At 43.0% G+C, this 572,987-nt stretch overlaps 2 protein-coding genes, 1 long non-coding RNA gene, 1 other non-coding gene and 2 pseudogenes across 9 annotated transcripts; 3 read left to right on the forward strand and 3 right to left on the reverse strand.

Moving 5' to 3' along the window:
• Positions 1–2,281: 2,281 nt before the first annotated feature.
• Positions 2,282–2,380, forward strand: LOC125148520 (uncharacterized; annotated as a pseudogene).
• Positions 2,381–38,412: 36,032 nt separating this feature from the next.
• On the reverse strand, positions 38,413–394,251 carry DISC1 (DISC1 scaffold protein). 5 transcript variants are annotated; one of them, XM_047825518.1, is made up of 14 exons: positions 394,044–394,251; positions 351,172–351,252; positions 344,630–345,621; positions 337,689–337,758; positions 298,545–298,695; positions 283,175–283,304; positions 278,068–278,303; positions 257,869–257,923; positions 253,054–253,156; positions 240,027–240,215; positions 116,151–116,211; positions 65,598–65,874; positions 47,792–47,909; positions 38,413–38,561 (listed from the first exon to the last, which is right to left on the reverse strand). In XM_047825518.1, the coding sequence occupies exons 1-14, from the start codon at positions 394,099–394,101 to the stop codon at positions 38,422–38,424; spliced, it is 2,661 nt and encodes an 886-aa protein (XP_047681474.1). In that variant the 5' UTR covers positions 394,102–394,251; the 3' UTR covers positions 38,413–38,421. The 5 variants fall into 5 exon arrangements, with proteins under 5 accessions (XP_047681474.1, XP_047681475.1, XP_047681476.1 ...); XM_047825519.1 differs by lacking the exon at positions 351,172–351,252; XM_047825520.1 differs by lacking the exon at positions 65,598–65,874.
• On the forward strand, positions 171,968–172,446 carry LOC125147956 (low molecular weight phosphotyrosine protein phosphatase-like; annotated as a pseudogene).
• Positions 339,127–347,787, forward strand: LOC125147957 (uncharacterized). Of its 2 annotated transcripts, none has more exons than XR_007145358.1 (3): positions 339,127–339,315; positions 339,675–339,859; positions 346,656–347,787. It is a non-coding gene; the product is annotated as an uncharacterized LOC125147957 (long non-coding RNA). The 2 variants fall into 2 exon arrangements; XR_007145357.1 differs by lacking the exon at positions 346,656–347,787 and adding an exon at positions 340,169–340,820.
• A 40,820-nt stretch (positions 394,252–435,071) lies between the features above and the next one.
• On the reverse strand, positions 435,072–435,144 carry TRNAK-UUU (transfer RNA lysine (anticodon UUU)). The gene has a single exon. It is a non-coding gene; the product is annotated as a tRNA-Lys (tRNA).
• A 17,457-nt stretch (positions 435,145–452,601) lies between these two features.
• On the reverse strand, positions 452,602–484,840 carry TSNAX (translin associated factor X). The gene is made up of 6 exons (XM_047826003.1): positions 484,647–484,840; positions 484,094–484,198; positions 480,406–480,520; positions 477,030–477,160; positions 457,296–457,423; positions 452,602–454,247 (listed from the first exon to the last, which is right to left on the reverse strand). The coding sequence occupies exons 1-6, from the start codon at positions 484,660–484,662 to the stop codon at positions 453,870–453,872; spliced, it is 873 nt and encodes a 290-aa protein (XP_047681959.1). The 5' UTR covers positions 484,663–484,840; the 3' UTR covers positions 452,602–453,869.
• Between the last annotated feature and the right edge of the window lie 88,147 nt (positions 484,841–572,987).

Consider the following 572,987-nt stretch of genomic DNA (forward strand, 5'->3'; position numbering starts at 1 on the left):
ATTCAAGTCAGCTCAAAGCCTCAAGTCTTTTCAGTGACTCAGCAGGTAAGTTTTGTTACCCTTTTCTATGGAAAACCCAGAGTAAAGAAGGCAAGAGCCGACCTTTCAGTGCATTTCTTAGAGGTTCCTTCTAAGCAGTGCCCCTCCAAAAATTGGAAGACTCACAGTTTTAAACCTATTTAGCAACACTTCAGGGAAGGCAATCATTGCTGTGCTTTAGAAAGAACAGCGTGGGGTGGGGGCATTGTGGAAGAAGGCAGAGTAATGCAGGAGGAGAACCAGGGCAACGACCTGAGTGTGGACAAGCCTGCTAACAGGTCACTTGCCCTTTGTGGGCAGTGCGAGGCTCTGTTAGAACCACCCGCAGAAGAGATCCAGGCCGGTGGGGGATCTGGTTTTCAAAGGCAACTGGGAAGCGAGATTAAAGTGCTTGCAAAAACTCTCACGGAAATGGTGGTTTTCCCACCGACACTGTATCCAAAATCCCAGAATCATGGATTCACTTTTTGCATTAAAGTTTTGCCGTCACTTGGGAAGAAGGTTTGCTAAAGAGCCATGCATCAAGATCAAGTTGTTCATATAGAGGATAAAAGAGGGGCTACTTAATGGCTCATAATGGCATGTTGGCCACATAGAGTGGATCCATTCGGTGACCTACCATGAAAGCACCGAAGACGATGACAACGGACATCTTTATTTGTTGACATGGAAAAACAGTCAGGATAGATTCTTAAAAAAAAAAAAAAAAGAATTATGGAAGCACGACCCCATTTTGGCTTAGAGAGAGTTCTCAAATTAAGCAGATTTCACTGCACGCTTCCTGCAAATTCACTCTTGAATTCTAGACTTTCTTTTGCTTCTCAAACTTTCCAAGTTTTCAACCAAGAGATTGATTTTGCACTTTAAAATATTAAAGTGGACTTAAAATATTTAAAATGCAAGCCATCCATATGTCATTACTTATAAGTCACTTAGAAGACGCTTCATAAGAATTGTTTTACTAATAGACACTTAAAAGGGAATTGGATCCTGGATTGGCATATTCTGGTGGAAATAAAAATCTCAAGTGTCAAGAATAAAGATCGCTGAGAGGAGACTGAGAGACCCAACAGTGGGCAAGACGTCTTCCATCACGCTACTTGGGCAGGAAAATCTTGGCCCATGATTCTGAGTCGAGCTAATCGTAACAGGTAGACAAAAAGCCACTTCTCAAATCGCTACAATGAGCTACTCCATGTAAGCACAGGGTACTTCAATCCACAATTAATACAACTTTATAAACTTGTCTCCACAGTCTGTATTGCTCTCTAAATGGCAAAGCTGTTTGTCTCATGCTCTAGAAAATCTGATTTGGTGTGTTAATGCTGGGCCGCACATTGATAATTCGACTTGTTGTCTCCAGGACCACTTTTCTTCCTGGAACTCTGTTAACATGACAACCTTTGTTAAAGGCAGTGCTCTCCTGAGCCATTATTGGAAATAGTAGTAGGAGACCGATTAAATAATTCCGACGGGATACTAAACTACCACACATACGGATAAGAAAATACATAGATCCTGTGTGCTCGCGTGGGAAGTTAATCATAGAGCAATACGTGGGTGTGGAAACAGGAATTTTTTTGAGCACTGGTCCAAACAAATCTTGCTCATACTTTTTCTGTGATCGCACAGCTCTACAAATGGATTCCTTCTAGCCCGACTTCCGTTGAGGCGTCCGCAGCTACTTTTCTCATCTCAGTCTCTGGCTGCTTTGAACTCCTAATATATTCTTTAAAGCTCCGTAGCTTCCCTTGGATGTGCTTCCTTCTTCCCTACTTCCGCATTTTGGTTTCTGAGTAAAAAGAAAAACAAATGAATAAGCACAACCACAAAATAGCTCTGTAGGTAAGTTTGACTAGTCCCTGGTGAATTCACATTCAGGGATATGCCTGGCCTCTGGTATTTATCCAGCTCAACGACTCCTAAGTTGTTTGGTTGGTTTTTTAATTTTTTTTAATGTTTATTCATTTTTGAGAGAGAGCATGCAGGGGTGGGGAGGGGCAGAGAGAGAGGGAGACACAGAAGCTGAAGCAGGCTCCAGGCTCCGAGCTGTCAGCACAGAGCCCGATGCAGGGCTCGAACTCATGTTTTTGAAGTTCGGACTCCTATTTTCCAATTTTGATAAAAGGTTCAAGAAGATCAAAAAAAAAAAAAAAAAGCCAAAGCAACATAAACAAATAAAACCACACTAAAGCACATCAGAATCCAAGTGCTGAAAACCAATAATAAAAATAAAGTGTTAGTGCTTGCTTCGGCAGCACATATACTAAAATCGGAATGATACAGAAAGGACTAGCATAGACCCTGCACAAGATGGTGTGCAAATTCATGCCACATTTTTAAGTGTTGAATCACTAAGTTCTACACCTGAAACGAATATTACACTGAATGTTAACTAACTGGAATTTAAATAAAAACTTGGGTGGCACCTGGGTGGCTCAGTCAGTTGAGTGTCCGACTTCAGCTCAGGTCATGATCTCACAGTTGGTGAGGTCGAGCCCCGCGTCGGGCTCTGTGCTGACAGTTCGGAGCCTGGAGCCGGCTTCGGATTCTGCGTCTCCCTCTCTCTCTGCTCCTCCCCTGCTTGCACTCTGTCTCTCACTGTCTCTCACAAATAAATAAACATTAAAAAAATAAAAAAAATATTTAACAACTTGGGGGGGAACCTACTATAAATAAACAAATAAATAATAAACAAACAAATGTTAAAAGCAACCATATGGAAAAAACGCATTGCCCACATTTGAGATAAAATAAATATTACTGCTGAATTATCATCAAGAAATAAGTCAGAAGACAATAGAATGAGATCTTTCCATTGTAAGAAAAAAACTCAATCCAGAAATCTAGCAAGAATTTCCTTCATATCCTTCAAAATTGAAGTCACCAGACCAAAACATAACAGATGCATTTCTTTCTACTTCTCCTGCTAAAGTATGATTTAAAAAATAACCCTCAATATTATAAATAAAACAAATGTAAGAATATAAAAGGTAGAGAGAAGAAAACAGACCAGCTAGAGATCTGAGGACCTAAGGAATTGACATGTGGTGAGTTCTTGTGTTTTCTTTTTGCCTTTCACATCCCAGACTGGGTGTTGAGGAAATAGGCACCATGGCAATGATAAACAAGAAAAGACAAATGGAGTCCCAAGAAAAGCCTATTTTCTCAAAGGATCAGGAAATGGAGAAATGATCAAGAAAGAGACAAAACCTTTTAGACAAAACCTCCTTACTCTAAGGGCTCCTGGGTGGCTCAGTAAGTGAAGCGTCCAATTCTTGATTTCAGTTCAGGTCATGATCTCACAGTTTCATGAGTTCGAGTCCCATGGTGGGGTCTGCACTGACAGATGGCATGGAGCCTGCTTGGGATTCTCTCTCTCTCTCTCTCTCTCTCTCTCTCTCTGCCTCTCCCCCACTCTCACTCTGTCTCTCTCAAAATAAATAAATCAATAAACTTAAAAAAAGCAAAACCCTCCTTACTCTATTCTCCTACCCACACTGGGGTAGACTGAAAGCAGACTGAATGGGGAGTTGGTCATTTCATTCCTGCCCAATCATGATAGAATGATACAGTAATGAGACACCCTCATACCTGGTATCAGCAGAGCTCATATGGGGACCCTGGACTCTCATTAGTAGTAATAAAGTGCTCCTCTTTCACCATCCCTGCCTGGTGTAGTGTCAGAGAAGACCAAATGAGAAGCCAGACCTTTTACCACCATCCAGAACAATCACTGAACAACCAAATTTACCTAATTGATATTTAAGAGACATTATATCCAGTGACTGTAGAAAACACATTCTTTTTTTTTTTTAATTTTTTTTTAACGTTTATTTATTTTTAAGACAGAGACAGAGCATGAACAGGGGAGGGGCAGAGAGAGAGGGAGACACAGAATCTGAAACAGGCTCCAGGCTCTGAGCTGTCAGCACAGAGCCCGACGCGAGGCTCGAACTCACGGACCGTGAGATCGTGACCTGAGCCGAAGTCGGATGCTTAACCAACTGAGCCACCCAGGTGCCCTGAAAGCACAGTCTTTTTAAAGTACACACAGAACATACACCAAGATGGATCACATCTTGGGTCATAAAACCAGTCTGTCCAAGCCTAAAGGGATTGAAATTAGGCAGAGTATATTTTTCAACCACAAGGAAATTAAATAAGAAATTGTTAAAAATAAATAAACTCAGAACATCCTCAGATATTTGGAAATTATACACACACTTTTTTAAATGAAAAACAACACACTTTTTAAATGTTTATTTATTTTTGAACTAGAGAGAGTGTGAGTGGGGAAGGGACAGAGAGAGAGAGAGACAGAAGATCTGAAGCAGGCTCTGCACTGACAGCAGAGAGACCCATGTGGGCCTCAAACTCAAGAACTGCATGATCGTGACCTGAGCCGAAGTCAGACGCTTAACTGACTGAGCCACCCAGGCACCCCAAACAACATACTTCTAAATAACTACTGTCAAAGAAAAAATTATTAGGGAACTAGAAACTATTTTGAACTTCATAAAATATCACATATCTAAATTTGCTAGAGGGAAATTTATAGCTCTAAGTGCTGGTATTAGAAAAGAAGGAAGGTTTAAAATTGAAGGTCTAAATCCATCTGTAGAGGCAAGAGGAGCAAATTAAAAAAAAAAAGGAAATTTCAAAAAGAAGAAATCGATGAGATAAAAAACACAAAACCAACAGAGAGAAAATAACAAAGCCATAGTTTGTTCTCTGAAATTATTAACGACATTATTGATAACCTCCTAGCTAGAACGGACAAGAAAAAAAAGAGAAAGAAAACAAAATTACAAATAACAGGATGAAAGACAGGACATTACTACAGATATCACAGACATTATAATCACTCTGTAATGATAAATTTAATAACTTATACAAGATAGATTTCTCAGAAAATACAACACAACAAAACTGATTTAAGAAAAAACAGAAAATCTGATTAGCCCTATACTTCTTTAAACAACTAAATTGACAATTTAAAAAAATCTTCCATCAAGAAGATTTTGGGGCCCGATGGCCTCACTAATGAATTCTACTGATCATTTAAGGGAGAGAATAATACCAAGCAATTTTTCAAATCATTACCAAATCATCTGTATATCAAACTATTTTTAGTCAAATCCCAGCAGGCTATCTCACAGAAATTGACAAGTTACTTGTGAAATTTACATGTACATGAAAAGGCCAAAGAAAGAAAAAGTTGAAGTACTTACATGACCTATTTTCAAGGCATATAAATATATGGTAATGAAGTAAATGTCTTATTGGCATAAAACTGAACAAATGAAATAACAGAAGAAAACTTGAAATAGACACGCATGTACAGTCGATTGATTTTAGGTCAACCTACCAAAACAATTCAATGGGGAAAGGATTTTTTTAACAAATAATTGAGAAACAACAGATCATCTCTCTGGGAGAAAAAAACAAAAAACAAAAAACTCAACTCCTGCCTCACTCCCTGTAAGAGTTAATTTAAAATGGACCATAGAGGGGCGCCTGGGTGGCTCAGTCGGTTGAGCGTCCGACTTCGGCTCAGGTCATGATCTCACGGTCCGTGGGTTCGAGCCCCGCATCGGGCTCTGTGCTGACAGCTCAGAGCCTGGAGCCTGTTTCGGATTCTGTGTCTCCCTCTTTCTCTGACCCTCCCCTGTTCATGCTCTCTCTGTCTCAAAAATAAATAAATGTTTAAAAAAATAAAAAATAAAAATGGATCATAGGCTTAAAGGTAAAAGGTAAAACTATAAAGCTTTAAAAAATTACAAATTAGAGGGTCACCTGGGTGGCTCAGTCGGTTGAACGTCTGACTCTTGATTTCCGCTCAGGTCGTGATCCCAGGGTCGTGGGATCGAGCCCCATGTCAGGCTCCACACTCAGCTCAGAGTGGATTCTCTCAGCTTAGGATTCTCTCTCTTCTCTCTCTGCCCCTCCCCCACTTGCCCACATGCTCTCTCTCTCAAAAAAATATACATATTAGAATATCTTCACAACATGAAGGTAAGCAAAGATTTCTTAGAACTCAGAAAGAAGAAACTCGTAACAATGGAGTTTATCAAATAAAATATTTTTACTCATGAAAAAACAATACTGAGGTAGGCAAGCTACAGAAAAGCAGATAATGTTCCCATTTATCTGACACAGGACTTATATCCAAAGTATATTTACAATTCCTGTAACTCAATAATAAAAAGTCAAATACCCAATTTTCAAAAATTGTCAGAAGTCTTAAAAGGGCACTTCACAGAGATATACAAAAGGCTCCTATGCACTGGAGAAAGATATACAAAAGGCTCCTATGCACTGGTGAAACATCATCTTTCACCAGGAAAATACAAATTAAAACCGTGATGAAATACCAGTGCACACCCATTAGATTTGCTAACCAACCACTGCATGTAGCCCAAAACGCGGGAAAGCTAGGATGCTTATAGTTTGCTGGTGGGACAAGTCCTTTGACCACTCTGGAAACTGTTCTCGTAGTTCCTCCTAAAATTAAGTTTGCCCTATGATGGGGCAATTCCACTTTTTAGTATCTACCCAAGATAAATGAAAACATATGTTCACAAAAAGACTTGTACAAGAACGTTCCTGGAAACTTTATTCAGAATTGCCCCAAACTGGAAACAGTGCAAAATTCTGCTAACAAAGGAATGAAAACATAATTTGTAATACATCTCTCTACAATCTAACGCTACTTAGCTCTAAACAAAAACACAGTACAGATACACAACTGGGAGGAGCCTTACCAAAGTCAGTTCTTGTTATTTGCTGTAGTTATGTTCTATGAAATTGCCGTGCACACTGAATTAGCAAAATCAGAAACCAACTCTAGGGAAAATTTAAGGTTAGATCCCCGAGACTTTCATCTCTCTCTCAACACATAACCTTGTTTTCTGTGTATTTCTGTTTAAAGACAGCTTATTTCATATATACTGCTGATTCATTAACATTAAGTTCATGGTCAACAGCATTCCAACTCGTGAAAGAAGCTTTTCTAATACATATATTTTCTCCATAAGGTACATGCCCACCTTCTTGCACTTAGGGACACTAGACAGTATAGCAGCGTGGCTCTTGGGGCTATTGCAAACAGCAAAATCACACATAAAAAAACGAGAATAGCCTATATATGATTCTAGATATATAATGTTCTGGGACAGGCAAAGCTAACTCTGATGAGATACACAGACAGTGGTTGTTCCTGTCAGGATGGGGACCAGAGATGGCCTAGGAAGCGTCAGGAAGGATCTTTTGGGGATGATGGGAATATACTATATCTTGATGGGGTGTGAAATACAGGGGAACGCATAGTTTGTCAGAAATCACTAAGACCTGTATGTGTCATTACATGTAATTAAACCCCAGTAAAATAATAAACCTACAAAAAAAGAAATGCAACACTCTCTACAAAAAAGCCAACCACAAAATAATGATATATCAAAGTTAAAAAAATTACAAATTAAGAAAATTATTGGCAAGCATGTAAGAGAGATAAAGAAGTCATATCCTTTCCATGTAAATAGATATTATAAACCCATAAAAGCAAACTCTTTCAAAGAAGAAATGAATAAAAAATATGAAAAATCAATGTGCACACAGGGAAATACAATATCCCTATGGTACTTGACTATGTCAAAGTCACACAAGTATTTAGTGGAAGAACAAGTAATAAAATTGAGATCTCCTGACTCCTTTTCTATTATACCCACAGAATGGTGATTGAGGTCGGCCAGTGTTGAGAGGGGCAGGAGAGGACGAATATGATAATAGTAACCATTCTGTCCAAATGAATCACATGGTTATGTGATTGATCTCAGTAGAATTTTCTTCTCTTCTTGCAGCACAAACAAGAAATTCTGAACTTGATCCAAACAATCAACGTGAAAGAATGTGGAGAAAATTCAAGGAGAAAATGATAAGAATCCACAGAGGACAATAAGTTACAAATACATCACAATGCAATTATATTGAAAGTGTCCTGGTACAAAAATTACCAGTAAGTTGTTGGGATAGAATATATACCTCCTTTGTATTCAAAATTTAAAAAAAAATTTTTATTTTTGTATTTAAGAGAGAGAGAGAGCGAGAGCATGAGCAGGGGAGAGGCACAGAGGGGGAGAGAAAGAGAGAATCCTCAATAGGCTCCCTGCTCAGCGCAGAGCCCAACACAGGGCTCAGTCCCATGACCCTCCTATCATGACCTGAGCTGAAATCAAGAGTCAGATGCCCAACACACTGACCCACCCAAGTTTTCCATGTATACAGAATTATAAAAAGGAAAGAGACTATTAGTTAATAAGTTGCATTTGGATAACAAGTACGTAATTTGGGGACAAAATCAATTTAGATTCTCACCACACTATACGCTAGTGTAAAAGTTTGATATAAATATTTTAAAGTGTAGAAAACCAGAAGAAAATAGTATCAAATAAAAGTAAAATGGGGGGGGGAGCAGGTAACATTCTAGGCACAGAAGCAATTGGAAAAAAAATTTCCACAGAAGAGATAGATGTAGCATTCTTGGTTTGTGAGACTATGATAAGCTTTTGCTGATGGCTCATAAATTCAAAGATGGGAAGAAGAGGCAGGTTTTACCATGGAAAAGCTTGTTTTTAAAAAGATTTTTAACTTTGAGAGGTAACGTTTATACAGAAAGGTGAGCAGATCAGAACTGTGTAGTCATTAACCTCTGCTGAAAAGTAACTGCTATTCCAAGTTCTAATACCACAGATTGGGTTTGACTATTTTTTAACTTTATACACATGGAATTATATAGTATATGTTATTGTACGAATGACTTATTTAATCCAACATTATGTTTATGGAAATCTTCCATGTTGTCATGGATAGTAGTAATTCATTCATGTATGTGGCTGGGTAATATTCATTCTATTTGCAATTTTTATGTATTAAGAATAATGCTGCTGTAAACGGTGTTGTGCATGCATTTTGTGCATATATGCCTTCATTTCTGCTGGTATATATCAAGGCTACAGTTGCTGGTTTACAGGGAATATATGATATCTACTCAGGTATATGCACCAAACAGGGCATGAGAGTCTCCATTGGTCCATACTCTACACTTGGTATTCTTGCCATTCAAGAATTGGGATGGGGAGTCCGGGGTGTTATAATATCTTGTGGTTTTATTTTTTATTTCTTCAATCAATAATGACCTTGAGATGCTTGGTATCATCCTTCGTAAAGTATCCATTGAAGTTTTGGGCCCATTTTTTTGTGGGGGGGCACATTTTTTAGTTGGTTGTCTGCCTTTTTCTTAATGATTTGTACACGTTTTAAAAAATATTCTGGGGGCGCCTGGGTGGCTCAGTCTGTTGAGTGTCTGACTTCTGCTCGGGTCATAATCTTGCAGTTGACGAGTTCAAGCCCTTCATCAGGCTCTGTGCTGACAGCTCAGAGCCTGGAGCCTGCTTCTGATTCTGTGTCTCCCTCTCTCTCTGCCTCTCCTTCACTCATGCTATGTCTCTCTCTCTCTGTCTCAAAAATAAAAGATAAACATTAAAAAAATTTTTTAATATTCTGTATGTGAGTTCTTTGTCAGTTATATATATTGCAAATATCTTTCTCTTGCTCAGTGGATTTCCCTTTTCACTCTCATGTTAACTTCTGATCAACAGGGTGGGTTCTAAATGTCAATGAAGACCAAATTATCAGTCTCTTATGCTATTTTTGTATGTATGTCCTTTAAAATTTTTGCTTTCCTCGAGGTCATGAAGTGATTCTCCTTTGTTATTTTCTAGAAATGTGTTGTTTTTTGCACATTTAGATCCACAATCCACCTGGAATTCTGCTTTGTGTATAGTATCAAGTAAGGTTCAGGTGTGTGTGTGTGTGTGTGTGTGTGTGTGTGTGCAGATGTTTATTTAACACCTCTCCACCCACATGTCCACATTTGAAAAGACCATTCTTTCTCTTTCCACTGCAGAAACATCTTTGTCATAAATCAAGGGTCCATGTATGCACAGCTGTGTTGAAATAGACCCAACTTATCTATTTAGACTTGAAGATGTAACCAGTGAGGCGGTTAGAAACCACCAAAACTGAGTTTACTAAATTATTATTGGATGTCATTTGCTCACATTAGTCCCTATTTCTGCTTGCATTTGAATAAAAATTCTGTCAAAGGTTGAGAGTTCTAAAGGCCTACATTGTTCATTGTTTCTATTTCCCTGAAATATATATATTTAGCACCGAGTCTGAAAAAAGTCACTGAAAAAGAAATACTTTTTTTGGTGGGGGAAATGAAATGATGGGTGGGGAAGTGGAGAATAATCCAGAATGGGAGAATCAGAAACCTCCAGGTACAGTCAGAACACTAAACAGAAGTGTAACTTTGAATTTTTAGGTATTTCAGAATTAGAAGTGACTTTTTATGCCCAGTATGTATAGCAGGTGCCAATAAATGTTTCATATCCAGACAGCTGAAAAAACATTTGCAAATCCCTCTTCAGACCACATGTTTGAGATCCAGTCATTGGTACTTTAGTATCTAACATGATCACTTTTGTTCCTTCCCTTCCCAAATGACCATGCTACTGACTAGTGAAGGTCCAATAAATATTTTGCTGAGACTAAAGGTTTGATACTTTGGGCCCATCTGAATGCTCTATCTTTGTGTCAATTCAATTAGTCTTCTCCTCACTAGAAGTTCTAGCTATCTTTCTGTTTCTACTTTGTAAATTTTAAAATGGCAAAATGCAAAATGATAATAATAATGATAATAATAATAATAATAATAATTGCATGGGCCAAGACCAATAAGCAAAGACAGCAAAGTTGCCCAACTAGAACCACTGGCTGGCAGATATCACACTCACAAAACCATGCCTTGAGGGGCCCCATTTTCTACTGATGTGACCTAAGACAGTCAAGGGCACTGCTTTTGAGATTTCTTGGGAGATGACTCTGCAATTTTCAAGTTTTCTTGTAATTACAGGCTGCCTCTTAATATTGCCATCTTCATTTGAAGTTAGACAAATAGGAGAGGCATGGGAAGCTGATACGTCAGCCCAGGTTAAAAAAGAAGTAATTAGTAGAAAAGAATATCTTGAGGTGAAGAGGTAGGGCAAAGAATGTGCCAGTAAATGGATTCTAAGATTCCCTAGAGGAAGGAGACCTTTAGCTATAATTTAAAAAGAGGGAAGATTTTGGTAAACTGTGTCTACATAGTTGTACATGGATATATGAAGACATGAATTTATTATGCGTGTGTATTTATGTGTATATATATGTGTGTGTATATACAAATATAAACTGTCTTCATAGTTGTACATAATAGTTGTACATAGATACATGTACATATGAATATAATTATGGATATATAACATAATTATGTATAAATATATATTATATATATAAAATGTATATGTATACAGCGCACACACACACACACACACACACATATAAAGCAAAGAAAAAGAAACCATTTAGTTTCTCCATAGCTTCTTTCTAAGTCTATGTGCCAAAATGTTAAATAGTAGCCCTGGATAATAGAAATACATGTGGGTTGGGGCACCTGGATGGCTCAGTTGGTTGGGTGTCTGCCTCTTGATTTTGGCTCAAATTGTGATCCCAGAGTCCTGGGATCAAGCCCTACATCAGGCTCTGAATCTTAAGATTCTCTCTCTCTCTCTGTCTCTCTCTCTCTTTCTCTCTCTCTCTCTCCCCTCCCCACCCCTCTCCCCAGCTCACACACATGCTCTCTCTCACTCCCTAAAAAAACAAAAAGTGGGTTTTTTTCTCCTTTTTTTTCCACTCTGAATTTTCTAGATTATGTACAATGAGTATTACTTTAATAAGCAGAAGGCAGAAAAATTGAATTATAAAATTATTGACTAGAGGAGGGGAGCGCCTGGGTGGCTTAGTCAGTTTTGTGTCCAACTTTGGCTCAGGTCATGATCTCACGGCGCTTGAGTTCGAGCCCCATGTTGGGCTCGGTGCTGACAGCTCAGAGCCTGGAGCCTCTTCAGATTCTGTGTCTCCTCTCTCTCTGCCCCTCCCCTGCTTATACTCAGTCTCTGTCTCTCTCAAAAATAAACATTAAAAAATTAAAAAGTAAATAAATAAAAGAAAAGAAAAGAATTGACTAGAAAAGTGTATCTTCAGGAACGATTGTATTTTTACAGAGGGAGGCTGTTGGTTTTGATAGAGACCCCAGAGGAGTCTCTGAAGGAAAAAGTTTCTACACCGAAAGCCTTGGCTATCACAAAGTACCATGCTGGCACGTTATTTAATTTTTTTTGGTCAATTTTTGATCAAGTTCTAGCTGGCTGTAAGCTTCCCATTCGTAAACTTTAGTAAAAGATTCAATCTCCACCATTTTTCAAGGACCCCTGCCACCTTCTGGGCTCCTTGGGGTTTTAGAAGAGCTTCATGGCTGACACAGCCCAGGACATGGAAAAAGGCTTCCTGGTTTTCAGCGCTCAGGCTGGCTGGGGGTGTGAAGAGGGACGGTTGACACCTGCTGGTGCCTCTCCCCTCCACCCTGCCTTCCACCCTCCCACCACAGACTCCGCCCCTGGATGGCTGCTGTCGCCTATCGCCAAGGCAACCACCCACCCTGAAGCTCTGCCATCTCCAGAGCAAGAAAAGAGAAACTGGAAATCTCTAATATATGGGAAAATCTCCCCAGTGTTTGAGGTTGGTAACAAATTCAACTTTTTACATGCACTGCAGTCATCGACTTGCGCCGGGGGCTGAGTTCAGAATCCAGCACTCAGATCACAACCGCCCAGCCATCCTTTCTATGAGGACAAAGTAATCAATTCCATGGTCTTTCTCTCTCTCTCTCTCTTTTTTTTTTTTTTTGCCACTGAATCAACACAGCATAAACAACAGCACTATTAATTTTTCAGTAACTCATCCTGTCACAAAAGGCAGAGTGGACCTAGTTGTATATGTTCGAGGAGCCCGAGGCCGCTGGCATCATTCTCTCTAAAACGGGAATAATAAAGTCCTTGCCTTACAGATGTTACAAGGTTGCCTTGAGGGTCAAACGCGGTAAGAGGTGCTTAAGAGTTCTCAGGACGTAAACACACCGCACGAAATTTGGACGGTACCCGGTGGAAGAAAAGAGGGCATGAGAATGGCTGGTAGATGCTTTCCTGTCCTGGCTGCAGACCTCGTCACTGGCTAGAGCCACGCTTACTTTCTTCATGTTTAAAATCACCGCTTGTCACAGCGAGCGCCGCCAGCCCACGTAGCCGGGCAGGAAAAGGACAGTCCCCTTCCACGTCAGGTGGCTTTGAAGGAATTGTGCATGAATAGACACACACCGCAGGCTGCATTGCCCAGAAAGAAGAAAATAGTTACCCGTAGCAGCATCAAACTTTGCGGATGAGAATGCAACCGTATCCAGTGTGCTTACCGCACTTAGGAAGATCTGCCACCCGGAGTGGGTCCCTTTAGGGTGGAACCCACAGGCACAGAGACGTGGCCTCGTAGCCACCGCTTAGCCCTCTGGGGCTCACTCAGGCGAACAGAATAGAGCCAAAGAGGCGACGAAAAGAGATTCCAAGTATCAGATGCACAGACACTTTGTGTTTTCCTGTTCTTCTTTGTTGTTCTGCTAACATTATTTATTCATGCTAACAGGTAATTAGATTGTGCCCTTCAGGACCAGCTCAACAGATGTGAAGTGAGAAAATGTGACTGTGTGTATGTGCGTGTGCGTGTGCGTGTGTGTGTGTGTGTGTGTGTGTGAGAATGTGCCGAAAATAAGTACGGGGGCCCCTAAAAGCTTCACAAATCACACCAAGAATACTTCACATGCTTTACAAAGCTTTAAAAATTTGAAAGCACGTTCTTGTGTGTTCTTTCATACATTATGCGTTTGGATGAACATTGTGAGTCTGTGGGGTGGGACGAGGGGTCACGTGGGTGTTCTGAGGTCCCAGGTCACAAGCACGAGCTAATGGAGTTGAGCCTTTCCTGAAATGGCCATCAGCCCCAAGGACTCTTTCTTGTTCCGCTTCTCCCAGCAAACCTTTGTAGCCTGGCACCTTCCCCGTGAAGCCATGGGCACCGCGCTCCGAGAAGGGCCGCTGAGGATGGGGCAGCATCTCAGAGGCTGCAAGTCAGACCAGGGCAGTCTGGAGGAGGGGCGACATCAGAAGGGGCGCAAAGAATGTCACCTCGAGCAACTGCCCAGAGCGCAGGTGCAGGTGGCCGGGGCCAGCGTCACCTCTTGCAAGAACTGACGTGAACAGCTTGTTGGGAATGTGCCGACTGTATAAGAGGACGCTTCCTGCACACCAGGCCAGCCAGAACCACCTTGCACCCGCTTCCTCACTTCACCCCTTCCACCAACACGCCCCCCACACACATGGACACACTCGCAGACACACACACATGCAAACACTGTCAGCCCCGGTGTCCTCCCAAAGACTCACCCAGTGTGGACAGCTGGCTGGCTCTCAGGAGGGAGAGTCAGAATAGAACAGAACAGATGCTAGCCACGGGGAAATGTGGAAGGAGAAACACAGAAGGACATGCCCAGCCGGAGAGGGGGGAGGAAAGTGCTTCCGAAACTGTAGGAGAAATCATGAAGTGGTACCTGGATTGGGGTTATGTGCCAGCTTTCTGCCAGAGATCTCAGAGGGCTTTACCAGCATCATTGGAGAGGGGCTGTCACTTCCATTTTGGCTGGGGGGGTGGGGGGTGCTTTAGGGAGAAGAACTAGATCCATTTGGCCAAGGGCAATGAGTAAGCATGATGGGGAAGGCACCCAGGGTCCTTGCTCTGAGCCTTCTCCATTGGATTAGTTCAAATGCCTGGGAATCCGGCCTGCACACTGCCATCCCAAGCATTCCTGCCCTGGACACCCCATGGGACCCCGGGCTGCAGAAACTTTCCCTTCCATTAAGACTGAATCACATGCCACAGGAAGGGGAGGTCTCTAGTCCAAGGCTTTGTCTGCGGCCCCATCGCTTATCATTTGCAACGATTTTTGTAAACACAAACCAACTTGGTTATCAGATTTGCAGTTGCCAAAGATTTGGGGACGTGGTTCATTCCTTGGATGACAGAATTATATCACAAAACAAGCTTTTTAAAAGCTGGAACGATGGGTCTCAAAAATAACGATAAAATTTTAAGGGAATTAATGCAAAATCCTAAACTTGGGTTCAGAATGTCAACATCACTGCTACATGGCATAGGAAACCAATAATAACGATCTCTGTGGAAAGGATCTCAAGTGTTCAGTTGACTCAAATGTTTATGGAAAAACTTCCACGAAAGCTAATGCAACTAAAGACATGTTCATGGACATATACAGTCATGCAGTTAAAGAAAATTATTACTGAAGGTGACATTAAAGGTCATCTGACCCACGTTCATTACCTTATGGGACTGAAGCCTTCAGAGGCTACACAGAAGAGTAAATAGAATGGATATAAGACGGGTTCCATCTGGGGTACCAATGCTAACCAATGGCAATTCACTGTCCGGAAAATTGATTTTGAGAATTCTGAATCCTTCTCTAAGCTCAGCAGAAAGAAGGGCTGTGACGATTGGGTGATTCTACCATGGTCTGGAGAGGGAGCCTAAGAGTCACTGATGCAGACAGTGCTGGGCCCCACCCCTTCAGCCCCATAGAGCCTATCCATTCCAGAGTGTTCTGCATTGGGTCCTATACAGCACCTGCTATCTCTGCCTGGGAATTTCTCCTCATCTGCCCTGGGCCAGGCTGGAGTGCTGTGGAGTGAGTCCCCTCTGATAGACGAGAGCTTCAGGGTAAGTATCTTCACTTCTGTGCCCAATGCGGGGAATATTCCGAGGGGTTCTCTATAGTGTGTCCCAGAGTTGGCCAGCAGGATCAAGTCTCAGTTGCACATGGCGGTAACCTGGCTTTACCTTTGACCAGCTTCCTTTCTTATCTATCCCACCTCCCCATCCCCTGCAGGTGCTTCCTGAAAGCATGTCCCAGATGAACCATGTGCACTCAAATCCTTATCTCAGGATCTGCTTCTGGGGAGCTGACCTCCCAGACAGCTACATAGTTGCCATCCAGATGGAACAAAGGAAATAACATCCACCCCAACCCCAGTCCAGTGATCCTACAGAGTAGAGTGTGGAAGACCAGATCACTGAGAGACCAGGGCACAACCTAAGGCCTGAGACCCGGATTGTGGAGGGTCTTGTGTTTCCTCCAGTAAGGCAGGGCTCAGACAGAAAGGAGTGATGAGTTTGGAAAACAGGGAGGGCAGATCTTTAATGACATGGAGGTAGTTTAGCACTGAGGTTATCAACACTGGCTTTGACTTCACAGTTCTTCGTACACAGGTCAACTCTGCTCCCTACCAGCTGTGTGATCTTAGATAAGTTTTTAAAATTTGTTTAAACTCCTCTAAACCTTAATATCTTTATACTTTAAACTCTAATATCTCACTACCTTCCTCTAGCCCCTTCTGCCAGCTCTCGCCCCGACTTCCCTTCCAAGGGCCTGGTTTGTTTAAAATCCCCAGGGACTCTTTGTTTTCCTTCCTTATAAGCATATTTCTTGCAAACACTAATCTCAAGAGGCTAATTTGGTGCCATCTGGAAACAGCACTTCCGTCCTCCCCAGCACACCGCTTCGGAGATGTGTTTGCAAGGAGCCCCAGGCAGGAAGCTCGGCAGCCCAGTTCCAGGGGAACATATGGTAGAGGGAAGCCACCCACGGGGCTCTGGGAGAAGGGCTGAAAGACAACTTCCTTTCTTCCCTGATCTAGTTGTGAACAAAAGGTTCATGAACAACTTGGGCGGTGGGCTTGACCAAAACCGGTGTCGGGCGGTTCCCCCCCAGCGTGAGACCCAGCCCGTCCGGACTGGGCAGCTCAGACTGGCTGTACCATCAACAAGAAGTCACCTCCCTTCCTTATCCAACATGCGATCTGCCTTCATTGCCCCGGCCCCGCCCCGGCACTGCAACAGGGCCATCGCATCCAGACTCTCTAGAGAGAGTACACACACACAACAAACTGCTGCTTTCTAAAAACATCTAAAACCTGAAAAATAAATAAATAGCTTCGGATCACACGCACAGTACTCCCAACAACATCAAAATTAACCAAGGTTATTCACGTAATGTTATGTCGATTCCACTCTACTTGCAATTCTCATAAAAATATACCGTATTTGAAAACCAATTTGCAGGTTAGAATTCCTAAGTTAACAAGTTCCTGAGTAAGCCCAATTCATTTGCTGGATAAAACACCGCTAACCCTAAACGGAAAGGCATTCTTACCAGCCAGTCATTCTTCAAGTCAACAAGCATTGATTGATGGTCTGCCCAGCAGGTGTCGTTTTAGGTGCGAGAGATTCAACCTTGAACAAAAAAAAAAAAAGACAAACTCCTTGCCTCCATGAAGAAATTCTTGCAAACATAAAACAGCATTCGGTGTGGGGTGTAATTGCTGAATGGTGTGGGTGAAGTCTATTTTGATTCAGAGTGCCTGAGCCTACAGAAGTCTGGACACACCAGCCCTGAACATTGCCTCAGCCATCTTGTACACCGTTAACTCGTAACTAAGGAGATATGGTGAAGTATGAAGACACAAACCTGCACGTTTTGTCCGACAGATGGCCGCTGCAGGGTCACAGGAAGAACGAGACATGGGCACACCTCAGAGCGGGGGAGAGACCTCATCGGGAGGCAGGGCTGAACTTGAACAAATTCCACGCCTTTTCTACTCACCTCCCATGGTAGTATCTTCACTGAAGATACTTGTTCAGAGTTGGGGAGTAGCTCACGTTATTGCCCTGGTGGTAGAACGCAGCAGAATCCTAATCCTATAAGAAGGGAGTGGGATTTGGGGCGCCTGGGTGGCTCCGTCGGTTAAGCGTCCGACTTCGGCTCAGGTCATGATCTTGCGGTTCGTGAGTTCAAGCCCTGCATCAGGCTCTGTGCTGATGGCTCAGAGCCTGGAGCCTGTTTCAGATTCTGTGTCTCCCTCTCTGTCTGACCCTCCCCCGTTCATGCTCTGTCTCTCTCTGTCTCAAAAATAAATAAGCGTTAAAAAAAAATTTAAAAAAAAAAAAAAAAAAGAAGGGAGTGGGATTTTTCCAAAATAAGGATATAATTTGTATTGCTTAGGGTAGAGCAGAGTGGCTCTGTTTCTTTTTTTTTTTTTTTTTTTAATTTTTTTTTCAACATTTTTAATTTATTTTTGGGACAGAGAGAGACAGAGCATGAACGGGGGAGGGGCAGAGAGAGAGGGAGACACGGAATCGGAAACAGGCTCCAGGCTCTGAGCCATCAGCCCAAAGCCTGACGCGGGGCTCGAACTCACGGACCGCGAGATCGTGACCTGGCTGAAGTCGGACGCTTAACCGACTGCGCCACCCAGGCGCCCCGAGTGGCTCTGTTTCTGAGGAAACAGAGCAGATTTCAAGACAGGAGGCACTCCCTCAAAACAATACTTCTTTATCTTCTCTCTCGGACCCCAGGAATAGTTGTATTTAGCATCCAGGATAACTTTTAGCTCTCACCGCCACTCGATTTCCGTAACTCCATGCTCGCAAATGCACAGACTTGCGCGGGCGACATGACAGGGCTTGATGAAGGGCAGTAAAGGGAAATGTGTCCTCCCTCATCACCACCGAGCAGAGTCGATCTCTACTCTGAGTTCTGGTGATGTCTTTACGTCTGAGAACAGGGTAGGCTTTTCCAAATGTTCAGTTCTATCTCAGGCCTTTCAGGAATGCCTTCAGGTTTTCCTGACACAGGTATGAGACACTTCTCGTTAAAATACACCTAAGTATTTCATAGGTCTAATTATTGTAGATGAAGTTTTTAATTTCTATCTTCTAATTAGTGTCCTACTCCTATTCTATTCTATTCTATTCTATTCTATTCTATTCTATAATTTCTGTGTATCCTGTTTCCATGGATAAAGACTGTTAAATTGTTGGCTAATACCCCCAAACACTATGCGAAATAACAGTGACTTTAGTGCTCCTGGTTTTAGCAGCAATGCCAGTGTTTTTCTCATGAAATAAACACGCCAGTTTGGGGGCTGAGATATTGAAGTACTCGTATACTTTTTATGTTTAAGGAGTATCTGACTTCTATTTATTTCAGGGTTTTTTTTTTTTAAGTTTGTTTATTTTGAGAGACAGCACGAGTAGGGGAGGGGCAGAGAGAGAGGGAGAGAGGGAATTCCAAGCAGGCCCCAGGCTGCCAGCACAGGGCCTGATGTGGGGCCCAAACTCACGAAGCCGCAAGATCACCACCTGAGCAGAAACCAAGAGTCGACACTTAACCGACTGAGCCCCCCGGGCACCCCTATTTCAGGGTTTTTAATTATAAATTTTGTGTGTGAATTTTGTCAAACTCCTTTTTCAGCATCTATGGAAAAGGTCATTTGCTTTTTTTCTCCCCTCAGTTCTAATAATATGTGGAATTAAATTAATGGATTTAAAGATATTTAACCATCCTTTCAATCCTGAAATAAGCCCTACCTGGTCATAATGTATTCTTGGAACTATTCCATGGGGTCATATATTTTTCTGGGAACAAACATAGAGAAGGGTTTTACTATGTGAACTTAACCATAACACTAAAGTAAGTAAAAAGAAAAAAAAAGAATTAAATGATAATACACAATATTTTTCTCCTTTTATATAGTAGGCCTTTATAATTTTCCTGAAGATTACTTCTAGCGGCTCTTTAGCAGATAATTTCAGCCAGCCTCTTGAGCAACCTAGGATATGAATTATTGGGTCTTGCAGATTTGATCGTAATAAATCTGAGCAATTTTAAACAATATCCTTTCTTGATCCTGATTCAGTCTATGGAAGGAATACAGTTGTTTGTGGTACTACTTAGGTTACTGATATCCAAGGGGGTTCTTTGGAATACTTCTGTATTTTCAGCTCCCCAACAATTTTTTTTTCCTTTTTAGTTAAAAAAAGTCTTTCCTTTTAATCTTTTCATGAGTCTAAAGCATAACCTTATGTAGTTCTATTTTACTTTATATCTCTTGGAAAACGCATTTTAGTTTTCAATTTTGTTGTTATTTATGTTGGGTCTTTGGCTAGTTTCTTTCTTTCCCCCTCTCTCCTTCTTTTCTTATAAGCTATTACAGGAGATTATGTTATTTTTTTCCAAATATTTATTTCCCCCTTTGCTGTATTGCCTACTGCTATAAGACTAGTGTGCCTCCCATGAGAAGGGTGAGATGGCTCACCCAACTTCGGTTGGACTTGGCCATGTGATGCTCTTGGATCAATGGCATGTAAGCGGAAGTGACACATTCCATGTTCGAACAGAAATTTTAAGAGTTGTTGCAAGTTTCATAACGTATACAGCTACCAAAGTGATACTGCCTCCATGGGAAAGCTTTTTATTTTTCCTAGTGATGCTGCTTTAATGCAAAGCATTTTTGAAACTTCTCTTTTGGAATTACCTCCAGAATCCCTTTTGAAAATCTTTAAGAGAGTCAGAGCTTCATCTTTCTGATGGCACATTTACTCTTTGAGAATAACCTAAAGCCTATCACAGCCAAGGACATTGCAATGGGGAAGAGCATGAGTTTAGATCAAGGCACACCTGTATTCGAATCACAGCTCTGCCCTTTTGTTTCTGTGGCAGTTGACTCAGGGAGATCCTCTGTGAATGGGAACAATAATAGTGCTGAATATTTTTGGTAACTGGCATCCATTCCTACTCCCTTCTGCTCCCTTTACTAGATCACAGGAAAGAACGATATTTCCCAGGATATCTGACATTTCTCTGGTTGTGGGCACACAGATGTGGGTCAGGCTTTGTGAGCCTCTGCAGGGGCCCCCAGGCCCCCCTCTGCCCTCACCCACCTTTGTGCTGATGGTTGACCATGACATTAGTGGAAATCTCTTGTAGTATCTTAATATGGACTATAGCAGCCGTTGCCTGATTCTCTGAACCGTAGTGGTGAACCTGAGAGCTGGTGGTGACCTTCCTTAACTTTTCTTCCGCTACCCCTTCTAAACCCCAAACTGCTTAGAAACCTTCGCAGGGTTCTGTTCTTCTGATTGAACAACTGATCTGCCATGGGATTGCTGAATATATTAAACGAAATGATGTATTTAATATGCATAAGATGTTGCCCCCAAATATTCCATAGGTATTACCATTGTTAAGAAGGTGACCGAAGGGGGACGCCTGGGTGGCTCAGCTGGTTAAGCGTCCAACTCTTGACTTCAGCTCAGGTCATGATCTCGCGGTTCATGGGATTGAGCCCTGCATCAGGCTCCACACTGTCAGTGTGGAGCCCATTCGGGACTCTCTCTCTCTCCCTCTCTCTCTGCCCCTCCCTTTGCTCTTGTGTGCTTTCTCTCTTTCAAATTAAGCATTTAAAAAAAACATTAAAAAGAAAGAAGATGACCGAGGGGCGCCTGGCTGGCTCAGTGGGAAGAGCATGTGACTCTTGACCTTGGGGCTGTGAGCGCGAGCCCCATGTTGGGTGCAGAGATTACTTAAATAAATGCAAAAAAACTTTAAAAAATAATACAAATTTTAAAACAGAAGCAGCTGATTAAATCTTTCCCTGTCACTGTCCACATTATTCTAGAAATGCCCTTTGCTCCAGACTCCTCTGTGATGTTCACACGCCAGCTCACAATCTTCTGTGTAACCGTATGGTCAATACGATTCCGTGTTGCCATCGACTATCCCACCTGCATTGATCTGCCCTGTCAAACAAACTGTAGGTGCCTGTCTTACTTCGTTCAGAAACTGTAGACTGGACAGCTTAAACAATAAATATTTGTTTCTCACAGTGCTGGAGGCTAAAAAAAAAAATAGAGAAAAGACAAGAAAAAGAAGGTGGCGATCAAAATGGGAAAAACACCGTAAGTTGAAAAAAAAGTGGCTATCTGGGTGAAATTGGTATTCACGCATGGTGTAGAAATGGGATCCGAAGACAATTGTCAAAGCGGAATTAAGCTCACTAAAGTAAGACTGTCATCTCCTAGAAATCCTTCTTTTAAAGAATAATAGCCACTTGTATGGATGAGTTTTTCAATATTGGTTGTTACATAAGCCATTAATTTTTAATCATGCTTTGAAGTATTATGCTCAGAGGTCCCTTCTATGCTGGGGAATATACAGGCTGTGAACTAAGGGAAGAAAAGTGTTTCCTGCCACCACCATTGTTACCACTTTTCTTTTTAAAAAAATTTTTTTAACGTTTATTTATTTCTGAGACAGAGAGAGAGACAGAGCATGAGCAGGGGAGGGGCAGAGAGAGAGGGAGACACAGAAACTGAAACAGGCTCCAGGCTCTGAGCCGTCTGCACAGAGCCCGATGCGGGGCTCGAACTCACGGACCGCAAGATCATGACCTGAGCCGAAGTCAGACGCTTAACCGACTGAGCCACCCAGGTGCCCCAGTTACCACTTTTCTTCCTCCTCCTCTGCAAAGCCGGGACACCGGGATGGACTGAACCGACCAGCATCTTCTTATATTTTCTGTGATTATTGCCTTTAGTTTAACAGCACCAGACAAAACTCCAACCATCATTCACACCTTGGGAAGGGGTTTACCTTATTCATATTTGATGTGGGTACTCAGCTTCCCTAGACAGCAAAGAAAGGGTTTTGGGAACAGAGTCGGTGTCATTAAGGGCAGATTAGGCTATCATATATGTATCTATAAATGTGGAGGAAGGCGGACCCAAAATAGAAGCTTTGAGAAAGCTGTGATCTTTTTGAAGATGGGCTCTGCTGTGAAGTACCCATTCAACTATTTATCAACAGTGGGGCGCTCATCGGCTCCTACTGTCTCCAGGATCGCCTGACATAATTTGGTCATGAAAATGACAAGCTGTGGATGTATTAGTTCTGCGTCTACCTACCGTGTCATTAACAGTTAGAAGAGAACAGGATTTGCCTGTGCGTTGGCCTAAGGCTACATTATTTTAATCATAAGACAACATGAAAAGGGAAGAAGGGTGTTTTCCTTTTCTGTTAACATTACTCTTTTTGGATATCTGGATAGAGGGCATCCAATATATTTCTTTACATGGAGTGACCCATAAGGTCAAGTTTCCTCATCTGCAGAAGATGGATGATAGTAACCACCTTGCAGGGCTACCAGGATTAAGATGATTTATATGAATTGCGTGAAAGGTCCCCGACCTTAAGTTCCCTACCATCTACTACAAGGTATCTGCTGTTCATCACATCAAAACTCCTCCCCAAGGGTTGGTGATTATTGCAGACTCCCATGACTTCTCCTTTTCTCCTCTTGGATTTCTCTTTCCTTTAAATATTTCTCTATTGCTACTTAGTTTTACCCATTTCCATGGCTTTAAATACCATCCATGTGACATGACTCTCCAGTCCAATTCAAACTCATACTCTCTGCCTGGAATCTCCATCGGCATGTCTAATAAAAATAATTTCAACTCAACGTGGACAAATTACTGGTAGCCTCTCCCCTTCCCAACACACACACACACACACACACACACACACACACACCATTATCCTCTCTTTGCCAAAGCTTTCACTATATGAATAAATGACATTACCACTTGCTCAGGTCCAAAACCTGGGGCTCATATTTGATTGCTTTCCTTCTCTTGCACTCTTGACAAGTGAGCCTAAGTTAGATAAGTGAATACCAGCATTCAAGGTTAAGAGCACAGCCATGAGAAAAGCTATGTAAAAATAGGTGGAAAGCTGAGAAATGGTGAATAACCTAGAGCAGTTGGAAGGAAGTATTTCAAGATGAGTCTGGAAGGATGGTTTGGTCACAGACAATGATGATCTTTGAATAAAAACTTTATTGTTGACCCACAGCTAATACCATCCTCAATGTGGAAACACTGAGAGCCTTTTTTCCCTATGGTCAGGAACAAGACAGGGATGTCCCCTCTCACTATGGTTATTTAATATAGTACTTAAGTCTTAGCTTCAGCAGTCAGACAACAAAAAGAAATAAAAAGCATCCAAATCAGTAAGGTAGAAGTCAGACTTTCACTATTTGCAGACCAATGACATTCTATGTAGAAAACCTGCAAGACTCCACCAAAAAATTGCTAGAACCAATACATGAACTCAGCAGTTTCAGGATATAAAATCAATGTACAGAAATCAGTTGCATTTCTATACACCAGTGGCGAAGCAGCAGAAAAACAAATCATGGAATAAATCCCATTTGCAATTGCACCAAAACCAATTAGGCACTTAGGCATAAACCTAACCAAAGAGGTAAAGATCTGAATTCTTAAAACTATAGGGCATTTATAAAAGAAATGGAAGACGGCACAAAGAAATGGAAAAGAATTCCACGCTCATGGATCAGAAGGACGACATTGTTAAAACGTCTATACTATCCAAAGAAATGTACACACTTAAGACAATCCCCATCAAAATACCACCAGCATTTTTCACAGAGCTAGAACAAACAATCCTAACATTTGTATGGAACCATGAAAGATACCAAGTAGCCAAAGAAATCCTGAAAAAGAAAAACAAAACTGGAGGCATCACGATTCTGGATTTCAAGCTATATTATAAAGCTGTAGTCATCAAGACAGTATGGTACTCGCACAAAAATGGACACACAGGTCAATGGAATAGAATAGAAAACCCAGAAATGCACCCACAACTATATTGTAACTGATCTTTGACAAAGGAGGAAAAAATATCCAATGGAAAAAAGACAGTCTCTTTAACAAACGATGTTGAGAAAACTGGGTAGCAACATGTAGAAAAATGAAGCTGGACCACTTTCTTACAGCATATAAATAAATAAATTCAAAATTAAAAAAATTCAAAATGGATGAAAAACCCAAATGTGAGACAAGAAACCATCAAAATCCTAGAGGAGAACTCAGGCAGCAACCTCTTCGACCTCAGCCCTAGCAACTTCTCACTATACACATCAGCAGAGGCAAGGGAAACAAAGCAAAAATGAACTGTCGGGACCTCATCAAAATTAAAATCTTCTGTACAGCGAAGGAAACAATCAGCAAAACGGAAAGGCAGTCTACAGACTGGGAGAAGATATTTGCAAACGACAGATCTGATAAAGGGTTAATATCCAAAATCTGTAAAAACTTAGCCATCGCAACACCCCAAAACCAAATAATCCGGTTAAGAAATGGGCAGGAGACAAAGAAGACATCCAGATGGCCAACAGACACATGAAAAGATTCTCAACATCACTCCTCATCAGAGAATACAAATCAAAACTGTGATGAGATACCACCTCACACCTGTCAGAATGACTAACATGAACAGCACAAGAAATAAGAGGTGTTGGCGAGGATGCCGAGAAAGGGGAACCCTCTTGCACTGTTGGTGGAAATGCAAACTGGTGCAGCCACTCTGGAGAACAGTATGAAGGTTCCTCAAAAAGCTAAAAATAGAACTACCCTAGGACCCAGCAATTGCCCAACTAGGTATTTACCCAAAGGAAACAAAAATACAGATTTGAAGGGGTACATGCACCCCGATGTTTATAACAGCACTATCAACAGCAGCCAAGCTATTTAGAGAGCCCAAATGTCCATTCACTGACGAACGGATAAAGATGTGGTATGTGTAAACATATATAATGGAATATTACTCAGCCATCAAAAAGAATGACATTGTGCCATTTGCAACAATGTGGATGGAGCTAGAGTGTATTATGCTAAGCAAAATAAGTCAGGAAGAGAAAGAGAGATACCATATGATTTCACTCATATGTGGAATTTAAGACACAAAACAGATGAACATGTGAAGTGGGGAAAGAGAGGGAAGCAAATCATGAGCGACTTAAAGATAGAGAATAAAGTGAGGGTTGATGGAGAGAGGTGGATGGCAGACAGGTTAGATGGGTGATTGGTATTAAGGAAGGCATCTGTTATGATGAGCACTGGCTGTTGTAAGTAATTTGTGTAAGTAATTGGTGAGTCACTGAATTCTACTTCTGAAAGCAACATTGCACTGAATGTTAACTAGTTAGGATTTAAATAAAAATTTGGAAGAAAAAAAAAAAACTTCGGGCAACCGCAAATCATCGAGGGATTTTGAGCCTGTTCTGCGTTGGTATAGGAAAATAGCTTTGACCGTGGATTTAAATTGTGAGAAATTGGAGAAAGAAAAAACAGAAACCTGTAGCAATAGTTCAAGTGTGGCCAGAATCTGAACTAGACAGAGAATGAAAGAGATATGAAAACTCTCAATGCTAAAAGCAGAAAGACTTTTCTGATGGGACATGGAATGAGGAAGAAGTAGGAACATAAAGCAATTGTGAACCTTCCAGTCAGTGTCTCTTAGAAGATGGAAGAGCCGGGGCGCCTGGGTGGCTCAGTCACTTGAGCGTCTGGCTTCGGCTCAGGTCATGATCTCGCGGTCCGTGGGTTCGAGCCCCGCGTCGGACTCTGTGCTGACAGCTCAGAGCCTGGAGCCTGTTTTGGATTCTGGGTCTCCCTCTCTCTGACCCTCTCCTGTTCATGCTCTGTCTCTCTCTGTCTCAAAAATAAATAAACGTTAAAAAAAAAAAATAAAAGAAGATCCAAGTGCCAGATTCCAGGGTAAAGAACAGCTGAATGGTAGGTAGATTTTTAGAAGGAAAAAAAAATGAAGTTGGTTTTTTACTTTGAGATGCCTAAAATGTAGTGATAGAAATGTCCAGCAGAATTCAAAGCTCAGAAAAGAGGGCAAAACCAGAGAATGATTTGAGCGTACTGTCCCATAAACAACTTTGAATTTGGGGCCTCACCTAGTACCTAAGGTGCTAGGTGCACGATAAATATTGTAATCGAATCTTATGCCTTTGGGAACAATCACTATAAAGATGATGTTGAAATTGTTGGAGCGGATGAACATGCCCAGGAGGAAAGGAGATTGGAGGACAGGGCCTTGAGGTATCCCTCTCCTAAGCCCGAGAGAGAGAACAATCATGCAAGAAGACTGATGTTAGGATGAGACCACTGTGGAACCCCAGAGAGAAGGGAGGGTTCAACGAGAAAGAGATTTGCTTCAACACTGGACACTGTTGCCAAAATGCAGAGTAGAACAAGCCCAGAGAGAATGCCGTTGGATTTGGCAGATCATGTTCAAGATCTTCAGTGGAGTGATGGGACCAGGAGCCACAGCACAGGGGCTAAGAAGTGAGTGTATGACATGAGATCACAGTGATACAGAGATATCCTGTAGTGCTGAGTCCTGGAAATATCTTAGATATCTCCCCAGTGCAGCTTTATAGTTCTCTGGTAGTTACATGGGCATTAATAAATCTTTCAGTCCTTCTGTCCATGCATATAATCGTTTGTTATGAGCATGTGAAATATGCCCAGTTGTGACAGTTCTATTCAGCTTTCCATCATGGTTCCAAACCAAAGCGTAAATTTTACCCCAACAACACTGTGTGGCTGTCCCAGGGGAATCATGTATCTGCCCCAAGAAACGTCTGGGGCAGGATGGAATAAAAGCTTCCACCCTGTGTGCCTTTATAAACGTTGCTCCTAATTTAGAAAGCCTTTCGGTAGCTCAAGAAAATTCTTTACGTCCTCTAGGGGAGAGAGGGATCTCTTTATGATTGAGGAAAAAAACATCACGGTAAAGTGAGTCGTCGTCTCTTGATAACAAAGCGAAAAATAAGAACTAAGCAGGTTGCGAGAGATTCTAGTAATCTTCTTAGAGGCTATGATTTCAGATTTGCCAGAACCATCATAAATGAAAAGATGATTTAACAAGAAAGAGGTTTAACCACAGGGAAAGGGAGAGTGGGGATGGGGGTGGGGCGGGGAGAGCCGGGAAAGGTTTCTTTGTTGGCTCCTATCCTGCCCAGCTGAGACATTTGCAATTCTCTATGGGGCGACCCCAATTTCACCCTAGGGACACCTGCTTTAGGTCGATCCTCCCACCGGCCTGTCCCTGTCTGCCTTTGGACTTCTTCCCTGGACTCCTGGCATAGCCTAGACCCTGAGCAGGGGGGACCAGCCAGGCCTGATGCCTCCACACTTTCTCTGCCTGCCCCCCGCCCCGCTCACTGCTTGCCAGGGGGGCACAAACATAAAAGTGCACCGGAACACCAAACCAACGATTTCACTGCGATTTTGTGTGGACTGGCAGGAAACTCCTCCTCACAGCTGAGACAGGCCCGCGGTGCACCTGTCTCATTATGTGAGAGGACGCAGAATCCTCCTAGCAGAACACAACCAGATGCCCTTAGTTCAAACCTCTCAGAGTTAAGCAGCTCCCAGGTAATTGCCTGCTTCTGGGGCCAGGATGAGGCGCCCTTGTACAGTTGTCCTTAAAACTCAAAACCCGCGCTTAACGAGGCACCACTTGGCACATGCCCTCTGCGTTTCTGAATTTGTCTGGAAAATAATCCTTCAGCGATCGTTTTCTGTGCATCGTGTGGTCCCCGCCACCGCACAGCGGTCTGCTTCATTTTCCTTTTTCCTCCGAGGCTGCGACCTGTCATTTGCCTTCCGCTGGCCCCGTGCACACTTTCTGTCTCTTCCTGGATTCTGCAAGAGCGCCTTGTTTCACTGTCCCCTTGGCATCTTCCACATCTTCCTCACGCGACAAGCGCTTTTGCCCACAGGGTCGGGCGTCATCAATTTCCCTCCGGTTCTCTGGTTCCTCTATAAAGCGGTTCTTATGCTACTTGTAAAGGAGGAAACTCTCTGGGCCGACACAAAGCATCAGAAGCTACTATCCGGGTGAAGAGGGGCGTGGGGTTTTTATTGACTGAAGCCTCCCAGGAAAGCCAAGCGACGACGTCTCCGTTCCCAGCGTCCCCAGCTGTGTGGTTGTCACAGATGTTACGGTCCTGCTGAGAGCTGGTGCCCCCACCGAAGGCGAAGGCGGAGATGAATGCCGGCTTCAATGTTGGTAAATGAAGAGGGTGCTTTAGAATCACGGGGAGTTCACCCGGGAGCTCTCAAGTAATCAGAAACTGCCACTTTTCCTTTCTCCCCTAAAGAGGAAATGCAAATAAATGAGGTGAGGAAAAGAGATTAAAACAACGAAAGCACCCAGTGAGAAGGATTGGTAAAAGTGAGGACAGGGGCGCCTGGGTGGCGCAGTGGGTTGGGCGTCCGACTTCAGCCAGGTCACGATCTCGCGGTCCGTGAGTTCGAGCCCCGCGTCAGGCTCTGGGCTGATGGCTCAGAGCCTGGAGCCTGTTTCAGTTTCTGTGTCTCCCTCTCTCTCTGCCCCTCCCCCGTTCATTCTCTGTCCCAAAAATAAAAATAAAACGTTGAAAAAAAAAAAAAAAAGTGAGGACAGAGGGCCATCAAAGTTGGGTACAGGTAAAAAGACACCTTGAATCAAGCAGGTAAAAAGACACTGTGAATCAAGCCTGCATGGCTCAGTCGGTTAAGTGTCTGACGTTTAATTTCATGATCAAGTCATGATCTCGTGGTTTGTGGGATCGAGCCCCGCACCAGGCTCTGTGCTCACAGCACAGAGCCTGCTTGGGTGGGATGCTCTTCCCCCCCCCGCCCCCGCACCTCCCCTGCTCATGTTTTCTCTCTCAAAATAAACAAGTAAACTTAAAAAAAAAAAAAAGAATGCATCTTTGGGAAGGAGATCAGATTCTGTGGTAACCTACAGGGGTCTAGAATCTTCATTCTCACGTCACTCAGGGGCTGAGGACATGAGATGGGTGGGGGCCAGGCTGGGGAGGGAGAGCTCGGGCTAAGGTCATCCAAAGCCAAGCTCAGGTTGACATGCAAGTCTGCATATTGCAAGACGATGCCTTAGAAAAAGACCCTTGCTAGGCTGAGTAGAGGAAGTCAAAGTAATCCAGAGCACTTTCTAGTTCAAACTTTCATATTCTTCTTAGTGAGAGCACCATGGGGTCTGGCGGGGGAGGGTGGCCAGAGCCACAAATTGGAGACCCTGGTTTTTTTAAGTTTATTTATTTATTTTGAGAGAGAGAGAGAGAGAACAAGCACTCGGTTTGGGAGAGGGGCAGAGAGGGAGAGAGAGAATCCCAAACAGACTCTGTGCTGACCGCACGAAGCCCGCCGGGAGGCTGCAATGCTCGAACCCATGAACCCTGAGATCATGACTTGATCTGAAATCAAGAGTCTGGTGGCCAAATGATAGGGTTTTGGAGTGGTGTTAGGAGTCTGAAGCCCACAACCAAGGAAGAATTCTTGAGATTTCTTGGGGGCAAAAAGGTGACTTTATTAAAGTATGGGGACAGGGCCCGTGGGTAGGAAGAGGTGCCCCTGGACTGGGATTGTGGGGACTGACTTGTTATATATACTTGGGAGTCGGGGGTGGGGTGGGGAGGGGGAGGGAAAGTCAAGGAGAAGTTTCCAAAGGATTCTCATATGCTAAAGAAGACTCCCAGGATACTGGAGGCCTAGCTATTGTCAGGCTAAGGTTGGTGTTCCCTCTAGCAAAGCATTAAGACAGTAGCGAGCTCCTGGAGAAACGCTATACTGCACCTGCCTCAACTATTTGTCAATAGTTTATTTGCAGGTTATAAAAACATTTCATTTTACCTGCATTTCCTTCTGCCTCTGTTTCCCACCTGGAGGCTTAACCTACTGAGCCCCCCGGGCGCCCTGGAAACCTTCTTTTTTATACTAACAACTCCCCCCCCTCCATACCCCACGCCAAGTACATCCCAGAATGTACTTCAGGACGGGCACAGTGGTCTAGCCTGGGTTGTGCTCCCTCTTTGGCTGATTCTGTTCACTCCCCATTGGAGAAAATGCTCCTCACTTTTAAATGCCTGTATATGTGGCTTTGCTTTTGAAAAATCTTTGGGTAGACCAGCTGGAGCGGCTTCGGAAAAGCTCAGTGCCATATAGCTGCAGACAGACTCCACACTGCTCATTTTAAATGGCACGGATTGCCCAACAGTGACTTGCCTGATGCGGTTACCGTGGACACATTCTTGCTGGCAGGGAACGCCACAAAATCCATTATGCCGATCAATGCCGGGCTGCACGTAGCGTTGCCTGTTACTTTCGGTTCACTCCCCAGCACAAACTTCATTTCAACTGTGGCACACTTTCTTACCTTTTCTTGTCCCCTCACTCCTGGGACTTGTTCCTACGGGCATAATTCAAGGGCAAGAAAAAGCTACCCGCATGAAGATGTCATTGCAGCTGTCTCTAGAATGGCAAAATACTAGAAAGATTAAATACCCCGTTACATAGGAATATCTAAGTTATGGTAGATCGATTTGAGAGACTATTATATAGCAATAAATACAATGACGATAACGATTATGTAGCAAAATGGGAAATGCCATATTCAACATAAGAAGTGGAATAAAAATATGCTGGCTATAGTTTTTTTTTTTTTTGTATATACACAGAGACTGGAAAAATAAAGATAGTGGGCTACGCATGAATTTTTTTAAATAATGTCTTTTAAATGTTGTTTTTACAGGGCCGCCTGGGTGGCTCAGTCCGGTAAGTAGCTGCTTTGGATTCTGTGTCTCCCTCTCTCTCTGCCTCTCCCCTGCTTGCACTGTGTCTCTTTCTCAAAATAATAAGTAAACACTGAAAAAAATTTAATGTTGTTTTCACCAATAAAAATCATACAGGAAATAGAAAATAATAAATACTTGTTTGCTCAATATTAGCTGAACTATTATTGTGTCTCCGTGCGTGTGTCTGCGTGTGTGTGTGTGTGTGTGTGTGTCTGCACAGATGTGTATACGTGTACATGTGTGTCTGCATGTGTGTGTACGGTCTAATCACTTATTTAGTAGATTTAAAACCAGGGTCCTAGGAATCAACACTCAACCCATTTTCATTACTTGCTGGATGATTTTCACTAACCTTTTTAACACCTCTAGTTGTAAATTCATCTGTTTATAGGAAGAACAATTTTTATAGGAGGAGTTCAGTAAGTGTTTCATGGGCACTGGGAAGAGGTCAAACTCCCGTGACAGACATGAGCTTTGTTTCTAGTAGATGCTTTTCAAACTCTTGAGAAAGGGTGCTATAGTGTCAAGAACTTCTTTCGTGTTCCTGGAATAGGAAGGGAAGAAAAGGTATTCTCCGAACTGTCCTTCATTCCGGTGTCTGTGAGAACTTCCTTTCTAGGGTAGGAAAGTGCATGTGCTGGGTATACTCAAAAGCATACCTGTGGAAACAGAACACTAATGGAATGAGTAGGTCCCCCTAAGGGACAAGAGGGGACAGATGTGACTGTGTTTTCCCACTCCCCACTCTGCCCGCACAACCAGCCTACAGGGCTCTTTGGTCTACTATTCCGAGGAAGAGGCTTTACCGAATTCCCTCACCTAGGATGAGAACTGAGGTCCCAAATGGGACCGAAGTTTTGGTACTAAACTACTGAACGTCGATAGGTGCTCAACAAAGTGCCAAAACACATCCATCTCTTTCAGGTGATAATATCACAGCGGCACCTGGGTGGCTCAGTCAGTTAAGCAGCGGACTTTGGCTCAGGTCATGATCTCACTGCTCGTGGGTTTGAGCCCCGCGCCCGGCTCTGTTCTGACAGCTGGGAGCCTGGAGCCTGCTTCGGATTCTGTGTCTCTCTGCCGCTCCCCCACTTGCTCGCACGAGCGTGCGTGTGCACTCTCTCTCTCTCTCTCAAAAATAAACATTAAAAAAATTTTTTTAAGGATGATAATAATTACAATGATCACGGCAATTACTTTCCTTCAAGTCATTCAATCATAATATGTCATAGTTGTCTTTTTGTCACCAATATGTGGCACACTGTCTCTCCAGCACCATGCTGGGCACACGGTGGGTGCTGAATAGGGAGTGAGTCTTGCATCACCTGGGCCTATGTGCCCTGCTCTACCTTAGGGCCTGTTCCTATATCTCCATGATTTATGGTTTTTTTCTGCAAGAAATTATTTTATTTTTTCTTTTTTTAAAGGTTTATTTATTAATTTATGAGAGAGAGAGAGAGAGAGAGAGAGCACAAGCCCAGGAGGGGCAGAGAGAGAGAGGGAGACACAGAATCCAAAGCAGGCTCCAGGCTCGGAGCTGTCAGTGCAGAGCCCGACACGGGGCTCGAACCCATGAATTGAGAGATCATGACATGAGCCAAATTCGGACACTCAACCAACTGACCCACCCAGGCACCCCTATTTTATTTTTCAAATAAGTAAATATAACCACGTGGCATAACAATTTTGAAAGAATAGCAGTACACGGGAAAGTAAGTCTCCTTGCTACCCCTTTTCCCTAAGTCACCTGCGTCCCTTTCCAGTGATATCTCTGCAGATACGTATATGCACATAGAAAGATTTTAAAAGCAACTTCAAAGCATTCCATAGTGCGGATATACTTAATTTGTTTAAACAGTTTCCTATTGATTACAAATGAGGTTGCTTCCCATGGTTACTCTTGCACCCAGGGGTACTGGTAAAAAAGAAACTGAGGTGTATGAAGACATTTTAGGAGTTTGGGGAAACAGCAATTCAAATCAGGCAGCCGCAGGCTGGACGAGGCAAGGAGCACTCCACTGGCAGAGACTTGTGTAGAGAAAAGGCAGAAACGAAGCATGGAAAATGCTGACTGGCTGTAGCTTGAAGGCTAGTTGGCTGTTTTGATTGGCTGCCCTTGGGTTTCCATTTCGAGACCTTGAGGCATTTTCAGGCCTAGAGTTTGGTCTGTTTATGTCTGCCACATCCGTCTAACGGCCCCTTGCTTAATCAGATTGGCAATCGAATCAGTTGTGTGCACCTGTAAGCATGTCTGTAGCACACTGTGCCTAGATGAGAAATTGCTAGAAGGAATGGGACAAAGAATGGATACTGGGGATATCTAGACATCTATGACTCAGCTGAGACCAGATAAAACTTATAAATTAATTTACAGAGATTGGACAATTTCTGATGACTTCATATCCAAAAGCTTGATGAGTGTTTCTACTTATTCAGTTCTCTTGTGAGAGAACTCTTCCTTCATCTTAAAGTTTCCTTCATCTAAGACTTCCTCATTTCTGACTTAATTTTATTCCTAGCTGTTTTCTCTTCCATTCTTGTTGCTATTAAATAATGTGGTCTTTTCTTTAGATTTTCTCTTCTGATTGTTGTTTGTATATGCAAAGCCCATCGACTTTGATGTGTTAATTGTGTAAAAAAAAAACACATTTCTGTTAATTCTCTTAGGTTTTCTTTTTTTTTTTTTTTTAAGTTTATTTATTTTGAGGAGGGGGGGTGGGGTGCGGAGAGAGAGAATCCCAAGCAGGCTCTGTACTGTCAGAGCGAAACCCAGTGTGGAGCTTAAACTCACAAACCGTGAGATCATGACCTGAAGCAGAAACCAAGATTTGGACGCTTAACTGACTGAGCGACCCAGTCGCCCCTCTCTTAGGTTTTCTAGCTTACAATTACAACACCTGTAAAAACTAATGCTGTATCTCCTCCTTCCCAGATTGTAACCCTCAATTGTTTTTCTCTCCTAAATGAATTAGCCACTATCTCGAGTAAAACATTTCAAGTGGATACCCTTGTCTTGTTCCCAACTATAGTAGTAATATCATTTTCATTATCCTCAATCAAGAAGCCTGGAATAGAAAATTCCATTGTTTTCTGATTCATTGAAATGGAAAGTAAACACACACACATTTTAAAGCATTGCTTTATTAGAAACGTTTTGTGCAATGTAACTGTACAATCAATCATCCTGCAACAAAAAGATGAAATGGATAAACCTGATACATTTTTCTATCATCCATACTCCAGAAGACCAAAAAAAAAAAATGTTAAAGGTGCACCACGGTTTGGATATCAGCTTTAATTTCATGTAACAAGAGTAAAATTTATGAAGCAATAAATTATATGACAAAATTCACAGATTAGATAAGGTGAGGATATTAAAAATAAAAGTACTCAATCACTTATACAAGGAGGCATTAACCAAAGGGTACAATGTTGTTTTCTCGAATGCTTTCAGGAAGGGTTTCTTTCTTTTTTCTGAATGATTTCTTTTCAGATTTCCAAGAAAATCTCTCCATTGCCAAGCAGTAAATGGTTGTTCCTGGTATGGTTTTTGTGGTGGATTGGGACTGAATGGTTGATTAGGACAGCAGGGTGGGTAGGTCTGTTGAAGCCTGTCTGAGCTGAGCCAGACTTCTGGGGCTTACCAAGGTGTGGGAAGCTGAGGATTCCCTAGCAGGATTCCCAAGGTGATCATGCGTTCTTAAGTGAACAAAAAAGCCCCATGGCTCGAAGCCTCAAAAAGACATTGAAGCGGGGCGCCTGGGTGGCGCAGTCGGTTAAGCGTCCGACTTCAGCCAGGTCACGATCTCGCGGTCCGTGAGTTCGAGCCCCGCGTCGGGCTCTGGGCTGATGGCTCAGAGCCTGGAGCCTGTTTCCGATTCTGTGTGTCTCTCTCTCTCTCTGCCCCTCCCCCGTTCATGCTCTGTTTCTCTCTGTCCCAAAAATAAATAAAAAACGTTGAAAAAAAATTAAAAAAAAAAAGACATTGAAGCATATTAGGAAGCGCATTCTACCCGTCTCTGGCCCCTACTGTCACTCCACAGGTCCCCAGCTCTGTGCCTTGGGGAAAGCTCACTGGTCCTCGAAGGCTCTGTTTCGTCATCTACAGACATCTATAGGGCTGATACGAGAATTTAATGAGATAATGATTATAGAGGTCTTAGGACAGCCCCAGTGCACACAGTTGAGCCATTCCACATTCCTGGAGTGGGGAATCCAGCCTTACTACAGAGGAAGAAAGGTTTCCAATGTTAGATTTGGGGGAACATCATTTCGATCTTGAAATTTCAGGAAGTTGGAAGGAACAGAATTGTTACCAAATGAGATCATGCCCTAACTCAGGCTGGTCAAAGATAAACAGGCGGCCATTTGAATGCCAGCATCTCAGCCTGGTGGGCAGAGTAACCTGTGACTCATTCTGTCATACCACGTCACAGGGAAATCAGACTCCAGGTCACCATTTTCAACCTGCACTTTGCCTTGTGGTCTTGACTATCTCCGTAAAAACTTCAATTTGCATTGTGGTTTTGGTGATTTTAAATTCAGGCCCTGACAAAAACTGTCCTATATTATGGTTTGGAACACAAGGTCCCAGGTCCTCGAAGGTCACAGTGGCTGAAGAAGGGACTTGTCCTGAGGAGGTCATGTGGCCAGAGGAAACGTGCTGGCCTTTAGCAGGCTTCCTGGTTGACTCTGACAGCAGCATAAAGTACGGATGGGTGGCAGCATGTGGTTAGAGCATCATTCACCTGCCCTGATACTTACTCAGGCGTCTCGACAAAGAAACAAACACACTGTTCACTTGGGGGTCCTAGAGAACTCTTATCTGGGGCACATTGACAGCTATTATTAGCTTCCAGAATTTTCAAATACGTCATGACGTCACAGAAACACTCATGATGGTATCTGAGTAACACGAAACACGTGGCTTAGTGCCTGTTAAGATGTCTTGTGTCTGGGAGCCTTCCCAAAATGATGCATGTCAAAGTAGACATTTGTTACTGGTGATATGGTCAATCCTGACTCTTCCCAAGTTTGGCTTCACTGGAATTAATTCAAGGATTCAAGGATTCCAAGCGGCATGTCACAAGGACATCACACCTTCCTGACATGATCATAAATAATTCACTAATTTGGTCCATCATTAAAAAAAAACAAGAATTCCTAGAACAAATTAATTATACTTATTATTGAAATGTGTACAGTGTATTTTTTTAAACGCTCAAGATAAAATTGAGGAACCACAATCAGCAAATTCACATGTTGTGCTTTTGCTTTGTTCTCTGGACCCTGGCCAGGTGCTGGCTGAAGCAGGGCATCTCTGAGGACATAAGTGCTGCCCAGCACGGGAGGCTTCGCAAAGCACCAGCTGGCTTCCGGAAATGACAGTGCGATTTCAGGAAATGACAAGAACTGTCCAGCCCCCACGGATCCTAACGAAAGGAGGGCCATCACTATTCTTGTAAGTATAAATGAGAACAGAAGCAAAAAAAAAAAACAAAACAAAAAAAAACCCTCAACAAATCAATTAGACTTATCAAACCGTGGCAAGCAGTTCCTAAGCTCAACACTGTGCAAAAGCTTGAGTCTGGCTGCTGTCACAGCCGTGTACATGATGGAAATCAGTATTTGTTTGGACCATGACTTCCCCCAGAGAACGCGGTGCTGCACAACATAGATTGGCAGGGTCTTAATAGGACTTTAATAAAATCTATGATCCATTAAAGTGTAGGTTAGACCAAAAAAAAAAAAAAAATCAAGCGGGTTTCTTTACTGAGCTCTGTCCCAGTCTGATATGCTAATGTGCACTGTGGCTCTCCAACCGGAAATGATGGCATGGCGTATTTCCCAAACGGATCTGACCGAGGGAGACCCGTTCATTTGTGGAGCATCTCTTAGAGGCTGCTGTGCTCTCTGCACCTTGGGAAATGCTGGCTAATTGAACGTAGGCTGTTTTACAGCTGCCTCCACAGGGAGGGGCCTGCAATGCCCCACATTACTGAGTATTTACTACCTTACAGAGGCCTGTGCTGCCTTCCTGACTACTGCATTGCCTTCCTGAGTATGCACTGCCTTCCTGAGTATGCACTGCCTCACTGAGCAGGCACTGACTCAGTGCAGAATACTATACCGCACGGAAGGTTTCCACGCCCATGCCCTGCCTGGCACGGAGCCAAACAGGTTTGCGAGGAAAACAGGAGAGGCCCAGATGTTTAAACATGTCACCCGATCCCTTCATGCCCCTGCTCCCCTTCCTGCTGTCATTGCGGGTGAACTTCGGGATGTCCCGGTGAAACACCCGTGCCGCACAAACAGGTGTTGCCACGATAGGAAAACCGAATGACTGTACCTCACTGACAGGCTGTTACTTTAAAGGAATATCTTTTGGAATTCTTCATATTAATTCTTCGGAGATTTTAGTGACTCACAGGAGAAGGTGAAAAGCTGTTAATTCCAGATTCTGGGGTTAATTAGCCTTCTTATATCATGTGCCTGTAGGAAAGTATAACAGGTGTGGCGAGAGAGAGACTTACGTTTAGTTTCCTTGTAACGGGTTCTTAAATCAGGAGATATTTTAGTTGCAGCAGAAAGCAAGACGGCACAGGGAAAGGGACATTTTTCTAGCAGGATTCACCCCTGACTTCTGTCTAATGGGGGCTGAGACGAGAAGACGTTCAAGTCTTGCGCAGAAGACTCGCGGTAGGGACACGGGGCAGGTGCCTCTGGCTGACATTCGGAAGGAAATTCAGATCGGTCCCCTCCTGTATTCCCATATGCGGTCTCCAGGATCTCGGCCCCAGGAGAGCCAACAGGGACCACCTCCCTGCACGGAGCCCTCCAGGCCCTATCTCCACAGTGGATTCAGGCACATGGGTCATGCAGGGGAGGTGAGCGAGGCCTCCCACGCATCTATATTGATGGCGTGGCCACTCCCCCTCCACCCCCCCCTCCCCCCCCATGCTGTCCTGCTTCAGGCCTGCGCTTCCCGGACACCAGCTGTCACACAGGAAGCTAAGGCCTCTCTTTCTCCCGCCTCCTTTGCTGGCTGGAGCTGCAGGATCATGGCCTGCAGAGTTTCCTTCACCATCTGGAGCTCCCTCTTGAGAGACTGTGCGAACGTTGTTAAGGAACACACGCGAAGGTGACGGGCGGCCCTCCGCAGCCTCCCAGGGATCTCATAACAGCACGTGTGCCTGCCGGAAGCAGATGGGCACTGCCATCTAATTGCGGTGTCGAGTTCTCCCAAATTGTAGGAATTAAATATTAATACAAATTTTACACTTCGTGCAAGAGTGATTGCAATCTCTATGAGGCCTGAGGTTATTAACTCTCTCAAGGAAGGTTTCAAAACGGAAAAGGGAGACTCAGCTCTTAGACCGAAACAGATGGCCAACTGGGATGCTCCATGATGTTGGGTCAGCCTGACTGACTCCTGCTAAGGCCCAGGCTGGGGCGGGGCAACTGTTCCCGGTGCTCAGACAGCCGAAAAGGGCAGAAGGCTGGAAACGAGAGCTTCCTCAAGAAATCTAGGATTTGGGGGCCACCGTGGGTCTGGACTTATGTGGGCCGTAAGTCACCTTGTGCAAATCACTTGGAACCTCAGTTTTATCGTGAAACAGTGATTTCTAAGCCCCTGTCGATTCCACTGTGCCGTCGCGTGTCATTTATAACCCCTAGCTACTTGTGAAATAGCCGTTCAGCCCACTCAAGATTTGACAGAGTGCGGGGAGCTTGCCTTTTCTGGGTGGGCTGGTTGGGTTTTCCATCAACTGTTGGGTTGTTAGTTTCCCGACCTGTAAAGTTGCTTCTCCCATAGAGAAAACCATCACAGAGAACTTAGCAAATAATAAACAAGGCTGTCATTCTCTTAAGAAATGAGCCCTTTCCTGGGACTACATTTAACAAATGGTGGTTTTTCTCTCCATGGTCAGGTCCCTGTTTCCTCTTGTACCTGGAGTCAGAACAACTCAAAGATGAACGGGATGAGAGACAGACGACATCCTTTTCAATTCATAAGCAAATTAATTTAACTTCATCCAAGAGGAATGAAGGGGGATATGGAAATATGTCAGTTAAACATCACTTCAATACTGTTAAGTCATCACATGAGGTCAGACGACTTAAACATTACCAGACCAGACATGAAGAAAACAGAAAGCTTTGGGAAAAGTAGATTGTAGAGATCTTAACCATTCACAGCCTGTCAAGGCTACAATGTTGTTTTATTTAAGTACAATGTCAGTGCAATGTCAAGAGAAAAAGAGCCCCCCGGGTTATGACTGTAGAAAGCTTTCTCTTTCTTTTTTAAATAAAGAACTCCAGAGGATCCTGGGAGTTATGCAAATGAACTTCTCCTAAGCAAAAATGCTGAACCACCCTGAGAAGCTTCTGGCAGCTTTTCTCCCTGAAGCTCCCCTCCAGACTTCATCTTTCGTGTAATTTACATTCATTGACTATGATGGTTCACTCCTTGCACTTGAGCTTGAGGGGAATGAGGGTGGGGATAAGCGGGTGCAAGGAAAGAAATAATCCAATATTTATATGTATTTTTTTTTCTTTTTGAAAAGGCTTCATTTTCCTCCATTTCTCTGGACAGCTCTGCTAATCTTTAGTGAAAACATATATGACTTTGTACGAGTAGAAGCATAAGTGGTCCCAGACTAACTACCAAGCTGCAATTTAATCACAAAATTATGTCACATTTATAAAGAGTAAGCACAGAGCTTAAGCAGTGTATGAATCCTGACAGATTCCTGAGATGTAATTACCTTTGATACTCAGCCTGGGACTACACGCCCCTATTGATAATAGGCTAAAAGATGACACAGGTTTTTGAGAGAACCGACCCAAAATGAGATGCTTCTTAAAGAACTTGTACAATTTCTAAGCCCTCGCAGAACACACTGAAAGGTCTCTTAAAAGAGACCGAGGGAGAAGCCACAAAGGAAGAAGGCTAAGTTACAGAATTAAACTAGCACGTCGGCCCTTCACACGACAAGCCGCATTGACACAGAGAAGCCAGAGGATAGAGGTTGGAGCAAATGATCACCAGCAACAGAAAGCTGGCAAATCACTTGATGTTTTCACTGTCTCACTCAGAAACTGCATATGCTCAGGAATCTCTCCTCTACCTTCTAGAAGGGATGCTGCTCGATTCATGAACTATTTAAGAAGCAGCTTATTAAATAGTTCATGATCTTCGTGAATGAAATAAATTCACTATTCGATCTTCAAAAAATAAAATAAAAATAAAACACATAGTCTCATACCTTCCTCACAAGGCTAGAGTTAAAAGAAATATTCTTTTTTCTTGTGAGCGGATCGTGCCTTTTGTGAGGCACTATTAGACTTAAGGTTTATGCACTAATGTAGCAGATACAGCAAATACCTCAGGCTCTGTCAAAGCAGGACTGGATGTCGAGATCCTGGATGCCTCGTTTAGTGAGCCTATGGAGTAATGATCATCAGAATGATTAAAATCATGTTTTTATCACAACAAGTGTTGGCGAGGACGTGGCGAAAAAAGGAACCTTCATGCACTGTTGGTGGGAATGCAAACTGGTGCAGCCACTGTGGAAAACGGTATGGAGGTTCCTCAAAAAAATTAAAAACAGAATTACCATGTGATCCAGTAATTCCACTATTAGGTATTTACTAAAGAATACAAAAACACTAAATTGAAAATATGTATGCATCCCTATGTCCATTGCAGCATTATGTACAAGAGCCAAATTATGGAAGCAGCCCAAGTGTCTACCGATAGATGAATGGATAAAGAAAAAGTGGTGTGTGTGTGTGTGTGTGTGTGTGTGTATAATGGTATAATGGAATATGACTCAGCCATAACAAAGAATGGAATTCTGACATTTGCAACAACATGGATGGATCTAGAGTATTATGCTAAGTGAAATAAGTCAGTCAGCGAAAGACAAATATCATATGATGTCATTCATATGTGGAATTTAAGAAACAAAACAAACCCCCCAAACAGACTCTTAACTATAGAGAACAAACTGATGGTCACCAGAGGGGAGGTGGGTGGGGGGAGGGGGGAAATAGGTGATGGGGATGAAGGAGTGCACCTGTTGTGATGAGCACCGGGTGAGGTATGGAAGTGTTGAATCACTATGTTGTACTAATATAGCACTGTATGTTAACTATACTGGAACTAAAAAAAAAAAACTAAAAATAAATCATGTTCTTATTTATAAAATACCTCCTTCTAACCAACCTGGCTGTGTGATGCCTTATTAAATATAAGTTCCAAAACATTTTCAATGCGCTAAAATGGAAGCGAATCCAGGATAAAATGTGGAGGGGGGGGAGCAAGTTACAGAACAATTTATATGGAATTATCCTAATTTTACAAAAAAAAAAAAACAACCAAAAAACCAAAAAACTCTAGACAGAAGTGATTTCTACCTAGAAAGGTGCCTTAGAAGGACACAGTGGTAAGCTTCTAGGTATTGGTCCTGGGAGGAATATGTAGCCTTTCTCCCCCATACTTCTGTAATCTTCAAATGGACACACATCCTTCTATATTTAAATCAATGTGTTTATAAAAGAAATCACTTGAAAGGTTCCGCCATTAAGCAGTTGGGGAAATAAAACAGAAAAAGATCCTTGTTCTTTCCTTAACTCATTCGAATATTCAAACATCTCCTGAGCTCCTGCTGTGTACTAAGAAAGGTTCTGGATATAAGAAGCAGATGAGTGTAGTGCCAGTGCGTGGAGCAGAACGTAAACCCGTATGGGCAGGTGTGTAGACTGTGAGATGGGGGCCATGGAGGGTTGGAGCAGGGCAGTGGCTGATCACTTTGGCCGCTTTCATCCCTAATAGGCTAAAGGGGGCAATGGCAGAAGCATGGAGATGAGAGGAGGTGGTTGCAATAAAAGACAAGAAAAGGTCACATACTGAACCTGGGTAGTGGCCATGGAGGTGAGAGGTGACCAGATCCTACATATGTTCGGAAGGTAGAGCCAACGGCATACGGTGATGGACCAGATGTGGAAGGCGAAAGAAGGAAAAGGCATTGAGAATGACTCCCGGATTTTTTTTTTTTAATCTAAGCAATGAACTTATAATTTATCAAGGAGGAGACTGAGTACGTGTTGGACTTTTTTGAGGGTGGGGAGGAATTTTTGGAAAATCCTACTTGTCAGTCAAGGGGAGAGGTCGAATAGGAAGTGGACATGAGTCTGAGGTTTGGGGTGAGACCCAGCCTGCACACATGTACTTGGAGGTTATATTGAAAAGCAGATTTTAAAAAATATTTTCATACTTTCTCATTGTATTCCATTTGATACAGCTAACCAAGATCTTGAGGCTACTAAGTGATTGAATCTAGACTCAGAGTGTCTGATTGCCAGTCCAATAAACTCAAAGTGGAAGCCCACCGACATATTTGGCCTTCTTTTTTATCCAAGTGCTGAGCAAATAAAGTACACCTCCTGTCAAAATGACAGGAATTTTAGGTATATATGATAGAGGTGCTCACTACATCTAAGAGAAAGTCTCGAAGAGCTGAATGATTCTTGTGACACCTGGGCCATTGAGACCTCTATATAGCTAAATAGAAATTTCCCCTGTAACAGATATGTCACTAGATATCTGTGGCATCTAAGAAAAGTAGCACATTAATTACAATAATGGCACAAGGATTAATATGCCAACATCTTTAAAAACACCTTGGGAACCCAAAACCATTCTTTACCACTTTGGGATAGACTATACACATATTAAGCAAGGGTCTAAGTTCTTATACCCTTGCTAATAAAATAGGGCAAAATATGTTTGCAGTGAGCAAAGAAGTAAGCCAGTAAGTCAACTTTCACAGATGTCATCCAGGAATACAGTGGTAAGACGATATTGCCAGTTGGGGCAGCCATTTGCAAAGACCCTCAAATTCTTTCAAAGAGGCTTTTTGTTTACGTTTAATAACCGTTGAGGGTTTGACTGTCAATTGGGTTTCCAAGCAATCTTTTAGTAGCTTGGTCAAAAGTAGGTCAGTTCATCTGGTCTGGTTCAATTCAAAAAGAGACAACAGTATTCCTTTGCAACAGCCTCTCATTTGCTAAAGTGTTTGTCCGGGATCAGCAGTGATGCCTTCCCAGCCACTGTGGCTGACAGTGAGAGGATTTACCTTCAGGAAAAAGGAAGGCAAGGAACACCGTTGCTGAAGAGCCAAGAGGAAAGCCTCACCCATACACGTGTCCTGCCTCAGTGGGGTTGATGCTCTTACAGGAGAAACTCTTCATGGTGCCCACCAAGTGCCCAGTTCGCAGTGCGCCAAGCCAGCAGGAGGACAGCCCGGTGCCCACACCGCCTCCTAGGCTTCCTCTCCCCACCCGGCTCCCTTTGGTGGAAGCCCCTGGAAGAAAAAAAAATCCTGGCCACCATATCCGCATCTGCCCAGCGCACACGATGCTTTCAGGGACAACCTCTTAAGGTCTGTTTTCTTATCCGTAAGATTCCCAAGTAGAGTTAGTTCTGTGATCCTCATGGTGTCTCTTCCAGCCTTTTAGCTCTTCAGTGGAAAACATTTCCAAGAAGGCACAGCAAATCTCCCCAGACTCCTGTTACTTTTGTTTAAGCTACCCATTGGAAAGTTGAGCCAGACAAGGGATCGTAGGGGGATGTGATGTTTGTGCACGCGCCTGGCTGTATTAGAGCATTTGCATGCCATCAGGCACCACCAAAACGAATCGATTGGGCACCATGCATTCCAAATAAGCAGAGAGAACAGAATTCCATGATGGTCTCCCGGACATGGATGGATGCAAATAGAACCAAAAGAGAAGCCGCCTGTCCCATCTCATCTGTGATTCAGAGGTGGGCAGAACTGCCCTGGGGGCTTTGAAATATGCCAAAAGTGTCCCAATCTGAGATGCACTCTTTCTTTCCCTTCTGGAAGTGTGTTGTAGAAGTTGAAGGAGAAAAAAAAAAAAAAAACAAGAAGAAATCTGCTTAAAAAAATCCACCTCACTTGGATAATTTTCAGTTAAAGCATTCTGAGCATGGAGGAACCGTTCAAAATGGTTTTCAAAACAGAACTGCTAATTAGGACCCCAAAGGACTGTGAAATTGCACTAGAGACTCAGACTAATGCTCTTGGAAATCCCGACTTGACTGGCAGGGGAGTCACGCCTCCTGTCCTCTCCTCAGGCACCAGGCATGAGTCACCTCCGTGATGCCGGCTCTTCCAATTAATGGTGGAGACTCTTTTCAGACACTTGCCGGTACAGGTCTGTGTCACCGTCTGGTCATGCTACGTGTAATTTAGTGAGTCCGTCAGGATGATGAAGACACGGGGTCTATTTTCTTTCCCTTCTCGGAGCTGTCAATCCAATGTCTTCTTCATAAAAGCAGGACACTCCCAGTAGGCTGCCCAAAGCCCCTATATCCAGTCAGGATGCCCAGGGGATCTGTCTGGAAACGCATCCCCACTGTCGACGAGTGGTCCAGCCCTCTGTTGACACCTTACTAACAATGCTTTCTCACATGCATGGGCTTATGTGGAAGCCCAGTGCCCTCCACACGCCAAAAGAGCATTCGTAGCATCCAGGGCTGGAATGTTCTGGACGTGGACATTCACTGTGGACTCACGTTAATCACGTTCGCGCCATATCATCTGCGCGCTAGGCTCTGGCAGAGTGCTTAATGGAATCAAACAAAAACATTACACTCACTGTGTAATTCTTCCGTGTTGTTGATGGCAAGCTGTTTCTTTCAACTGTACTCAGCTTTGTATCTTTGATCAAGAAAGGAAACACCAACCAGTCAGAGTTTGGCTGGCGGATTCAGCAGCCTCTTTGAACCTGTAGATAAGGTCTAATTTGAAACAAGGGCTTTGGTTTGTGCAGGGAGCCTATGCAGAGCCTTGTAAATACGTCTTTCTATTTTAAGGTGCCATACCCCACTCCAATCTAAGGGCTGTGTTGTATGAGTTCAAAGATACCTTCTGTGTATTTGCTGTCAATCAGTGACACAGAACAAAGTTTGGGCTTCAGAGGAAAGTTTGGATTGAAATCCATACGGTAGTACAGATTTGCTTTGAGGGGTGGGGAGGGGAGTGTCTTCAGTAACTAAAACAGTGTTTCCCAGCCCTGGGTTAACATGCCCCCCACTACGTCTCCGCTTATCTCCGCAAGGATCGGCAAAATTCTCAAAAACCCTAACGTCAATGAAATACTTTTATTATACCTTAAAAACTTTAGACTATCTCTGTGTCCACAGAACAGGCCTGACCACTTCCTTAGAGGTTGAGCTACCTCGCAAATGGACCGAGGACCATGGAGCTTGCCACTCATTAGAAATGACCCCGGATGAGTCACGGAATTGCTAAGCCTTGGTTTTCTCAACTTTCAAGTAGGAATTAATGAACCCTAGGCGTCTACGGCTGTTTTTTTAAACTTAAATAACTTTTCATACAGGCCACTGTGTGGTGACCAGTGGAGTCATGCAAGCATCATGACGAAATAATGGAGTACGCCTACCTTGAAAGGTCTTACATATAAATGGGATGTGGCTGAGGCTTTTGACACAAACACTGAAAATGTTGAGGCAAATGGACTTGTAGAATGTCATTTTCTACCGAAAACCTAGCACTTGTCATGTCCAAACAAGTTCAAGATTTTTCCTGAATCTAGCCTCATGAACCTGCTGGGCACCTGTCACACTGTTGCAGACGAGAAAGCTGACTCATAACAAGGCTTTATCAATTGTCCACGGTCTTACTGCCTCTGAATCTTGGATTGGCTGGAGGACGACTTATTTATACACAGCTCTTTACCCTCTCAGCCTCCGTCCCTGCCACTTGACCCTATTAAGGAGAAAACCTAATTCCCTACAAACAAACTCGACTATTAATTTTAGAAAATTTAAGTCTCTAGATCAACACAGACCCTGCCTGCTGCCCTCAGAATTGCGACCTGACATCACTGTAAGCCCCACTGGGGAAGCGCCCACCTGCCGGGCTGGGGCCAGGCACCCCTCTATACACATTGGCTCTCTGCAGTGCTTTGCTCCCAGGCACAGAGACTCATTTGTCCATTTGCTGGAGCCCATGTCCCCTTAAAGTACTCACATTTAGGTGACCCATAAACATGGAATAAGCAAAAATGCAAAAAATTCTTCTGCCGTTTCTTTGGCCAACTTTCTAACAATGGCTTAAACACCAGTTTTGTAAGAGGCAGGAGGTTATGAAGAACAGAATGTCTGCTTTTAAAAATCTACCTTGAGCAACGTGAAAGTAACCACTGATTAAGTTGAAGAAATTTTCTGCTAAGTTTAATAACCTAGGTCTAAGATTTAAGGTTATAATGAAGAAGGAAACAGCATTGACTCCATCATTAAACTGTGGATCTGAATATTTGTGATTACGATTAGTCCTTGACCATTCAAAGCCACTTACACACACACACACACACACACACACACACACACACAGAGAGTCACTCAAGATAAAGTATAAAAAGAGCTGGAATTCTGAAAAGTAAATCAGCAATGAGAAGAATACATTTCCCACATTATAGCTACATTTCCCGCAAACACACGTAATTAGAGTCGCACTACTGAATAGAAAGTATGAGTGAACGGAGAAGGGTTTTTGTCTAGAGACACGCCCACTTCTGATTGAATCATTGAAAACTGACAGGATGGGGCTTCATACCCCTTCATCCATCCACTCACCCTTCCATTTGCCCTCAAAATAACTAACCAGAACTGACGGCGTCCACCCATCAGCCCGGGATGTAGGGCTCCATACGGACACATAACGATGCTTCAGAATGTTCTCCTGCCGCCTTGCTCAGTGGCAACTGGTGTTGGTGAAGGCATCCGCGGATGGGACACCAAGTATGTGGAGTCTCGTGCAAGAAGAAATTGAAAGGGAATGATCCAAAGTCCTGTCAGTTATGACACTCTACTGCTCATTACAGAGCAGGATTGTACGGTAAAGAAAACCAAAGATGGAGTTGGGTTTCTTGGTACAGAGAAGCCCCTAGAAAACTGAGCCAGTCCACGTCACCACCATCTGAGCCCCACAAACCCAGCTTCCCACCTGCTGAAAACTGCATTTTGTTTTGGCCTTGTGTGTAGGTCTGAACTTCATGGTTAATTTTTAACGGTCAGGCTTAATCATCGAAAATGCTGAATTACCAAAAGCTAGAGAGCGAACGTCGCACACAGGATTATCTCCGAGATCTAAGGTGTGCCGTGCTATAAATAACAGCAGTATCTGTTTCCATGTGCTAGGGCATGGAAACACTGAGTCTTTTTTTAAGACTTGCTTTTACAAAAGAACCTAGCAGGTGCTTAATCTGCAAGATGAAAAGGATATGAATGAGATCTTCATCATGACTGTGAATTGCCGCGTGCAGCTGATCTTCCAAGTACAAGAGCTTCTTGTCGATGGCTTCACATTTTTCTCCAAGTTTGGCAGAAAGGACCCAAGATTCCTGGCCAGAGAAAAAGAGCAAGATCACTCGTAAGCTATAGACTTTTTCGGAACAATGAACCCATCTGTAATACCCGGTGGTACCCAGAGGAAAGACCTCCCAACAGAGCTCTCCCGGATTTGCAACCCAGGAGAACCATGCCAGAACCTCTGTCTTCCCTGGAGGTCATTCTTGAGACGACATGGGCTCATTTCAGTTTGTTACCAAATGACGAGCTCCACGGGTGACCTCCCTTCTGTGGTCATTTCAAAGGTTATTTCCAGTATGTCAACTCCTCATGTCGAATTATCAAAGGGGAAGCATGAGTTTTCCAGCAGCATCCGTAGGCAAACTCACATTAAAATAGGAATTCTAATCCAAGGGAGGCTGGGGTGAGTCACAGGAACAACCAGGTTGACCTGTGAAGCTACTCCTTTAAGAGCATAGGGATCTAACAGAGCACTGGGTATTTGTTTACACACCAGTCACAATCCCTGAAAGTTAGACAGTTAAGGAGACTCTATTTTATTTTTTATTTGTTTAAACGTTTATTTATTTATTTTGAGAGAGGGAGAGATAGAGAGCCAGCAGGGGAGGGGCAGAGAGAGAGGAAGACAGGGAGTCCCGAGCAGGCTGTGTGCACTGTCAGAGCAGAGCCCGATGGGGGGCTCGAACTCATGAACTGTGAGATCATGACCTGAGCTGAAACCAAGAGCCGGATGCTTTAACCGACTGAGCCACCCAGGTGCCCAATTAGGGCGACTTTAGGTGTTTGCTGTATATGCGGCTGCTGCTGCCACGACCACGGGTGCTAATTTGCTCTCTCTTTCACCTGAGCACAAGCCCCATAAGAGCAAGGTGGATGGTGTCTTGCTCACTGTGGGGTACAGAGCTTCTGACGCATGGCGGGCACAAGGTATCCATTGGTTCCGTGAATGAACATCCAAGTCTTGGAGCTCCTTCCATCCCAGTGCTCCCCCTTCAAACTTCTGTCCCACACATGAACCCCCAAGTGCCCTCTTTATCCCACTTGCCACCACAAAACCACCACAGAGCAGAGGCCACACTCTCCCCTCTCACAACCTGCCACTAGGCCCACCCCAGTTGTGTCGCCTCATACCCTTACACACAGCCGCATTTTGGCCGACTGGATGGCCCCGTTGCTTTCTGGCACACCGTTCCGCCTGCCATTCTGATCCGCGTTAGGTTCTCACAGGCATGGGCTATCCACTCATCCCAGACCCTCAAGCACATGACCTGGCATAGAGAAGCCCACAGAGTTTTAAAAAAAAAGAATGAACAAGGTCAAAAAAAAAAAAAAAAAAGAGAGGAAATAGGGAATCTTAGAATAAAGGAAAAGGGAAAAAAGCAGCATTATGCTTAGTGAGAGAGGCCAGACAGAAAAAGACAAATATCGCATGATATCACTTCTTTGTGGAATCCAAAAAGGCAACTTAGTAGAAACAGAGCATAGAATAGTGGTTAGCAGGGCCTGGAGGGTGGGGGTGGGAGATGTTGTTCAAAGGGGCAAACGTGTCTCTAGAAGATGAATAAGTCCTAAAGATCTAATGCACGGTACAGTGATTACAGTCAACAATACTATACTATAAACTTCAACAATGCTAACAGACTAGATGTTAAACATTCTCACTACGACCAAGAAATGATAATTATGTGACGTGATAGAAGCGTTAGGTAAAGCTAGGGTGATAATCATATTGTGATACATAAACATCCCAAGGCAACATGTTGCATACCCTACACTTATACCCTGTTCTATGTCAATTATATTTCAGTAAAAAAAAAACAAACTAATAACAATCCATAAATAGATAAATAAGCAGCAAAAAGTAGACTCAGAATTAAAATCTAACCAAATGTAAAAGTAATATTTTCCCAACCCAGAGTGAAAGTCTTAAAAAGTATGCTAAAAAGAATTTTGCACAAGGAAAAGAATTAAGATATATATTTAGATTAAACTGCAGGGTTACGACCAAAGCTACAATTAATACCCAACAACAACAACAAAATGCCCAGGTGTGGTGATATTTACTGTTAAAAAGGCCTTAGAGATCCTGAGTTATGTAATATTATAATTGGAGGCCATGAATAATCATTAAGTCCAGATATGTAATTTAATATTCGTTATATTAACTCCACATTGCTTTTGAGTTTATATCCCAATTGGTCAACTATCTTAGAATAGAACAGGGCTAAGGGGAACGACAAATAACTATTGCAAATATTGGAGAAGTCCTTTATACTGCAAGTAAATGTATATACAGAAGGGAAAAAAAATCTAGTGACAACCTCATACAATTTTCAAGGACAAATGGACACAATTAGACAAAAAGGCACGTGAAGCGTGCACGAAGGTCTGCCCATAATTGACCACAGCTGGGATGATGGGAAGACAGCAAATATGTAACAATCACATATACGTCCATATTTTACTGATCCTAAAAGTAATAACATTATCATTCAAAGATGCAGAATTACAAGGCAGACAAATTGCATGGAAGCAGAGGCCGTGGGCACTGAGCGACGCCACAGTCATGCATGAAATAAAAGAGACATGATGAAAAAGAGCATCTGGAGGAAAACGATGGACAGAGGTGAAACCACAAGTCCTATGCGGAGAAAAGCAGAGCACTTTTGTTTTTAATCTTTATTTTTGAGACAGAGAGAGAGACACACACACACAGAGTGTGAACAGGGGAGGGGCAAGGAGAGGGAGACACGGAATGTGAAGCAGGCTCCATGCTGTCAGCACAGAGCAGACACGGGGCTCGAGCTCACCAACCCTGAGATCATGGCCTGAGCTGAAGTCGGATGCTTAACCAACTGCGCCATCCAGGTGCCCCAGAAAAGCATAGTGTTTTGGGGGAAAATATATATGACTGAAAATACACTTGAAGAGAGGGAAAAGTATAGGCTCAGAACATGGACCCGAGGTACATCTTAAAGTACATAAGATGCGGCCAAATGACTTAATCCTCATCTTCAGGCTCAGGGCCACCTGGTCGGTTGAGCGTCCGACTTTGGCTCAGGTCACGGTCTTGCGGTTCATGAGTTTGAGCCCCACATCGGGCTCTGTGTTGACAGCTCAGAGCCTGGGGCCTGCTTCAGATTCTGTGTCTCCCTCTCTCTCTGCTTCTCCCCTGCTCACACTCCATCTCTCTCTCAAAAATAAATAAAGATTTAACAAAATTTTAAAAAATCCTCATCTTCAGGCTGAAGTAAATATAAATCAAAGCTGAATTAAGTTCCTTTAAAACCTGGCTTGAGGGGCGCCTGGGTGGCGCAGTCGGTTAAGCGTCCGACTTCAGCCAGGTCACGATCTCGCGGTCCGTGAGTTCGAGCCCCGCGTCAGGCTCTGGGCTGATGGCTCGGAGCCTGGAGACTGTTTCCGATTCTGTGTCTCCCTCTCTCTCTGTCCCTCCCCCATTCATGCTCTGTCTCTCTCTGCCCCAAAAATAAATAAAAAACGTTGAAAAAAAATTTTTTTTAAAACCTGGCTTGACACCCCACACCCCCCCACAAACAGGCAACTCCCACCTGTTTGCCTTTTAAAATTATGTACAGACTGATAGTGATTGTGTGCATTTGGGAAACCAATTTCAGACATATAACAAACACTTTGAATTGTTCATTGTCTCTAATCCAATAATTCTGTTTCCTAGAATCGATCACAATGGAAAAAACTTTTATTTAGATTTAAATATTTTTTTATTAAGCCTTTTATTTTTTTTTTTAATTTTTTTTCAACTTTTATTTATTTTTGGGACAGAGGGAGACAGAGCATGAACAGGGGAGGGGCAGAGAGAGAGGGGAGACACAGAATCGGAAACAGGCTCCAGGCTCTGAGCCATCAGCCGAGAGCCTGACGCGGGGCTCGAACCCACGAACCGCGAGATCATGACCTGGCTGAAGTCGGACGCTTAACCGACTGCGCCACCCAGGCGCCCCATTATTAAGCCTTTTAAATAAGTATGGAAATGTTATCATATATGTTAAAGAAAAATGTATTTCAGTAATGCAAAGGTAATTGCTTCGATTCATATTTAGCTATTCACAAAATATTTAATGATGAGGCAATACATAATAGATAAAGCATGAAAATGTTAACAATTATTATTTCAAGGGGTGGTGTTATAGAAGGTTTTTATTTTCTTCTCTGTACTTTGTTGTATTTTCTGTATCTCTAAAATAGAAGAAAGAAAAATGTTACCAAGAACGCTAGTTCAAACCATAATGGAAAAGTATGGAAGGAATACATGTGAATATTTTATAGAACAATTTTACAGGTTAAAAAGACACAAAGAGGGGTGCCTGGGTGGCTCAGTCAGTTAAGCATATGACTCTTGATTTTGGCTCAGGTCTTGATCTCACAGTTCGTGAGACTGAGCCCCGCTGTCAGCCTGGAGCTGCTTGGGATTCTCTCTCTCCCTCTCTCTGTCCCTCCCCTGCTCAGGCAATGAATGAATGAATGAATGAATGAACAAATAAATGTGTAAATAAATAAATAAATATCTCTACATATTAAAAAAAAGGACACAAAGAGGCAAAAATAATCAGATTCAAAGAGCTCAAGGTTCTATGACCACTAACAGAAGATCTGACTGGCAACCTGACACTGGCTGTTTCCCTAAATTACAGAATCTCTACAAGGTTCCTGCACAAACCACTACTCGGTGGCCCGGCCGACTCTGCTCCTGAATTCCTGGTCCTACGTGTGGCCTCAGATGCATGTTATTTGAGGAGTTTATGGCTCTACTCTCACGCTCTCACTTGGAACCTTGGGAATCTAGGTTAAGACCCCACCTGAGCAGTGACAGCCGACGAAGGGCAGATTTACATATTTCTACTAAGCTGGTGAAAAATTCTGCTCTCTCCAGAGGAATCCTAGTTGTCTGTAGAGGCTAAAGTGGGACCAGAGCCATTAATACAAGCTGAGCACAGCTGCAGAGATCCTGCCTGTTAACCTTAAACTCGAGGGACTGGTCAGAACTTCCTTGTATTTTCCATGCTATGCCCAGGTAGAGCAGAGTGCCTGTGTGGCCACAGCAATACAGCTTTCCAGAACCTTGCCTCTCTATTGTCAAGAGTTTACTATTCCCTCCCCAACTCCACCTGGAGCCTGGCTGGGCAGCTGAGAATCTTTCAATGGACAGAACATGGCAAAGGTGACTTTCCTGACATCCAAAGCCAGCTCATAATAGATGATGTTTTCTCAGATCACGTGCCCTGGAACGCGGTCTCCATGCAGTGAGTAAGCCCAGGGTCCGTGGTCAAGCCATGTGTGGGTGTTTGGGTGAGACTCCCAGTGCTCTTCATGCACTAGGCTCCTCTTGGCTTGAAATTTGTAACGTTTGCTTCCATTTTTATTATTAAATTAAATGTGGCAAGGGGCGCCTGGGTGGCTCAGTTGATTACGCGTCCAACTTCAGCTCAGGTCATGACCTCACGGTCCGTGAGTTCGAGCCCTGCGTCAGGCTCTGTGCTAACAGCTCGGAGCCTGGAGCCTGCCTCCGATTCTGTGTCTCCCTCTCTCTCTGCCCCTCCCCCGTTCATGCTCTGTCTCTCTCTGTCTCAAAAGTAAAATAAAACGTTAAGAAAAAAAAATTAAAAAAAAATTAAATGTGGCAAAAAAAAAAGCCAAAAAATGAAAACCTCGCATGACCATATGACTTGATAATAAACACAGCACCCGCTACAAAGTCACTGGTGTTCCTAGCTGTAATGGAATTTTGTAGGATTTGCGATTCGGAATGGATGAATTACAGGTTGTTTGGCATTTCAAAGTGGCTTTGAAAACTCTCCACTAATTCGCCCCATCAGCCAGACATGACGTGGGTGGGAGTAAGTCTTCAAATGATTCCAAGTTCCACGATCCAGTCATCCAGCTAACGCTCAAACAGTGTGGGGCAGAGACGGCCCTCCCCACGAGGCCCCATCCAAATTGCTGACCCACAGACCCATGCGTACAGCAAATGGTTGTTCTAAATCACTAAGTTGGGGTGATCTGTTATGCAGCTGTCGTAGCCAGCACAGCAGGCTACGCAGGTTTTACCGCACAGGATCCCGCGTGGGTGGGGGGGGGGGGGGACTGTTGAAGAACGCCAGCCGGAAGTACACTCTCACCGGTCCCAGCTAAAGAGCCACACCCAACACTGACTAGCTCTTGAAACTCAACCACGTGCTAATGCCCACGCCGGGCCCAGGTGGGGAGGTCCCAGCCATGCTCAGAACTGCAGCAATGAGCTGAGATGTTCAAGAAGGAGATCTTGATGAGCCACCACTACCACCGGTGCCTGGTCCCCAGATCCCTGGCTCCCGGTCAGATGTGCAGGCAGGGCTACGAACCAGCGCAGGCACACATCCTCAGCAACATATCTGCTTGCGATAACACCAACAGGGCCTCACTCCCTTCTGCCTTTGGGAGAATTGACTCTTCCTGTAGCAGACGTCTCAGCACAGGAAGGGGCTTCCAGCACAAGAGGTAGAAGGAACAGGCCAGTGGATTTCTGCCTTGGTGTCTCACATTCACCCCAGGGGGCACACTCACTGCATGGAATGGCTATGTCCTCCTCAGAACGTGAGTGCGGCGCATTCTACAGTCACGCAAGACGGCAGCCTCTACGGGAAGCATCAAGCATGCTTTCTCTCTTGCTTTGAGAACGCCTTTCCTGAGTGTGTTCTTTTAAGCCAGTGGGTTTTAAGGCTTTATACCGCAGAGATGACGTGGCAGGAGAGAAGGGGGCTTTGCCGTCAACCATACCCCAGTTTCTGATTTTACCCGCTTTATTTGTCTACACCTCGATGGAGAGTTAAAACAAGCAAAGGAAACAGGAGCTATTAAAGGGGGTTTGTTTGCTTGTTTGTCTTTCAAACATGAAATCTTTAACAGAAATCTCTGGCGTTTCTGTTAACGGGAACTGTAAGTCAGCCATACTGTTCGGGAGTCGACAGCTTGGGACAGAACTGCGTGACAATGAAACCCCTCATCTGAACACCCACCTTGTTTTCCAGGACATCAAATGCAAGCATTTATAAAGGGCCACCTCAGTCAGGGCCACTAAGGATGTCATGAGCCCTTCCCGGAGGATCTTGATACCTAGGAGCAGAGAGAATTGCAGCTAGCAGGGGGGGACTTAGAAATCATCTAGTTCAATTCTTCCTTTTGTACACACGGAAAGCATCTCAAAGAGCCCGAAGGTCATACACTGAGAAAGGCGCAGGTTGGGGTCTAAGACACGGATCTCCCAGATCTAGCAGGTTCTTCCCTCAGAGTCTGACTTAGCCGTGCAGAGGGGAAACACAGAAAGGGATTCTTGTTGGGCTGGCCCAGGGTGGGAATTGGGGGGGCGGGGAGGGCACAAAACGATGATGGATAGAAATCAGAGAAGTAAACGGTGCCTGAAGATGTGACCTCTCCTCTCTTCCACCCTCAGAACTCTGCGAAGTCTGCTCTGATTCCTGGAGGGCTCTGTGTCATTAAGGGGGTGCGTCCTCCAGGATTCAGATACGTATCAGCTGGAGGTGGTGATAATGGCCACAGGACAAGCTGGTTGCAGGGGTGAGCCAGGAACCTTTTGTCCACATACCCATAAAACATGAGGCTGGTTTGTAACATTCGTTTCCATTTGCATTATTAAATTAAATGTGGCAAAAAAAAAAAAAAGCCCAAAACCAAAAACCCCACATGACCGATCCTTGATAAATAAACACATCACCCACTACAAAGTCACTGGTGTTCCTAGCTGAAATGGAATTTTGTAGGATTTGCGATTCGGAATGGATGAATTACAGGTTGTTTGGCATTTCAAACTGGCTTTGAAAACTCTCCAGTAATTTGGCCCATCAGGCCATCTTTTCAGCAATCCAAAGTATGGCTTTTTTGTTTCCTTTCTGTACCTCTATCCCCTCACTTAGCCCTAGGAGGATTTTTCCCTATGGGTCAGAATGAAAGAAACATCACCAGGTAAATGGCCACACTGTTCAGCATTTCCCCTTCTCTGCCTGGCTAATACCATCTCTCTCTTCAACCCCCTGCAGATTCAGGGTGCCTGGGTGGCTCAGTCAGTTAAGCGTCTGACTCTGGATTTCAGCTCAGGTCACGATCCCAGGGTTGTGGGATTAAGCCTCATGTCACGCTCTGCATTGAGAGTGGAGCCTGCTTGGGATTCTCTCTCTCTCTCTCTCTCTCTCTCTCTCTCTCTCCTTCTCTCTTTCTCTCTCTCTCTCTGGACCTCTACCCTTGTTCTCACGCTCTCTCTCTCTTAAATAAAAATAAAGACATTAAGAAAAAAAAAGGGGCGCCTGGGTGGCTCAGTCGTTTAAGCATCCAACTTCAGCTCAGGTCATGATCTCACAGTCTATGAGTTTGAGCCCCGCATTGGGCTCTGTGCTGATGGCTCAGAGCCTGGGGCCTGCTTCAGATTCTCTTTGCTCCTCCCCTGCTCATGCTCTGTCTCTCTCTGTGTCAAAAATAAATCAAAACATTAAAAAAAAAAACCCTGTAGGGGCACCTGAGTGGTTCAGTCAGTTGAGTGTCCGACTTTGGCTCATGTCATGATCTTGCAGCTTGTGAAATCGAGCCCTGAAGCGGGCTCTGTGCTGTTAGTGTGCAGCCTACTTCAGATCCTCTGTCTCCCTCTCTCTGCCTCTCCCCCACTCATTCTCTCTAAAAAAAAAAAAAATATATATATATATATATATGTTAATATTTTATTTAGTTTTGAGAGAGAGAGAGACAGAGTGCAAGCAGGGGAAGGGCAAAGAGAGAAGGAGACACAGAATCTGAAGCAGGCTCTAGGCTCCCAGCTGTCAGCACAGAGCCCAACGCGGGCTCAAACTCATGAACCACGAGATCATGACCTGAGCTGAAGCCAGACACTTAACAAACTAAGCCACCTAGATGCCCCTATATATGATATGATATGATATGATATGATATGATATATATGATATATAATATAATATTCATATATATAATATATATTAACCCTAAAGGTTCCATTTCTTCCCCACTTCTTCTAGGAAGGCTTCTGGATCCCTCGATCTCCTATACCACCTCAACCCAGTTAGGACTCTAGCATGTTACTTTTTTTAATGGGTACATACCCTCCTGCTACTTCGGAAGGTAGCACAGGGTGTCTTGCCATCCCTGAACCCAGTGACTAATGCCCTGCCTAGCACTCCAGAGGTGCTCAGTAAATATTTGTGGAAGAAACAAATGGGGATCCTTCTTTACACCACGTCGAGAGGAAGCTAGGCTGTTTCTCAGATTGCAATGCCCGTGGCATCCTCTCGCCAGAGTGCGAAGAGCCAGGCGGGAGGCCCGTGAGGACACCTCTCTGAACACAGTCCCTTTCCCTCAGTGCAGACAGGAACAGGCTTGCCTGGGATCCATCCCTGCTTTCCAGGGTCACTGGCGAGTCCCTTCTATACAAATGCATCTTGCAGGTGCCTCAGAAAAAAAGCCGTACATCTCCCCTTCTGTCCCACATGGCCGCGATTCGGGAGCACCAACTCGGCTGGGTGGTATTTCAGATATAATTTGCCTAACTCACCTCATGACCAAAACCTGTAGACTTGAATGTGTGGGCAGAAATGTTCAGCTGTGTTGAATCAGCGATGATGCCAAAAAGCTATCCTACTCACCAAACCCGGGAAGCGTGATTTAAAACAGAAAAGAGGATTTCCTTTGCCGGGCAGGATTTTCCCATCAAAATGACTTTCTACAACATTGATTGACAAAAGTTTACCCTCAGATCCCAAACTGCATTCAGGTGCTAGTCTGTACAGAAGCCGACATCTCACACTCTGGTGAAAACCAGTCACACACTCCATGGCCCAGGGCTCCGAGAACTTTTTTACTTAGCCGTATTTCCCAATCCTTGCCTAAGACACTTCGAACATACCAACATTTAACGTTTTCGTTTTAAAACTAGAGCCCAGACGCAAAGGATAGGGAATATATTACATAATAGTAATTGTTTCGAAATGAACAAGTATCTGGTAAGTATCTGGTAACAACAATATTTCCTCAGGCTGCACCTACAGAGGTAAGGAAATCATATCGATTATTTTCATTCTGAGTAGAAAATGCGTGTGAACAGGAAGCCGTGTACTTTAGTTTGCTAGTTAGGCAGATAACGCCGTAGCTGCCCACTTTTATTTATGAAAGGCTCCCGCCCCTAACAGAGCACACATTTCCAGAAATGTTGTCCATCACTGGTGATCCGCCACAAATCTCAGCAGATGGGCTACACCTTGCGTTGAGTCAGTGGATCGAGAAGTTTAAACTGTTGATTTTTTTTTTTAAAGCTGTCAGAAGTACTTCCAAAGGAAGAGGCAGTGTGATGTCTGAAATGCGAAAACCTTATAACCAAAGTAAGAATTATTGCTATGATTTCAAAATTCACCTGATAAAATCAACAAGGACCTTTTAGGTCTACATGTCATGTGGGAAATGCACTGAGTTGGGTGCTACCCTTCAAAGTCATCAAATACCCTCCCCCCTCCTTGCTAAGGAATGGGGTCAGTGAAGGAAAGAAGTCCCTACCTTGGATACCCTACTCTTTGTTGTAACTGAACAGCCAACTTAGACCCCCGTTTTCCTTGGCCACGTGCTAAGGCATCAGCAGTAGCTGCCTATCCATAAACATATTTACTTCCTGCACTAAAACCCACAGGCTACATAATAAAGAAAGGACAGGTGACAGAGCAGTGTTCCCTTATGATTGGCAAGCCATTTGCATTAATGGGTCACTTGAGCCACGGCAGTAGTTAAGTTTAAAAAAAAAAAAAAACTTAACCCCGCACTGCACATAGACATACCTGCAAAAAAAAAAAAAAAAAAAAAAAACGTGACTTGAGCCTCATGATGTTTGTTCTGCTGTTAAGATTCATTCCCTCTTCTATAGCTTGAGGTAAACCAGATGTGATTACCACCATCCGTGAGCTTAGCTGATGCATTAAAGCGTTTCCTTAGCTCGGTATTAAAATCACAGCCTTAAATATGTTCCTTTGGGCTGTTTTCCAAAATATTTGCTTGGCAAATACATTCCAGGAATGCTATATGGTTTTCTTTTTCTTTTCTTTTTATTGTCCACATAAAGAATAGTTACCTAAGAAAAACTCCTGTCCGTATTACAAATAATATCTTGTACATCTATTTGAAATAGACTCCATGAGTATTTGTCTTTACACATGAACATTCATTCTACAGTCATTAATGCCAGCAAGCAGAGAGGCACAAATTAAGAAATTGAAGGCATATCTTTACTACTCCATGTAATACAAGTATTCATCCAAATACCCAAGTTATATGGCTACACCCGGAGTAAGTGGGTATTTCTTTTAAAAGCATCCAGATGTTGTGAGTGGTAAGGAAAGCATTTGAAATATTTAGATGTCCTTCGGTCAAAGTGAGCAATAAATTGTCTTCACGTATCTGCACGCTTATCACAGAGAAGGTGCCGAGAAACAGGTTCTAAATAGGACCACTTAACAGAACAACAACAAAAGTTGTTTCAGTAAAAGAAAGATGGGCTGTTAATTTGTATACGTTAATTAGCCTACGGTTTCCAGCTTACAGGAAGGACAACGTTTGAAAGGCTATATTTTATATCACATGATCACTCAAGAGAATTTACACTGTTTTCCTTTTAGCATACATCAGTTGAACATCAAAGTCCAATAAGGCCAGACTCTACCAGAAACTTCTGGGAAAAATCTATTTGTAAATAATAGTCATGCCATCAGCAAGTACTTAGATAATTTCTATGCAACATAAGCATTCAGACTTGGGGGGTAGTGATGTCAAATCCTAAAACCCTTTTGTATAAGAAAATGAAAACAGAACACAGTTGGAGGGATGCCACATGAGGAGAATGTGCTCTGCAAACTGCCTCTTGCCAATACTGATAAAGAGGAATTATGAGAACAGAATCAAATGACAACTTTCACCTGCGTTCATTTCAGATTAAAAATTTTCGCATTTCTAAATATTTTTTTCCTTGTTAGTATAGTGGTAAGTATCCCCGCCTCTCTGAATATTTTTTGTAAATGATGCAAATATGAAACTACCAGAATTACTGTTTTTAAGTGCCAATGGAGGCTTCAGGGTGGCTCGGTCAATTAAGCTTCTCTTGATTTCAGCTCAGGTCGGGATTTCACGGTTTGTGAGTTCAAGCCCCACGTTGGGCTTTGTGCTAACAACGCAGAGCCTGCTTGGGATTCTCTGTCTCCCTCTTTCTCTGCCCCTTCCCTGCTCTATTTCTCTTTAAATTAATTAATAAATAAAATAAAATAAAATAAAATAAAATAAAATAAAATAAAATAAAATAAAATAAAAAAGTGGCCTGGGTGGCTCAGTCCGTTAAGCATCCGACTTTGGCTCAGATCATTATCTCACGGTTCCTGAGTTCGAGCCCTACATCGGGCTCTGAACTGACAGCTCAGAGCCTGGAACCTGCTTTGGATTCTGTATCTCCCTCTCTCTCTCTCTCTCTGCCTCTCTCCAGCTTGCACTCTGTCTCTGTCTCTTTCTCTCTCCCCAAAATAAATAAACATTAAAAAAATTAATAAATAAACAAATGCCAATGTTTAATTCTGGTTCTGGATGTCACCCAGTAGGAGAAGAGCTCATCTTCTGCTCTATGCAGATCCAGGTCTCCCACCTGCTCAGGCTCAAAGGGGCGGGAAGTTGTGACAGCCAGCTTGTGGGGTACAGGAAGTTCCTGATTTTAGCAGCTCCGGCCCCCAAGAGGTGAAAGAATCAGACAGCAGCCTAGGCATGACAAGGGGGGCAGAGGGTGAATTCATTTTGCAGAAATGTGCAACCCTGCATTTTAAAAATCTCTCGGCAACTCCAAAGAAACCACCGCACGGTCCTCAGATAAGCCTCCAGCGTTACAAATGCCGTTAGTCCTTGCCATGTAGGAGGTGACAATTTTCTATCGATCCCTCAGCCTTCGTTAGTCAGGGAATGACAAGGAATTTCCAAGGTGAAAGAGTCTCCAAGAGCCCCCCAAGGCTGGTTTCCTCAGAAGCACTGACCTATTTTTAATTAGTGAAAGAAATGCCACAGTTAGGCCCTGGAGCACAGAAACGTGGTTCCGTGGTTTTAAAAAAAGGAGGCAAAGCAGGCTGATCAGAAGAGCCCACTTCCTTTCCTTGGGCAGGTGAAGGAGGCTGAGTTGCTGACAACATTAATTAACTGAGAGAAGCAGCAGGAGCCGCTAAATGATGACAGTGGAAGCCCCTGCCCCACCACCCCTCCCACCTCCCAGCTTGCCCTGCGGCTCTGCGGCCTCTCAACAACTCTGGGGGGCCAAGGCCGGCGCCAGGGCGGGGGCCAGGGCGGGGCCCCGGGGAGCCTGCGCACTCCTGCTCCTATCGGATGAGCTGTGTTTGTTTCTAATTCTAGGTATGCCAGCTGTACCTGAAATTCTAATTACACGATTTAAACAAACACTATGTAGAGCAATGAAACATTCACGTGAAGGAGACTTCTTGTCTCTACATACGCCAAGGTTCAAAACCTTGGGAAAATTCAGTCATGTTTGAGAGAGAAAAAAGAGGAGGCTGACGACTGTTTTGCAAGCGCTCTGTCCATCTCCAGGGAAACCCAAACTGGAAAGTGTCAGCGATGCATTATTGTTGCGGTTTCTGCAAGACGGGCCACGAGACGAGGAACTAGGAGGTGGTTTGAGAGACCTGTGTCCTATAATAAAAGCTACACCGTCTGGCTGTGTCTTACTGCGAATTTCTTTCGTCACGGACAGCACGCTGGCTATTCCAATACTGCGGGAGAAAGCTCTGGTCCTTTGTTGGCCTTTTTAAGCCTCTTTGGTGGCAGCTTACTGGCTTGGAAAGGAAGCAGCTGGGGTTAGGGGAGAGTGATACTGTCCGGGGAACTCCGCGGGAGGGGAGCCCACTTTGTAGGAAACACAGAAAGCACCCCAGCAGGACAGTCTGCAGACAGGAAAGAGAGAATTACGCAGGTATTATGGCCAGAACAGCGAGCACAAAAGAGCAACTTCACAGTGGAGGAAGCTGGCTCACTGATTTCCCCAGCTCCTGTCTGGCCCCGGTGCAATTTCTGCACCGTCTGTAAACCGGGGCCAACAGCAGCTGATTGTTTCCAGAGTCCGCGGAAAGGCTTGCGGGCCAGCAGTAATGAAACAGAAAAAGAAGTAAGTGTTCTTCCAATCGGAGGAAGTGCATGCTAAAATTGGCCCTTGGCCCTGTGGCCGAATTCCTCTGCAGCGAAGCCCCAAGCAAATGACTTTGCCTTAATGGGCCCAGCTGTAAAATGAGGGAACCCGTACGGAGATGCACACGGGGTGAAAGCTTTAATTAACGAGAAACACTCCCACTCGTTACAACAACGTACAGCGGAAATGCCCGTACCCACGTGGGCCACTTGAAGCACACGGTGAAGGCTCTGAGAATCCGTGCCCCGGTGGGCCTCCCTAAGAAGTCAGCAATTTTTCATGGAGGATTTGGGTTATAAAGAAACTGACTGCCTTCAGTCGGTCATGCTTCAGTAGAGAAACCCTGTGCGGGATGGCCAGCCCCAGCAGGGAGTTCCGGAGCAAAACCAACTCCCAGCTGCAAAGCGAGTACACGCTTTAGCCACTGGGTAAGCCCACACGTATCCAGACTTCACTGGTTCCCTGGAAAACCCAGGTGGGAAAACGGGAACACCTTCCTAACGAGCCTGCTGCTGTCTAAAATCCCATCTAAATACAAACAAGATTCTTCTTTTATTAAACTTTTCCTTTCTTGGATTATCTCCCACTAATTCGTTGCCTGCTTCTGCTTCTTGATAAAGAAAGCCAGGTATATTATTTTTAAAAGGTCTTAGGGAAACTTGTGGTTGCCAAAAAGGAGAAATAACACCCCCCCCCAAAACAACAAACCCATTTTTTAAGCCTCTCCTCACTGCTAGATGCATTATTTTATTGAAATCCTTACAACCTCACAAGATAGTTTTTATTGTCCTCTTTGGGGGGAGGGGCAGGGTGTTTAGCGTAAATGCAGCCTGTGGATGGTCTAACTCGAATCAGAGCAGAGACTCTGAGGCTCAGGCTGTCTGCCTCGCTCTACTGTTTTAACGAGAGCCCCGAGCCGGGTGCCCCGATCCCAACACCTATAGCCTCGCTCTTAAACAGGCGGATGTTATTTTTAAAACTTTGGTCACCTTTGTAAAGTTATAGATGATAGAATTCACTCTGGTGCAAAGTTACAGACATAGGTACACAGTCAGGTAACTACCACCACAATCAAGGGACAGAATGGTTCTGTTACACACACCCCCAAATTCCTCTCTGTTGCGCTTTGTGAATCATTCTCTTCCCCCAGTTCTTGGCAACAGCTCATTAGTTTTGGCCTTTCTAGAAAATATCTACCCATCTTAACACATCTGCCACTCACGAATTCAAAGGGTGACCGACCACCCTTCGATGTGAATGTAAACCCAGAAAAGCGGTAAATTGGATGAGGCCTGGCGCAGGACACGAAGACATCACTGAAAGTTTAGCAAAGCTTTAAAATACCGTCTGTCTCCCCCACCCCTACCATGATAGCAGCAAAAAACAAAACAAAAAACCTGTGGGAAACCCTCAGAATTTCAGTGGGTGGTGGGGAGCTGGGGGTGGGCCCCAGAGCTCAGAGAAGCAGCCACTGTAGTTCTGCTCCCTGGGGTACAGTCCGGGCCTCCTCCTCACCAGAAACTTTAAGTATCATTCCATGGTAAGGCTCTACACTATTCTTCCTTGGCTCTGAAGCTCCTACTTCTAGGCAAACAGAGCTGTTTTCCCACAGTCAGACTGGCAGGTGCTTACAATCTTGTGCCCCCCGGTAGGTGCTTTATAATCTTATGGAGGAAGAATAATCCTATACCTGGGAAAGTCATCCCCCAGAGAGCCTGGAAGAACAGATGAGCACAGCAACAAAGGAAGGGAGGCAGGGAGACAGACTCCCGCAACAGGTGGAATTTGCTGAACCAGCCCTGAGCTCTAGGGAAGGCCCATGTCCCAGCCTGACCCCCTTCACACACCTGGCTTGACCCCTGCCTGTCCTGGCACTGAGCTCCTGGGAGCCCACCGTGGGCAGCCAACCCTACCTTCAAAGCCTAGGACCCTGAGCCCACTGTTTCTTCAGCTCGGGGCTCCCATTCGCTTGCTTGCGCGCCACTTCCCTCCACACCAGAATCTTCTTTCCAGCCGGCCAACTGCAACAGGCAGCGAGTTTTCAGTAACTCTACCAACAGGGCTGGTGGCCAGGCTTTGGGGAGGATTCCACCTGCAGTGTTTCAGCTAACAAAGGAGTTGAGATCATCTATAGCCTAATTTAGAGCCCAATTTATGAGGCCAGCAGGATTCCAGAGACTGACAATAGCCTTCCTTCTCAGAAGGTTATTCAATTCAAATATAGGATCAAGTATCAATTTCCCAAGCAGAAGGCGGTAACTGTAGCATGTGTTGTCAGCAAGTTTCTGCTCTCTGGGAAGACCAAGGGCCTACAGATAGGACAGGCAGGCCTACCTGGGGGCGGGGGACGTGGTAGCAAAGGCCCAGGGAGGGGAGGGACCTCTAATGTCAAATGTGAGCCGTGAACATGAAATGACATGTTCCTCCAGCCTCACCAGGCTTTTGCTTCCTTTTAATATTCAGAACACCTGGGTACCTGGCCAGAAAAAGCTCCAAAGACCCCTGTTGTGGTTCTAAAATGGGAAAAGAAGTTTCCTAGAGTCCTTTTATCATAAGGTGTCTTCCTAGGGTTGGAGAGGTTGGGGGGAGAAAGATGGACTGGTGAGAGAAGGGAAGGGGAGGGAGGAAAGGGGAGAGAGGAGAGGGGAGGGGAGCTCTTCTCTGTTAATCTAGGTCAGCCTTGGAGTAAAATGTTATATAAATCCACATTTTCATTATATATATGATATATATCATATATATATATATCATAAGCCAAGTATTAGGTTTTTTAAAAAAATGAAAAGAGCATGGGACGCCTGGATGGCTCAGTCACTTAAGCATCTGACTTTGACTTGGGTCATGATCTCGTGGTTCAGGAGTTCAAGCCCCACATCAGGCTCTGCACTGACAGTGTGGAGCCTGCTTGGGATTCTGTCTCCCTCTGCCCCTCCCCCACTGGCGCTCGCTCTCTCTTTCACAATAAATAAATAAACTGGGAAAAAAATTTAAAGCAATGAAAAGAGCATATTACAAAGAGCATAAAGGCCCATTACCACCTTGTTTGGGCCAAAACAAAGGGATATGTACGTATATTTGAAAATGTGATTCTAATAAATAATGATATATAGATTCTAAATATATAATTAAAATCACAGGTGACATATGTAATAGTATATGCAATAATTATATGTTATATGTGACATATATGGCATATGCTATATATGGTAATTATATACCAGGTTTATATTCTAACTCTAGCCATTAAATTAGAACATAGAACTAAATATGCCAAAAGTGATTTTTTTTTGTTCTTCTATATTTTAAACTTCCGCAAAGATTCTACGTTATTTTGTAATCATATTCCAGGGTTATTAATACCTTCAAAAGTTTGCATGGTTCAATGGGTCGCCCTCCCAATATTTACTGTTCCCATTTGGAGGGGGGATCCAGAGTACCCCTCAGGGTAGGCCCCCTGCTGGGGCTATGGGGATGGACAGACCTCCTTCTGTTCGCTGCCAGCGCAGTGCAGAGATGCGGTCAGGTGAACCTGCCACTCTTCGAAGGCCTGCCAAGGGATCCTCCTCTCGTCTTCAGAGTGGAGCCTGGAGGGGGTGGCAGGAGTGGCTGTACAGGTATCTCCCCCTGAGTCTTCTATAAGCCTCTCCTCTTCTGTGGACAGGGCGCTCCTGGCCTCCCGGAGCTGTAGGCTCTGGATGAGCAACCGACAAGCTTCCAAGTCAGCTTCCCACACTTTTCCAAGCAGTGGACACTTGCAGCTAAGACCCAGGGGAAACGAAGGCATGAAAATGTATTCAGTGACATTTCATCCTACCAACTCAATAGCCTGTCTACCTGGCTAAAAGTTAGCTAGTCTTCTTACTGTTAACAACTGAATTTTATATAGCGATGGACTGTTTCCACCAGAAGGTAGAGAGGGGCCAAATATGTGTCCCGTCGAGTTAACAGTGAAATAACTCTTGGTCCTTCGCAGCTACTTGTTTTGGATCTGGTGTAATACAACACGGCCTCTGCTCATGTCTGTGCTCTAGCCCTGCTGGCTTCCTTTGAGTCCCCAGGCTTGTCCAACTCACCCAGCTAAGTGCATTTTCATGTGCTATTTCATATGCCTAGACTGTCCCTCCCCTCCCGCACACTCCCCTACCAACACCCACTCAGCCGACGTAAATGAATGAAGCAGTGCATAGGTAGTATAAACCATGGCAACAGCTATGCAGCTTCAGTGGCAAAAAGAAATAAGGAAGAGTGGACTCCGGCTAATGGGAAGAGTATATCCAACTACAGACAGCGCTCTATCAGCCCAGGCCAACTAAAGTTTCAATTCCAACTGAAGGAATATATAGGCTCGATGTTCACAAAAACTTTGATTTTCCATGAAAAAGCAAAAATCTGGGATTTTATAGGAAAACAAACATGTTTCACCTATCCATTCAGCTTCAGGCTGGATATTTTCTAGACATCTGTCTTCCCTTTAACAACCCCTCCTTCTACCATGTCTACTAATCTGCTATGCAATGTGTCTATTGTGCTCTCAATTTCAATTACTTTTCAGTTCTACATTTTTTATTTCACTTTCTTTTCTACATTTCGGTGCTCTGTTTAAATGATCTATCATGCCCTCCAGCTTCTTAAGCATATTAATCATCATTATTTTAAAGCCTACATTTATAAATGATGAATTCTGATGGCAAAAGAATGAGACAGAAGCAACATTATTAAAACATTAGCTAAGAATGTTAAAATATTGACAAGGGATATCAAATTACACGTTCAGGAAACACTACAATCTTAAAACAGGAAAAATCAAAGGAAAAAAAAAATGCTCCTGGGTTCATCGCAGTGAAACTGCTAGGCACCAAAGCCAGAATAAAATTCTTTTTTTTTTTTTTCCAACGTTTATTTATTTTTGGGACAGAGAGAGACAGAGCATGAACGGGGGAGGGGCAGAGAGAGAGGGAGACACAGAATCGGAAACAGGCTCCAGGCTCCGAGCCATCAGCCCAGAGCCTGACGCGGGACTCGAACTCCCGGACCGCGAGATCGTGACCTGAGCTGAAGTCGGACGCTTAACCGACTGCGCCACCCAGGCGCCCCCAGAATAAAATTCTTAAAAGCAGCCAGATTAAAAAAAAAAGGCATTAACTTCAAAGTAATAATAATACGGGGGACAGAAATGGTAGAAGCCAAGAGATGATAAAACAGTATCTTTAAAATGCTGTAAGAAAATAGCTGTCAATCTATAAATTACACAATCATTTTCAATTTCCTTCAAAAACAAAAGTAAAGTGAGGATATTTCAGATACATAAGAACTGAAATAATTCTTTGGCAACACATCCAGAAAAAAGGAAAGGATCCCGGTTGAAAACAAGGACATGAATAAAGAAATGAAAAACAATGGGAAGAATAAATATGTAGGTAAGTCTAAGTAAATGTGGATGTAAAAAAACAGCAATAGGTTTTTTTTTGTGATCTAGAATACATGTCGAATTAAAATACGTGACAACCAGCACAAAGGGAAGGAGGGTCCTTGCGTTGTCCAGAAAGCGAAAGAGTGCTCATTTATATCAGAGTTTAAAAAGTCAAAAAATCCTATGCAACCTTCTATGGTAATTGTAAAACAGGTTAAAAGAGTATATAACTGACAGGCTAATATGAGAGAACATTTTAAAAATTAAACCTACTTTATTGTTGTTTTGCTATAATGAAAGCAGTAAAGGAGACAGGAATGAACATGCTACAGATGGGGAGAGTGATAAAAGTGGAAACATTTTTACCATAGAAAAATCAAATATATTAGATTTACATTACATATAAACAATAAGGATTGTATTTAAAAGGCAAAGATTTTAGACTAGAATAAAAAAAATCAAAATCTATATGTTGCTTACAAAAATATGCTTTAAAAATAAGGATACAAACAGATGACAAGTACAAGGGTAGGAATGACACATTATGAAAGCATTACTCTTTAGTGGGAAAAGGATAGTTTTTCAATGTATTATACTTATGTTGATTGAATATTACTATAGGAAAAAAATCAAATCATGATTACTGGCTCACATCATACAAACAAGTAGATTGTATATCGAAATGTGAAAGCTAAGGGGCGCCTGGGTGGCGCAGTCGGTTAAGCGTCCGACTTCAGCCAGGTCACGATCTCGCGGTCCGTGAGTTTGAGCCCCGCGTCAGGCTCTGGGCTGATGGCTCAGAGCCTGGAGCCTGTTTCTGATTCTGTGTCTCCCTCTCTCTCTGCCCCTCCCCCGTTCATGCTCTGTCTCTCTCTGTCCCAAAAATAAATAAACGTTGAAAAAAAAAAATTTAAAAAAATGTGAAAGCTAAAACATCAAAACTCCTAGAAGATAATGTAGGATAACATCTTTATGACTTCATAGTAAGCAAAGATCTCTTAAATGAGATATAAAAGGACAAGCCATAAAGAAAAAAATGATAAATTTGATTTCATTTATATCATGAACTTATATACTCAACAAAAAAACACCACTGAAAGAATGAAATTATAAGCCACAGAGTAGGAAAAATTATTTGTAACACATGTAACCAACAAAGGAGTGATTTGAAAACATAGCAGGACTCCTACAAGTCAATAAGAGACAGACAACCCACTTTTTATTTATTATTTTTAATGATTTATTTATTTTTAATGTTTATTTTTCAGAGAGAGAGAGAGGGAGCACAAGCAGGGGAGGGGTGGAGAGAGAGAGGGAGACACAGAATCCAAAGCAGACTCCAGGCTTTGAGCCATCAGCACAGAGCCCGATGCAGGGCTCAAACCCACAGACCGTGAGATCATGATCTGAGCTGAAGTTGGACGCTTGACTGAGCCAGGTGCCCCGACAACCCACTTTTTAAAAAAGGCAAAGACGGAAACAGGTACTTCACAAAAGAGGCCTTCTAAATGGCCAGTAAGTAACTGATGAAAGGATGCTCAACACTATTAATCATCAGGAAAATGCATGTTACACCACAACATGATGGACTACACATCAACAACGTGGCTAAAATTTGAAAGTCTGACAATACCAAGTGTCAGAAAAGGTACGGAGCTATTAGTATTCTCACATATTGATGGTGGGAGTGAACATGAATGCAGTGTCTTTAAAATCTCTTTGATGGATGTACTGATGTTGAAATCATGTCTATCATTAAGACCTAGCAATGCAACTCCTAAGTATGTACTCAATGAAATGCATATATTGTCAATTCTCATATTCATGGTGATTATGTTCAATAAAGTCGCCACGACCGCTGACCTAGCCAGTACTGAACAGGTGCTCCCCAGGGAAATGCAGGGTGAAGCTCCTGCCAGCCTCTGGTCACAGCATTTTCATCGACCAATCAATATATAACACTTTGTTATATGTGTTTCTGTTTGAAGACACCTTATTTAGAATATACTGTTGATTCACTAACACTGAACTCATGGACAACAGCACTATAACTCATGCCTGGACGTACATTATTTTCTCCATACAGCACATTACGGCCTTCTTGCCCTTAGGAGAACTAGACAGCACCTCAGCATTCAGATTGGGCATCATTTCATTTCATTTTGTTTTATTTTCTATTTTAAAGAGAGAGAGAGAGAGAGAGAGAGAGAGAGAGGATGCAAGCAGAGGAGAGGGGCTGAGGGAGAGACAGAGAATCTCAAGCAGGCTCCATGCTCAGCACATAGCCTGATGCGCAGCTCAACCCCACGACCCTGGGATCGTGACCTGAGCCAAAATCAACAGTCAGAGGCTCAACCAACTGAGCCACCCAGTTGTCCCAGGCACCATTTTAAATAGTGAAATCACCATGAAAAAGTGCAAAAATTTAAAAAACATGACACTAAGTAGACCCTGAGAATGACACTGGTTGGTAATATGAGAACTGTAAGAAGACAGAGCATTGCCTTGTTTGACCTCAGCTGAGAACATGCACGTCAGGTGACTCGAATTTTTCACCACTCTGTGCATGTCTATGAATGACAGTGAAAGCGCTGCAGGTATTGAGTTCAGGGTTACAAATAAATTTTAGTGAGCAGGCAAATTCACAGATTCCATGAACAATGAAGATCAACGTATACATTGACCATACGACATTGATTGTAACAGCCAAAACCTGGGAGAGAAAACGAACATCATCAATGGAAGAATGGACAAATGGTGTGGTATCCATTTGTTGGAATATCACACTGCAAAGAAGATGAATAATTTACCACAGTCGGCAACAGTATTGTGATCTCATTAACACAAGGCTGGGAGAAAACAAAAGGATAAGAGAGGAGGCACTATGATTGCATTTATTTTGTACTTGAAACTATGCCAAACTAATCCATGGTGTTAGAAATGAGGGCAGCGGCTACTTAGGGGAGGAGGGGGATGATGACAATGAGAGGCACAAGGAGCAAAGAGCAAGAGCCAGAATAGAGTCTCGCATGAGAAGCGATGGTCCTCCGTTCGGCATGCTAGACTCACCCTCTAGCTTCCTAATCGGAGCCAGGCTGACAGGTGCAAAGTGGCATCTTGTTTAAGGTTTCATCTCGCCACTAAGATTGGTTCATAGCCACTCAGGTTTTCTCCTATGAATTTTCCTTTCATATCCATTTCCTATTTATTCCTTTCTCAGGTTCCCCGTGCCTTTTCTACGATTTTTATTGAAGGAGATATTTTATTGCCACTTCAATACCTTTATTTTTATAGCCTTGCTTAAATTTTTTATTTCTTCTTGGGTCCAATTTGACCCGTTATCTCCTTTATAGAAATCAATCCATTTTCTAATGGATTTCGTATGTATTATAATGTTTGCTCCTAATTCCAAAAATTATTTTTAGAACAACTTGTGTTCCTGTATAAAGACAATTCTCCTTTTCATTATTTATTTACTCTTCTGATTTATCTTGTTTAGTCTTATCAGAGGTTTGCTATCTTATTAATCTTTTCAAAAAAACACCCTTGCTTTGTTAATCTTTGTTATTGATTTTTGTTCTCTATTTCCTTGATTTCTGATCTTATCTTTCTATTTCCTTTTTCTCATTTCTTTGGATTTATTATCTTTTTATTAGCTTCCTTTGTTAAAGCTTAACTTGTTGGTTTCCTTTTATTTTTTATTTTCCTCTTTTGCCATTTTAATTTTCTGAGAATTATATTTAAAGCTCTAAATTTTTGTCTGAGTTATAATTTAACCATGTCTAATACATGTTTAAGTTTGAAAATTATTGAATATTTTAAATATACAGAGCAATATGGGAAATAATTTCACAGACATCTTTATATCTACTGTCAAACTTATTGATTTTTAATATTTTCCTGTAACTGCATCAGATCTAATTCCAGAATTGACAACATTATTTGACCACAAACTTTATATTTAGTGCTTTCGTTGTCTTTCCTCATGATTACCTTTTAACTCGATGACCATTTAATAGTACGCTTTTCAATTTCTAGATAGAAGAGTTTTTTTCAGATCCCTTTTTGTTAGGTTAATATCTAATTGTATTGCATAATGGTCAAGAATAAACTTTATAAAATTAATTGAGGCTCCCTCTACCACCTAGTACTTGATAGTTCTTTGTAACTGTCCCACATGTAGCCAAAAGAAATCAGTGCTCTGTTTATTGCATCTAAAGCTGAGGCATATTACATTCTTAAAATTTTTTATTCATTTGCTCTTTTTTACCTGCTTCATCTACCAGTTTCTAAGATGAGTGTTTTACATTTCCTACAATTAAATTTTTCCTATAATTCTTGATTCATTTATTTCTTCCCATAGTTCTATTGACTGGTTTATGTATTTGGGGGGGGCGTTGTTTGTTTTATTTTTTTTATTTAACTTTTTTTTAATGTTTATTTTTGAGAGAGAGACAGAGAGACAGAGCATGAGCAGAGGAGGGGCAGAGAGAGAGAGGGAGATATAGAATCTGAAGTAGGATCCAGAGCTGGACGCAGGGCTCGAACTCCCAGACAGTGAGATCGTGACCTAAGCCGAAGTTGGATGCTTAACGGACTGAGTCACCCAGGTGCCCCTTGTTTGTTTTTAATTTTTTTAAATGTTTATTCGTTTTTCAGAGACAAACAGCAAGTGGGGGTGGGGCAGAGAGAGAGAGGGAGACACGGAATCCAAAGCAGGCTCCAGGCCCTGAGCTGTCAGCACAGAGCCCGATGTGGGCCTCGAACTCACAAACTGTGAGCAGAAGTCAGACGCTTAACGGACTGAGCCACCCAGGAGCCTTGGTTTATGTATTTTTGGATTATGATGTTGGACATATTTTCCAATCACTAAATTTTCTACTGCTTCTTTTCAGTTTATGATGATCTTCTGTGTTCGTATGATATTTGTTCGTATGATACTTTGTTAGTGTTAGTATGTGTTAGTATGATATTTTGGCCTTAGAATCGATTTTGTCTGATATTATAATTGTTACTCAAACATACTTTTAGTTCAATTTTTCCTGGATTAGATACATACCATCCTTTATTTTCAACTTTTATGTATTTTTTTTTTTTTGAAAATGAATCCAGCACAAAACATTTTGTTGAATTTTCTAAAAATCCATTCTGGGATTTTATCTTTGGGATCAGCACTTTTAAACCACGCATTCACAAGTACTGTAATTATTGTGTAATTGTTTCTATTTTTCTTATTTATGAAGCCAAGATTATTACTTTTTAACAAGTTTTATGTCTTTATTTCTTTTTTCCTACCTTCTTTTTTCTTTCTATTTAATTCACATACAATGGTGAGAAAGAATACAGACGGATCCCAGGGACTCTTCACCAAGTTTCCTGCAAATGGTAACACCTTGCAAAATTGTAGTGCAATTATCACAACCAGGGAGCAGACATTGGTACAATCCACTGCTCTTGTTCAGACTTCCTCTCACGTGTGTGTGTGTGTGTGTGTGTGTGTGGTGGGCAGTGAGTGTGTCTATAGTTCTATACAATTTCATCACTTGTGCAAGTTCATGTACCCACCACCACATCCAAGATATAGAACAATTCCACAGCCACAAGGATCCCTGGTCACATTTTATAACCATCCTCACCTGTTCCACGCTGTCCCCCACCTACCGACTCTGGAAACCACTATCTGTGTTCCACTCCTGAAATTTTTCTCACTACAAAAATGCTACATAAATGGAATCATAAAGTATGCAGCCTTGGGGACTGGATTTTCCATTCAGCTTATGTCCTTGCTTTTTATTGCTGAGTCGTGTTCCATGCTATGCTTATACCACAGTTTGTTCACCTTTTCACCTGCTGAAGGACATCTATGATGCTCCCAGCTTGGGGATATTATGCATAAAGATTCTGTGAATATTTACATATGGGTTTTTGCATGAAATTCGTTTTTATTTCTCTGAAACATCCGAGAGTCCAATTGCTGGGTTGTATGGTAGTTACGTATTTAGATTTAAAGAGCTGCCAAATGATTTCCCAGAGGGACCACACCAGTTTACAATTCTACCTGCAATGTGTAAGCGATCTAGTTTCTTGGTACCCTCAGTAATATTTGGGGCTATTGCTGTTTTTTTCCCCGATAGTTATATAGTGGTAGCTCACTGTGGTTTTAAGTGGCATCTTTCTCATGTATAGGGATGTTGAGTATTTTTCAAGTACTTATCTGCCATCCATACACCCTCTTCAGTGAGGTGTCTGTTCATGTCTTTTGCCTATTTCCTACCTCTATTGATTTTTTTTTACCATTCAATTTTAAGAATATGTTCTTCCTTTATCCTAGACACTAGTCTTTCATCAGATACGTGGTTTGCAAATATTTCCTCCGTCTGTAGCTTGCTTTTTCATCCTCTTCACATGGGATTTGAAAGAAGTCCAATTTATCAATGTTTCCTTTTAATGAATCATGCTTTCAGTGTCAAGTCTTAGAAATTTAGCCCAACACTTACTCCTATATTTTCGTAAAAGTTTTATACTTTTATATTTTACATTTAAGTCCATGATCCATTCTAAGTTAATTTTTATATAAAGTATGAGATTTAGGTTGAAGTTTATTTTTTTTTGGCCTGTGCATATAGAATTGGGGGTTGTTTTCTTTCATCCTTTGAAAAATATGCCACTTCTTTCTGGCTTTTATGGTTTCAGGTGAGAAATCCACCATTATTCAAATTGATGTTCTCCTACAGGTAGTATACAATTTCTGTCTGGCTGCTTTAAGGTTATTTCTTAGTCTTATAAGCTTTCAGAGATTTAACTCTGATGTGTTTTGGTATGGATATTTTTGGATTTATTCTATGGGAGGGGAGATTTTCTTAGCTCTTGAATCTGTAGATTTGTGTCTTTCACCAAATTTTGGAAGTATTTAGCCATTATTTCTTCAAATAATTTTTTAGCCTACTCTTCTCTTTCTTGGACCCAATGATAGGCGTTGGACTTTTTGTTATTTGTCCCCCAGGTCTCTTAGGCTCTGGTCATTATTTTTTCTGTCTATTCTCTTTTGTTCACATTGGGTTAATTCTCAAGTTCACTGATTCTGTCCTCTGTCATCTCCACTCAACTACTGAATCTTTCCAGTGAGATTTTTATTTCTGTTTTTGTATTTTCAGTTCTGTAATTTCCACTCAATTCCTTTTATATAACTGCTCCCTCTTTCCCAACATTTTCTTCTTTAGAATTTGCAGCTCCTTATGGAAACATTTTTGATGGCTGCTTTAAAATCCTTGTCATGTGATCCCAACATCTGATTCATCTCCATGTTGACATCAAGTAATTGTTTTATTCACATTCAAGCTGTGATTTCCTCTGTTTTTATTATTACGAAGGATTCTCCATTGCATCCTGAAAAATTTGGCCATTATGTTATGAGATTCTGAGTCCTATTTAAATGTTTTATTTTAGAAGGCAATAATCATGGTAGGTTTATCACACAGGTGCTGTTCTGCTTTTATGGGCAATGGTTCCAATTACATTTTAATTTTAAGAGACTTTGCAGTGAATTTGTGATCTTCTTAGGGAGAGCTGTTTGGGTTTGGTTTTATCTGCTTAAAATATCTGCTCCCATTAGGGCTTCCACTGGTCCCAGCTGAACTGCCTAAGGCACAAAGGAGATTCCCCAGGCCAGGCCACTGAATGTCTCTAGGAGGGAAGGGGAGTCTCAGGCCAGCAGGAAAGGAGAGCACCCCCCGGCCCCGTGTGCTTATCATTAGCAGGTTACCCCCTGTGCTGCTGATGCTTTCTCACCTATGTTGTCTGAGGGAATCCCATTAGATGGAGTAGAATGGGCACACCTGGGCCACACCTTCACCTACCATCAATTCCCTTCCATGCTGCCACCATCCCACCTCCAAGGTGACATATTTGTATATATATTGAGGCTTTCTTAGTTCTATGTTTTTACCAAGACACATTTCTGTTTTCTCATAAGTTTTCTATTTCATCAACAGTAAAATTTACTAAGTATTTTTCATGCCCTCTTTCACATAGCTCATACTGGACTTATTTTTCATCTTGTTAATATACTTCATCCAAGAATGTGTCAAAGAATACCAGGTATGGCAAACATTTTAAGGACTTCCAGATCTGAGAACATCTTTATTTCATACTTAAACACTAAATAATAATATAGCTTAATATTTTGGATTCAACACTCTGAAAATATTATTCCACAGCCTTCTTGCAGACTGTTTGCTATTGGGAATGTCAGATGATCTTCTCTTAGAGTCTTCTCCTTGTCTGTTATATATAAATTTTAACTACAACCCATTGATGTTCCACCCCTCACCCTTTTCTGTCCTGTTCTGTACTCGATCAAGCCCATCTGCCTAAAATCTTGTATCTTTTCCTTCTTCTGGGGAACTTTCAGTCACTGGTCTCTCAAATATTTCCTCCCTCCCCTCTATTGTTTTCTTTCCTTCTGGGATTCTTTTTAGATGAGCGCTGATCAAATAACTCTATTGTGTATTGCTTAATTTATCTTTTCTATTTTCCTTCTTCCTTTCTGTTCCTAATGCCCTCCAAATACCTTCTGATAGCTTCTGGCTCACTAATTGGTTCTTCAGCTGAATTCATTAGGCTGTTCATCCCACATACTGAGATTTTTTCTTTTAAACTTTTATATTTTGCGTTCCCCAAATTTCCATTTGGGTTTATTTATGACTTCTTCTTTTACTTCATGTCTCCAATATCCTCCCTTCTCTTTGGGAAATACTTAGTATGTTTATTGATCATGCTGTAGTGTCTAATTATGCTTTGTCAGGTATAAGTCCTTCCACTTGTACTTTTAAAGCAGTTACCCTCCTAATAAGTCTCATTTCTTTTCCATATGTGTTCAGATTTCCTTAGGCATATTAACTGCGTTGGTTGGTAATGAGTCCTTGTAGAGGAGATAATGTCAAAGCCCTAATTGGTGCCCATCCTAATAGGGGTATGTCGTGGGTGGGGCACCATCTCAGGGAGAAGTGTCTCTGGTGTAACAATCTGTGCTCCTGCACTTGCAGGAACACGTGGGGTCCCTCGATTGTAATTACCCACCCCTCAGGAAACAGGGAGGGCTCGGGGAATGTTCAAGATCCAAGCTCTCTGTTTGATGCCCTCCCATAGCAGTGCTTCTCCGAGGCTACTGTTCTAGTTCTTTCTCCCTGCCTCACCAGTTGGCAGGTGCTTGTCTGCTTCCAGAAGCAATGGGGTAGGCACGGGCCTTCCCAGGCAATGTGAGAGAAAGGAAAGGGCATGCCTAAAAACCTCTCCTCCACTTTATCTGTTCCTTCCCTCTATGGGGACCAAATCACCTCCATCTGCCTGAGGGATCCTCAGTTATTTCTATTATTAACTTGACAGATCCATCTGCCTGTCTGGCTTCGAATGGTGAGGGCAGGGCTGGATTCAAGGGAAAGATCCAGCAGCCCAGCTCTCATAACTAAGGAAAAATGTTTGCTGCTTCCATCAGCAACTTTCTACATTACAGCAATCTGAATACTGTAAGTTCATGTCACTTTGCTATTTGAAAAATACATTTTGTGTCGTTTTGAGTGAAAGTGGGTTTGTCCTGAAATATCTCCCGGAAGACACATATCAAAGTCTCAAAGTCTACAAAGCCAATTTTAGAGACTCATGCTGAGTGGTAAGTAAATCTTGTAGATATAAAATTGCAGTGCTTTATTATAGCCCATGTAATAATTTCATCAAGCTTTAGATTTTTAAAATACCCTTTTACTGACTTCATTTGTGCTAAAGAGAGTAATGGTTGATTTCAAAGTATTGAGATGTTTTGCTATCCCTGCACAGGAGAGTAATTAAGTCATTAATAACAATCCCTTAAATGAATGACTCGCAGCTCCTTGAGCTATGTGAGGTCTTTGGTGATGTTTTACAACCAGTAATGAGGCAATTTAAAGATACAATTTCAGTATTGGGGGGAAAGTTCTTGAATAGAGAATTGAAATTCATTATTTCTCTTACTCCTGCCAGTTGGAAGTAACATGAGGCCTCACAGATCATCTGACCATGGCTTGAATCCTTATGGAACTGAGACCCGTGTGTGTTACTTATGGGGAACGATGGTAAGGGAAGGAGCAAGGCGTTTGCAGGTAAGCTTCCACCCCTTTTCAGAATGGAAATACTGAACTCTAACACAGACATCAAGAGTTTCAGTTCTTGGTACCAGACTTTCTTTCTTGACTTATTAATGTTTTTACTTCAAAGGCATTAGCGTTTTACCAAATTCTTTGGACACTTTAAAGATAACCAGGCTTTCTTACAGAACCAAAATGGAATAAAATATCAAACCGATACATGAATGGCCAATGGTACTATACTTTCACTGCAAATTGTGTCAACACCGACAGTCCCCATACTTCTGAAACCTTTTCATTCCCCGGGAAACAATGACTTAATCTCTAATTTTAAACAAAACTGTTGTTACCAGAAATATTTACATTGTATTCCTTTGTCTTCTATTTTCCGAAAAAGAAAAATTAACACAATTCTTCACTGAACAAAGACCTTTAAACATTTTAGCCTCCTTCGCAAAATGCCATCTGAAAATATGACAGAAGGACATGTAGTATACGAAAGAGTGTTTGTCTAGGAAACTGTTGTAGACACAGTTGTTTGCTGAGCCAACATGTCCTCCTCTTTTGGTCTGTCCTAACAGAACTTAGGTAGTATTCAGGTAAGCAACTCCCCTCCCCCTGCCTTTAGGACATTTTGGATGGTGACTCCTCCCTAGTTCTTCAGGTAGACTGTGATTAGTTGAGAGCAATCAACCTATAATATTCTACCAGACAAGCCTTTATAGTTCAGAGATTGGCCACATAGAGAGCTGAACCATGTCTTGTGGTCCATGCTGGGATGTTGGCAGGTGGGGAGTAGTTTTTACTCTCTCTCCCAGTAGCAATGAGCAAAAAACCACCCTTATCTGTCTAATGACCCTAATGGAATCAGCCTGTAGACAAAGCCTATGCATTATGAAAGGAAATAGCTAAGCAGAGAAATGGAAAAAATCTGGTTTTTGATGACAAGTCGGAGTTGCTGAATCAATCAACCCAGCTGCCCATCCTACTCTTGTTGAAGCCACTTAGACCTGGCGTTCCTATTAATTGTGACCAAACATGAAGCTGATTCAACCAAAGTCAAATGACTTTGGCTGGAGTTTAGCCTCTGCTACATAGGTTTGGTGACCTTTGGGAAACACTTTATCTCAATTTGAACTTCAACATTTGTAATATAATAACATCTTTTATGTCTATGTCTATGATTAATAACATCTTTTATGTCTAGATTATAAAAAGGAAGCTACAAATGATACATACAATATATAACAGTAAAAAGTACATAAGTTCTCAAATCTTGAATTGTAGGAGGCACTAACAAAATGAAAATCACTTGAAAACGTACACGGTACATAACGGCCAAGATGTGACCATTGAGGTCCATATTAGTTTATGATTACAATGTTAAAAATAGAGACTGGTTGAGACCAATGATTAACTCCACCCAAGAGTCAACCGGCCAGCAATAAGAAAAGGTATTTTGCAGAAGGGTGATGCAGTTTACTCATCACCATCATCATCATCCCCATCACTATCACTACTGCCATCATCGCTGTTGTTAACAGTTATTGGTCAGGAGTTGTCCTGAGAATTGTTAATCTTCAAAACAACCTTAAGAAGTAGATATTGCTGCTACATTGTGTGAGTTCTAAAACATAATTCAAATTCTCTGACACTGCTATAGTCGAGAGGTAGAGTCTACGTCCTCTCCTTAAGAATCTGGTCTGGCCTTACTTTCTCGTAATCAACGGGGGATCATAGGGGGAGTAATGCCACACAGCTTCTAAGGCTAGGTCAGAAAATGCCCTGCAGCCTTCACCAGATGTTTTGGGACCCTTGCTCTGAGGGCAGCCCAACGCCATGGCAGAAGTCTATCCATTCTGAAATCGTCAGGCGGGAGAGACTACGTAGAGTCACTAGGTCAATGGCATCAGGTGCAATCTCGGCTGATGCCCACTGTCAGCTGCCAGCCACGTGAGTGAGCCATCTTGCCTGTCCAGCCCAGCTGAGCTGATGGAACCAGAATCTCCACCTCATGTCACAATCCCAAGGGAGAACTGCCTACCCGAGCCCTAGCCGGGCTATGCCCCACAAAACAGTGAACAAAGTAAACATGTGCTGGGGCAGACCTCTGTTTCACCAGGTGAGAAAATTAAGGCCTCTTCAGAAATCAAAGAGATGTTCTGATCACCAGCATGATCAGCCTCCTTTTCCTATGGTGGATGAGCCACACAGCCACGGATCCCAGAAGTCCTTCCACCTTTGCCGTCTATTTAAAACCCCCTGCATCACTCCGTGGTACACACCAGGTGAAGAAGGAAAGAGAATACCCCCAGAAATAATCAGGTAGATAATTATCTGGAATAAGCACTGAACACTCAGTTTTAAGACCTGAAGTCAAAGTCATCAGGAGCCCCATCAAACCACCTCTCCTCTTAGTTTCTCTGTTTCTATCCGCAGTCTCTCTTCTTGCCTCATCCTGGCTCGTTTGGTGTTCTCGCCTCGTTGGAATTCTATCCCTTGAGAGTGGGAATCTTGTCTGTCACGGCGAATCCTCTGCTCCTCGTGGCTCACAGAGTGTAACACATACTGGGCACTTACATGTTAGAAGAGCCAACTGAATAAAGGCCAGCAATCACGGTCACTTGTGATGTGCTTCTTTCCTTCAACTCCCAAATCCAACCGTACACTGTATGTTGAGAATATTGTTCGGATCCATCTTTCCCCTTTATGACTGCTACCCCGAATTAAGCATTTCATTTCTTCACCCCCAGCAAAGCTACAATTAATGATGAGCTTTTCTGCCTTCCAATATTTCATTCTTTCGATCTGTCCTCTCCACCACTGCTCCACAAACGTTAGTGGCTCCCGTTGCCTGCTATAAATGGAAAGTAAAGCCCTTCGAGCTCTTTCCCAAGATGGCCTCAGGTTGCCCTGGACTCCTCTCCTGTTGTCCCTCTGTGCATTCACAGATGGCAGCAAAGTGGTCCACTTGCTCTTCCCAGGACAAATGCCCAAGTTTCAAATTACAGACGACTATTTCTCATGCCTCTCTTCAAAATCTTCACCCATTAAAAGCCAACCAATTCATCAAGACCCATCTCAAATGTCACTTTAATAAAGAACTCTGCCCCGATCCCCGCACCACATGTAATATCTCCTTTCTCTGAACCCGCATGGCATCTTACAGTACCCTTCAGACTGTTACTACACTGTGCCTTGATGTCTGGGTTGTGTGTGCAGATACTTTTTCTACTGTATATACTGGATGAGGTTTGAGACTATTTCAGACTTATTTTTTTTAATCCTATGAAGCATATAGCCTAGAAAGGTATTAACCATAAAAGGAACTCAGTAAGTACTTAATTGACTGAATGAACTTTCAGGAAAGTTGCATTTAAAGGACTCCTCCAATTTGAAGCAAATAATTGAGTGTAAAAAAATCCATCCTAATAAAGGTTAATAGAAGAAAAGCTTTCCTGATAAGAGATCCCAGTGGATTGACCACATTAAAAATTAAAGTCTCAGGGTAGGGTCTCAATATGCCACTCAACTTTGCCAGAGCAGTATTGGCTTCTACTGTGTGCAATGACTAAATGGAAAGTTTAGATTATTTGACTATAATTTTGAAGTGGAGAAAGACTTTCTAAGCAAGAAACAAAACCTGGAAGTCAGAAAGGAAAAAGAAAAAATAATGTGCTAAATCTGGAATCATATATTTCAGCTTCTACATGGCAAAAATGCCATAAGTGAAAGTTAAAATACAAATGGCCTGTTAGGAAAAAATATTTCTAACCTGTGGCACATAGACCAAGAGTCAAATTCGTGGGGCACCTGGGTGGCTCAGTCTGTTAAAGCTTCTGACTCTTGATTTCGGCTCAGGTCACAGCCTGACAGTTCGTGAGTTCGAACCCCACGTTGGGCTCTGCACTAACAGCACAGAGCCTGCTTGGGATTCTGTCTCTCCCTCTCTCCCCACCTCTCCCCAGCTCATGCATGCTATCGCTGTCTAAATAAATAAATAAACTTTAAAAAACAAAACAAGAGTCAAATTCTTTAACCTTCAAAGAGCTTTGAAAACCAGTACAAGAAAAAGCAAACATCCCAAGAGAAAACAGGAAGAAGAAGCAGAAGAGACATGCAAGCAGCCAATAAATATATGAACAGATGACTGGCCATGTTCAAGGCAGAGACGTGCCGTCTGGGAAATGAAAGTCTCAAAGTGGTATCGTTCACTCTTTCAGGGGGAGGCGGACAAATCAGCACCCTTTTGTAAGGAATATAATTTGGCAATATCTGACAAAATTAGAAGGCACCTGGACTTCGAGATAGCTGATTCGCCTCTAAGCATTTACCTTACAAATGTATCCGGACAAACAAAAGAAAGATAACAGTAAACGCATCAGGAGAAATAACTGGAAACCAAATGGAGAAAACTGGAAGCAAGCACACTGATTGTTACATACCACGCAACCATTCACAACAGAAGGCTGGACTGCATCTTTTAAAATGGAAATATTTCCAAGGGAAATTAAGCGGAAAGAGATAAGGCACGGAACAAATACTACTCTCTTGTGATCGCGTTCGAATTCTTGCGTTCTTTTCAGGTTTTTTTTACATGTTTATTTTTGAGAGCGAGAGAGACAAAGTGCGAGTGGGGGAGGGGGGGCAGAGAGGGAGACTCAGAATCCGAAGCAGGTTCCAGGCTCCGAGCTGTCAGCACAGAGCCCGACACGGGGCTTGAACCCACGAACCATGAGATCATACCTGAGCCAAAGTCAGACACTTAACCGACTGAGCCAGCCAGGGGCCCCTCATTTGAATTTTTTAAAAGAGCCAACGGGCAGGCATATATATCCACACAGGCCTATGTGGGAGTGAGATATTTCCAGAGCGGTGTACTTGTTTCCTCGTGATTGGGGGAGGGATGAGGGGTTTTGACTCTATATGTTACCCCTTTCAGTTGTATTTCTTTTTTTTTTCCTTTCGAAGAAACCACAAGCATCCTTTTATAACAAGAAATAAATTTTAAATTTTTAAAAAAGTATCCACTTCTTTCCCTTTTGTCGTTTTGTCAAATTTTGCACAGTCCTTAACCTCGATGCTAAACGTCCCCCCACCCCCACCCCTGCTTTGCAGAATCCGTGCCATGGTTTGGGGGACCACGTTTTGATCAGTGCAAGCTGGAAGTCGGGGAAGTGGCTTCCTAATCAGAGCTCCTCAGAAATACAAGGCTGCATTCAGTCCCGAGAGCTACAGGATAAATGGAAGCACATGCCCACAGGGAGGGCGGCCAAGGAATTTTAAAGGGAAACAGGAGCAAGACAAGAAAGCCCGCGGCTTGTAAATCACCCCTCGGCTTATCTCCTGGGTCCATTCCAGTAGCTCAACTCGGAATGAAAAGGGACTGGTCAGACCAGAGCCGGCACCGTAGGTGAAATATATGATCCTGCCAACCTCCCAGAACACGCCACTTTCCAGAGAGATCTCGGTAATAAACGTCAGCAGAGCGGACGGAGGACGGACCCGGGGAAGAGCTCACGCGCCAAGAATTTTATCTGACAAATGTGCGCCCCAAAGTGTTAATCGGGGCAGGAGGATTCCACACAGCTGGGCAGACATGTGTATCTGGCTGTGGGGAAAAGCAGATACAGAAATGTCCCCAGACTATTTGGGGTCCTAGGCAGAACAGTAAAAGCTGCTTAGGCACACGCGATGCTGCTACGTGGGGGCGATGGGACAGCACAGTGAGGACGGCAGGGTCTGGAGCCAGGCCGACGCCACCGTGGAGTCCAGTTATGTGGAGCATCTTAGATGGGCTTTCCCTGGTGTCTGGTATTCCCTATCGATGGGTGAGAAGGTGGCAACGTTCCTCTAAACAGACAATAGTCGTGGCTCAGGAGACCGTGAAGAGCCTGCCTACGAGGGGCAGAGCCTAGTTTCCGACTTTGGAAAAGGATCCGTGCCAGTGATCTTCAGCTTCATGGGGTATGTGTCTGCAGGCTGAGCTCGTGCCCGAAACCAAAGACGGGACCGACCAACGTCTACCTCTGGCTCAGGGAGCTTAAGGGTGGCTTCTGCACAAGTGACACACAGGCCACAGGTGCGAGAAGCAAAGGGCAGGAGGGAGAAACTAGAACTCCAGCTGATAGCTCGGGTGCACAGGTGGCAGGGCAGGAAGAGGAATGTGACAACGGTAAGGAGTGGTGCCCAGCGACCACGTCTGCCTTCCTCCCAAGCAGTCTTGCCCCCAATTCCCACCCCGCCCCCATCCCAGGATTCCGGCACGGGACGCAGTGGGCCTTGGCCGGGAAGGAGATGCTGTCAGGCTGCCTGTGAGTTTGCTCTCTGGTGTCATCTGTCGAGGTGACCAGGGCTCTCTCCCCTTGCAGTGGAATGGCGGGCTCCTCCGAGATAGAAGGGGAATGCCTCGTGTGCGGTGTGATCAGATTCCCACACAACAGAACCACTAGGCAACCCAGAGAAATACCCATTTCTCTCTCCCCCATAGCTCACATGGTGACTGGGAATGGCTGCTGCTCACTGATGCAGTGAGAACGGGTGGAAAGAATGAGACACCCAGGGAGGGGGGAAGCCAGCCCATCCTGAGTCCCGGGACAGGGGTGGGGGGCTGCAGGCCCTCTCCTCCAGGTAAAGGGGTGCTCTCTGCAGGGGGACCAGTGCAGGAGCCCCTGGGCAGGTTCGAAGCCCAGCTTTACCACATGCAACTGTGCATCTTTAGGCAAGTTCCTTAACTTCGCTGTGCATGCTTCCTCATCCATCAAGGTAGGACTGTGGGATGGAGAGGATAACAGGCTGGGTCTGTCCCACAGGGCGCAGCAGCTATGAGCGAACTGTTATGGCCACCTGCTTGCTCACTTCCGATCATGTGACTTCCTCAACTTGCTCTTCCTAACTCTCTTCTGACCGTCATCAATCCCACAGCCCTAGTTTCAGGCACTGTCCTCCTCATCCCATGAACCCCAACTCATCTCCTTGGAGTTCTCCCTCACTCCTCTTGGACAAAGCTAGTTACTCCTCCCTTGGGATTAACCACGGCAATCTGTCCACACCTCTGTTTTGACATGTATCATATATTGTAACCATCCACATGTATTCACTCCCTCCCAAGGCAAGACTGTTCAAGGTCGGGGCACAGCCTTGACAAAGGAATCAGTGGGTGAACAGACTGACTCCCAGGGTTTGCGTCAGTCTGTCTTGTGTTTCCTTCGGCCACCATCAGGGGAAATCAAAGCACATGGTAGAACTGGGGATGAGCTTCCAGAACGAGCTGGATTTGCCGTGGGCAGAAAGAGCGGGAGAACCTGGTCCCTTCCGGAACTCTCCAGAGCCTGACGTGAGTGGGGCAGAACTTTGGTAGTGACAGCATTCCACTGGCAGGTCTCACCACACAGTCGTCCTAAAACACTCAGTCCCCGTCCCTAAGTTGAGGGAGGAGAAAGTGAAAGAGCCAAGTAACCAAGCAGGAACACGAAAGCAAGGACTGAAAAATGAGAGCCCAGGGAAGCTAGGGACCCGAGAGGCCAACAGGTGACTGTCCCTGAGGCTGCTGCTCCTTAGACGTACAAGATCCAGGCATCAAAGTGAAGGCTGACTCCATATCACGGCCAAATAGCAACAAGGTCGGCAGAGCGGGGGGCCACGGCATTCGGGGTCTCCACCGGGCATGCCCTCAGAGTCTGCTGAGTGAAGAAATTAGATGCAAGATCTTATATTTGGGTGCACTTTTAGGAGAATCGGTTCTACGGATATCGTGCGATTCTAAAAAAGGTTTGTGATTTCAGAAAAAGAAAAGAAAACATCTTGTGACAATGCAGGTTCTGGCTCCTAAGCCAGGGCGGGACATGAGGTGCTGTGCTCTAACCACAGCCGGTGATGTCAATGCTGCTGGTCCGCAGCCCGCACCCTCAGTTGCCAGGACCAGTTGCATCAGCAAGTCGTGTGCACCCACAGAATTCAGTGTGCCACAAAATGATCTGAATTTTAGCACACGTGACAAGATACACAAGACGCAAGACAAGCTCAGGCAGGTATTCCTGGCACTTTTTAAGATCCTTTTGGAGTTGTGGACGAGCTCATTACAATACAGAAGAGCTACGAGGCTGCCCGACATCAACGCTGCAAGAAAACATAACCTGGCGTCCCCAGTTGTCCGAGCCCTTCTTGTTTGTTCAGAAGGAAATCCAGCAAAGAGTATTCCCTCATTCTGGCTTTCACCTACCCCCTCTGAGAAACTGGCTGGCAAAGCAAGGGTGGGCAGGCGAACTCACTGTGTTTACAGAGAGTCTGTGTGGCCCTGAATATTTTCTGCATATGAAAGATCAGATGAAACCTTCACGGGCAAATTGAAGTCTTGGTGGCTGCTGGTTCCACTGGCAAACGCTGTGGATACGGAGCACATCGCAGCCCTCGGGGCCTGGCTGCGCTTGCAGCCACCAAGGGGGACGACGTGACTGAGCGGTGCTGAGGTCTGGTCCGAGAAAGGAAGTCTATCAGGGCTGGTAGAAAGTCCACCAGCTACCGGCTGGTAGAAAGGCTGGAGTGTCTTGCCGCTGAATTGTGCATCCACAGCTCTATCCCTGGTACACAAAGTATCATAAAGGCTGAAGTCCAAATTGAAGTCTAAAAATAGCACAATAAAATTATTTGCTTCTTTCGCTCCACCAGAGAGCAAACCGGCTGACATCAATATCTGCGGGGCACAACGGACTGCTTGGCGTTTACGTGGAAGGAACGATTACACAACTGCCCTTTCTCACCAGCAGACCGACTGCCCCAGAAAATAAGGGAGGGAAAGCAATTATTACACTGTTGCCGAAAACCAATAATGGATATTTGATTATGATTATTAATGGGGAGAAAAGGAGACAGACCGCTGAGCAGAGACCAACCACTAAGTGAATCTGCGTGAGATGCCAAGAGGGGGAATTAATTTTTTGTTTCCTTTTCACCTCTCACCCAGTCATTTGAATGTGACACCAAACTTTAAGCATGGCCTGTCACATCCTTATCCATATTCAATGCCACTGCACTATGGCCACATTATCTCCCCTGGATCCCCAAGTGACAGGCTCCTTGCTGTGGGGGATTGTTTTCTCTTAGCCTCTAAATGTGAGGCGGATATGTAGCGGCGGAACTGACTTGTCAGATACAGGAAATTAACTAATTTTCAAGACATCAGAAAGACATTTTGTAGCAAATATTTACTTCTCTGTTTCTTTCCTACTGATATTGAACGTACATTATCTAATCTGGAGGATGCTGGATTTACAATCGCTGTGAACAAAGGGATGTTATGGCTCATTCTAAAGGAAACAATGCCATCAATTCCTTCAGCCCCTGGTGGAAACGCTATTGCAGCGTGAAGTACATTTGTCAAGAAAGAATAAAAGAAACAAACAAAGAACAGCAACAACAAGGAGAGAAACAGACTCATAAATACAGAGAACAAACAGGTGGTTGCCAGAGAGGGGAGGGATGAGGGGATGGGTGAAATCGGTGAAGGGGATTGAGCGGTACAAACTTCCACTGATAAAATAAGTAAGTCGTGGGGATGAAAAGTAGCACAGGGAATATAGTCAATGGTACGGTAATACACTTCCTGTGGTGAGCATTTTGTAATGTACATAACTGTTGAATCGCTGTGTTCTACACCTGGAACGAATTCAGTATTATATTATATATCAACTACCATTAAAAACAAAAAATAAAATGTTTAAAGAACCAAAGGGACCTTGAGGGATGGAGGTAGAGAGGGGAGTGTGCAATTTCTCTGTCTTTATATCAGACCCTGAAAACTAGCTCCCCTATATTGCCTTACCTATTCATTGAATTTCCAATTACCGTCTGCCTCAAGGTCCACATAAACACGATAGTTTCATTAAAGTTGGCCCCTGGCAACTCAAGATCCCCAAAGGGGGAATGCGGGCAACATCGAGGGCTGAATTAGAAGATGCTGGGTGAGGTAAGTGATGTGAATCACCTTTTCTGTGCCTGGCAGGGTTCCAGGCACTTTTCATGCACTATTTCCTTCTAGTGTACGATTTCACTTTAAGGGGAATATGATTATTATGGTGATCTCAACTTTAAAGATCAGGACACAGCTCGAGAGATTCTGACGTGTGCTCACTTACCTAGCTAGCTGACTGGTGGAGCTCAGATTGAATCCCATCCCGATGACAAAACCTATGCTCTGATGGCAGCAGATTTTCACTCACTTTATGAAAAATATATTTAATCTCTTTCTCCACCTGGAAACACAATTTCCTAATGTATACTGAAAACAAACAAAAACACTTAGGAGATTATGGGACCAATACCAGATGCACAGCCTGAGACCCACAAAACTGTCCTTACCTGATAGATTTTTTTTGTGGTAGACCTCATCCATTATTGTGCAAATCTAGGAACGTTTCTCTTGTGGTTGCAAAAACAACAGTAGTTGTTGTAAATGGTAATGGACAAAATAGGCATTCATTACTATGTGCAATATTGAACATTTCCTTACACTGCCTGTTACAAAAACAAAGGTTTTGACTTAAAATGATTTCAAAATTCTACATACACTATACACACACAAGCACACACATATGCACATACATATGCGCATACATATCATGACACATTTTATGTCTAATCCTGATTACTCTTCCCAAGACTCTATTCTTCAGCCTCTTCCAATAATACATAAATAGTAAATATTATTATTATATATTATAGTATTATATGAATAAAATGTTATATTATTATAAATCATAATGATGATGATGGCAGCAAACATTTATTGAGCCTGTGCCCTTATTGGTGAGAACATGCTTTATGTATCTCATTTAATCTGCCTCATAGCCCTGTAACAAGGGTACGATCTCATTTCCTTTTATAGACAGGAATACTGAGACTTAGGTTAAATAATTTGCCCAAGGTCGCAAAACTAGAAAGTAGAGAGGAGGCCAAGGATTAGATAATCTGACCCCAGAACCCATTAATTTTGGTCTCGTGTTATCCTTTTTTTCCTCAGCATTCCCAGTTGGAGTGGATCCCTCAGGCACTGGCCTTTGCTAGTGCTGGCCCTGAACCTACAAGGTCCTCCTTTCTCTAGCCATCCTGGCCAGCTCTTCATCTGCCCTCAATGCTTCCTTTCCTTGGCACTGTCCCTCGACCTCCTCGGTGGGCAGAACTGGTTGCTACTTAGCATAAAGAAGCCACGTCTCAGCCACGAGGCAGAGGCTCCTTGAAGGAAGACCGTACTACCAAGTGCAGTGTCTGGTGCATGGTCAATGCTCCATATAGAATTGCCTACAAGCCCATCCACTGGCTCCCTGTTTTTTGTTCCCCCTTCCCACCCCCCAGCTGTGAGGAACATTTTATCAACATCTTCCAAATGGCATCCTCTCATACCCACAGCAATGAGTTTTGAACTTCCCCCTCCTCGGTTTTTGTTTAGCTGAAGGAGCCCCAAGTCCATCAAACTATACTCAAAATATTATTTTCTAGGATTCTCATCACACCATTTTTTTTCACCTTCCCCTACTCTAATTAATGTTTACTGGTACATCTGTACTTTGTTTTCAAAGTAATTAAAATTTCTGAATTTACAAATATGGACAATAGAGGAAGAGGCACCTGGGTGGCTCAGTCGGTTGGGCGGCTGACTTCGGCTCAGGTCATGATCTCACGGTCCATGAGTCCGTGAGTTGGAGCCCCGCACTGGGCTCTGTGCTGACAGCTCAGAGCCTGGAGCCTGCTTTGAGTTCTATGTCTCCCTCTCTCTCCACACCTCCCCCCCCCCCTCTCTCTCTCTCTCTCTCTCTCTCAAAAATAAATAAACATTAAAAAAATTAAACAAAAAGAAAATAGAGGAAGCTGGTTTAATCACAGAAGGGCTGCCTGCAAAGCCCTTTCAAGTACTTGTCTTTCCTGATGTAATTATCTGTTCTGTTAAGGACGAGTAGTGATTTGAGAGTCTGGCTGGCAGATCTGGAGTCAGACTGCTCTTGTTTGAACCCTGGCTCCACTCCTTACTAGCATGTGACCGTGGGCAAGTGACTTAGCCTCTCTGTGTCTCAGGCACCTCGTAATGACAGTGTCTACCTCATTGGGTTGTGGATAAAAACGGAGTTAAGATACATAAAGCACCAAGAACAGTACCTGTCCCTGACAGACCCCACCGCCACCATTCCTACCACGGCGATCAGGGCCCTGATTACCTCCACATGCCAGTTACGAGTTTACTGCCTCTCAGCTCCAAATGTATCCCTCATCGCCTGCCCTACAAAAATGTAGCTTGGTCCCTTTAAATATTCTTTCTTTGCCAGCTGGCACAATACTAAGTGTTGTCAGTAGAGGAAGCTGGAGAGACATGGCTGGAGGTGGGGGGGGGGGGGTGCCTTCCCAGGTCCAGAGCGCTCTCATCCGCCTCCCGAAAAGTGGATGGCTTCTCTAGACCCTGCTTCCGCGGTATGCACGGCTTCACCCAGCTCCTGACGCACACGTGGGTCCCCCAGGTCCCAACTCCTGCAGTGGAGACGGTTGCTCCAGGGCTCAGCCTCTGCAGCCTCTGCAGCACTGGGCTCCGTCAGACACACAGCGCCCCCCGTGTCTGCTCCTGCTATACAGGCAGCTTCTCCAGCACCAAGGCGCTGCGGCGGGCCTACCTGCTCCAGGGGCGTCAGCAGCTCCCAGAAGCCAACGCTTTCCCCGAAGACCCCCTCAAAAGTCTTTTAGCAGACTGCCTCTGGTGAGACAGCTCCTTATGAACCGTCTTGTTTGGCACCCTGGAAAGTAGATTCCAGAAGGTTCCAGAGAGAGGACTTCCAGCGAGGTACACGGTGTAGCACCGTAGCTACTTCTTGGCTGGCCAACGGTCATGCCTCCCTAACAAGGTCTGCACTCTAGCCTGCAGCTGGGGGCACCCTATCTCAGCCTTGTGGGTGGTGGCCACGGCTTATGTCTGCCACTCTTCCCTTCCCACTGGTGGACTCCTCCTCATTCCAATCCTCTGTTATCATGAATAATCCTTTGTATTACACTGTCTCTGGTCAACTTACTGTTTGGGTTCTGTCTCCTGATCAGACCTTGACCGAAGCACTCTCTGCCCTTGTTAGGAACCCTCCAGAGAACCCTCCAGGAACCTCCGCCTTCTCTGTGCTCTTCAAACACTCCAAGTCAATTCTTGTCTTAGGGTATTTGCTTTTTCTACCCTGAATGTCCTGAAATACCAGCAGATCTCCTCATGGCTGGTTTCTTGGGCACTTCCTCTGAGTCGCTCTCCCAAATTTCCAATCTGACGCAGTCCTATCCAGTGCCCGTGACCTCAATCACCATCGAGGCCTGTTTTGCTTTCTTCCTAGCACTTACCACTGCATGAATTATCTTGGTCCTTCACCTGCTTCCCTCCCTAATTAAATGCAGCTTCTATGACCGCAAAGACTGTGCCTGTAACATCGGCTACTGTAGCTACGGAGAATCCTAGCCAAATGTGAAAGTACTTGATAGATAGTTGTATAAAGAAGATGAGAAGGTAAAAGAAGAAAGGTAATAAGGAGAGTCGGAGGAGGGAACCCATCATACCACCCCCTCTCATTCTCCTTTTTTTTAAGCTTAGTTATTTATTTGAGAGGGAGAGAGAGAGATCATGCGCGTGCAGGTGCACGAGTGGGGGACAGACAGGCAGAGAGAGGGAAAGACAGAATCCCAAGCAGCCTCGACGCTGTCAGCACAGAGCCGGATGCAAGGCTCGAACTCACAAAACTGTGAGATCATGACCTGAGCCGAAATCAAGAGACAGACACTTAACCAACTGAGCCACCCAGGTGCCCCTCATTCTAATCTAGTCCCCAGTCCTAGTGCCCCTGATGGAACAGTTACTTTAATGAAAGTGATGTCCTAATCACTTTTCAGATCCCAAATCCCTAACTCCCCATTCTCTGTCACTCTCCACACTCATCACTAAGACCCACAGAGTTTTTCCTAAATTTGTCCTTATTTTCGCTCCCTCTTCTCCAATAGCTCCATCATTCTCCACAGACATCAGTCATGTCTCCGTGGAATCTTGACTTTATTACCTCAACTGCCTCCCTACTGGCTTCTCTAATTCCACGTTCTTTCACCTTTTTAATCTGCTTTGAATAGTGTTAACCAGCCAATTTTTCTAAAACACTGCTTTTGCATCAAGCCCTTCTCCACTTCTTTACAGACTCTTGTCACCTGTTTCATCAGCCTAAACGTACTTGTCTGCCTTCTAAGGCCTTCCTTCCTACACTGACTGCCTGCTCCCTGCCCATTCGCCATAATAACCCATGCATGAGCCGAGCCATCCCCATCCGAGGGCTTTTCCTCACGGGGGCTCTCTCCCTCCTGATATCCTGAAAGGGGGCAGCTCCCACAAAGTCTTCACTGGCAGCCCCAGGGTCACTGATCGATCAGCTTCTTCTCTCAAATCCTCTACTCCAGAAAACAGCTGGATTTCTTTTACAAATGTATGTTGCCTTTTTCTCATCTTATCAAAAGGAGTGCGATGCTCCCTAGCTTTCTGTGGCTTCAGGCTGGGTGTTGAACAAGCAGTAGGAGACGATGTGATAAAGAAGTCACAGCCTCCTGGTTGAGGATCGATAGGAGCTCTGGTTCCTAGAGGACCTGCCTTGCCGCAGTCTAAGATCCTGTTCCACCAGAATGCTCTCAGACCATCATCTGACCCAAATCACAGTCTTTCTCATTATTCATATACTAAATCTCATATGTCACATTTTGCATATAACTTGTATGGAAATTTTACTTTAGGAAAAAAATGAGAAATGAGAATTTTTCACAAAGGATTTTGGTTTTGTTTTTGTTAATATATTTTTGAAAGAGAGAGAGAGAGAGCGTGCACAAGTGGGGGAGGGGCAGAGAGAGAGGGAGACACGGAATCGGAAGCAGGCTCCGGGCTCCGAGCTGTCAGCACAGAGCCCGACGCGGGGCTCGAGCCCATGAAACATGAGATCATGACCTGAGCCAAAGTCAGTCACTCAACTGACTGAGCCACCCAGGTGCCCCGGGGTCTTTGTTTTTTTAAAAGGGCCTCTTCCTGTCTACCACCATCCCTTGTATTTTCCATATTTGCCTCCTCTTGAAATTGTTAAGAAAAAAAAGACTTTCTTTACAAGGAAGCAAATTGTAGTATGTGCACTCACTGGGACGTGAACTACTACTGAAATTATGGTTATAGATATCATATAGTAGCATAGGAAAAACACTTTTTGACAAACCACCTGGTAGAAAAAAGCAGAATTTCCAAAATCAGTACTTACAACTAATTATAACTGTTGTCAGTCCTGAGAGATCTCAGGGTGGTATATTCCAAGTACGAGGAGTAAAATATAGATGTCAGCACAGAATGGGTCACAAACAGAGCTCTTCAAAATAGGAATCTCAAGTGGATTCTGGCTCCCAGCTCCTTAGGATGTGACACTGATGGGCTTGCAATGAGAAGGTGACTAATGATATGATGGGTTCTGTTTCCTATGCCTAGAAAGTTTTACGTTCAAAGTCATGTTGCTGGGTGCGGAACACGGTCTGCAGGGCTGCACCTTTCATCTAAGTGGAGATCGTGAATATATATGGCTACATTATTAAAAAGCAGGAGGAGAAGCCAAACTTGAATAAAAAATGGTTTCCTGCAGGGGGAAGTAAGGAACAGGTTGGAGAGAGGGAACGACAGCCATACTTCTCCGAATGTACCTTGCTTTGCACATGTGATTTTGAACCAAAAAATATTGTGTTACATATTCCTAGAAACAGCAACCACTAAAATAGAAGGCAAAAGGAAATAGATAAGCCCACCGTGCATTGAGCTAATTGTGCGTTGAGTTGATAGTCGAACTACACCTAGGGAAATTAAAGTGATTTTAAACCTCTGGAATTTCACTTTGCATCCCAATGAACAGAAAGAACTGCAAACAAGTTTTAAGTTGCTTTTAGTTATTGCATTATTAATACTATCAATATGATTATTCTGAAACTATATATATAAAATATGGATATATCAAATATTCTATTATATATAAACATACCATATACATACAGTATGCATGTATATGTAGTCAAATATGCTATTTCATATATAAATATAGATAAATGGTAGATAAAATAATTACATTAGTAATATTAAAAATCAAAATGTTCAGTGTACAAGAAAAGATGTACAAACATAAAACTAAAAAAGTTAAGTGAAGCCATGTAATCCTAATTTGGACTGGAAATAACAGTATGAATCCGTGATATAATTTGTCTAAAAATATCCTAGCTGTGTCAATTGAGAAAGTCAAGAAATAATAACCAACCCAGTAGTTATGAATGCTCCCAGGGCCCAGATTGTGGCCTCTAAATATCATTTCCTTCTAAAAGTAGCAAGGACTCCTTGCAGAAAATTCTGACTCCAGATCTGGAGCAGGAAATGTACAAGATGAGCCTGAAACCTCTTGTTACATCAGAAAACAAGGAAGCTTCTGGGTTGATGTTGAAATATTCAGAAGCCAACTGGAAAGGGCTCTCAGCCAAAGATGGGTGAATTTGAAAAAGAATGATTTCTGCAAAGAACTGAAAACACATATGTTCAAAATCTCTGACCTCATAATGATACACACACCACACTTTTTATTCGCCTTTGGAGCATACTAGAAAACCAATTATTATTCTGAAAACTGGTGCACAAAGAGAAAGAATCAAACATTTATCTTGTCCTTCATAATTGTAGCTCAGGACAATCAAATAGATGTTGAAACAAAAAAAAATTGTTTTTTTTTTAACTTAAAGACACGTATTTACTTTCTCTCATCAACAGTCATGGGTCACTGTGAGCGAACTGAATGGTGGCACCACACATCTCCTTGGAAAAACAGCACTGTTGAATTCTGTGCCATCCTGCGCAGAACTTTGGTCTTTGGTCACAAAGACCTGCTAGAGCTCCAGGTTGCACAGCCCACAAGCCCCCATTAAAATGACCTAAGGAATCTTCTTCTTCTTCTTTTTTTTTTTTTGGAGAAGAATTCTAGCTAAAAAAAATAATGAAGACAGTGATGGAATTCGAATATGACTGTTCTGAAACTCACTAGTGAAATAACAAAGCCAGTCAGTAATCACCAATGTAGGTAAAAAAGCTGATAGGGAACTTGGTACAAAAGGGGAGGACTTTAGACACCTGAACCCAACAATCAAGCTCAACGCCACACGAGAGAGACAATAGCTATTCTTTGCTTCCTTACGTGATTCCGTAGAAAGTTACAACACTGAAGCCCTCTTGACCATAAAAATCAAACCTCAGTATAATCAAATCTCTAGATCTAACTAGCAGTTTGTGGGAAATATGTGGAAAAGAGAAACATGACAATGACCACAAGGACACGATCAGACCAAATCGGTCAGAGAAAAAACTTGGTTTCTTCAACAATAAAAACAGACAACTAAAGTAAAAGAAGAGAGAACCTGGTGGCTAAAAGAAACCTAAAACACATTTCTAAATTTGAATAGACCACCTGTTAAAATAAAATCATGAGGAAATTAAGGGAAATTGAACACTGACTGGGTACCTGTTAATAGCAAGAATGTCTTGTCAATGTTTTTAAGCGTGATAAGGGTATTACTTTTTAAAAGTCTTTTTTTCTTTTTGAAGATAGAGCTGACATATTTATGGGTGAAATAAAATGTCAGATTTGCTTCCAAATCTTCCTGTTGGGGGTGGGGTGGGTGTGGTAGGCTGAATAATGGCTTCCCAAAGATACCCGTGTCCTAAGCTTCAGAACCTGTGAACGTTACCTTATATGGTAAAGGGGACTTTGCAGATGTGATTAAATTAAATGCTTTAGGATGGGGAGATGATCCTGGATTATCTGGCGGGCCCGATGATGTCACCACAAAGGGCCTCAAAAGAGAGAGGCAGAAGGATCAGAATCAGAGGAGAAGGAGGTGTAATGACAGGAGCAGAGACTGGAGTGACGTGCTTTGAAGATGGACGAAGGGGCCACAAGCCAAGGATACTGGGGGCCACTAGCAGCTGAAACAGATAATGAAACAGATTCTCCCCTTGGAGCCTCCAGAAGGGAGGAGCCCAGCCAACACCTTGACTTTAGCCCAGGGAAAGTGATTACGGACTTCTGAACACCAGACCCGGAAGAGAATAAATGTGCGTTGGGTCAAGGTACTAGGTTTGTGGTCATTCATTTCAGCAGCAATAAGAAACTACTACAGTGCCAGGGTGGATGGGGGTATAGCTGAAATCAGTATTGCCACGTGTTGAAAATTGTTGAATGTGTGTGATGTGTACATGGGGACTCATTATCCTCATTCATTATATAATTTCTCTGGTTTTGTACATGTGTGAAATTTTTCATAGTAATCAGGTTTTTTCTAAGTCTTACTGACGGGATTTAAACCAAAAAGTCTATTTTTTTTTAATTTTTTTAAATGTTTTATTTATTTTTGAGACAGAGAGAGACAGAGCATGAGCAGGGGAGGGGCAGAGAGTGAGGGAGACACAGAATCCGAAGTAGGCTCCAGGCTCTGAGCTGTCAGCACAGAGCCGACGCGGGGCTCGAACTCACAAACCGCGAGATCGTGACCTGAGCCGAAGTCAGACGCTTAACCGACTGAGCCACCCAGGCGTCCCCCCGCAAAAAGTCTATTTTTAAGATGCAGTTTTCAAGTTTCACACATGTGGCTCATACCCAACTCCAGAATGTTGTACCAACATTGGTCTTGGAGAATAGAGGCTCTGAGGGAGGTTGAAATAGACCATGATACCCAAAGAGTACTCCCTGTGGGATCTGGGCACAGGGAGCCCAGCTTCTCTCTGAGCCCCAGCTGCCTTATATATTTGGGTTAATAACGGAGCTTACATCCCATTGGGTTACTAGGAGGCTTAAGTAAAATAATCCATTTCAAGCATTTAGTGGATTATCTGACACACAGTATCTCTTAATAAAGGTTAGCTCGATATTATCATTGCATGTCTTTCCAGCTTTCCAACAAACATTTGAAAAATGTCTCAATCTGTCTCTATCCTCATTACCGCAACCCTCTAAAATGCATTTGTGACACTAGTATTTAGAACCTATTTGAATCACCCATATTCCACTTTAAAAAGCTCTTGTCTTTGTTTGACTGTTTTGTTCTGATGGTCTCCCCCAGATAATGAGCAACTCAGAGCCAGAGGGATCTTGTGAAGCCCAACCGGGAGGCTATAAAGAAATCTCTGTCCTGGGAGAATAATGGCTGGCCTCTCAGATTCCAAATCTTCTCTAGTCCTTTCCCGCAGGATGAATGCCTCTGTTCCCGGTTTATTCTGCAACATGGAAGAATCAGAACTCTCATTATCCTATGTAAACTGAAGGGAGAACTTCCTTTTCCTGCCCCAAAGTTACCTCTTCCTCTGAAGCCGCCGCAAGGAAGGTCAGACCCGCTCTTTTACGAACAAATTTGTACGTGCTACTCTGTGCCAGGCTCCTTTTCAGAAGCACTGTGTTTTCTGCTAACTGGTGGCAACGGGCTCCTCGTGGGGCTTAAAGCTGGAGTCCGGGCTGATGCCCAGAGGCTACGAAATAATCGGCACTTAAAAAAAAAAAAAAAAAAGAAAGAAAGAAAAAAAACGCTCCTTTTCTCTGTGCACTGAAATGTCTCAAGTCCATTTGAGGCCCTGGAGTCTCCCATGTAGTTGGAACTGGGACTCGCAAGCCTATTAAACCCTTTGCATCAAAACAGTTGGGACGCTGGCTTCCCAGGGAAGCAGTGGAGGGAGGGGACTGAGAAGCCCCTGCTGGCCTGGCCTCTCCTGTCACAGAAGTCACAGCACCTCAGGGGCACCTGGGTGGCTCAGTCGGTTAAGCATCTTGATCTCTGCTCAGGTCATGATATCACAGGTCATGAGTTCGAGCCCCACATCGGGCTCTGTGCTGATGGTGCAGAGCCTGCTTGGGATTCTGTCTCCTTCTCTCTCTGCCCCTCACCTGCTTGTCCTCTCTCTCTCTCTCTCTCTCTCTCTCTCTCAAAATAAATAAACTAAACAAAAAAGGTCACGGCACTTCAGAGGGACCCGCAGTGAGCCAAAGGGGGTTGTGTAGACACGTAATAAATACACTGATCAGCTAAGGCTGCAGTATTTTTCAAATAACTCAATGCATTTCTTAAAGAAAATGATAACATAGATTGGCATTACCAGTTCATTTTATTATCATGCTAGACTGGACTTTTAAAAGCTGGCAAAAAAAAATACCAAAAAAACACATCGGTTGACAAGACAATGTGGCTACATGAGTTTAATCGTGCTGCCTCCCTTCTAATATGCCCACGTTTTTCTTGGGCTTCTTATCACAGGAGTTAAGAAGAGAGAAGCATCCGCCAAACTGGGGACCCAAGTTTCTCCCTTAAAATCCACGTGGATATGAGGGGGTTGGTAAAGCAACGTCTGTCACCAGGTTTTCATTCGGCTCATTTTTCACATTTTCCGAGGACCTGAACATAAGGGATGATATTTATTTTCCCTGATAGGGAAAAATCTGTTATAAGATGGCCAACAAGACTGATAGGGAAATTCCAGTCCCCAACTGAAGGTTCCCCTTCCGGTTCTTCCTACCCCGTTTGCCAGGGCACCAAATTACTACCAATTTGGAATGCAGAAGCAACAGACGATAAATTGTTCCCTCCGCTTACGCTCAGGGCTCAGATCTCTGGAGACTGATCTCCTTTGAGCCCGCCCATGTAAAATACACCTCCTGTCTCCCAAGATCTCCGGGTGCCGCTTGGTTCTTCTACTGGGTGATCCAGACCAGGCTCTATAACATCCTGACTTAAGAAAAAAAAAAAAAAAAGCCAATAGGGGCACCTGGGAGGCTCAGTCAGTTAAGTGTCCAACTTTGGCTCAGGTCATGATCTCACCATTCATGAGTTCAAGCCCCACATGGGGCTCTCTGCTGTCAGCACAGAGCCTGCTTCAGATCCTCGGCGCCTTCCCCCCACCCCCCGCCCCTTCCCCTCTCGTGTTTCTCTCTCTCTCGAAAAAAAATAAAAAATAAAAAATAGAACATTTTTAAAAAGGCCAATAAAATAGTCTAATAGGAAAAGGACCTATAATGTTGATTTTAAAGGTTGTCCACTTCATTTTAGGTGGTGTGGTTTTAGTGTCCGTTTTGTTGTTGTTCAATCAAACCGATACTCTGAGGAGATACAGAAGCTGAACACGCAGGGAGAGAGGACAGCTTGGGCCACCCTGAGACCACAGGCAGGTTGGCCTCGCGCACACGAACGCGCGCCCTACAGACCCTGAATCACGCTTCTCTCCTGCTGTCATCCACTTGACTCTGCTTGGCTTGTGGGCCCTGAAGATGGCAGCTGGAGGGCTACAGCTGCAGGAAATACCATTCTGCAGGCATTGACACCTACATCTGTAAGGGAATGGAAAACCCACTACGAACTCAGAACGACCGAAACAGCCATTAGCTTCAGAAAAAGAAAAGGGCTAGTTTGGGGTGGGGGTGAGGAAGGTCTTCCATGTTGGAACCTGCCTGCCAATGATTAAGCAGCCGGCTTTTCTAGCTTTTGACCCGTTGAGCCCTGAAAATACTGAGTGCTGTCTAGAGTATCTCCTTGTTATTGTTATTAACGCAACTATTTTGTCAAACAGATGCTTGGCTCCCAACCAGAATCTTGTAGTCTCCGTTGGTAAGGAGATGCTAACTCCCTTGCTTGGGGCGTGGAGGAGGGCAGCTGTAGGACGGGCAAGACGCACAGGACCTCAACAGGCAAGAGAAATCGACTGATGCTTTGGGTGGGGAGGGGGGGGTCCGGGGGGGGAGGGGGCCGTTTACGGTGATTATAAATCACATCCCCAAAGCCGCCCATTCTCATATGTGGAAATCAGGCCAGCAGTGACCATGATCCGTGTGATGTTGATGAGGGAGCATGAGGCAAGCTGACAGGTGCAAACACCCTCTACCCCCACCAGGTGGGATGTGTGTGAGGTTCCTCGGGCACTCCTGGCTGCCCAAGAACAAAGGAGAGGGGGGAAAACGAATGGTTAACTGATAGAGCTCATAGTCCCGCAGGACTTAAGTCTCCATCACCCCTCCATGGTGATGTGGGAAACAGAGGCAGAAGGAAATGGCAGACAGAACTAAATTTCCTTATAACCTGCAGCCCACTGACGGATACTTGAGGCTGGCAGAGTTAAAGTTTCCCCAGGAACTCCCCACTGTCTTAGTGTTAGTGCTTTGCTAGAGGGAAAAACAACCTTAGCTTGACAACAGCTAGGCCTCCAATAACCTGTGAGTCTTTAGCATAGGAAAATCTCACTGGAAACTTCCCCTGGACTTAACCTCCCCCAACTCCATAGCGTATAACCAGTATCTCCTCGTGGTCCCAGGGGCGGCTCTTTCTGCCCACGGGTCCTGTCCCCGTGCTTTGATAAAATCAACTTTTTGCACCAAGACATCTTCAAGAATTCTTTCTCGACCATTGGCTCTGGACCCCATGAACCCCACCGTCACCCCCCAAAAAGCCTCATCAATGCGGTGGGTTTGAAGGCACTGGAAAACCCTACCCTGACTGAAATCACTCCCAGACCGCCAATCCCTGCCCCAGGAATTCCTGCTTTTAGACCTTTGAGTAAAGAAGTGGACGTCTCCCCAATATTTGCTTAGTTTTCCCCGAAAGGGCAAGACACTGACTTGGTTTTCCTCACTGTCTCCAGTTACAATTGATCAGGATCCACCAAATGATTGTGAGGGACTTGAGGGTGGGTTGCTGAGGGGGGCCGACAGGGCTCACTTGGAACTAGGGCCCACGTGCCCTCCAAGGGGCATATCGCCACAGCTCCCTGGGGCAGCCTGTCTGCTTTTCCCAAACCTTCTAGCCGCTTTCCTTCTTTCTTCTTCCTCTTGGGTTCACACGGTGCTGATAACTCAGCGTAGACTACGACAGCAACAGGTTGGCACAGCATTCACCATTTTCTTTGTCTACTTCCAAATCCCTCACGTCACGAGGTACTGGGGGTGTTATCAGGAGTCAGACTTGGACAGCGAGGCACAGAGACGGAAGCCAAACGCCTGGCCAGTTTGCTTTCATGAGACTATCTCTCAGCGTGTCTGTCCCCGAGAAGACTCTTTCCTCCTAGGTTAAGACTAGAGTAGCTTGAGACTCAGCTAAGCTCCCATCGTCACAGCCGCTCTAGAAGGGTCTAAATGTCGACAACCCGGAAAACAAACATGGGACCAAATTCGTTTCGAAGCTGTACAGTTCCACTTGACTAAACCCTTGTAGCGCAAAGGATTCATAGACACTTACAGAAGCAGATGAAACATAACTCCAGGTGAGACCTTGCCCTTTGGCAAGCAGGAGGGCAATGCGACTTACAGAAATACATTCCACCTTCACGCTCCAATAAACCACAAGAAGGAGCCCCTAACGAGGGCCCTGGCACCAAAGCGATACTCTAGAACAATTTCCATCCCGTAACTGCAAGAGTGGACAAACACCATTATCAAAACAAAAGGAAACTCCACTGAATGGCAATAGATCAAGAACATTCTAGAGACAGAGCATCAATTAAAAGAGGCGGGCTTGAGTTCACTTACAGAATAGGAAGGTATATGGCGCCGTGACCAATCTGCACCAGTGAAACCCATCTAACTAACCAGGGCATTCGCTTATTTTCCCATTTATAGAATAATAACTCATTTATAGAATAATAACTCAAATTGCTTTGTGTAATTGTCGTAAGTCATCATCTTGGTGACTCTCTTCTCCTCCTTAGGCCACTAAATAATTTCACAATTTCTTTAGGGGATTTTTTTTTTAAGAAGCACAACTAAAAGACCCTGTTTTTGTGATGAATGGGAGCTACAGAATTATCTTTTGAGGCTTAGCATACAATGCGGTCACATAAAATTCTCCCAGCTCAAGAAACGTCATCTTTACATCAGCAACAACAGGGGGAAAAAAAAAACTGCTTTCCGCCTGAGGCAGTTGTGATAAGGGATTTAGAGCCCATCCTGGTGTGAGCTCCCAGATATAATGAGATGCAACCCAGCACAGAAAGTGTCTGCAGCTCGCTGCTTGCTTCCTAGCTAATGTTCACACAGCTGTTCTATGACTCAGGCTGGCTGGGGGGTGGCCAGGTGGGGAGGAAAAAGGAGCAAAATGAGTCACAGAAAATGTTGTGTGTGATATTTTGTCTAACGTACATTTTCCAAGGCTGCTGCAGAACTGGCGTCTCACGTAAAGTGAGATAAGGGCATTGAGCGAAGTCTTAAAAATGACAGCATGCTGGAAGTGAGCATCAGAAACATTCCGTGAGGAGTTTCGCTTGTATTAATCATGTGTCTGAAGCTAACAGGTTCATACCATGTTAGCAAATTAAACTATCATGCAATCTTGACAATGCTTCCCTGAATTCTTAAAAAGTGTTCTCATTTTAATTAATGACAAATTGGATATCTACCTACTGGGGTTTCCATTGATACAGCAATTAATTTTTCTTTAAGATTTCTCAACTCTCTGCCAAAAGGCACCAAAAACACTCAAGCTATCATGGTTTCTTTTGAGTTTGCAAAATTCCCCTTAGCTTGGACATTCCCTATTGATTAATTATAATTGCTTTTTAAAAAATGTGACAGGCACCTTGAAATGCACACACTCTGAAGCACACTGGCTTATCTGGCGGGCCAATGGCCACACAGGCTCACGGATAGTGGTGGACATCACCTCTGGCCAGTCTCACCTAGTGATCACAACTGAATGTCTGTCTCTCAGTCACCTAAATGAAACAGGATAAAGAAACAGGAATCACTGGGCATCTGGCCAAGTCTTGAGCCTCCTTGAAAATTGGTTGGCTTCTTAATTGATCTCAGTGGACAGAGTGATCATATCACAGGTTTAAAGCAGAGAAACTTTGGGCTGAGCTGCACAAACCACAGTAGAATCTGCCAGCAGAGCCTTCTGTTTTGGATTATAATCAATCTCTTGTCTATCTTCTATTCTCTTAGTCAAAATCACGGTCATCCTTTTTTTCCTGTTTGCTTTTCAGGCTACTTAAAAACAGCCCCACTTCCAATTAAGCCTTAACGTATCAATGACAAAGACAGGGATGACAGGTGACTACGACCTCCTCACAGGTATTCCCACCTCTCAGTTCTGACCTGGCAATCAAAAGCTGTTTTCTCCCTGTACCCTGTCACTCTGCTCCCCAGATTCTCCCTACTAAGACCTCCCTCTTTGAAGCCCGTCACCAGACAAGCCCAGAGGGCTTCTGTTTTACTTTCTCTTCTTCCCTTCTGTCACCCCCTTCTCCCACGCAACATTTTTGCTTCCTCAAAGGAAAATATCAGAGGAGAGAAGCAAGTGTATTGGAGTCACTTTCCTCAAAAAATGCTATCCCTGAGAGTGAGACGACTGTGGCCTGAGCTCCACAGAGGGTCAAGATGAGGTGCCTTGGAGTTCTATGAATCAGAGAAGAAATGGTACATTCTTTCCAGCCTGAGCTCTGGGTTTTCTCTGTCTCAAAAACTCCAGAACTGGCCAGACTGGTTCTAAAGACAGAAGTTTGCTCCAGGATTTTAACGTTTTGGTCCCGAAACCACAGGAGGCTCTAAACCTTTGTCATAGCCATTAACAACTCAATTACCTCTTTTCTTTCCCTCTCCACCCGCTACAGGAGGTGCTAACAGCTGGCTAAAGGCAGGCAGCAGACAGAGTGGTGTTTGGGTAATCAACAAGGGTTGGCAGACTCTTAGTGGAGGCCATTAACTACAAGCAAACATCTCTCTTCTCCCCATAATTTCACCAGGAAGACAAGGGGCTCTCTTCTGGCTTAATAAAATTAGGGTTTTCTTTAAATGTAATATTTGGGTTTCCTAATTTTTATGGTGTCATAGCTGCTACTAAGGTAATAATAACTAGCATTTATTACGCCCTTAATGTATGTGAGAAACATTCTTTATCTTACTCTATTATTGATCCATTTTCATAACAGAAAATTGGATCTTGAAGGGATTTATTGACCTAATGGCAGCCCACGGCTCAAAATCGGCCTCACTCAAACCGAGGCAATCTGGTTGCAGACTCTGCACAACCCTATGACCCAGCAATTGCACTGATAGGGAAAAATCTGTTACAAGATGGTCAACAGGACTGATAGGGAAATTCCAGTCCCCGACCGAAGACTCCCCTTCCGGGTTCTTCTTCCTGCCCCACTTGCCTCCTGGGCCAAATTACTACTAATGCGGAATTCGGAATTCGTAAGTAACAGACGATAAATTGTCCCCCATGCTTGTGCTGGGGACTCAGACCTTTGGAGAAGTTGTCTCCTCTGAGCCTGCTGGTATGAAATAAAACTCCGATCCACCAAGATCTCTGAGTGCCGCTTGGTTTCTCCACCAGCGATCCAGCCTGGTTCTGTAACAGCACTACTGGGTATTTACCCAAAGAATACAAAAACACGAATTCAAAAGGATACATGCGCCTCTATGTTTATAGCAGCATTATGTACAATAGCCAAGATATGGAAGCAGCCCAAGTGTCCACCGATTGATGAATGGATAAGGAAGATGTGGTATACATGTACAATGGAATATTATTCAGCCATAAAAAAGAATGAAATCTTGCCATGGGCAACAACATGGATGGAGCTAGAGAGTATAATGCTAAGTGAAATAAGTCAGCCAGAGGAAGACAAATACCATATGATTTCACTCACATGTGGAATTTAAGAAACAAAACAAGGGGCGCCTGGGTGGCTCAGTCAGTTGAACGGCTGACTCTTGATATTGACCTAGGTCATGATCTCATGGTTAGTGGGCTCGAGCCCGGCCTTGGGCTCTGCACTGAGAGTGCAGAACTGCTTGGGATTCTCTCTTTTTCTCTGTGTCCCTCCCTCACTCACACTCTCTATCTCTCTCTCTCAAAATAAATAAATAAACTTAAAAAACAAAAAGCAACGAAATACGAGAGAGAGGAGACAGATCAAGAAACAGGCCCTTAACTATAGAGAACAAACTGATGGTTACCAGAGGGGTGGGCGGTGGGGGGGAGGGGTAGGAGATGGGAGAAACAGGTGGTAGGGATTAAGGACGGCACTTGTGATGAGCACTAGGTGATGTATGGAAGTGTGGAATCACTATATTGCATGCCTGAAACTAATATAACACTGTATATTAACTAACTGGAATTGAAACAAAAACTTGAAAAAAATTGAAATGTCTCGGTTTCGTTATCATTGTCAAGACAGAGAGAGAGTTTAAGGATTGTTTTTATGGTAATAACTCTGGGGAAGGGAGACCCATTATATTAACTCCTGCTTCTGGGCGTTGCTGGCAGGTGCACCCAGAAGGAAAGAGTGCGTTCTGGCCCCACTTTATGGACCAGGGGTAGAGGCCAGATGGGACTCAGGTGGAGGCAGCCCTGAAGGAAAGATGTCTCATTGGAGGAGTTGGGTTTCTAGAGGCAGGAACTCTTCCTCTTTCTGAAGAGCTGTGTGGAGGCCTGTTTCAACCGATCTGAGTACTCTGGAAACTGAATTCATCATAGCTGAACCTTTCAGGGGAAAAAGTTATTTCTGAGCAAAAACTGATTACTAGAGTTCTTGGAAACTGGAAAGTATTATAGTGAATTGTAAGGCAAATGTAGATCCACAAGGCTTATTATAAATGACACCATTTACATACACAAAAAAATGTAACTTAGTTTTATATAATAATCAGTCACCCTCAATTCCATTTCTAGTAAACTACTACATGCAGACTCAATTCCATATAAATGTGACCCACACTTTCCCTATCTTTGTTTTTCCTTCTGTTTTCCCCCTTTTTAAAACTTCATGCTGTCTTGTTATATTGTATGTATTTTTTTTTCTGCATGTTTGCCTTTATGTATTTAAGCATTATTATTTTAAGTATGCTTAAGGTTTTTCTGGTATAAGAGGAAATGAAGTTAAAAATTAAATGTAAACAATCAATGATGACATATTATATTGATCACTGATCATTGCTTCTCTTGGAAAATTAGACAATATGGCCATATTGCCCCCAAATTCAAAAGTGGGAAAACCCAGTCATGAATATTTTCATAAAGGCTTTCTACGTACAGTTGGTCCTTGAACAATGGACAGCTGAAAATCCACATGGAACTTCTGACTCCCCCAAAACTTAATTACTAATAGCCTACTGTTACCTGAAACCCTTTCTGATAACAAAAGCAGTCAATAAACACATATTTTGTATGTTTTATGTACTTTATACCAAATTCTTACACTATAGTAAGCTAGAGAAAAGAAAGTGTCATTAAGAAAATCGTAAGGAAGAGGGGTGCCTGGGTGGCTCAGTTGGTTAAGTGTCTGACTGACTTCAGCTCAGGTCATGATCTCAAGGCTCATGGATTCAAGCCCTACATCCGGCTCTGTGCTGACAGCTCGGAGCCTGGAGCCTGCTTTGGATTCTGTGTCTCCCTCTCTCTTTCTGCCCCTCCCCAACTTGTGCTCTGTCTCTCTCTCTCTAAAATAAATAAACGTTAAAAAATTAAAAAAAAAAAAAAACGAAGGAAGAGAAAATACACTTACAGTACTGTACTGGATTTATAAAAAACAAAAACGAAACAAAACCCAGCACAGTGGACCAGCACAGTTCAAACCATGTTATTTAACGTTTATTTATTTATGGGACAGAGAGAGACAGAGCATGAACAGGGGAGGGGCAGAGAGAGAGGGAGACACAGAATCGGAAACAGGCTCCAGGCTCCGAGCCATCAGCCCAGAGCCTGACGCGGGGCTCGAACTCACGGACCGCGAGATCGTGACCTGGCTGAAGTCGGACGCTTAACCGACTGCGCCACCCAGGCGCCCCAAACCGTGTTATTTAAAAGTTGGCGCCTGGGTGGCTCAGTCGGTTAAGCGGCCGACTTCGGCTCAGGTCATGATCTCGAGGTTCCTGAGTTCAAGCCCTGTGTCAGGCTCTGTGGTGACAGCTCAGAGCCTGGAGCCTGTTTCAGATTCTGTGTCTCCCTCTCTCTGACCCTCCCCCGTTCATGCTCTGTCTCTCTCTGTCTCAAAAATAAATAAATGTTAAAAAAAAAAATGTAAAGGTCGGCTGCATAGATACGTAGGATCAATTTGTCTGGTTTTAGAAGGGAAGTGTGGGCTTGCTAACAAAGGTATCAACCGACGGATGAAGTTACAAGTATTTCCTGTGTTGGAGAACTAACTCTGAGCAGGCAATTGAGGTGAGAAGGCGGGACACGGACAGTTAAAAGGCAGTGTGAACAAACAGCAAGCATGCGGTAGCCAGAAGACAAGAGAGGAGCCAGAAGACAGAGAAATCACTGGGGGCCACGTCTACTTAAATAAAATCTGAAAGGACAGACAGGGTTCAACTCAATAGATAGCCTGCTTCTCAGGCAGGGATGAAAAGTCGCCTGCTAATGAGAGAGACACAGCTGATAGAAACAGGCCCCAGCGTGGAATGGAGGTGGATGTAGGAGGATCACGCCAAATCAGGGAGGGGAAAGAAAGAAGCTGAGAATCTCCGTCTTTCCGAGAACAGCAGAGGCAAAGCAAAAAGGGGTCAAGGCCGCGCAGAAGCCGCGAGAAAGGCACCGAGCCCGCTGTGAAGGAGCGAGGTCTGGGGGTGAGAAGTAACATGTTTGACGTGTGCCCGTTAAGAAAGCGAGGAGGAAGGCAGATGTCAGCAATGAAACAGAAAGTATGAAAAAACAAACGGAGGTGTCCACGTGTGTCTGCTTCCCTTTTCTTTGTGCCAAGAGGGGGGAGGGGGTTCCCATGGCAGCCAGTTGCTTATCCACCGGCTGCCATTTCTTTCATTCATTTCCCTCAACAGCTTTTGAAATAAGTTCAATATGGGTTGAAAATGGATTGTTCCAGGTGCACAGGAACTTCAAAATTACCTTGCATAATTTGGCATAAAGGGCATTATGTGCCGGATCTCAAAGAATTCCATTCATTGTTCGGGGTGAGCAAGCCTCCAAGCCTGCCATGAAAGCTAGCGTTGCTTGGTCAAGTTTGGAATACACTCCTAGGATATGCAGGCTCTTAGGCTTTCAGCCATTATGCCGCCAAGGGCCATACACCTGAATAAGGCGCCTGAATTCTCCCCCCAAGTCACCAATAGCTGCTACCACATTTTCAATCCCCTCTCCTCTGCATTTTCTCACCCTGCCCCCTCAGTCTCCATGCCCTGCCTCTTTCATCGTCTTTGTGCAGGCTCAGTGTTGCCCCCTCCCTCGTAGAATTAACTCCCTGTTTCCTTTGTGGATGCGGAGACAAAGACAGCTGCTGGATGGGGTGGGTGGATCCTAAATGTGATATCTGGTTCAGTTTTAGAAAATAAGTAAAGGAATACTGTCTTCGGCACTATCTCGGGTATTTTTTATTATGTCTGAACTCATCGGTAATGAAAATCATGAGCCTGCACCCTAGTATTTGTTTCACAACTTGCGTACCTGTAATACTACCAACATCTAAAACATTTCAAGAATGAGACCGTTTTCAAGGACAAAATGTAAATGGGTAAAATGAAAAAGTAAAATATAATTCTAGAATGTTCTTCCCACACCCAAGTGTGGGTAGTAGCTGCTTCAGAAACAAGTGCCTTAGAGAGCACATCCTCAGCTGTGATTCCCATCTTCATTACATCGTGGGCAATCGGTCGTCAACACTTGCTCTTGGTCATGACTGACAGGCTCTGAGAGCCTTGCGAGAGGGAACAGACCTTGGTCTCTGAGGCATGTCTGAGATTGTCCCCATACCAGGCACAGTTCTGTGTACAATGCTGCTTCCCCTCCAGATGGCATGCCCTTTGAGTGCAGGGACACTGCCTTAGTCTTCTGCGTGTCCTTCTTGTCTAACGCTGTACTGGCTTACATAGAAGGTCAATGGAATTTTGCCAGATAGGTACTCTCGAACTCCGGTAAGCTGTCTGACTCTCAGTTTCCACTGACTTCTGGCGTGAAGGCAGAGCTATCCACACAGGCAAGCTGAGAGGTAGTAGGGGGTCCAGGTAGGAAGCCACCAGGACTCTCCCTCTCTGCTCACTCCCGCTAGGTGTTCATTAGCAGAGTGAGTTTGACCCCACGACCATTTCCCACCAAGTTGTCCATACGAAAACTTCAAGATAATTAGAAACTAATCATTAATGTTTTAAAAAGAAGGAAATCACCTTTAAGGGTGTGTCTGGATGGCTCAGTTGTTTAAGCGTCTGACTCTTGATTTCTGCTCAGGTCATGATCTCACGGTTTCATGAGTTTGTGAGTTCAAACCCTGTGTCGGGATTCTCTGCTTAGGATTCGCTGTCTCCCTCTCTCTCTGCCCCTCTCCTGCCCACACTCTCTCTGTATTTCTCTCAAAAAAAAAAAAAAAAAAAAAAAAAAAGAACCAAATCCGCTTTAGAAAAATATATCAGTCTCCAAAATTGAAAGTAAATTCAGATGCAAATGATGAGTGTTTGACAGTTCTTTCTAAAGCTAAGAAGGGCCTCTAAGAAGGTATCTAACTACTTGTATATTCAAAACAAAGTTTAATGATTTTTCTCTTTTCTGATTACAAAAATATGATACGTACTCAAAGGGGAAAAAACACTCGAGAAACGCACAAGAGCACAAGGAAACAAAAATAACCTATAATCCAGTGAACTGTACTTACAAAGTTTCATATTCAACTGCAGAAAAAAAAGATAGCAATAGAACCAAGAGATGCTAAAAAAAAGGGACCGTTTCCCATTAGTCACGCATATAAGAGATTCCACAAGGTTAAACGGAACCACTACTCATAGCCATAGGGTGGAGGGCTTGGTTCACACTAGCCAGAGACACAAGTTTGCCATTGGACAATAATTAATTTCTCCTGCACCATGCTTAGAGATATAACACATGGTCAGTAAAAAAGGTAACCCATCCATACAACTTTTGACTATTTCTTTTGAGTCTTTGGGAAAGACAGCTAACAGAGAATATGTAATCATTGAGACAAAGGAAATTAAAGCAAGGTTTAGCCACAAGGGAAAATCAGCCAGGCCAAAATATCACACTTAACTCTTAACCTCTGGAAACAATAAATCTGAGGGAGTAAGATTAGTCTTACTCTTTAAGAGGGGAAAACTCTTTAAGAGTAGATTGTTGTAGGGGCGCCTGGGTGGCACAGTCGGTTAAGCGTCCGACTTCAGCCAGGTCACGATCTCGCGGTCTGTGAGTTCGAGCCCCGCGTCAGGCTCTGGGCTGATGGCTCAGAGCCTGGAGCCTGTTTCCGATTCTGTGTCTCCCTCTCTCTCTGTCCCTCCCCCGTTCATGCTCTGTCTCTCTCTGTCCCAAAAATAAATAAACGTTGAAAAAAAAATTAAAAAAAAAAAAGAGTAGATTGTTGTTGTTGTTGTTCTATTCTCTTACATGCCATTAAGATTTGATGGCAAGACGAATGGATTTCTGGGGCATTATATCTTCTTAGGCTGCCTTAACTTTTTAAATCTAATAGTTAAAAATAAAGTCTCCAGATCCAATTGCTATTTAGCCATTCATTCTTGCACTAAATATAATCTTATTGAACGTTTATCACATGCCAAACAGCAAGCCGGCCACTTGGAATACAGAGCCAGTCAGGCATGGAACCCATTCTCAAGGATCTCACAGCCTAATAGACTCAGACACAAATCATTGCAACAAATTGTCGGTAGTGGGTGCCATTGTGGGTACCAAGAAGGAAGCAGGAGAAGGCCATAAAGGCTTTATAGAGAAGGAATATTGTGCTGAGCATTAAGGATGAATGTGCAGCCAGGCACTAGGTTGGAGAGGGCTCCAGGTTGAGGGGCACTAGGTTGGAGGGATGTAACAGTGAGAATAGAGAGGAAAGCACCAGGGGACCGGGTCTGTCACATGGCCATGTCGCTCTGGTTGCCCCCACCCTCCTGCCTATCCAGCTAAGACAAGGGAAGGAGGAACATCCGTGAAACACGTGAGCAAGGAAAAATCCTCAAATAGTATCTCTCCTTTGTACAAGGGGAAATAGGAATGTACCTGCATCTAACTTATAACTCATTATTGTTTTCATCAGTTCATTTTCTTGTGGAGAACAAGGTGTATTTGCCAGAGGAATGTTGCCGACATACAGAAATGGTAAGCCGTATTCTCCCCAGTGCCTAAGTCACTCCCTGATAGTAAGGTTAGATATTAAAGGAGAGAATGTTACCTCTTTCTGATCCATAGACTTCCAGTCAATGCATTGTTACTAAAAGAGAATTTTCAAAATAAGTAGAATAATTATGAAATATGTTTATTTCTCAATTGCAAGTTTGTGTGTTTATATGAGTATGTGTACATATCCATGTATATTTATATATGTCTATATTTATTCTCACATACATTATATGAAATAGAGCCTATGGATGTAATTTACAAATATATAACTTCACTATCTACTTACAATTATACTTGACTGAATAGGTATCTTGAGGATGTAAAATAGCATAATTGATATACTTTAAAGTGCATCAAATATTTTGCAGCTTTTTTTGTTTGTTTGTTTGTTTACTTTTGAGAGAGAGAGAGAAACAGAGTATGAGCAGGGGAGGGGCAGAGAGAGAGGGAGACACAGAATACAAAGCAGGCTCCAGGCTCTGAGCTGTCAGCACAGAGCCCGACTCGGGGCTCAAACCGACAAACCGTGAGATTGTGACCTGAGCTGAAGTTGGACGCTCAACTGACTGAGGTATCCAGGTGCCCTGAAATATTTTGCAGCTTTAACATAGTTTGATAATGGAGTGCATGGGTAGCTCAGTTGGTTAGGTGTCTGACTCTCGGTTTCTGCTCAGGCCATGATCTCATGGTTGGGGAGTTGGTGAGTTCGAGCCCCGTGTCAGGCTCTGTGCTGACAGCTCAGAGCCTGGAGCCTGCTTCAGATTCTGTCTGTCTCTCTCTCTCTCTCTCTCCCCCTCCCCCACTTGCACTCTGTCTCTCTCTCTCAAAAATAAATAAACATTAAAAAAATTTTTTAATTAAAAAATTTAAAAAAACTGATAGCACACAAAACCATGGTTAAAACCACATTTTGAAGAAAAACCTTCTGAATTTTTATAATCACTCAAATTTAGAAGGGAATTTCTTTTCTTTTTTCTTTAACTGAGATCATTAAAAGGCAAATATTTGTTTGAACATATACTAAAAGCCCCCATTTAACATTTGTCTGTTTTGTGTTTTGTCCTATGCAGGTATCCCTTTGAACAGCCAATAGAATCGGATACTTCCTAACTTCCTTATTCACTTGACTTTCTTGATAGAGAATGGGACCTTGAGCCCAACCTCTTTCGTCTCAGCATAAACTCAGATGGTAACAAAGATATTGTCATTTAGACTTGTCTCCCAGATCATGACTGGCCAGATCCAAATCTCGCTGTTGCACTGGTCATAAATTCTATATGTTCTAATGGGAAATGAGCAATCTATTCAGTTCTCAGCCACTTTCACTTTGAAATCCCGGTAAGACCAAGAGATGCTACAGATGGTTGTAAGTAAGTAACAAAGACTTCTGTCAGCAACTGTTGCCTTGCTTTGGTCAACATCCTGCAGTATTCACTGAGCGGCCACCCAGACGCAAACCGCTTCAGACCCCGACAACTGGTTTTGTGTTTCAAGACGTCGGTTCTCCGGGGAAAGAACCGGGACTGTACAGGATCACTCCTCAGGCCCGGTGGGGAGGACGGTTCCGTTGCAGGAGGGAGAGAGCTTCTCCAGCACCCAGTCTGGCCTCCTGCTCTGAGGCACCTGCGCACACTTGGAGATGCACCCAGCCTCTCTGCCTGCTACTCTGCCTGCCGCTTGCCGCTTTCCCTCCCAGTCCAGTGTTGCTGTGACGCCAGTTCAAACAGATCTGCGCCAGGCCTCCTGACAGCTTAAAAGAGCAAAGGAAAGGGCCCTCGAGAAGCAGGCTGTTAGGATGGGGCAGCTACCACTCTGGTCATTTGAGGCTGCTGAAGGAGCCTAAGTGACGAATGTATGTGAGTCCCGTGTCCACATGGCCGGAGAGGCAGGGAGAGAGGCAGAAGATGACGGAAGATGGGACTGCGGTGCCTATAAATTCGTTGCATTCACTCAACCATTAACTCACCAAGTATTTGTTGGGTACCCTTAACACTGTTCAGCGCCGTCAGATCACGGTGGACACATTCTGAACAAGGCAGACATCTGCACTACCTGTTGTTAAGCACTTTGAAAGCAAAGAGTTCAGGGCAAAAGCACATTTTGGGAGTCTTCGGGAGTCATGGAAGTCTTCAAAGAGGAGACACCTAAACCGTGAAGGATGAAAAGATGTAGACAAATGAAGGGAGGGTGGGACAGAGTGGGGGCGGAGCAGAGGCAGAGAGGCGGCGGAGCAAGGGGCGGAGCGGAGGCAGAGAGGGGGCGGAGCAGAGACAGAGAGGGGGCGGAGCAGGGGGTGGAGCGGAGGCAGAGAGGGGGCGGAGCAGAGACAGAGAGGGGGCGGAGCAGGGGGTGGAGCGGAGGCAGAGAGGGGGCGGAGCAGAGACAGAGAGGGGGCGGAGCAGAGGCAGAGAGGGGGCGGAGCAGAGGCGGAGCAGAGACAGGCAGGGGGTGGAGGGGAGGCAGAGAGGGGGCAGAGCAGGGGGTGGAGCAGAGGCAGAGTAGAGGAGGGGCGGGGCAGAGTGGGGGGCGGGTGGGGTAGAGCAAGGGCAAAGCTGGAGTGGAGCTGGAGGCAGAGTTGGTGTGGAGGCTGGGGTGGGTGGGGAGGGGGGGCAGCCACTGGTGCACCTGCAAGGGGAGGGGGCGGTGAGAGCAAGTGTGCCCAATATGCCAGCGTGCCATGGCGAGGACACTGGCCAGTCTCAGGCCAGAGCTTCTGACCCTCCTGAAGATGACTTCAAATCCCTACGTATTGGATTGAGACTCCTTAGGTCAATGTGATCTAATACCAGTAATTTCACACGGCTGAGCCTAATACTTCCCCGGATAACTTCCCTTGACCATTTCCCTGTCTAAATTAGTGTCTCCACCGGAAAAAAACGCACAGTAGCATTGAGAAACACAAGAGAATCAGTACGAGTAGGACAGTGGCAGGGTGATGACGGATGCTGCTGCTGAAGAACACACAGAGGCCACTTGGAAGAGTGAGGAGCCACACTTTATCCTCAGGCTTCATCCTTAAGATGAGAGGGATGTGCAATGACCAAATTTGTATTTTAAGATGCTCGCTCAAGACCACTTGGAGAATGGAGTGGGAAGGGCAACACAAAACGGAAAATCAAAAAGTGGCTACTGTGGTCCTTCAGTGGGAGAAGACAGACCCATACTAGCAGGGGGAGGGGGAGGTGGGCTTGAGGACACAAAAGGGGCCCGCCTGGCAGGACTCAGGGGACTCTGTGACTCCGAGGGGGAGGTGAGGGCCCGGGGAGTGAGCTTGAGTTGGTGATGCCCCACAGGCAGCCAGGTTCAGGTCCCAGGACTGGTCCAGGTGGGTGATGGGCCGTTCTCTGGGCCGGATACAAAGCAGGGGAGCTGGCTTGGAGGGAAAAGGATGAGTTCTGGGCATGTCTGTTCACTCAGTTCCAGTGAAGAGGCGAGAGAAGGTCAGGAGCAGCAGAAGGAGGAGGGAACTAAAATTTTCTGACTGCCACCTAGGTGAGGGCTTTTTCCCTGCTGTTCGGTAAAACCCACACCTTAACTCCAGAGGACAGGTACCTTCCTTTAGCTTTACAGCTACAGAGGCTGACGGTGAATGTTGACTGGAGGTGAGGGAATTGGATAAACTGCAGAGCTGCATTTTATTTTATTTTTATTTTTTTAATGTTTATTTCTTTCTTTTTGAGAGAGAGAGAGAGAGAGAGAGAGAGAGAGAGAGAATGCACAATCAGGGCAAGGGCAGAGAGAGAAGGAGACACAGAATGTGAAGCAGGCTGCAGGCTCTGAGCTGTCAGTACAGAACTGGACTTGGGGCTCGATCTGACAAACCATGAGATCGTGAGCTGAGCCAAAGTGGGACGCTTAACCAGCTGAGCCACCCAGGTGCCCCTGTAAAGCTGCATTTTAAATGGGCGTCTCTCTACCAACGCCCAAGCTCCTACAATTCCAACCTGCTGCCCAGTAACCTAGCGGAACGAACAATATGTGTGGTGGTTATGGCTAAACATGGTAGCCGGATAAGATCAACAAGGCATGTGCTGAAACGTGCCTTGGAACGTGCGGGGGAGGGGAGGCCGGACTCAGAGCCGTGCACCTGACCCAGATGAATATCCTCCTTTCCAAGGAGGGGAGACATTTCCTTCGAGGATGCCCATACCTGCATGCCCTCCTTAACCCCACACTACCTACTACCTTGGTCGTAGCCTCTCCATGTCTGGAGGCAGGGAGCTATCAGTCAGTGGTTGGAAGAACTTGTTTTGCAAGCTTTGGAACAAATCCCAAAGTACCTTCCTTGCCCTGCAGAACTGAACTCAGCAAGGCAGCCCCTCCCAGAATCCCTTAAGGGAGAAGTATTTTGCCGATGGCATTATCTCAGCTGACAAAGTTTTAAGGCATAGTGTATTTAAAGAGTTATTTACCAATTTCCAAAATAGTAGCAAAACGGTCTCCATAAAGCTAAGTGACTCCCAGGGAAGAAAGTACACATTACATTCTCATACTTGTTTCCTTAATTAGGAACAGATCCTGGTGGCTGGGATTTATTTTCATGAGCACACATCCACAAAAATGAGAAACATCTTGACACGCTGCAACATCCATAATGTTTCTCAAATCTCAATTCCTAATTGGGTTTAAAAAAAAAAAAGCGACCACAAATTTTCACGCTGGTTTTGATTCGGGATTCAAAACAGAACCTCAGATATGTATTTCTTACATTGTTCCAAAACGTGTATAAGCTGGGTCGAAATCCACTTCAGACATTAAAAAGAAAAGAATTAAAAAAAAAAAACAAAAAAACAGACCAAGGCATGAATTTGGAATTTAACATGGCAAAGAAGATTCTTCCTATGGAACATGGAAACTAACTTGTGATCTCCCCCACTTTTAAAACATCTTAATCTATTTGCTTTTTATAAAGAGGAGAAAAGGGCTAGGAGATGTTTATATGGCACCTGCTTCAATCCTCTTAGAGGATTCCAAGGGCTCCTTTGGGTGTGTTTTTTCTTTGTCAACTCATTCCACAAATGGGCTAGCCTTTTTCTCTGCTCTCACTAAATTCCCTTTACAATTAAGAATCCAGATTGGGGCGCCTGGGTGGCGCAGTCGGTTAAGCGTCCGACTTCAGCCAGGTCACGATCAGGCGGTCCGTGAGTTCGAGCCCCGCGTCAGGCTCTGGGCTGATGGCTCAGAACCTGGAGCCTGCTTTGGATTCTGTGTCTCCCTCTCTCTCTGCCCCTCCCCTGTTCATGCTCTGCCTCTCTCTGTCCCAAAAATAAATAAACGTTGAAAAAAAAAATTAAAAAAAAAAAAAAAGAATCCAGACGAACCATGGAGTCTGTAACATAGAAATTCTTCTCCTTACCTACGCAGTTTATCCTCAAGGATTTCCATGTACTTCGTGGTATTCTCCTTCACACTCGTTTCTGCAAAACAAAAACCTGAAGTTGATGCAATTGTACGCAAAGATTGAACACAGCCCAAAAATGCTCGACTAAAAGCCAAAAACCCAAAGGATCGCCGTCAGGCCGATAGCGATGATCACATCCTAGGTTTGGAAAACACTCGAATGCACTGAGGCGGCTGCCTGGAGCGAGGTGCTGGAAATGCTCTGAGGCCTTCAGCATCTCTGCCGGAGATGAAGCCAGGGGGCAAGGTCACCATGCCGCGCGTGGTATCTGGCAAGACAGCTCGTTTGGTGTCTGGAATGGAAGCCGCTGTGTTCTGTGCGTTTTCCCCTTTCCCACCTGGTGGCCAAGAGCTTGGGTGCAGAGTATGAAGAAAAGACCAGAAAGAGGAACAAGTCCCGTCCTATGGACGAAGCAAAAAAACCTCACCAGCGGTAGCATGGTATTGCGGCCCCTTTAACTGAGGAACGCATGGAAACGTGATCCTGACAGTAGCTGACATCAGAGGCTTGGCTTCCAAAGCTGGGAGATCAGCGGGCTCCTCGAGAGAAACTCAGAGCCTCGTAATCACCAAATGTTGAAGGAACAGATGATTGTTATTCCTCCCGTGGATCAAAGAGGCACTTTACCAATAAAAAGAAACTTGGTACATTTTGGGGCAAGCCCTGGTGGCCTGTTTCCTCCTCTGGGGAACGAACGTGCCTTCCTCTGAAGGTGACCGCTGACGGAGATGTGAATATGAAGTGCCCAGAAGAGCAGGTGGCAGCAGAGAAGCCCCCAACAGATGGCAGCTGTCATTGATGTTATTGCCATTTCTATCATCACTGTTATTATTGCTAAGGTGGACTTTATTATTTTTTTTAATTTTTTTTAACGTTTTTATTTATTTTTGAGAGAGAGAGAGAGAGAGACAGAGCATGAGCAGGGGAGGGGCAGACAGAGGGGGAGACACAGAATCCGAAGCAGGCTCCAGGCTCTGAGCTGTCACAACAGAGCCCGACGTGGGGCTCAAACTCACAGACTGTGAGATCGTGACCTGAGCTGAAGTCGGATGCTCAACCGACTGAGCCACCCAGGCACCCCTATTATTATTTTCATTTCACCCTTTATTCCCAAAGGTAATTCATGCATGACACTCTAAAGTTGGGGGATGTGGAAAGCAGAAGTCCTATTGCCTGAGCCTCTGCCTAGAGGGCTCTCGGGATCTTATTTTTGCCAACATGTATGTGCAAGGGTGAGGGGCAGAGGGTATATTTGGAACTGGAAAACGTACCTTGAAATTCCTCAAAAAGAAACCAAATATTTATCCAGAAACTAAAACAAAAGTTCTGGTTCATCAGTTCATAATAGATAAAAACAGAAATGTACGCAATGAAAGCAACTATTTAAGTTGGTGTCCTATCGTGTTGATTTATGTCGGTCTCATTTACAAGTTAAGCTGTGTTGAGTTTTTTCTCCAAATAAATTAGCTAAATATTTATTTTCAGCACCTACTATGTGGCAGATACTATGCTAGCATGAGGAATAAGTTGTGGTGATATGGTTCCAGGTAGCTGAGATCTGCTCACTGGTTCTTCTGGAGCAAGTACTGCAAAAACTCAGAATGTCCCAACCGGAAATGCTCTGCTTCACATTCTATACTTATTTTGTGCCATGTGCTGTTCTAAGCCCAGGGGGTAAACTAGTGAACAGAAGCAATAAAGATTCCTGCTTATGTAATGCTTAATTCTGGTAGGGGCAGGTAATAATTAACATAAAAGTTCCATAGAATACTTAGAAGGTAGTAAGTACTACGAAGCAAGAGAAGGGGATCAGAACGGGGCAGCAGAGTGGTCAGGCACCACTGGGAAGGTGACATTTGAGTTAAAGCATGAAGAGGGCGGAGAGGAGCACATAAGCAGCCATACTGGGAGGAGCACAGTAAACGGAAGGAACAGCCAGTCTAAAGATTCTAGGGCAGGAACATACGTGAGTCCTCCAGCAAAATCTGGAGATGTTCTCTGGGAAAAAGAGTAAGGCAGAGAAATAGGCCACCTCCAATCATGTAGGCCACTGTGGCAGATCACATTTCCAGCACATGGCCACAGTCATATTCCTGGTCCCACACACTAGTCCAGAACTTGGCCACTCCCCATCAAGCAGTGAAATCTGTCTCCCTCCTCTTGAATCTGAACAGGTTATGACATTACATCCAATGGAGAATGGCAGGAAGGATGCTCTTTAACTTCTGAGGCTAGGGTCCAGCTTCTGCCTGGCTCTCCCCACTGGGAACCCAGCCAACCATGTTGTGAGGAAGCCCAAGCTACATGGAGAGGCCATTCACAGGTGTTCTGGCTGACGGCCCAGGTGAAGGTCTCAACTTACAGCCAGATATGTGAGTGAGCAAGCTTTCAGATAATTTGAGCCATAGAGTCTGAGGGACCCAGACATCAGGAAACAGAGACCAGCCATTTCTGCTGCTCTAGGTCTAAATGCCTGACTCTCAGAATTTGTACACACAATAAATGGCTCTGAGTGATTAGGTCTGTGGATGATTCGTTACATAGCGGTAGTTACTGGAAAGCCGTGTCAGGATTTTGCGTGCCCTGAACGAAATGGGAAAACACTGGAGAAGAAAGGCCACAAACTGGCTCATGGCTTCTCTGTTGAGAATAGACTCTAGGAAGACACGAGAGAAGCAGAGAGACACAGGGAGGTTAGAGCGATCATCCGGGACAAGGGGGCGGGGCGGGACTGAGGCCATGGTGTCTCAGGAGTTGGTGATAAGAGGCAGGTTTTAGATATATTTTAAGGACAGAGGCAGCAGGAGTGCCTGATGCATTGAATTCAGGAGTGTGAAAAAGAGACCCATCTCGAATGACCACAAGGTTTTTGCCCTGAACCACTGGAAGACAGAGTTGCCATGAAGCGAGGGAGAAAGAATGCAGGTGAAACCAGTTTGGGGAGATGAGCAAGAGTTCAATCTCAGACTGAAATTTGCTGAGAGTAGAACTTAAATGTTCTCACCAAAAAAAAAAAAAAAAAAAAAAAAGTCAAATATGTGTGGATGTGTTAATTAACCAGATGGAGGTGGGGGAGGGCTTCTTTCACAACGCATACATGTATCAAATCATCACGTTGTATACTTTAAATATCTTACACAATTTTATTTGTCAATTATACCTCAATAAGCTGGAAGCGATAAAAGCAATTGAGAAGCTTAAAAAGAGTCCAATTTTGGATCTGATAAAGTTGCGTTTATGAGCCATCCGGTGGCGATGTCAAGTATGAAGTTGGCTATGTGAGTTGAGAAAAGGTCTGGCGTGCCGATGGACATTTGCAAGGCACTGGTGTGTGAAGCGACGAGACTAGATGCTGTCACTGACAGAGTGAGAGTCACTTAAGAAGCCCGCGGTGATCATATGTAACTACAATTACATTGTGATGCCACCTTTCCTCCAAAGGACAAAAATTCACAGCACCTCTCTCGAGGACAAGAAAGCCATATTCCTATGTTTAAAAGTAATCCGGGTATCTACCATATTCATGCTTCTGTTCAGAAATAACTATGGTAGTTAGGACCCACACAGGAACACCCAGGGAGTTTGATGAGCCTTTCCCCTTGCCTGGAGGCCACCATCCGAAAAGGATGTTGCACTGAAATACTGGATCCTGACCCATCTCCCAGGCAGCCAGCCTAAAATGCCTTGCACACATTTTCACTAGGTTGACTGGTAACCTTCCAGAGAAGCCAGGACTGTAGACAGGGAGTTTAAGTTTTTAACTTCCTAAATAATATGCCCCAGATGCATGGAGAATAGAGCTCATCTTTTCTTCCCTTCTTTTTTCCCTTCCTTTTCTAACCGGGTCTTAGAGCAGAGACCAAAAGGGTGGTAGTGGTATTGAGGCCAGCTTCCAGGAACCAAGGATGGCTGAAGGAGGCTGACCACTACAGGGAAAATGCACAAATGCCTCCCCTCTGCTCCATTTGCTGAGCGGATCTGGTTTCCAGGTTCAGGCAATATTATCAGAATGGGATTCATATAATTAATTTCATGAACCCAATTAAACAAAAACTGATTGATAATTAAATGCGGTAAATCTGTGAAAACATTTAGCAGAGTGCACGGTACAAACACAAATCAACGTTTCAGGAATTTAACCCGGGTCCTACTTCACGCCAGGCACTATTTAAATCTGAAAGAGACATGCCATCAAGGGACACTGAGAGAGCTGGGGGCCAGACTCTAACGTTGACTTCCCCCTGGAGAGCACAGCAACATTTTCCATAAATCTTCATGATAACTGATGATCCAAAAATGTCCCGATGAGTCTGATGAAAAAATATTACCGCGTTATCCAGCAATATCCTTCACAGTGTAAACAAGGAAGGTAAGAGAATGTTAAGTGGAAAACAAATCTAACGAGGTTTTGTGTGCATTGTATTTTTTCTTTGCATAATAAAAGGACAGCAATATTTGTCACGATCGTAGTACAGGAAATGACTTGCTATCAGATTGAGTGAAGCATTTGACTATAAAGAACTTCAGCCCCACCACCCTCAATCAATAAAGACAGCATCATGAGATCAGCACAGTATGACCTCAAATTTGAAAATGGAAGCCGAAGGCACCCCATTAGTTTAGCATTAATCACAAATTTTGTCTAACATTTGCCATTTTCTTGGAATTTTCAATTAACATAATAATTCTAGTAACACAAGGCTTGGCCTTGGTTTACAGAAAGAAGTCATCAGATTTTGAAGATCATTATTCAAGGATCAATGTAGACACAATCAACTCCCGTGAGTAAAATCCTCCAAAAGGAAGAAGTGAAAGACAAAAGAGAAATTGCTGAATTCTGAGAAATTGTGAAATATCTAAAGTATTATTCTACTTGAGTGAATGAAGAATGTGTTTATTTGAGTAATTAAACCATGCACAGAGATGAAGTGGTAACATCGAGCTAACAAAGACCCAGGGAAGTCAACAACACAGAAAAATGGACTTGCAGCTTGATTGTCTTGATACGTGGGATGGAACAGTATTGTCTAGGACCTTGAAAGATGGCAGAATCCATGATATGAAGCGCAAGTCAAGTTTTACACTGGAGGGCAAGACGGAAACACCAGCCATGAGTCCCTGCTGATACCAGAGTGATCTTGTCACATTGGAAACTCACTGTGCAGAAAACACGATACCAAGGTAATGATATCAATGATATAATGATATCCTTGAGAACTTCTTGGGTGGCAGGTACTGTTCTAAACACCTTGTTCTAAATATTAAATAATGATGGTACCTACAAAGCAGCTCTATCGTTATCCTTATTTTATATAGGTAACAGAGGGGCAGTAGGACCAAAGTCACACAGCCAGTGAGGGAATGTCCCAGAGCCCATTGTTAGGGAACCCGTGACTTCCATTTTAAATAACACAAGGGCTCAGAAAATGCACATTGAATAAATGCATGCGAAATTTTAGCCACCAACAAAATGGAGCAGGTGTTCACAGACAGAGTAAATTAAGGACAGTACAAAGATGCTGTAAGAAGTCAGAGTTACAAAGAGCACAGGCAATTGCAGAAAACAGCCATCAACAAACGGAAACCTGATTGTATATAAACTGTACGGAAGAAGGCTGATAACATATTTGCTTAAAATAAATTACCATTTTGTAATATAAATATATATTCATATACAGGTGGTTTCATCGTAGGTTGAGATGAGAAAAATGATTAACAGTTCTCTGTTATTATATTCATGTTGCTTCACTCCTAATAATAAGATAACAACTTCATGTGGTTCCACAAACAGATTTTTATTTGCATGTGTAAGTTTGTTTATTTACAGGATTTTTCTGTTACCACGATGTGTGGTAGTCATTTAAACTGAATCTCAAGAGATGGTTCCTGAGTTAAACAGGATACAATCCCGCCTGGGTCTTAGAGTGGTTATGGTCAATTCCCTAGGGTTGGAACCAAATAAATACACCATCACTAAATTAGCAATGGATTCACTTCTCATTGGCAGGTCATTATTCAGTGCTGTTGTTAATTTCTCTCTCTTTCTCTTTTCCTCTGATGTCCATAAGAGATTTGCAGGGAGAAGAAAAATGACCAGATATGTATCTGACAGAATTAATAAATGGTACCAGAGAGCAGACTTCTCTTTGGGGGTGTGCCTGACTCTCATTCTTATATCCATCCAGAGTTTCTTAAACGTGCCCGGCTGTGCATTGGTCACTATGGCTGCAGAGTTGAATCTGACGCTGCCCTTTGCCTGAAGAACGCCAGGTTCGGTGACATAAGTGCATGATGAATAAAAGCAGGTTGTTCAGTTCAGTGGTGGAAACTTAAAGCAGCACTCATTCTGGGAGAATCACCGAAGAGATGCCGCCCCGCTTGAGGGGGTTAAAAAATGACTCCCTGCGGAAGTGAATGAAGTAGAGATCTTGAAGGATTTTCCATGCTGGCTGAAGCCAGGGGAGGCATGGATAATCCGAAACAGCAGTTGCACAGAAAATAAGATTTGTGTTTTGGAATATCGGGCATTTAAAGTCATATTATTTTACTTTCCCATTAATTTCCGAATCATTTTTTCCCTGAGCTTACATTAAGATTAGTCGATGGGGTACATGATCCCACGCCAAAGGAAGACAGGGTGTCTGCAGGACATGGGCCGGTCCAAGGGCGCAGGATCCGACCTCCCACTGCCAATGTCACAGCCACACCTGGAAGTGGATGCGGAGATGAACTCTTTCATCCAAACATTCCCCTTGGGGGAATCTGAGTGAGAATGTTGTGTTATAATAACCTCACTGGCAGAGGCACCAAAGGTCAGGGGGTGGCAAAGCTTTTTCAGAGCTAGAGCATCATCATGGGAGTCAGGTGCCCACAAAGAAAGTAAAACCAATTATTCTGAAGTTATGTTTATGCTGCTGCTTGCCCTATTTAGCTCTGCCTGATGGCGTGTGGCTTTGGCTGCCCAGATGCCCCATGGCTGCCTCAGGGAGCCCCGACCCACTGCCCTTGAACTCAGAGCGCATCTCAGGGACTTGTCCATTTTGACACTCAAGTCTGTAAACACCACCCCTGCGTATATGGGAAGAGATGGCGGGCAGGTGGGAAGAAAGGAGAAATGAGTAGCTAAGCTCCATGAGGTTTAAAAAACGTTTTAATATACAGTGACTGATTCTGCTACATAAAAGATAAAGCCCGAGTTCCAGGTTCACCTGCTGTGCTTGTCACGAGTTAATTGGGTATCATCTGATACAGTAATTCTCACTTTCCCAGTTCAGACCTGCTCCTGCATGCAATCTGCCGGTGCCCTAGAAGCACACAGCCTAATAAATCAGCACAATGCAATGGCAAGAAGAAAAACCAAGTAGGCGTGGTATGGGAAGCAGGTCAGGACAAAAAGGTAACAGTATCAGCTCCCAGCACCTCGCACCACAGCCCCCCATGCACATGTCCTCGCCAGCCAAATGTTTCTACCAAATGAAAAGACAATTCCACTCTTCCCAGCTCTCCCTGCAGACCGACCTTTGTGGGCTGTGGTTTGCCTTTAGCTTTCTAGCACATGTAATTGAAAGAGTTCTGACCTGAACATCCATTTGCAATATTTAAAAAAAAAAAAAATTAAGTTTTATTTGTTCGAGAGCGAGAGAGAGAATGAGCAGGGGAGGGGCAGAGAGAGGGAGACAGAATCCCGAGCAGGCTCCAGGCTGTCAGCACAGAGCCTGACTTGGGGCTCAAACTCAAACCACGAGATCATAACCTGAGCCAAAATCAAGAGTCGAACTCTTAAGCTACTGAGCCACCCGGGGGGGGGGGGGGGGGGGGCCCTGTGATATTTTAAAAACTGTTTAAAATGTCTATTTATTTGCATTGCCTAGTAGTGTACATTTGAGAACATACACTCTTCTTTTTCCTTCTCCTCACTTCCCTCAAACATGCACACACGCATGCACGTACCACATGCACACATGATTTACTTCTCCTCTTTTTGACAGACAGAACAAGGAATAGAATGTGGGGCTTGGTTTTCAAAACGGAATACTATTTTCTTAATCTGTGTTTGAAGAAAAAGCCCAGGGGCGCATGGGTGGCTCAGTCAGTCCGACTTCAGCTCAGGTCATGATCTCGCGGTCCGTGAGTTCGAGCCCCACGTCGGGCTCTGTGCTGACAGCTCGGAGCCTGGAGCCTGCTTCGGATTCTGTGTCTCCCCCTCTCTTTGCTCCTCCCCTGCTCATGCTCTGTCTCTCTCTGTCTCAAAAATAAATAAAAACATTAAAAAAAAAAAAAGCCCAAATCCACATTTGATCTTCTTGAGCTAAGGAAAGTGAGTTCACACAAAGTGCTGGCATGATGGCCATGTGTGTGCGTGATCTCATTTACGATAACTCTCTAAATAAATCCCTTTTGAGGATGGGGAGACTGAGGCTGAGGGAAGTTAATTCAAGGAGTAAATAAAAAATTCAGATCCAGTTCATTTGTTGGTTTTTTTTAATGTTTATTTTTGAGAGAGAGAGAGAGAGAGAGAGAGAACACGAGTTGGGGGGTGGGAAGGGCAGAGAGAGAAGGAGACACAGAAGCTGAAGCAGGCTCCAGGCTCTGAGCTGTCAGCACAGAGCCCGACGTGGGGCTCGAACCCACATACCATGAGATCATGACCTGAGCTGAAGACAGATGCTCAACTGAGTGAGCTACCCAGGCGCCCCAACCCACTTCAGTTTTATGACAAAGTCTATATGTTCTCAAATACATAATCCTACTGCCCAATTGTCATGAAACATAATTGACAAATCCCCCCCCCCCAAGGCATTCTACATTTCACAGAAGAATTTACTTTTCCCTCTAACACAGAGGCTACATAGTTCCATACATAACTGTTAAATATTTGAACCTGGCATCTCTCTGTTTGAAACCCTAGGTGCTCTACCCTAGGTCTGACCTGGGTTATCGCCCTTGGAAGCGAGATCCTGGAATGTGGGCAGCAGAAGTCAGATTGTGCTCAAGGGCAAGGAATGGCAACCCTTTGAAGCCAATCTGACCCCCAGCTACATGGGTCTCCATGTTGGCTGTGCCCCTCTCAGCTGTCTTGAGAAGTAACTAAGCAGCCACCCCACTTATGGCCCGCCCCTTGCACCCAGCAGATCTTGGCAGGGAGGCGTGGGGATACAGAGGGAACGCTTTTAACACCAACTGCTCTGCTCCCCAGTCCCATAGCATATCAATGTTCACCACCTTTAGCAGAGGAATTGCCCAGCACCCTTCCCTTCCAGGGTGCTCACCATCCTCAACTCGGCCCCTTGCCGGCATACCCACCACCTTAGCTGAGTCTGTCCCGGGTAGAAGACACATTCGTATGAACCAAGTGGCTCCTCGATCCCGAGTTTTCAAACATGCACTGGCTAAAGAGGACCTGCCCTCTCCATGGCCAAAGCTGAAACACAAGGGCTGGATGCTGCCTGCACAGTGAGTTTAGGCACAGTGAGAGGACAAAGCCGACACGGGCTAACAGGGAAGGGGGAAGGACAGAGTCCCGCAGCTTCAGAGCCCCCGGGTCCAGCATCCGGGTGCCCTCCCATCCCGTCTCCACGGTGGTGTCTTGACCCAATGCACTGCTTTGTCTGACTCGTAGACTTACGTCTTGGCTCTGTTTCCTCTGCCTGGAACACTCTCCTCAAATGTTTTCTGCCTTTCCACCCACCGAGATGCTCTCTGGGCTACAAGATTCTGATTGCTTGCCCTGAACCCCCTCTTTCCCATGGTGCTCTTGCCTCTTGCAGGCTTCCAGACCTTTCAGACCTTCCTATAGACATCAAGTTCATGTGGGACATGGCTGATCCTCATGGATTCTATCTTCTTTTTTTATTATATTTGAGAGAGTGAGCAAGACAGCAGGGGAGAGGGGCAGAGGGAGAGAGAGAGAGAGACACAGAATCCGAAGCAGGCTCCAGGCTCTGAGCTGTCGCCACAGAGCCTGACGGACAGCTCAGAGCCTGACGTGGGGCTTGAACTCACCAACTGTGAGATCATGACCTGAGCTGAAGTCGGACACTTAACTGACTGAGCCACCCAGGCGCCCCCAGTGAGAGAGAATCTTAAGCAGGTTCCACGCTCAGCGCAGAGCCTGATGCGGGGCTCAATCCCACAACCCTAGAATCATGACCTAAGCCGAAATCAAGAGTCAGATGCTCAACTGACTGAGCCACCCGGGCGCTCCAGGGTTTTCTTTTCTTGGAACCCTTAGTGCCTAGCGCAGTCCTGAGCTCAGAGAAGGTGCCCAGTATATCTTGCAACACCAGCACAGGCGGGTGCTGTGCCAGCCGCTGGGGAAGCACAAGGAAGATGATGCCGTTTATGTTCTCAACCTGATAAGGAGACAGAAATCAGAACAGATTATCAGGACGCCAAGCACCTGAGGTCATCAAAGAACGACTCAGGCGAGGGTGCAGGAGAGAGACAGGTGCAATCCAGGCTGAGGGGGAGAGAGAGGGCCGCACAGGCTCCCTGGAAAAGAGGGCCTACGAGCTGAGAAAGAAATGAATCTACGGACACACTTCAGTTTCTATTACAAACAAAACAGAGCACATGGGGACGAGAGGGGCAGGTGCCAGAGGAATGAAATAAACAGAGAAGATGGCAAAACTCCCGTGTTTAAATGCCAAGTCATCAGGCAAGCCGTACGAGGTTCTTAAAGACAGAGAACAAACTGAGGGTTGCTGGAGAGGTGTTGGCGGGGAGGGATGGGTTAGATGGGGGATGGACATTAAGGAGAGTCCTTTATTGGGACGAGCATCGGGTGTTATATGTAAGTGATGAATCACTGGGTTCTATTCGTGAAATAAAAAAAGAAAAAGAAAAAGAAAAAGAAAATTTCTGGTGGAAAACCAGGAAGGTAATTTCAAGCATAGGATTTGTTGCACAGGTTGGCTGCACCGTGAGAGAAAATTAAGACATGCATATTTCCATGACTCCATGACATACAGTGGTTGATGGCATAGATTCTGGATTCAGACTGCCAAGGTGAACATTAGCTAAGCCACGTATTAGCTGTGTGTCCTTGGTCAAGACACTTAACCACTCTGTGCTTCAGATTTTCATCTTTCTTTTTTTTAATTAAAAAAAGTTTTTAATGTTTATTTATTTTTGAGAGAGAGAGAGAAAGAGAGGGCATGAGCAGGGAAGGGGCAGAGAAAGAGGAAGACACAGAATCCAAAGCAGACTCCAGGCTCCGAGCTGTCAGCCCAGAGCCCGATGCGGGGCTCAAACCCAGGAACCATGAGATCATGACCTGAGCTGAAGTCAGACACTTAACCGACTGAGCCACCCAGGCACCCCCAGGCTTTTGTCTTTTTGATGGGACCTTAACATGCCTATCTCATTGTGTTATTATAGAGATTAAGGTGATTCATACCTATAAAAACAATAAAATACAATAAACACCAAGACATCAACAACGCCTCCTGCAACACAGAGGCACCAACTCCCTGCCCTTCCTGTGCCTCGTCCGTCCTAGCTGGCGGGCACCGGAACAGCACAAATCCGGATGAACCTGGGTTACGTGGGGACAACTACCTCCTGCAGGCTGTGAGGGCGGCCAAAAGTGAACTGGCTTTTTTGTCTACGTAAGGGCCAGCTAGCAGCCACCACTGCCCGGTGATCCCTCCCCCTGGGTGTGGTTCCGTTCAAGGCTCTGAATGGAGGCCATGCCTTTTACCAACCAGTAGACAGTACCCACCTCCAAGGCACGCTCAGCCCGGAGGATCCAGCTCACAGCACCTCCAGCCTCTCCCCACCGTGCCCAGATGCTGAAAGGAGCAGGCAGACTCAGGCGTCTCAATAAGACATCCCCAAGGAGATAAAATATCTGTGAATTTGGGGCGCTGGGGTGGCTCAGTCCATCACGCATCTGCCTTTTGATTTCTGCTCAGGACATGAGGTGCGGTTTGTGAGCTGGAGCCCCCGACCCAGGCTCTGCACTAACAGCGTGGAGCCTGCTTTGGATCCTCTGTCTCCCTCTCTCTCTGCCCCTCCCTCGCTCGTGCGCTCGCCCTCTCTCTCTCTCTCTCTCTCTCTCTCAAAAGTAAATAAACGTTTAAAAATGTTTCAAATATATCTGCGAATTAAAAATCTAAGTTCCTACCTACAGTTTTGTTGTTGACATATTGTCTCAAACCTTTTCCGTAACAAGGGGGGGAAAGGCCAGATGGGTCACACTGAGCCACCTGGTGAGACGGGAATATTTTCCATTTGGGGACAGTTTCACAAAAGTATGTGTTTAGCTGACTCTGAGGTTCCTTCCTCTTAGGGACAACCCTCCCCACACATACACGCACACGCGGTGCCCACATCCAGACACTTCCCGTCACCCCCACGTGGCCCCGCGACCAGCCACGCAGCACCACGCATCTGCTGCTCGTGGACCGAGTGTTCACAGAGGGCCAGATGCAAGCCCGTGTGCCTCTCCTTTCCTTCAACACCCAGCCCACGCATGGCGGCGAAGCCAGGATGTTGAGAAAATTAACAGAGAGAAAACAAGACAAACGCGTGCCAGGTGGGAGAGATCACACAGTATAAAATCTCCCAGGAAAATACCTGAGTGAAGCCTCTTGCTTCTGCCCAAAGCCATTCGTCTTCCGAAACTCTTCAGTCCAGGATTGCCCTACGACCTACGCAGGAGGGGCCTAGAGCCGAGAGACCCCATTCTGGGCCTCTCCACACAGCCCCTCCCCACAGGGCCAGGGGGCCACAACCCTTGCAGTTCCTATCTGTGCTCTTGGGACCCAGGACGCTGGAATTTCCCCACCCAAATGTCCCTGGGCCCACTTCTTAAACTCAGGCAAGCCTCTTCCCCAATTTAGTGTCCTCAGGGTATCCAGCACCGGTGGCCCAGGGATCCCTAAGCCCAAGGGGCCCTGGGAGGCTGGGAGGCTGGTGGTCAGCAGGGGAGGGTGTAAGGAGATTGGCTGCGAGAGGGGGTGCTAAGTGAGCTAGATGTTTATGGAGGAGTGCTCTTCAGCTCAGAGCCTGTGGGAGTTTAGAGAGGAGCAGGATTGCTGGGCTGCAGCACAGCCCTGACAAATGCCTCAGCCCAACCTATGGGGGCTCTGGAGCCAGCCAGTCCTCCAGAGTTGTTCCAGGCTGTAATGATGGACCAGGCCTTTATGCCCCTGCATTGACTGGGTGCTGGATCCAGGCATGAACCTTGGCATCCCCAGCAATCCCCAAAGAGACTGAGAGCTGAGGGCTGTCTCCCCCCAGCACACTCAGCATCCAGAGGAGGCCCATCCCTCCTTCCAGAAGGGGATCTGGTAGCACACTCAAGCCTCATCACAAAGGGGTGGACAGAGCTTGGACATGCAAGCTAGTGTGTCTTTAGTCTTGTGTGTGTGGTGCTTATGGTTGACAGATGACAGAGATGACAAAGAAAGGAGCCAGCCCTCAAGCGGGGGGCTGGGGGCCATGGCCAACCGTCCTGCGGTCAGCTTTCTGGCACAGAATCCAAGGGATCCAAGAATTCTAAATCCATACCTGGTCTCCAACCATTAAGAAGTTATATTTGCCAAGGGCATTAATCATATTTTTATTTTCTTACAGTTCATGGCTACTTATTTATTTAATTTATTAATCTTTTATTGTGCAATGTTATAGAAGTTACAGATACACAACACCGTGAGTCAATAATTCCATATGTTATGAGCTTTGCTGATCCTGGAAGGACCACCCGAGATAGTGAACACATCGCCAACCAATCCAGAGCCACCTCCTTCATCCAGCTCTCACTCGGGGCCACCATCCCCCGGCCCTTGTCACCCAGGGCCAGGTACCAGACAACTGAGGACAGCCCGATGCTCTGGAGTCCTGGAATGATTCGAACTAACTAGTCCTCAGCCTGTGTGCCCTGATGCACCTGTTCCTTGCCCCTCAAAATAAAGTCTCTTGCCCACATTTCCCCTCCGTCCTTCTGCCTCCTGACTGAGCCCCGTGCTTTCCCATGGGGCCCCCAGGGTGTGGCGTGTCCCTCCCCCGGGAACCTATGAGTTACAAACTCTCTTTTCAAGGACAGTCATCTCCTGACCTGGTGGCCTTACCGTACCTGAATAATAATAAAACTTATACTTCAAAGCCGTAACTTAGGACAATAGAACCTGCAATACTTGGCCATTTACCAGGCAGATTTAGAGCTCTGAACATTCAGATACACGGTATGTGTGCCTCGTGCTGTATCTTTGCCCCAGCCCCACATGTATAAGTGATGAGCCTGCTCTCACCAACATGTGCCGTTAATTCCATAATGGACAAGGGAAAAGAAAAAGACAAGCCTTATCAGCAATGAACACGACATTATGAAAGAGCTGAGTTTCAGCCTTATCAAAACAGCCGCCAGGGAACATAATCCTAGATCTTCCACAGCCCAGGCAGCGCCTCGTGGTAGGAGGCTCCCGGGTGGCACCTTGCCGGGAGAGGCATCAGGGAGGCAGGCAATACTGGGTGCTTATCAGGGGGGTGGGAGAGGGGGGCGAGGGTGCCCACCCTGGCTGCGCTTCGAAGGGGCAGAGGTTTGGCACATCCGGCCATTGTGTTTTCTATTTCCACTCAGCAGAGGGGAATTAGAATTGCAGAATTCTGTAGAAACTATTAGTCCTGTCTTCTCCAGGGCCGCTCCGCCAGGCCCCCAACAGGGAAGGAGCCTGAGATTCCCAACCTTTCTACGATGGCCCTTCTCGTGAGAGAGAGGCCACAAAACCTTGCTGAACACCCCGCGCTGGCTTCCTTTTGCCCTGGGAACCAAATCTAAAGCTCTCCACAAAACACGCAGGGGGGCTGCATGGTCCCTGCCCCGGTCTCCCCATCCACCCCTCACATCCGGCACCCCCTGACCTGTCCTCGTCCTCTCCATACAGGCTCTCTCCCCACCCTGTGCCTGGCACTCCCCTGCCGCCTGTGTAGAGGTGATCTTGCTATCCTTAAGCTTCAGCTTACATGTGGGAGAGCTCCTTCCCCACAGGCATTGGCTGCTTCCCCCCCTGATTATCTTCTCTCTGATTCTTCATTGTTGCCTTCGCAGGCCTCACAAAATCCTGTCGTTGTTTTCTTTACGGGTTCATTTACCTGTTGTTGGTGTTGGTGGTGGGTTTTTTTTTTCTGGTTTTATTTTTCTGTCCCTCCCGTTAGATTTCAACTCTCAGGAGAACGGCACCCCACAGTGGGCTCCCCTCGGCATTTGTTACATTGTCTATTAGCTCTATTACAACGTGTGTTTGGTTTCGCTTTCCTGGCGATGCCGCTGAGTCTCACGACGGCTCCAGAAAGCAGAGAATGACACGTGGGGAAACAATGGGCACAGGCGGCGGGCTTTTGGGCCTCCCTGGGGAAAGCGAGGGCCAGCCGTGGGCCACGCGTTTGGAGACAGGAGGGGTCACTGGTGCCTTACGGGCTCAACTTCGGCGTGAACATTCAGCACCACCAGTGGCATGGCGTCTCCACCACACGCCCAAGGGGTACAGAGAGCTTGGTAGAGGAATACGTGTGAGAGCAGAAGGTTCTGCGCCCACTCCTAATGTGAGGATGGGGATTCAGGACCGGGGATGAAGGGGGTGCCTGAGCCCACCTGTGCGCGTGGTGCCTAGGAGAGCAGGGTCTGGAAGTCAGGGGGTCTGTACCCACGGCCAACGCCGGCATCTTCATCGGCTCCCGCCCGCCGTCGGCAGTGGGCGTGGCTGAGGCAGGGGAACGTGTGGAAAGCAGGGGAAAGAATGTCGAGACTCCCCACTTGTGACCCACAGTGCAAGCTGGCACCTCATCACAATTGAGAACACAGCGCGGCCAAGGTTGAGGCTGAGTCTTAACTTCAGCGTTTGACTTTGGAAACTGTATTTGGGGCAACGCTAATGCGAAACCGTATTAAAACAAAGTGCAATAGAGAGGGAGGCAAACCATAAAAGACTCTTAAATACAGAGAACAAACTGAGGGTTGATGGGGAGCAGGGAAGAGGGGAAAATGGGTGATGGGCATTGACTGAGAAGGGCACTTGTTGGGATGACACTGGGTGTTGTACGTAAGCGATGAATCATGGGAATCTACCCCTAAAACCAAGAGCACATTGTACACACCGTATGTGAGCCAACTTGACAATAAATTATATTTAGAAAAAACCGTGCAATAATAATAACATGGTGCATCTCTAACTGCTTACAGCAAGTGTCTTCCTTCCCTCCTCCCTCCCTCCCTCACTCCCTCCCTCCTTCCCTCTCCCCTTCCCTCCCTCCCTCTTACACACACCCTAAAGAGCACAAGATCCATGAGAATTTAAAAATAGCCTAACATGGATTTCAAGTAGAGTAAACTAAATGAGTCCAATTTTCTATGCCTTTCATTTTAAATTATGCGCTAAATGTCTAGAAGCATGGGATGTAAGTGAGGAGGATGGGACATTTAAAATCTAATTTTCAAAAATTGGGTCCTAAGGCAGAACAGTGAAAATGCATTTACACATATAATTGTGCCTGGAAATCAACACTGGCAGAACAGGTGCCCTTCTGGCCGGTGAGGTCGCCTGGCCTGGGCTCACCAAGCCCCAGGAAGCCAATTCACTGGGTATGTCCTGAGTCCCAGCTAGGTGCCAGCTGGTGCACTAGGTGCTGAAGTAGATCGTGAGCCCCAGCCCATGGCCTCAAGGACCTTGTGAACTAGCGAGGAACGGCAGGGGTAACGAGGTCTTTACACATGGGGCTGGAAGCGGGGGGGAATATGTGGGGAAGGCGGAGAGAAGGAGAGAAGCCAAGACAGAATAGCTAGTGAGCACAGAGACAGGCACTTCCCGTGATGGAGACGGGTGGAGGTCAGGAACATGTCACAGAGGAGAACAACTAAGCTGAAATATGGCGAACAGGGCAGGTGGCAAGGAGGCACATCCCAGGGCGAGGAATCACTGCACAGTCTTGGAAGTAAAGGGAGAAAGGGCATATTTGGGAAACTGAACGTTCAGGCTGGCTGAAGGTTAGCGAGTGAGGAAGGAGGGAGCGGGTGAGAGGCGTGTGGCAATTTCCCTGCAGCTACACTGCAGAGTGGGTTCTAGGGGAAAGGAAGGCACGTAAGGGGAGCTCTTGAATATTGCTGCTATAATGCAGAAGGACTGGACTCAGGATGCATTCGTGGGATGGACAAAGTGGGCTGATCTAAAAGACAGTAGGGAAATAAAATGAACAGGATTTAGCTTTCGGCTGAATTCATTCATTCGTTTGTTCATTCAGCAACTACTACATGCTGGGCACTAGTCTAGAACCTAGAAATACAGCAGTGGGGAAAAAATGTGTATTATATAAGTGGATATTTGTACAACTGCGTAGAGAGATGCCTGATGTTTGGGAACTAGTGTGTTACTGCTTGTTACATAGAATGAATAAAATAAATCAGACATGGAGCCTACATTCCAAGTGAGGGGAGGGAAAAGCAAAGAAGTGAGTTTGATACACCAGAGGCTGGTGTGAAAAAAAGACAACGTGTGTAACAGGGGGAGGGCCACCACCTGAAACAGGGCGATCAAGGCGCCCCTCCTTGAGACGGTCACAGCTCAACAAAGACCCGATGGAGGTGAGCCCACACAAGCAGCAAAGCAGGGAAGAATCTGGCCTACAGCCCGCTCTCTGGCTTGGCGAACACCAGAGACAGAAAAAGATTTGGGAGGAAAGAAAATTAGTTCACTTTCTAACAGGTAGAGTTGGACACGTCTTTAAGGTATCCAAGTAGAGTTGCCCAACAGAAGGTGGTTGTGAGGGTAAGGAATTCCACAAGGTGCAAAACAGGGATTCGCTGTCCTTTACGTGGTTAGTTGAAGCTGTGACAGTGTAGAAGAGCTTTCAGGATGAATGTTTCCATTTGCTATGGCTGCTGAAGCAAGTTGCTACGACCTTAGCAGCTGAAGACAACACAAACGTATTACCTGACAGTTCTGTAGGTAGAAAGTCTCTAGCTGGTGGTGTCTCAGCTGGTTCTCCGCTCAGAGCCTCACAGGATGAAATCAAGGTTATCAGTAGAAACCAGCTCTGTGGGACTGATGTGCCCCCCTTCCCTGATAGCTGTCAGCCAGAAGCAATGCTCAGCTCCTAGTGGTTGTCCACATTCCCTGGCTGTTGGCCCTCTCCCTCCCTCTTCAAAGCCAGCCATCAGTGTGCTTTTAAAGGCTCTTATGATTAGATTTGGCCCTCCTTTATAATCCAGGAGCTCTCCCTGTCTCTTAATCACCTCTGCAAAGTCCCTCTGTCCAGTAGCATCACATATTCACAGGTTCTGGGGGTTAGGGGTGACGATCTTGAGGGCCATCACTCTACCTAACACACTAGCCATGTAGCATGAAAAGGAAAGGTGGCTGGGGACAGAGTTCCAAGGGATAAAACCTAGATGGGCAGAGAAAGAGGAGCCAGCAAAGGTAAGAGTGGAGTCATTGGAGAAGTAGCAGGACCCCAGAAGGGTAGGGTCTATGGAAGCGAATTAAACGTACAATGTTTCCAAAGGAGTCAGCAGGAGTATACACTGCCAGAAGGGCTGGAAAAGATCAGTGGGTTTTGTAATGAAAGAGTTATTATTAGTGATCTATAAGTGCCTACACACACACACACACACACACACACACACACCAACCACAGCCTGGACATCCCAGGACCGGCCAGCAGAGCTGCGAGGAGGGGACAAGGTTTCAATGTTGTCACATAGGCCGAGGGCCAGGACCTCATCAGTCACACAGACATCAGCCTGGGTCTTAAATAATCAGCCCGGCTTTCATCCCATGTGCACATTCTCCCTCCCGTAGAACAAAAGGAGAGCTCCATGCGTGGAGAAGGTAGAGAATGGAGCCCCTTCCCAGCAAATCCGTGGAGACTGATCCCCCTGATATGTAGAAGCACTAAATGCTGACAGAAAATCTATTCTCCGATCCCCGTAGTTTCCTGGTATTTGTCTTAAGTATTTTAAATGCATTAGGCTTGACACTAAAATGGTTAATAAGTTAATGTCCTAGATATTTAGGTGGAGGTAGGTATAAAATTATTGGCTTAAAATGATCCCAGTGAAACCATTTCTTCTGACAAGATCATAAAATGCACTTTCCCAGTGAGTCATACATAACTGGCCCAAGTCTATAATAAAATGGGGATTCAGGTTTAATGGAAAGAAGGACCTGCTAGGCTGCAGATTAAAGGGTAATTTTCATCTCATGTTGCCGGGCAGTTGAGGGATCGCAGTATCTTTTTCCCGATACTTTTTCTGTCATCCGCCTCGGAGATAAGTGAGCAGTCTCTCCTTATCACAGGCCATGTCATAAATATGGGAGTTGAATGGTGACCCTTCTGACCACAATGAAAAAGAAAAAAATGGGAAGTCTAAGCCTTATTTTTGATTTTACAGACAACATTAGGAAGGCCCTGTTACCACCTCAGAATCCTATTAAGGTTTTAGCAGGGAGTTGGTTTTAAGGCATTGTTAAAATAGACTCATTTTGTTTATTTTATTATTTTTTTTAATGCTTATTTGAGAGAGAGGGAGGGAGCAGGGGAAGGGCAGAGAGAGAGGAAGAGAGAGAATCCCAAGCAGGCTCTGCACTGTCAGCTCAGAGCCCGACTCGGGGCTCGATCCCATGAACCTTGAGATCACCACCTGAGCCAAAATCAAGAGTCAGATGGCTAACCAACTGAGCCATCCCAGGAGCCCCTAGATTTTTTTGTTTAAATACCAGAAGATAATGTGGGTGGAACCCCTTTTGGCTTGTTCTCAGCAACAGGTGTGGAGATCCAGAGACATGAAGGTGAGCAGCCTCGGTCCCTGGTACAGACACAGTTGCCGAATCTCTGGAGACTGGTATTGTCTGCCTTTGTGTGAACCCAGACCTGTGGGTTTTCTGACCTCCACCATGTGCATTGTACAATTCTGTCTGCCATGTACCTTCTGCCAACAAAAAGAGGAGAAAACTCCTTGAAAATGAAGAATGGCAATGCTGTCACTCACTGCGGTCCCTGCACGGTGGGAGGGGGTGGAGAGGGACCATATCGAACCCACGTGGTCTCATTTGGCCCCATGGTGCCTAGAAACATGTTGCTGGATTCCTGGACAGAGCGACCAGCTCTCCCTTTGGTGGTAACCCCACCTCTACTCACTCTCAGCTGGGGAGGGACGAGAGCACGTAAGTGTCCGCCCCGAGCACTCAGAATTGGGTTGGGGCAGGGCTGGACTCCGGGAGAACACAGGCAAGGGTGAACGCGGCTAGTCTGCATGGAGAAAGCAGAGCAGAGGGTGGCTGGGCTGGGAACCCGAGGTGACACTCATAAACTCCATACGTGCGACTAGGGGTGTTCCATGTGACTGTTTATGCAATAAAAATACTGGAAAACCACACCTCATTATGTATTATATTATTACATTATTCCATTTAGTGTTGTGCATTGTACACTTACATACTCAAATTAGTGAAAAGACATATATGTATATATGTATATGTATATACGTATATGTATATATATATGTATATGTATATACGTATATGTATATATATATATATATATAACCTTGTATACTGTATTTTATGCTCAATTTAAGAGATTTTCAAGGACAATTTTAAATATGCTTAATTGCTCCCTTAAACTTTACCTTTATAACCCAACCCCTGCATAAGGTAAAAGCCCCTCGACTTCCTGAACTGGCTCTCTCCGGCTGCCCAGTGAACACCAGGATTATACAGGGATGCAAGTTGTTTGAAAGGTGTTTTCATAACTTTCCTCATAAAAGGCTTTATGCTAACTATGTTCTCTGAAATCGGATATTGTTGAGCAATCCTATATTGCGTGTGAAGAACAATATGCACATTTGTGAGACATGCTCAACCTTCATCTAAACTTTCCTGCTTTAGAAAATTCAGGATCTGAATTTTGAGAACCACTTTAATAAAATTTAGTGCTTCCCCCTTCCTTTTGTGGATTTCTTTCCTTTGTGTTCATGAGGTTGTTAAAAAAAAATCTGTGTTAGAAAAGAGGTGGGGGACCCACCCAGCATTGTTCCCAAGGGGCATGGCTTCCCCTGGTAGATGCCACTTGGATATTCAACACTCAGGATGAGCTAGTGTCCCCGGAGGGTTGGCTCATAGCTCTCCATAAAGTCCTGAGCACAGACTGGATCATCCTGCTGTATTAAGATGTCCTGAACTCTCTTGAACACAATCCTTCCTTGTCCCATTTTGGCAAGAGCTCCCTCTGAATGCGAGCACACAAGGGCTGTGTCATTTATCTCTCTGGCTCAGACCCAACCACAAGTTAATCCCTGCAGGCTGTTCAAACAAGAACAGGAGCCTCTGAGATAAACCCCTTCCTCCGGTTTCACCAAACCTCTCTCTGAATCAACTCCAGTGAAAGCTGCGCATCTCGGAGCAAGCTCGCCCTTCAAATTGGGCTGGGGGGCTGTGTACCCCCTTCATTGCCAGAAAGGAGATCACTTCCTCAGAAGCGGAGGTCAAACTTCAATTATGAAATGAAACAATTTCCCATCTGATCAAAATAAGGAACTACACATTTTCTGTAATTTCATCATAATGATGGGTTTAGCTGCTATTCATCCAATTGGTCACAATGTAGGAAATGCACATCTTACAGCTACAGAGCAGCATACAGTAAAACCTTGGTTTGTGAGCATAAGTTGTTCCAGAAACATGCTTGTCATCCAAAGCACTGGTATATCAAAGCGAATTTCAAGAACCATTGGCTCAGTTGTGATCACGTGACATTTGGCGACCCGTGCTACTCGTATTGCGAGACATCGCTGGTTTATCAAGTGAAAATGTATTAGAAATGTTTGCTTGTCTTGCAGAACGCTCGCAGAACAAGTTCCTCGCAATCCAAGCTTTTATTGTACATTTAAGAAAGAATTAACACTAAAAAGATTTCAACTTGTAAGTTTAATATTTCTACTGGGATTTGTGTTACTTCAAAAAAAAAAATCATTCCCTCTTTCTTTCCTTTATCTGTGCTATGTGGGGCCCATTAAAACTCAGCACAGACATGCTAAGGGTACCTGTGCCTGACTGCAAAGATAGGAAGACCCTGTCTCCGAGGGCGTGGCCTGCAGGCAGGTGATGGATGTATATGCGTAATGCTGATTGGCTAGATTTCTACCATGTTTATAAAGTAGTTTGTTTTACTCTTTAAGCAAGCAAAGAAGACTTAGAGGCTGGGTCAAGGAGAGGCAGAGGACAGAGACAGAAATGATGTCCCTAGATCACAGAGCGTGCCTGATTGATGCTGGTGGCCCTCGCAGCTACTGCTACACATCACTGCTCCTCCCCTCTCTCTCCTTCTCCTGTTTGCTTTGCTGCCTCTTTCCTCCAACTTTCCTTCCAGAGATATCACGGGATAAACCTCAGCCATGTTGAAGGTTGAAAGGGCAGGTTGACCTTGGCTTCCTGCCTCCTCATCCAGTGTCATTTCCAACCACGGAGTTTGTGGGGTCTGGGCAGCAGATCCTGTAGGGGGAATGAGGGGTGGCTCTTCCAAGGGACATATGTCCCACGGGCATATGTCTAGGTGACCCACGTACACTCAGATTTGGAGAGGATGGGAGGCTGGGCCAAGGAGGCTGACCATTGAGGGAACGACTTGATTTTGTCCCAAAGTTTTGGGTTGTAAGTATATCCCTACTTAATTTACGACACGAAGTCTTCCCCACTGTCCTAGTCTGTTTGGGCTGCTGTAACAAAAATACAGTAGCTTGGGTGGTTCATAAACAACAGATATTTGTTTCTTATGGTTCTGGAGGCTGGGAAATCAAAGAATGAGGTACTTCCAAGTTCTGTGTCTGGTGAGAATTTGCTTTCTGTTCTTTTCACTGTGTCTTCACATGATAGAAGGGGCAAGAGAATAAAGTCACTAATACCAGTCATGAAGGCTCCACACTCGTGACCTAATCCCCTCCCAATAAATACCATCACATTGAGCATTAGGATTCAACATGTGAGATTGGGAGGAACACAAACATTCAGTCTATAGCACCCACCAATAATTTGCTTGATAAAGAATATTCAGTTTTAAAGGAAGCTGGGTTAAAATGAGATTAGAGAATTTTTTCTGGACACTCATGAATTACTGTATGAAAATCAGAGATGCCACAAAATGTCACAAACCTAGGTATAGGAAAGAATGTTTTGAGGAGATGTAGCTGGTGTGTCATAATCAAAAAGACCCAGAAATGTGTGAGAGGAGGCAATAAATGGTTGGATGATGTTTCGTGCCGGATCATCTTTAGGATCATAACTATCGCTATTTATTTGCTTTTGCTTGCAAAGCATGAACCCAAGCTCTTCTTATAATTGAAAGACAGTAGAATATGAGTGGCTAAGAGCAAGCCCATGGATTCAGGCTAATCTGGGTTAGCTCTGCAACTTAGGAGCTCAGTCAACTTGCAAGCTAATTACTGTCTCTACACAGCATTTCCTTATCTGACAATTGGGATATTTCTTGTACTTCCCTCCTAAGGTGGCTGTAAGGAATGAAGGAAATAATGGGCACTCAATAATCGTTAACTTTTACCTTTTCCTGCTTTTGCTATCATCATCAGTTTCACCATCAACAGCGCAATGCTGGTGTTGGGGCGGCACAGGGACATGGCCTTCCATTTCACATATTATTACTTTTGATTTCTCTTCTTTTCCAGTTTTATTGAGATGTAACTGACATATATCACTTTATAAGTGAAAGGCAAACAGCATGATGGTTTGATTTATATATGTTGTGAAATGATGACCACAATAGGTTTACTTAACAACCATCATCTCCTATAGATACAATTTTCTTAAAAGAAAAAAAAAATTCTCCAAGGGATGAGAACCCTTAAGATCTACTCTCTTCACAAGTTTCCTGTGTATCACACAGCAGTGTGAACCACTGCCATCATGGTGTATATGACAGCCCTGGTGTTTATTTATCTGATAAATGGAAGTTTGACCCCCCTTCCTCCAGTTTCTCCAGCTCTCATCTGGTAACCACAAACATCATCTCTTTTTCTATGAGTTTAAGGTTGTTTTTGTATTAGAGTCCACATACAAATGAGATTATACAGTATTTACCTTTCACTTATTTCACTTAGCATAATGCCCTCAAGGATCATCCATGTTGTCATAAATGGTAAAGCTTCCTCATTTTTTATGGCTGAATAATATTCCCATGTGTGAAATGAAATAGCTTCTTTATTTATTCATCCATTGATAGACACTTAGGTTGTTTCCATTTCTTGGCTACTGTAAATAAGGCTGCAGTGAAACATGGGGGTGGGGGTGCAAATATCTTTTCAAGTTAGTGTTTTCAGTTCTATTGGATATATTCCCAGAAGTGGAATGAATGAATCATAAGGTACGTCTGTTTTTAATTTTTTGAGAAACCTCCATACTGTTTTCCACAGTGGCTGCACCAACTCACATTCCCACCAACAGTGCACGAGGGCTCCCTTTTTTCCACATCCACACTAACATTTGTGATCTCTTGTCTTTCTGATGTGGCCATTCTAACAAGGCATAAGGTGATATCTCATTGTAGTTTTAATGTGCATTTCCCTAATGACTAGTATTGTTGAGCATCTTTTCATGTAGCTGTTGGCCAGTCATACGTCTTTGGAAAAATGTCTACTTAGACCTTTCCCCACTTTCAAGTTGGATTGTTTTTTTTTTTTTTTTTTGCTATTGAATTTTATGACTTCTTCATATATTTTAGATATTAAAGCCTTATCAGATATATGGTTTACAAATACTTTTTCCCCATTCTGTAGAGTATCTTTTCACTTTGTTGATTTTTTTTCTGTGCAGAAGCCTTTTGGTTTGATGTAGTTCCATTTGCTTATTTTTAATTTTGTTGCTTGTGCTTGAAGCATGGTTTCCTAAAAATCATTACCAAGACCCATGTCAAGGAGATTTATTCCTACATTTTCTTCTAGAAGTTTCATGTTTTAGGTCTTACATTTAAGTCTTTAATTCATTTTGAGTTAATTTGGAGGAGGAGTATAAGACAGAGGTCAAGTTTCACTCTTTCCCCACAGAGTATTCTTGGCTGCCTTGTCACAGATTAGTTGAAATATAAGCTTGGTTTTATTTCCAGGCCCTCTAATCTGCTCCATTGTCTATTTATCTGTTTTTGTGCCTGTACCATACTGTTTTAATTACTGGAATTTTACAGTATAACTTGAAATCAGGTATTGTGATGTCTCCTGCTTTGGTCTTTCTTAGGATTTCTTTGGCTATTCAGGGTCTTTTGAGGTTCCACATAAATTTTAGGAATCTTTTTTCTACTTATATAAAAAAATGCCATTGGATGGTGATAGGATTGCATTGAATTTATAGGTGGCTTTTAGTAGTATTGACATTTTAACAATATTAACTCTTCAATCCATGAACACAGGGTATCTCTCCATTTATTTATGTCTTCTCTGATTTCTTTCATCAATGTTTCATAGTTCTCAGAGTAGAGATCTTTTATCCCTTGCTTACCTAAGTATTTTATTGTTTTGAAGCTATTGTAAATGAGATCAATTGTTTATTTCTTTTTCAGAAAATTCATTACCAGTGTATAGAAATGCTATTGTTTTTTATATGTTAATTTTGTATTCTGCAACTTGCCTGAATTCACTGATTAGTTCCAACAGTTTTTTCATTGAGCCTTTAAAATATTTTGTATATACAATCATGTCATCTGCAAATAGAGACAATTTTACTTCTTCCTTCCCAATTTTGATGCTTTTAATTTTTTTCTTGCCTGAATGCTCTAGCTAGGACTTCAAGTACTATTTTCAACAGGAGTGGTGAGAATGGACACCCTTGTCTTATTCTTGATCTTACAGAAAAAGAGCTTTCAATCTTTTTTTTAATGTTTATTTATTTTTGAGAGAGAGAGAGAGAGAGAGCACAAGCAGGGGAGGGGCAGAGAGGGAGGAAGACAGAGGACCCAAAGTGGGTTCTGCATTGACAGCAGTGAGCCTGATGTAGAGCTTGAACGCACAAACTTCAAGGTCATGACCTGAGCCAAAGTTGGATGCTCAACCGACTGAGCCACCCAGGTGCCCCAAAGCTTTCAGTCTTTCCCCATTGAGTATGATGTTGGCTATGGGTTTGTCATCTGTGGCCTTTGTTATATTGAAATACATTTCTTCTGTGCCTAATTTATTAAGAGTTTTTATGGTGAATGGTTGTTAAATTTTGTTGATTGCTTTGTCTGTGCCTACTGAGATGATATGATTCTTTTATTCTATTAATATGATGGAACACATTAATTGATTTGCATATATTGAACTATCTTTGCATCCCAGAGATAAATCCCACTTGACTGCGGTGAATGAATCTTTTAATATGCTGCTGAATTTGGCTTGCTAGCATTTTGTTGAGAAGGCTTTTTCTAATATGAGTATAAATTGAGCTTAACTTATAAAGAAGCTTTACAACTTGATCAGTGCTCTCCAAGGTTGAGAATCAGAGGCATATTAGGATTTTTCACAAGTTGTGAGAATAACAGAAACTTTGAATTGTGTATTAATACCAGATAAATGTTCAAAGTATCCAGTAGAGATAAATTATTATTCATTTTAGAATTATTTCATAGCCTCAGTCACCCACTGAGTTTAGAATACTGAACAGACATGAGACTGGCTCCTGGAGAGGCAGTGAGGCACAGTAGAAAGGAGAGAGCTGCTTGTTTCACAATTCCAAAAGCACTGTGCACATGAACTATAATGTGAATGGTGTCCCTGGACTTTGTGGTGCCATTGAAGCCAGAGAAAAAGCATAGTCTTTGAGGTCGGATAAACTGGGATTCAAGCCCAGCTCCAGATATGAACACAGGCATGCTACTGAGCCTCAGATGCATTTCCTAATATGCACAGTGAGAAAAACTATTCCTGTATGTTAGGTTACTGTAAGAATTAGGAATAATAACTTATGTAGGGCATAGTTCAACAGGTGCTCAGTGCAGAAGGAGCTATCGATATTACCATAAAATTACTTCTATCGTCCTCTTAGTCCTAATATTCAATGTGGGACAAACATTAGTCTTCATCTAGATCAGTCATTTCCAAGTATTTTTAAATAATGGTATTTTCTGTAAGCATCTTTCCTCTTACCATTTAATCAGATGGTACTGCCTGAATGTGCAGCCCTAAGAGAAGACAAGAGGCTCAATGTCATTCGGTAGTTATTTTGCAAGGTTATACTCCCAGGTCAGGCTACCATTCTGCACCGCTCTGAGGGCACCATTCTCATGGAAAGCCAGGCCATGGCACTACCACTGATTTAATAGGTACTGTGCTTGCAATTTAAGACACAGCCACCAGGTGTCAGTGCTGAGCAATAACCACAGGGTACAAACAATCTAGATTCCACAGCCAGGAGCAGTAATAGATATACAAGTCAATGCTGAAACTCAGCCATACAGCAGGTAGATTAATCGTGTGTCAGTACAGCACAGACATCCTATTGCTCTGGAAACACTTCTTAGCAGATTTGGTTCCCTCAGTCACTCACTCTTTCACTTAGTGAATCAACAGATATTTACTAACCTTCCCGGGAACTGCTGAGTCAAGTTAAAGTTTTGTAAGCAAACTTTCTCCTGGTCGCTACATCATAAGCAAGTCCCTAAGGCATCTGCTATACATCTTCACACCAACACAAACGCATCAGAATAGGGAGGAGCTGTTCGGACTCACTCACTCCTCCAACCCGACACTACAAGAATCATAACAAGGGTTCTGAACATCGTGAGGATTCCAGGCTGGTTCTGGCTTCTCTCGTGTGAGGGACCACCAGGAAATCAGGACCACCTCCAAACATGCAGGAGATGTCTGGCTCTACTCTGGGCGATGGAGAACCACCTTAACCTGGGGATCCTCCCAGGACAAAACAGGAGCCCAGCACTCAGCAAAAGTAAGTCTCTGATATTCAGAGGGGGAACCAATATTCAGAAGTGGACCCAGAGCAGATAACTAACGGGGAAGCAACTTGCCCAGCCTTGATCTATCAAGTGAGAGGCAGAAGGGTGATGGCTGGCTGCTCAAGCAACATGTAGTAAATCTACTAGTAAATCTGAGTGGCGGCCAGGTTTCTGGACCTCTACCCAGACTTCTGCTCACCAGTGAGTGGACCCCTGGAACCAGACTTGTATCTGGCTTGCGATCTCCTCCATTTAGTTCCCAAGTCATCAGCTATCTACTTATTTTGTACATATGACATCATTCTGTTCTCCTTCCGCCAAACAGCTACAAGTGAATCCTCATGTCCCCTTGGTGCCCGCCTGTGTTCATGGGTGGCTTCTCTTTCAGTACCTTCGAACACACCTTCCGCTAGGGATACAATGTTCTCAACAGTGGTTAGCATCTCAGACTAGCCGCCAAAACCTGTTTAAGGCTGAGCAGGTCACAGGCGGCAGTGGCTCAGAGCATCCCTCCGGAGGCTTACTGTCTGGCGGGACCCCGGCTGTCACTTCCTGGCTCTGGGCAGCAGACTGAACCTCACCTTGCCTCGGGTTCATTGTGGATCAAAGTAACGACAGCAACCTCACACCATTACGGCAAAGAGCAAATGTGTTTAACATGTGTAAATCACTTAGAACCATGCCTGGCATACCCAGCACTCAATGTTAGAGAGAAAGCACTGCGGGAGCAGCCAGAAGTAAACGGTTGGCTGTGCACTTCCCGTAAACTTGAACCTTAAGCTGCCACTGAACTTCTCTGACCTCACATCTCTTATCTGTAAATCAGAATTTAAATTACATGATCTCGGAGGTCCTCCCAATTCAAAAACCAAGGAAAAATAATGTTGGGGAAATTTGGCAATGTGTTTTCTAAAATTCCCTATTTAAAAAAAAAAAAAAACACTTTTTTTTTTTCTTCTTTTCCAGTGATGTTGACAGTGACAGCCTGGTTGATCTCAAATTCCCTGGCTTGTAACGAGTTCCAGAGGCTTCCAGGCAACCTCTCCCCCCGGCTCGATGCCCAGAGCCCACAGCTGGCCCACGGGCCCCTTTGTCGCCCAGACTCTGGCACCATATTAGCAGTCAGTTGTGAGTAGCCGCTGCGTCCCACCCACTCCTCAAATTCCCCTTAAATCACAAGACCAGGGGGAAATCAGAAGTAGTTCTTGAAGAAAAAAAAAAAAGGTGGCGTTCATTTAGAACAACTTTCTCTTGGCTGTCTCCAGAGAAAATTAGCCTTATCCTTCATTGTTTTCTTTCTTCCCATCTGGGTTTTGAGCCACTGCAAGTCCCTTTTCTGCCCCCTGAACTCCTGGAGCCACACTGGGCTTCATGAACCAGATGGGCTCCAGAAGGGTCTTTTGGCTTGTCCCAAGCAGCCTCCCTGCGGCGCACTCTGAGGAAGGCTGACGACCTGCACATTTGGAGAGCCGGCTTGCCTTTGCTTGAAGCCGGTGGTGTGCCCCCGATAGCGCGGTGCCGCGGGGGTTCATTAAGCCTGGGAAAAATAACAACACGGCGGCAGACTAACAGACGACAGCATGAATGATTTAAGCCATTTTCGAAGTCTCGGGGTTAAAAATACATTCTGTTGGCTGTGAGATCGTGTATTGTGATCAAGACTACTTGGGGACAGGATTTCCATACTTTGTCAGGAGTGGGGGAGGCGAGCAAGAGAGGAAGGATGAAGAGAACAATAAGGTTACTCGAGGCTGGCTCTGTGAAAGACTAGCCTGTCGCAAACAGGAGGGCACAGCCTTCCATGCAGAGGAAACAGAGTCATCTCCGAATGCCACCGTGCTTTATGCGTCCCCTGATACTGACTTCACCTATATTCTGAGAAGCTTTGTGTACCCATATCATCCCTACCTTGGCTTGTGCCTGCTTCTCCAGTTTTAATATCCTAAGAGTGGGCATCTTCACTTAGTAGGCGCCTTCCCTGACTTAACTGAATAACCAGGAGAATGCAATGTTAGACAGGGAGTAGAATAAATTTTCTCTCGTAAAAACAAGTTCCATAAGCCAGAGCCCATGCTCCCGGGCAGGGTGGCTTAGATACAGACCCACGAGAGCACCACCCAGGTCCGAATCGGCCATGCGGGTCCCAGCATGGGGTTGTAAAGGATGGGGCAGCCTGGAAGGGGAAGGAATCTGGAACCACACTTTTGGGTTTCAGCGAGACCACGATGGGGGATCCCCCCAGCTGCAGGCATTGAAGGAACTTGAGTCTGCTCGACAGAGCCCATTACCAAAGGAGTCCAGCATTTGGAAACCAGCTCCTGGACCACTTGCCCATTTTTTCTGTTCCCACAAAAATCCACCTACAGAGTTGTCATCACATTTTATGAGAGCTATCCACTTATTTTGTATGTCCTCTCCATCACTTACCTCCTTTGTGTCCTAAACATTTGGCACAGTTCTTGGCACAGAATGGTTCCCCATGAGTGGGGCACCAGGAAGGGCAAGCTGGGGGCAGGGAACGTTGGCAATGCATGCAAGTGGGTGGGGAGTTTCCAGGAAGCCTGGTTCCCACAAACAGCCAGAGTGGTAAGACGGGGGAGAGCAGTACAGCAAGAACGATCCAACTTTCCGAATTCTTGGGACACCGGACACGTTACCAAGACAGGATGTGTTAGCCAGCACATGACAGGCTCCCAACTACCTGGGAAATTAGGTCTTAGGAAGCTGAAGCACCAGATTATGCAGACATATGTCAATAGCAGAAAATGACCTGATTAGCATGACCTTTCATGTTCCTAACCTACAAGTGTACACATAGGCCTTATGCTTTGAATCAAGTATTGGTCTTGGACTTATAGGCCAATAAAGGACTACCTATGGAGATCATGCGGCCCCAGCTACAGCGGGGGGAAATTCAGGCAGGGAATAAGAATGCTGACCTTCTCCATCCTATCTGTCTCAAAGCAAAGGAGATTCTCCTTCGTATCGGGAGAACATCGAGTTGGAAAGACAATCAGTACCATCCCCCAAAGGCTTTGTAATCAATCAGGTTACAGGAACACACTGCAACGAAAACATCTGCCATTCATTTTATTGGTAAAAACCATGGCCCTTGAAAACTTATTGTTGGACTATCTGGAATTCTAAGTAAAAATTCCAGGAAACCAATGGACTTCTGAGAAAAGTACATAAAGTGATGAAGACAATGTATCATCCCCTTGGGAAAGCCTCATTCCTCAAAGCTGGCCTTCCTTAAAGGAGGTCACGAAAGGAGCATGAGAATTGAATTCACATTTGAACCCTCCCTCCATCAGGCTTTCAGTCCTTAGATTTAGTGAAGGATAAATCTCTGCCCCTGCCTTTACATCCAAAGAGCTTCCTTTCTCTTTTGTTCCCCTTGGCTTTTCTCCCACTGTGCGTAAAAGTGCTGTTACTCCCTCAGTTCTCTGTTCGGCCTGATCTCTCAACATGCAGACTCAAAGGTAGTCACTGAAACTGGGTCAGGTACAGATAGGTGAGCCTGAGACTCATCACCAAGTTTATAAAAATTGTGATTGCAACAGCTAAACCTCCAGATCCAGCTGTCTGAGCCATGAGCACAGAAGAAATGTGTAGCGAGGACAGATTTCCGGTAAGAGCCCTTGCCCCTGCCATAACAGACGTTGTGATACCTGGCCTGACATTCTGAACAGAACTCTCCTGAATTTTATGTTCCACACTTCACGTAGATAACACACTAGTGCTTTTTACGTAAACCTACTTCTCACATAGGTCTGGACTGTCGAGACATGCCACTAATCCTAAAGGTCTTAATTTGCTACCCCTAAATAAGTGCGTCCTGTCCTTGTAAGTCTATCGACAAGCAGGGTTTGCAGAAGAGCTTTTACTTCCAGGAAGTTAACCGACAACAACAATCCAGGGTTGGGAATGTTCTTGGAAGTGGAATAACTGATCTCTGCAGGAACACACAGACCTACTGCTGTTAGTCACAGCAGTGGTACCTGGAAGAGCTTGTCATCACGGAGCGCTTCTTAGGGGTCAGGTATTGCATCAGCTTCCTGAGGCTGCTATAGCATCATACCACAGTGGTCACTCAAAACAACAGGAATGTATCGTCCCGCAGTTCCGGCAGCCGGAAGTTCAAAATCATGGTGTGGTAGGGTTGGTTCCCATTGGAGGCTCTGAGGGAGAATCTGTTCCATGCCTCTCACCTGGCTGCTGGTGGTCGCCAGCAACCGTTGGTGTTCCTGGGCCTGCAGACGCATCTCTCCCATCTCTGCCTTCCCCTCTGGAGGTCTCAGTGCCTCAAGTCTCCCTCTCCTTTCTCGTAAAAGAACACCAGTCACTGGACTCAGGGTCTGCCCCAAATCCAGGATGCTCTCATCTTGAGATACTTAAATTCATTATCTCTTCAAAGCCCCTATTTCCAAATAGGTTCACATTCATAGGTACCAGGGGTTAACACTTGGACATATCTTTGGGCGGGAGTTGGGGGGGGAACGATGTACCCCATCACAGGTATAAGAGGAGGCACTCTTCATGTGTTATCTCACTGATGGAGGACACCTCTGAGGTCATCTTGTCCCTCCACCTGAGAACTTTCTCTGCAACATCCCCAACACCGACCATTCAGTAGCAGCTTGACCAGCTCCCGAGCAAGGGAGCTCTCAACTCCCTGATGGAAGCCATGCCAGCTTCAGACCGTTCTAGTGCTCGGAAGATGGTGCTAGGTGGGTAGCCTCACCGCAGAGTTGGTGATTCTATCATTACCGTCTGTTAGACAAGAAACTGAGGCCAGAGCAGTATGTGAACTAGTGACGGTCCTGCAAATAGCGAGCTGGGATCTAGGCCCCACACATTCTTAACTGCACACCATCCTGACTCTGCAGAAGGACTACAGAGGAAGAGGCAGAGCTTCCAGATGAGCTCACCGTAAAGATGAACCTCCAAGTCCAATGACCTGGCCATATATAATGCCATCCCAACCTCGCCTTATCCATAAGACAAATGTTGAACTGACTGGTGCCAGCCCAACAATCGGAGCAAAAGAATCATTAAAAAAAAAAAAAAAAAAAACCCTGTTGCAAATGTTGTATTGACAGAAATGTTGCCTTTTTTCCTTCTGCCTGGCTGTGAGCACCTTCACGCGCGTCTCTCTAACGACAATTAGGATTCCCAATATCACCCCTTCCCTTCTTCCCCCGGATTGTTCACATTATCCTCATTTTACCTACACAGATATATTCACACCCACCCCACACACACTCTGCTGCACATCACACAAATGTTTCGATGGATGTTCCAGGAGAAATATTTTTGTCCCAAAACTCTGGTGCTCACACGCGCCTTCTTCGACAAGAATGCTCCTTACCCTTCCAGCTCCAACATGTGAACAAGCACGCAGCCTCGCTTGTATGTTCAGCGGTGTCTGCTCTGCCGCACCATGTGTGGGCTGTCCTCCCCGGGACAGGTGGTCCCAGGAGGGAGGGAGGCGTTCCCTCCGTTCCTTCTCCTGGTGCTTTCCTTTGATTGATTGCTGCCCTTACTCACCCGGGGGAAAAGTTCATCTTTTTCACTTTACATGTATTTATATGACAAGCTCCCTAAATTCTGTGATTAAATTCCCATTGAGCTTCCAGAGAAAATACAAAGATGTTGAAATAAACCACCCTTAGGCTCATAATACGGGTGAGAACAGGTAAAGGGGCACACGCAGGACTTGTCAAGTGAATACAAAAGAACGCTCCGATCTGTGACTTTGGAAGCCAGACACATATCCCCTAAGCTCCCATCGGGCCTCCTCTTGTGGGAACAGGGCGCTTGGTGAAAGACAAAGCCGCACAGAAGCAGAATTCTCATTTCTCATTCCCGGGCTGCTCTGGTTTTCACCATCTGACACCCTATATAAAGTCTTAACAGGAAGATCTTGTAAGCCAGAGCTGACGGCTGACATCCTTTCAGCAATGATGCAACACTGGAAACTCATGATGACCGAATCCATACCCCCCTGAGAGATGCTGTCTCGGGAAGAAGCCCCAAGAAACAGCCTGAACGTGCACTCCACGGGGTGAGTCTGAAAGGGTGCAGGAGTTGGTGCAAAGTTTTTTTCAGTGGAGAAAAACATACCAGGTGAGGTGATGTCTGTCTACAGCAGCCCAGGGACCAAAGGCTCCTTTCGAGGCCCCAAAGCAAAACATCGCCGAAGGAAAGAAAGATGAGGCAAAATTTTCAATCAAAAGTTTAACTGCCGACACCTCCGAACACCTGGTGGCAGGGGTGAGATGGAGGAGGGAGCCCCCAGGAGAGCAGATGTGGGGGGAGGGCCCCAGGAAACCGTGGTGCAGGAGAGCCACGTGGGCACCAGCTGACTTCTCCTCTGAGCCAGTGTAGGTAGATTAAAACCATTTTGGCTTTTGTGAAAAATAAATATTGCATTTCCTCAAGTTGGGGGTTGGTGGCTGGAGTCCTTGGTGCTGCTCAGATGATGTTTTGTAAGTTGGATTTTTCTGAGTAGGTTGGAAGCACAGAAGGCATTCTGGAAAAAAGCATCCTTCCTGAGGGCTGGGCTCAAGGGGCTCTAAAGCACCTCTCCAGAAATTCTGAAGGAAGATTACCTCCAGGGTTGTCCTGGCTGACCTCACATCACCTCCTGCCTCAGTTTCCCCCGCATGTGTCACTTCTACATCCTTCCAGAAGCATCATCTCCCAGGCTGATGTGTCACTGAGTGTCAGGATGGCTATTCACTCTGGAATCAGGATGCTTTGACACAAATTCCAGTTCTGCCACTCAGTAGACTCACCCTCAGGGAAGCTAAACTTCTCTGTGCTTCACATTCTTCACCTGGGAAAAGGAATCATGATGACGACACAAGCCTCCGGGGCTCAGTGTAAGGATTCAGTGCAACAATGCACCTAAGACCTTTAGGCTTGTGCACAGAACACAGCAAGCACTTAATAAATGCTAGTAATTATCGCTATCTTTGTGTCATCGAAACCTCACCCCAGATCCACAGTTAAGCTTAGCTGAGCACCTGCCACCGGCCAGATATTCCCACAGAGGGAGCATTATCTGTATTATTTCCATCATCTCTTAGGGTGACCCCACTGGAGAAGGCATTTGTGTCATCTGTTTATTACAGATAGGAAACTGAAGCTGAGTAAGCCCCTTGCCCAAAGTGGGTGGCACAGCCAGGGTCCACCCAAGTCCCCGTGCCTCAGAGGCAAAGTTCTAGGTGGCCACACTCAACCGTCCTCAATCAGGTAAGAGTAATCTATTAAGTGGCTTTCTCTGGGCGGTAGACAATGCAAAACGGGAAGAAAGGGATCATTTGTAATGGAGACCAGTGGACAGTGAGGACCCCAACTTGTTTCTTTAGCTTGACTCTTTGAAGAATTCGATCGCGATATTATTCTCTCGATAAACACCTTAATAAACATTAATTTACCAGATAAAGTGGGTGAGAAGCAAATCAAAGTGAAAGGTCAGCAGCTGCATCACCTTTCCCCAGTTGTTGACTCACAAAGTTGAAGAAAGCAAATGCTACCGTGCCCACCTTGCTCTGCATGTGCTGCACGGTGCTCAAAGTCTGGGAATACCCAGGATTTAACATGTAAGTTGTACATGGCAATCCTAAATTCAACTGCTGTCCATGCAGCCCCAAGCCAGGGCCTGAGGAAGGAAGGTAGTGCCTAGGGTCATGGTTCTTAACCAGGTAAGATTACCCAATAAAATACAGGATGCCCAGTTCATTTGAATATCAGATGAACAATGAATAATTTTTAATGTAAGTATATCCCAAAACTACATGGGATATACTTATCCTTTAAAAATCAGCAGCAGCAACCATGTTCATAGCAGCATTATACACAATAGGCAAAAGGTACAAACAACCCAAATGGCCATCAGTGGATAAATGGATAAACGAACGATGGTCTATCCACACAATGGAATATTATTCAGCGTTAAAAAAAAAAAAAAAGTAAGTTCTGACACAGGCTACAGCCTGGATGAACCTTGAGGACATGACGCTAAGTGAAATAAGCCCGTCACAAAAGGACAAATACTGTACAATTTCACTTACATGAGGTACCTAGGATAGTCAAATCTGTGGAGACAGAAAGTGGGCCGGTGGTTGCCAAGGGCTGCGGAGGGAGGGATGGGAAGGAATGGGAATTTGCTGTTCCATGGGGACAGACTTTCAGTCTAAGGAGATGAAAATGTCCGGAGACAGATGGAGGTGATGGTTGCGCGACAAGTGAATGTACTCAATGCCACCAAGCTGTACCCCTGAAAATGGATAAAACAGCAAATTTTATGTTATGTGTATTTAACCACAATAAAAAAAAATTGCAGCTGACTTGAAATTCAAATTTAACTGGGTATCCCCTGATTTTGTTTGCTGACTCTGGCAGCCCCGTCCCCAGGGGACATTTGGCCAGGTCTGGAAACATCTTTGATCCATCATGACTGAGAAGGGGATGCTGCTGGCATTTACTAGGTAGAGGCCAGCGACACTGCCCGACATCCTGCAGTGCACTAGACAGCCTCAAACACCGAGAACGATCTGGTCCGGAAGGTCAAAAGTGCCCAGGGGGAGAGCCTCTGCCCCTGAGGGAGCCAGCAGGGAAACCCTCACTGCTTTGGCCCCGGTGCCTGGCAATGTAAACTTCAGCCGCAATCACAAACAACAGATTCCCACAGGGAAATAAATCAAAGCACACAAATCCTATCTGTAGTCAGGCACACCTAAAAATTATTTGTAATCACTGTGCACATTGTTTTTATGCACAAACGTCTGTTTGTGAGAGAAACCACAATTGTCATTATACATTTTCCAAAATAGACACCCTTACAGAATTCATCTTGACTCATTCCGATGAAGATTAAGAGTTTAGGGGCGCCTGGGTGGCGCAGTCGGTTAAGCATCCGACATCAGCCAGGTCACGATCTCGCGGTCCGTGAGTTCGAGCCCCGCGTCAGGCTCTGGGCTGATGGCTCGGAGCCTGGAGCCTGTTTCCGATTCTGTGTCTCCCTCTCTCTCTGCCCCTCCCCCGTTCATGCTCTGTCTCTCTCTGTCCCAAAAATAAATTAAAAAAAAAAAAAAAAAAAAGTTTATCAGAAAAGGTAGGGGTGCCTGGGTGGCTCAGTCAGTTAAGCGTCCAACTTCAGTTCAGGTCATGATCTCACAGTTCATGAGTTTGAGTCCCACGTCAGGCTCTGTGCTGACAGATCACAGCCTGGAGCCTGCTTCAGATTCTGTCTCTCTCTCTCTCTCTGCCCCTCCCCTGCTCCACACTCTGTCTCTCGTTCTCTCTCTCAAAAATAAACATTTAAAAAATTTTTAAAGAAGAAAGAGTTTACCAGAAAAGGTCTTTCTGTCCAGTCTCAGCATCAATATGTTTGGTGAGGACTTTAGCCACAAAATAAAATTAGGAGATTTTATTAGGAATAAAATTAGCCAAGGATGAACTTAGAGCAAACCCCCATAGCAAAGTTCCATGCACTAGCCAGAAGGCATACACTTAGCCCATTGCGACAAAAACACCCAACCAGAAAGCCTTTGTGCCAGGGAGAAGCTTAGCTCTCCCCATTTGACCTTAAATTTACTTGCTAAACCTTTTAAGAGTAAGAAGAAAAGGAAATCTACCAAGAACTTGAAAACAACTATGGCGAAGTCTTAAGCACATTTTTCACTATTATCGAGGATAACACGAATCCATGGTGTTTTATTAATGCTGAATTAAGAATCAAAGAGAAAGTAGCAGCTCATTGTCAAAGCTGTCTTGAGAACAACAACAAAACAAGATTAGTACCGCTGAGATGTGTATAAATTATATAAATTACACTCATGTTCCATCAAGAAAATCAATCAGTGAGGAGGGGGAAAAAAAGTATTTCCTGCTTCTTAAAAACCATCAAGATTCATCCACCAACAAAGACTTAGTGCAACACAAAGGGTAAAATCTAAAGGAAAATAAATGTCAAACAAAGTAGGCACTAGAGTGGAAGATGACAAATTCTTTAAAATTGAGGGGCTTTATGGAAAGTTAGACCAAGAAAAAAAAACAAAAAACAAAAACAACTCTGCCCAGGGAATGGAATGTAGAAAACATATAAATAATAAAGAAAAGCTATAACCAAAATTAGGTCACAATGGGACAGCTGCTACTGAGGTTTCCGGAGTAGGGAGTTGGTGCAGGCTGCCTCCTGGGTAAGGAACTAGGCATTTGTCTCCTTCTTGCCGTTCCTCTTGCCTTCCCTCCCCAAACGTCTCTTCCTTCCTGCTGACCTAGGGTCTCACAGACCTTGTAAGCATTCGAAGTGCATTTAAGAATACATACCAAGGAACCCTGAGAGCAAAAGAGACAGATGTCTCCGAACGGAGGGTCCCACAGGATAATTGTAGGTGACATACAAACTGGAAAACTGTCCTTGGATTTTGCAAATGTTGTATTCCAAGATAATACTAGCTCTGGACCAGTCACTTACGAATACACGTATAACACAGACAGGCGTGCACAGAGGCAGGTGACGGCTGTGATCTCACTTGATTGGAATGCAGCCATCAGCAAGCTCCCAGGACCTGGAACGCAACCCAGAACCAGGAACCGAATCTGAACAGTCACTTAGGAACCAACAAGGGAGGTCAGAGATCCCGTGAATGCTATTGGCAGGCCCCCACCCAGCCCAGTCCCTCCTCTCTTGCCTTGCATAAAGACGTAAACCATCTTGCTCCTCATTGCTAACGTCCTAACGGACGAAAACAAACAGATTAAAATGGGAAAGAGCTGAAATAGGAACGTTGCTAGCACAAATATAGCTCGTAGCCTGTATGGGGGAGAGAGGGGAGAAAAAGGAAAATGAGGAGGAGAACACAGGACTCAAAACACAGCAGTCCCCATGGCCATTTGACGAAGGGGCCTGCGGCCATGCACCACTCCACAGACCCTGAGGCTATCGCTGTGCGCACAGTCATGAACTTGGGGTCACATGTTCCAGTTCCAATTCTAATTTTGCTACAAGTATGAGCACAAATACTTTAGCCTCTTTGAATCATAAAATGAAGATAATCACCTTGACCTTCCTGATCTTTGTGTTCAGTAGGAACACAGCCTCAGAATTAAAGTGTGATTATGTATACAGTTGAAGAATATTATTTAATTAGTATAATTAGTATACATAATGTTCATCCTAAGTCATCAAGAAGAGGTCAAATTGCTGTCTGTGTGTGGAACACGAACGCTGTAATTTTTTACAGCCAAAGTGAATTCATCTTCTCAAGGAGAATAAATTCAATGGCCACGGTATTTACATCATTAACAAGACCCATGGATGAAACAAAGCTCTGGGAACTTTTCTAAACATGGGTAAAGATTGTGGATATCCGAAGGAAAGAAAACTGTAGCATCATATGAGAGGTCTCAGTTTAGACGCAATGACCTTCTGTAAGTCACAGGAGGCATGCTGAGCTGTGTAAATATTATACAGGAGAAATGGCAGAGATTTGAGTTCTAAGAACTCAGCATCCTTCTTTTTTTAATATTTACTTATTTTTGAAAGAGAGAGAGAGAGAGTGAGGGAGACAGAATGGGAAGCGGAGGGCAGAGAGAGAGAGAGAGAGAGAGAGAATCCTAAGCAGGCTCTGAGCTGTCAGCACAGAGATCATCACGGGGCTTGAATCCATGAACCATCAGATCATGACCTGGGCTTGTGAGCCACCCAGGCACCCTAACTCAGCATCCTTCTATGAAATTGCAACCTGTTGGTGCTACAATGCCCCCTTGGAGAATCCAGTTAGGTAACTTCCATTCGAAAACTGTCTACTTCTCTTTTCTACCTCAGCTAAAAACTAGTGTAACTTCCTATCACTGCAGAGATTCAAAATTGCGCTGTGGACAAGGGCTATTCTTTATAGCCTCACAAAAGCTACTGTTAAAGCTCCCTCAGGCCGCCTTCAGAGGCATAGTCCACCCTGTGAAGGAAGTGCCCATGGGCTGCTGAGAGGGGCAAGCACAGGTTCGTGGCTTGGCAATCCCTGAAGTGACCTTCAGATAGAGGGCTGTGCCCGGACAGAGACTGCTAAGTGCCCCCCAGCTTCCATTCTCCTCTCCATCCACAGAATAGGGCCTGGGGCTGGGCCTCCCTTGCAGCCAGATGTGGCCATGGGACTAAGACCTACACTAAGGGCCATAACTGGAAGTGTCATTGGGCAGCTTCTGGAAACCCTCCCCAAGGGACAGAATGCCTAGGCATGGTATGCTGTGTCTCCGCATCCAACCTTCTTCCTCAACCACCACATTTCTATAGGCCATGAGGTTGAAGTCACATGTGAAGAAGCTACATGGCAGCAGCTTGGGTCCCTGAGACCGTGAAGGCACCGTGACAGCCCTGGACTGCCTACCTGCACATTAATGTGAGAACAACAACAAATCATGTCTATTGTAAGCAGCTATAATTAAGAATTATTTGGGATTTTCTGTCATAGCTGAGCCTAATGCTAACTAACATAAGGTCAAAAACATACAGGATAGAAGAGACAGCTTGAGGTGGGTATTTTGTCAAGGTAACAACATTCCTTCTTCAGAGAGAAGATTCTACAGAATCTTACTAGACAGAACATAAATGTTTTTTTAACTACCAACCCTTGGTGCCCTACCTACTTCATTCTTCATTTCCCTTCTTTTGCAGCCAAGCTAGGTTCCCGACCACCACCAGAACCGCATACACAATTCTCACACACCCGCCGTGAATGTTGTTTTCTCTCCCCTTGGACAGGCCTCTCTTTTTGTCTTTGCCCACATATACTGATCACTTCTTTTAATATCTGGGATAGAAATGTAGCGTGCCTGTAGCAGCAACCTGCTTTTATCTGTTGTCCCATCCTCAGGAAGCCACCCCTGCCCCGGGTGGTAAGGTGGAGATGACAAGAATGGCTCCTGTCCCCTGCCATCACAGGGATGGACGTGCCACCCAAGACAACCAGAGTCTTCCCGAGACTGACGTTCAGGAATTGAAAGAAAAGAGGTTCCTTTCTGTGGTGGGGATGACAAGGGGGGGGATGCAAGCTGGCAGCAGCCAAAGGCCACCTGGCGGCCATTTTCCTTGTCACCTGCTGTTTCCAGCCAAGCAGAGCCATGACAAGACCACCAGTTTCCTACCCTAGAGCTATTCTCCCAACATAACCAACCTCTTATTGGGGATGGCAACATCCTTAGCTAAAAGTAAATAAACTCAAAACAAACAAACAAAAAACCACAACGCCAACAACTGGATTTCAGGTTGTCTTGCAGACTGGGCGGCTGAAGGACACAGTAGTGACCAATGGGACATAAGCATGAGCCACTGGTTGGGCTTGTGAGAAAGCTATTTACTAGAGAAGTGGACTTATCAGTTATGCACCTCTTGCCCATGGTCTTGTCTCTGCCTAGAACATAAATGTGATGCCAGAAGAGGGGCAGCCATATTGTGAATACTGGGAGACAAGCAATGCTAAGGAGGGCTGAGTGGAAACATGGAAGGATCCAGGCTCTCGGGACATCTCCCTGCTGACTCTGGGCTACCTGTCTCCAGGCTTCTTGTTGCAAGAGAAAAGCAAGTCCTCCAATTGATTTAAGCCACCACGCAGAGGCTGTTGTCGCTTACGGCTGTTTGAACCTTCTGATACAGAATTTATCACCCGGGAGCAAAATGGTACAAGAAACAGGACCCAAATGGGAAATTGGTGGAGAAGAAAAGATGGCGCCCTGGTACATGGCTGGAAATCTTGTGTCTTGAGGAGTGGCAGCAACATGGTGAAACCATCATCTACCGTCCCTTGGAAATGCTACTTGCCAAATTAGTGATACTGGGGAACACAGAGGAAAAACTCAGAGCACTGGCATCTGCTGGGTCCTTCATGACACACAAAAGGGAGAAACACTCACATGACTGCAGGTGCCTACAACTCATTTAAGAAGGTGACGACCCTCAGGCACTGACCCTGCACCTGCACAACCCTGAGAGTGATGCCCCCTTAAATTCTACGTGCTAGGGGCCTCCAGGCCTCACACTAGTCCCAGCCCCGCCCTGCTGCAAGCAGAGGAGAAAGGAAGGAAAGGCGGCTCTTCTATAAAAAGTCCTCTGCCAAGACAAGATGATCAGGAGTCCCATAATTTGAAGCCTTTCATGGATGAAAAGGCTGATTTCTTCTCTATCCCAAAGTAAAGCATTACTAAACATTAGCTATAGAATAACAGCCTTAGCCAGGGATAAAACTGGTGCCCCACCAGCCATAAGGGGCAAGCTTGTTGGGAAAAAATGGGATTATAGGTATCGCCTTGGGAGTGGGGGGGGGGGGGGGTGACAAAGCACAGATGTAAGAGACAAGATTCTTCAGGCTTACAAAACCACATCCAGACAAAATGTTTAAATACAGTTGTTCACTCATGGGACTCTGGAAGGAAATAAAACAGAAGCCCACCACTTTTTTTTTTTCTATTTGTGCTTCCTGTTTTCTTCCTTAATACACATGCAGCTCATGTTTTGCCTTCAGGGAGCCAAATAGAGTTAATAGACACGACCACAATATCTGCCAAATCCTATCAGGGCGATGCCTACACCTGGCGAGCTTTAGAGAATCCGCTTCATCCGTCGGAAAGCTTGGGGAAGCACACCGCTGTCAGAGCCGCTCCGCTGTGGCTACCTGCAGCCCAGAGTCAGTGCTTCTTTCGTTTTGCTTTGTCTTAGCCCTCGTTTTCACATACCGCCGCACTGTCGCCAGGAAGGGCCTGCATCCATCCAGAGCTCACGCCGTATCCCATGTAGAGGAAGCACCGGGACCCTTGGGGACCCTGGAGATTTCCACACTCACACACACAGGAGAGAATTTAGTAGTGGTGAGGATGCTAACCTCAAGAACAGACCAAATAATTCGGGCATCCTATACCGGCATCTCCTTTATTGATGCACGGTCCAAAATTCATGCCCTCACGCAATTTACTTTAAACAAACACAAGTTTCAGGGAAGTTGCAAATATAGTATGATTTTTTTTTTTTTTTACTGAACCATCTGAGAGTTGTTAACCAGATGCCCCTAGATTCCTGGCCACTTTAGCGGTATTTTCCTCCAAACAAGGACATAACCTACATAACCACAAGACAACTACCAAAACTAGGAAATTAATACTGATAGATGAGGATCATCCATCCTCAGGCTCCAACAAAATTTTTCCAAGTGTCCCAGTAATGTTTTTTTGTGGCAAAAGCTTTCCCCACCCCCCTCAAAACCTCAAAAACCACACACTGCACAGAGTTCTGATGTTTCTTCAGCCTCCTTCCATGTGAAATGGTTCTTCAGTCTCCCCTTGACGTTTCATGACCTTGGCACTTCTGAGGACTACAGGCCGGTTATTCTGCAAAATGTCACTCTGTTTGAGTTTGTCTTGTGTTTGCTCATGAGTAGAGTCAGGTTTGCATTTTTGGTGGGAATTACTGGTCATATTAACTGTGATCACTTGATCAAGATGGGGCCTGCCAGACTTTTCCACTGTAGAGCTACTCTTTTCATCTTTGTATTTTTTTAACGTTTATTTATTTTTGAAAGGGAGAGAGACAGAGCACAAGCAGGGAAGGGGCAGGGGGGGGGGGGGGTGGACACAGAATCCGAAGCCGCTCCAGGCTCTGAGCCCAATACGGGGCTCGAACCCATGAACCGTGAGATCGTGACCTAAGCCAAAGTCAGACCCTTAACCGATTGAGCCACCCAGGCACCCCTCATCTTCGTATTTAATAAGTATTCAGAGGGAATGTAATCGAAGCTATGTAAATATCCCATTCCTCAAGGATCTCTTCAGGGTATTTATTTGTATATACATGGACTCGTTATTTTCTATTTTCTTCTTGGGTTATAATCCCCTAGTATCATCTTCATTTATTTTGATGCTCAAATTATGTCCAGTTTGGCCAGACGGCATGGGGGTGGAGAGCATTCAAGGTGAATTCTGGGTCCTTTTGCCCCACAAGTCTGTGAACACACCCTTGCTTTCCAGGCCCAGCTTGTTCTAGCCCCATCTTGTACTGTTTCTGCTTGCATTCATCAGTGGCTCCCAACAGCCCTGGTTCCTCTCAGTATAAAGTAGTATTTAGAAGCCAAGAACTGGACTCTGGGTGTGTTTACCGCTGCTGGGGTGTCACTGTTCCCAGGGTCTCTCAGTGGCAGAGCTGCAAGATACACGTACGAATGCATATGTACACACACACTTGTACATTGGTATTTCTCTATTTATACATATTGAAAACTTTGAGTTCACGGTAGTACCTCTGGTTTTACTCTGATACCACAGGGTCCCTTCCAGTTTTCTCCCTTTCCTCAATGGTAACCTCCATCCTCGACAGTAAGAAACTGAGCTTGTTAGGAGGGACACCACAGAAGAGACACTGCAGCTCCCCCATCATGGATGCCTACCTACCTCACTCACCTAATGTCTAAGTTGTTCAAGAAGGGAAGGGATGGGAAAAGAAACAGGAGAAAGACTTCCAATGAATTTTTGAGGAAAATGTAATGTGAAAGAAAGCCTGGCCTGTGGCAGCTTGTGACTATTAATTCCTAAAATTATTTTTGGGCCCCCAAATTTGTACCCACAGGATGAGCAAAGCCTCCAATCCGATACCTACCTCAAAGATGCCATAGATGATAAAGGACCAGGGAAGAACTCAGGGTTGAGGAGAAGAGAGGGCTGGGCTTCTGGATCGGTTAGCCTGGGCATGTGATTCCTGCAGGGTCAGAGTTCTCACTCCACACAGCCTGCACACCCAGTACCTCTTGTCGACACCACTGCACTAAGTGTGAGTAGCGCCCCTCTGTGTCCAGCCTGACTCGGTATAGTCTATCCACTATGGCAACAGAGCTATCCTTTAAAATGAGAATCAGATTATGTCCTCTTCTGCTGAAAACCCTGAGATGGCTTCCCATCTTAATCAGAAAGGTCGTAACATCCTATTATACACCGTCCTATATGATCTGTCCCCGCTTTCCTCCCTGTCCTCACCTCCTACTGCCCTCCCCCCGAGTCTCTCCCAAACAGGCCTCCTGGCAGTTTCGCCGATGCTCAGCATGCTGGTTATTTCCTCTGCCTGGAAAATCCCTCCCCAGAATCCAGACTCCTGGCCTACTCCTTTAATTCAGGTCTCTGCTCAACTGTCACCTTATCAGTAAGGCCTTCCCTAACCCAACAATCTAAAATAGAAATACACACACACACACACACACACACACCACTCCTGTGCCCTGAGGCTGGGTTTTCTTCTTAGCACTTAATATCACTCACATATTATATAATTATTGTTCCTTTATTTGTCTGCCGTCCTCCATCTCCAGGTATAATCATATAGGCTCCATGACTGTAACTGGCTGAATCCCTCAAAGATATGCTGAAGTCCTAACCCCGGGATCTGTGAGGATGACCTCACGTGGAAACAAGGTCTTTGCACATGTAATTAGTTAAGTTACTTACTAGATCAGGGTGGGCCCTAAATCCAATGATTGGCATCCTGATAAGAAGAGGAAAGGATACACAAAGACACGCAGATACACAGGGAAGAAGGCCATGTGGAAACAGAGACAGAGATTAAAGTGGTGTCTACAAGGCAAAGAAAGACTGCCAAGGATTGTCTGCAACCACCAGGAACCAGGACAAGGCAGGGAGAGGTTCTACCTGGAGCCTTCAGAGAGAGCACGGCCATCCTGACACCTTGATTTCAGATTTCCAGCCTCCACAACTGTGAGAGAGCACATTTCTGTTTGTGCTGATTTAAGGCAACTCTAGGAAACTAGTGTAACTGTATGTTATCACCATGGTATCTCTAACTGCTGCAAATAGTGCCTGGTACATACGAGGCACCAAAAAAATGATCACTGCATGAAGAGGTGAACGGCTTCCAAAACGCTCTGTCATTGGTTGATATCATTAACTTATCCAGGGCTGGGACACCTGGGTGGCTCAGTTGGTTAAACGTCTGACTTTGGCTCAGGTCATGATCTCACCGTTTGTGAGTTCGAGCCTCGCGTGGGGCTCTGTGCTGACGTCTCAGAGCCTGGAGCCTGCTTCAGATTCTGTGTCTCCTTTTCTCTCTCTGCCCCTCCCCCACTCACACTGTCTGTCTCTTTCTCTCTCTCTCTCTCTCTCTCTCTCTCTCACACACACACACACAAGTAAATAAACATTAAAAAAAATTTTTTTAACTTATCCAGGGCCACTGCCAGCCTATGTGGTGCCTACATCTTCCACTTGTGCAAAACAGAAGGAGGTGCCCTTCTTCAAGACATGCCACTTCTTCTTGTTGAAAAGTTTCCATATCATCTTGACGTTATCAGGACAAGACCTACTACACGTAAGTGTAATATGATTAATTATTAAAATATACATGATGAGGGTAATGAATACTCAGTGTGACTGGTATTCAATGAGATGTGGGGCTCTTGCTCAGTGTACAGCCTGTGCAGCCATTCACAGCGGCTCTGATCTAGTCAATCACACTTCTTTCAGTTACTTAGGGAGGAAGTAGAATTCAGAGAGAAGATATAGGGCAAAATAACAAGAAGCCGCACCCTCTCTTCTCCAGTCACTAACCGGGAGACAACATAAACATGGGATAACCTGAGAACAATATTAAAGCAATAAACTGTGTGATTAAATACATGATACATATTGGAAAATAAATACACAGGTAGACCAGAATGAAAGGATCAGATGATGGCATCATCGCACCACGGTCAGAAGAAGGAAAAACTACTATTCATCAGTGTCTGCCATGTGCCAGACAAACCTGACCCCACTTAAGTTACACAGAGCTCAACGGGCTAAAGGCTTCTAACACCGGCACCAGTGTTCTTGCCAGTGAAAAGCGGTAAGGCTTAGCAACTTGCCCCAAATCACGTAGCTCAGTAAGTAGCAACACTGAGATATGAATCTGGATCCAACTGGCTAAATGCCTGCCCTTGTCATGCATCACGCTGCCATCTTTGAGCAAGTTTAAAGGAAATTATAGGCATGCAAATTCAGTGAAATGGGAGTTTCTCCAAATTAGGTATACACAACTTTCAGTTCTAAATAAGAATCATAGCACATGCCTAGGCTTTTCTGTGTACTAATCGTCTTCATATACTATACGTAAATTCGGAAATTAGTTTTCATCTGATAGCCAGTGTAAAGCCAGGCCGGTCGGTCATTTGCAAGGGGAATGGGTTCACAGCATGATTTCATACACACCATGGTAAGTAATAAAATTTGAGAACAAGTTGTGGCATTTTCTGCCAGTTGGTTCGTTCAAAACCACTCTGGTCCCGCCAAACACATTTTCCTCCACAGTAGAGAGTTATAGTGAAAGACGACAACTCCCACATCCCCTTATCATTAAGGTTCTGTCTGTGGTTGACCTGCCCTGCTGTCACACCCACGTGAGACCAGGAAGCCATGATGGGTATCCTGAAGCAGCAGCCAGGGGCTCTTCCAGAAGCATGGTCAGAGGCGTCTAGCGTTTCTGAAGCTGCTTGGGCATAATATCCTCTGTCCAGTGCCTAGTTCTGCAAGGTTCAAGCAGTGGAGGGCAGTTGCACCTTCCACTGCCCCAGTTGCATGGTGAGGTTGGACATTTCTCCTGGCTATTTCACTTCTGGGTGTAAAGCATCCATGTTTGGTTCTCTGGACCTCATAGAAATTTTACAGCAAATTAACATCGTCCAAGCAATCTTTCTTAATGAGCCGGAGAACACTGTGTTGCCTGCATCTAAGAAAATGTACCTATATTTAAAATCCTTCCACTTACATTCTTGGATAAATGAAGAGAGAATAGCTCTGGACATAGTCAGGAATTACTGTAGGCATAGAAAACTACTGTGCCCAGGGTGCCTGGGTGGTTCGGTTGGTTGAGCATCTGACCCTTGATTTCTGCTCAGGTCCTGATCTCACAGTTTGGGTTCGAGCCTGGTGTTGGGCTCTGGGCTGACAGTGCAGAGCCTGCTTGAGATTCTCCCTCTCTCTCTCTCTGCCCCTCCCCTGTCTGCACGCTCTCTGTCTCTCTCAAAATAAATACATAAACTTCAAAAAAAAGAAGAAAATCAGCATCTCCTTGTCTGGAGTCACCACCTCCATGCCCTCCAACTCTTACTCCAAGAGACCAGCAATAAAATCCAAGAGCTTTTTTTTTTTTTTTTAATTTTTAAAATTTAAATCCAAGTTAGTTAACATATAGTGTAATAATGGTTTCAGGAGTAGAATTTAGTGATTCATCGCTTACATATAATACCTGGTGCTCACCACAACAAGTGCCCTCCTTAGTGCCCGTCACTCATTTAGCCCACCCCTCGCCCACCTCCCCTCCAGCAACCCTGTTTGTTCTCTGTATTCAAGAGTCTCTTATGGTTTGCTTCCCTCTCTGTTTTTATCTTATTTTTCCTTCCAAGAACTCTTTTCAAATGAACAGAATAAACTCATCTGGCACGCACGATCTTCCATTTTTTCGGAAGTGCCTCTCTGCAAGTGTCTGTGTATAAGCCATGGTCTATGTTCTTCAGAAAGGAACAGAAGGATGTGGCTGCAGAGGGAAAGAATGGATCACAAAGCCATAATTCTTTACCCGGTCATTTTACCGGGTGACCTTGGGCAAGTTATTTAGCAAACTACTGCCTCCCAGGAACCCCCCTCATCTTATTTCAGGAGGACATAAATGCAAGGCCTTCTAATACGGAAGCACGTAGGTCAATTACATGTATTATTTGTAGCTCTCTCTCACTTATCTGACTGCATCCCACCAGTGCTTGAGATAAGACTCGTCTCCAGTAGACCAGCAGCATTATTTTTCCCTGATTGGGGAATGTGTGCCGGCCTGCCTGTGGACAAAATAAACTCGAGCTAGCATTTTTCGGAGCTTCGGTGTTAGCTGCTAATAACCATCTCCTGCTGCAGGGCAAGGAAGAAGATTAAGCCATAGTCCTTGATGAAAACAGACACGAAAGGCAGCAGGGGCAAGAGAAAGTTAAATCCCAGACACAGGCTGGACTTTTTGAAAGAATGCATCTTAAGTTAATGCTGTAATGAATAAAATCATTTTATTCTCAATACATGGCTTCAGAAGCTTTTACTCTGGGAACGAGATCTTTATTCTGGAGACAACTAAAATCACTTATACATTCCTTGTATAAATCATGAAGATCCAATAAATCTAGTCTTATATAGACTGTGTCTATTTGGGGAAGCAGGAGAGGAGTAGGAAGTATAAAATAACACAGAATGGGAAGTCTCTACATTTGGCCACTGTAGGCAAACCTATTTGGTACAAAAAGTACTTCTGTATTGGAAATTACTGGAACATATGACAAACTCAACAGAAAACAATAATCAAATGTTCATGCTTAGATGCTAAAAATACACTGGGGTGATTGTGATTTTTTATCTCTAATTTCAGCACTAATGATGATGATTATTAAAATACATGTGTAAAGAAATCAAACCTCAGGCTTTGATAGGGAAGGGAGCGAAGCTCTAAACAAATACATATTGCTGTTCAGGGTAATTCCATCCTCAAAATTAATCAGACCGTCCAAAACCAGATGCAGCATTTTAATTAGGTAAAACTAACAGCCACGCCGAATAACAAGAGGAAAGGCATAGATCAAGTGATAGACAAGATCCTCATATAGGGTTCGATTTTTCCAAAGTTATATCATTACTGATGAGAGTCAAGGAGGTCAATGCAAGACACCCGGAAGCAGGTCATAGGCCACGTCTCCCCAAAGCAGTGGTTCTCCAAATGTGGCCCCCAGACCAGCAACGTCAACATCTCCTGTGAATTTCTTAGAGACACACATTCTCAGGCCCTACACTTACGGAATCCGAAGCACTAAGGGCCCAACAATCTGTGTCTAACAAGCCCACCAGGTGATTCTAACACACAGTACAGTCAGAACCACTGCCAAAGGCATAAAGTAAAATTCTATCCTTTTCCTGACTCCTTGGAAGTAGTCTGAAAATCCACAGGACACAAGCAGTTTGTGGCTGAACGGTGGGGAAAATTCCCACTGCTTAGCCAGTGTTAGGAGAATTTTCTGGTAATATTTGTCACCTGGTTCTTCCATCTGCTCTAGTTATTTATTGATATGGAACAGTCGGCAACTATTTCCAACTTGTTGACTTTCAACATCAGTTCCAAATTACATTTTGTTTTGCCGTGTTCCATTTACTCCCAAACTTTCCGTGGTGAAGGAGTAAAAGGCCAGGTTTTTCTCCCTTTTTCCTTCCTCACGGTTGCGTTAAAGAAAATCTGTGTTCAGTCAAAATGTCCTTTACCCTGCCCAGCATAGACACCGACCCTTCCTGGCCAACCATGCCTTGTCTTCTGGACAATCTGTCCAGCTGGGAGACTGAAATCTCCCCTCAACACGAAAACATCGGAAAAACAAGAAAATGCAAATCTTTCTTTCTTTAAAGTCAGTGTGTGTGTGTGTGTGTGTGTGTGTGTGGTTTTTTTTTAGATCCTAAGAACATAGACAGATACATGGTTAGATTATGACATGTGATTGTAAGCAATTTTTATTATTACCATTATTTCATTTGCTGCGGGTTGAAGTCATGACTGACCTAAATTGAGTACATATAGCTTCAACCTTTTCTCTGCTCAGGCTTCTGCGTATATTCCATACTGCTTTAATTCACTTGATGGCATCTTGCTATTTTATCTAATTTGTATGTGTATTTCTCCATGATTCTATTATAAGTTCCTGGAGGGCAACAACCACACCTCCTACTTCTCATGAAGTAGAAAACTGTTGTACAGAGATTCAAAAGATATTCGCTGTATGTATTTAATAGAGTGTCCCCTCTGCCCCTTGTCCCAGGAACAAGCTGCTAAAATTCTACTTTGGTGGTTTACCCCTTGAAACCAAATTATCTCTGATTTTAGGAAAAATGCAAAGCAATAAATAAAACACCCCTGGCTTAACGGAACCCTAAAGAAGTAACTTAAAGATAAAGCTCTATCCATTCCCAAGATCAGGCGTGAGGTACATGGGGTGTCACGATGCACCAGGGGCCTGGTTACACCAGGACGTGGTGACCAGCTTCCAATCAGCCACATAGCTTTGCTTCCAAACACTGACAGCAGCCCAACAGGCAGCAGACTCTACAACAAATGACTGCAAACATGTCACCGCAAGGAAGTTTTTCAAATGTTACAAATAGGCTGAAGGTTGTCGCAGAAAGAGGAAAGGAAGGGACAATTTAGTCAGCACTGTATAAATGAAAGAAATATACTGGCCTTGTTCCATAAATGGTAACTGAAACACTATTCGGACCAGTCACTTATCAGGGGAAAATAAAACAACCTGCCACTGTACCCCAGAGAGGAGAAAAGTAAGGACAAAAGACAAAAAAGCTCCATTCTTTCCAAAGAAAAGGCAGAGTGACAAAGAAACCATAGCAGGGTTGACTATTGATCTGAGATCTCTCGCTAGTCCGGCGGAAGCATGCCCGAGTCAGTTCACCGAGGTCTGGCTGCAATAGCTCCTTGACTCCATCGCAAGTGCTCTGCCCCACATCCTCCGTCTGAAGAAAGTCCACTCAGCCTTCAAGATTTACCTCCAGTGTCACTTCCTCTCTGAAGTCTCTTGCAAAATGCTGCCCGGTAAAATCAGTCACCTCCCTGCCACCCTGCTCCCACTGCTCTCCCGGGGTAGCGCTGTGGTTCTGGGTCCCCCCCCCCCCAGTCGGGGATGCCAGAAGGGTGCAGAGCACTGCTCAATCCCCTCCGTTTCACCCACAGGACCTAACAGAAGGCCTGGCACCTCGCAAGGCAGTGCTCTAAAAATCTACTGAGTTGTGCGAAGGGATAATAAACAGTACTTCAGTTCCCTGGGGTGGGAACTTTATTTGATGTGTCTTGCAGGTGTGATATGTACAAGACGACCCAGAACAGGACACTATGCTGGTGCTTCCCATACCACGGTCTTCAATCCCTCGCATCAATCCTATGAGGAAAGCAGTGCTCAGGGGGATAAGGAAACCAGGACACCGAGATCCCAACCAAGTCTTATTTTGCACCCCTGTTCTATTGCATGGTACATGTGTCCTGGACCAGTGACATAACCTCTAAGTGAGCCTTGAAGTCTTCCTCTACGAAACTGGGATGATTATATTTTAGTGCTTTGGCCTACTTTCTACAAGGGCATCGGGAAAACAAATGAAATCCCACCACGTATTGAAGAAGGGAGAACAGTAAAGAAGATAACCTAAAATGGAAAAAATGTGCACTGAACATATTTTTTTACTAAATGTTTCAGAACCAGCACCTAATGTGCCTCTCCTGAAGGGACATCTCCCAATAGAGGCTATACCTTAGACGTAGAGCTGCCTCTAAGAAGACACAGCTTTCAAATGGGCAGATTTTGACGCCAATTATTTAAATACTGTATCACTCTTGTAAAAGTCTGCCCTGGCCCCCACACCGAGGGAAAATGCAGAGAATTTTTGGTCACTGCATCCACAATGTCATGCTCATGACCATTCCCTAAATGTTTCCCATCTAACTAGACCCCAGATCACACCACACAGGTAACCGCATGAAAAATGACAGCTGTTAACAGGCACTGTTGTCAAAATCGAAACACCATAGGAAGTGGGAATATGTTAGGTAGAAAAGCTGCCGTGAGCCTGTACCGGACGATACCAGTGGTCACATGACAACACTTCAGCATGTATGATGCCAGAGGAACTCCAGAAAACAAATGATTACTGAGTTGCTAAGATGAGCCATGAACCATTTCATGTTTTAGGCAAGGGACATGTATTTTAGCAGAATCACCACATTGTGCCGAATGGACTTGGAGGCAGAGGTATATGATAAGACACGACTGAATGGGTAAAGAACGGCTCTCAGGCTACTGCAACCGTCTAGGCACAGGAGGATGGTGCTCAGAGAATATAAAAGACGGACATTTTCCCAGTCGTGTTATGAGACTGGTATAATCTTGATACCAAGTTTGGAAAAACTTAGTATGAGGATATAAAATTACAGTTAATTTCACTTATTAACATAATGCAAAAATGCTTTAAAAATTAGCAAAATTCCAGGAGTGCCTGGCTGGCTCAGTTGGTGGAACATATGACTCTTGTTCTTGGGGCTGTGAGTTCGAGCCCCCATGCTAGGGGTGGAGATTAGTGAAAATAATAATAATAATTATAATAATAATAATACAAAAAAATTAGTAAGACCCCAACACAGTATAAAAAGTAAGAGTTTATCCCAGGAAAGTTAACAAAAATTTAATTTTAAAAACCTTATTAATTTGGGTTTATAACATATATAGAAGTAAAAGAATAGTAATAGCAATATGCGGTATAAATAATAAATATATATATATATATCATGTTGTATAATATTGTTTGAATTAAGAGTGTTAAAGTTGCAGAGTGCAAACCCTAGAGCAACCCATGGAGGAAACAAAACAAAGTGTGATAGTGATAATCTAAGGGAAGAGATCAAATGGAATACTGAAAAATACTCAATTCTAATGGAAAACAGAAAAAGAATAAAAAAGAAAAAAATACACATGGGAAAAATAGAAAACAATAGCATGACAGTAGACTTATGCTCAAACATATTAATAACTATACTAAATATAAATGAATTAAAGATTCCCGTTAAAGGAGGAAATTACCAGTCTGGATAAAGAAGCGAGATCAAACGCTAGTATGTTTCCAGGAGACCCACTTGAAACGTAAAGACATAGGTTAAAATTAATGAAAAAAGATACATCATGCTAACACTAGTCATAAAAAAACTGAAGTAACTATATTCCTACCAGACAGACCTCAGGAAAAAAACAAGTATTATAAGTAAAGAGGAATAGTTCATAATAATAAAGTGGGTACGTAAACAATCCTAAATGTATATGCTTCTGATAGAGGATGAAAATACTTGAAGTATCAAAGTACTTAAATAATGAAGCACTGAAATATATAATTTGATAGAACTGAGAAGAGAAACAGACATAGCCAACATACTCATTAGAGATTCCAACAAACTTCCCTCAATAACTGATAAGTCAAGTAGACATTAAATCAGTAAGGATAATGACTTGAACACTATCAACCAGAATCACCTAATCAACATTTATAGAACACTATACCCAATAATTGCAAAATTTACATTCTTCTCATGTGCACATAGAACTATAGATAAACTATACGTTGGTCCATAAAGTAAGTCTCAAAAATTTCAAAGAAGATTAAATCATACCAGGAGTGTTTTTGAAACACAACAAAATTAAATTAGAAAGCAGTAACATAAAGATATCTGGGAAATACTCAAACGCTTGGAAAGTAAGCAATCTATGTCCAAGTAACTCACAGAGCAAGAATAAATTACAAGGAAAATTAGAAATTTGAATGATAATGAAGAGAATAAATTTGTGGGCCTGACTGAAGTCATGCTTAGAGGGAAATTTATAGTTTTAGAATAGAAGATTTAAAATCATTGATGTAAGTGTCAACCTTATGAAGGTAAAAAAGAAGGGCAAATAAAACCCAAAGTAACTAGAAATAAGGAATAATAAAGCTAGGAATGGAAATCAATGAGATACAAAATGGAGAAACAGTAGAGAAAATTAATAAAAGCAAAAAATTGTTTTTTTAATTTTTTTTAATGTTTATTTATTATTGAGACACAGAGAGAGACAGAGCATGAGCAGGGGAGGGGCAGAGAGAGAGGGAGACACAAAATCCGAAGCAGGCTTCAGGCTCTGAGCTGTCAGCACAGAGCCCGACGCAGGGCTCGAACTCACAAACTGCGAGATCATGACCTGAGCCGAAGTCAGACGCTTAACCAACTGAGCCACCCGGGCGCCCCCCAAAAATTGGTTTTTTATAAGATCAGTAAAACTGTTAAAACTCTAGACTGATAGAGCATAAATTAAAGCAAACACAAGTTACCAGGTATGCCATCAAGAAAAAAAAAAAGAGTAGACACATTACTATAGATCCTAGAGATATTAAAAGAATAATAAGGATATATTATGAACATCTTTTTATGCCAACAAATTCAACAGTTTAGATGAAATAGAAAAGTTCTTCGGGGCGCCTGGGTGGTGCAGTCGGTTAAGCGTCCGACTTCAGCTCAGGTCACGATCTCTCGGTCAGTGAGTTCGAGCCCCGCGTCAGGCTCTGGGCTGATGGCTCAGAGCCTGGAGCCTGTTTCCGATTCTGTGTCTCCCTCTCTCTCTGCCCCTCCCCCGTTCATGCTCTGTCTCTCTCTGTCCCAAAAATGAATAAACGTTGAAAAAGAAAAATTTAAAAAAAAAAGAAATAGAAAAGTTCCTCAAAGGTGCAAATTATCAAAATTATATATACACATCTATCTATTAAAGAAAGTGAATTTATAATTTAAAGCATTCTTTCAAGAACTCCAAAGTCAAGTGACTTTACTCTTAAATATTATCAAACATTTAAGGAAGAAAAAAATACCACTTTCACACATACTTTCAGAAAATTTCAGGAGAAAGGAATGCATCTCAAATAATTTTATGAGGGCAGCATAACACTGATCTAACACTCGTTATTAATGTAGTCAAATAGTAAGCAAACCACATCCAGCAATTTGTAAAAAGTATAATATTTCATGATCAACTATGGTTTAGGCCGGAAAAAAGTGTTATTTAACATTTGAAAATCATCAGTGTAATTAACCACATTAACATAATAAAGGAAGAAAACAGATGAAATGGACTTCATCAAAATTAGAAACTTTAACTCATCAAAAGACACATTATGAAAATAAGCAGGAGAAAATTCCTGATGCAGTCAGCGGGTGCCTCTGTGTGCAAGGGAAGATGGCTGAGCAGATGCCCAACTCAGTGCTGTTCCTGTGTCTGGGTAATATCTGTCAATCACTCATCACAAGAGCAGTTTTGAGAAAACTTGTAACTGATCAAAACATTTAAAATAATTGGAGGGTAGACAGTGCAACAACATCCACGCATGAAACAGAAAACCCTCCCGATTATCAAGGGCAGAATTGCATGAAGGAGCACGGTACTCCCACGAATCACATTGTCCAGGTGGGCTACCAAGAAGACTTTGCCACATTAGATTATACACTATGTACGGATGAAAGCAATCTGAGAGATTTGACTAGAAAAAGTAAACAAACTAAAACCTGCAAAGCTAAAATTGAACCACTTGGGAGCTATTATTCAAGAAAGCAACTTATTATTGGAGATCCCTATTATGGGAGTGACTCCGGCCTCGGGATATCTCCCAGCAGCGTGGAAGGTGCTGCAGGGCCTGTTTAGAGGAGGTTCAATGACACTGCATCCATTCCTGGCTGCAGCCAGCGGGACTAGTCCCCACAGCCTCGGCATCTCGCAGTCAATGTGTCAAAGTGCGGTAACATTCCATAGTTCGAGGCCACCGCTGTTTCTTTGGTTGACTTGCTCCTTCTTAACTTAAAAAATAATTATAGACGAAAGTCAGTTGTTGTGTTTGGCAGAAGAATGAATGAAGAGTTTTGATTACATGGTTTATGGGGTAAAGTGTCCTTAGGTTAGTTGAACCTACCACTTTCCTCCAGTTACAAAAATTATGGAACAAACAAAATAGAACAGGATGAAATAAGCATTACTTTCAGACCCAGATCAAAATCCGAGCCCACTGAGGCTTGTAAGTCATCTGCCCTACCTCTTCCCTAAGTGTGGACGGCTTGATGAGGATAAAAACCCCCTGTTCTCCCACACTGCCTCCTTATACCAGAGCCCTTCACCATCCACAGGAGCGCACAACCTACATGAAAAGTGTTAATTTACACACGCTCATCATACACACTCGCGTACTTAAAAGAAAAAAAGGGCGCCTGGGTGGCTCAGTCAGCTAAGCGTCGGACTTCGGCTGAGGTCACAATCTCGTGTTTAGGGAGTTCGGGCCCCATGTCAGGCTCTGTGCTAACAGCTCAGAGCCTGGGGCCTGCTTCAGATTCTATGTCTCCCTCTCCGTCTCTACCCCTCCCCCGCTCACACTCTGTTTCTCTCTCTCTCAAAAATAAACATTAAAAAATTTTTTAAAGAAAACAGAAAAATATTTATGGAATTAATCTTAAGCACCTTTAATACTTCCTAGGTTTTGTTTATTTAGTTTATTTTATAAGGAAGTAGGCTTATTTGCTCCCATTTGAACCACTTTGTCCCTGGAAATTTAATCTGATCCAGAAAGACACTTACACGCTGGTTTATCTCACGGTCAGCGTGCAAAACGTGTCATTTTCTTATGTGCATGTGCAACCCAAATGTCAAAAATAAATTAGCTTAGGAGGGAAGAAAGTAATTACAAAGTTAGAAATTACAAAGTTAGAAAAAGCTCTTTTATGTTGGAATACTTAAATATTGATATGTTAATGAGCATTCATCAGTGCTTAATTTACAGGCAAATATAGGTCATTTCTGTGCACTGTGAGATAATTAATCTAAAACTCACATAGATACATGTCAGAAAAGATTGTTTTCAAAATAAACCGGAGAAATTATGAAAATACAGATTTTTTTTTAAAAAAAGCAATGAACAAGAAAGCTCTCCAAATAGGAGAAAATATCCGTAGTAAATATACCTGGCAAAAGACTTGATTGCAAAATACTTAATAGGTCCTCTACAACTTAATAGCTGCAAGAGAACCCAACAAAAAACTGGCCAAAATATTTGAACAGGAACTTCACAAAGAAAAATATGTGAATGGATGGGGCACCTGGGTGGCTCAGTTGGTTACACATCTGACTTCAGCCGAGATCATGATCTTCCCGGTCTGTGGGTTTGAGCCCCACGCCGGGCTCTGTGCTGTCAGCTCAGAGCCTGGAGCCTGCTCAGGATTCTGTGTCTCCCTCTCTCTCTCTCTGCCCCTCACCTGCCCATGCTCTTTGTCTTTCTCTCAAAAATGAATAAACATTAAGAAAAGTTTTTAAAAAAAAAATATGTGAATGGTTAATTCACACATGAAAAAAATCCTTAACCATTAGTTACCAGTACATAGCCACTAAAATGGCTAAAACAAACAGGACAGACAACATTTAATGTTGATAATGATATAGGACACTCTACAACAGTGTTCGAAGAGATATAAAATGGTACAATTTCGGAAGTTTCTCGTAAAGTTGAATGTATGCTTACACTACAACCCAGTAATTACACTTTCGGTATTAACTCAAAGTAAAATGAAAACACAGAAAGACTTATGACAAGAATGTTCATAGAAGCTTAAGTCATACTAGTCAAAAACTAGAAACAACCCCAATGTCCATTAGCAGGAAAGGGAATAAACAAATTGTAGTGCATTTATATAATGAAATACTACTTAGTAATAAAAATGAAATAAACTACTGACACCACAACACCACGGATGAATGTCAACCACATGCTGAATAAAAGGTGACAGACAGAAAAGAATGTACACAGTACCATTCCATCTTTCTAGAGTTTCTAGAATAGGCAATATTCACCTATAGTGACAGAAATGAGACTGATATTTGTCTGACCAGAGACTGGGAGGCGTTAACTACAAAGGATACTTTGGGTGGGGGAGACTCTATAGCTTTACAGGGTGTAAATTATATGGATATATACATTTCTCAAAACTCATCAAACCGCACACTTCAGATTTGTGCATTTCACTGCGTGTAGATTATATATAAAGTAAAATTACACATAATATATATTTATAATTATATATACATATTATATAATATATATATGTTAATAATTTGCTTATATAAAGCAAAATTTTAATTATGGCTTTAATTCACCATTTCAATATGTTAAATGAAATACATATATGAAGGAATTAAAGAAAATAGCCTTAATCATTTTTTTAATGTTTATTTATTTTTGAGAGACAGACAGACAGAGCATGAGTGGGGAAAAGGCAGAGAGAAAAGGGAGACACAGAATTCAAAGCAGGCTCCAGGCTCTGAGCTGTCAGCACAGAGTCTGACGCAGGGCTTGAACTCACCAACTGGGAGATCATGACCTGAGTCAGACGCTCAACCGACTGAGCCACCCAGGCACCTCAACAGCCTTAATCTAATAGCGTCTCTATCATAATTACAAACATCATACGTAATGGTCTAACCTTAGAATTCTACCTTCTAACATCAGATAAAACACAAGGACATTAGGTATCACTGCATCTATACAAAATAAGACAAGTGAGGGAATCAATGAAAAGAATAAAGAATGGAAAGAAAAGAACAAAATGCTATTACCTACAAAGGATATGATTCCTCCATAGAAAATCAAAGAGAATCTATTAAAAAACCAAAACAATTCCAGCAAAGTTGCTGGAAACAAGATCATATGAAACACAGTGTAAAACAACAAACACTGATGAGAGAGGGGTTTTTTGTTTTTTAATTAAAAAAAAAAAAAAAATTTTAAGTAGGCTCCACACCCAATGTGGGGCTTGAACTCATGACCTGAAAGAGTCACACGCTCTACTAACTGAGTCAGCCAAATGCCCCTGGTTTTGTTTTGTTTCATTTTAGTTAGCATTTGTGATAGAAAAAAAAAATCTAAACTGTACATAGGATAAATTTAATAACAACAACCAAACTGTATAAATAAGGAACAGTATAATTGTAGTCGTGAAGTGTTCATGAATGGGAAGGTCAATAATATACACCTGGCCCTCCTCTCAAACACTTAATATACAAGTTCAATGCAATCCAATTAAAATCTGACAAGTTGATCCTAAAGGGCCATGAATAACAATGACAACTCTGAAGACAAAGGACGATTAGTCCTATATGGGCAGAGATGGAGGGGGCCGAGAGGTGGAGGGAGTTCTTTCCTACCACATACCAAAACGTACAATAAATCATAAAGCCATAGCAATTAAACAGTGTGGTGTTAGTGAAGGGAAGGACAAACAGATCAATCGAATAGTATAATGACCTATAAGTAGACGCAGGCACACACAAGCGGCACACACATCAATGGAGATCATGATGCCACTGAGTATTCAAACGTAAAAAGGCAAGATTAGGTCCCTACTTCATGCCAAACACAACAATAAATCCCACATGTAAATAAAAAACTATATTTTAAAAAAAGTAAAGGTATAGAGCAAAACTTTAAAAATCGGAAGAAAATAGGGAAGATACTGACACAAATTGGCAAGAACTTCTTAAACAAGAAATGGGATGGGGCGCCTGGGTGTCTCAGTCGGTTAACAGTCTGACTTCGGCCCAGGTCATGATCTCACGGTTCGTGAGTTTAAGCCCCGCGTCAGGCCCTGTGCTGACATCTCAGAGTCTAGAGCCTGCTTCAGACTGTGTGTCTCCCTCTCTCTCTGCCCCTTCCTTGCTCACACTCTGTCTCTCTGTCTCTCTCTCTCAAAAATAAATAAACATTTTTAAAAAGTAAAAAAAAGAAATAGGAAGAACGAACAATAAAGGAAAAGTTAGAGTTTAAATTTAAATAGAGTTTAAATTTAAAATTTAAAACTCTGTATGGCAAAGACACAGAGGGGGACAAAAACAAAACAAAACAGACCATCCACAGTGTAGGATACGGGGCATTAGTGGATTTGTCATTTTTTCTTCATTTAAAAAAACTGAAAAAATTAAAACAGAGGTTGATGTGAACCAAAGGCGGTAACATTTTGACACAAATGGGTGCCCGCTACACGTGTGAAATCTCTATGGACGAGACAGAGGTTCACAGTTTCCCATTCTCCCTCCGCATCCTGACGGACCCTGGAGCCTCCCTGGGGGGCCCCAAGCCATGTCATGGCCTCCAGACCCGTGAGTCACAAACTACCTTTTCAATGGCAGTTGCCTCCCAAATCTGTTGCCCTGACCCCACCTCAACTTTTCTATTAATGCACTCTATTTTAAGACTATGGAAGGACAGGTTTCCCGGAGCCAGTGGACAGGGAAAGGCAGCTGAGAGATGCCATGTGAGCGTCCCCGCCCTTCAGCTTCCAGAAGGCTTCAGAGAAGCTGTCAAACAGATGGTGGGGGCTGAATGCACCACACTTAATCCCTCTCTTTGTCACAGGAGGAAATGTGACATAGCTTCAGCTATTAAAAGAAATTAAGAATGCTGAACACAACACCCAAAGGAAAAGAATAAAAAACACATTCAGTGTGGAGAGAGGACGTGCTCGCAGGTGGAATTATCAGTAAATAGGAGATTCGTCTGAAATCACCAGGATAGAGTGTCGTTTTTAAACTTTTTTTTTTTATTATGGTAAAGTGTGTAGCATAAAACGGACCATTTTGCCCATTTCCAAGTGTACAGTTCAGTGGCATTGAGTACATTTACGATGTTGTGCAACCATCACCCCCATCTGTCCCCAAACTTTTCATCCTCCCAAATCGAAATTCTGCCCCATTAAACACGAACTCCTTATTGCCCCCTCTCCAGCCCCTGGGAACTGCCATTCCACCTCCTGTCTGTATGCATTTGACTATTCTAGTTATGTCATAAAAGTGGAATTGTACAGAGTGTCATTTTTAAGGAGTGCCACATACTCCATGTTATTGTTTAAAAAATAAAAAAAAGCACAATTGATGTGGCTTCTTCTCTCCTTGGCTTTTGCTTTGTGAAGGTGGACTGATTTGTGCCTGATGAACGCTGTATAGACAATGCCCTATTCTGTGTACCTTTTGTACCGAATTTCATGGGGACTGTGTGGAAAAAGAACTTGCCCTTGCTATGTTGCAGCTCACCCAAGATCTGAGCCATCAGAGGTACAGCTATCACCCCGTGTGCAGAGTTAAAATATGCCTGGTTTGTATTAAAGCTCTGTACCATTAAGAGCAACCCATACAATGTAATGGTACTCCTTAAAAATTCTATGAGAGGAAATCAAATTTTTAGCAAAGCAGTCCCTAAGCAAATTCTGGAGTCTAGGAGAAACAATTTCTCATAACAACGGTTCCGAAAACCAAAAGCACTAGAATAATAAATATGGAACAAGCCACAGCTCCCTTTAGCATTAGCCAATTTCAGTCTTGTGAACACAACCTGAATTATGGACGATGTGTAATATACTCTTCTAAAAAGGTTTCAGGGAGGTAATTTTCAGAAGGCGCTCCCGGTAACATCTTCTAGTATAACCCCTACTTGCTTTACAGACTTACTAAGGGCAGTAGACGGGAAGAAAGACGGACGAAAGAGGTAAAATGGCACAGAATGAAACAGGTTTGTGTGTGGTGAGAGAATCTCCAGGCAGAGCACTAGAAATCCAGTGCTGTAGCTCTGTTACCTCCTCCGTGTGCTCAGCCACGCCCTTCAGCTCGAAGGGCCTCCATACCCTCACCTGTAAAGCAGGGAAGGGTGCCCTTTAAGATTTCAGAGACAGGTGACCTTTCTACATAAAAGGAAAACTCATCACTCCTGCACCAACACATTGCCTACCGTTCTTTAACAAGCAGGGACTTGTGACGTTTTACCACACGAACAACGATTTGCAAATGGTACCCTACATACAAAATGGTTTTGCTCTCTGGCTTTGGGTTCACATCTGCCTCTTTCTTCCCCTCAATTTGGTATGTTTCTCTGTACTTATAAATATTCCCAAGCGTTGCCCAGGTTTCCGCCCCACTCTTGATGGCAGGTACCCCACACTCCAAACAAGGATGGCTTGTCCTGCCCAGGCACCCATGCCGTCCCACCTGGCACATGAGGACACAGAGCCTGAGAAAAGCAAAACAGCCACCACGGGCAGATCCAGAACTCTGAACCCTTGCAGACAACTCAGGTGCTTTCCAGCTGGAGCCTGGAGGCTTCTACTTACTGAAGTCCACAAAATCTGCCAGCTGACAGTTCCTACTTCTGCAGGGAGAGTACTCAGGATACCAGGAACATGGCCCTGGGACTCTGAGAGCCAGGGTGAAGACGGCTCTCATGTCCAGAAATATGGGGCTGCCCGGCCTCCCCAGAGGATTGCATACCGGGATGCAAGGCTACAGGGTTGCAGCAAGCTGGTCCTGGCTGGAGTTCTGTTTTCCAAACCACAACTCATCACACAGGCGGACCAGGGAAGAAGAGAACAATCTCAAGGCCCTGGAGTGAGCCGCCCAGGGTCAGGGTGCACAGCAGCTCAGTAGAGTTGGGGGAGTCAGGAGGACACTCCTCCAGGCTCCCTGGGCCAAGGCAAGGCTGCCTCTGTGTGGACTGTCACGTCCCCATGAGAGAGACTTCTGGGTTTCTCTCATCTCCTTCTTCCGCTGGGGATCTGCTCTTGCTGCCACTTGCCTCACCTATTCCAGCACCCACGCTTTCCCCATCCATGGCCACCTCCCACGTGCCTGGGAGCCGAGGGACGGCAGACCTAGCCTCTGCAGGTGCTTTTCTCTAGGTGCTCCTAGACCCATCCCTGTCCACTCTCAGACCTTGTCCGTTGCCACAGTTCCTCTCCTTTTTGGCAATATACTCTCCTATCCTGACAATATACAAAGGATGAAGACTGTAAAATCACCACCACGGGCCGATCACCCAGTTTATAAAGGAAAATTTTACCGAAACTGTTAAAGACCCTCAAATTACATTGTACACACTCCCTGCCCCAGAGGTGATGATTTTTAAGTGTTTATCGTTCCCATGCATAGATTTATCCTTTCCCTTGCTATGTATGTATCCTTAAAACATAGAACGTTGTTTTCCATGTTTTCAAGTAAATAGTTGGTATTGTACTATATGCATTCTTCTGGAACTTGCTTGTCTCGCCGAGATGATGTATATGAGATCTGTCCACATTGATATGCATAGCTATAGCCCACTCACTTTCACCACTGTCTAGCATTTGGCCATGTATGTAAGTCACTTATTCATGAAAGAAATACTCCAACTATAGAGCAAGAAGCAGTCCACCTTTACGTATAACGGATCCCAAAATGAAAATGGAACAGATGACAGTTGTCAAGCCCTGATTTGTTTTCCCTACTCCTTCACGTTGATTTGATATCCATGATTAATTTAAATGCTGACAAAATTCAATTATGTTCATTTCTAGAGAGATTACTTCCACGTAATCCCATGTTTTAAATAATAGCAATAGGTATTTCTATTACCACACAGAAACACCAGAGTAATGGCCAGGTCCCAACCAGCTGATCCTGTAGATTTAATGGCATAACTCCTAACAGACACATTTGAGAGAGAAGCTTGGTGAGAAGGATTACATATCCAGCTAAAGATGCACCAGGACTCAGAGAGTCTACAGAACTCTTTACATGAATGGAGCAAATCCATCTGTCAATGAATGCAATAACCGAGTCTGGCACCTTATGTTCATCTTTCCATCATCAAATGGAAAAGAAACAGCGAACCCTAGATAATCTCCTCGGTGCCAGAGAGAACTTGGGTTGGCAAGTGACGAAAAGGAGGTACTAAGAAAAATGGGGAAAATGGCAGCCACGGGAGAAGCCAACACTTTGAAGAAACGGTTGGTCCATCTGTCTTCAAGAGTTGCTTCAAGAAGGAACCAGCTGTCTGAGTCTGGGGAAAGTCGAATGAGAACTTGCATTTAAAATAAGATCGTATTCGAAAGCCGACAGGTCTGTTCTGTTTTGCTTGTTTCCAAATCACGACCGAAGTCTTCATCCTGTTTTATTGGCTTCTCGGGCTGAGTGCTGGGTATTTTAGATCATTTTGCAAAATTTAGCTGAGAGGAATAAATTGCCAAAAAAAAAAAAAAAAAAAAAACTTGAGAAATCTATATTATTTGTATTCCATAAGACACATGTCTGGAAATAATACACGCAAACTTGGACGGACCCAACTGCCGTATTTAGCGCCTGGAGAAGAAAGAGAAAGAAAAGGACATTTTGGTTGTCTTCGTGTTTGTATTCTTTTCTTGAAAACTCAGACACACCTTTCCTTTACGAAGGTTCTTTCCTTGACAACTAATGTCACCTGGAACCTTAAGCTCACAGAAACCACCCAAGGATTTTGAAGGCTAACCACAAGTCAACTCTAAAGAGGGAGTCTTGCCAGTGTTGTTTGATGAGAAAAATCACCGTGAGGGGATTGCTCATTGCGCTGAGGGAGTAATGGTCCTTTGACATTACTGTCTTGCTTCCTCTGATTTCACACAAGATCCCTACAGTTCCTGCCCCCGCTCTTTCCTCCACCTTACCCACCGCCGCCTCAGACTGGGTCAGAAAGAGAAGTCCTCAGAGACTCATTCATTTGTATATCAACTTACTCGAGAAAGATCCAGAAAATGGTGAAACAGCCCACATACCAGACCAGCCACATGCAGTAGCATGAGAAGGCACTCGTTCAGGTTTTGAAAGAAGGGAGCCTAGAAAAATCCTGTCTTCAGCTGTTTCTCTTCCCCGCCAGCTTGCTCTGGACAGGCTGTATCAGGCTTGGGTATTTGGCCTCCATTTTCAGACAAACAAAAATTATACCAGGAGACTGCAGACATGTACTCTCCTTCCCTCGGTTTTGTCTCAAAAGTTCAAAGTGTTAAAAATATAAACTATGATTCAGCTTTTAAAACTTCTGTGCTCCTGTCATAATAACGGCGGGCCAGACGTGAGGGGGCAAGAGAGAAAATCCAATTAATCCTACCCCCGTGGGCAAACAACCTTATCAGACATTTTCCTTCAGCCCCAGCAGAAGTTTTGCATGAAAGATCCCACCTGTCAGTTTTTCGTTTGATTCAGCACAAAATCTCTGAGGCAGCGTTTTTACTTTAACTCGGAGGTAAGTTTTATTAAAAATGCCTGTTACAGCCGGCTGGTGTCAAACCGTTGGTTTGCTAACTAGGCATCAATGGAAGAGCCTGCAATTCTCTCTGTTTGATGAAGATGAGAGCTTCAAACTATTAATGCCACCCCTAAAGCTGGTCTGCCATGGGCCAGGTGAGCCACAGGAGGCGGGGGATTCGGAGAGAGATGGGGGGGGAGCCTCCCTTTCACTTCCCTCTCCAGTCACAGATTTGTGTCTTAAGTGCACTCTTTCCCCCATCCTGCACTGGTTGCTTTTGTAAGACTGGATCACGCAAAGACACATCCCAGAATCGCATTCCAGTTTTCCTGATATCGTATTTGTGACATTAGCATAACATATGCTACCAAACACCAACAACGTACGTGTCCGACAAAAACGCCCCGGAAAAGACTCAGGTTCTCCACGCCGGGAGGGTATTTGCACACAGCCGGACCATCGGACCCAGAGAACCCGTCAACCCAGACATCAGCGTGCTCAGTGGGTGGCGAGGGGAACGGTGGGTGTGAGACGCAGCTCCCCAACCCCAGAGGGGAGTGTATTCCTCACCTGTCGAAGCTCAGATGCTGAGCCCAGGACTGTCCTTCCCCTGCCACCCGCCCTAGACCAGGGACCCTCAGAATGTTACACGTTAGGTCGCCTAGTGTTGTCATTTATTGGTCCAACCCTCCGCCTTTGGCATTCCTGAAGCTGTTTCATGACAGGAGGGCCAGGAGCTGGTATCAGCAACAGTTTCAGTCCCTGGGCTCGGACAGCGTGGTAAAGACCAGATGGATCTTAATGGAAGAGCATTAGATCCAGAGCCATTAACCTCAGATCCATGTTCTGGCTTTCCATACACTTTTTCTTTTAATGTATATTTATTTATTTTGAGAGACAGAGACAGCAGGAGCCAGGCAGCAGCAGCAGAGAGAGGGGGACACAGAATCCCAAGCAGGCTCCGTGCTGTCAGTGCAGAGCCCGATGTGGGGTTCATACCCATGAACTGTGAGATCATGATCTAAGCTGAAATCAAGAGGTGGATGCTTAGCCAACTGAGCCACGCAGGTGCCCCACCACATACTCTTCTTTTTAACAAGTGTGAGCCTTGCTTTCCTCTCCTTACAGTGCAGGTGTTAATAGTGAGCATCTCATCTGCTGAAGGCATCTGATGTTTTTGACTAGACACTTTGAGAGCAAGCTTCCCCAAACACCCGACGCCCTCTGGTTTGGGTTCATATTTCCTCTGTAGTAAGAACACCCTCCTATTTCTGGTGCTCTCAGGTGAAGCCTGTGGAATTCTGCAATTCACAAGCAAAGTCACCAAACTTGAACTTGTCACATTTCCTGCGAACTGGCACTCTTCCTCTATCCTTCCCCTCAGTCAGTGGCACCATCACTGACTGGAAGGCTAGAAAGTGGGACTCATCGTGCAGTCCTTACCCTGTCCGCTCCCAGGAATCCATCATACAGCCTGCTGATTGTCCTTCCCTGGTGTCCACACTTGCCTCTCTCCTGCCCTAAGGCTTGCATCCAGAGGGCGTTCTCTGCCTGCACCCTTGGCCGCTCTACCCTGCACACGGCTGCCGAGTGCTCTAAGTCCGAGGACGTGACCCCCTTAAAATCAGTAGTGGCTCTGCATGGCCTCCAGCAGAAAGTTCCAGCTCTTTGGCTTGGCACTCCTCTTTCAGGACCTGGCCCCCGGCCCCCGGCCCCCGCATGCCTCCCCTCTGACCCACCCCGTATCTACTCACACCATGCTCACCATGGGCTCTGCGTGATGGCCCATGCTACCACTGACCTACAACGATGTGAGCTCCCCAGGGGCAGGGGGTACAGCGGGGATGTGGGGGTTTTTTGTTGTTGTTCGTTGTGCTGGTTCCTGAACCTAGCACGGTGTCTAGAGCAGAACCCTAATGAACACTTGAAAGAATGCATGAATGGTCACTCGAGACTCCGAGTAAGCAGCCTCTTGTCTTGGGAGCATCTCTTGGTTCCTCTTCTTAATCTCAACAACCAAATGTGTAATCCTTCATTTGAGTGTCTCTTTCTGCCCCGTTGTCCTACAGACACCTGTCTTACAGCATCTGCCGCTCAGCTCTGATTGCCCAGTTCGCTGCATATGCTGAGCACTATGTTAGAGGCCTCGTGAGAGAAGAACTGTCTTATGTTTGCTCTTGTGTTCTCTCTCTGTCTCTCCCTCTCCCTCTCTCCCCCTCTCTTTCTCCCCCTTACCTGGTTCTCTCTTCTCCTGCACATCTGATACAAGCAACCAGGTGGCGGGCCCTGTACCCCGTGTGTTATGAGCATCTCAGAAGGATGCCCATCGTTGGGCTCAGTGACAAATACATAATATGCTAGCCATACATTTTTAGGCTGTTTCACACCCACACCGAGATAAGGAATCATTTTTCCTGGCTAACCCACGGGCCCGGCGTCACCAAGGACATGCGCAGACGCACCCCATCCGGTCAGTTCCATGGTGGAAATCTGATGGGGGACGATGACTCTGGCTTCCTCTCCCAGAAACATAAAATCACCTCACTGTGTAGACGACAAATAAGTACAACTTACAACATGCGGACACCATAATGAGATAGGACATGACAGACCACATTTCCCATTCAACGTGTTTGTTTGTTCGAGCGACGTCTGAAGGGTTTGTGCCAGAAGAGAGACAGACTGACCGCTGAGGGCAAGGGGAAACAGCTGCTCCAAGGTAAAGACCAGGAAAATCAAACACATTTTCTCTGTAAGATCCAAATCCGGTTCCAAATTTGTCCGTTTCGTGGACAAATGGGGGGATTCTGGGGATCGCTCAGTTTGAGAGGGTGGGACCATCACCATGTGCTTATTTATCTGGTCCTTTCTCATGGCCCCAGGAGTATGTAGAGACCGTCTCTTTCCCAGCTGTCGGGACCCTAACTTACGAGCTCTGCAAATAAGTCAGCGGGAATAGTACGTTCACCCAAAAGGCAGCAATTACAAATCCCTGTGACAATATTTGCTCTGTCCCGCTGAATTGTATTTGTAGAACCTGAGAGAAGACCAAAGTCTCCTGTGTCTGCTGTGGCCTGAGCTGGCAGTGGGAAGGAGAAGAAGGAGCCACGGGTGTGGGGGGCAGGCGCGGAGTCTCCACTGGCCTAGCATGTGACCTCCAGCTTCCTCATCATCTCAGTGAGACCTCATTTGAAAAACCACCCTGAAACTAAGATATCATAGAATTGAATTGGCTCTTCTCACTATTCTCATCCCAGGCACCTTTCCTCCCCGATGCTGCTGTGAGGACACAGTATTACCTGTCCACTGGACTCCCGAGTCCGGGCCTCCATGTCTAATTGCCTCCTTGATTCCCACTCGGATGCCCCTAATGCACCTCAAATCAACATGTCCCAAACCAGAACTAAGACCCACACCTGCCTATCCCTGGTCCTTTGTTCAGAAAACACGGGCCATCTAACCAGTTACACAAGGCAACAAGTTCAGGTCCTTCTTGGTGCCTCTCCTTACTCCTTCGCCCAACGCAAGAGATGCCCCCTTATCCACAGGGGTTCCTAGACCCCTGCTGGATGCCTCAAACCACAGATGGTCCCAAACCCAATACATACATACGTGTCTGATAAAGTTTACTTATAAATTAGGCACAATAACAGGTGAACAATAACCAATAATAAAATAAGAACTATAACAATATACTGTGATAAAAGTTTCGTGAATGCGGTCTCACTATCAAAATACCTTATTGTTCTGCACTCACTCTTCTTGTGATGATGTGAGGAGATAAAATGCCTACGTGATGGGATGAAGTGAGGTGAATGACGTAGCATTGTGACACAGCATTAGGCTACTACTGATCTTTTTTTTTAATGTTTATTTATTTTTGAGAGAGAGTGACAAAGTGTGAGCAGGCTCCAGGCTCTGAGATGTCAGCACAGAGCCTGACGTGGGGCTCGAACTTCCAAACCAGGAGATCATGACCTGAGCTGAAGTCAGACACTTAACCAATTGAGCCACTCAGGCGCCCCCTGACCTTCTGACGATAAGCCAGGAAGAGGATCTTCTGCTTCTGGTTGACCACAGGTAACTGGAAACCATGGAAAGCTAACCGTGGATAAGGGGTAGACTACTGTACAACTCCTGGAACCATCAACGTTTCCCCCACTAGTCTCTCCAGAATCCACATTATTTCTCTCCATCCCAGCTGACTTCACCCTCTCCCCAACTGCCCCCTGACCCACCACTAACAGCCCCCCACCACAGGTCTTCCCAGGAACCCCTGCCTCTCCAGTCTCCTCACGGCAGCCCCTGTGGTCTTTGAAAAGCACAGATCTGGTCATGTCACCGTCTACAGAAAATCTGTGAGAACCTTCACGCACTCCTGGTGGGGGTGCGAATCAGAATGGCCACATTAGAGAACTGCTCAGCACAATCCATTAAAGCTAGACATACGTATATGTATCTGAGGTCCCAGAAATCCCACTGTTAGGAAAACACCCAATGGAAAGGGTAAACAGAATCACCAAGTAGTTCATGGTAGGATATTCTAAACAGCAAAACACAGGAAACTATCCAAATGTCCATCAACATCACAACTGATAAACAAATTATGTTATGTTCACACAGTACACTATTGCTACAAGCAGCAAATGGAGGGGTCTCATGTTGTTGAGTGAAGGAAGTCAAACAAAAAATACAATTGTAAACTTTACATTTATGTAAAGTTCAGAAATGGTCAAAACTGATCAATGGTCTTACAAGTTATAAAAGGGGGTTCCTTTGGGAGCATACTGGTGGCTGGGAAGGGATCCAGAGAAGCTTCTGGAGTGTTAATGATGTTCTGTCTATCGAGCTGGGTGCTGGTCACATGATGAGTTTGCTGTGAAAAGTCATAAGCTGACCCACCCGGGCACTGTTCTGTATGCACCTGCTTGAACTAAGTGTTTGTTTCCCTTCCAAATGCTTATGCCGAAATTCTACCCCCCGATATGATGGCATTAGGAGGTCAGGACATTAAGATTAGATGACAGCATGAGGCTGTAGCCTCGGGAATGGAACTAGTGTCCTCGTAAGAGTCGAGAGAGCACTTGCTGAAGACACGCACGGACTTGACAGGAAGTCGGTCATCTACAAACAGAAAAAGGGCTCTCAACAGAACTCAACCATGCTGTCACCCTGATCTCGTACTTCCAGCCTCAAGGACTATGAGGAATACATTTCTGTTGCTTATAAGCCACCCAGTCTGCAGCTTTTCGTTACAGCAGCCTGAATGCACTAAGGCAGCATGTAAAACTAAACAACACTGACAACTTTTGACCCCTCCTTACACAAAGATCAGAGTTCTAACTTGCTTCAAGAACCTCCTTGCTTTGGTTCCTGCCTACATTTTGAACCCAAGACACCCACTTCTTTCTCCCTGTCTCTGGGCTGCAGCTGTACTGGCCTCATGGATCTCTCTGTCCCGTGAAGCCACCAGCTCCCTCCGGCTTTGGGGTCTTTGCATAGGCTGCTTGCTCAGCCCCTCCCCTCACCTGTAACTTTCTACATATCCTTCAAATCTCAACTCAAACCTCCCTTTCTTAAAGAGATCTCCCCTGGCCCCCAAACCACGGTGCACATGTTGCACTCTTGTACATCCCTTCGTGGCACTTGTCCCGGTTTACAGCTACATATTTGTGCCTTTGATCACTGTCTGTCTCCCCGACTAGACTTAAGGTCCATGCAGTCAGGGTGTGTATCTGTCTGTTCATTCTGTATCTGCAGCACCAAGCCCAGCACCCGCCTGGCAGTATATGCTCAATAAATATTTATGGGCTGAAAGAGTGAGCCAGCCTAAGGCCCAAGATGGCAGTGTCATTTCTTGGCATCAGACATCTCAAAAGACTAGCCCTTCCAACTTCTGAAGTTTCCTTCCTCATGTCTAATTCCTTTCTGCTGCAATTTGAGCTCATTTATGTTCATCTTGCCCTCAGCGAATATAAATTGAGATACTTACCACTGAATCTCCATTCTCCATACACGTTTTCTGACATCTTTGAAGTTAGCTGTGAAGTCACTTTGGATTTTCATCTGTTCAGTCAAAATAAGCTGATCCATGCAGATTATGGGTTCCTATTCTCTAACACAGCTTTTGCTTGACTGTAAACTCAGCCGGGCAAACTTACGTGGAGGGAAAAACAGATCTGAACATATATGTTTCACCAAGGATAGAGGACATTTGCATCACACGAGCTCATACAGCATACCTAAAATAATATTAATACCTATCATCCATTGAACACCAACTGGATGAAGATGAGGCTCAGAGCACTCAAGTAATGCATGGCAAGTGACCCAGCTACAGAGATCCGGAGGTAGGACTAGAAAACAATCAGCCTAGCTTGAGCATCTTAACCTTTACTCAGTGAGAATACAGTAATGCTTACTATTTCTCCATCCACCAGTAAACGAGCTATATAAATACAACACTTTGGATCACTGTATCTTGACTTTTCTTTAAACAGTAACGGAGGTAAGTTGTAGTCCCAGAGGGCATCAAATTTAGCCATTAAATCCATGATGACCCATGAAGTAGAACATGATCTTATCCCCTTAGTGCTCTGAGCCATAACATAGCTTGTCCATAAGCTGGATCAGGAATACTGTAAATGAAAAAAGACATCTGGCACCACCCAATGAATCGTCCTCTGCCATCAAACCTGTTTTAGTCATCCACCAGAATGGCAGATGTTATAGATCTCTTTTGATTTTGATTTTATTTTAATTCCAGCACAGTGGTATATAAGTTTGAGATGTAGAATATAGTGATTCATCAATTCCATACATTACTTAGTGCTCATCAAGGTGGGTGTCACAGATCTCTTGACGAGGAAGGGCACTCTTATAGTAAACTAAATGCTCCCCTTCTCATTTTTAGTTCTTCACCCATAGGGGAGATTTCCTTGTGACTGTTGACTTTCCCTTTGATCATGTAGCCCCTAGTCTGCTCTCCCTCCAGAGTGGCCCTTTAGCTGGGTATAAAATTAGTACCTGTTCCATGGCCCCCACTGGCACTATTCTCCATCCAGATAGGACTCCCTAAGCTGTGGGTACAAGTACACTGGCCCCAATCCTCCAAGGCTTCACACTTCACCATTAACAATGGTGGGGGAGAGGGTGGGAAACAAAGGCAGGTGAGAGAGATAAAAGAAGTCCACACCCTAGCTCCTGAGGTAGCATCAGGCAGAAAAGAATCCCGGAGTCATGACTCACCAACAGCTACCTGTGTATTTCTGTTTGGATTCAGAAACAACCTGTTAGGCCCCCTGAAAACCATAAGCCCTCTAAACGCTCATTTGCTGCACATAATTCTCGATTCTAGAATGCTGAAACCAGTACAGATGTTCAGGCACAAAGCTTTCAAACCCAGACAACAGCTGCTCTGGATCAATAACACTCACACCATTTCTGCAAAAGGCATGGTTGCTTTTCATGACTGCTAGGACAGTTAAGTGTCACAACTATTGCTACATATAGTTAGGAACCTAAGATGCTAAAAGATTTACGAAGTGAAAAGAGGTCCTTCAGGGCATCCTGCAACACACCGGGCGGGGGGGGGGGGGTGCTCTCAGGGCAGCTGGGAACCAGTGATCCAGCCATTTACATATCTTCCAGTGTTCTTTGCTCTATTCTTTCTCCCCTTTGGTTCTCTTTATTTGTGGTCCCACCTCCAAAGCCAGACTATATTGGATACTCATGAACTGTCTAAGCCCTCCATCACAGACCTTAAGAGGAAGGCAAAGCCAAGCAGCACTTACTATTTACAAAGAAGTGAAAAAAAATGAGCATGAAGTCCTCACCTTTGTGACTGGAGTGAAAACAGTGTAGTTACATCCAAAGAATATGCTTAGATGACAGACCCAGAGGAGCTAGAGAAGAATTAATGGGTTATCTCAGCTATTCTGCTTATTACCAACGAGAAAACAGTAAGGTCAAGACCATGAAATTGCCTAAGACCCCTCAAGTGGTCAGTTCCGTTGCAGTCTTGGTAGGGAGCTGTCACCTTGGTAGGCAGGCACTGGCTGTCACCAAACACACAGACATTCAGCCAGCGCCCCCAGGCTCCAGTACGGGAGTCTCAGGGTGGCCAACAATCGATGGCAGGTGGCCTTCAGTCACCAAGACCCACATCTGCCTGGTGGCTTGCTTCCGCACAGACTCAGCTGCAGCGACTTCTCTCATTACCACTAACAGCATCCTACACCACCTCCTCCAAACATTATTGCCATATGGCTGTGTCACAGCCTTAATGAAAATTCAGCTTGCCACCAGACAGGGCAGATTGATTTCTCTATCGGTGTTTATACCCAGGTATTAGACAAGTTTGAGGTCAAAGCGAGGCCAGAGACAGCCAGTCTCCTGTGGTCATGGCAGAGGTTGCTTTGAATGGGCCCTGGGAGTGCTGGCACCTTAGATTCTGATAGAAACCATTTTAGGGCCTTCATTAGTATATAATTTAAAACAATATCCTTAGGGGCACCTGGCTGGCTCAGTCGGTGGAGCACGTGACTCTTGAGCTCAGGGTCATGAGTTAAGCCCTGCGTTGGGTGTAGAGTTTACTTAAAAATTAAAAGTAAGAAAATAAAAAAAATACCTAAAACTGTATTCTTAACAATTCAGATGGTTACTAAAGGGATGAACTGTGGTTTTTCTGAATTGGAGGGCTATGGGAAAAAAAAGGTTTGGAGTGGGAGAGAGAAAACCAAGTGAGTTATTTACTACGTGAGTTATTCACTAAGTCTTTGGTGGGGCCCTAGAAAATGATACTCAAAGCATCATTTAAGATGCCCTCTTCCAGTTGTAGAAATTGGAATTTGGGCATTTCAATTACAGTTTCCCCACAGAGCCCTCCTGTGACATTCTTTTCCAGGAGTCCATATCCCATTTAGAGAGGACGTATGCCTTTTCCATTCTGGCTCTGCAGAAAAGATCTGATTGTGAGGTTGAACCAATTTTCCCTGACAGCTTGAATTTTATTATTTGAATTTTCCTTAATGGGTTTCCTAACATACTTTGGTAAAACTTGTCCTTATAATTCCAAACACTTTCAGTTCTGTTCCTTACATGGGCGCTCCACTGAATTCCATGAGTCTCTACCCCCTTTAGTTTTCAAACCGCTAATGACTGTTGCATAAGACCTGACCTAAGGGGCTGCAGAGAGACCAGGATGGGACGCTGGGCAAGGACACCACAGGAAGGTGCTGAGACACCAGCCCTTGGACGGGCTCATCAGGCAAAGTTCAGCTTTGCTTCCAATCTATAGCCCTATTGTAAGCTGCTAACCTGTTCTTGGATTTAAAATCATAATCAGGGGTGCCCAGATGGCTCAGTTGGTTAAGTGTCCAAATCTTGATTTTGGCTCAGGTCATGATCTCACAGTTTATGAGATTGAGCCCCGTGTCAGGCTCTATGCTGACAGTGTGGAGCCTGCTTGGGATTCTCTCTCTCCCTCTCTCTCTGCCCCTCCTCTGCTCTCTTTCTCTCTCTCTCAAGAACAAATATTTTTTAAAAATCCTAATCAGTAGCCATAGCGGATCATTCTTCCTGCTCTCTCTCTTCAGGCCCTGATGAGAAAGGACACCCAAATCCCAAATCTTTCCTGGTGACTTGATATTAGATAATGAGCTTTTGCTCCTAGGGGCTTCTTAAAATGGCAATTTACGGCAAGAGATCTGTTCAGGATCTGGAGTAGAGAGGGTACCTGTGGGATTGGGCTCCGGGTATGAAGTCCCTTCCACAGCCACACGTGAAGGATGTCAGGGCCCCTCTACCAATCTTCTTCCTTAACCATCTCTATATGAAATAAACGGGAGCTCTTGAGGGACAGCCTGGAATGCATCTGTATATGTGGTACTGGGAAATTACATGTAACAAGAGATTATTTTAGAATGTAAAAGGAAATATTAAAACCGAAAGCACATGTCAAAACCAATTTCTCCAGTAATTGCTTATCTGGGGTACAAGGACCCTGCCTCAGAAATGTGCACTTATCTTGAAATATGCAGCAACCCCAACAATAGATTGTATATGGAAAACGAGTTGAGTAGATGAGTAATTTAACAAGAATTTTCTTCTACTGGTTTCCAAAGCATCGTCAAGATTGTGCTCCTGTCATCTGGATTGGTTTAAAATAAAACTCTGTTGGGTTTTTTTTTCAAGAACAGATGGAAAGAGGGACACAAAGGCGAACAGTATGCAAACAACAGCAGAATTTCAAACAGTAGTGGGTAAAGAAATGGGAAATAAACACAAGTCTAGGAAACAGCTATAACTTCAGTCCTAGGAAGGTGTTTTCTGACCTATTACATAGACACTTTCAAGATGAACAATCTCCATCATTCTGTCTCCAGTCGACGCATCAGACCGTGGGCCTGTCAGGAGCCAGGGTCCTCAGGGCCCGACACATGGAACCACGGGACCAGAGCCAGACTTTCAGGAGCTTTTCATATAGTTAAATCAATAAAGGGAGCTGAGAGTAATAAGGAAGTGTTTTCAAGCAAATGGAGAGAAATAACCTTACAACAAGAACCCGTATGACACGTACATTTTTTTTCATTACGGGGATGAGAAATTGTTTTTAAAGAACGAAAGCAAGCCGATGTTAAAGGGAGTGAAATGCCTACATAACTCAATAGAGTAGATGATCAACTACCAAAGCGAAATTCTCATTTTTGAGACATCAGGATTGATCTGCCCAGACAATAACATCTGCATGTATGGCATCAATCAGGCTGTCTTCACAGTGCTGATCTGGGGTCCGGAGAAGGCTTCCCACACGCCACCCGCAGAGCTGCCCCACTATCCGGGGGCGGGGGGTGTGGGGGAGGGGGGCGGTGCTCGCGTGGCACAATCCCACAGGAAAACCAGAGGAAGCCTGGGTTTCCCCTGTCGCAGTGCATCTATTTCAAACAATCAGTGGCTCTCCTTTCGTGTGGCAGGAGAAGAGGAAGGCAGCAAAGAGCATCCAGCAGGCACTGTGTGGGCCGAGGTGCCCCCGAGGGCCCCCGAGGAGATTCAGGATCGCTCATGCACCAGACACGTGCACCAGGCACACGCACATCACACACACACCAACACCACCCACATACACACGTGTGCCACACGTGCCACATACTGCACGTGCACACGTGCACACCATACACACGGCACACACATACCCGCACACACACGCACGCATGCACACACCACACCACACACACACACGTGCCCACAGCACACATGCAAACGCACGCGCACACGCATACACTTCACGTGTGTGCGCACAGACACCATACACACGTCGCACACGTGAACACACACCACGTGCATGCACCCGTGTTTACACACACACTACACACGCACCATCCACATACACGTATATACATACACATCACGTGCACATGCCACGTACGCACCACACGTCCCACACATATGCACACGCATCGCATGCACGTACCCCACACCTGCGTGTGTGCATGCCGCACACATGCATGTATATAGATCACATGCACATGCCACACACAGACACATGTGCACCACACATGTGCACACACACGTACACACACCACACACGTGCACACACACGTACACACACCACACACGTGCACACCGCACATGCGACCACCACCCCACATGCGCACCACACATGTATACGACACACGTGTATACGACACACGTGCACACCACATGCATGTGTACCACACGCATGCACACACCGCACGCACACCACACATGTGCCCACCACACACGTATGCATGCATGCACCACACACTTCACCTCCTCTTCCCTATCTTCTCACTGCCTCTACCGTCTCTCTCTTGTTGTCACCTCTTGTCCGCACCCAGCCCGCGTGGACCTGCACCCGTGGGCTACCTCACAGGCACCAGGTGGGCCTGCGGCCGTCACTCAGGTTCGAAGATGAACGGAGTCTTACTCTCAGTACACTGGAGTGGGTCTGGAGAAAGCCGGTGTGGGCAGAGGAGACAGCCCGGTGAACATCAAGGTTGGGCCCCTCGAGACACCACTGCCGCCATGACAAATGACATGCCAGGGTCCCCTCCTCTGTGCAGTGTCCAGACGCCCTGCTCTGTGGGAAGACAAAACTCCCCAGGGTCAATCCGGCGACATTAATAAGATGAAATTTAAATTAGCTATGAAGTAAAGATTCATTAAGACCAGGCTGGTTGTTAGGATACATGGAAGGTGGTCATGAATGATACAGAAATCTTGTAAAGAATTTTTCAAATGTTCTTTGTTCATAGAGTTGATATTTTTAAAAGCTGCCTTTTAGGGAGAAGGTGGCGTAGGAGGGACATCTTGTCCAACCCCACTAGCTATTAATACCAAAAGTCTTCGTGACTATGTCATAATTGGTACTTCTCGACTGAACGCTGTACTTGAGGCCGGGGGTGGGGGGGCGCGAAGGCTGACGGCAGGTGCAGATTCAGATTTCAAGTCCAGGAAGCCACACTGACTTGATTATTCAGAGCCAGCAAAGCTAGTTATCAACCTGGATGGTATTTGACCACACAAGAGCAGGGCTGGCCACGGTGGCACAGATGCGTTCCAGACATGTTGCTTAGGGTAAAGAGGTCACAGGTCAAATAGGTCCGGGCAACTGATACAGAAGAGGCTGGGAACTGGGGGAAGTGAGTCCCTGGAGAAAGGGTCTGGCATGAACCGTGTGAGGAACTGCATTCAGGGCAGGACAAATTAGGACTCAGGCTCCCCATCTTGAGCCTGCATGCCACCCTGAGGGTGGAGACTTACAGAGCCCGTGGCAAAGTTGAGCAGAGGCAGCCCTGAGGCAGAACGCAGGCTGCCTTTAGTCCTCACTCAACGGGACCCAGCCAGCACCACGGTAGGTGACATTCCTTGTTCAGGAGACGCAGCCATAGTTGGAAGTCTTGCCCGCTCCCTGTAGACACACAGTTGGACCCCCAAAGCAAGAGAAGTTGATAGAAAAATCATTCTATCAGACACATTCTATCAGACACAGCAAAAGATGGCTGGTTTAGGCACAGGGGGTTAGTGCAAGCACATGACCCCAGAAATAAGCCTATCTCAAATGTTACCCAAAAACAGGGAAGAAAAAGTGCCAGGCCACTTCTCATTGCCTCAGAGGTTGGGCCAGCACAAAAGTGCAAGAATTAGGCAGATGTGGGCAGGTGGGGACCAACTCATCACCAAGGGAACACCAGCTTCATCAGTTGCCAAGTGAGTCTTCAACTCCAAGAACAAAGCATTCAGAAATGAAACAAGAAAGCCAGAGCATCAGTAAGGAGACCACCAGGAGGAGGAAGGGGTGGACCTGGCGAGCCAACCACATGTGCTATCATCCAACTGCTGTACAAATGTTGGCTACAGACATTCAGTCTGGACGCAGGATGCTGTGCCCACGTTACCTAAAAACAAACCTTATCGTCAAAAAGAAGAAAGATGGGGCACCTGGCGGCTTAGACGGTTTAGCATCCGACTCTTCATTTCGGCTCAGGTCGTGACCTCACAGTTCATGACTTCAAGCCTTGAGTCAGACTGTATGCTGACAGTGTGGAGCCGGCTTGGGATTCTCTCTTCCTCCTTCTCTGCTCTCCCACACACTCTCTTGCTCTCTCTCTCAAAATAAATAGATAAACTTCAAAAAAAAAAAAAACCTGATTCATAAAAAAAAAAAATAAGAGGAAGAAAGAAAAAAAATGTAAGAGATGAACTGCAATCATGTAGGTCTTGAAATACAGTCAGCCCCACCACCCAGAAGCAGGAGCCTGTTAAGCACAACCTGGCAAGAGAAAGAGACCATCAACCACCAGAAATCAAAACGAAGTCTGAAGGTGAGGCTTACGCTGGACATGAAAAAGATGTGAAGGACACACTGAAACCAAACTCAAACCTCATGACAGACCCCGAGACTATGGAATTGACCCCCGCGGCAGGCAGGTAAACCTACAAAGGCTTCAGTTTGGGGTGGACCATCAGGCAGTTCATCAGGCAAAGAGGGGAGATTAAAGCACCGTTGGCTAACCACGGTAGACAACCCCCCACCAGGAAGGGACCATCAGCCACAAATCATCTAGATTCAACAACAGTTGACCCTTGAACAACACAAGGCAGAGGGGCATCAAGCCCCCGTGCAGTTGAAAATCCACGTGTAACTTTTGACTTTCCAAAAACTTCCTACTGTTGACCAGAAGCCTTACCAATAACACAGTCAACTAACACGTGTTTTGTGTGTTATATGTATTCCATACTGTATTCTTATAATAAAGCTATATAAAATATTTAAAAAATCATAAGCCACCTGGGTGGCTCAGTCGGTTAAGTGTCCAACTTCAGCTCAGGTCATGATCTCCAGGTTCGTGAGTTCAAGCCCCATATGGGGATCTGTGCTGACAGCTCAGAGTCAGAGCCTACTTCTGTATCTCCCTCTTTCTCTGCCCCTCCACCACTCAAGTGCGCTCTCTCTCTCTCTCTCTCTCTCAAAAATAAACATTAAAAATAAAAGAACTCTGAGGAGAAAATGACAACTAATCAGCAACACTCTACAAAGCAATTACAGCCCAATCCAAAGGGAACCCGCGACTCTAGACTCTGAAGGAAGACAGCAAGGCTATGGGCTCACTGCATCAATGGGAGAAGTCAGTTCTGAAGCTCCCCCTGAGGAGGCAGACCCAGCCCTTGCCTCACCCCCAACAGCCTGCCTCCCTAACAGCAATAAGGAGAAAATTTCTGGATACACATCACAAAACGTGAGATTCAGGTTTATTCTCAGAAACTGGATTACTGGAGCAAAATTAAATCCACAGTATGCTAAAAATAACATAACTCTGAGAAAAACGTTTATTCTTTGAAATATAATCCAAATCAATTTTTACTGATCATAAAGACCCACCAGGCATATCTTGGTTTACGGAGGAAAGACAATGGCATATTAAGCTGAGGGGGGGACATTAATTGCCAATCTTTAAAATCAGAGTTTGTCGTAAATGAGTATGATACCAAAAGTGAAAGCATGTCCACCATTCTTGTTTTTCCTCCTTTTTGGTAGCCCTTTTGGGTGATACCAATTTCCCCAGCTTCTAACATGCAATGAGTCCATGCCCCCTCTGAGCAAGCTGGAGCTTTGTGGGGACTGAGGGAGCCACAGCTGGCCAACACCCACCCTGGTCCAGCAGTGTTCGAACCATGGGTTCAGGGTAACATCAACAGATGGCTCGGGCCCTCAGAGTGGCAGGTCGCAGAAGACCAGCACAGGTTGGCCAACTGCTGAGCACAAGCCAGTTAGATCAGTTAGATACAGGGCAGCACCATTGCCTGGGAGATCATCAGGTGCATTATGGGGAAAAGAAGGAAAGATGGGTGTCTATAATTAGAATTTTCTGCCTAGCTGGTCTAAGAAAGGACTTTCTCCTTTTTTAAAAAAATTTTTTTAAATGTTTATTTGTTTTTGAGAGAGGGAAACAGAGTTAGAGCAGAGGAGGGGTAGAGAGAAAGGGAGATACAGAATCCGAAGCAGGCTCCAGGCTCCAAGCTGTCAGCACAGAGCCCGATGTGGGGCTCAAACTCACAAACTTTGAGATCATGACCTGAGCTGAAGTCGGATACTCAATGGACTGAGCCACCCAGGCACCCCAGAAAGGACTTTCAAATTGCAATAGTGTATCAATGTTTTATTCTGACCATGACATTGGATGTCTATGGAGCCCCACGTATATTTCATACTGGCTCTTGCCACTGGGAGGAGGAAGGATGGTCCTGCCCCTTTAGGGAAAACACCTTGGAGTCCCACCCTGGGAATGATGTTTCCACAGCAAAATGGTGGCCAGATGCTCAAAGCTCATCTTCTGTGCCTTCCCCACATTCCTTCTCTTCTTCCCACCCCCTCGCAGAAACACACCCGACCCAGACTCCCAGAATCTTTGGGCCCCCTACACCCACTGTTTACGGCTTGTGTAGTGCCCCCTAGAGGTGGTTCCTTTTCTAACTTTTTCCTATGTGAAAGTCAGCCTTGTGTTCAGCTTGTGAGAGGCCAGCTCTCCTCCAGAAACCAGGGACGAGAGAGCTTTTACCCAGGAAAAAATGGTGATGGCTGAGCAAGGAAAGACCGTCCTCAGGAACGAAGGCCACACCATTTCATCTCGAGATATTTATGAAGAGACTCTTAACACTGAAAATGTCCAGGCCTGTGGTTTACATAGTTCTTGTCAGGGGCACCTGGACCTTTTTCACTCCATGCTGGAAACACTAGCAATTCTGCTTCTGGGTTAAAAAGTGTCTGTGAAGACGAGATATTCGCTCGTGCCCACATACCTTGCAGACAGATGCTCCTCTCAGGTCCAACCATCTGCTTCCTTGTCAATCACTCCCTCCCTCCCCCATTCATTCATTCCACCAAACTGATACCTGTGAGTAGTCTGTGAACATCCCAGACTATGTCTTCAAGGACTTCCCGTCGGGAATCCAACACTATCCCTTCCTCCTTCCGTTCAGGGAAGGGGCGGGGGGGGGGGGGGGAGGCAGTACATACCTCAGCCCTTGCCCTAATTATTACCGGCCCCATTCTAGTATCTCCCATGACTGGCTTCTAAAATATACAACTGCTGGCCCTTTCTAAAGGCCCCGGATTTGATTTCTCATTATTATCTTCTTCCCCGCTCTTGCAAAGGGAACAACAACAAAATGAAAATCTGATTAGGCTGATAGCTGCTGTGAGGATGCTTGGCGAGAGGCTGACCTAAGCCCCGCTGAGGGGCCGGGGACATCCAGGAGCGCTGGCCTTGGAGCTCGGCGCTGCCCCACGTGACCACGGCACCCCTGAGAAGGAAGAGAGGGATGGAAAGGAAAATAAAAGGAGGAGAAAAGAGAAAAGAGGGAAAGAGGAATAAAAGGAGAGGAAAAGGAGAAGGAGAAAAGAGGGAAAATGAAGGAAACAGGGCAGGGAAGCGGAGTAGCAGAGAGGAGAGTGAGGGAGGAGAGGAGCAGAGAGGAGAGTGACGTTCGTTCGGGTGCCAGATGTTAATCAGGGCTCCTCTGTGCTCGCCCGAGTCCCAGGCTATGTATACATGGCTTTTTTCAAAAGCAGAAGTAACTGGTTTTTATTCCTCTGGAGACGAGCGTCCTCTGAGGGTTTTTCCCCCGTCTGCCAGCCAGTAAGCAGGAGCTTTAAAGTTCACTCGGTACCAAGACATGCTCACTGCAGAACAAATGGAATATTAACATAATGAGCACCAGCACGCTAAGGAGCAGGTGGGGGCTTTCCTCCCTCCCTTCCCCGTAGTGGGGCTTCCAGTGTTCATCTCACTTTCTAGAGATGGCCCTCACCCCAGAAATGACTCAAGGCTCAGTGGATTAAAAAGAGTGTGTCCTTGTATTAAGCCAAACACAGTGTTCTGAGTGTTTCCCGACCAGGGTCGCCAGTTCATCAGTTTATAATCATTTACAAGGACGTCACGTTTTTTTTCCCTAAACAAATAGAAGTGTATCGAAAGATCCGTCCTCTGTATTGGCCCAGCAGGAGCCAAAAGCTGCTGACCGACGGGGAACACGACAATCCCATACGGGCCATGGGGCTCTGTGATGGAGTCTCTTCTTGTCTTAAGGCTTGAAAATGATTCCTCCTGTCTTGCACACTCCAGAGGGTTTGCTAGCAGCCTAACTAATCGAAAGCATCTCTCTATCTGACGGGGACTCTCCCACGGCTAGAACAGGCGCTCGCTGCTTCTCCTGCCTACCTTGCTCTTCCCTCTATCATTATTTTTTTAAACACAGTTCCAGCATCGAGCTGCGGGAGCCTTATACAAAGCAGCCCCAGCCATTCTGTGCTGCCTAATCTTATCTGAAGCAAAATAGGTATATCAGTCGAACATTAGACAATTACTTTCTTTAAACCTGTCTCGCTCCCCCATCACAAGGAATGGCAGTGTGATAGCTGACCGTACATAGGAATAAGTAATGAAAGATGAAAAGGCGGATTTAAATAAGATATCCTTCATTACCGTGCTGAATTCTATCCACTGCTAAGAAGACAGCCATCTGGAGCATTATAGCAAGGTGGGTTTGGAGAAGGCACACGTACTCCATAATTTAATGCAGGGCCCAAGATTTGAAGGCAGGCCGGGAGACTGGTGATATTATCAAAGAGGAGCGTGATTGTGTTGATTTATCTGTTATTTTCATTCTGAGTTTTACAGGAATAATGACCGGTTAACTCAAGTTGATAAATGATGTCTTAGAAATGCCGTATTTCTTCTCAAGTTTGTCGCAGGAAGCTGTGCCCTCCTCAGGCACAGAGGATGCGCAGACAGTAAGCTTTGCCACAGCGCCCTCTTGTGTCCACAGAAGCACAATGACACTCTTCCCTAACCCCCTCCCTAAGAAACCCTATTATTACTTTAATTACAGATTAATTACACCCTTTCATCAAGGTTAGGAGAAGATTCCATACAAAGCATGACGGCTAGAGAGTAGAAGACATGCTTTGTGCTCTTTTCTTCTTATTGTGACATCATTTCTTTTCAATGCTCTTTCAATTTAGTGGTTGAGAACCGGGCTCTGGAATCAGACACTCAACGTGGAAGTCATCTTTCTCTGGCTTGCAGTCTGTCCTGAAGCGAGTTACCAATGCCTCTGTGTCCAGTACCTACCTCCTAAGGTGCTGTAACAAGTAAAAGCAAAGCACTTTGAGGGGTGCCTGGGTGCCTCAGGTGGTTGAGCGTTTGACTCCTGATTTCGACTCAGGTCTTGATCCCGGGGTCGTGGGATTGAGCTCCACCCCGGGTTCTGTGCCGAGTGTGGAGTCTGCTTGAGATTTTCCCCCCTCCCTCCCTCTGCCCCCTCTCCCAGTCACGCTCAATCTCTAAAAAATAAAATAAAATAATTAATTACTTTTAAAAAGGACTTTGAAAATGCCTGGAACCTTAGAAAAACTGTTAGCTATTGGTTATTGTTGTGATTATTTATAAATAAATCTGCGAATTGTCACATTTGTGCTTGAAGTAACTTTGGAGATAATGAAGTCCGATGTCAGTTTACAGGCGAGAAACCTCCAGTTCACAGGAGCAAAGTGACCTGCCCCAGTTGCCTACCCATTTTATGGGAGAACTGCAATAAGAACTCAGTCTTCTGACTCTAGAAGGTCTGAGCCCTTGGCCTCCCTGCAGAATGGCTCCTTAAAAAGTGCTCCTTTGGCTCTGAGTGTGCAGGGTGTGTATTGCTGGAGCAGGGCCCTGGGGGCACAGGGGACGCTGGAGGATCAGTACCGAGCCTCACTCAAATACTAGTTAGAAGTCTGGGCACCAGAGTAATGGGTAATCTCTGTCCACCTTTTATGAGGATAGTGTCCGGGTGACGACACCTATAATCCAAGATGGAGAGAGAAGAGGGCGATGTGCAGTACGGTTTACCTCGAAGTACTGGCTTCACGTATTTTCAGGAAGCCTAACATGACCACACACACAAAAATTAAAGTCTGATGCTTGTAAATCTGTTTCCAGAGTACTAGATTCCCAACCCCCCATGTCTGCTAAGATCATATCTGACTCCAATGGCCAGGGTTCCGGAGAGCCTGGCACAAATGAGGAACGAAGAGGTATGTTGGCTCTGGAACTAACTTCTGCTCATTTTGTTCGTAAAGATACCATACCACGAAAGGACAAATGTATGATTTCATTTATATGGGGTGCCCAGAGTAGGTAACTTCACGGAGACAGAGAATGGGACAGAGGTTGCCAGAGGTTGGGGACAGGGGAATGGGGAGCTGATGTTTAACATGTATGGCGAATATTGCCGAGGAGATCATGCCAATCGTGCAGACTGCTTAGTTCTTACATTTTTAATGTTTATCTTATTGGAGTAAAGATTACCGTATCTTGGATTAAGACTCATAATACAACAAAGACCTAATGAAGTAACACAACCTCCCCTCGAGTGAACCTCTGGGATTTCTTAACCCCCTTTGGATTTCCTAAGAGCACCTAATGCCAATGTGGAAACAAACAGGTGTAAACACGGGTCAATGTCTTTTGCAGTTTTTGACAAACATGAAGGGTGACCATTAATGAAAGGTACTAGAAAACTTTCTTCCAAAGCAAAGTTGTGTGAAACTTCAGATTTCAAATATCAGCATATGGCGGGGCGCCTGGGTGGTGCAGTCGGTTAAGCGTCCGACTTCAGCCAGGTCACGATCTCGCGGTCCGTGAGTTCGAGCCCCGCGTCGGGCTCTGGGCTGATGGCTCAGAGCCTGGAGCCTGTTTCTGATTCTGTGTCTCCCTCTCTCTCTGCCCCTCCCCCGTTCATGCTCTGTCTCTCTCTGTCTCAAAAATAAATAAATGTTAAAAAAAAAATTAAAAAAAAAAAATATATATCAGCATATGGCAATCACCAGATGCACCCAGCCGGCATATGTGTATGAAAAGACCAGAATCCAGGTGAGAAGACCGGGTTGTTGACACAGCTCACCCCCTCACTAGCTGTAGGGACTTGGCAAAGAGCATGACTTCAGGGGCCCGGCTTGCTCCTCGGCTTGCTCACCAAGCTCCTTGCTAGGTGAGGCCTAAGGGCTTTCAGGCCAAAAACTGGTCTTGAGTCTACCATGGCCATGGCGCAAGGTACTATCCATGGCTACATAACTGGAAAACTGCTGAAAAAGATCCCACTGTCCTAAAGTTCCAGTATCGTGCACCAAAACAAAACAAAACAAAACAAAAACAAAAAACAAAAAATCTTTCTTCTCTTTATGGAATAATCTGCAGAGTGGAAGACTGAATATAGGATTGCACATATCAAAACAAAAAGAAAGCAGGGCGCCTGGGTCGCTCGGTCAGTTGAAGGTCTGACTTAGGCTCAGGTCATGATCTCACAGCTCATGGGTTCCAGCCCCACGTCGGGCTCTGTGCTGACAGCTCAGAGCCTGGAGCCTGCTTCGGATTCTGTGTCTCCCTCTCGCTCTGCCCCTCCTCCACTTGTGTTATCTCTCTCTCTCTCTCTCTCTCTCTCTCTCAATCTGTCTCGCTTAAAAATAAATTTAAAATTAATTTTAAATAAATTTTAAATTTTAAATTTTAAATAAATTTTAAATAAATTTAAATTAAAAAAAAATTTTAATACCTACAGTACAAGATATTGCAGCCCTTTGGCACGAACAGGCACAAAAGCAGATTTCCCCTATGCAAGAGCAAGGGGTGTGGCTTTCTCTTTGGGGGTGCAGTGATTTCCTCAAGGAAAGGAAGAACTGAATCCCCTCTTTGATTCTGAGCTTCCTCCCATGGACTTCTGCTCCAGAGCACGTCCTTCCCTCCCCACCGAGCCTCCGGGGATTGGAAGTACGCTAGTCATTGGCGGCAGCCTCCTTCTATTCTCACAGAGAGTAGAAACAAGGGACTCATTACCCTACTTTCTTAAAAAGTTCAGGACAAAGAAACAAACGAACGAGTCTAAGGATTCCGGTATTAGAAAGAAGTTGTGATCCGCGTCTTGACAGCTTTATGAGTTTAATCTACACAAAGTGTCTGAAAGAAACCATATTGTCTTATTAAACGTAATGGTTCAAATTTATCTGAATTCGACAGGAAGCTATACTTTTGCAAAAAGAACGTTTTATAAACTATGTCAATCATAACTGAATTTTATTCTAACTGAATTTTTATTAGTCCAATATTTTTGTGTCAATGAAGCAGCAGGCACCGAGGAGACATCGTTATCAACTCCGTATGTGCCATTACTTGACGCTTATCTACAAGCCGATGAAGATGTGTTTGTCGTTTATTATCCCTTATCAAGATGGGGTGACCAACTCTGTCGTATGGAAACAGTAAGTGTCCTTTGGAGTCAGGCAATACTGGTTCAAATGCTGGCTTTGTCACTCATTTGCTGTGGGAACGTGGGCACATTTTACCTACACGGTTTCAGCAAACTGAATGCATTAGTGTCTATCTTCAAGGAGGAGCAAAGAAAGTAATGTGTATAAAGTACTCCCAACTGGGCTTGGCACACAAGAAGTCTCCAGTAAGTAAATGGCTTTTGCTGCCATCACTGTTCCACATTCCGAGTCATTTTGAGATGATCACATTTGTGTTATGACAATATTGCCAAACTAGATGCTTTTCCAAATGCAACAAAAACGTCCAAATGTTTCCTGGGTCACTTGAAGTGGTTCAGACACATTTATTAGATCCTCTGTAAGAAAACAGGAATGAAAGAGTCCCTCTGGCTCTGCTACTATAACATTAACTAAGGGTTGCCTGAATACCGCCCTTGAGTAATAAAATGTTACCAAGCAATCATACCCAAAACACTTGATTTGAAGACAAAAATGATGTCCAAAGATCAGAGAGGGAAAAAATTCACCAAGCTTTTTTATAAGCAGGCTAATTTTTTTTTTAAGATTTTATCTTTTAAAGTAATCTGTACTCCCAATGTGGGGCACAAACCCACAACCCCAGGATCAAGGGTCACATGCTCCACCAACTGAGCCAGCCAGGCTTCGCGGCAGGCTATTATTATCCTTGAAAGATATTCTCAAATAACAAAAATGAATAATCTGCTAAAACAATGGAACACTAATAGTCATTTCTTGAGGAGGCCTCTCTAGTGTTCAAGTACGAGACCATGAAGGAGTCTTCACAGTGGGAAGCAGTTGCCATGAGTGACAAAAGCACCAAGGATGCTTGGTTCAAAGGCAGAACTCCATCCCTGCTCTGTCTACTAACCACTGGTAGAGCTCTCCTTCCAGTTCTCCGGCTGTCAGAATCGTCCCACATACTATACTTACACTACAGGCTCATCTTGTAAGGTATCAGATGTGAATCAGAATGAAATCACGGTTGGGGCGCCTGGGTGGCTCCGTCGGTTAAGTGTCTGACTTCGGTTCAGGTCATGATCTCACGGTTCATGGGTTCAAGCCCTACGTCGGGCTCTGTGTTGACAAGCTGGAGCGTGGAGCCTGCTTCGGATTCTGTGTCTCCCTCTCTCTCTGCCCCTCCCCTGCTTGTGCTTGCTCGCTCTCTCTCTCTCTCAAAAATAAATAAACATTTGAAAAAATTTAAAGCTAGTTGTTAAACCACGGGTAACCTGTAATCAACTATGATGAGAGTATTTACACCATGGAAATTGGCAGATATTGCAAACCGGTGGTCTTTTCATTTTGGGGGGGAGAGCTGGTTATTAAACATTTACCAACACACCACTGGTTTGGGTTAATGTTATAAACATATGAAGTTTCCTAAGCCTACAGATGAGTGAACAAAAGTTCAGGGAAAAGGAATCTATTGTGAGGTGGTAAATGTCAATCAGATTCTTAAAGAAGCATTGTCTTCAGAGACAATGACATAGGGTAGCACACAATCAGATATGCTAAATTAAAAGGTGAGAGAACATCCACTTTATGACCAGTGCAAGTAATATGAGAACATGCTACAAGACAAAAAATCGGAAAATAACACAAGCTACTGTGATCTTTTGTAACTTCTGTGCTCTGAATTTGATTTCTTTTAAGATTTTATTTTTTTAAGTAATCTCTACAACCAACACGGGGCTTGAATCTATGACTCCAAGGTCAAGAGTCACATGCTTTACACACTGAGCCCACCAGGAGCCCTGGTTTGAAGCTGATTTTGAGTGGCGTCATAAGGCTACATAATCATTAAAGATCTACCAAAATGTAAGAAAAGTTTAAAAAAAATAGGTAAATGCTACACAAGATATAAAAGCTGTTGTTGTGAAACCAGAGGGGAGAAATACAAAGAATAGTAGGGCTCTGATAACAACTCAGTAGGGATGCCTTCTCTGCGAAAGAAGCTTCTAAAGCAACAACAAAAAACTTGCCAAAAATAATGTCAGGAAGGGCTCTTAAAGAACCCAAAAATGTAAGAAGCATTCTACCTGAAGGACAATCTCATCGTGGATAACCAGTCTGCACCCTGAAGGATCTCGATTCAAACGGGGGCTTCCCCAAAGAGCCTGAATAAAATCCCTGTTGCCGATGTTGGGGTTTAGCATTTACATGTGCTGACATGAATAGGAACAGAAGAAATGCAGGAAAAAGATTGTTTTCACTAATATCATTCGAAGGTAAAAATGCCCTTTGGAAAATGTTGATGAGGTACAGACCATTTTCAGATGCTCAGTCCAAGAATGCCATCTGGATTTCTGCCAGACTCATCCTGAATCCTGCCGTCTGCCCTGTCACAGGAGCGGGACTTTGGTCCCACCAACCCTGCACCAAGCACAGGAGACTCCAGCATCTATGTCATATGGAAGGAAACTGTCTGTGACTGGAAAGATTTGCCCAAATCAAGGAATGAATGCATGGAAGATAAGGGGTAGAGAAATGACTCTCATTCAAGTCAAAATTTCAGTTTCCATAAGAACACATGAAGACAACAACAATGATCAATGAGAGGGATAGAAAATTCCTGGTAGTGTTAAATCTGAGTTTACTGTCCTTGGTGGGCAACAATGTAATGACTTTGGAGCAAAGACAGGAAGAATGTTGGCCCTTTCTCTTAATTTTTGTCCTGAGAATGTGAACTTTTCATATCTGCTTGACTCTGAGGAGGTTCTAAAGATGCCCCTACCTCTCTCTCTCTCTCTCTCTCTCTCTCTCTCTCTCTCACCATAGAAACATTACTCCCTCCAAAAAAATCTTTGATATATTATTATGTTGAGTGTGTCTTTGGCTTTGAGTACTATCCATTTTTCATTATAGAAAAATCAATCAGATGCAGAGTGCTTAAAGCTTTAGTAGCCTTATGGATTAATTTGTAATAAAATCTTAAACTATTTAAAACCAGTTTAGTTGGTAAACATGAATTATTCTGGAAGCGGGGTGGGGGGGGGGGAATCCACTACCTTTCTTAATGTAAGCACTTATATTTGGGTTCTCTAAGAATCTTTTCTGTCATCGTTTTTGATAATTTCTTAAAGACACCAGTGCATTTCACCCTTGATTTCCAAATTTCTGTGGCACAGATACAAGATGTCTACTAAATCCAGGTGAAAGCACTTAACAGAATTTCCTTCATCACCAAGGCTTTTACAGGTGATAAAAGTAGGAGGTCAGCTTGCCGTTATGATCCCACATGCGCTCTGACAGAAATACCACTTACTGTTGGGGCACTAGATGGACAGAAGGATGGGGGAGTCCCCACGGGGATCTCAGCTCATGGCCCCTCTGGATCCCCAGGCTTGACTAGCTCATAATGGGCAGGAGAGCCCCTACTTCCTGACTTCTGGGTACTCAGAGGGCCCCACCATCCGATGGTGCTTTTGTTTTCTTAAAACAAAACAAAACAAAACAAAAACTCCAACAAAGTGCAAAAGGAAAGAGAAATCAGAGGCACGCAGAGATCTGCTTTTAGAACAAGATTTTGAAGTCGGCATAAAATGGAGAAAAACTGAAAAGAAATAATAGACAGACTTAGGTAACTGAAGAAGAAACAAGTGAAAATACGTGAGAGACACAGGGAACTGTGCAAAAGCCTTACACGAAAGAACTGTAAACAGAAGGTTGTTTTCAAGTTGAAATCTCTGAAGAATGCTGGTTTCCAAAATGTGTCTGGTAAAGAGATAATGGCTTCCATAGATGAGACAGTGAGTTCAGACACCATTCCCTGGGGCCACTCAGTGGTGGGTGAGCGTTCACGATTATAGGATGGGTTTTAAAATAGAAAGTGACTTCTGGACTTTGAAGGCTTTTCCTGAAAACCACTGACCGATCAATGCCATTTGTCAAGGTCACCCTGCAGCCCATCGATGTCTTATGTCCAGGACTCCCTTACTGACATTTCTACTTTCCCCAGATGTCCAGCACAAGAACATCCGAGGAACCACGCAGGAGACATTAAAATACCAACAAGGCCAGGAGCCTGAGTAAGGTAACACCTGCATTATTCCCCAGAGAAATTGAGCATGAGGAGGAAACTTGGCCTTTGAAGCACTTTTTTGAAAATAAATAGAAAAAAGGAAGCGACAGGAATCGGCCCCAAATTATAACCTCCAGTTGAACAACAACAAAAAAGCCACCTGAAACGGCGAGTGAGTGGGAGAGTAAGTAGCCAGGCTGGGAAGGACAGGACAGGACGCTGGCCATCACCAGAGGCCACCACCCACGCTGAAATCCGTCCTCTGCCCTCTTACCAAGGCTTAATATTCAAGAAGAGCCCTAAGGAAATTAACCAGCCATAAATTAATTATGAACCAGCTAGACATCAGAGTCTCCTGGAGAGCTCTGAAAAAATGTGCTGAGTCTCACCACCACCCCGGACCTACAGCCCAAAAGGCAATTCTGATGTGCAGCCAGGCGAGAGCCACCGTTACAGAGCATACTGCCCTGATGTCCCCCAGAACAAGACGGGAACCTCAGTTAGGCTCGCTGTTCCCGGGCAACTGAATAATTGATTGGGAGTAAAATGTCTTATTTTACTTTCCTGTTGAAACAACTGAATGGCACAAACGGTTGTTTGTTTTGATGTTCGGCAGGCTCGATCTAAAATTGCCGTGCGCCACGGGAGGCCACCATGGGAGTGAGTTTCTCCCCCGGGAACTGACCTGGGCACGCAGCTGAGCGAGCGGCTGACATTCTCTCTCTGCTCGACTATGGTAGGAGGAATCTGACATCAAGGTGGGTGGTGGCAAGGGCAGGGCACTGAGGCTCCTCTCCGTCCACCTTCTAAAGAGTGCTTGGCGAGCCCAGAAACCAAGCAGCGTTCTTGGACATGAGGGCCACCTGCCGAGCAGCCCCGTGTCTGCCTCGGTGTGGCGCGCTAGCTCTCTGACAACGGGAGGTCGCTGCTGTGTTTTGGGCTGTGCCCATTCCAGAAGAAAGTAAACAGACTGCAGTTCGCTTCAAGCTTCTAGCTAACAATTCTAGGTTACTGTTCGCCCACGGTAGCCATAAATCCACAGCATCACCGAAGACTACCGCCAAGGTCCGTGCGGAAGATCCAGTACAAATCATTACTTTTGCTGTGAGAAGTCCCAAGCTCAGGGGTTTAACCCACAGGGCCAAAGCTGCTCAGCTGGTTAGAGTCCTGGCACAAGACCCACATGTCATGATTGCCCCACGGGTGGCCTCTCCCCACCTCGGGGGAATTGACAGCATGCGTTCAGTTGGAACATTGAACATTCCGCAGTAGTGAATTCGATGACAATAATCCGGGTCATCAAATATAAAATTTTTAAATCAATTAAATAAATTTTAGTTTCTCCCGAGCGAGACCGGCCATGAGTCTAGCATGACTCATTTATTCAGCAAAGGACTGTTTGAAAACTGTAACATAGTAAGTGCAGCATTTTCATTTCTGAGGTGGGCTGCACTTGAAAAGCTGGGGGCTGACAGTGGACTGAGTCCCTGGGTCACGGCACACAGCTCAGAGCGGACACATGAAGGGAAACACCCTGTCTTCAGCTCCCCACCGAGCGGAACTGGGAATCTTCCCCATAATCTGCTCAGCAGGGTTGGGAGACTACTGGGGGTCACATCTACTTAAAGACCCTGCCGCCTTTGTGGGCAGGTTTCCAACCAGAAGGTCATGCCTCTGAGCACGAGAGAATGAGCCCGCAGCAGGAACACGGGAGAAAATCGATGTGGGAGGAACGAACTGGGCTTGCACTAGCTCAAAGAACATGTAAGTAAATTCATTGTTAAAATAATGAAGACACATTCCCACAAAGTTGTTTGAAAAACTGATTTGGAAACAGGATCTGCTTTATCATCCACGCTTGAATCGGTAACCCGGAGCAGCAGAGGGGAAGGCACAGAAGGAAAGGGATGTTGAATTGTTCCCATGCTCTCAGTCTTGCCACCGTCTTCCTCCCTCTTCATTGCCCTGAGTGTCCCTTCTGCCTTCTACCCTCCCACATGACAGGACTCGCCGCATTTCAATACACTACGACACAAAAATATGCGATCCAGCTAAGAGCGCAGAAAGGTCACCATCCAAATTGAGCAACCCATCTCCCATTCAATAATTCTAGCAGCCAGTGAACCGTTTAGGCCCACACAGCTCCACAAACATTTGCATGGATTTATGTTCTGCGGAGCCTTCAATGTGCACATCAAGCCAAAAAAAATGAAGCTTTAAGTACATTAGTTGGATAATCACAAGGAGAGTAACAGCCTTGGTTCGTGACACCCACGTGCTAAAGGCAATTTTAGGATTTGAATTTAAACAGTAGGGTGGCTGTTTAATTTGGATATTACATCAAACTAATGGCTGACCTTGCAAGGAGAATCTTTTTTAAGAATGTGCATATGGGGGTGCTTGGGCGGCTCAGTCAGTTGGGCGTCAGGCTCTTGGTTTCAGCTCAGGTCATGTCTCACGGTTTATGGGATCAAGCTCTATGTAGGGCTCTGCACTGACAGCACGGAGCCTGCTTGGAATTCTCTCTCTCTCTCTCTCTCTCTCTCTCTCTCTCTCTCTTTCTCCCCCTCTCTCTCTCTCTCCCTCCCTGCCCCTCCCCCACTTGCTCATACACACTCTCTCTCTCAATAAATAAAAATTTAAAAAATAAAAAAATAAGAGGCACCTGGGTGGCTCAGTCAGTTGAGCGCCCGACTTCAGATCAGGTCATGATCTCATAGTTCATAGGTTCAAGCCCCACATCAGGCTAGCTGCTTTCAGTGTGGAGCCTGCTTTGGACTCTCTGCTCCCCCCTCTCTCTGCCCCTTCCCCCCACAAATAAAATAAAATTTTAAATAATAAATAATTTAAAAAAAAAGAATGTGCATGTGAACATAATCAGATGTATCCAAGGCTTTTCAGACTTTAAATCACGTTCCAAATTAGTAGTCTCACTTTTGTGGGCTATGAAATGGATCAATAAAAGAAAAAGAAGGAAAAGGGCACTTTTCCCTTTGGATACAATCATCCATAAAATAATTTCACAGTTAGCAAAATAAATCCTAGTTAGGAAATAGGGCGCATACAAGAGTTTTGGTTTAAGGGTAGGAGTAACACCTCAATTTTACTCATATCCCTAACCCCTGCCCTCTAGTCCATGTGGCTTAAGTTTTACACTGTGAATACAAGAGGGGCTGCTTAATGAAAGAGAGCAAAAACTCAGGTGGAACTAAAAGTTTGGGAGGGAAGACTGTTTTGATGGAAATTAAGTTTAATTGCTTGTATCAAATGAGGAACACTTTATCACTATGTGAAACAAATCCTTCATAGAAAGGTACTATTTAAATATGAGACATTTCTTCTATGATTCTTTACCCTATAGCACCAAATTAATGAAGAAGCCTAGAATAAGGTATAAGTTTTCAGAAGTGTCATTCACCAATTTAAGAATTTGTGAAGGAAACTGCCTTGACACTGGGCACCATAATTATCCCCAGCATTTTAAGAAAAAAAAAAAAAAAACACTCAGGAAACGCCTTTTCCTTATCTAGAAAATTTCCTTAGAGTCTTATATGTCATACACCAAGTATATGGCGATATATACCTCACAGCACATGGAATTATGGAAACAACTTTGGAAGTCTAGGATGCAAAGTTGAACACAGGAAAATATAAGACACTCCTGCAAAGTTTCTCAGAAGGATAAAAAGCTGAGAGCAGGAGGGGCTCATGAAAATTCATAATTACAGCCAGATATGTTACTAGTCTGCATATAACATAAGAGATTTATATGTAGTAGGATATGTAATATTTTCAACACGTGTATGTAGTAGTATATGCAATAGGAGTTATTAGCGGGCATATATACTAGGTATATAGGATATATATAGGGCCATATATATTATATATTTATGTATTATAAATAAATATATAGGTATATAGGATATATATAGGGTCATATATATATATAAATATATATTTATATATTATAAATAAATATATATTATATATAATAAATATAAATAATATAAATAAATAAATATATAGGGTCATATATATATATATATATATACATATATGGCAGGTATATATACTAGGTAGGGTATATATACACGTATTTCACAATCTGACAGGCAATTTCCCAAAACTGTTACATAGTTTATGTTTCACATCTATTATATTCTATATTATCACATACATTAGCTCAGGTGTCCCTCTCAACGATTATAACAAGACTCGTTCTCATTTTACAGGTGAGGAATCTGACGTTCAGAGAGAAGTCAGGTGACTGACATACCATCGACCAACCAATGGGAGGCCAGCCAGGATCAAAACTTGCTGGGGCCCACCAAGCAACAAAGCTCACGCGGAGGCTGGCCTCATTTAGTGCCTTTCTTTTTTTTCTTTTTTAAGTTCATTTATTTGTTTTGAGAGCTAGAGCGTGCACAAGTGGGGAGAGAAAGAGAGAGAGGGGAGAGCGAGAATCCCAAGCAGGCCCCGCACTGGCAGCATGCAGCCCAACACAGGGTTCAAACCCACGAACCACGAGATCGTGACCTGAGCTGAAGTCAGACACTTTACTGACTGTGCCACTCATTTAGTGTCTTTCTTTCTTGATTCACGGGCTGGTTGTCAGCCCGGGGAAACTATCTCCTGGAGGCTTTGGGGACTTGACGTCGAGCATCACCACCACGAGGCTTGACACCCCGGACACGTGGCTGGGTGGCTTGGCTCCTTTTCTGGGGTGTGGCCACACTCCTCCCAACCCTTTGCAATAGACAGCATGTTATTATTGTCAACTTCGCTGTAAAGGAGGTTGTGAAGGGAGGGCCTCTCTAGTTTCATCAGGGTACTAGGTTCCCCAAACCTCAAGCTCTACCATGAAATCAGGGACCCAGGCAAGGGAGACAACAGCCATCACAGAGCCAGGACAGGACAGCTGCTGCACCCACCCCGCATGCAGCCCCCTTTAGCCCACCGGCTCTTTACGATCCGGGCCTCATCATTCAACCACCTTTTTTTTTTTAAGCAATTTTTTTTAAGTTTATTTATTTATTTTGAGAGAGACAGAGACAGCACAAGCGGGGGAGGAGCAGAGAGAGAGGGAGAGAGAGAGAATCCCAGGCAGGCCCTGCACCTTCAGCACAGAGCCCGATGTGGGGCTCCAACCCACAAACCATGAGATCATGGCCTGAGCCAAAAGCAAGAGTCTGCTGCTTAACCGACCAAGCCACCCAGGCGCCCCTCAACCATTTTTATTTATTTATTTTTTATTTTATTTTATTTTATTTTTTTAAAATTTTTTTTAACGTTTATTTATTTTTGAGACAGAGAGAGACAGAGCATGAACGGGGAAGGGTCAGAGAGAGAGGGAGACACAGAATCTGAAACAGTTCCAGGCTCTGAGCTGTCAGCACAGAGCCCAACGCGGGGCTCGAACTCACGGACCACGAGATCATGACCTGAGCCGAAGTCGGACGCTTAACCGACTGAGCCACCCAGGCGCCCCACCTCAACCATTTTTAAAATAAGAAGTTTGTGTCTGTTACCTCTCCACCCTCTCAGTTCAGAAGCCTTTCAATAACACTGTTTGATTACTTTGTCTCTGACAAATATTTTTCACACCCGTCCTTTTTCCAAGGACGGTAGCATCTTATTAGAGAAGTCTAAATGCCTCCAGAAAGAATGCTGAAGGCAAATATCAGCAAAGATGTCTAACACAGCCTCCATGCATCCCCAAACAGCATTACTCTTAAAAGCAGAAAAGAGTGGAATTAATTTGGCTCTGTTTAAAGATCACATCTAGAGGGTATTCTCCAGCGAACTACAGTCTGATCTCTCAGAGTTGCTATAAGGTCAAATATTGGGCCCAAATCCAAAACTATCTGGTATAATCCCTTGTCATTTAAGATGGGATTTGCACAGTGGAGAAACTTAAATTTAGTTACAATTCAATTTCCCTTTCACATTAAAAAAAAAAAAAGTCTCTGACTTCTTTTCACTCATTGTCATCTGTGGTCTGACCAATGCAGGCTCCTTGCTCCTCCCGACCATCCCAGATGGGAGATGCCAGTAGCAGAAGGTGTCTTCATTACTACTGAGTAACAGGTGAAATGCTAATGCCAAATTGGGCCAAGAGCAACCTACGTTGAAAAACAAATATGACTGGTTCAAGTCTGAGGCCTGAGGACTGAGAATCAGCCCCTCTTGGCACCTGGTGACTCAGTCGGTTAAGCGTCTGACTTCTGCTCACATCATGATCTCGTGGTTCGTGAGTTTGAGCCCCACATTGGGTTCTGTGCTGACAGCTCGGAGCCTGGAGCCTGCTTCGGATTCTGTGTCTCCCTCTCTTTCTGCCCCTCCCTCCACTCACGCTCTGTCTCTCTCAAAAATAAAGATTTAAAAAATTAAAAAAAAAAAAAGAAAAACACTATTGAGAAATATACTCAGAGGCTCTTGTAATCCGAAATACCTAAGAGACGTAGAATGTTTAAGTAACAACTACAAAATGTATATTCTAATCTACACAGAGAGTGAAAAATCAGAAAAAGCAGGGCTCCTTGGAGAGTCGGGGGACACGCAGACCTCACCAGACACGTTCCCTTGGGAAGCATTTTTTTTTGCCCTTGCTGTGACCTTCGCACACCACGTATGCTGGTTCCCCTGAAAGGGTGTCTGAGATGATGCGGTGACAGCAAGAGCCTGAGGAAATCTAAAATTAAAACAATAAGCAATTTGTGGTTCTCCCTTCTACTAATGACTGAGTGAAATGGAGCAAAAGGCCAGGGCCTCAGGTTTTCACAAAAGGAAAAAGACATCAGAACAGTTCAAAATAAAAAATAAACCAAACATGCTCCCTTTACACAGAGGCTTCCCTACTTTTACCGTGTTTAGAACAATTCTGGTATATTCCTCTTTTACAACTTCATTAAAACAAAAAACAAAAACAGAGAAAGCTCCCTTTTTTTCTTTATTTTTTTTTCTTTTTTAAATGAGTGCCAATGTACTTTGTATAGTACTGATATCTCTACCACTTAATTTTTTTCCACCTATCGCGACCCACACAGTTATGTCAGCATATTCCCTGCTAGGGCCCAAGCAGGGATTTCTATTTTGTTTTTGCACAACTCTGGAAGATCTTCATCACCCCAAAGACACAGGAGAGAAACGCATGGTTTACTGGCATTTTCAACGACTCAAGTCCAAACTTGTTTGGGACATGCATTTATTTCACAGACAGGCAAGTTTTTCAAAAGGCAACAGATTTATTTGATGGCAAAGTCTGGCATCATGCCTGACTCCCTAAGGTCTGTCTGCCACAGGATCATACCGAATGCCTCCGTCTGTCCCTTGATTTAGCCATCAGTGATGCCAGTGGGGACAGAATAAACACAGCGGCAGGGAAGGCCCTCCACTGCCTTGAGCACCTGACGGTTACCCCTGGATTCTTCCACTTCCTTCTGTGCCTTGCCTGGAGCACACAGCAAGCACCAATCTGGCTCTAGCTGACTCTGGCTCTTAGCAAACTGCCAGAGTCCTCTCTGTGTGGGGCCTGGCCCTCCCGCGGACTTTTGTTCTATCATAGAAAATACCATAAATCAAAATTAATCAAGATAGAGAAACCTCCAGCGTCCGGAGTTTCGGTGACCTAGAGCACTGGGGAAGGCCTTTTGGCATAGAGGCTGCTCTCATGCTTCCCAAATTCTATATCATTCAAACCGCACCAAAGCAATAATGAGTGAGCGCTGCAGGGAATAAAATGGAAAATAAAACCCAGGTCTTGCTCTTAAATAGCCTATAGCCTATTAGGAGAAAACAGCATAGGAGCCTATGAGAATGTGAACTTAGTACCTGGAGAGAAGATGGATGGGCTGCAGTGGTTAAAAGGTAACATTATATTAAGGATCAAAGAAGGATCTGGAGCCCTGTGCAGGCTAGTAGTTAGCTACATACCTGGTCTTTAAAAGGGTGCTCCTGGGGGGGCGCCTGGGTGGCTCAGTCAATTAAGCATCTGACTCCGGCTCAGGTCATGATCTCACAGTTTGTGGGTTCAAGCCCCGCATTGGGCTCTGTGCTAATGGCTCAGAGCCTGGAGGCTGCTCCGGATTCTGTCTCCCTTTCCCTCTGCCCCTCCCCTGCTCACACTCTGTTTCTGTCTCTCTCAAAAATAAAGAAACATCAAAAAAAAAATTTTTAAAGATAAATAAAAATAAAAGGGTACTCCTGGAAAGGACTTCAGTGATTGTTTGACAAGCCAAGTGCCATGAGGGACGCGCACACACACAGCATCACTACGACCACCACCATCATCGTCATCATCGTCATCATCATCATCATCAGAGCCCTGCAGGATGCTGACAGAGCCAGGGCCTGGCTAACTTCTCTGAGCATGTTTCCTCTCCTGCAAAAGGAGGACATGACTCCATCTTGCAGGTTGTTGTGAGAAGGAGGTATAACACGTATCAAGAGCCCGGCAAGCTGTATGCACTCAATAAGTTGCATCTATTGATATCTAGACTAGATTCCTCAGAAATGGTCACCAAAGATCAAGAGAGGTTAAGTAAGCTGTTGGAAGCGGCATACGTCATTTGGGGACAAACTAGGATATAAACCCGGTCTTTTGACAACAGGGCAGTTCGCAAGATTATCTCTGAACCCGCAGGCAGACCACCTCGCACACCTACCAGAGCCCTGCTAGAGAAGGAAAGGTACAAGGACCACAACAGCAGAATCACTGAAAGCTTCTCGAAATGCAGCCGGTCAGGCCTCCTACACCCTCCTGAATCAGAATCAGCATTTTAACAAGCTCCCTAGGTGAGTGACACACATTAAAGTTTGAGGAGCACTGCCCTAGGGGACCTTCAAAAGACCGTCTGCTCTTAACATTTAAATATTCACTCATTTATTCATCATTTCACTCTGCAAACATTTGCAGTGAGCCCTCTATGTGCAAGACACTGCGGAATATGAAAACACCATATTCCCTGCATCACAGATTATAGCCTGTAGTATCTTCTGGGGACAGCGTAGGTGCTGGGAACACATCGGTGACAAGGTAAAGGTCCTATAAGCCGACGGTAGGTGCAGTGGCAAGAACAGAAACAGGTAACGAGATCCTGTGCTGCTGCTGGGTGGCTGGTCCCAGGTGGTCAGGGAGGTCTCTTGGAGGCGCAGGATTTAACCAGAGACCCAAAGTGGCAAAAACACAGACCTGTGTACAACTGAGGGGGTAACCGTTTCAGGACAACGGAACAAATCCTGAAGCTGTGCACAGGCTGGGTGCATCCGGGCCTGTAAGATTAACAAGGTTCTGGGAGCGGAGGGCAGAGGAGGGTGAAATCTGGGGTGCGGCCCATCAGCCAGGGAGGGCCCCCCGGCTGCACGAGGCTGGGCAGCCAAGGTAAGGAGCAGAATTATTTCCTGCGAGTGTGGGATGTGGTCTGATTTTATTTTTTTTTATTTTTTTTTTCAACGTTTATTTATTTTTGGGACAGAGAGAGACAGAGCTTGAACGGGGGAGGGGCAGAGAGAGAGGGAGACACAGAATCGGAAACAGGCTCCAGGCTCTGAGCCATCAGCCCAGAGCCCGACGCGGGGCTCGAACTCCCGGACCGCGAGATCGTGACCTGGCTGAAGTCGGACGCTTAACCGACTGCACCACCCAGGCACCCCTGATTTTAAATTCTCTTACTCTGAAACGTAATACGGAGTAACCTGCTATCGCCTGAATCGTGCAGCTCCTTTCCTCAAGTTCATATGTTGAAGTCCGAACCTCCCATACCTCAGAATGAGACTGGATCTGGAGACAGGGTCTTTAGAGCGGTCATAATGATTAAATAAGGTCAGTGGGTGGGCCCTGGCCCAATAGGACTACCGTCCGTATGACAAGAGGAAGACGCACTCGCAGAAGGATGAGTATACGGAGACACAACACACAGAGAAGACGGCCATCTGCACAGCATCTGCTCAGGAGCGAACTCTGCCCACACCTTGATCTCAGACCTCCAGCCTCCAGAACTGCGAGAAAATAAACTTCTGTGGTTTAAGCCGCCGGGCCCGTGGTACTCTGCTCCAGCAGCCCCAGCACACCAACACGTACCCAGTGTAAACAGAAGAACAGCCATCTTTACAATGACACGAGTCATTGTAAAGTGCTCCCGCTTTGAGTGCTCCCGCCAAACTCCGTGACTCTCAAGTTGGCCTCAAAGTCCTCAGACCATTGATCTAAACGCCTGGTGCTAATTCCCAGGGCCCTTTTCCAGCAGCTCCTGAACTAATCATAGGGAGGGCGTGAATTTTCTTCTCAGGTTTTCCTACCTCAGTTTCTCCGAGCCAAACAAAAACAAAACACAAAACAACAAAAACAAAAACAAAAACCCCCCACAGACTCCGTTAAAATTGTCTCTTCATTTTAGTTACCATTGCCTAAATTCTAACTTCTGTTATACACTTTTTTTTCCCCCAAAAACCCAAGAGGCAATCTAGTATGAAAGTGGACTTCAGCCTCTATGTCTGTCCCCCTGAAAGCCACCATCAAATCCGCGGGGCATCTTACAACTGCCGGCATCGTAGACAGGAGAGAATTCGCTGACGTTCTATTGCTCTCACAAAGGTCAGTGAAAAGCCAGGACAGGGGCCCTTTTCCTTTCTGAACTCCAGGAGCAACGGAGCGGCAGGGATCATGGCAAAGGGGCAGATTTCAATTCAGAAGACCGGGGCAGACACTGCGGGGGGGCTGGGCGGTGTTCCCGCGGGCTTCCTGTCACATGGACCCCTGTCTCCTGTACTCTGCGATGCTGTCTGGAACCTTCAGTCCTTGGTTACCGAATTTTGCATCCTCAGCGTCTTCCTGAGGCTGCCTCTCCCTCTTTGCCCTAACAGTGACCTTCTGCTCTCCTTCTCCTTGCTGTCATCCTCGATGGTCCCCTTCTGCCCTACCAAAGCCCTGATGTCATCCACCAATAAACAGGACAGCACCCTGACTTCTCAGTTCCCTGGCTTCACCTGCAGTGACCTTTGCCTTCACCCAAAATGAGCTACCCAGCCCCCAGCCACTCTGGGGACTCTGCCACTCATGAGCCTAATCCTTCCTGCCCCTCCCTCTCCACCTGTTATTCTGTCCCCATTCTGTGGCCACGTTAGGCCATCTGTCCCTTGACCCCTTCACTTTCCCTTTTTCATCAGCCTCCAACCTAGGCTCCACCATCCATCACTTTCCCCACCTTCCTGCCACCATCTTCCTCTCCCAAATCCAGCTGCCCTCCTCCTCTGCTTATCTGGGAAAACCCAAGCCTGGCATGTCTACTGGGACATACTCACTCCCTAAAGCCAGGCTGCTGAGCATGGACAAGATGACACAATCCCAGAGGCAGGTGCCACTAGAAGTCATTGCGTCAAATCCCAAATGGGTGCCCTCACCACACCTGGCAATTCTTCCGTTTTCCTGCTGTGGGTCTCCCCCATCTCCAAAGTGACTGCTACAAACCTTCTACACTCATCTCGACCCTCCACCCCCATGGCCCTCCTCCTCATTCATTCACTGGTTCATGTATTTATTCCAAAATGTCCATGGAGAATGGATGCTGAGCTCAGCCAGCTATCTCCTTTCTCTGCCTTCTCCCCATCCTCTCCACTGGCTCTCCATCACTAGTATTTGAAAGTTCCCCATCTACAATGACTGACAGAAAGAGAGAAAGAGAAAGAGAGGCAGAGAGATAGACAGAGAAGGAAGGGATGGAGGGAGGGAGGGAAACAGAAGAAATTCCTTAACTCGTTTCCTCTTCCCCATTCCCTTTTGCTTTCCCTTCACAATTAACTCATAAAATGAGGTCTCCACACACTGCCTCCTCTGCCTTTTGTCCCCACGCACCCCGCCAGTGGACAGGATTCTATCCTGTGGGTCTCCCTGGACCTGCGTGCTCCTGCAGCCAGCGGACACACCCAGGCCCCCTGCACCTCCTTTCTCTGTGGCATCTGCCACCACCACCCTCTCCTTTTCTGAGATAATATCGTCCCTTCTCTACTAGTCAGAATGCTCTCGTTGCCATGTGGAAGGCTGAAAAGGAAATATCACAGCCCAGCTCAAACCTGCTGAAGCAAAAATGGATCTACTGGCATTTTATACTGGGAAGGATAATCAGGTCAGTCCAGGACCAGAGGCAGGAAAAGGTTAGGGGCCCAGATTCTTGGATAAAAGGAGCCAGAGCTTTGCAGCTGCAAGGCCTCTCCACCTCCCCTCTCCATCCATCTCTCGTCCCTGCTTCTCCCTTCATGGCTTCACTTTGCAGGTGACCTTTCCATGTGGCAGGAAAATGACCCCCTATCAGCCCCGGTTTCTCATCCTCTGAGTTTTCCTTTCCCTGGCTGGGGAAGGGAGGCTAGGTTCTCATGGACCCTGCTCAGGTCACATTTCCACCACCGGAACAATCCTTGCTGCTTGTTAGTGTTCTATGATCGCCCATGCTGGGCGACCGCCACATCAGTGGCCACAGGGTTGATCACTAAGGTCACGTTCACAGTGACTGCAGGAAATGGGAGGAGTGAATCCTTAATGGAAGGGAGCCAGACAAATAAAAGCAACCTGTGCTCCTCACAGCTTCTGGGACTTCCCACTCTTGCCTCTCCTGTCTCTTCTCTGGCCACAGTCCTTCATGCTTCCTCGTGCTCCCCTTCCTCTGCCTGTCCCCTAAATGTTAGTGCTCTTTAGCGTCCTCCCGTGTGCTTCTTCTCTGCACTTGCCTCTCCTCATCCCCGTGGCTGTATCAGCCACATGCCGATAACAGCCCAAACCCACATGGTCAGCCCAGCTCTTCAGAACCAGCTGTCTGCTGCCCATTTCCACCTGGATGTCACATAAGAACTGCAAAGTCAACTGACTAAAAGGAAATGTATGAGCTCTTCCCAATCTATTGTTCTTATAGTCTTGATTCCAATGAATACAGCCCACCCAGGAGACAGGCCAGGAACCTGACCTTCAAGGCCAAACCCCCTTGTCGTCACCCTGCCACTCTCATCTCTAAATACCCAATAGCAAGCCCTGTTAGTTCTAACTGCTAAACATCTTTACCCTCTATCTACTCCTCACGGCCCTCACGGCCATTGTCTTGTTTCCAGCCACCTCCCCTCAACCCCTCTCCATGTTAAAGCCCCCCACTTGTCTCCCTGAAGAGGAGGGCCCTCATGCCCAGTGAGGGGTGCCAGTCTGCAGCCAGACCCACTGTAGGCTTTGTTTTTTGTTGCTTTCGTTTCAAGGCAGCTCTGATGAAATCACCCCCTGCTTAAATCTGTTCAATGCTCTATCTTGCTCTTCTGGTCATCTCCAAGCTCCTTAAACGGCACAGGAGCCCACCCGGCCCTCCCTCATTCTGAAACTTAAGCCCTCCCCACGCTTCCATCGTATTAAATAACCAGCCACACTGAACTTCCTACAGTCCCTAAAGGAAGTACATTTTTTCTTACCGCCAAGCCTTGCTCTTTCTTCTGCCTCAAATGTGCTTTCCATATTTTTCTCTGTTTTAACCTTTCCGTGCCCTAAGTCACAGCTCAGATAACGTTTATTCCAGCCACCTTGCCCTGGCAATGCAAGCACCCCTGCCACAGCACTTGTCACACTGCAGTGCAGCTGTCTGTTTTCTGCTGGTGCCTCCCAGCAGCTCTTACATCTCTGGGACTGGACACAGAGTAGCCCACAGTAAAAACCAGTTGAAAGCAAGGACAGAGTGCCTGGGTAGCTCAGTCAGTTGAGCATCCGACTTTGGCTCAGGTCATGATTTCGTGGTTCGTGGGTTCAAGCCCGCGTCAGGCTCTGTGCTGACAGCACAGAGCCTGGAGCCTGCTTCAGATTCTGTGTCTCCCTCTCTCCTTCTGCCATTCCCCTGCTCTCTCTCTCTCTCTCAAAAATAAATATAAATAAACATAAGAGAAAGAAAGAAAGAAAGAAAGAAAGAAAGAAAGAAAGAAAGAAAGAAAGAACAGATTTACCATAAATTTAATGAGACATACATGTCAAGGCAACTTAACTTTATGGGTCCCTTCCAAGCCATATAACCAATTCTGATTCATAATTTTATGTGCTTTATCTTCAATAAGACCTACCTCCCAATTATAAAAGCTTCAGGGCCTACAAACCACAGATCCACTGCTGGTTACGTGAGTAAATCAGTCAGAAAATGAGGCTCACAGAAGTTAAACAACTACCCCGTCCCATGTCCCACTTCATGACATGACTATCTGGCTCTGAATTTGCATGCATCTGACCACACAGGTCACACTCTTGTCTGGTGTGTGTACTGAGAAGGTCAGCTCATCCCTCCTGGCTTCAGTTTCCTCCTTCCTGAAGGAGGATATATGCTTCATAGGATTTCATGAGGAATAATTCACATTATATCTCTAAAAGCACCTACATAGTACTTGACACACAGGTGATTCTGAATAGAGGACAGTTGGAAGAATAATACTTTGAAATACTGCACATCACAAATTCCATTCAGCTCTCCAATTCAGGATCCATCTAATTCAGCCAGACTTTAACTAAGCCCCTACTCTATATGCAAAGCACAGACAGGGGTTGGGGGGGGGGGGGGTACAAAAGATTAATGATCTCAAAAAGCTGTCACAGATGTTGGGGAAATAGATATTTAAACAAATAAGTATAAAATATGTAAAAAGACTTAAATTTCTTCATCTTTTTTACTGTTTCTCTTTGTTTAATATCTTGCTCTTTTCTTCTCTAAGGAGATATCTCCTACCCTCTGGTCTAAGGTTTATTAGTTAATTAACAGCTCTACTCAGCCACAGAGCTGCCTTGGGTTACAACCTGACCCATACTTAAGGAGACTAAGTTGAAGCTGTGAAGTGAACAAAAATTGAACATGATTTTCAGTAATATTTTCACCATTAAAAAGCCCTCTGGGGAGATAGTAGTTTCTTGAAAAGAAGCCAAATTTAACTTAGCCAACAGTACAAGTTAAGAAGTTGGAGATAAAATATTCAATAGCCAACTCCCTTTCTGATACTAAGCATTTAGGAAAGTCATTCAAAACCTTCGCCCATTTGTAAAATTTGAACCACATGATAGGCAGAGCCACGGACACTGACCATTCAGCTGGGTAACTGGGTCACTGGGGAGCAGCCTGGACCAGAGCCCAAGAGAAGTGACTCCCACCCCCTCTCTCCAACTCCTAGAGGCATGGCGTGCAATCCTGGGGGCTTAAAGACAGACACAAACTTGGCTTTGCCTTCTGGAAGGTATGTGACCTTGGGCTGAACCCTGAAAACCATCAATGTAGTCAATAATAACAACAGTGGATAATATAATAGATAAAATAGTAACATCAACCTTTAGGGCTGTTGGAGGCTTAAATGAGATCAAACAGCTAATGCATGCAAGAAATGAGCTATAAATATAAGAGTTTTTTAAACTTTTTTTTTCATGTAATGCAGTAAAATTTACTTTTTTAAAAAAGTTTATTTATTTTGAGAGAGATAGTGAACATGAGCAGGGGAGGGGCAGAGGGGCAAAGAGAGAATCCCAAGCAGGCTCTGCACTGTCAGAGCAGAGCCTGATGCAGGGTTGGGTCTCAGGAAGCATGCAATCATGACCTGAGCCAAAACCAAGAGTTGGGTGCTTAATCAACTGAGCCACTCACATGCCCCTACTTTTTTTTTTTCCCCTGGTATATAGCTGTATGGGTTTTAATACCATGGATGGATTTTGTAACCAGCACCACAAACAGGATACAGAAATCCCAATACTCCCGAGGAATTCCTTCAAGCTGCCTTTTGTAGTCAGACTCTCCCCCAACTCTGCAACCCCATCCCTAGGGGTCTGCCTTTTGTACAGTGTTAAATAAATTGAGTCATGCAGGATAAAGTTTTGTCTCTGTCTTCTTTGACTCAGCATAATGCATTTGAGATGCATCCAAGTTGTGCATAGTATTAAATAATTGATCCTTTTTATTGCTGAGTAGTATTCTACCATGTGGATGCACAACAGCTTGCTATTTCATTCAGTCACTGAAGGACACTGGGCTTTTCCAGTTATGGGTGATTATTAATCATGGTGCCATAAACACTCACGACACATTTTTGTGCACACGTAACTATTTCTATAGGATAAATAAATATCCAGACATGGAATTGCTGGGTCACCATGGCAAGTGCAATGTTTAAGTTTATAAGAAACTGCCAAACTGTTCTGCCAGAATGACTCTACATTTATATCCCACCAGCAAGCTATGAGAAACCTAGCTGTTTCACCTTCACATCAACACTAGACATTATCAGTATTTTTTTTTTTTTTTTTTTGAGAAAGAGAGAGAACGTGAGCAGGGGAGAGGGGCACAGGGAGGGAGAGAGAGAGAGAGAGAGAGAGAGAGAGAATACCAAGCAGGCTCCACACCAGCATGAAGTCCGATGCAGGGCTCTATTCTACCTCCCTTGTGATGGGGTTTTGGGGTAACGGGGGGGGGGGGGGGGGCGGTCCAGAACCGACGGCCAAGAAAGAATTCTTGAAGATGTCTTTGGTGCAAAAAGGTGACTTTATTAAAGCACCGGGACAGGACCCTTGGGCAGAAAGAGCTGCACAGGGCTTGTGAAGAACGGTTGGATTTATACTATGGAGTTGGGGACATAAAGTCAAAAGAGAGGCCTCCAGAGGGACTTTGACATGCTAAAGAGGGCTGCTAAGTTATCTGAGGCCTGCTATCTTCAAGCTGAGGTTGTTTTTCCCTCTAGCAAAACATTAAGACAGTAGGGAGTTCCCAGAGAAAGTTTTACTCTGTCTGCCTCAAATATCTGTTAACGGGCTACAGGTTATAAGGAAATTGAATTTTACCTACCATTTCCTTCTTGCCTTTGTTCCCCATATCACTATGGAGGGGTGATGTTGGGGTTACAGGAAACGGAGTCCACAGGTTTCTGGAGATTAGGCTATTGATAAGACTGCCTTTTTCTTGTAATTTACTAAGATATTTACAAACTGATGAAGACACTCATCCTGCAGGACTATGATCTCTATCAGTTAGCCATTTGTTTTCTTTTCTTTCCTTTCCTTTGCCCTCAGGCAGCCAGGAGTGCCTGAGGATTATCACACACATCCCACCCGGGATGGGGATGGGGAGGGTGTGATAGCTTGTATTTTGCCCTCAGCCTCCCTTATGCTCCCTCGTCACTTGGATCATGACCTGAGCTGACATCAAGTCAGATGCTCAACCAACTGAGCCACCCAGGCACCCCACATTATCAGTATTGTTTTAATCTAGCCATAATAGGCGTGCAATGTTACATTTTTAAGAGAGACACATTTGTATAAGATTGTACCTAATCATCTATTTTATAAGATAAGGATGTTCAGGGGAAGTTAAGGTCACAAGCACCAAGTTTCTTCAATGACTAACCACCACCTTCAGAAAACCTTGACAACTCCAGCATGGCGAAAAGACATCTCAGGGTCTGGCTCTTCCCCACTTCTTCAGCCTCACCGTCTATCCTTCCCACTCTGGGACCCTTATCATTGGACCCATTATCAGACCGGATCGATAATAGTGCTAAGTGAGTTTAACTGAGTCCTTATTATAAGCCAGGGGTCCAAGCTAAGTCTGTCCCGTGTGTTACCTCATTTCATCCTCTGACAGCTCTGTGTAATCACAGAAAGGTGGTCACATTTCTGTTACAGAGGAGGAAACCGGTGCTCAGAGAGATCGGGAAACTTACCCAAAGTCACACAGAAGCTATGTGGCAGGGCTGGGGCCAGGTCCCTGGTCCCATCATGCCCCAAACGTGCCATGGGCCCCTGACCTCTAAGCCGGGCTGTCCTCCAGCCTAGAGGCCTCTGGCACCTCCACCCTCGTCCACCTACAAGCCACAGCCCCACTCTGCCTTCTCAGTGAGGCTGCCCAGGGCCTTTTCAGGGCACACTCAGCTGTCCTCCTCCCTGCTGTCTTCACCTTTGTTTATTTCACCCTCCCCACACAGTATCCTGTTTGCTGTGTATGCCTCCCTCGCCAGTCAATGACTACAAGCAAAGATCCAGACCTTTCCAGCCTTCTTTCCCTGTGCCTGGTACCTAGAAGGTGCTCAAACCCCTTGTGGTGTCGAGTGCCAGCGAAGGCCTCGGAGTGAGAGACACCGGCCAGGTCCTGCAAGAATCAGTACTGCCAGGACCTTTAAGCAAGAGCTGACTGGGACACCGGGGTGGCTCAGTGGGTTAAGCGTCCACTTCAGCTGAGGTCATGATCCCGCGGTTCCTGAGTTCGAGCTCCGCGTCGGGCTCTGTGCTGACAGCTCAGAGCCTGGAGCCTGCTTCGGATTCTGTGTCTCCCCCTCTCTCTGCCCTCCCCCACTCATGCTGGCTCTCTCTCTCTCTCTCTCTCTGTCTCTCAAAAATAAAAAAAAAAATTAAAAAACCAGGAGGTGATAGTCCTGCAAAATCCAGCCACATAAGGGCATTATATAGGAGTCAAATGTACAATAAAAAAAAAAGGCCATTACACAATCTTACATGTCCTGAGACAGACTCAGACATCCACCCCCATCAGCATATACAGCATTTAAGATATAATACAAGATGACAACGGGGACACTCACCCAAGGTTAACAGCTTTAGGTCAAACAGGAAAAAAAGATGGAAGGAGACAGAAGCCCTTTTCATATTCATGCTACCACCTTCTTCCTTATTTACATAAGCATTGTGATTTTTTTTCATTTATGTGGAAGAGGACAATTAAAACTGTTTATTCCTTTCTAGCACGCTCAATTAAGAATGATCATTTTTAGGGATGCTTGGGTGGCTCAGTCAGTCAAGCATCTGACATCTGCCTAGGTCATGATTTCGCAGTTCGCAGTTCATGAGTTCAAGCCCCACGTCGGGCTCTGTGCTGACAGCTCAGAGCCTGGAGCCTGCTTCGGATTCTGTATCTCCCTTTCTCTCCACCCCTCCTCTGCTCGAACTCGGTCTCCCTCTCTCTCTCTCTCGAGAAAGAGAAAAAAAAGAATAAAACTTTTTTTTTTAATGATCATTTTTAACAGTAAAAATAATTAAAATCAATTCATTAGCCTGGAAAGCACCTCGGGGGATGTGGACTAATTCTGTGTCTCTGGCAAATCTGACCACAAAAAACATTCCAGAAAGATGGTGTGCAGCTCAACCCCAAAGGCTTGGAGGGGGCAGCTCTCCGCACTGTGCATTCTTGAATATATGTGGAATAAACAGGTTAATTTTTTACACTGAGGCATTTAATACTATCAAATGGCAACAATCAGAGGTTTCATGGGCTATGGAATCTTCTCCAGTATTCTCCCAAGTAAGGAATTTTAAAACAATGGAGACCATGTGCTTGTGTTAATGAATCCAACATGTCCTTACCTGTCTTTCCTATCTATCGATAAATGTTTGTAATTCTAAAGACTTGAATACAGAAGTCTGGCCTGTCATAATTCAGGCAAAGAAACTTGGAGACAAAGGGAGGGAAGGAAAGTGAAGGGAGGGAGAGGCGAGGAGAGGGAGAGGGAGATGGGAGAGGGAGGGGGAGGGGAGGGAGGAAGGAAGGAGGGGAGGAAGGAAAAAGAAAAGAGAGAGGGAGTTAGGAGGAAAGAACAGGAAGAAGGGAGGGAAGGAAGGGAGGTAGGGGGAGGGAAGGAAGGGAAGAAGGGAAGAAGGAGGGAGGGAAGAAAGGAAGAAAGAGTGAGGGAAGGAAGAAAGGAAATGAAGGGGAATTTATAGATAGAGATATATTAATATTTCAACTATGGCAACCTAATTTGCTATTCTCAAACCAGAATAAGAACCATTTTCCTCTGGCATCAGCTCCTGAGACCCTCCCCTCCATGAATCACCTGTTTCAATGCTAACATAGATTTATCCCTCTATAAGCTCCATAGGAAACCTATTACCCTGATTCATGACCACCTCCTCACCTTCTCCCTATTCTGTCATCAAAGTTCAGATGTGGAGAATTAAATACAATACTGCTCCCATACTTTAATGCAGATAAATAATTTTTTTTAATAAGGCAGAAAAAAGATCAGAAACAAACCAGTATCTTAATGTCAAATTTCTCTAATGTTTTAGAGGCCCCATCACATCGTGCTTAATGGAAGTGGCAGGGAGGGCGGGGGGAAGCCTCATATAATTTAGTCATCGAGAACACAGAGAATTTGCTTTGGAAGTCTCAATTTCTATGTCCAGCCAAAGACTAGCATGTTCCACGTTTGGTACTTAGATGCAAACAGCTACACTTTGGGATAAGAAGAATCATGTCTTCCCCTTGTATTTGCACACAAGTGTCCTCATACGTCTCACGCTGACAGCCATGAGCTGCTTTATATATGTAACAGAACCTGGCAAGACAAGATGACCTTTCTAATTGTCATTATGAGAAGCACAACTGCAAGTAACTTTGAAACATATGGTAAACTTCATTATGCTAAAATAGAATAGCTTCTACTTTGGGGCTCATGACGAATATTAATGTCAGGGCTCCTGAGAAAAAATGTGCTCTAAATTTTATATTGTATAAAACCCTTTCAAGACCAAAGACAGTATTTATTTATAGTCTACAGGCTTCTGCATAGATGCTATTAAATATTCCATTAAACATGGCAAAACCAAATGAATAATCACAGAACATTAAGAGAGGGATAACGATCACCTTCACAGTTTTAGGTCAAGATCCAAGCAGGGTGAGAACAAGAGGGCTTTGACTTTAAACATGGGCTCAAGGAGGACACGGAATGTACATATGGGAGAGTCAGTGCATTCGGCGGTGAGAGGGCATCCCAACACAGATGTCATAGGGATCCACTCCTGGGGAGATGGTGGGGAGGCTGTATATAGTTCACTCAGAGCACACAGAGATCGTGGGCAGTTCGGAGGGTCCGAGGGAGCTGGCAGGGTGTAGCTTAGAAGGAATGTAGGGAGTGGGCACATGGTGGATACGGGCATTCTGGAGGTGTTGGAAGGAAACCAGAGAAGCATGTGGAAGCCGAGGCGGGGCAACAGAAAGCGGCGGGAAGAGGCGGAAGTCTGAGTCGTGGGAGAAGTCTGATGCCCAACAGCTGCAACAGCCAAGAAGGTGCCTTCATGAAGCCCAAATCATAGTAATTTATGATGATTCCACATCATGCACGGAAAGGGATCTTCGACTTAGCGCCCAGCGCTGCTCCTTGTGGAGAGAAGGAGAGGGAGCCGTGGCAAACCCAACAGCCCTCTACGAAAAGCTGGTGACAATCTAAAAGGTCACCCCTTCTGGAATTCTTCCAAGACAGGGATGTCCTTTTCCTACCATATTCTTCAGCACTCTCCCTCAAACTGCTGCTTCAGAGGCCACACACACACACACACACACACACACACACATTATAAATAGACACCCTCCTTCCGTCTATGAAATAACAGCATGCTTTCGAAGAAAAAATTCCTACAGGCAGGAGCTATTTTTCTAATAGATCTATTCAAGAAAACGAGAAAAGGGGTGCCTGGGTGGCGCAGTCGGTTGAGCGTCCAACTTCAGCCAGGTCACGATCTCGCGGTCCGTGAGTTCGAGCCCCGCATCAGGCTCTGGGCTGATGGCTCAGAGCCCGGAGCCTGTTTCCGATTCTGTGTCTCCCTCTCTCTCTGTCCCTCCCCCATTCATGCTCTGTCTCTCTCTGTCCCAAAAATAAATAAACGTTGAAAAAAAAAAAAAAAAGAAAACGAGAAAGAAAGAAAAAGCCAAAGACAGCGAGGCACTAAACACGAGCTGCGTCATGCAGAAGGAGGTAGGCAGCGGGTAGAAAGCCGCACACCTCTCCCGGCTGGTGCATTTTCATGGATGTGCACACGAAAAACAATTCCTTCCCTAGATTTATTGTAAACAGTGAAGCCAGTTCATTATGGCCCCCAAATGCGGGACTTCCCAGGATGTCACATTTGTTTGAAAGGCCAGGCCCAATGAATATTAATGCACAGAGTGGAGACAGCACGCTTTTCCTGGGGAAGACCTGTCTATGCCACTGTTTGTTACGTTATTTGCACCCTGATGCCTTAAGAAGTTTCAGAATTTATTCTAAACTGCCATCTCAGCTTGTTATCATTGTTTACAAAAATGTCTTTTCTTGGTCTGTTACTAATTATGGTAAGGGGTTAATTTCACACACATGCACACACACAAAGGAAAAAAAATTAGAATAACCATATTCTATAAAGATGAGGAAATCATCAAGTTCCCTTCCCCTCCCCATCCCCCCAAACAGGCAAACACATGGACTATAATAAACTATAAAGAAAAATTACAAAGGCACAAGAAGAAGTGAGTTCAGCCTTGCAGCTGGTCAAATAAATGCAAAAAAGAAGGCATGAACTAAATACTACCTAATTATTGTTATACTAATAACCTTTAAGAAATAACACCCAGGATGGGAACGGATAGGATGGGAACATCGATTACACTGGTGTAATTCTTCTGAAAGTCAATTTGCAGCATGTAACACATACCATGAGGATGATTATGCTCGTTGGTCCAGTAATGCCGATCTGGCACTTTATCTTTAGAAAAGAACTCATAAAAATGATCATGAAACGCATCAAAATAAGGGATGGTTAAGCAAATCATGGTATACTGAGTCTTGGAATGCTATAGAGATCACAAATAATAAACTGGAATGCTATGTAACAACAGGGAAATGTAAGTGTGTGATGAGGAGGACGGCTCTGGGGCCAGAAGGTCTGAGTCCCATTCTAGCTCTTGCTTCCCATCTACAACTCCCTGAGCTCACTGAGCCTCAGTGTCCACGTCTGCAGAATGGGAATGACAAATTTATCGCCAACATACAGGTGCGAGGCTTGACTGATGTAACGCTTTCATTATCGCCATATAAGGCTAAGGGCAGGGAGAGGACACACAGTGCAAAAAGTCTGCATGTGCCCTAGGCACTGGGGGGGTGGCAGTTGGGAGGGGGGCGGGACACTAAAAATGACACCAGGAGCTCTGTTACAGAAGTTGTATGTATAATGGACATTTTTTGTTCAGCTTTGAAAATGTGCTTTATTTATGCTATTTTGTGGCATATATTTTTTTTAAAAATTTAAGCCACTAGAGTAACCCCAGGACTCTGATAAGCTTGAACTTCAGAGGATTCTTGTATAATGCATAGAGGAAATGACTTTGCCTCCAAAGGTTGAGGTGTTCTTAGGAAACTGCAGACCACTAGGGAATTTCAGTATGTGGTGACCTTCTCAGGGCAGACATGGAGTTTGGTATTCAGCCCCTGCTGTTCCTCAGTCTCTGGGGGGAAAAAATGGGGTTGGGCGAAAGGCAGACTTTTGCCAAATTCTAGTGCTCTGTCTTGCTAATACAACTGGGACATGTGGACCAAAGTCAAACGCTGGGTCACACAGAGTTAAAAAGAAGCCTCAACACTACAGTCACCTTGTCTGAGCAAGACCAAGCTTCCTTTCATTAAGCACACCCTGAAATCACAGTATATTTGCATTCGGTTCTTTCTTAGGGAAAGGTAGTATAATATTTGGGGATCCATGAAGTATAAAGCAGCCACAGTAACAATACAAAAAAGGAGAGACATTCAAAATAGGCTAAAATAACCCAAAGTTTAACATCATTTTGGTAAATAAAAGGAGAATTACAAAGCTCGGTTATAATTAAATCTAAAAGCAAAGTATGCAATCAGTTGCTAATGAGTTATCAAGACTTTGGAAAGTATAACATCAAGACAAAAATACCATCACATTATAACTATGTGAGCGTGCAAAATACAAGCATATCTGGTTTATAAATTTTTGATGATGTCAAGTCAGTATGTCTTTAAGCAACTCTTGATGGTTTCTGTCACTCTATAAATATTAAATTGCAGTGCATCAGTTTAGGATTGCCCACCCCTATGGTGATCCAACTCTCCCCAGTTGTGTAAAAATCTGGAGGGAAAGTGGATGGGACAGGATGGCTACCCCCCAAATGCAAAAGTGTGGTGGGCCCAGGGCCGCAAAAATTGGTGCAGCAAAACAGGGAAGGAAAACATTTATCGCCACATCTTTTCTCCTTTACGAGAGCTAAGAAAACCTGAAAAATCAAAGTGACAACAAAGAATGGCCTCTCAAGTATTGTCTCTCTTGGGTTGCTAAATATGTGGCAGTTTCAAAGAAAAGGAAGCACCCAAGGGAAATGGCAAGAGGCCCTAACTCAGGGCAACGTCCACGAGGAAAACAAGATATTTCGTACAAAATTAATAACTGAAAAAAACTGTGACAGCACAAAAGATGTCACAGCACCAACAGCACTGAATTCTGGGAAACCTCACAAAATTGGACTCAGTGAAAACAACCAGTCTTAGTTCCTCAAAGCCCTGAATTGTAGAATAGTTTAAGTGTTTTATTTAAAGTTTAGAAACTCACTCTAAGAAGCTTAAAAAGAGGACTATCACATTCTGCAAGTTGAATTCCGTGTAGTCAGTAGGATGACCCATTCGTCAATTCGTAGACAAGCTGGGCTTGTGACACCAGAACCTCTGGAGAGTATGCCGACCTACTTGTTAATGCCCGTACTTATAAGAACACAAAGGAAAACACTGGCATCTAAGGAGTTTAGAATAGGAAACATAACTATCCACAGGTCTTTGAAAAAATATCAAACAGCGGTTTGAAGTTAACAAATATGCATCCAATTAAATTGTTACAGTTCAACTTTTTTTTCCAATCAGCTGTGGTATGCTAGGTTCCTTTTAGTCACCCTTTGACAACAAAGGCTTTGGTTGTAATACAAAATATGTTGTTTTCATAACGATGATAAGCTACAGAACCTCCTATCAAGTGAAATGATCCATCTGGTGTCAGGGAAGTTGCAGATAAGATATCATCATTTCAGGAATGAAATACAGAGAACATACATAGAAATTTCAAAAGTGGGGAAAGAAATCTTTTCAGGGCACTCAACATTACCAAGAGATGACTTTTAGACTTTGTTCTTAATAGTTATGACTGTGAGTGTAGCATTTAGGTAGAGCAGTGAGGTTGAGGGATGCATAGAGAAGGTCGTGCTGGAAATCAAGTTCATGAAGAATATAAACCAACATAAAAAAACAAATACACACACACACACACACAAACAAACATAAAACTGCAGACAAAAAATTCAAATCCTGGCCCCTACCCTTCATGTTCCTGTGCCTCTGGACAAGGCTCTGACCCACCCTAAGCCTCAGCATCTTCAACTATAAAATGGAGACTAGACTGAGGCCGGCCACACACTGTCCAGAGAATTAGGCAGCTAAATATGTGTCAAGACTTGGCTCAGTGCCTGGCACAGAGTAAGGGCTTAAAGAACGAAATGAAAAGTAATCCACATTTATTACTGAAGAGAAACTGACAACATCCAGGGGACCACTCCTTCCTTTGAAAGAACACAGTAAATCCATAATAGCTATAGTTAATCTGTGCACACAGCAAGGGGTCCAATAAATACATGCTGAAGATAGACAACAAAGAGCCAAGGAAGAAGAAATCTTAAGAGAACTCAATTTTACACCTGTAAGCATCTATATAAAAGGTAATATGAACCCCTTTATGAATCCCTTAGAACGGAGTCCTACTAATTCTAACTAAGTTCTAGTATCATAATAATAACAATCTGTTTTCAAATCGTAACCTAATGCTGAAGTTGTTCAGTTAACTGAGGGTGGTACCACTCCCACCTGCGGACACTTAAAAATGAGAGTGGGGGGAAGAGTTTGCACAGAAGACACCAGACAGGAAGCAGGAAGCACTCTGCAGGACATGACAGGTCTCATGCAACAGATCACCCCTCAACCACACGACACCACACCCAAACCGCAGCCAATGGACTCTCCTCTAGGAATCGTGGCGCTCCACCTACTCCCCATTCTGAGCTTAATCTTCAGGAGGGAGTGTAGGAGCAGGAGTGTAGGAGCATGTGCACACACACCAATGTCATCAAAAGCCCAGAGTCCACATGAAATCGAGAAAGACTAGGAAAGACACTATTGCCAAGAGCGATCCACCAGATGCTTCAGCGTCACGCACACCCACCCTATTACGGAGAATCCCGTTCCCACTCCAAACAAAGTAGCAAATCAAAACACTGCCTCTTGCAATTGGGTGTGAAATACAATTAAAATCATCACTGCATTCCCACCCAGGGGATATGTGACTGAAGTATTGGGAAGGGAGTGTAGATAACAAACAGGGACGCAGGTGGAAAAGTAACAAGTGAGGACTTCTAAAAAATTACATAGAAATAGGAGATCAGAAAGAGTGGCGAGCAAGGGAAAAAATGAACAAAGTATGGATGCGATCATGGGAATGCTAGATCAGAAGGGACTAGAGTATATGGGGACTTTAGTGGCCTCAGGGACTGCAGGATTCACTCTGGACCACAACGGCCTACCACAGTGCCTGGCATACATAAGTGCTCAATAAATGCTTACTGAAATGACGCATGGATAGATGAAAACACTGGCATACGTGAAGGAACTGAGAGGCAGAGATCAGCCAAAAATCAGTCATTCATCAAACCTCATGTTGTGATGCCTCTCTATGCCAAGTGTTGCACAGATGATTAGCCAACAACAGAAGCGAGATTAAACTGAGGCCTCCTACATCCTAACACAGGCTTTTTACACTGCGGTGGAGAGGCCTCCCAAAAGAATTATCACAATTTTTTGATAAAAGAGGAAAGAAGTTCATTGCAAATTTCAACCAGAGAAATTCACAGGCAAAAGTGGAATACCAACAGAGATGCAATGATCGAAGTAGATAAGGAAAAAAAAATGGAGAGAAATTTAAAATGCAAATACATATTTAACAGCGATCCTGATAAAATAATAATTTTATTAATAAGATTAGTCAACAATAAACAATTAAAAATGTAAAATTTCATCCCGTGGAAAAAAAACAGACAAAAAAAAGATGATGAAATTTTTTAAAAGAAGCTTTTCTCCCTAAGTTCATATTCTCTATGTTTTAAAACCTAAACAAACATTTCTGATTTACAAATGCAAACACAAACTGAATATTCCCCACATAACAATCTCAGTTCCTCCACATACAGACCCTGCAGCCCACATCTGATTCCAAGACAAACAGCTTGGTCCTCAGTTATTAAGAGCTTGATCACTGTCCCAGCCTCAAGAGAGTAAAGCTGTCTACTGTGCAGACCTTCATCAAAGCTCAGAGGGAAGAAGTGACATTTGGTGAGTTTACAGAATATGATCTCTGGCCACTCTTCTAGGTTCGAAGTCTCATGTTTGAATCATGTCAGATCACTGAAAGTTTCCATACTTAAACATAATTAGCCTGAGCCCTTCCTAATTCACTCCCATGGAATTATTATAATTTAACATGTTTCTTAAAATTTGGGAGATCTTAGAATGGTTCCTTTAAGGATTTGCTGAAACACTGGATCAAAATTTTTGTGGAGAAACATGTACACACCCACAGATCTAAGATATGTGTATATTTCAGTCTATCCGTGAAGTCTTCCTTTGAAGGCATCCCCTGTGGTTTTTTTCCAGGAGTGGCTGATAACAGCCACATGAAGAATGCTTTTGCATTTGTTATGAATCTGTTCATGAGGACTTTTCAGTTTGCTCTCCAAAAAATAGCCTTTAAGAATGTAACACCACTCTGCATTCCTGAAAACGTTGTGATTTAAGCTGCTTTTGAGGAAGATAGATAGATGACTCTTCAATTGTCTTTTTTGCTCTGGCTCCTAGGAAGCTCCTTATCACATCATATTGTCAACCGGAATAATTAACACTTGTCATTGGATTTTCTTCCATCTCAACTTTCAAATTCTATTTTTTTGTTGTTGTGTTGTTTATACTTCCATTATTTGTACGTTTTCCATTTCTCCATTTCCTCCCCATACAGACACACACCCAAAAGGCATGCAAATTCGATTCTTCCATTCTATTTTTTCTTGAAAGTTTCTTCTAAATACATGGGATAAACGTGGAGAGAGAATTACTGCCTATTTATGCAGAACTTGTAAAGCACAGGATCTCTAAACTGAAAGTCTTTTCTTACTAGGTGTGAGGTGACTTCTAAAAGAAGCTTCACTTGTGGACTTCAAAGTTTAAGGAACAAGTATCTCACTAGAGAATGTCACACTTCCTTTCATCAGCTATTTCAAGGTCAAAAATCATGAGGCAGTCCAAAAATCAGGGCAGGACCATGTCAGCATGGACACAGGACCTTTCTAATCTAACACAAAAGGTAGGTACAGTGGTCTTCCCTTATCCACAGAAGATGCATTCCAAGACCCCCAGGGGATGCCTGAAACCATGGAGAGTACTGAACCCTATGTACACTATGTTTTTTAGTATACATACATACCTATGATAAACTTTAATTTACAAATTAGGTACATTAAGGGGCGCCTGGGTGGCTCAGTCAGTTGAGCGTCCAACTCTTGGCCTTGGCTCAGGTCATGATCTCACAGTTTGTGGGATCAAGCCCCGTGTCAGGCTCCTTGCTTTCAGCTTGGGATTCTCTCTTCTCCTCTCTTTGCCCCTCCCTAGTTCGCATGCACACTCTCTCTCTCTCTCTCAAAACAAATAAATAAACATTAAAAAAAAAAACAAATTAGGCATGTAAGTAATGAACAACAATAACTAATAATAAAATAGATCAATTATAATGATATACTGTAATAAAACTTTTGTGAATGTGGTCTCACTCTTTCTTTCAAAACATCTTGTTATCCTGCACTCACCCTTCTTGCGACGATGTGAAATGATAAAATGCCTACGTGATAAGATACAGTCGGGGAGTGGTGTAGGTGTGGTGATGTAGGGTTAGGCTACTACTGATCTTTTGATGATTCGTCAGAAGAAGGATCATCTTTGTCCTGACTGGGGTCGACCGTGGGTAACGGAAACACTGGAAAACGAAACTGCAGATAAGGGGGTCTCCTGTAGCAGCCCCAAACCATAACTGAAAAACTGACTGCACCCGAACTTTATTACACTTAAAAGACTGCTCCTTCTCCGCCCTCCATTTGTGCTTATTCATTGAAAGGCAAATGAGTTAAAGCTGAACAGAGCCAGCCATCACTGCCAGTAAGAACGAAATCCTGCCGTTTGATACTCGCACAGAAAACTCCTTTACGTACTTTACGGACCCTCTACACGAATTCCTGACAGTTCAGTGGGCCACAGATCCTGCCAGATTTCTGAGCAACATCTTTTCCATTCAGGCAGCTGGCATAAAATGGGAAAGTTCATTAACATGCTAATGATGTCCTATTTAAAATTCTAGCCCTGATTATTCTGTGATTAAATCTCTCCCCTTGACGTCTGCTTCCTTTATATCTGAGTTATAGTGTGAAATCAACAATATTAATAAAGTACAATACGGATTACCAAGTTATACACAAGGGATGGAACAAGTTATATAAATCTCATGGTTGTCTTTTTTCTGAAAAGCAGGTGTAGCAAACTAAAGAAGTTACTGATTTTTTTTGTCCTACCCTCCTTAAAAAAAACAAAACATTAAAATCCATAAAAATTAAAGGTTTATAGCTAATCTCCATAAGTATTCAGGGGTTGAAAGATAGATTTAGCTTTCCATTCTATTTCACTGTAAAGTTGCTCAGAATTCAAACATGTTCTCCCGAAGTCTTAAGAACGGCTGATAGAGGTTAAAACACACAGCCTTTGCATCTCTTCACAGAGACTATGTGTCACTGAGACAAAGTCAATGGATTCAGTGATGATTTCTATCTCTCTTTGCCTTTGAGGACTCTGGCACATTTCAGTACTTTTTCATCATCTTGTTCTGTCTGCTGACACCCCCATCTGAAAATCCCACTCAGACAACTCAAGCATCTTCCATGAAAGACAAACTTACCTCTGTGCTCACTAAATTAGAATGAATTTTAAGAATTAAAAAAAAAAAAAAGAAGAAGAAGACCCAAGGTCTGGGTCTGTAATTCAAAGCAAAGGAGTAAAGGAATAGAAGAAATAAAGGTATGTTTTATTTTAACATCTGGCCCGTGTAAATGACCAAAATTTATGGCACATTTACTATTTTCAAAGACACCACCCTGGATACTGAGACAATACAAATGAAACTAATCACAGTGCTTTTCTTTGATCTCAGTCTAGCCAGAGACATAGATGTAATAATATCGTAAGTGATCAGCAAAGCACTTTCCATCAATAAGAGTTCTCTGTGTGAGACAGACTACCAATTGTTCCCTAAAACTGCAAATCTCAGGGTGCCTGGGTGGCTCAGTCGGTTAAGCATCCAACTCTTGATTTGGGCTCAGGTCAGGATCTCACGGTCATGAAATCTAGTCCCAGGTCGGGCTCTGCTCTGGGCATGGAGACTGCTTGAGATTTTCTCTCCCCCTCTCCCCCTCTCCCTCTCTCCCCCTCCCCTGCTTCACTCTCCCTCTCTCTTTCCCTTAAAACAAAAGGAAACGAAACAAAACACGAAACCAAACAAAACTCTCCATTTGCTATAGAAACAGAACCCCTGGCTGGCCTTGGACATGTGTGTGTGTGTCAGCCATCTTGGACCACACGTCCCGGGTGTGGATGGACAGAATAGAAGAGCCTGGGTCCCTGACCATCATGGAGTTGCTCATCGGTATCCGAATTGACTCTTTCCCGGTGCAACTATAGCTAGAAATCAAAATCTGCTTTAAGAATTCTACATATTGCCCATTTCTTAAATAGTCTTATTTTAAAATATTTTATCCAAGGATAAAAAAGTCAGCTCACGGTACATACACACATGTGCATACTGGCCCTCTGTATTTGCTCTATATTTAAAGCTCTACTTTTAGAGCTCCCTCTAAATTTTAACTCTCAAAAGCCAACAAAAGACAGAATATGGACTTTGGCCTAGTTTTATTGCATTTCAATGGATAAAAGCTTCAATCTACTATGGAATTTATGATTTATTTATTTATCTGTCTCCCATTACTCTCACTGACCCAAGATTATTAATTTGGTTGACCCAATAGCCAGGTCACCTCAGATTGGTTAAAACTTAGCTTCAGTCTAAAGCACAGGGAAAAGGATAGCTGATCCAGCAAAATCCAACCCTAAAACATAAAGAACACCTTCACAACAGTAACAGTAACAAGTAACAAGTAACAGTAACGGTAACTGAGCCCAATGAGGGGCTTAAAGGCATGAACCAGGAGATCATGACCTGAGCCAAAGTTGGAAGCTTAACTACTGACTGAGCCACTCAGGAGGCCCCTTTATTCAGTCTTAAGCACAAGTCTTCATTTACTTCAATCTGTGGAGTATTGAATCTGTGGGGCTACCTAACATCCCCATTCTTTTCTTATTTCTTTTAAATAAGCACACTTTGTAAATATAGCTATTTATTAGTAGATAGGTCTTTCATTTTTCTAGTGAACAACATTTATTTAGGGACCATGATATACTATGTATGACCTCTGGCCTCCAGCAACCTTTACTCCCTAGAAGAAATGCAAGGGCAGTCTCACACATACACACACACACACACACACACACACACACCCTCAAAATCTTTAGAAGTTGCCTCCTTTAATCTGCATGACTTCATCAGTCTATGAACTAGATATTATTCTCCTCATTTACCAGTGAAAAAACAGGTTCTAGCGTCTAACATATTTTAAATCTGAATTTGTTTTTCGTGATTTCATTCTTCCGATTAGAAACTGAACCACTGTAAATTCTTTACATGTTTTTAAAGAAATAAGTTTTCACTTCATCAATTTGGACTGAACCAGCATCTTCTGAGACCATCCCTCAGGGAACCAACCTCAAGGTGACCTCAGTTGCTCTTAACAACCGGAACAGGAAAAGAACACAAGCAAAGAACACAGTAACTCCTCTGACAGGCAGACACTTCAGCTAGGGCAGCACTGGCCTCTTCTACATCATTCTTCCTGAGGAAAGAAGCTCTCAGAAAACCTCACACATAGAAGAGCCACTTCATGGTTTTTATTTGGTTTTCTCAGTCAGCCTGCTTTCGTCTCTGATTGTGCAAGCCAGAAGACTGAGCCAAGGAACAAAAGGAACATAATTGTCAAACAGAAAATTCTCAAGACCTGTGCCAAGGGAGGGATTGCTCTAAATAATCACAAGGCCATTAGCAAATTCAGGGGGGGGAGGGGGTGAGACAGAAAAAGAAAAGACATCGCCTGCTAATAGCAAAACAAAAGCTGAGAAGTAATTCTATCCCATTCGCCAAGGCTCCTGCCAAATAGATCCTCCAGGAAAAGTGTCATGTGCTCCAGGACCCCCTTCACGGTGATGGTCACACTACCACCACACAATACAATTGGTACCGTAGATATTTCACCAGGCGGCAGTGACTACTTACCGTGGGCAGTTTCCCCCTGGTCCAGCTCCTTTCTCAGTCTGCTGTAGTCTTCCTTCACACTTCCCAGCTTCTGGACATTCCTGGAGCTCAGCAGCAGCAGTTTGTCGAGGAGTCCCTCCAGCCCTTCCCTCTCCGATGTTAGTGATCTCATCTCCTCCGTGAGCTCCTTGGCTGTACAGAAATGGTTTCCTGCAGCACATTGCAAGAGAGAAGGAGGGAAAACAAGTTTTACAGCATCCCCACATGTGGAAGATTTAGCAACAGCTAATGCGCACCAACAGTACGGAGAAAGAGGGCTGAGCTTTGCAACTGCATCCAACTGCATGAATGGTCTTCCGTGGAGGAGTCCGGGAAAACACTGACTATCCTCCTTCTGCTAGGAAAACCCCCAGTCTCTTTATCGCCTTATTCTCGTTTCGTCTGCTGTAAACGTTCCATTGACCAAGTCGTGTCCCTGTGAAACACAATGACACAAAAGTGTCCGAGTGAAATCCAGGGAAGCCACATGCTATCATGCCATTCAAATATCCAAATGTCAAAGAGAAATGGAAAGGGACGAGCCGTTGGAGTCAGCCTAGACCTCAATTCAAATCGTATTCCTCCTGTCACCCAACCTGCATGACCTTGAGCAAAGAAAGAGGCATGTGCAATTTCAGGGCAAACTTCTTATAAAATCTGATTGTACTAACACCTGCATCACAGGTGGCTTCAAGAATAAACATGAAATTCTGTAAAGCACTAAGTAAAATATATCACACTCTGAATTTAGCAAGATTGCGGGATACAAGGGCAATATACAAAAGCAATTGCATTTCTAAGCATCAGCAGCAAGTGGTCTATGAATTTTTTTAGAATGCCATTTACAAGATTCTAACACTCAAAATACTTAGGGATAAATTTAAAGAAACATGTGGAAGACCTCCACACAGAAAACCATTTTTAAAACTCCTGAAAGAATAATTAAAGAAGACTTAAAGGAATCAGAAAAATAGAAACTATATATACATATATTGGAAAATTGAGTATTTTTAACATTTCTACTTTCCTCAAATTCATCTATTCATTCGATACAATTCCAGTCAAGATCTCATAATGGTCTTTTGTAGAAAGTGACAAGCTTATTCTAAAACAGAAAGGAAAATGCAAAGGCCCGGATCAGCCAAAAAAAATCCTTGAAGTAGAACGAAGAGGAGATATATTACTTGATTTCAAAATAATGCTGAAGCTACAGCTCACGACCGTATGACATTGGCATATAGATAAATAGACAAACAGATCAATGGAATAGAATAATCCAGAAGTAGACCTCACACAGTCAAATGACTTTCAACAAAGCGCCAGAGTAAGTCAATGAGGAAAAGAGTACAATGGACCCCTGAACAACACAGGTTTAAAACATGCAGATCCAGGTACGCATGGATTTTTTTTTATAAATACAGTAGAGTACTGCAAATATATTTTCTCTTTCCTGTGAATTTCTTAATAACATTTAACATTTTCTTTTCTCGGGGCGCCTGGGTGGCTCAAGTCATGATCTTGCAGCTCGTGGGTTCGAGCCCCGCATCAGGCTCTGTGCTGACAGCTCAGAGCCTGGAAACTGTTTCAGATTCTGTGTCTCCCTCTCTCTCTCTGCCCCTCCCCTGCTCATGTTCTGTCTCTCTCTCAAAAATAAATGAACATTAAAAAAATTTTTTTACATAACATTTTCTTTAGTTTACTTCATTATACGAATACAGTATGTAATACCTATTGCATAAAAAATATGTGTTAATCAACTGTTTATGTTTATTGGTAAGGCTTCCGGTCAACAGTAGGCTACCAGCAATTACATTTTTTGGGGAGTCAAAAGTTATACTCTGCGTGGGGGGGCCGGCACCCCTAACCTCCACATCGTTCAAGGGTCAACTGTATTGCCAACAAATAGCAATAAAACAACTAGCTAGCGAGATGGAGAAATATGAACCTTGATCCATAGTTCAAATCATACACAAAATTTCATTAGAGACAGATCACAGAGCTACCTGTAGCAGCAAAAACTATAAACTTCTAGAAGAAAATACAGAATACCTTTCTGACCTTGGAATAAGCAAAACTTTGGTTAGGACCCAGAAAACACTACCTATAAAAAAAAATAGGTAAGTGGACTTCATCACAATGATAAAACCTTTACTCATAAAAAATACCATTAAGAAAATGAATAGGCAAGCTACAGAGAATATATTTGCAATACGTCTATCTGACGAAGGAGTGGAATCCTACAACTCAGTAATTAAAACACAAATGGCCCCATGGAAAAACAGGCAACTGACTTTACAGGGTGAGATATGCAAAGGGCTGGTGATCCTATGACAACATGTCGGTGTCTCTTAGTCAACAGAAAAATACAAATTCATCCCACTGCAAAACCATTCCAATGGCTCAAGTGAATGACACCAAAGCCCAAGGTTATGGACTCCTGTGCATAATGGGAGGGTAAATGGCACAACCACCTTGTGGAGACTTCTGTGCATGTCTCATAAAGTTAAAAACACACCTACCCCTGGACCCAAACATTCTACTTCCAGGTATTTACCCAGGAGAAATGAAAACGTGTAATCAAAAATAGTTGTACTCAAAAGCTCATTGTGGCTTCACCTGTGGTAGCCCAAATGAAACAAACTAAATGCCCATCGAGGGGAGAAAAGCAGACGCAGAGGCACATCTACACAACGGAAGACAACTCCACCACAAAAAGGCACAAGGGCCTCATCTCATACACATGGTGATGTAGGAATCTCTCAAAAAAGAAGAAAGAAAGAAAGAAAGAAAGAAAGAAAGAAAGAAAGAAAGAAAAAAAGGTGCAAAAGACTGCATATCACATGATTCCATTAAGTTCTAGCACAGGCAAAGCTGATCCATGGTGAAAGATATCAGAACAGAGGCTGTCTGGGGAAGGAACACAAAGGTGGCTTTTCTGGAGTGATAAAAATATCTGCATAGGGCTGCAGATAACAGGTGTCAAAATTCCTATAATGGGGCACTGAAGATCTGTGCATTTCACTGAATATAAATCATACCTCAATAAAAAAGGAAAAATATATTAGGGGAAATTTTAACATGAAACTTACACTATCAATTAAGAAGCATATCCCATTAACGAGCCCTCTGTAAATAATAGTTATTGCTACCAGAGGGCTCCGTGATGCTTGCACAATAAAAGCTACAAGCCTTTTCTCCTCAATCTCTTACCACATCCCTATGAAGGAAGTTAGGTCCTATGTTATCTATTCTGAAATGCACGCTTTGGTTTTCACATGTTAACATCTCTGAAGTGGTGATGCCTCTTACAGTTGCTATCAGGCAGGAGGTAGTCTGGATAAAGCTGTTACTGGGTGACTGTCTTTCTTGGTGGCTTAGAGGACCATCTGCAACCCCCCGGTGTCTCAAAGTACAAACCATTTAAGGATCATTTGGGACCTGGCTGTTGCCATCTATTGTAATGGATCTGTAAGATCAGGAAAGCACCGACACTTAAAACTTCAAGAATGGTGTTGCAGCTTGGCAGAAACCTATAGAACCCCATAGAAACGGCAGTTCATTCTTAGAGGATAAAGACTTCCATCACCAATAGTTTCACTGCTGCAGAGGATGAGAACGGGTGAAATAACCTGAGCTCCGACCACTTGGAATTGAAATGTGGTTCAGAACACTCAGACTCTGAACATGAAGACATTTTAGGAACACCCTAAGTGATTAATTTTCCTCTTGGAAGAGTGATACGTGACTTTTCAAAAGCCTAAATACATCTAGAAGAACTATTTTAATATGTATAAAATAAAAATTCGAAGCTATAGAAAGCATATCATTGTTTAGTTGACAGTGATTTTTCTTTCGTAGTAGTGTATAAAATAACAGTGCATTTTATGTTCACTGAAATACAAGTTGTTATCTCTGCTTAACAATCAGGAAAGCTGAAATCTAACGAAAAAAAATATCTTGCTGAGGTTACCTAGCAATCAAATGGAGGGCAGGTTTCCAACTCAAACATAACTCCAGAACCCTTCTTCGGTACTATAAACTATGCTGTTTACTTCTTTATTATTAATAGGCAGATTTCAACCCGATATAAATGGGAGAAATGTGACAAAATATTGTCCCACTTTAAAGGCATTCTGAGGGGCACCTGGGTGACTCAGTTGGTTGAGCGTCCGACTTTGGCTCAGGTCATGATCTCCGGTCGATGGGTTCGAGCCCCACGTCAGGTTCTGTGCTGACAGCTCAGAGCCTGGAGCCTGCTTCTGATTCTTTGTGTGTCTCTCTCTGCCCCTCACCCACTCATGCTCTGTCTCTGTCTCTCTCTCTCTCAAAAATAAATAAACATAAAAAAATAAATAAAGGCATTCTGGACACCTAGCACATACATTTCTGTCACTGTAATCCATAGTGCCCAATTCCATGACTGGATAAATATCTTTCGAGATGCTATTTATTGGCTGCCCCTGTAGCAGGCAAATGCAAGAGACAAGGCACCACCCGCTCTCCGGAAAGTACCATTAAATAAAGAAGAGAAGCTGTATTCTAGGAAGTGGACAAATATGCACTAGGAGAGCTCAGAGAAAAAAGGCTGTTCCAGAAGGTGAAACAGAGGCAGGTTTCATGAGGAAAGAATGTTAAGGTTTCCAAAAGAAAAAACGGAAACGTGGTTAGAGAGGAAAGGGCTTGGCTTCAGAGGGTGGTATGAGGCATGTGGCCAAGATGGAGACCAGACCCACAAAAAAGCTGGATTCAAATGGTAGAGGGTCCAAGATGCCAAGCTGATGGGCTTGACCCGTTCAGGAAAAACAAAGTCCGGATAAGGAGTGCAGGCTGGACTTCCATGAGCTTTGAGCTGGAAATAGCAACACAACTAAACCATTTCCTGGACCCGTGATTTCTTTCCCAAACAGTGACCAAGTCAGGGCCGCTGTGGGATGGAGCCCCTGTGGACTTCCACAAAGAACCCCGAGTTTGCTAAGTACGGAGTACCCATTCGGGAAGATGAAAAAAGTTCTGGCCCTGGATGGTGGTGATGTTTGCACAATGGTGTCAATGTACCTAATGCCACTAAACTGTAACTTAAAAATGGCCAAAAGGGCAAATTTTATGTGTATATTTATCTTATCATAATAAAAAGGTATCCTTTAAAAAAAAAAAACAAAAAGAACCTCAAGGGACATGCCATGTTCCATGGCTGGTTTTGGGAAGACCAGCCCAGAGGTGTGACTGCCTCTAGACAGGGCAGCCACGAGCACAGGGTGATGCTTTCAAATGTCCCTTCCATGGCTGGGCTCAGGGAGCCCCAACCTTTCTGCTGGGGCATATTTTCAAGCAAGGGAGGTGACGAAAAGTGAAGTGGGCACCACCTGTGTCCCCAGAGACACCAGGCAAAATATACCCCAGTGTGTAATCTCCTCTTACAAACAGTTCAGGGAGAAAAGACCTCTAAAAACAAACCAGAAAAGACTACACAGGGCAAGTGCCTGCCTAGAAGCTTTGCTGGATTTGTAGGAAATACATCCTCAGATACCCCTGCAACTCACAGAAAGCTCTAGAGACCGAGCGCCTTAATAAAACATGAAAGAGATCATTAATTAAAACCGGGGTCCCTTCCTTGGTCCTGAGGGAAAATGCATAGTGACAGACGTGTAAATTTTATATATGCAGAAAGAGTGTGAATTCCCAGAGAGACAGTTAATATCGCAACCGAAGCCATGAGAAAATGCTACACTGCACCCGGTGAATATTTTATAAGCATTTTGGTCTCAGATCCAAGCCCATGAGGTAAATCCTGCTTGATTTAGCCCTCCTTCATTACTGAAACTGGCCAAGAGCTCTGTGATGAAAATACAGAAAAGTAAACGCTGATCCCTGAAGGGAGTCCCATCAGTGACCCCGTGACCCCAATCTCTGTGACTCTAATGGGCCCTTTCCTAAATGCCACAGGAGGATTTGTGCAGATGAACGTCCTGCCTTTGCCATCATCCCACACATACACCAGGCTGCTCTTCAGCAAGAGAACAGTACTTGGGCCTTCACAGAGATTTTTTAGAGAACCTGTCAAAGTCGTTTCTTCTACAAATGCCACAATTAAAAACCTCCAGGGGAGGGGCACCCGGGTGGCTCAGTCAGTTAAGAGTCTGACTCTTGATTTTGGCTCAGGTCATGATTTCACAGTTTCGTGAGATCAAGCCCCTCATCGGGCTCTGCACTGACAGACCAGAGCCTGCTTGGGATTCTCTGTCTCCCTCTCTCTCTGCCCCTCTTCTCTTTCTCTCTCCCTCTCTCTCTCTCTCTCTCTCTAACATAAATAAATAAATATTTAAAATTAAAAAAAAAAAAACCCAGGTTAATGCCAAAGCCAAAACTGATTTTACCCACTCTGTTCCTTCTAATTTTATGCTGTATCCTAAACAAATATCTCCCTCTTCTACTTCACAGTATCTCTGGGTTTTTTTTTAGGTCATTTTTTGAGAGTCTGATTTTATAGATTACAGGAATCTTGTTATAGGAATAGTCTCATTTAGCCTTCTCACCAAGCCAGGATGGGGACCTTATAATGACTGTCCCTGATTTCCAGTTGAAGAAACTAAGACCAGAGAGTGACCTTCCCAAGGTCACAAAGTTTTGGAGTTCTAAGATTCCACAGGAGGTTACTGAATTTGAACTGGGTTCTTCCAAGGTCACACTGGTTGCTAATACAGCTCAGTAAGTCACTTGGTCAAAACGTGAAAATGTGGCCACAAATCATCCATAAAGGGAGGGAGTACAAAGGCAGCTGGAGAATGAATCCTGTAGGCTGTGTCACCCAGTCTCTAGGCCTCACGTGACTTTAGGGGGAAGCCCCCCCCACACACACACACAGCACTTGCATAGGCCCACAGACATTTCCATCTGTAACGATTCTCCTAAAATTATTCATGTTTATGTACTCAAATTTCAGCTATCCTTCTTTACTGGAAAAAAAGAAAGAAAGAAAGCCAGTGCTGAAAATCATCAAACTCCAAAAGTAATAGAGTCCTGCATCTTTTTTCTGGCACAACGCCATATCTTTTGGGGAACGCCAAGCTCAAGTACACATGGTTCTAACAGCTTGAGAAAGCGTAGTACCTGGTGAGAGGCTGAATATACAAACAGATAATGGCCAGATCATTTCTAGAAAGAGCACTCTGACCCACAGCCTGCAGAACCTGTCCAGGAAATGAACCCCCATATCTACAACAAGTCCAGGACCCAGGCTGCTATAAGGCAGGCTTGTAGGAAGCCAGGTTGCTATTTCTAGTAACAATCCTGGAAACAAAAAAGTCACTTCTGTAACAATTGGTCCAAGATGGCAGGATCGTATTAATAACTGACAGCTTCCCTAATTTTTGTCCCTGCTTCCAGCCAGAGAGAGCCAAACATGCCCCCTAACCAATCACACAGGCTGCTGTAAGTAGCCTGCCTCCAGTATCCCCAGCCTCCAGTCGGAGCACACCTGAAGCCTTCCCTTTTCCCCACTACAAAGCTTTCCCACTCCTCCGCCTGCCTTTGAGTCTCTACCAAAACACAGGTGATGGTGGCCGACTCCCTTGCTGTAGTAACCGCTGAAACAGCTTTCACTTCTCATTCGGTGAGTCTTGTTTATTTCCACACTGGATAGATACCATCTTTGAAAAATCTTTGCTGGGCCTATCATCCCCTCCAGTCACTGATCTAATTTTTTTAGAGACAGGGAAATATTTTGCGCTTATCTGGAAAATCTAGTTGATATCTAGATAGCCTTCCATTTAGACACCATTAGTGCAGCTAATTTTTATTCTCTGTAAAGGAAAAGTTGAATTGGATAGAACCATCGTCTAAAAAAAATTGGCTTGGAGTATCATAGACATCTTGACATGCTACTTAAGAATAAATGATTATCTGAACTATTTGTTCCTTGGAAACAAATAACAGGAGGCAGGTGGGAAAGAAAATATACCACAAACTGAGGGAAGACCCAAGGGAGGTGTGAAAATAACAGATTCTGAGGATCAGCAATCAACAAATGAGGTCCATTTTTTCTTAACATAATTAGTCTCACCGACTGTCTCCCAAGGGCCAGGCATCAGGCAAAGCCCAAGAAAAACAGAGGAGAGTGACTCAACAGATGGACGCCATCAATAACAGTGGATGATGCAAGGAGAGAAAGGCTGGAGCCAGAAACGCGCACAAAATGTCAACATCAGAGCAGTATCAGAAGGGGGGCATCAGAGAGCCAGGCTTTGATCCTAGCGGAGGGGAAATGGTCACAGCATGGCAGGCCCCGTGCCAGAGGAAGACTGGGATGCTAATCAGGTTACAGAGCACAGATAGAGACAGAGCCCAGTTATAGGACCTGGGGACCCATCCAAGGACTGGGTCCCAGCAGTGGTGCAGACCCAGAGGCCAACAGGCAGGAAGGATGCTTGCTGCTGAGACTTACACGTGAGTACCACACTACTTAAATACCTTCTGTGTCTGGGCCTGAAAAGTCCTGGGAATTGAAGGAGCATTGAGGAGGCCACAGCTACAAGAAGGGAGGCATGCGTGCAGAGGATGGGACTGGACTGAGTTAAGGCACAGGGCTCATCCCTAGAAGCCAGCAGCTGGGCAGGGGTCCAGCGTGGTGTTAAAGGAGATAGGCCCGAACTTCTGATGTTGACATCTTAACCACAGAGCCCAGATCAGCCGTACCCACCACACAAGGTGAGGGCCATCCCCTCACCTTGCCTCCCAAGCAGCAGCAGCCTAGCAAGGGGCCAAAGCAATCAATCTGTGGGGCAGAGGACAGAGTTTTCAGTGAGGGTCACAAAGAGGTTAAGAAGCCCTTGTCCAGGCTGGGCTACTCCCCCCCCCACCCCTTTTTTTAGTTCAAATTTTTATTTAAATTCCAGTTCGTTAAGGGGCACCTGGGTGGCTCAGTCAGCTAAGCATCTGACTTTGGCTCAGGTCATGATCTCACAGCTCATGGATTCGAACCCCACATCGGGCTCTGTGCTGACAGCTCGAAGCCTGGAGCCTGCTTCATATTCTCCCTCTCTCTCTCTCTTTCTCTCTCTCTCTCTCTCTGCCTCTCCCCACTTACATTCTGTCTCTCTTTCAAAAATAAATAAACATTAAAAAAAATTTCAAATTCCAGTTAGTTTACAGTTCAACACTGGTTTCAAGTGGTTCATCACTACATACAACACCCAGTGCTCATCACAAGTGCCCTCCTTAGTACCCGTCCCCCACCCACCTCCCTTTGTCAATCCTCAGTTTGTTCTCTATCATTAACAGTCTCTTGTGGTTTGTTTCCCTCTCTTTTTTCTCCTTCCCATATGTTCATCTGTTTTGGCTCCCTTGTCTGAAAGTGGATTCTCCAGCCCCAGTTGAGTCACTCTAGCTGTGCCTGCCAAGGCCTACCCAAATTGCAGATTCCTGGGCAAAATGAAAGGTCAGTGATGCTTTAAGTCACTAAATCCTGAGGTTGATTTATTACACAACAATCGATAATTGAGAACAGAGTTTGGTATCTGAACGCTGCTGGAACAGACCCTAAAATCTGAGGCCCTGATGCTTGCACCAGGTGGCAGGCAGAAGCCTCAACAGGCCTCGGTGCAGGCTAAAACGGAAGCAAGAAAAATATAATTGGAAGCTGGAAGAAAGGGGATCCTTGCCACGTAGTGATGGAAAGTTTGGTAACATTACCAACTGAAGGAGTATAGAAAAACTTCCTGGGGTGCCTGGGAGCCTCGGTGGGTTAGGCGTCTGACTCTTGATTTCGACTCTGGTCATGATCTCATGGTTTGTGAGATCAAGCCCCAAGGCAGGCTTGCATTGGCAGCACAGAGCCTGCTTGGGATTCTCTCTCTCCTTTTCTCCCTGCCCCTCGCCCCCCTCTTGCACGCACACACTCTCTAAATAAAAGTAAATAAATAATGGGGCGCCTGGGTGGCTCAGTCGGTTAAGCATCCGACTTTGGCTCAGGTCATGATCTCACAGTTCGTGGGATTGAGCCCTGCGTCAGGCTCTGTGCTGACAGCTCAGGGTCTGGAGCCTGCTTTGGATTCTGTGTCTCCCTCTCTCTGCCCCTTCCCCGCTCATGCTCTGTCTTTCTCTGTCTCTCAAAAATGAATAAACGTTTAAAAAAATTAAAATTAATAAATAAATAAATATAAAGAAAAACTTCCTAATAAATTTAGTCATATGGCCAAGGAGACTCCAGGCAGAATGCAGACGTGCCCACTGGCTTCCTGTCACTGCCTAGGATACAGTGCAAGAAAAGAGAAGTGAGTTAAAGAATACATCGTTCAATATGAAGGTGCTAGGATTTGCTGAATCTGAAAATAAAACTACTTTCTTATTCCTAGTCTCTGGAGACAGCAAATGATTCTCGAAGGAAGAGAAGGTCTCAGTCTATAGATCAAATCAAGGGTGGGAGATCTAACATGGTGAATCATAGAAACTTTCAGACAGACACAAGGCCCCCTGGTAATCTTAAACACACTCCCAAGACCCTCTTCATTCAAGAGTGCGTCCAAGAATCCCAAGGGCTTTGCCCCTCAGCGTTCTCACAGATGGCCCAAAATGGAGGAAGGCTTCTCTTGGAGAGGTACGTCATGGCTTTTGTCTAAAGGAGTGAGAATTTGCCATTCTGAATGGACTGGAAGTGTCCTGTCAGGATCCTGAGGGAAGTGCCTTTTCCCTGCTCAGGTTCCCCCACCCCCACCCCTGCTGTGGAGTATAGCTCAAAAGGAAACAGAAACCACATTGTGTGCAGAAGACGCAAAAGAATGATGACCACCCTGGCCCTGGCGCGGCCGGTGAGGAGACCCCATTGGCTGGAAAGCCTGTTCTCCAAGGGCCTGCAGTGTCGTCCGGAAACAGAGAGGTAAGAAGGTAAGCTCCCATCCCAGCTAAGTCTCTGATCAGGCCTCACCGATTTTCTCAGCTGATCAAAGAACTAAGCACAAAACCCAGGCCCCATATGCAATACACCATCTCAAGAATTTTCCTCGGGATTCTAAAAAGAGATTACTCACATTTGAAAGAGGGATACCTCTGCCGCCTGAATGATACATCTCCTCCCTTGGGCTTAATAGAGACACATCCACCTGTATTCCTCAGGAAGATATATGGATTAAGAAAGGCAAAAACACTAACTCAGAAGCAAGATTGTGTTCAATCTTCTTTTTTTTCTCTTAGCAAATGGGGCCATAATTCCAAGTAAATGGCATGTGAAGCTGTTAAGAGCCAAGCCCCACATTCACATTTCGATGTTGCGCTGGTTGTAAATAATACGCCTGACTGCATCAGGAACCAAATTGCTCGTTAACTGCCAACATTAGTTGTTTAATGATCTGAATACCAGAAGATGCCAATTATTGTATTCCTTCTTAAAATGCCATTTAAAACCCATACATGTAATTATTATACCTTTTCGTTAAATTTTTATGATTCTTCTGAATCTGCTGAGCTGGAGGCTCACTCAACCTATAAAACTCAGAGAATACTTGAAGGATGTCATTATGTAACTAGATTAAAACTCCATTTGTCGGGGCACCTGGGTGGCTCTGTCGGTTAAGCATCTGACTTCGGCTCCGGTCATGATCTTGCGGTTCATGAGTTCAAGCCCCGCGTCAGGCTCTGCGCTGACAGCTCAGAGCCTGGAGCCTGCTTCAGATTCTGTCTCCCTCTCTCTCTACCCCTCCCCTGCTCATGCTCTGTCTCCGTCTCTCTCTCTCTCTCAAAAGTAAGTAAACATAAAAAAATTAATAAAAAAAAAAAAAACCTCCATTTGTCACACCTGGACTTGAGTCCCTGCTCTGCCACCACTGAGCTGACTGAGTGAACTTAACCAACAGATATACCCTCAACCTCCTGATCTGTTCACTGGGACCTCAGTATCTCTCCCACCTACCTCACACAGCTGTTGTGAACATAGAATAAAATAACAGCACACAGGAGGGGTGCCGGGGTGGTTCAGTCAGTTAAGGGTCTGACTCTTGGTTTCAGCTCAGGTCATGATCTCACGGTTTCATGAGTGTGAGCCCCAAGTTGGGCTCTGAGCTGACAGCATGGAGCCTGAGTGGGATTCCCTGTCTCCCTCTCTCTCTGTCCCTCCCCCACTCATGCTATCTCTGTCTCTGTCAAAATAAATAAATAAACTTAAAAAATATATAGAGGAACATTTAAAAGCATTCTTCAAATGACAGGGTAAGATACTATTTTCAGAGACTTGTGTTTTCGACCTACTAATTAATGCGAAAATATATTCCTAATAACCACCAGATTAAGGAGGGATTATGATCCACTGAGAATCCTCCAGAAATCTAATATCTCTGACTCGTATGTTGAATGAGTACATCACCTTGTCTCATGTCATCGTTTTCTCTTCCTATAGGAAGGGGCTGACCACATCCAACAAGCTTCATGGAGCCTCTGCAGCTACATAATGCTGTACAAACATCTGCTAGAATTATATGGCATGAGGATTAACTCTAGTCTCTCAACTCATAAAGAAACAGAAACTGGGAAGTCCAAAACATGGTACCTACACTGATAACTTATCTTTTATTATATGTGCCTATGTAGTTTTATTTTCTTAAGTTTATTTATTTTGAGAGAAAAAGAGACAGCATGAGTGGGGGAGGGGCAGAGAGAAGGGGGAGAGAGAGAATCCCAAGCGGGTTCTGTCCACACTGTCAGCACAGAGCCCCGTGTGAGGCTCAAACTCATGAACCCGTGAGATCATGACCTGAGCCGAAATCAAGGTCGGATGCTTAACCGACTGAGCCACCCCGGTGCCCCTGTGTAGATGCAGTTTTAAGAGTCTTATCCATCCCTTTACAAGATGGCCGTGGTGCCCATTTACTCCATGAGTTTTAGTGAAACTTCCCACAAAAGCTCTGAAATGTCCAAGTCTGATATGGGTTATGGGTAGGAGGTTACTCGAGGACAGAGCCCGGGTGTGGTGGCAGCCGTCGCTACTACGTTCAGCTGCTTCAGTGTCTGCACCGTGTTCAGTTACCTGATACGGCTAGCATTTTGGCTTCAAGCAGCACCGGCAGTTGGATTTCAATATCATTTACTCTCTTCCTGAGAGTGCTGCAGATTCTCTCGCTCATACACACCTAGAAGGAGAGAAATGGCCACGAATCATCGTTTACTCAGGTAAAACTCAGAAAGCAATGGAGCAGCCGGCCAGAGGCTTCTGCGTCTGCAAGTAATTAAGAGGGGTGGTAAAGAGTGACTGAAGGAGAGTTCTTTAAAAGCAAGCAACGTAAACAGAAAGAAGTAAAAGAGGAAAGAAGGGAAGAGGGAAGACGGAAGGAAGGGAGGGGGGAGGACTAAATGAAGTGGGCATCGGGGGCACACCTCAAGCATTAGGTCCCATACCTTCACCACATCTAAACGCAAAAATGACAAGAGTTAACACACCAAAGTGCAACCACAAACCACAATAACGTCACCACTCTGCCCACTCCCTCCTCAGGGTTACTCCCGCCTGAAATACTCTTGACCCAAGTGACTTAGCCCACTCACACCCTTCCGGCCTCTGCTCACACACTGCCTGGGAAGAAAGGCCCGGCTGATGAGCCATGTACGATGGCAACCCCCTCAACCCTCCCGTCTTCACCCTGCATGATGGTTTTCCATAATGACTTCTCCAGCTGACACTATTTGTTTCTGTTCCTCAGTTTTTCTAGAATCTCTGTCCCCTAGGATGCAAGCTCTCTGTGAGCAGGGACTTTGCTCTGTGTCTGGTACACAGTAAACAGTAAGTAAAGGTGCACAGCAATTGAGATCAAGGGCAGAGCGGCAGGCTAATTACTAGTAGATGTTGTCTAATGAAACTTTAAGGGCAGATAGTTGCTGGCAAGTCATATTTGAAAAATAGACAAGGAGACCTCAATGAACTCTAGAAGTTTTATTATGTATTTTTCCAGGATGCTCCAAACACTTCCTATGTTCTTTCTTTGCTCTTTCAAAAATAGCAAAAATGTTAAATCTCACATTCCTTTTCCAAATGTCTTAGGTTATCTTTTACTTTCTTTGAAACTGAAACATCACATTTCTTTTCTTTTATTTAAAGCGAAACCCCAGGACGCCGGGGTGGCTGAGTCGGTTAAGCATCTGACTTCGGCTCAGGTCGCGATCTCATGGTTCAAGAGTTCGAGCCCCGTGTCAGCCTCTGTGCTGATATCTCAGAGCCTGGAGACTTCTTCAGATTCTGTGTCTCCCTCTCTCTCTGCCTCTCCCCTGCTCACACTCTGTCTCTCTCTGTCTCTCAAAATAAATAAACATTAAAAAAATAAAAAGCAAAAACTCTATATTCAATTGATATCTACACTCAGATAAGTGAGTTACCTAGAAAAACATCCAGTTCAACAAAAGCACACAGCTCAGTTGAATAACAATGAACATGTGTACAGAGACATTTTGGGTGTTCCACAAAGGATGTTACCTAGAAACGTCCCCCTCTTCTTGCTAAAAATCTGATTCCATTCAAAGACTAAAATTAACCCACTTGGGTTCACAGAGCCCAGAGAAAATACAAAATTTAATTTCCCCAGAAGAATCTAGATCTTGCTAGATACCATCGACTTTAATTGTTGTGCTTATCTTAGACTTAAATTGAAATTATTTTTGGAATCAAAGCAGACCTCACCCATCCTGCCTAAAACATTATACTATTTCTTTCATGGCCTTAAATATGTTCTTTTCCATAAGCAGCTGTAATTTCCCAGATCTCTTTATAAAACTCATTCTCTGATGAAGGCGACAGCATGGTGGCCTCCACACCAAAGCTGGAATCAGCGGGGATGAGCGTCCCCATGTCCCCAAGTGATTAATTCCTAGACCCTCACGGTGGTCCTGACATTTGTCAGGAAGTCAGAACTGGTTGTTAAAAAGAAGATGCTCTGGATTCCTCCTCCCAGCACCTGGTCTCAGGTTGGCCCAGTGCCCGACGATGGCTCATCCCTTTCCATCCATCTAAGAATGTCATCGGAGGTCCGAGGTCCGAGAACACTGCTGCTAAGTCCGTAACACGTGCCGTAATTCTTATGTCTCATCCAAAGTCCGTCCAGTCTTTCTGATTTTGGTAACAGTTTCTGTTAATCATAATTGGGCCAGTTTCTCCTTTGTTGAGCAAACCTATCCTTCAAGCTGTCACTATCAATATGAAACAGCTTCTCTAAATCTTATTAAATTGCAATGTACCTTCTTTCAGGCACTGCTGGATGTAATCGAATATCTACCAATCTCCAGCTATTCCATTTATTTCCAACTATTTCTTCCATCTCATTTATCCTTTAATTACCTGGTGTGGGTAACCGTTAGAGTCAAAGGAATGTAATGAATGAAGGAAGGCCCCGTCTCTCTTTGGGGGAGGAATCAAAACAATATCAGGTCTATGTGTCTAACATACTGAAGGAAGAAAACTGGGCCAAGCTGCAATTTTTACCTCAAGGTCGTGAGTCAGTCGAGTCCAGAGTGCAAAGTTGTTTTTTTGTGTGACTGAGCAGTTTTGTTTCAATTCCGTGTGGACTCATCTATGCCCCCCCACACACACACAATCATGGCTGTGTGCATGTACATACCCACCTATACACACATACACGCCCCGGAAAATCTGCATCTCCTTTTAATTTCCAGATAAAATTGGACCCTGAGGAACTCATTACCAAATAGAGCTTTCAGATTTACACTTTAAAATCTTAGATATGAATTCCTTAATCTTATGGAAAAGCAAGGGAATTATAAGTTTTTTTGTAAGTGCGTGAGAGCAAGTATGCAAACAAAGCCAATCACTTTCAGCATTTGGGCAAATCCAAGAGCTTTCACAGTAGCTGGAGATTATCAACAAATCCCACTATCATGTGCATATGTCAATATGTGTGTGCACAGTATAAAATGTCCCGTAAAACACACTCATACATAAACACCATGTGTATTTTGTCATTGGCACACCTGCATGCTCACTGCTGGGGCAGGGACTCGTTCAGATTACACACAGCATGTTCCGATACTCAATAAACCCAAACACTAGAGTGATTCCACCTTTTAATTCTGGGCAAAAATTAGGATGCACCTGGGGCGCCTAGGTGGCTCAGTCGGTTGAGCGTCTAACTCTTGATTTCAGCTCAGGTCAAGATCCCAGCATCATGGGATCGCGTCCTGAACTGAGCTCCGCACTGAGTGTGGAGCCTGCTGAAGATCCTCTCTCTCTCTTTCTTTCTCTCTCTCTCCCCCTCTGCCCCTTTCCCCCACTAGTGCTTGCTCTCTCACTCTCTAATTAATTAATTAATTAATTAAAAGAAATTAGGATGCACCTGATAAATGGCACATATTTACATCAGAAAATCCAGGAAAAGGAATCCTCCTACCCCCTGCCCCGTGCAGGAAGCTGGGGCCTCTCCTCGCCTCCCCAGTGGCTCCCCCTGGAGGTCACCTGGCAAACATCCATAGAACATGAACACTAGTCGGCAACATCACCGAAACATACAAGGTACGCCCTCTAGCACTTTCCCTGCTGCTTCACATGACAACGTGGGTAAACCGAGCCAGTCTCCCTTGAGCAGGAAAGAAGGTCTCTCAGCACATACAGTATGAGAACACATGATAAAAGCCCTTTACCAGAGCCCTACCAGGGGGATCCACCTCCTGGCGTGGCTCCCAATAAAGCAGTGCCTCAAATCTCATCTTGCTCTTCTCCAGGCAAACCTTCTGGCAGCACACAACCACCCATCAAACCACTGCTGTGTGATTTTGTAGCAAAACCATTTCATGGTTTTTGGTTTGGTTTTAGTTTTGGATTTTTTTTGTTGTATTTTTGTTTGTTTGTTTGTTTGGTTGGTTGGTTGGTTGGTTTCTGGAAACAGACACAAAAACTGAAAAAAAGAGAGCCAGAATAATCGTGGACGCTTCTGCCGACAACACAGCCCCAGTGTCGGCTCAGCTGTGGTGATCTGTGAGCCCCTTGGCAGGTCTTCCTGACCTCCCCTGGGCACTGAAAGTGAAAAAAAAAAACCATTTCTTTCAGGACAGTGGATTCTCATCTGCTTTGCTCTTTGCTCTGAAACCCATTCTTTTTACATCCTGGTCATCTCATAACCACCCCTGGCTCCCAGACTTAACACAAATAATTAACAATTCCTACCCAGTTCTGTGCCACACATGTAGTAGGTCACAGAGTAATTGATCCTTCTTGGTCACATATAACTATCTCTGCAGGGAAGGATTCTGTTTTGTAAACTGTGGTTACCCTAACTAACCACGACATTGACTATTTAATTGACTGTGTGCTCCCAGGGAATAATGCAGGAGTATGCTCTCTCCACACCAACCGAGGGCCTGATATGAAGTATACGTGGCAGTGAAAATGGGCAAAATGACTCTGAAGTCAACTTAAAAAGTTTAGAACACAAACACCTACTACGTCTTTTCCAAACTTGTTTGTGCGGATCCCTGAACCCTGTCCTCCTAGAAGAAAAGCAATTGATTTCTTGGATTACTCCCATCCCCAAAGCCTCTTCATGCAAAAGCATTTGAGAGTACCCAGAAGCACTCATTTCTGTCCCCTAACACTGACAGTTCCTGGTGAGGCAAAGGCCAAACCAATCAATCGCTGGGGGACCACAAGCCAGGACCCCCACCACAGAGCAGCCCTCGCTCCCGGCTGTTTGGCCTCATCACCTGGCCTGGAGGATGGCTTTGTAAAGTCTACACTTCTTGTGGAGCCATCAGCTAGACACAGAATTTCATGTGAGCTAGATATCACATAAGTTAAAAAGATAACTTTAGAGACTTCTTTAGAAAGTGGGCATAGAAAGGTGCTTACCTTAGCGGTGAGTTCCTTCAGTGACAAGTTGAGGGTTTTTATCCGTTCCCGGAGGCTGGAAGAATTAGAAAGAAGACATTGGTCTTCTTGGGATCATAGTTCAATACCACCAAATATAGGAACACGGTGAAACAGTGAAACTTCCATCAGCCCAAAGGCTCAACAACAGTGGGAAACATGATGCCAGATTGGTTCCATTTGACTGTGGAATTAACATGTTGCTAGGAAGCAGATTTCTCCTCTCTAACTACACTCTACTTTGGCTAGTACTAAAATCTGTTATTTCCATAGTGCACATCTCCATACTGCATAGATAGGGTGAAGGAACAACCCAGATGTGTTCCTCCTAGCAGGAAAGAATGAAAATGTACACAGGATGGTCTACACAGGGTAGCATTTCACAGGCAGTAATCAAATATGATCTATTCAGCTACACTGTGCAATCCAACAACTATGCACAGAGCACTGTGTTTAGCAGTGAGGTGGAACATATAGGAGATACGTGTATTTAAAGGACATACGACATAGGTTATCCTCACTCTCTTTAGGCTTATCCCTCCTTCTTTTTTCTCCTAAGCACTATCCACCTTGACACTTCTGTTATTCAGGTAATTTCTCTCTACCCCCACGGGAATATAAATTCCACCACCGCAGCAACTGTCAGTTGGGTTCACACCCGTATCCTCAGTGCTTAAAACAATTCCTGCAGCTTATAAGCAGGCATTCATTTGAGACCTGCAGAATGAATAAATGAACAAAGGAATGAATGAAACTAAGTCTCAGACCTTATTTCCAATGTTGTTACCAAAAGAGAGGAAGTACACCCAGACAATCAACTCCAGTATAAAACAAGATGAAAAATTACTATTGAAAATAGAAATCCAGTGTTAGGGGGCGCCTGGGTGGCTCAGTCGGTTAAGCATCCGACTTCAGGTCAGATCATGATCTTGCCATTCTGAATTCAAACCCTACATCCGGCTCTGTGCTGACAGCTCAGAGTCTGGAGCCTGTTTCAGATTCTGTGTCTCCCTCTCTCTTTGCCCCTCCCCTGCTCACACTCTGTCTCTCTCTCAAAAATAAACTAAAAAAAAAAGAAAGAAATTAAGAAAGAAAGGGAGAAAGAAAGAAAGAAAGAAAGAAAGAAAGAAAGAAATCCAGTAGGATCAAACTGTTACGTAAAGACTGTCACAGGCAGATACCATCTCCAAGGGCACAGTGGAGACAGTAAGTTAGGTAGCGATTTAGGAAAACAAGTGATTAGGTGGAAAGCTTCCTGGAAGAGGCAGAACGTGAACTGGGCCTCAGGGGGAAAAGGGAAGGATGAAACTCCAGGGAAAAGATGAGGCCAGCTGGACCATACGGTTCACAGAGGTGAACTGTGATAGATGAGAAGGGGAAAGAAAGTTTCTAAAGGGAGGGAAGAGGGGCAAGGACAGAAGGGGAGAAGTCTGTCTGCATCTGAAATGTGTGCTTACTCGTTTCAGAAAATAAGTGGGGGAAACGCTAATGTTTGTTTAATCTCAGTGGTGGGTAAATGAGTGTATGTTATGTTTTCCAATGTGTTTAGAATATTTATAGTCAAAACAATCTTTAAAGGAATATCAGGGACTGGCTCTAGTCAATACTGAAGGTGAAGGAGTTCTGAGCTTTATTCCACAGGCAGTGGGAAATTACTCCAGTTTTGAGCAGGAGAGCAATAAGAAAGAAATGGGGCTTTTCAGGAAAATTAATTGGGCAGCAATGTGAGAGGGGGTTTGGAGGGAACACCGAACGGGACAAACCAGGCAGGCACCTTCAGCAGAAACCCAGCTGTGAAGCCCAAGGGCGGGCACAGAGCATGGAAGTCAGGAAGGAAAGGAAGGCCTGGAACCTTTCATTAGGTTGATGCTGAAAAGCGTAAGCTCTGAAGCTTTTTGCTCATTATTCATTCATTCATTCATTCATTCATTCACATACTCATTAGTTCTTTCAATATCTACTGGGCTCCTAGTAAGTTAGGAACTTGGAGCATAAAGACATGGTTCCTGCCCTCAACAGCTCACTGCTTCTCAACAGTAGCCAAAAAAGAAAAAGAAAAAGAAAAAAATTAAAGAAAAGAAAGTTACAGGTACTAGAAGAGCAAAATGGTGAGCTGCAAAAGTGAGAAGGTCAGGTTTCCTGGGGTGTGGGGGGCGCGGGGGGTGGCGTTCGAAACAGCTGCTGCAGCAGGGGTTGCAAACGATGACAGGCAGGTTGCCAGTCTGCCTGCCTGCTGCTGTTCCTCGGCTGTAAGAACTGGTTTTGAAAGTTGTCACCTCCACCATCTGTGACTTCTGAGTACAAGCAAGTTAGTGCCCACTGCAAATGCCCTAGAACTGGGGCAGGCCCATTCTAAACAAGTCGTCCCCACTTTAGACCTCCGTCCAGCAGAGGAGGGGCGCCCAGGCCAGCCGGGGTCGGAGGAGAGCTGACAAACAGCAGGGCACCAGGCAGCAGAGTTTTCTGAATCCAGGAGTCACGATGTGACAAAAATCGGTGTGGGAACGGTGGGAAGGCGCATGTGGAATCCTCCCTGGAGAATTCTAGCCGGCTGGATGTGGACTGGCTCTTCTGAAGGGAGGTAAGTTTGGGTGGCATGCTAACACAGAGGGCAGGGAGAAGATGCCCCTTGAGATGCTGGGGAGAGAAGGGCAGAGGGTGCCAAAGATGTGCCTGGACCGATTCTGCCTGATTCCAGAGGCAGCACCAGCTTCCTGCTGCTAATGTCTGCTGTCTGAACTTCCAACCTGCCGAGGGCGGAGATGCACTTTCCCTCTCCAGGCTCATGGGAGCCCATTCAACTAATAACTTTTCAGCAAACGGTTCACCACGAAATTGATGCTGCGTGAGCATTTAATAGTATTTTATAAGGAGGTGTTCCCAGCCACACACACAGACCAGTTCATGCATTAACAATGAAGACAGATAGGTATCGGGTCCACCTGCTGACCCTGAAAATGTAGCTAACCAAGAGGCAGTGCCTTTAGCTACTGCTCAATAGGTCAAGCACTAGCCTTCCAGGGGTTGACACAGTTCGTTGGTCTTGGCTCAGCTCTGGTCCTATCCCAGAAAGAAGATGAGTCTCCTCTCAAATATCCATGTTAGAGCAGGGAGGCAGTGATGCGGATAATTGAATGCATTGTTTCATATTTGATTTGATTTATATTTAATTTATTTAATTTATGCTGTATTGCTTTTTGCAGTAGATTTACCTCCCTAATTATGTTTTGCTCAGGCTAATATTAACATTGGTTGCATCCCTGGGGATGAACGCAATGAAATGAAAGCAATGGGGGGGACAGAAGAATATGAATAATCTACACACCAGGCTAGTGGTTTTCAAGCTATTTTTAGTAGCAGAACTCTTTCCAACAAATGTTACATAGAACCATAATATATAAAATACGCAACAGGAGATCCGTTCTGATTGAGGGTGGGTGTCTGGCCTGGGGTACAAACAATGTCACAATGACCCCACACACTTAGTGTTCTACCATCACACTGTGGCCCCTGAGCCAGGATTCCTGGAGCAGGAATTCAAATTGAAAACGGCCAAATTAGAGAAGTTAAATGTTTGCAAACAAGAGTTACATGTACCTCAATGATTAAAACTCATCCCCATGTTTGTTTCAAGCTTGTATACTGTTAATGACATTAAGAACTGTCTTCTCAGATCCAATTACACTGTATCCTAGAAGCACATATACCGTCTCCACAAACAACGTTTGTTTTTTTTTTAATTTTTTTTTTCAACGTTTATTTACTTTTGGGACAGAGAGAGACAGAGCATGAACGGGGGAGGGGCAGAGAGAGAGGGAGACACAGAATCGGAAACAGGCTCCAGGCTCTGAGCCATCAGCCCAGAGCCCGACGCGGGGCTCGAACTCACGGACTGCGAGATCGTGACCTGGCTGAAGTCGGACGCTTAACCGACTGCGCCACCCAGGCGCCCCAACAAACAACGTTTTAACAAACACACGAGACCTCACTTACTCAAATGTATCTTTTGTTCAAAGCAGCCATGCTAGGAATAGGAGCGTCAAACATTTATTGAGCGCTTACTACGTACCAGGCACTTCTCCATATTCCTCACACACATTAGCATTTTAAATTCTCACAACTCCGTGAAGTAGGTACTATAACATCTACATTTTCAGACAAGAAAACTCAAAGAGGGATGTAAGTACCTTTCCCAGGGTTAACCAGCTGGTAAATGGGTCAATGATGACCCAAGCAGTTCCGCTGTCTATTCTCCTGACCGCTAGCTAACTTAACCCGTACCACCTCTCCTGGAAGCCGTTGTACTTATTCAAACATGCTCTCATTGTCCAGACTGGCGTTTAGAATCCTACCTTATTATTTTTTTATTTTTTTAATGTTTATTATTTATTTTTGAGAGAGAGACAGAGCACGAGTGAGTGGGGAAGGTGCAGAGAGAGAGGGAGACACAGAATCTGAAGCAGGTACCAGGCTCTGAGCTGTCAGCACAGAGCCCGACGCTGGGCTCGAACCCACAAACTATGAGATCATGACATGAACCGAAGCCGGGTGCTTAACGCACTGAGCCCCTAGAATCCTATTTCAGAATTACGTTAAATTGACAATACAATCAATATCATAATTTGTGAATGCACATTATTCTTCACTCACAAACTGGTGTTTAAATCAAATGACCAAAATCCACCTTCAACACATGAAGCCTCAGAAAAATCAAGACTGCTGGCAAGAATGTGCTGCAGAGAAAGCACATCAGGGGCAGATGGGTCCGGAGCTAGTGGTGGCAAAGGGAAATCGAGGGCAAGGAGGTCAGTTTTGAGTGGACTGTGTTCCCCGCACCCCAATTCATTAGTTGGTGTCCTCATCACGGACTTTATTTAGAGACATGGTCTTTACAGAGGCGATCAAGTTAAAGCAAGGTCATTAGGGTGGGCCCTAATCCAGCATGCCTGGTGTCCTTATGAAAAGGGAGAATTCAGATACAGACAGACACACAGAGAGGTGACCATGTGAAGACACAGGAAGAAGACAGCCATCAAAAAGTCAAGGAGAGAGGCCTCACAAGAAACTAAGACTGCCGACACCTTGATCTTAGACTTCTAGCTTCCAGAATAGTGAGACAGTGGATTTCGGTTATTTAACCTGCCTGGTGTGTGTCATACCTTGTTAAAGTCGCCCAAGCAACCTAACACAGGCAGGATTTTCAATTTTCAACTGAAATTAACACACAATTAATCATATGTATTATTAAGATCATACATACTGGGTCCAACATGAAAAAAAGTCACTTCCTTATGTAGCAGCAGGCAGACAGCAGACAACATGATAGCTCTTTTGTTTGCTTCAGATTAACAAATGGTTTCATGCTCTTTTTTTAATAAGTTTAAAAAAATTTTAATGTTTATTTTTTTAATTTTTTAATGTTTATTTATTTATATTAATATTATTTATTTTTGAGAGACAGAGTGTGAGTGGGGGAGGAGGAGAGAGAGAGAGGGAGACACAGAATGTGAAGCAGGCTCCAGGCTCTGAGCTGTCAGCACAGAGCCCGATGTGGGGCTCAAACCCAGGAACCGCGAGATCACGACTGGAGCCGAAGTCGGATGCTCAACCGACTGAACCACCCAGGGTGCTCCAGTATTTATTTATTTTTGAAAGAGACAAGAGAGAGAAAGAGAGAGTGGGGAAGGGGCAGACAGAGAGGGAGACACAGAATCCGAAGCAGGCTCCAGGCTCCCAACTGTCCGCACAGAGCCCGACGTGGGGCTCAAACCCAGGAACTGCAATATCATAACCAGAGCCAAAGTTGGACGCTTAACCGACTGAGCCACCCAGGCTCCCCAAGACGGTTTCATTTTCAACCCACCCAAGTGGCAGACCAAGAGAGGTTACAGCAACAGACATATGCAGGATGTGAATGTTCTCATTGGTAGCGTAGGAACTACGGGTTTGAGGGGCAGCCATAAGAAAATTTCACATAAGAATGACTTTGATTTAAAAAAAAAAAAAATGATTAGGAGACCACTGGGTTAGTACAGGAGCTCACAAATAAATGCCTGAGCTTCAGGTTAGGGATGAAAAGGGGCTCCCTGAAACACTCCTGCAATATCACGGGAATGCTACTGCTGGTGTCAAAAATATCAGTAATAAAAAATTAGTTTGGGGAGAGACAGATTGCTTTTCAGCAATAACTAGAAAGGGAAAGGGAATGGGAGTCAACCGTGGTAACTAATCTAAACAGTACAAGCCAAGACTGGTCAAGGGCCAGGAGGAGGCGTGTGCGGGAGACCCTCAGCCCAGTAATCTGGGTTCGATGACTCAGGGTGAGGAACAGTTCTAAGGAAGAGCCACCTGTGCCGCTGCCACTCTGGCCCGTGGACACCGCCTCTGAAATGCCGCAAAGGCCTGTGAACTGGTCCCCGCTCCGCCCTCACCACTGATCAGCTCAGATCCTGCTCCCGTACACCCAGGGAAAGCCGAGGACCAACGCAGCCGCCTGCCATCAAATCTCTGACCGCCTCTCCCACAAGGTCCACTTCGCTGGCTCTGCCCCGCCACAGAGGACTGACAGCTCCTCCAGTCCGCCCTGGCCGGGGGGGGGGGGGGGGGGGGGGCGCAGGCCCCTCTGTCTGGACGCTCCCGCTGCCCCCTTCCATCTTACCCCCTCAGTGAGCCCACCCTGACTACTCCATGTCAGATTGCAGATTCACATCCTCTCCTGTTTCCTCCTCAACAACAGCATTCACTACCTCCTAACCCACTGTGCGGTCTACTTAGTTATTATGTTTATTGTTTCTGCCTTCTCCCACTAGAAAGAAAGCTGCACAGGCGCAATGATCTTCTGTGGATGGCACATAGTGGGCGCTCAATATTTGCTCCCTGGGTGCTAATCACCTTCTTGTCTTCTTCCTAAGGAATACAGTAGTCCCTGCCTTGTTTGTGGTCCACCTTCCACGGTTCTAGTCACCGGTGGTCAACCAGTCTGGAAGCAGGCGACGCTCCTTCTGAGGTGTCGTCAGAAGGTCAATAGTACACTAACCGCTACGTCACAACACCTCCATCATCCGCCTCACTTCATCCCATCACGGAGGCATGTTTTCATGTCACGTCATCACAAGAAGGGGTGAGTGTAGTACAAGAAGATATTCTGAGAGAAAGACCACGTACACATAACTTTTATCACAATACATGGTATAATTGTTCCATTTTATTATTAGTTATTGTTCATTATTAGTTATTGTTGTTAATTTATAACTTAAACTTTATCATAGGTATGTATGCAGAGGAAAAAACACAATATATGTGGGGCTCAGTGATACCCACGGTCTCAGGCATCCACTGGGTGTCTTGGAACGCATCCCCATGGATAAGGGGGGCTGTGGTAGGTGAGGCCTCGTGGGAACCCTCACCTCTCTCAGAGGCACCATCAAAGCAGGATGGTGGGAGGTTCCACCTCTGTCTTCACTTCCACTACAGTCCCATCATCAGTGAAGATTAAAGGCCATGACTGATCTTGACCGTCCTGCTGTAGGTGGAGCTTTATATGAGGAAGAAGAGGTTTAAAACCCAGCGTCTAGGGGCACCTGGGTGGCTCAGTCGTTTGGGTGTCTGACTTCAGCTCAGGTCATGATCTCGCGGTTTGTGAGTTCGAGCCCCGCATCGGGCTCTGTGCTGACAGCTCAGAGCCTGGAGTCTGCCTCAGATCCTGTGTCTCCCTCTCTCTCTGTCCCTCCCCCGCTCATGCTCATTCTCTCTCTCTCTCTCTCTGTCTCTCTCTCTCTCTCTCTCTCTCTCAAAAATAAATAAACATTTAAAAAAATGGGGCGCCTGGGTAGCTCAGTCGGTTGAACGTCCGACTTTGGCTCAGGTCATGATCTCCCGGCTCGTGGGTTCAAGCCCCATGTTGGGCTCTGTGCTGACAGCTCAGAGTCTGGAACCTGCTTTGGATTCTTCGTCTCCCGCTCTCTCTCTGTGCCCCTCCCCCACTTGTGCTCTGTCTCTCTCTATCAAAAATAAATGTAAAAAAAAAAAAATTTTAAACCCAGCATTGTTCGTTAAGATCTCCATCTCTTAGAACTTTTCCTAAATTCCATCTCTTAGAACTCTTGCTCTGTTTGACTTGTATCTTTTGGATAGTTTCTTTTCATCGACTGTGTATGGGCTGTACAGTTTTCCACAAAAATTCATATCTTGAAGTCCTAACCCCCACCCCCCCACACACACACACACATCTCAGAATGTGACCTTATTTGCAAATAGGATCATTGCAAATGTACTTAGTTAAGAGGAGCCTGTTAAGGGGGGCCCTGCTCCACTATAACTGGTATCCTTATAAAAAGGGGAAATTTGGACTCAAAAACACATACAGGAGGACAGTAGGGAGAGACACAGGAGAAGAACATCACCTACAAGCCAAGGAGAGAGACTTGGAACAGATCCTCCCCTCAAGGCCCTCAATAGGGCCAGCCCTGCCCATACCTTGATCTTGGACACCTAAGCACATAAACGTCTCTGTTTAAGCCACCCACCTGCGGTCCTTTGTTACGGCAGCCCTAACACACTCATGCACGCTGGCATGGGGAGGGGGACGTGTGGAGAGCCAGAAGGCTGGAAGGACAGACCAGGGCTGTGCAAAGGGCACCCAGAGGTCTCAGCCTGGAGCCTGTCTCCAGCCAATGCAAATGAGTCCTCTCTGCGGCCGAGCTGCCAAGGCCAGAGGTTCACTCTGTAAAGCTCGGAGTGACAGTGCAGACAGCATCTTGCTCATCTTATTCAGAAGACCTATCGCCACATTAGGTATCTATTTGCTTAAAGAATCCCACCCCATAGTCAAAGAGCAACCAACCACAGTTCACTCCCTATTTCTCCAGACTTAGGGAGGCATATCTCAAAAGCCTTTCAAAGAAACTTGAAGCTGCACCCTCTCTTAGTAATACTTTCAATACTTCCCGTAGATCCAGACATCAGAGGGCCCTGCCCTGATCCTCTCTACTCCTGGAGTGAAGCATCCACAAGGCCAAAGGTACTTGCCCATCCAGAACTGGGCCAGGCAGCCAAGACCAGAAGTGCCTTCCAGAAGAGCCTTGAGCCTGCTTCCTGCCAGGGTGTCTTCTCAAGGTACCCCTCTCAAGGGTGGAGCACGGCACAGGGGACACACCTATAGGCCCAAGCAGTGGTCATGCGGTGGCTACTTCGAAGGTATGGATATTTCTTGGACATGCAGGCTGAGTATCCACATGTGAAACCCATCAGAATCCCAGGGTGGAAAGATAGGGTCAGGGGGGTGTTCCCTTGGTCCCTCTTCCTCTGGGCCACAAACATCAGGCAGGCCTGGATGAACTCCTGTGTGTTCGTGTCTTAGAGAAACTACCTCTCACTTTATGTGATATTCCTTTATTCTTTCTGCTTCCTCCTGTCGTCACCACCCCTGGCACCAGCCGTGGCCCTACATGTTAGACTCACACTCAGGATGCCAAGCACATACCGGCCCCAAACATGAGACTTTCAACCACAAACCCCATCCCTACTCTTATCTGACCCTTGCTGACTACAAGAATACTAATGATGATCGGAGAATTCCACCACCCCACTAACTCTCTGTGAGACTTTGCACGAGTCGCTTTTTTCTGGACCTCTATTTCCTTACCTGCAAAGCGAGAAAGTTGAGCCAAGTTATTTCTGAGAAACTTTCAATCCTACGATCTGAGATTCTTTTACTGTTCTGCCGTTCAAGATTCTCTTACCAACATTATTTTGTCTGCAGAGAGCCAGAGAGTCTAAAAGACACAGAGGTTATATAAAGTGCCAGAGGACGTTAGTGACAGAGGCAGAAACAGAGGCCAGACATCTGTCACTTTTCAAAGCAAGGCACGGGTTTTCAGCCCTCAGAACAGAGTTGTGCAGAAAATCTGCCGCCTATTGGCAGTCACCTGTTCATCGCTTTGCATGTGTATACGTGGCCTGATGCTGAAGCTCCATTTTAGCAAAAAGCTCTGGGAAAGGAGGATTATCAATTTCATCTCTGAACAGCCTTCTCCCTGACCTCCTTTCTCTCTCCCCGTTCGCAATTCTATCCCTTGTGTCTTGTTTAATAAAAATAAGTTAAAGAATGAGAGATTGTTACTAAGGCAAGTTAGAAATGACATAAAGGGCAAAATGACAGCCACCCTCGCAAAGGCATTACTTGGGTCTTGAATTTAAAAAAAAAAAAAGTGCAGGAATCCGTTGACATTAACAACCTTGCCAATTACTGCTCTGTCCTCTAACCTTCTGTCGGGGGCAAGTGGTTAAGGAAATGACAGCAAAAACAGCTTTAGGAAATGCAAGATTTTATCTCCTTGGCCTTTTCCTTCTTTGGACCCTTCTTGCCTCACGGTTGATAATGTCACATGTCATCAGTGGGACATACCCAGGGCACAGACCAAAAAAAAAAAAAAAAATGCCAAGAATTCCTCCAGGCTTCAGATGATCTCGGGAAGGCACGATAGGGCACATATACTCATCAGGAGCAAGCCATTCTTTAAGTCTGTAAAAGCTATGGAGCTGGTTACCTGGAACATTTACCCTTGGGGAAGCCCTCGTGGTGCAGTGGAGAGGGTTTGTGCCCAGGGGCCGAAGCTCTGGCAACCTGTGGCCATCCTTACCACCTATGGCACAGCACACAATTTCGGGCATGCTCAGTGGCAAGGACAGGAGCATGACAGCAGTGCCTGCTCACGTGACAGACACCCATATTCGTCCTGGGGACCTTGGGAAGAGTGAAGTCCAGAAAGATTTTTTAATAAACGGTTCATACAAACAACCATGACTGTATCGGCATAAGAAAACAGTTTGAGTAATCTGACAGAAATGAAGCAAATGGTTTTTTAACCAGGGTAAAGTAAATATGTGTGATATTTCCCTCTCTGCCCCAAGCAAAAGAGATTAAGTGAAAGAAATGAAGAAAAACAAGCCACAGAAACACTCCAATATTCAGTCCTTTGATTCCTGCTCTGGATATGGATGGATCTCATTAGTGACTCGTCCTCTTACTGAGTCTTTCTCTGAATTCCGGGGATCCTGTGTCTCAGCTCTAACTGAAACACTACACTCTCGAGAGTTATTGTGGTAAAGTCCGACTTCCCCAACTAACTCAGCAAACTGAGACGGAGATGTCGTATTTTGTAAGACTCTAAATTCTTAATAAAATGTATCTACGTAGCTTATGTAAGTACTCCTAAAGGGGACAGCAGAGAGAGAACGAGCAAGAGCGGGCAAGGATTTCCACCTTCTCGAAAAGACTTCCCGTGGTCAGTGGGGAGCTGATGCGAAGACAGGCAGCAGAGAGAACCAGCGCTAGCGCTGAATTCACTGGATTTGCAGAGCCTCGCGAATTTACTGATAGGAGTAAGACGGGGCGGATGTGCGCACCCTCGTGCGCATGCGCTCCTCGCCCGCCACCCTTGCCAGTTCCTGCCCCCACTGGGAGAGTGCCTGACACCACAAGAGTCACAGCTTGCCTCTGAGGCCAGGTCCGTTAACAATCACATGTTTATTTCCAACTGATTAACCTGGTATTTGGCTTACCCAAATACTCCTAGTGTTAATTCAAGCAGATCGTTCAGTGCTTCTCAAACCATCTTACTCAATCCTTAAAAACATTACAATGTGGTTCAAGGGGGAAATGAGGTTGCCTCTGGGTTTACTCTGTTAAGGGATTCAAATTTCCCTTAAGGGATTTCCCTTAAGGGAATTTCCCTGTTAAGGGATTCAACTTCAGATTTCCATTTCAATCACCGTCCCCCTAATTCCAACTACTTAATAAGTGACGTCTCATTGCTTTTTTAAAGAACTACCCTGAACTGCTTGCATTTCCATTTAATATTAACATTGCAAAATGTGTGCTGTTTTCCTAAATTTATAAACATGTATACTTTCCATAACGATGAAGCTTGTCCAAAAGGTTGTACTTTCTGCTTTGGGTTTATGACGCTTTTCTGAGTCATCTTTAATTACCTGCTGTCTGTCAAAGAACAAGCATTCGCACAGTAAAGCCTGCAAAACAGTGTAAACCTTACATTTCTCTCAGGCTCTTTCAAAACCTGCTGACCAAGCAACAGATCTGTCAGATGCCTGAAACTAGAAAATATTATATATTTTATTTCCTAAAATGTTTCAATGGGTAAACTAAAGATACACACATTTTACTAAAGATTTCGAAAATAGATTGTTGATGAACGAAATGAATGAACATCAGGAAAAAAATCCAGCTGCCTAAACAAGCGACTGAATGAAAAAATCAAACACCAATATCAATACAACTCAGAGAAAACTGAAGAAGTTTGCCCAAAAGGATGTACAAAGTAGTCACGATAATGGCAGCCAAGACGAAGAGCTTAAGAAAAATGACCTTAATATATAAAGTGCAGGGTTTCTACAGAAACCTAGAGGTACTGTTTCGGGTTGTCCCAGCAGCCTAGGAATCAGCACAGAATGGGTTAATTAAATTAGTAATTAAATTAGTAGTTAAGAAGTGCTCTTAACTAACTAAACTGCCACGACCAATGAGCTGGCATTCCCAACCTGGGGCTATTCCCTACAGTCACTTGAAAAGGTTGTGTCTGAGCAGAACAGAATTACCTTTCACTGGAAGTGCTTTCAACCTTCAGCTCAAGGTCTGAAGAACGGTCTAGGGGTGTGTTAAATTAACATCGAAGGGTCAGAATGGGGAACAGTAACGTGTAACCTACAAACAGGGAAACACTCTTGGGATATGTCAGGAATAAGAAAATCAGTGGAAAGGAATAGAAGATTGTAGGAGACACTTAAGTTACAAAGAAGTTAAGTACACAACAGTTCTCAAGGTGATCATCACGGAAAATAAAACATTGAAATTGACCAGAAGAGAAACTTTTAAAATAGGCCACATGCATTCAAGTATGCCGAGAGATGGCTCACAATCGCAATAATAGGAGAACTGGCTGCAATCACTTTAAAATGATTATCTCCTATCTTTAAGAATCCCTGGGGTTCTAGCTGAAAATAGTTACTCTGATCGCTAAATTACAGAAGAGGAATGGATAAGTCTACAAATTACAAGCCTCCCAAGAAGAACCACCTAAGTGACGACCGACATTGTAAATTCCTTGAAGGAAACAAGGCACAGAGATAGAAAATCATACTAAACTTAATCTAGCACAAAATGAAGTTTTTAAAAAAATATCTGTACGTAAGGGGAGATTCCTCCCCTGAAGTTCTCAAATACACTCAACAAACACAGAGTTTTTTGTCTTCTTGGAGTGAGTGGCCACTGCACCCACCCAGAGAGGTGGTAGTTTCTTTCCAACCCTTTCCTTCTTTTCCAAGTTGTGATGGGTATACTTTTCTCGTTGCATGTAATGATGACCTTCCAAAGGGCACAGGAGTTGACGGCAGTGAGTTGTATTCCAAACTCTGAGCAGTAGCTACAATGTGGGTTTGGGTTCTAGCCCGCGTCTAGTGACATGCTGGTCATTAGCACTGACTCGCTGAGAAAAGACGGAACTTGAACACCATGCCCTGCAGATGGTCACAGTCTGCAGGGAACCTGGCAGGGGAACTCATCTGGGGGCCATTAGGAACAGAATGACTGTGTTTTCAAACTGTTTGTCTTAGCTGACTTCACAAAATCTTAAAGTGCAAAAGTGTTCTAGATCCAGAAGGAACCTTCAACATTGGCTGGTTCAAACCTTCATTTTATAAACAAGACTTCCAGCGCCTGGAGGGCCAGGACTGGCTCCTTGCCCTCTCTGACCTGAAGCAGTTGGTTGCCTGTGTGCAGAGAGCTATTTGCTCTGATCCCTCTCAGGTGACACCAGGTGATCTGTGGGGCAGAGAGACAACCATCACCAGTCTGGAATGACATCTATTCTCTTTTTACTTGGACCCACGGACCCATGCCCTGGCTAGCCAGACTTCTCTCCATTGCCTGCCTGGGCACTGGGTTCAAAGCCCCAGTCTCTCCTGGGCTGTCAGTGTTAACCATCTCTCTCCCAGTCCCGCTATATCAAAGGTTGGCCAAAGATGTCAGAACATTGCTGCTGTGTGAATTGGGACCCTCAGCAGCCTCATATGCAAAATGCACATAAAACAAATATATTGTCCAATATATCTTATAGAGTCACAGTGAACAAAATTAGCATTCTGTAAACACTAGCAATGTTAAAATTAATGTGTGATGATGATTACAGGTCTAAGTAAGAAAGAAAGACATGATAAATATGAGATTTGTAAGGCACACCTACAGAGCAGTCCCAAACAGTGATGACACTGCTTTAGACACACTGCTACAAGGACACATCAATCTTGATTTGCTACTGTGCCACCAACTCAATGCACCGGCTGTCTGGAAGAATACTGCCTGTCTCAGCAATTCCTGGGGAAAGCAAGGCATATGCTTTACAATAAAGAAAGAAAAGTCAGAATCTCCTGAACAACAGTTCTAGCAACAACAGAGCCACCATTGCCAAAGGATTTCTTTTTTCTTTCTCTTTCTTTCTTTCTTTCTTTCTTTCTTTCTTTCTTTTTTTAGAGAGAGAACGGAAGAGAAGGGCAGAGGGGGGCAGAGAGACCGAATCTTAAGCAGGCTCCGTGCTCAGTGCAGAGCCCTACATGGGGCTCGATCCCATGACCCTGGGATCATGACCTGAGCTGAAATCAAGAGTCGGAAGCTCAACTGACTGAGCCACCCAGGTGCCCCTGCCGAATGATTTCTAATGGATTAGTTCCATACACCCACTGCTTTTGACAGAGCTATCAGGTGACGGACAGAGGCAGAGAAGGAAGAAAAACAAAAACTAGATGGAGAGACTGAAGAACACAGCCACTCAAATGGAGAGAGGCTGGGAGACCTGAGGGGCTCTCCTGAAGCGTCCGCGCCGCCCCACTTTGGGGCCCCTCACGCAACCGCCCCAGCACACAGGGACGCACAGCCGCCTCCCTGTACACACTCTAGGGATCCACCATGCTCCTCCTGGAAGGGTGTGGGAGGCTGTTTTCCAATCCAGGCCTTGCTGTTCACTGTGTCTCCTCATTCTGGTAAGAAATGTATCTGAGGGGAAAGTGGGACTATTGATTTTTTTTTTTCCCAGTCGATTGTGAACCGCTGAATTTCACTATGTCAAGTCTGTCTTGAAAGGAACCGTGATATTGGCCTGGGCTGCTCACCGTGGACTGGGCAACAGGGATGTAACCCGGATGCCCGAGCTCCTGAACCGTCTGCCACCCTCACCGGAAAGCCCAGAGCGCTACACGACAGGGAGGAGGGAGCAGCCCCGGCTTGCCGCCCACGGCCCGTGCTGCCCAGTCATGCTGACTGAGGTCCCGGGTGCACCAAGGTCCAGCCAGCCGCCCTGCAACCAGGGGTTGAGTTCATTTCACAGTTTGTGCCAATGGTTTGTAAAACGATGTGACACATTTCTTCCAAATGCGCAAGAAACAATTCATCCATGAGCTTCCAGGACACATTTCACGTGAAGCATGAACAATTCCAGGAGCTGAGGAATGAAGAACTCGACCACAGGCTAATAGGAGCCAGCCACGAGGATCTAAAGAATGTTAGGAAGTACCGTACGCAGCCCTCATGTCTATTGTTATCACTTGTGATTATTCCTACGTTGCTTTATAGTTGGCCACATGCTGCTGGCCAGGGTCACAGCCCGACTCTTCCCTGGTGTGCAAGGCACACAGAACTACAAAGGCCGGGGGGCTGAGCTAATGGCACTGGAGAGAGATGAGCTATAAGTCGTGACCTTCCTCACTTTATGCCAAACAAACAGATGGAAACTCACACCCCACATACAGGGATGTGGCTCAAGGAAAACCTCAGAACCTGTCACATCCTTCCTCTCTGTGTCCCCATCCTTGTCCCCACCCACACCCCTCACATCCAATCCCATTACCGATAATGGGAGTGGAGTCAGTCTGGGATGGAATGAGAAGGGACGGTTAATGTGGACAGAGAATCAAGCTCACTGGATAAAAGACATCCATCTAGACCTCTCGCAGTAAAGGAAATTTACAAGGGAAGACAAGGAGTATGTTTTAAGGGTTGGAATCCCGGGAATAAAGGAATTTCGGATGAACATATCTTTCCGGTGGCCCCTGTCCTTTATACATCCCTGCTCTGTCGGCTTCCACACTGTGGAGTCTCTGATTCCCAGGGCCTTAAAAATGTTCCTTGACCACTGAAGGAAAACCATTTTTGTTGGCTCTATCAAAAGGCAGCTAGGATACCTCTGAGAAGGCAGCTCTTCATTCCATCCTAAGATATTTGATCCAAAACGCAGACAGAAAATTCAGAGGGCCGCTTTGACCTCTATTAGAATGTCCAAATAAAAGCCACTGGGTCTCTGGTCCCCAGCATACAACCTTCTACTTCCAGTCCTTCCCTGACATCCTCCAGATGATTCCCAGCAAGCAACGCTCAGAAACGATGGCGCCATGCAAGCACGCAGTCTCCACCAGTGATTTTCTCAGAAATGCCGATTGCTATCCTAGTTCCTTTTCAAGCTGAATGTGTAGTTTATCCAGGAAAGAAGCATATCCTTCCCTTTGAACTTGCACATTACTGAGTTGAGTAAATCAGAAACAGCTTCTTCCTAGACAGCACCCTGGGTTGTGAGCTGGTCTCTATGAAAAATCTTCACCGGTGATGATGATAACAGCTGTGATGTTGAGTGGTCTGTTTCTCCAGATATTTGTAACAATACCAGTCGCTACACCTTGTCTTCATAAGACTTCAAGATTGGCCTATTTCACAATTTGTCAGCATCTCCCCATCTGGCCTAAGAAGAAACTCTTCTCATAAAAAAAACAAAGATGTTTGTCAACAAAGCTACTGATGCACGGAAGATCCATTCTTCTGGCTGGGGTTCCTATGAGATATGCCCGCCCCCCCCCCCAACCCCACCCAAGTCAACATCTTCTAAAAGCAAACCGGTATCTCATAGGAAAAACTAAGTTAACAGGATCATGCACGATTAGTTAAAAATACTAGACCAAGCACTGTCTGATCTATGAAGCCATATGATTGCACACTGGCTCCTTTCAACTTCTCCATTTCTGGGAGTCCATGCTGCAGCCCATCAGCTTGGAAAAGGTGTGACTTCCTTCTTAAATGGAAAGCCCACATAATAACAATGATTTTTCCAGTTAATATTTTTGGCCAGGAACAGCGTGAAGCCTCACCTCCCTAGTGTGGAAGAAAGGAAGCTGATGGGTCAAAACCTGTACCTACACACCCCAAAGTGCCCCAAGGCAGGGAGGAGCCTGCCTGTACCTCTGAGTAAATAAAGGAGATGCCAAGGGTCATCCAGATTATGTGATGCCTCAGGGTGGTCACCCTGCAGCAACACAAAACTCCGCTCAGTGCCGGCAGTGCTCTGAGCTCCTGATGAACATCCCAGGCTGAGAACTTGGGCAGAATCACAGACTAGAAATGAGAGGATCCAAGCTAGGGGCCCCGCTCTACCAGCCTACTGTACCATGGGGATCCTTGTTTTACACGAAGAGAGATAACTTCCTTGGAGCTCTGGAAAGAGACTGTCTTTTATTGGCTCGGACGCCACGGCCGCTGTGGATGTATACAAGGTCTCTTAGCAGCTGCATCACCAGGAAAACTTCTGGAGGTTTTGCATCTTCGTCTGTAACATGCCAACAAGGAGGGTGGCCCGCCCGCCAAACCGGGATACTCTGATCACCACGAGTTAGTGTGTGAGAAAGCACGCCCTCTGCATCTCTGTACAGGCCCAGGACACACCCGCAAGGGTGCTGCCCATGAATTCAGCTCAAAACACAGAGGCTTTGTGCCACACTGCAGCGGATTCTAAGTCAAGCATGCCCCAGCTCCGTCCCGCAAAGAGTCATCAGCTTGCGGGAGAGAAGAGAGGCATATAAGAAACCTCTGTGCTGTTAAAAGCAAAAGGAGAAATAAGTAGGACACATCTGGATGGCAGGACCAAAAAGGGATCATTTTAAGTCTCACATGTAAATATATGCATGTGTAAAGAGAATAATAAATTCGCATGGATATGTCATCTAATGCATTACACATGATACATGCATATAATGTATAATACAATGCACCTGTTACTATGTGCATACGGATGATATATGACATACAAAGTATATACTATACAAATTATATAGACTTGTACCTATGTATGTGTATGTACGTGTGTGTGTGTGTGTGTGTGTGTGTGTGTGTGTGGACACATAAAGATGTAGAATGACTTCCACAGGAAGCAGGAGTGGGAAAGATCCTTACAGGCTGAGGCAACAGTATAAGGATACATATGAAGGTGCAGAGGGAGAGCACGTGGCATAGTCAGTGGTCAGTTTCCTTTAGTTGAAATTTGGCAACAATCCAAATCTCTTCTTCTTCTCCGTGGGCATGAGTTAGATTCTGAAGGGAAGTATTAGGGCTGGAAGGGGTCCTGAGCACCTCCCTAGAACAGCATCCGGGGCTGGCTTTTCTTGGCTGGATAGGATGTGATATGTGTATAAGAGGGGACCGTTATTCACTGAATAGTCTAAGACACATTGGGACAGGCAGTTTGAAGGCCTTCAGGAGCCTGAAATCCCATAATAAAAAATGACAAGTGGAGGAGCACCTGGGTGGCCCAGTCAGTTGAGCTTCCGACTTTGGCTCAGGTCATGATCTCACAGTTCATGAGTTCAAGGCCCACATCGGGCTCGCTGCTGTCAGCACAGAGTCTGCTTGGAATCCTCTGTTTCCCCTCTCTCTCTGCCCCTCCCCCGCTCATGCTCTCTCTCCTTCTCTCTCAAAATTAAATAAATATTTAAAAAATAAGTTTTAAAAAATGACAAATGCCTGGGTGGCTCAGCCAGTTGAGTGTCTGACTCTTGATTTCAGCTCAGGTCATGATCCCAGGGTCATGGGATCAAGCCCCGTGCCAGGCTCTGTGCTGAGCCTGGAGCCTGCTTAAGATTCTCTCTCTCTCTCTCTCTCTCTCTCTCTCTCTCTCTCTCTCCCCCTCTGCCCCCCTCCCCAGTTGCACTTTCTCTCTATATATAAAAAAATATAAAATGTTTAAAATATTTAGGAAAAAAACCCGACAAGCGGTAACCATAGTAAACTGCTATAAGAGCTTTATATGTGTTAGCAGCTGGTCCACATAACAGCCCGGTAACATAGGCATTATTATTATCATCCCCTCCCCCAAATAATAAAGGATTCTAGCTGCCACGTGGCTGAGTGAGGATAATCAGATGGCGGAGTCCATGTTCTCAGCCACGACAGGCGGTTAGTTTTATGAAGCACTGTCTTCGGCAAACCAACGAAGCAGAACACGAATCGCCCTCCTTGCTCGACACCCACAGCACTAGCAGACCTCACTAACCAGCTGCATACTCATCCGGGCACTCCTCGGCTTTTTATCTAAAGCACGTGGATGTGCGAGTTCTGTCTTTCACCAAAATAGGAACATGACATTGAAGTATAAGACAGTGAAGTGCCTCTTGTGGGCACTGCACAATACAGAATACAGGCAAGATTCTCACTCCACAGGAAACAGATAGGAAATTCGGCTGAGAAGGAACAGACAGCAGCTTAAGTATCAATTTTGCCTCTTACTGGGACTTCCGGCAAATTGCTAACCTTGAACTTTGTTTTCCTCATCTATAAAGTAAACATGATAATGGAAGCAACTCATAAAGCTTAGCACGATGCCTGGCAAAGAGTAAGCGCTCAATAAATGCTAGCTATTATTAACAACCATGCATTCTTCCTGATGGAAACACTGTCATTGACTGAGCTTCCCCCTCTTAACCGCTCACCCCCCACCCTCAGGGAGTATAGTTCACCTCTCTTCAGATGATTGTCCTCAGCCAAGACTGGCATCAGAATCTCCAACAGACCTCAAAGGGAGAGAAGATGCCCCTGGGTATAACTTAGTACACAGTAGAATGCGAAGGAATATGGGCATTTAGTAGGTTGGGTTGCTGGCCAGGTTGTAAAATACCTCGAAATACTCAGGTCTGCCCCACACAATGAAGAATTCTCCTGTTCAAAATAATGATAGTGCTTCTGCTGAAAAACTACAGCCCTGCTCAGAAAATTCTTGTGTATGAGGGACGGCAGGCAGCATCAATCCCATAAACAGGTCAAGGAGGCGAGTGATCCGAAGTCAGTTAGGAAATCAATACCTCCTTACGGCGTCAGGTGGTTCTGCATGGAGGGGAATCTGGTTGGCTAAGGCCAGGGTGTCGTGCAAGGCCTTGCTGACCTCCTGCAGCTCGCCCAGGGACAGCCTGCCCACCAGGGCGGCCAGGTCGCAGCCCTGCCACGGGAGCAGCCGCTCTTGTTCTTCTATTTCCCTTCTCAGTTGCTCATCTTTTGCTTCCAGCACAGACATTCTTGCTTGGAGAGCTTCGATTTCTTTCTGTAGAAAGCGGAGAAACCAGATTTTATAAGTTAACCCTGCTCGTGGCAAACCGCTCTGCTGGTAATGAGTCCGTCAAATGAAAGTCAGCCATATGCATGAGAGCCGTGAAGCTCCCCTTCTGGGCCAGGCAGATTTTTGGAGGTTTGCTGAAGTGGAAAAATCACGCCAGCTTTGTATTTCTGATTAGTTGGCATAAGGAAAAACATTCTCTCCCAAGTATTAAATAACTATGGGGGGTGAGCCAGGAATTTGACTTGGAAGAACCAAGCAGATACATAAATGACTTACTTCCTTTCGGGCAGAAGAGCTACAACACAGAGCAGCAAACGTCATGTGCTTGAGGTATGAGCTAAGCAGGTAACACAGGTCACAGACCGAAAAAGAAAAGCAGACAGTCCTTGGTCGGTCTGTCCCCAACCATGAAAAGTTGGTGTGTAGAGAAAGATTAAAAATCACAATTTCCTGGGACGCCAGGGTGGCCCAGTCGGTTGAGCTTCCGACTTCAGCTCAGGTCGTGATCTCAAGGTCCGTGAGTTCAAGCCCCGCGTCGGGCTCTGTGCTGACAGCTCAGAGCCTGGAGCCTGCTTCGGATTCTGTGTCTCCCTCTCTCTCTGTCCCTCCCCCGCTCACGCTCTGTCTCTCTCTGTTTCTCAAAAATGAATAAATGTTAAAAAAAAAATCTTTTTTAAATCACAATTTCCTAAGTCTACAAGATTGAAAGAGCAAAGGGATGCTGCAGATAGTTTGATGCAGTCTAAGGTTCATAAAAAATATTAAGTAAATTTAATGTCCACTAATACAGCAAACCAAAATCCAAAGAATCTATAGAGTATCATCCACTCTTGAGGTCAAAGAAGAAAACAAGCAGCAGGCAACTGAACACACATTGTGTGCACGGTGTTAGAGCACATAATCATCTCACAGCGCACGGTGTTCTGAATTTAAAATGAGGCTCTTTCCGTCACCACCCTCCCATGATGTGTGCATGGGTTTCTGGCTGATAAGAGCAGAGCGCTAATCCTGGGTGCCTCCCCAGCTCTTATCCACATTGTCTTAAACCCAAGGTACAGATCACCTACAACTGCAACCTCCTGACCCCACTTCCAGTAGGGGGTGGGGGATAGACTCTGAGGCGGAGCTGAAGATCCACCCCTAAGACAGGCTAAGAAGAAGACAATGTGTGTCTCCATTGGTCCAACACTACAGTATTATTGCCATTGTTTCCCAGTTAAACTCCCCAACTCCGCCTCTGCCCAAACCCTGTTCCTTTCTTTCTTCTTTTTAAACTGTGGTAAACACATGTAACATAAAATTCACCACCTTAATCATCTCGTTAAGATTTTTTTTTGAAGTTTATTTATTTATTTTGAGGGAGAGAGTGGGGGAGAGACAGGGTGAGTAGGGGAGGGGCAGAGAGAGAGGGAGAAAGAGAATCCCAAGCAGGCTCTGCACTGCCCACATGGAGCCCAATGCAGGGCTCGAACCCACAAAACCGTGAGATCATGACCTGAGCCAAAATTCCAGGCACCCCATCTTAACCACTTTCAATGCCAGTTCCGTGGTACTGAGTACATTCACACTGCTCTGCGACGACTGCCGCTGTCTGTCCAAGAACTCGTTTCATCTCATAAACCAGAACTCTGTCCCCATTAAACTCCAGCTCCCCATTACCCTGCCTTCCCCCAACCCTTGGCAACCACCCTTCTACTTTCTGTGTCTATGAATCTCTAGAAACCTCATAGAAGTAGAATCAGAGTATTTGTCCTTTTGCTTATTTCGCTTAGCATCATGTCCTCAAGGTTCATCCAAGTTGCACCATGTGTCAGAATTTCTTTCCTTTTTAAGTCTGTACAATAGTCCATTGTGTGGATGTACCACATTTGATTTATCCACTCACCTACAGAGGGACACCTTTTGGCTATCGTGAATAATGCTGCTATGGACATCTCTTTGAGGCCCTGATTTCAATTCCTTTGGGCATCTACCCAGAAGTAGAATTGCTTCATTGTGTGGTAATTCTATTTTTTTTTTTGATGTTTATTTATTTATTTTGAGAAAGAGCACCAGCAGGGAAGAGGCACACAAAGGGGGGGGGGGGGGCGGGGGGGGGGGGGAGAGAGGATCCCAAGCAGGCTCCAGGCTCAGTGTGGAGTCCTATGTGGTCAGGATCCCCTGACCACAGCATCACGACCTGAGCAGATATCAAGAGTCAAACACTCAAAAGACTGAGCCACCCAGGTGCCACAGTAATTCTATTTTTAATGCTCTGAGGACTCACTGTGCTTTTTCACAGTGGCCCTATGCCCTATTCTTTGTTTTTTAATTTATTTTTTAAAATTTGCATCCAAGTTAGTTAGCATATAGTGCAATAATGATTTCAGGAGTAGAATCCGGTGATTCATCCCCTACATATAACACCCAGTGCTCACCCCAGCAAGTGTCCTCCTTAATGCCCATCACCCATTTAGCCCATCTCCGTATCCAAAACCCCTCCAGCAACCCTCAGTTCTCTGTATTTAGGAGTCTCTTATGTTTCGCCCCCTCCCTGTTTTTATATTATTTTTCCCTCCCTTCCCCTATCTTCATCTGGTTTGTATCTTAAATTCCATGAGTGAAGTCATATGATATTTGTCTTTCTTTGACTAATTTCACTTAGCATAATACACTCCAGTTCCATCCATGCTGTTGAAAATGGCAAGATTTCATTTTTTTTGACTGCCGAGTAATACTCCATTGTGTGTGTGTACACACACACACACACACACACACCACATCTTCTTTATCCATTCATCCATTGATTGACACATAGGCTCTTTCCATACTTGGGTTACTGTTGATAGTGCTCCTATAACCATTGGGGTGCATGTGCCCCTTAGAAACAGCACACCTGTGGGGCGCCTGGGTGGCGCAGTCAGTTAAGCGTCCGACTTCAGCCAGGTCACGATCTCGCGGTCCGTGGGTTCGAGCCCCGCGTCAGGCTCTGGGCTGATGGCTCAGAGCCTGGAGCCTGTTTCTGATTCTGTGTCTTCCTCTCTCTCTGCCCCTCCCCCGTTCATGCTCTGTCTCTCTCTGTCCCAAAAATAAATAAACGTTGAAAAAAAAATTAAAAAAAAAAAAAAAAAAAAGAAACAGCACACCTGTATCCCTTGGGTAAGTACCTAGTAGAGCAGTTGCTGGGTTGTAGGGTAGTTCTATCTTTAATTTTTTGAGGAACCCCCATACTGTTTTCCAGAATGGCTTCACCAGTTTACATTCCCACCAGCAGTGCAAACGGCCCACACCCTATTCTTAACACAGAAGTCAAAGTGATTCTTTAAAATGGGATCAGATTATGTCACTTCACTGCTTAGAACCCTCCAACGGCTCCACATTCCAGTCAGAGAGAAGCTCAAGTGATTACAAAGGTGTGCAAGGCCCTGCAAGATCCCTTTTCTCCCTGACCTTCTCCTCCACCATTCTATCCTAGCCTGGCCTCCTGGCTGCCCTTTGCATACAGGAGGCACATCCACACTGCAGGCTTCACATGGCTGTTCCCTCTGCTTTAATCTCACTGTTCAATGAGTTGACCTGAGCCTACGCATGATAGCTCTTACCACCCTACAACAGGGTAAGTAGATAATTTAGGTATTTATTATGTTTGCCATTTCTTATGTATCTCCCCACGCCCACCGCTACTAGAACATCAACTTCACCCTAGGCATTCAATCCTCAGCATTTCAAACAGTATCTGGCACAGAGGAGGCATTCAAATACCTGCTGAATGAATATCCACCTCTCCCCCAGAGTTCTGCCAAGAACATTCCCTTCAAACACTAAGTATCCCGAGCTAAAATTATTTTCTGGACACTCTGACATCAGCAGGAATAATGTAGACCGTTAACTGATACATATTCTTCAAAACCAAAAACAAGATTTCACATTTTCACCCGAACTTTTGTGGTAATGCTCATTGAATATATAAGCAGTCGGTTTATTGGAGAATATTTTCAAATTGTGATGACTTTTGCTTCCCTTTGCCACCTTGCTATTTTGGGGATCTGGGTGGGCAAACTCAGATAACAAGAATACCCTGCATGAGGGAGTGGGGATGGGAGGAGGGCGGTCCAGTAACTTGTCCAAGCCCCATAAACTGATCTAAATTCATTCTGTTATTTACAGCCTAAACCAAGATTAACTCTCGGGTATTAAAGACCCATGCTCTTTCTGGAAGTCCAGATGCCTTCAATGGATGCTTCCTTCTTGTTCCCCATTCCTGCCTCAAAGCCTCCAGGTTCCAGCAGGTGTAGACCCAGCTTTAAGGTGGGGGTAGAGGAGCTTTCAACCTCCTGATTGCCTCTTGCCTTTAAGTCAGTGCTGCTCCAAGACTTCTAGCCCCTGGCCAACTGCTCTGGGCCAACCTGGACATGCAATGCCCGCCAGCTTTTCCCAGACATGCCAGCCTGCCCAGTCCCTACTTACAACTCTGCCCTCTAACAGCTGCTCCTTACAGTCCTAACTGGATACGATTTTCCATAAAGGATTTTCATAGCACGGATTTCTTCCTGCTTTTCAAAAGAACCTCGTAAAGGTCAAAATGATAAGAGGTGACAAATTGGCCTGGCAGACAAGGAAACATATTCAAAAGGTAATGAGGAATATCGAAAACAGGCACAAACACCACTGAGCTTTCAAACCCCTAGTAGGTAATGAGATTCCTACAAGCCCTCCAGCCATCTCCACCCATCTCTCCCTTTTGTACTTCACGGGTGGACGGCCAAAGCTCTAATTGCTACATTCAAGCAAAGCAAAGATCCGCCCTGCCCCATGTGGCTTAAATGGGTAAGAAAAATGCTGGCCTATTTCCTGAAGATTCTTCTTCACCTGCTTACCTGCAGCTGCTGCTTTTCTTGAAGAAGCCAGTCTCGTCTGGTGATGGATACACGCAGGGCGTCCTGGGCAGTGGGTTCGAACCGCTTTGGCTCCATTCTGAGCAGGGCTTGGGCGCCATCACTGCTGGCCCTTAAAGTAAAACATGCATACTGGTACAGAGGTAGAGAAGCTGAAATCCCCAGATCTACAAAATGTTGAGAGAAAGAAATTTCAGGGGCACCTGGGTGGCTCAGTCAGTTGAGCGTCCGACTCTTGATTTCGGCTCAGGTCATGATCCCAGGGTCGTGGGATCGAGCCCTGCGTCTGGCTCTGTGCTCAGGGTGTAGCCTGCTTAGGATTCTCTCTCTCTCGCTCTCTCTCTCCCCATCCCACCTCTCCTGCTCATGCTCTCTCTTTCTCTCACTCTAAAATTTAAAAAAGAGAGAGAGAGAGAGAGAGAGAGAGAGAAATTTCACCAAGTGGCCACCAGCTGTTCTCACACTTAGGCAGGTCATAGGGATGAGGTCCCTAATGTAAGCTTCTGTTTTAATTACAATCTGTTGGGGCTTTTGCTTTTTCACCCATAGCCAGACTGTTTTACACCTGCATCGTCCAGTACCATGGCCCCTAGTCCCGTGTGCTATGTGCTGAAATTGTAAAATACGCCCCCAGATATTTTTGTTTTTTAATTAGGCTCCATGTCCAACATGGGGCTCAAACTCAAGACCTTGACAAGATCAAGAGTTGCAGGCTCTACCGACTGAACCAGACAGGCGCCCCCACGCCAGATTTTAAAGACTTAAAGAGGGCAAAAATATCTCAATATTTTTTGTGCGTTACAGGTTGGAATGCTAATATTTTCAATGTATTGGGCTGCATTAAATATTTTGTAAAATTAATTTCACCTGTTTCTTCTTCTATTTAGTGTGGCTACTGGATAATCTGAAATCGTGCCTGTGGTCTGCATTATGTTTTATTGGACAGCACTGACTTGATCGGCCAGAGCCAAATTCCAGGCTGTGGAGATTAAGAAGAGGTATGACTGGTTTGCAGATGCCTGGGTCAGAGCTTCTCAAAAAGGTTTGCTAAAATACTGTCAAAACCCACTTAAAATCTGGCTCCGTGTCTTTTTCCTGTAGGAGTTGACACATTTGGTCAAAGCTGGGGGAAATGCAGCATAGGCTTGAGCTCATGCTGGTGAGTTGCCTTTGTAAGGGTCTTGCGGGCATTTGTCCTTAAAATATTCAATTTCTGGCTCAATGCAGTTGGACAGAAAAATATATATATACCCTAAGTGAAAACCCATGTCAACCATTCAAGGAGGCTACTGTCTAGGAAAACACCACCAACTACAATTAAAAGGCAAACAACAAGCTGGGGAAAATATTGCCAGTCAGGAATCAGAAAAGGGAAAAATATTGCTAATTTCAAGAGTTCTATCAAACCAAGAAGAATAAAGACGAACACGTCGATCAGAAATTCAAACAAAGGAATTACAAAGAGTCAAGGAAAATGTTTACCATCAAGAATACTTTTCAGTGCAAATTCACACAACATAAAATATCATTTTTCACCTAACTGGCAAAGGTTTCCAGGAACCATGATTATTTGGTGAGGGAAGGGAATAAGAATTTAGCATAAAATATAATATAACTTGGATCCTATATTCCCACTCCTAAGAATTCATAATATGTAAATGATCACAGATATGCACAAAGATTGACTGCAAAAATACATTTTTAATAGCCCAAAACTGAACACACACAATTGTACCCCAAATGAGGACCACAGCAGTCAACAACGGCAGTCACTCTATGCAGCCACTAAAATTAGGTCACCAAAGAAGATATAACCCCATGGAAAACGATCACTTTTTTCAAAGCAGCTATTATGGTAATATGTATACTATGAAACAACTATTGTAAGGAAAAAAAACACATGTATATAGAAGATAAGGAAAATATCCACCAAAATGTTACCAGCTCTCACCTCTGAGTGGTGGAATTTCTTCTTTTGGCCAATCTTTGATTTTCTAAGTTTTCTCTAGTAAGTGTATGTTATTTTTAACCCATAATGGAAATGTTTTCTACCACATACACTAAGTAGCTACACTGTTTACTTAAATATTTTAACATAGCCAACCTGTCTGTTGTAGCCCTTGGACAAAACAAACATGTCTGTATTTGAAATCAATCACATTTCATACATTAATGATCAAGGGTGTCATCCCCTGTGGGAAAGCAGGTATCGATACCTTCAGACAGTCAAAGGCATAAAGTACACCTGTCCCCTCCCTCGGGATCTCTTTCCAGAGAGCTGTACCTAGCCTGCACATGCATACCGACTTCAGGATTCAGCAAGTAGGAGCACAAAGCTGCATGTTCTCATCTGTGCATGCACACAGGGTCTCAGTCCCTCCATGTTTCTCAGAAAGAAAACAACTCATTATTCTTAGATTCCATTTATGAATGGAATTACATGGTATTTGTCTTTCTTAGTCTAGTTTATTTCCCTTATTTCACTTAGCATAATACCCTCTAGGTCCATCCATTGTCCAAAATGGCACAGTGTCGTTCTTTTTTATGGATGTATAATATTCCACCATGTATATGCAAATGCACATGTGCCACGTTTTCCTTATCCATTTGTCTCCTGATGGACTCTGAGGTTGCTTCCATGTCTTAGCCACTGTAAATAATGCTGCAATAAACAGAGGGATGCATGTATCTTTTTAAATTAGTATTTTCATCTTCTCTGGGTAAATATTCAATGAATAGACAAAAGCCAGAATACGACCTATGAATACAGAGAACAAACTGATGGTTGCCAGAAGGTTGGGAGTGGGGGGGTGGGTGAAATGGGTGATAAGGAGATACAGGCTTCCAGTTCCGGAATGAGTAAGTCACCGGAATAAAAGGCACAGCCTAAGGAACAGAGTCAATGATATTGTCACAGCCATGGAACAAGACACATGGTAGCTACACTTGTGGTGAACACAGCATACAGTATAAACTTGTCAAATCACTAAGTTGCATACCTGAACTAATGTAACGGTTATATTCAAAAAGGAAGGAAGGAAGGAAGGAAGGAAGGAAGGAAGGAAGGAAGGAAGAGGAAGGGGGGAGGGAGGAAGGAAGAAAGGAAGGGAGGAAGGAAGGAAGGAAGGGGAAGGGGGAGGGAGGAAGGAAGAAAGGAAGGGAGGAAGGAAGGAAGAGGAAGGGGGGGAGGGAAGAAGGAAGAAAGGAAGGGAGGAAGGAAGGAAGAAAGGAAGGAAGGAAGAGGAAGGGCGGAATGAGGAAGGAAGGAAGGAAGGAAGGAAGGGGAAGGGGGGAGGGAGGAAGGAAGAAAGGAAGGGAGGAAGGAAGGAAGAGGAAGGGGAGAGGAAGGAAGGAAGAAAGGAAGGAAGGAAGGAAGGAAGGAAGGAAGGGGAAGAGGGAGGGAGGAGGAAGAAAGGAAGGGAGGAAGGAAGAAAGGAAGGAAGGAAGGAAGGAAGGAAGGGGGTAGGAAGAAAGGAAGGAAGGAAGGAAGGAAGGAGGGAAGGAGGGAGGGAGAGAGGGAGGAAGGAAGGACAAAAGGAAGGCAGGGAGGGAGGAGAAAATGAGTAACTGATCCTAACGTGTTTGTTCTTTGTTCATCTCCTTTCACTCTTACCCCATTTCGTTCAAACATCCTGAAAAAGCAAACGCCATCAAGCTCACCCACTATGTGCCATGGACTGTGCTGGGTGCTAGGGACCCAGCAGTAAAGAAGACACGGTTCCTGCCCAGAGCAGGGGAGACACACACCGAAAGGAAAATATAAGGCAACGGACAAATGCTCAACCCAGGTCTCAAGCTTATTACTCTAGGAGTTGAAAGGTGGAAGTAAGTCTTCCACTTCCTCAATCTGAACGTGGCATTTACAAATGAGGGAGCCAACCAAGCACTGCGGCCCTGATATTTTTGGAAACAATGGTAGAAAATAAGTCACCTCAGCTTTTCTAAGTTGTGAAACAGAAGCTACAGAAAAGGGAACCCTCCACGTATTCCTGGGCCTGACACAGATTCACATTCTCTGAATAATCTCGAAAACTGCTTATTGTAACAGACCACGCAATTTAGAAATTTATTTTAAGACCTGTTACTCTCTGATTCATGTGCTTGAAGGCAAATTACAGGAGTCGTTGTAATAAAAATGCTTAGGCTGATCATAATAAAACAAACTAGCATGAGTTGAGAATTTTCTGTGCACCAGACACTATCATTTTTGTCACACTCACTTCTCCTTACAGACCTAAGAGGAAGTATTTATTATTAGAGTTTTGCCACTGAGGAAGCAGGTGTCAGGGGCATTCAGTGACTTGCTCTCGGTCACAATGAGAACAAACAGCAGAGTCCAGGGGTCAGGGGTGCATCCGGCTGATCCCCCCTTTCCCAGTCCTTTCCTGGACAACCTGATGCCGTTTAGGCTCTCGGCAAGATTATAAACTTCTGTTTCCTCCTGGCTTCTTCTAATCACACGCCACCCACACCCACAGATTAAGTCCCCTTGCTTGCTCCCCAGCAGGCCCAGCTGAGAATGAAAGGGAGGGCTCAGCACGGGGAGGGAGGTGAGCTTTGAGCCCTAGTTCTGCCTTTTTCTAGCCGCGAGTCCTTGGATTCATTAAAGCTCTCTGAACCTCACCTTCCTCGTTTTTAAAATGAGGAAGGTGGTGAGGATGATGATGCCTTCCCTATATGGCTGATTACGAGGGTCCTAATCAGTTTATTCAACAAACGAACGCCATGCACCTACTGGGCGCAGGCCCCACCCTCGCACCAGGTAGGAAGAAGGAGGCAGAACCCCTCGGGCCTCAGAGAGCTTTGCTGTTTGCCATCCCTCGTGTGTGGTGTTTGCATCGGGAAAATGATGCTCTGGATGCATCTCCAGTGGGCACACGGTCCTACACAGTGAAGATTACAGATGAAATGTCCCCGAGGATCTTTACACATATCAGAAGAGGAAGTCTCTGGAACAAAACCATCACCAACTACTGACGTCCGTGGGAATGGGACGTGCTTCCCCCTCTGGGCTCCAGAGTCTTGGCCTGTCTCGCAGCCACGTGCTCCAGACTGACAGCCTCAGGAGGGGAAAGAACTCACCTCATCTTGTGCTCTGCACTGAGTAGGGGCTTAGCAAATATCTGTTCAATGATCTCATGAGTCCGTGGCCTTAGGAAATCCAGAAGTCGTTTATATTCAGCTTTCTATTTCATTGGATCATTTCTTTGCACTAATTTATTTCCCAATTTGCTCTGCTTATGCAAATATTAAGAGTTTCCTGAATTTCCTAAACAGATACCATCTGGGTCGGGCTGGGAGTTATTGAAGGAAATCATCATAGAATTGAAAATTAGCTACAGAGACGCTACAGGTGGGTAACTGGGAATTCTCCATATTATTGTTAATCACATTCATTACTAAAGCCATAAGAAAAGCCCCTGTGATTAACCAAAACTCATCTCCCTGTCTCGCACTCTTTGACTCTGAGTATAGAAAGCCATCCATAGATGGCTGAGTGGCGGCCCCAGGACACGCTGTGGCTCAGTAATGAAGCCAGGGACAGGTGTCTGTTGTTCAGATGTTCAGTCCTCTGAGCCAGGCTCCCTCTTCCTTCTACCGTGTTGTTCCCTTTATATTTAATAATTCTCAATGTGTAATCCCTAATGTCAGTGCAAATTAGCATTGCTGCCATAAACTAATCAGTATGTAAAATGAACAAGTCCCTGAGGGGCAAGAATTAAAAACACGAGGGTTGGAATGTTAGAACAGCCCTGGGTGCCAACAGGGACTCGGGGTCTCTAAGACCCTACCCTCCGCCGCCGGGTTTCAAACAGGCCCCCATCTGGAAAAATCCTGGCCTTTCTCCTTGTGTCTTTTCCACTAGCCAGTTAAAGGATAAACCCATTTGGAAAATAAGGTCCTACGCCACTGAAAGCAGTAAGAACATTTCTCTTCCCAGCAACCCCACGCACCATGTGGCTTTTGTGAGTGTGTAGTTCAACAATACTGAGGAAGGAATGAACCCTCTGGGGGTTGACGCCTCTGGAATCACGTGGTTAAGTGTGTGCCTGAGATGAACACACATCACTACCTCCTCCCTAGCCAGCACCTGAGGCCCAGAGCTCTCCCGCACCCTCCTTTTGCTCTGATGGTTGCCTTCAGAAGTATGTAGAGTGAGAATGTTACAGGGCAGGAGAGAGGCCAGACGATGCACCTGCTAGGACATCCCATGCCAGAAGGGCTCACGGCAATGGCTATGGTTTACAGAGCTGTGTATATAACACAGAAGGTCCCTTTCCCCGACAGAAATGTGTCTTCACGGTGCTAAAAATATTGCTGTTTTGTGCCACTTCTGGAATCAAAGAATTTTAGTCAAGGAAGAAACCAACATTTACCAAGGCCAGTGCTCTCATTATTACAGTTGGGAAAACCTCAGTTCAAATGACTATTTCTTACAGCCCCTCTGAATATCTTTGCTCATTGCTGTCCCCCATGGATGACCATTCTAACAAATTCATGTCATGTGACTTCCGTGTTTCCATCCCTCCCTCTTTGGGAAGATGGTGAGAAAGAAGTGGTTTGAGCCAGCCATATAATCACTGAAGTGTGGTTTAAATCTAGACATGGCTGGGGCGCCTGGGTGGCTCAGTCAGTTAAGCATCCGACTTTAGCTGGGGTCATGATTTCACGGTTTGTGGGTTTGAGCCCCGTGTCAGGCTCTGTGCTGACAGCTCAGAGCCTGGAGCCTGCTTCGGATTCTGTGTCCCCCTCTCTCTCTCTCTGCTCCCCCACCTCCACTCACACTCTGTCTCTCTCTCAAAAATAAACATTAAAAAATAAAAATAAAAAATCTAGACATCGCTTCCTCAGCCAATGAAATATTGTAAATTATCAAGGCCACTGTGAAAGCACAAATACCATAAAAATGCAGATAACTTTACAGTTCTGCCTTTATATATATGTAGTTCTATCTATCTATGGTAGATAGATAGACCTACATATAGATATGAATCTGATTTGTATCTAAAAAGTAAGCAGAATAGGGGTACCTGGGTGGCTCAGTCAGTTAAGCGTCTGACTTCAGCTCAGGTCATGATCTCACGGATCTCTCAGGTCATGAACTACACACTCACAAAAGCCACATGGTGCATGGGGTTGTTGGAAAGAGAAATGTTCTTACTGCTTTCAGTGGCGTAGGACGTGGGTTCAAGCCCCGCCATCGGGCTCTGTGCTGACAGCTCGGAGCCTGGAGCCTGCTTCAGATTCTGTGTGTGTGTCTCTGTCTCTCTGCCCCTCCCCCACTTGTGCGCGCGCGCTCTCTCTCTCTCTCTCTCTCTCTCTGTCTCTCTCTGTCTCTGTCTCTCTCTCAAAACTAAATATTTTTTTAAAGTTTTTAAATAAATGAAGAGTAAGAATAGGAAACCAAACATCATTGTCTTCTATAGTCCTATCCCACTCAGAAAAATGACTACACTGCAAGGGGCCACACGGATATTTATGTGGGTTTGTGACAGCTACGCCGATACAAATGGCTCCAGGACAGACTTCAGTTGAGTGGGAGCAAAGAGGATGGCATGGGAGACGTTTATTTGGAAGATTTTATTTAGAATCCACTAATTCGAAAACAAACTCGGAGGAGTCCTCTGCGGCACACCGCACGTACTCTTCTCCACTTTTCCTTCCCTCCCATCTCCAGGCGATGACAAGGGGTCGGCGGTGGGTCTCCATTAGCCATACCGATGCCAGTCTGGTGCCTCACCTTGAGCCCCGATTCAGGCTTCAGAAACATGCCCTGGTGTGTCTGGGTAATGATGGCCATTGTTACGTGGTACCGTAATGTAGTCATCCCATTTTGTACCTCTGGTAAAACGTGTCTGTAACAGTTATTTTCTCATCTTACAGAGCCCACTGTCATGGATTTCCATGGTGGGGTGGTCCCAACATGACAATTAAATGAAAATAAAGACTCACACGTTTCAAAGGGACTAGAGGAAGAACTGGTCGGCGGAAAAATGACTCAGTCCAGAAGCATCATGGACTACACGATACTCATCTCTCCTGTTCCCCACCTGAAAGGAAGTATGTGAGCAGGAAATATTTGGACAGGCTAACCGGAGGAGCTCCGCCTTGATAAGCCCCATCGGAAAACCATTGTATATCTCTGTTTTTAAACTTGGTTGTATTTTATCCGCTTGTGTTTTAAGTTATCCGTCGGGAAACAGTCTTTGATAAAGGACATTTTGCACACACACAATTTAGGCTGTAGATATGACCAATTTTAAAGTACATATTGCTGAAGGTCCAAGGGGAAAATACACAGGAGGCATACAGTCCAAGAAATACAGGACGTTAATGAGAAAATTATCAGTCGCAGGTGTGATAGTCAACCAAAGCCCTCTCTTAACAGAGAGTAAAAAATAACTCTTTTGACTAGAGGACAGATACAGTAGGAATAGATGCCCCTCTGTCCCCTTCTGATCGCTGCTGTCACAGGATATTGAAATGTAATTTTCTGATTGCTCCAGAATCAGAAGCTAGAGCTGAAACGCAGGCCCAAATGCTCTCCATTCTAAACTGCTCTAACAGCGGGGTACGGTGCCCCACGCCAGGCACTGCACAAGCAATACTACCACAGCCAACCACCACTCAACACACACACCCACTGGCCATGTAGGAAATGGAGCTTTCATGAGACATGCTTCTCCTTCCCCTTTCCACAGCCCCACGGGGGGGAGGGGGGGGGGTGAGGAGGGAAGAAATGCTCCCACTCAATCCAAACAAAGGCAAGAACATCCACCAGACCCACTCACAAAGACCGGGGGGGCCCTGTAAGCAGGAACACCTGATTCTCCGACATGGACATCTGTCTAAGTTGGGGTTCTCTTAACAGAAAGTCTGAGACAAGAATCTGAGTTTGGGCTATTTTCTGGAGAAGTGATTCCCAAGAAACTAAGAGTGAGGAAGCAAGAAGCACGAAAAGTCAACCAACGGTATGTTACTGAGCTGATCACCACAGGGACAACTGGGGCCCAATCCTACCAGGAACCGCCTGGAAAAACGTGTGGAATGTGCTTCAGAACTGTCGCCCCAGAGGCTGGGGAGGGTGGCACACCTATCCACCAACTCCCACCCCAGTGCTTGACAGCTGCCCTCAGGGGCATTCATTACCCACTCCTCACAAGCTTCAGAGCACGTCGTGTGGCACGCAAACCTGTTGGGAGCCACAGGTGGACAGAACTGTCCAGAGCTGGAACGGAAATCGGGAGGGAGGCCAAGAGATCGAGATACAGGACATCAAATGTCTGCAGCAATGTGTGCTCTCACACAACTGACTTTCTGATGTATCACTACCCCCTCAAGCAGGGATAAAGACATTGGAGGGGCGCCTGCGTGGCTTAGTCGGTTAAGCGTCCGACTCTCGGTTTTGGCTCAGGTCTCGAGCTCATGGCTGGTGAGTTCGAGCCCCACGCTGGACTCTGAGCGGACAGTGCAGAGTCTGCTTGGGATCCTCTCTCTCCCTCTCGCTCTGCCCCTCCCCCTCTCACTCTCTCTGTCTCTCTCAAAATAAATAAATAAATAAACTTAAAAAGAAGAAGAAGAAATTGGAGAGCCACAGCAAGGCAGAGAGGTCTGCAATGGGACAGCCTGAATGCCTACCGTTCGGTGTAGCAAAGATAGGTGAAATTCCCGTGAATCGAGTAGACGTCGCAAACATTAACCTCCCCAAAAGTGTGCCCGTTGGGCAAGGGGACCCACCAAAAGAGGCTGAGTAATATGTGAAAAGGGGTGGTTGCCCAGATGGGCTGGGAAAGGTTGAATTCACCTCAGGGTCTGGGCATGGGGGGGGGGGGGGGGGGGGCTGTGGTGTCATCTGGAGAACCCACGTGTGGGTGTCCCTGGACAGTGAGCGTGCCAACGCCTGCACACGGGGTGTTCCAGTCTGTTAGCCAGGGAGGCAGCGATGACCAACAAGGAGAGGGTTACAGACAATGGACAGGGAGAGATTCGAAATGGATATGGGAGATTAAAGTTTCAAACTGGACCCGGGGGGCTGAACATCAGTAACTGAAAATGAGCCAGACGTCCGTGGTACCTGCCCAGGCTATCGTGGGCAATGGGAAGATGTATCCAGCAGAACACGACAGAGACCGGAGAACAGGAAGACCATGGTGTGTTTGTACCTCCCCTGAACAGAGACGCCACAGTGAACTGGTTATCTTACTGAGCAAAGTGGGACCAAAAACAGGGCAGGCTCCCAACTACGTGAGTGCTGGTACCTGCCACTGGTGGAGTCGGGTTAATCCGCGAAGGGATGGTGAAGCTGTCTGGGCTGCGGAAGGAACCTGAACGAATGGAGTGTGGTTCGGCGCGGTATTCTACTTGAGACCCAGAGAATTCAACAGTGGTTTTTAAAAAGCTGAATGGACCAGTGGCGCCCGTTGTATGGCTCAGTATGGATTGTGTGGCTCAAACCGTTGAGAGTCCAGCTTCAGCTCAGGTCATGACCTCACGGTTCATGAGTTCGAGCCCCGCGTCGGTCTCTGTGCTGGCAGCTCAGAGCCTGGAGCCCGCTTTGGATTCTGTGTCTCCCTCTCTCTCTCTGCCTCTCCCCCACTCACGTTTTGTCTCTGTCTCTGAAAAATGAATAAACCTTAAAGAAAAATTTTTTTAAATAAATACTAAAAGAAAAATTTTAAAGTGGAATGGACCAGATTATTAACAACAAAGTGACAGTAAAAATAAAAAATGAAATACAATGACTGATGTACTTGGGTGTTTGCATTTCCTTCAATCTTATTCTAAAGCAAATTTGCTTAACCTGAGATGCAAAGACCCCGCCTCCCCTGCAGAGTGAATGGCTAAGCCTCAGAAGATCTGTGAGCCTGTGGAAACTGCAGGCAATCAATCGTTTGCGTGGTTGTACATATGTGGTTTGGTGACGATGGAAGGAGCCTCTAGCTCTCATCAGATTCTCAAAGAAATACTTGATCCCCAAAAGGGTAGGTGTCCCTTATTTGTGCCGTTCATCAGTACTGAAAATTTCCCAAGTCAATGGAACTATTTCGTTTCTACAGGAAAAGTACAGTTCATCAAAAAGTATTCCGTTTCCTTCTTGACTCAGAGAGAGCCCCCGGCCTGTAGGAAATATTTCTGTCCCGGCTCCATCCTGACTCCAAGGCTGTGTGAGCTCCAGCCCTGCACCGTGGCCTCCTGGTGGCCGCCGTGAGAACTGCAGCCACAGTCCCTGGTTTAGGGGAAACCCGTTGAGTCCAGACACCCCTGTGGGTGATATATATTACAGGGCTAGATGGGCAGCTGGTCCACTGAAAGACAATTTTCTAAAAGTTATTAATAACTATGCAATTCTAGTAATATGCATTAAAAAATTTAAGAAGTTGATTTTGAGTCATTATGTTCTAATTGTGTTAATAATAGGCCAGGTGGATTTGGCAAAAGAAAAACCACAATAATAAGTAAGTAACTGAAGTTTGGAAAATAGTGATCTAATTCAATCCTCTCGTTTTCTGGTGAGGAAGTGAAGTGTGAAGAAGTTAGGAAACTATGCCAGGTTAGCAGAAGACACGGGATCAGAACTCAGGTTTCCTGACCTATAATCCAGGGTTCTCTAAGATTCTATAAAAGTTCTTCCGACTGGAGGTGTCAGAACAAAGGCTGAAGGAGCATGTTCTCTAGGGCAACTGAACCACATTAGAGTGAAAGTTCTCTCTCTTTCTCTTTCAATAAATATTCACATATATCTTTGTGAACCCCTACATAGATACATGCACATATGATCACATTCACTCATTCAGTGAACATTTATGGAATACCTATTTGGGGTCAGCCACTGTTCTAGCCTCCAGGGATAGAAAGATAAATATAACACAGTCTTGTCCGCAAGGAGCTCACAGCCTGAAGAGTAGACAGATACTCAAGGAAACAGATTTATTTATTTAAGACCCAAGACAGGGGTGAAGTAATTCAAGGTAATTCAAGGGGAGACAGTGTGATTTCTGGACAAGGCTTCACAAGGACGGTAGCTGAGCTGAGTCTCGAACAATGAGCTCTTGAGAGGTGATGATGGGGCAGGCGCAAGATCATAGAATTCAGAAACATTCACAGCATTTAGGTAACTTCTAATATTTCAGTAGGTGTAGATTGTAGGTGTTGGTGATGGCTAGTTATATTCTGGGCTCCTGATGGTGAAGAGCTAGATTGGAAAAGCACTGAATGCCATGCTAAGTAAGCAGCACAGATTTTATCCTGAAAACACTGAGGGCGACTGGGCGTCACATGATATTCCCATCTGTGGCACTGTGGAGAATGAGTGAGAGGGAACAATACTGGAGTCAGAAACACCAGCAAGGAAACCATGGCAATAATCCAGACTAGAAACTCTAAAGCACAACCAAGGCAGTTTGACATGAATGAGCAAAGTGGGTGGTGAGCTGAGGTTAGACAGTAGAGTCAACCATGAAATTGGAAGTGAGGAAAAAGGAGGAGCCAAGTATGTCTCAGAGTTCTTCCTTGGGTAACTGGGTAGATGACTGAGTCAGTAACTGAGAGTGGGGATGTCGGAGAAGGGGCTGATGGGGGAGAAGAATAGCGAATCTAATAAATAGATAGTTTTAAGATGAATTTCCTAAAGGCAAGGATAAAAAGATACTAAACTTTTTAGGATAAAATAAACAGACAGCAAACTTAGTAAAGGTCAGTGAGATGTTCAGTAAAGGCCAAATGGTAGGTTGCAACTCTGGAGAGGGATCAGGGCTAAGGATATAAATTAGAGGAAAATTAGTATGTTAAGGGTACCCGAAACACAGGGGTATTTGAGGTCACCCAGAAGGAGAATATATAAAGTGAGAAGACAGGATAGGCTAGAGCAGAAGACAGAGGAACATCAGTATTAAGGAAATGGGGAGAGAAACTGGAGTTCTCAAGAGGTTGAGAAGAATGGCCAGCTGGGTAGCAAGAGGACCAGGAAAAGGGTGAATCGTGATAGTCTAGGGGAGAGAGAGTTTAACAATGAATTTGATTGATGAAATGTTACAGACCTCACGGTGATACAGAGCAGAATAAGAGTGGAAAATGCCTTTTGGGTTTAACAGAAAATCATTGCTGACTGCTGCAGTGATAGAGACAGAAATCAGATCAGAGATAAAAATCAGGTCAGATATCAGACCATGGAGGTCAGGTCCCATTCACTCCAAAAGTGAACATGAACTAAAAGCACAGCGTGCAGGTAACCCCTGGGCGGGGAAGGACAGAGGATAACAACAAAGCAAGCCAACAGTTTCTACTGGCTCAATAAGTGGTTAATAAAGGCCTCCACTTTTATGAGGAGAATATTAAGTTGGACCCTATGAAACTGCCATATTTGTAAGTCACAGTCAGATGTAAGGAATGTCAGATGTTGTCACCCAACTGAGTGAGAATGGGTGATACCGACTGTATCGTCGTTCCTCATGTTCTGCGAGAAACTCAGCCAAGATCAGCGCATCGCTCTCCACTCAAATCACATAATGGACAAGCCTTGGCCAGACTTAGGCAGCTCAGCGAGCTAGTTCCAAGCCAAGACTCACACCAGGCAGCCAGCACCATGCCCGGGCTCAGCACCCACCTGCTGGGGGGTCTGCACAAGCTCCTTAACCTCTCCTGGACCTTGTATAAATATAAAGACAGATGATGATGATGATGATGATGATATCAATCTCCATAGCGATGCAGTTAATAAAATAGTTCTACCTCCTAGAATTGTCTAGAGGACTAAATATGAACTACTTTCCATCCACTGAAGGAAGAATAGACAAGCAAAATGTGGCACATCCGCGCCACGAAATACTGCTCAGCCTTACAAAGGAAGGAAATCCTGATACATGACACAACATGGATGAACCCTGAGGACATTCTGCTGAGTGAAATAAGGTTCCGAGGGGAGTCAAATTCGGAGCCAGAAGCTGGGGGCAGAATGGGGAGGGGGGGTCCGTGCTTAACAAGGACACAGTCTCAGTTTAGGAAGATGGAAAGAGTTCTAAAGATGGCTGGCGGTGATGGTAACGCAACAATGTGGATGCACTTTACGTCTCTGAGCGGTACACTTAAAAATGGTTGAAATGGCAAATTTCGTGTCACATACACTTTATCGCAGTAAAAATGGGAAAAAAGTAGTGAATTCCTAAATCACTCAGTCATTGTTATGCAAATGTTGTTAAATAAATAGAAACACAATGCATTGGCAGATGTCGCATGACCCAAGACCAGAAATAACCCCAAAGCACAGAAGAAAGAAAGAATTCAGTAGAAAGTCAAGTTGGGAAGGACCCCACATGAGTGAGAAAGGGAGGGGAAATGAGGCGATACCTCAGTGTCGATGAAAAACTGCATCGATAAAGGAGGTGGAATCCACCTGCTCTTTAAGGAGCCCAGTGAAAGTTCACTCAACAAATATTTATAAGGAAGCACCTCCCAGGTGCCAGGCACTCTGGCACATGCTACCAGCAAAACTGTAGGGCAAGAATATGAGAAAATGATTGGCACAGCTGTCAAGACAGGCTGTAGGGAGACACCAAGACAGATGAAACGTACAAGGCCACGTACACTTCATAGGAATGAGCCAGACCATCTTGTGATTGCCGGGGCCACCCAGCAGTCGGAAATACAGTGTGGTTGCTGAGGCCATGTTTACCACTAAGGAGAAGCCGGCCTGAGCTGTGATTAGGCTGACAGCACCCATCGCAAACCTGTTCCCTCGCAAGCCCTTCCCCAGAAGAGAGGCTACAAGCAGGTAGTGGAGAGCAGTGGTTCTCAGACTTTTCAGACATGCCAGCGCCTGGGACCCACCCCCAGAGAGCCTGACTCAGTCCGTCTGGGTGGAAGCTGGGCATTTCAAGTCTCCAGGTGATCAAACACGCAGCCAGGATTGAGAGCCCCTGCATCACAAAGAGTGATTGCTCCCTGTATAGCAGGGATCCCAGGGGCCCCTCGGGTAGCAGAAACAGCAGAGGTTGATTGGCAGCTGGAAGTGACCGTCAGGAGGATGTGTTTTTCCCCTTCAGTCAGCGACAAACACCTGTGGATCTCACAGGCTTGACCAAGGGAGGAAACCCATCTCTCCTTCTGAGAAGGCTGGCTTCCCAGGGGAAGCTTGGTATCCAGGCTGTGCCTGGATACCAAGGGTCTCGCCCCGTCACTTAGCAGAAGCGGCTTCTTAGGGGAGCGTGATCCACACTGGTCACTCCCTCTGGAAGGAACCACCCCCACCTGCCCAGCCAACAAAAGGGTGCTTCCCAGGAAAAAGCAGCTGAGGGTCTCCCTAGGTATTCACCACGTGGGAGCAGGAGAGGAAAGTGGGGGCGATCCAAGTACTCACAGCTGGGAGGCCCTGTGGTGCAAGGCTGCCTGGGCCTGTGCGTCCAGGTGGCCCAGGAGGCTGCAGAGGGCCGGCTGCCTCGAAGGAAGCTGGAAGTGTGGGCTGCCTTTCTCCTTCTCCAGCTCTTCCAATCTGTGTCTTAACACCTCGGCTGACAACCCAAAACAGGAGAGAGAGATAGAACCATGAAACTCAAAATAGGTAATGCAGCGTCCCAGAGCCCCACTCCCAGCCAACGTTCAGCTTAACGATGCAACACAACCGTGTCTGGTGCCCGCAACTCCATCTCTCAGCTGGTGCTTCTGAGAATCTTCTTTTCACTGACTGCACAGCCCCACCTACTTTTTGTGCTTCCAAATATCAGAATGTACACTGTAGGTATTTATATCATGGGCATAATTATGATCATCCTATAGGAGGACACTTGATATTAATTTTTTTTATTTTTTAATGTTTATTTATTTTTGAGACAGAGACAGAGCATGAGCAGGGGAGGGGCAGAGAGAGAGGGAGACACAGGATCCAAAGCAGGTTCCAGGCTCTGAGCTGTCTGTCAGCACAGAACCCAACGCAGGGCTTGAACCCACAAACTGTGAGATCATGACCTGAGCTAAAGTCGGATGCTTAACCAACTGAGCCACCCAGGCACCCCAACATTATTTTTAAAACCATGGTTTTCACTCGGGAGAAACCCTGCTCATTTTGATGAGTTTGGGGTCTTCAATTGAAAAATGTCAGTGCCCAAGCTTGGACTTTAAGAATGTTTCCTTACAAACTGCCCATCAAGACAGAACCAATTACAATCACTAAGGTCATTGAAGCGATGTTTCAGTTCTATGTTACAGATGACCATATGTCCACCTCCGTTATCAGGTAAGGGTCCTATTACTTTTTAATGACCTTAAGTTTCCCTAGGACAAGGTGCAGATGCAGAATCACTGTAAAACAGTTTTTCTCTGGAAAAGTAAGCTTGAGAAATTGGAATCCCCTCCAATGAGAACTTTTATAACCAAACACCTGAAGAATTGGAAAGTCTCCCCTAAAGCCATTTTTGCAGAAATATTAAGACTGGGTTCAAAAATACCATCCATCAGGGGTGCCTGGGTGGCTCAGTCAGTTAAGCGTCCGACTCTTGGTTTCGGCTCAGGTCATGATCTGAGATCATGAGATTGAGCCCCGAGGCAGGTTTTGCACTGACAGCGTGGAGCCAGCTTCGGGTCCTCTCTCTCTCTCTCTCTCTCTCTCTCTCTCTCTCTCTCTCTCTCTCTTTCTCTCTCTCTGCAGCTCCCCCACCTGCCCACCTCCCCCAAAATAAATTAATAAGCTTTTAAAAAAATTAATCTTTAAAAATATCATCCATCAGATCTTCACTCCTGCTGCTCCTTGCCAGGCAAGTCGGCAGAAATTTGATGGCCTCCACCCTTGGGTAGTAGGTGGGCTCTGGGGCCACCCAGGACCCCAGGAAGCCACTTCTGGCCATGAGCGCCTACTGCTTACCCTGACGTGCAGTGGAAACATTAGCATCTTCTGTGTGTGCCACGATGGGAAGATGTTTGGGAGGCCCAACCCTAGACCATGCTTCTTTACATATCCATGGCCCTCAGGGCATTTTCCAACTAGGCCGTTTCTAGAAGACCCAGTTTTATTTATAAAACTCTTTGGACAAAACTTTTTGCCATATACCAGCAGAGGTCAACGCTAAACACGGTGCACCCTCGACATGATGCCTCTCTCTTCCTGCCCTACTCCCAAGGTGCACACTTGGGCAGAGGAAAAGCAGGCCTCAGGTGTTGTGGGCAGCAGACAACCTCCCCCAGCCATATACATTGGGACCAACGGCCAGGAACTTGCTAAGAGAATTTATTTGCCAAGGATTCATTCTAACAATACCAGAAAGGGTCGTTTACTTACTTCAAGACCAAGTCACAGGGACCTGACAAGGGTTCTCAGGTGGTGCCACCTTGTTCAAGGTGACAAGACACCACACCAACAACACAGAGTGGACTCTGGCCTGGCAGTTGTCTCAGGATAACAGCAAGATACACCTATTCCCTAACACCAAAAGCTTCAACCTTTTTAAAAAGTGAATTTTATTTTTTTTTAATTTTTTTTGATGTTTATTTTTGATAGAGACACAGAGCACAAGCTGGAGAGGAGCAAAGAGAGAGGGAGACACAGGATCCAAAGCAGGCTCCAGGGTCCGAGCTGTCAGCACAGAGCCCGACGCAGGGCTCGAACTCATCAACTGCGAGATCATGACCCGAGCCGAAGTCAGACGCTCAACTGACTGAGCCACCCAGGCGCCCCGAAATGAATTTTATTTTAGTTAATTTTAAAATTTTTAATTAATTTTATTACTTACTTGTTTACTTCATTCGTGCTATATACAATCAAAACTGCCATGAAAAGCAATAAATGCCTTACACGTGGTTTCAAATCCCGTCTTCCTGCTGTCGATGTGTATAGAGTTGTGTTACACCGGGATTAGGACAAAGCCTGTGTTTGCACCTTGGCTCTGCCGTTCCTAGCTGTCCCACCTCCATTTTAAGAATGTTCCCTTACAAACTTCCCATCAAGACAGAACCAGTTACAATCACTAAAGTCACTGAAGCCATGTTCCAATTCCATGTTAACAGATGACCATATATCCACCTCTGTTATTTTACTTAGCCTGTCTACACGTCAGCTTCCTAATCTGTGGAATTGGGGCTAATAACATGTACATCCTGAAGTTTCCTGAGAATTAACTGAGATCATCTACGCAAAGCATTTAGCAGATGCCCAGCAGCCCAGCACCTAGCACGTGTCCAAAGGCTATCTTTAGTAGCGCCGTTAGGTAGTGGCCTTGGAGTGTTTGCACGGATGTTAGACCCCCAGCCTGGCCTCCCTCTGTGTTCTAAACTGTCCCCTCCCACTGCCTGGTGAAAAGTGCTCAGAGACTGCAAACTGACCCAGCCAAATAAAACAGTAAATTGGCTGCCAAAAATCACATTCGCCATGAATTTCAAAGGCAAATATGAATTATCCCAGGAAATACCTGTGATTAGCTGTGCTCTGCGTTGCCCCTCACCTTCGAAACTGTGACATCTAAAGTTATATCCGTGTTACGATTTGAAAGGTGTGCCAGGAAAGTCACCACTGATTCTATAGCTTATTGTCCCCAGTCTCTAAATGACCTACTCCCCGAGCTTCTCAAATGGCTGTCGGCTACTGCGGGTTCCACCTCACAGGCTGGCATCAGCTCTGCTTGGCATTAGGGTGCATTCTACTGGTTCCCCCAAAGTACACCCCTATTCACTAATTTGATATTGCAGACAGAGGGAGCTCCCAGCCAGGGCAAAGGCCCTGAGGCAGTGAACAAAGGGGAGAGAGTGTTGGGGTGGACTTGGTCATCAGGGCTGCAGAGGCCACTGTAAGGACTGTTTATCTGGAGGGAGGGGGAGCCCCTGGAGAATTTTGAGCAGTGATATGGCGTGACTGACTCTTGTTGAACAGGATAAGCCAGCTGCTCCCCTGGGAAGAGACCATACCAGGCAGAATCTCGGAAACCAGTCACACGGGTATTGCGGTTCCCGGGACAAGGCCTAATGGTGCCCAGGACCTGCAAGTGAAACAGGGGTGGCGGAAAGTGCCGGGATTTGGGACATTCTCTGACAGATGGGATGTTGGGAATGGAGGAAGACAGTGACTCCAGTATTTGTGGCCCAAACCACCAGGACAAGGTTACTGTGAGCTGAGCCGGGGTAATCTGCCATTCCCTCTGTCAGAAACACCCTTCCCCACAGCGGCCCAGGCAAGCCATCCTCCCCCTCCAGATCTCCAGCCCCTCAAGTGGGTTCCCCAGGCTCTATGCCCCCTTAGCACACCCAGGCTTCTGCCCACACAAGGGCCTCACACTTGTCTCCACTTATTCAAGACCTCCTGTGTCCGTGAGAGAGGGACCTGTCACCATGCTTGTCACTGTTTAAAGACCCACACGGGGAGGCTGCCTGGCTCAGAGTGAGCACACAAGTGTCCTGCTACACTCAAGTTAGGTTCCCTCATGGGGTTTCTTGCTTGGTAAGTTTTCTTAAGCCACTTTATATCATTTCCATTAGCAAGTAAATGAACATAAAAACATAAAACTCTTCAAGTCTAAAAGGAAATCCACCGACTACCTTGCAAGATTTTACTCTTTCTGCCACAGGCCCTCACGGGGCCACTGCCAGCCGGGCCCAGGCTTTGGGCTCCTGGACTTGTCACCATCCCAGGCTTCCACACCTCGGTGGTGTCCACGTCACTCAGGCCCGCTTCCCCATTTCCAGGCAGGCCACATCTCCCTCACTTCCGCGGGATGAGTCACCTCTCTGCCTAAAAACCCATGTTCCTCCAGTGTTCTTGCACATGCTCAGCAGACCGCCCTTCCCAGTGCTCAGATGTGCACAAGCCAACGAATGAGTGACCAGACCAAGGAATGCAGAGACATCAGCTACGTCCTCGCACCGTGCCAAGCACATTCATACACACATCACAGAATGTTCTTGGAATCCTGGAGGACTCCGCCCGGCCTCCAGAACAAAGGCCCGACATCTGTGGCACCAGCAAGGGCATCAGCAGGTTTGCTCAGCCCCGCTCTCTTCTCCCACACTGACACTCTGCTCCCTGAGTGATGCGGTAAGGACACGGACTCACAGCACTAAGAATCAGGGCACCTGAATTCTATCACCGGCTTCAGCAGCGAGCATGCTTTTTTGACAAATCACTTCCTCCGTTCACGTCTCAGAGCCTCATCCAGCAGGTGGGAATAACATCGCCACAAGGTGTTTAATGAAATCATGGATGTCATCCATCAGTAAAGAGGTATATTGGACTCCACCCGGTCTTCGTCAGCTCAGCACCACAGGCGGGGCGGCTGAACCAACAAACATTTATTTCTCACAGTCCGGGGATTAGAAGTCTGAGGTCACAGCACCAGTACGGCCCGGTTCTGGGGAGAGGCCGCTGTGAGGTGGCAGATGGCCAGCTTCCTGCTATGTCCTCACGTGACCAATAGAGAGTACGCTGGTCTCTTCTCATAAGGGCACTAATCCCACTCTTGGGAACTCCACCCTCATGACCTAATCACGTGCCAAAGGCCCCACCTCCTAACACCATCCCAGTGGGATTCAGGCTCAACACGTGGATTTGGAGGGACACAAACATTCAGCCCATGAATGGAGAACTCCCGTGAAGGGAGAACCTTCAGCCAGAAGAAAAATGGTTCCTCTGGGAGAAAGGAGGGTTCAGAAATGTTTGAAAATAGCATCTTTCACCTCGTAAATGCCATGCTTATTATTTCATGTATTCACTCAGTTAAAAAATACTTCTGATAACTCAGTGTTGCTAGGCTGTAGGGGCTAAAAAGATGAACAAGGCAATTCCTTGGTTCTTAAGGAACTCAGTGACTGGGGACAGGGGTCAAAATTACAAATAGTTTCTTATCTTCCTGTGCAGAAAAGGTGGCCAGCAACCTGCCCCATTGGTATAGGGGGGCCATAAAGGAACACAAGGGTGGTGTTCCCACCAGCACCAAGGGTACAGGGGGCCAAGGGGCTTCCGGAAGCCACACAGAGGCAGGCAGTGGCATGGAGGTGGTGTGCCCAGTAGCACCTGTGAATGAGGGACATGAGGGGAGAGGGAGAGCAGGTGGAAGAGAAGCCAGAAGGCTAGGAGATAGGGTACACTGAGAAATAAATAAAGTAATGGCACAAGTAAGTAAATATATGGAGGACAGAGAGAGCCAGGTTCCTTAGTATTTGGAGCATATACTTACAATTATAGAAAGGGGTAAGGGTAGAAAGCACTTAGGTGTGTTGCATTGAAATTTGGAAGTACTAGTGTGATCTGATGGTTTTTAATATCGATACACATAGAGATGGAAAGAGTTACAGATGTGTGTATTTGCAGTTACATATATTTTCTGTCTTTACCCACCAAGAAAGCCTAGAAGCAACGATAACCCCAGGAGCAACAAGTAAACCAAGCACACAGATCCTGATTTCCAAACACCATCCTCTGTGAAAGGAATCAGAGCCCTTTGGAGAAATGGCTGATTATAGGCCCGAGGCAGGGCCAGAATCTGAATACCTTGTTGCAGCAAAAAATTAGGACGTGCTCAAGGACTGATGGAGACATGTCCATAGAATACAAGAGTCGATAAATTACAAGGAGCTCCCATAGGCCAAATCGGGTGTCATTTGAGAATCAAATAAATAATACTATCAATGAAGTACAATCCATTGAATAGAATAGGAACCCATACAACCATGCTAACAGAATGCCAACTAATAAAAAGGAACAGAGGGAGATGAAGGGGGGGTGGGCTAGATGGGTGGTGGGCATTAAGGAGGGCACTTGTGTTGAGCACTGGATGTTATACATGAGTGATGAATAACCAAATTCTACTCCTGAAACCAATATTACGCTGTATGTTAACTAACTAGATTTTTTTTTAATTTTTAAACATTTTCATTTATTTTTCAGAGACAGAGAGAGACAGAGTGTGAGCAAGTGAGGGACAGAGAGAGAGGAAGACACAGAATCTGAAGCAGGCTCCAGGCTCTGCACTGTCAGCACAGAGCCCGATGTGGGGCTCGAACCCACGAACCATGAGATCATGACCTGAGCCAAAGTTGGATCGTTAACCAGCTGAGCCATCGAGATGCCCCATAACTAAATAAATAAATAAATTTTTGAAAAAAAAAAAGGAATGGAGGTTTGGTAAGGTGCAGGGTACCAGTGTATTCTTAAAATATCTCCCCACAATATACTAATAAGTGTCCAAAGGACAAATGGTAACTTTGTGGTGGAAAGACTTAGAAACCACCAGCACATCCAGATGGTCACAGCTACCCTCAGCAGTGGTGGGATGACGGGTCTACCTTGTGTGACACCTGATGAGAGACACCAAGAAGTACACAGTTTCATTTCCACAGTATTCCTGTCAAGGTCCTCATGACCTGAATCTAGTCATGTGGAAACATCAGTGGACCCAGACTGAAGGTCATCTGACAAAATGTAAGGTCTGCACCCCTTAGAACTTCCAAGGATGTAAAAGACTGAGTATTGCAGAATTCTTCCAAATAAGAGACTGAAGACACACAACTGCATGCAGTGAGTGAACCTTTCCTGAATCAGAATAGGAAGGAACAATGGTGGCCTTGTGGGTGAAATGCACATGGGGTCTGTAGACAGGATAGGAGGAATGTATCAGTGTTGATTTCTTGTCCTGGAGCGTTGCCACTTGCTGGCCTATAATTGTCCTTGTTTGGGGAAATAGTGAAGGGGGTACATAGGGCTGAAAGGGCATCATGTCTGCAGCTCACTCTCTGTGGTCAGAAAAAGGATAGTGATAATGCATATGTGCACCAGTTGGAGAATCAGAGTGAGGGAGATATGCGAGTTCTTTGTACTATACTTACAATTTTTCTGTAAGTGGAAAATTATTATTTTTGAAATTCGTATTTTATTTTATTTTTTAGGGGTGGGGGGCAAAGAGAGACAGAGAGAGAGAGAGAATTCCAAGCAGGCTCCACACCCAGCATGAAGCCCGACCCAGAGCTCGATCCCACAACACCAGGACCATGACCTGAGCAGAAATCAAGAGTTAGACACTCAACACACTGAGCCATCCAGGTGTCTCTCAAACTTGTATTTTCATAATTTTTTAAAATATTTATTTTTAAATTATTATTTAAAAAAAATAGATAACCACAGCACTTTTAAATGCTGTATTCGTGACTATTATGTCCATTTATTCATATGAATCCTGCTATGTGTTTAAGAAAATCTCTCCTATCAGGGCACCTAGGTGCAGGTGGTTAAGTGTCTGACTTCGGCTCAGGTCACGATCTCACGGCTTGTGAGTTTGAGCCCTGCATTGGGCTCTGTACTGACAGCTCAGAGCCTGGATCCTGCTTCAGATTCTGTGTCTCCCTCTCTCCCTGCCCCTCCTCCACTCATGCTCTGTCTCTCTCTCCTTCAAAAATAAATAAACGTTAAAAAGAAAAAAGAAACTCTCTCCTATCATTCTATTTGGCCCAGTGGTTGAGGAATAATAACTCACTTTCTCCATCTTTTCTTCCTTTAAAACCTCTGCAAGCTTTCTGTAGACATTGTTAATCTGATTTCAGTTTGAAGCTCAAGATTTAAAGCCAGAATTGTAGAGAGTGATGCACACAGCAGGTGCTGAATAAATGTGGTCCACTGACCATCTGAGTGACAGGATAGCAATGATATCAGAAATTTTGGTTGCATTTTGTAAATATAGCTGAATGGTAAAAAAAAAAAAACATAAAAAACAAAACTCAAAGTTAACTACAGAAGACATTATCAAGGGTTAAGCAAAATGATACATTGAATAATATGTTCTAATTGATACAGTATATTCAATTTATGCATCTAACATGTTTTACTTGTAGGACCTCCAGAATAAAAAATGCTAAGCATCATCTTATTCCATTTTGGGCCAAGTAAATGCGTTTTTTGATGCCACTACAACATATTTATTAATGTTTAATTGAGGGTCAGGGCTCATCTGTATTCCTTAGCACATCAGTACTAAGTGCCTGCTACTTTGGGGCTATAATTCGGGAACAGAATGAAAGAAAAGTACTTTCTACATCTATGAATAAATAAGCAAATAAGCATTTACAGAGCAGCAAGAAATCTTCACACATAAAGACATTCTGCTAAACAGATTCAATTTCTGCTGCCTCGCTCTGTCTATGGGATGACAGAAAATATGGAATAAGCCGTATTCTTGGCTGTACAGCCATTCTACATTCTGAGGAGGCTCTTTAAAGCTAAGAAGCAATCAGTGTCTTCATAAGTCATTTTTCCTTGGTTTTTACATAATGGCCAAGACACGCTATTCATCGCGAGCTGAATATTCTAATATGTCCACATTACCATACACATCATGTGTAGATGGCCAGTTTACAAAGAACTGCACTGTAATAAAACGTATTTCAGAATAACCTGAGCACAACTGAGCCACTCTTTGACATTTCAAATGCTGGACTTTGTCAGATTCATTATCATAAAAACCGATCGCTATCGGGGCACGGAAGACGTCTCGCATCATTTCGGAGCATCCAAGGCGGCTGCACTATGTATACACTGTTTCCAAGCTCTGCAACAACGTGTAGAGCAGGAATACAAACGCAGACCCAAAGTTGCAGAGAATTAAAATAACGTGCCCAGGACCTCAGAATGAGTTAGCAGCAAAGCCAGAATGTGAACACTGATCTTTTCCATACTTTTTCCATAAAAACTCCGGGCTTTTCCTGTTATGCTTCCCGGGAGCCATCCCTGAAGCAGTACCTGCTCCCAGACTTTCCCTAGTCACACAGGGACCTTGTCTGTCTACTCGTTTGTCTGGGTCCCCGGAGACTGTGGGACCCACAGAGCAGGCCCTGAGCCTCATCCCTCTGTGCCATGCCAACATCTCGTTCAGTGCTAGGCACACAACAGGGGCTGGGTGAAAGCTGAGTAAATTAACGAATGACTGTACTTGGATGAGGAAGAGTGGAGACACTGAACAGCAGCAACCCCCTTACGACCCCTGCCATACACCAAGCGCCGAACATTTTACCCTCGCGATGATGTCATGAGGCAGACAGGGCTGTTCCCTCTTTGCAGATCAAAAGACTGAGGCTCATGGGAAGTTGACAAACTTCTCCTAGATCAGTCACATGGCTACATAGATTCAGAAATAAAGCCAGTATCTGCTGCTCCGAAACCTGTGTTCTGAACTGCTGTGTTCTACTGGCCAGATCACATCCCCCAGCGACCACAACCCCCTGAAACACACACCTGAATGCATCACACAGGTACAAACTCTTCCAGCAACTCGCTTGCCATTTCGTCCCCTCCTTCTCACAGAAAGCAGTCAGTAGCCGACACAAAGTAACAAGCTGGCAAAAAGCGGAAACAGCCTCAGATCCAATATAAGGGAAATGGTTAGATAAATAAGGGCATATCCACTCAGGGATATGTGGCGAATCAAAACCTGGTTAGAAAAACTAAGGGGAAATATTTGAACATTACAAGAGAAAAGCAAGATACAAAATTATATGTAGATGTTACCTGTACTTTTATGATTACCAGTATGTTAAGAAAGAAAGAAAGAAAGAAAGAAAGAAAGAAAGAAAGAGAGAGAGAGAAAGGGGAAGAACTAAGAGTTTTGTCAGTGAGACTGTCAGTGACTTTCTTTCAATTTCTTTTCTTACAAAATCAGCCATAAAATCTTGGGTCATTTATTATTTAGAAAAGTAGTATATTTTTAAAAATAGCCTACTGATTCCTTGTGCTACCCTTTGATTTCTGCATAAAAATAGAGATTTGGTTCCTCAAATTCTTAAGGCTAAACTGCTTAGGGTAAGCTTCGTTTCCCTGGGCCACCAATCTTTTCAGGGTACGCCAAAGAGGATTTCTAGAAATGTTATATTTTAAGCCGGCCGGCGTGAGGAAAGAAGACTGAGAAATCACTTTGGTTGTGGGATGAAAGGAAAAACAAACCTTTGGGGGAGACAGAAAAATGTTGCAAGACAAGCAATACTCTGCCACGATACTCACCTGCTCAGCACTTAGCCTATCGCCTTGTTCTTCATACACATTTGTTGACTGGCCCTGAAATATTTCAGTAGACGGTTTCGTTTGAAACATCTGTTCTTTCTCAGCAAGAATTTACCAAGCAAAATAAATTGTGAGGGATCAAAATAACAAAAGTAATGAAAAGTCCAGGGACTTCCCCAGGTCTTGGGTGGGTCATATGACCAGCAAGCTCTGTGTGTGTGTGTGTGTGTGTGTGTGTGTGTGTGTGTGTAGCAGAGTGTGTTTAAGGGTGTAAACAAATAATGCTTAAAGTTGCAGTATTCAGACACATCAGAAAACATACAAAATTCCTTAGAATCATGAGTTTCTGAAAGGGTGGTTGGGTATGGATCACTCTGGAATACTCTCTGCCTCAACTCCTAAAACTAAAAATATAGGAAAATGTTTCTTTCATCAAATGTCAATCACCGAATGTCTTAGAGGAAAGTAACTGACCAACCAAAGTTGACCAGTTACCTTTTATGGAGGCTTCATATTTTTAGAACTATTAAAAACCTTCCCTAAAGTAGGTTTTCATAGGTACTGTGGAAAACCAGGTCATGGTATACATGTGGTCCATTTTCATGGCTCAGAATCTGGGCTGGCTGACCCTCCCTACTGGCAATTGTCAGCTGTCTGCTTCTTTGTAAGTGCCAGAGAAGGCACCCTCCATCCCCAGCATTACTCCCACCGTCTCCTCCCCCCCAGCCCCCCATCGCCTCAACCAGCACCCCCACTTTCTCCACCAGCACCCCACCAACTCCTACCACCACTGCCATCACCTGCTGCTTATTAGGAGATAGGAACTGAAAGCACTTACCCAAGAAGGAGAAACATTCTTTAGATCATTTCCAAATGGTTACAATGCAGAGAACCCAAGAGAAAGGACAAGAGACGAAAAGCCACTCAACAGCACAATGAAGAAAAAAGTCAGAAAGGACGTGACATTAACAGTGGCCCTATCTGTGCCACGCAAATAAAGATGATTTTTTCTTTTATTTATATTTCCGAACTTTCTACATGTTTTTACAAGGATCACGTGTTGCTTTAATAACTAGCGAAAGAAAATCCACTTTTAGAAATAAAAGGCAATCATCAGCTAGTACATTCAGGCAATAGCAAGTAGGTTTCCTACACGGGGTCAACCAGCATGGACTATGAAGTCAAATACTTGAGTGTGATTTTGTTTTTCAGCCACTTCAAACTATGTAAACTCTGAAAGAGAAACTCTTGTTGAACATGTAATGGCAGATCCTCCCACAAGAAACTATTTTTTATGTCATGTTCATTATTTTAATTGAATTTGGATATATGATCAGTCATTACTGAAATGGGTTAATCACTTAGGCAATTACTAAGTCACTTAGCAATCTAGATGCATGGCTGATAAATGAACCAGCTCCGTACACTGAATACTGAAGCTTATTAGGTATAGTCTAGTTAAGACAGAAATCAAAAAGAATAATTCTTACAGCACACTGACTGGCCAAGGAAAATTTCTGGCAAGCTAGAAAACAACTTAAAGATCCGGCCAATGATTCTAGGACCTTTTCCACATCACTCGTAACCTTGTAAAACGACACTACTGAAAATCCAAATGGTCACTTTTGAGTTTCTCCTTCAAGGGCTGCTTTATCTTTCTCCATGTATGTTAAAGAGCTTTGGGCCATTTAATAGATTGATGTGCCTCTCAGACATGAGAACATACTATTGGCACTGAAGCTATTTTTAGAAGTGATACAAATGGAAGAATTCAAATGCCTATTCATTATTTCCCTCTCCTGGTTTTGGTTGCACTCAGTTTTCATTATTAAACTGGACGTGGCATTCAATTAGTTCCCATGAATGGACTTTTCATGAGTAATTTGCTCTGCTGGTGTTTTCATAAAAAATCAGCCGGACACATCTGTTTGTCAGTGCTCAAAAACCACAGGCTCTCTTCTGTTGTAATGGCAACCACCACAGCCTGCAGTCTTTTAAGACTTAATTGTTTTTTGTAGAAGATCTTTTAACACATTTGTCTCTAATGGAATTCAGGACATTAGGAGTTCACTGTCGAGCAACCGCTACCATCATTATTTTTAAAAAGATAATGCAAACCACATTGATGTGCATACCCTTTCTGCAACAGACAAATAGAACACACCAGTGTAATGCTCAGTGCCAAGAGGATCGTACTAAATTGATCTCTAACAACACGGCAACACGAACAGCTTAAATTCTTTGAGTGGCATAAAGGGATCTAGGTAAAACGGCATATTCTAAAAAAAAAAAAAAAAACTAAGAAGATTGAATAAATTATTTCCACTAGCCTGAGCCATTCCCATTAGGATGAAATCCAATCAGAAGGAATAAAGCGTACTAGGATACTAGTTCCTTAGAACAAAGTAGAATTAAGCTGTTTTCTTTTGGCAGAAGCACCACAATGCAAATAAAACAGTGACCTTCAATTCAAAGGCGATGTTAATAGAGAGAAATCACAAAACAGCAGCCAATGATAAGAATGACTAATAAAGAGCAATACTTTTAGCATGCTGGGAAGCTGCATATGTACTAGTTTCAAGCAACGCCTCTATAAAATAGTAACAAGCTAAAGAAATTAGAAATCTCTGCAGGACTAGTTGTAAGAGTATCTTCCCAGAGTCCTAAGATACTGTGCAGATATGAGAAACAAAACTGGAGCTAGTGGGAACACTTTCCCAGAGCAGGAATGTAATAGTAACAGAAAGCAGACACAAGAAACACCTCAGGTCCTTTACAGAACTAACTGAATTCCCCATGTGGTTTCAGACGGCATTTAGGACTCTCGATGATTAAGCGTAACTCCAAAGACAGAGCTCCAAAACCCCTGAGCTACAAAAAAAATTTTTTTTAATAATAACCGTAAGAGTAACAGACACTTGGTGGAAAAGTCTAACTTCTGGGCCCAGATGCGCACTCACAGAAAGTGCTATCCCACAGCAGGAAGACTGTGCCAGAGGTTTCTGAAGGCAGAAGACAATGTTGCCTTGTCGATGACTGTCTCCCCGGTACCTAATGTAGTGTGTGCCATAAAAGGCACTTAACCAGGATTTATGGAACAAGTGAGGAGTGATATATGCATGCGGCCAAAATAAATCTTGGCTTTATAATTGTTAAAACTAGAATCTTAAAGATAAACATCATAGATTGTATAAGATGTTATCCTGAAAATAAATATCTAAGTATGTATTTAAAAAAATCACATAAACAATGGAGAGGAAAGTGATGTGATTCTTCTCTTTGCATGTATGAGCCTCTGGTACAGGAAGAAAATCAACATTTTAAATTGATTTCTTTGCTTAAAGGATCTAGAGATCCAGATTTTAGTCCTGGATTCACTGGGGACAACTTTGTAACCTTGAGACTATGTAGCCTCCTTACGATTCAGTTTCCTTATCTTAGGAATGAGAATACTAGTCCAATTTCTGCCACCAAATTGTGGTGAAAGTGAAAAATGCCCGTGAACAGTTGTGAAAAATACAAGTGGCAGACTTGTTGCAAAAGTGAAAGCGACTCTGACAGCACTACCTTGTTGATTCAGATTTAATTCAACTCAGACTAAATCTCTTTAAAACTCAGCAGTCGGGGGTGCCTGGGAGCCTCAGTAGGTTGAACGTCTGACTCTTGATTTCAGCTCAGGTCGTGATCCCAGGGTGGCGGCATTGAGCTCCGCACGGGGCTCCATGCTGAGCAGAACGTGGAGCCTACTTAGGATTCTCTCCCTCGCCCTCTGCCCCTCCCCATCTCATGTGCTCTCGCTCTGTAAATATAAATAAGTAAATAACTACTCAGCATGCATTTGGGGTGACCCAACCTGGAGGGCTGTCAGATTCAGAGGCGTTGATAGCCAGTCTTGCTCCAGGCTTCTTTTTTCATAATGTACAATGTACAGCATATTCCTGTCCCTCCTCCTGGCTCACCCTGAGTTCTCCACCCACACATACAGACAGCGCAGACTACCTTTAGCTTCCCCGTACCAGTGGCTCTGAACCATCCAGAAGTCACAGAACCTTTTGAGGAATGCCATGACACACGGATACGCTAAATTCCATCATAAGTGTTAGCAACAATATCAGCGACAGACATACCTATAATATAAATTTATTTATATATTTATGTATAATTTTAATTATATAAAATTACCGTGGGGGGAGGGGGGCACCTGGGTGGCTCGGTTGGTTGAGCATCTGAACCTTGGTCTCAGCTCAGGTCATGATCGCGGGTTGTGGGATCGAGCCCCGAGTCAGGCTCTCCTGCTTAAGATTCTCTCTCTCTCTCTCTCTCTCTCTCTCTCTCTCTCTCTCTTCCCCTGCCCCTCTCCCTTCCTCATGCTCTATCTCTCTCTCTAAAATAAATAAATAAATACATACATACATACATACATCATACATACATACATACATATTACAGTGAGAACACTGGTGTCCATGAAGAAAAGAGACAAACAAACAAACAAAAAAACCTTTCAGACTTGGGTGTAATAAAGAGTTTCTGAGTTTCCCATGATAATCTTGTGCTATGTGCTCACCCACTTTATTATTTTGCAGGCAGCAGCAAGCAAGTGGTAACAGGCACCAATGCACTGGTGTTTTCATGAAAAGAAATTATAAGATCATTAACTACTAAGTAGTGACTGCATTATAATGCCAGCTCTACTCCTTGGTTGATTCTATTAAGGTTGAAAGTCCTCCCTTAATTAGCAATCCTGAACAGGTGCACACAAAATTCTTGCAAGGAGGGTGGGATCTCACTGTTCACCCTTATCTATCAAAGGCGAGGGAAGGATAGGTCTGTGATATTTCCAGAAGGATTATGCGGTCCTTCCGTTTCCGTTCTCCTGGTATTCTAAAGCCACCTCCTGAATGAGGACAAAGCAGCAGAGTGGCATGACTTGTGACCACATCATGCTGGCTACTTACAGAATTGTTTTGGCCTGAATGCATGTTGGAGGGATGCCATCAACCTACAGGACCTGGCCCCTGCTGGAGCCTGCTGTGGATTCCATCTCTCTCTTTCTCTCTCTCTCTCTCTCTCTCTCTCTCTCTCTCTCTCTCCTCTGCGCTTCCCTGGCTTGTCTCTCTCTCTCTCTGTCTCTCAAAAATAATTAAATATTAAAAAAAGAAAGAAAGAAATTTAACCTTTGATGGAGGTGTTGGACTGCACAAAAGCAATGCCTGTCACTTAAGCCAGGACGGAAAGAAGCTGCGTGACAAGAGAAAGTCCACAGCCAGTGCGTCCGACTTCTCAGCAACAATTCTGGAAGGGAGGGACGAGGACTGTCATCATGTTACGGACCTGGGTTTGCAGGGCAAGCAAATTCTTGCCCAGATGTTGTACCTGCAATTAGTACGTACTGTCACTGAGGCAGGGGTGGGGGGAGATGCGTGCTTAGTTATGGTCCTCAAGGCCCCAAAGGTTGAATTCTCACGACTGACACTAATCGTAGCATATTTTTGCAGTCACTTTTGGGTGGGGTTTTTTTCCTACCAAAATCTAACTGTTCGAACACAGATGTCAAACAATAGTGTTTTTTTCATGCCATGATAGAGGATGGGGACATTACTGAGACAGGCCTGACGGTGCCCAGCTGACTTTTCTCAAGCCCGTGGCCAGCATCCAAACAACTGGTATCCTGAAAGAGAGAGAGAGAGAGAGAGAGAGGAGATGCCACCCTATCTTAAATGGGCACATTCTTCCACCTGACTCCTCTTTTTCTTTTCATTATGTCTAAAGACGAATTAGCTGGCTCTGTGTCAGTATCTATTTGTTTTGTTTTATTTAAACCCAGGGAGTTTCATTAATAGGAGTTTTGTTCAGGATGTTGAGGTTTCCATAGTGGATCCAAAGCAATTGGTTCCAGCTGCCGAGAAGAAAATGAACACCACTAAGTGGAATGGACACAGAAGAACACCCCTGACTGGGACTAACAGTGTTTGAAGCACACTGCTGTTCCTGCTGGAAAACCACCCTCACATGAGCTCATCAGAAGCTCCCGCCCCCGTGGGGATGACTGGGAGGTTCTGTTTCATAGTTACGCGCGTTGGCCAATCCTGTCCTCACGGTTCAGGACCTGAGCAGAGGTCAATGCCGTCATCCTCGTAGGTTATCGATGTCTAGCGTGCTGTGGTTGTGGCCACTCAAACGTCAAGCCTCCATTCAATATGAAGAAGAAACCTGGGTTTGGAAGGATTCTCTTCCTTCCTCTCAATACAGTTTCAGAGTTTCTCAGGTATCATCTTTAAGCCTTATGGCAAACTTTTCGAGTACTTTGGCGTTGCTGCTGCTGTTTTGCTTAGCAACGGAACCCTCTGGAGACGCAGTCTCACCGGGTACTAACAACCGATAAAAGCCAAGACCCTCTGAGACTGGGGATGGTGTTCCCTTCCAGCTGCCCTAAGGATCCCCGTGACCCCCCAGAACACAGTGTGACCATCAGTCTGCCGGCATTCGGAAAAAATACACAGATTCAAAGTGTTGAGGAGCTATAAACACTGCCAACCGCAAGCTGCCAACTTTGTGTTATTGTCCCGAGTCCACGTGACGAAAGGGAACAGCTCGTCCTATAAGGTCTTCAAGAAAGAGAGAAGATGTGCATCTTCACCCTCTGTTTTGCTAGGGACAGACTCCGGTTTCAGACATGCGAGTGAATTGCTGATTCCACAGAAATGCATAAAATATTAATCTCAGTGAGATTTACTTACTCGGAACATGAGGCCAAATCCTCAGCTATGGTACTGAGGGCTTTATTAGATTTCTCATTTTCGGAAAGCTTTTCTTTTTTTTTTTTTTGTATATTTCTTTCTGATTTTTCCTATTTTTTTTTATCTTTTTCTTTTTCTTTTTTAATGTGTAGTATGGAAAAGTCTAAAGGGCAGAAAGCACAATCCACTACTCTCCAGCCAGAGACAGGCCTAGCCAGAGTTCTTCCAACCAGGACACCTTCCATATTTAATATTTCCTTTGTTTCTCGCATGAACCCAGCAAGGTGGATAGGGCAGATGTTACCGTACCCACTTAGCAGATGAAGCCAGGATCTGTCACATCACAGATCTGGCTCTGGGAAAAGTCCCAGAATGACATGCCCATTTTCTACTTGTAACGTTCATGATGGGGCTACCAGTTTTCCATCTCCTCCAAATAAAAATGTAATCCCTCCTCTGACATCCTAAAGAGAAGTACATCACCTGTGACTGTCCATGCACTTAGTGTCAGAAGTAAGGCTACAATCCAGATCAACTGACCCTCCGCAGCCATTTCCCCCACCTGGCCTGCAAGGCTGAACTGCAACACATTCCCTCCCTGCTTCTCAAAGCCACTTCTGCACCACCAGTACCTAGGAAAAGTAGTAAACTTGCAAAGTTCACATGTTAGCCCCCATGGAGGAAAGCCTCAAGGGAAAATGCCCCGCCGCAAAAAACTAAAGGGAATAGTAAAGTTTATGGAAAGGCAATAATGAAGCAATAGAAGAAAGATGTGCAGAAAACATTCTGTGATGTTTTGGCAAAGAGGAGAGAAAGAGAGCTAACAAAGAAAAGTTGAAAGAATATAGTCTGGTCCGTGCAGAGTAATCAAGTCCATGGCAATAAACATTCATTATGAACAAATCTCATTTAAAAACAAACTCCCAGAGGAACTAATTACACTAAATGTTCTGGCACTGACTTAGGTAGTACTCATTTCTAAGCCACCCCTGGGGATATGAAAGTCACCACGTTCTATAGCAAACGGGGGCTGCGAGAGTGACTGTCTCCTTCCAAACAATAAGCTTCTGTCAGGTTACTGTTCTATCAAGCCTGTCAATTGTAACTTATTTTGTGTTAGGAGACAAGCTGGCACATTGTATAAAGGTCAAGTGGAAAACTGTCCCTTCTGCTCCATCACTGTCATCAACTGATAAAGGTCATTCCACCCAATACATTGCCATGACGGAAAATAACTTTGTTTGTCTACTGTGAAATATTAAAAAGTCCCTCTGCTATGTATGGGCTTTCTGATTTCTCTCTGCTCTCAAAATGTATTAAGCTAGGCAATCCAGGGTATTTCCAGCTGCTGCTCTGACAATAACTTGTTTACAAACAAATTAGAACAGAAAAACACAAAGATGGCAGGTCTAAAACACTATCTGTATAGACTCATAATACCTAAATATCTAAATAGTTTACTGCTGACTGTAATTGTAGTAACTGACGTTCATTCAGCATTTTATATAACACTAATACTTAGCATACACCACCTCATTTAATTCTCAAAACAACTCTGATACCCATTGTACAGGTGGGAAAAATCAAAGCTTTGGAAGATTATGTAATTTTCCAAGCTTAAACAGCTAGTAAATGGAAGAACCTAACTTCGTTGTCAGGTTTTTAACTATGTTGACCTGAAAGGCACTAATACTTTATGACTAGGTTACTCTGTGACTTTATGTTAGTAGACTTACTGACTATTAATAACAAGATAAAGATTACAATTGTTATTTGTAGATGGGATGTAGTTTGATCTTTCCTTTGTTCATCCAACAACCATTTCTTAACAGTCGACTTTGAGGGGCACCTGGGTGGCTCAGTCGGTTAAGTGGCCAACTTCGGCTCAGGTCATGATCTCATGGTTCGTGAGTTTGAGCCCTATATCAGGCTCTGTGCTGATAGCTCAGAGCCTGGAGCCTGCTTCGGATTCTGTATCTCCCTCTCTCTCTGCCTCTCCCCCACTTGCACTCTGTCTCTCTCTCTCTCAAAAATAAATAAACATTAGAAGAAAAAAAAAGTCAACTTTGACCAGGCACTATGCTAGATGCCGAAGATAAAATCAGACAAGGTTTCATTCTCTCCCTCAGACAGCTTACGGTTCAGCCAAGAGGACAGCCAACAACTATATTAGAACATAATACGGATGAGGCTAGGGAAACATGCAGAGAACCCAAAAGAAGGAGCACTGAAATCAAGTCTTGATGGTCTAATAAGATCTAAGAAGGAGAAGGAGGGAAGCAATGTGGGAAGAGGTGTAAACTGATCGGGAACAGACATTCTGCCTTCAGGAACTACTGAAGCATTAGAAAGAAAGGGAAAGGAGTGGCAAGGAAAGAAATTAATGAGCTACGCAAGGGCCAGGCTGAGACAGGGTTACTGCGGGTTAAGTTTACCAGTTATCCTGAAAATGTCCATCATGGAGAGACGTGAAAGGGAAACGTGACCCTATATGCTTTTGACAAGGAAGACTGGTTACAAGGTGAACTATGGATCGGAGCAGGGCGAGAATGGAAGCAGGGACCCTTTAAGAGACTACAGTCCAGGCAACAACTGGTGAGATCTGAGGACAGAAGGAGGAGATATTTAGGGGATGAAATCTAAAAGATACAGTGGCTCAAAGTCCAGGGGGGAGTGTCCAGTATGATTCCCAGTTTTTCTTGCTTGGCCCCATTCACTGCAGCAGGAACCAGAACAAGAGGAGTTGGGCTGTGCCAGAGATCAAGAACTTATAGAGGAAGGGATGGATCTTACATTCTACACCTAAGTATTGAGGGGAAAGTGATGTCACATCTCCAAGTCCTTTCCCTTATTTTTTCTTTAAAGTTTATTTACTTTGAGACAGAGAGAGAGCGCGCGAGCTGGCGAGGGGGAAAGAGGGAGAGAGAGAGAGAGAGAGAGAGGGAGAGAGAGGGAGAGAGAGAGAATCCCAAGCAGGCTCCACACTGCCAGCATGGAGCCTGATGCAGGGCTCTAACTCACGGACCACGAGATCATGACCTGAGCCAAAATCTAGAGTTGGACGCTTAACCAACTGAGCCACTCAGATGCCCCCCCTTTCCCTTATTAATGGAGAGATCTGACTGTCAGGAAACAAAGGTATACTGAAAACCACTTTCAGGCTAGAATGAGCAGGCAAACAAAGTATGGGCGGGGTGGGGGGGCAGTGCACAGAACTGTCAGGTCAATGTGCTCACAGAACACGCAGAACTGAGAGGTGTTCAGGTTGTGGGGTTCAGAGACTTTGGCTGAGATCGTCTCAGGAGGTTGCCGAGATACTCTCTCCCTTCACCACTTTATTTTACGATGCCACTCAGTCCCCACACTGAATAAGTGCCTTGCCACTTTGTCCCACTTGGTCTGTCTTTCCTCACTGAAACAAGACCAAAAGGCCAATGCACGATCTCACACTAATGGCTCGAGGAGGCAGACGCACCAGGCAGAGCTGATTCAAAACTGTGTCAAGGCTCCTGGTCATGACCCCCAGCCACCAGCCCCAAAGTAAAGGTCAAGATTGTCCCTACAGCTTTCTACTCAGAACCCATGGGATACTCTTTGGTTCAGCACAGCGTCTGCCCCCTTCCAACTGAAGACCTTGGTAAACAAAGATTTTTGTTTCCACGTCTCATAGGAAACGTACTCAAATTTCCCTATGTAACTTTTGTTCAGAGTGGGTCACGATTCATCTCCAAAAGCAGGGCCTCCAGAGCAGCTGATATATTCACGCCATGCTTTCAGCCCTCGTTGATGTGGAAGCAGGAGCAGCAGACGACAGGCTGCAGTGCTTGTTAAATCTGGAGGGAACGGCCACTCAAGGTTCTCTTCTGGTGCGACCCTCTATCATCCAGGATGTGCGGGTAGGAAATTTGCTGTCAGTTTCACATGAGACAGGATGCCAGATTTAATTAAGTGCCTGGGCAGTTTATAAAAACAGATTAGCTGTCCCATGATAAATCACCAGTGCAAGGAGCCCCAAGTAGGGGCAGGGGCACCATATCATGGCCATTACGCAGAGGAAATGGACACCACATTTGTAAATGACCGTTTTAAATGGATGGATTAAATAGTTGTCTGGGAATTGAACCTTAACCCTCTCTGTTCAAGAAGGTACAGGTCACAAAGCAGCAGAGACCCACAGAAAAAATGACCAGAGCACAAAATCAACCTCTCTTCAATTCCTCTTGTCTTCACCCTCCATTTATGTCTCCATTTCCTCCTCTTCTATTTTTTTTCCATCCACCCTCAAAACCAGGACACCCAATTTTCCAAAGCCCAAGCAGAGTTTCAAACTCATTTCCTCAATGTCATCCAATGTCATGCAACAGAGAATGAGGCAGAGAATGAGATTCAAGGTCATGAGATTTACCACCGAGAAGAAAAATACTTTGTCACAGGAAGATGTGAAGAGTAGTCAAGCCTTAAATGCCTCATTATAATTTGCATGTTTTAATATATATTGCTTTACCTCATTTCTGAATTTTTTGCAGCTGGAAAGAAATCAGGCTAGGTGCCAATAAGCTTCTTATTGACAGACAGAAAATAAGAAGCCAGATCATTCTATCTTCTTTGCATGGTACAGATGCTAACTGCTGGTAGACATTGTTCAGAAGAAGCCCCACCTCAGCATTTTCACACCTGTGCACGAAGCACCTCACATACACCATGACCACATTTAACCTTCCACCCACACAGAAGGATAGGTATTCTTACTCCTCGCTTATCCAGGAGCACACTGGTGTTCAAGGACACGTTACAGGACAAAGAGGCACTTCCACACTGGCACTGAGTCTCCTTATCTAGTCCTGGGACTCTCCCTTCTGCCTGCTGAGCTGACCTCACCCAGAGGTACACAGGGGGTTATTAAACATTTCACAGTTCACCGTATGTAAATTCTACCTCAACTAAAAACATACAGAAAATTAGAACTGAATATGTAAATAAACACCTGTTAAATCTTTCACAGCTTGCTTAAAGGTATTTTTAAGCACTGACTATCCCAGTTTGAACAGGAGTTAATTATTTCTAATTGTCACTTCATGTTGAAATAGAAGGGTTAATCCCGCCAATTGAATTCATCAATCGGTCAATTCACTGACGGGACATTGGGCCAATCAGCCCCATAATAACCAAGTGATGGATTGAACTTTTTCTTAATCTAACACACAAAGCCCCCCTAAATGTCACCACAGTCAGAGACACATCAAAGGTTACTTTGCTCCCTAGGGAGGATTAGGACAAAAGTCTCTGGAAAGTCTCTAAATAAAAGGCAACTTCAAACTAATATGTGAGAGCGGGTTTTGGGAGGGGAAGGACTGTATTAATTCACCACGGCTTCCCATCATCCAGCAGAGTGCTTAGAAACAGCAGGCATTCAATAAGTGTTTCCTGACTAAATGAATAAACTCTGTACAGAGTGTTTCCATGTTAGTCTTCTTGTATATTTTTAGCATCCCTCATTTTGAAATTCATACGTTGTTCTCAACCATTCTTAATTACTTCTTGCGTGTGTGTGCTTCACTAGGCTACTATTTTTATCTGCTTGGCCCCAGCTCCCTCACCTTCTCATAACAGATGTACCCACCTCATCACAGAGACAGACAGGTAAACACAACTTGGCTAATTGCACCACCTCACCCCTTTAGCTACAGCAACTGGTCCGAGGAGTTGGCACCTGTCCCAAGCCCGCCCTGAAAGTTTTCAAACTGGAGCCGCGGAGGGAAGTCTCCTTTCTTCTCAAGTCATGGTGCTGTTAGTACACAAGTCTTGAACTGCCAGGTGGAGTAAACTGGTATGATCGTCTTAAAACATTCCTCTGTCCAGGGGCGCCTGGGTGGCTCGGGCAGGTGAGCGTCCGACTCTGGCTCAGGTCATGACCTCACTGTTTGTGAGTTCGAGCCCCACGTTGGGCTCTGTGCTGACAGCTAGAGCCTGGAGCCTGTTTCAGATTCTGTGTCTCCTTCTCTCTTCCCCTCCATCACTAGCACTCTGTCTCTCTCTCTCTCTCAAAAATAAATGTTAAATATACATATATTTAAAACAAAAACAAAACATTGGCCTAACTCTTCTCTGCTTGAAGATGGGCTAACTTTGGTGACTTGCTTCAAGTGAACAGGATGTGGTGGAATTAACACCACACAATTTTCTACATGAAGTCATAAAAGACAACAGACTTTCCTCCGCCTCCCTCCCCTGTTCCCCACCCCCAGGACACTCACCATCACGCTGTAAGGAAGACAAGCAGCCCCACGGGAAGGCCACAAATGGGCAGTCCAGCCACAACCCAGCTGACAGGCATCAACTGCCCGACATGAGAGCGGGCCTTCTGATGACCCCAGGCCTCACTCATTCTGTGAGCTGCCCGGCTAAGGCCAAATGGAGAAAAAAAGAGCTATCTCTGCTGAGATTTCCCCAAATTATAGATTCTTCTGAGCACAATAAATGTTGTCATTTTGATAAGCCCCTAAGCCTGATAGGGGTCATTTGCTACAAAGCAACAGATAACAGGAACAGATTTTGGTGCCTTAGTGGGGTTCTGCCATGACAAAACCCAAAACACGTGGCCACGGATTTGGGACTGGGCCATAGGTTTGGGAAGCTGGAAGGGCCCTAACGACACAGGAGAAGAGTTAGATTGATCTTGAGGAGGCTGGGGGGGTGAGGACATCAAGGAGACAGAGGAAAATGTTACCAGAAGCTGGAACAAAGAACCTAAGTTTGAAAGCACTGTCGCCTGAAAGTGACACTGACACAGAAAATAGAAAGTGTATCCATTGAGCTGGGTAGTCTGGCTAGGGAGATTTCCAGGCAGGAGGCTGAAGCGACCACCTGGCTTCTCCTTACTACCCACAGTACGGTGTGAGAACAGAGAAAGAAGCAAAGGAAACCACTTCCTATAAAGAAGTCAGGACTTGCTGGGCTTGAAATTAACACTGGTCCTGATCGCCAGCTTCATCAGATGACAAACAAGGCTAAAAACAGCTCCCAGGCAAAGATCAACCCCAGAGTGCTGCCGGAAAATATGGTTAAGACATGAGGCCAAGGACGTAAACTGTAAAACCCTTTCTAAGATCTCAGAAAGATCACAGACCCTTTCAAACAGTCAAACAGCCCTGTAAGAATCTTAGGAGCATTGTTCCCGCTGCCTCACCTCCTGCAAACCTTACAGGGAGCCTGAAAAAGAGGCTATTCTTGAAGAGATCTGTGGGCATAGCTTTTGTCTGATAGAGTGGATTATAAATTGATTCATATGAAATCCAAAACATTTTTCAAAGAATCATGGCAAGTTGGAGAGAACAAGGAAAGTACGAGATGAAAAAAGGCATTTAGGCCCCCAAACTTGTATGGGTGGAAAGCAGGCTGAGAAAATTACTTGGCTCCAAATTCAGGCTGTTGCTTATGGACAAGGAAGGGTGACTCAGGGTGTAGAACCAGGAGCCCACGGGTCAGAGCCGAGGGAAACCACGGAAAATCACTCCCAGGCAGTAGGGATAAACCCTAAACAAGAAACTGGCAACAGGAGCCCAGCTGGATTTCAGAATCGCCGTGGGCCCGTGGCTGCCGTGTGGCCCCCACTTCCCCCCTTTCTGAACACGTATCTATAGCAGTGATCCCACACCTGTCCCACCATCCTATGTTGGGACTGTGGGGGTTGACAAGCTGTAGCTTCAGAACATAAGCGTTCCGAGCGATCATCGAGAGAAACTGTACCCAAGAAGCTGTGCTAGGAGAATCCCACCCTGGGAACCTCACCTGCAGCTGTAGGTGAATTACACATGGAGCTCCTGGACATCCACCCTGAACCTGATGCCATCATATGTGGCTGTTGAGGGGCTTTGAGAGTGGATGAGGATATTTTGGATGTGGAAAGAATGTAAAAACACACAAGAATAAAGGGCAGTCTGTGGTGGTTTCAAAAAGATGCCGACAAGTTCTTTTGCCACTCCTCCCATCAAAAGATGGGGAATTACTCTGCCCTCAAGCATGGGTCACATCACCCTTAGTGACTTATTTCTAATGAGTAAAATGCAGCAGTAGTAACACTGCCTGACTTCCAAGGTCAGTCCACAAGAAGTAATAGTTTTTGCCCAACTGTCCCTCAGGATGTCATCACCATACAATGAGGAAGCCAAACAGCCACATGGAAAGGCTACAGGTGTCCCAGACCCAGCCAAGTACCCACAAGACAGTCAGCATCAACCATCAGACACTTGAGTGACCAACACTGCAGGTGACTCCAGGCCCCAGCCTTCAAGCCACCCCAGTTGACGTCTGGAGTAGAGATAAGCTACACTCACTCAGCCCTGCCCAAAATGCAGATTCTTGAGCAAAATAAATATTGTCCTTGTTTTTCTTACACAGTTTTGTCGAGTATAATTCACATGCCATACAAATCACCCATTTAGAGTATACAACTCAATGGGTTTGGGCACATTGCATTAATTTTCTTAATTGTGGTAAAATATGTACAATACAAAATTTGCCATTTAACCATTTTTAAATATACAATTCAGTGGCATTAAGTACATTCACAATGTTGTGTGACCATCACCACTTAACATGTCTAAAACCTTTTATAATCCCAAACAGAAACTGTGCGTCCATTAAGCAGTAACTACCCATTCCCTTCCCCATCCCTGTTAACTTCCGTTCTACTTTGTTTCTGAACTTGCCTATTCCAGGTATTTCGTGTAAGTGGAATCGCACAATATTTGTCCTTTTGTGTCTGGGTTATTTCACTGAACATAATGGTTTTTTTAATGTTTATTTATTTTTGAGAGAAAGAGAGAGCATAAGTGGGGTAGAGACGGGGGGGCCGGGGGAGAGAGAGAATCCCAAGCAGACTCTACACTGTCAGTGCAGAGCCCAACACAGAGCTCAAACTCGCAAATGGTGACATCATGACCTGAGCTGAAATCAAGAGTCGGCTGCTGAACCAACTGGGCAATCCAGGCACCCTATGAATGTACTGTTTTTAAGATTCATCTATGCCAGAAAAAAAAAAAAAAAAAGATTCATCTATGTTGTAACATGTATCAGGACTTCATTCCTTTTTACGGTTGAATAATATTCCTTTGTAGTGGACATACCACAATTTGTTTATCCATTTATCTACTGATGGACATTTGGGTTTGTTGCTACCTCTTGGCTAATGCGAGTAATGTTGCATGAACATTTGCATACAAATATCTGTTTGAGCCCCTGCTTTCAATTGCTTTGGGAAGATACTTAGGAGTAGAATTGCTTGCACATGTTTAGTTTCTTGAGGAACCACTGAACTGTTTTCAATAGTACTGCATCATTTTACATTCCCACAGCAGTGTATGAGAGTTCCAATTTCTCCACATTCTCACCAATACTTGTTACTGACCATTTTTTTATAGTAGCCATCCTAGTGGGTATGGTTTTGATTTGCATCTATACCTCAACATTGTGAAGGATGTTTGCATCCATATTTATAAGTGACATTGATCTGTAATTTTCTTTCTTGTGATGACTTCATCTTTGGTATCAGGATAATGCTGGCCTCACAGAATGAGTTAGGAAGTGTTCTCTCCTCTACTATTCTTCATAACAGTTAAAGAAGGATTAGTGTTAAATTCCTCTTAAATGGTTGATGGTATTAACCAGTAAAGCCATCTGGTCCTGGACCTTTCTCTGTTGGAAGGTTTTTGATTACTAATTCCGTCTCTTGACTTGTTCTTCAGTCAATGTAGGTAATTTGTGCTTTTCTAAGAATTGGACCATTTCATCCAGGTTATCCAATTTGCTGACATACAATTATTCATAGTATTCTCTAATTTTCATTTTTATTTCATACATTTGGGAGTAATGTTCTCATTTTCATTTATAATTTTAGTTGTTCCCATTTTCTCTCTTTTTTTCTTTGTCAATTTTGTTGATATTTTTAAAGCACTAAATTTTGGTTTTATTGATTCTATTGGTTTTCTATTTTCTATTTTACTTATCTCAGCTCTAATCTTTACTTCCTACTGCTAGCTTTAGGTTTAGTTTGCTTTTCTTTTCTAGCTCATCGGTGTGTAAAGTTGGGTTATTGATTTTGAGATCTTTCTCCTTTTTTAATATAGGTATTTACAACTATAAATTTTCCTCTGAGCACTGTCTTGGTTGTATCCCATGAGTTCTGAGATGTTGGGTTTTCCTTTTCATTCACCTCTAAATGTTTTCTAATTTCTTTTGAGATGTCTTTTTTACCCATTGGTTCTCTAAGAGTGTGTTGCTTAGTTTTCTACATATTTTGTACGTTTTCCAATTGTCCTTCAGTTTTCAGTTCTAGCTTCATTGCATTGTGGTTGGAAATGATACTTTGTATGATTACAATTTTTTAAATTTATTGAGATTTGTGCCCCAACATGTGGTCTATCTTGGAGAATGTTCCATGTGCACTTGAGAAAAATGCATTCTGCTGTTGGCTGGAGTGTTCTATACATGTCTGTTAAGTCTAGAAGGTTTACAATGTTAGTCAAGTCTCTATACCCTTATCAATTGTCCAGATGTTCTCAGCATTATTAAAAGTAGTGTACTGACGTCTCCAACTATAATGGAGAATCATATTCTGTTAATATTTGTTTCATATATTTGGGGGCTCTGTTGTTTGGTGCATATATGTTTAAAATTATTGTATCTTCTTGATGAATTGATGCTTTTATCAAAATATAGTGCCTCTTTGGCCTCATAACAGTTTTTTACTTGAAGTCTATTTTGTCTAATAGTATAGATACCCCAGCTCTCTTCTGGTTACCATTTGCATGGACTATCAATCTATTTGTGTCATTGGGTCTAAAGTGAGTCTTTTGTAAATGGTATATAGTTGGATCATTTTTTTTTTTATCCATCAGTCTCGGGGGCGCCTGGGTGGCGCAGTCGGTTAAGCATCCGACTTCAGCCAGGTCACGATCTCGCAGTCCATGAGTTCGAGCCCCGCGTCAGGCTCTGGGCTGATGGCTCAGAGCCTGGAGTCTGTTTCCGATTCTGTGTCTCCCTCTCTCTCTGCCCCTCCCCCGTTCATGCTCTGTCTCTCTCTGTCCCAAAAATAAATAAACGTTGAAAAAAAAAATTTATCCATCAGTCTCTACCTTTTGATTACAATTTTTAAATATTTATTTAATTTTTGGGCAGAAGAGGTGTCAAAGAGAGGGAGACAGAGGATCCAAAGTGAGCTCTGAGCTGACAGCAGAGCCCAATGTAGGGCTCAAACTCACAAGATGCAAGATCATGACCTAAGCTGAAATCAGATGCTTAACCCACTGAGCCATCCAGGCACCCCTTGATTACAAAGTTTAATCCATTTACATTTAAAGTAATTACTGATAAAGAAGGACATAGTTCTAGGGCACCTGGGTGGTTCAGTCAGTGAAGCATCCAACTTCAGTTCAGGTCATGATCTCACAGTTCGTGAGTTCGAGCCCCACATCAGGCTCTGCACTGATGGTGCGGAGCTTGCTTGGGATTCTCTCTCTCTCTCCCTCTCTTTCTCTTTGTCTCTCTCCCTCTCTCTCTGCCCCTACCATGCTGGAGCATGCACCCTCTCTCTCACAAAATAAATAAATAAACTTTAAAAAAAAGAGAGAGGGACATAGTTCTGCCATTTTCTTATTCATTTTCTGTAAGTCTTTTTTTTTTTTTTTTTTTTTTTTTTTTGTCCTTCATTGCCTCCATTACTGTCTTCTCTGGGGTTTAATTGATTTTTTTGTACCAAACTGTTTTGATTCCTCTTGTGTATATTTTTTTTGATATTTTCTTTGTGGTTGCCATGGGGATTATATTTACCACTCTAAAGTTGTAACAACCTGATTTGAATTTATGTCAACTTACCTTCAATAGAATATAAAAATTCTGCTCCTATACAGCTCCTTTGTTATTGCTGTCACAAATTACATCTTTTTACCCTGTGCACTCAGTATCATAGGTTTATAATTTATAAATTATAAATTTTATGCATTTGTTTTTTAAATCATGTAGAAAATGAAAAGTGGCATTGCAAACAAAAAATACAGTAATACTGGCTTTTATATTTGCTCATCTATTTACCATTACTGACTTATTTATTTCCTCATATGGCTTCAACTTACTCTCTAATGTCCTTTCATTTCAACATGAAGGACACCCATTAGCATTTCTTACAGAGAAGGTCTAGTGGTAATGAGCCCCTTTAGCTTTTGTTTTCTGGAAATTTCTTACTATTTCCCTCATTTTTTAAATGTTTATTTGTTTTTGAGAGAAAGAGAGACAGAGTGAGAGTGGGGGAGGGGCAGAAAGAGAGGGAGACACAGAATCTGAAGCAGGCTCCAGGCTCTGAGCTGTCAGCACAGAGCCTGTTGTGGGGCTTGAACTCACAAACCTCAAGATTATGATCTGAGCCGAAGTTGGATGCTTACCCTACTGAAGTACCCAGGCTCCCCTCTCCCTCATTTTTTTGAATGACAGTTTTGCTGGGTATAGAATTCTTGATCGCCAATTTTTTTCTTTCCACACTTTAAATATATCTTCCCTCCGCCTTCTGGTCTCTATGGTAATGAGAAAATTGCTGTCAGTCTTATTGAGGATCCCTTGTATGTGACGAGTTGCTTCTCTCTTGCTACTTTCAAGATTATCTTTTACTTTTGACAATTTGATTATGTGTTTCCCTGTCTCTTTCAGTTTACCTCGCTTGTTGTTCATTGAGCTCCTGAATTTGTAGTTTCATGTCTCTCACCAAATCCAGGAAGTGGTCAGCCAATATTTCTTCAAATATTCTCCTGCTCCTCTCTCTCTTCTCCTGGAACTCCCATAGGTATATGTTGGTCTGCTTGATAATCTCCCAGTGGCCACTGAGACCATCTTTAATTTTCTTCATTCTTTTCTCTTTCTTCTCTCCAGACTAAATTATTTCAATTGTTGTGTTCTGAGTTTGCTGATTGTTTTTCTGCCTGCTCAGATCTATTGCTGAACACTTCTAGTGAATATTTTATTTTAGTTATACTTTTCAGCTCCAGATTTGATTCCTTGTTACAATTTCTATTTCTTTATTGGTATTCTCATTTTGTTCATACATTGTTTTTCTGATCTCCTATAGTTCTTCATCCATGTTTCTTTAACTCTTTGGACATCTTTAAGACAGTTTTTTAAGGTCTTCAATAAGTCTGAGGTCTGGGCTTCTTCAAGGATGGTTTCTGTCCATTTATTTTGCCTCTTTCAGTGGGCCATGTGTTTCTGTTTCTTTGTATGCCTTGTGATGCTTTGTTAAAAACTGGACACTTGAATATTATAATGTGGTGACTCTGGAAATCAGATTCTCCAAACTCCCCAGTTTGTGGGGCTTTCTGTTGTTTTTGTTTTGTTGTCATCAACATTTTTGAAGGCTGAAGTAGTCCATCTGTTTAGATACTTTTACAAACTATTTTTGCAAAAACTATTCCTTGAGGAGTATGGTCACTGCAGTCTCTGTTCTTATAGCTAGTGTTCAGGCAGTGTTTAGACAACGATTTCTTCAAATGCCAGGAGAAAAAGAAAAAACAGAAAAGAAAGCCAAGGGGGAAAAAAGCAAAAAAGAAGAAACACACACAGAGACACCAAAACAAATTCCTCTTCCAGTCTTTGCAGATTGGTTCTGTGCTGGAGTACTCTTTCAACACTTGAGCAGGCTTGCCCTGAGCCCCAGGATCATCCTTAGATGAAAGCTTAGTGTCTTCTATGCTCTTCTCCGAGCATGTATCTTGCCCTGAGCAAGCAAGTGGTTTTCTAAATTTCCCTATATACACAGGTACTTCTGAATTTCCCAAAGATGTGCCCCAGCTATTGCTCCTGGCCTTTAGACAGCCAGTGACCTTTCTCCCAGGTGTTTGAAGTTTGTTAGTTAACCTGGCAGTGTTTTCAAGCAATGTCTGCCATTTTTCCAGCCTCTGCCCTGAGTTAGCCAAAACAGAGACAAGCACTGGATTTCAGTCCTTTAGGGAACCCTAGACAGGTTAGAACAGACTCATGCAATAATTTTCAAGTAAACTCTGCTTTGCTCCCTGGGGAATCAAGGACCAGAGTCCCATACCAGGAATGTGAGCTGTTATCTCCAAGGTCACTGCTGTCCTGAGAAGGGGTGGGACAAGAGCAAAAGCCACAAAGCTCTCCCATCATTTTCAAGTTGCCTTTTTCTTGGTTCAATGTTTGCTTGGTTGCTCTAAACCTTGGTGTATTTTCCAGAGTTCTGAAAATGCTGGTTCTCACACTTTCTACTTCTCTTTTGATGTTTCTATGAGGGAAATGAGTGCTTGGAGTTGCTTATTCTGCCATTTTCTTGATGTCACTCCCTGACATTGTTTTAAGTACTAAATTTTATGGTGGTTTGTTATGCACTATATTAGTTTCCTATGTAAAAAATAACCGCAAACTTAGAGGCTTAAAACGACAAATTTATTCTTTCACATTCTTTCATAGTTTCATAGAGGCCATAAGTCTGCAATCAGTTTTATTGGGCTGAAATCAAGTTGTCTGCCAGGCCATACTCCCTCTACAGACTCTCATGGAGAATCTTTTCCTTGCCTCTTCCAATTTCAGTTGGCTGCCAGCATTCTATGTCTCGTGGGCACATCACTCCAATGTCTGCTTCTGTGATCATATCACCTCCTCTTCTTCTACTAGTCTAGTCCCCCCTCTGCCTCTCTCTTCAGGACACATGTGATAGCATTTAGGGCCTACCCCAATAATCCAGGATAATCTCATCCCAAGATCATTGATTTAATCATGCCTGCAAAGAGCCTCTTCCAAATAAGGTAACATCTACAAATTCCAGGAATTACGGTGTGGATATCTTTTGGAGGCCATTTTTCAGCCTACTATATGCAACAACAGGTAAGTGAAACAAGTCTTTTGAGAGATTAAATCAAACTTCAGAGAGAAAAGTGAGGGTCCTGGCACTCTGGATCTCCTGACCCCACTCACCACCCCAGCACCATCACACCAAACTGTAAGTCCTCTCTTCCTCTGCTTCTTGGGTCTCTTCCTCTTGAAAGTAGAGAGCCCTCACACACACACACGCACGCACACACACACTCAATTAATTCTAATGTTAACTGAAATTTCACACATTCATATTATCTATATTTTATCCCAAATAAGCTAACATTCTTCTAGAAAAAAGCTAACATCCTGTACACATTTCTTTTGGTCCACCATGGGACGGTGAACCTGGAAAAAACTCAGTAAAAAAATTGTTCATGTGAAAAGGTACTGTGATATACTGGCCTCAAAGTCAGGCTCTGCTCTTAACTATCTGCAGGGTTTTAGACCAAAAAAAGAGGGGTGCCTGGGTGGCGCAGTCGGTTAAGCGTCCGACTTCAGCCAGGTCACGATCTCGCGGTCCGTGAGTTCGAGCCCCGCATCAGGCTCTGCGCTGATGGCTCGGAGCCTGTTTCCGATTCTGTGTCTCCCTCTCTCTGCCCCTCCCCCGTTCATGCTCTGTCTCTCTCTGTCCCAAAAATAAATAAAAATGTTGAAAAAAAAAATTTTAGACCAAAAAAAGATACCAATAATAGCCAGGTTCCTTTGCAGACAGGGAAAGGGATAATCAGCCCACTTAAGTCACTAAAGTCTGCCTTTTTTTTTTTAAACTTTTCTATCAAATGTCTGTATAGGAAGGGACACCCCTTCCAGTCCTGTTACCCATTTCTCAATCTGTAGAAAGAGATGAAGCATTCCTTGAACATGCAATAAATCAAGTGAAATTGTTGACATTTCTGAAGCCCTAAGTGCCCTCACAGACAAGATGATCACTCTATCCCAGTGAGCTGGCCCCAGACAATCTAAGTCACTGCTTGGTCCTATCTGGCACCTGCAGAGCAGCTGAGTTCCTCGGGCCCAGATGGAACATTCCCTCAGGAGAGCTTGCTCTCCTGGGATCCCAGCCAGCCTCTCAGCAACTCTGGGAGGATAGCAGCAACGTGGAAAACCTGTGGGAGGAGCTTCAAAGTCAGTCTTCTAAAAACAAGAGGGCCTTCTGCCCACCTTCCTGCTCCATCAACCACATCCTGTGCTACATATGAGAGGGAAGCTTATCATACACAGGTAGACCATCCGGGTCTGTGCACAAAGCTCACCACATCTGAAGTAGGTGTTACACGATGTACTACGCTCCTAGCACTCATGAAAAATGCCAACACACAAACTGCAAATACCAACGGTGACCTGAAAGCCAATACCGGCAGAGATTGTGGCCCTTAATTTACAGAGTCATAAACTCTTATGTCAACAGAAAAAGAGGCTAAGACAATGCAACTAGGTGAAGTAAATGGCGTTTGTCCGCATTCTCGTTTACAACGCATTTTAATGTCTAGCTCATCTCTCAATTTTTAAGTTTTCTTGAATTAAAATTCTTAAAATTCATTTATTTTCAAGGGAGAGTGCAGGGGAGGGGCCGAGAGAGAGGGAGAGAGAGAGAATCCCAAGCAGACTCCTCACCATCATCACAGAGCCCGACATGGGGCTCGAACTCACAAACCATGAGATCATGACCTGAGCTGAAATCAAGAGTGGGACGCTTAACCAACTGAGCCACCCAGGCATCCTTCAGTTTTTAAGTTTCTACTTAAAATAAGAGGAAGCAGACACACAAGTTCTGCTTTGGTGAGGATAACGTTGAAGACTAAAATTGAAATAATTCAAGTGCAAATTTCCTAACAGCCTAATGTTTTAAGATAAAATCATGGAAAGTCTTCCCCCCCTCCCCTCCCCCCCCCCCCACCCCGTATCCCAGCGTGGAACCCTCCTCTGTTCCTTCCCTAGTTGTCATGTAAATAAGAGATTCCAGAACCCAGAAACCTCCTGGCTAGGATCGGTCCCCACAACTCCTCAAGAGCTCGGTTTTCCATGCTGGATTACACAATGCTCGGAGAGCCAGCGAGGACAGGAGGCAAAGGGGATGGGTGTCTGGAGCACATGGCTAGTCCCTTCCGAGCAGCTTCCATGGCCTGGCCGGAGACTCAGGGGCAGTGCCGATTCCTCCCACAGTGATGCTGGGATGTGATCAGCGGCGTGTGGGAAAGTGCCCAGCTGGGAGAGGATGTGGGACAGCTGCACATTAATATTACACACCACATACAAACACACCCCAGAAAAGGAATGTGTACCAAATGTCATTTATTTCACTTGGTTGCATTGTCTTAGCTTCTTTTCCTGATACTTCCTGCAAGCACCCCCCAGAGCAATGGAGACAGACTCCGGTAGATAGCAGGCCAAGTGAGGGTGTTTCCAAACCCTGGGGTACAGGGAGAAAAGGAAGTGCATGTGCAGGGGGACCGCTGACAGAAACTGCACTCTCTTTCCCATGTGTGCTCAGTGTGGCTCTTTTCTCTGGAAACATCTTCAAGCGCCAGTCGTGTCTCTGAGCAGACCCCAAATGCAGCCTACTTTTTCAGCAGGGACACAGAACAACACAGGGTGCCAAGAGTAGCCCTTCCCATCCTGGGGACCCCCGAGTGGCATCCAGCTGCCATTTTGAAAGGGCTCTGGCACCTCTACAGCTAAGAGAAGACGAAGCGGGGCTTCTGGTTCTAAGCACAAACCTCCAGGAAGCCACTCAGATGCCAAACCCTAAAGGAGATAGAGAGTGGGATCCCCCCAACAGACAGGGCTGTCGGCTTGGATGATTTGCACACCGTCACCAAAGAGCAATTGTGGACAAACCAATCTTGCTAAAGAAAGCAAAGCCAAGTTTATGACAATTGAGGCAAGAACTGGGCACTATCTAGACTGGTTTTATGCTTGGCCTCTGCAGTCATCATTCCTACTTCCATGCCTCACATCATACTCTCGTTTTGTCCTAATGACATTGGTGGAGACAAAGGACAGAGGAACCAATTCAGTGCTGGCTGCTTTTCGCACCAGCAAAGAAATCCTAAACAAGCAGGGTAAAGCCAGCTGTGCTACAGATCACAGTGATGTGAGTCACTGAAATGGCGAATTCCCAAAATCTTTCTCCTTCTTCCCCACGACCTCAACCCATTTGCTTCAGAAATGAGCAGTGAACATGGTCACAGGCAGGGGGGACGTTCTAGACCACACGTCACGTCGGTGCAGGGACAGTTAGAACATCAACCACAGTGGACGTCATTGTTCATGCTCTCCTTTTTCCCCTCCCAGCATGTCACAGACCCTGAGCCCCATCTCCCATTTCCGGGCGGCACTCACTCCTTCTGAAGGACTCTGAGGTCCCACACTCGCCCCTCAGCTGACCACAGACATGGGACAAGCACCGACGGGATGAAACCAGTAAAGCATTTCGAGCCTCTGGAGAAAAACTCTAAGCAAGTACCAAATAGTATTATTCTTTTCCTGCCAAGCCCTCCCGGCCCCATTCAAGAATAGAAGGAATTATTGACTTTACTTCCCAGGCGAAGTAGAGATGTAATTAGAGCCCTGGAGGTTTCCCCACAAGGCGTCAGCGGGTCAATTTGCTGGCACTTTGAGGAGATAAAGCATGAAACTTTCTATTCTGTGCCAAGTGCTCCTTTCTCTGGAATTCAAAGTCATTTTTATGAGTGAAACTAGAAAGAAAGAGAGAAAGGCGACAAAACCAGAGGAGAGCCCTCCAGGTTCTCCCGGCAAACCTCTCAGACTCCAGCAGCCCCCTTCCCCTGAGACAGAGCACAGCCCCACAGCTGCCACGAACACTGAGGCAGAAGTGAGTCCGCTCACAGACTGCAAAGGCTGAGTATAAAGAAAAGTCACAATTCTTAAACCCCTGGATAAGCCATGTGAGAAAGGAAATCTCATTCAAATCCTACTTCAACAAATCTCATTACAACAAATTCTCCACCTCAATATCAATCCAACTTCCCTAATGACTTGGCCATTGGTTTATGAGAATTTAGTGATCACCTACTATGTGCCAGTTCATGCACTGTTCCAACTGGGCCCTGCAGTGATCCATTTCCAACAACAGCCGACTGCACATGTCACGTCCAGACAAACTGCTGGACGGTGGCTTTTCACCCCTCTGCGTTCTCTAAAATGCTCTTTCAGATGGCATCCCCCACACCCTCCGAGGCGCGTCTACACTATCACCTTCTCCACAGGGCTGGATCCGCACCCACCCCACCACCAGCAGTAATTTCTCCCCTTTTGGAACTCCCTCTGTTTATATTTTAAGGGACATGTTATGTGTAACTTCACTACCCTTATTGTGTACTGTGCTATTTCCCCTCCCGGGCCATAAAACACCTGAGATGAAAATCCTAAGGACAGTGCTCGGTGGGTCTTTAAAAATGGCCTCATGTCGTCCTTGTAGCCCATCCCTACTCCAGGTGCGGTTCTCTGGACCGCTGCGCAGCATCCTTTGGAAACTTACTAGAAACAGTGTCTCCACTGCAGCCCAGCCCTCCTTGGTCAGAATGTGCATTTTACACATTACGCAGGTGATTCACATGCACGTTAAAGTTTGAGAAGCCCTGTTATATACGATAGATGCCCAGTAGGAATTTTTTTAAGTAATAAGCCACGCGCCACACAAACATCTTCCCTACATGCACCCCGCCCCAGCAGACTGCGGATGAGCTGCGTAAGCCATCTTGAGGTGGTGAGAGTTCTCGGCCCTTGCGCTCACTCTAGCCTGACATCCGGGAGCGGGGAGCGGGGTGGGGGGGGTGGGGGGGGAGGGGGGGGGAGGGGGTTGCATATGCATTCAGCAGCAAGCAACTCACTTGTTCATCACAAAACACTGACTGACTCCCGACCCACTACGTGCCAGGCCCTCTGCACATTTCATCAGAACATTCACCTCTCAACACCCTAAACCAGGCTTGCAAGGTTTGGGAGTTTAAACAGGAGGGGGGAGGTATGTGACTCTCTGTGTTAAGTGCCTCCCAGGGTGCTTGCCCACAGACTCCGGGTGGATCAGGAGGGACAGAGCCCCTGACCAGCCAGCCCCCGCCTCCAGAACTCAGCTGGCGGCTTGCTGCACCACAGCCTGGTCCTCCAGCAAGCAGAGCCCTGCACCGGGGTTTTCTCACACACCAGTACACCTCCCAACCACCCAGAAGGCTTGTGGAACGTGGACGGCCCGGCCTGCCCTCCCAGTTCTCATTGAGGAGACATTCTCATTCTTGACATAGAAACAAGAAAAAAAAATCAGACGGAAACACCAAATAAAGGTGTCTTTGTTCCTTTGGCTTCCTTGATGAGGCGTATCTTATCCAACCTTGTTCCCTTGGGTGTTTCAGAGCTATCTGGAGAAAAGACTAAAGAAGCGAGGCCTTTGTTTAATGAAGCCCGCTGAGAAAACCAAGTCCGGAAAAGTTCACCAGGCCTCGATCAGAAAGAGAGGGCTTGGTTTTCCGCTTGTGTCTTCAGTTTTGTGTGTGAGAGCAGAGCTGTGTGCTAAAGGCCCACGCCAGAGAAAGTTAATTTGGGCAGCAGTTGGGAGCTGCAAACCTAGGCTCCCTTCACAGACAAAACTCAGCAGGGGGCACCCTGGTGCAGGCACCGCTCATGTGCTCTCTGCCCACAGCCTGTGCGGGGTTCATGGGGGCCCTTGTCTCAGACTCGCTCCTCTCTCCCACCTAGCACCCTCACAAAAATCAAGGCCGCCTGTAGAAAGAGCGGGAGAGTTTAGACCTCCACCTGCATTCCCCAATTCCTCCCCCTCCTCCCACCCCGGCGCACTCTAACCCCCACCTCCGTGGTAAATGTACTGACAACACGACACAACACCAGCTCCTGGTGTTTCCAGAATAGGATCTGCCGCCTCCTGTTGGAGATCACTCATCCCACTCCTGTAGTGCCCCGGTGCCAGTGGTCTGTGACGTATTCACTGGGAACACGAGAAAACGGGTCAAGAAGGTTGAAGGTTCAAGCCTCTAGGCTAAGAATCCTTAAGTCTGCATTCTATTTCCAGACCAATCCTGAGTGTGCTGAACCTGGTTATCACCAGGACTATCTACCAAGTTCCTAAGTGTCTGGGGGAACCTGCATGTTAAGTCCTCTCTCTTCCCCAGATGCAGCAGAAATGGCTGTGGCATCTCGCAATCGGCATCCGAAATCTTGAAGATTCTTCCCAGGCCAACCATTCCTGAAATCCTTCCTTTGACCCAGTCTGCTCTGTGTCCATTCAGCTGCCACGTCAGCTGTTTCTGCTGCAGATCCTACTTTGGGACGGTCATGTTAACTGTTTTTTTGTGGCATCTGACCAACTCCTACATCGTCTGGTCTCATGTTACTTTTCCTTTCTAGTATGGATATTTGGGGGCATCTACATGGGAATTTGATACATTTGACCCCTTTGGCACAGCCTGGCATTTCTCAGACTCATCCCATTTTCTCTCTCTGGTCCCGGAGAGTATGAAGTCAAAAAGCTTCTTGGGGACTTATATTTACAGGCATCCCAAGATCAGATAATGCATCCACCTTACTTTTCTATTCCTGCCACATTGCGCAGCACACAATAGGTGTACAACAAATATTTTTTCAATGGATGAATAAATTACAGATATATCACACTCTAAGCAGGCAGATGATGAGTTAATATAACTTCCATTGTGCAAGTACTCTGAGTATTTCTGGATTATCAACAAATTTATAGCCCAATGATTAATGCTCATAAAGTGCTTTGAAGTCCACAAAATAACAGTGCGGTAAAACAGTCAATTGTTATTGAGTGGAGGTGATCACAGGAACAGACCACACAATTCACTGAGGTGTAGAAGGCAGGTATGAATGAGGATGAAAGAGAAATGGTACATCCCAGAGAAAATGAGAAATAATTAATAAAAAATAAAATAAAACTCACCCTTGTCATAATCATCTTCCTCAACTGCTTTTTCTTGAAGTTTCTGAAGCTTTAATCTTAAGGACTTTACCTATGTTGGTTTGAAGGAGGGGGGAGAAATGAAAGCCAAATTACAATAGCACTCAAGCAAACTTATTTTTTTTAAGCCAAGAACATTTAGAAACTATTTCAAAACTGAAATTCTTTATTCTCCTTTAAAAAAAGAACCGCAAATGTACATTTTTCCCATGCCAGATGCATTAGCTTCTCAAAAAAAAAAGTTATATAAAGAGAAAGTGTAATTTGAGTATAAAGTCCACAGAAAGAGTTAGAAAGTTATTTTAAACAAAAACATCACATTGTACCCTTATCTGCAGGAAAAAATGCATAATAAAAAGGAACGCAAATTTCCTGACCTGACTGCTCACTGTTCTCAAAATCACATTAAAATTATGAAGGTAAACACTCTGAGACTGAAAGAGAAGCCAAGAGAAGAACATGAGCTTCCACTCGGCAGGTTGTCCCGCCGGCTGGGTGACAATGACAGGAAGGACTTCACAAAACCCTTCCAGAAAACAGTATCGTCTTATTTAACCCACATGTAGACACACTGATCCCGTCGTTTGTCGGAGAGTTAACAATACATTCATTTTTAAATATTTTTCTTCTCGACAGGAAGCCCAGATATTTTCTGAAGATGGATTCTTGGCCTATCAGTGAATGGATTTGGCCTTGCTCCCTAAAACACACCTTCCTCCCACCCTTGCCTGCCTCACACCTATATGTCCTTCAACACCCAACTCAGGTGTCACCCTCTCCAGCCTGTGTTAAATGTCCTTCCTCTATATTGCCATAGTGACCTGTCCTTGGACCTAGTCATATGACCTTCTTAACAAATATTCACTGAGTGTCTCCTCGGGGTGTCAGCCACCAGTTTGAGGTGTTGAGGGTACAGCACAAAATTCTAAACCGTCTCTCGACACGCATTCTTGTGCAGGAAGACAAAAATTAGCATAATGAGTACGGTTTATGGAGCCTTAGAAAGTGATGAGTGTCGGGAAAGAAGAAAAACCGTAGAACCCAATAAGGGGCATCAAGAATGCTGGCAGGCGGTGGGGCTGCAGTTTTAAATAAGATCTCACTGACATTTGGGCAAAGACTTAAAAGTGGTAAGAGGGGAAACCCTGGGGCTCCTGGAGAAAACATTTCAACAAAGAGAAGAGTCAGAGCAGAGGCTCTTGGCAAAGTGTTGCTGGCCTTGCAAAGTAGATCGCTGAGTCTGGGATGGCCTGATTAAGGGCGGCTGTAGATGATGAGGTCAGAGAGGCGATGGGGAATGCATCATGAAGAGACACGAAGACCAATGAAAAGTTCTGATGCTGAGGGTGATGGGGGGGGGGCACTTGGGGGGTTCTGAGCACAAAGTCCATGACCTGTTTGAGGTTTGAATAGCCTCACACTGACTGCAGTGGAAAAAGGAAGAAGTCGGATGGCCAGGGGAGGCCATGGAAACAGCCCAGGAAGGAGGTGACGATAGCCTGAATGATAGTGGGAACAGTGAAGACCATGAAAAGGGATCTGATCCTGGACACATTCAGAAAATGGCTGTTGGAAGACAGAAAAAATGGGATTTGTTAACAGATCACAGGTAGGAGACGCGAAAGTCAAAATAAGGCTGGGTGTTTGGTCTGAGCTTGCGGGACAAATGGAGTTGCAAGAAATTACCGTAGTACTCAGGACACCACAGTACAGCCATTGTTTTGTTTTGTCTGTGCGCTCCATTCACCCTTGGGCGTCTTGAGGGAAAGAACTATTTTCTAATCATGTAGAAATTGGCAGTGCTCACCCTTGTTTGGTTCTCCACTGCTCTGAGCACATGGAAGGATTACACTTCCTTCCCCACCTTGCTGTGGGTAATGGGGTGTAGCTGCAAGTGTTAGAGGTTACTTTGGCGTTGGGCATTTAATTGCTCTTGTAGGATCCTTACTGCTTTCCTCCTTGTCCCAGGGACTGACTCATACGTTCAGGTAGTACAGGCGGGCTTCCTGAGTGACTCTGCGGAGCGGATCCCCCAATCACCTCTGTGAAACGCGACTTTTAAGCAAGAAACACAACTTTGTCCTGTGAAGACACTGATACTGTGTTGCTGTCTGTTTCTAACCAACTCTAATACAATCCAAAGCCAGACACAAGTAAGTCAGTAAATACTTTCTGAATGAGTGAATGATTACATTAACCCCTTTATCCTTGATTTGCTCCATATTACAAGTGCAAATTTTACCAATAACTCAGTCGTACATATTAGAGATAGAAGAAAGTCTGTATGGGTGGTTCAGCTGCCATATAAAGCGTACCATTGCCATCACCACACCCATGGGGTGGTACTGTTGAACGGTTACTGGAGCTGAAGCAGAAGAACTACAGGAAAGAAAGTCAAAGAAAACTTCATTTATAGCCAACATCCACTTCACTTTGTCCCCTTCAATCAATGATCCCTGTAGGACGCCGAACTGATGCCCCGGGAGATGTCTGAATGTCCATCTTTGCTGGAAGCAGAGGCACTGATGGTCATGTCTCATCCAGCGACACAACCACGTAAGACAGGCGATTTCTCTCCATTTCCTCCAGCTTCCACAAGCTGAGGCGGGGCTAACTTGCAAGGTTCTCTCTTCCCTCCTCTGCACACCCAGTTAGCATTTCCTTTGATCACAATTTTCTCAGCCCCGTGCAATCCCTGGCAGTGTCCCTGGGTGGCTATTTCTAAACAGCATAAAACACACATTCTGTCAATCCTCATTCGTGGTCGTCGTGTTCTATAAAGTCACGGGAAATGCTCAGTTAGCAAATACTAAACCATTGCTTCCAGGAGAAACAAGTGTTGGGCTTCTGAGAGCCTCTGATCACAACATCTTTGTCAACTGATCAAGATGTAACCTTGTTTTATGTGCGCTTCCGTTTAAAGATGCCTTCTTTAATATATATGGCTGGTTCATTAACATAGAACTCATGGCCACCAGCGCTACAGCTCATGCTGGAACAAAGCTCATTCAACACATGTTTCCTCGGTAAGGCACATTGCAGCCTCCTTGCACCTGGGAACGCTGGTCAGCATGGCAGCCCAAAGCTGGTGGGCCATTTTAAACAGGGAAATCATTAGGGTGCCTGGGTGGCTCAGTTGGTTAAGCGTCCAACTTCAGCTCAGGTCATAATCTTGCTGTTTGTGGGTTCGAGCCCCACACTGGGCTCTGTGCTGACAGCTCAGAGCCCGGAGCCTGCTTCAGATTCTGTGTCTCCTTCTCTCTCTGCCCTTCCCCCACTCACAGTCTGTCTTTCTCTCTCTCAAAAATAAATAATAAAACATTAAAAAATTAAAAAAAAAAGATTTTCAGGAGGATGTGATTTACCTGCAGGTAAGACGAGTTTAAAAGAAAGGGACAAACTATCAGTTTCACCAAAACGCAGAGAGCTGAATCGTGTGGACTGCAGAGGAGTCCCTACCAAGGGGAGGTTCTGTTTGTTTGGCTATTTGGGAGGGGGAGAAGCTGGTCATTATAACGGCATTCTACTTTTGCTTCACTTGAGTCAAAGCTTGACTTTTTGAGATGGAGAAATACAGATACGTTGTCAAGATTTGTTAAAAGAGATCTTGGCAATGAAATACTGAAAACTGACCTTTAGAGTTGGAATGATGATGCAAACCTCTTCTTAGTGTCTGTGACCTTGTGATTCGTAAAAGGAAATACATATTTGGTCTTTGTTCACTTCTGACGCAGAACGCCTAAAACCCTAGAAATTTCCTGTGAGGAGGGCAATAAAGTTGTCTTTTGTTATGTTAATCAGGTGACTCTAGGAAGACACCGAAGGCTGAGGGCTGGTTGCCAGGGGAACCAACCACATGACTGGAGAGGAGGGGAACTTACAGCCCCCATCCCCCAACCTCCTGGGAGGAGAGAGGGGCTGGAGGTTGAATCAATCCCAAATGGCCAATGATTTAATCAGTGCTGCCTGTGTAGTGAAGCCTCCCTAAAAATCCGAAGGACCGAGTTGGGAGAAATTCCAGGTTGGTAAACAGGTGGACATGCAGGGAGAGTGGTGTGCCTGGAGAGGGCATGAAACCCCATGTCCTTTCCTCACACCTTGCCTTCCTTCTGGTTGTTACTGAGTTATATCCTCCTATAATACATATATGATCTATTAAGTAAACTGCTTCTCTGAGTTCTGCAAGCCACTCTACAAATTAATCGAACCCAAGGAGAGCGTGGTTGTTGGAGCCTCCTATCCATGGCCAGTGGGTCAGAAGCACGGGTGATGCTCTGAACTTAAATGGCATCTGAAGAAGAGGCAGGTGGTCTTGTGAGACTGAGCCCTTAAGCTGTGGGATCTGATACTATCTCTGGATAGGTGCAGTCAGAATTGCGTTGAGTTACAGGACACCCAGCTGGTGTTGGAAAATTGTTGGTAGGGGCAAACACCCCTCCAAGGCTGGAATTGGTCTTCTTACGCCTTAGCCAGTCAATCCAAAAAAGGTGTCAATTAAGTATCTGTGGCCCTCTTAACAAGATTAATTATTCACTAAAAACAAAAATGACCCAAGCAACCTCTAAGGGCCGGAAAGTATGCCAGGCTTCAGGCACCCAAAACTGTCTAAGAGACATGACCTGTGGTTATAGAGCTCATGGCCGAGTGCAGAACTTGGACCCTCAAGCAAATGATTATCAAATGTGATGAATGCTATAAGGGGCACGTCCAGATTGCTACGGGAGCAAAATGGAAGGAGGGATTCATTTGGTCCAGAGGGGGTAGGAAATGTCTCACAAGGAAGTGGCTTTAAACCCACACCAAGGGGATTACAGGATCTTGGCAGATGGAAAAGTGCAGGAAGGTCATTCCAGGCAGAGAGCAAACTGTAAGCAAAGGCCTGAGGCACAGCTTTCCCTGGTGTCTTCAGGAACAGGAAGCAGCACCAGATGGCTGAGCCAGCAGGAGTGAGGCATGGGGGCAGGCTGGAGCAGGTCGGGAAAGGTCTCAATTATCAGGATATGGGACTTGGCTACCATCCCCAGAAGAGCAATGAGCCACCAAAGGTTTCAAGCCAAGGAATAACACTTTCCCACCAGTGTTCCAGAAGATAACTCTGCTGGCCATCCGGAGGACAACCTGGAGAAGAGAGACACAGGAGGAAGGCAAATCTCTTACAAAACCCAGGTTAAAACTAACAAGGATTTGAACCAGGGCAGAGGCCACGGCCGTGAGAGGCAGGTTAGCTGTAGGACTATGAGGGCTGACCAGATGTGCAGAGCGAGGAGGAGGGGGGTGGTGAAAATGCTTGCAGTTTCTCTCAGGAACTGGATGGAGTTAAACTGGATGGAGTTAAATCTGGATGCTGATTTAATTAAAATCAGCAAGGGACGCCTGGGTGGCTTGGTCGGTTAAGCGTCCGACTTCAGCTCAGGTACGATCTCGCGGTTGGTGAGTTCGAGCCCCGCGTCAGGCTCTGTGCTGATGGCTCAGAGCCTGGAGCCTGTTTCGGATTCTGTGTCTCCCTCTCTCTCTGACCCTCCCCCATTCATGCTCTGTCTCTCTCTGTCTCAAAAATAAATAAACGTTAAAAAAAAGTTTTTAATCAGCAAGTAGGTATCAAGACTGGGGCCCTTTAGAACGGGTTTGGTGGGGAAGACGATGGCATCAGTATTGAACACATCTAACTTGGGATTCTGTGCGTCAGCTGGAAAAGGAGACCTGCGTGCATATCTGGCCTGGCTTCGCGGTCCACCGGAGTTATAAATCAGATGGCTAGGCTGAGGTCCTTGAGGGCTACAACGGGACAAACAGGGACAGGGCCAGGAACATCAGGTCATAGGTAAAGAACTGAAAGTAAATGAGGTGCAGGGCACCTGGGTGGCTTAGTCGGTTAACGGTCCAATTTCTGCTCAGGTCACAATCTCACAGTTCTTGAGTTCAAGCTCCACGTCGGACTCTCTGTTGCCAGCACGGAGCCTGCTTCGGATCCTCTCTCTCCCTTTCTCTCTCTCTGCCCCTCCCCTGCTCTCTCGCTCTCTCTCTCAAAAATAAATACATAAACATTTAAAAAAAAAGAAAAAGAAAAGTAATTGAGGTGCGATTGCCAGAAATGAGTATGACCTTCACACTTTCAGGTATTTCTACCAAATGCCTGATGAGTGGGCCCTCACTTCCTTACGTACATGTACAAATGAATGCACATGTACATATGCACACGTGTGCACACATCACACACACACACCCCCCAGGAGGAAAACACAGCCTTTCAGCAGGAGGAGCCGCACAGCCCAGTGAGTCAGCCTGGGTCTCTCCAGGATCTTTCGGGAGTAGAACAACCCTCTGTACACACTTGTAGGACAACTGGGTGAACAGAACCGTCCTACCGCCAGGGCTCGCGTGCATACAGCCCGTCCTAGTTTCCAAAGCCCTGACATTCTCACCGCAGCCACAGAACACTCCTGTGCAGCGTCACCATCTCTAAATAAGGAAACTGAGAGCCCAAGAGATGTAATGACCAGGAGCGAGGTCTCCTGACTATGGCAGGCGGTTCCCACCGGGGCAGGATGGAATACAGTGAGTACAGTAAATGCAAACGATGCCCGGCATCTTCCCCCAACATGGGGCATCGCTGTCTTTATGCCGCTCCCCCCCCCCCACACACCAGCCAGTTCCAGCTCCCCAGCCCCCCGGGGCCCCTGTTTCAAAGCAGAGCTGGGCAGAGCTAACCACACATCCGTCAGGCCAGGAATTGCAGAGGAACGTACAGCCCAAGAGAGAGCGAATCTGAGCATCCACGTGACAGAGAAGATGAGAACGAGAACAGATTTGTGTTCAAACTGAAAGAGAAGAAACAGGAGTGCAGCAACATCTTTTTGCAGCCAGTTACCAAAGGGGTCCAGGCTTGTGACAATCACGGGCCCCAGCGGCCAGAAGACACCAACCTCCAGCTGCCTCTGGTCACTCAGCAGGCAGTCCAGCAGCACAGGCTCGCACCTCCTGAGTAGTGTTTCCCAACAGGGAGCATCCCCCACGCCGCTGCCCTCTGACCACGAGGGGACCAGGGGACAGGAGGAGGCAGTGTCCACGTCCGGTAAAGAACGCATCTCACACTCCAGCCGGGGGCTGCCTGCTGCCATCTGGGCAGGGTCGGCCAGGCTCTGAGCAGCCTTGACGTTGAAGTGGGGAGAGAGAAGTCGAGGGTGTGCGTGGGGACTGTCCAAGCTGGCGTCCTTGGCTTCCGTCTCCACGGGGCTCTGACAAGGGGCCTCAGCATCTCTGGACGGCGGGCAGCCTTCCGCTTCCCCACGTTCCCCAGCAGAGCTGAGCGAGAGCTGTATGAAGCTAAAGCTGGAGGTGAAGCCATCCTGAGAGCCGGCCGGGGCAGAGGGGACCCTGGGGCCACTTTCAAGGTTGCACCTGCTGCCATTCCCCTCCTCTGAGGACAGACAGCCTTTTGTCCAGGTGCCCTTTGCTCTTTCACCTCTGGCAGCTTCCCGGCCAGGGCCTGGGGCCTCAGAACTGTCCATGGGTGGGAGCGCCCCCTGCCACCCAGTGTCCCCAGGGCCACACGACGTGGTGAGCCTGGCAGGTAGTTTGGTGTCAGCTCTGAGCTGAATCCCAAAGAGCCCCGAGGGTCCCCTCACAGCGGTCAGAGCCAGGCCTGGGTGGCCCACAATGGTCAGAGACGAGGCTGCTGGGCTCCCAACAGAGGGGCCTCGCCACTGGCCTCCAAGTTCAAGGCCACAGTGTCTGGCCCTGGACTCAGACTGGAGGGACTCCTCCCCGCACACCGCTCCCTGGGCCCGTAACGGAGTGGCCACTGCTGGGTAGAGAAACCCGATCTGGGGCCCAGCTGTGCCTCTCATGTAGCCCGGCCTCCGTGCCAGTCGCCTCCTCCGAAAAGACGCTGCAGGTGGTAAGCAATCCCGGCTGCCTGGAAGGAAGAGAGAAAACAGCACCATAAACATGCAAATCTCACTGGCTCAGCTGGAACTGCATTTGGAGAGCATCCTAGGTTTAGAGGTCACCGCTCTGTGCATCTGTCAAAGAAGATGCTGGCTCAGTGGTCACGGGGCCAACCCGGGACGAAAATTCTGATGATTCCCTCCAAGTGCTTGCCTCGAACATGCAGAAGCAACACAGCATCTCAGCTCTTCTGTTTGGCAGAGCAGCTGGCGTTGCTTTGAGTTATGCCAGCACGTCAGCAGGCCCAGTGGAGACACAACCTCGGCGGCTCCTTCAGAACCCCTCCGGCATCTTGCCTGTTGGGCTTTTAGGCACATCAGCACTTTTATCCCAGAGTGGGCCTGGAAAGCAAGCGATTGGAAAGCAAATGCCAGCACACTCCTCAAAGTGAGATCCGATCACTTATTCTAGCTACTTATTGAACATTATGTGAGTTTTCACTATCTGAGTTGTCCATGTCCCCCGTGCCTCTGGACCATGGAGAGCCAGCTGGGACACAGCTTATCCCCATCAGTTCCTCTCATACAGTGGATCACAGGAGGCCCTGCCTGACATGCTCTACAAACCAGCTCTGCAAAAGGAACAGAAACGGTAAAAAATGCTAACACCTCACAGGCGGGATCGTAGACCAGCTGAGAACATAGACTCAGGCACCTCACTGCCTGGCTCAAAACCTGGATGTGCCTTTGCTGTCTGTGACCTTCCACAAGTTACTTAACCTCTCTGTGCCTCAGTTGGCTTATCAGGAAAATGGAGATATTAATAGTACCTGTCTCATCACAGGGTGCTTTGTGAGCATTTAACTAAATGAGTTACTATGTCGAGACAGCCTAGAACAGCGCTTGCCACTGGTAGTAAGTATGATAAAGGGCTACTTATTATTTTTACATTGCATAGGATGTTGTTACTCATAATAAGTACATCATCCACATTCATTTCACTTGCTCCCTACCAAAATCCTGTGAATCAACCAAACCAGGAATTATAACTTTCTTTTTACAGTTAAGCACACTGACACACGGAGAAATGGATATTCCAGAAACTTCTGCAAGTGACTGAGTGGCCAATGTCAAAGTCTCCCGATTCTCCAGGCCCACACGGTGCTGTCATCGGGCTCTCTGCCACAGCATGAATAAGATGAGATGGAAAGCATACAGGTAACACCAGGCAGTACTTGAGCACAGTTGTAGGTATACTACAGTCTGTGGTGAGGTGAAACACAGCTTCACACCAGGCCCACGCATCCTGCTCTGCCCCCAGAGCATGGACAGGTCCAGGATCTTTGTCATGGTAAATGGAAAGTGCTAGGCATTTAGGCTCTCCCTGTTTTATGATTGTGGCACACACCAGTCTTCGGAATGGGTGTCAGTGATAATCCCTGGGGACATGAGCGCAATGACCCATGGGCCACCTGTTCCCTGAATTTGAGCATCAAAGGACAAGAGAGCCCAAGACGTGTTCAGCCAGTGTCTTCTCTTGCCAACCGGGCGTGCCAACTGTCTGGTCCAGGGGAAGGGCTAATACCACCCGTGTCCATAGGATTCTGGAAGCTGGCAGTGAAGGGAGGAATGTAAGGGCTATGAGGGTGGGAGAGGAAGTCAGGGTAAAGGAAGGAAGTATGTAACATACAACCCTAGGAACGTGATACCATTTTCATTTTATAAATAATAAAATTAAAGCTCAGAATTTTAATTTGCCCCAGAACTCCCAGATCATAGCTTACCAAAGCCTGTTTTGCTCATTATGAGACAATAAACCAGCACAATGCCCTGCATTTAAGTTGCTTGATAAAAGGCGAATGAATTAATGGATGCATGGATGAAGGGAGGGAGGGATGCATGAACGAAGGCCTATCTGGTTCTAAAACACATGCTCTTCCTATACCCTTTGCCTCCAAGTATATCACTTAGGATGAGAACTTGAAATGACAGGAAGTCAGAAGAAAGATTGACTTTCTTTTTCTTGACAGAGGGCATGCAAAGTTGGAATCAGTAGAAATGGACATGATGAAAATGTACAGAAAATGTTTAGAAGGAATCATTAATAGGCCAAATTGGACCACCCATTCTGATGGTTACTATCAAAAAAAAAAAGAAAGAAAAAAGAAAAAGAAAAAGAAAAAGAAAGAACACCAACAGGGATTAAGGAGGGCACTTGTGATGGGCACTGGGTCATGTATGGAAGTATTAAATCACTATATTGTATACCTGAGACTAATATTACACTGTAGGTTAACTAACTGGAATTTAAATTAAAACTTAAAAAAAATTACGACTTTGAAAATGATTTTTAAAAATCAGAAAATAACAAATGTTGATTAGAATGTAGAAAAACTGCACCTAGCGTGTGCTGTTGGTGGGAATGTAAAATGTTTTCAGTGCAGCTGAAAATAACATGGCAGTTCCTCAAAAAGTTAAAAATAGAATTACTACATGGTCCAGAAATTCCACTTCTCATTATCTGTCCACAAGAATTGAAAGCAGAGTCGCAAAGAGATATCTGTACAGCCATGTTCGTAGCAGCATGGTTCACAACAGCCAAAGGTAGAAGCAACCTAAGTATTGACGAATGCACAAACAAAATGTGGTCAATTCATACAATGGAATAGTATTCAGCCTTAAAAAGGGAAGAGGTTCGGGGCGCCTGGGTGGCGCAGTCGGTTAAGCGTCCGACTTCAGCCAGGTCACGATCTCGCGGTCCGGGAGTTCAAGCCCCGGGAGTTCGAGCCCCGCGTCGGGCTCTGGGCTGATGGCTCAGAGCCTGGAGCCTGTTTCCGATTCTGTGTCTCCCTCTCTCTCTGCCCCTCCCCCGTTCATGCTCTGTCTCTCTCTGTCCCAAAAATAAATAAACGTTGAAAAAAAAAATTTTTAAAAAGGGAAGAGGTTCTGACACAGGCTATACAACTTGGATGAACCTTGAGGCCATCATGCTAAATGAAATAAGCCAGTCACAAAAGGACAAATACTAAATACTGCATTTACATACATATATACATTTATATACGGTGTCTAGAGCAGTCAAATTCCCAGAGATAGAGAGTAGAATGGTGGTGGCCAGGGGCTGGGGAAGAGGGAGTTGGTGTTTCCTGGGGACAGAGTTTCAGTCTGGAAGACAAAAAAGTTCTAGAGGCAGATGGGGCTATAGTTGCCCAACAATGTGAATGCCATTGAATTATACACTTAATAAAAATGGCTAAGAGGGTAGGGGCGCCTGGGTAGCTCAGTTGGTTAAGCCTCTGACTTCAGCTCAGGTCATGATCTCATGGTTTGTGAGTTCAAGCCCCATGTCAGGCTCTCTGCTGTCAAGGTGGAGCCTACTTCAGATCCTCTGTCCCCTTCTCTCTCTGCTCATGCTCCCCAGCTCATGCTCTTTCTCTCTCTCTCTCTCTCTCTCTCTCTCTCTCTCTCTCTCTCTCTCAAAAATAAACATTTTTAAAAAATGGCTAAGAGGGTAAATTTTATGTTGTATGTATTTATCCCAATTAAAATTTTTTTAAACGTTTAAAGAGGTCAAATTGGATCACCATGCTATGTGGCCCAAAGGGCCTCCCATTCTCTCCCTCAGGGGTGTCACCATCTGAGGATGTCCCCTGCATGTTAGGGCCCCAATCACAAGAAGAAGAGGATTCATGGGGCCGTGGGAGCTCAGGAGGGAGCAGGGGTTGGCTAAAAAGAGGGGCTAACTCTCATATGCCCATACAGTGAATCCCAAAGGCAGTAGGGAGAACACTGAATTCTGGCTCCAATTACCAACAGAAAACAACTCAGCAATTTCTTACCTTGAGAAAGGAGTCCTGTGATACCTATATTGTCTTCTGGTTTAAAAAGACTTTTAACTATTTTTTTTTTAATGCAAGGTAATTGTCTCCCAGATAACCCTTCTAAAGTCGAAACAGCGATGCCAAGGGGAAAATAATTTCTTTGAAATGTCATTTCTTTTACAGCTAGATGAGCCTTTTCTAAAGCTACTCAACCGAGGGTTCTGAAATCCCCCTAAGCCAGGTTACAGATGCTGCACAAAGCAGCTACCGGATGGGAACCCACGTTCCTACTGGGTTCTGGTGAGATGTCAGGGGGCCACCGTGCTGCATGAACAACAAGCCAAGAAGACCAGACATGAGAAAAATGCTCACCAAATGTGGGTATGAGAGAGGAGGGCCTGGTATGTGGATGGCCCAGCTCCTGCACCCACCGGACCACTCATACATCCCATCTCCCAGCGTGGGCCTTCTCAGAGGGCAGCCCAAGAGGCAGGGACCACCACATTCTATGAACCCTAACCCTCAGGAGAGCCGGATCTGGAGGGCACTTCTGGAATGAGCTAGAAGGATTAGAAGAAACCCACATTGGGCAGATGGCAGCTCTGAAACTTCTAGAAAAGACCCCCAGTTCCCTGTATGCGAAGTCCCCTTTTTCCACTTTTTTTTTTTTTTCAATTTTTATTTTTTGAAGAAATGTATGATGTCCCCTCTGGCGAGAAATCAATGATTACCATATATCCAGGCTGAGATACTACATCTTAGATTTGTTCAAACCCAAGCCATCCATCATGCCCTGCCTGCAGTTAAGGAAGGGTTGTGACACATTCAGACCTTGGAGGACAACATTCGTTCCCAACACCTAACTTCAGGGTGGAGCGGGCAGGAAGTAAAACACGGTAAGGTGCAGGGAGGCCCGAAGTGCACTCAGGCTTTGAGAGCTGGCCAGGGAAACTAGCTGTGCCTTCTGTTCTTTCACCCAGAGATGGCTGCATTCTGCCCGTCTGGCCCTGGACAGGCTGAGGAGGGAGAGGTGCCTCACGTGGCCTTCTCCGTCCCTCACAGCCTCCCACTCCATAGTAGACGCTGGGGGGAGGAACATAGACCTGCCGGTCCCTGGTTGTGCAGAACCCCCAACTCCACCCCACCTCCAGCCCAGTAAGCTCTGGGATTGGAAGCAAGTGAAAGACAAGAGCTTAGAATAGACCCAGGTGTCAGAAGGCCTCTACACACAGTCCAAATAAGGTGTCTGGAAACATGAGCTTATCTAACTTACGGGGAAAACTGGGGGAAACCTAGGTTAGTCAACCAGTCAGATCAGAGAGAGTCCTATCTACCTGTCTCTAGTGCTTTCCTTCTTCCGGACAAATCCTTCCCACCCTTCAGCCTCCAACGCCCTTCCCCATCAGCTCCCTTGTCCTGATCACCCAGTTCACAGGGCTTCAACAACGGTCCACATCACTCCTGCCCCTCTACTAACTAACACCCAGCACTGCTTGCTATTTACTTCAGTGTATATAAACCGTTCCCCTCTTATGCTCTATATAAGCTTCCTGATACCCTTACAATTCCCTAAAAATCCTAGTATACAGAGAAGGCATTCCAATACACATTGGCCAGATAATATTTATTTTTAAATAGGAAATCTAAAATATGTAATTTAAGAAAACACGATACATGTGAATTTACTTGGAAGAACTTAAAACCAAGACCCAAAGTTCAAATCTACATGAAGTGCCCATGTGGGCTTGGGTGACTCACCAATGATTTGATGATCCCAGGGCCTTGTGGGGAAAGTATGTCTGTCTCCCAAAGAAGAAATATGGGCACTCGGGGCCACTGCTGAGAACGCAGAGAATAGTTAGAGAAGAATGGACACATAAGACTTTACAAAACACGACTTGGATAGAAATGTACAGTGTGGAAGCATAAATGAATGTATTCTTCTCGTGGAAAGAATTTTAATCCTATTTGTCATGGCTGAGGCCGAAGTCTTTTCTAAAACATTCAGGTTAACCAAAGATTCTGAATCGTAAAGAAACCACACATCCCTGTGGATTAGCTTGTTTTCAAAGAATCAGAATCCAATCATATACACACTAAAACACAAACACTCTGCTGAGCACGAGTTCATCTTTCTTCGATAGTTCAGAGAGCACTTGAGCATTCGGAAGTGGCTTCGGGTTGTTGTGAGAAGCTTCTAGCAAGCAGGGCGAGTCCTAGTGTGGAATAAATCAACATTTATGGCGCTTCCATTTTAACTGTGCAATCCGTTTTAATACAACAATTCCTTATTGAACGCTAGATTCTGTGTGGGATGCGGACGTGAGCAAGACGGCACCCCCGCCCCCAGCTGTTCGTGACCTAACAGCTTGCAAGGGATGTAAGCCATGTCCCAGGACGGGATGTTATGCTTCCATCACGGAAGAGGGAGAACTCAATCTGACATTAGATGAATGGGGTAATCTAGTTGGCTTTGTTGGTTTACCTCACAGTTCTTTGCCCTTCAGCAGAGACTCTATGAACTCCAGAATACTCCTGAATTCGTGTCACCCCAAACAAACATCTCTTGGGACTGGCGAGAAGAAGGGTGATTTAGAGGCCTCTGGGACACAGGGCAACTCTAAGGAGCAGGTCTGTGCTGTGGTCTGAGACCTTCTTCCTCCCACCTCCCTTGCAGCTCCCCTGCCTGCTCCTGCTCCCCTCCTTTAAAAAAAAAAAGTGTGTTTATTTTGAGAGAGCGCATGAGCAGAGGAGGGGCAGAGAGAGAGGAGGAGAGAATCCCAAGCAGGCTCGCACTGTCAGTGCAGAGCCCAACGTGGGGCTCGAACCTGCAAACCATGAGATCATGACCTGAGTGGAAATCAAGAGTCAGACACTTGGGGCACCTGGGTGGCTCAGTGGGTTAAGCGTCAGACTTCAGCTCAGGTCATGATCTTGGGGTCTGTGCGTTCAAGTCCCATGTCCAGCTCTGTGCTGACAGCTCAGAGCCTGGAGCCTGCTTTGGATTCTGTGTCTCCCTCTCTCTCCGCCCCTCCCCACTCATGCTCTGTTTCTCTCTATCTCTCAAAAATAAGTAAACATTTAAAACAAAAAAATTTTTAAAGAGTCAGATGCTTAGCCAACTGGGCTACCCAGGCGCTCCTCCCCTCCTTTACCCTGCACAGACGGGCAGCTCCCTCACCCAACCTCCTGCATGTCTCACTCTGTCTTGATGTCCACCTCTCAGAGAACCCAAACCCCACCCTAGAGAAAACACAGCACGCAGGCACACATGGCCCTGTCTGCTTGTGGTTTGCCATCTTTGGGGGAGCAGAGAGAGGAATCAAACATGCACACAGGTAGGTCTGGCGGCGGGGGGATGGACAGGTCCATGGTGCTGAGCCATGGTGCTGAATGGGGCACCTGGCTTCGTCTGGCAGGGTCTCTGAGTGACATCTGGCTGAGCTTGACAGATGAGCAAGAGGTGTAGAGGTCACGAGGGACGCTGCAGGGAAGAGCCAGAGAGGAAGGAACAAGGCCAGCTGGTGGCGTGGTGTGGAGGACGCTGCTGATGGGCAGGGGCGGGACGGGGCTGGACGCCGCTGTGTGTCCTGGCCACATCCAGCCTGGGCCTTTGCCTGGAGAGGGATGGACGGTCTTTGAACGACCTGAAGCAGGGGAGGGGCATGATCAGATCTGCACGTTTTGACAGATCACTCTGTGGAGAAGGGACCACACGGAAGCGAGAGAGGCCACCAGGAGAACAGTTAGAGGACACCACACAGGAATGCCTGGGTGGCTGAGTCAGTTAAGCAACCAAATCTTGGTTTGGGCTCAGGTCATGACCTTGAGGTTTGTGAGTTCGAGCCCCAAGTCAGGCTCTGTGCTGTCAGCACAGTCTCCCACCCTCCACCCCCCCCTTCCCCAAGCAGTGTGTAGACACACAAATGATCGGGGGCCAAGCGAGTGCTCTTGTCAATGAATTCTCCCAGCAAAGTTATCACCACAGGCTTGGTGACATGTTGTTTTTCACAAGCTGACACTCTCCATCCCTTTGAAAGACAGATTGTTTTCCTAGATGGGATTGTTCACCAGCTGCTCGTGGTGAGCACAGCCACTTCACCGTGATCTAGAATTTCCATAATCTTCAAAGCCACACGCACTGCGGGTACAGACAGGTCTGCAGGGCACGGCCCTCGCAGCCAGCCGCTGGGAGTTTGTGACAGCAAGGCTCTGTCTGGTTTCCTATCGGCCTCGTGGTCACCCAGATGCCAGCGTTTGGACTCCCAAGCTGCAGACATCACTTCCTATAACAGCCTCACAGTCCAAAGGGACAGGTTCCACCCAGAATTGTGGCGTAACTGGCAAGAATGTCAGCCCTGACTGAGTCAAGGAAACTGACAAGATGGCACTGCCTGGAACACAGGAGACAGGTATGTGCTACAAGTACGAAAATGAGCAGAAGAATGATAGACACAGCACAAGCTGGCTGGGGGAGGGCACATGATTCGAGAGGGACTTCAAGGGTAACGTTCCATCGCTCAAGCGGGTGGTAGTCACGTGGGCGCCAACAATATATGCAACCTACGAATAACGGAATTTTTATAACTGTGAGGTAGTCTGTAATGCGTTTTCAGTGCCACAGTCCCTGCCCTCAAGGGGCTCACAGCTCGGTGGACAAGGCAGAAACGTCAACAAGCAGATGCAGAATGGGCCAGAAGCAATCCTACCACAGGAGGGAGGGAAGGGCCTCGTGGAGGAGCTGACCCTGCAGCTGAACTGAAAGACTGAGGCTACGGAGGCCATAAAGGAGGTGAGGTCACCGTCAGTGGAGGGAAGGAATGGAGGTAACAGCTCAAAGAAGTTCAAAATGTCTGGGGCCCAGGCAGGCGTGGCCCCTGTGGAGAAGGAGGCAGACAGCAGGCTGTGAGGAGCCCAGGTGGCAGACAGGTGGGGCTGGAGCCCAAGGCAGGGCCCTGTGCTGGAGAGAAGAGAGGGGAAGCACAGTTGGCTGGTGGAAATCCATCAGAGCCCGTGATGCCACCTAAGGAAGAATTCTGGAAAAAGAGGAAGCTGGGGGAAAGAAGTGACTGGAAATGACTGAGGGTAACCATGGGGGCTCCAGGACGTGTGGGCTGTGGGATATCGGTCTTGCCACGTGCAGCCCGATGCGTCTGGCACCATTCTTGGTGTGTGGACACTAGTCACCTCTTGTCCTCAGTTTTAGCTCTCCAGTGGAAACACTGAATGGTCCCCAAACTTGGCTGCCCAGCAGAGTCACTGGGGTATCCTTCCAAAATTCCAAAGTCCCAGGCTGATGAAATCACAATGTTGAGGCATGAGACTCAGTGCCCCCAGTGGGATTCCAGTGGGAAACCAGGCCTGGGAACCTCTGCTCTAGGAGAAAGTCCTATTTAACATCCTGGTGTGCTCAGAATCCAAGTGCGTCATAAACAACGTTCGCCACACCACAGAGAATGTTGCTTCGCAGAATCTTCTCTTTCCCTTCAACTTGTTTTTTCTTGAAATGTGGCTGTTAGCTGTGAGCCTCTACACGTGGACAAAGTGTGGCTTGAAGTTAAAATATGTCCCCATACATCTAAATCTTCTAGCCTGGATAAGGCTCCCACTTTCAGTCAAACAGTGGGAGTCCTGGGCCCCACAACATGCTCTCCCACGAGGAAGGGGCCAGGAGGCAAGCAGCTGCTGTGAGCAGTCTCACTTCCCTAAGGTGCAGGGAGGGGAACGGGGGCCAAACAGCAGGTCAAAATTCAGCCCGCTCTGGAGTGTAAGGGCCAAAACCCACGCATGCGACATGCAGTGTGGATTCTGGACTAGATCCTGCAACAAAGAAAGGATATTGGTGGAAAATCTGATTTACATCTGTAGTTTAGTTCCCTGTACCAGTGTCCATTTCTGAGATGTAATAACTGTGCCATGATTGTACAAGCTGTTAGCGTTAGGGGAAACTGAGGAAAAAGAACCCTGTCATGTCTTTGCAACTCTTCTATAAATCTGTAAGTATTCCAAAATTAAAAAAAAAAAAAACTTATTTAAAAAACAGGTACACATGTGTGCACACACGGTTTACGGACCTGTACCTTGCACTAGGAAAGGTTATGGACTCTGGAGACAGACTGCTGGAGTTTAAAATGTAGCTGTCCCAGTTCTCGGTGAATGCTGTTCACCAGCCTCTCTGCTTGCATTGTCTTGTTCCTTAAAGGGGGCTCTAGTTCATGGAATTGCTGGAGAGATAGATAAGATTATGAACTTCACTGCCCTATACCATGCCTGGCACAGAGTAACCATTCAAAAGCTGTTTTTATTTTCAATTCAGGAATAAAGGCAAGAATATCATCCTGAAGCAAAGACACCTGGACATGGGCACCTGGAGGCAGAGTTCAAGGCAAATCTAAAGCAAAGCAGCCTCAGGCCTGACTCTAAGCCTTTTTCTGTACTGTTAGTAGACTCCTAGAGGCCAATAGCGATCTGTTCTTTCTCTGTCTCTTCCTGTGTGTGTGTCTCTCTCTCTGTCCTTCCCTGTCTCTCTGTCTTTCTCTTTCTCTTCTCTCTCTGTCTGTCTCTCTCCCTCTCTCATGCACACGCGCACACACACACACACACACACACACACACACACACACACACCATCCAGCACAAAGTCACAACCTATACTCTCTTGCCGACCAATACCTTCCTACCTCTCTGATCCACTTTTCTGTGTTCTGTTTTCTTTTCTTTCTATGCCTGGATTTACTTCCTCCAGCTGAAGCAAGTAGTTGAGGAATTTAGCAGCAAGAGATTCACAGACCACGTGAAAGCATTTGCTCTGAAGTCACTGAACAACCTCTCTCCACAGTGCTATTAATTCTTATAAACGATTGTCTTTTTCTTTTCATGTAAAGTGCTACTCAAAACTCTGATCGCCATCTGAACCCCCCTCAAGAGTGCTGCTAGCTACAGATGGGTGTCTCTAATGAATTTTTTAACTGCTGCCCTAATAAAATATGGATGAACCAGAAGGAGCCCTCTTTGTAGCTGTTATTTCAAAACAACCAAACAACTTAAGTTCCTGCTCTTAGTCGTGCAGCAAAGAGTTGCAAGCTCTCACATGCACCCTAGCAAAAGATCGCTTTTTTTCATGCTAGTCCATCTGCAAAGTTCACAGTTACCTTTTTAATGCCATATTTTATGCATGGGGCTTATTTTCATGGCTTTCTAAATGCCCCGCTTTGTGTGCCAAATTTGCGATATGTTTATTAAAAAATGATCCCAAATTGTCAGCACTTTGCACATAAGTAGTGCCCTGGAGACTGGAGCGTCTTTCAAGGAAGTCCCTACTTGGCACTAAATTTTTATAATACTCAGAATTTAAGCTCACATCAAAGGTTTGTGCCACTCTAAATGCCTGACCTTAAAAATGATACAATTATAGCATTGCAAATGTACTGCTCAATGGCCCTATTAGAAAACAGGAGGAAATTCGGTATTTTTTTTCCCCACACTTCACTATGGAAATTTGGCGCACTGGTCCGAGGGAATAAAAGAGAGATCAGCATTATACAACTCCTGTGGCATAAAGATCTGGACTCCATATACATGCGGCTAGGTGCTGAGGGGGACCTGTATCTCAACCTGGGTCTGAGATGGGTCTGAGATGTAAGGAAATATATTTTAATAGAATACGATTGCCTTTTGTCTACACTTGAGGATTCCTCTTTTATAAAACTTCTCTAGTCTCACTTCATATTGAGATGCTATATATAGCATCCAGGTTTTAAGAGGCCATGACTACATCCAGAAAGCTCAAATCTCTCTGACTCATTCAAATCCAAATGACATTTGGAGTTGATGATAACGAGGCAGGGGTGGACTGGAGGTAACCTTCATGCTACCCACCAATGAAGGGTTTGTCTAAACAGTAATACTTTAACACTAATTCGGAAGATGACACTGGGGAATACTTAGGATATTTAAGAGAACAAACTTTTTTCAAGTATCCATTTACATCTCGCAGTGCAAATTAATTATAAAGAATTCCTGTCTCTTCTTGCCTTTAGAGTGCCTCGTTACTGTGGAATGATCTCGAACAAAGCAATACATTTTACCACTAAGAATAAGCCCCCGCAGATGCTTTGATGCTCAAGTGTCTGAAGCACGCTTTGGTTACAGCAATATGTTTCCACACTGTGGAAAGCGACTAATCACCCTCACTAAACTCCTTTTGAAAGCTTTTGTTCCCAAAGTGGCATATTTTATGATTTTTAAATTATTAAAATGAGATGCTCCCATCTCCACCAGTCACTCCTCTCAGATAGATACCACATGTGCACTCAGATCAGGGCCATCTGCCAGAGGAGGCAAAGAGCCCGAGGCGCTGGCCGCTCCCCTGAGGGCTAGTATTCGCCTGTGGTGAGGACACAGCCGCGGGTAGCACAGCCGGGCACACTGCCAGACAGCAAGCAGGGGAAGTCACGCCCGCAATCCGAGGCCGTGCTCCCCGGCAGGTGGGTGTGCGTCGGTGACGGATGGTTGCCCCACTGGGCACACACTCACCGGTAAGCTGCGACCTTGCCCAGCTCTGTGAGCTCAAGTCACCCATGCGACCTGGTGTCCACCATCAACTATCCACCAGAAGACAAGCTACTGTCGAACATCCCCGAGGTGACGTGAATGATGTTCTCAAGAGCGTTCTGAAGTTAGACTGCCCCTCTTTGGCTCGTCCAAGGTCACCTTCCCCGAGTCTCAGCTTTCTCATCTGGAAATGTTACTCGACCCTTCCTTGCAAGGTGCAGGCCCTCGAGAGCCTGCGCTCTGAGCCACGTGTCCACACCACCTTCTCTCAGCATAGCCGCAATCTCACACCTGCTGGCATCGACCAGGACAGTGGAGCAAACATCTTCACGTCACGAAGCTGCCTGCCTGCCACACAGGACAGTGAGGCACCCTTCCTCACTGGTCCTCGCCACCCTTCCCAGGCGAAGCAGGGCAGAAACAACAAGTTCTTCCTCTCTGCCTTCCTGTTTACGGCTCCATCCCGATCAGCCCTCTCTGGTAGTGCTCTTTCTTCAGATAAGACCGGTGCCATGGTTCAGATGTCAGTTTTCCTATTTACAATCTCACTGCAGCCCTGCCTCGAGATCACAGCAAAGTCACCCGGGAGCGTAGGACATTTACAGACAAGCCCTGAGTTACCTCTGTAAATGACTAATTTCATCCGTTATGCATGAGGTTTACCGGTTTAATATTCAGAGAGAGGGTCTGATAGCACAAGGAAGGACTGGATCTTGCCTCTGTCAGTTCCCATCTGAGTGATGCTGAGCAAGTCACTTAGCATGTGGAGCCTCAGTGCACTCGGGTGTAAAACGGGCATAACCTGCACACCTTGAAGGACCGCTCTGAGGACACAACAAAATCACCAACGTGAATTGGCAAAAGCCATCATAGCTTGTGGCAAGTGGCAACACATGCTCGATAAGTTTTAGTCTCTTTCCCCAAGTTCTTCCCAGCATCTAAAGTCACTGCTGAATGCTTATAACATCTCAGAATTTTCGTGGACAGTCTTTAAAAGAACTGTTCATTTTCTCCCTTGTCTTCCTTCGTGTACATGAGGTTTTTGGGGGTGGAGGTGGGGAGTGGAATCTGTTCTTCAACAGTCTGCTTCAGAGTTAGTTTTGTTTGGGGTATTTTTTTTGTCTCACCTTCTTAGGAGGGTAGAAAGAGAAAATAAGTGGGTGAGCGTTAAGGCATAGAAGTCCACGGAAAAAAGGTCCAAACTATCAGAAAAATATCAGACAACCTTTAAGCAATCTCTGACAAGTAAAAGAAACTTAGTAAAATTTTAGTAGATCTATATTTTCCCCTAGAGCTACAGAAATCCTCTGCATGTACATTCCTTGACCAAGAACTGCTTTAAAAACCTCCTCATTTTCCTTAGGGGAGCAGTTAAGGCAAAGAGTGACATTTCACACACTCTAAACACTCAAAAATCAGGGTTTTTTCCCTTCTCTCTCTTCATTTACCTTTTCAGTATTTGGGCTATTTTTCTCACCCTGAAGCAACATCCAAAGGCCTATTTCTTTTTTTAAAAAAAAAGGTTTTTAATAGCTAACACAAACTAGATATGTCTGTTTTTCTCTAGAATGGGCTTTAAAACTTGAGTTAGCTCCCGCTAAGGGAATAGAGCTTCCTTTGCACACAGCCTATTTTGAAATAAATGAGGCAATTCTGGGTAATAAATTGGCTTTAATTCACTGATACCGAAGGAAGGTGAAAACGAGATTGGGAAATTGCTGTGGTTGTCTTGGACGAACCCGGGAGGATAGGAGACATGTCAACAAACTGGAGACACACAAACACCCTCCCGTGTTCCAAAAGGGGAAACAGGTCATTTCTGCAGACTGAAGTCCAGTGATGGCAAACCAATGAGCATGACACAGACACCTGGTAAGTTTCCGAAGATTCATAAAAAGGTATTTTGTGAGTGCTTACAAACGAAAAGGGCCTACATGGGCTTACTGAAAATAAATCACGCCAAACTGACTGTATTTTATCTCAACGGGAAATAAGAAAGGGGAAAAGACCATAGCATTTAGTGAGAACTCTACTATACGTCAGGAATCATAAGTCAGAAGAAAAGCGTAGACATAAATATCTGTACTTGACCCGAAGGATCTGAGAAGGCCTCTCCCAGCTGCCCTGGGTACAAGTAGAGGCTGAAGGCAGGACAAGCAGGTGGATTCGTAGCTAGTGAAGGACAGTTCCAGGACAAAGGGTCCTGGACTTTGAATGGATGACTGACCACAGGGAGAGGCCCAGATCTTTGATGCAGGGCTCTTTCCTGTCCCCTTGGCACTATCCTCTTCAATATAATGGATGATAGTAGCATCTAGACCTAAAAATGTCCCTAAAAGGGTGACTCACATACAACTGTTACCAATGATGACAAAGGAGAAGTAATTCAACTAAACAATCAGAGAAAAGGGGAGAAGAGAACTATGGCACACCTGCAGAACACCCACAGTTACCAGGACCAGGAATTCCAGCTCAGGGGGGAAGGACGTCACAAGGGGGGTAAGCAACCAATGAAGAGTCCTTAAGGATGGAAAACAAGACAAAGAGTAAATCCTCAACCAGCGAGCCTCTGACGGATGCAGCCAATGGCGTGCATGGACCTCTCTGCAGTTCTCCTTCATGGCAGAGCCATTAAGGATGCAGTCACCTGGGGGGACATCCTGGCTGAGGAAATTCTGAGAGCAAATGTGTGTGTGAAGGGAATATCTATAAAGAGCATATATGTCTGATTATAAAGTGAACTCTTTTTCTGAGGTCAAAAAATCAACCTACCACTGTTTTCACATAAAATCCTCTTCTCACCTAGTTCCCTGACTCTGAGAATGAGCATTAACAACCAGAGACGCACTAGAGCAAGGCCACACTAGAAGTGTGTTAGGTCAGGGCAGGGGTAAGGGGCAGGGAGAGGAACCTCAGAGCCCAGCGATCATCCAAGGGAAAACAGGCACGTCATTTTTGCAAGATACACCACTTTAGGGTCAGGAGTAGCCCAACAGCAAGATGCACATATGATTCCATATAAATCTACACAAACTGTGTGCAGAGCATCATGGTTCTCAGCTTTTCGTTATCAAGAACATCTCTTAGAGAGATTCTTTTCACATGCTTACAATTGGAACTCTCTGATCAGCTTTGTTTTAAATCTGCTCATCCAGAGATTATGTCTGTGGGCATATTTTCAATTATACAATAATCTTGGGGGAGAGCCAGGCAGAATTACAATGAGGGGTAAGTCTGGATGGAGGTCGGGGCAGGGTAGAAACAAAGGGGCATCGGGGACACCACACAAATCCTCACCCTCTAGAAGTTGAGTTTCAAGGTTATTTGTGGAATGTTTGAGGCCATCAGGCTTTATAATTACATTGACTACAAATTCATTTAACTATGTTCTTTTGTTTTTATTTTTTTAACGTTTTATTTATTTTTGAGAGAGAGAGACAGAGCACGAACAGGGCAGGGGCAGAGAGAGAGGGAGACACAGAATCGGAAGCAGGCTCCAGGCTCTGAGCCATCAGCCCAGAGCCCGACGCGGGGCTCAAACTCACGGACCGTGAGATCATGACCTGAGCTGAAGTCGGATCTTAACCAGCTGAGCCACCCAGGCGCCCCCTAACTATGTTCTTAAGCAGAACTAAATACACATGGCCACAGAAGTTCAAAGTTCTTTTTCTTGGGGCTCCTGGGTGACTCAGTTGGTCAAGCATCTGCCTCTTGATATCCGCTCACGTCATGATCTCACAGACATGAGATCAGACTCTGTGCTGAGCGTGGAGCCTTGGGATTCTCTCTCTCTCTTCCTCTCTCTCTCTCTCTCTCTCTCTCTCTCTCTCTCTGTGTGCCTGTTTCTCTCTCTCTCTCAAAATAAATAAATAAACATTTTTTTTTTAAAAAAAAGCTCTTTTTCTTATAACCACCTTTAGAGCTTAGCATAGTGCTGGATACTCTATGTACCCAACAAATGCTCCAATATGCCACAAAGAGCTGTCTGATGGCATCCCAGACCACTGATCTGATTCTGCATACCAGGGTCAGACCCAGCCTGATGCTGAAACATAAAGAAAGGCAGTTATGGGGTGCCTGGGTGGCTGAGTCAGTTAAGCATCCAACTCTTGATTTTGGCTCAGGTCATGATTTCACAGTTCATGGGATCAAGCCCCACAGTGGGCTCCACACTGACAGCACAGAGCCTTCTTCGGATTCTCTCTCTCTCTCTCTCTCTCTCTCTCTCTCTCTCTCCCCCTCCACCCTCATGCGTGTACATGCATGCACTCTCTCTCTCAAAATAAATAAATGAACCTTATAAAAAAAGAAAATTGTTTCTTTACACTGCATTTTTTCTACATGTTTAAATGAGATAGGACATGAGAAAACACATTGTAAACCAGAAAGTGCTACAGAAATGAAGAGTCTTACTAATGCTATTTCTAAGATTGATAGCCCAGTCTTATCCCAATAGTTTATGGATCCAATATAGTTATTGTAACAGCCTAGTTACTGCCCACGATATTCAGTCCACACTACCACCTACCCCCAAATTATAAGGCTTTATGATACACATAACAAATGTGATCTAGAAGACAACTCAGAATGCAAGGATTTGAAAATAAACATCAAAACTAGCTTGATGCATTTGACATAACTGGTGTCCATGAACTCATCCAACATTCACTGAGTATCTACAAGGTGCCAGGAACATTCTAAGGATTTAACATATTTTTATGTCATTTAATCCTCACCAAAACCTAATAAGTTAAGGATTATCATCACTGTTTCCAGAATAATATTGCTGACACTTACAGCAGAGAAGTAATTTGTCCAAAGTCAGACAGTTGGCCAGTGCTGGAGCTGAGACCAGAGCCCAGGAAGTCTGGCCTCCCTCTCAGCCTCAACCCTTCCCTATAGGCAACAAACACTGACTTTCTGTATGAGAGTCTTGGATAAGTACAGGTCTCTAAGAGCTTGGGATTTAACTCCTAAGGAGTCTACAGGACCTAACTCTCAGATGTAATCCCCCAAAGGATAACTGTTCAATGGTATTTAGTGATTATCTATAAAATATTCCAGAAAAAGTAGATTACTAAAAACTCTAAGACGAAACCTGCACAGCAATAATGTCCAAACTTAACGACCTTGCATGATTTACAACGCTCTTTACACAAAAGCTTTCCAAGCTGAAAATGTGCTGAAGCCGGTTTGGTTTCAAACAGAGGCTGCTTATTAAAGATTCTCTACAGCGGATGGCATCAAATTTAATCTGACAGCCACACAAAATGTATCCATCACATGCAAAGGAAGGAAACCTCTGGAAAAAGTGACCAGGTCAAGTTGAAGTTAAATTAATATCTATTCTTCTCAAACTATTCAAACAAATAGAAAAGGAAGGAAAACTTCCAAATTTATTCTATGAGGCCAGCATTATTCTGATACCAAAACCAGAAAAGACACTACAAAAAAAAGAAGACTACAGGCCAATATCTCTGATGAACCACAGATGCAAAAATCCTCAACAAAATATTAGCAAACCAAATCCAACAATACATTAAAAATATCATTCACCACAATCAGGTGGGATTTATTCCTGAAATGCAAGTATTGCTCAATATTTGCAAATCAATAAATGTGATACATCACGTCAATTGAAAAGACGGTAAAAACCATATGATCCTTTCAATAGATGCAGAGAATACAGCCAACAAAGTACAACATCCATTCATGATAAAAACCCTCAACAAAGTAGGTTTAGAAGGAATATACCTGAGCATAATTAAGGCCTTATATGAACAACCCACAGCTAACACCATACTTACTGGTGAAAAACTGAGGCTTTTCCCCTAAGATCAGGAACAAGACAAGGATGTCCTGTCTCACCACTTTTATGCAACATAGTACTGGAAGTCCTAGTCACAGTAATCAGACAAGAAAAAGAAATAAAAGGCATCCAAATTGGTAAGGAAGAACTAAAACTTTCACTGTTTGCACAGCACACGATACAATGTATAGAAAACCCTAAAGACTATGCAAAGAAGAAGAAGAAGAAGAAGAAGAAGAAGAAGAAGAACTAGAACTCATAAATGAATTCAGTAAGGTCATAGGATTCAAAATCAATGTACAGAAATCTCTTGCATTTCTACACACCAATAATGAAGCAACAGAAAGAGAAATTAAAAAAACAATCCCATTTACAATTGCACCAAAAATAATAATAAAATACCTAGGAATAAACTTAACCAAAGATGTGAAAGATCTATACTCTAAAAACTGTAAAACACTGATGAAAGAAGTTGAAGATGACACAAAGTAATAGAAAGACATTCTATGTTCATGGATTGGAAAAACAAAAATTATTGAAATGTCTATACTCACCAAAGAAATCCATAGATTTAATGCAATCCCTATCAAAATACCAACAGCATTTTTCACAGAGCTAGAAAAAATAATTCAAAATTTGTATGGAACCACAAAAGATCCCAAATAGCCAAAGAAATCTTGAAAAAGAACAAAACTGGAGGTATCCCAATTCTGGACTTGAAGTTATATTACAAAGCTGTAGTAATCAAAACAGCATGGTACTAGCACAAAAACAGACACACAGATCAACAGAACAGAATAAAAAACCCAGAAATAAACCTATGATTATATGGCCATTTAGCCTTCGACAAAGGAGATAAGACTACCCAATGAGAAAAAGACAGTCTTGTCAACAAATGGTGTTGAGAAAAATGGACTACTACATGCAAAAGAATGATAGTGGACCACTTTCTTACACCATACACAAAAATAAACTTAAAATGGATTAAGGGTCCAAATGGGAGACCTGAAACCATAAAAATCCTAGAAGAGAGCACAGGCAGTAATTTCCCTGACATGAGTCATAGCAACATTTTTCTAGATATTTACTAGATATGTCTCCTGAGACAAGGGAAACAAAAGCAGAAATAGACAAGTGGGACCACATCAAAATAAAAAGCTTCTGCACAGCAAAGGAAACAACCAACAAAACTAAAAGGCAACCTATGGAATTGGAGAAGATATTTGCAAACGACATATCCGATAAAGGGTTAGTATCCTACATACATAAAGAACTAACACAACTCCACACCAAAAAAAAAAAAAAATTCAACTAAAAATGAGCAGGGGGTGCCAGGGTGACTCAGTTGGTTAAGCGTCATCTCTTGGTTTCAGCCCAGGTCACGACTTCACAGTCTGTGAGTATGAGCCCCACGTCAGGCTCTGCACTGAACATGGAACCTACTTGGGGTTTCTCTTTCCCTCTCTCTCTGCCTCTCCCCATCTTGCTCTCTCTCTCTATTTCAAAAAAATAAACAGTTTTTAAATGAGCAGAAAAGTGAAATAAGTCAGTCAGAGAAAGACAAATATCATATGATTTCACTCATGTGTAATTTAAGAAACAAAACAGATGAATGTAGGGGAAGGGAAGGAACAAAAAAATAAGAGAAAAACACAGAGGGAAGCAAACCATAAGAAACTCTTAAATACAAAGAACAAACTGAGCATTGCTGGAGGGGAGGTAGGTAGGGGGGATGGGCTAAATGGGTGATGGGCATTAAGGAGGGCACTTGTTGGGATGAATACTCAGTGTTATATAGACGTGATGAGTCACTAAATACTGCTCCTGAAACCAATACTACACTATATGTTAACTAACTTGAATTTAAATTAAATACGTAAATAAATAAATAAGTATGTAAAAAAAAAAAATGGGAAGACATGGACAGACATTTCTCCAAAGACACACAGATGGTCAACAGACACAACAAAAGATGTTCAACATCACTCATCATCAGGGAAATGCAAACCAAAACTAAAATGAGATTCACCTCACTCCTGTCAGAATGGCTAAAATCAAAAACACAAGAAACAACAAGTATTCACAAGGAGAAAAAAGAGCCCTTGTGCACTTGGTGGGAATGCAAACTGGTGCAGCCACTGTGGAAAACAGAATGGAGTTGCCTCAAAAAGTTAAAAATAGAAGTACCCTAGGGGCACCTGGGTGGCCCAGTTAGTTAAGCAACCAACTTTTGATTTCAGCTCAGGTCATGATCTCACAGTTCATGAGATCAAGCCCCACATTGGGTTCTGTGCTGACATGCTGGAGCCTACTGGGATTTTCTCTCTCCCTCTCTCTGCCCATCTCCCACTCACTCCCTCCCCCCCAAAAATAAATAAATAAACATTCTTACAAAATAGAACTACCCCACAATTCAGTAATCACACTACTGGGTATTTACCCCCAAAATACAAAAACACTAATTCAAAGGGATACATGCACCCCTATGTTCATCACAGCATTATTTACAATAGCCAAATTACAGAAGCAGCTCAAGTGCCCGTTGATAGACGGCTGGATAAAGAAGATAATGGAATATTATTCAGCCATAAAAGAGAATGAAATCTTGGCATTTGCTACATGGATGGAGCTAGAGAGTATAAAGCTAGGTGAAATAAGTGAAACAGAGAAAGACAAATACCATATGATTTCACTCAAATGTGGAATTTAAGAAATAAAATGAGTGAGCAAAGAGAAAAAGAGAGAGAGACAGGCAAACCAAGAAATAGACCCTTAACTCTAGAGAACAAACTGATAATTACCAGAGGGAAGGCGGGTGGGGGAATGGGTGAAATAGGTGATGGGGACTAAAGAGTACTTTTATCATAATGAGCACTAAGTGAAGTATCGAATTGTTGAATCACTATATTGTACACCTGAAACCAAACAATACTGTATGTTAACTGTACTGGAATAAAAACCTAATTTAAAAAAAAAAAAAAGATCAACAGAAAGGAAATAACAAGGAATAAGGACAAATGGGTCACAAAGAAATGAGAAAAAGTCAAAAATACTAAAGGCCAGAATGAGTTACACCTTCTGTAGATATGCTAAGGACAGTGAAGAGGTTCAGAACAAATCTCCCCAAAATATGCTACTTTAGCACATGGATTATTTTGAGCTGAAGACAATCAAGACCCAACTGAATCAAGAAAAACTTTTACCTCTTCCTTAACTGCCTAAAAGAATTTAGGTAGAGGGTCTGATCCAGGAAAAGAACTATCACCAGAGGCAACCACCAGGAATCAGGGCTAGGTAAGGTAAGCAGGTGTGGTAAGCAGGTGGGAAAGTGAGCAGGGCCTAGCGATCAAATACCTCTCTGGGTCCCATTGTCTCTGCATGGCAACCTGTAAATTGCCTCCCTCCACTTTGTGGTCCCAGACCCCCACCCCCTTCTCCTTAGCTCAGAATGGCATATAAGCCTAACTGCCTGGTTGCCTATGGGTCTCATATTCTGCTGGGGCCCCCATATGTACACAATTTGCTTTTCTTCTGTTAATCTGCCCTATGTTAATTTGATTATTAGAACAGCCAAAGAACCAAGAAGCGCAGAGTAAAAAATCCATGCCACAGAACAGCAAAATATGTGTGTTTCAAACAAACAAAACCTGGGCAAGAAAGTTAAGCAGGTGGAGACAGGCCCCCAAGTTAGGGCACAATGGTAATAGATAAAAGAGAAGACAGGGCAGAATTACATAGCTCAGATGTTCAGCCTTAACCTCTATTAAAGAAAATGATCTTCAGATTGGAAAGGATAGTGGTAGCATAATTTAGGAGGAACTGAAGCCCAAGAGAGGCAAAAAGATGGAAAGAGAACACCTAGCCACTTCAAAATGAGTTCATGTCCCCAAATGAGGGCGGATAAATTATGATCCAGTACTAAAGGAACTCACAGACACGATCCCAGAAATATATTCACTGGGTTTTAAGAAATCATGGCCCTACTAAGTACCAAAGATTGGCAAGTGATCTGGCTTCACGAAGGGAAAAAGTAGAATCTAAGAGCTATTGATTAGTCAGCCAGACACATATCCAGCATACAATTCCAAATGAATGTTCAAACAAACATGTTATGACCAAAACAAATCAGGCAACCTCTGGAGCAAGGAATGGAATAAAGGCAAGTTAACTGCACTTCTGTGAAGCCCACTAAAATGGACAAAGCATGAGAAGTTGGGGAAAAAACTTTATTGACAATGCAAGATCACATGCCACATTCATTTAATATGCCCTTATAAAATGCCCATTTATCACTTGTGCCAGGCACCGCTATCAACATTTTACAAATATTAATTCATTTCATTCTCATACCAGCCCTATGAGTAGCCTTTTTCTACAGACGAGGAAAAGCGGGCAACCAAGAGGTTAAGTAACTTGCCCAAGCTCACATGGCTGGCGACTGACAGAGCAGAAATTAAAACCAACACAGTGCTCCAGGGCCATGGTTTTCACACTAAGTTGCATCTCTATCCTATGAGGGATATCTGCCAAATACTGTAAAATTTGGCTGAAATTAATAGCAGACACCAAGATTAATACATTCCTCTCCAGTTCTTGGGAAGCGAAGTATTTTTCCAAGATACTCCACTCAGAAAAAAAGAAGAGTGCAAGAATGAGTTTGGAAGAAAGCAGCTGCTGTCCAACTGTTAATTTGAGAAACATTAACATTTTTAGAAAACAATAATCTAAGAATTCCCACTGGCTAGCTGATGCCTGCCCAAGTGTTCTGTTCAGTTCATTCATAAAACGAAGCCATTTCAGAAGCAACAAGAAGTACCATTCCAATTGAAAACTGAGTCAATAACTTGGAATATCAGTTTGAGAAAATGACAAAATGCAAGGGAAAGAAAAAAATTATTAAAGAGAAAATAATATACATACAGGACAACAAGCATGTGGATGACAGGTATCCCTCAAGAAGACAAAACAAATAGGGTACCAAAGATACAATCAAAGAAAACATCTATGAAGTAAACAAAACCTAACAAAACAAGACAAAAAAAACCTAACTAACTGTACAAAAAAAGGTATACACAGCACTCAGGGAAAACAGTTGAAATATTATGACCAACACCAAGATATCTTGGTAAAATCACTGAATTCCAAAGAAAAAGAATAAATCCTATGTGAATCTCCGAAAACTCAAGTCACATACACAAAGGGCAAAATTCAAGCTGGCTTCCAAAACAACACTCAAGGCTGAGTGACACTGCTGATACAGTTTGGGGATAGGGGTGGAGGCACTCGAGAATTTTATAGCCAGCCAAGTTGTCAAACACTATAAAGACAATAAAAAGTCATTGTTCAATATGCGTGGATTCGGATACAACCATGGGCCTTCTTGATAAAAACCTCCAATTGGTGAAATCCAGACAATCAAGCAATAAATCAAGGTACAGGACACAGGAAGGGTAAGACCTTTCTATAAAAGACTACGGGGATGGGGGAGGGGGGGGGGGCAGTGGGCCCCAGAGCCTTTTAAATAAAGCACTAGGCTAGACGACTATGAGAAGTATTAATATAGAATAGAATATAAATGTTAAAATGGTGACAGTATAAAGTAATAATAGATCTAATGAAAAATAAACCATTTCTGATATTTGCAAAGCACTTCTGGAATTATCAAAGCCTTTCCCATGTAACCCCTTATTTAATCAACCAGACGATCTTAGAGATAAGAAACTTTCGAGCTCAGAGAAACAAGCTGCAAACACACCCCTGCAGACTTTCCAACACAAGTCTGTCCATGTTCACTACCTGATATGAATATTTCAATTTCATTTTGCTTACAAACCCTACTTAGTACACTGATATAAAGACATCTGAGGACAGAGACATCACTCCTGAATCTGTACCCAGTTGTTCCTCCTAACCATTCCCAGGCATCTCCCTCACTGTGATTCTTCTTTCTATGTCATCATTATTAGTCTCCTTTGAGCCCCAGTTTCCCTTTCTCATCTCATTTTAGGAACTGATCCCTGCATTCAGAACAAAGACTGCTTTTATATACACGATGAACAGGAAGCTTCCCCAACAGAGAAACAGACTCACGCATACCTAGGGCCAAGGGGGCAACATACAAAGAACATGGAGAGAACTGGAGGAATGAGGGAATGCTTTCCTAAGTGAAGGAAACATGAGTACTGTCTTCAAATCCTTAAGAGACTGCCATGTGACACAGAGTAAAGCACGTGTTGTCTGTTATAAAGGTCAGCACTCTGGTCAATGGCCTGACTCTCAAGAACCACGGAGAGCCATGTGTCCCCAAAATCACCCAGTCTAACACCACTTCAAGTGCCTGTTATGGCAGACCATCACCTGTAACAATATTTTCTTTATACTTTTGCATAAACTGACTCATTTCTTTTGCTTAAATAAATCTATTTTGAAGAACAATTTTTTGGTGCTACTACCATAACTGGGATATGACGATCACTTGCCATAATTAGAAGATAACTGTACAAATAAAGACCATGAAAAACAGCATTTTTTGTTGTTGGCCAAAGATTCTAGGGACAGAAGCCCTCTTGGCTCCATCTTTATTACAAGGGAAATTAGTTTTAGAGAAAGTTAAAGACACACTAGCAGCAAACAGACTTTCTCCTTGGCAAAAGGAAAATGTTAGACTGTGAGTTAGTGCTATTCCTTGTCAAGTCCTGTGACTCTGAAAATCGTCTCTTGTACCGCTGGGTGACACATCCCTCACCTGTACAGGAATGAGTGCATGCAGTAAAAAGTGTTCCTAAATGACTTATAAAGTTATTCTGACTTATATTCACATAAAGCAAACTAGGAGTCCAATATGGAAGCATGTGTTATAATAAGTAAAGCGAGCAATGATGGAAAAAGCACCTTTACAAATGCTAATAATAGTTAATATTTGTTGAATGTTCTATGGTGTACAAAGCACTTTCTCTTACATTATTACACATAATCTGTTTAAAGTAGCGACTATTCTGTCCCCAGAAGAGTTCAACAAAGCATCCCTCAGGACAGATGACAGCTAAGGCACATGCCAACACCAACAGACTCAGACTCTGGGCTGCCCTACCAACCTTGCAATTTGAATTGCTAATTTTTAAAAGAAACAGAATTTTAAATTAAAACTTGAACCTATGGTCAGTTAGAAATCTGAATTGGATTCACTGAAGTAGAAAGCAATTTGATCTTAATTCAACAAGGGTGAAGCACATCCAAAAGAAGTTTGAATGGCAATTATTCTGTGTGTGTTACTACCACAACAGATCATACAAGCAGAATAACGTTCCTGTAGCTTATCAGGGAGAGGAGGGCTGAGGAAAGGTCACTGAAGGTAAGGAAGCATCAAACTTCTGATTCTGCCATTTAAAGACAGGTAAACTCCAAAAGGGTCAGCCAGACTGCAAAGCTCAAGTGTGCAAATTAAAATTCTCTCCCTACATCCCTTGGCAACCTTTGGGCTGCCCCAGATTTATCCAAATCAGAGAGAATGACACCTCCGTGGTCCTCTTGGGTACCTTAAAGTTAATGGAAATAATCTTGCCAATTGCTTTCCTCCTTCTTTTAGGAGGCACTAAATCCCACTTGTTCTGTAAGGACATCCTTCAGGATATGGGCTCCTGTCTTCACTCAACCAGGCTATGCAAGGTGACCATGCAGGGGAGCCAACTGGTTTACCTACTTTGAGGTACTGCATTTTAGCTACATTGTTTGAAAGATTTGCATAGGAATACATAAACATTTAAACACAAATTCTAGGAAGCCCAGAGGGCTTGGGCACAGCTGTTCTGAATTTTAAAGGGAAGAACTGTTCCATTTCTGAAATTCTCAATAACCTCAGCACCCTCCTTTGCTAAAGCTAATCCTGAACTCCCCCTCTCTAGATTCTCAAGTTCCCAGTCATCCTTGAAGCCCGTGATGGCTGGGCAAAGATGAAAGCCTTCTCTTTTCCCTAAGAGCATTTCCCTTTACCCCTCAAGCTGTCAATGTCACAGATGTTTCACTGAGTGAAATGGTTGGGAGATCCTATGCCCTCTAAAGAGCATGTGCAGAGGGGATAGGCAGAGGATGGCCAGGTCCTGTCTGGCTGGGTCCATCCTGGCCTCTCTGCTTCTCTCAGCTTCTTTTATGTCATAACACCATTTGCTTAAAAATAACATTTCTATGTGGGGCGCTTGCGTGGCTCAGTTGATTAAACTTCTGCCCAAGTCATGATCTCACAGTTCGTGGGTTCGAGCCTCACATTGGGCTCTGTGCTAACAGCTCAGAGCCTGAAGCGTGTTTCAGATTCTGTGTCTCCCTCTCTCTCTGCTCCTGCCCTCTTCACGCTCTCTCTCTCTCTCTCTCTCTCTCTCAAAAATGAATAAACACTAAAAAAAATTTTTCTAATAACATTTCTATGTAATATTTTAAAAATGAGATTAGATTTTTGCTGAGGGCTTCTTAGATGACACTGATTGTCATATTTTATTTATGCACCAATGCAATGTTCCCATAGCCTTTTAATTAAATTAGCTCTAGAATTCACCATCTTTCTTTCAGAATTCCATCTGTCTCTCCTTATTAGCCCGGTCTTTAAATCTTTCCCTGGAGAGATTAATTCAGTACACTTTTCTTCCCTCTTTGAGCCAAAAGCTACATGAGTCAAGATGGCAGACATTCTAAAAGATACAAGAACAATTCATCAGGTATTCTGCTTTAATATGATGTGAAAAGCTTAGGAGTTGTAGTGAACAGTAAACTCAACCTTAGTGGCCAATGTGATGTGATGTGGGCATCAAAATTAAGCATTATCTTGGCTTGCACTGAAAAGGACCTAATGTTCAAGTTAAGGAGGCAAAAGACCTGCTGTTCTTTGTTCTACTAAGAACAAATATGGCCTATTCTTTTCCTTTCTGGGCACCACCTTTTAAGAGAAAACAGCAAAGGGGCACCTTAGTGGCTCAGTCAGTTAAGGGGCCAACTCTTGATTTTGGCTCAGGTCATGATCTCATAGTTCATGAGTTCAAGCCCTGCTCTCTGTGTTGACAGCATGGAGCCTGCTTGGCATTCTTTCTCTCTCTCCCTCTCTCTCTCTTCCCCTACCACCACCACCTGCCCACACTTGAGTTCTCTCTCTCTCTCTCTCTCTCTCTCTCTCTCAAAATAAATAAACATTAAAACAAATTATACAGAGAAAACAGCCAGGAAGGCCACTAGTCTGGATGGCCTTAAGTAGAAGTGAGAACATTTCCACACCCACAGAGAGTGATAATCCAGTGGAGACAGAGAGCTCTGTAATGTGACTTGGAATGGTGATGGGCAGGGGAGAGATGTGAAGGGAAAGAGGGAGTTTTAGAACTAGTTCAGTAATCTCCCAGAGAGCAAGAAAAGCAGAAAAACTATTGTATCAGTGTCCTATTGCTGCTGTAACAAGTTACTGCAAATTTACTTGCTTCAAGTAATGCAATTTATAAATAGAAGACTTATAAATGTGTTATCTTACAGTTCTGAAGGTTAGAAGTCCAACATAAGAGTCACTGAGCTAAAATCTAGGTGTCAGCATTGTTACTTTCCTTATGGAGGCTCTAGGGAAGAATCTGTTTTCTTGACTTTTCCAGCTTCTAGAAGCTGCCTGAATTTCTTGGTTTATGGCCTCTTCCTCCATCTTCAAAACCAGCAGCTTAGCATCTTCAGATCTCCTTCCTGTCTCTTTCACTTATATTGTGATTACATTGGGCTCACTTGGAAAGTCTGAAATAGTATCCTGATCTCGAGATCCTTAACTTCATCGCATCTGCAAAGTCTCTTTTGCCATGTAAGGTAACATATTCACAGGTTCCAGGGATTAGTATACAGAGATCTTTGGGGGGCCATTATTCTGCCTGCCTCCCTAGCACCGGGGGAGGGGAAGAAGTAACAAAGCATTTGAACTTAGATCACAAGCACGATGAAGAACTTCAAGGACTGAACGGTAAGTATATGCAGATCTTTAAAATAATAAGCAGGGGCGCCTGGATAGCTCAGTCAGTTGAGCGCCTGACCCTTGATTTCAGCTCAGGTCATGATCTCATGGTTGTGGGATTGAGCCCCACATCAGGCTGTGCACTGAGCATGGAGCCTGCTTGGGATTCTCTAAATAAATAAATAAATAAATAAATAAATAAATAATTTTTAAAAATAATAATAATAAGCAAAGAGGGAGATGTGGGTTCAAATTCCAGTCTTCCATTTATAAATTGCATAACTTTTGCAAGTTACTTAATGTCTCTGGGCCTCTATTTTCTCATCTGAAAAATGGGGATAAGAATAGTACCCCCTCCATTTTAGGCTGTTGTGATGGTTAAGTGAGAGCATTAGCACTTGGCCTAACACATATAGTAGAGGCACAAAAAAGAGACCTCAGACCTAAAAATTAGGAAACCAAGGCTCATAAAATTCAGTAGCTTAGCTATGCTGCCCAATGTAATATCTATGATGCTTCCACTAGCTAATGCTTAAGGTTAAGATCGGTGTTTGGGCCCAATTTAAAGAGACATCTATTAATGCAACAAAAAAATAAGATTGTGCGCCCAGGTTACAGTGCTAAGTGCCAGTGACTTAAAAAAGCATTGGCCCCCAAGGAACTGAAGATCTGTTCAAGGATACCAACAAGTAGACAAAATATAAGTAAAAAATAAAAGCATCAATGGTCAAAGGTGCTAAATGGGTGGTAGAGACCATGTGTGCAAGAGGCCAAGGGCAAGTGATCCACGTCATTAATCTGGACACATACAAAAAACCTTGCTGGAGGGGATGGGGTTTGGAGGAAAGAGAAGCCCTCGGACAGGAGAGTGGGGAGGTGGGGAGGCTCATCACCAAGTTGCAGGGGCAGCACAGCTGAAGTCAGAATCCACAAGAAGTACAGGGGCTGACAGATTACAGATGTCCGCATCAAGTGCTGTGGGTCTCACGACAGAGGCTGCGCCAGCCTGCTTGCTGCATTACACAGACATTCCATCCCAGGGCTCTCTCTCCCTTCACTTCCGTCAGTGTTTGCTTCCCATATTTCGGAGCTCTGATATCTGGTACATATATAACTGTCCATTCTTCTTGGTGAATGGAGCCTTTTATCAATACACAATGTCCTTCTCTGTTTCCTGTAACAGTTTTTTACTTACAGTCCATTTTGCCTAACATCAGTACAGATACCTCAGCTCTCTTTTGATTTGCATGGAGCGTCTTTTTCCATCTTTCTACTTTCAACCTGTATGTGTCCTTAGAGCTAAAGTAAGTCTCTGTAGACAGCATGCACTTGGATCGCGGTTTTTTTTTTATCCATTCTGCCAATCTATGCCTTGCGGTGAGTTTAATCTGTTCACATTGAAAGCGATTACTGATAATGAAAGACTCACTTCTGCCATGTTGCCATTTGTTTTCTGCATGTTTTCTGCAGCTTTTTTGTCCCTCATTTACTCCTTTATTGCCTTCCTTTGTGTCTAGTTGATTTTTTATAGTGGCACATTTTGATTTCTTTCTCGTTTCCTTTTGTGTGTATTCTGTAGATGCTTTCTTTGTGGCCACCGTGAGGATTACATATAATATCCGAAAGTTATAATAATCTAATTTGAGTCAATACCAACTAAATGTCAATAGCATACAAAAACTCTACTTCTGCCCAGCTCCACCCACTCTTTTTGTTACTGGTGTCACAAATGACATCTTTATACTATTAGCATAGATTTATAATTATTTTTTATTCACTTGCTGTTTAAACTCTCTAGAACCTACCATTCTGAATGTGACTTTTTCTTAATTGGGCATTCACTTAGTTACTGTAGACCTTTGACTATTTTCCAGGGCTCCTGTGAAGTTATTTCAGCCAGTCTCTAATTGATCGTTTGTGTTTGTCTTTTTAAACATCTCCATGGGAGAACAAGGGCCTGGAACTTCCTATTCTGCCATCCTGTGGACATCATTCCACTCAGGCATTTTAGGGCCTATAAAGGAGGAGGGGACCTAGTGGTGCTCCCCCATCCCCCATTTCTCTGCTCTGAAAATGCCTACCTGGAACCCCCTAATCACAGGCATAAGTTCAGACTGGAGCACTGTGAGGGCAGAATTTATGTTGCCACTAATTTTTCCTGTTTTCCCGTTAATTTGTAAAATCCCACAGTCCTCTAAAGGATTTGTAATTTTATATTGTTTTGGTTTCACTTATTATTTTGTATTTTTCGTCAATTTTGTTCTCATTTGGCATTGAGGAAGTTTGTACAAGCATACCACCACAATAAAGCAAGTATCACAATAAAGGGAGGCCAGTCAATTTTTGGATTTCCCAGTGCTTACAAAAGTTATATTCACACAGTACTGTAGTCTCTTAAGTGTGCCTTATGCTTAAAACAGCATGTACATACCTTAATTTAAAAGCACTTTATTGCGGGGCGCCTGGGTGGCGCAGTCGGTTAAGCGTCCGACTTCAGCCAGGTCACGATCTCGCCGTCCGTGAGTTCGAGCCCCGCGTCAGGCTCTGGGCTGATGGCTCAGAGCCTGGAGCCTGTTTCCGATTCTGTGTCTCCCTCTCTCTCTGCCCCTCCCCCGTTCATGCTCTGTCTCTCTCTGTCCCAAAAAAAATAAATAAACATTGAAAAAAAAAAAAAAAGGCACTTTATTGCTAAAAAATGCTAAGCATTATCTGAGTTTCCAGCAAGTTGTTATCACTGATCACAAACCTCCATAACGAAATAATGAGCAAGTTGGAAATATTGTAAGAATTACCAAAATGTGATAAAGAGACATGAAGACAGCAAACGCTGTTGGAAAAATGGCACCCACAGACTCACCTACTGCAACGTTGCCACAAACCTTCAATTTATTTCAAAAAAAAAATGCAAGCACAATAAAATGAGGTGTGACGAGGGGCACCTGGGTGGCTCAATCAGTTAACCGTCTGACTCTTGATTTTGGCTCAGGTCATGATGTCAGGGTCAGGAGATTGAGCCCCGCGTCAGGCTCTGCACTGAGTGTGGAGCCTGCTTAAGATTCTGTCTCTTTCCCTCTACCCTTCCCCCTGCTCACTTGGTCACGTGTGTTCTCTCAAAAAAAAAAAAAAAAAAGGTATGACTATATTTCCTTTGTTTTGAGACATACTTTTCTGTTTTACTAAATATTGAGTCCTGAATTTGCTTTGCCTTTCTTAACATTTTTATTTTCACTTAATTAATTCTTACTTCACTTATTTAACATCTTTCTTCCTTTGTTATATTTTACTACTTTTTCACTTCATCTGGATGTTTTATTTCAATTTACATGTATTTTTATAAACACTTTTTTGGTTTTTTTCCTCCAAATTTTTATTTAAATTCCAGTTAGTCAACATACAGTGTAATATTAGTTTCAGATGTACAATACAGTGATTCAACACTTCCCTACGTGACCTGGTGCTCATCATGACAAGTGCATTCTTTAATTCCCATCACCTATTTCACTCATCCCCCCCCACCCTCTTCCCTTCCAGTAACCATCAGTTTGTTCTCTATAGTTAAGAATCTATTCCTTGATTTGTCTATTTCCTCCCCCTATATTCACTTTTGTTTCTTAAATTCCACATATAAGTGAAATCATATGGTATCTATCTTTCTCCGACTGACTTATTTCACTTAGCATAATACTTTCTAGCTCCATCCACATCATTGCAAATGGCAAGATTTCATTCTTTTTGATGGATAAGTTATATCCCATTGTATATATATACACACCACACCTTCTTTATCCATTCATCAGTCAATGGACATTTGGGCTCTTTCCATAGTTTAGCTATTGCTGATAATGGTGTCATAGACATTGGGGTGCATGTACCCTTTGAATCAGTATTTTTGTATCCTTTGGGTAAATACCTAGTAGTGCAACTGCTAGATCATGGGGTAGTTCTATTTTTAACTTTTTGAGGAACCTCCATACTGTTTTCCACAGTGGTTGCACCAGTTTGCACTCCCACCAACATATAAACACTTTTTTCTTAATTTCTACTTTCTTTAATTTTTCTCCATTATGGTTCATTTATCACATCTTATCCTTAAGCAACATTGAAGTTTGTGTATCATTCTCTCAAGTTTGTATCTCTGCTTCTAAATTATGATTATTTCTCTTTATTTTGTGTAGTTTTAAAATTTATCACTTCTAAATCTCACTTTTTAATCTTTGAATCTGTGATCACCACTTTTATCGTTTCTATATTTCACTTTTATGTTTCAACTGTATTCTATTTTATCAGTATAGAGTGGTAAATAAGGCAGCAGGCCAGGAGGTGAGGGCCTCCTGTCTCCACCACTAGTAGCTATGTGAACTCTGGTGAGCTATTTAACCTCCCAGTATCTCAATTTCCTATTTTTAAATGAGGAATCAACAGTTTCCATCACATAGAATTGAAGGAGTTCATATATGTAAGGCTCTTAGAAGAGTCTCTGCTACATGGCCACCTAGCCAGAAACAGATAGAGGCTCACTAGCCCATTTCCCTTTTCTCTCGGACACATGGTTGGACTACATTTCCCAGCTACCCCTGAAATTATGTATAGCCATGAGTCTGAGTCCTAGTCAATGAAATTGTGAACAAAAGTGATATCCTCCACTTCTAGGCCTGGCCCCCTTTGCAGTTGTCCCATGCTCTGTCTTCTTCTATCTACTGATTAGATGTTGACTCACTGGGTGACTCTGGAAGCCATTTGTTGCAAACAGAGGAGAACTGGTCTATCTGAATCCCTGAATGACTAACTAGGATAGAACCCCTACCCCCTACCACCACAAACAACAACCCTGCTTCAAAATGTAATTTACAGGGGCGCCTGGGTGGGTCAGTTGATTAAGTGGCCAACTTAGGCTCAGGTCATGATCTCACAGTCTGTGGGTTCAAGCCCCACGCTCAGGCTCTGTGCCGGCAGCTCAGAGCCTGGAGCCTGCTTGGGATTCTGTGTCTTCCTCTCTCTCTCTATTCCTGTCTCTCTCTCTCCCTCTCTCTCTCAAAAATGAATAAACATTAAAAAATTTTTTCATTTAAAAAAATGTAATTTATATATATGAGCAAGATAACAAACTTTGAAAGTGACATGCCACTGAGAATTTGGGTTTTTACATTACAACAGAAGGTGAACTAATACATGATTAGTGCCTTAAAGTAAGGCCCTACCTAAAACAAGGAGCACTGGTTTAGTAATGAGGCAGAAGACAACAAGGAAACTGATCTTAGAGGTTGGAAAGGTGGAGGCCCAAGTTATGCAGTGGCAAAATATTTAATAAAATCATCACCTGCAATAACTAAAAAGCATACCTAGTGTCTACTAGGCTTGTAGCTCCAGGGAAAGAGTTGGAAAGTAGAACATTTAGTAGTTAACAAAATGAAAGAAATAGTAAATATTAAATTAATATTAAAAAAAGAGATATGCTCACTCAAGAATTTGTTGGTTTGCAAGCATAAATGAAAGGGGTTAGAATGAAGAAACGTGTGTACTGTAAGAGTTGGAAAGGGTTGAAAGCTGGCTGCTTCTAAATCTCAAACGGTAAGAAATAAGATTGAAAAACCTTGAGTGACAAAGGCCCAAAGACTCAGCCCTGTAACAAGGAACTGATTAAGAGTTTGCGTTCCCATCTGAGCTTATGGGCCTCAAAATAATCACCATTTGGTTGAGAAAGAAGGGCATGGGATGATAAAGTAATGTAATAAGTCGAGCTTGATAATAATATCTGGGAAAAAACTTTGGGATTATCTGTGGGTATAAGGAACTTAGTGGAAAAAAAAAAAACAGAAGAGAACCCTACTACATTTTTGACAGAAATGTATGGCCTAAGAAACCATGAGCTTGAATTTAAAAAAATTAAAAAGTCTGTAAGAGCCTTTAAAAACCTCAGGCCACCAAACAGAGGGCAGCAAAAGCTATGCACACCCTCATGAAGATGGCAGACTCCCCAGCAACCACTTCAAATGTTGCCAGGGAGAGTAAAAGACAAAGAGGAACTTGGCAGGACAGACCATGGAGACCAATCAATTAGAGATTTCCTCTAAGAAAGCAGAATCGAGGTCTAATGGAGAAAGTTCTCCCACCGCCTGTTGGGGGGACTCCACCTTGCCTACCCAAAGGCTTTGGTGATTGCTTTGCACACGGGACTACTGTGCACATCCTATTTTACCCTCTTCCAAGTGGGAGTTTTTTGTGCTTTTATGACGTCTCTGCTCCACCACTGAAAATTGAGAGAGGCTGGGAGAAGGCAAATAATGGTTTTCCTTTTTAAGTCAGAAGTCACAGAAACATGAGGATCCTCATTTAGATGTGAAAGAGAAGACTGCACATCAGCCAGAGATCCTGAAAAGTGATCAAGACGCAATGACTGCATAGGACCTCCAGTGTCTCCTTCTGGGAAGTGTGAGTGGATATGTGAGGCAGGGGGAAGTGAAAGGAGTTTTGGTGACCAGTAGGGAAAGCTGTGGCAGAGACTGGCCACTGTTCCCCAAACCTATTGCTTTCTCCTCCTGCATGCACAGCTAAACTACATTTCCCAGCGTTCCTCATGGCTTTATATGGCCACGTGACTGACTGACCAATGGAATGTGGGCAGAAGCAGTATCCCCCACTTCTGGTTCTAATGCATAAAAACCTCCCATGAAGTCTTCTGCTCTTCCTTTCACTACTGGCTAGCTGGGTGGCAAAGTCCTGGGCAACTTTGGAAGCCACATGCTGAAAGTAGTGGGGCCTTTGTCAGCCTGAAACCCTGAATGGTCATGCAAGGTGGAGCAGCCCCTCCAGCCAAGCCTGGTCTCTCAATAGGGAGGGAGAGTCTGAACTTTACCTTCAAGAAAAATATACTTCTAATGTTTTAAGCCATCGATATCTCTGAATATCTGTTATGGCACTAGCATCACCTTAAATACAAGAACTTAATAAAAATTAAGGCAAATAATGGGATGACAACTGTAAACATTCCAATTTAATGTGACTGGATGAGTAAATTATGGTACAGACATGGAGTACTGTGTAGCCATTCACAATAATGATGTAAAGCAGTATTTGTTGACATGAAAACATTTCTGTGCTATACTAATAAGTGGGAATAAAATTAAGTTAAAAAAAAAAACAAGATGCAGCATGATCCCATTTCTATAATATTGTAGTGCATATAACACAGGCTCTGAGAACCTTCTAGAAGCATGTTTGGTAAAAAATTAAGAGTGAGAAAGGTGGGACTTGAGGGATCATTTCTTCTTCCATGATGTATTTTTCAGGCTTGTTTGATTTTTTTTTATTATGACTATGTTCTGTTTTTTATATAGAATCAATAAAGTTATGTTTGTATATTAACTGTATTGTTTTTCTTCCAGGCGACCCTACGATGTCCCATTCATTTCCCTTAAGTCTTCCCATCTTCTTCAATATGGAATTCCCTAAAAACACTACTTCAAAGAAGTCAGAAAACCTGTGGGTGAAAAACCCCCCTCCCAAGACAATAACAATCTTATCTAGGCTTACAACCGTCTGCACGTCTCACAGTACATGTATTTCCATCAGTTTATAAGAACTGACATGATTTAAACTTCCCAGGATATTGGGCGGGGCTTATAAGCTGAACTTGCCCTCCAGGAGAGGAGGAGCAGCCAGCGCAGTGCAGTTTGACTTGAACAAGGAACCAGAGAGGGCAGGGAAGAAGGAGGAGGCAGCCACAGCCCAGTACGAAATCTTCCTCACATTCACGTGACTGCTGGTGTGTTTATCGCTGAGTTAACCACCTTCCTCCCAGCCAGGGTGAAGGAATGACTCTCTGACTGCACAGACCTCTCCGTTACTAGGATCGCAGAAGAGGTGTCCATAGTTATGATTCTCACCATCAGGGTGGCTGTCATAAGAATTGTAAGATTTTAAGCAGAGGTGTGAGCCAGGTGAAGTAGAGTTTTGGGGAAATTAATCAGACCAGAATGTCCACTGTCATTAGGAAGAGGCCAAAGGCTGAAAGCCTACTTTAAAGGCTATGGCAGTAATCCTAACACATGTGATGAAGATGAAACACGGAGGAAGGGTCCATGTGCTATGAGATCCTAGGGAGTGTACCAGCCCCTAAGCACCCAACAGATTCAGAGTCCACACAAGCTATACACAGAGTACAGGAAACCTGGGACCACTCCAGGTACACCAAACAGAGGACATTTAATCCAGGGAGTTGGTCACAGAGGTGTGGAAAGAACTGGAAGAGAACAAGGAGAAGGAAAGGTGGAGCCAAGAGGAGGAAAGGATAGTAGCTAAAAATCAGGGGCTGGTGCTCCTGGGCTGTGTGTCCCAGAGCCTGAGCATGTGCTGCAGGGCAAGAGATGGTGGGCATTGGCTCTCGGGCCTGGGAAACAAAGGCCACCTGCCAGGGCAACTGGAGTCCCCAAATCACACAGCCTTGCCACTGCTACAGTGCACGTCTGCAGGTGCCCCACTGAAAAACCCAGAATTCACAAGCTTTTCTCTTCCTCCTGCCTCTGGTGTCCCACAAGTGCCTCTTACTGGCAGAATTTAACAGGAAGGGAGCTGACAAGGGAGTTAGGGATGTGCCACTTTCAGACTCCCAGCCCCAGGAGTAAAGAGCAAAGCACAGAAGGGCGGGTGAGGGGCCAAGAGTCAACAACCAGCACCCGGCCTACACCCTTGCCCATTCTTTTCTGACCTGTGTTAACAACTGTCCACGCTGGAGGACACGAGCAGGGCAGTGGTGGGGAAGGGGGCCTTGGAAGGAAAAGGACTATAGCCCTTGGCTTCAAGGAGAATCCTAGAGAAAATTCAGAATTGAGGAAATGGCAATATTGTTCCTCCGACTATGGTAATCCCATCACTGAAATTACAGTGAAGTGAGCAAGACAGAGCCGGCTGAAGCATGCCACACCCTCCTCCAGACGACCCCGCTCGCTACCCTGACAACAGCATCTTTCTCTTGTCGACAGAGCCACTGCTGGCACAAATGGTACCACTGGGCACATTTTTCAACGGGCACCTCCTCGGGGGTGATGGACTATGAAAAGACATCCCCTCTAGGAAACTATGTTAGAAAAAAGTAGCGTCTCCAAGCTGATGAATTAGGAAAAGGCAGGCCTTCCTCAGCACAGCAGCCCAGCCTGAGCGTCAGCCCCACTCACCCCTCAACTGGGATGCTGGGCAGGACATCACCCGCACGTGGAGGGCTGCAGCCTCCCCTGTTTTAGTTTGCTACTGTTTTCTAAGTCCTTTGTGTATATTATCTCCTGTAATGCTCACAACAGTCCAACAAAATAAGCATAACTATTTGCCCAGCTTACAAAGGGCAAGTGACAGAACTGCTATTAGAGATTTGAAATCTAATTATAACGCATCAATAACAATAATCATCATAATAATACAAGTGCCCACAATGAGAAAGACACTGTTACTCAGATCTTTACTCATATGACCACAGTCGATTCTCCTAACAGTAGGATGTGGCTATCATCCCCTTCAGTCCACTCGCCAAGAGCTCACTGCTGAAAGAGCCTGGGCACTGGGGTCTAAGGCAAGTGCCCAACCTGCATGTTAGTGCACATGGCGTGTGCACTTGATCCCCGGCCACTGCAAACGGCATCCTTTCATTTATTTTTTTGTACGAGTTACTGCCTCTCTCAAAGAGGCCTGAGCACAGTCGGATCTGACGGCACAATGAGACCGCACAGGAGTAGCTGACGCTGGGATTTCCTGTGGGTTTTCTGTTGGCGAAACAAAAAGTCCCTTTGACTCTGACTCCTTTGGGGTTCCAGGGAACAAGCTGGCATTATCTTTGCACTGAAGGGCCTTTGACTCCCACAGTCACTGCAGACGATGCTGAAAGAACACCCAAAGGATCAGCCAACTGGCCTGCCAAGTCCCCAAGCTCACAGAAGTTCTCCCTCAGTGAAAACGGCTCCCCAAAGTTACAGGGAGCCAGTGAGGTTCGGTGGCAAAGCAAGCAGCCAGGTCCTGCTCCACCCCAGTGTGCGCTGGGGTTGGGTTCGTTTTCATAATGGTTTTATTAAATACACATGAACCATGACTGTTTCTTCCCCGGAGCCAAAACACCTGAGAAGCCAAGGGAGTGAGCAAACTCCGAGTTTAGAGAGAAAGGCAATGGCAGGCATGCTGCTGAGCTGAACTTCTTTTAAGGTTAGAATGCCCTCTTTGGGTATGAAGTGATATCAGCAGGAGCGGCGAATTTTCTGCGACGGGAGAGGCAACCCATCAGAGAAGAAACCAAAACACAGACAGTGTCCTAATGGAGACTCTTACAAAGCTTACATTTCATACAGATGAACGTTTTATAAAGAGAAAACCAAAATTAAATTGCATCTTGAAAAAAGCAAAAGATTGTCTGGGTCTAGACCAGAATTCCCTTTGCAGAGCCAATGCAATATACTCTGTCATGCAACCATCACTCTCCGTGATACATTTGGTATTAATCACCGACACGAAGCCTTATCACAAGGAACTCTAGAATGCTCAGAGCCCAAGACAGCATCACATATGCCAAAGGACTCGCTCACCTTGACTGCAGGTGGTGGGCATGTAAGGGGGCACCTTGACTGTTGCAACCCTGTCCCCTGCAGGCCTATCAATGACAGCAGTTGTCCCGTGCTCCCTCCAAGACGAGCAGTCTCAGGAGCCTGGGAAGCCTACAGCATAAGGTATCATTTGCCCTCAGGTTGCAGAATGTGGCCATACAGGATTAATCCAAGACGCAGCCTTGGATTAGAGAAGACTCAAAACTCATGCAAGGCAGTCCACACAATGTGGCCCTCCCTAGTGGCTTAGGCAAAACACAAAGAATCCAAGTGTCAAGCCAAGAATCAAAAACCAGGGTGGCCTTGTGAGCACACAGTCTTGGAAGCTGAGTCCAGGAACCTCCCCACCACCCAGAGCAGACCACCCGTGCCGCCTTGCAGAGGGACCATGTGCACACCTGTTCCGGAAGTGTGCTGAAGCTAGACTGGACAACACACCCTCCATAAAGTCTCGTTCCCACCCTCCCTGCACCACTTCCCGTGGCCCTCTGCTCACTCCTTGTACAGTGCTGGGCTTGGTCATGGCTTATCAGCAGCCTGGCTCAGTAGAGACAACCCAACAGTAGCTGAGGCTAAGAATTGAAAATGGAGGAGGAAGAAAAGAGAGGCGGGGGGCCGGGAAAGAGGAAGCAAAACGACAACAACTATTAAGTACAAGTTCGTGATGCATCATCTAGAATTCCAGAACCCAGAAGTGTCCGTCTGAGAACCACAGGCTTCCTCTCCTTTGTCTTGCAGACATCTGACTTCACCGAGCTCGATCTCGTAGGGTGGCAAACCTCGTGTGCACAGATGCAAAGCAATCAAGGGCCTTTATTTATTCCACTGAGTCCTGGGAACAAGCAGCTAGTTTGCCACAGAAACACTAATGTGATTTAGTTAAGGGATCAGGGACCCAGACTGGGATGTGAGGAACAAGCTATAAGGCAAACTGAGATTAAAGGAAGGACTGACCTTAGGGACAGTATCAGCAAGTTTATAATAAAAGCAATTCTTTACACAAAAATATTATAGATTGTGATGAGCTTTTATATGAAGGATTTTACCACAATTCTACACTGAGGGCTGATCTCATTCCCGTTGTTTCCACAAGAGAAGACACTGAGATCCAGAGAGATTAAGGGACTTGCCCAGGGTCCGACTCCCATCCGGCCTCCTGACCAAACATGGCTAACCATCACTTTTCCACAACACAACGAGTAACTTGAAGTATTTTCATCACAATTTAAATGAAATTTGTCTTGGCAATGCATCTCTGCCCTTTCCGTGAGGAGATGCATTTGTCCGATGCTTCAGGAATTCACAATATATCACAGTAAGTGATGAACGTCATGAGCAACAGAACGTAGGTGGTGCTGGGAGCAGTGGGAGCACCAAGAGTTGACTTGGGGTTGCTGCAGCCCCCCACATGCTTCACAGTCTTTTACAGCCACTCCAAATTAAAGTCATGGCAATGTGCTTTGGTATGGGCAACTGACATTCTTCTCTTATGAAATGTGTGAATGAAAGCACCTTTAGAAATTGTCCCCACTTGTATTGATCTAGAACATGCAGTCTGTCTAAAGAGTGGGCTTGCATATAAAACAACTTTAAAACAAGTACACTACCATCTCCTTTCTAATGCAGCCACTGCCTAAGCCTCTCCGTGTAGCATGGCAGGAGCCACCACTGGTTAAGAAACAATTCTCCTGCAACCCTGGGGGCTGTATTACACAGGTTACTTTAAACCAACGCCACTCAATAAACCTTTATTCCTACTTCGGGTCAAATAGAAATGCTAAGAAGATAAATAAGACTTGGCCTGGCCTGGCCTGGCCTGCCCTCAACAAATTCAGCCCAGACTAATGCAAAGGCATGTCCAAAAGAGTGTGTTTCTCTATACTAAATTTGTGGCTGACTCACCCCTTCCCCAGCTCTGTAATGATTAATAATTATTCATTTTATTGGAAAAGGCAGTCTCCAAATTTGAGTTGAATATTGTTTAAAAGTGAGGGAGGGGATCTTTTCCTCATTAAAAAGCAGAATAAAAATTTAAAGGCAGTGTCAATATGAATTCATCCCAAGATTAGCCTAAGGTAAAGCAACTCCCTTGGAATATCTCACTTTATTTCCACTGAGCCCTAGTCTACCTCAGCAAAATGGGAAAAATGAGACAATATCAATACTTTTTCATATACAATATCAATACTTTTCATATATATCCCTTATGCTTTTCAAAAAAAAATTCTAAAACAATATTTGAATAAATGTGTCAGATAATCCCAAATCAAAGAGGAAAATATAACAGTTGGATTAAAATGATAGAATTTGTCCATTTTTCCAATCAAAGTACTATTTAAGTCAAGTAAAGAAAGACACACAAAAGCCGCATGATTGGGAAATAGTTCAGAACTCATTCCACAACCCCCAAGGCCAACTGGCTGTCTGGGTAGAGGATGAGATCATGAGTGTTGCATCAGTGTGAGACACTCCCCTTCATCACGGTCCCCAGACAGCTGGAGGCCTCCCCCAGCCTGGAAAACACGTGTCCTCATGACAGAGCTGCCTGAGAGGAGAAAGTCAATGAAATTAGACAAACACAACACCACAGCCAGGGGATTAATGCAGTTTCTACAGATGGAGAACTAGGATACCTCTTCCTAGATGAAGAGTAGCACATTTTATATACAAGCATGAGAATCAATACTTGAGTAAATTATCTTCAAAATTATTATACCTAGGAGTGGGGCGCCTGGGTGGCTCAATCAGTTAAGCATCTGACTTCAGCTCAGCTCATGATCTCACAGTTCGTGGGTTCGAGCCCCACATTGGGCTCTGCATTGATGGTTCAGACCCTGCTTTGGATTCTTTGTCTCTCTCTTTCTCCCCCTGCCCCTCCCCTGCTCTCTCTCTCTCTCTCTCTCAAAAATAAATTAACATTTTTAAAAACATTTAAAAAATTAGTATATCTAGGAATAAAGACTGCAATTGATAAACTATAAATTAAAGGATTCCTCCTACATTCCTCCCTCCATCCATCCATCTATCCACCCTGCACAACATTCCCTGGGTATCTACTGGGTGCTCGTTACTCTTAATGATTTCGGTGTATCCCAATGTGCCCAATCATTCTGATAAAACAACATCCAGAAATTTCCTAAGAACGAATTCTCTTTTCTCCACTGAACTGTAAACTCCTCAAGGGCATGGGCAGACTCTACATTTTTTTCTTACCTTAAACTGCTATAATGGCTCCTGGCAATGTGGTTTGTGTATCTCAATAAACATTTGAACTGAACTTTTAAAACCCTTGATTGCTTTTGAAAGACATAAAAATAACAGGTGTGGTTAATCTACACACTGGATTAGTGCATGTAAACTATAATAAAGAGTTTAATTCAATTCAGTGAGAGTGGTACACAGATGAGGGGGTAAGGAAGTAAACCAATAAACCAGACTGCCCCCTTGAGCTAAAGGAGTTTACGCTAAAGTCAGAAAAGCAGCTTAAATACATAACAAACTTTAACAGAAAAAAAGGGAAGGAGTGGATGACTCTGGAGGACCAGGGAAGGCTGAGAAGTTTTACTGGCTAGATCTTAAATGAGTGATAACATTTTGATGTGTAGAGATTGGGGGGTGGGGGAGGTGGGGGAGCGGACAGATTCCATAATATTCTTGCTGGGCAGAATAACGTGTGCAATAAAAGAGCCAGAGTATCAGTTTTAGGGATTTAGGGGTCAGTTTATGGAAGGCCTCGCAAGGAATGTGAAGAACGGTAAGAATTTGCTTGTGGGACAATGAGTCTTTGCACAGAGTAACAGTAACCTAATCAGATCTGTGCTTTGGGAAGATTATCGTGGCAGCAGCGTGGGGCTGGAAGGACTTAACGGAGCAAAGAAATCCCAATACAATCAAGTGTCAAGACCAGGAAGATATAGGGAAGCCCTGAGACACCTTCCCAAGAAGCATCCTAGGAGTGTTGTTAACCAATAAGTGTCACCTTACAACACTTGGAAAAAACAGCAGGCTTTGCTACATCTTTCCTCTAGACTGGATGGTCGGTGAGGATAACCTAATACATCTTTAAACAGCCTGCTGTGCATGCCACAGTGCTATGTGTAGAGTACATGCCAAATAAATATTCTTGCATGGACAAATAAATACAATGGAATGAATAAATGCATAAATTAATGTCTCTAGAATTCTATAAGCAGTCCAAGGGAAACAAAAGGATTGACAGTCAAGGTAGATCTTACACGATCTTCAAAGCAGATCTCAAAAGTTCTCATCACAAAAAAAAAAATTTTGTAACTATGTGTGGTGAAGGATGTTAACTAGACTTATTTTGGCAATCATTTCACAATATACACAAATATCAAATCATTATGTTGTACATTTGAAACTAACATAATGTATGTCAATTATATCTCAGTTTAAAAAGTCCAGGTAATTTAAGGCCTCCAAGTCTACTGTTTGAATCGGATGCAGATTATCTACACCCAAGGACAGCTGTCTCATATTTCACTATGCCTGGCCTGTGGCTATCAAGAAAAGCATTGGGGAAATATTAAGAACTGTGCTGAAATAAACTTTTTTTTATCAGAGGATTTGCAATCCCAAAACAGCTTTTGCAGTTCTAACTGTCCAGTGTATTAGAAACAGGAGAACCCCAACTTATCTCTATGTTTACTTCTTTTCTCATTTGACCCCTGTAAAATAGCCCACCTTTTTCTATCAGTGCTTGCGTAAGATGAGGCATGCCTTCATTTGTAAATGCAAAACACATACATTCTCCTGTGTCAAAAATCAAGCCTAATAATTATGCCAAATCATCTTATCAATCCACTCACAAATTAGAAGACAACAGATATGAAAAAGTTAAGTTGGTGTGCACGCCACAAAATTAAATTTAAACTCAGGTCCCATATTCAGGACACAATTCACTCATTAAACTTGAGATATATTACCTTTCAGTCTATGAAAGCAATTCGTCTCCATATAGGGCCATCTGGGAGGGAGCGGGGGTGGGGGGGGGGGGCAGTGAGGGTTGGTGGTTCAAAATGTAAAACCCCAATGAGAAAGGAATAGGAAATTCACATAGTAGCTCAAATTCTCCAGGACGAAAACCACAGAATCCTAGAGCTATAAGGATTCCTACAAGTCTCACCCAATCCAGCCTTCCTCCCTCCATGCAGACTCGCCCACTATAGTCAACCACAGAATCAGCCAACACCAACTTAAATGCTACTGGTGGCAAAAAAACCAACTCACTGCTTTCCAAGGCAGCCTATTCCTAAATAAATAAGGAACTATGGAGTGAAGCAAGGCTTAATGAAAACAGCTCTGAGTACGATGAGAGGACCTAGATTCGAATACTCACTCATCTCCCATTTCTCACCTTTTCTGCCTATAAACTAAGCAGGTCAGACTCTGACCTCTACTGTCACTCAGACTGTCAGTACTCTCAGACTGACTTATCCTCAGAGACTGCTATCCTGCACCTCAAGGAGTTTACTGTTTTAATTGCATTTCTCTGAGAGTTTAACCCGATCTGCAAGTAAAGGGAAAAAGTCCTACCATGACAGGTAAATGTTGAAGTTGAGCAAGTAGAATATTTCCATGTATTTTAAATGGATGAACACAAGGCGATGTGGCTGGGAAACGAACCTGAATTTGACAAGGGAAAGATGATCTAGGCCTATTTATTTCAGTTACTTCATTTGTGAACAGGTCTCCTGCACTTACAACTACATTATATTGACCAAAGAGATTGTTCTCAGCACCCACACTTGGTAAATGCACTTCTCAATGCCTCACCTGCCAGAACTCAAGAGGCTTAACCAAATCATCTTTTGAAGTTTCATCCAGCAATAAGTTCTGTGATTCTGTTTGTAACACTTGATGATCAATGCCCGTAATGATTACAGGAAGCCCCACAATCTCTACCATCCATTTCTGAGCCATGACAGTAGGCAAGTGGCCAAAAGGAAGAAGGGTGGGGCCAAACCGGTGGTCAAGTCAGCCGCTGAGCACAGCATGGGGGCTCCTGACTGCCTTCCAAAGCCAAATAGAAATAATATCCATTGGTCAGCCACAGTTCTTTCCCCCTTCCACTTGCTGTGAAAAATTAAACTGATTGCAAAGTCTGTGCTCAAATATGCAGCTGGTAAACTGATTTCAACAGAAAAATGGATTCAGGATGGTCAAAGCATCTGACCATTAAATTGCATGATTGTTGCACAGAAGGCATTCACTAAGGAATTTTTACCACAAAGTCATTAACGTCAAGAACAAACAGCATAAAGACTCCCAAAGGCTAAAAGTCTTACATTACTAAATGGTGCTGGTTGAAAAATGACTGGCCGCAAGTGGCCCAGGCTGTGCCAAGGGGACCATCCCTACCCCCAGAGTGGCTGCCAAAGACATCTCTGGAAGCAGTGCTCTTTGTTTGCTCTGCATAAGAACCCAGCATATAAACTGAATTATTATCATCGTTATCAAAGCAATGATACTAATTCCAATCACCCTAATCTAAAATGTTAGCTATTTTAATACTCAAAAACTTTGTTCTATGCTGGGCTTTAGATGTTATTATTTAAAGATCACCACTGTACCCTCTTTTTGCTCTGAAGGTCTTTCATCAAACTTTGACCAAAACCACAATAAAACTCAAACATCAACAACTCCATCTCTAATCCTTTTCCAATCAAAATTTTAAGATTTTTTTAAAGAAAAAGTTATAATGCACATCACAAATGCTGGCTTGTTTCCCAAATTAATGTCTTGATATTTAAGCAATGAGCAAGCATTATTTTTGTCATTCAACAAAACAATAATAGTTTGCATCCCATTTTTTAAAGATATAAATTGATGAACATAGCACAGAAATGGATTACAAGAACAGAGATGTCAAGCTATTTGCCTGCATTGATAGGATTATAGTGATTTTTTTTTAAGTTTATTTATTTTTAAGAGAGAGAGAAAGCATGAGTGGAGGAGGGGCAGAGAGAGAGGGAGAGAGAATCCCAAGCAGACTCCACACTATCAGCGTGAAGCCTGATGTGGGGCTCAAACCCACAAACTGTGAGATCATGACCTGAGGTGAAGCTGGATGCTTAACCAACGGAGCCACCCCGGTGCCCCGGGACTATAGTGATTTGTAATGTTCTTTCTCTTATTTGTAGTTTTCTGTGCTTCCTGTAATGAGCATGTGTTGCTTTGGGGGTGGGGGGGGGGGGGGTGGGGGGGGAAGAATAAGAGAAACTTCATTTAGGAAATAAATGAATTTGGAATTGTTTCTGCAGCATAGAGGCCTGGCATTCACTCTCCCTCAGGGATGCAGACTTTCTCTAAAGGCCCATTTTGGTCGGGGAGAGGGGGAAGTGGGTGATGGGCATGCAAGAGGACACTTGTTGGGATGAGCACTGGGTGTTGTATAGAAACCAATCTGAAAATAAATTATATTTAAACAATAAAAAATAATAATAATAATAATATTAATAATAAAGGTCCATTTCCCTCCAGGGGGAGCATCTCAGATGAGTAGCAAAGTCCCTGCAGAAATATCCTAGGTCCCAGCCTTGCAAGGTAACCATGATACCACCTTACAAGTTCTGGCAAATTTAAAGGTTAAAATAAAACATTAATTCAAAGGTCATTTAGTCTAATATTTGCAATAAATTCTTGAGATATGTCCTTTCAAGATTTTAATACCTTTCTTCTCTGCAGATTTTCATTATTTGTGCAAGAAGAATTAAGATTATTTCAAAGTCTCATCTACCAGAATTAACAATTCACATATATATGTATATATGTATGTACATATGTATATACACGTATATATGTATGTAGTAATCTCTGTGCCCAACCTGGGGCTCAAACTCACAACCCTGAGATCAAGAGCCATATGCTCTACTGACTGAGCCAGCCAAGCACCCTCACTCATATTTTAGAATCTATAAATATGTTAGGATATATTATCTCCTCTAATGTAACATAGGTCTACTCTGAACCACAGCTTACATCGACAACTTCAGTTTGGCCAGTGGTTCAGAACACATGTGTGAGAAGCACCCACACTAAGATTCTAATCCTGTCTTTACCCTTACCTGCTATGTGACTTTGCGAAAGAAGCAGGATAACCCTGACCTCAGCTTTATGCAGGGGAAATGAAGATTATAAATACCTACCTCACAAAGGTTTAGGGCAGATTTCATCAAAGGAATTCCTAAGAGAGTTGCCTGACACATTGGGGGCTCTAAAAAATTGCAGATGTTATTAATCCCTGCTGGTAGCAGTGACGTCTTGGATTTGCTTAGTGACTCATACTCTTCAAGGCACTTTCAGATCTTCTACCTCATTTGATCTTCAGGAAGCTCTATCAGTACAAAAAGCGGTAATTACTGTCCCCATGTTTCTTTTCTTTAGTCTTTTTTGTGAACAGATGAGGAAACTGAGGCCCAAGGTTACCGAGCTCAGAGACCAGATCCAGGCTCTTCGTGATCAGTGACACAGATTCACAGCTAAACTTCAAAAGACTTCAGGTGCCATGTCTGAATATAATAAAATTAAGTGTCTTTTAAAACACTCTGCTATTTATACCTGAATCAAATCCAACTGGTATTTCCACACCACGCCAAATTATTTTAGGCTTTAGGTAAAAATAGGAACTCAGGGTTATTTGGACCTTACTGTGTATCTCGGGCTCTGGACTAGGTGCTTCACACCCACCGCCACAATTAAACCCCATGACAACCCTATGAGGTAGGCACTGACACTGCCCCCACTTTATAAATGGGGAAACTGAGGTATGACTAAGTCCAGGATTCAGATGGAGGCAGATTGTCTCCCACTTCCTGCTCTTAGGACTCTGATATTACCCAAATCTCATCTGTCTAACTGAGCACACATTTTGAAGGTTTGTAACGTTCCCTTTTACATAGGAGAAAACCAAGGCTCCAAGATGTTAAGGGATGTGTCTAAAGTTACTGGGCCCTCTTCTGGTGCAGCAAGGGCACAACCCAGCGCTCCCGGACTCCGAACCTATTCCCCTCCGAAAGTCTCAGATTCCCTTGCATACATTTTAAGAGTGGGATTGTGGGAGAAGTCCTGTCATTCTTGGAAAGCAACAATCCACTTTTAAGGGCCTCAGTGTCAACACTGAGAATCGACAGCGTGACCCGTGCTACGGCCGCTGGAAATGCAGCGGTGTCTCCAGAGTCGGGCTTTGGGCGTTCCTGTTACCAAGTCGGAAGTGGGAGGTGAAATTGTTTGCAGAGCAGACCCTTGGGGAAGTGCCAGCACTATGTTCCATATCCCACCCCCAATCTCCTCCTCCCAGGTCTCCGATGGGGTGGAACCCGAGATTCAGCTGAGCCTCAGGACTAGGGCGAGTGTGAGGGTCTCCGCATTGATCCCAACCCCAAGCCTTTGACTCCTTCCCCTGCCACCGGGACCCGCCTAGCGGGGCGGGTCCTACAAGCGCAGTTTCAAAAACTGCCGCTGGCCGGGATCTCAACACAGTCCTTGGGGAGGCACCTGGAAACCCCAGACCCACGTCTCTCTTACCCCGGCACGCCACGCGCCCTCGGTTTCCCTCACTTCGAAAGGGGTGCACTTCACACAAGATGGTAACAGGCACACCCCCAGACCTACACGATTTCCAGGGGGCAGAACGCGCCCTCCGCGCCTGGATTTCTCCCATCCACCCCCATCCCTCGGAACCCCCGGGCTGCGGTGACAGCGCCCCTACCTGTGCAGTGGCCCCCGCCGCCACCGGCCGGGGCGCCTTGGGGTCCCCCGCCCAGCATGCACCCCACAGGCTCCTCCAGCTTCTCGGCCGTGGGAAGGCTCCGTGCGCCCCGAGGCCCGCGGAGGGGGAAGCGACAGCAAGCTGGACGGGAAGTGGGGAGGGGGGCGACGAGGAAGGGGGAGGCTCCTTCCTTCTCCGCGAGGCGGCCGCTTTCCTTTCCAGCCTCGGCCCCTTACACACTCAGACGCACGCTCGCGCGCGCAGGCACACACATACACACACACACACACACACACACACACACACTCCCGCGCGCCTGGGGCGGGCGGCGCACAGCCTGTCTCCGGGACCTCTGAAAGTTTGCCGCTCGCTCTCTCGCCCATTTCTGGGAGAACCCGAGAGGGGAAGTGCGGGGAGGGGAACGGGTGTACTAGAAAGGAGACTGGCAGCCCTCTGGGTGGGGGAGGGGGGAGTCTGCCTCCCAGACGCGCGATTAGGGAAGTGACCAAAGGGTTGATGGAAGGCATAAAGGGGATGTGAGGGTGGGGAGAAGGTTGGAAGAGGTCAGGTCACACCGGCAAAGAGACGCGAGAGCAGTTGCTCAAAAATGAAATGTGAATCCAACTTTCTGAATCTTCTGGCAGTGGTGCACTGGTCCCAGAGCCCCTCCCCAGGCTGGGCAGCCGGCGCAGGAGGAAGGCTGGGGTGCATGTGGAGCTTCTAGGCCCCCTGACGGACCTTCACCCCTTCTGTTTGGTTCATTAAAGGAGGCTGCTGGGGCACCTTCCCCACCCCTACCCCGTCTAGCACCTGCCAGAAATGGTTCTTATCCTTAAGGAGCTGACCTCCAGGTGGGAACATAAACACGTGCATATAAAACTAAATAACATACATATGCCAAGAGCCAGAGGCTTGGCATAAAAAAAAAAAAACTGTTGCAGAATTTGGGGGGTAAGAAAGTGTGAAGAAGTGTCAGGAAGAATTTCTAGTGGAAAGGGAAGATCGCAGAATTTTAGGGCCAAGGTGTTTCAAAAGATAAGACCCTTGTGGGTGCAAACACATAGATGTGCTTTGAAAGTCGGTGTGTCTGGGGACAGAATGAATACAAGCATGGATATTAAGGATGTGGGGAAATGGTGAAAGGAACATAAAGTTGGATCAGGCTGAATTTAATGATACAGACCACTAGGCAGAGATCTGGATTCAATGATTTAGTTTGAGAGATTAGAAAAGAGCTCTCACAGTTTGTTTGGTCCGTTGGCTGAAACATGGACCAAGAGACGACCTACACTAAATGCTAAAGGCAGCAATGCCAGATTTGTCCTGGTACACGGTAAAGGAAGCATCCATCAGCTCAGGGAGACTGGACTATTAGAGTGAAATTATCATGTAAGACCTGCTTGCTCACTCTGGGAGGGTCCTGAGATCACACCTTTCACTAGGGCTCTGATAAATAGCTTTGTGACCCAGCATCCTTCTCTGTAGGCCAGAAATTACGGTGGCAGCTGCAGCCACTGTACTGGGATCCTTCGATGCAATGGGGATAACTGGATCCCGGGGCAGCAGGGGCCACTGGTGGCAATGGATCACCAAAGGTAAGGTGGATGTGGTCAGTCATGGTGTTCCTAGAGGTCAAATAGATGGCAGGTCTATTAAATTCTTCCTTGATCTGTATAAGTGGAATGGAACTTCTCATTCTTAGCTCTAACGATCCACTAGAAAAAGTTTTGTTTCCTGTTCCTACATTAAGCTCTGCTGGCCTAGAGGCATTCCAAAGGAAGGAATGCTTCCACCAAGAGACACAACAATTCCATTTAACTGGAAGTTAAGACAGCCACCTGGAAACTTTGGGCTCCTCATGTCTCTGAATCAATAGGCAAAGAAGGGAGGTACAGTGCTGGCTAGGCTAATTGATCCTGATTACCAAGGGGACACTGGACTGTTACTCCACAGTGGAGGTAAGGTAGGCTATGGCTGGAATACAGGAGATCCCTTAGGGCATCTTTTAATATTACCATGCCCTGTGATTAAGGTCAATGCAAAACTATAACAACCCAATTCAGGCAAGGCTGCCAATGGCCAAGACTCTCCTAAGAATGAAAGTTTAAGTGACCCCACCAGGCAAAGAACCATGACCAGCTGAGATGTTTTCTAAAGGCAAAGAGACAGGGTAGTTTAAGAAGGTAGTTACAAACACCAGCTATGGCCAGTTGCAGAACCAAGGCCTGTAATTGTGAGAATTTCTTCCTTATTTTGTAATGACTGTTTATTTTTTTGTTATTTGTTGGGAAATAATCAATTTAATCTACATAAGCATAATTCATACACAAATTTCTTTTTTTTAATGTTTAATTATTTAGGGGGGAGGGCCAGAGAGAGAAAAACAGAGGATCTGAAGCAGGCTCCACGCTGACAGCAGCAAGCCCAATGCGGGGCTCGAACTCAGGAACTGAGAGATCGTGACCTGAGCTGAAGTCAGATGCTTAACCAACTGAGCCACCCAGGTGCCCCACATACCCCAATTTCTTAAGTTCTGCCAAAGCTTTGGCCTTCTTAACATTTCTTTTCGTTTGTTTGTTTGTTTATTTTTAGAGAGAGCAAGCATGAGCAGGAGAAGGGCGGAGAGAGAGAATCCTAAGTAGGCTGTGCACTGTCAGGGCAGAGCCCGAAGTGGGGCTTGATCTCACAACTGTGAGATCATGACCTGGGCCAAAATCAAGAGTCAGACACTTAAGTGACTGGGCCACCCAGGCACCCCTGGCCTTCATAACATTTCTTAATTTTAGTTTTTTTTGATGAGCTCTGCACTGCCTCAAAAAGTAAATTATCGTTTATGGGTTCAATTAGCATAAATAATCTGTCTGTGATACCTATATCTAATGACGTACAATATATAATCAACATTGTATCACCTAGAACTGTCAAACAGTTCGTTAAAACCTAAAAAGAACTCCAAAGGAATTAAGCTATTTAAGCTATTTTATTTAACATGTAATAGATATTTCTCATAAAGCAAAGTTTAAATATTTAGTTTTTTGATACCCTAATGTATTTCCGTAAGCCTTTCAGTCTACGGTTTTAGAGATATAGTTTTCCATCAGGGAGGCCAGATGTGTGAGTGTGTGCATGTGTGTGTGTGTGTGTGTGTGTGTATCTGTATCTATATCCATATCTGTATCTATATCCATATCTATATCTAGAGAGAGAGACATATATATAATTTTTCTTTAGATGCAACCAATTAAAGATTTTAAGAGGGTGCTGCAATGACCATGTTTAACATGGATTAAGGAAAGAAAACAAAGATATTTGATATATTATTTTATACTTTACCTTTGTTTTCTCCCCTCCCTTATCCCCTTATCCTATAACATAAGATGCATTAATAATAATCGAATTTACAGTACAACACATAAGTTATACGTAAGTTATATATGAAGAAGAGTGAGCATCACCCCAGGACTTTGCATCTTCTTTCAGGGAAAGGATAGTGTATTTTTGGTTGTACTCAGGACAATTATATCAGGTTACGTGGAAGTGCTATATTAGTGTCTTTATTTGGAAATTAATAATGGTTTAAGGAGACGTGTATGGGTGTTAAGTTGTTAAGACGTGGATTGTGATGTACCTCCTATGTGTTAACCATCTAATCAAACACTGATCTAGGTGTTTCTGTGAAGGTATTTTTGTTGATGTGGTTAACATCTATAGTCAGCTGACTTTAAGTAAAGAGGATTACCCTAGATAATATAAGTGTGTCTCATCCAATCAGCTGAAGTCCTTAAGAGTAAAAACTAAGAAGAAAAAATTCTGCCTCAAGATTAAAGCCTCAAATCCTGCCTGAGTTTCCAGCCTGCCAACCTGCCCTACAGATTTCAGACTTGTCAGCCCTGACAATTGCTTGAGCCAATTCCTTAAACTTTTCTATCTATCTATCTATCTATCTATCTATCTTTTTTTTTTTTTTTAATTTTTTATTTTTGGGACAGAGAGAGACAGAGCATGAACGGGGGAGGGGCAGAGAGAGAGGGAGACACAGAATCGGAAACAGGCTCCAGGCTCCGAGCCATCATCCCAGAGCCTGACGCGGGGCTCGAACTCACGGACCGTGAGATCATGACCTGGCTGAAGTCGGACGCTTAACCGACTGCGCCACCCAGGCGCCCCTATCTATCTATCTATCTATCTATCTACTTATCATCCAATGACTGATCAGTTGATAATCTATCTATTCCTGTACTCCTCCTGCTTGCTAACTCCTTCCTTTGGGTCTCCTTCACTGGCTCCCCATCCCTTATGTTAATCTTCCCCAGAATTGTGTCCTGGGCCGCCTTCTCTTTTTAGGCATACCTCGCACTTGACCTATCTTATCCACTTCCAAGGGTTCGACTATCCTGATCCCACATCAATTGGTGCGTCTGACTACAGATTTTCTCTCCAACTCCAGATTCCTATTTCCAACCTATAAACTCCACTGGTCTCTCAAATTTAATACCTCCAAAAGGATTCTCACTGTCTTCTCCCATATTCCTGTGTTAACCATTTTTCTCAGATAGGTTTACTCGCCCCCTTTCTCCCTTCCCTCAAGCTGGAACCCTGAGAGACAATGCCACATACTCCTTCACTTCATCCTTTGGCGTTCAATCACAAAATCCTGTCCATTCTACTTCAGAATTTTCTTTTGTGTCTATGCCCTCCTCTCTATATCTACTACCCCTGAATTTTACTGGGCCTCATTGTATCTCAGCTGCTACCTGAACATCACTACCTAGTTGTCTAAGAGGCCATTCAAACCGACCAAGTTCAAAGCCATTACCATCAATTCTCCCTCAATCCTGTACTTCCAATTGTGTGTCCTGTATCACCTGTTGGTACTGCTATCCATCTAATCAACTCTGCAGCACAGTTTGGAAGGCATCCTACCATATGGTTAGGATCACAGGCTCTGCCCTCAGCTAACTGCATGCACATCTCTAAGCTCCACTACTTCTCAGCTGTGAACTTTGGGAAGTCATTTAACCTTGTTAACCTTCAATTTGTTCATCTTCATAAACGTATTAATAATAGTAGATACCACATGAGGTTGTTGTGGGAGGCTCTGAGGTGGAGCATACACACTGGAATTTTTATGTTATGTTATGTTATGTTATGTTATGTTATGTTATTTAGTGTATTTGCTTATTTTAAGAGAGAGAGCAGGAGAGGCAGAGAGAAGGAGAGAGAGAGGATCCCAAGCAGGCTCCATGGTGTCAACATGGAGTCCAATGCAGGGCTTGAACTCACAAACTGTGAGATCACGACCGGAGTCAAAACCAACAGTTGGACGCTTAACTGACTGAGTCACCCCGGCACCCAAAACTGGGTTGTTTAAAGGTCCCCTAGGTGATCCAAAAGTGTAGTCAGGGTTAAGGCCACTGGTTTACTGGTAGTATGGATGGGTTTGTGGTAGATGCAGAAAGACCATTTAGGAAAGAGGCAACAGTCCAGGTAAGAGGTTATAAGCATTTGTAATGAGGCTAGAGAAGAGGGGTCCAGGTTCAAGAGATACTTTGAGAAGCAAAATTATATAAAACTTGGCAACTGAATGTTGCTGTTCTATTGCCAACTTGATTATTCTAGGGATTATGTTTTGCAGAATCCTTTTCCCTGGACAGTTACCAGTTGCATGTAGCCAAAAGCATGCCATTTGGGAAGTGGCAGTGAAGCAGTAGCTATTTTGTTTGAAAGGTCATTGTTGGTCAGAGGCAAAGGAGATAAACACAAAGGTGTTGGTGGGTTCCAGCTTATCCTTTCTCTTCCCTGTTCAATGCCCAGCCCAGGCATCTTTCTCAACTACTACTCATGCTAACCAACAGCAATCCCAGGCTCAGCACCAGATGTTTCTCTATACTCTCACAGAGGAAGTATACATACAGATACATCAACCTTCCACAGATTTCTGTATCAGCCCCCTCCACCATGCCAACCCTACAGCTGGACATGCACAGCTTCTAGGTTCCCTGTGAGCTCCAACTCATTAACCCCTGCCAAGGCTGCTTAAAGACTCTTCTCAGGCTCCCAAGTTCCCCTTTTTAGACTTCTGCTTCACCAGCAACAACCACAGTTGTGTAAGGTCTAATTTCTATAGTGTATTCCCTACTCCACAAGACGCACAGAGGTTCTGCTTCCCCAACTGAACCCTCACTTGTAACCCAGATCTGATGCAAAATCTCTGGCATGGACATTGCAGAAGTCTCCCTTTACTCACAATGACAGCTTTCCCATTCCAACACACCATTGTATTAATTAAATAAGACTTTTAATCACAACTATCCAAAATCAATATACTCTAACTTTAGTAATAAGAATTGTCATGAGGGTACAGGGGCATTTCACACAGTCCAAAGGCATAATGAAGGTGGTCCTCTGAAAAGCTGACAGCCAATTTCTGGGAAGCCAGCGGGACCTTGGCCCTCTCACGCCTCCATGCTTCTCTCTGCACATCTGTTTCCCATCACTCCCAAGTTCACAAGTTTCTGAGTCAGCCCCATGCAAAGCCTGACCCTCATGGAACCGGTTCGAAATTTGTAGGAATGAGATCCTGATTGGTCCAGAGCCGGTCAGGAGCCCATTTCTCACACCATCAAGTATAGCCAAGGAAGTGGGACCATATAGGTATATAGGATAGGCCCCCTGAAACCACCCCTGGACATTCGGATGAGGGGCAGGCAGGGACCACTGAGCTGGACAACCAAGCCAAGCCAAACTGTGTGTACTTTAAGAGACACGGTGAGGGTCAGGCACCAAGAATTCTGTAGCTTATGAACAAACAGATGACACCTTTAGTTTCTCTCTGCTTTTAATATAATTTCCATCATGGCTTTGGATGTCCACCTCTTGATTTCAGCTCAGGTCATGATCTCACAGATCATAGAATCGAGCCCCACATCAGGCTCTGCAGTGTCAGCACAGAGTCTGCTTGGGATTCTCTCTCTCTCTCAAGAATAAATAAACTTAAAAAAATAAAATAAAATAAAATTTTGGAAAGCTTTCCTTCATGAACACTACCAAAATCTTCCTAAGAGCAGAAATGGAACAACGTCATAGATGCCAGTACAATCTGAGGTTGCAGCCTGGACTTCCTCCATCCTTCCTGCTAAGGCAATCATTCTGCTGTGTTAAAATTATGCATATCTACAGATAACACTGACATAGCCAGTGGACATTAAATACTATAGGTGAAAACTTGCAGCAAGAATCCAGGAGCTCAGGTGGGGGGAAATGTGTAACTCTTTTGCCAGGGCAGTGAATTTCAAAAATTGTGTTTAAAGATACAGGAATCTCTTAGGAGTTTATTAGTAATAGCTAATGTTTGTTGGGCACTTATTGCCAGACACTGTTGTGCACAATTTAAACTTGTTCAACTTACTTCACCTCTGCAACAACCCAATTATTACACCCATTTTGAAACCGGAGAACAGAGGCACAAAGAAGTTAAAGCTTACCCAAGACCATAAACATAGTAAGTGGCAGAGGAGGGATTTGAATCTGCACTCCAGCTGGAGAGGCCACACTCCTAACCACAATGATACGCTGTCTGTTGCTGGACAATAATGGCATTCTGTAATGCCTGAGCACAAATTATCACTCTCCCTTCACACAACAAGACTTCTATTTAGGTAATCACTCATTCATTCCACAGCATTTTCACACATAATTTCCTCCCCCCAACACGTACACACACACACACACACACACACACACACACACACACACACACTTTCCCTCAGGTTCCTTCTCAGCAGTCAATGAGAGGAGAAAAGGTAAGACATAACAATCATGCCTTCTATATAAGTAACGTATCTTTTTATCCCCCCTTCTAAACTGTAAGTTCTGTGAGGGCAATGTCATGCCTAATTCATCCTTGTATCCTCTGGGCAAAGACTTACTAGAACAAATGTTCTAAATTGGGATTCTGCTACTTGACAGGCTAGTTGACTTATTTCCCAGGTCACCTACAAATTTTCTGAGTACCACAATGATAGATGAGCACGAGAATTCCCATCCAGTTACACAGCTAAAGAGGAACAATTCTCATTGAGAACAGTAACAATGCTTAAACAATTCTGGGAAATTTAATTGTCTAAAGGAGATCTTTTCTTTAAAAAAAAAATAAACTTGAATGAATTGGAGAAAAGAAATCTGTCTTAAACTCAGGAAATAACATTATGACAACATGAAGACTCATTTGTTAATGCCTGGAAATAGGAAGTTGGTTCAGTTTCAAATACCAGCAGATAATGGTCATGCCAAAGGATGTTATCATAGCTTTAGGCTAAATATATACTATAAAGAACGTTTCTTTGCAGTGCATTTTGTCTAACAGCTATAATAGCGAGATAATACACGGGAAAGTGTGGGCTCTCTTTCTAGACATGTGGTCCTGGGACATCCCTAACTGGTGGCATATCTTTATCTCCCAGTGATTAGTCTCTGCTAGAGATCTGGCATTGACCATGGGCTTGTATGGTCAAATGGCCAATGCCATAAAGGAAGGGTGCCTTCATTTTGTTCCATATTAAGATCTACCACTCAACGTTTTCTACCTGCTCTTGCCTTGGTTTACCACATGCAATGCAGGGACAGCTAATCCCACTGATAATAATCTCTCCAGATATTTATTCATTATTACATAATTCATTGTGTGAGAGCCAAAGGGTGCTCCTCCTCCTTGCCCCTCTCTGCTTTGAATAAATAGACTTTGTTCTCTATTAGAAATCCAGGATCTACACTTATTCCAACATCCCCCAAGAGACACTGTCTCCCTCACACTGACTCTCATTCATTCTTCGGTTTAACCCCTGGGCCATTTCCCTACCACCTCCTCCACCCTCTTTCCATCTGACAGATGACACGTGGTTGCTCTCACAGTGCTCATTCACAGGGGACAGCATGAATCACCACAATATTACACAGCATTCTTACCGTCATCAAACAGCTCAGTGACCTCAAGGCTTCTGTTCTGATTTTCAATCTTCCCTCTCTGTGATGAGAACTTTGGCCAACCCTCTTTATTGCATTCCTGCTCCAGTTCTCTCACAGTTGATTTGTGATCTGCATACATTCCTGGCTCACCTTTTCCTAACAGGAGAAAGGCGACCCCCTCAAGTGATGGTGTCTGCAACCGTTGTGAGCTTGTGAATGCCCCAGTTCAACAAAGTCACATTCATACAGAACACGGCTTGCCAAGTTTTAGGAGGCCATGCAGGTGGGTCCAACACGGACCACTCATGTGGCTTATGTGGACAACTGTCCACAAAGTCATGAGACAGTCTTAATACAAAAGTGCCTGAAGTTAAGCCCACAAAACGTTTCCCCAGTTAGCCCTTTTTTTCCATGTGTCTCACGGTGAGTAAAGCAAATGTGTTCTTTCATCTTCTCTGGCAAACACCCTTAATGGCCCGGTCTCTATAAGGATGCTTCTGGGCAAGAAAGTTCACATCAGTTAGCCAATTGGAAACTCGCGTCCAAAAATCGATTGAGGATTCTTTTTCCAATTAGGTGCATATGTTTGGAGGGTGAACTGTTTTATTTCCTAGTTTTCTTCTTTGAAAACAAGAGGAAAACAAGATGAGTGGCTTTTAGACTATCAGATTTCTCAGATGATTGATTAAAAAAAGCTTTAAGTGACAGAGTCAGATATAGAATATTACTAATATTTTATTTTGCCAAGGAAGTTTATTTAAAACTTTTTCTACCAACTTCCATTACCACTATTTCATAAAGAAAAGCCTTTGTAAACTCAAATAATAAAGATGTGATATCAGAATAAAGGGCATTGGTTAAAATGGAATAAATTTTTGCTTTTTGGAAAATTCATTAGTTTATCCTAAGGGTTTTTTTTTCCCCTTTTCTCTCATTTTGCCTTGATCCAGTGAACCTTCCATGGTCAGTAGGACCCGTCTCCACCTAACAAGACAGCCTCTGAGCCCAGGAACCTAGAGAGCCTCTCTCTGATGTGTGATGCACAGTTTCACAACAAAGCCATGAATATAATCAGGCTTTGTGTTATGAAACTGTTTGCCTGTTCATGAGGTTTAACTTTGGAAATGGGCTTTCCAAGGACAAAATTGGCACATGGTTGGGGATTAGAGCTAAATTACTAGTAGTCGTAGTACCTTCACCAAATACTTTCGAGTTGCTATCTTCCAGACCCACAGTGGGAATACCCTTCCCAACTCCTTCGAAGCTGGCTATGGCCCCATGACTTGCTCTGGTCACTGGGGTGTGAGCACAGGGGGTATGTGTCATATCTGGTGGAAGCTTTAGCAGCCAAAGCTTGACTCATGGCTCTTTTCTGTGATACCACGCTGAGATAGTGAAAGTGTGTCTTGAGATGGAGCCTCTGTCAGCCTTGGGCCCTGAGTGATTCTATTACTAGAGATCCCCCCCCACCCCCAGAGTTCTATGTAAACCCTCATTGAACATGCAGCAGGAACAAGAAAAAAAACCTTACATTGAAGTAAGCTGTTGAAATTTGGATGTCACAGGGCAGCTTAGCTCATTCTGACTAGTACATCAAAGCACTCCCCATTCTGAAAGCCTTACTACCTGGATGGCAACACGATGTCTCAGATCGTGTGTTTTGGAACTGGGAGCTACCTTCAAACTGTCACCAACAATACTCATATTCTTCGATTGTGTGGATTTCCCCCGAGTTCTAACTAAACTTATTCTAGTATTTAGCAAGGCGTTCCTCCAGGAATGAAAGGTAAGTCTTGGCAATAGCAAGAGCACACAAGAATGGTCCTGTGACAGCACTGGGAGGAGGCAGGCGCACAGAGTAGAGCCTCCCACGGAGGACCTCCTTGCTCTGGGTTGGAATGAAGAGGTTAGAAGAATCTGGTATTTCAGTGTTTCATGGGACTTTGGGCAAATGTCCTAAAAATGAAAGGGAAGACCCTTCTTTCTTTAATTCGTTCCACATCCTTAATTATGAATGTGACGGCTGGAGCCTGGGAATAGCAAAGCAGAGACATAAAAGTAGTCTGGCTCCCTGACAGCTTTGTGGGGTTGGCATACCACCCCTGGGTTCCCTTCCTTCAGATTTCCTTTACGTGGTATGTTTATGCTGCTGTCGGTTTGATTTTTTTCTTATACGAAGCTAAATCTATTATATACCATATTTTTAAATTTTTTTTAACATTTCTTTTTGAGACAGAGAGAGGCAGAGCATGAGCGGGGGAGGGGCAGAGAGAGAGGGAGACACAGAATCTGAAACGGGCTCCAGGCTCTGAGCTGTCAGCACAGAGGCCGACGCGGGGCTCGAACTTACAGACTGTGAGATCATGACCTGAGCCGAAGTCGGACGCTCAACCGACTGAGCCACCCAGGCACCCCTATTATATACCATACTTTTAAAAATTATTTGAGGTGCTCAGTCGGTTGAGGTTCCGACTTTGGCTCGGGTCATAAGCTCACAGTTTGTGGGTTTGAGCCTCACGTCAGGCTTTGCACTGACAGAGCCAAGCCTGCTTCAGATTCTCTGTCTCCCTCTCTCTCTGGCCCTCCCCCACTCACACTCACTCTCCTCTCAAAAATAAACATTTTCAAAAAATTTAATAAAATAAAATAAAAATTATTTGAAAAATAACGTGTATCTCATTTTTTACATTTGTTTTTAGGATTTTTATTATTTAAAAGTAATGTATATAACTTATTTTAAAAGAAATATAGATTTATTAAGTAGATGTCTTCTTTTCACTAGTGGATAAATAACTGGAGCTTGACGCCCGTGATGTGGGAAACGGAGCATGAGGAACCACCTGGGTTCCAGACTGTTCTCCTTCAGGCGTCTGAGGCTCAGCTCGCTCGTGAGCAGGGTTGGATAAGGGTGGCTAAGGAACTTTAGCTTTGATCACCCTGGTAGGGTTTTGAGGATTTTTGTCATCCAACCCTCTCTTCTCAGTGGGTTGGCATGTCCGAGTCTCTGGCCTGAAACCTCCAAGGAAATGAACCCCATTTCCCTTCCCCCAGGGCAATTGCCCCCAGGGACAATAGGGACAGATCAGTGGAACACAGGAGAATTTTAGGGCGGTGAAAGTACTCTGTGTGACACTGTAATGATGGATACATGTCATTATGCACTCGGCAAACCTCACAGAATATACAGCATAAAGAGAGAACCCTAATAGGGACTATGAAGTCTAAGGACTTCGGCTAATAATAGCGTATCAATATTGGCTCACCAATTACAACACACCAGTACAAGATGCTGATAACAGGGAAACCGCTCAGTGTGGGGTTGGGGGGGGTGGGGTATATGGAAATTCTGTACCTTCTATTCAATTTTTCTGCAAACCTAAAACTCTAAAAGGTGAAGTCCATTAAGTTAAAAAATGTTAACAGGCTGCTTGAAAAGACAAGCAAAACAAGGCTTAGGTAAGTAGGTGTGCAGTGACAAGGTCCAGGCACAGGAGGGTAACGTTTCTTTCACTTGCAATTCTTTGTAATTCTTTGCACTTTAAATTCTGGGACTATGAGCTTTCCAGCAGCAGCCAGGACCAACTAAGAATAAGCCTACAAAATTGGCTCAAGAACTGTCAAACACTGTACATATCTAAAGAAGGTTAAATCAGTATGTCATTTTTAATCCCAACTTGGAGGAAATGGAGAGGAGAAATGAGGCGAGGCAAGGAGGCAAAAAGCCCACCAGGTTGAGAAAAGCCCGCAACAATAGCGACCATTTGGCGGCAGTGGCAAATGGAGTGAGCAGAGACTGAATATCTGCATCCCACCGGCACTCCGATTGTGAAAGAAAACGTGTGAGGTGTAGACTGCTCCATGGGGCCACACAGCGAAGAGAACCACCCTGTATCACGCGTGTCCAAGAACCTGAGGTTCACGCTCTGGGTCCAGTGTGTGTTGTTAGCTGAGAAACCGAGCTGCATCCTTGAGCATAAGCCAGACGCCTTGACAGATGGCAAGAAACTGCTCTTCTCGGGCACCCAGTCATCTGAGCAGTGTGGCAGAAGGAGCTGGGCTCCCTGTGCCCAGCTGGTAATCTTCTTATGTCCTGGGGCTTAAGGAGTGATAGCCCTTTGCAACTGTTCTTTCCAAACAAAGCTTAAAGCTGGGCAGTCTGGTTTAGACCTGTTTATAGCAAGAAAGAGACACAGATAGACTGACAAGTAAGAGACTGTGGAGTGATCTGAAATGATAATCAACAACAGTTGACACTGTCTATATCCCTGGGGCTTCAAAGCATTTTGTCAATTATTATAATTATTATTATTATCATTATTATTATTATTTCTCAATTATTACAACAACCATATGAGAAAGCAGGAAGGCATCATTCCGATTTTATTTTTTAAAAGGGAAGAAGAAACAGAAACTGCCAAGCAGAGAGCTACCCACAACTGTGGTTAATAAACAGCAGTATATCTATGAGTCCTGGGTTTCCCAAAGCACTTTCTGCAGCCGGGTTCAGGTCCAGGTTCTGCCTGCAGGGGTCTTAGCTCTTTGGGAATTATACAGGGACAACTAAAGAAAGATGAGTTAGAAGTTCAGGAGAGGCAGAAAAGCACTGTGGGCTCAGATGGCTGGGAAGTCTTCCTAAAAGAGGAGAGAGGGGAAGGAGGGCTTTCCAGGCACAGGAAGAGTGGGAGCAAAGATGGGCAGCTTGCTTGCCAAAACGAACCACCGACCTAAAGCTAAGAGCTCATGTAGGTGAGGATTTGGAGGCAGTATCTTTAGAAATGGAGGTTAAAAGGTGCCTCCTTAGTGCAGTAAGCAGCGTGTTAGTCTCATAATCTGAAGGTCCTGAGAGAAATGGAGGTTAAGGCCATGTGATAAAGGGTCTTGAATGCCAGGCCAGGAACATTTTTTTTCCTGTCAGCAAGAAGGCATTAAAGACTTTAGAGAGGAGAGTGATATGCACAAAGCAGATTTTTGGAGAAAGATGGACATGAGATTCAAGAGAGGTAGCAGAGAGAGAAGCACAGGTAGGAGGTGGGAGGGCCGAAGTCACAGAGATGGTGGGGATGGAAGACATTGAAAAGAAAGGATGCAAGTGCTCAGACGGATGAAGAAATAATGGTAGCATGACGTTAAGTTGCAGATGGAGGTGGACCTGGCTGGAAACCCCTAGCAAGTGATAAGAGATGTAGGGCAGATGCTCAGGAGAAAGGTAAGGGAGAGTTATCTGGGCAAATATGATAACTGAGCTCTTAGGAGAGAAGAGAAGGAAAGAATGAGAATGGAACACTGAAATGGGTTCTACCACTGTTAAGGAGTGCAACTGGGAATCAGAGCAAGAAAACAGGTGTAAGCAATGGGAAGAACAGAACAGAGTGAAGGCGTCACTTCCAGGAAGCCCTCCCAATCAGGCCCCTGGCTCCAAAGGCGCCAGGTCCTCTCTGAACATGGGCTTGCCCGCACACACCCCTAAGCTGGGCAGAGGCCCCCAGGCGCAGAGCCAGAACTGGGAGACCCTCTGACCAAACTGGGGATACTGACCACACCTGTGACAGTCCAGAGCAAAGTCGGGGAAAACCAGAAAACGAGGATTTCAGAAAGGAGGACACAATGAGGAAACCCACAGAGACATTAACATTAACAAGCCTGAAAACAAAGAGAGAACGGGCAGTTTCCTGGAGACCTTCAGGGGCAGGACCAAAATGTGGAAGGGCTCAGGAAGGTGTGGATGGCACAGAAACAAAATCCCAGCACACAGCCTCCTCTTCAAGAAGTCGTACAGAGAAGGAAGGGAAAGGTTAGGGGAGGAATCATCAATGGGATGTGGGGAAAAGAGAAGGTTCTTTCAGAATAGGGTGAACATGCTCATCACCACACAGAGAGGAAAGAGAGAAAACAGAGCGATTGAAGAGAGGAACCGGGAAGCTGCTGGGAAAGACTGAGGTGATGCACAGGGAGTGGGGAAGCAAGAGAGACCGGCAGGCCCAGCAAAGCTCTCCAGGCAGGGAGATGCCCACCCCCTGCCAGGCTCCTCCCTCACTGGGCAGGGGTGAGGTAGGTGACAGTAGTCACTGGGCTATCCTTTCTCAGGAATACCACAGGGGTAACCCAGTTAACTGCAGTGGTCTGGACAGGCACACTGAAAAGATACTCCTCTTGTAATTAGATACCCGGAAAGCAACAGGTACTGGGGAGCATATAAAAAAGAGCAAGAAAAGCTGACAGAAGTGAAGAATTTACTGATAGTTTACTGCCATTATACTAAGGGCTTTACTTTGGCCAATTTATTCGGTCCTTACAATACTGCTGTGGCTTTTATGAATGGGGAAACAGGGTATAAATAAATACTGTGCCCATGCACAGGACATGGGCAATGGAGCTGGACACCATGGGACTCGAGAACCATGATCCTACCTGCTATGCTTGAGATGGCTTACTGCCTCCCAGGTGAGCTGCAGTGACTGGAGAGATTGGAACCAGACAAGTCAGTCTGGAAGCATTCCTGAAAGTGGTGTGTTTAGTACATGCAGTGTTTCCGTTCAAAAGGAGAAGGATGGATTTCAGTGAAGACACAGGGTATCTCATTAAAGGGGAGTTATGTGCAATGGTGTTGAGGCTGGAGGTGACACAATATGAGCATGCAAGCCCCTTACTGGCTGGATGGCACTTTGATCCAATACAGAAAACCCCTAGATTCTGTTATAAGTGCCTCACACTCTAAGAAAATCTGACATTCAAAATCCAAACTTAACAAGAGATAATCACTTGCCCAGTGAGTGCCTAACTGTGTGTCTGGCATTGCACCAGGAGCTTTCAAAACATGACCTCAAAACCACACAATTTCTCAGGGCAGAGGTTATTAGCCATGCTCCCAAGTCAGGCATCACAGGTGAAATGTGTCCCCCCCAACATTTGTATGTTAAAGTCCTCAGGACATGTGACTGTAATTGGAGACAAGGCCTTTAAGGAGGTAATTAAGGTAAAATGAGCTCATTAGGGTGGGCCCTAATCCAATATGACTGGTGTCCTTGTAAGAAGAGGAGATCAGGACAGGGACACACACAGAAGGAAGATGGCCATCTACAAGATAAGGAGAGATGCCCTCAGAAGAAACCAAACCTGCCCACACCCTGATATTGCATCTCCAGACTCCACAACCACGAGGAAATAAACCTGTAGGTGGAAATACGCCACTCAGTGGTACTTATGACAGCACTGACAGACCTCCACCAGGGAGTCAAGGCTGGGGAGCCTAGCTCTTGTCCATGATCACAAATCTAGCGAGAGCTGAGATGAGAGCTCAGCCAACGAGACACAAGAACCTATGCAACAGAAAGGCCCTTGTACAGTAAGGTTTGCTCCAGGCCTCTGAGTGTCAGCTACGCTACCTAATTATAATACAATTCATTTTACAAAAGCAAATTGCCCTTCTGGCAACTAGTATTTCAAGCAAAGAAAATTCTACTGATTTTGTTCGTGTTCCTTTGTAGATGGTGATGTTTCCATAATCAGTTGGGCAATTCTGAATATCCACATTCATGTGTGCATATGGATAAACTACTGAAAATGCATGGAAAACGTAAACTAATTTGATTTACCGAAGTGGGGGAAGTGAATTGAATTTTAAAGTAATGTCTATTTTCCATGTTATATAGGTCATTTGAAAAATAATCATTTTAAATATTTTCCTTCTTAACCTTTTTTCACATTCATATTTAATACTCCTTTTGCCCTAACTGCCAGAAATTATTCCCCCTCGGAAAACCCAAAAGATTCCACCAAAAAACTGCTAGAATTGATTCATGAATTCAGCAAAGTTGCAGGATATAAAATCAATGCACAGAAATCGGTTGCATTCCTATACACCAACAATGAAGCAATAGAAAGAGTAATCAAGGAAGTGATCCCATTTACAGTTGCACAAAAAACCATAAAATACCTAGGAATAAATATAACCAAAGAGGTGAAATATCTATACACTGAAAACTATAGAAAGCTTATGAAAGAAATTGAAGAAGACACAAAAAAAAAAGTGGAAAAAGATTCCATGCTCCTGGATAGGAAAAACAATATTGTTAAAATGTCGATACTACCTAAAGCAATCTACACATTCAATGCAATTCCTATCAAAGTAACACCAGCATTCTTCACAGAGCTAGAACAAATAATCCTAAAACTTGTATGGAACCAGAAAAGACTCCAAATAGCCAAAGTGATCTTGAAAAAGAAAACCAAAGCAGGAGGCATCACAATCCCAGACTTCAAGCTATACTACAAAGCTGTAATCATCAAGACAGTGTGGTAGTGACACAAGAACAGACACTCAGATCAATGGAACAGAATAGAGAACCCAGAAATGGACCCACAAACATATGGCCAACTGATCTTTGACAAAGCAAGAAAGAATATCCAATGGAATAAAGACAGTCTCTTCAGCAAGTGGTGCTGGGAAAACTGGACAGCGACATGCAGAAGAATGAACCTGGACCACTTTCTTACACCAGACACAAAAATAAACTCAAAATGGATGGAAGACCTAAATGTAAGACAGGAAGCCATCAAAATCCTCGAGGGGAAAGCAGGCAAAAACGTCTTTATCTTGGCTACAGCAACTTCTTACTCAACACGTTTCTGGAGGCAAGGGAAACAAAAGCAAAAATGAACTACTGGGACCTCATCAAAATAAAAATCTTCTGCACAGCGAAGGAAACAATCAGCAAAACTAAAAGGCAACCAACAGAATGGGAGAAGATATTTGCAAATGACATATCAGATAAAGGGTTAGTATCCAAAATCTATAAAGCCCTTACCAACCCCAACACCCAAAAAACAAATAATCCAGTGAAGAAATGGGCAAAAGACATGAACAGACACTTCTCCAAGGAAGACATCCAGATGACCAACCAACACATGAAAAAATGCTCAACATCACTCATCATCTGGGAAATACAAATCAAAACCACAGTGAGATACCACCTTACACCTGTCAGAATGGCTAACATTCACAACTCAGGCAACAACAGATGTTGCCGAGGATGCGGAGAAAGAGGATCTCTTTTGCATTGTTGGTGGCAATGCAAACTGGGGCAGCCACTCTGGAAAACAGTATGGAGGTTCCTCAAAAACTAAAAATAGAACTACCCTACGACCCAGCAATTGCAAAACTAGGCATTTATCCACAGGATACAGGTGTACTGTTTTGAAGGGACACATGCACCCCCATGTCTATAGCAGCACTATCAATAATAGCTAAAGGATGGAAAGAGCCTAAATGTCTATCGATGGATGAATGGATAAAGAAAATGTGGTATACATATACAGTGGAGTATTACTCGGCAGTCAGAAAGAATGAAATCTTGCCATTTGCAACTACGTGGATGGAACTGGAGGGTATTATGCTAAGTGAAATTAGTCAGTCAGAGAAAGACAAAAATCATATGACTTCACTCATATGAGGACTTTAAGAGACAAAACAGATGAACATAAGGAAAGGGAAACAAAAATAATATAAAAACAGGGAGGGTGACAAAACAGAAGAGACTCATAAATATGGAGAACAAACTGAGGGTTGATGGAGGGGTTATGGGAGAGAGAATGGACTAAATGGGTAAGGGGCATTAAGGAATCTACTCCTGAAATCATTGTTTCACTATATGCTAACTAATTTGGATGTAAATTTTAAAAAATTAAAAATAAAATTAAAAAAAAAAGATGCCGGAATTTGAGAAATACATTTAAAATAAAAGTAGCCATTCCAAAAAAAAGAAAGAAAAAGAAATTATTCCCCCTCAAAATGTCTCCTATTTATTTTTTAATATTATATATTAATATAAAAATTATTATATATTATATGTATATTATATTTTTTAACTTTTTTTATTAGAGCAGTTTTATTTTTTTTCAAGTTTTTATTTAAATCCCAGATAGTTAACATAGTGTAATATTAATTTCAGGTGTAGAATTTAGTGACTCATGAATTACATACAACACCCGGTGCTCATCACAAGAGCCCTCCTCAATACCCATCTCCCATCTAGACCATCCCCCACCCACCTTCCTCCATCAACCCTCAGTTTGTTCTCTTTCACCAAGAGTCTGTTTCTTGGTTGCCTCTCTTTTTTTTCCCTCCTATGTTCATCTGTTTTTTTTCTTAAATGCCACAGAGCAGTTTTAGGTTCACAAAAAATTAAGATAAAGGTACAGAGATTCCCATAGGCCCTCTGCCCCCACATATGCACAGCCTCCCCCATTATCAACATTTGTTACAATGGATGAACCGACAGTGGTGCACCATAATCATGCAGGGTCCACAGTTTACATCAGGGTTCACTCTTGGTGCTGTACCTGCTATCAGTTTGGACAAATACGTAATGATGTGTATCCATCAGTACAGCATCATACAGAATAGTTTGATTGCCTTCAAAATCCTCCGCCTATTCATCACACCTCCCCCTGCACTCAACCCCTGGCAACCACTATCTTTTTACTATCTCCAGAGTAGTAAAAAGATAGTGGTCTTACTAGTCTTTTTACTATCTCCAGAGTTTGCCTTTTCCAGAAGGTCATACAGTTGGAATCGTTCAGTATGTAGCATTTTCAGATTCATTTCTTTCATTTAGTAATATGCGTTGAAGTTTCTTCCATGTCTTTTCATGACTTGTAGCTCTTTTCTTGTTTTTGGGTTTTTTTTTTTTTGTTTTTTGTTTTTGTCATTCAATGGTATTCCACTGTCTGGATGTCCCACAGTCTGTTAACCTATTCTTCTACTGAAAGATATCTTGGTTGCTTCCGAGTTTAGGCAATTATGAATAAAGCTGCTATAAACAGCCATGTGCAGTTTTTGTGTGAACACAGTTTTCACCTACTTTGGGCAAATACCAAGGAATACAACTGCTGCATCATGTGCTAAAAGTATATGAAGTGGTTTTGTAAAAAACCACCAAACTATATTCCAAAATGGCTGTACTGTTTTGCATTCCCTCAAGCAATGAAGAGTTCTCACAGCTCCTCATCTCTGCTAGAATTTGGGTTTGTATGTTTGTTTGTTTGTTTGTTTGTTTTAATGTTTATTTTGAGAGAGAGAGAACAAGTCGGGGAGGGGGAGAGAGAGAGAGAAAGGGAGACAGAGAATCACAAGTAGGCTCTGAGCCCTCAGGGCAAAGCCCCACACAGGGCTCCAGTGTACGAACCATGAGATCAGGACCTGAGCTGAAAAAAAGAGTCAGGCATTTAAACGACTGAGGCACCCAGGAAGCCCCTCTGCCAAGTGGTGGAAATTTTGAATTTTGACCATTCAGATAGATGTTGTAGTGGTCTCTTGTTTTAATTTGCATTTCCCTGGTGACATATTACTTAAAGCATCTTTCAAATGCTTGTTTGCATATGAATATCTTCTTTGGTAGGTGTCTTTTAAGGTCTTTGGTCCATTTTTTAATCGGGTTGTTTTTTTTATTGTTGAGTTTTCCCATTTGTATTTTTAATAAGAGTTTTTTTTCTATTTAAAGACTTAAAATGCATATTATAAAAGTATCTTACACATGACCATAAAAATCCAAACAGTATGGAAGAGAACAAACTGAAATAGAAATAAGCATCTCTCATTTTTGGCACCTGCAGTGGTTACTTCCCTTTGTCATACTATAGTATCTTGCTCTTAGTAGCCTTTTTGTTTTTTTCATATTAGAGATGGTGTGTAAACAGGGGAGGGGCAAAGAGAGAGACACACACACACAGAATCCGAAGCAGGTTCCAGGCTCCAAGCTGTCAGCACAGAGCCCAACGCGGGGCTCCAGACGAGGGGCCTGAACCCACTAACCACAAGTTCATGACCCGAGCCGCAGTCAGACGCTCAACCCACTGAGCCACCCAGGCGCCCCTGCTCTTAATATTTTTAAAGAAAACATGGACTGACAGATACAAATGTCTGCATGTATCAAAATACTCTTAAAAATAAAGGGGAAAAGAGTGTCTCAAAAATGGCCACTAGGTGGTAGAAGTCAACTAAAACATGCAAACATGAAGGACCGCCATCTCACTTGCTCTGGGTAACTTTTCTCCCTTTAGAAAGAAGTTCATGTAAGAAAGACGGGATTCTTCCAAGGTCCCAGCCTCATATATCCAACATCAGCTCCCCCGGACCTCTTGCTTCCACTGCCTGGGGCCATTTCGGACTGTGCGTGAGTGGAGATGTGAGGACCAACATCTCACCTCCCCTGAGAGCAGGACAAGGTTCTAAAGGCAGTTCTTTCAAAGTGAAAGCACAAGACAGGCACACTCTGTCACATGCAGCATGTCCAGATGTCTCTGTGCCCCTGTACAAATGGCGGCCTTCCACTCTGCTTCTGATACCACATTCCACCCTCCGATCCTACGGAGGTAAAGTGCCACCGGTGAAAGATTAGCTCTTGATGCAGGCCCACCTGTGGCCCAGGAAGGGGGAAACCTCTGAACAGCCTCTGGACTAGTAGAAAGAGTGAGTTGGCTCATGTTAAAATTTCCCCGAATCTTTTTTGTGCTTTGGTCTGTGTTCACTACACACAGTACATGCTCAATAAAGACCTATTGTTTTGACTTGATCTCAAAACCACCCTCCTAAAGCACTGAAGAAGTAACTTCCCATTCATTAGATGTTCCTTAAGTCAACGCAAGTGCTTAAGCGGCAGCAGAACAGGTCTTACAGATTTGAGAACATTCTCTATACTTTTCTTCATGACCAAAATATTTCAGGATGCTAAGAAACTGAGAACAAAAGAGGTTGAGTGAGTAAAAGGGGAAAAAAAATGTTTAAAAAAGAAAAATAAATAAATATGAACAATGCTTTAATCCAAAAATTTTACTCCCAGAATTTTATTCTAAGAAAATATTTCAATAGAGGCAAAAAAAAACCAAAAACAAAACCTACAAAAAGAAAAGGAAAACGTGGAAATACAAACTTATATATCCAATGTTTGCATAATAATTAATTATAACATATTAATTTACTAGATCATTATCTACAATGAAAATGATTTTGAAGACAATGAAAAATGATAAAGTCATGTATTATAGATTTACAGGTTTTTTTAGACATGGAGATAATCGAGACTATTAAAGGCAAAGCAGACTAAGCAAGAAAATGTTTTTCCATAACAATCTACCAATAGTAAGACCCAGAAGTTGACCGAAGCACTGTTTTCCTAACAATTGCCAAGAATTCGATCCCTCAATCCCAATCTCATGTCACCTACAAATGTGATGTAATGTCACACTGTGTTATCTATTTATTGCCTTTGTGTTTTAGAGTTGTCATAGCGATAAAATTTATTTTAATAAAATTATTAAACTTTCCTTTACTAATTAAAGTATATTTTATTCGTTTTGAAACCATAGTGATATAAATTTACTCTCAACTACGTTACCACCATGTTCACATTTTGCTTCAAATTTTCAGTCTGTTAACAAAATGCCTATAAACATATAAATGTCCTTCCCATGCAAGATAAGGAGTTGCTCTACCCACGGAAGGTTCCAGGTTCTCTTGGCAGTCGTAGGATAGAGCATGCTCCCCAAGGACAAAATAAGCTATTTATGCCAATGCTTATATGAGACAATGAGTGACCCTCAAATTCATACTTTAAAAAAAGGGGAAAACGATACTCTTCTAGTTAGTTGCATGGATTTTGGCAAGGAAACTGAGCTTCCTTGGACTGGGTCCAGAACCTGCAATCCCAGGACCTCCACAAAGACCAAAGGGCGGCAGAGGTTGATTGACCCCAACAGAAAGAACTATTTCCTGGCTGGCGCACAGACACAGTTTCTGACGCTACAAACTTTCACAGTGTTCAGAGTGGGAGGAGTAGATAAGTTTTACAGTTTACAAGAAATGAGCCAACAACCTTAAGGGGTCCTCTGTGCCTTTCCCATGGATCATCATTAGATCAGGAACTGCAAAGGGCAAATCTTTCACTAGGGTCTGTTCATTTCACCCTAAAAACGCTTTGCTCTAAAACATAGAGAAAGAGGGGTGCCTGGGTGGCTTGATTGGTTAAGCGTCCCATTCTTGGTTTTGACTCAGGTCATGATCTCGTGCTGACGAGTTCAAGCCCTGCGTTGGGCTCTGTGCTGACAGCTCAGAGCATGGAGCCTGCTTCAAATTCTGCATCTCCCTCTCTCTGCCCCTCCCCTGCTTGCGTGCTCTCTCTCTCTCTCTCTCTCGCTCTCGCTCTCAAAAATGAATACACATTAAAAAAATTTTTTTAAACACAGAGAAAGAGATACTAATGTGTGTGGATCAGTGGATTCCTTCATATACATATCATATGTTATATATATATGTAAATATATACTTCTCAAATATGTGTGTATGTATTTGTAAAAAGCTATTATTTTAATGAGATTGCCCATCAGAAGCTTTGTGATAATAGAATGAGATGGAATTGGTCAAATTTTGGTCTTCCAAGATAATAGAGCATCACTGATCATCTTAAAAACTCATTTTAAAGTATTAATTTTTCATCTCCACCTGTCTCAAAAGAAGATATTTCAAAATACAATGAAAAAGACAAGAGTATAGAAAAGTATGCATAGGTATAGTAAAAATATGTAAACTGGGTAGAAAATCAGAGTTTTTAAAGAAAATGCATTAATTTGGAGAAAGTTAAGTTCAAAACAGAACACATAACACATTTCCTCTTGTAATGCCTACAAATTTACTATAAAAGATACTTAGTACAGTACTTTAAAGCTTATTTGAGATGGCAAATACTTTGCAATGGGAATCAGAAGCCAGGTGCCTATTCCAGGAAAGAGATTTCTGTATTGAAAATAAAAACAAAAACACACACAAAAAAACAAAGGAACTATGTGCAAATAAATAAATAAATAATCACCCATGCTAAATCAAGGGGTCAAAGACCAGCTTGGCAGCTGGAACAAAGACAAATTTGTCATCAAAACTCTTTGGCCCTTCTTTCCTAAAGTAAATTTGGAGCTAATTAGCTTTCAAGACTTTTCCGGGATTTTTTTCCACAGAGACAAGACAAAGAAACACACTCAAGATAAAAAACAGATGTTGAAGTTTACTGGTCATTTGTCCATGTACATTATATATTTACACGCCACTGTGAAAGCTGTAGTTTGGCCAAGGCCCAAATGTATTAGGTGACATGGACACTACGGACCTTACTCCGTGTGCAAGATGCCACCGCCTCTCATGGCTGGACTCTACCTGGGCTGAGATACGTTTCCCTTCTGTGTTCGATGTTCCTTACTGCAGTTGCCTTTGAGTGTCGTGTACAGATTTCCAAAAATCACAGGGGCTGTACAACTTACAATCTCTTACACTGGTATTGGGCCTATCCACATTCATCAACACCATCTCCTTCTTGTCAAGTCATAAATTTTGGTTCCTGAATACCCGGCTTCGAGAATACCGGAAGAAGACAATGCAGCGGTAATTTCTCGACACAGATGTCAGAGAAAACCCAGCCAAACCAGAAATAAAAAGATAAGCAGAATACACCTAAGTTTTTTAGGGACCTCTGTACAATTTCTTTAGGATCCTGAACCCGCATTTTTACCTTTGGTTGCTAAATCATAAAGTTTATACTCCGTGACAACAAACAAAATGTATTAAAATATAAGGTCTCTATGCAACTAAGAGCCCTGGTCAGTAGCTGGTTTTAATATTTCAAAATACGAGAGGTCTTTGAGGAGTTGGGGACTGGAAGGAAAGGATAGAAATAGAATATTTCTAGATAAAACGTACCTGAATAAATCAATTTGCATTTGAATAAAGATATTCGTTATAGGGTCTAGAACTGCCCTTACTCAAAATTTTAAATGAGGTGCAACTAAAGGCACTACAGGACAATTTGTATGCCAAGTTTATATATAAACAGTTCTTCCCTTTAAAATCTGTTGGGGTGCGGGGCTCGGGTGGCTCAATCGGTTAACTGGATAAGCCTCTGCCTCTTGATTTAGGCTCAGGTCGTGAGATCAAGCCCCTCGCTGGGCTTACGATTCTCTCTCTGTCCCTCTGCCCCTCCCTCTCTCGCTCAAAAATAAGTAAATAAATACACACACGCATACATACAAAAACCAAAACCAAAACCAAAACAAAAAACAATCGGGCTTCTGGGTGTTTCTGAGGAAAACATGGGATCCCCACAGAATTTGACCTGCACGTCATGGAGTCGTTCTAGAACAGAGAAATGTCCGTAACTTTTATTTTCTTGTCCAGTTCTCTGTCTTCTCATAGGAATCTATCTAGAGTTCCAAAATTTACAAGGTCGGTAAAATTTAAATTTGGTCTGCTCGGCTGGCATCCGTTCTCCTCTAGTCTTTAGGAGAGAAGCATCTCTGATTTCCTTCTGTAGTTCCTCCGCATGTTGCAGAGCACCGACTGGAATGCATTCGTGAGCGTACATAAGGCTTTGGACTATAACTCACCCCCATACAGTCGTTCCCCTTATCCACGGAGGATGCGTTCCAAAACCCCCAGCGGATGCCTGAAGCCCGGGGTAGTACCCAACCCTGTGTGTACTGAGTTCAATCCTATACAAATGTATGATAAAGTCTAACTTAGATATCTGGCGCAGTAGGGGCCCCTGGGTGGCTCAGGTCATGATCTCACGGTTCCTGGGTTCGCGCCCAGCCTTGGGTTCTGTGCTGACAGCTCAGAGCCTGGAGCCTGCTTCGGATTCTGCGTCTCCCTCTCTCCCTGTCCCTCCCCTGCTTGTGCTCAATCTCTCTCTCAAAAATAAACATTTAAAAAAAAAATTTTTTTTTAACAAATTAGGCGCAGTAAGAGATTAAACAGCAATAGCTCCGAACAAATCGAACAATTAAAACAATACACTGTAACAAAAGTTTTGTGAACGTAGTGTCTCGCACTCAAAACATCGTGTTGCTTCGTACTCACCCCTCTGGAGGTGACGTGCGATGACGAAATGCCTCCTGAGTTGCTGGAGTGAGGCCAGTGACGTGCATCCTGACGTAGCATGTGATGCAGATTTCTGCTGCTATTGGCTTCCGGCAGATTCGACAGAAGGAGGATGGGCTGCTTCAAGGGGCCGTTGACCGCGCCATACCGAAACTGCAGAAGCGAAACTGCAGGTAGAGGGAGGCCGCTATTCTAGCCTATTGTTCTAAACTCAGAGGCAAGAGGGAGAAATTGTAATACCTTTCTTTTGGACTGCTTTTGCTGTTACTGAAGTTTATTCACAAAGATCACGTGTAGGAGGTTGGTGGAACGCTTTTCCTGGAGCCTCAGTTCCAAGCAGCTAAGTAGCGGGCGTTCCTTTAGAGTCAATCCAGCGCACGATGACCTTGATGACCTTCTTTCTCCCATGCGCCCTCCTGAGACACCCCACCCCCCACCCTCATCACCATCCAATCCACATAATCTCTTGTTGCAGCCTCCTGCTTTCCCAGGTGGCTCTCTTGGGCAGGACTTATACAAGGCTCCAGACGGCGCCATGCCTGTGTTGGCCCACTGTGATCAACAGGAAATACTCAGGAATCCTTGGCCTTGCGGTTCCCAAGGCAGCAGCAGGTGCCTGACTCCTGGTTAGTGAACCTACTTCTCACCCTCTGCATTTCCCAGGAAGGTTCAGACCCCATTCCAAATACTCCCCAACTTCAGCAGACACCTGAGCTCTCAGAGTGACCACATTGAAGCTCCTTTCTCTAACTTTGGGCAGGCGAGGGGCAGATGTGGAGAAAGGGCAATGGTGTGAATTCCCCTCTTCTCGCTACACTCCGATACCCCTTTTCTGCGGGTTTTTTTTAATTATTGTAATATATATAAAACATAAAATATGCAATTTTTAGGTATACAGTTAAATTACATTCACATTGTTGTACAATCATCACCACCGTCCATCTCCAGAACTGTTTTATCTTCCTGAACTGAAACTCTGTACCCATGAAACGATAACTCCCTACCCCCTTGCCCCTCAACCCCTAGCAACCACCATTCTATTTTCGATCAATTTGACAACTCTAGATACCTCTTATAAGTGGTGTCATACAATATCTGTCCTTTGTGACTGGCTTATTTCACTTAGCATAATGTCTTCCAGGTTCATCCATGTTGTAACATGTGTCAGAATTTCCTTCCTTTTTAAGGCTGAATAATACTTCATTGTACAGGCATACCACATTTTTTTTACCCACTCGAATATTGATGGACACTTGGGTTGCTTCCCCCTTTTGTCTGTTACGAATAATGTTGCGATGAACATAGGTATATAGATATTTCTTCTGATTCTCCTTTTATATCCTTGATCTTTTCTAAATTTTGCCCATGTCGACTCAGTCTCACATTTATTTTGGTATTTGATGTCCATTACATCAGTGCCTCAGTCAAAATTTAGACAGGAAGAAACCCATTTTAACATTCTGCTAGCATAAGACCCAACGGTAATCTTAGGCCCTATTGAAATTCCTGTAACTTTAATTTTACCAGACAGGTCTTGTCTCTCAGTGGTGGTTTTCCCTCAGATGCTCCTGATTTCATTTTCTAGTGAAGGTTTGGATACAGACTGGTCTCAGTAAGCACTTCAAAATGTAATCCAAATGTGAACATGTGACTCCACGATTCCACTCTTAAGTATATACCTGGGAGAAAAGAAAATGTGTCCACACAAAAACTTGTAGACAAATGTTCATAGCAGGATTATTCAGAATAGTCAAAAATTGGAAACAACCCAAATGTCCACCAACTAACTGATCGGTAGATGGACAAAATGTGGTATATCCAGTCAATGAAATATTACTCAGTAATAAAAACAATGAAGTAGTGATCTAAGCTATGACACAGACAGACATCCAAAACATTATACTAAGTGAAAGAAGACAAATGAAAAAGCTGACATATTCTAGGATTCTATTTATACAAAATGTCTAGAAACGGCAAATCGATGGAGACAGAAAGTAAATTAGTGGTTGCCAGGGCTTGGCAGTACCAACAGGGAGTGACCACAAATGAGACAGAAGGCTTCTTTCTGGTGTGACGAATATGTTCTAAAATTTGATTGTGGTGATGATTGCACAACTCTGTAATGTCACTAAAAATCATTTACTTAAAATGGGTGAATTTTGTGATATATCAATTACACCTCAATGAAGCTCTTTCTTAAAAATAGAATGCAAATATTTAACAAGTATAGTTCATGACATAATTAAAACACAATCTTAATTAATTATTGTACAGAATTAATGGCTGAAAATTTCTATGGCAAGATGCTCATAGTGGCTCTCTGACATTTAGACTATAGGATTCTTTGCTTTTGCTTATGTGTATTTTAGAACGTTCTTCATTGACCATATGACTTTCCTAACAACAAAAGCTGTGTGTCTGTTTTAAATTAAAAGCAGGGGTGGGGCACCTGGGTGGCTCAGTCAGTTAAGCGTCCAACTCTTGGTTTCAGCTCAGGTCATCATCTCTCGGCTTCTTTGTGGGGTCGAGCCCCACGTCAGGCTCTGTGCTGGCAGTGCAGAGCCTGCGTGGAATTCTCTCTCTCTGCCCCTTCTCCTCTTTCACTGTCTCTGTGTCTCTCTCTAAATAAATAAATAAACTTTAAATTAATGATTTATTAACTCATTAAGAGCATGGGTGAATTTATTTACTTTTTTACTTACTTATTGCTGGGGGGGGGGGGGGCTTTTCAAATTAGACAAAAACCCACAACACTAAAGGCACTCTACCAAATTTGCCATATAAAATGTTAACATTTTTCTGTGTCACAAAAACCAAACCCAAACAAAACCAATAACTAAACACAAAGTTAAAACACAGAGGACAAATTGTGGAAAGCATTTGCAAATACAATGACTGACAAAAGATAATTTCCTTTATTTACAAAGCCTAGCCAAATTAGTAATAAAAAAGTTGAACCCAGTGGAAAAATAAGCGAAGAATATGAACAAGCAATTCACAGAAAAACTAATAACTGCCATTCCTATATATAAAAAGATGTTCAGGGGTGCCTGGGTGGCTCAGTTGGTTAAGCATCCGACTTCAACTCAGGTCATGATTTTACTGTTGGTGGGTTCAAGCCCTGCATTGGGCTCTATACTGACAGCTTGGAGCCTGGAGCCTACTTCAGATTGTGTCTCCCTCTCTTTCTCTCTGGTCCTCCCCCACTCACGCTCTGTCTCTCTCTGTCTCTCAAAAAATAAACATTAAAAAATAAATAAATAAAGTATGAGACCTAGATGTGCCAATAGGGAAATATCCCTAAGGAAGATGAGGTGAAAAAGAGAAGAGTAAAAATACATATTGTGTAAATGTTAAAACACACACACATACATATTTGGGGGAACATAAAAATGCTTATCTTTGGAAAAGAGGGACGAAGGTAGTGCTGGGAAGGAAGACTATGTACTTTTCATTTCTAACTTTCTATGCTGTGTTGCGTATTTCAAATCTGTGCCTGAATTTTTTTTTTTTTTTTTTTAATGCCCAGAGAGGTTAGCTAGACGATGGGGTTATGAACCATTTTTGCTTTTTTACTTTTCCAGATTACAAATAACTTTAAGGGCTTTTGTTATTTGGACAGGTTATTATTTCCGGCTGCACCTCCCGTTGCAGACGTGCCAGATGCAATCAAAGAGGATACCAGATGCAGCCAGGGGTACAGCCGCAGCACGTACGTGGGAGGCGTCCTGAGCGTCCCTTCTCCCGCGCCCGGGTCCCCAGCCACCAACCTTCTCCCCGACCCCGCGCCGGCCTCGCTGCGCACCCCCGCCTGAGGTCAGACGTGGACAGGCTGTGCGCACGCGCGAGGGAGGGGCGCGCGGCGGCGGGGGTGGGTGGGGGGGTAGCCGCCTGGGACCCCCGTTGGCAGGGGAGCACCGCGTTCGAGGAGCCCGGGAGGCCGCTAGCGATTCCCTCACCAGGCTCATTTAGAAGCTTCTTTAGCCATTCTTCCAGGGATTTCCCTTCCCACGCCAGAATGCCTTACCTACCTACGCCCACTCCCCAACGGATACGCCCCTAATATAATAAACAGGTGCGGAGATGATGGGGCCCTTTTATTTTGTCTGTGTCTCCAAATGAGCACGTGTCACTTTTGTGATCATAAAAATCTGTTGAAAAGGATCGATAAGTCACGGATATAGGCCTGTGTGAAGGCATGATGTCTACTGGATTCTAGAGAATTTTCCGTCAGGGTAACTGACCTTCTCTCCGTGCACGGAACAGAGAAGGGGGGAAACACAAAGAGGTGACAGGTGAGGGACTCTTGAAGGCCTGGCCCCATCTTTCTTGGGTGGCAGGGTTGGGGCAGAGGGACAGAAAGGAAGGGCAGCAGGCAGCTTCGGGGAAGGGAAGGCAACAAAGGAGAACAGCTGCTGTGTGCATGCTTTGAGGTCCAAACTGTATTCTCCCAGTCTTGTGTTTAATCTTTATAGAATTTGCCATGTATCAGCTGTCCTCTCCATCCTGCTGATTTTAGAATTCTCTCACACTGTATCAATATGCGTACATTCACACAGGAAGCCAGAATAGGTGCGGTGACACTACCTCTCGTGCCAGGCACTAGATGGCAGAAGTTGGCAGGAAATCTTTGCAGTCACATCCTCACTTCGCAAATTGCCAACGGAGGGAAACGTCCACATCTGAGTGTGGCCCCTATGGCTTAAGTGTCTCAAACCCTATCACCCAGTTGCTCTTCTACTGAAGTGCTGACTCAGGATAGGAAGGAAACACACACACACAGACACACACTCACTCTTTGTTAATTTCCATTTGGGCCTCATTGGACGACTAATGCACGGGTTCTTTCAGATCCACTGGATTCCCCCAGGTGTTGTCCGGGGCGGGGGTCTCGCCTCGTGACTCTCTTGGTTTGGCTGGGTGCTTCTGAGCAGTATTTTCCTCTGTACAGGATGAATGCTCTCCATTTCAGCTCTGAGAACCAGAGTTTATTCAGGATGGAGGCTGTATACAAAGGGGGAGGGGGGAAACTGGGGCACAAAGAGAGGAAGCTGGTCCCCATTCTTTAGCTTGCTCCCCATTCCGGCCTCCTTTTAACACAAAGGCAGGCAGTGCTGGCAGACGTTGGAGGGTCCGTACTGAGGCCTTTCACTTCCTGGTTCCAGGATGAACTCTCCAAGCCTTTATCAGGATTTGTCCAACGACCTCCTGTGCTCGTCTTTTGACCCGATGCTTGCTCTTCTCTGATGTGGGTCCCTCACTGCAGTGTCCCCAGTCTTGGTCATGCCTCCTCCTCAGTCATCTTCCAGAGACTGTCCCGTGGGCTACGGGTGCCCACCATGACTGTTCCCACAGAATCTTTTGACAGTTCAACTGTCACCATTTCAGTTAACCCCCTTGAACACCACATCACCTTTGGGACATAATCATTCAAACAATCGGGCTTCTTTTGAGTGTCCCCACCAACTCTCGACATCGTATGGCTCCAGGAGATCCCACCATTTGCTGTTAGTCAGTAAACCCCTATGTTCCTGTTGGGGAGTTCAGAACAAGACTAGCTTTCACAAAGACAAGCATGGGGGCACCTGGGTGGCCCAGTTAAGCGTCTGATTTCGGCTCAGGTCATGGTCTCACGGTTAGTTGAGTTCAAGCCCCACGTCGGGCTCTCTGCTGTCAGCACAGAGCCCACTTCAGATCCTCTGTCCCCCTTTCTCTGCCCCTCCCCCACTCATGCTCACTCTCACTCTCTCAAATTAAAAAAAAAAAGAACATTAAAAAAGAACATTAAAAGAACATTAAAAAAAAGAACGATTCCTTCAAAGAAATGTTAAAATATACATGTATATTTTATTTATTTTTTTTTTTAATTTTTTTTTCAACGTTTATTTATTTTTTGGGACAGAGAGAGACAGAGCATGAATGGGCAAGGGGCAGAGAGAGAGGGAGACACAGAATCGGAAACAGGCTCCAGGCTCTGAGCCATCAGCCCAGAGCCCGATGCGGGGCTCGAACTCACGGACAGCGAGATCGTGACCTGGCTGAAGTCGGACGCTTAACCGACTGCGCCACCCAGGCGCCCCTATACATGTATATTTTAAATATACATGTATAAGATGTACATATATGATAATGTATATTTTAAAATATACATGTATAAAATATACATATATAAGATATATGTGATATATTTGTCCATATATATCATTTTCTAGATATGTATCATATATATATGATAAGTTGTAATTAAACAACCATGTTTGACAAGACTACTGTGGTATACCTTAGCTAAAAACTTCCCAGAGATACAGACCATTAACTGATTGGGTCTTCAGTTAACAGGGCTCCAAAGATGCCACGATCACTTGGATGAAGCGCTCGAACGTGACCATCAATATGAATGATGGACACCCTCCATGTTAATGAACAGGTATTTAAGTTTCTACGAGACCAAAGAACCAGCGGGGCAGTGGTTGACAGGTTGCCACAGTGGCTCTGAGCAGAGTAGTGTGCTGACCGTCCTGACCGAGATCTCCTGCGGTGGAAGAGAACGACTAGAAGTTTTCCCTGGGAGTAAGTACGAAAAAGAGTCAGGAAAAGATTCTTTCCTGGGGTTTCTGAGCGAAGGCTTTGTGTACTGAGGGAAACCAGGAGAAGTCTGCTTTCATTATGGTGCTTTCTTGCTCAAAATCATTGGCTTCCCATTGCCTAAAGCAGCATTTCCGAAGCGAGTTCCACAGAAGTGCTTTTTTAAGAACTTTAATGCCTCTAATGTGTTCACGTGCCCTGTAAATTCCCAAGAGGAGTACACAGAACCTAGTGTTTCCCAAACAAATTTGCTCTTGGAATCCTGTTTTCATGGAACATCTCAGAGGAACACATTTTTAGAAACGCTGGTCCACGCGATAAAGTCACGTTCTGGCATTCCAGGTGTGTGTGCTGCTTTCCTGCTTGTCCTGTTCTCCACTCCTCCAGGCTCCCAGCTCCTAACTAAAGGCTTGGAAAATTGTAAATTCTATAATCAGTCCCCATGGTCTTTCCTACATCACTCGTCTCCGCCTGCATTTCCCCCTTTCCCTTCCTGCCTCCCAGTATGACTCCCCATCCTCCCCTCCACCCCACAATGCAGTTAGTCTTAAACTCCAGTATGCTTGGGGCGCCTGGGTGGCTCAGTCGGTTGAGCGTCCGACTTCGGCTCGGGTCATGATCTCATGGTCCGTGAGTTCCAGCCCCGCGTCGGGCTCTGTGCTGATGGCTCAGAGCCTGGAGCCTGTTTCAGATTCTGTGTCTCCCTCTCTCTCTGCCCCTCCCCCATTCATGCTCTGTCTCTGTCTCAAAAATAAATAAACGTTAAAAAAAAAAAGTTTTAAAAAAATAAATAAACTCCAGTATGCTTGAGAATCCCCCCTTGTTAAATGCAGATTCCTTGGCCCCACATCCAGGCACTCTGATTTAGTAAGCTGCACTTCTAACAAGCTCCCAGGTGACACTGATACTGCCTGCCCAACGACCTCACTTTGAGGAGCATGGCCTTAGAGATAGAATCTCCCTCTGCAGAAAGGCCTCCTTTCCCACTCGCCTTGGGATTTTTAAATACTTACCAGGCCCCGGATGGTAGTCGACTTTTTCTCGAATGTGTTTTATTTCCCCACGAATCCGTAAGGATCTTGGGAGAAGGAACAATGACTTGTTCTTTTTTTTCTAGTTGTCTAGTTCAGTATTTTGGCTATTGTTCAGTATTGACTAGTTCGGTATTGTTGACCACGAACCACAAATGAAGGTTGGCCTCCTGTGAGACACGCACTTGGGCACTGAGGCTGTCTGTAGTGGTTGTCAGGGGCTGTGTGAGTCCATAACCCCCTGCTCCAGACAACTTCCCCCTTCTCTCTCCAACCGGGGCCTCGATTGGCTGGATTCATGCGTCTATTCCTGGCCTTCACAGTGATGCGAGCTCCCTGGGAAAAGGCAACAGCCTGGTCCATCATCAAATTAGTTTCTTGCTTTGTATTTGTGTTGCCCAGACCCTTGCACAGGTATTTTGCACCTTTGCCATATATCCTGGACCCTGGTGCTTGCTCTTCTACTTACTTCCTCCCTTGAGCTCCTGCAGGATCTCTGTCCTCTGAACACTGGCGTTAGGTTTTGGAATGTTCTTGTAATCCTAACCCTTGTATTCACATCTTTTGTGGCATCTTTCTCATGTTCTGACATCATGCCACATATTCAGTCATTAACTCAGAATTTCCCCTGGCTTTCTGATAGCTGTATTTGTTCATCCTCATTCATTCATTCTTTCATTCATTCATTGATTCTCACTCTCTCTCTCTCTCTCTCTCTGTCTCTCTCTCGCTCTCTCTCACTCCCCACCCCACTCTCATCCATTCCTCACTCCTAGCTGACTCCAGGAGATGGACTAACACAGATGTGGTTCTCAACCTGACTTTCAAATCCCAATCACTTTGTCCTGATTCCTACAATGTACACAAACTTAACCACATGCAATTACCTAGAAAAGTCTGGATTTCCCTCCATTTTAATAAAATTCTGCCTCTTGCCACTTGGAGGTACCTCTGGGTGCCAGAGGTAGCTAGAGTGAAAACTATGCAACACCGCATCCTCCATGCTTGACGCTACAGGTTATATAAAGAATAAGCCAGCCTTCAAAGACTTTATAATTTAGAAGGAGAGGCAAGACAGATAACCACAAAGAATGCGATACATTCCATGAACAAAATGCAAACCAGGCAGTGAAAAAAATTCAAAAGAAGAAATTTTACGGATGGAATTGTGGTTCCTCCCCAACTCCATCCCCAACAAGATTGATATGTTGAAATTCTACACCCTAACACCGAAGAGTGTCACCTTATTTAGAAATAGGGTCTTTGCAGATGTAATTAGTTAAGACGAGGTCCTACTGGAGTAAGCTGGACTCTATCCAATATGACTAGTATCCTTAGAAAGGGGGAAATTTGAAGACAGACATGCATGGAAGAAGAAGGCCATGAGAAGATGAAGACGGAGATTGGGGATGATGCTTCTACTTCCCAAGAAACACCAAAGCTTGCCAGGATGCCATCAGGGCCAGGAGAAAGGCATGGAACAGATTCTTCCTCACAGCCCTCAGAAAGAATCAACCCTGGGGCGCCTGGGTGGCGCAGTCGGTTAAGCGTCCGACTTCAGCCAGGTCACGATCTCGCGGTCCGTGAGTTCCAGCCCCGCGTCGGGCTCTGTGCTGATGGCTCAGAGCCTGGAGCCTGTTTCTGATTCTGTGTCTCCCTCTCTCTCTGCCCCTCCCCCGTTCATGCTCTGTCTCTCTCTGTCCCAAAAATAAATAAACGTTGAGAAAGAATCAACCCTGCTGACAGCTTGATCTTGGGTTTGTAGCCTCCAGATCTGGAAGACAATGAATTCCAGTTGTTGAAGCTTCTTGTCTTCTGGTACTTGATGGCAAACCAAGGAAAGAAAATTTCTTGTCACAGCCTATTAAGGAAGATTTCATTAGAAATGAAGATGATAAGGGGCACCTGGGTGGCTCAGTCAGTTAAGCATCAGACTCTTGACTTTGGCTCAGGTCATGATCCTTGGGTCGTGGGATCAAGCCCCAAATCAGATTCCTTCTCTCTCGCTTTCTGTCTCTCTCTCTTTCTGCCCTCTTCCCTGCTTGCACTCTCTCTCTCTAGAAAGTTTTTTTTTTTTTTTAATGAAGATGATAAAATTTAAGCTCAGCCTCAAAGAAAGGGCTTTCAAAGAGAAGGAAAGAGCATTCAGAAAAATAGAAGGTAGAAAAACATTGAGCGTACTTGGGAGCTTGAGATTAGCTTAGAACCTACAGAGGGTCAAGGAGAACAGGCAGAGGACATTAGAGAAAGAGGAGGAGAGCCATTTGTCGATATGAGTACACAAAGTTTGAAAAAATACGTATTGAATTATGAAAAATTTTCCTGTAATTCTATAGATAAGGTTCCCAGCTATGTATGCCTTGTAAATAAAATCTTATTTCTTATACAGAATAGAATATAGTTGCTGAACCCAGCTTTAAACATTTTACTACTGAATTTCAGACTTGAACATTCACAATTTACAGCCACTGAATGGAAGTTGTGGTATCAGAATTAAAGTTTAGGCCTTGTGTGTAAAAAGGAGATAATTTCAGAACAGTTTCCCTACTCACATATCAACGATATTTACAGCTTCTAATTCCATTTTAAGGGTTAACACTTGGAAACACAACACTAGGATGAGTTCTGGGATGGATGTCAAAGGGCCCGGATTCAAGGAAAGAGATCATTTCAATCTAGCTTTTTAAAAGTGGCAAAGCCACTTCCCCCAGTGCCTCCATTTCATGTCTAAAAATAGAGCAACATTTCCATTTTTTTTTTTTTTACCTCTCAAAAATGAGATGAGATAAAGAGATGTTCAAACAGGGATATATATACGTTTTGCTCAATTTCCTCGCAGTAGAATGAAAAGGATAGACTATATAATCTCTAATATCCCTTCCAGTATTAACATTCTAAGCAGCCAAAGTGAAGAATTGAAACCCAGACACAAGCTTACAGCAGTAGAAATGGTGTGTGTGTGTGTTGGGCGGAGGGGGGGTATGTATATACACATACACGTCCATATCTATATTTGTGCCATTAGATGGCAGCAGGAAGCTAAGTCATAGCAAAGTTGTCTTCAGCTGTTTCTGCTGTCAGAAAAATTTCCCTTGGCTTTTTCTTTTTCTTTTTGTAATGTTTATTTATTTATTTGGAGAGAGAGAGAGAGTGGGAGGGGCAGAGAGTGAGAGAGAGAGAGAATCCTGAGCAGGCTCTACACCATCAGCACAGAGCCCAACGTGGGCCTTGAACCCACAAACCGTAAGATTGTGACCTGAGCCGAAATCAAGGGTCAGATGCTCAGCTGACTGAGCCACCCTGGTGCCCCTGACTTTTTCTTTTTAACGTAGTCTCCACAGGGTTCTCAATCTCCCTCTCTCCCTCTCCCCTAACTTAAAGACCACCTTTTCATTAAATTATGAAATATGTCAAATGTTCACAAACCCATCACACACAAGTTCAACAAGATTTTTCATACTTCCTTCAACTATCCCCCCATCTTTCTCTCTTCCTGTCTCCCTTTCCAATGAATTTTAAAGCAAACCCCAGACATCGTGTAGTTTCACTCCTTACACTTAGATGTACCCATCTAAAAAATATATGCTTATTCTTACGTAATCAGAATGCCATTATGAAACTTAAAATTAATTTCTTGGAGTCAGATCATGTCTCTTTTCAATGTTTTGAAGCAAGAATAATGGCAATATTTTACATAACTTACAATTTAACAAGAAATGATACTTGAATAATAAACCAGAGGTTTCTGATATAGCATTGCTATAAAAATGGCTTTAGAAAAGTATACATTGTAATTAGAAGTTGGAAGGCCTGAGGACTGTCTTCCCATGGATTTTATTCCATCTCAACACTGTTCTATGCTTCAGTTCCAATAACCCCAGAACGATGCTGTTACCTGAAAGGGCTCTGCTGAAGATTAAAGAAATAGCATCTGTTAATCTCATTAAGTTCATTGAGGCAGGATGAGGCTGGGTGCTGGTAAATGGAGCAGATAAATAAATGTGAGGCATATACACTTGTTTTTTTTTTTCAATGTTGAAAAGTAATCACAGAGAACCTTGTCTCCTTCGGCGCACGTACTGATACTTCAGAGCACGTGTGACACATGGAAATCCTATTAAGCAGGATAGGGTGGACTTAGATAGGAAAGTCATGCCAGAAACTACCTCTAAGTAACCCTGGGAAGATGCCTACGGCTCTGGGAAGAGACATATAAATACATGTCCATGTCATTTAGATCTTAGATTTCTGGGAAACAAGGATTTAGAAGAGGGAGTCGGGTTGATTGATAATTATTCCAGAAAAAAAAAAATCAAGTTGTCAGTAAATAGCAAAAACATTCATATTACCCCCCTATTCTGCTTTCAGCAATGTATCCTAAAGGAAGAAACATAGATATAGGCAAAGATGCGTTTATAAGGTCATTTGTATTGGTATTGTTTGTGATGACAAACATTTTAAAATAACCTTTAAATATTCAACAATAAACTGGTTGAGTGACTTCCATTATAGCACCATGATGGTATACTTTGTAGCCATTTAAAAGTCCCTGGTAGGAATACATGGACTGACATGTTAATGTTTTGACATTATCTTTAGTGAAAGATGTTATAAAACAGTACCAGGGCACCTGGCTGGCTCAGTCCATGGAGCATGTGACTCTTGATCTCAGGGTTGTGAGTTCGAGCCCTGCTTTGGGTGTAAAGATTACTTAAAATTAAAAAATCTTGGGGCGCCTGGGTGGCACAGTCGGTTAAGCGTCCGACTTCAGCCAGGTCACGATCTCGCGGTCCGGGAGTTCGAGCCCTGCGTCAGGCTCTGGGCTGATGGCTCAGAGCCTGGAGCCTGTTTCTGATTCTGTGTCTCCCTCTCTCTCTGTCCCTCCCCCGTTCATGCTCTGTCTCTCTCTGTCCCAAAAATAAATAAACGTTGAAAAAAAAAATTAAAAAAAAAAAAATCTTTTAGGGGTGCCTGGGTGGCTCAGTCAGTTAAGTGCCTGACTTGGGCTAAGGTCATAATCTCATGGTTCATGAGTTCAGGCCCTGCATCGGGCTCTGTGCTTACCATGTGGAGCCTGCTTGCAGTTCTCTCTCTCCCTCCCTCTCTCTCTCTCTGCCCCTCCCCTGCTCATGCATTCTCTCTGTCTCTCAAAATAAGTCAACTTTTTAAAAATCTTTAAAAAAATAGAAAAAAGAGTGGAATTTCTCTTTAATTATAATTGGATATGTGTATATGTACTCACATACATACACACACACTCAGAGAAACAAGATTAGACAGAGGGTTAACATAATGCTAATCGTAATTATTCCTTTAAGTAGAACGCAAAAATGTTTTGTCTCTAGATTTTTCCACCATGTATACATAAAATTTATGTAAAAAAGTGTTTTTCTTTTAAAAATTCGACTACTGATCTGGCAACATGGAAAAATGACCTATAGTAAAATGCCATGCCATCCAGAGAAATAACACATGAAAGGAAAACAGGTGAAGGGAAAGCAAATCCTTCAGAAACACAGAGGGATCCGAAATCCTGACTGGGTCGTACATGAATTGATGATGCTCAAGGTTGTGAGCACAGTAGAAATAGGACCTAGCAACAGGTACTAAACACCAGAAGCTTGGATTTTAATACCACACAAGGACAGGAGATGAAAGTTCAGGTTAGGTGGTAAATTCAAAATAAAGAAAATATAATACACTTGAGCAAATGAACCCCATTCATGCAACAGGATTGGCCCCTCAAGAACTTGTTCTTTTGGAAGAGTCTGAAAGAGATTTTGAAACAAGTATGTTTAAAATTATCAAAGAGATTTCTAAAAGGAAAGAATAGAACATTATGAAAAAAGAACAGGAGGATTTGAAAAATAAAATATACAGAAATTTAAAGTTACTGAAACAAAAACCTCCATAGATAGATTCTTTCCTCAAAAAAAGTTAAGTCAATGAATTAAATAAATTAACTTGCAATTAAGGGATTGTCAGAAATCTGCAAAACAGCACTGGAAAATTAGCCAGATAGAGTCCAAAAAGATAAAGAAGCGTATGAAAAAATGTGAAAAAGAGGCTAAGAGATATGTTGGATAAAAGGAAAATGTCCAAGAGACATACAAAAAGGGGAAGGAAAGAATATAGATGATGAGGTAAAAGCAGTATTTAAAGAGAATATGCTCAAGGGTTTCCTGAATTGATGACAGACATGAATCCACATATCCAATGAATCTCAATGAGTTCCAGACAGTACTGTACACATACACATACACACATCCCACACACGTATTTCTAAACCCATTGTAATGACACTGTGGACACTAAGAAAAAAAAAATCTTAAAAACAGCTTGGGAGGGGGCGGGGGGGGGGGGTAGAATTTCCACAAAGGAAAAACAAAAATAGCACAGTTGACACCAGGAGATAATGGAATATTATTCTCAAAGTGCTTCAGGAAAATTACTGCCAGGTTAAAGTTCTCTACCCAGGGAAGCTGTCATTCAAGAGTAAGAACAAAATCAAAGCATTTGAAGACAAAGAGACTGAAACAGCTTAGCATCTCCAGAACTTGGTAAGAAACAAACTGATCCTAGAAGAAAGAAACAGGAGCAAGGACAATGGTACTCAGAGAATCTGGTTGCCTGTGTATAGATCTAAATGAGCTCTAACTAAAACTCAGCCAACAACACAGAGGAGATGGCAAGGGTGGGAAGGAACAAAGTGCACCTAAAAGACTGGACAACAATAACAACATATCAGATGAGGGATTATTAGAGTCAAAGCAATTCTAGGGTCTTACATAATTCAGGAGGAGGACAGAAACACAGATTAACCTTAGATTTTAAGTCAAGGATGCATGGTAAATACAAGAGTTACCAAAAAAGTAATATAGAACTTCTAAACCAGTAGAAGGAAAAGGAAGATAAAGAAAACTTCATTATCCCAGTAGAAGACAGGAAAGAAGCAATGAGAAAAACAACTACAAGAGAAGACTTGGTTAATAGAAAACCTAAAGTAAGAAGAGGGAAAAGTCCAAAATCTAACAGCAAACACAATACAGTATCATAGATAAATTAATTCCAGACAAAGAAGACTCATAGGCACAACCCCACCCCCAAAATTATTATAAATAATAATGGAAAAGCTTCCCATCCCACTGAGTAGATCTCACTTAATGCTAATAATAAAACCAGAGAATAACAACACAAAAATGAAAAAGTATAGGCCAATCTCATTTGTAAACAGGATGCAAAAATACTAAATAAAATATTGGCAAAACCAAACCTGAGTGTAGATTTTTAAATAAGAAAAAAAAAATCCTGCATTATTACAAGAATACAAGAATCTATTAGTTAACAAGAAAAATCTATTCATGTAATTCACCATATAAACAGATTAAGGTACAGAAACTATCTGATATTCTTAATAGATGCAAGAAAAAATATTTGATAGAATTAGCATAATCATAAATTTAAAAAGAAAAAGCCTTAGCAAACTAGGACAAAAGCTTCTTTATTTTTACATTTTTTTCAAAGTAGTCTCTATGCCCAATGTGGGGCTTGAACTCACGACCCTGAGATCAAAAGTCGCATGCTCCACCAACTGAGCCAGCCAGGCAACCTGAGAACTTCTTCAAAGTGTGTATCAAAAACCTACAGCAGGGGTGCCTCGCTGGCTCAGTTGGTGGGACATGTGACTCTTGATCTCAGGGTTGTGAGTTCGAGCCCATGTTTGGTATAGAGATTACTTAAAAGTAAAATCCTAAAAAAATTCAAAAACCCTACAGCAAACATCACAGTAAATGTACAATTATAGAAGTGTTCCACTCAATCATAAATAAGATCCTTATGCATTATGCTTCTGTCAGGGAGGTCCTATCCAGAACAAGAAAAATAAAAGATATGAAGAAAAAAAAAATGTTTGTGTCCTAAATTCATTGTTCTACCCTTGGATAGCAAAGGGTACTTGAATCAAAGTCAAGTCAGCCCTGCAGTTGTTTGCAGTTGTTAACGATGATCTTGGGCAGAGTGGGCATAAAGGAGTCGGGAAGTCTGTTGACAAAGGTGTTTTGAGAAAACAGGCTCTTAATTAGCTCTGACTTCTTGTTAAGTAGATAAAGAAAAGGTTAATAAAAACTTACAGGCCTGTGATTGTAAAATTTAAGTTAAATCTATCATAAAGTCATCCTGAGTTTTCCTGTAATATTAATATTTATTTTAATTGTTTCAGAAACTGTTGATTTATAAGTCTGTTACTGGAACATGCTAGTTGTAGGAAAGTCACAATGTCTGCTATAGAAAGTGGATCACTTAAAGTTGCAATCTTTACTTGCATGGACGGTTGGTGTTTCCCTGCCAACTTCAGCGATCATTAATTTACTATGATTCCACATAGCTCACCCTGACAACTCAACCATGCATAAGAGGAACAAAGCTACAGATATTTTTCTCCTTATGAAAAGATATATTTCAAGTGAAAACAGTCACTAGCAGATTAAAACACAATGCGGAATTTGGGGTGCCTGGGTGGCTCAGTCGGTTAAGCAGCCGACTTCGGCTCAGGTCATGATCTCACATTCCATGAGTTCGAGCCCCGCGTCGGGCTCTGTGCTGACAGCTCAGAGCCTGGAGCCTGTTTCAGACTCTGTGAATCCCTCTCTCTGACCCTCCCCGTTCATGCTCTGTCTCTCCCTATCTCAAAAATAAATAAAACGTTAAAAAAAATTAAAAAAAAAAAAAAGAAAACACAATGCGGAATTCTATCAAATATTGAAAGAAGAAATAATACAAGAATATCAAGACAATTTGGAAGAAAAACAAGGTGGGCGTCATTGTAATTTCTCAAAACTCATTATAAATTTATAGCAACTAACAAATGTCTTCGCAGTATAGGGATAAGCAATAGACCAATGATACAGAAAAAAGGGAGCCTAGAAAAGAAACCCATGTTTCTTCTGAGAACTTGAGATAATAGAGATGGCCTGGTAAATCATGGGGAAAAATAGGGTTTTCAATCCATATGAAAAGCTACGATAACTTCTCTTCTCCATACTACACATCATACACCATATGCTGGAATACCAAATAAGAATAAAGAGGAAAGAAGGAGGAGGAGGAGGGGAAGGAGAAGGAGAAGAAGAAGCAGCAGAAGAAGGGGAGGAGGAGGAGGTAGAAGAAAAAGAAATAAGAAGAAATAAAAAATAAAAATAAATCCAGATTTATTTTAAACCTAAAGAGAAAAAGCAAAACGTTAAACGTCTAAAAACTTTTAGACAAAAATACAGGATAATATATTTGTGAGCTCAGGATATGGATGATGTTCTTAAAAAAGGCAATAAAAACACAAATCATACAGGACTGCTAAATTTGATGGCATTAAAATAAAACATTTCTGTGTGAGAAAAACAGCACACTCCCAAACACAGACCAGGAGGAGGTAATTATAAAGAACAAAAGGAGGGAGAGGCAACAAGGGGGTTGGGGATGACAATCTAACAGGAAAATATCAAAAATATATGAACAAGTAACTTACAAAAGAAGAAATACGAATGGCAAAAAAAATCACATTAGATTAAACCACATCAAAATTACCAACATATACCAGTTTTTGGTAAAAATGCAATTTAGTATAGGAAAAACTAGCAGCAGAAAGGGCTATAAAAATTAAAAGAGATACCATTTAAAACCTATCAGATTGGTCATCAGGATTTTGCAAAATTATGTGGAAACACAAATTCTTATACAGTTGCAAAAGAAAGCGTAGACTGGTACAAGGACTTTGGTAATATCTAGTAAAACTATTGAATAGGCATATTCTAAGACCAAGCAATTTCACTCTTACGTTATCCAATAAATTCTTGCACATGCTCACTCAGAGGCAACCTAAAAATATTGCATTCAGGTTCTATAGAGAAATAGAACCCATGGGGGGCAGGGTGTGGCGGGGTGTATGTGTGTTGTACAAAGAGACTTATTTTAAGTATTTGGCTCATGCCGTCACAGAGGCTGAGAAATTTCAAAGTAGTCAGCTGAAAGATGTAGGACAGCCGATGCGGTTTCAGTCCAAATCTGAAGGCCCGAGAACTAGGAAAGCCCGTGGTGTAAGTGCAAAAGCCAAGGAGGCTCGAGAACCAGAAAAGGCTGGTACTTCAGTCTTGAGTCCAAAGGCCAGAAAAGACCAATGTCTTTTGGCCGGCAGGCAGGAGGAAGTCGCTCCTACTCAGCTGTTTCCATTTAAGTCCTCACTTGATTGGACGAGGCCCACCCACATTAGAGAGGGCAATCGGCTTTACTCAGTCCATGTTAATCTCATCCAGAAACATCCTCACAGACATACCCAGAACAACGCTTGATCAAATGCCTGGGCTTTCCATGGTCCAGTGACATTGACAGATGAAATTAACTATCACAGATATTCACTACAGGATTATTGGCATTATTAAAAACTTGAAAGTAATCTTTTTAAATTTGTTTTTCTTTTTTTTTAAGATTTTATTTATTTTTATGTAATCTCTTACCCCCAATACGGGGCTCAAACTCATGACCCCGAGATCAAGAGTTGCACGCTCCGCCAACCGAGCCAGCGGGACGCCCCCCAAAACTTGACAGTAATCTGTTTTATTTTGTAGATACTGACTACGTAACCAGTGTATGCTATGGATTGTTCAAGATGTTTGGGATACACCAGTGAGTCAAACAGACAAGCATTCCTCTTATTGAGGAGCTTACCTATTAGATAAAGGAAACATAGTAAGTATAATGCATAAGTAAGTTACGTACACTACTTCCCACAACTTCAAGGACTCCATTCATGGTATAGTTTATGAAATGCCACCCTCTGAAAATGTATAAAGCAGCAGTATTGAGTTGGGAGTTAAGTGGCACATGGCAAGTGAAATTATTAGGTCAAGGTAAGCGTCATTGGGAAGGTGGCATCTTAGCACAAACTTGAAAGTGAGGAGGGAATTAACAAGCAGATGCCTGGGGAAAATGAGCAACCAGGCAGAAGAAACAGACCTTGTAAACATCCATAAACTGGGAGCCGGTGAGTCAAAGGGAGAATATTAGATTAAAATGAAGGGATGGCGGGGGCGGGGAGGGGGTGGTGCGGGCAGATTTCGTGTAGAGTCTTGTCGGCCATTGCAAGGGTTTGCCTGTTTTAGTCTGGATGAATCCGTAGCCCCTGCTGGGACTTAGAGAAGCAAAGTGATCTGACTACCTGCTAAAAAAATCACTTTGGCTTCTCAGCGGCAAAGGGCAGAAGCCAAAAGCTATTGCACACTCCCAGGTAAGAGATGGTGATGGTTTGGACCAGGACAATAAAAAATGTTGGGATTCTGGCTGTATTTTAAACATAGAGCCTACAGAATTTCTGACAGATTGGATGTGGAATGTGAGTCAGAGCGAGGAGTCAAGGATGACTATTAATTATCATGTATGCCTCAACAACCAGACGGATAAAATCATCACCAACTGAGAAGCAGCAGGTAACATGTAGAGCAGGTGTGAACGGAGAAGACCAGCTGAGCTCTGGACATGTTAACTTGCACCTGTGTATCAGACATTCATAGGGAAATGTTGGATTAGGAATTGGACATGTGCATCGGGAGTTCGGAAGAGAGGTCTGGGCTGCCATTGTCAGCATATACATGGTATTTATTTAAATCCAGGAGACTGCATAAGACACCTAAGGGGATGGATGTAGTTAGAGAAGAGGTTCAAGACTGAGCTTTAGGAAGTGAGTCCAATGTTAGAAGGTGAAGGGGATGGGAAGGACCCAGCGAAGGAGACTGAGGAGCAGCTAGTCAAACAGGAAGAAGACAAGAGTGTGATGGCTGGAAGCAAGTGGAGAAAAGTGTATCAAGGAGGAGAGAATGATCACTTCTGTCAAATAGTGCTGACAGGTGGAGTCAGATAAGGACAGAAGGTTAGATACTGAACTAAATAACATAATGGACACCTGGAGAAGAGCAGTTCTGGAAAAAAGTGTTAGGGATAAAAGTCTAAGTAGGTTCAAGAGAGGATGGGAAGAGAGGATTTGGATTCAGAAAGTATACACGTCTCTTTCAGAAAGTGGCGATAAAGAGTTGGGGGGTTTTGGTTTTTTTTTTTTAAGATATGCACAATAAGGGGCACCTGGGTGGCTCAATTGGTTAAGCACCTGACTCTTGATTTTGGCTCACGTCTTGATCTCATGGTCATGAGATGGAGCCCCACACTCAGCGTGGAGCCTGCCTCTCTCCTTCTTCCTCTGTCCCTCTCCGGATCTCATTCTCTCTCTCTCTCTCTCTCTCTCTCTCTCTCTCTCTCTCTCTCTCTCAAAAAAAAGCAAAGATATGCACAATAAAAGTACATTTGTATGCTGATGGGACGTTCCAGTAGGAAGACAAAAATCAGTCTTTCAGGATAGAGGTGAGAACTGCTGGACTAGTCCTTGAATAGACGAGAGAGGAGCCAGTACACAAGTGGAGAGGTTGACCCTAGAGAAAAGCACAAGTAGCAGGAGGCAGGAAGGTATCGAGTGTGTGACTGCGTGTGCCGGCTGTGAAATGTGATGAGCTTGTGGAAATTCTCCTCTGTTTACTTCAAAACTTTTTTTTAACACTATCAACACTTTTTTTTTTTTTAAGCAGGCCCCACGCACAACGCCGGGCTTGAACTCATGACCCTGAGATCAAGAGTCGCATGCACGCTCTACCAATTGAGCCAGCCAGGTGCCTTTGTTTACTTCAATTTTCATAGCCATTGGCCAAGTGGAAGGATAGGGAGGTGATATGGGAGGTAACTAAAAGAGGGGACAAGGCGAAATAGTCATCTATGAGAGAGGAAGAAGAAATGGAATAAGGAAACACAGTAGGATTGCCAGGCAATAATCAGACAGACCCACATGAAATTCATGGTCTTAAGCTTGAGATGAGCCCAGTTGGTGTGGCTATTTTTCCTGTCCTAGCTCCGTGTCATAAAGGCAGGTGTGAAGTAGAGATGGATTCGATCTGGATTTTAGTCTTGCCAACAAGTATGATGAAGTAAGCGAGGAGCCAGGGAGTTGACATTGTATGCAAGGGAGCAGTAATAAGTAGCAATGAAATTGAAGGTGGGAGATAAAGGAAAAGAGGCTACAAAGGGGTTAATGAGCAGTGGAAAGTTAACTGGATTGACAGGTTGAAGGTCCCAGGGCAGGGTTCTAAGAATTGTTGAAGTTGGGATACTAGAAACTGATAAACCGATTAAAAAAAAAAAAAAAAAAAGACAGGCGTGAAGCAGAGAATGGGATGCAGACAATTGAGAACACGAGTTAATAAGTATAGAGTGACGGTAAGGTCCTGGGCATAACCATGGGAGTGGACAGCAGAGGTACAGTGGAGGAAATACAACTGGAAGAAAGAGGCTTAAATATGTGAGAAGCCAGTATATTAAAAGAGTTCTCTTCATGCATCTTTTTTTTTCCATTTTTTTTTTTTAACATTCATTCATTTTTGAGAGACAGAGTGTGAGTGGGGGAGGAGCAGAGAGAGAGAGGGAGACACAGAATCCAAAGCAGGCTCCAGTCTCTGAGCTGTCAGGACAGAGCCTGACGTGGGGCTTGAACTCAAGAACCGTGAGGTCGTGACCTGAGCCGACCTCGGAGGCTCAACCAACTGAGCCACCCAGGTGCACCTATCTTCATTTATCTTGAACCTGCCATTGGATTAAAATGGGCCTAACTGTTGGAGAGAGTGACAGTAAATCAGGAGCGAAGCTCGTTAAGAAATGAGAAGGAGTGGTCTGGGGTACAGCAGATTAACAGCACAAGGGAAATGGAGAACTGGTTTATCCTGAAAAGTAAACCACCAGGTAGCAGCTACAATGAATTAACTAGAATTACTCATATTGCTGAAGGTGACTTTCAAAACCCTAATATTAAATGGAAAAAAAACTAGTTGCAAAAAGATACGGACACTGGGACACTGTTGACATAAATTTTTAAAGTAAACCCCCCCAAAAAAATTTTTTTAAAGAAATGAAAACATAAATAAATAAATGTAACCAAACAAATTATTTACGGATCAATACATTATATGTAATAAAAACATTAAAATATGTAGCAGAAGAAAATATATTCCAATCTTGTGGTTGGTAGTTTTTCTGGGGATGGAGAGGTGGAATGAAACTCTGTAACACTGGAAGTCTTTAAAAATAGCCTGGAACATAGTTTTAAAAAGTGTACCCCAACTTAGCTGCAGACACTAAGGAAAAAAGGCTTCGCGTGTATTCTATCAAACTCAGGATCAAAATGTGATTTTAGCAGCTGTTCTGTTTACTAAAAACAAAAGCTTCTGCCTTCTCTGGTCTACCTTCCACAAAACCCACATCGTTTTACATCTCAAATCTTCCATGGACAAGACTTAACCAAAACTGATAAAAATAGTAACACCAATATTGTCCTTGGTTTTGAGCTCTTTACGTGATAGAAAGCCTATAAATGTGTCACCTGGCTTTTTCAGCCCTGTGTACGGATTCATGCCTGAATAAGAGGTATCCTGTGCATTAACAAAAACATATACACATATTCTTTTAACTTTTTCCCACAATACTAGCATATTTACATTTTGCTATTATCAGCTAAAATAACTTGGAAGTCTTTTCCATAACAGTACATGCGAAAACTGTCTCATTCTTATTTTTAAATTTTTTTAAGGTTATTTATTTACTCTGAGAGAGACAGAGACAGCACAAATTGGGGAGGCACGAAGAGGCAGGCAGAGAATCCCAAGCAGGCTCTGCACTGTTGGCACGGAGCCTGACACGGAGCTCGAACCCATGAAACTGTGAGGTCACGACCTGAGCCGAAATCAAGAGTCAGACACTTCACCGACTGAGCCACCCAGGCGCCCCAAAACTGTCTCATTCTTAACGGCTTTACAGCATTTAATCGTATGGTTGTACCATAATTTTTTTTAATGACTTATTTTTTGAGAGAGAGACAGAGGGAGAGAGGGAGACAGTGAGAGAGGATCTGAAGCGGGCTCTGCACTGGCAGGCTGACAGCAGCAAGCCCGATGTTGGGCTTGAACTTCCAACCCGAGAGATCACGACCTGAACCGAAGTCAGACATTCAACTGACTGAGCCACCTAGGCGCCCTTGGTTGTACCATAATTTATTTAATTTGTCCTCTATAAGACAACACTCATATTTCAAACATTTTTGTATTCTAAACAATGCTGTAGGAGTATTTTTTGAACGTGTAATTTCATAAATGTATGAATAAACTTGATAGACACTGCCTCAACGTCCCCATGGAGAACAGTATCAATTTAATAGGCCAATAGCAATTTCTATTTTTCACAGCAGCATGAGTGCCTATTTTCCCCATACCAACGGTGTTCTCATTCTCAAATCTTAGCCCATCTGAGAAATGAAATGTGATAAACTGTCATTTTAATTTGCATTTCTCTTATGAGAGAGATTAGGCATCTCTTCCTATGATTAAGAACCATCTGTGTTTCGGGGCGCCTGGGTGGCGCAGTCGGTTAAGCGTCCGACTTCAACCAGGTCACGATCTCGCGGTCCGTGAGTTCGAGCCCCGCGTCGGGCTCTGGGCTGATGGCTCAGAGCCTGGAGCCTGTTTCCGATTCTGTGTCTCCCTCTCTCTCTGACCCTCCCCCGTTCATGCTCTGTCTCTCTCTGTCCCAAAAATAAATAAACGTTGAAAAAAAAAAATTAAAAAAAAAAAAAAAAAAGAACCATCTGTGTTTCGTATCCGAAAACTGTCTCTATTAGTCAGCGTTCTGGCCAGGAGAACAGAAAGCACTCTAGGCATTACACTCAGGAAAGGATTTAATACAGGTGCTTCCAAAACCTTGGAAGAGCTGGGTGAAAGGGAGGTCAGGGAAAGCTGCCAGCAAATTCAGGAAATCCACAAGTCACAGGAATTACAGGAAACCACGGCGGATGATCTCAGCTGCCTGTCGCACAGAAGCAGATGATTAACAGAATGCAAAAGCCCCTGCGAAACCTCACGTATGCCTTCGGAACGAGCCGCGAGGCCTGCCCTCTGATGCTGAGGGAACGATAACGGCTTCTATTTCTCCTTTGTTTTTCAAGCGGTACGTGTGCCTCATTGGTACACTGAAAGTAAAATCCTCTTAGCAAGAGGATCAAGGAAATGTGGTTTCCAGGCCTCCAGCCCCTAGACACGGAGGGCGAGTTTAGAGGGCAGGTTTAGTAGCAACAGGTAATGCCTGGCAGACTCCACCGCATTGTACCCGGAGCTCACACGCATCCCGCCAGCAGGGTTGAAACTTCCAAACATCATGCCTCCACCTAAAGTGCAGCAACCATCCTCCATGCCATCAAGGCGTCTCCCCCACATTCCTTCATCTCCCCAGTGAAGTTCTATCACTCACTCTCCATGTCTGAGGCTTATGCCTCTTCTACATTAATACCACCTGCCTCGGCCATCCTGTAACTTGAACGCTAAACTAAAAAGGGTGGCCACCAATGACACGCTCTATATAAAATAACAAAGTAAAAGGAGAGGAAGAAAAAGGGACACAACTGATTAATATATAAAACACACATTTTGAAAAGCAAGGAGACAATAGGCATCGTCACTCAAGGCCTTGTTTCTGCAACTGCCCTTGACGGGATCATTGATACTTAGAATTTTCTTGTACTACTCATCCTCTGTTCCCTTTTGTCTTTAGCCAAAACCTCAGTTAATTGAGATTCTCTACCTGGTGGATGACCCAAATGTTCACTCCTAAAGAATCAGTGGCATTAGGGTTCTGCCCACTTGATGTTGCTGTAGCCTTCTATCCATTTTACCTCCACACACAAGTACTAAGAAGTGTTCCAGGAACGACTATGGGAACATGTTTGCGTGTGTGCATTATATCAGACAGGAAGTTTGGGAGGCTTTTATTTGCATTATGAATGGGGAAAAAAGCTCTGGACTTTGAGTCCTGTGTTCTTCTGTTGCCTGGATTCTGTTCTGTCATGGTTCTTAAAGCAACACTTGTGATTTGGCATATCCAACTGCATATACTATTCAAAAGATCATTGAGAGGGGTTACAAATAGGATTTTTCCAGGAAAAGTAGACCAGTAAGAAATAAACACTTTGGGAGCAAAAGCACAAGCAACAAAAGCAAATATAAATAAGTGGGATGACATCAAACTAAAGAGCTTCTGTACAGGAAAAGGAACAATTAACAAAATGAAAAGGCAACCTACCAAATGAGAAAATATTTGCAAATCACACATCCGATAAGGGATTAATATCCAAAATATATAAAGGACTCATACAACTCAAAAGCAAAAACACTAACAACTTTTAAAATGGGCAGAGGAACTGTTTTCTAAAGAAGACATATGAATGGCCAACAGGTATGTGAAAAGGTGCTCAGCATCACTTATCATCAGGGATGTACAAATCAAAACCACAATGAGAGATCACCTCACACCTGGTAGAGTGGCTACCACCCAAAAGACATGAGATAATCACTGTTAACAGGGGTGTGGAGAAACGGGACTCCCAGTGCATTACTGGTGGGAATATAAATTGGTGCAGCCACTATCAAAAACAATGTGGAGGGTCCTTAACAGTATTAAACAAAGAGCTACCATATGACCTAGCAATCCCACTTCAAGGTATATATCCAAAGGAAGTGAAAACTGGATACTGAAGATATATGCACTCTCATGTTGACTGCAGCACTCACAATAGCCAAAATATGGAAACAACCTAAGTGTCCGTCCATGGGTATATGGATATAGATGCAATACACACACACACACACACACACAATGTAGTATTATTCAGCCATGAGAAAAAAGGAAATCCTGCCATTTGCGACAAGTTGGAAAGACCTTGAGGGGCATTATGCTAAGTAAAGTAAGTCAGACAGAGAAAGACAAATACTATATGATATCACCTTTACACAGAGTCTATAAAAAAAACAAAAAGTGGTGATTGCCAGGGTTTGGGAAGTGGGGAAACAGGGAGGTATTGCTCAAAGAGTACACAAAGACTAACAAGTTTGGGGATCTAATGTACATAGGTAATAGTATTGTTTCATATACTTAGATGTCTCTAAAAGAGATCTTAAATGTTTGTTGCCACAAAAAAGAAATGGTGTGTAACTAAGTATGGTAATGGGTGTAAAAAAAAAAAAAGTAACTGTGATGGGATGGAGGCAGTGTGTTAATACTATTGTGGTAATAATTTTGCAATTTATAAATGTATCGAATCAACTTTGCATACCTTAAAGGTACAGTGTTGCCTGTCAAGTATATCTCGGGGGGGGGGGGGGGGGAGGGTGTGGAAATCAAATGATCATAAAGGTTAAAAAAAAGGAACCCTAAATTTGAAAATGGCATGACTGAAAATTATGTATATTTTATTCCACAAAAGCAAAAACCTTTCTCTTGAGACACACAAATTATATAAACCTAAGAACAGTCATGATAGGTGAATGTCTGAATTAAAATATCAGTGTGATTCTACAAATTAAAACTTTTATTAGGGCACAACTTTGGGGCATTCATTCTACAAAAATTCATTTATTATTAAAAAACAAATGACCAAAAGAAAATCCCACTACTTCATAAACCCTGAGAATTGCTTCATCTAGTTAGGATCCATTGACTTACAAAGCCTTTGAGGATGCATGGGACCTTGAAACACCATCTAGACCAGTGATTCTTAGCTTTTTAAGGTTGAAGACCCATTTGAGAAGGACATGAAAGTCAGGAACATTTCTCACTAGAGAAACATTCTAACGTAACATCAGAATTTCACTTACAGAACAAAATCGAGTTCTGCCCTTGTCAATAGATCACAATGGAGGAAACATGCTTATACAAGGGTATGGGGTGAAAGACATTTTCAGATTGTTCTTATGAAAAATGTTTTAAATCTGGGATTCAGGGAGTTAGTTTTAGAGCATTCATAGAGATTTCTGAGGGTTGATGAATCTCCTTAAAATGACATGCAAAATTTTGCAGGTATAGTCTAGTCAGTAAGTTATATTCCTGGGTTCTTCATACTCTGTAATGCATTTTCACCCAGATTATATTGTCCACTCATAAAAAACATCTGAGAAAAGTAAGGCAGGTATTATTCAACACATGAGAAAATGAAGTTTCAGAAAGATTAAGGCAGAAGGTAAACCCGCTCAAGGTCACATGTAATATTAGAACCACAAAAAGTAGTGTGCTATGCAGAAAAGCTGTAATCTAAACTTCATTAGATGTGGCTTCTAACCCAAATTTTTGTCTAACATGTGGTAGATAACATTGAGCAAGTTACTTAACCAACCTCTCTAGGTCTTAGTTACATTATTTATAAAAGGATCTGAAGGAAAGCATATGCATGGGGAGGGGATATGATCATTCCCTGCCTACCTCAGAGCTGTAAGAATCAACTGAATTTGTGTAAATGCACTTTTAGACAAACAGCAATGCTGCTATTAACCTGTGGGTTAGAATTTGATGTACAAATCACCTAAAAACTTTTCAAGTCTTACCTAAAATAAATAAATAAATAAATAAATAAATAAATAAATAAATAAATAGCTATGAGTTGCAGATGTGACACTTATCATACTAAACAAATTGTTGACCATGAGGTACTTCCTAGACTTCTGGGTGGCTCTAAGTACAATGGGTCCAAGGACACTGATCCTGTCCATAATCCCTCTGGGATCCCCAGAGCACAGAGTAAGAGGGTGCTGAACAGTGATATTGAAAACCTCACGAATGCCAATGAAATTAGGACCCTGTTCATTGTTTGGAGAGCCATCCCAAATTGGGAACTGACAGAGGCTTACTGAACGATCTGGAAGACCAACTGATCTCTGGCTTAGCAGCAATGAATACTGCCCTGGGCAGCAACAGTTGCCAAAAACACCTTTGTAATTCTGGATGCAACAAACTGCACTTGAAGAGAGAATCAAAGCACTTCTTCAAAAACAAACAATTGTAACTTCTGTAACAATCCAAAGGTACTTTTTCTGAACAGACAAGATAGAGGATACTAAGAGAAGCCACAGAGTTAACAGCTGAATGGGGAGGAAAACAATAAAAGTTAGCCAATAGAAGCTAATCAGGCACGCACTAATTCCCCAACTGGGGAGAGGGTGTGTGTGTGGGGGGAGGGGGGGCGGATCCTTAGACCTCTAAAAATAGGAAATCAAGGTGGGTCAATCCAGGGCTATACAGAAAGGAGACTAGTCAGCACCATATCTTACTACTATGTATTCCAGAAGCATTTATTGAAACAAATCATAAAATCAGTCTTTAAGACCTAGAGAAAAAAAAAAATCTCAAAAAAATTAGAAAGTAAAAAATACTGGGGCACCTGGGTGGCTCAGTCAGTTGAGCTTCCAAATTTGGCTGAGGTCATGATTTCATGGCTCGTGGGTTTGAGCCCCGCATCTGCGCTGACAGTGCAGAGCGTGCTTGGGATTGTCTCTCCCACACTCTTTGCCCTCGCTTGCTCTCGTGTTCTCTCTCTCTCTCAAAAATAAATAAACACTTTTTAAAAATGTAAAAAATATTATAATCATTAAAGATACTAGAACATAACCCAAAGAAAAGTAGACAAAAGTAAAGAATAAAGGTATAAATCAATGAAACAGAAAACAGACTACCAAAAATAAAGCCGGTCTTCAACAAACAGTGCTGAGACAACTGGACAGCCACATGCAAAAGAATGAAACTGGACCACTTTCTTACACCATACACATAAATAAACTCAAAACTGATTAAGGGCCAAAATATGAAGCCTGAAACCGTAACAACCCTAGAAGAGAGCAAAGGCAATGATTTCTCTAAGGCAAGGGAAACAAGGCAAAAATACATTATTGGGACTATAGCAAAATAAAAAGCTTATGCACAGCAAAGGAAACAATCAACAAAACTAAAAGACAACCTACTGAATGGGAGAAGATATTTGCTAATGACGGATCTGCTAAAGGGTTAGTATCCAAAAATACATAAAGAATTCATACAACTCAATCCCAAAAAACATCCCAGTTAAAAAATGGGCAGAAGGCATGAACAAACACTTCTCCTAAGACATCCAGACGGCCAACAGACACATGAAAAGATGCTTAACATCACTCATTATCAGGGAAATGCAAATCAAAACCACAATGAGATATCACCTCACACCTGTCAGAATGGCTAAAATCAAAACCACAAGAAACAACATGTTGTTGACAAGGATGTGCAGAAGAAAGAATCCTCATGCACTGTTGGTGGAAATGCAAACTGTAACAGCCACTGTGGAAGACAGCATGGAGGGTCCTCAAAAAATTAAAAATAGAATTACCAGACGATCCAGTAATTCCACTACTGGGTATTGCTGAAAGCATACGAAAACACTAATTTGAGAAGTTTTACGCACCCCTATGCTCATTGCAGCATTATTTACAACAGCCAAAGTATGGAAGCAGCCCGAATGTCTAGCAATATAGGTGAATGAATAAAGAAGTGGTGTATATATGCGCGCGCGCGCACACACACACACACACACACACACACACACACACTCACGATGGAATATTATTCAGCCACTAAAAAGAATGAAATCTTACCATTTGCAATAACATGGATGGACCTAGAGTATAATGCGAAGTCAAATAAGTCAAAGAAGTATACCGTATGATTTTACTCATATATGGAATTTAAGAAACGAATGAACAAAGAAAAAAGAGACAAACCAAAAAAACACAGACTCTCACCTATAGACAACAAATTGATGGCTACCAGAGGGGAGATGGGTGGAGGGGATGGGTGAAATAGGTGAAAGGGATTAAGAGTACACTTAACTGGGGCACGTGGAGGCTCTGTCAATTAAGCATCTGGCTTCAGCTCAGGTCATGATCTCCTGGTTCATCAGCTGGAGCCCCACATCAGGCTCTGCGCTGACAGTGCAGAGCCTGCTTGGGATTCTCTCTCTCCCGCTCTCTCTGCCCCTCCCCCACTCTCTCTCTCTCTCAAACAAAAAAGAGTACGCTTATCATGATGAGCAGTGAGTAATGTATAGAACTGTTGAATTCAGTATACCTGAAACTAATATAACACTGTATGTTAACCATATTGGAATTTATAAAAAAGAAGAAGAAAGAAAAAGAAAAATTAAAAGAAAAAAGCCAAATAAAGCAAAAGGTAACTCTGAAGACTAACATAATGGAAATACATCTGGCAAAACTGAGTAGAAAGAAAAAAAGTATATACAGAGAGATAACACAAATATATATTATGGCTACAGATATAGCCAAGATACAAATGCAGTAATACTAATAACACTTTGTATCAAAAAACCTGAGAAAAATGTAACTCATTGAAACTTACCATTAAGAAATGATGAAAAGCTTGAATGGTCCTAAACAATAAAAGAAACTGAACAAATAGTTTTTTTCTTAAAAAAAAAGCAAAATATCATACCCAGTTTCACAGGCAATACTAGCAAAATTTCAACGAAGCAATCAATCCACTTTTTAAAAAGCATTTAAAAATGATTACAAAGATACAATTCACAAAACATTAATTTCACCATCTTAAAGTGTACAATTCAGTGGGTATTATATATTCACAGTTGTGCAACCATTCCCACTAATTCTAGAACATTTCTATCATCTCAGCAATAAACCCCGTGCTTGTTAGCAGTCACCTGCAATCCCCACGCCCATTCTGTTAATTTGGTTGATTGTTTCAAAACCATCTTTTGGTCTGATGCTATTTTCTGTTTCACTTATTTCCACTCTAATATTTACCATTTCCTTTCTTTTAATTGTTTTGTAGTTTGCTATTCTTTCTCCAGTTTCTTAAAGGCAGATAGATGTTTAGGTTAGTGACTTGACCCCATTCTTTTTAAATGTAGGGATTTAAAGATATAAAGAAATTCCCTCTGAATCCTGCTTTCATTGCATCCCATACATTGTGTTTTGTGGTTTTCATTCCTCTTGAAAGATTTTCTAATTTCCCTGTGATTTCATCTTTGACCCACTGGTTATTCAGGAATATGTTGCTTAATTTCCAGATTCGTGAATTTTCCCAATTGTTATTAATTTTTTTTTAATTTTTTTTAATGTTTATTTAGTTTTGACAGAGAGAAAGACAGAGCGTGAGCGGGGGAGACACAGAATCCGAAGGCTCCAGGCTCTCAGCTGTTAGCACAGAGCCTGACACGGGGCTCGAACTCACAGACCGCAAGATCATGACCTGAGCCGAAGTCGGACGCTCAACTGACTGAGCCACCCAGGCACCCCTGTTATTAATTTCTAATTCCATTCCATTTGTGGTCATAGAACATGTTTTGTATTTCTAGCTTTTTAAAAGTATTGAGACTTGTTTTGTAACCTGACATTTTATGGATTCTGTTCCACACGCACTTGAGAAAAAAGGTATCTGCTGTTGTTGCTGGGTGGAGTGCTCTATGTAGGTCTCTCAGGTCTATCATGTTGTCCAAGTCCTCGAGTCCCTTACTCATGTCTTGTTCTTCTATCCATTATTCAAAGTGAGGAATGGAAGTTGCCAACCATTATTGTTGAATTGTCTATTTCTCCTTTCAGTTCTGTCAGATCGGGCTTCGTGTATTTTGAGGATCTGTGGTTAACGTGTGTGTGTGTGTGTGTGTATAATCGCCACATATTCTCAATGGAATGAGCCATTTACCATTACATATTGTTCTTGTCTCCAACAAAAACAAAAATATTAGCCTTAAAGTCTATGTTGTGTGTGGTTCTCTCTTGGTTACTCTTTGCATGGAATATCTCTTTCTATTCTTTTAATCTATTTGTGTCTGAATCTAAGGTGAATCCTTGTAGAGAGCAAAGACTTTGAATCAAGTTTTTGAATCCATTCTGCCAATCACCCATTTATGTAGCACCTTTCTTTGAGGCACCCTCAAAAAGCCCTATGGCTATGCAATGTGGATTGTGAAAACCACTGATTTAATACATGCAGGAATTACTTATGAAGGAAATAACCCAATTTTATTCCAGAATTGTAACTTGCCATGTAACCTCGAACCACTTTCTTTTTATAATAAAGATGAAAAATGAAAAACATGACAACATTTGATGCTATCAGAGCAACTATTTTAAAACTGAAAAACATTCAGGATATATTTAGAGATCCTCTACTATCCTGTCCTAACACCTACTCTATTAATATGCAATATATAATTACAATATGCAATTAATATTGCATATCAATATGCAATTAATATTGCATATTAATATGCAATATGCACCGCCAACAGCGATGGCACCAATCCATGGGTAGTAAATACTGTTGACTGCCTACCCCAAGGCTATTTTCCCCTTCTCATATGATGATAATGCCCTAATTCAGTTTCTTTTATTTGCCCTTCTCCTCTCAGAAAAATGGTATTTTGGTCTATTAGGTGATATCATTCTCCTCTCCACTAAATAATTTAGAAAGATAAGAATGTCACCCAGTTTGGGTCAATGGGATGTACAGAGATGTCCTTCCTGAAGCCCTCCCTACCTCTGGACTTATTTTGAGAAATAATAAATCTTGGGGCACCTGGGTGGCTCAGTCGGTTAAGTGTCCAACTTCAGCTCAGGTCATGATCTCACGGCTTGTGAGTTCGAGCCCCATGTTCAGCTCTGTGCTGACAGCTCAGAACCTGGAGCCTGCTCCAGATTCTGTGTCTCTGTCTCTCTCTCTCTCTCTGACACCCCCCCCCTCCCCCAACTCATACTCTATCTCTCTCAAAAATAAACATTAAAAAAAAATTTTTTTTTAAAGTAATAAATCTCCATATTAAGTTAGTCTGTACTAGGCTTCCTATTTAGGCCCAAAATTCTACAACCTTTTGATTAAATATTTCTCAATATGATCAAAAAATAAGCTTTAACTTTTCTTTTAATATTTTATTTAAAGACTTCAGTTTTAAACATCTTTAAGACATTCATCAATCCATTTATTTATGTTACCTTTAACATTATAAATTTAACTTCAGAAACAGAAATACGTAATGAGACTATATTTTAGCAGTGTGTCTTCAAATAGGGAAACCGAAAGAAATGCTACCACCAAAACAAACCAACCAACCTAATTTATTAGGCATGTCTATGTTTTATTTTCCTTTACATGATTATTTTTTTTGGAAAATTTCACTTTCAAAGAATCAGGCCTTGCAAACAGAGCAGCTAATCGTTCCAAAAATAAAATCCAGTATCTAGATTCTCAAAACTCACAAAACCAAATGGAAATGTCTGGTTGTCAGCCAATAGTGTCATGCTCACATCAGTTTCACATCACAGGGAATAATCTAGAACTAATTTCAGTAGGCAAGTTCCAATTCTAAATATTACTAAAGACTACCACTGTTATTCCCAACTGTGTTGGCAATTGTCTTATTGCTGAATTGTACATGATAAATTTTCTTTGGCAGCTTTTTATACTATTAAGTAACACAACTGGACAACTATAAAGGCTTGAATTAACTCAGTATTTCAAAAATTTCAAACTTCACTGTAATTATTTAAATGTAATTTCTTATAGATGCATCTATAAGAAACATGCCTAATGTAATAGAACGACAACAAAAGAATTGCTAAATAATCACTACTAAAAGCTTTTCAGATGTATGTACAAGTATATAATTGAACTCAAACACCAGGGAAAATATTACCATGTTAGCTCCAATTCACTACCAGACTTTATGTGCTAAAGGATAAAAAAATTAAATGTAGAAACTAAAATCTAGGTTACCTGTTAATTTTTCTGGAAGGCTCTTTCAAATGGGTTCAAAATGGCCTCAAAACTGGCCAGAATATAATATGAATTCTCACTATAATACTTCATAAAATTAAGTCTACTGATAACTTAAAAATTTTTAATTCTTGTTCTACGGAATAAGCCTATTTTGGAGGCTTCACAAAATATTACCAAGAAATTTTAACGGGAAGCTCAAGTCCAGATGTGTAGCTAGGAAATCTTTTCTATATATAACAAAATCACCAACTTAAATTATAAATGGCTTCCGCTAAATACTACCACTCCACACTTCACACAACGTAAATTGAAATAGGTATGGCAGAAAGTGCGCTCCGAAGCATGTTCACGTTACAAAGATAAACGATCAACTACAGCCAGCAAAAATACAGATAGGCATATATGCAAACCTTTGTATGCAAACTTTCATGGGGAAGATGTAAGAAATGATTCGTTTCGATAATTTTATGTACAGCTTGTTTACAATTTAAAACAAGTACGACTGAAAACATTTCTATTTAAAAGCCACAATAAAGCCCCCACGAGATACTAAATAACAGTCTTACAAACTGGTCTCTCAAGAGAATAACAACTGAGGACGGTATTCTAAGAAATGCCCTCTTCTTGATCGATCATTTCTGTTTTAACCGAAAAGACATCTGCCAGCATATGTTTTGGAATTTCTGAGCCTCTGACTCTCAAGGCGTAACAAGCATTCTCCACTTTGGCCAGACTTTGTTTCAAAGTATACAACTTCTTAGAAACCTCGTAAGGTCCAGTATTGCCAATGAATGAAAACCCATCATAAACCTGACGTAAAAACTGGCTCACTTCAAAGGGGGTGTCAATGTCCCCATTCCCCACACTGTTAATACACATCCGCATCAACTCTCCAGTTAAATCAGCCACTCCCAGAAGGTAATCAACAGGTGTGATTTTCAGTCTCCAAGTACCAAACTGCTTATCCTGTGCATCAGAGGAGGGCTGGTAAAGAAAACACACACACACACAAAGAAAATACAGCGTGAAAAAGAGTGAATATGCATGTATCACATTTATTATAAAGTATAAAATCAAGAGCAGATCAGTCATGCTAATCTCTAAATAAAATGATCTTTTTTGCTTAATGACCATTTGGGACGCTACAAGAAGAACTCATGCCCTGGGTAGAAAGTGGAACTAAATGACTTCAAGATAATTTCATAATCTAATACTGTAGCATTTTAAAATCAACTATTCCCAACCTCACTTGACATACAAAATAAAATTAAAACATTCTGAAAACAAAGTCTGATGACTTTACTGCATGACGGTCACTTAGTTATCTAAATGACAAGTCACAAAGCCCTCTAGGTTGGTGATACACTCACGTTTTCCTAAGTCCCTTACAGTCCCTTTCTGGCCTCTCTTCCATCCCCACTCAGCACTGACCATCACGATTTATTACTCTCTTGTTACCTCCTCCTCAGTGCCCTTAGATTCCTTTGTGGGTTTGTTTGTTTGTTTGTTTGTTTTTTTACTGCACCTGCCCAACAAAAACACAACCCTGCATCAATATTAAAGTCTACTCGCACCAGTGCTTTGTTCAAGTGGCTGAGTACCACAGAGCTAAAAAAAAAAAAAAACCCCCAAAACAGTAATGATAGTCACAGCTATACAGAATTTATACAAATTACTCACCAATCCTTTTTACTTATTCCTCTAGTTCTGTCTCCTGACTCTTCAGACACTGTTCCAAACCTTTACCAGAACTCTCCTTAGCCCCCTACTCAATCCCAAACCTCTCCACTCTGAGTAGACAATCTTGTCTACTCTCACTGACCTGGCCATGTGCCAGATCACCTGGCACAAGCTCTCTCAATGACCTTATTCCTACAAAACAAAACAAAACCAAAAAAAACTTATTTATGTCCATATCCATCTTTACCTTCTATCCTCCAGTCTCAGATGATGAGTTGTCCCTCCTCTTGTTTGAGGTTAACTCTTCCAAATGACCTTGACCCATCTCCTCCCACCTCTTCCAGGACCTTGCTTCATAAGGTGTATGCCCTTGGGCAAGTTATTTCATCTCTCTAAACCTCAGTTTCCTCATCTGTAAAATGGGATAACAGTACCTACCTCAGAGGTTTATTTTAAGGATGAGATAACATTTACCAAGTTCTTGGCATAATGCCCAACACAAAGTAAATACTCAATAAATGTTAGCTGCTATCACCATTACCATCATGTCAATCTCCTCTTTCCACAACAATTTTTTCCTTGCTCTATTGGAGCCTTTCTGGAAGAGGAGATGCCTAAATTGTTATTCGAAGTCCATAGGAGACTCAGCTAGGTGAAGTTGCAATTATACTGGAGGCCATTTTAGGCAGAGAGCACCGCAAAGGCATGCAGGTGAGAACTGTGTCGTATGTTTGAGGAACGAGTGAGGTATCTCCTCGAGTCAAGTTTAAAGTAAGAAATGGTACAGGATGACTCCAAAAGGACAGTCAGGGGTAGAAAGTCACATTAAGGAATGTGAACTTCAATCACGGAGAAATTTAAATGGTTTTGACAATATTCTCAACAGGCAAGTCAGAACAAAATACCTTCCCCTATCAAATCCCAGAAGTTTTAGCACCAAGAATCTTTAGCACTAAAAGGAAAAACTATCTATGAACGTGGCCTGGTTTTGAAAAGCATATGTGAATATTATGACACCATAATCTTCAAATAACTTACTACCTAAATCCTGAAAACAGCGCATTTACTCTCAGTTTCTCTTTACACTCTTGCCCTGATATTTTCATTCTGAATTAGAAAGAACTTGAAAGAAGGGTGTGGTAACTTCGGATAGAGGATCAAATAGGCTCTTTACTTCTTTCTGCAATGCAATCTTCACTAAACACATAAAAGACATACAGGAATTTTACTTCTCAAAAGTGAATATCCTCCTTAATAAACTTCATATAATTTTAAAAACTGAGAAAATATATACATGGCTTCCTTAAAGTAAGTTGTATCTGTCATGCCAAATTAACTCTGACCTTTTGATGCTAACATTTTAGTTAATATTCAAGAAAACAGTATTTCTACAGCTTCCTCCATCTTCTGCCTGCCCATTCCGGCTCTGAGTAATGTTAAAAAAAAACAATAAAGAAAAAATTATGAAAAATAAAGACAGGAAAAAACTAATTTTATCCTTAAGTGTATTGGTATCTCAGGAAGTACCAAATATTCAAAATCTCCTCTTTCATTGCCTGAACGCTATATATTGAAACCCAGCGTAAAAATAGTATTCACTTAAAAGTCACACTGCAAAAGTTTCTCTTTTCTTAATTCGGAATAGCTATATAATTTTCAGATACAAGTTTTAGGGAATTAGTAAGCGATTAAGAGCTCTCACCTAATATAATAACAATTTTATATTAACTGACTATTGAGCACGTATGGGTCATATGCTATATACACTGCCTAATTGAAAACCTTTCAATCAAATCCTGTAAAACACTCCTTTGAGGTAGATACTTGGTGCAAGGGTTCCTGCAGCACACTCTGAGAAACAGTGGCAGGGTGGACAAGGGCACCTGGCTTACATTTCAAAACACCTGGTTTCAAAGTTTAGCTCTGCCACACTTAATTAGTCGTGTGGCTTTTGAGAAGTTATTTAAATTCTCTAACGCCCACTTCTTTGCAAAATGAGAGTAAAAATTCTTACCTCATACAGTTAATGAAAGAATTAAATGAGGTAGTGCTTACGAAAGGCACACTGTAAATGCACAATAAAATCAAAAGTGGACTTAACAGGAATCACTTAACAGCTCTTTAGGTGAACAGCATTGTTTTCCCTCCAACATACCCATAGCTGTTCTTGTTCCATCCACTAACAAAAATATTTTAAAAGACCATTTCCTTAGTTGGGAATCTTGGAAACCACATTCTAGAAAAGAACACTACCGTCTCAATATTCTTAGCATTATAAGCCAGCAAACCTCCTATAACCATTATACGGTTACATAAATTATATAAATATGTGAAGTGATTTTAAATTCTTACGGTCTTATTTTCTTTTCCATATTCTTCTGTTGTAAATATCAATTGTTTATTAATTTCATCCATACTGATAAGTGATCGTGTTTTGATGAAGTGTTGAAAAGAGACTGCCTCCACATATTCCTGCAGTCCTGAAATACCAACCAAGAAAATTGCTAAGGAACAACCATTACATTAGTCAGACCGTCATTAATAAAAAAAACTTCAAATTGCACAACACCTAGCTCATCAAAAGCTTAATGGATGCCTACTATAATGGTGGCACTGGATTCAATACTTAGACTACGAAGAATTACCTGGGGATAGATGGTGGGGATCAATACTGAACACAGCAAACATTTCTGTCACTGAACTTTACGAACAGCTCAAATACAAATGGATTCAAGTTCTTCTTTCTACTTCATGCGGCATTAGTCTTAGAAATCTACTCTCTCTGCTATGGGGAAACGTCAAAGATTTTTAGAAAAAAAATTGATTTAAGGAAAGGCTATTCTAAAAATTACTAAGGCTTTAACAGAAACTATACAATTAATTTTTGCTCTCTAAGGCAACAAAACATAATGATTTAATCAAATGAAGCATAAAATTAAACACCATTTGGATCTTTCTCGAAATTTTAATAGGTAGAAAACACTTTAAATAATGCAGAATAAAGTGTCAAAATACAAAATACTATTTTTCTCCTCCTACTCCAAAATGGATCTAAGAATAGGTAACTCCTTTCCACTTTGATAATTTAAATTAAAAAAAAGAAACAGGGGCACCTAGGTGGCTCAGTCGGTTAAGCGTCCAACCTTGATGTGGGCTCAGGTTATGATCTCATGGTTCACGAGATTAAGCCCGTGTAGTGCTCTGCACGGACTCACTGACAGAACAGAGCCTGCCTGGAAATCTCTCTCTCTGCCCCTCCCCATGTGCATTCTCTCTTGCTCTCTCTCTCTCTCAAAATAAAAACATTAAAAAAAAAAATGAGCAATACAATCTTGTATCAGATGTAAGTTCTACAAAATTAACACTGAATTAAAACAAATTTTGGTAAAGGTCGAAAGTAGTACTATACTTTTTCAAGTGTTTTAAAACAACTAAGTTCTAGGACACCTGGGTGGCTCAGTCAGGTAAGCATCCGACTTCAGCTCAGGTCATGATCTCATGGTTCATGAGTTCGAGCCCTACATCTGGCTCTCTGCCGGCAGTCAGCATGGAGCCTGCTTCGGATCCTTAGTCTCCCTCTCTCTCTGCCCCTCCCCTGCCTGCACGCGCTTTCTCTCTCTCTCAACAATAAAAATAAAAAACATTAAAAAAATACATATACATATAAAAACCAAAGTTCTATGGCCACAATTTTCAATATTAGTTTATTATGGCATAATCTATAAGATGATACAGGGAAAAAGTATTTCTTAAAATGATTATCATTACTGCTGAGTTAAGAAACAGTATTCTTTGTAAAGGCTTTATTGTAGAAACAAGAGAAGAAGGAATTCTGACTCCAGAAAGAAAACTCAGGACTGAGTAGAATCCCCAGATCCAAGCTGTCTCCCTGGCACCTGGGAAGAACACTCCCAGCCCTGACACCGACAGTCAGGCATGGCGGCCGCAGCGCTGAGGCTCACCCCACTGTGGTATCGTCGCATCAAATGCCGCAGCAGGGTCAAAGACACAAAAGGAAGTGGATGACTTGGTTCTGATAGCAGTAAGAGGAAACAACTGAATGAAAATATCCTGACTCATTTGGGGCCACGAGTGATGTTGAAGCAAGGTCAGAAATCGGTGCCTTTAGCTGACAGAACAGGACAGAATAGAATAGGTCACTGTTTAATAAACTATAACATGCTGAGAAATGAAACAATAAACTTCAGGTTGACAGAATAGATAACATCTTCTACGTTTACAATAAAAAATATTTTTGTAAAATTTTAGTTTTAAGAATAGGTGACCACCCACTTCTCTTTCCCAAAGACAATCTGTACTTCACATTTCCTTCCAGAAAGAACTTCGTGCACACAAAAAGAAAAAGCAAAACCTAAGGACCACTCTAGTATCTGTCAATAGGCTCTCCTTCGGTCAGCTCTTATGAATGAGCCACACAGAAGACACGTGTGCAAGGATATTCATCATTATAATCATTATAGCAAAACAGTGGAAAAAGTTTTAAAGATCAATAATAGACATCACTTGCCAATTTACCGTCTCTCAGCTCCACTATTTCGGATAATGGAGGCGGACTCTAAAACATTTCTCCTTTGCCAGCTGGCACGATATTGAACTTTGTTGGTAGACAGCACTGGAAGGAAAGCAGAGGAGGAGAAGGTGCTCTTCCTCGTTCTAGTGTGTCCCCCCCCAGCAGCCTTCTACATGTGGGGCAACCTGGTGCTTGAGGTGGCCAGTAGCACGTGGCATTTCCTCGGGAGCAGCTTCCCCAGGGAGCCACCACCGTGCGCAAGGAGCCTGATGGCACAGCACCTCCCCATAGACAGCTTCCCAGAGAATTTTATCTGCTCCACACCTCAGCAAACTCCCCTGCCACCCAATGGGCCACGCCCTCAAGGGGCTGAGGGGTGCACTCTTCCAGATTTGTTCCTCTCTTGGATGCCCTGGCCTTAGCCCTGGGGTAGTGGCTGTCCCTCTGATATTCCTATACTCTTTAGAGTACAATTTTCCTCTCATCAGATAATCTCCAACACAGTTAATTCTTTTTTTCCCCTCATACACAGTTAATTCTTTGTGTTAAACTTGCCCTGTTCAAATTACTGTGCAGCTCGTTTCCTGTTCAGACCCTGATGAATATAATAGGGAATTAGGAAAATAAAAAATGGTATTATTTCCCCTTTACCCCATCATTATAGAGGAGGTACTTTATCTTTTGAGGTTGTACTGTCCCCAGGATCAGGATAAAGATGCGATCCCAGTGGGAAGCTGAAGGCAGATTCTCCCTTCGATGCTCCACATTATTTATGTTCTCTGTTGGATGCTAATGGTCAGTAAAACATGCTCAGATCTCTCCATCTATTGGTCCTATCTCTCTTCTCCTCTTCAGAGCTACTTTCTGCCACATTCCTCGATAACCGCACCTCATACTTCTCAACCTACTTCATCCTAGTTTGAGCCCATCTCTACACCACAACAGCTCTCACTAAGATTATACTATCTCGTAAGCTGAATGGACATGTTTTCAGTCTCAATCTTAGCAGCAGTCAGTAGTCTGACCACTTGAAAGGAGGGATTCTTTAAACAAGTTTTCATTTGGTCCCTTTGAATGCATCATCCTCCGATTTCCCGTTTTTTCTACTTCTCTGGCCAGGTCTTCTTAGTCTCTGCCTCTACAGCCCCAGGCTGTCTCAAATTCACTTACACTCGGCTTCAGTGAACCCTGCCATCCCCCAACTTCACATCTCTGGCTCAGAGTCACATATATCTAAATACACACTTGACAATTCCATCAGAAGGACCTCAAAATCAATACGCCCAACAATGAATTCACAATCTTCCTTCCACATGCAGTCCCCTCCCCCTCTTTGTTTTGCCAATTCTAAGAGTCTCCTGATCTCCCCACCCCATCCACTTCTGACCTTTTCTCATCCATTCTCACACTACTGAATATTTGCCTTTTTAATAAAGAATTATCACATCACTCTCCTGCTTAAAGCCCAAATAGCTCTCCATGGTTCTCAGAATAGAGAGCAAAATCATTAACATGGCTTGTAAGACCCTGCTTAATTTCACCCTCCACCTACATCAGCCTCAACTTATACTACAGTCAAGTTACAACGCACAAAAGGTTAAATTTCAAAGATGGGTACCTAAACCCATATTTGTGTAATGTCAGAATTGTTCTTAAAATCCTTAAAATCAGTAAGACTTGTATATATTCTACAATACAAATTTTCCCTACAGTTAATAGAATTCACTACTTCAGTATTTCTAGGCATAACCCTGTCCCCAAATTCCTGCAGCTGGCTTACATTTCAGGGCCAGGTTTCACAAAAATAGCAGTGCTTTAAATGTTAGAATCAAACACAAGTGGCAAGGCTCCTGTTCTACACATGTTAATCGACAGGGATGGGAGAGCACAGGAACCAGGACTATGTCATGTACCAGCTGAAGGTGGTAACATAAATTTCTCTGAACCTTCAAGCTATGGCTCAGTGACACCACCAAGCAGTCATTGTCTCAGCTGAATAGTGTAAGCCTGAAGGAGGATAATCACATCTATACACCGATAATCTCAAGCTGATCTGATGGTCAAGGTACGAGTTCCAATGAGCAAGTCAAGGTCGAAGATACCAGAAGTGAGGTTATCGCTTAAACTAAACCAGCCTAGGGGTGCCTGGGTGGCGCAGTCGGTTAAGCGTCCGACTTCAGCCAGGTCACGATCTCTCGGTCCGGGAGTTCGAGCCCCACGTCAGGCTCTGGGCTGATGGCTCAGAGCCTGGAGCCTGTTTCCGATTCTGTGTCTCCCTCTCTCTCTGCCCCTCCCCCGTTCATGCTCTGTCTCTCTCTGTCCCAAAAATAAATAAACGTTGAAAAAAAAAAAAAATTAAAAAAAAAAAAATAAAAAAAAAAACTAAACCAGCCTATTTTCTATTCTCTTACAGCAATACTGTGTACAGTGGCTACTTTTAGAGGTGATTAATATTTAAATCAGTAGAACTCCCGAGTAGAGCAGATTACCCTCCATAATGGGGGTGGGCGGAGGTTGTTCATCTAGTCAGCTGAAGGCCTTATGAACAAAGAACACGGTTTCCCAAAACTGCAACAGAGAAAGCTTGCCTGCATTTCCAGTCTGTAGATTTCAGACTCCAGACTGCAGCATCAACTCTGTATTAAAATTCCAGCCTTCCAGTCTAGTCTGCAAATTTCATACCTGCTAGCCCCCACAATCACGAGTCAATTTTTTTAAACACATGTATCAATCCCTCGCTTGCTCGCTCTCCAGCTTCTCTGGAGAATCCTGACTGTGAAATGCTAGTAGGCAGAATGCTTAAGCTGAATTCAGAGAACATGAATGTGTCTATAATGCAAAACTTTTGTAACCTCCTTCACTTTCTGTGCCTACGGTTTTCAGTTCTTCACCTATACTGTGCCCTCCCTTGCCTCAAGGGATTTTATATGCTCTTCCCTCAGCATCATAACACGGTCTTCTCACTCTTTCACCTAATAAACTGTTACTAATTCTGTAGGGTTCCAGGAAGTATCGACTTCTGAAGAAACTGCCTCAGACAACCCCCATTCTAAGCCAAACCCCTATTAGATGTTCTCCTAGTACCGTGTGCCTTTCCCTTCTAGGACTAATCAAAGTTGTATTTCAATAATGTAAAATTCCTTATCTAATACCTAGCAGTATCCCCTGCTAGGAGGGCAGTACCACAACTACCTTGAGCACAGTTCTATCCCTAGTGCTTAGCCCATCTTGCACAAACAGACACCAAAAAACATGATTAAATGAGGTAGATCCATTTCTGAAAAACTAGTTAATAATTTTTTATTATGTTTTATAAGAACATTCAATTAACAAGGAAGTGCCCATTTTGGGGGAAAAACCCATAAAATCATGGAGAAATAAAAAATTAAAATGTAATACACATGCAGTGATTACAAACAGTGGGAAACAGGAAACCTGCTACTTGAAACAACATCTGGAGGGGTGGCACCTGGGTGGCTTAGTCGGTTAAGCGTCTGACTTTGGCTCAAGTCATGGTCTCACTTGAGACCAAGTTCATGAGTTCGAGCCCCGCATCAGGCTCTGTGCTGACAGCTCAGAGCTTGGAGCCTGCTTCAGATTCTGTGTCTCCCTCCCTCTCTGCCCCCTCCCCCAGCTCATGTTCTGTCTCTCTCTCCCTCAAAAATAAATATTAAAAAAATTAAAATAAATAAGTAAATAAAACAACATCTGGGGGCACTTAGGTGGCTCAGTTGGTTGAGCATCCAATTCCTGATTTGGGCTCAGGTCATGATCCCAGCTGTGTGGGATTAAGCCCCATTCAACATGCAGCTACTTAAGATATTCTCTCTCTCTCTCTTCCCCCACACCACCCCCCCCCCCCCCACCGGCTCACACTCTCCCTCTCTCTCAAAAACAAAATTATTTAAAAAGTTAAAACAACATCAAAAGGATTCTGACCACCTCAGCTCTCTAAACAAGGTGGCTTAAATCATTCTAGTGATTCTAGAACAAATACCACTATATTGCACTAATTTGCTTACAAAGATCAGCAAGGGCAAATCATGTCAAATCATGTGGAAGAACTTGATCCTGTTCAAAACTGAAATTCTAGGACCTTGTTCATGATGCTTAAGGATAGCATCCCAGAGTAGATGTCCCTTTGTTTAGAAGTCCTTTAAGGAGTGGTGGGACATGAAATGGAAAGGGTAGAAATGGAGCTAAATTTAGTACAGGGACCATACAGATGAAATGCCTTGAATAGTCAAAGAGAAATAATTTTAAGTTTTATCGCTCAACAATGGGAGGGGGGGACAAGCAGTGAAATAGCAAACCAGTATTTTAAAAACTATTCCTGGGGCACCTGGGTGGCTCAGTCAGTTAAGCATCCAACTTTGGCTTGGGTCATGATCTCACAGTTCGTGAGTTCGAACCCCGCATCGGGCTCTGTGCTGACAGTTCAGAGCCTGGAATCTGCTTCAGATTCTCCGTCTCCCTCTCTCTCTAACCCTCCCCTGCTTGTGCTCTGTCTCTCTCTCTCTCTCTCTCTCTCTCTCTCAATAATAAATAAGAAACAGAAAAAAATTTAAAAAAACAAAAACTATTCCTGATTCTTAATGGACTTTCTTTAACCAAGATGCTATCTATAGTGGTAAAACCACACTCCTCTGTGACTGGAAAGATATATTTGGCAAAATTCATCAGTTGTACAGTTGTTTTATCCACATGAGCCCACTCAAAGCATGGAAAACGGTTCCAACGAATACATTCTTAAAATGATTTGTAGTTAATAAAATCAACCAAGTCCAACCAACTCCCAGGCCTGTCCCTCATTTGTAAAACAAAAGTACTAGATACAATGATCTCTATGGTACTTTTCAAATTCAGAATGGTAGGAACTAATCTTCCTAATGACATGTCAAAAAAAAATCCATTTAGTGAAACTAAATTATACGGCAACAACACAGAAACGTCATTTGCTTCTGCAACAAAGCACTGCCGAATGACGTAAAAATCAGTAGTAAGTTGTTGCTAAAATGTTTGCATTCTTACAAATGAATGCATATGCAGTAGTATTAAACTCACCAAATAGAGCAGACGACATAAAACTAACCATTTTAACAATTTTTAAGTGTGCAGTTTCATGGCATTCATTCACACTGTGGTGCAACCGTCACCACCATCTATTTTTTCTTACAAAACTAAAACTCTATACCTGTTAGATAACTCCTCCTTCTCCTTTCCCTCAAGCCCCTAACAACCAGCATTCTTTTCTCCGTCTCTGAATCTGACTATTCTACTTACCTCGTGGAAGTGGAATGGTATGGAACTTATCCTTTTGTGGCCGGCTTATCTCACTTAGCACAAGGTCCTCAGGGTTCATCCACCCTCTAGCCTGTGTCAGAATTCTCTTCCTTTTTAGGGCTGAATAATACTGCATTGTATGGACGTGTGAAATTTTGTTTATCCGTTCATCCATCAATGGGTACTTAGGTTGCCTCCACCTTTTGGGTATTGTGAATAATGCTGCTATGAACAGAAGTATACAAACATCTCCCAGTCCCTGAAGCCTCCAACAAAACTTTTTAAAAATATAAATAAAATATTAGTAACAGCTTACTAAGTCTTGAGGGTCAGTTATACAGAAGATAATGTATCTGGTACTTTACATCCATCTTTTTAATGTTCATTATAACCTTACATGACTGTATCACTATCCTTCCTTTATAGATGAACCGAGGCCCAGAAGAAATTCAGAAATTCACCCAGGTCACATAGTAAAAAAACATTCCTACAACCCAGAAGCTCGTGCCCTTCCGCTTTACCTGCCTCCTTACGTTCAAGTCCATACAAAACATTTTCACTTTTTCTCAAACTTTTCCCCCACTAAATCCCCAGTTCAGCTGTTCTCCAGGCCTTAACCTTATTCTCCAGGCTCTCACACCATATACTTTCATGATTCTGTGCTATTCTGTGCCTATGTTGCCTTCTCTCAAATCTTCTTCTACCTGTAAAAAAAAAAAGTTGACATGTTCTGATACACCCAGTCAAGGCATTTCTTCATACCCACTACATAAAACTTAGTCAGCCAGCTCCAAGTTATGAATGCCTGTTTTTTTGCACCACAGAGTTTTGAGGGAATGAATGATGTCTTCACAACTTTCTCCTCTCCCCACCCCAAAGCACCTTGAGAAAGAGACTCAAATGTTAGTAAATTCTTCAAAATAATCTCTCCCTCCTCTTACTGGTTTTAGGAAACTTTAAGTGCTCTGGCAAAACTATTTTAAAATCTGCTATTCAAATGTTCAGAATTCTCCAATTTTACTTAATATATAGTACTTTGGATTTAAGTCCACTAAGAAAGAAATATTCTTATAAGATAAGAATCAAACTTTATCAAACTGATAAAGTTCAGAATTCGAGGTCTTCAAGGTATCGGATTTATTTTTCACGGGGGCAGAAAGAGATACAGAACAACAGCCCTCAAAATCCATCTGTGGTGTCAGTCTATATTAATGTGCATGGCTGTCAAACAGTACATTTTCAAGTGTATCTAAAGTCACCATCTAAGTTGTCCCTGGGATGTGTTTGTTTAAAGTTACTTCATGGATGAGGTGGCCATTTTTGCTCCATGGTTATTAGGTTTCATGATATACCGCACAGAGAGTTCAAGGACATCTGGCCCCAAACACTGAAAAGCATTTTTGGTCACATCTAGGTAAAAGGATGTTTAAACAAGTTATGTTTCAACTTGATAAAAAGGACATCCGCTATTTTCAGTGAATAATCCCCAAGGTGAAAAATTTCAACCTACTGCCATATTCCATCAAACAATGCCTTCCCCTTCTGCTTTTGCCTTGGATGAAATCCAATTAGAATTATTTACAGAATCAGCTGCCAGTAAGAGAGAAGTCTGTAGGTTGTTTTTATGTAATTTGTTATTTTTCTCCATGTTCTCCTATTAGAACATATACAAGGAAACCCAATTAAACGCTTCTGATTATTTTCACTTATTCTTATAATATTTAAGCAGTATACACCCAGTCCAAATCTCCATCAAAAACCATATATAAAGGGGGCGCCTGGGTGGCTCAGTCAGTTAAGCGCCCGACTTCGGCTCAGGTCATGATCTTGTGGTCCATGGGTTCGAGCCCCGTGTCGGGCTCCGTGCTGACAGCTCAGAACCTGGAACCTGCTTCGGATTCTTTGTCTCCCTCTCTCTCTCTGCCCCCTCCCCCGCTCACACTGTCTCTCTCTCTCAAAAATAAAGATTAAAAAAAATTAAAAAAAAAAAACAAAACATATATAAAGAAAGGCAAACAGACCAGGCAGAGGTTTCATTCTAAACTAGCCTTTTTTTCCAGGCTTTCAGTGTTTAAAAATTTTTTTTTAATGTTTATTTATTTTTCAGAGAGAGAGGGAGAGAGAGAGGGAGAGAAAGAGAGAAAGTGTAAGTGGAGGAGGGGCAGATAGAGAGGGAGACACAGAATCCGAAGCAGGCTCCAGGCTCCGAGCTGGCAGATCAGAGCCCAACACGGGGCTCGAACTCACAGACCACGAGGTCATGACCCGAGCTGATGTCGGACGCTTAACCGACTGAGCCACCCAGGCACCCCTAGGCTTTCAGTGTTTTAAAAAAATTGCCTGCCATATGACCCAGCAATTCCACTCCTAGGTATATATATACCCAAGAACCTGAAAGCACAGGTTCACAGAGGCTTGTGGACACATGTTTATAGCAGTATCGTTCACAATAACCAAGGAGCAGAAACAACCCAAATGCACATCGACTGATGGATAAGCAGAATGTGGTATATATGCGCAAGAGAATATTATTCAGCCTTAAAAAGGAATAAAGTTCTGACATGTGCTAGGACATATACGAGTGCCTTGAAAACATTATCGTAAGTGACAAAAGCCAGACACAAAAGGCCACATTCTGTATTATTCTATTTATATGAAATATCCAGAATAGGCAAATCCATGGAGATGTAAAGTCAAATAGTGACTGCCTAGGCTTGGCATGGGGGAAGGAAGATGGGGAGTGGCTGCTAATGGGTAGGGGGTGTCCTTACAGGGTGATGAAAACATTCTGGAATCAGTGGTGAAAGCTACACAAACTTATAATCACAGTAAAAAGCAACGAATTACAGGGGCGCCTGGGTGGCTCAGTTGGTTAAGTGTCCGACATCAGCTCAGGTCATGATCTCACGGTTTGTGGGTTCGAGCCCCGCGTTGGGCTCTGTGCTGACAGCTTGGAGCCTGCTTCCGATTCTGTGTCTCCCTCTCTCTCTGCCCCTCCCTGCTCACACTCTGTATCTCTCTCCTCCAAAAATAAATAAACACTAAAAAAAAACAAAACAAAACAAAACAAAAAAGAAACCAATGAATTACACAATTTAAAGGGGTTAATTTTATGGTGTATAAATTGTATCTCAATTTTTAAAAATTACATTTATAACTTTTTTTTTACTGTTTATTCATTTTTTGAGAGCCAGAAAGACAGCGTGAGCGGGGGAGGGGCAGAGAGAGGGAGACACAGAATTCAAAGCAGGCTCCAGGCTCTGTCAGCACAGAACCCACGAACCACAACATCATGACCCAAGCCAAAGTCAGATGCTTAACTGAGCCACCCAGCTATTTTTAAGAATACCATCAGATTTTTTTTTCAAAAGTTAGCTTTTTCAGATCCCTGAAATGTTTAAGTAAAATCAGATGCAGGTTTGATTCACATGCCACTCTGCTAAAAAAAAAAAAATCTACTCTCAAATATATAAATTATACACCGAAAATATATCCATAAGCCTTAGCTTTGTAGAGTATATCCAATTATACTATCAACAGTAAAACTTAAACACAAGTTCACCAATTTGGATTTTGCCTAATTGGATACTGTCTATTTGAACAGGGCTTTTTCTTCAGCGCTGAAGAGTATGTGTTCAGAAAATAAGTATTACTGAAAATAAATTTAATTTAGCACACTATTACAGATTAATTCTGCTAAATTCCAGAAGGGAACACAAACACATTAACAGTGATGTGCCAAACAAAGTAAGAAATGCCTCCCATACACATATTTCATTTAGTTTTCAAAACAACCCGTGAGGCAGCTACTATCGTTCTCCCATAACAGGTGAGAAAGCTGAAATTTAAACAAGTTGCATACTGTGCTCCAAGGTTACGGATCTAAGGAACATCAGAGAAAACACATAAGCCCAAGCCTGTCTGACAGCAAAAGCTCTCTTTCTACTTCACCTCCGTCAGTTTTTATCTGTTCAAAAAGCAAACATGAATGAGTAGAAAAGTTAATAGTAATCTGGGGATCTTCTAAATCCTTCCAAGATGACTCTGCTAATACCAGAGGATCACATTCTCTTCCTATCTCACTTACTCGTGATAGCAATCCCTTAAACATCTCCTGTCAGCATTGTCAACTCCCTTGTCCCTTGCAGTAATATTCCAACTCTTTTAACAGGAACATAATTGTTATGTAAGGCAATATAAACCACAAATTTCAAATACATTCTTGTACTATCGTACTATGCTAAACTCTGTTTATTATAAAACTGCTTATCAAGTGCTATAAGATACAGCATAAGTTATTTATCAAATCATTCTGATAACTCTCAAATTATTTCTTGATTTTTAGGTGCTGATGGAAAGATCTTTTGTTGCATTTGTCTTTCTTTATCTAAATGAAGCCACTGTCAGAGGCATGATTTGATATCGGGAACATCATCAAACTCTTCCCATGACTGTCTCCGTTAAAATGACAGTCATTTGGTGACCGGGGACCCTGACTGTGTGGGGAGCCTGCCTCCATCTCAGCTTCCAACTCTCTCCACACTCATCAAATCTCTGTTCCTCTCTCATCATCCTCTCTCTAACCCCTGGGATATATATAAAGGGAGTGGAAGAGAAGAAAAGTTTGGATGTCACTTTTTGGGGGGGCTGGGGGGAAGGGTGTGCCCAGGGCAGATTCCCTTCCCCCAGACCTCTCCCCTATGTGTTGCTACCCTCACCATCATGGGGTATGTCTCAAACAAAGCAAAGCTCTGCTGAACCAACCTCAAAGACTATTACGCAATCTGAGCACATATGCTTTGCATGAAACACCTGTTTATATCACTGGTTCCTGACAAACCTCCCAAATGCTATCTGCTTGTCCCCTTAGCACATTTCTTTGGAGGTTCACAGATGGGGGCCACAACTCAGCTGCACAACACAAATCCTCACAGCTGCATCTCTGGACTTAAAGCAACTCCCCAGTCTCCCCACCCCTCAAATAACATAATTCTGCAGCTTGCCCCCTAGCTGCACTGCACAAAATCAGAACGTATGTTGAAGCGTGAAGAGATGTCCTTCCTGAAATTCTCCCACCTCTGGACTTATTTTAAGAAATAACAGTGGCACCTGGGTGGCTCAGTTGGTTAAGCATCCGACTGTGGCTCAGGTCATGATCTCACGGTTCACGAGTTCAAGCCCCACATTGGGCTCTGTGCTGACAGCTCGGAGCCTGGAGCCTGCTTTGGATTCTGTGTCTCCCTCTCTCTCTGTCCCTCCCCTGTTCATACTCTCTCTCTCTCTCTCTCTCTCTCTCTCTCTCAAAACTAAATAAACATTAAAAAATCTCAGGGCACCTGGGTGGCTCAGTCAATTAAACATCAGACTTTGGCACAGGTCACGACCTTGCAGCTCGTGAGTTCAAGCCCCACGTCGGGCTCTGTGCTGACAGCTCAGAGCCTAGATCCTGCTTTGGATTCTGTGCCTCCCTCTCTGCCCCTCCCCCGCTCTCACTCTGTCTCTGTCTCTGTCTCTCTCTCTCTCAAAAATAAACATAAAAAAATTAAAGTCAACAGGTAAATTAAATCCATATGGTAAGAAACCAACCATATCTTATAGTAACTTATCTTGGGCAAGTTGCTTAAACACTGTGAGACTCCTCACTTACTTAGCAGTAAATATAATATCTCTAACTTAGGAATACTGCGAAGGTCACAAAGAACAATGGCTTAAAAAAAATCTCTGACACAAAACATCCACTGAACACATCATTCACATTCCTGAATAAGAGAATCAAAATATTAGTTAGGGTCTGAACTTAGTTATGTGCACCAAAATGTCTCAAAATTAAATAATTTCATTATTATCAGAGTGGTATAAACAATTGTTTTCTTTGAGATGGGTAACATTTTCCCCCAACTGTTAATTCCTCCACAGGAGAAAAACACAAAACAAAAACATGACAGAGCCCAACATTTTTTTAAGTGACTTATTTCAAGCAACTAATTATTTGTTCATTTGTTTAACCATCCCTTGGGACAATCTGTAATCTACTCTGATAAGAAATGTGTAGAAAACAGACCTAAGTTTTTGTTGTTGTTCAATTATTAGGAGGATACTCGACATTTGAGCTCACACAAGTATCCCTTAGGGAAATGCTCTGCGTGCCATTAGCACTATTCTTAATGAGGAAAAGCACAGAACTCCTTTAGTTCAATGCCAGAATTGTTTTATCTTCGAGTCAAAAAAACAACTATTTGGAGTAACACCAAAACAAGCATTTAACAATTACAAGCAGCAAGCTATTCAGAAGCATCATATTGTTAATGCTTCTCTAGTTGTAAATAACCTTATGGTATCAAATAAAATATCTGTCAGCAAAAATTTAAGTCCCAGATACCTCTTTATTGAACTGCTTTATTCCTTAACTTTAAAAGAAAAAAAAAAAAAAACTTTTGTTTCCACTTAAAGAACCTCATTTTAAGGACTTACTACAGAAAAGTGAGATGTAGGGAACCCTTAAAATTTTAATCCATACGTAGCTAATCTTCCAAAAAAATGACAAAGGGGCCCCTGGGTCGGTTGGGTGTCTGACTTCAGCTCAGGTCATGATCTCACAGTTTTTGAGTTCAAGCCCCGCATAGGGTTCTCTGCCATCGGCCCCGAGCTGGTTTCAGATCCTGTTCCCCCCTCACTCTGCACTTCCACCGCTCGCCCTCTCTCTCAAAAAAAAAAAAAGAACATTAAAAAATTTTTTTAAATAAACTGACAAAGAAGAGACAGGGACCTAAAATGAAATATGGTGCTTAAAATAATCCTCAATGATACACTGAAGTGGGAAAATCTAAAGATCGCTCCCATTTTATTAATGCCCTACCTAAGCTCTTTCCAAGAGTGCAGTGTTTCTTTCCTAAGAAACACGACTGATACTCCTCTGGCCTTTTTTTCTGCATTTCTCTGTTTTGTTCTATGAGCCAAGTGCAACTTTCTAGTTTCTTTTCATATCACTATCCATATGGTCCTTGCTCTGGTTTAAAGTCTTTCCTTACACTTTACTCAGTGATGAATGAAGAACATACCAAACACATCACTGGGCCAAATCAAGCAGATCTACAATGTCCCGCCAGAACTTTAAGTTGCCTGGGTTCGTAGGGCTTAACCTTGAACTAACTTGAAATTCAGATCTAAATACATCATCACATGACAACGCACCAACACTGTGAGGAAAATATGCAAGTTTTTACCGAAGTGTAAAAGTTTTAAGCACGGATTGAAGTCAAAGTGAAGACAACTGTAGTCAGCTTTTAGTATAGGTATTATGTTGCCATGAATTTTTATGAGATAGGCTTACTGCACGATGTGACAGAAAAATGATCAAGCTTATGGAAGTTATTCCAACTCTTGCCTCTAGTTACCCAAGTTAATCGAATGTTTAGAAGGTGTAGAATGGGATTTGGTTACTCTGATGCAGGAAGACATTAGACCATACTGCTTCTTCAGATCAAGGACTTTCTAGAAACTGAGAGAGATCCAACTTGCTCCCCAGTACCAACTCCACCACCTAGTACAGTCCTTGAGATTATACACGCGTGCCTATTTACGCATAGCAGGACCACCGTGACTGAAATCTGCCTGCCATGGATCTCTCTAGTGTGGTCAAAGCTACTACTCCAGCTCTAGGGGAGGGAACAAGAGCACTAAGTCACTGGCACTCCTCACGGCAGTATACTACTCACGTATCAACAAATGATAAATACCACTCCTCCTGATCTCTAGCCACGAAAAGACCTACAACATGTCTGTGGCCTGGAAATGCCACTTTTGGATTCCAGTCAACCCTGAGAACTGACAAAGGTCAACGTGCTGGATGTTTAAGCTTACCTCCTCCCCAATCCACTTCCACTGGAAGAGGCAGATAAAAATTTCAGGAGATCAAAGAGAACAAGGCAAACGTTGCCGCAAACGTTATCTGCCCAGCCTAACAACTAGAAATGTCAGGGTGCCCAAGAGAAACCTCACCAAAGGGATTCTGACAAAGGACGTCATTAATATGAATGGTATGGCTGTTTTCACTAAACATGGCACATATTTTCACCACAAGACTGCCATGAAGGGTTTTTTTTAAGTTTTATTTATTTAAGTAATCTCTACACCCAAAGTGGGGCTCGAACTCACAACCCTGACATCAAGAGTCACACACCCTTGACTAAGCCAGCCAGGTACCCCTGCCGTGAAGAGATTATTGATGTGATTTCCCAATACAAAGATCGGCTCTGGAAAAAGAACTAAGAAAATGTCAACAGTGACTTTGTAAAAAAAAAAAAAAAAAAAGAGAGAGAGTTAAAATTTATATATAAGCTGCATAAATCTTAAATATAAATCTCAAATGTTTAACTTAATGAATTTTTACATACGTGTACAACTATGTAACACCACCCAGCTAGAAACAAAACATTTCTATCACTCCAGAAGGTTCCCTCATGCCTCCAGTCAGAAACGCCTGCCCCCAACCTCTAACCCCTAGATAACCACTATCCTGCCTTCTAACTCCCTAGATTAATGTTGCGTTTTTCAACTTTACATAAGTGGAATTATACAGTATAGATACTCCTTTGTGTTTGCTTATTTTGCCCAACAGAATGTATGTGAGATTCATACTTACTGGGATGCATGTTTCTCATTTTTTATTGCTATGTAGTATTACACTGTACAAATATACCATCATGTACTTATCGACTCTTCTGTCTGGGTCATTTTTCAGTTTTAGAATATTATGACTACAGCTGTTATAAGTTTTCTTGCCTTTGTCTTTTGGTGACACAAGCCTCACTTTTATTAAGGGTACATATCCAAAAGAAATCATACAGTAGGAGCATGTTTTTAGCTAGATACTGCCACAGTTTTTTAAAGTATATTGTCAGTCTCAGTGCATCTGGGTGGTTCAGTCGGTTGAACACCTGACTCTTGATTTCAGCCTAGGTCATGATCCCAGGGGGATGGGATCAAGCCTGCTTGGGATATTCTTTCTCTTTCTCTCTCTCTCCCCCCCCCCCCCCCTTTGCCTCTCTCCCCCACTCATGCTCTCTCTCTCTAATAATAATAATAAAGTGGTATCATCAGGGGTGCCCAGGGGGCTCAGTCAGTTAAGCATCTGACTCTTGACTTTGGCTTAGGTCATGATCTCACAATTCTTAAGTTTGAGCCCTACATCTGGCTTTGCACTGACAGTGCAGAGTCTGCTTGGGATTCTATCTCCTGTTCTCTCTGCCCCTCCCCGCCTGCTATTTCTTTCAAACTAAATAAAAATAAACTTAAAAAAAAAAAATGGCATCATCAGTCTTTATAATTAATCATGCCGGTGAGTGAATAGTATCTCATTTGACTTTACTTTGCATCACTCTAGGCAATAATGCTCAGCACCTTTTCATAGGCTTCTTAGCCATATGAATATTCACTTTTTTAAGGCCCCTGTTCAAGTTTTTTGTCCATTTTTTTAAAATGGAATCTCTAGGGGCGCCTGGGTGGCGCAGTCGGTTAAGCGTCTGACTTCAGCCAGGTCACGATCTCGCGGCCCGTGAGTTCGAGCCCCGCGTCAGGCTCTGGGCTGATGGCTCAGAGCCTGGAGCCTGTTTCCAATTCTGTGTCTCCCTCTCTCTCTGCCCCTCCCCCGTTCACGCTCTGTCTCTCTCTGTCCCAAAAATAAATAAACGTTGAAAAAAAAAAATTTAAAATGGAATCTCTACACCTAACATGGGACTCAAACTCATGACCCAGAGATTAAGAATCACAAGCTCCACCAACTAGCCAGCCAGGAGTCCCTGTCCATTTTTAAAATTGCTTGTCTTTTCATTGATTTGTAGGAATTCTGTATATGTGTCTTTTACCGAACACATAAATGTAAACGTCTTCTCTCAGACTTCTGCTTGCCTTTTCAACTTAAGAAAAGGAGGTCTGATAAATGATGTCTTAATTTTGATGAAATTCAATTGATCCATTTTTCCATCAGCAGTTAATGCTTGTGTCATTTTTTAAAATTTATTTTGAGAGAGAGAGAGAGAGAGAGAGAGAGAGAGAGAGCATGAGCATGGAAGGGGCAGAGACAGAGAAGGAGGGAGAGAATCCCAAGGAGGCTCTGCACGGTCAGTGTAGAGCCCGACACAGGGCTTGACACGGGCTCGACGTGGCTCGATCCACAAATTGTGAGACCATGACCTGAGCCAAGACCAAGACCAGATACTCAATGGGCTAAGCCACCATGGTGCCCCAATTTTTTTTTAAGTTTATTTATTTATTTTGAGAAAGAGAGAGAGCATGCGTGCACCCATGGGCAAGTGAGGGAGGGGCAGAGAGACAGAGAGAGCCCCAAGCAGGCTCTGCACTGTCAGCACAGAGCCCGGTACAGGGCTCAAACTCACGAACTGTGAGATCATAACCTGAGCCAAAACCAAGAGTAGGATGCTTAACCAGTGACTGAGCCACCCAGGCACTGCAATGATTGTGTCATTTTTAAAACATCTTTTCTGCTACAAGATCATGAAGATATTATCACTTTTTCTTCACGAGGATTGTCTCAGCTTTTGCTTCACCCATCTTACCGATACTCCGATCTTCTCTCCGAGCCGTGCCGAATCTGTCATGGTCAAGGTCGTGCCACATGACAGTACAGACTGAGTTCATTAAACCTTTTCCATTATATGCACTATTACTTAAAAAAACAAATCCCTGGTAGTAAATAACAATGACAGAAATATACTATAATGACTCTTCATTAACTGTTTGAGTTATCACTTCAGTTTCTAGTAATACACCCCAGCTTTAACTGAGGTGAGCAGGTACTTTCTTTCACTAATATCAAAAGATATTTCAAGTGGTTGCCAGAGGCAGGAGATGGGCAAAATGGGTGAAGGGACTCAAAAGGTACAAACGTCTATAAAGTCCTAGGGATGCAATGCACAGCATGGCAACTATAGCTAATAATATTGTATTGCCTACTTAAAATGTGCTAATAGATCCTGAAAGTTCATCATAAAGAAAAATAATTCTGTATGTACAGTGATGGATGTTAACTAAACTTATTTTGGTGGTCATTTCATAATATATACAATGTACACCTAAAACTAATATAATGTTATATGTCAGTTATACCTCAATAGAAAATACACACACACACACACACACACAACAGGTGACCCTTGAACAACATGGGTTTCAACTGCAATAGTCCATACATACGTGGATTTCTCAATAAATTAGTACAGAACTATAAATGTATTTTCCTTGTGTTTTTCTTAATAACATTTTCTTTTCTCCTACTTTATTCTAAGAACACAATAAATACACATAATATACAAAATTCATGTTAATAAACCGTTTACATTATTGGTACAGCTTCCAGTCAATGGTTGGCTATTGGTAGTTAAGTTTGGGGAGTGTCAAAAGTTTTATGTAGATTTCTGGCAGTGCAAGGGGTCAGCGCCCCTAATCCCAGCATTGTTCAAGGGTCAACTGTACATGTAATCATTGGGCAACAACAACAAAAGACATCTGAACATACTACAGATTGACATTTCTGAAAACAAGTGAAATTATAAATGTTCACCCTAAAATTGGACATACACTGAGCAGATACCACATAAACTCATTTCTCATGATGAAATGCCTGGAGTTCAGTGGAATCTGCTATTTGATAGAAAGAACATATAATTTCACATACTTCTATAAATCAACCTTTGAATTTGTGTTTCTTAATTATACAGTACCTCTCCTGTCAGTGAACTCACATTAAAAAAAAGGTTGAAGAGAAAAGAACCAAGCACTTCACTATTTATGCGATTCATCTGTATATATTTGAAGTGATTCGTGTTTATATAAAACCCAGTACTATCTTAAAATTCCACTATGGAGTCGTCCTGCGAGATGTTTGGGTCCATCTGGCTAGGTGATACATTCCCTGAAACTGAAACTTAGAGCCACCAGTAAGATATCCCCATAGTGGGAAATGCAACGTGCCTTGTCTGAATACACCCTATGCCCTCAAGGCTAAAGTTCACTCTGTTAGTTCTTTTTTCAATTACTTTATTAAGAGCTATCGATGACTATTCTACTCAGAAAAATAAAGCCAATTTAATGTTTTTGGATTACCTTTACATTATTATGCAGAAGTCCCAATTTTTAAAAGCTAATAATATTTCACCAAGTGTCAATTAAAATTAACGCAACCCACACAGAAATCATGTAACACACTGGTTTAAAAAAAAAAAAAAAAGTTACCATTGACGTGAACCTGGACTTACCTGTGGTAATGGCTCTGTGAAATTGATGCATGTCTTCTCCTGAGAGCTCCTGGGCTACTTGCAAGATCTTTTGTCTAACACCATCCAATTTCACTTCTGATTCTGTCAAAATCTCTTCCATATCAGGAGCACTATAATCAATATACCAGCCAGATGCTTTGTTAGTGAAAAACTGAAATCATCTAAATATCAATAAACAGGGGCACCTGGATGGCGCAGTCGGTTAAGCATCCAACTTCGGCTCAGGTCATGATCTTACAGCTTGTGAGTTCCAGGCCTGCGTCGGGCTCTGTGCCGGGCTCTGTGCCGGGCTCTGTGCCGACAGCTCGGAGCCCAGAGCCTGCTTCGGATTCTGTGTCTCCCTCTCTCTGCTCCTCCCTCCCTCTCTCCCTTTCTCTCTCAAAAATAAACATTTAAAAAATTTATAAAAATAATAAGTATCAACAAACATAGGACTGAATTAATATTGTATCTGGATGCTCCTAACTCAAAACCATAATTTTATTTTATTTATTATATTTATTAAAAATACATAAAATCAGGGGCGCCTCGGTGCCTCAGTTAGTTAAGTGTCTGACTTCAGCTCAGGTCATGATCTCATGGTTCCTGGATTCGAGCCCCATGTTGGGCTCTGTGCTGACAGCTCAGAGCCTAGAGCCTGCTTTGGATTCTGTGTCTCCCCCTCTCTCTGCCCCTCCCCTGCTCATGCTCCATCTCTCTCTCAAAATTAAATAAACATTAAAAAAATATATGTAAAATCAATTTAAGAAACAAAACAGATGAACATGTGGGAAGTGGGGGGGGGGGAGAGAAGAGAGGGAAATAAACAAGAGACTTAGAGAACAAACTATGGGTTGATGGAAGGAGGTGGGTGGGAGATGGGACTACATGGGTGGTGGGTACTAAGGAGGGCACTTGTGATGAGCACTGGCTGTTTATGTAAGTGATAAATCATTGAATTCTACTCCAGAAACCAATATTCCATTGTTTGTTAACTAAAATTTAAATTTAAAAAAAGAAAAAAAATTAAAAAATCAAATCAAATCAAAATATGTAAAATAAAAAAAAAAGTAAAATCAGGGGTGTCTGGCTGGCTCAGTCAGTAGAGCATAGGACTCTTGATCTCAGGGTCAAGAGTTCAAGCCCCACATTAGGCACAGAACTTTAAAAAAAAAGTGCATAAAATATGAAATCTGCTCACTGACAGTAGTTATCTTTGGTATTATGACTGACTTCTTTCATTCGGTATCTTTATTTTTCTACAATTTATTCTGAGGATTACTATTTTCTAAGTTTACTATAATAAGAATTTATTATTTTTGGTAGAGAAATCCTTACAAGATGACTTTACAAAATAACATGGCTTTTTCTAAAATATTAAGATGCTCTGCCACAGTTCTGTTATTTCTTTAAACCGATGAATATTGATATCAATTGTTTTTAAATTGCAATATGTATTGAAAAACTATTCATAATTAATCAAAACAGTGTTGCTTCTTTCCATAAGCTCAAGTTCAAAAACAATTTAATTTCATTTCATAATATAAACTGAGAACTCATTAAAAAAAACAAGCAAAAATTTTAGTCAGGTTAAGATGAAGAAACGGTTAACAGTGCCTAATTCCAAGAAATTTATGTATGGCAAATTCACTTCCACTTAATAGAATAAAAACTAAACTATTAGAGAGTTATCTTGAAAGTTGCAAATGAGTGAATAGAACACTTCAGTAATATTTTTAATAATAAAAAATGGTAAATTATATTTGGATTTCCCTAAATGCTTTATAAGATACATAGTGCAAATCCTTCTAGGGGCATTTGTAATTTGTAACAATCTCTCCCTGGGCATTGGTGGGAAAGGCACTTTTTTTTTTTATTTTTTTTAATGTCTTATTTTATTTTTGAGAGAAAGACAGAGCGCAAGCTGGGAAAGGGAGAGAGACAGGGAGACACAGAATCCGAAGCAGGCTCCAGGCTCTGAGCTGTCAGCATAGAGCCTGATGTCAGCACAGAGCCTGACACGGGGCCTGAAAGCATGGATGCTACACTGACTGAGCCACCCAGGTGCCCCAGGGTGGGCACTTTCTAACCTCACGTAAAACAGAGAAGCAAAGAAAGCTGATAAATGAAAAAGGATGCAAACAAAGAAGCAAAGATGAAAGACGAAGATACTCAGCTGCATTCATAAGAAATTCCTGAATCTTTAAAATTTATTTTCCTCCTCTGCTTAGGCTAGTTTAAGCTGTTTTCTTTTACATACATACAGCCAAGGAATCTAGGATATATACAGAGCCTACGTAGAAAAATAAAATAACAAAATCCTACAGAAAGGAATTTCAAAGAAAAGATGTCTCAGAGCTGTAGGAAAAGGAACTTTCAAAAAATTAGTCAGTAGTATCATATGCTGCAAAAATGTAAACTAAGAGTATGTACTAGATTTAGCAATATGAGGGTAACAAGGGCAATCTCAATAGCTGTGAGGCAGAAAAGCAGATTGCAATGAGTTGGAAAACGAATGGGAACATAAATAAAGCAGATTTCCACATTTATCTAATATTGAAATTTTGCATATATCACCTAAGTAAAGCTTTAACATAATAAGCTCTGGTAAATCACTAGAAATTTAATATTTTCACAAACAATACCTGTATCACTGAGTGCTCTTAACAACACAAAATTCCTAGTTGCTCTGAAAATAAGAACTTTCCCTTTTGGGGAGCCTGGGTGGCTTAGTCAGTTAAGTGTCCAACTTTGGGTCAGGTCATGATCTCATGGTTTGTGGGTTTGAGCCCCACATTGGGCTCTGTACTGACAGTGTAGAGCCTACTTAGGATTCTCTCTCAAACAAAAATAATATAAAAACAGGGAGGGGGACAAAACATAAGAGAATCTTAAATATGGAGAACAAACAAAGGGTTACTGGAGAGGTTGTGGGGGGGGGGGGGGGAGGATGGGCTAAACAGGTAAGGGGCATTAAGGAATCTACCCCTGAAATTCTTTTAGCATATTGTTGCACTATATGCTAACTAACTTGGATGTAAATTTAACAAAAAGAAAAAAGAAATACCTATTTCCTTAAAAATCAGAAAACCAAAAAAAAAAAAAAGATTCTCTCTCTCTGCTCCTCCCCCACTCACACTCACTGACTCTCAAAACTAATACTTAAAAAAAAACTTTCCTCCCTATTCTGATTAAAATATTTATTCTTAAAATCTTCTTGCTGCTAACATCCTCCAATCCCAGTATTCATAGAATAAATCACAGAATCTTCTAACAGCTAGGTACTGTCCACTGAAGTATAAAGCATTACAAAGTACGTATATAACACATATCAAAGTGTATGCCACTGGAAAAAATTTTAGAGATATTTACTCACCTTGTAATTCTATGGAGGAGAAAAATTGTCCTTTTACTTTCCACAGTTATATCCCGACTAAGTTTCACAAGTCTCTCGTATTTGTCATGTCTTGCATCAAGTTCCTGCTGAAATGCTAAGAACATATTATTACAACCATAAGCATGCATATTCTATACTTTGAGCCTATCAAACATTGTTGATAGGCACAATAGAGCAACTATTATTGTTATTAGGCACAACAGAGCAACTATTATTTACTCTATTTAACTCTTATCTATTTACTCTTAAACTATTCACTCTTATTTAACTATTATTTACTCTATATATAAGATATAAAATATAAAAATAAAGAGCAAATCATCTCATTTACTTTTAAAGTATTTGGAAATTACAGACTGTGTTCTTTGAACACAGGTATGCTTTAACTGGGTTTTGCCACTCACAGCCTCACAATAAGATGTATATACTGTAAAAAAATACCCCATCTAGTAAACATGAGATTGTTATCACAGAACTATCACACAGGACTTTAAAAAATTCCTTCCAACTACCTAAGTTACATAACATTTTTAATCACCTTGTTTTAATCATATGCAATATTATCTCCCCCTCAAAAAAATTGATTTCATTAAAAAATTAAAGTTTATAACTTTTAATGACATCAACTTTCTGAATTTCCAAGCCCTAGTCACTAAAATACCCATAAACCACTTAACTCTTAATTAATAACCGCTTTATTTCAGAAGCATTGTTACCCCAAAGACCCAGCAAACTGCCTGCCCTATAGGGAGCACCCAGATGTATTTTGCATGAATTAAAAAAACCCAAAACTTGAATAAACTATTTTTTTTTCAATGTTTATTTATTTTTGGGACAGAGAGAGACAGAGCATGAACGGGGGAGGGGCAGAGAGAGAGGGAGACACAGAATCGGAAACAGGCTCCAGGCTCTGAGCCATCAGCCCAGAGCCCGACGCGGGGCTCAAACTCACGGACTGCGAGATCGTGACCTGGCTGAAGTCGGACGCTTAACCGACTGCGCCACCCAGGCGCCCCTTGAATAAACTATTAACCAAATAACAGGCTGACAAGAACCAAAGACATCTGCCCTTTTATTATTGAGATTATAATTAAGTTCGGATTTTGTCTACTATTTCAAGACAATCAAAAGTTTTTACTTATTATGAACATTAATGACTACTGTGAATTAAATACCATGAATACAAAGTTATATAAGACAAACCCTATCCTCGAGCTTAGTCCAGTATAAGACAAAACTGTAAATAAGTAAATAAAATACACAATAAATCTATGTAAAGGTTTGGGAAAGCAGGGTCCACATTCTTCTTGTTCACTCCTAACACATACTAGAACATGATAGATGATCAGTATTTCATGACTGAATGGATGAATGGATAATTAATAAATGTAGTATCTGTCAATAAATTTGCTTGAGAGAAAAATCACAAAGGCTTCAAAGGAAGAAGCTACTTGAGCGGGGTCTTGAGGAAAAAAACCATAGTTCACCAGATGGACAATGGGGGTACCAAATGAGAAGCAACCCCGAGCTTAAAGAATTACATGTGAAAAGGCACAGAAACATACAAAAGCAACATGTGCTTGGAAACAAGCAGCTCTGTGTCAGATATGCCACAGAGTATCAGGCTGGGGAATAGGTGGCCCATTGCAGGTTTTCCACTGTGTATACAGTCCTATCAATACACTCTCTAATCAATCACAAGTGGTCTTATACCTCTGAAGATCACTGTAAGTGCTGTGGTGGTTTTAAAACATGCCTGCACATTAAGGAGGGAACTTGTTGGGATGAGCATTGGGTGTTATATATAAGTGATCAATCACTGGGTTCTACTCCTGAAGCCAAGACAGTGTATTTTTTGAGAATAAAAATAATAATAATAATAATAAAAAAGATGTGGTGTATGTATACATACACATACATACACACACACACACACACACACACACACACACTCTCTCTCTCTCAATGGAATACTACTCAGCGATGAAAAGTAATGAAATCGTGCCATGTGCAACAATGTGGATGGAATTGGAGGGCATTATGATAAGTGAAATTAGTCACAGAAAGACATATCATATGATTTCACTCATATGCAGAATTTGAGAAACTTAACAGATGAACATGGGGAAGGAAAGGAAAAAGAAGATAAAAAAGAGAAAGGAAGGCAAACCGTAAGAGACTCTTAAATACAGAGAACAAACTGAGGGTTGATGGGGGGACAGTGGGTTAAATGGGTGATGGGCATTAATAACAAAGGGCACTTTTTGGGATGAGCACTGGGTGTCATATATAAGAGATGAATTATTGGGTTCTACTCCTAAACCTAAGACTATACTGTACATTAACTAACTTGAGAACGAATGAATAAAATAAAATATGCCCACAAATTATTCCACCTTCAGTAGGTGGAAACTAATTCCCTTCCCCTTAAATATTAAGTTTTTTTTTTTTAATTTTTTTTTTCAACGTTTATTTATTTTTGGGACAGAGAGAGACAGAGCATGAACGGGGGAGGGGCAGAGAGAGAGGGAGACACAGAATCAGAAACAGGCTCCAGGCTCCGAGCCATCAGCCCAGAGCCCGACGCGGGGCTCGAACTCACGGACCGCGAGATCGTGACCTGGCTGAAGTCGGACGCTCAACCGACTGCGCCACCCAGGCGCCCCTAAATATTAAGTTTTTAAGCTGCTTCATTTCTAAGAGAGGGTAGCAAAAGTGACTATGTATCATGTCTGAGATCAGGGCATAAGGACACTATGGCTTCCTCCTTGCTCTGACTGGGGGAAGCTAGATGCCATAACATCAGGACCCTCAAGTAGTCCCATAGAGGAGACCATGTGAGGAAGTGAGAGCTGGCTGTTGGCAGAAGGCCTAACTTGCCAATTGCTGTGGATCCTGCAGCCCCAATCTAGCCTTCAGATGACTACAAGTTAGAATGGACAGCTCAAGCCCTCTCAGGTTCCTGAACCACAAAAACTGTAAGGTATAGGAGGGTGGCTGGAGGATACAGGGAAGGAGGATTTTGTTTTAGGGTTTGTTTTGAAATAAAGAGCAACTTGACCCAGTTAAAAGGACAACTGTGAAAAAGTACATACATACACATAAACATTATATATACGAATAGTATATACATAACACGTATATATATGATTTACTAACAGAGTTCCCACTCTGCGCAAAATGTTAAGAGTCAAAACAAAAGTGTGGTCCCTGTCTTCAAAAGTCTGGCTGAGAAAACAAAACCATCACATGCTTAAAAGTTATTAACTACATATATATATATGTATATATATACATACATATACACATATACACATACACACACATATATATACATATATATACACATCTGACGTTTATTTATATATCAAGTACACAATAATTTTTAGTTATATGGCATGTCTGATGTTAACTGTTTACCTGTAGACCTGTAATGAAAAAAAAAAAAAAAAAGTCAAGACTTCAGTAATCTCGACTTTAATGGCAGACCTAGCACCATAGCCAACCTCCAGGAAAAGTAAAAGATTCACACACCCACATCTTAAATTCTGATGGGCTGGTTTTTTGTTTTTTGGGGTTTTTTTGCGTGCACAACATGTCTAAATTATCCTTGTTACAACCTCTTTAGTTCTCTTCCCTTCGTCAACTTACATTACAGAGAACTTACATTTGAAGGCCAACATCACAGGTGAAGATGAATTAACATCCTTCCCTTCTCTTCTCTGGTTATGTGGGAAATTGTCATGCTTCCTTTTCCTGAACCCTCCTGATCCTTATGTAGAGAAGGAGAAAAAAGTTGGACAGGGCTCTTCCACCAACAAGACTTACAACGTAACGTCAGCTAACCCCTTCCTTCCTCTTAAACCAGCGTCCACGGGGCTCTCGCCTTAGAGGCTTTCCCAGCGGACTCGCAGAAAACCAGCCTTGCTTTTTCTCCCCAAACCTTCAGCTCACCTCACTCAGGCTTCCACCAATGGCTTCCCTGATCTGGCACAAGGTGGAGCAATTACCGAACTAAGATTAAAAATAACAGGTCTTTAAGAAAAAGAGAGGTGTCAACAGGACCAATGTGGCCGGGAAATCACCGGGGCCGCCGCCTCCCCGAGCCTGCAAGGGGAGAGGGCATCCCTCAAGGGTGAAGAGAGGTGGAAAATCCGACAAAAAGGATGGAGATCCTCCCCCTTTGAATAAATAACGCCCAGTGCCGCCGAGGACGCCACCTTCTTTGCTGCTCATGTCGTCACGGCCTACGGCGAGATGAGCGGAGACTGAGGGCCTTGGAGCCAGACGAGTGCGCAAGGTGCCGGCCGGAGACCTGCCGAGGAGCCCTTTGCAGCCGGCCGACGTCTACGCACTGGCCGGAAGCGCGCGGCTGCAACCACTCACGCCTCTCCCTCCGCCCTCGCACACTTCCGGCCTGCACGACGGCCCCCTCCCCCCCGCCCCTGGCTCCGCCCCGCGCACGGCCCGGGGACCTCGCGCCCGCGCTCTGTTGTTGTGCCTGCCCTCTGCTGTGCCTGAAGACAGAACGCCTTCACACACTTCACTGCATGGTCTGTTAATAAAACAGACGACGGAAGCGAGGCGTGTGTGAAAGTGGAAAGAGGCGGAATATGTACGTGATTTTTTTTTTTTTTCCTCCAGGCTGCCTTGGAACACCCCCGCGTTTCTTCCGTGTGGACCCAGCCTTCCGCGCGATGAGTAGTGGGGATTGTAGTTCGCCCGCCGCTGCTGGCCCTGCGGCTGTCCCGACCAGGTTATGAGGAAGAGCGAGCCCTCGATCACCAATGGGAAGGTCTTTTCAGCCTCGAGGCCGAACCTTGGGGAGTTGGGAGTTTACACTTTCCATCCCTGGGCGTGACACCTGGAGGTCAAATGATGGAGATATGAAAATCAGTAAGCGTTCTGTCTGACGAGGGCAAAACCCGCCTTCTGCGCTCCTCCCCCTTGCTCCCCGCCTGTCTCCCCGTTTCTGCCCCCTTCTCCGCCCGGTCTCGCTTTACTCCTTTTTCCTTGTGTCTCTATAGCTAGACGGCCTGCTGGCTCCGCCATTGAGTGACTGTGCGACCCTGAGGGTAGTTAACTTCTGTTCCTCAGCTTCTTTATCTGTAAAATAGGGATAGAATGGTACCTGCGTCCTAGGGTTATTTGAGGACAAAGTGAGTTCATGCTAAGGCTCTTAGAAGAGTATCTTTTCGCATAGTAAGTGCTCAATTAAATATTAGCTTTGATACCCGTCTCCCTACGTCGCCCTCCAAAAAGGGGGAGAGAGAGAGGTTGATAATAATAATAATAGGTGTGCACCACTAAGTTGTGAGCTTTTTATTTGGGACAGGTACTGCCATATCTTACTAGACTTACTACTACGAGGTACCACCACCCAGAACCCATAGCGCTTGTAAGTCTCTGTAAGTGTTTTTTTGAAGAATGAGGTTCGTGTCATCAAGATGGGTAACTGAGTGGCAATCCAGCATCTTCTAGATAAAACTCAGGGTAAGACTTGGTAAATTGGATGGCCTAGGCCTAGTGGGGAAAACACAAGTATATTTGGTGACGCTTGTGGGCACGTGTTGTACACACGGTCTTTCCTCCTTGTTAATTTAGGAGCAAAGAAACAGTAAATGAAACAATTTGGCTAGAACATGGCGGTATTTTCGAGCCGCAGGCCGGAGTGTGTCATAGGAAGGTTTTCTGCCCTGGGTAAGCTTTAGGGCCTCTCCCAACTCGGAAGCTAGAAAGTAACGACCATCTATCCATACCTTTCTGCATACCTACTGCTCTCTGAATACGTGAATTGATTAACCAAATTCCTTGTAGATTAAATAGGCTCTGAAGACTCTTGCTTTGTAGATTTGGGACGAATAATTCTGAGTTTGTGGGAGGTCTGACCCTGCTAACATCCACCAGTATCCTCCTTCCCTGATTAGAGATGACTTGACCATGGGGGGGGGGGGGACTCCTGGGGGGGGACCCCTCTGATAGAAATATAATCATTTTAATATGTCTCCCTCTAGATCCAGAGAAGCCCATAACTTACAAACACTTTTAAAGTCAGTATTTATTATACCACAGTCTGAGAAAGGGTATTTTTTCCTAATTCTGCTGGACTGGCCCTTCTGAAGACCTCAACTGTCCAAAAAACATAGATCAGCCATATTCATTCTCTTTCTCCAGCCACCACTCCTGTTCAGCTTTTGATAGCTGTGTTACTCAAACTGCTTTTCACTGCTTCCCATAACGATTAGAACACAAAGTTTCATAACCCGTGATGACTTCTCAAAGTACTTCAGGGACTCTTTGCCAGCACTTATATGCATAGGCATTGCTCCAGGTGTCCCATCTGTAGCTGCCCTTTGGGGAGGAAATACTTCTCAACCTTGGGTAACCTGCAGAAGGTAACTCCACCTTGTCTCCTTGCTCTGTTGCTTCAGATGCATGCACATAGTTTGGGTATTTGGCAAAACATATTTTTGTTCGCTTTTAAAGGAGAACTGCCACCCCAAGTTGGGAAGCAGAAGGTAAAACATTTTCAGCAAGAAATGTTGGTGTGGTTTTCGGAACGGTTTTCCTTCCCCCTCTTATTGTTGCATTCCATTTGCCCACATTTGACTCCAAATAAAGCTCTAGGCCTTTGGAGCACACCAGTGTTTATAAATCCTCACATTTGTCACCTTTGTAAGGAAAAACATCTGCTATCAAAATTGGTTTGAGGTATTAAAAAAAAAATCACAGGGGCGCCTGGGTGGCGCAGTCGGTTGAGCGTCCGACTTCAGCCAGGTCACGATCTCGCGGTCCGTGAGTTCGAGCCCCGCGTCGGGCTCTGGGCTGATGGCTCAGAGCCTGGAGCCTGTTTCCGATTCTGTGTCTCCCTCTCTCTCTGCCCCTCCCCCGTTCATGCTCTGTCTCTCTCTGTCCCAAAAATAAATAAAAACGTTGAAAAAAAAAAAATCACATAATCAACTAAGAGGAAAAATACAGGCTCTCAGGATATTTTCTATTTTAGCTTTTGCCTGGTTATGTAGTTATTAAGTAAATTCCAGTGGAGGCGGGGGGGGGGGGATCATGGGAAATTGCTAGAACCTTCAGGGACCAGTTTTAAAGCAATAACCATAATATTTAAAAGATACCTATAGGGTCTGAAGGGGTATTGTGAAGTGTATACATACCAATTCACAGATTTATTTTTCAAGCAATGCTAGGACATGATAGGAGAAAAGGATTTTCCTTCTAGTTCTTTACTGGAGAGGGAAGCTGGTATTGGAGGGAATAAAAAGGGATGGGCAAAACCACAATGAGATACCACTTCACAACCACAAGGATGGCTATAATAAAAATAAATAAACACAAGTGTTAGTGGAGATACAAAGAAATTGGAACTCTCATCATTGCTGGTAGGAATGTAAAATGGTGCAGCAGTTGTAAGAAGACTGATAGTCTCAAAAAGTTAAGCACAGAATTATCACATGACCTAATAATTCCACTGCCAAATGTATGCCTTGGACACAGATGTTCATAGCAGCACTATTCACAGCAATGAAAAGGTGGAAACCAGCCAATGGCCAGCAACAAATGGATAGATGAACAGAATATGGAACATCTTTGTAATAGAGTAATACTTAGCAACGAAAAAGAATGAAATACTATCCATGCTATAATATGAGTGAACCTTAAAAACATGCTAGGTGAAATAATCCCGTTCCAAAAAGGGCACGTAGTATAGGATTGCGTTTCTTTGAAATGTTTAGAATATGCAAATCTATACAAAGCAGATGGGGGTTGAGAGGCTTGGGAGACAGGGATAGGAGAAGGATCGCTGAAGTGTATGGGGTTTCTTTTTGAGGTGATAAAGATGTTCTAAAATTGTGACGATGGTTGCACATATCTATGGATATATTGAAAACTTGTATTTGTCACTTAAAAAAATTTTTTTTTATTTTTTTTTTAACGTTTTTATTTATTTTTGAGACAGAGAGAGACAGAGCATGGACAGGGGAGGGTCAGAGAGAGGGAGACACAGAATCTGAAACAGGCTCCAGGCTCTGAGCTGTCAGCACAGAGCCCGACGCGGGGCTCGAACTCACGGACCAGCGAGATTGTGACCTGAGCCGAAGTCGGCCGCTTAACCGACTGAGCCACCCAGGCGCCCCGTATTTGTCACTTTCAATCAATGGAATTGTAGATAAATGAATTATATCAATAAAGCTATGAAAATTTATTTTTTGAAAGGATGATAGGAAACATTCATTTCAAATCCTGTAACTATATCCTGGTAGATATATAGACATACTTCAGTGTTACTGAGGAAGAGCCTTAAACAGTACAGCTTCAATTTATTTTTAAAAATCTATAATTGGGGCGCCTGGGTGGCTCAGTCGGTTGAGCGTCTGACTTCGGCTTAGGTCATGATCTCACAGCTCGTGAGTTCAAGCCCCGCGTCGGGCTCTGTGCTGACAGCTCAGAGCCTGGAGCCTGCTTCCGATTCTGTGTCTCCCTCTCTCTCTGCCCCAACCCACTCACATTCTGTCTCTGTCTCTCTCAAAAATAAATAAACATTAAAAAAAAATTTTTTTTTAATCTATAGTGAAGAAGATGCAAAGTACTTTAACCTTACAGATTTGATAATGTTCAACCGACATTTCCTGCCTAATTTGTGCCTGGCAATGTGACTTGTGCCATAGAGGACACAACCATTTTCAACTCCTTCAACAAATCTTTGCATGAACAGAACCATGCACAGGTACTGTTCTAAGGATTGCTGATTCCGAGGCACATGAAGTTTATTTTCTAATGAGATGAGACAGATGAGGACACATTAAGCATATAGTATTAGAAAGTGATCATTGCTATAAAGAAAAATAGAGTGAAGGCAAGAAAAAGATGAAGGATAGGGTTGCCAGCGGTGAGGGTGAGAGTTGCAATTGACACAGGGTAGTTGGGAAGTACCTCACTGAGAAGGGGCCATGCCTTGCAAAGAGCTGGAGTATTTTTCCTTCCCTGTGTGCTAGTAATTCTTCCCTTTCTCTCCTATATTATTCTTCTTTCTCCTGTCCTCTACTGTGTCATTCCCATCACCATACAAACTTGCTGCCCTATCATCCATCTTAAAAGAGTCTGCTGACTCCACTTCTATCTCCAACTTACCCGCCATTTGTCTCCTCTTTGCAGCAAAACCTCTACAATACCTCTATTCCCATTCTTCCTGGGTCTGTCCGTAATCAGGCTGTCACTGCTCAGAAATTGCTGTGGCCAATATCACTAATGACTTCCACATTGATAAATCTGGTTAGCCAGTTTAATTAGCCAGTTCTCAGTCCTTTGTCGTTCCTTCTCATCTCCCCAAACCGACAATCAATTGTTCAAAAGACTTCCTCTCTGATACACTTGTTTTCGTATTGCTCTCATTCTGATGATTTTAAATGCCATCTATAACCTAATAACCCCACTTTATGTCCCTACTGCAGAAAATTCATATCCAGCTCAAACCCATATCCCAGTACCTTATTCACATATCTGAACATATCAATCCCCCAAAACTCAGCTCTTCAGCATTATTCCCTATCTCAGTTAATGTGAATCTCTTTTTCCAATCGACCAGACTAAAAAACTATAGTCATCCTTGACTCCTCTTTCTTTCACATTCTACATCATGTTTGCTATGGACTGAATTGCATTCCCCAAAATTGCTATGTGGAGGCCCTAACCCTCAATGTGACTATCTTTGGAGATAGGGCTTTTAAAAGGAGGTAATTAAGGTTAAATAAGGTCATGGGGTGGGGTCCTAATCTGATAGGACTGATGGCCTTACAACAAGACGGGGTGGGGGAGATCTCTCTCCGTGAGCATACACCAAGGAAAGGCCATTTGAGGACACAGCAAGAAGGTGGCCATCCGCAAGCCAGGAAGAGAGATCTCACCAGAACCTGACCGTCCTGGAACCCTGATCTCAGACTTCAAGCCTCCAAGTGTGAGAAAATAAACACTTGTTTATCCATTGTTTAAGCAGCCCAGTTGATGGTATTTCGTTACAGCAGCCCAAGCAGACTAAGCCACTATTCCTTACCAAATCCTATTGGCCCTACCTTCAACATATATTCAGCTTACAACTCCTCTCCTATTCTATTATACAATAGTAGATGGGGATTCTATTATCCCCTTCCCCAAGCTACCATTATCTCTTACCTCAAATACTGTAGTACCCTCCTAACTGAATGTACATGTCCATCCTCCTCATCAAGAGGTGGAGTCAGTTTTCTCACCCCCTAAAACTGAGTTGGCCTTTTGATTTGTTTTGACTAATACAATGTAGGGGAAGTGGTACTGGGTCAGTACCTAAGCCTAGACCTTAAGAGACCCAACAGCTTCCCTTTTAGCTCTCTTGGAACCTTAAGCCACGTAAGATGTCTGACTATTCTATGAGAGAGACCTGAGCAGCCCCCCTTCCTTAAAAGCAAACCAGCTGAGGTGCCAGACATGTGAGTGAAGCCATCTTGAACATTCTAGTTCCAGCTGAACTCCCTTCTGAATGCAACAGAATGAGAACACCAGCGATCACCACCATGAAGCAAAAGAACCACCCAACTAGCCCACAAGAATCATGAAAAATAATAAGTCATGTTAAAGTCTTTAAGTTTTAGAGTAATTTGTTATGCAGCAATAGATAACTGATACACACTGGTGTCCCGTTTTCAATTTTGCCAACTTTCAGTCATTTTTCCACACAGCACTTAGTGATTCTGTTAAAATATACATAAATGGGGGCGCCTGGGTGGCGCAGTCAGTTAAGCGTCCGACTTCAGCCAGGTCACGATCTCGCGGTCCAGGAGTTCAAGCCCCGCGTCGGGCTCTGGGCTGATGGCTCAGAGCCTGGAGCCTGTTTCCGATTCTGTGTCTCCCTCTCTCTCTGCCCCTCCCCCGTTCATGCTCTGTCTCTCTCTGTCCCAAAAATAAATAAACGTTGAAAAAAAAATTAAAAAAATATATATATACATAAATGGTGTTACTCCTCTACTTAAAACTGCAAGGATACTCACGTCCCTCAGAGTAAAAGTCAAAGTTATTACAAGACCCTACATAATTGGCACCAACCACCACCTCATTACCTTGTTCTCATCCACTGTTCGCTAACTCTACTCCATCCTCTTTGGCCTTCTGTTTCAAACAGGGTAGGCATAGTCCTGCCTCAAAGCTTAGCACCTACTGTTCTTTTGGCATGGATTGCTCTTTCCATGGATTTCTCCAAGACTTGTTCTTTTCCTCCTACATATCCTCACTGAAAATAGAGGATGCCTTCTGTGGTAGACCAAATAATGGCCTTCCAAAGATGTCCACATCCTAATCACCAAAACTTGTAAATATGTTACCTTAATGGCAAAAGTGACTTTGCAAATGTAATTAAATGAAGGATCTTGAGATAGGGAAGTTATCCTGGATTATCTGAATGGGCCCAGTGTAATCACAAGCATACTTATAAGTAAATGGGGGAAGCAGAAGAGTCAGAAAAGGAGATAAGACCATAAAAGAAGTACAATGATGTTACTGGCTGGAGGCCATGAGCCAAGGAATGCAAAAAGCTTCAAGAAGCTGGAAATCACAAGGAAGCAGATTCTTCCCTAGAGCTGTAGGAAAGAATACAGCATTACCAACTCTAGATTTTAACCCAATAAAATTTTGACCCATTTCTGACTTCTGACCTCTAGAACTATGAGATAATAAATTTGTGTTGCTTGAAGCCACGAGTTTGTGATCATTTGTTATGGCAGCAATAGAATCTATCTACAGACATAGACTCCTGGCAATCCATGTGAAATGTCCCCTTTATGTCCCTATATCCCTTCCTCTATCCCTTCTATATACATTTATATGTATGTATGTATGCATACATTTATATGTACATATATACAAATATATAATACATTTTATTAGTTATTTTATTTATTGTCTGATCTCTTTCACTAAAAATGTAACATCCATGTGGATAGGGATTTATATCTGTTTTGTGCTTTGCAACATCCGCATTGTTTAGTACAGCATCGGACACATAAGGCACATTAAATGCATACTTGATGAATGAATGAAAGAATGATTTATATACCGGATTTGTGCAAATGTATGTATATGCACACACTATATGCCTGTGATCATTGTTATAAAACTTAAAAATTGGGGCGCCTGGGTGGCAGAGTCGGTTAAGTGTCTGACTTCGGCTCAAGTAACGATATCGCGGTCTGTGAGTTCGAGCCCCGCGTCGGGCTCTGTGCTGACTGCTCAGAGCCTGGAGCCTGTTTCAGATTCTGTGTCTCCCTCTCTGTCTGACCCTCCCCCGTTCATGCTCTGTCTCTGTCTCAAAAATAAATAAACGTTAAAAAAAAAATTTTTTTTTTAAACTTAAAAATTGGAAATTACTGGGGCGCCTGGGTGGGTCAGTTGGTTAAGCGTCCAACTTCAGCTCAGGTCATGATCTCACGGTTCATGAGTTCGAGCCCCGTGTCAGGCTCTGTGCTGACAGCTCAGAGCCTGGAACCTTTTTCAGATTCTGTGTCTCCCTCTCTATGCCCCTCCCCCACTCATGCTCAGTCTGTCTGTCTCTCTCAAAAATAAATAAACATTAAAAAAATGTTTTAATTGGAAATTACTTAAATTATTGTAATGTCTGCCATATTTAGTTAAATTTGGATGTACTCATAGAATGAAATACTATGTTGACTTTTAAAAGAGTAAGATAGATTAATGCATTTATGTTAAAAGATACCCAAGATACATCATCAGAAGAAAAAGGCAAGTTGCAAACCAGTATTTAGAGTGAGATTTTATTTCATAAATTTTTAAAAATGTAATTTAGGACACATGTATATGTAATTCCCGGTATCGTAATCTGAGCTGAAATCAAGAGTCGGAAGCTCAACCGACTGAGCCACCCAGGCACCCCCACATATTACTTTTATAAAAGAAAATACAGGTTTTAAATTTTGTTGTAAAGATGAAAGCAAATATGTCTCAGTGTTAAAAGTGTTTTTTTTCTAAATGATGCAATTATGGGAAGTTTTATTTTCATTTCCCAAATTGTTTTTAAGTGTGCATTATATTTATAACAAGGGAGAAGATGTCATTTGGAAAAATATTAACAGTGTTTGTCTTTGAATGTCTGGATATGGGGATTTTTTTTCCTCTTCTCTCTGTATAATTCAAAGTTGCTATCACCAGTTTGTTGCTTACTCCAAAATGGATGGAGTGAACTTTTATTCCTTTGTTCTGCCCCGCATTCCCTCCTTGCATAAATTACCCCTTCACACTCTAGTTTTAAATTGCCTTTCAACATTTCTGATGTGGCTGCTATTTGGAGGATGTTCAATATTCCAAGCATAGGTTTTACTAGTCAAGAATTGATAGTAATGATGGGGCACCTGGGTGGCTGATTCGATTATGACTTGAGCCAAAACCGACTCCCAGTTTGTGAGTTCAAGCCCCAAGTCAGGCTCTGTGCTGCTGGTGCAGAGCCTGCTGGAGGTTTTCTCTCTCTTTTCCTCTCTCTCTGCCCCTCCCCTGCTGGTTCATGCTCTCTCTCTCTCTCTCAAAATAAATAAACTTAATAAAAAAGTGATAGTAACAAGAAAAGAGCATTCACTGGGGAAAACTGGACAGAGACTCTCACCTGTCCCTTTGGGGCTCTTCGAAGAATTATCCAAAATGTCAATAGCACAGAGATTGAGCAATCTAGCACTAAACAGGTAGAGGGTAGGAGGTACTGGGTAGGAGCAAATCTACTAATCACCCTTGACCATCAGAAGGAAATAGGATTGCTGCTTCACAGTAGATGCTGGAGAAGTCCAGCTAGAACAGTGATCCCCAGGGGTCCTTTGTTGTATACTGTGTGCAGTGATCAAAATTATCAGCAGATTATTGTAGTCCTTTACAAGTAGCACCGCTAAAGATTTAAGGATTTACGCCCCACAGAAAGAAAGATGTAGGTTGCACCATTAAGCGAAAAACTTCAACCAGCCACAGTGTTAGCCAAAGATATGCAAAATGTGGAATTTTGCATCGTAGGGGAGGATAATGCAAGTAATAGCCTCAAGACCAGCTGTAGAAACAAGAACGTAGGCTCTACCTCCGTTTCCTTGCTGGTGTATCTTACATAAAATTTCTTTCTTTCCTCTTCTTTACCCATGCTATTGTATCAACCTATGGTGTAATAATAATTGTTACATTTGTTGTTTGTATGGTGATGGTATGGACCATAAACTAGGATAGAAATGAACTAAGAGGATCTTGAACTCAGGGAACAGTGGCCCAAAATATCCCTTGGAATATTTGTCTTCCAATTCCATCAGGTGGCACAAAGATTAAATTCAAAATAAGAATTTCCTGAAAAACTGAACCTCTCTAAATGCCTAAGAATAGAAATCACAAACTCTGGATAGCACAGAAGTCTCCAAAAAATGTATCTGCATGTAGATAACTAATAGACACAGAAAATTAAGAATCTCACTGATGGCTATCATAGGCAATTTTTTTTTATTTTAGAGAGAGAGACAGAGAGAGAGAGAGCAGGGGAGGGGGGAGAGAGAGAGACTATCCTGAGCAGGCTCTGTTCTTAGCATAGAGTCCTGATCTCGATCCCACAACCTTGGGATTGTGACTTGAGCTGAGATCATGACCTGAGCCAAAATCAAGAGTTGGATGCTTAACCACCCAAGTGCCCTGAAAAAAATGTTTTAATGTTAAGGTAACCGAAATGGGTGAAGGGGAGTGGGTGATACAGACTTCCACTTATGGAATGAATAAATCATGGGAATAAAAGGCACAGCATAAGGAATATAGTCAGTGATATTGTAATAGTCTTGTATGGTAACAGATGGTAGCTACACTTATGGTGAGCACAACATAATGTATAAACTTGTTGAATCACTATGTTGTACACTTGAAACTAACGTAACATTGTAAGTCAACTATACTCAAGTATGTGTGTATATACACATATATGCATACGTGTGTGTGTGTGTATACATATATATACAAATGTGAATGTAATCTAAGTCAGGTGGGAGTATGCTACCCTTTCAGGAAATTATCAGTGAATATCAGAGTTTATTTACTTATTTAATTTTTTTTTAGTGTGTATTCACTTTTTGAGAGAGAGAGAGAGAGAGAGAGAGAGAGAGAGCACCAGTAGGAAAGGGGTAGAGAGCAGAGACACAGAATCTGAAGCAGGTTCCAGGCTCCGAGCTGTCAGCACAGAGCCCGACGTGGGGCCTGAACTCACTAACCGTGAGAACATGACCTGAGCCAAAGTCGGACACTTAACTGACTGAGCCACCCAGGCGCCCCAGATCAGAGTTTATTTCTTAGACATGTTTTCCAGTGTTTGAGGAAGTGGGGAGGAACTAACAGTTGCATTTTCAGGATAACCTCTAAGTACGAAATCATATGAATAGACTTCAAGGGTTGTGCTTGAGTTAAAAGTATATTCCTCTTGGGAATGGTACAGCCACTCTTGAAAACAGTATGCAGGTTCCTCAAAAAATTAAAAATAGAACTACCCTATGGCCCAGCAATTGCACTACTAAGTATTTATCCAAAGGATACAAAAATGCTGATTTTAAGGGGACATGCACCCCAATGTTTATAGCAGCACCATTGACAATAGCCAAAGTATGGAAAGAACCCAAATGTCCATCAACTGATGAATGGATAAAGAATATTTGGGGTGTGTGTGTGTGTGTGTGTTATATTATATATTAATAATATACATAATAATAATATATATTATACATAATGGAATATTACTTGGCAATGAAAAAGAATGAAGTGTTGCTATTTGCAAAACATGGATGGAACTAGAGTGTATTATGCTAAGCAAAATAAGTCAGAGAACAACAAATATCATATGATTTCACACGTGGAATTTAAGATACAAAACAGATGAACATAAGGGAAGGGGAACAAAAATAATATAAAAACAGAGGGAGACAAGCCACAAGAGTCTCTTAAATACAGAGAACAAAGTGAGGGTTGCTGGTGGGGTGTTGGGTGGGGGGAATGGCTACAGGGGTGACGGGCATTAAGGCATTAAGGAGGACACTGGTTGGGATGAGCACTGGGTGTTATATGTAAGTGATGAATCACTAAATTCTATTCCTGAAAAAAATATGTATTTTGATTTAAAAAAGGTATCTTCCTCGTATTTAAACTACTCCTTCAATTTGGAGATCAGTCCAAAATCCCTTACCAAATTCCTTTTCTGATAACTAGTTGGAATGGATTATATAGTTACAAAGAACTCTGATTGATACAGGAATTGTTGTGGGGAACAGTTACAGGGCACAGATCCTCAAGGAAATGGTTATTGAGCGTAATTGGTTCTGAGGGCCTGGGGATTAGTGAGATGGACTCTTGGATGGACTACGGCACGCAGAGTCAAGAGTTGCTTCCATTATTACCTAGGCCAACTGTAATGAAGTGCCTGCTGAAGGAAGACTGGGCGACAAGTGTCTTCGTGTGCTGAAGAACTTTAAAGAAAGCTAATAACAGACTTAAGATCAAAGTTCTTGGCTCAGCATAGAGAATTAAGAGCTGCCTTGAACTGTGCGAAGGACCTTTTAGGTTACTCGCCTCAATACTGATGTCACAGAAAATCAAACTCAAATTTCCATCCTGTGGGTTGCAAAATTGCAAGGTTAAGTTGCTTTTGACAGCATCACCAGACCTCATGCAAAATTAAGACACCAAGTGGAATAGAGTGGAAGATCCCAAGAATTGAAATAGAGGAGAATTTGAATGATGTAGACCACTTCACATTCCACTGAGCATTCCTCGCAGGCAGAAGTGGAATGTCTCACTCCACGCATCTGATGAAGATGTTCCCGCTCTGCCTAGAGATCTTATAATGAATGACCTCGCCTCGAATGGTTGCCAGGTAAGAGGTAGCCAAATTGCCTCATGCCTCATTTCCATCACTTTTCATTTGCTTCTGTGTCTATGGTGAGGCCACATCCCAGCAGGCACCTGGAGTCAGTTGCAAAGTGACTAAATGGGAGAAGGCCCCCTACAGGAGAAAGCTCACACAACAAAAGACTTCTGTTCATGCCAGAACCCAAAAGAACAGCCATGGAAAGCATTGTGAGAGTGTCAGGCTAGGGAATGAGGAAGAATTTCAGATAGAACCAAATTTGCTGATAGTTGCTCAGGCAGATGAGAGTGATTTTAATAGTTTGCTTACTCAGTTATCTGAAACCTGGCCTCGGTGGTGACCAACACTAAATGGAATGAAGTTGCAATAATTCCTTTTTACCAAATAGAGAAAGGGAGATAGGAATGCTAGATTGGATTTATCAAATCCATCTACTCACTCATCCTTTAATAGGAGAACTCTAAATACATTTTCCCCATTACGACGTTGAAAAGTACAATGGTTAGAAAGGGATCCAAATTTTCAAAGTGCTGTAGTGACTGTTTTCAGTAGTCAGGGGATGAAGGTAGTTACCAATGAAGCGGGCTCCATGTTTCAATGAGGTTAATAGCATCCTAGGCAATAGCCAGAAGATACACCTAAAAAACAAAATATTATAGTCATTATTATAATAGTACGATAGGAGTAATAATCAGAATGGTTCAAGATCCTATAGACCCCAGCACCAAACTGCCCACTACATTACTAGCAAATAGAAGCTTCCCTTGAATATCCATACTCAGATGCTAGTCAGAATTATAGGCAACACTTTGCTTTATGTTGCATATATTTCTGCAGTGTAACCTGCATGTCTATGTTTGTTATGAGGAAAAACTTTCAACTTTAAAAGTTTTCATGAAAGCACGAATACCACCAAAATGTAAAGTTGTTTGTGTCTGCTTGCATGTTTATTGGCAATTTTTATGAGTGATACGCATTGGAATCGTTCCAAATACCTATGGTATTTTTCCTAATCTATCAAGGAAAATATTACTTAGAAAACTAAAAACAGTGAATATGTTTGTTTAGTGGATCCTGGTATGTTCCCATTCCTCCATTTCCTAATTTTTTCATTTCCAAAAATGGGCTCATATTTGAGTGTATGGTATTCTTGTGTTATGTAATATATTGTTTTGCCCTGCCTACTATCACTTCCTTTACTCACTTGTTCTTCTTGTGCTATATTAATCCTAAATCAATCTATTCTGTCTCCTAGAATTTAACTCTGAAACAGACACGCCCTGGGAGGAAAGGTGGTTTTCGATGAGTCATTTGCAGGTCCATGACTTCCCTGAAACCACACTGGTTCCTATCCTCCCCAAGGATTCATTGTTCATCCTTTATTTATTTTATTTAAACTCTACGCCCAACATGGGGCTCGAACTCTCGACTGCCAGATCAAGGATCACATGCTCTACTGACTGAGCCAGCCAGGCACCCCATTGTTCATCTTTTATTTTGATGCTGGATGCTCTCCAGAATCTCATGCAAATTCTTTTTTTTTTTTTATGTTTTTATTTATTTTTGAGAAAGACAGAGACAGAATGTGAGTGGGTTAAGGGCAGAGAGAGAGAGGGAGATACAGAAGCAGAAGCAGGCTCCAGGCTCTGAGCTGTCAACACAGAGCCCGACGCGGGGCTTGAACTCACGAGCTGTGAGATCATGACCTGAGCTGACGTCGGACACTCAACCGACTGAGCCACCCAGGCACCCCACAAATTCTTTAATATTGCTTAAATTCGTTTCTGTTGCTTGCCACATAACATCTTTGACTCAGAAATCATAACCAGAGTGGATTGAAGGATTTGTCGAGAACATAGTGTTGGTTATAAGAATAAGAAGCAAAAGAGAACCATTTTATACTCCAGAATGGGAAGGTAGCAGCTCATAGTACATAATGGCAAAATGTTATTATTTGTGGCCACCTGGAACCATGAGCGCTCAGAGTTGTTCTAGGGGAACAAGGAGGTAGTGCAACAAGCCACTTTATTTTTTATTTTCTAAATAATTTCTACACCCGACGTGGGGCTCAGACTCATGACCCCAAGATCAAGAGTGGCATACTCTACCAACTGAGCCAGCCAGGCACCATACACAAACCATTTTAAAGGAAACATAGAAAATGTGAATTGTGAAGGGTAATGTGGTTGTTTTTAATAGATGTAAATAATTTAAGAAATAGTAGGAGCATTTGCTTGCATTTGATAGGGACAGCAGTACACATTTACTCTCCTGGCTCAGGATAGTTAACTCTTGTTCTTTGCCACACATGATGGACTGGCTTGTTATACTTTAGGGCAACACCCTAATTTGCTACATGGATGATAGCATGCCAGTAGGATCCAGAGAGCTGGAAATAGCAGACCCCAGATGCTATGTATGTCATATATTTACAGCATCTCTTGGGGGGGGGGGGGGAATCTGTGAAAATATAAGATCCTGCCACATTCCAGAAGTTATGCCTTTAGTGGGTTAGACACTGTCGAGATATTTTCACCCATATCACAGAAAAGATATTTCATCTTTTGTCCACAACCCCAGAAAGGGTGATACAATACTTGCTGGGTGTTTGAATTCTGGAGGCAGCATTTTTAATTTCCTATTTTCCTGCTCCAATACATTTGCCAAGTGACTGAGAAAGCTGCCAGATTTGATTTGTGTCTAGCCAGTTCAGACTACAGTACAAACAGCTCTGGTCCTTGTGTCTCAGCAGATCCAATGCTTCTCAAAGGACCTGCACTAATTTGGATGCTCTAAGAAGTGTGTTGCAAGTCACAACAGGAAAATCACAGCATAGAGCCTGAAGATTTTGAAACAAGATCAAACCTCTTTTAGCAAGTGACTTTTTTTCTTTAAAGAACCCACCTCCTTAGGTCCCAAAAATTCAACCTCACTTCTCTTGTAATGTTTGAAGTCAATGACACAAATATCTTACTTAGCACCATTTTAGTTGTGTTCCACCAGATTTTCAGGTACTGTATTTTTTTCATTTCTTTCTGTTCAAGCATTTTCAACTTTCCAATATAATTTCTTCTTTGACCTGTTATTTTAAATGTGGCTTTAAATTTCCAAACATGTGCTATTTTTTGTTTTGCCTATCTTTTATTATTATTTTATATATTTAATCGCATTCTGATTAGAAAAGGTGGTCTTCATGAGACCAATTCTAAAATTTGTTGAGATTCATTTTAAATTTCATACATATTCCACCTCCTTGTGATTTTAATCGACATTTTTCTGAGGACTACTGATGAAATATGTGTTCCTATGTTCAGTGGTCATTTGGATATTTTCTCATGTGAAGGGCCTCTTGAAGTCTCTTGCCCATTTTTAAATCGTATTTTTGATGTTTTTAAAAATTGCTCTGTAGATTTTTGGGGGTATATTCTGCACACAAGTTCTTTGCCATTTATATGTATTGAAAGTATCTTCTTCAATCTTTGAATTACATTTTTACTCTTTCAATGGTGTCTTTTGAAGGATAGAAGTCTTTATTTTTATTCCAGTTAAATTTAACAATCTATTACCTTTATGGCTAGGGTTTTTTGCTTCTCTTTCAAGAAGTGTTTCCCTATGCCAAAGTAATGAAGATACTTTCCTATATCAATTCCTAGAAGCTTTGTTATTTTGCCTTTCACACCCAAAGCTCCAATCCACTTGGAATTGATTATTGTGTGCAGTTTAAGAGCCAAACTTCATTTTCTTCCAACTTAGATGTCCAATTATGCATAATTTATTACAAATCCATTCTTTACCCACTGCTCTGTAGTGTCACCTTTGTCCTAAATTATGTGTCCATATACTACACTGTCAAACTTAACCATAATTTTGTAGTAAATCTTGGTATTCAGTATAGCAAATGTTGAACCAAGCTTTCACTACAGGAATAAGCACAATAAATAAACACAAATTTGTTGAGATCCATTGTCCTTTTAGACAAGCTGAATTAGCATTGCTATTGTTTTGTTTAGGATTTTAGCATCAATCTTTCTGAGACAGATTGTCCTTACTGTCCCTTAATCTTCCTGATCAGATTTTGGTATCAAAATGATGTTGTCCTCCTAAAACAAAATGGGGAAGTGTTTCTTTTATTCCATTTCTCTGGAAGAAGTTTTGTAATATTGGCATTATTTATTCCTTTAATGTTGTTGGAATTTATCACTGAAATAATTAGTCCATGAGTTGTGTGTTTGTATATGTGTATGTGAGAGTTTTTATATTATGAATTTCTTTAATAATTATAAGACTGTTTATATCTGTGCTTCATCTTGTGTCTGTTTTTGTAGCTTGTATTTTGCCAGGAGCTTTCCCATTTATCCAAATTTCCAACCATGTAGCACAAAATTCTTCATGATTATCTTTTTTAAGGATATTTAGTGATGTCTCCTCTTGCATTCCTTGGATTGGTTATTGAGGCACAGCCTGGTCACCCAGTGAGCAGTAAGCATATGTATATATGTGTATGTATATCTATATATGTATATCTATATGTGTATACACATATATATTCAAGTTAGCTCCATACAAAGTATATATATTTATATGAAGATTATATTCCTGTTAAATTGAACTATTTTTCATTAAGAAGTGAACTTCTTTCATTCAGTAGCAGTATTTGCTTTAAGATCAACTTTTTATATATTAATATGGCAGTGACCAGCTTTCTTCAGATCAGGTTTGCATAATCGTTTTTCATCTTTTAGCTCTTCTGTACCCTAATATGTTAGATATGTTACTTCTAAACAGCATATAGCTGGGTTTTCTTCTTTCATTTAATGCACCTATCCTTGTATTTTGTTTTATTTTCAAAATTTTATTTATTTAAAGTAATCTCTACAGCCAAAAGTGGGGCTTGAACTCATGACCCAGAAATCAAGAGTCACATGCTCTTCCAGCTGAGCCAGCCAGGTGCCCTGTCCCTGTATTTTAATTAGACCAATTAATAGAATTACATTTAGTGTAATTACAGACATATTCACTTTGAATTTCATTTTTTTAAGAATAATCTTTGTGCCCAACGTGGGGTTCAAGTTCATGACCCCAAGATCAAGAGTTGCATGCTCTACCCACTGAGCCAGCTGTGCATCTCTGACATATTCACTTTAAATCTATCCCCATTTGCTTTTCCCCCATTTGTTTCACCTGCTCTGTGTCACTCCTTTACTCCTTACTTGCTTTCTTTTGGATTTACTTCATTTTTTTAAATTCCTTTCCCCCTCTTCCATTTCTTAGTCTTGTACTTACATGTTTTACTATTTGTTAGTGGTTCCTTAAAGATTGCAGCATATATCCAAGACTTATTTTAAAAAACCTATTGTTATTTATTTCTTTTACCCTCCTCTTGAACAGCGCAAGTACTACTTCCCTTGTTTTAATTTATATGCTATTGTTGTCATGTTTTAAAATGTTTTAGGCGTGCCTGGGTGGCTTAGTTGGTTGGGTGACTGACTCTTGATTTTGGCTCAGGTCATGGTCTCACGGTTCCAGCCCCATGCCAGGCCCGGGGCTGGCAATCCAGAGCACTTTCTCTCTCAAAATAAATAAATAAAAATTAAATAAAGTATTTTGTATATTTTAAATTCTACAAGCCATCATTATTATTATTATTAGTTTAGGTAACGTGTTGACTGGTTTAGCTCACATTTTTACCATGTTTCTTCTTGCATTTCCAGTCTTACATCTGGCATTCTATTTTCTCTTGCCTGAATGAAACCATTTAGAATTTCCTTTAGTGTGCATCTACATCTTTGCCAACACTTGCTGTATTTTGTCTTTTTGATTCTAGCCATTTTGACATTTGTAAAATGATATTGTGGTTTTCATTTACATTTCCCTGATGATGGATGCTGTTGAGCATCTTTTCATGTGTTTCTTGGCCACCTATATGTCTTCTTTGGAGAAATGTCTATTCAGGTCCTCTGCCCATCTTTTAATCAGATTATTTATTTTTTGGTGTTGAGTGCAGATCTGTTCAATGGCCAATTCTATGAATTTTTGTTGGTCTAAAAACATATGTATATGTTTATATATATGTGTGTGTATATATATATATATATTTGCTCTTTACTTGCTCTTTCCCTGGGCATAGAATTATAAGCCAGTAGTTATTTTCTTTCAGCTATTTAAAATGGCATCGCATTGTATTCTGACTTGCATTGGTTTCAGGCTGGTTGTCAATCAAATTGTGGCTCTTTATTATTTTTATTAATAAATATTTCTAGAGTCTTTTATTTTTGTTTTGTTCTTTTGGAACAGATGGTAGAAAAATAGAAGAAAAATGATTATTTATTTACCAGTCCCTACGTAAGCCACTGGTCAGTGCAAATAATGGGCTTTTAGAAAAGGAGGCAAGGAAAACACATTTTTTTTTTTAATGTTAAGAGCTGGTTTTTGAATCTACTGCTTATTTCTTGTTACTGGAAATCATCTTCAAATTACATACAATCAATAAAACTAGTCAAGCAGAAATGTCTCTACTGGTCATATTTGAAGAGATCTAAGAGGTTTTCTTTATTTGTGCATCTTCATTATTTTTTAACCACAAAATACACTGTAGGATTCTTTATTTGTTGGAAAACTGGATTACAGATGCGACTGAGTTTTCTAGAGTCTGTATTTTGCCGATGGCACTTCCATGGTGTGGCTTAACATGTTCCTCTTTCTTCATATGCAGTGTTGGTAGTTTCTCAGATTCAGGTTAAAGTTTTTGGCAAAGCTGCTTCAAGCATGCTCCTGTGTTCTTCCGTGAGGGAGCACATCATGTTTGTTTCTTTTAGTGTAATGTCAGCAGGTATGGTGAGCATTGGTAAGTTCCATTAATTTATAGCAAATGAATAATATTCAATTTGATTATTTCCTCTTTATTATACTTCTCAGAAAAACAGCTTCCTCTAATCTATTAAGTTACTCAGTAGTGAGTATAGAAAAGGCAGAATAAATGCCTGATTCTTTCCCTTTATTTACTAGTTTTCTAAATGATGAATTGCTTTCCTGGCATCCTCTAACAGTGACCTATGAGGAACTTATCTGGGGGAGAGGAGAGTGTAACTATGAACTTGTGGATTTAAAATATATTCAGTGTGTTTCAATCTCTTCCAGTCATCTGAGTTCTCAAATTGTCCCAGCTTTGCCTTGTATAGCTCTCTCTTCACGTTCTGTTCTTTTCTTAGCCCTAGAACAGTTTTCCACTAGCCTTGGATTAACTTCAGCCTAACTTTAATTTTATTTCTCCTCGTCTCACATGTCTCCTAGAACTTTCGTGTGGGATCTCAGCAGTGGCTAGTGGAGTGCGCTCCTCCCTAGAAGAGTGTCTGCGCAGAGGAAAACAGCACAGATGGGGGGCACCACACAGCACAGCGGCCTTTCTGTCATTCGAGCCACGCATCCCTCTCATTCTCCACTCTTTTCTTTTTAATGCTTGTTTTTGAGAGAGAGAGAGCATGCGCAGAGTTGGGGAGGGGCTCAGTGAGAGGGAGAAAGAGAATCCCAAGCGAGCTCCACGCTGAGCACAGAGCCCAATGCGGAGCTCAATCCCACAGGCTGAAATCAGGAGGCGGACGCTCAACCCACTGAGACACCCAGGCACCCCTCATTCTCCATTCTTTAAAAAACATTTTTGTATGTCTTTATTTTATTGAGAGAGAGAGAGACAGAGTGCGAATGGGGGGAGGGGCAGAAGAGAAGGAGACACAGCACCTGAAGCAGGCTCCAGGCTCCGAGCTGTCAGCACAGAGCCTGACATGGGGCTCGAACTCACGAACCGTGAGATCATGACCTGAGCCGAAGTCGGATGCTTAACCGACGGAGCCACCCAGGCGCCCCTCATTCTCCACTTTTAAATTTTGTCGGAGCAAGAAGGAAACTTTACCACATCCAGAAAACGTAACTCCCAGAAGTGAAAGACTTTGATCTGCACCTGATCAGGCTCTCTTACTTGGTCAAACAACTTTAATTCTGTGGTCTGTAACATGGATTCTAAGTCTTGCTTCTTTGAGAAGGATTGGCTCTTTGTGTCAGCTTTCTAATATTACTGTCTTTGCTAGTCTTAAATGCCATTATAGTGGGTTTAAGTGTGGGTTTTTCCTTATCCGTCCTCTTTGGCACTCTCTGAGCACTTTAAATCTCGAAGTCTTACCACCATTCACTCCAAATATTTCCTCCCTTCCCTTTGTTTTTTTTTCCTCAGACTCTTTTAGCCAGATATTGGTACTTCTGTCCTTCATTTCGCTTACGTTTATCCTGTTCTCCTCCCTTCACTTTGATTTTGTTCGCTAATTCTTGCTTTGGCCGTATCCATTTGCTGTTTGTTTTCTGGAGCCAGAAGACCTGTGTTTGAATCCTAGTCCCAACCTGAACAATTCTTTTAACCTCTTTGTGCCTCAGTTTCTCCACCTGTAAAGTAGAAATAATAGTAGTACCCATCTCATAGAGTTGTTGTTGAATCTGTAAGAAATGCACGCAGAGCACTGCCTGGTACAAAATAAATAATATATACTTTCTAGCCGTTACTATCATTATTATCATTATTATAATTATTGTGTGCTGTATTATATTTTTCATAACTTATTTCCACTCGTTCTTTTTTTTATCTCCTGTACCAGCTTCATATTACTAATAACTGCTGTGAGAATATTTGTTGCTTATTTGAAATCATGATCCATCTGTACGAATAATTCTGCTCTCTGAATTCATGTGATGTTCGCTATTCAGTTTTGTCATGTTTCTGGCTAACTCTACGTGTTAGCGAAGAGCCAGTGCCCAGGCCCAGTCTGTCTTCCCCTCGGTGACTTTAAGATAATAGAGGAGATGAGCCTCAGGGCAGAGAACCCCCAGGTACCACAAAGCGACAGTCTACAGCCACCACACTTGGAAACTCATGGTTGGGTCAGGGATTTGCTCTTCAGTCACGGCAACATGCTGCTGTGCTGGTAAGGAACAACTTTCTTGGAATGTGTCGTACCAGTCCCGGTGTCTAGGGTAGGAGTGGGTGCGGGTGTGGGTGCTTAGGAGAGCCTGGTGGGTCGGCACCCGTCTTCATCAGTGCCTCACCTAACCCCAGCAGGCTTCTGGGCCGCCCTGTTGGTAACCTGAGACACCAGCTGGCCCGGCTATCACTTCCATGTGATTCTCCCAAGGCAGTGTAGGGGAGAAGCTAGCGGAGAATAGAAAAGTTCTGGCCTGGCTCTCTGGGGCCAGGCCATCCTCCTCCCCCAGGCTGAGGCTCCCGCTCGCCATGCCCTCACTCTCGCCAGTTTAGGAATCCTCCCATCTCTACCAGCGTTTGTCCGCAATTTTTAGGTTGGGTCCTCAGAGTCTTGCTTTACTCTCAGGTCTGCTTTGGGGAGACGGAACCAGAAGCCTATCCTGATGGCCTTCTTATCAGGAGCCAGGAGCCTCCTCTTCCCAGAAAACGTCTAGGCCTTTTCCTCTTCAAAGCTAAAACTTGGTGGTCAAACATTGTGAGTTTCTTGGATGAACAGTACTTTGAAAGATGCAGTCATTCGGAAGCTCAGTCTGACTTTACTCACTCTTAGGACACCACTGACTTGGGCTCTTTGAAATGGAGCTTCAAGGAAAGATCAAACACTCCCCACTCCCAACGCCAAAGGAGATACTTTTTTGCCCTCCTTTTTTTTGCTTTTTTTCTTTTTCTCCTCCTTCGCCTTCCTTCACCCCTCCTCCTCCTCTTCTTCTTCTTCTTCAAGCACAGGACCCTGCATACCATGGCCACTTAATAAAGATATGTTGACTTGATTTGGATCGATATCCAACTCTTGCCATGAGATGTTTTCAAATGAATTAAGCCATCTACAATAGAATGCATCTGCCTTTCTTTCTTAAGTCTGAGTAGCTGAAAATTCTGGTGAAGGGTGTGTACAAGTGTAAAACACGTTCCTTATGTGATTAGTCAAGCTACCTGACTTCAAACAAGTTTTATTTTTGTCCGTATTACTGGTAAACTGCTTGGCCTACTTCTGCCTGACTCAGATCAAGTTTGATCAACATGTTTAGCAAGAGTAAATTAGTAAATCCCTAAATAAATCAACTTGTTTGGGCAAAAGAAGCAAATCTATTATGACATGAGCCAAGCAGAAACTTCCCCTGCAATTTTCCTATGAATATGACACATGTTTGGTGCCTAAGGTTTCACCCACCACTGCAGGAAGCCGAGCTGTACCTGCCTCAGAGCACGTCGAGGTTTACACAAGTTTACGAGTGCGGGTCATGCTGTTGCTTTGACTCAGAACTCAGTGATGGACAGATTAATGTCACCTGGAGAGTATCCAATCTTAATCTCAAATCTGCCTCTGGTTTTGGTGAGGCTGTTCAGAACTCTGAGAAAGAAACCAGAAATGCTCTCTTATCTGGCATGTGAGAGAGAAATGAACCGTGTACATTCCATTTTTTTACAGCACCCTTTCAAGTGCATGAACGAGCCCATGCAAGTAGAACTTTCTGCCATATGCATGTTGCTTTCAAGTCTACTAAAAATATAGTTTCTCACACTTGGTATTTCCTAATGGATTATCTCAGTTCTCAGTGATGAGTAGGTACCTGTAGAACAAGAAAATTTGTGGCCCTTGACAGTTCACACATAGAAATTCCCTACTCGTTTATAGATATTCGAGATAAGAACTGGCGGGCTAAGTATGTTCTTGGATTGCAGTAGGTCTCCTATGGTGAAGCAGCACAGTGGAGAAAAAGAACATAATTTTAAGTACTAGGTGAACGTTGGTTTGAGTATTGGCTCTCTCACCAGGCTAAAGCTTCACATTTTCAGGCTTGTAACTTCATCTCTCTGAGCCTCAGTTTCCTCATCTGTATATGATGGTAGGTAATTAAGTGAGATGATGTATAGAAAGTGATACATAAGAGATACTCAAGCATTAAGGAGCCACTACAGTTACAACATTCACTTATTTATTAATATCGTGAGCTGATTGCCAGGAAAAGATAAAACACAGATGTTCTTTGTTTTTCAAACGTGGATTTCACAATATATAGAACATTTGTTACGTATGTGCATATTAGCTTCATACATATAAATAAATGTTGCATATCTTCCATATAACCCTTAAAATTAGAAATTGGAGAATTTCCACTTCTTTTTATCAGAGTTTAAATTGTCCCAGACCTTTGAAATAACCATAATACCAACTGAATATAAAATGAAGTATTATATATAAGGGCACCTGGGTGGCTCAGTAGGTTAAGCATCTGACTTTGGCTCAGGTCATTGTCTCATGGTTTGTGAGTTTAAGCCCCGCATCAGGCACTGTGCTAGGCAGCTCAGAGCCTGGAGCCAGCTTCGGATTCTGTATCTCTCTCTCCCTGCCTCTCCACCCCCTCAAAAATAAAATAAACATAAAATAAATAATAAAGGAGTGCCTGGGTGGCTCAGTCAGTTAAGCATCTGACTTCAGCTCAGGTTGTAATCTCATGGCTTGTGAGTTCAAGCCCTGTGTCAGTCTCTGTGCTGACAGCTCAGAGCCTGGAGCCTGCTTCAGATTCACTGTCTCCCCCTCTCTCTGCTCCTCCCCCACTCACGTTCTGTCTCTCCCTCTCAAAAGTAAACATTAAAAAAATTTTTTAATAAAAATTAAAAAAAGAATAAAATAATCACTTTATTTAAAAAAATTTGGGGCGCCTGGTTGGCGCAGTTGGTTAAGCGTCCGACTTCAGCCAGGTCACGATCTCGCGGTCCGGGAGTTCGAGCCCCGCGTCGGGCTCTGGGCTGATGGCTCAGAGCCTGGAGCCTGTTTCAGATTCTGTGTCTCCCTCTCTCTCTGCCCCTCCCCCGTTCATGCTCTGTCTCTCTCTGTCCCAAAAATAAATAAATGTTGAAAAAAAATTTTTAAAAAATTTAATGGAAGTATTATATAGCTCCTGATTTATCACACTCACTTGTTTGGAAATGCAGTAAATGCTGTAACATTCCATCACTTTTATTCATGATCTGAGATTCAGCACTTTTTATTTCAAATTTTAGAGATATATGAAATAAATTATTTTAGACCAGGTTTTTAAATTTTTGCATAAGAAAGAATACTTCCAGTATTTTATAAAATTAGCACAATATTATTACATCAGAACTTTATAAAGATAACACCAAAAAGAAAAAAATCTTATAGCCCAATCTCGCTAATACATATCATTGCAAAAATTGTAAAGAAAATTATGTTCAACGGGACCCAGTCAAATAATACATAAAAATTAGGTAGCACTTATTCTAGGAACATAAAAACAGCGCAATATTAATTCTATACATGTAGCTCACTGTATTAATGTGTGAAAAACAATGTACAATCTTGTGGTGGCTTTGTTAATGTGTCAACTTGGCTAGGCTGACCAGAGCACCACTGAATTCTCTTTCCTTAATTATAGAATAAGTCAGATGAGGGGCGCCTGGCTGTCTCAGTCGGTTAAGTGCCCAACTCTTGATTTTGGCTCAGGTCATGATCTCACAGCGTGGGAGATCGAGCCCCTTGTCGGGCTCTGCACTGTTAGAGTGGAGCTTGCTTGGGATTCCCTGTCTCCCTCTCTTTCTGCCCCTCCCTCGCTCATGCTCTGTCTCTCTCTCAAAATAAATCAATAAACTTAAAAAAATTAAAGAATAAGTCAGTTGATGTGATGGAAATATTAACAACCATGAACAATTCGTGCATACACAAACAATGACAACTCCTTCACCTGACCGTTAGCAGTAATGAAAGGTTACCGATTCTAAAACATATTCTGATTTAAAAGGTTTTAAAATGTCAAAAAGATGTGCATCTAATAAATAATGAAATATCACATATGACATTTCAAATTGTTGAGGGAAAAATGGGATTATTCATTACAATTAATATATTTTATAGTGCTAAAACATTTCTTTTTGACAAAAATATACAATGTAAGAAGAATGACAATTTAGAAGTTTTTTTTTTTTTAGAACATTTGTTTTTAAAACATGACAAAAGGGAAAACATTACAAAGGGTCCATTACTTTACTATAAAAACAATTCATGTAGAGGCCCCTAGGTGGTTCAATCAGTTAAGTGTCTGACTCTTGGTTTCAGCTCAGGTCATAATCTCAGGGTTCATGAGTTCAAGCCCCGCATCAAGCCCTGCATTGGGTTCTGTGCTGACTGGATTCTCTCTCTCTTCCTGTCCCTCCCCTGCTTGCTCATGTTCCCTCTCCCTCTCTCTCTCTCTCTCTCTCTCTCTCTCTCAAAGTAAATAAATAAACTTTAGAAAAAAGAGTTCATATAATTAACAAGAAAATGTTCAATACTTAGGAAAAGTACTTAGGAAAATACTTAGTAAGTATTCCTTAGTAAGTAAGGAAATTCCTTAGTAAGTAAGGAAAATACTTAGGAAGAGACAACCAGACAGATCTCTGCAAAACAGATATAAATGGACAATAAATCAGTGACAATGTGCTCAACTTCACCCTTAATTATAGAAATGCAAATTAGGGGCACCTGGGTGACTCAGTCGGTTAAGTGTCCGACTTCGGCTCAGGTCATGATCTCCCGGTTTGTGGGTTCGAGCCCCGCATTGGGCTCTGTGCTGAATGCTTGCTCAGAGTCTGGAGCCTGCTTCAGATTCTGTGTCTCCTCTCTCTGCCCCTCCTCCACTCATGCTCTGTCTCATTCTGTCTCTCAAAAATAAATAAATGTAAATAGAAATGCAAATTAAAAGAAAATACTATTTACACTTACCAGATTGGCAAAAATTTTAAAGTGTAATAACATCCAGGATAGCTGGATGTTAAACTTATCTTTTAAGTTTTTGTTTTCCAGGGGAAAACAAATATATTCATACATTATTATTGGTGGAATTATAAATGGCACATCCTTTTTGAGACAAATTGTAATGGTATATTAAATTTTATTTTATTTTTATTTATTTTTTTAATGTTTGTGTTTGAGAGGGAGAGCACAAGCGAGGGAAGGGCAGAGAGAGGGAGAGAGAGAATCCCAAGCAGGCTCCACACTGTCCACACAGAGCCCAATGCAGGGCTTAAACTCACAACTGTGAGGCCATGACCTGAGCTGAAGTTGGACACTCAACCAACTGAGCCAACTGGGTGCTCCCTGTTATGGTAAATCAAATTTTAAAATGTGTTCCCAACCTTACAGAAATTAATTGATGGCAGTGATTTATAAAGTCCTCTATAATAGAGCATTTGAATTCAAATTTGTCAATTGTGTTTCCGTAATGAAATTAATCTAGACAAAGTCTAGGCCTTGGGATTTGTTGTAGAGAAGTTAAAAAGCTGGGGCTGCAGGTAACCATAAATCTGTATATGTCATAGTTTTTTAATGTCCTTTCATAACTCCATGTAAGTACTTACATAGATGGTTCTGTGCAGTTATGAGAAAATAAAATGCCTGTAAATGCTGCTTGGAAATGTGGAGATACCACAGAGCTTGCAGCCAGGCAGACCTGTCAGTGCCTCTCATTTCTAGCACTTACTTGCTTTTGGACTTGGGTAAGACATTTTCATTAAGATTTGGAAAATAGGGGGCTCAGTTGGTTAAGCATCCAACTTTGGCTCAGGTCATGATTTTGCAGTTTGTGGGTTCGAGCCCCCTGTCGGGCTCTCTGCTGTCAGCACGGAGCCTGCTTTGGATCCTCTGTCTCCCTCTCTCTGTCTCTGTCTCTCTCTCTCTCTCAAGAATAAAGAAATATTTAGGGGCTCCTGGGTGGCTCAGTCGGTTAAGCATCCAACTCTTGATTTCTGCTCAGATCATGATTGAGATCAAGCCCTGCATTGGGCTCTGTGCTGACAGTGCAGAGCCTACTTGGGATTCTCTCTCTCTGCCACTCCCCTGCTTGCACTCTCTCTCTCTCAAAATAAACAAAGTTATAAAGAAGCAAAAAAAACCACATTTTTTTAAAAAGATTGGAAAATAGGTAGAACAATACTTCACAGAGTTGTGGTGAGGTCAGAATAAGATAACCTATCTAAGCCTTCTGTGATGTCACCTGATACATAGTATGTTCTCAATAAATAGTATTATTAGCTCACAATAATTTTGTGCTCTTCTTGTGCTTAATTTTGTAGGATCCTGGATAAAATGAAGCTATTTGAATTCAGTAATTCATCTGTAATGCCTTTCTTATTGTCACCAGGTGACAATTTGTTGTTCGTTGCTTTTGTGTTAGGTCTTGCCATAAAGTTCTCACCTCATATCTTTAGTCAACACGCAAGTACTGTTCCTGGCCTCTCTTGCTTTACGATGACGTTAGGTCAGTACAGCCATATACAAAACTGTCCTGCATTTCCTGATGGTTCAACTTCTTTGTAGAAGCCAAGTGAACACAAGGGACAGCTAATCCCAAAGAATGTTACAATGTGCTGGTGTTGGAATCTGTAGTTGGAACTCTAGTAGCATCTATTCATAGCAGTCCCATGGGTGACATTACATTTGTGTTTGGGAGATTATCTGAGGAAAAGCCACTTACTATTTTTTGGAACTGAAAAAACTCCAGGTCAAAATCAGTGAAGTTTTTTATTGATTCACAATATAGTTGTATCTTGCTTCGAAATAAGAGAATCTGACATACTAAAGCCTGGTATAAAGAGTAGAGATTTTTTTCAATGTTTGTTTGTTTATTTTTGAGAGAGAGACTGCACAAGCAGGGGCGGGGCAGAGAAGGGGGGACAGAGAATTGGAAGCTGGCTCTGCACTAAAAGCAGTAAGCCTGATGTGGGGCTCGAACTCACAAATTGTAAGATCATGAGCTGAGCTGCAGTCAGCCGCTTAACCGACTGAACCACCCAGGCACCCAAGAGTAGAGATGTGAATGGACTGTATAAAGACCTTAATTTGAACCAAGTGGTTGAACACGAAGTGACGTTTACTCTGGAATGTGCTCATGTCAACTGATATGTGATTTGTCCTATTACAGGGGTCAGTGAGTCTAAGTTATAGACACGTGTATTGTGCTAATTGTATGAAGTCATCTTAACTATAGAACATCTTCTAGGCCTCAGGCCTAAAGAGAAAGTTAATTATTGCTGAGTTAATAGAACAAAATATGCTCTGGAAAAATTGTTATTAATATATCTAAATGGAGAAGGCATGAGTCAGAAGGAGATGGTGAGCATCAGAGAATGAGGCGTGAGGCAGGGGCACATCCAGCACTGTCTAGAGTAAATTGAAGAACCACAAACATCTTCTGTACTGACTGTATGCTCTCTCTGGAAGATGCTCTTGGCTGCAAGTAACAGAAATCTCAAACTGTCCTAAATGTGTGAAGGAAAGGTATTATTTCACCAAACAGGAAGTCTAAGTGTAGAACAGGCTCCAGCTGCCTCATAAGAAAGGCTCTGGCTCTGTTTATTTTTACTGTTCTGCTTCTTGTGAATTTGCTTTGTCCTCAGGCTATCTTCCACTGTTACTATAAGAGGAGGGGGATGGAGGGGGGAGAAGGAGAGAGAAGAGAAGAGGGGGAGTGGAGAGAGAACTTTCTCATCAGTCTGATTAGGCTGGTAGAGGTCAGGTGCCCACTATTGCATCACTTATTAATAAGGAAATGTCAGGGTTACCTGGGTGGCTCAGTTGGGTAAGCATCTGATTCTTGGTCTTGACTCAGGTCATGATCTCATGGTTCATGGGTTCAAGCCCTGCATCGGGCTCCATGCTGGCAGTGTGGAGCCTGCTTGGGATTCTCTCTCTCTCTCTCTCTCTCTCTCTCTGCCCCTCCCCTGCTTTCTCTCTCTCTCCCTGCCTCTCTCCCTCTCTCCCTCTCTCTCTTAATGAATAAATTTTTAAAAATATGGAAATGTCATGCACTGACTAGCTTACTTCATCCCTCAGTCAATTATTTGACCAGAGGATAAAATTAATGTTACAGGCTTAGACCAGATAGAACCTTTCTCCCAGTTTGAGGATGGAGTCAGATTCCCTGTGATCACACAAGCTGCAAATGAACAAAATTGGCACTCTGTTAGGAAGGATATCATAGGGTCTAGTGGAGAATAGATGCCAGGTACATGGCTAGTAGATTATGCTTCTTATACTTCTTAAGCAACCTTCTAACCAGAAATCAAAATTTAAAAATTCACTGTCTATAGGGCACAAGGTCTGATCACTTTGCCAATTATACTTTCCACAGGTTAATATATTGGTATCTGGGTTTATACTTTTATCTCTCAAGATCTTTGTAAAACTGAACCATTCTTTTTTTTTAAGTTTTATAATTTTTTTTTTTGAATTCCAGTATAATGAAAACAGTGTTATTCTAGTTTCAGGTGCACAATATAGTCATTCAGCAATTCTATACATTCCTCAGTGCTCATCAAGATAAGTGTGTCCTTAATCCCCTTCACCTGTTTCATCCTTTCCCCCACCCACCTCCGCTCCGGTGACCACCAATTTGTTCTCTGTCTGGGAGTCTGTTTTTCTGGGTTCCCTCTTTTTTTCTTTGTTTTGTTCCTTAAATTCCATGTATGAGTGAAATCATGTGGTATTTATCTTTCTCTAACTTGTTTTGCTTAGCATTATACTCTCTAGATCCATCTATGTTGCTGCAAATGGCAAGATTTCATTCTTTTTTAAGGCTAAGTAATATTCCAGTGTGTGTATGTGTATGTGTGTGTGTGTGTGTGTGTGTGTGTGTGTGTGTTCACATACCATTTCTTCTTTACCCATTTATCTATCAGTGGACACTTGGGTTGCTTCCATAATTTGGCTATTATAATAGTACTGTAATAAACATAGAGGTGTACATATATTTTTGAATTAGTGTTTTTGTATTCTTTGGGTAAATACCAGTAGTGGAATTATTGGATCATATGGCAATTCCATTTTTTATTTTTTGAGGAGCCTCCATACTGTTTTCCATAGTGGCTGTACCAGTTTGCATTCCTACCAAGAGTGCACAAGAATTCCACTTTCTCCACATTCTTGCCAACATTTGTTGTTTCTTGTGTTTTTAATTTTAGCCATTCTGACAGGTGTGGGTGTTATCTCGTTGTGGTTTTGATTTGCATTTCCCTGATGACTAATAATGTGGAGCTGCTTTTCACATGTCTGTTGGCCATCTGTTTGTCTTCTTTGAAGTAATATCTGGTCCTGTCTTCAGCCCATTTTTTAAATGGATTTTTTGTTTTCTGGGTGTTGAGTTGTATAAATTATATATATATATGTTGGATACTAACCCCTTATCAGATATACCAGTTGCAAATATCTTCTCCCATTCAGCAAGTGGTCTTTCAGTTTTGTTGATTGTTTCCTTTGCTGTGCAGAAGCTTTTTGTTTTGATGTAGTCCCAATAGTTTATATTTGCCTTTGTTTCCCTTGCCTAGAAGACTCATCTAGAAAAATGTTGTTACAGTTGATGTCAAAGAAATTACTGCCTCTTCTAGGATTTTTATGTTTTCAGGCCTCACATTTAGGTCTTTAACCCATTTTGAATTTATTTTTGTGTATGGTGCCAGAAAGTGAGGACTGAGCCATTCTTGATGTATTAACAAAATCAAGTGCCTGTGCCTGCATTTCTGAGGACAAACTACAGCACATAATATAATGATTTCACCAGTCACATCACCATTATGGGACTTCGGTTGGCCTTTCTTTGATGGCTCCCTTCTTGTCATATTCTGTGCTTTCATCATTCATATTTTATATATGCATTCAATACATAATTCAATACATAATTGCTATAAAGTCATCATGGGAGTATTCTAAGTCTGTGTGCTGTGTTACCCCCTTGGTTCAGTACAAATGAGTCCAAATGATTTCCTTATCTCCCCATTAATTATGTTCTTTGAATCCTTACATATTTGTATATATGGTGCACATTTTTTTATTATGTTACACCCACTGGAATAAGGTAAATGAGAGCAGAGGCTTTGTTTGTTTTATTCACCACTGGGACCCAGGGCCTAGAATAGTACCAAGCGTATATATTAATGCCAGGCAATACATTATAGGCAGTCCTTGCTTTGCACAGTAGTGTGGGGCCATAAAATGTGATGAAACTGAGCAAAGCATTCTTTTTTTAATATCTTTTTGAAAAAATTGTAATTGAAGTATAACTGACACATAATGTTATATTAGTTTCAGTTGTATAAGATCATGATTCAACAACTCTATATATTACTCAGTGCTCACCATGAGAAGCATAGTCACCATCTGTCACCATACCATGTTATTACGGTATTATGACTATATTTTTTAGGCTGTACTTTTCATCTTCATGACCTATTTTATAGCTGGAAGTTTGTTCCTCCTAATCCTTTTTATCAGTTTTGCTCACCCCCTTCAACCCACCCCTTTTTCAATTTTTTTCACCCCCTCCAACCCACCTCCCCTCTGGCAACCACCAGTTCCCTTTACTTAAGAGTATTTGTTTTTGTTCATATGTTTTTGAGATTCCACATGAGTGAAATCATATGGTATTTGTGTTTCTCTGTCTGACTTATTTCACTTAACATGACATTTTAGCTTCATCTGTGTTGCAAATAGGAAGATTTCTTTGTCTATTTTTCCTTCTTTCTTTCTTTCTTTCTTTCTTTCTTTCTATTTCTTTCTTTTTCTTTCTTTTTTTCTTTCTTTCTTCCTTTTCATTGGGAGAGAGCAGGAGCAGGGGAGGGGCAGAGAGAGAGGGAGAGAGAGAATCCCAAACTGGGTGTGGAGCCTGATGCAGGGCTCAATCCCATGACTGTGAGATCATGACCCAAGCTGAAATCAAGAGCTGGATGCCCAACCGACTGAGCCACCCAGGTGCCCCAATATCTCATTCTTTTTTATAGTGAATAATATTCCATTATATATGGAAAATCTATAATATATATGTATAATTAAATTTAATGGAATACTACTCAGCCATAAAAAATATACATGTATGTGTATATATATATGTGTTCATCTATCAATGGACACTTGGGTTGCTTCCATATCTTAGCTATAGTAAACAGGCAAAACATCTTTTTTTTCCTAACAATCATTTATTTTCTTTGAAAATAAAACAAAAACAAAAAAAGAAATCATTTATGATTTTGTACAAAGGCCCAACAGTCTCATTTTCAAATTATAGCAGAATTCAATGGATCTTGCTTCTACAAATCAGGACAACACGCATGTGAAAATTAATCTCCAGGAGGATGTGATATTCATGACCACTCCAATATCAATTCTAGTTTATGGAAAATTTATTATGTTCCAAGTGTCCTGCTATCTCATTTAATATGTATAAGTTATAACAATCCATGAGGTTGGTACTCTTATTTTCCCTAAGTTTTCTGATGAGGAGAGTGAGGCTGGGAGAAGTTAAGTAACTTGCCCAAGGTAGCAGAACAGAAAGAAATTAAGTTAAGATTTGAATTCAAGCAATCTGATTCTTGAGTCCTTACTGGTAAATAACAACTATTTTTCAGGAAGCATCGATGGGTCAATGTTGAAAACACAGAAATCTTATCTTAAATTCATCCAGGAATATTTACGAAGATGGTTTCTTAATGTGATTCATACCTTCTCTTCAATCAAATGCTATAAAACTCAAAATACTAAGTTAGATTTATGATATGCAAGTAGATGGTTGAAATATGAATACATTGCAGATAATTACCCAAAACAAGCAAAAACCTGGATGCTTCCATATTTAGTTACACGTTAGCCCTGGCAAAGCATTCTTAATAAGCAATAGAAAAAGTTACAATTGTTCTGTGACCATCAAGTTTTTTGTCAAAACATTAAAAATGCTCTAATGTCAGTTACAAGTACATGATAAAGTGAAAAGGCAGTAAAACTAATATTTAATTTACCGTACTTTAAAATTAGAAACATGGGGGTGCCTAGGTGGCTCAGTCAGTTAAGCAACTAACTCTTGATTTCGGCTCAGGTCATGATCTCATGGTTCGTGAGTTCGAGCCCCACATTGGGCTCCACACTATGACAGTGTGAAGCCTGCTTGGGATTCTCTCTCTCCCTCTCTCTCTGCCCCTCCTGTGATTGCTCTCTCTCAAAATAGATAAACTTACAACAAATATTTTTAAATAAATAAATAAATAAAAATGAGAAACATGGAAAAATAAAATGTTTTATTTCTCGGGTTGGACAGTGCTTGCCTTCTCACTGTGCAACTTTTCACCTGGAATGGGGGTATCTTCTCTATGCCTTGGCACATTGTCAAAGTTTGGATCAACTTTCTAATTGTATTCTTTGAACATTCAATGTGGGGAAATACCGCTGAGAGTTCCTTTAACATGAATTTTTTTTTGCCAGCCTCAGTTCCTCTGGGCATCTTCATCTTTTTCAGTCACAATCCCTTTCTTCATTTATGTTGTTAAGATTGCCTTCACTGATTAGCTACAGCTGCATATTTAGATCTCCTCAAATGGCAGTAGTGCTAACATTCCCATGATGAGCTATTTCTTATTAATCCCGTTTACATGTGATCTGCATTGCACCCCTGGTTGTCACTTTGCTTCCTTTGTTCCACTTTTATCTTTGTTGGCCAATTCCTCTTTCAATTATCCATTTTTCTAATGGATCATGTGGGTTGAATCATTGGGAGACAGGAGGCAACACAACTACAAGCTTTAGAGTCTGTACCTGAAGAGTCTTTGTACAGAGTGAGGACTTCCTATAGCATAATGAATAAACGAATGAATAATTGACCTCTTGATTGTAGGGAAATATTTGTTATATAGATCGTAAGGACCATTTTGCAAAGTTTATATAAACAAAGCTATTAGAATAATGTGGTGAGCAAGTTGGACATGATTTGGATGGACCCTCTGGAACTTACATTGTACAGGAGGATTAAGACAAACAAATAGTCAATCACAATACAGCATGAGAAGTACTATAATGGGAAGAATAGTAGAATTGGTAGAATTCATCTCTGGAACCATCTGGGCTTTGTGCATTTTTGTTGGATGGTTTCTTAATAATTGTCTCCATTTTCTTCTGTGGAATCTGATTAAGTCTTCTAACTCTAAAGGGGTCAGCTTAGGTAAGATATATTTCCTCAAGAAATTGTGCATTTCATCTAGATTTTGCAATCTATTTACATAGAGGTCAGGAAAGTAGTATCTTAAGACTTCTAAAAATATTTGTTCGAAAGGCTTTTGCCTCATCATTTCTCATTCTATATATTTGTACATTCTTTTTTCTTGACCAACCTAGCTAGTGATTTGTCTGTTTCATTAATTTTTCCACAAGAAAAGCGAACGGGAAGGTGCCTGGGTGGCTCATTCTGGTTAAGCATCGGACTCTTGATTTCAGCTCAGGTCATGATCTCACGGTTCAAAGGTTAGAGCCCTGCCTCAAGCTCTGAGCTGACAAGACAGAGCCTGTTTGGGATTCTCTCTCTCCCTCTCTCTCTGTCCCTCTCCCGCTCAAGATAAATAAATGTTAAAAAAAAAAAGCCAACAAGATTTTGATATATTAATTAGAGGTACTGTTTTTTTATTCTCTACTTCATTAATTTCTGCTTTTATCTTTTAATATTTTCTTCCTTGTGCTTTCTTTTGCTTTATACTGTTCTTTCTCTAGGTGTTTAAACTACAAATTAACTTGTTATTTTTGGTCTTTCATTTTTATTGAAAAAGTATTCAGTGCTATTAATTTTCTCTAATCATTGCTTTAAATGCATTTCATAGATTCTGATATGTAGTGTTTTCACTGTCTATTGTTTGTCTAAAATGATATGCTTACAGGGGCACCTGGGTGGCTCAGTCAGTTATATGTCTGACTCTTGATTTCTGCTCAGCTCATGATCTTGTGGTTCAGTGGGATGGAGCCCTGAGTCTGGCTCTGTGCTGACAGTGCAGAGCCTACTTGGAATGCTCTCTCTCCCTGTTTCTCTGCCCCTCCCCAGCTCACTCACGTGTGCTCTCTCTCTCTCGAAATAAGTAAATAAAATCTTTAAAAAAATAAAAATAAAAAAAATGATATACTTTGAGCTTGAATTCCCCTTTTAGCCAAGAGTTAATATGAGGTTTTGTTTTTATATTTTCAGGTCTACTTTGTCTGATATCAGGATTGCTACCTCTGTTTTCTTTTTGTTTCCATTTGCCTGATACACTTTTGTTCATCCCTTTACATTTAACCTCTCTGAATCTCTTTGTTTTAGGTATTATCTCTGTATACAGCATATAGTTGAGTTCAGTTTTGTGAGCCAAATTGAAAATCTCTTTGTATTAATAAATAAATTAAGCCCATTCACATTTATTATTATGGCTGAAATATTTGATATTAATTCTATCAAAACATTTTATTATGGGGGCGCCTGGGTGGCGCAGTCGGTTAAGCGTCCGACTTCAGCCAGGTCACGATCTCGCAGTCCGTGAGTTCGAGCCCCACGTCAGGCTCTGGGCTGATGGCTCAGAGCCTGGAGCCTGTTTCCGATTCTGTGTCTCCCTCTCTCTCTGCCCCTCCCCCGTTCATGCTCTGTCTCTCTCTGTCCCAAAAATAAATAAACGTTGAAAAAAAAAAAACAAAATAAAATAAAAAAATAAAAAGTTAAACAAAAAACATTTTATTATGTTTTGTTTTATTTTCTGTTTCTTAATTTATGAGCTGTGCATTCTTTGCTCTTTTATTTATAATTTTTAGAAAGGTTTATATTTTTGTTTTAGTGGTTACTCTTGTACTTATACCTTTTTTAATGCTCTCAGTCCCCTGTTTTGTTAATTAACCTTTTATTATCTGGTTTACCACAGTTTTTAATTTTTTTACTATCTTTTATTTATTTATTTAAGAAACTTTTCTTAATGTTTATTTACTTTCCAGAGACAGAGAGAGACAGAGCATGAGAGGGGGAGGGGCAGAGAGAGAGGGAGACACAGAATCTGAAGCAGGTGCCAGGCTCTGAGCTATCATCACAGAACCCGACGGGGGGCTCGAACTCAGGAACTGAGAGATCATGACCTGAGCCAAAGTCAGACGCTTAACCAACCGAGCCACCCAGGCGCCCCTTATTTATTTATTTTTTGATTTTATTTTTAAGGAATCTCTACACCCAATGTGGGGCTCAAACTCACAACCCCAAGGTTAAGACTCACATGCTCCATCTACTGAGCCAGCCAGGCACCCCAAATTTCTCAGTATCTTTTAATACCCACCTAATACCTATCTAACAATGAACTTTTTCTATTTTCCTTTTTCCCTTCTCCTATCTTCCCCATTTTTAAAATGCATTATTTCTACTGTGTCATAATATATAATACTTGCATGTTAGTGGTCCACCCTCATACCCTACTTTGTTTTTGTCTTGCATGTATATTTATAGATTATTAAATGCTTACTCTCAGCCCTTTTGCCATGGTTATTCTGGTCATCACTTGGTTGGATGAAGTTCATTCTCTAGTAAATTTCTCAATAAGGGCTTATTGATGTAGAATTCCATACTTTTTTTGTGTGTTGAAACTCATTTTCTGTAGCTTTGATATTTGGGTAACTTGGCTGAATATAAAATCCTTGATTCACACTTTCTTTGACTAAATGCTTTGAAATTTCTCCTCAATTGTTATCATACTTTGTATTTGGTTTTGAAAAGTCTGATGCTAGTCTGATTCCTTTGCCTTTTCATATTACAGTTTTACCTAGAGACAGTGAGAATTTTACTTTATCTTTGAATCTAATGACTTTATTAGGATACGTCTTAGAGTTGATGATTCTGGGTTCATTTTCTCAAGAGCCCAGTGAGCCCTTTCAGTGTATAGAGCCAGTCCTGTTTGCATTTCCAGCAAGTTTTCTTGAATTAATGGAATTAAGTACTAGCTCTTTTCCATTATTTTGTTTCTTCTCCAGGGACTATGCTAACAGGATATTATTGCTTTTTTGCCTGTCTTCCAGTTCTAGTTCTCTATTTTTCTTTGATTCTTTTTACAGAAAAATTTGCCTTTGGCAAAATTGCACACTAAAAATAATAGATTTACAGGAAAATTGGATTAAGTAAAATCACTTGAAACCAATGCAACTTTATCAACTAGAAGACTAACAACTGTAAAAAAATGGAATAAAAATATTAGCACAATTTAAAAAACATTTTAAGTTCCTAAAAATAAATAATACAATAAACATAGGGCATTATCTTAAACAAAGAGAGTGAAGATAGGGAGATAGTGACATTTTATGAAATCACTGGCTTCTAGTCTTCAAAAATACCTGGGTAATAGAAGACAAAGGAAGGCTGAGGAACTGATTCAGATTAAAGGAGACAAAAAAGACATGATAAAAGAAAGCACAAAAGAAGTGGGTGAACGTTTAATGCATATTGCTAGGTATAAACCAGTCTGCAAAGGCTATGTACTGTGTGGGAGAAAATGATGAATAGTGGAGAACAGAGGATTTTTTGGGAGTGGAACTCTCCTATATGATACTGTAGTTGCAGATACCTATCATTGTACATTTGTCAAAACCCATAGAATGTACAACACAAAGAGTAAACCTTAATGGAAACTATGGATTTTAATTAATAATAACATGTCAGCAACATTGGGTCATCAATTGTAGCAAAAGTACCACATCAACACAAGATGCTAATAATAGGGGAATCTGGACAAGAGGAGGAAAGACAAGATCTATGGGAACTGTGCACCTCCCACTAAACCTAAAACTGCTCTAAAAAAATAAAGCCTATTAAAAAAAAAAAAAAAAAAAAAGAAAAGACATGGCAGTGAACTGAAACACATGATCCTGAACCAGGAAAACCTGTTTTTTCCCCTTTGCTATAAAGGATATGACTGAGATAATTTGTTGAATTTGAATAAGAACTTTAGATTAAGTATCATAATCAAAATAGATATACATATTATGCCTGATGGAGACTTTAAAGTAACAATCATAAGGATACTCATTGGGCTTGAGAAAAGAATGGAAGACTTCAGGGAGGCCCTGAATGGAAGACACAGGGATAAAAGTCAGAATCAGTCAGAAATGCAAAATACAATAACTGAGATTGGAAACAGGCTTGATACAATAACAGCAGGCTGGAAGAAGCAGAGGAACAAATCAGTGACCTAGAAGATAAAGTAATATAAAATAATGAAACTGAACAAAAGAGAGAAAGAAGAAGTATACAAGACTTCTTGTATCTAAGAAGTGTGTCTAAGTATATAGACTTAGGGAAATCAGTGACTCCATGAGACATAATACCATTTGTATTATAGGAGTCCCAGAAGAAGGGAGGGAAAAGTGGGCCAAAAAAAAAAATTATTTAAGTAAATAAAAGCTGAAAACTTCCCTAATCTGGTGAAGGAAACAGATATTCAGATCCAGGAGGCACAGAGAACTCCCATCAAAATCAACAAAAGCAGGCCAACACCAAGACATATTGTAATTAAATTTGAAAAATATAGTGATAAAGAAAAAATCTTAAAAGCAGCAAGACAAAAGAAGTCCCTGATTTACAAGAGAAGACCCATAAAGCTAGCTGCAGGTCTCTCCACAGAAACTTGGCAGGCTAGAAGGGAATGGCATGATATATATTCAATGTGCTGAATGGGGAAAATCTGCAGCCAGTAATACTCTATCCAGCAAGGCTGTGTCATTCAGAATAGAAGGAGAGATAAAGAGTAGCCCAGACAAAAACTAAAGGAGTTTGTGACCACTATATACCAGCCCTGCAAGAAATATTAAAGGGGACTCTTTAAGTGGAAAGAAAAGACCAAAAGTGACAAAGACAAGAAAGGAAGAGAGAAAATCTCCAGAAACAATGACAAAACAGGTAATAAAGTGGCACTAACTACATATCTATGAATAATTATTCTGAATGTAAATGAACTAAATTCTCCAATCAAAAGAAAAGTTATGTCAGAATGGATTAAAAAAACAAGACCCATCTGTATACTACCTATAAGAGCCTAGATTTATTTTTTTTTTTTTTAGAATATAATTTATTGTCAAGTTAGCTAACATCAGTGTATACAGTGTGCTCTTGGTCTCGGGGATAGATTCCCATGATTCATCGCTTACATACAACACCCAGTGCTCATCCCAACAAGTACCCTCCTCAATGCCCATCACCCATTACAAGAGACTAATTTCAAACTAATTTTAAATGTAAAGACACCTGCAGACTAATTTTAAATGTAAAGACACCTGCAGATTGAATGTGAGGGAATGGAGAAATATTTATCATGCAAATGGACATCAACAGAAGCTAGAGTAGCAATACTTATATCAGACAAACTAGATTTTAAACCAAAGACTGTAATGAGAGATGAAGAAAGGCATTATATCATACTAAAGGAGACTATCCAACAAGAAGATATGACAATTATAAATATTTATGCCCCCAACATGAAAGAACCCAAATATATAAAACAATAACAAACATAAAGGAACTAATAGGAAATAATAGAATATCGGTAGGGGACTTTAATACTGCACTTACAGCACTGGATGGATCATCTAAGCAGAAAATCGACAAGGAAACAATGGCTTTGAATTACACACTGGATCAGATGGATTTAATAGATATATTCAGAACATTTCATCCTAAAACAGCAGAATACACATTCTTTTCAAGTGCATATGGGACATTCTCCAGAATACATCACATTTTGGGTCACAAATCAGCCCTCAAAAAGTACAAAAAGAATGAGATCTTGCCATGCATATTTTCAGACCACAATGCTATGAAATTTGAAAAAAAATTGGAAAGACCACAAATACCTGGAGGTTAAAGAACATGCAGCTAAACAATAAATGGGTTAACCAGGAAATCATAGAAGAAATTTTAAAATACATGGAAACAAATGAAAATCAAAACACAACAGTTCAAAACCTTTGAGATTCAGCAACAGCAGTCATAAAAGAGAGGTATATAGCAATGCAGGCCTACCTCAAGAAGCAAGACAAATCTCAAATAAACAATCTAAATTTACACCTAAAGAAGCTAGAAAAAGAAGAACAAACAAAACCCAAAGTCAGCAGAAGGAACACAATAAAGATTAGAGCAGAAATAAATGATATAAAAATTAAAACAAAAAAAATAGAACAAATCAATGAAACCACAAGCTGGTTCTTTAAAAAAATTGATAAAATTGACCCTAGCTAGATTTACCAAGAAGAAATAAAAAGGACCCAAATAAATAAAATCACAAGTGAGAGAGGAGGAATAACAACCAATACCACAGAAATACAATTATAAGAGAATATTATGAAAAATTATATGCCAACAAATTGGAGAACCTAGAAGAAATGGATAAATTCCTAGAAACATATAAAAGACCAAAACTGAAACAGGAAGAAGTAGAACATTTTAACAGACTGATAACCAGCAAAGAAATTGAATTGGTAATCAACAATCTCCCAAAAAACAAAAGTTCAGGGCCAGATGGCTTCACAGATTAAACAAGAGTTAATACCTAGTTTTCTCAAACTATTCCAAAAAATAGAAACGGAAGGAAAACTTCCAAATTCATTGTATGAGGTCAGCATTACCCTGATACCTAGACCAGACAAAGACTCCACTAAAAAAGAGACCTACAGGCCAATATTCCTGATGAACATGGATGCAAAAATTCTCAATAAAATACTAGCAAATCGAAACCTACAGTACATTAAAAGAGTCATTCACCATGGTGGTTCAATATTCATAAATCAATCAATGTTATACACCACATTAATAAAGGATAAGAACCATATAATCCTTTCAACAGATGCAGAAAAAGCATTTGACAAAGTACATTCATTCATGATAAAAACCCTCAACAAAGTAGGGTTAAAGGAAACATACCTCAGCATAAATAAGGGCCATATGAAAAAACCACACCTAATATCATCCTCAATAGGGAAAAACTGAGAGCTTTTCCTCTACAATAAGGAACATGACAGCGATGTCTACTTTCACCACTCTTATTTAACATAGTACTGGAAGCCCTAGCCTCAACAATCAGACAAAACAGAGAAAAAAAGGCATCCAAATTGGCGAAGAAGAAGTCAATCTTTGACTATTTGCAGATGACATTATACTCTATATAGAAAACCCAAAACGTTCCACAAAAAAATTGCTAGAACGGATACATGAATTCTGTAAAGTTGCAGGATACAAAATAAATGTGCAGAAATATGTTGCATCTTTTTATATACCAATAATGAACAGTAGAAAGAGAAATCAAGGAATCAATCCCATTTACAATCACACCAAAAACCATAAGATACCTAGGAATAAACCTAACCAAAGCGGTAAAAGTTCTGTACTCTGAAAACTATAAAACACTGATGAGAGAAATTGAAGATGGCATAAAGAAATGGAAACACATTCCATGCTCATCAATTAGAAGAACAAATATTGTTAAAATGTCTGTATTACTCTAAGCAATCTACACATTTAATGTAATCCCCATCAAAATACCAATGCATTTTTCACAGAGCTAGAACAAGCAATCCTAAAATTTGTATGGAACCAGAAAAGACCCCAAATAGCCAAAGCAATATTTAAAAAGAAAAGCAAAGCTGGATCACAGTTTTGGACTTCATATTATATTACAAAGCTGTAGTGATCAAGACAGTATGGTACTGGCACAAAAATCAACATATAGATCAATAGGACAGAATAGAAAACCCAGAAATGGGCTGGGGCGGGGGGGCTGGCTGGCTCAGTTGGTTAAGCATCTGACTCTTGATCTCAGCTTAGGTCTTGATTTCAGGGTTGTGAATTTAAACCCTGCATTGGGCTCCATGCTGGGCATGAAGCCGATAAAAGAAAGAGGAAGGAAGGAAGGAAGGAAGGAAGGAAGGAAGGAAGGAAGGAAGAAGGAAGGAAACCCAAAATCGGACCCACAACTATATGGTCAACTAATATTCAACAAAGCAAGAAAGAATATCCAATGGAAAAAATCTCTTCAACAAATGGTGTTGGGAAAACTGGACAGTAACATGCAGAAGAATGAAACTGGACCACTTTTTTACACCATTTATCTTTACACCAAAATAGATTCAAAATAGATGAAAGATCTAAATGTGAGACAAGAAACCATCAAAACCCTAGAGGAGGAAACAGAAAGTAACCTCTTTGACCTCAGCCACAGCAACTTCTTACTAGACATGTCTCCGGAGACAAGGGAAACAAAAGCAAAAATGAACTATTGGGACTTCATCATTGGAAGCTTCATTAAAAACTTATGCATAGTGAAGGAAACAATCAACAAAACTAAAAGACAACAACAACAACAACAACAACAACAAAAAACCCTAAAAGACAACCTATGGAATGGGTGAAGATATTTGCAAATGACATATCTGATAAAAGATCAGTATCCAAAATCTGTAAAAAACTTATACAACTCAACACCCAAAAAATAAATAATTCAATTAAGAAATGGGCAGAAAACATGAATAGGCATTTTACAAAGAAGACATACAGATGGCTAACAGACACATGAAAAGATGCTCAACATCACTCTTAATCAGGGAAATACAAGTCAAAACCACAATGTGATACCACCTCACACCTGTCTGAATGGCTAAAATTAATAACACAGGAAACAACAGGTGTTGGCGAGGATGTGGAGAAAAGGGAACCGTCTTACACTATTGGTGGGAATGCAAACCGGTGCAGCCACTCTGGAAAACAGAATGGAGGTTCCTCAAAAATTAAAAATAGAACTACCCTATGACCCAGCAGTTGCCCTATTTACCCAAAGGATACAAAATTACTGATTTTGGAGGGGCACAGGCACCCCAATGTTTATAACAGCATTATCAACAATAGCCAAACTATGGAAGGAACCCAAATATCCATCAACTGATGAATGGATAAAGAAGATGGGGGGAGGGGGGTTTGAATATTACTCAGCTATCAAAAAGCAAAACAATGAAATCTTGCCATTTGCAAGGACATGTATGAGCTAGAGTGTGTTATGCTAAGCAAAATAAGTCATTCAGAGAAAGACAAATACCATATGATTTCACTTTTATATGTGGAATTTAAGAAACAAAACAAATGAACATAGGGGAAGGGAAAACTTTAAAATTAGAGAGAGAGGGAAGCAAACCATAAGAAACTCTTAACCATAGAGGACAGACTGAGGGTTGATCGAGGGAGGAGGGCAGAGGATGGGTCAAATGGGTAATGGGTATTATGGAGGGCACTTGTGATGAGCACTGGGTGTTATATGTAAGTGATGAATCACTAAATTCTATACCTGAAGCCACGTTTACCATATAGGTTAACTAACTAGAATTTTTTTAAAATTTAAAAACTTGAAATAAAATGGAATATAATTAGAATACCCATCTCATAAAGTTATTGGGAGGTTAAATAAATTATTTTCATAAAATGATTAAAATTGGCACACAGAGAGCGCTGAATTACTGGTAAGAATTGTTACCATTGTTTTTATTTTTATACCGAGCCCTATGAGATAGGTGTTATTATTATTCCACTGGAGACTAGGGACCATATGTATCTTGTGTACTAATATGTACCCAGGGCCTAGCAAAGATGCTGGTCCTTTTACTGTATTGAACCATGGGAAATTGAGTAAACCATGGAAACCATGGAAAATTGACCCCAAGTAAGGTAAAGGAAACTCACTTTACTTTAACACATAGTATTGGTACTTGAAGCTGTGTCAGATGGACTCAGAAGTCCATTCTCTAAATTAATATGCTATACTCTCTCCAACATTAAAAATCCGCAGTAAAAGGTTTTTGTGTTTATCACTTAAACAAGATTGTACAGCAATGGGTTTCACATTTAATTTAAATATACTGTCCCAGGAAGACTTAAAGTGCAGGTTGACCAGGTATCCATCCTGGAAGTGGGACTCTAGACACTTTAGTTTGCCTGAGGAAAAGTGACTTCCCCCAAGATCTTCCCGTTCACAGTAAACCCTCGCCCATAGTAGTTAAGTAAACAATGAATCCTCATTTTAGTATGAGGAAACTAAGTTTAGAAAGGTTCAGTAACTTGCCAGTTCACATACCAAGTCATTGGTCAAGCCAGGATTTGAATTTGGATATCTCAGGGTTTAAAATCTTTCTACTCTACGATACAGCCTCCCAAACATAGGCTACATGCTTTTCCAGGCTGGGGGCTTGTTGAGCAGTAGCAAAAGCGTAGTTTAGGGCATGGAGATACGTCCAGTTTGTAGCCTGTCTCTTTCCCACCTCCACCACATTAAGTTCCATCCGACTATCAGCAGACATGGAATGTGGGTAGTAATTTTGGAACGTGGTTAAAAAAATAAAGAACACTTGGGGCACCTGGGTAGCTGAGTCGGTTAAGCATCTGACTTGATTTTAGCTCACATCATGATCTCACGGTTCGTGAGATCGAGCCCCTGGTCAGGCTTGGTGTAGTAAGCACAGAGCCCGCTTGGGATTCTGTCTCCCTCTCTCTGCCCCTCCCCTCCTGGCACATGGGCTCTTTCTCTCTCTCTCTCTCTCTCTCTCTCTCTCTTGCTCTCAAAAAATAAACGTTTAAAAAATAAAGAAAGAAAGGACACTTATTACTTGTTCTTGTTTGAACAGCTCAATTGTTGGAGTAATTGAATCTATTTGATACAAATATTTAACCATTTTAAACTAGCCACCTTGATGAAGAATCAAATCAGTTTTGGCAAGGGGCAGCACAATGTGTGTAAGTCACGATCCCGGTGGAATTTTCCATTGGAAAAGATCTGTTTCCACTTTATTTATAGAGTTCATGTTCTGGAAACTTCTCTGACCCTGTAACAGATATTGCAGCCTCATAGCTTTGTCCATGAAATTACCAGTCTAGCATAATAATAGCTACATGATATTTATACAGTTTGAATTCTGCTGTGACACTTCTCACTAGTTTTGTTATTTATGTTTTAAATCTTTAGTGTTTCTTTAATGTTTTTTTTTTTTTTTGAGAGAGAGAGAGAGACAGAGCGTGAGTGGGGGAGGGGCAGAAAGAGAGAGGGAGACACAGAATCTGAAACAGGCTCCAGGCTCTGAGCTGTCAGCACAGAGCTGGGCTCAGGGCCTCGAACCAAAGGATCGGAAGATCATGACCTGAGCAGAAAAAAGTCAGACGCTTAACCAACTAAGCCACCTAGGTATCCCTTAAATGTTTATTTATTTACTTTTGAGAGAGAGAAAGAGAGAGAGAGAGCAGGGGAGGAGCAAAGAGAGAGGGAGACACAGAATCCCAAGCAGGCTCCACGCTGTCAGTGCAGAGCCCAATGTGGGGCTTAGACTCACAAACTATTAGATCATGACCTGAGCCGAAATCAAGAGCAGGAGGCTTAACCATCTAAGCCACCCAGGCGCCCTTTAGTGGTTTTTTTTTAATGTTTATTTATTTTTGAGAGAGAGAGAGCATGAGCGAGGGAAGGGCAGAGAGAGAGGAAGACCAAGAAACCAGAGCAGGCTCCGTGCTGCCAGTGCAAAGCCTGTCAAGGGGCTCAAACCCACAAACCGTGAGATCATGACCTGAACCGATCGGAGTCACCCAGGCGCCCTTCACTAGTTTTATAATTAGAATATCAGTATGTCTCTATTCTTGGTTTTACCAGTATGATAAAATTTGAGAGGATTTTAAAATTAGTTGTAACTTTATTTTGTGTTGTACTGCTTTTCAAAAATAAATTTTTTTTTCTTAATTCCAGTATAGTTAACATACAATGTTATACTAGTTTTAGCTGTATGGTATAGTGATTCAGCAATTCTGTACATTATTCGGTGCTCATCGTGATAAGAGTGCTGTTAATGCCTTTCACCTATTTCACCCATCCCCCCACCCACCTCCCCTCTGGTGACCACCAGTTTGTTCTCTATAGTTAAGAAGTCTGGGTTTTTTGTTTTGTCTCTTTGTTGTCCCTGTTTGTTTCCTTTCTTAAATTCCACATGAGTGAAATCATACTGTATTGTCTTTCTCTGACTGACTTAACTTTGCTTAGCGTTATACTCTCTAGACCCATCCATGTCACTGCAAATGGCAAGATTTCATTCTTTTTTATGGCTGAGTAATAGTGCATTTTATGCATATACCACTTCCTTATCCATTCATCTGTAGGTGGACACTTGAGCTGTTTCCATAATTTGGCTATTGGAGATAATGCTGCAATAAACATAGGGGTGCACACAGCTTTTTGAATTAGTGTTTTCATATTCTTTGGGTAAATCCAGAATTACTGGATAATACAACATTTTATTTTTAATTTTTTGAGGAAGCTCCATCTGTTTTCCACAGTAGCTGCTTCAGTTTGCATTCGGACCAACAGTGCGCGAGGATTCCTTTTTTTGCACATCCGTGCCAACACTTGTTTCTTGTGTTTTTGATTTTAGCCATTCTGACAGGTGTGAGGTGGTATCTCATTGTGGTTTTGATTTGCATTTTCCTGATGATTAACGATGTTGAGCATCTTTTCATCTGTCTGTTGGCCATCCTGATGTCTTCTCTGGAGAAATGCGTGTTTGTGACTTCTGTCCATTTTTTAATTAGATTATTTGTTGGTTTTGGTGTTGAGTTGTATGAGTTCTTTATATGTTTTGGATACTAACTCCTTATTAGATGTGTCATTTGCAAATATTTTCTTACATTCAGTAGATTGTCATTTTGTTTTGTTGATTGTCTCTTTTGTTGTGCAGAAGATTTTATTTTATTTTATTTTATTTTTTTAACATTTATTTATTTTTGAGACAGAGAGAGACAGAGCATGAATGGTGGAGGGGCAGAGAGAGAGGGAGACACAGAATTGGAAGCAGGCTCCAGGTTCTGAGCCATCAGCCCAGAGCCTGATGCGGGGCTCGAACTCATGGACCGCGAGATCGTGACCTGAGCTGAAGTCGGACGCTCAACTGACTGAGCCACCCAGGCGCCCCAGAAGATTTTATTTTGCTGTAGTCCCAATTGTTTATCTTTGCCTTTGTTTCCTTTTTCTCAGAAAAATGTTGCTGCAGCCAACGTCAGAAAAATTACCACTTTTGCTCTCTTTCAGGAGCTTTAAGGTTTCAGGCCTCACCCTTGGTCTTTAATGCATTTTGAATTTATTTTTATGTATGGTGTAAGAAAGTGGTCTGGTTTCATTCGTTTGCATGTAGCTGTCCATTTTTCCCAACATCATTTGTTGAAGAAACTTTTTCCCATTACATACTCTTTTTTTAAATTTTTTTTAATGTTTATTTATTTTTGAGAGAGACAGAGACAGAATGCGAGTGGGTTAGGGGCAGAGAGAGAGGGAGACACAGAATCTGAAGCAGGCTCCAGGCTCCAAGCTGTCAGCACAGAGCCTGACGCAGGGCTCGAACTCACAGCTCTAGCTGTGAGATCATGACCTGAGCTGAAGTCGGATGCTCAACCGACTGAGCCACCCAGGCGCCCCCCCAGTACATATTCTTGCCTCCTTTGTCAAAGATTAATTGACCATATAATCATAGGTTTATTTCTGGGCTTTCTATTCAATTCCATTGATGTATGTGTCTATTTTTGTGCCACTACCGTACTGTTTTGATTACTACAGCTTTGTAATATAACCTGAGGTCTAGAATTGTAACACTGCCAATTCTGTTCTTTTTCAAGAAAAAGAACATGCTTTGTCGATTTGGGGTCTTTTGTGGTTGCATATAAATTTTAGGATCATTTGTCCTAGTTCTGTGAAAAATGCTGTTGGTATTTCCATTGGGATTGCATTAAATCTCTAGATTTCTTTGCATAATACAGACATTTTAACAATATTTGTTCTCCCAATTAATAAGCAGGGAATATCTTCCCACTTGGTTGTTTGTCTTCAATTTCTTTCATCAATGCTTTAATAGTTTTCAAAGTACAGGTCTTTCACCTCCTTGGTTAAGTTTATTCCTGGGTATATTAGTATTTTTGGTGCAATTGTAAATGGGATTGTTTTCTTAATTTCTCTTTCTGCTGCTTCATTATTGATGTATAGAAATGCAAGAGATTTCTATACATTGATTGTTTTCTTAATTTCTCTTTCTGCTGCTTCATTATTGGTGTATAAAAATGCAAGAGATTTCTGTACATTGATTTTGAATCTTGTGTCCTTACTGAATTCATTTATGAGTTCCAGTAGCTTTTTGGTGGAGTCTTTAAGGTTATCCATATAGAGTATCAGGTGATCTGCAAATAGTGAACGTTTTACCTCTTCCTTATCAATTTGAGTGTCTTTTATTTCTTTTTTTTATCTGATTACTGTGGCCAATACTTCCAGTACCATGTTGAATAAAAGTAGTGTGAGTGGACATTCTTGTCTTGTGCCTGATCTTTGAGTATGATGTTAGCTGTGGGCTTTTCACATTAGACCTTTATTATGTTGAGGTATGTTCCCTCTAAACCTACTTCATTGAGAGTTTTTATCATGAACGGATGTTGTACTTTGTCAGATGCTTTTTCTGCATTTATTGAAAGGAAAAGATCATGTGGTTTTTATAATTTCTCTCACTTATGTGATGTATTATGTATCGATTTGCAAATATTGAATCACCCTTGAATCCCAGGAATAAATCCCACTTGATCTTGCTGAATGATATTTTTAATGTATTGTTCACCTGGTTTGATGATATTTTGTTGAGGTTTTTTGCATCTATTTCATTAGAGATATTGACCTGTAGTTTTCCTTTTTTGTACTGTCTTTATCTGTTTTTGGTATACAGGGTAATGCTGGCCTCATAAGATGAATTAGGAAATTTTCCTTCCTTTTCTATTTTTTGGAATATTGAGAAGAATAGGTATTAACCCTTCTTTAAATGTTTGGTAGAATTCGCCTGTGAAAACATCTGGTCCTAGAGTTTTGTTTGTTGGGAGTTTTTTAAATTACTGATTCCATTTCTTTGCTGATAATAAGTCTGTTCAAATTATCTGTTACTTCCTTTTTCAGTTTTGGTAGTTTATATATTTCTAGGAAGGTATCCATTTCTTCTAGGTTGTCCAATTTGTTGGCATATAATTTTTCATAATATTCTCTTACAATTGTTTGTATTTCTGTGGTGTTTGTTGTTATTTCCTCTTTCATTTCTGATTTTAATGTATCTCCTCTCTCCCTCTCTCTCTTTCTGTCTCTCCCTCTCTCCCCTTTTTTATGAGTTTTGCCTAAGGTTTATCAATTTTGTTGATCTTTTCAAAGAAGCAGCTTATGGTTCCTTTAATCTCTCTCTCTATATATTTTTAGTTTCTATTTTGTTTTGTTTATTTCTACTCTTTAATTCCTTCTTTTTACTGGTTTAGGGTTTTGACCTTAATTTTCTAGATCCTTTAGGTGTAAGGTTAGGTTGTTTATTTGAGATTTTTCTTGTTTGGGGTAGGTCTGTATTGCTATAAACTTACCTCTTAGGACCACTTTTGCTGCATCCCAAAGATTTTAGACCACTGTTTTCATTTTCAATTATCTCCATGTAGTTTTTATTTTCTCTTTGATTTCTTGGTTGACTCATTCATTGTTTAGAAGCATGTTATTTAACCTCCATGTATTTGTGGCCTTTTCAGATTTTTTCTTGTGGTCGATTTCTAGTTTTCATAGCATTGTGATCAGAAAAGATGTGTGGTATGATTTCAGTCTTTTTTAATTTGTTGAGACTTATTATGTGACCTGATATGTGATCTATTTTGGAGACTGTTCCATGTTCACTTTAAAAGAATGTGTATTCTGCTGTTTTAGGATGGAAGTTTCTGATTTGAAACTGATCCATATGATCCATATGATCCATATGATCCAATGTGTCACTCAAAGCCACTGTTTCTTTGTTGATTTTCTTTTTGGATGATCTATCCTTTTTTGTAACTGGGGTGTTAAAATCCCCTACTATTATTGTATTAGTATTGATTACTTATGTTTGTTATTAATTGCTTATGTATTTGGGTGTTTCATGTTGGGTGCATAAATATTTAAAATTGTTGTATCTTCTTGTTGGATTGTTCCTTTTATGATTATGTAGTGTTCTTCTTTGTCTCTTGTTACAGTCTTTGTTTTAAAGTCTATTTTCTCTAACATAAATATTGCTACCCCAGCTTCTTTTACATTTCCATTTGTTTTTCTATCCCTTCATTTTCAGTCTGCATTTGTCTTTGGGTTTGAAATGAGTCTCCTGTAGGCAGCAAGATGGGTCTTGCTTTTTAATCCATTCTGTCACCCTATGTCTTTTGATTGCAGCTTTTATCGGTTTACATTCAAAGTATTGATAGGAATGTGCATATTGCCATTTTAATTACTTGTTTTATGGCTCTTTTTGTAGTTCTTCTCTGTTCGTTTCTTCTCTTACTGTCTTGTGGTTTTCTGGTTTTCTTTAGTGATGTCTTGGATTCTTTTTCTTTATGTTTTGCATATCTATTACCAGTGTTTTGATTTGCAGTTACCATTAGGTGTATCTATAATATCTTATGCATGTAACAGTCTATATTAAATTGATGTTTGCTTAAGTTTGAACCCATCCTAAAAACACTAGATTTTTACTTTTCTCTGCAACCCCATCACGTTTTAGGTATACTGTCATACTTTACATCCGTTTATTTTGTGACTCCATTGACTGATTTGTATAGATACACTTAATTTTACTGCTTTTGTGCTTCCTACTTTTTGTACTCCTGCTTATGTTCTTTCCTTTCCACTCAAAGAATCCCCTTTCACATTTCTTGTAAGTCTGGTTTAGCAGTGATGAATTCCTGTAACTTTTGTTTGTGTGGGAAACTCTTTATCTCTCCTTCTATTCTGAATGATAGCCTTCCTGGATAGAATATTCTTGCCTGCAGGGTTTTGTTCTTACAGCACTTTGAATATATCATGACATTCCCTTCTGGCCTGCAAAGATTCTGCTGAAAGATTAGCTGATAACCTTATGGGGTTTCCCTTATATGTAACTCCTTTATTTTCTCTTGCTGCTTTTAAAATTCCCTCTTTATCACTACTTTCTGCCATTTTAATTACGATGTATCTTGGTGTGGACCTACTTGGTGTAGATCTCAATTTCTGTTTATTTCCTCAGATTAGGGAAATTTTCAGCTATTATTTATTTAAGTAAGTTTTCTGCCACGTTTTCTCTCCCTTCTTCTGGGATCTCTATAATGTGAATGTTGTTATGCGTGATGGTGTCACTGAGTTCCCTTAATCTATTCTCATTTTTTATTAATCTTTTTTCTTTCTCCTGTTCCACGTCATTGCTTTCTATTAGCCACTGCTTTCTATCGTCACTGATCCATTCTTCTGCTTTATCTAGTTTACTATTTATTCCCTCTAGTGTATTGTTAATATCAGTTATTGAGTTCCTCATCTCTGATTGGTTCTTTGTTAGGTTTTCTCTCTTTGTTGAGGGACTTACTGAGATCTTCCACTCTTTCCTCAAGTCCAGTAAGTAACTTTATGATCATTACTTTATTTTTTTTAATTGAATTTATTTTTTTAATTTACATCCAACTTAGCATATAGTGCAACAATGATTTCAGGAGTAGATTCCTTCATGCCTCTTACCCTTACCTCTCCCACAACTCCTCCAGTAACCCTCTATTTGTTCTCCATATTTAAGAGTCTCTTATGTTTTTGTCCCCCTCCCTGTTTTTATATTATTTTTGCTTCCCTTCCCTTATGTTCATCTGTTTTGTATATGATCATTACTTTAAATTCTCTATCAGACATTAGTTATCTCCATTTCATTTAGCTCTCTTGCTGTGATTTTATCCTGTTCTTTCATTTGTGACATATTCCTCTGTCTCCTCATTTTGTCTAACTCTCTGTCTGTTCCTATGTGTTAGGAAAGTCAGCTATATCTCCTGATCTCGAAAGTAGTGGCCCGAAAAAAAGAAAGACAGAAAGACAGAAAGACAGAAAAGCTTTATGAATAGAGGTCCTGTGGTACCATGTAATGCAGTGTCCCCTGTTCAACAGAACCTGGCACTTCAAGGGTATCTCCTATGTGTGTTGCATGTCCCACCATAGTGCCTGAGCTGCATGTGCCTTCAGTCCAGTTGTTTGCAGAGGCTCTCTTTGCCTGTTGTGGGCAGGGTTTTGTCCTTGTGTTGTTAGTAGGCCAGTCTGGGGCTGCCTTGGGCTTGAGTTGAGTCAGACTAGGTTTTGCTGGAGCTGTGGTAGTACCAAAATGCAGGGTGCTATCCCTGTGTTGTCCCCTGAGAAGCTTCGTTGGTGCACAAGGCCTGCAGTCAGACCAGATGTCTGCCCCCAGCCCACTGCTTGGGCCACAGTGGAACTTCCTTCCTCAGGGCAGGAGTGACTTTGGGATGGTGCTTGCCCCTGTCAGGGCTGCTTGCACAGTGCCAGCCTGGGGTGGATTCCTGCTAAGGGAAGGTTGGAGGGGGCTGGGTGCACGGTGTTAGCAAGCTAAGTGGAGAGTGTTGATGCTTGTCTGTATCTAGCCTCAGGGGAAGTGGAGGGAAATGGCGCTCCCCAGCTCTTTGTTCTTGAAGAAATCTCTTAAAAATCTCTAACCCTCCAGCACATGTTCTGAGATTAGTAGATAAATCTCCTTCCTGTATACCCCAGGCATTTTTCTAACTGCTGCTTCTATGCTGTATCTCAGCGGGGCTGTTTGTTGTGCTGTCTCTTTAAGGGCAGGGACTCCGTTTCCATCACCCTCCACCTATCCTAAAGCCAAGCCACTGATTTTTAAATTTCCAGGTGTTAAACCCCATTGATCCGCAAAAACTCATGATGCTAAGCTCCTCTGCTTTTCAAAGCCAAGTGTTATGGGGATTTATCTTCCCAGTGCGGGTCTCCTGTGCCTCGGGTGCCCGTGTGGGGTCTCCCTGTTTGTAGTGTCCCTCCCTCCCACAGACAGTCTTGTAGGTCAGTTTTGTTTCTATCCATATCTCCACGCCTCCTTCTATTTTCGGTGTGGCCTCTTATCAATGTTTAGCTATGGAGAGTCTGTTCTGCCAGTCGTTGGGTAATTTTCTTGGTTATTTACACTTATGTGGATGTTAATCTAGGTGTCTCTGGGAGACGAGGTGAATTTACAATCCTCCTACTCTGCCATCTTCCCCAGCAGTCCTGTGTAGGACTAGTTTTAATGGAAAACCTGACATTGTAGTCATCCGCAAGCCAGTAAATTCTCATAGGGGGTTGCAGGTTTGGGGGAGAGATGTTGTTAATAGCTTTTCTTATCAAAACAATGTGGACAGTATTGACACTTTGATATCTCTTTCAGCTATCAAAGTGAATCCACCTCTTATATGATAAGGTAACATGTGATTCACAGTCCTCATTACCACCTTCAGAAAGTTTTGAAACTAGGGGTATCTGGGTGGCTCAGTTAAGCATCCAACTCTTGGTTTCAGCTCAGGTTATTATCTCAAGGTTTGTGAGTTTGAGCCCTGTGTCAGGCTCTGAACTGTGCAGAGCCTGCTTAAGATCCTCTCTCTCTCTCCTTCTCTCCCTCTCCTCTGCTTGCTCTCTCTCTCTCTCTCTCTCTCAAAATAAATAGATAAACTTAGAAAAAAATTTTTTTTTAAAAAGACAGTTTTGAAAATACATTCAGAACGTTAGATTTTTTGCTACCTGACCACTTTTCTAAATATGAAATCAACCTGCTTAGAAAACAAAGGAAAATAAGGTAAACTTTATTCTGAAGTTCTTTTCTCCTAAAATGTACTAAAAGGTTGTGTGATTTATTTTCCATAGAAACACCACAAATTTTACTGGTAGGAAAAGAATCATGGGGTGGTCAACAATATGTTCAAAGTTATTGTCAAATTTGTTCTGAGTAAAACATGAAAAGAAACCAATATTCTTTTTTTGGTTGTTTGATTCATAATTCATAAGCCACACTGAACTGAGATGGAATTAATCAATTATAAGAATATATGACTCTATATCAAAATTTAAAAACTTCTACATTATTTCTCAATAAAACTGGTTAGGGGGGAATGGAGAGTTCCACCTCATACAGGTTAAAAAAAACCAAAAAACTTCTGTGTATCAAATGACATAACCAACAGAGTGAAAAAGCAACCTGTGACATAGGAGGAAATATTTGCAAATCCTATATCTAATAAGGGGTTAATATCAAAAATATATACAAACTTCTATAACTCACCAATAAAAAAACAACCAGCCAATTAAAAAGTAGGCAAAAGATTTGAATAGACATTTCTCCAAATAAGATATAAAAATGACCAATAAGTACATTAAAAGATGCTTAGTATCACTAATCATTGGGGATATGCAAATCAAAACCACAATGAAATATACTTCATAGACATTAGGATGGCTACTATCAAAAAAATGAGCCACCAACCCGGGTGGCTCAGTTGGTTAAGCGTCTGACTTTGGCTCAGGTCATGATGTCACAGTTCGTGGGTTTGAGCTCCACATAGGACTCTGTGCTGACAGCTCAGAGCCTGGAGCCTGCTTTGGATTCTGTGTCTCCCTCTCTCTCTGCCCCTCCCCCACTCATGCTCTGTCTCTCTCTCAAAAATAAATAAACATTAAAAAACTTTTATAAAAAAATGGAAAACAATAAGTATTGGCAAGGATGTGGGGAAATTTAAAACTTTGTGTACCGTTGGTAGAAATGTAAAATTGGGCAGCCACTGTAGAAAACAGTATGTCAGTTGCTCAAAAAAATAAAAAAGTAGAATATATGATCCAGCAATCCATTCCTGGGCATACACCCAAAAGAAATAAAAGCAAAGTCTCAAAGAAATATTTGTACGTTCATGTCCATGACACCATTACTCACAAAAGGTGGAAGGAACCCAAATTCTGTTGACTGATGAATGGATTCAAAAATACATGTTTTGGGGTGCCTGGGTGGCTCAGTCGGTTGGGCGTCCGACTTCGGCTCAGGTCACGATCTCGCGGTCCATGAGTTGGAGCCCCGCGTCGGGCTCTGTGCTGACTGCTCAGAGCCTGGAGCCTGTTTCAGATTCTGTGTCTCCCTCTCTCTGACCTTCCTCCGTTCATGCTCTGTCTCTCTCTGTCTCAAAAATAAATAAATGTTAAAAAAAATTCAAAAATACATGTTTTACACATAAAATGGAAAATTATTCAGCCTTAAAAAAGAAAGTCAGACGTGCTGCAACATAGGTGAACCTTGAGGGCATCATGCGAAGTGAAATATGCCAGTCACAAAATGACAAATATTGTATGGCTCCACTTGTAAAAAGGTACCTAGAGTGAAGCTGGAAGTAGGGGAGAGGGAATGAGAGAGTTATTGGTTAATGGGCCAGAGTTCCAATTTGGCCAAATATAAAGAGTTCTGGAGATGGATGGTGATAATGGTTGCACAACAATGGGAATGTACCTAATACCACTGAATTGTATACTTAAAAATGGTTAAGATGGTAATGTTATTTTGCCACGATTTAAAAAATAAAGGAATATATGATATATATAGTATATAATATATAATGCATACCAGTTCACGAATGTTAACCGCAATGAACTCCGCATCTAATTAATCCAAACACTTTTGAAAATAAATAGGTTGGGTTGAAACTCTCAGTTCTACTCAATACACTGCACAAGAGATTTATTTAAATCCCAGACATCTTAGCAACTTTAGTCACAGTTGATCACTCTTCCGGAAAAACTCTCCACTCTCAATTTCCAAGCTATGACAGTATTTTGCTTTTCCTTCTACTTTAGTGACAATTATTTTTTATCTTTGCTGGTCTTCCTCCTCTACTTAATCTCTAACATTTCTGGTAAATTTAGACTCCACCATGGGCTTCTGTTCCTCTCTGTATGTACTCCCTCGCTGGATGATTACATCCATTCCACGGCTTTGAGTTCCACTGAAAAGTCCTGAGAGGGAAATGGTATGGATGTGATGGGCAAATGGAAGGATATTTGTGATGCTACTGGGACAGCAAGCCAGCTCTGCTCCATAGCAAAGCTCTCAGGGGATTCTAGAGAATCCATAAACAACTGAAATTGTTTTCTCTGATACTCCATAGGATGCTCTACAACAGAATGCTCAGACCAACTCTTTTCTAGCTGCCACATAATCATTTTACCAAAAAAAAAAAAAAATGTGCAAACAAGTTTCACTGTATTCAGACTGTGTACATTAAAAAAAAATCATTTTCTTTTCCTCCCCTCTTATAAATCCCTCTTTTATCTTTGTTCCCTAATACCAACAGTCTAAAGACTGCGTGCCTCACATGAATTTTCTTGGAAGTCATCTATCTCCTGCTGTTTCTCAAAATTGTCTGGATTGAACCTGTCCTCTGAGCACCATACATGTATGAAGGTCCAAAGGAAGACCTGGCAACTTAGTGTCTTGGGATGCTTGAATTATCTCCAAGGAATCTGGATTCCTAAACATCCTCAAGCTTCTCCCTCTCCTAGTCATCCCCTCTCAATACATGGTGCAAGAGTCCACCCAGTTGCTCACACAGAAGCCAAGAGAGTATTCTTAAGTTTTCTTTTCACTCCCTTATTCCATCTCCCACAACAGCAAACATTTGCTGATGAAGGAATGAAATGAACTAATGAATGATTTATTGCAAAGGAACACACTTCATAGGTGGGTTTAATGGTGAAATATGATGTGAACTTTTTGATAATTTATTCATGTAAAAAATTTATTTAGGGGTGCCTGGGTGGCTCAGTCAGTTAAGTAGCCAACTCGATCTCCACTCAGGTCTTGATCTTGGGGTTGTGAGTTCAAGCCCCGTGTTGGGCTCCATGCTGGGCATGAAGCATACTTTAAAAAAATATATATATTAACAATCTACTGTGAACATAGAACTGTTAGGGGAGCCAACAGAAGAAATAAGCATGGTCTACACTCTTAAAAACATGCTAGCTAAGTAAAATAAGACAATGCACAAGGCATTCTTTCAAAAATGAATGAGCTTAAACTTCACCCAAGGCTGTGGAATGCAGAAGAAACACCTGAAAGATGAGCAAAGAAAGAGAAGATGAGAGAAGGAGATAGTGGTTGGTACAGGCACACATAGAGAGAGTCACTTGACGGATGGCTTTACTGATTAGCTGAGGATTTTCCATCTGTCCCAGATACAACAGGGAGACATTGGCATTTATTGTGCATGCAAGTGAGTTGATATTTTAGAGTAAGTTCATTGACAATCTGATACAACTTCACTGAAAATATTCACAATGATGGTTTTAGTCTATTTTTAGATGGTCCTTACATTCTTTTCCAGCCCCAAATTCAATCATTCTGTGGCTCTCTTACATTGAAAATAATTTGTGGGCAGTGTTCAGCCACACTCCCCAGCCTCCATGCCTGATGTTTTTGAAAGGTGCTCCAGAGATGGGTTTTTCCTTTTGGAATGATGGAGGTAGCAAGTATTTTTTGTGCTTAGGCTCCTAGGTGGAAACACGAAGCCAAGACAGGGTACGGGAGAGTGTGGCTCGGGTACCTTGAGAGTAGACTTGTGGCAGGGCTGAACAGTATTCTCAAGGGCATTGCTGAAATTAAACCTCCAAGAGGCAACTGGAATGGAGAGGAACAATTAGGCTTGCCTCTGAACACACTCGGACATACCTGGGGACTCAGCCTCTAGAAGTAGGGAGCTAATGAATCAGCATGTGTGGATATTAATATCATTATCATTATCATCTCAGACAAATCCACAGGCTGATGAGAGGGTGATGTTTGAGCAAAGACCTAAAGGAGATGAAGGAGGGAGCCATGGGGATATCTAGGGAAGACCATTCTGGAAAAATCTTAAAGTAAAAATGTCCTGGGACCAAGGGGGTGGGGTGCAGTTTGGAGTTGGGAGGATATGCTTAGTGCATTCAAGGGCCAGCAAGAAGTCTGTGTGGCCCAGTGATACTAAGGAGAGTAAAGCATTAGGAAATGCAGTCTAGACAAGGGAGTTGGGAGGTAAACCACAGTGAGCCTTAGAGACCACAATAAGTTGTTTAGATTTTTCTTTTTTTTTTTTTTTTTTTGTAATGACAAGGAGTTCATGGAAAGCTTTCAAGTAAAGGAGCAGCAAGATCTAACAACATTTTAGAATGGATCTTTGGCTGCTCTAGGGAGAATACACAACAGGGGGTGAGGGCAGAAGCAGGAAGACCAATTAGGATGCTATTGCAATGGTCTCAGCAAGAGGTAAAGATGCTTTGCACTAATCTCTCAGCAGTGGAGAGAAGTGTTAGCTTTGAGATATAATTCCAAAGTAAAATTGACAGAATATACTTGCAGGTTGAGGGTATGGTGTGACAGCCAGGTTATTAGCCTAAGTAACTAGAAGAATGGAATAACCTTTTATAAGATGGGAAAGAAGGGGAAAGGGGCAAGTCTGAGGGACGTGGAATGAAGAGTTTCACTTTGAACACATTCAAGAAGAAATGCCTACTAAATGGGTCTCTAAGTAGAGATGTAGAGTGGAGCATTGGCTACAGGAGACTGAAGTTCAAGGGAGAGACCAAGGCTAAAGATACATTTCTGGAAGGCATCAGTGTATGTAGATGGCATTTAAAGCCATGAGAGGAAAGAGGTCATCTAGGCAACGAGTGCAGGTACAGAAGAGATGGGTGGGCTGGCTGCTTGCTGCTGGGCTAGCAGGCAACTTTGGTATAGCCACAAATTTCTCCTCCCACCAGAGCAGAAATATTCTTGGAAATATTGTGAGTTTTGTCAATATACCAAGACTTGTAAATCACTTAGCTGAATTTATTCCCAAACTTATTATGTCAGTTCCATAATTCTAACATTCAAATGAACATTAGAAAAACTGATTAATACTCATTTAAAGTAAGACCCGTTTCTTTGAAAGTTTTAGATATCTTCAACAATGACAAATGCCAAAAAAAATTAAGATTTTATTTTTTAAGTAATCTTTATGCCCAACACGGGGCTCGAACTCACAACCCCGAGGTCAAGAGTTGCATGCTCTACAGGCTGAGTCAGCCAGGTGCCCCTAAAAATATTTTAATAAAAAACTTAATTCTGTAGAACTAAGTATAAGTAGGATAACTATAAGAGATTTGGAAAAAATGAAAATCTGGATAAATTCTGTTCAAAATGCTTCACAGTGTTTGTCTCTTGCTGTAGTTTCAAGAACTAAAACTGGAAATAAAAAGTATGTAGTTTGTGCAAGAAAGGTGACAGGAACCACCCATCAGTGGGGTCTATATTCAAAGGAAGGGCCTTGACCTTACATCGCCTTAAATGGTTGTGTAACCACTGCTTTTCTGGGTGGAAAAGAAAGCTAATAGCAAACTGTTGGGAATTGTCACCCACATTTCCCACTCCCCCTTACCTATATGCCTCAGTTTGCAAGACAGTGAAGAATAAAATGCAGGACAATGTTATATTACTTAAAAATTCAGCATTTTGGGGCACCTGGGTGGCTCAGTCTGAGTGTCCAACTTCGGCTCAGGTCATGATCTCGCGGTTCGTGAGTTCGAGCCTGGCGCCGGCTCTGTGCTGACAGCTCAGAGCCAGGAGCCTGCTTCAGATTCTGGGTGTCCTCCTCTCTCTGCCCCTCCCATGCTCATGCTCTGTCTCTCTCTGTCTCTCAATAATAAATAAACGTCAAGAAAAAAATTTTTTTTAAAAATTCAGCATTTTGTTACAACAGAGGTGACTCAGGAATGCACCACTGGGGAAACAAAGCCAGATGTTCAGAACTTCCTCTCCCACTGCCTCTCCTCCGGAAGTCAGGCTGCCTGGCAAAGTCCTATGCTTGGGCTAGAAATTCGTGAGCTCCAGGGAGGGTTAAAGGAGCATTCAGAAAAAGACAGATCGCAGCAGATGGGGGCAGCCACTGGTTCCATCATTTACAACTGGATTTCTTTCTTTTACTTTGGCTTGTCTTTGAGTACATTCTTTAGTGTAATCAGAGAAAATGGATATTTAAAATTTTAGTTAATCCTCACATCAGCATGTCTACAATGTTTAAAATTCAGAAAGTTAATGTTTAGTCATCACATATAAACAGTGTCTCCTAACAACTTCACTGGAAATCCCCAGGATGTTAATTTATACTCATGACTCCATTATCACCTTCCAAGAGCTATTTCAGGAACCAGATTTGGCAAAGCCCCAAGATCACTACAAAATTTTTGCAAAATGTCCTCATGATTTTTTGGGTTATATGATTTTTAAATTGTGGCAAAATATGCATCACAAAATTCACCATTTTAACCATTTTTAAGTTTACAGTTCATTACTTTGCAACCAATCTCCAGAGTCTGTCATACCCATTAAACAACAACTCCCTCTTTTCCCCTCCCTCTAGCCACTAGCAACCTCTAGTTTCCACTTTCTGTCTCTGTGAGTTTGACTCTTCTAGGTGCCCCGTATAAGTGAGATCATACAGTTTTTGTCCTTTTGTGACTGGTTTACTTCACTTAACGTGATGTTTTTAAGGTTCATCTATGTGTAGCATATAACAGAATTTCCTTCCTTTTTAAAAAAAAAATGTTTATTTATTTAGCGATAGAGAGCAGGAGGGGCAGAGAGAGAGGGACACACACACACACACACACACACACACAAAGGCGCGCCCGGCATGAGTGGGGGGGGGGGGGCAGAGAAAGATGGAGAGAATCCCAAGCAGGCTCTGCGTTGCCAGCACAGAGCCCAACTCAGGGCTCAAACCCATGACCTGTGAGATCATGAACTGAGCTGAAACCAAGAGTCAGACCGCTTAACCGACGGAGCTACCCAGCTGCCCCCAGAATTTCCTTCCTTTTTAAAGCTGAGTAATCCTCCTTGTATGTGTATAACACATTTTATGTATCCATTCATCTGTCTGTGGACACCTGTGTTGCCTCCACCTTTTGGCTATCATGAATAATGCTGCTATGAACACAGGTGCACAAATATCTCTTTGTGTGCCTGTTTTCAATTATCTTGGGTATATTATTATAATTTTCATACAATTTCTATGTGTATAATTTTTAACCTCACCTCATTATTATATTCTATATTATTTTGTGTAATGTGAATTACAGAGTTGTAAGGGACTTCATAGATCTAGCCCAACTCTCTCTTTTTTCACGTGAAGAAACTAACATCCAGCAGGCTTTAGTACATAAGGTCCCACAGTTAGTTTGCAGCAGAACTGAGACTAGACCCCAAGCCTCTGAACCCCTAGTTCAGAGAGGTGGCTCTCATACAGGCCCCCCCTGTGGCCACCTGATGGGAACATCCGTCCCCTCTTTTGCTTGAATTTAAAAGTTGTTAGGGGCGCCTGGGTGGCGCAGTCGGTTGGGCGTCCGACTTCAGCCAGGTCACGATCTCGCGGTCCCGGAGTTCGAGCCCTGCGTCAGGCTCTGGGCTGATGGCTCAGAGCCTGGAGCCTGTTTCCGATTCTGTGTCTCCCTCTCTCTCTGCCCCTCCCCCGTTCATGCTCTGTCTCTCTCTGTCCCAAAAATAAATAAACGTTGAAAAAAAAATTAAAAAAAAAATAAAAGTTGTTAAAGACAGTCTTATATTCTCCCACCTCCTGTCTTACTAGTTATTTGAAAAACTGGGCAAAGTTGCACCGCCTGTACCTAAATTAATGCTGTTTATCTCTGGAAAAGAATTAACCAGCAACTAGCAATGCACGTGCCTCCCCAAGGTTGGCTTTTAGAAACAAAAACAAGATGCCCAAAGCAGAAATGCTACAAGAAATGTGTTGTGACCGGCTATTTGTGATGGCAAATGCTCAAGGAGGGAAAAGGAAATTCTAAATTCCCACTAGAGGCTGACAGAGGTACGCTGGAGCTTGTAGGAGCTGACTGTCCACACCTCTCTCCAATTCTAAGTTCAGTGACATCGCTTTCGTAGCTTGACGTCAGCCATGTTGGAAATATTTATACCACAAAAACTGGGAAATGCTACAGATTGCCCCCAGATTCTCACCAAGAGCTGGTTGTTAAGCATTTATCAGCACACTACTGTTGCCAGGGACTATGCTCAGAATTATGGGGGATGGGGGAGACAGTGTTACATAGTCAAGCTTATAATTGATGAACTTTAATAATTTAATCATATAAAGCAAATAATTTACTCTTATTATACTTGTTATAGTTGTTCCTCAGATGTAAAACAATAAAACTATCATCTGTCTCCAGGAATATTGTACTAAAGTAGTTTATTAAGCATGAATCCAAGAAGGGGGAACCTCATGTATATACTTGCCTGGCACATCACATCCAATTTGCATCAAGTATAAGACTTCAAAATGCAAGAAGCCAACAATGTAGCATATGGAGAGATGACATTTTATTCTGAGAAGAATGGAATGTACATACCTAGGGCACAGATTGATTACGGAGGCAAGGGATATGGGGGAACTTGACTTTACCATGCCACTCAGACACCTTCCTAAAACGCCCCAGAGAAATGACGAGGAATTTAAGAATGTGTAATGCTTTCTCAGAGGCTAATACGGTCATTACAATCCAGGTGCAGAGAGAGAGCTCGATGGAAGTTGTGGAAGCAGTCACAGGTGACCACAGTGGCCAGATTAAGGTAAGTCTGAAACGGAACATGGCAACAGATCTAGCATTTCTGGGAGTGAAACACCAAGAAAACCCAAATGGAGCCAATTAGAACTTACAAGTTCCTTGGGCCAAATTACAGTGTCTAGACTGGTCACCCTGATGACTATGGAGTCTGAATCAAGCATAATTTTTGTTACCAATGAAGTTGTTACCTACTCCTTTATTCATTCTTGCAGGGTGGATGGTTTAGAAAACCAAGGGTTATGATAATTCAAAGAAGTGATAAATGACAATCTTTCCACCAGATCTACCACATTTGATGTCCACATGTATAAGAACATGAACATCCTTTCTCCTCATCTTCAATATTCTTAAGTCTTGTTGACCATCTTCTATAATATCTCTTAAATATAGTGCCAAGAATATAGTTGCCCCTAACTGTTGGTTGTTTAATTTAAAAAATTAAGGGATCCCTTTCTTTCCATTGCCCCCAACACTAAGCAAGATCAGGCAGAAATGAACATATATTTAGTAACAACGGTGTTTAGGCATGTAGTGAGTTAAAAAGACAGAGGTGGAGTTTCTCTCCTCAAAGAGCGTAGGGTCGGGGCTCCTGGGTGGCTCAGTCAGTTAAAGCGTCCGACTTCAGCTCAGGTCACGATCTCGTGGTCCGTGAGTTCGAGCCCCGCGTCGGGCTCTGGGCTGATGGCTCAGAGCCTGGAGCCTACTTCCGATTCTGTGTCTCCCTCTCTCTCTGCCCCTCCCCTGCTCGTGCTCTGTCTCTCTCTGTCTCAAAAATAAATAAAATGTTAAAAAAAATTTTTAAAAAAAGAGCATAGGGTCCATAAAAAGCTGTGAACCTACTATAGCAAAAGCCCTATCCTTGGTCTTCTTTTCTTCGGTCTCTTCCTACTTCAACCCATACTGCATGTGCTATTAGTTTCATCATCCTGAAATACCCCTTTGATCACATCACCCACCCAATTATCTCAGTGGTACTCCTGTATTGGTAACATAGAGTCCAAACTCCTCAGACCAGCCATAGAAGTCAGATTAGTCCAGGTCAATTCCGCTTTGAAGCTCTCTGGTGTTGCCTATGACTGTGGTATATAAAATCCCACTCCATCCAAACTGATTTTATCGCTGCTTATTAAACATATCCTGTGCCTCTTCTACTCCTTTGAAATATATCTCTTCCCCTACAAATGCCCTCCCCATTCATTTTTCAGATCCAAATCCTTTCTGCATTTCAAAATCCTGTTCAAATTAAACCTTATCTGTAGGGTCTTGTGTTAACCTCATAGATGAGGCCCATTCATTCATTTGACAATACATATTCAGTCTTCACTGACTACAAAGAGCTATACTCAGTGCTAGAGACACATTCCCCTCTCTGAACTTTCATTATCTTTTTTCATATATCACCTTCTTTTAACAATAACTATCTGCTGCCTATAGCATCTATTTTATTGTTTTATTTTAAAATAGAAACTGAGTTCTTATTATTGGATCCTCTATAACACCTGGAAAGATGCCTTACATGTAATACATTCTTAAGTAATTATTGGCTTGATGTGAAATAGAAATTCTGGTCCTATTTAATCTTGCCCCTACCCATTGAATGTCTATAAACCCATTAAAAATTTAATGAACTGATTTAAACCTCCCTAATTAAAGAATATTATGATATATCTCTGTCTTGTTTTGTCATTTCAAGGAAGATTATTTATAGTGTCTATGGAAATAGCTGATATCTGTTCTTTTCTCAAAGGGAACAATACATTCTGGAGGGTGAAAATCCATCCTTGTTCTCACAATGGCCAGTTTGAAGTCCTTAAAGCTTAGGGTTTTAGCACCTACCACAACTTGTTCCAGTATTATATGTTGCCTCATGTCTGGTGAACCCTGTACTCTATAAGTTAGGTTAAAAATGAGTTTTCAGAGTTTGCTTAGTTGCTTAGAAGACAACATACTGTGAAACTTTGAAAATATTACTAAATAAGTTAAAGACAGACAAGGAGGCAAACCATAAGAAACTCTCAAATACAGAGAACAATTTGAGAGTTGCTGGAGGGGAGGTGGGTGGGGGGCTGGGCTAGATGGGGGATGGGCATTATGAAAGGCACTTGTTGGGATGAGCACTGGGTGTCACATGTAAGAGATGAATCACTGGCTTCTACTCCTGAAACCAATACTGCACTGAATGTTAACTAACTTGGATTTAAATAAATAATAAAAGCTAGGATTAAATTTGGGAAATAAAGAAAGAGAACACGTTTGGAGAAAATAATGTTATTTCGATGTATAGCTCAATACACAGGTACAGTACTTTAAATCCCATATTTAAATGGTTTCTCTATTTGTAATACAAAGAGTTGATTTTAGCAAGAAATGTAATACAAGTACAATTCTACAATATCCATTTGTTACGGTGTTCTTGAAAAAAAAAAGAAAATATTATTATATACGTTTCCGGGGGGGGGGGTTCTGTAAATTTCATTCACACTGTAACTTACATGAGCAGAAAAAATGTTTATTTTTCTTTATAACTAACTGATTTGGTCTTGACAAGTTAGCGTTGTTTGAGTAGTATGAAATAAAATTTAAATTTTATTTAAATGGTAATCGTTGCCTGACGCAGTACTTTGAAGAGGGCTTTTTCATAAATTTTCGTGTGTTTAAGATAAAAATCACCAGTCTCAGATTTCCTCTCTGCCCTTCCCTTGATTCTCTCGAAGAAAGGAAAAGGTGTGGCTTGCTGTGGCCTTGCGGCCAGGAGGGAAAAGCTTCCTTGGAAATGTGCTCTTTTCTCTGGCCTCTGCAGTGATAACAGCATCCTCCTGGTTACATTTGGTCTTCCCAGAACCCTGGGGCGAGGTCTGCCTGCAGTCGGTGTAATTTATAGTTGGGGCTCTTAGTTTTGTGATGCAAGTGGAGCTCCCTGTGTAATTGGGCCTCACTGATAATGAAGATCCTTCTGCATTTTTACTTTGTCTTCCTTTATGTTTTGGCCCAGGTAATCCAGCACTCAGCTACGACTGCTTTTCACATATTAGGCTCCCATAACCCCCAGTGCAGCTACCTGCCGTAAGCTCTACTGGGGGCTTGTAGGGACCCCGAAGTCCTTCTCAAATGATCCAGGAATGAAGGAGAGCTAAGGGAAGCTAAAGGGCTGCCCTTCATCTGCCTCACCAAACTCCTCCACCAATGTTAATGTGATATGGCGTTGACCAGGTTTGTTGGCAAAAAGGGACAGAGATCAGGAGTCACCAGCACCCCCACTTCTGTCTCTCTCCTTTTCCCCACAAGGCTCCAAGACCAAAGGCAAGCTTTCCCCCACTTCCATTTTCCTCTTCCTAAAATTCTGTGGTGTCTTTCCCTCAGGACTGGATCTAGCTATACTAAGGGGGGTGGGGGTGGGGCACCTGGCTGTCTTATTATCTTATCTTATTATCTTATCAAGTGCATGCAACTCTTGATCTTGGGGTTGTGGGTGCAAACCCCACGTTGGGTGTAAAAAAAAACCAGATATGCTAAGGGGGAAATGAAGGAATTTGAAAAACTCTCTATTTTAGCAAACCTCTTTTGTAACGTTATTGCCTTTGTGTGAAATCTCATCTTAAATGTCACAAGCTAAATAGTAACTCTTTACTTTCTTTTTACATTCCTCTGACACTGTCCTAACTGACAGTCCCTGATTTCCTGCAGATTGCCATCTTCAGCTAAGGAAAGGGGCATGAAGGCCAAAATATAAGAGAAGAAAATCTCAATAATGTATTACATGCTATTATCCCTATTAATGATTATATTAACTTTGAAGTTAAGCTAGTATAAATCTATAAACAATATTGTAAAATATAAAATTGTAAAATTAGATAGAGCTCTTAGTTAGGGGTGTGAGACTCTGACCGCAGAAAACATTCTACCTGCTAATCAGTGCATATTGCAGAGTCCCTGGGATAAATACCACTCTAGAGAGTTAAGAGATAAAACTGTGAATTCTGGGGGGCACCTGGGTGGTTCAGTAGGTTAAGCGTCCGACTTCAGCTTAAGTCATGATCTCACAGTTTGTGAGTTCGAGCCCCATGTCAGGCTCTGTGCTGACTGCTCAGAGCCTACAGCCTGCTTCAGATTCTGTGTCTCTCTCTCTCTCTCTCTTTCTGCCCCTCCCCTGCTTGCACTCTATGTCTCTCTCTCAAAAATAAATAAACGTTAAAAAAAGCAACAACAACTATGAATTCTGACAGTCCCAATGGTATTAGTCTAGATCAGTTCTTTTTAGTAGTCCAAATAATGGCTATCAGTTATTTTTTAAAAACTAAAGACAAACAAAGGCAAGGTAAGGAACTATAGAATTCAGTAAAATTAATTCTTAGTGCAATTAATTCTCACTTTCTTGCAAGTAGATTTTCACTGGGATGGTCTGAGTAAACCCAGAGGCATTTTTCCTTATTTCGACTTTCTCCCCATCCCATCCATGCTGTTAGTTGGCCATGTCCTCCCATGTCTAGGCTATAGTTTCCAATTTTGGACTATTGAGAGTTAGGGAAAGCCAAGACTGTGTTTTAATCCTACACAAAGAAAATTTAGTTTGCGTGGTGGAGGAAAGGGGTTGGGTGGATGTCTGTGAACATTTCAAAATTAAATATCAACTATTAAGTATTGGTTCGTTAATTTGTCCATTCTTCATTCAAACATGTTTAAACATCTGTCTTATGGTCAGATCAGTGTTAGGTCCTAGGGAAACACTGGATGAATAAAAACCAACTCACAGTCTGGTGGGAAAGATTGATTTATAAACTGATACTTTTAGAAAGATTATTGTGATGATATGCATGATGGATGGGAAGTGACAGGGGCTAACGAGAGGAGAGTTATCATAACCCAGATCAGAGTACTATGGACTTAAACGAGATCACTACGACTAATAAAGAAGGAAAGAATCTAGGGTCACTGGGTGGCTCAGTTGGTTGAGCATCCAACTCTTGGTTTTGTGATCTCATGGTTCGTGAGATGGAGCCCCACATAGGGCTCTGTGCTGATGGTGTGGTGACTGCTTGAGATTCTCTCTCTCTCTCCCTCTCTCTCTACCCCTTGCCCACTTGTTCTCTCTCTCTCTCTCAAAATAAATAAATGAACTTAAAAAAGAAAAAGAAGAAGAAGAAGGAAAGAATTTATTTGAGGGAACTTCCTGAAGTAAAACCAGAATTTGATTAAGATACAGACCAGCAGGGCAGCTGTCCAGGTCCCCCATCAATAAAGAGTTACTAACCATTTCAAAAATTAGAACTGTTATGTCACTTCCTCCAGATTTTTACAAACTGTTCTGTACATAATTGACAAAATATAAACTAATAGTGCTCTTATCAAAGTAGATAGATTCTCAGAGAAAAAACTTTAAAAGATTCCTTGTCTCTGCCAGCACAAGCCTACCACTATTTACCATCTCTGTAACAGCCACATGCCAAACTTACAGTATGACTATGGGGCAGGCTGCTATTTCTAAGACCACTGACCTGATGATCACATGAACATGGCAGTCACAATAACAATCAGAAATTCTAGCTTAACATTAACAAAAGCAACAAGAGAACACATTCTTCTCAAGAGCACATGGAACATTTTCCAGGACAGGTCAATATGTTAGATTATAAAACAAGTCTTAGTAAATTTAAGAAGATTGAAATATCAAGCATTTTTTTCTGACTACAATGTTAAAAAACTAGAAATCAATCACAAGAAGAAAACTGGAAATTTACAAGTGTGTGGGGATGAAACAACATGCTACTGAAGAACCAATGAATCAAAGGTGAAATAAAAAAATACCTTAAGGGGTACCTGGCTGGCTCAGTCAATGGAGCATGCGACTTTTTTTTTTTTAATATTTATTTATTTTTGAGACAGAGAGAGACAGAGTGTGAGCGGGGGAGGGGCAGAGAGAGAAGAGGAGACACAGAATCCGAAACAGGCTCCAGGCTCTGAGCTGTCAGTACAGAGCCCGATGGGGGGGGCTCGAGCCCACCAGCTGTGAGATCATGACCTGAGCTGAAGTCAGACACTTAACCAACTGAGCCACCCAGGTGCCCCTGGAGCATGCTACTCTTGATATCAGGGTTGTAAGTTTGGGCCCCACATTGGGTGTGGAAATTACTTTTTTAAAAAAAATCTTTAAAAAAAATCTTAAGACAAATGAAATTAGAAACAACATACCAAAACTTATGGGATACAGATAACGCAGTTCTAAAAGGGGAGTTCATAGCAATAAACACCTACATTAAGAAACAAGAAAGATTTCAAATAAACAACAATCTAAGTTGATACATCAAGGAACTATAAAAAAGAACAAACTAAGCCTAAAGTTAGTTGAAGGCAGCAAATAGCAAAGATTTGAATGGAAATAGATGAAATAGAGACTAAAAAAGGCAAAAGAAAATATCAGTGAAACTAAGAGCTGGTTTTCTGAAAAGATAACAAAACCAACAAGCCTTTAGTTAGATTCACCAAGAAAAAAAGAGGACTCAAACAAATAAAATAGAAATGAACCGGTAGATGTTACAACTGATACCACAGAAATACAAAGAACTAAGAAACAACTAGAAAAATTACATGCCAACAAATTGGACAACCTAGAAGAAATGGAAAAATTCCTAGAAAGATAAAACCTACCCAAACTGAAATCACAAAAAAATAGAACATCTGAACAGAGAGATTACCAGTAAGGAGATTGATTCAGTAATCAAAAACCTCCCCACCAAAAAGTCCAGAACCACATGACCTCACTGGTGAATTCTACCAAAGATTGATTGATTGATTGATTGATTGATTTAAGTTTATTTATTGATTTTGAGAGAGAGAGAGAGACAGAGAGAGAGAGAAAGCATGAGTAAGGGAGGGGCAGAGAGAGAGAGGCAGAGGATCCTAAGCAGGCTCCACACAGTCAACATAGAGCCTGACCTGGGGCTCAAACTCATGAACTGTGAGATTACGATCTGAGCCGAAACCAAGACTTGGATGCTTAACCAACTGAGCCATCCAGGTGCCTCTTAATTTTTTTTTTTTTTTTTTTTTTTGAGAGAAAGAGAGACAGCACACATGAGGGGGGAGAGAGGCAAAGGGAGAGAGAGAGACTCTTAAGCAGGCTCCATGCTCAGTGCAGAGTCTGATGTGGGGCTCGATCCCACAACCCTGGATCATGACCTGAGCTGAAATCAAGAGTCGGACGCTCAACTGACTGAGCCACCCAGGTGTCCCTTCTACCAAAGATTTATGACTAAAAACTCTCAACAAAGTGGGTGTACAAGGAATGTACCTCAACAAAATAAAGGTCATATATGACAAGCCCACAGCTAACATCATGCTCAAGAGTGGAAAAAGCTAAAAGCATTTTTTCTAAAATTAAGAACAAGACAAAGATGCCCACTCTTGCCACTTTTATTCAACATAGTATTGGAAATCCCAGCCAGAGCAATTAGGCAAGACAAAGAAATAAAAGGCATCAAAATCAGAAAGGAAGAAGTAAAACTATCTGTATTTGCAGATGACATGATTTTATATATAGAAAACCCTAAAGGCTACCCCCCCCAACACACACAAATGGTTGGAACTAATAAATGAATTCAGTAAATTTGCAGGATGCAATATCAATGTACAAATATTATATATACAAGATCAACATACAATATACAAAAATCTGTTGTTTCTATACTGAAAGACAAATTAAAGGGGGGGGGGTGCCTGCGTGGCTCAGTTGGTAGAGCATGCGACTCTTTTTTAAATTTTTTTTTTTAACGTTTATTTATTTTTGAGACAGAGAAAGACAGAGCATGAACGGGGGAGGGGCAGAGAGAGAGGGAGACACAGAATCAGAAACAGGCTCCAGGCTCTGAGCCATCAGCCCAGAGCCCGAGGCGGGGCTGGAACTCACGGACCGCGAGATCGTGACCTGGCTGAAGTCGGATGCTTAACCGACTGCGCCACCCAGGCGCCCCCAAGCATGTGACTCTTGATCTCAAAATTGTACATCCGAGTGAAGGTGTAGAGATTATCTTTAAAAATTTAAATTTTATTAAAAAAAAATTTTTTTTAACGTTTATTTATTTTTGAGACAGAGAGAGACAGAGCATGAACAGGGGAGGGTCAGAGAGAGAGGGAGACACAGAATCTGAAACAGGCTCCAGGCTCTGAGCTGTCAGCACAGAGCCCGAGGCAGGACTCGAACTCATGGACCGCGAGATCATGACCTGAGCCAAAGTCAGACGCTCAACCGACTGAGCCACCCAGGCGCCCCCCAAAATTTAAATTTTAAAATACAAATGAAGGGGTGCCTGAGTGGCTCAGTCGGTTAAGCGTCCAAATCTTGATTTGGCTGAGGTCAAGATCTTTGGGTTGTAGGATCGAGCCCTGAATTGGCTCCACACTGGGTGTGGATCTACTTGAGATTCTCTCTCTCTCCCTCTACCACTCATGCTCCTTCTTCCCCCTCCCCAAAATACCATTTACAATTACATCCAAAAGAATAAAATGCCTTGGATTAAATCTAAACAAGGAGGTAAAAGACCTATACACTGAAAACTACAAGACACTGATGAAAGAAATTGAGGAAGACACAAATAAATGGAAGGATGCTCATGGATTGGAAGGATTAATATTGTTAAAATGTCCATACTACCCAAAACAGTCTACAGATTCAATGCAATTGCTCAAAAAAAAAAAAAAAAAAGCCAATAGCATTTTTCACAGAAACAGAAAAAATTCTAAATTTGTATGGGACCACAAAAGACCCTGAACAGCCAAAACATCTTGAGAAAAAAACAAAGTGGAGACATCATACTTCCTGGTTTCAAATTATATTACAAAGCTATAGTAATCACAATAGTATGGTATTGGCATAAAAACAGTCACATGGATCAATGGAACAGTATCAGGAGTCCAGAAATAAACCCACACATATATGATCAATTGAATCACAAAAAAAGGAGACTAGAATATACAATGGGAAAAGGATATTCTCTTCAATAGATGGTGTCGGGGACCTGGACAGCCACAGGCAAAAGAATGAAACTGGATGAATATCTTATATCAAACACAAAAATCAACTGAAAATGGAGTAAAGACTTGAATGTGAGACCTGAAACCATAGAATTCCTAGAAGAAAACATAGGCAGTAAACTGTTTGACATTAGTCTTGGCAATGATGTTTTGGATTTGACACCAAAAACAAAGGCAACAAAAACAACAAATAAATGAGTGGGGCAACATCAAAGTAAAAAGGTTCTGCATGACAAAGGAACCCATCAACAAAATGAGAAGGCAATCTATGGAATGGGAGAAAATATTTGCAAATCATGTATCTGATTAGGGGTTAATATCTAAAATATATAAGGAATTCATACAACTCAATAGCAGAAAATTGGTGGTGGTAAAAAGATAGACACGTCCAGTTATAAAATAAATAAATCATGGAAAGGTAATTATAGCATGGTGACTACAGGTAACAACACCATATGGCATATTTGAAAGTTGCTAAGAGAGTGGATCTTGGAAGTTCCCATTACAAGAAAAAAAGATTGTAAATATGTGTGGTAATAGACACCTATGACTTTCAGTTACAAATGCTGAGGGGAGGAGAAAAGAACTGAGAGAAACTCTGCTTAAGAAATATAGGTTTCTACAGAGTGGAAAGCAACTGTCATCCAAAGGCTGGTATCATTACAGAAGGACAGACAGAGATTTCCCAAGGTATAGAAAGCTGGAGAACAAAGTACTAGGGAACAAAGAACTCTTCAATAACCCCAAAAGTTGGCAACCAAGCTGTAAAGCAGAAAGAGATCACCCATGGTTTAAAGAACTAATAGCCAAGCTATAAAGTACAAAGAGATCTCTGGAAACTTGCCATTGCTCAGATCTTATGCCCTGCAGAATGGAAAGTCCTGATTCTACCATCAAAACATTTAGAAACAATGGTGAACTAAATCCAACTAACGATGCAACAAAGCTCAGACCCAGGCTAACTACTGAACAAATTGACTCAACCGCCAAATCTAGTGGCCTGACACAAAAGGGGCATGCACTTTTCTAGAAGAAAATATTGTTTGCTTTGTTCTTTATGATTAAAAAAAATATTTTATTTTTAAAGTAACCTATACATCCAACATGGAGCTTGAATTCACAACCCCGAGATCAAGACTCACATGCTCTACTGACTGAGCCAGCCAGGTGCCCCCCCTTGTGATTTCTTTATACATATCACTCAGTGTGCAATCAGAAATTAAAGATGCATGAAGAAGCAAGAAAATGTGAACCATGGAAAGCAAAGAAAGAAGTCAATAGAAACAGATACAGAGATGGACCTGAAGTTGGAATGAACAGACAAGAACTTTAAAATAACTTTGTTAAAATGCTTAAAGATCTAGGAGAAAAGGCAGACCTATGCATACAAAAGTAGAGAAATTTAGCAGAAACATACAAAGATAACCTTATGGAAAAGTGAGAAGTAGAAGGTATGGTATCAGAAAAGAAAATTTCATTAGATAGGATTAACAGTAAACCAGACATAGCAGAAAAAAGGATCAATGAACTTGAACACAGGACAATAGAAAGTGGCCAAGCTGAGGAACACACAGTGACAAAACCCCTCAAAACACCTGCTCAGTATATGTGGGACAATATCAAATGCTTTCGTCTTTTTATTTATTTATTTATTTATTTATTTATTTATTTATTTAATAGGCTCCACACTGGGCATGGAGGAGCCAAGGTGGGGCTTGAACTCAACAGTGAGATCAAGACCTGAGCCGACATCAAGAGTTCGACACTTAAACGACTGAGCCACCCAGGTGCCCATCAAATGCTTTAACATATGGGTAATTGAGGCCTCAGAAGGAGAGGAGAGAGAAAGCATGCAAAAGCAATATATAATGAGATAAGACTGAAAATATTCTAAAACTTGGTGAAAGGCATCAACTAACAAATCTAAGAGTTGAATAAACCCCAAAGGAAAAAAAAAATCTAGGTACATCATAATCAAAGAGTTGAAAAACAAAGATAAAGAGCAAATATAAAAAGCAGAGAAAAAATGGCACATTAAATATAGGAAACAATATAGAAACACTGTTTCTAACTTTTCATAGAAACAGTGGTGAATAGATGAAAATAGACAATAAAATACTAAAAGAAGAAACTTAATCTAGAATTCTATGTTCAGTGAAAATATCCTTCAAAAACCAGGGAGAAACAAAGGCATTTTCAAATAGACCACAGTGGAGACAATTTATCTCCAGCAGACCTGTATTATGAGATTTTCCAGGATGAAGGAAAATGATGCCAGATGAAACTCGTCTGGCAGGAAAGAATAGTGAACAGAAAAGGTAGATGTGGTTTAAAAAATTTTTGTTTTGGGGGGCGCCTGGGTGGCTCAGTCAGTTAAGCGTCCAACTTTGGCTCAGGTCATGATCTCATGGTTCGTGAGTTCAAGCCCCACATTGGGTTCTCTGCTGACAGCTCAGAGCTTGGAGCCTGCTTCAGATTCTGCATCTCCCTCTCTCTCTGCTCCTCCCCCATTCATACTCTGTCTCTCTCTGTCTCTCGAAAATAAATAAACGTTAAAAAAATTACTTTTAAAATTTTGTTTCAGCACGCCTAGGTGTCTCAGTTGGTTAAGCATCTGACTCTTGATTTCGGCTCAGATCATGATCTCATGGTTTGTGGGTTTAAGCCCTGCATCAGGTTCTGCATTGGCAGTGCAAAGTCTGCTTGGGATTCTCTTTCTGCCCCTCCCCCACTCTCTCTCTCTCAAAATAAACAAATTCAAAATTTGTTTCAATCTCTTAAATATATTTTAATTTTCCTTTTAAAAATTATTGATGTTTTGGGGCGCCTGGGTGGCGCATTCGGTTAAGCGTCTGACTTCAGCCAGGTCACGATCTCGCGGTCCGTGAGTTCGAGCCCCGCGTCGGGCTCTGGGCTGATGGCTCAGAGCCTGGAGCCTGTTTCCGATTCTGTGTCTCCCTCTCTCTCTGCCCCTCCCCCGTTCATGCTCTGTCTCTCTCTGTCCCAAAAATAAATAAACGTTGAAAAAAAATTTTTTTTTTAATTATTGATGTTTTAAAACAAATTAATTATGATTGTAGGGTTTATGATATATGTAGAAGGAAAACATAAGTTAATAAGAACACAGGTGGAAGTGGGTAAATGAAAGTAAACAATCATAAGGCTCTTACACTATAAATACAGTTAATATTATTTGAAGATGGACTGTGGTAACTGGAAAATACTTATTACAATCTCTAGAGCAACCTCTAAAAATTACACAAAATGAGATATAACACTGAAAAGTGAATAGGTAAGGTAAAATAAAATGCTAAAATATAATACTAGTGGGGGGCGCCTGGGTGGCTCAGTTGGTTAAGCGTCCGATTTCAGCTCAGGTCATAATCTCACAGTCTGTGAGTTCGAGCCCCGCGTCAGGCTCTGTGCTGACAGCTCAGAGCCTGAAGCCTGTTTCAGATTCTGTGTCTTCCTCTCTCTCTGACCCTCCCCCTTCATGCTTTGTCTCTCTCTGTCTCAAAAATAAACATTAAAAAAAATAATAATAATAATAGTGGGGCACCTGGGTGGCTCAGTTGGTTAAGCATCCCACTTCAACTCAGGTCATGATCTCACCAGTTTTGAGTTCGAACCCGACATAAGGCTCTGTGTTGACAGCTTAGATCTTGCAGCCCGTTTCAGATTCTGTGTCTCTGTCTCTCTCTGCCCCTCCCCAACTTGTGCTCTGTCTCTCTCTCTCTCTGTTAAAAATAAATAAACCTTAAAAAAATAAAATAAAATAAAAATAAAATACAAAAGAATACTAGTTACACAAAAGAATACAATACAAGAAGAATGGAAAACCAAAGAACAAATGGGAAAATAAAACCCAAATAACAAGATAGGATACTTAAGCCCAACCATATCAATAATTAGATTAAATGTAAATGGAATAAATGTTTTATTCAAAGGCATTGATTAACCAATAGACAAAAAGCAAGACTTTATGTGTTTACAAGAAATATGTTTCAAGTTTAAAGTCATAGAAATATTGAAAAGATATGCCATACAAAATGTAAAAACTGGTGAAATCTACATAAGATCTGTTGTTTAGTTAATAGTATTGTACCAATATCAATTTCCTGGTTTTCATAATTGTGCTTCTTTTTATATAATATGTTACTACTGGGGAGAGCTAGGTGAAGGATACATGGGAATTCTCTGTACTATTTCTGCAAGTTCTATGTGAGTCATCCTTTCTTGAGTCAGTCAGTAGAACATGGGACTCTTGATCTCAGGGTCATGAGTTCAAGCCTCACATTGGGCATTGAACTTACTTTAAAAAGGAAAGGAAGGAAGGAAGGAAGGAAGGAAGAAAAAGAAAGAGAAAGAAAGAAAGAAAGAAAGAAAGAACTAGTGTTTTCAGCTGAGTGGGTTTTTTCCTGGTTTGGAGTTTTTGTTTTATACATTGCTTCCTGCTCATGGTAGTTCAGAGATCCAAAGGCCTTCTTTTATTTTGTAATGTCTCTGTCCCTCTTAAACCAAGCTGGTGATATTTCCACCAATGCAATTCTCTTAAAAACTTAGTGGACTTCTTAAGAATCTTATTGGAGTTTATTACATTCAACAAAAACCACACCCACAAATATCACAAAGATAAGTTCTTTTTACCTTGGCTCCTTGTAAGATTGCTGTGGAACTACAACTTTAAGATTCTTAGAAGCCTTATTGTTTAGTACAGAGAATCCCGAAAGCATGTGTTTAAGATTTCAGAGAGACTTTTGTCTGTTTGAAAGGGTCTTTGATGCACCACTTAAATCTTTCTGAGATGATGATAATGAAGATTATGATGATGATGATTTTTATTTAAAAAATTTTTAAGTTTATTTATTTATTTTAAGAGAGAGAGAGAGAGAGAGCATGATGAGGGGAGGGGCGGAGGGGGGGGGGAGAGAGAGAGAGAGAGAGAGAGAGAGAGAGAGAGAATCCCAAGCAGGCTCCCCACTGTTAGTATGGAGCCCAATGCAGGGCTTGAACTTAGAGGTGAAATCATGATCCAAGCCAAAACCAAGAGTCAGATGCTTAACTGGCTGAGTCACCCAGGTGCTTCAATGATGATGATGATTTTTAAAGTAGGCTCAATGCCCTAAGAACCACATGATCCTTTCAATAGATACAGAAAAAGTATTTGAAAAAATACAGCATTATTTCTTGATAAAAACCCTCAAGAGGGGCGCCTGGGTGGCGTAGTCGGTTAAGCATCCGACTTCAGCCAGGTCACGATCTCGCGGTCTGTGAGTTTGAGCCCCGCGTCGGGCTCTGGCCTGATGGCTCAGAGCCTGGAGCCTGTTTCCGATTCTGTGTCTCCCTCTCTCTCTGCCCCTCCCCCGTTCATGCTCTGTCTCTCTCTGTCCCAAAAATAAATAAACGTTGAAAAAAAAATTAAAAACAAAAACCCTCAAGAAAATAGGGATAGAAGGAACATACCTCAATATCATAAAGCCTATGTATGAAAGACCCACAGCTAATATCATCTTCATTGGGGAAAAACTGAGACCTTTGTCCCCTAAGGCCAGGAACATGACAGGGATGTCCACTGTTCAACATACTCCTGGAAGTCCTAGCCTCAGCAATCAGACAACAAAAAGTAATAAAAGGCATACAAATTGGCAAGGAAAAAGTCAAACTTTCACTCTGCAAAGAGTGATGACATCTCCACCAAAAAACTGCTAGAAATGATACATGGATTCAGCAAAGTCACAGGATATAAAATCAACATTCAGAAATCAGTTTCATTTCTACATACCAATAATGAAGCATCAAAAAGAGAAATCAAGATATCAATCCCATTTACAATTGCACCAAAAAAATCATGAGATACCTAGGAATAAACCTAACCAAGAGGTAAAAGATCTGTATGCTGAAAACTATAGAATATTTATGAAAGAAATTGGAGAAGACACAAAAAAATGGAAAAACATTCCATGCTCATGGGTTAGAAGAACAGATATTGTTAAAATGTCTATATTACCCAAAGCAATCTACACATTAAATGCAATCCCTATCAAAATAATACTAGCATTCTTCATAGAGCTAGAACAAACAGTTCTAAAATTTGTATGGAACCAGAAAAGACCCCAAATAGCCAAAGTAATGTTGAAAATGAAAACCAAAGCTGGAGGCATCACAATTCAGGACTTTAAGCTGTATTACAAAGTTGTAATCATCAAGACAGTATGGTACTGGCACAAAAACAGACATATAGATCAATGAAACAGAATAGAGAACCCAGAAATCGTCCCCAAAACGTATGGCCAACTAATCTTCAACAAAGCAGGAAAGAATAGGCAATGGAAAAAGGACAGTCTCTTCAGCAAATGGTGCTGGGAAAACTTGGACAGCGACATGCAGAAGAATGAACTTGGACCACTTTCTTACGCGAAACACAAAAATAAATTCAAAATGGATGAAAGACCTAAATGTAAGGCAGGAAACCATCAAAATCCTAGAGGAGGAAACAAGAAACAACCTCTTTGACCTTGGCCACAGTAACTCCTTACTAGACATGTCTCCAGAGTCAATGGAAATAAAAGCAAAAATAAACTATTGGGACTTCATCAAGGTAAAAAGCTTCTGTACAGCAAAGAAAACAATGAACAAAACTAAAAGTCACCCAATGTAATGGGAGAAGATATTTGTAAATGACATATTGGATACAGTGTTAATATCCAAAATCTATAAAGAATTTGTCAGACTCAACACCCAAAAAATAAATAATCCTGTGAAGAAATGGGCAGAACACATGAATAGACATTTTTCCAAAGAAGACATACAGATGGCCAGTAGACACATGAAAAGAAGCTCAACATCACTCATCATTAGGAAAATGCAAATCAAAACCACAATGAGATACCACTTCACACCTGTCAGAATAGGTAAAATTATCAACTCAGGCAACAACAGATGTTGGTGAGGATGCAGAGAAAGAGGAGCCCTTTTGCACTGCTAATGGGAATGCAAACTGGTGCAGCCACTCTGGAAAACAGTATGGAGGTTCCTCAAAAATTAAAAATAGAACTACCCTATGACCCAGCAATTACACTACTAGGTATTTATCCAAAGGACAAAAATGCTGATTCAAAGGGCACTTGCACTCACCCCAATGTTTATAACAGCACTATCAACAACAGCCAAATTATGGAAAGATCCTAAATGTCCATCAACAGATGAAGATGTGGTATATATACAATGGAATGTTACTTGGCGATCAAAAAGAATGAAATTTTGCCATTTGCAGCAATGTGGATGGAACCAGAGTGTATAATGCTAAGCAAAGTAAGTCAGTCAGAGAAAGACAAATATCATGATTTCACTCAAAACAAATGAACATAGGGGAAGGGAGGGAAAATAAAATAAGATAAAAACAGAGAGGGAGGTGAACCGTAAGAGACTCTTAAATACAGAGAATGGGGGCATGGCTGGAGGGGAGGTGAGTGGGGAGATGGGCTCAATGGGTGATGGGCATTAAGGAGGGCACTTGTTGGGATGAGCACTGGGTGTTATATGGAAGTGATAAATCACTGAAATCTACTCCTGAAACCAACACTACACTATATGTTAACTAACTTCAATTTAAATGAAAAAAAAAGAAAGAAAGAAATCACAAAGTTTCAACTGTTAGGATTGATTTCAAATTATAATGGAATGCTCCGAAAAGAAATATTACATAGTACCTAAATGTTGATGCAAATTTACAATTATTGAGATAAAAAGTTTGTTTTAAGTTTTTAGCTATCAAAGTAATTTGAAAAACAACATGTAAAGAATGTTCCCTACTTGAAAATATAACAATATGAATATATTTACATAGGAAATTTCTGGAAGGCTCTAACCTGAGATATTAGGGTGGTTATTACATTTACATTTAATTTGTCTATTTTTTGTCTTAATTTTTGTTTATAATAAGTAGTAATTATTTAAGGTAATAATATGTTACAGAAAGAGAAAAGGGCTAACTATTCTGTCAGCAGCTATTAGCAGCTATAGATGTTATTGAATAAAAGGAAGAAATGGTTAAAAAAAAAAGTAGGTGCCACACCCAATGTGGGGTTCAAACTCATGACCCAGAGACCAAGAGTCACATGCTCTGCAACCAGGCACCCCAAATCTTTCTGACACCTTTACAAAAAGTTTTACAGTCACACTCTTGGTTGTGACTACACCATGAAAACATGACAGTGCACTTGACTTGATCTCTGCCTTGAAACTCATTTCTTCAACATGTTTTTCACTTGGAGAGTCTGAAAATAAGAAACGTTGTAATGTTTTAACCCATAAAGTCCTGGATCCTTAATATTTTCTTACTGTGGTAAAGCATCATAAAATTCACTCTCCCCCAAATTTCTGAGTATAGAGTACAATACTGTGAACCCCATGCACGTTGTTGTGCAACACATCCCAAGAACCCCCAGCTCATGTTGCGTGACTAAATTTCTGTACACTCATTAAAGAGCAACTCCCTACTTCCCTCTCCCCCCGGCTCCTGGCAACGACCAGGCAACGACTATTTTCTGTTCCAATGAGTTTGACTACTTTAGCTCATATAAATGGAATCATGCAGTATCTGTCCTTTCATGACCGACCTTTTTCACTTAGTGTAATGTTCTCAAAGTTCCTCCATTTTGTAGCACATGACAAAATTTCCTTTCTTTTTAAGGCAATAATTTTCCGTTGTGTATAAATACCGTATTTTCTATATCCATTCATCCATCAATGGGCACTTAGATTGCTTCCACCTTTTGGCTACCGTGAATCATGCTACAGTGGACATGGGGGGTACAAATATCTCTTTAAGATCCTATTTTCAGTTCTTTAGGATATATACCCAGAAGTGGGGTTGCTAAATCATATGGTAGTTTTATTTTTAATTTTGCTCAATCCTTAATATTTCACAATACTTTTTTTTTAATAGACTTTTTTTTTTTTTTTAGAGAGAGAGAGAGAGAGAGCACAAGTTGGGGAGGGGGCAGAGGGGGAGAGAGAGAGAGAGAGAGAGAGAGAGAGAGAGAATCTTAAGCAGACTCCATGCACAGAGCCCAATCCCACAACCCTGGGATTATAACCTGAGCCAAAATCAAGAGTCAGACACTCAACCAGCTGAGGCATCCAGGCACCCCTCACAATTCCTTCTTTTGCTTATCTCTGTCCATACCTTGTGATAAGCAGCTTAAAGAAACTAGGTAACGCTTTTGACATCTGACCAGAAATCTGCTTAGCTGGATCTATCAGTTCATTAGGTAGTTTTCACGTTACTACAGGTAGCAACACTGCTAAACTTTCCACCACTACATAACAAAAGTCTCTTTTCATCCAGCTTCCAACAATATTTTCTTCACTTTCCTTTAATCCTTCACCTGGAGGGCCATCAGGATTCAGCGACCGGTATCTTCGAGGCCCTACTATCTTCACCCCACTGCCTGCTCCCAAAGCCACTACATGTTTTGTTATAGCAGCACCCCATTTTCAGTTAGCAAAATGTGCCCCAGTTACATATCCTGCATAATGAACACCCCATTCTTTTTTGTAATTTATTCATATTTTATTTTTTAATTTAAATCCAAGTTAGTTAACATATATTCTTAATGGCCTAAAAAAACAATTATTGTATTATCATTTCTAATGGTTGGGGACATGTTGAATGACCTCAGGGGTTCTTGCTTAAGATCTGTCATATAGTCAGACAGGGGCTGATAGCATCTCAAAGACTTCCTCATTCACATTTCTGGTGGTTGATGTTGGCTGTCATCTGGCCAGCACCTGGGCTATTAGTTGGAACACTTACATGTGGCCTCTTTGTGTGGCTTGGGGTTCCTTACTTGTGGCACTGAAATTTAAGGGTATACTTCCTAAACAGAAAGAGCCAGATTGGAGTTGTTGGTCTTTTATGACTTAACTTTGGAGGCTTATTTCTGAGGTCATCACAAAGAATCACCACATTCAAGGATAAAAGACTTTCCACCAATTAATTGGGTGAGATGAAGTATCTGGAAGAGCATGTAAGTCTTTTGTTGTTGTTGTTGTTGTTGTTGTTGTTGTTGTTGTTGTTATTGTTGGAAAAGACATAAATCTTCCTTAGGCCCCATTTTATGAGATGGTGACTTAGTTCTCAAGTTCTAAGCCATTACTAGCCACCTCTCTTCAATTACAAGTAGGCCATATGGTCACAGTTATCTCCAGGATCAGTAGAGGATAGGATTGTCTAACATTCCTGGAGGGTGGGCTAAAGGGGATATCGTGATCAGTCTTCCTAAATGAAGTTTATGAGGCAAAGTTTTTGTCAGAAAGATCAGAGCTTGGCAAACTATTACTTGAGGACCAAATCCAGACCACCATATGTTTTTGTAAATAAAGTTTCATTGGAACACAGTCACACCCACTCACATTGTTGCCTACAATAGTAGAGTTGAGTAGTTGCAATAGAGACCACAGAGCTCTCGGAGACTATAGTATATTCTCTATGGCTCTTTACAGAAAAAGTTTGCTGACCTCTGAGGCAGATTACTCATTTGTCATCATAGGAGCAGGTGGTGGATGTCCTTTCCCTGCCTCAGGATCCCAGGATCACAAAGATTTTCCCAGTCTCTTTCAGTCTCATCCCTTTGATTAAGGTGCAGGTGGGGAGGGGCAGATGGGATTCCCTACCACTAAGAGGTGGGAGGACGGTGGACATCTTGGTCACCAACTTCATTGATAAAGCTAAACAGACCATGAATCAGAGGTAGATGTTTATACAGATCTTTCTTAAGAAGATCTCAGAGTAGGTGGAGTCCCATTCACAGTCTCCAAATCACTTCTTATACTCTGTTTAACTAAGAGTGGATGAGAGTCCGTGAAACAGGCTTTGATGAGGATGGTGTAGGCTGACACAGGAGCGAGTCAAAAGAATCAACTCAGAAGACTTCTCTATGAAGGGATTAGAGGATCAGGTCTTCCTGATCATTGCTTTTAGAAGCTCAGTGATTTTTTTGGTTTTCTTCCCATCTTAGGCCAATTACTTTTTTCTTCTCTCCAGAAAGGGCTCCTTCCATAGCATCAACAGGGAGTCAGTTGTCATGGGCTCTCTCTTAATGATAGCAAATTGCTATTCATGGACTCTTTGTTTTCTGAAATCACCCTCCATGTCTTGAATTCTTCTGCCTGTAAATTTTTGTCTCCTCTACATTGGCTGTTTCTATTTAGTCCTTATAGTCTTCCTGAGTCCGTTTCTTTTAAAGAATGTATATCTGCTCAGGGAGTTCCTTAAGAGATTCTATTTTCAGCTAGAGGGCTTTGTACTTATTTTCCAGTTGTGCTTTGGTTAACTGCAGAGATCAAAAGTCAAGTCACAACTCTTTGTTGTTGTTCTCCCTGATCACACCCTATTACTCCTTTTTTTTTTTTTCCTATTACTCCTTTTGGGTTATGATTTCAATTGTGATTTGAATCTATCATTTTCAACTAATATTCATATAGTTTCCGCACACAGGACATACATCATCTTTTTTTTTTCCTCTGATCTTTTAGCACCGCATTCCAATGATTTACCAGTTGTCAATGAATTTCCATCTTTCATTTTCTCTTTCATTATATTGTGTTTGCTGCCTCATTCAGGATGAAGACCTGGCTGTTTCAAGTGCACAATGCAATGATTAAAATGTTCGATTTCATTTTGCTTGTGAACAAGAGTTCTTCTGTGTCTGAGACTTCTGAATTCATTAAGTTTGTCCTCTCAGTAAGTTCTGCATTTCAGGCTGCTACTTCCTCCTATATGCTCCTTTTCAATCTTGCATTTTCTTCTTCCATAGTAAAGAGGACTTTAAACTTCACATTCCCTTTAATGTCTTCATTAGGGATATTTTTATATTTTTGAAAAGTTTGTGTAATTCCTTGTAACATCTATATGGATTTCTGTCTTTTCAATATTTTATCCCATTTCTTTACACAATATTCTTTACACAATATTTACACAATATTCTTTCTTGGTTTCAAGATGACAAGCATATATTTCAACATGTTTTGGCCATCTTCTTCAAGCTCATGGATTATATCTTTAATCCCAGCCCCTCCATCATAGATATCTGTATTTTTATTGGTTTCTTTAAATATTTACTCATAATATTCCATCTTTTTAAAAAAATTTGTTTGCCTTCCAGAATTTTAATCAAACCCCAGATCTTGACTTTTCAATATTCTGGAGTTTCAAATTTTCTTCACCACATCCAGTATGAATTTCTTTAAAGAACTGAAGTTCTTGTCCAAGTTATTTCCCACATTATTGGGTAGACATTCCTCTTAGACCAAAGTTAACTTTGGCTTAATGGTATGTACATGACTTTAATTAGGAGAAATGTTGAGAAAATATACTTCTTGAACTATCATATAGTCCATTTGTCAACATAGGATGTCTTTATTATAAGCAATGATTTCATGGGATTACTTTTTCTTTATGCTATAGAGGCAGATAATCAGGTTATATTTAAGTTCCTTTGAGCTGATTGATTTTCTCTCTCTATGAATTTCTCCAAGTCCTCATGACATACTTAGCAGAATTCTATGTTAGGCTTCTTAGTAAGGCTGAAAAATTTTATTTCCATGGAGTTATTTTTTACTCTAGCAAAATTCCTATATACTTAATAAATCTATTCTCTCTCTCTCTCTCTCTGTCTCCCTCCCTTATTCCCTCTCCCTCTCTGTCTCCTTCACCTTCTCTTCCAGGCAGGGAAAAAAGTGAAGGGAATCCCAGGCAGAAGAAAGCATGTAGCCAGACACAGGCATGAAGAAACTGCACTTATTTGTAGAAGAACCCCCATGAGGATAATAGGAGAGGTGACAGGAGCTGAGGTTGGAGAATCAGCGTGCAGCAAATGTGGGGAGTGTCCAATATGGTCCAACTTTAAGGAGTCTGACTTATGTTGCTGAATGGACAGCATCTAAGTTTGTTTCCTTGTTTTTACACAGGAGCAGTATGTAATTTCCATGTTGAGAAAGATAATTCTGAACCAGTTGTTTTGGAAGGTGGATTGATGGCGTGGGAGATAGGTATTGGAAGGAGAGAGACAGTCAGGAGATAGTGACAATAATTTAGGGAGAACTGGGGAAGGTCAGTTGTGTTCCAGCCCAAGCAGCATCTTTGAAACACTGAAGGGGAATGCTCCAGTGATCCACATGTGAGAGGCCCAACCTAGAGTGGCAATGAGTGGGTGGAAAAAGTCCCTGGAAAGAACTGGATGTAGACCCAATTCTTGGTAGTCTGACTAGGGCCTGACTGTTCTTCAAGACACTCTCCTGACAGAATTAGATCTTTCTGACTGTCCTGACCCCTGTTACCAGCTGTTGCTACTCTTGTACATTCTGGTTCATGAGCCATGGTTACATGCATGCTCCCCTTGTGGATTAATCAGAGCTGACTACAAATGTCTTCCCAATTTCTGTCTGTGCAGCCCCTACACTGTACCAGGTAAAGAAGTGGTGATGGAGACACAGGAAGACTGACTTGAGAGCCCTTTCATTAATATGATTGGTAGGGCTTACTTGACACTGAAACAGATGTAGAGATAAACCAGAAGAAGCCAATGGTGGCTCTAACATGTCCTTCTCAGACAACTGCATGATTAGCAAAGACTTGAAAGAGGAGACTGTTGGGGGGGGGGGGGGGGGGATGAGCCTTTTAAAAAAAGATTTTATTTTTTAAAGATTTTTTTTAAGTAATCTCTATACCTAATGTGGGGCTCAAACTCACAACCCCAAGATCAAGAATGGCATGCTCTACCAACTGAGCCAGCCAGGCACCTCAAGATTTTAAGTAATCTCTATACCCAGCACAGGGCTTGAACCCACAACCCTGAGATTAAGAGCTGTTACACTCTGTGACTGAACTAGCCAGGCACCCCCAAAATGAGCCTTCTTAACCTTTTGGAGTTTGACATGCCTGCTGGAAGTACTTATATTGTCTTCTCCACTTGGAACCCTCTATCTGGAGCCAAATACCCAAATGTCATGTCAAACAGTATGTAAAAGCCTAGCCACAAGCTTCCTGTCTAAAACACTGACAGAAGGTGCTGTGCCCTCTGTTTTTCTGTTATGGGTTCTTCAGCATTTCAACCTTTTAGCTTCATACTCTAGCTCTTGGTATCTCCTTTGGCCTTCTTTGGCCAACCAGTTTGTACCCCCACCCCTAAGTTACAGACTGCCTTATCATCAACTGTCCCTAAAAATGCTGATAAATAATGCCTGCCCTGCTTGCTTCAAAGGAGTTGTAAGTAGACTTGAGTAGTTGAAGATTGCTTTAATTATATGCTTTGCATCACAAATAACTTTTATTTTATTTTATTTTATTTTATTTTATTTTATTATAGAGGGGGGGTGGGTGAAAGGGGCAGAGGGACACAGAGAATCTTTTTTTTTAGATGACTTTATGATTTTATTTATTATTTTGTAAATGTTTATTTATTTTTGAGAGAGACAGAGCATGAGTTGGGGAGGGGCAGAGAGAGAGGGAGACACAGAATCAGAAGCAGGCTCTGAGCTGTCAGCACAGAACCTGTTGCAGGGCTTGAACCCACAAACTTCCAGATCGTGACCTGGCATCGAAGTCCGATGCTGAACCGACTAAACTACCCAGGTGCCCCTAGATGACTTTATGATTTTATTATCCTTTTTTTCACATATGTAAAGCCATGTTAAATGTATAGCAGAAAAAAAAAACTATAGCAGACTATATGTATCATTATTTTCATTATAGTGTTTCTGAGAAATACTAAGAATAATTGAGAAAAGAATAAATGATAGTTGGAGTGTAAATAGGTTTTTGCTGTTTTAGAAATGTCCTTATTTATTTTAGAAAAAATCTGTAACTGTTCAGTCAAGTTACAAACTAAGGGAATAATTTCTCTCTAACCTCTGTGGATATAATGCAACTCCATTATTCTAGTAATAAAAAAATAGAAGTCTGACATTATTGCAATTTCAAAAACAGATTGGGTTAATAATGAAATAACATAAAATGATACTTTTTTGAAAAATATTATATTGATTGATATTTTGCTACTTAATGTAACTGTTTATCAATTATTTCCACTGACAGTCTGGAAGACTCTGATGTTTCAGAATGTCATTGTTGATGTGATAAGCTTCACTGGAAGTTTTTTAGAGTCAGTTGTAACAAAAATATACATTTGGAGTACATAATCTTAGTTTGACACTTCTATGAATCTACTGACTCACTGTTCATTGAAACAATGTTTGATTTTCTGTACCAGTATTTAAATAAGAGGACTTCTAGGCTATGAACATTCAGCTCCTATGTGTGTGTGTGTGTGTGTGTGTGTGTGTGTGCGTGTGCGCACGTGTGTGCATGCAATATTTGTTTTTAAATAAAGCCACGTCCTTCACATTTTAAATTTCAACTCTTGATATTTATTTTTTATAGGATAAATGAAATTTTTTATTTTTATTTTTTCAGGAATAGCATTTAGTGATTCATCACTTACATATAACACCCAGTGCTCATCCCAGCAAGAGTCCTCCTTAATGCCCCTCACCCCTTTAGCCCATCCCTCTACCCAACATCCCACCAGCAACCCTTAGTTTTTCTCTGTATTTAAGAGACTCTTATGGTTCGTCTCCCTCTGTTTTTGTTATTTTTGCTTCCTTTCCCTTATGTTCATCTGTTTAGTATCTTAAATTCCACATATGGGTGAAATCATATGATATATGTCTTCCTCTGACTGACTTATTTCTAGTTCCATCCACTTTGTTGCAAATGGCAAGATTTCATTCCTTTTGATCACTGAGTAATACTCCATTGTGTGTATATATATATATATATATATATATGTGTGTGTGTGTGTGTATATATATATATATACACACACCACATCTTCTTTATCCATTCATCAGTCGATGGGCATTTGGGCTCTTTCCATACTTTGGCTATTGTCAATAGTGCTGCCATAAACTTTGGGGTGCATGTGTCCCTTTGAATCAGTATTCCTGTATCTTTTGGATAAACACCTAGTAGTGCAATTGCTGGGTCGTAGGGTAGTTCTATTTTTGATTTTTGTAGGAACCTCCATACTGTTTTCCAGAGTGACTGCACCAGTTTGCATTCCTACCAGCAGTGCAAAAGGGTCCCTCTTGAGAGAAAGAGAATCTTAAGCAGGCTCCACACTCAGCTCGGAGCCCGACATGGGGCTTGATCCCATGACCCCAGAATCATGATCTGAGCCAAAATCAAGAGTCAGACATTCAACTGACTGAGCCACCCAGGTGCCCCCATTTATCACTTTAATACAGGCTATTAAATAA

Source organism: Prionailurus viverrinus, chromosome D2 (genome assembly GCF_022837055.1).
Source record: "Prionailurus viverrinus isolate Anna chromosome D2, UM_Priviv_1.0, whole genome shotgun sequence".
NCBI lineage: Eukaryota > Metazoa > Chordata > Mammalia > Carnivora > Felidae > Prionailurus > Prionailurus viverrinus.

What these genes read in the sequence shown, in the direction of transcription:
- TSNAX (XM_047826003.1), bottom strand. An exon ending in TGTGATGTTGGCCTTCAAAT is followed by an intron (nt 480,521 to 484,093) that starts GTAAGTTCTCTG and finishes ATATGTTCTTAG; the next exon opens with CATTTCAGCAGGAACTTGAT. An exon ending in ATGGAAAAGAAAATAAGACC is followed by an intron (nt 454,248 to 457,295) that starts GTAAGAATTTAA and finishes TTTCTTTACCAG; the next exon opens with CCCTCCTCTGATGCACAGGA.
- DISC1 (XM_047825518.1), bottom strand. Translation starts at nt 394,101, where the DNA reads ATGCTGGGCGGGGGACCCCAAGGCGCCCCGGCCGGTGGCGGCGGGGGC. An exon ending in CCACCTGACGCCGTAAGGAG is followed by an intron (nt 257,924 to 278,067) that starts GTATTGATTTCC and finishes TAATTCTTCCAG; the next exon opens with CCTCCGGGAACGGATAAAAA. An exon ending in TGAAGGAACTCACCGCTAAG is followed by an intron (nt 253,157 to 257,868) that starts GTAAGCACCTTT and finishes CTCTCCTTCTAG; the next exon opens with GTGTGTATGAGCGAGAGAAT.